The 496,327-nt window shown below is 43.9% G+C and overlaps 7 protein-coding genes, 2 long non-coding RNA genes, 1 other non-coding gene and 3 pseudogenes across 37 annotated transcripts; 4 read left to right on the forward strand and 9 right to left on the reverse strand.

Moving 5' to 3' along the window:
• Positions 1-18,090: 18,090 nt before the first annotated feature.
• Positions 18,091-34,352, reverse strand: CHST1 (carbohydrate sulfotransferase 1). 3 transcript variants are annotated; one of them, XM_016146804.2, is made up of 4 exons: positions 34,228-34,352; positions 22,207-22,327; positions 21,440-21,536; positions 18,091-20,243 (listed from the first exon to the last, which is right to left on the reverse strand). In XM_016146804.2, exon 4 carries the CDS (start codon positions 20,199-20,201, stop codon positions 18,966-18,968), a length of 1,236 nt encoding a protein of 411 aa, XP_016002290.1. In that variant the 5' UTR covers positions 20,202-20,243; positions 21,440-21,536; positions 22,207-22,327; positions 34,228-34,352; the 3' UTR covers positions 18,091-18,965. The 3 variants fall into 3 exon arrangements, with proteins under 3 accessions (XP_016002290.1, XP_016002291.1, XP_016002289.1); XM_016146805.2 differs by lacking the exon at positions 34,228-34,352 and having other exon boundaries at positions 22,214-34,053; XM_016146803.2 differs by lacking the exon at positions 34,228-34,352 and having other exon boundaries at positions 22,207-34,053.
• A 102,721-nt stretch (positions 34,353-137,073) lies between these two features.
• On the reverse strand, positions 137,074-138,569 carry LOC118602910. The gene is made up of 2 exons (XR_004950978.1): positions 138,315-138,569; positions 137,074-137,763 (listed from the first exon to the last, which is right to left on the reverse strand). It is a non-coding gene; the product is annotated as an uncharacterized LOC118602910 (long non-coding RNA).
• SLC35C1 (solute carrier family 35 member C1) lies at positions 137,659-144,990 on the forward strand. Of its 5 annotated transcripts, none has more exons than XM_016146799.2 (3): positions 137,659-137,703; positions 139,371-139,897; positions 143,388-144,990. In XM_016146799.2, exons 1-3 carry the CDS (start codon positions 137,672-137,674, stop codon positions 143,945-143,947), a joined length of 1,119 nt encoding a protein of 372 aa, XP_016002285.2. In that variant the 5' UTR covers positions 137,659-137,671; the 3' UTR covers positions 143,948-144,990. The 5 variants fall into 5 exon arrangements, with proteins under 5 accessions (XP_016002285.2, XP_016002284.2, XP_016002286.2 ...); XM_016146798.2 differs by lacking the exon at positions 137,659-137,703 and adding an exon at positions 137,943-137,960; XM_016146800.2 differs by lacking the exon at positions 137,659-137,703 and adding an exon at positions 137,948-138,003.
• Positions 144,991-189,940: 44,950 nt separating this feature from the next.
• Positions 189,941-190,059, forward strand: LOC118603329 (annotated as a pseudogene).
• Positions 190,060-194,162: 4,103 nt separating this feature from the next.
• Positions 194,163-214,066, forward strand: MAPK8IP1 (mitogen-activated protein kinase 8 interacting protein 1). 2 transcript variants are annotated; one of them, XM_016146792.2, is made up of 12 exons: positions 194,163-194,459; positions 205,845-205,950; positions 207,913-208,209; positions 209,760-209,841; positions 210,126-210,938; positions 211,121-211,196; positions 211,764-211,936; positions 212,153-212,262; positions 212,372-212,488; positions 212,585-212,655; positions 212,784-212,882; positions 213,255-214,066. In XM_016146792.2, exons 1-12 carry the CDS (start codon positions 194,359-194,361, stop codon positions 213,325-213,327), a joined length of 2,118 nt encoding a protein of 705 aa, XP_016002278.1. In that variant the 5' UTR covers positions 194,163-194,358; the 3' UTR covers positions 213,328-214,066. The 2 variants fall into 2 exon arrangements, with proteins under 2 accessions (XP_016002278.1, XP_016002279.1); XM_016146793.2 differs by lacking the exon at positions 194,163-194,459 and adding an exon at positions 204,445-204,699.
• LOC118603500 lies at positions 199,956-200,074 on the reverse strand. Its single transcript, XR_004951219.1, has one exon. It is a non-coding gene; the product is annotated as a 5S ribosomal RNA (ribosomal RNA).
• Positions 214,067-214,147: 81 nt separating the features above from the next.
• On the reverse strand, positions 214,148-216,386 carry CUNH11orf94 (chromosome unknown C11orf94 homolog). Its single transcript, XM_016146797.2, has 3 exons — positions 214,778-216,386; positions 214,497-214,570; positions 214,148-214,294 (listed from the first exon to the last, which is right to left on the reverse strand). Exons 1-3 carry the CDS (start codon positions 214,879-214,881, stop codon positions 214,173-214,175), a joined length of 300 nt encoding a protein of 99 aa, XP_016002283.1. The 5' UTR covers positions 214,882-216,386; the 3' UTR covers positions 214,148-214,172.
• Positions 216,387-216,504: 118 nt separating this feature from the next.
• PEX16 (peroxisomal biogenesis factor 16) lies at positions 216,505-222,672 on the reverse strand. Its single transcript, XM_016146796.2, has 11 exons — positions 222,439-222,672; positions 222,198-222,233; positions 221,296-221,372; positions 220,595-220,728; positions 220,360-220,460; positions 219,553-219,633; positions 219,265-219,417; positions 219,091-219,163; positions 218,840-218,959; positions 217,309-217,373; positions 216,505-216,687 (listed from the first exon to the last, which is right to left on the reverse strand). Exons 1-11 carry the CDS (start codon positions 222,548-222,550, stop codon positions 216,629-216,631), a joined length of 1,011 nt encoding a protein of 336 aa, XP_016002282.1. The 5' UTR covers positions 222,551-222,672; the 3' UTR covers positions 216,505-216,628.
• Positions 222,673-224,337: 1,665 nt separating this feature from the next.
• Positions 224,338-236,538, forward strand: LARGE2 (LARGE xylosyl- and glucuronyltransferase 2). 8 transcript variants are annotated; one of them, XR_004950957.1, is made up of 16 exons: positions 224,338-227,825; positions 227,918-228,222; positions 228,548-228,630; positions 228,794-228,917; positions 229,171-229,342; positions 229,470-229,574; positions 229,959-230,071; positions 230,141-230,266; positions 230,360-230,515; positions 230,640-230,800; positions 231,164-231,442; positions 231,781-231,930; positions 232,033-232,228; positions 232,485-232,788; positions 233,694-233,720; positions 233,822-233,904. XR_004950957.1 is itself a non-coding variant. In XM_036221249.1 (15 exons), the coding sequence occupies exons 2-15, from the start codon at positions 227,980-227,982 to the stop codon at positions 233,912-233,914; spliced, it is 2,028 nt and encodes a 675-aa protein (XP_036077142.1). In that variant the 5' UTR covers positions 224,338-227,825; positions 227,918-227,979; the 3' UTR covers positions 233,915-236,138. The 8 variants fall into 8 exon arrangements, 5 of the variants coding, with proteins under 5 accessions (XP_036077142.1, XP_036077140.1, XP_016002277.2 ...); XR_004950956.1 differs by lacking the exon at positions 232,485-232,788 and adding an exon at positions 236,439-236,538 and having other exon boundaries at positions 233,694-234,486; XR_001597148.2 differs by lacking the exon at positions 232,485-232,788 and adding an exon at positions 234,243-236,138 and having other exon boundaries at positions 233,694-234,049.
• On the reverse strand, positions 236,385-388,038 carry PHF21A (PHD finger protein 21A). Of its 14 annotated transcripts, none has more exons than XM_016146782.2 (20): positions 384,455-386,257; positions 373,621-373,740; positions 361,188-361,228; positions 359,718-359,829; positions 354,425-354,568; positions 351,454-351,486; positions 349,240-349,305; positions 271,806-272,009; positions 265,703-265,951; positions 264,393-264,482; positions 260,852-261,145; positions 254,400-254,498; positions 251,811-251,862; positions 250,983-251,062; positions 250,473-250,533; positions 247,772-247,935; positions 241,964-242,119; positions 239,754-239,829; positions 239,262-239,365; positions 237,403-237,952 (listed from the first exon to the last, which is right to left on the reverse strand). In XM_016146782.2, the coding sequence occupies exons 5-20, from the start codon at positions 354,476-354,478 to the stop codon at positions 237,695-237,697; spliced, it is 2,040 nt and encodes a 679-aa protein (XP_016002268.1). In that variant the 5' UTR covers positions 354,479-354,568; positions 359,718-359,829; positions 361,188-361,228; positions 373,621-373,740; positions 384,455-386,257; the 3' UTR covers positions 237,403-237,694. The 14 variants fall into 14 exon arrangements, with proteins under 14 accessions (XP_016002274.1, XP_016002268.1, XP_016002269.1 ...); XM_016146783.2 differs by having other exon boundaries at positions 264,393-264,479; positions 265,703-265,954; XM_016146776.2 differs by having other exon boundaries at positions 265,703-265,954.
• A 14,073-nt stretch (positions 388,039-402,111) lies between these two features.
• LOC118603076 lies at positions 402,112-402,230 on the reverse strand (annotated as a pseudogene).
• A 5,007-nt stretch (positions 402,231-407,237) lies between these two features.
• Positions 407,238-470,245, reverse strand: LOC118602842. Its single transcript, XR_004950887.1, has 3 exons — positions 469,546-470,245; positions 447,270-447,354; positions 407,238-417,291 (listed from the first exon to the last, which is right to left on the reverse strand). It is a non-coding gene; the product is annotated as an uncharacterized LOC118602842 (long non-coding RNA).
• A 9,883-nt stretch (positions 470,246-480,128) lies between these two features.
• On the reverse strand, positions 480,129-480,248 carry LOC118603683 (annotated as a pseudogene).
• Positions 480,249-496,327: the final 16,079 nt, after the last annotated feature.

The following is a 496,327-nucleotide window of genomic DNA, read 5'->3' on the forward strand; positions in this document are numbered from 1 at the left end:
CCAGCCAGGAGCAGGGAACCAGAGCATTCAGACTAGTGCAGGTCACTTTCTCACACATCTCATGCCTCCATTCCATGTTTGTATTGCCAAAGAGAAGAGACGGGAGCGAGAAAGGAGAAGAACTCTGTTCCACTCATCCCTGAAAGACATTATGCCATCTTCCTGAAGCTCTTTTGGACCGAAAGCATAAATAAATAAGAAAGATGGTAATCAAAAGAAAGAGAAAAAACAATGTGGCAAGTGAACAGTATAAAATTTAAGGCAAAGTGTGTTAAATAGGGCAAAGAGAGCCATTTGATATTGATAAAAGTTATGATCGATAGTGAAATCGTAGTCCACTCCATGAACTTTAATGGACCAGAGAATATAGCATTGAAATATATTAAGCATAAACTCTTAGAAGCGTGAGTAGAAACTGACAGAAACTCAATTATAGTGGAAGACTTTAGCATACTTGTCTCAACTCATATAAGATCAAGAAGGCAAACTCAATAAATCAATAAGAGATTTAAACTCTATCATTAATACCTGAATTAATAGATATTTAACTTATATCCCACAGATACTGTATCTTTATCAAGTGTATGTGCACTTTTACAAAATTTGTGACACATGTCATCACAGATCAAACTCTAATAAATCCCAAATAGCAAGACATGTACAAGTTACTTTCTCTGACCAAGCGTTATAAAACTAGAAACAAATAATAAAAGTTTAAAAAATAAATAACTGATGAAAGTTACCATTTGAAAACATTTTAAAACATGCCATTTTAACCCAAGTAGTGGATCTTCTATTCCTGAGTTTCACAAAACTTTCTTTCTGTTATCCTCGATATTTTAGAAAGACAGGACCCATTTGGCCTTCTGCTTTCTGCAACTGTTTGTTCATACCTACCAGAGTAAGCATTTGCCTTGTAGACCATCCAGTATCCATTATAGTTTTTTTGTTGTTGTTGTAATGGTGGTTAATTTCTTTCAGGGGAGCTCCCATTCCCTACTCTGAGTCCATGGAGAGGACTGGTGTGGACTTCACCCTGTTCCCACCTGCACTGGTGGGCACATCATGCCAACCTGGCCAGGGCGCTCCCTAACTACGATGACTAGATCAGAAACAGCCACATGAACCAATCCAGTCAATGAGACATTCTCAAGGACTGCTGGCCTCCATCTCCTGAGGGACTTACTCGGACATGGAGCATGTAACTCTGGAACTGCCCCTGCCACCTGGCTACCACAGGAGGAGCTCCTATGTGAGAACGGAGCTAGTGCGAAGTCTTGTGCCATGTCCCATGACATCATTTGAGCTCCTGAATCAAACCATACCTGAAACCAGACTAACCCCTATATTTATCAATAAATTCCCTATTAGTTTGATCCAGCTTTTAGGGGAGTTTCTGTTACTTATGTCTTTTCTTCTCTCTTTAAACCTGCCCTTTTTAATTCTGATGTCATTAGACACCATTCTTTTAATCCTCATTGAATTATTCAGAATTGAGTGCTCTAAATTGCATTTTTTAGGACTTCCCAGTGTTTTCTCGAGCAGTCTTCCCTTCTAGAGTCTCATGCCATGAAGCATTTGTATCATTTATTAAATGTGTCTATCATTGCCACTTTTTTACAAAATGTTTAAAATCTCTGTGTTTCTAAGTGCTTTTCACCTGTGCATTGACTCAGGTAGACTCTTTTGTAGAGTGGGTGGGGAGAGAGAGAGAGAGAGGGAGACAGACAGACAGACAGACCAACAAAGAGTAAGTTAGAATACAAATGTTGTCCAGCCTTCTCTGAGGCAGGAAATTTCACCAGGTATATATGTTATCACATTACACCTTACCATAACATTATGGAAGACATATTTAAATGTCTATCTTATAGGTTAGAACAGTAAGTCACTTGACAAAGATCACACCAAAGATGGGAGAAGGAACCAGAAGTCCAAAGCCTTTCTGCTCTTCCTACTACACTGAACTGCCCCCTCTGAGCTATTGTTTCCTCAGGAAAGGACTCTAGGGCACCTCTCTGGGTCAAGTTCTGAGAAGCAGCCCATGTGGGCAGATGAGAGATTGAAGAAAAAGTAGGAGAGGTTGACTCAGTTTCCCCAGGGAAGAAGCAAGCAGTTGGAGATCCAGACGTCCTAGGTGTACATTTCTGGGGAGGTGCCCATGTCATCCCTGCCCTGCCTCTGTGGAATCTTCCAGACAGTTGCCAGTGTTAGACAAGTTAGGAGGCACTGAGCCTTGTGGCTGAGACCTTACAGAGAAATGGAGGAGACCAGAGAAGGGTCACATGTGGCTTCTGTCTGCTCTACCCCTGCTCCTGCCTGTCCCCACATCTAGGACCTCACCATGGGAGAAACTGTCTACTCTAGACAGATGTCACTCCCCCACCTCCTGTTCCCACCAACAAGGCATCTCCAGATGCAGGATGGCGCTTGCCCTCCAACCAATGGCCCAGAACCCGAAGCCCGCCCTTCGCTATTCTCTGCTTGAATAGGGACTCTGGAAAAAGCACCCAGGACACCCTCTCGGGTGGAGGGAGGTGTTCTTTTGTTGAAGGAAGAGAACATCTCGATATATTTTAATGACAATCGAAGTTGAAGCTTGACAAATGAAAGTTTGTTTCAATTAGTCCCATGGATGCCTTTGTCAGCAAAGGGTAAACGCATCCCAGAATCCCCAAAGGACAGGACCTGGACTCTCCGTCTCTCCAAACCCCTACTCTACCTTTTAAAAACATTACATCCAGGCCCCCAACAAAAGCACCCTCTCTCATCATGCTCAAGCCAATAACTATAAAATAATTACCTCCAATTGGACATCTATTATACCAGGCAGTTTGCATACATTATTTTTAATGTGAACATTAACCCTTATATGGCAGATGTGACAGTCCCCATTTTACATATGAAAAAACCGAGGCTCAGGGAAATTAAGTAATACAAAATCATGTGGGTGGTCAGTGGGACTCGACTAGGCCTCCCCCTTCCACGGTTTTGTAGCACCAAAAAAAAGGTCACAAATTCACCCTCTCTCATACCAATCAGGCCCCTGGGGCCAGATATGACCGTGCAGTAGATGGGTAGATGGTCCGTGCCCCTGCAAGCATCTGCCCGCAGCATTATGTGGTTATCTGCACCCCCTACTAGACAGTGAGCACTTCTCAGAGCTGGTCCAGCCACCTTCTCAAGTCCCCACATTCTCTGCATGGTGCTTTGAGTAGCAGCACAGGGACATTGCCATATTTGTGGCCATTCATCATCCATCTTTTGAAAAGCTTTTCACTTGGGAAAATTCCGTCTGATTTCTGCCTTCCCAAGTATATTTCAAAACTTGATTCTCAGGCTACCTTGCAGCAGTGACATGGGACACGAGCCGGGCTCTGCCCTGAGAGTCCCTGATTTAGAACTGAAACCCAGGCAAAAACAGGCACAGGTTTCTGTTTTGTGGCCCGGCTTTCAGGGTGGCCTTATTTACGAGGTCAGTTTCCAGAGGCGGAAGAGGCCAAGGTTGCAGCGAAGTCGGCTCCTGGCTGCTGGCAGCTCCGCGGCTGCTGCTACAAGTGGCCGTACTTTCCCCCTTCGAGCCAGTTCTGCGGTACAGTTCTGAGTTTCTCCTGGAAGCCTCCCCTCGAGTCTGTTTCTCCTGCCCTCCCAATGACTCTGTGCATTACCTCCTACAGTTTAATACATCCTTTTTCTGTTTAAACTAGCCACAGTGGGTTCCAATATTTTTAACTCAGTAATAAACATTCAGCAAATAAACATTTAAAAATCACCTCTTGCACTGGAGGCTGAAGAGGAAGCCCCATTGCACCGCCAGCCTGACTAAGCCCTTCCTCCTCTGTCTGCCTCCTCACTGGATGCCCAAGTCCCTCAGTGGCCTCCATCAACGCAAGGAGGATGCAGCACAAGGCGTTGTGGTACCTGGCACAGTGCCTGGCTTACCAGAGGCCCAAGGAAATACTCATTAATTGTTGTATTTCTCCTAACTTGCCTGCATCCCAGGATCCCCTAGGCTGCTTTTTGAAATTTGCATCTACTGAATTCTTTTTCATGTGCCAGACACCAGCTAGAGGGCTTTACAACTATTAGCTCATCTAATCTTCAGAGCACCTTGTCAGGTGAATAATGTCATCAGCATCTTGCAGATGAAGAAACTGAGGCTTAGCGACATAAAGTGGCTTGTCCAAGGTCACAGTCTGGAAACAGCAGGATCAGGCTTTTACCCAGGACTGTCTGACTCCAGAACCTGAACATGCTACCCACTTTGCTCTGCTGTACCAAGGGTAACTTGGGAGGTGGGCATATGGCTTTAGGAAGTCCAGATGCCAGCAGGGATTATGGCCAACTTCTGTAAGCCTACTGGAGATTCGGGAATCAGTGGCTGGATGGGCTGGTACCCTAGATGCTCTGATTTAAAAACAGGAAAACTGAAAGCTATTATACTTTTCTCTTTTAAAAACAAATGTTATAAAGAATTTCTGGACACCTGTATTTATTGTTTAAGGCCACACAATGGTTGGGACATTCCCCACTGTCGAGGGCTCTCACGAACTCATGAGAAACCGCAATACCTTCGTTTTTTCTGGAGGAGCTGGAGCAAGCACTGCGGGTGCCTGTTATGGACTGAATGTTTGTGTCTGTCACCCTCCTCCCTCTCAAAAAGAATGCATATGTTGAAACCTACCCCCCACTGTGATAGTATTTGGAGGTAGGGCCTTTGGGAGGTAATTAGGTCATGGGGGTGGGATTCTAAGGGATTCTGTGCTCTTCTGAGAAGAGGGCAGAGAGCTCCCTCACCCTCTCTTTCTCCCACTTGAGGACACAACTGGAAGTCAGCAGTCTGCACCCAGAAGAGGACCCTCGGCAGAGCCCAACCATGCTGGCATCCTGATCTTGGACTTCCAGCCTCCTGAACTATGAAAAGTAGATTTCTGTTATTTATAAACCACCTAGTTTATGGTATTTTACTGCAGCAGCCTGAACTAAGACAAGCACTTCCCCAGGCCTTCTCCCCCTCTCCTCTGATTCTGGGGAGGGGCTGTCAGCCAGAAGCTGGAGCTGTCTGGGAGAATGCAAGCAGGGAGTACCTCGCTCCAGATGAATCTCATCAGCCCTGACAGGTGATAGTCCAAGAAGACTGGGGTTAGAGAGAGAGATAAGTCAGCAAGGCTGTCAATGTTCTCCCTCACAACAAACAGACACACTGACAGGCTCGAGTCAGGGGCTCTGCCCCAATAACTGTTTGAAGAGGGGCCCAAGCATCACTAAGGCTTGTTACTGTGAACACAGACCCTACCCTAAAGAGACACAGGTGAGCTGTCAGGAACGCATGGCCTCTGCGTGCAAAGGCCAGGCAAGGGCTACTTCAGGTCTGGGCCTCCAACTCAGAGTGTACAAACCGAACTCTAGTGGCCTAAATCCATTTCCTGCATTCTGTTTGGCTGGGAGAGTGCTTCAAAAAAATTTTTTTTAATTATTTTCTAGCATCTTCTGCTTGGGAAAATTCATTGTCTAGTGAGCCCAGGGGCATGATGATTGCAGGCCCCTTTTAAGAGCAGAAAGTGAAAGTCTATTTAGTTAAATTAAACATGCACACACACCTTTCTTGGATATACATCCAAGAAAAATTGTCACACAGATCTGGAAGGAGAAGGTGAGGATCTCCACTGTGGGGCTGTTTAAGGTAGGGGAGAGGGGGACAAGGATGTTTAGAAGCAATCTAGGCCTCCACTGCTGGGGGAGGAATAAATATGGTGGATTCGGCAGTTAGAGGCAACAATCTAGAAGTGCACTCAGCAACCTAGATAGACCTGTAAAAACATAATGCTGAGAGAGGGAAAAAATAGAATTAGATTTTTAGCATGCCACTATTGACATAAAATACATGCACATAAAGTAATATAGGTTTTATAAACTCATAAAAATAAAAGCAAGTTTATCAAGCACATTGGGTGCAGAGAAAAGAGCCAGAATGGGACAAGGAAGTAATAGAGAAATTCATCCAGATATCCTTTCATGGACCAGTGATGCAGGAACTGAGAAGGGAGCATAAATCAATTCGGAGTTTCCTGAGACTGAGCCCAAAAAAAGCCTGGAGGTCCATCGCTTCGGAGCCGGAGGAGAGGGATCAAGGACTATAAGAGGAACAGCCTTAATGTTTCTCTCCAGGAATGACTGATGGTAAACCCCAGATTCCCTGGGCTAGGCTGACTAGGACCTTAACTAGGTCCATTCATTCATTACTTCCTAAAGATAGTCATCGTCTCACTGTCTCATTCATTGTCCTTGCCCTCAGAAAGTTCACCGCCTGGTGGAGAGTCAGGAAAGTGACCAGGCTTCAGAGGTCTGGGTGTGGGGTGGACATACAGGAGCATCTAATTCAGCCTGAGGAGTCAGTGACACTTGCTAGAGAAGGCAACATCCGAACTGATACCTGAACAAGGGGAACGGGCTGACTGAGCGATACTGCCAGTCACTCGCCAAGGGACTTTCAGAAGGTCTCTTCCCAATCTGAGCTTCGGTTTGCTAACTAATGAAAGAAGAAGACTGAGCTTTAATTTTGGGGGTTGCTAACTTGTGAGATTCCATAGATGTGCCTGAAGAGTGAGTACAACAACCAGAGTGACCGAGCAAGGCTCTGGGCCCTCATCCCAGCTTCAGTTGACCTTTTGTGATGAACACACAGAGATGTGCAGACCAGATCTCCCTTCAGGGGTGTGGTGTGGTGCACTTGCTGCCAAGAATGCCCCCTCAGTGTCTACCTCGGCTTTGGAGAGTCACCATTGGAGGTCATACCCTTCCTGGTCACATCCAGTGACTGACCAAAGAGGCTGCTGGGATAAAGACCTGGCCATCTAGCCCATTCAGACAACTCTAATGGACCACTGTTAGCTGCAAAGACTCCCTTGGGGTTGGCCTGGGCTGTCCTTGGACCTGTATCCAAACCTGACTTCTCCCTCTACCCAGGCCTACTCCCTCCCCTCCCTTCTGTGGGTGCTCATCCCACAGACACCCCCTAATAAACATCCTACACATTAATCTTGTCTTGGAGTTTGCTTCCTAGAAAACTCGACCTAAAACACTATTTAATATTTTAAAATTTGGTTAGAGAGCAGCAAAAACAATAATTTCAATGTTATTTGATACTAATTATTAGTCTACTGCCAAAAAATAAAAAACTTCAAAACAGACTAAATTCCCCTCCAGTCATAACATTCGATGAGAGCAGCCAGAGAGTCGGTCATCAGACGCCACTGACCGGTACCACACAGCTTCAAAAAGCTGAATAGAGTAGAACCCTGAATGTGAGGCTCTGGATGTTAGATAACAGTTTTAGCGTTATTTTCTATAATAAGCTCTCCTGGGTATTTCCTAGTGGTTTCATTTATTAATTACCCTCGTTTTGTGCAGAATTACTCATTTATATGCACAAAGTTTGATATATTCTTTTTCTGCTTTGTTATACTGTTTTCTTTGAGAGTCGGGTTTACACGAAGAGCTAAAGAGGCCACAGCCGCCTAAAAACCAGGTCCCTGGTAGGATTTGTTGTAAAAAAAAAAAAAAAAAAAAAAAAAGGAAAGGAAAGAAACAATTGGCGTGTGGGAGGTGTGGATAATAATACCAATTCTCATTAATCCAGCACTTACTACATGACAGGCACTGGGCTGACGGCTTGACAAAATATGAGCTCATACATGGCCACTCTATGAGGTGGGTCTTTAAGAATCCATCACATGTATGCAAGACTAAGCATGGTTAAATGACCTGCCTAAGATTCCAGATGTGCTAAGTGACAGAGTCAAGACTTGAACCCACAGCCTTCTGGCTCTAAAGCTCATACACAAGGCTCACAGCACCTACACCAGTCAAGTCATACTACAAAACTCTGAAAGCCAAAGTCAGGTTCAAGCTGCTAATAGTGCAAGAGATGAGGCAAGATATACCCCTGGGGCCCTAGAGGAAATTCCAGTTGAAATCAGTTGTGATCAGAAAGTGTGGCCTTAAGAGTAATTAATCTTTGGAGAGATTTTGAGGCCCTCTGTAAAGTGTGGAAGCCAACTGTCTGGGGGAAACCAAGCCAAGACCTTCCCAGTAGCTCTGAGGTTGGGTCAGCCTCTGAGTTCTCTGACCCTATTTACCCATCATCATAATAATATTGACCCCCAAAGGAGCAGCTCTGCCATGGAAATCCATCCCCAAGTCAGGTGAACCCTGTTCTTCTCAGCTCTAAGGTTGCCATAGCAACAATTTGAGGTAGCTGAGATTTTTCTTTCAAGAAGGAGTCGCTCACGGAAAAGGAGGGAGATTGGGGCTGGGGGAGTCTTGGAGGGTGTTGTCAGTCTACTCCTAGGGAGTAGAAAGAGCCAAGTCACTTCAGAAAAGTGGGGAGCACAGAGGGTTGCAGCGAGACTCCCCAGGTACTTGACACATCAACACACAGAGAATATGGTTAAATTTGCATAACATTTTGGAGTAAACTGGAGGTAACTTGGGAGCATCTACTGGGAACTGGGTGAAAAAACTGTATGTAGTATTATTTTTTTTATATTATATAATTTTGGTAAGAAAAATGAATACAAAGGAATAAGGAGAGTATTAAATATTGAATATGTATAAAACTTTGCAATCAAATCTTTTCAAAAAATTTAATGAGAAACTTGAGCTTTCTTCCATGAATGCAGTATTTTAAATATCAGGCTTTACGCATTAAATGGTCATACACAGTTCTTGGTGGGGGCTTTTTAATGATGGTCTCTTGAAAGTCACTATCGATAGGAAACTTGTTCACACAAGTACCTGATAAAAAAATGAAAGACTATTTTATAACCATTCAAAAATGTATAACACTCGAAATTATATTAAATGAATCTCACAGCTCTTCCTTTTCTTTCTTTGACAAATGTGATGTTGAAACGTCTTGTGATAATGTAAATGGATTGCGAATACAATCAAACATTTTATATGAAGTATTTCGAAATAATGATGAAGTTCTAATTTGCGGAGCATGCCCGTATTGTTAGAGCTTTCTTCCTGTCGCTAACACAGATGCCACTAAAAGGGCATACATCTGCAAGTGGACTTGAGGCGCTACCTTACGTGGAGTCAGGGATTTGGAGCCTTCTCATAGAGCTGCTCCACCTGGAGGTTCTGCCCAACTTCCTTAGCGCCCTCTTCATGACGTGGCCCACACTGGACTAGGTGTCGTGCTTCTAGGACACCAGGAAGGTGAAGGCCTCTTGCAAGTCCAAGGGCTCCTGAACCACAATGGAGAGCACAGTGTTCTGCAGCTGGCTGCCGACACAGGTGTCCAGGTGGCAAGGAAGGAAGGAAGGAAGAAAGAAACTGTTTTCAGACATTGGAAAATGAACAGCATAGGACTGTGCCCCGAAGGAAGAGAAATAATGAGCTAAGCCTTGTAATTGTCCCAGCTAACTGCCTAGAGACCCTTTCTAGACTGCAGTACAGGGACAGATAATGCAGAGCCCAGTGGTCTTACTGAGTTCAGTAGATGGATAACAGAGTCTAGAGATATCAATGTGGTTAAAATTTGTGAGGCAGGTTACCAGAATAATGGGGACATGCAGAGAGAGAGAGACAGAGACAGAGACAGAGAGACAGAGGGAGATATCTGTGAACAAATGTTAACATTAAGCCTTGAAAGGATTGTAAGGATCCTAAGTAACTATGTGCCAGAACAAATGTCAATGCTCCATAAAGGAATCCATCAAAATTCAGCATTCCATAACAAAAAATAGACGTCTACATGTTAGTTTATTGTTTCTTTGCTCTAAAGACATCCTTTTTTGCCCTGCTTTGTGACACTGGAGCCAAATCCTGAAAACTTGGTGCTATGTTAGATTTTGTCTTTAAAGGATGATGGTACAAGGCCATTGCAAGAAGTTTCTCCTCTTGGTTCTGGTATGTTTTATCCCCATAGCTGTCAATGATGTTTAGGAGGACTAGTGGCACTCATTCTCCAACAGGTTCTCTAGAAACCCCAAAGATCACTTCCTGGACCAGCTCTGGCTCGCTGGAACCCTAGCTTATTGGCTATTTGACAGGCAGATCCTGTAGACTAGCTATGGCCCATCTGGCAGTTTTCCAGCCACCCAGTGGACTGCTGCTATGAAAATTGCTGGCCCAAACTTTCTGGCAGGTTTCTTCTCCACTGGTAGGTTGTGTGTTCACATGGCAGATGCACCCTCTGCAACAAGGTCTGAATCTAAGCAGGGGCAGAGGTAGGGATACTTCTTCCAAGTTCTTAATTCCTTCCTTGTCTACTCTCTCTCAGCCCAAGAAGAAGTAGGGCTTCTTGCATTCGTTTCTTCTGTATTCCTTACAGTCCTCTTTTACTCTTTTTAATAGTTAACCACATTTTGCCAGCTAATGGTTATTTGCAATGAATTGTCCCTGTTCAAATTAGGTTTCTGTCTTTGTCTGGCCCTTGACTGATAGATACATCCTGCATCCAATCAAAAATTACTAAGCATGCAAAAAAAAAAAAAAAGCAAGTAATTATGACTCATAACCAAGAGGAAAAGAAATCAATCAATAAAAACAGAGCCAGAAATGACAGCAATGATAGAATTAGACATCAAGGACTTTAAAACATTATAAAAATATTCAAAACTGCAAAGGAGAACATGAATACAACGAGGATAAAATGCAGTATGTAAAATAAAATGACCTAAAGGCCATATAAACATGAAAAATACAAATCTGAAAAAAACATATGTACTGGGTGAGATTAACAGTAAACTAGATATTGCAGGAGAAAAGATAAGACGACTTGAGAACATAGCATTAGAAACTAACAAAATTAGACACAGAGAGGAAAAAGAATAAAAAAAATAAAACATTAGTCAATGTCAGTGCCTCACATATGTGTAATCAGTCTTAGGAAGGGTAGGACCAGGGGCGGGGAGGCGGGAGAGAAAGGAAAAAAGATTTGAAGGAAAAAAATGGCTAAAACTTTTCCAGGTTTGATTAAAACACAACTAATACAAGAAACTTGATGAGCCCCGAGCAGAATAAAGATAAACATATCAAAGTACATCATACTCAACGTTGCTGAAAACTAGTGATAAGGAGAAAATCTTAAAAGCAGCCAGAGAAAAGAGATATTCTATACAAACGTATAAAATTAAGATTATGGCAGAATTCTCATCGGCAACGGTACAAGGCAGGAGACAATAAATCAAAATCTTTAAATTGCTGAAAGAAAACTTACCAACTTACTAAAGCCAATGAAAATATCTTTCAAAAATGAAGGCTTTCAGACAAAATCCAGGAGAATTTATCTGCACTTCAAGAAATATGAAATACAAAGTTCTTCAGGCAGGAGGAAAATAATACCAGGTGAAAATTTGGATCCACACAAAAAAAATGAAGAGGGCTTAACAATAAAAAGAAACAGACCGCTGATACATTCGGCTTGGATGAATCTCAACTATCATCTAAGCAAAAGAAGCCAGACACAAAAGGCTACATATTATATGGTTCTGTTTATACGAAATCTTATACAAGGTAAAACTATAGTGACAAAAAGCAGTTCAATAGTTGCCAAGGACTGGGGCGGAACGAGAGAGCACAAGGGAACTTTGGGGTTGACGGAGAAGTTCTATATCGTGATCGCGGTGGTAGTTACATAACAATATACATTTATCAAAACCTATTGAAAAGTTTTCTTAAAATGAGTGAAGCTTATTGTGTGTAAATGATAACCTAATAAAGTTGATTGTTGAAAAGAAGGCGAAGGGAATTGAAACGTCTTAAGGTATTAAGTGTGTTTTTCAAGAGAAGGGTAAAGATATTGATTAACCTTGGATAAAGTTAAGACTTGGTTAAACTGAAAAAAGAATTTGTTATTTCTAAGGTTACCACTAAAGGAATAGAGACAGATGTGTAATTTTCTAATCAGTGAAGGGAAGAAGATGTAACAGACAAAAGAAAAAAAAATACTGAATTAAATGTGGGGTAAACAAGAGACATATAGGAAGTGCAAAATAAGATGGTAGCTATAAATTCAAATACATCAATAATTACAATATATTTTTATGAACTAAAAGAATAATAAGCTACACACATTCTGCCCAAAGAAGGCTGATGTTGCTATATTAACATTAGGCGAGATGGACTTTAAGGCGTTAGAATGAAAAACAGGAATACTTTGTAAGGACAAAAGGTTCAGATCATAAATCAAAATATATAACAGTTTTAGATTTGTATGCACCTAAAAACAGTTTCAAAATCATAAGCAAAAAAGTGACAGAACTCCATGGGGAAATAGATAAATCAATCTATCCACAGTCACAGGGTAAAGTCTTTAACATGCCTTTCTCAGTAACCATTAGAATAAATGGAAATTTTTTTAAGACAGGAGAGATATGTGGCCAACATGTTTAACTCGCTACTGTACCTAATGACTGCAGAAGACACATTCTTTTCCATCATTGTCCCTGGGCTATCACAGAGCCACTGATGCTCAAGGAAGATTTCTGATTTTTCCAGCAAGATACAGTGGAACAAAGTCTCAAGGTGAGTCACCTGTGCTCTAAATCACAAATTTTTCACTCCTCTTAGATGGTTCTAAATGACTCCCACTCTGCTGGTGCAAAGGCTTTTGTCCCAAAGCCACATCTGGCTTCCTAAAGCCAGTCCGAGACCAAGGTGACATTGCTGAAGGCTGCAGTGTTACTAGGAAGGAAGGAAGCAGGAAGAAATGCCAGAATAAGACATTGTTGCCTGCCGCCATGTTGCTAGAACTTGCCAGGGGAGGAAGGATCCAACTGTTGGGTGCGGTTGGCTTTTATTCCCAGACCACTCCAGGGAACTCTAAGATTCAGGCTTAAGGAAACTCAACATCCTTCATCACTGGAGACAGTGGGCTTCCCTGGGCCTTTGAGAGGAAGAAGACATTCTGGGCTCCCACGCTAAAAAGGGTCCTTTGTGAATGGAAAATGAGCACAGATGCAGGTCCCTTAAAGGAGGAAGAGTGGCCGAGTCGTCTGACCTAGAGGCAGTGGCTGAGCAGCTGGCTTGGGGCCACCCCAGGAAACCATTTCCCCAGGAAGTTAGACAATCTTAAGAATGTGTCTAGAATATGGCAGGTGAACACAGCCAACTTCTACTCCTGAGGGTCACTTCTCCATGGTGCCTGGAGCCCGTAGGTAGCTAGCTTATCCCCGTGCTAGCTGGCCCTTCTGTGGGCATTTCTGGCTATTCCCCATTTCTCTCCTTCTAGTTAGCACTCGGGTCTAGGCCTTGGCTGATAAAGGATCTGTGCCATTTTATTCAGGTATAACTTTGTGCATTGGTAGCAATTCAAATTAGAAGAGTTCGCTCACATACAAAAAAAAATGCATTCATTCAACAAATGTTCATTTTATAGCTATCATACTCTAGGAACCTTGCCATGAACTGTGGGTAAAATAGTGATGATGATGATGATGAGGATGAGGGTGAGGACGATGACAACATAATGACCAGCATTTATTGAGCACTCCCTGTGTGCCAAGCACCGTGCTGTGCACCTTATGCAGCCTTCACAGTAACCCTCTGAGGTAGGTATTATAATGATTATCTCTGTATAGATGAGGACACGGATCAGAAAGGTTTAGTGATGTACATAAGGCCATGCAGCAAGTAGCAGCAAAGATGGGACCCGAATCTAGAACCATGCTTTTTATCACAGTGCTTCCCTAGATGAATGTAGGTGAATGCGACCTGACTGCAATAACAAGGCACCAGCAGATGGCAACTCCCAGATCAGAAAGTGCATCTCGAGGGAGGGAGGCGGTGTAGGCAGGTCCAAGGTTTAGATGGAACACTTTGGAGCTCTGTGAAGCCTTGGTAATTGTTCTGGGGGTGCCCTGGGCAGGCAGGCTGCAAGCTCCCAGGCTAGCCAGATCCTCAACTTGGGCACAAGTCACCCAGCTGCACCTACATATACACATAAAGCCCATCCAGTAATCACTCAGCCCATGACCACAGCTGGACTCCACATGGGCCCCGACCTTGGCTATCTGCCTGTGAGGACTCGATTCCAGCCTGTTTTCCAGCCCTCAGGAAACAGAAACTTGTGTGTTTTCTCAGCAGGTCTGCGAAGGGGCTTCTCCCACATCTTTTCCTTCCCAACAAGCAAAGGCATTCCAGAAGGGGCAAATTCTTTCCAGGGAGGGGATTAGCCAGGAAGGGCAGGTTTTTCTGGACAATATCCTCCAGGATGATAGGAAGTGTTGCCCAGCAAGCTCCCCATAGTCCCAGGAAAGTAGGGCCATGAGGCCATAGTGTCTACTGTTGACGAGAAGTGAGCAGGTGGGAATACACAAACAGAGGAAGCCTGCAATGAGAATTACTGACAGGATATAGCCCCTAGGGCCTCGGGGGGTAAAAAGAGCCCTGAGTGTAGGGACAAGACCAGGAAGTTACTTCTTAGGATCTAAGCCATCAAGACGCTGCACACAGAAGAGGTGGTGACGGAGCTGGTGCTGCCTACGTGGGGCTCTGACCACCATTTCCTGGCTAGAACGAGCACCTCTGGGTCAGCAGGAAACGGCGGCTGCAGAGGTGTGACTAATAGGAGGGGGAAGTAGGCTTTGTAAACTGTAGAATGCTGTACATCTGTTTGTTTGCTATTATTCTCCTTCAAAGCCTTAACTTCGGAAACTGCAACAAGTGGCAAGGCAGGTGACAGCACTACAACAAAGAAACGGGACAGCCAGTGTTGGTATACGGGGTTAGAAAGAATGGCTGACTATTGCAGGATGGGGGAGGGCGGGTGTGGATTCTTAGAACAAAACTTGGTTCAACCCCCATAATTTGTCAGAAACAGCCTGGGAGGCATTAGCTGCCTCAGGTCTCATTTAGACACCCCTAAGAGGCCTCACCCACCCCCAAGGGAAGGCCTGGGACAAGCAAGGTATTTTATTAGGTGGGGAGCATCTGTTTTATTCATTCTTTTATCCATTCAACCAGTGTTTATTGGATATCTATTGTGCGCCAGGTCCTGTAAGAAAAAAGTGTGATTACAACTGTGATAAAAGAGATGTACATAGTGCCAGAAGGGCCTATAATCAAGCTATATAAGATATAACGAGTTATATAAGAGTCTATAATCAGGATAACAGAACCGCTAAAACTGAGAAAGGGTTGATGATGAAGCGAGCTCCGAAGGATGAGTGGAAATTAATTAGGTAAAGAGGGCCGTAAGATAACCCAGGCATAAGGAATGGTCTGTGCAAAGACACTGAGAATGAAAAGAGAGAGGGAATGGCTTGTGTATTGGTTAGTTTTTGCTGCATAACAAGTCACTCCAAAACTTAGTGATTTAAAACAACCATTTTTCTTAATTCACAATTTTGTGGATCAGACATCTGGCTGAGTTCAGCCAGGCAGTTCCAACAATCTAGGTAACATTGTGGCTGATCTTGGCTGGGACTCACTTGTTCACCTGTGTCAATTGCCAAGTCAGTGAAGAACTGGCCGACCATTGGCTGAGACCCTTCAGTTCGTCACCTGATGGTCTGTCGTTCTCCAGCAAGCTACCCTGGCTTCCTTCACATAGATAGCAGTCAAAGGCTTCCACAAGGCAACCAGAAATGACAGCCTCTGAAGCTCAGGTACTTTCACGTCTGCATCCATTACACTTTCTATCGCCCCATTGACCAAAGCAAGGCACATGGCTAAGTCTAGAGTTAAGCGTGAACAAATTGGAGGTGGCAACTGCAACAATCTACCTCGGTGTGTTCAAGGAAGTCAAAGAAAGCAGGAAGACTAGAGAGTGAAGAGAAAATGGAAGCATGGCACAGGCAAAGTTAGAGATTGGGCAGGAGCCAGAATGCTCAAGGCTCCCAAGAGAACTCTGATTTCTGATCCTCTGTCTTATGGGTTTAGTCAGCATAAATAAATCCCTTGAGGATGAACTTCCTGGGTGGCCTAGTAAAATGGATTTTCAAAGCTTGAGAAGCTGAGGACAAGATGAGGGTCCCGCCCGCACCCACACAGCTATAAATGTCCCATACCTTCTCACTTCTATGCCTTAGCACCTGCTTGTCCCTCAGTTGGTAATGATCTTCTCATTCCCTGCATGGAGACAATTCCTACCTCCCCAAGACTCAATTCAGGCACCACCGCCTCAGGGAAGCCTTCCCTGAATTCTCTAAGTCCCAAGACCAGAGACACATCAAATGACACCATAAGGTCTAGAGAATAAGTTTGTGATTTATTATAGTGGCCTTGTGGTTTCTAGAACCAAATCGATGAGACACCCAGCCTTGCCCATGTGGCACACACTTGTGGGCACAGTGCTTTGCCCATGCTATATCCACCTTTTTATCTGTTTGCCCTCCACTAGACTGTGTTTTTTGAAGAGGTGCCTATAATCCCAGGGCCTACACATAGAAGAGTCAGAAATATTTCAATGAATGGTTGATTCCATCACTAAACAGGACTTTCCTCCGAAAGCCCCAGCCAGTGTTATTTAAGTCTTCTATCATGGCAATGGAGAGAGGAGTGTCTTTCCAACTAGCCCAGGAGTTCCAGTGCGTCCTAGTTTCAACATAAAGCCTCCTACCCAGGAGTGGGAAGTTCTCTGGCTCTGGAGCAATCCAAAGCAGAACAATGGGACATTGAAGAGAAGGGATCTCATAGAAGACAAGCGTCACAACATCATTTCCTCTAACAGAGAAAGAACCTACCAGCCATGGTCTCCGTTAGAGCCAGTCTTCCCTGAGTACTAGCACAGCTGACCAGGAGCACTGAGGGAGGCACTGATCACCTGGGCACTGATGCCAGGAAGCCGACTTACAGGTTGGCTCACTCACCAGGAGCTGGAGAATCAACACCTGTGAGCCAAGGGCTGAGAAGAGGGCACTAAAAGTTGCTTGGTTTTGAAACATGAGGGTTTAAATTATACTATCTCCGTTTTGCAGAAAAGAAATCTGAAGCCCAGGAAGGTAAGTCTTTAACACAGTGGCCACTTTCACAGTCATGACCACCCAGATAAAAGACTACATTTCCCTGCTTCCCTTGCAGCCAAATGTGACCACATGATCAGGTTTTAGCCAATGAGACATGAATGGAAGTGATGTCTATAATTTTGGGATTTTGCTCACAAATAACAGAGGCGTGCCTTCCCTTCTCGTTTTTCTCCTTCCTACTGCCTAGTGAGCCATCTTGGACCATATAGCCAAGGGCAACACTTTAGAACAATGGAGCAGCAACAAAATGGAAAGAGCCAGGGCCCCTGATATGTGGACACACGACCTGGGAGCCACCATATCAGCCCTGACCAGCTTACGCCTGCATGCACTGCTAAGTGAGAATAAAACAAAATAACCCATCTTAATTCAGCTTCTATTACCTAAGGTATTTGCTGTGGTGGCTGAATCTACATCCTCCTGACTCATATAACATAGTCTAAGACCCACCAAGTTTCTTCAGGAAGCCCTGGACCATTGGGGTTGCCTAATCCCAAGCACTCTCATTGTTCTAGGACAGTAGAGCTGTGATCTTCACCCCAGAGACCAGCTGTTCTCTTGCAATAAGAAAACAGCTGAGAAACCTGCTTGAAGGAAGCTGTTAGAATGCCGAGGATGGGAAGGGAAATAAGCACATCCGATATCCCACCTGTGTAGATACCAGTACACCTGCATTAGTTGTTAAAATACTGAACTACTTCCAGGCCAGATGATAAGCAGCCTCTTTCCTGAGCTAACTCATTCCTCAATTGTTCCCCCTCCCCAGCTATCCTTGCCCCAGACCCAATAATTAAATGGATAACTCCTGACAAAGGAAGGGGTCACGAGGACCAATCTCTGATCTCTGGACATTGATTCAGCCAACCATACCATTTGTTCAATATTTTGAACATCACCCTGGGCTCTCAAGTATCTGGTCTCAACTGACTGAATGGAAATGAAACCCTGAACTCAGAGTGAAGGGTGATGAGGATGACAAGAGCTCTGACAACCAGAGAATGCTCAGTGAATCTCCACTGCCACCTCCTTTTCTCCTCCCCAAAGCCAGAGCCACCTAGATCCCACCCAGGCCTGCCCTCACCCATTCAGAATGTCTCACAGTCACACTCAGTTTTTATTGCACTCTTTTATTTACAGAAAACACAGATAAAGCATTTCAATTATTCACTTAGCAAACTGATCCACTTTTTTTTTTCTTTTTGGCACAAAGAAATATCACAGATGGACCCCAAGATCAATCAGAAACCCATAAGATTTATCAGCTATCGCTGGTCCAGGGGCAGCCACAAGATTCAGACAGACAGACAGACAGACAGCATCACCACAGTCTGGAAAAATAAACAAGGTCCACATTCACCTCACAGTAAAATCCTGCTCCCCGACAGGCAAGGGTGGGCAGGAGAGGGCAGTTTCTCTGCTCCAAAGGGGCAGTGGGCACTGGGGGGGGGGGGGAGGGGCAGGACACAGGATGAGGAAGGATAGACACCATTCATAGAGAGAGGTGGCCTTTTCGTTTTTAACCCCTTACCTCGTAGAAGTAAGACAGTGCAAAAAACTACCATACCCTAACCACTCATCCATTCGAAAAGCTTCAGCAGCTGTGTGGCTTGGGGTGTCTCTCCTGTGGGGTCGTGTGTGTGTCTGTGTGTGTGTGTGTGTGTGCACGCGCGCACGTACGTGAATGTGAGTGTGGTGCTTGTAAACATTGTCACCATCCACACAGAGACCCAACATCCATGTGTCTGAATGGGGTAGGGTGGAGATTGTACCCCACTTCACTCTCCCTCTGCCCCAGTGATTCCTGTCCGAGACATAGTGCAAATTTCAGAGACAAAAGAGGCAGAAGGAAGTGGGGGGTAGGCAGGGGGCAGGAAGGACACGAAGACAAGTTGGGAGAGGGAGGGGAAATAAGGCAACAGTTAAAAAACGGTCCATTTTATCAAAACCAACATCATGTGCCCCTCACCCTCACCCACGGAGCCCTTGTCACGAGAAAGGGCGGAAGTCCCGCTCCTCCACCAGACTGATGGCGGGGTTCTTGAGCTCCTCCTCCGAGGTGGCCATCTTGTAGCCCAGCTGCGCCAGCACCCGCTGGCAGGCATTCTGGGCAAAGGCCACAATGTCATAGGAGAGGCGGAAGCGCCACTTCTCCGCCGTGGCCGCCGAGTTGCGCACGGTGCCGTATTTGTGCTTGCCCAAGGCGGGGTCGCCCTGCGTGTTGTTCTGAATCCAGCGGGCCACGTGGCTGTCCAAGGGGATACCCAGGAACCCGTAGATCTCCTCGGTCTTTTTCATGGGGTTCCTGGCCAGGTCCTCGTAGCGCACCAACATGTACTTGCCTTTGAGCCACGGGGGCCGCATGAGGCCGGTGGACACGGAGTTGGAGAAGTCCTCGCACACCGTGGTCAGCTGCGTCACATCCAGGTTATAGGGTTTCCTCCCGGTGCCGTACCAGAGCCGCCAGAGCCGGTATGTGTCGCGGAAGGTCTCGCTGCGGGACGCCAGAATGCCACGCGGGTCTCGGACCAGCTGGATGACCTTGAGGTTTAACCGGGGGTCCTCAACCAGGGCCCGCAAGTCGTTAACCTCAGGCACCCGCACTGTCTTGATGGCCACGTGGCTGCGCTCACGACATGCCTCGGCGGCCACGGTCAAGTTCAGCAGGCCGCACTTGCGCACGCAGTCCCCCTCCTCCAGCACCAGGTCCGCTGAGCCCGGAGGGTCGCACACGGGGCGAGAGCACAGCACCCTGCTGGCCCCGCGGCGGAAGATCCTGTCGGTGGTGTGGTTGACGGGCGGTGGCTTGATGTAGTTCTCCAGGAAGTAGAGGTCACAGTCATAGAGGCTCCTCAGCAGGTCGCGGCTGGCACCCAGCATGACCCGCCTGTCCGCGGGGCTCTTGCCTTGGGTGAAGCGGGGGATGAGCGTGTTCTGGACGTGGTAGAGGGGCTCAAACAGGTAGAAGACATCCAGGTGCTGGTTGAAGAGCTGGCCCACGAAGGAGGAGCCGCTGCGCGTGGTGGCCAGGATGAGGATATGGGTCTTGCGCGAGAAGTTATAGGCGAAGGTGGGGCTCTCCTCACACAGCCGCTCGGCCAGCCCCGCCTCAGCCAGACCCGGACAGGTGTGGAAGGACTTGGCAGTGAAGGTGCGGATGGCCGTGTACTGGATGGCGATGGAGGCCAGGGCAAGGAGGAGGACAGCCTTCCAGGAACATTGCATGGCTGGGCACCTTCATGGGGCTGTTTCTTCACGTTGCGAGGTCTGCAGGCAAAGACAGACCGGGTCAAGGGGCAGCCAAGCTTGGGTACCTCACAGGGAAGAAGAGCCGGTCTAGAGCGGGCCCAGGAAAGTACCCTGGCTCACTGCCCAGTGCTCACTCGTGCACCTGAGGCCTGAGCAGCTTCTACACTAGACTTCACCATTCTGTGGAGAGTCTCAGGAGTTACTGGGGCCTGAACAAAGATTCCCTGTACCCCATTCGGCAGGGTTTAACCTACAGAATTCTTCAAAGGCCTCCCTCTGGAACTCTCAGTTCCATTGTGGAGCCCTACTGGGCAAGAACCTAACTCCCCCAACTCCCACACATAGGAAATGACCAGTTCCTTCCTGCAACTATCCCCCTGCCACTGCCTGTCACACCTGCCAGCATCTCATGGGCCCACCTTCTTCCACCCCCACGAGCTGACCTGTTTCCCCTGTGGTCATCTTTCCTCCATCCCCTGCTCACCCCCAAGAGGAAAGAGTCCACGTCAGATACCTCTTCCTACCAAAGCCCCCATGCAGAAAGGACCTGGCACACTGAGTCAGTGGGCCACCAGTGTCCATCATCTACGTCTGCTGGGCCGAGAAAAGCGGACAACTGTGTCATGCACCACCCCCTTCAACTGATGGATGCAGGTGACCAGCTTACTCCAGATCAGGACTCCTGGGGCCCTTAGGGTCTGTAAGAGTCAACCGGCCCAGAGCAGGGACACGTCCAGGGACTTCTGAGAAGCATCCCTTCCCGGGCCCCAGTGTCCTCCAGGATTTTCTCCTAGCCACAGGAGGTAGGGGTCCAGGACACAGGGCAGATGGCCCCTACTGACAGCAGAGTGAACTGATCCCTCCAGGTCTCCCACCCCAGCCAGTCCTCAAGGGTCTCCACCCTTGGGCCTCCAGCCCCTTCTGCCCACAGGGTGAGCTCAGGGACCCATCTGTAATCCAGCAATGGCCTCAGAGAACTAGGAAGGACAGAGAGAAGAGGAAGAGATAGCACAGAAGGGGCACTCCAAGGAAAGCATAGGGGATAGGGAGGGCCCCAGGAGAGTAGGGAAAGTGAAGGGCGTGCCCAGAGTTCAGGGCAACGAGCCAACCTGAGCATCTGGAAGTCCCCCAAGGGAGGCTAGCTCAGTTACCACGCCCCGGGGGAGGGCTGAGGCTAATCCAAGAGCAGATTCAGGGAGGGCACCACCACTCACCAAAGAGGGGCTGCTCTGAGCTAGGACGTCCACAGCCACCAGGTCTCCTGGCCTAGCCGGCAATCCCAGCCTGTGCAGCAGCCCCGTGGCCAGCACACTGCAGAGACACAGGGAGAGAAGGGGTTCTGAAGATGAAGTTGGACTCCCAGCACCTCCCTTCCCACCCTTCTCTCCTGTTGCCTACTGACTTTCTCCCAGGGCCAGGTGCTGAGGGCCCTGCCTGCTCTCCCAGATTCATCACTGACCCAGGGCTCTAAGTAACCCAGTGCCATCTCTCATCCCTCGGATCCAGCCCTCTAAGTCTTGGGCTATATCCCACCCACCTCCTCCCCCAACCCGTACCCTCTAACAAGCCACAGTTCCTCTGCTCACACCAGTACCCAGTGGGCAGGTAGTTGGCAAGCCTGCACCCCCAGCTGGCCAAGAGTTGGTGACTCATATGGGCAAACACCCCAGGGAGGCACCCACCCACCCACCCACCACCCAAGGGACGTGCAAAGAGATCTGCTGACCACAAACACTCCCAGGCCTTGCTAGCTCTGTTCAGTTCTAGTGACCAGACTGACCCAACCAACCACAGCGCTCAGCCTCCAACAATGGAGCAGAGGATCACAGTCAAACTTACCCCAGAAAATGGGGCCAGAGCACAGCCCCGATTCGTCCTACATTTTAAATCAACAGCATAGTCTGACCTTTCAAAATTTGACTTGTTCAGTGACTCCCCAGGAAAGGTTTAGTGGGAAGTCAACAAGGGCAGGGGACCTCACCCCACACCTCCAGTTGGAAACAGCAGCTCAGTCGCGATAGCCCAGATGCTGATGCCCGCAGGGAAGGAACAGCCAAGAAGGGAAGCTCTTCCTCAAACCACGCCAGAAAGAGAACGGCTACCTGAAACTCAAAGCAAAAGTGGACCAGGGAGCATTCCTGACCTCACACATACTGAGCCTTCAAACATGCATTTTATTAATGTCCCCAGTCCATTTGTGAAATGGCATGAGAGTGACTAGACATTAGAAGGGGGCAGAAAGACTATTTCTAAAACTTAGAGTGTGTTCCTTCCCTTTTCTGTCTGGTCTTGTTGATCTATTGGCTCATGGCTCAGGAGGCGAACTCACGTGTTTTGTGAATGGTCTTCCCACATCCCAATATTTGGCATGGCTTCTTTGGGGTGGAGTAAGTGGGTTCTCATTTCCCAAACCTGCAGCACTGCCTGCCTCAGCTCACCCAACTCTCACCACCATGGTTTTCCTTACAACCCCTTATGAGAGGTCAGGGTCCTCATTCCCATTGTTCAGATGGAGAAATCGAGACTCGGAGACTAAGTGCATGTGCATAAGCAAGTAAGAAATAGCAGAGACTCAAATCCTGTTGAGTCAGACTCTCAGGCTAGTGCTCTAGCCCCTTCAATACCAGCTTAGGAGGGAAGAAACAGAGCTGGAACAGTCTGTTTGCCTTGAGAAAGGACAGTAAGGCTAGGCTGAGATGACAATAGGCCAGCTGAGGCTCTCGGGCCTAGGAGTCCTGTTTCAAGTATGAAACTCCACTTAGTACCTATCGGAAGAAGAACCATGTCATCAGGTGGCAGTAAATAAGGAACAGGCACAGTCTAGATTCCTGGGAAATACCAATGTGAAGAGAAAAAACACACAACCTTGACCACACCCCATCTGACCCCTACCTGACCCCTTGGCAGCAGAGGATGCTGGGTTGGATGAGGTACCCAGAGAGAACGGCCTCTCTATTAAATCTGATTCCCCTGCAAAGTGCCCTAAGACAAAGGTGAGCACCTTTAAAGAACAAGTAGGGAATGCCATCAATAATAGTGCTAGGTAATATCATTAAGTTATTTAGGGGCCCAGTCTTTAGTTGCGATGCCGTTTCATTTGTTTGTACTTCCTTTGTGTTTATTCAAAAACATCTGTCAGATAACCGGCACCAGTTCTAGACACCATAGGTAAAACTAACACAAAGAAAGGAGAGCACTCCCTGGACATTCATGCTGTTTCTCCCAGGCATATGCTCCCTTTGCAGGCATCAGCTCATCTGGCCCTCACACTAACCCTATGAGAGTGATGCTGCCATATCCCCATTTTACAGATTAAGAAGCTGAGGCTTCGCAAGGTTACATGATTTCTCCAAACTCACACCCCAAGTAAAGGGTCGAGCCAGGATTCCAGCCCAGACACTGTACTCTGGAATCCATGCCCGAATCCTCCTCCCTGATCCCTATTCCACTCACATTCCACCTGCTTTGGTCCTCGCCAAGACAGGAAACAGAACCCTTAAAGAAATTTCATTTAACTAAGACTTTGGTCCCATAACCAGAATTCGCCCAGGGTTTTCTTTAAAGAGACACATCCTGAAGGGCGGGGGACCATTTCAGTTTCTTCTTTCCACTTCCCCGCTCCACCTCCACCCAGACAACTTAAGGCAATATTGGAAGCTGCTGCCTTTGCTAATGAATAAGAAGTAGCTGAAGCCTCTCAATGTTTCAAATCCCTGTGAAAGGGCCTCAGATTCACAAGGTGCAGCTTGGGTACTAAGGAGGAAGATATGTTCAAAGTCCCCATCGTTGGCCATCCTGTGCCCCCTGGGAGGGCAAAGCCAGGGCATGGGAACAGGAGGATGGAGGAAGTAAGACCCTCCTAGAAATGTCCCCACTCTCCTGCCAGTCTGGCAGAGCAGGAGCCAGGGCTGGCCAAGCATCCTTGGCATGCTAGAGGCATGTACCCTGGAAACCAGAAGCTCAGGGGCCAGGTTCCTTTGTTCCCAGAGGAGCTTTGGCTACTACTGCATGGGACTCCTCAATGCCCTCATCCTCCAAGCCAGACTGTTAGCCCCAGGGTCCCTCCCTTAGCTTCTAGCAGCCTCTGGCATGGCCTCCTTCCACCTCTGGTTGGCTGAAATCCAGGCAAATCCTAGACCCAGAATCCATAACTTCTGTTGGAAGGCAGGGGAGTTGGTGAACTCCCACGCCCGACAGAAAACACAGATTTCACTGTCAGCCACCTTCCAGTTAGGGCGCAGATAAAGGTACAATGGGGAGTAGAAAACACCTCTACATTGGAAAACTATAATTTAGTGCTAAAAATTCAAGCCATAGAACCATACGCATCCAGATGACATTTAGCAGGCATGTGGACCTGGGTGATACACTGTCTCTGAGCCTCAGTTTCCCCATCTGTAACATGGGGACAGAAGGACTTAGAGCATTTAGACAATGTTAGGCACAGAGACTGGCAGAGCCTTGTGCTTGACACATGGGCTCTGGTACCAGCCCCGTTGATGGCCAGATCTCTTAATCTCTCTGGGCCTCTGTTTTCTCAATTACAAAATGGGGATAATCTTACCAAGCCTGTTGTGAGGACTAATTAGTTAATACAGTGCCTGGCATAGAGTAAATGTAAGTTACTGTTATTAAATGCCTTGTTTGTTCTTTGTCTAGGGCAAACGCCTCAGAACAAATCGTCGCTGACTCTGGCAGTGAGGCACACCCTCCCTGACCGCTGTGTCCAGACCTCTGCCAGGCAGGCCTCTGCCGGCTGCCCCTTCTCTGCCCGCTCCTCTCCCAGCCCCTGAACCTCTCATGCTGAGCCACCGCAGTGGCTCTCCTGCTGCCCTCTAAGGGCCACATCCTATAGTGCAGCCTCTTAGCCCTGCGTTCACTGCGTTCAGAATTCCCAGCTGGTTGGCGGCAGCTTAATGTGAGGATGCAGCCAGCTGGAGGTGATGTTGCAGGATGCAGTGAGGTGTGATGATGACACACCCACCCAGGCTGCGGCCTCTGCTTTGTGCACCCCTCTTGTTCGCCGACACACCAAGAGGCGAGCAGCAACAGGCAGCCTCACCTCATCCTGTGGGCCTCTCCTCTCTGGCCTCATTCGCTCTGGTGGGGGAAGGAACACGAAACTGAATGCCGCAGGCAGGAGTAGCCCACGGCCTCTGCCTTTCCCTGCCTGGGTGACCTTGGACTCAACCCCTGGCCTCTCTGTGCCTTGGTTTTTCCACAGATCCGACAACTCTACAGACCACCTAGGTCTGACCACAGGGGTTCCTTCATCCCAAGAAGACTCCATACTCCATTCTCAATCCATGGCCACCCTCGCTGCAGGCAGGGGGACCCTCCTTTGGGAGTTAGAAGGCCCCTGTCATCTTCCAAGAAGATAGCAAGGCTGGTCGCTCTGCCTCCCACCTCAACCTGATCCATGGCTGCCCCACTGGGGTCCAAAAACCAGGGAGCTCCACCCTCTGCAGTCAGTGCGACCCTGCCGCCAACCCCGTGAAGTCCCGTACAACCCAGAGCTGTAGCTCTTTGCCTTTTCTGGGCCACACACCCCTTCGAGAGATATAATTCCTCTTCCCAGAAAAAAATCCACTTGTGCTCACAATTTTACACACACGGTTAGAAGGTGCCTGTACCTCTTAAATCCCACCCATGAGTACCCCTTCTCTTCCCCGGAGGCCCAATCTCTTCATTAGAAACACTCTCCCAACGCTAGGATTTCCTTTGCAACTGATTTTATCAGAGAGGACTCCACAGATGTGCATATACTGGTGTGGAGACATCACCCAAGATACATTATTAAAAAAAAAAAAAAAAAAAAAGCTAGAGGCAGAAAACACACGTGCAATACTATACCACCATTTCTGATTTGTAAACAGGGGATGTGGGTGTATATCTGTATATTTTTTTATATGCGCTGAACAGGTACCTGTAGATGCCCCAGTGTGGGAAGCTAGGAGACTGGGGTGAGAGAAAGGCACAGTATACACCGAGGTTTTTGGTTCAAGTCGAGTTTATTAACTTTGGGGGACAGAGTGAAGCCACCCATGCCATAACTGCCTAAAGATAGAGTGGGGCTTGAAAATCAGCACTGGCACCTCAATGTGCCAACTATTTTGTCCCCAGGGCACTGCCAGCCAACTCTCTCCTCCCCCATTTTCAAGGCATCAGGGTCAAAGTCACCACCTTTCCACCAGAATGGGACTGCGTCTGCTCAGACAGACCACTGAGGACAGCTGGGGCTGCTGACGCAGGGCAGGAGCTGACACAGGGCAGGAGCTGAAAAAGAGCAAGACCCCCAAAAGGGCTAAAGGCTAAGAGAGCAGCTGAGGCCTGAGCTGGGAAAATGACTGCCCTCCCAGCTTTTTCTCCCTAAAGAACAGTTTGTGAAGCTCTGGGGTGATAGGGAGAGCAAAGAAAAAAATAGATTATATCTGGTCACTGGAGTTCTAAACAGACTCAGGAGCCAGTATGGGGGGGTGGGCCAAGGCTCTGGGGTCCCAGGAATTGAAGCAAGGGACAGGGAAACTGGACAGGGAGGGAGGAGTTGGCCAATAGGCCTCTGGGACGGTGTCCACAGAAAGGAAATGCTTACTCCCTTTGTCTGCATCAGTCAGCGCTGATCCATCATAGAAGCTTGTTTAGTTAAGGCTAAAACACGTAAAACAGCAAGGTTTTTTTCTTCCTAAGGAAAATGAGGTGATGAAATGAGCCAAGAGGAAAACAATGTGACAGTCTGAAAGAACTAGAAGCCAGGTCCGTGTACAAGATCCAAGCCACTTCTAAGCTACACATATGAGTCAGAGCTACCTGGTAGCCAATGAGAAAAGGAAAATACTTGGGTTACATGTTTCATAGAATTCATAAGATGAAGAGTAAAGCATCTGCTCAAGAGATACCCACCCAGCTATTCCTGATACTGAATTCAGCACCAGATTTCTCCTGTGGGGTCTCCTAGAGAGCCCTGAGCATGTACTGCCATCCTCAAAACCCCATACCTAATAAGCTCAAGAACACGTTTCCTGGGGCTATGTTCTAGAACATCCTTCAAGGTGAGCAGTATGCCAGCACATAATCAGCAAATGCAGGGGGAGGGTGGTGATCTGGTGGTGTCCAGACTTAGCCTCTGTGGTCTGGGTCAGCCCGGGGGAGGTTGGAGACGCCAGTGCTTCTCTGTGGGGTCCTGCCTCTTCAACTTGAAACACCGTGAGATCTCTGGACCTTCCCCCCAGAATCTGCACCAACACAAACATGGGGTTTGTGTACAATCTCCAGAGTCCTTGGGTTCGGCAGCCTATTCACATGCCCTGCAGGCAGTCAGTACATGCTTCAAACACCTCCAGTGGGTACAGGTCGTCACATTTCCTGGTTCCAAAAGCAGGCCCACAAAGAGTGACTAGTCCACCACATTTTATCAGCAGCAGAGATCTTCTGCTGCCTCTTACAAGCTCACGCTGACACTGGGGACACCATGGGTGTCCCAAGCCTCCTTGAGAAGTTACCTACAGACATGCAGAGACAGGTTGGGCACTCTCACTGTGGGGCCAGCCAGGCCTGGCTTTGATGCCCACTGGAGTTGCTTAATAGGTATGAGACCTTGAGCAGGACACTTAACCTTTACACGCCTTCTCTATGAAATGGGAAGGACGACCACAGAACCGTTCAAATACTTGAGTTATGAGACAGAAAGCTGACAAACACAAACAACCTGACACAGTGCTGGGCACAGAGCAGTATCCATGAAGTAGGAATGCTGGGCATGATTTTTAGGGGATACTCTAACCTACGAACAGGCAGCAGCAGCCTGGAAATGTTTGAGGAAGTTCAAACAGATGCCACCAGCTCCTCCACTGAAGCTCCTACAGCCTGTGTGCTTAGAGACCCTTGCTGTCTGGGCTACAGAGACCATCTAATGGCCTTGCCCTGGACCCAGCTAGTCAAGCGGGGTCCCAGTGGCCCAACCTGAGGTAAGTGTCCCCTCACCCCACAGTGGGGAGAGTGACTGACCTTCTGGCACAAGGCCCTGGTGTGCACCTCTCGGGGGAGGGATGAGTCAGAAGGGTCCAGTTCCCTCAGGCAGGTCCTACCACAGCCTGGCCAGTGGTGGGCGGGACCCTTCTGCCCCGACGCTGGGCGGAAGGCCCGGGTTTCCTGTCCTCCCTCCCCTCCCCGGCAGGCACAGTCAGAGTCAGAATAGTACTGAGGCCCTACCCTCTAGACACCGGGGCTCGGGCCCATCCTCCCAGCTTCAAGGGTGAGAAACCACCAATAGAAGCTCAAGCATGGGCAGCTACTGCTGGGGGAGCCGGGAGGGGCGCCATCTGTCCCTGGATCCCTGAGTCTCCAGTCGCAGAGCCACCTACATACGGCCCAGCTGGCCCCTGGAGATGAGGGAAGGCTGGGAATGGGGGAGGCTCATCTGAGCCTTGGGGCTCAACACAGGATACCCAGAAATGATCAAGGTCTTGGCTCCCATCAAGTGGGAGGTTACTGCAGGTAGCACCGCCATCTTTCACAAATGAGGAACAGTGAGGACCGGGCAAGTGAAGAAGCTCATCCAAGCACACGCGGCTAGTCTGTGGTGGTGCCAGGATTCAAGCTCAGCTCCGAGGATGCCCAAGCCCTGGCCCAAACCACAAAGCTTAAGCCCCCAGGCCACACCCAAGAGCAAGAACACCAAACAGCACCTGGAGACCAGAGGAGAGGAGAAGGGAGTGCCAAGGCCAAGGTGGCCACCGGGGTCCCAGAACACGCTGATGCCAACCTTGACCTTGGCATTCACCCTGACCCGGACATGGACTCATCCAACAAACTCCTACTGACCATCTCTAAAGATCAGGCCCCCGGGGTATCAGCTGGAAGAATGGGAAGCTGCCTTTGTCCCTTCCTGCCTGGTTCCCTGGCATGCCAAATGAGTCTGTGCCATCTGACCGTTTCCAGGGGGTTCTCCCTCTCCAGCTGAATGACAAAAAATGGGTGTAGACACACCTGGCACGGTGTTGCATCTGATAGGCAGTAGCCGAAACACACCCTGCTCTGCAGTCTAGGGCCCCGCCAGTCCACAGCGAGCTGCAAGGATGCCAGCGTGGCTCAATCTGTTACTCTGGCCTCCTGGACAAGAAACGTTAGGGAGAGCCGTCCATCGTTAACATAACAATCAATGAGTATAAACAGATCTCCGTAAAAGGACAAAAGGGCAGCTGCTCACTGAGTAACCAGTCCACAGGTGAGGAACCAAGTCTCAAAGAGGTTAAGTGACTTGCTCCCACAGCTGGGAACTGGCCAAGTAGGGAACTGGATTCAGATGACAGGGTGTTGTGAGGGGCATATGCAGGGAGGTCCTCACCTCTCTAAAGTTCTCCCTATGAGTTTCCCTTCCTTTTGCCTCTGACCTCCTAATACCCTTGATCTGAAGCACCCCAAGCAGCCCCCTGACCCTGTACAGATGCCTTAAGTGGTTAGGAGCGCTTAGCAGAGCGTGAAACCCACATTTCAGATCCTGGGGAGCCTGGTCCTCTCTGAGCCCCCGGTTGCTGGAGGGAGGACATAGCACCCCTCTCCCAGGGCAAGTGAAGGGCTTAAATGATATCTCCTCACGCATAATGCTCTTAGCACACAGCCCGGTACATGGCAGTCACTCAATTAATGCTACCTTCGAACGTTGGCCTCATACCTGTCGTCTTCATCCGCCTGCAGAATCCAAGAAGGAGAGCACCAGGCCCTCCCTCTGTCCACCTCCAACCCCGGGTGCCCAGCTGGGGTCCCCAGAGCATGGCGGGGACTCAGTGCTAGCTAAACCACTCACTGCCCCCAGCAGAGATCTGGAGTAGGGAAAGGTTGTGCCCTGTTCCCCATTCCCAAACAGGAGATGAGCAAGCATCCAAACGATCCCCGGCCCACAGCCTTCCAGCTCTAATCAGGGAGCAAACACAAAGGGGGACTCTCTAAACATTTAGAAAACGCGGGAACTCTGTGCCCCACGTGGAACCGTGGGGATTTATAAAGAACAAATCATGCCTGACAAACTTGATAGCTTTCTTGATAGAATTACAAGACTGGTAGATGAAGGAAATGCAGGCAGGGTAATATATCTTGATTTCTAGCAAAGCATTTGATACAGCGCCTCGAGTAATCTTACAAAATTAATTCAAACAGACTTGGCCCTAAGCACTTGTCATATGGCCAAAAGCAGGAGGGAGTAGGCCCCGAGGGTCCCAGGTGGAAGAGGCAAACCCAGAGGGAAGGAGCCGAGGGACAGAGCCTGGGAGTGGGGGCAGGGCTGCGAACCCAGCGCCGGGTCAGATCTTCTCTAACATCTTCATTAATGATCCTGAGAGAGGGAGTAAACAGTCTGTTAATGAAATTTGCAGAGGATATTAAATTGGAAGGTGTTGTGAACACCAATGAGGACAGCAAAGCAGTCCGGAGAGACCTAGAGGGAAGAACCTTGGCAGGAGACTTGGATCGTGGAGGGGGAGGCCGGGGGTGGGTTCTGGCCAGCATCTGAGGCTACCTGCAGAGCCAAGGGGGAGGGAAGGGCATCCCCAGGGCTGATGTAGAGCTGGCTAGCTTGGGATCTGGCCAAACAGGCAACCTTATGAATCTCGGTTTTCCCGTCTGTAAAATAGAAGGGCTGGCAGAGGGGGATGTTTTGCAGCTCTGAGAGCTGGTAGTGATGGGAGCTTGGAGCTGAAAGCCACCTTACAAGAGGGGAAGACAGGGACAGTGACATTAAGAGGAGAGGTTGTCTGCAGGCCAGGGAGAGGAGAATAGCAGTAGAGAGAATGGCTCGTGAGGGAGACTCTGGCTGAGCCATCACTATAGCCCAGAATGTCCCCAAGCCGCTGACCCCAACCGCCACCACCAGGCAGGTGCTGCTGAGGTAAGTAGCAGTAACTATCCCAGCCGCTGGTGCCACTGTCCAGACCTGTACATTGTGCTGGGAACACTTGAGCAACAGAAGTTGAACCCGGGGGAAGGAGGAAGGTAGGGTCTGTTATCTTTCTGGAGAGTTCCTGATCCCTCTTTAGCAGATCATCCAGAGAGGGATGCCTCTCCAAGCAGGTAAGCCAGCCTCTTCAAGACCAAGCAAAGTTGCCCCACCCCAACCCCTCCTCTCTGTCCTCAGAGCCGGACCTCTCCTGTCCCTCTCCCTCTGGCCCAGTCCCAAAGAGGATGAGGCAGGAAGCTGCCCATACACCTGGACTTGGATTTGTTTCCACAAGGCTCCTAGACAGGTAGGGTCTGAACAGGAGCCAGGAGTCCCTAGCATGGCGCCAGGTCCCCAGCAACCTAAATAAATGCTCCATGGGAGGAATGGATGGCTGGCTGGTCCCCAGCTGCGGGTGTACCAGGGCTGCTGGGGGAGGCTCTCGCAAAGCAGGCAGCCAGCTCTGCCAGATGTCGGGACCACCTGCCAGGACAAAGAGGATGATTCCAGGTGAACATGCTGAGGGAGTTCCTTCGAATACCCTGAATTAATAATAATGACGCTTATTGAACACTTATTATGGTGCGAGTGTGTTCCTCATATTAACACATTTGACCTTCACGAAGCCCTGTGCGGCAGGTGCTCTTATTTTCCCCATTTCACAGAGAGGGAAACTGAAGCATAGAGAGTAGCAGTCAAGAGCTTCGGCACCTACCCAGAAGGCCCAGAGAAGTAGCACCATGCTAAGAGCCACAGGCGGCAATGAGCAGCTCCTCGTGGGGGACCCCGGTGGGCGGCCCCTCACGTCGGGCCCCAAGAGCCTTGCCCAGCATCTCCCTGGCCCCCTTGAAGAGAGTTGGTCCAACTCCTGCCACACTTGTGGAGCCCGATTTTACTATATGTTTCCCTCTTCGCCACCACTGCTGCGCTACACCGAGTCCTCCCAACAAGTCTGTTTCCATGGAAACCATACAGTGACTCAGGGCTTCGGGACCTTCTCTGAACCAGATTATGAATATCAAATGCGTCCTCCCCGCACCAATGCAGAGTGAGTTGGAAAAGTAAAGAGAGACCCAAAGTGGGCAAGGGAGGGAGATAGAGATGTGGCCAAGGAGAACCCAGGCGAGGGACAAGCTTGGTTCCCCAGCGAGAGCCTGGCATCTGGGCCCCCTGCAGACTCAGTGGATCACAGATGCACACCTCCTCCATGTGTGCGCAGCTGGCACGCGCACACACACACGCCCCTCAATCAACACCGTCAGCACCAGCCTTCAAGGCTGGGCAGGGGCAGGGAAGTAAGGGGGTTCTATATTTCTCCTAATGGGGGCCTCACGGGGCATACAGTGCTGAGGGGCCAGGGAGGAGGGAAGCTGTCTGCAAGAGGAGCTTGATTTCAGATGCCAAAAAGGAAATGTCTGGCCAAAATCAGTGCAATACTCAACAAAGAGGGAAATTTGGATTTTAGGGGGGAAACGTGTTTCTGCATTGAGATGAGGAGGCCAGGTGTTAGCCTATGTGCCAGGAGCGGGGTGTGGCATGATTTCAAAGCCTCGCTTCTACCTCGTAGGGTTGGGGGGGATCACAGGCAGAGACTTCCTCTCCCTTGCCTTTCGCCCTGGCCTGGCCAAGGGCCACTCACCTGCCCTGACTGGGGACAACAGCAGGGAAATGAAAGTTTGCAGTGCCAGGCTCCTGGCCTCTGCAGGGGGCCGAGGTCCAAAAACCCACCCCCTCCATTCCCCAGCAGCTCCCTGAAGACCCAGCGGGGAGGGGAAGAGAAGAGCCTGGAGGCTTGATACCTCTCTGGTGAATCCAATGAGTGAGTCATGACGGTGAGAATACTTGGAAAAAGAAACAGGGTCATGGTGATGCCTCTCCATGTCCTCAGCTGCTGAGGACTGGAGCCTGGGAATTGCCTGCCCTGGTAAGGTCTTTGCCTGAGAACGACCGCCCCGCTTCAAGGGGTTCAGAATCCCTGAAGGCAGATACCTGGTACTGTGGCCCCTACCTGCTTCCCTCTTACACCTCCTCCTACTGGTTCCCTTGGCTCGCCAAGGCAGCTGCCTCCCAGCCAGGATGCCGCCTCCTGCCCCCATTCCTAGGTCCCCTCTGCCCCTCCCAGCCCTCTGAAAGATGCTGGGCTCAATGTTTGTCCTTGACTGGACGTCCACCTGCCCACCTCCTGCTTCCACCTGTGTCAACGGTTTATACCCATCCTCTGGCACCTGGACTCCTAAGCAGCCCTTCTTGGGAGTCTCCTGCTCAGGAGCAGTGCTTTAAGCACCTCGGAGGAAACCTGCACCAGAGGTGAGGAGCCTAATCCTAGGAAAGGGCAGGCCCAGGATGGGGGAAGGGGACGCCTTGTGGCTTCGAAAATCAGGCCACCAAGATGCCACCCTAGGGCGACCCTGGGGTCTTAACCGTTTAACCATTTAATCCGTCAGGGCTACTCTGGACTGTGAAAACAGTCCTTGGGTTCCCAGAGCCTGGGAAGGGCTGCTCTCCGCGTCCTACCCAGAGAAGAGCAGGAGGCTGTTTCTGACTTCCTATGGGGGGCTCTGCACCATCCAGGGGCCTGGGCCCCACGGGGAGCCAGTTCATTGCAAAGTGTTCGAGAGGGTGCGGGGCTGGGGCTGGGGCTGGGAGCTGGAAGCAGGGGACAGCCCCCTGCCTCTGAGTGCAGCCCTGGTTTGGAAAGTTGGTGCAGGCGTGGGGGTCTCGAGGTGCCTCAGCAGTCCAGAGCCGGGCAGACTGTGGGACAGTGAGCCCCAGGCAGTCCCCGAGTGCCCCGCAGCGTAGGGGAGCCGGGCGCCTCGGGGCCGCCGCGCGTCTCAAGTTTGCTGCCCTCCCCAAATGGGGGCGGGGCGGGCCGGGTGATCGCGGCGCTCACCCGCCACTAGCCCGGAGAGCGCGGTCCTGCGCTTAACATGCTGCCGTCCTCCCCGGGCCGCGCACCGCCGATAGCGACTGTCCCCCGAGCGGAGGGGCGTCTCCCACCGCGCCCGAGCCCCTCCCGGCTGCTGCGAAGAGTGTCCGCTCCCGCCCGCCCCCGGGCCCGCCGGGCCCAGTGGATACCTGGTCGGGGGCGCACCCGGAGCCGCTGCAGCGCCCAGCGCCGGCTCCATCCTCGGGTCTGGAGTCAGGCTCGCCCGGGGCCGGCGGGCGGCGGCGGCGGCAGTGGCGGCGGCATCCTCCGCCTTCCGCGCCCTCCTCTTCGGCCTCCCTCCTCCCACCTCCTCCACCGCCTCCGCGCGCCCCTCACGGGCCCCACTTCATGGCCCGGGGGCGCGAGCCCGGGGCGGCTCCGCCGGAGAGCGGAGAGCGTTCTCCGGGGCGGAGCACAGGACCAGGGTTCCGAGGGCGCCGGGCCAGGGGCCGGGACCCACAGCGCCGCAGCCCCGGCGCCGGGGAAGAGCAGCAGCCGCAGGCGCCGGAGTCTCGCCGAGCGCCTGCCCGCCCGCCTTGAGTCCTGAGCCCAGAGCAGCGGTGGTGGCGGCTACAGCGCCGATGGAGCGGCGGGCGCTGCGGTCCCGGCTCCACCCCACCAAAGCCGCCCGCCCCTCAGCGGCCGCCCGCCCCCTGCTCTTCCCCACCCCGCCAGCGCGCGCCCTTCGCTCCCCGCGCCTCCCTGCCCGCTCCTGCCCGCTCCTGCCCCAACCCCCAGTAGTGCCCCGGACACCCCCTCCGCAGGCCGGCTCCTGTACCGACCCCCAGCCACCCCCGCCCCGAGGGGAGCCGCACCCACACTCCGGGCGAAGACGCAGGCTGCCCCCTGGCACCTCCTCCCGGACGCCCTCTATCCACCCCGCACCGAGGGAGCTCACCGAGGACCTTCTACCTAAGTGCCTGCCCCCAGAAGTCCGGCTGGAGTCCCAGCCTGGCCCCAGGCCCAGCTGTCCTCTAGCCTTTCCCCAGCCAACCCAACCGAGGGACTCCAGAACCCAGAACAGGAGCCAACCACTTTCGGTGCCAATATCCCAACACACACTCCTAGCCCGTCCACCCCACCCCACCCCCCTTTACTTCTCAAATGTGGAAACGAATCCAGTTGTGCTCTTGGGCAGAGTCAAGGGGTGGCTGAGGGGCGTTAGAGTGGATTTGCTGGCAGAGCATCTTCCAGGCCCGTCCTCCACCCTGCCCACCACCCCCTTCCTACCAGACTGCCCTCCCAAATGGAAACCGAGCCACTGCTGCCCTTAAGGAGGGAGACCTGGCTGCAGAGTCGTCAGGCTGAGCACCTCAGTCCTTTATTCTTTGCATAAATGTTGACAGAGCATCTCCCACAGGCCAGGCCTGCATGGGCACCAGGGACTTGTTGGTGACAAGACAAACCCACCCCTGGCCTCCCAGAGTATAGTGGAGGAGAAGCAGAGGGGGGAAAAAAAAAACAAAAACAGGCAGAGAACTCCATGTCATCAAAGGCCGGTGGGCTGGAGAGGACACGGGGAGTCCCAGCTCTGGCATCGCCTCCAACTGTGCCAGACGGGCAACCACGGAAGAAGCCTGTGTCCTCATCGGGAAAATGGACTTACTGGTCCTCACCTCATGGAGCTGCTGTAAAACACCAGATGGGAAAATGCATGTAAAGCACTGATCACAATGTCTGGTGCATGATAAAGTGCTTAATAATTGCACAGTGTTGTCGCTGTTATTGGCTGGTTAGTGTTCAGAGTAGCCAGGAACGAACATTCACTCACTCACCCAGAGGAGAACATGGCCTCTGCGCTCCTCTGGAGGACTCAGGACTGGGACCACCAAGTTTCTCTCCACCCGGAACCAGATGGTATGAAGTCCCCCTGCTGCCAGGGTCCCATCAGACCAAATGGTCATTTATCTTAGTCACAACTGCGAGTTCATGATTATAAACTTCCCCACCACCACCCGCCTGGCAGCAGATCCCCAGAGTGTGATCCAGGGTGATCCAAGATCGCCTTCCAGTGTGTTTTCCTGCAGCAGCCTGACCCCGGCCCTGACCACCCTCCACCCACCGCAGCCAGGGTGGGTAGCACCGGTCCTCAAAACAGACTTCAAGGTGACCAGATCTATTTCCCCGATTGCCGCACAAGGAGCGGCAGTGCCCTGAGATACCTAACAAGAGTGCTGACCCTCCAGAAGCAAGGACTTCGAGTTTCAAAATCCCATTTGTCCCTCCTTAGAAAACCAACCTTTAACAGCCCTGAGCTGAGCCATCAGAACCTTCCCTTTCACCCAGAGCTAATTCCTCCCCAAGTCTTCAGCCTGACAAGAATAGTCAGGGTTTAGAGAGCACTTTCTCTATCTCGCACTCTCAGATTCAGCGCCTCATTTTTCAAACTCTGGTGTATTTCGGGTGGAGAGGAGGGAAATGTACATCTGGCTGACATGAAAAGATTGGTGTGGTTGTAATGTAAAGACAGAGTGGAATTTGGGATTTTTTTTTTTCCGAAAAACATTTAAACTCTAAAAATAGACAAAAGGCCTGGTCTCGGGCACACCGGGATTGTTTCCAGTTTCCTAGAATCTCCCAATTGACAAGCATGAATGTTTCGTGAGCACCTACTATGTGCACTGCACTGTGGTGTTATAGGGGAAAGAGAGGAGAAAGAAAACAGAAGCAGAGGCCTTTTCCCAGAGAATTTTGATTCCACACAGCGAAGTGACAAAGAACAGTTGCCACAAACATAATCGAGTACAGAATACATAGCCTTAGAAGTCAGAGGAAGATGCAGCCCCAGAGAGTCGTTTAGGGAAGGCTTCTTGGAGTAGGAGGCAGTTATACTGAAGTGTGAGAGATAGTGTATAAAAAGGCTAAAGAGCAGGAGAGCCTATGAGAGGAAACAGCAGGCAGATGGAGCATATGTGCAGATAATAGAAAGATTAATATTAGTGGCTAATGTTTGAGGTCTTCTCCTGTGCCAGGCGCTATGCTATATGTTTTGTGGGGGTTATTTCATTTAACCCTTAAAACAACCCTATGAAGGAGGTATCACCATTTCCATTTTATTACAGACGAGGAAACCAAAGGCCAGAGACGAGGCAGCTTGCCCCGGTTTGCAGAGCTGGTGAGCAGTAGAGCCAGGATTTGAGTGAACGACCTGGCTTCAACACTAACCTCTCTGCTGAACCACCTTTGTCAGCCTGACTCTAGTTGGGGTGTCCGAAGGGAGAAACGGGAGCTCCAGTGGGCTAGAGAGGACAACGGCAGGAGGTAGGGCCTTCCAAAGCCCCCGGAGGGATTTTCTGAAATAGAGCCTCCAGGCTCTCCTGGGTAATCTAAAATGAGGCATTCCCTCTTCTCCCGCAGCAGGCAGGTCCCTGGGGTATTTGGAAATTGGTTAAGGTATCTGGGGGCTCAACGTTTCGGCTTTTTAATGTCTCTCGCCTTCTGATGCAGTGGCGGTCTGTGCCACCCACCTTGTTATTTCAGTCTGTTCTGGGAGATTGATGGCACAGGCTTTGATTTAAGATCCGTGGCTGCAATCCTCAATTTCCCCTGTCTCGAGGGACAATGACAAGGGAGTGAGTACATGGAGGATGGCTCCTGGCTCTTCCCGAACTTCAGGCCTGAGAGCCTGCAGTACCTGTAGGGAAAGTTCCAATCACTGGCAGAGGCACCAGGGCCCAGTGGACCTGCCCTCTGGAGCCTCAGTTTCCCCACAGGTGGTGTGAAAGGGTGCAGCCGAGGAGGCCCATTCAATGATAGGGTCAGAGGAGCCCTCGGAGGTGAACTGAACCAACTCCCTCATTCCGTAGATGAACAAACCGAGGCCCAGAGAGGTTAAGCAACTTACCCAAGACACAGAAGAAGTAAGTTGAGCTTTCAGCTGGGTCTCCACCTTTTTGAGGAAAAGGACTCTGCATAACTTTTATCCCTTAATTCTGCCCTGTTTTGGATGAATTTATATATATATATATATATATAGTGATCTAGAGACCTAAACTTCTTTATAGTAAATAAAAATAAAAGAAAAATTTGAGGACCTTACCTCAGGCCAGATACAGGTCACTCCGGTTTATATGATCGCATTTCTTCCTCAGAAGATTCCCCCAGGTCACTGGGGCCAGAGGGCACCAGGCCTGGTCAGCTCCTGGATTCATAAGACCATATCACTTTGGCCAAAACCCCAGAATCCCTGTGCTTGCCCTTTCCTGCCCTGTCAGGTCTTTAGCCAAAGCCCCTTGAAAAGACACCTCACTTCCCCACTGACAAGGGTTTCTGTGAATCCTCCAAAGGGACATTGCATTGCTTCCAGACCAGTCTGTCAGCTTCAGTCACCACTGGCCATTTATCATGTTTGTCTGCTCCTCTCCTAGAGCTTGCCAAAGGCCACAAGGCTATTTCAAGAAATACTCCCATCCCCCGTGTCATGCCTCCTTGATTATGGCCCTGTGAAGAAGCTAATGTCCAGGCCAAAGTAGACCCCTGATGCTCCCATAACCCCAGTGTTTGGGCTGCCAGAAGCTAGGAGAGCAGCATCCTCCCTAAAATAAGGTCTGTAGGTCCCCAGTGTCCCATCCCACAGCTTAACTGCTTGTGCCCCAGGTTCACAAGATCTCTCTACAAAGGGCTTTGCTGCAACCTTTGATCCCTGGCCTCAAGTGTAAGCTACGGGGCCAAGGATACCATTCCTGCTTTATTCTTTCTGTTCTTGGAACCACCCCCAACAGTCAGCCCCTCTCCTCCTCCAGTTATAGAAAATTAGAGGATATGCCAATTAATCTTGGTGGATGGTAGGAAACAGGGAAACTAAGCCACAACACACCTACTACTCAGACCATCCTGACCATCCCAGGGCTCTGGACCTTCTGGGACTTGTAGATGGGAGGCATGAGTGGTCTGTGTTGGTCCCCATTCCATCCTCCAAGCTCCATCTTCTTTTCTCTGGCCTAAGATGGTCCAGCCACCAACTTGCCAAAGCGAGTCTTATTTAAGCTCCAAAATTTCAGTGAGGAGGAGAGGTCAGAGAGGCCAGGCATCTATTTCATTCTGAGGAAGGAGCCTGCTCCAGCTGTCTGCTGGGAAGAGGTCCAGCAGAGAAGCTGACCAACATTAAGCCACTCTGCTGGCCATTGCCATACTTGCCCCCTGAAAGCCCAGGCCGAGGAAAACCAAAGGGTGCTCTAAGGCCCAATGCTTCCCCCAGTGCTTCCCAGAGCCTGCCTGCTGGGAAATGGAGAGGTAGCTACAGGGCCATCTGGAGGAGACTTCCGCCACAGGCCCCAGCAGAGGCCAGCCCCCGAGACATCAGCCACAGAGCCACAAGGAGACAGACAGACTGACCAAAGGCAAACAAGGCCTAAGATGGCCACAGACCCTGCATCTGATCTAAAAACAGGATACAGCAAAGAGCTCACAAGCCCTGGGGCTGGGGAGGTGGTGGGAGTTGGGGGCGGACAGAACAGAATTGTGGGCTGCAATTAAAACTCCCATCCTGGGTAATTCCCAGGCCTCTGTAGGGCTGTTTCCATGGCAAGGGAGGTTGGCCTGGAGAAAACAGCTCCTGGCAGGGCTGGGCTCCCTCTTCTGCTTCTGCCCACAGAAGCCTCCGCCCTGAATTGGACAGCTCAGAACCTGGCAGAGGACAGATAGAGGCCTAGGTTCTGTGGGACAGGTACCCAAGTTGGCAGCAAAAGGGAAGGAGAGACAGTGCCTGGGCCCAGCAAGCAACCAGTGGCATGTCCTGGTACTATGGGGAGCCACCAGGACTCTGGCCCAGACTCTAGGGACCTGGGCTTCCTGGAGCAGCCAGGAACTCCAGTCTGGTCTCTTAACTGAGGCAGGAAGAAAGCAAGCCCCCAGGAAGAAAGCGAGCCCCCAAGAAGCCCGGATCCTTATCTAGTAAACCTTTGCCCCCAGATGCCACCAATCCCCCCACTTGTCTCCAGGCTAGCCCCTCCCTGTTCTGCCTCCTGCCCTCTCACCCTTCGCCCGCCCTCACCTTACATCCCTCATTACGTCTTGCTCATGGGAGCTTACGTTATGTTGGTCCTCAAGGCAACCGCTTCCCTTGCCCTGGCTCTGGCCCTGTCCCTGGCTGGAGCCGAGAAGGTAGGAAACCCTCCGGGCATGTTCCTTGTTAAAAGATGGGGGCAAACAGGGTGAGAGCAGTCACTGCATTACATCTCACAGGTGGGCATTAGAAAGCACAGGGTGAGGAAATCGTTACCAAGGCTGCCCTCGGCCTCACCTCCGAGGAATCCTGGAGAAGCTCAGGAGGCCTACAGATTCACCTTTCATGTCAGTACACAGAAGTCCAACACCAGAGAGCCCAGTCCAGAGGCAACCACAAGGCCTGCCTCCTGGGTCAGTCCTGGGGTTGCGAGCCACATAACAGGAGAGGTCCTGTGGGCCGGCCCCTCCACAACCTCTAGGCGGCCCATATTCATTCACTCCAGGAGGAGAGAAGAGATAAGTAACCATTCAATGTCCACTTCCCTTCTCTCACCTTGTCCCCATTCCTCCTCTGCCCCGAGCCTCTCAGCTCCGAGGTGCCAGCTCAGAGTGCTCCATCCGAAGGACCCCGGCCCTGGCACGCAGGAGCCAGGAGGTCACATGGAGAACGGCAGGTATCCTCTGGGCTCCCCCTGCCGGGGCTACTTCTCTCCTCCTTCTGAGGAAGGAGGGGAAGTGGATGCTCTTCCAGGTGTGGTCAGCCCTTGGTCAGGGGCCCACGGCACCTCCCACTGGGCAGCCCAGCCCTGGTCAATGCTGCACCGGCTGGCTCTGGGAACGCAGCCCAGGGACAATGGGGCCATTCACGCAGCCCGGACTTTGCACAATGACCCTCTTGGTCTATTTCCATGGCTAGATGGTGAGAGAGTGTGTGCGTATGGGGTGTGGGGGTGAGAATGAGAATCTGGAGGTAACCGGAGAGCCCAGGCAGAGGTGAGAGAGAGAGAGCGCTGATCAGAGATTATTTATAATAATCCTGACGTTCATCTTTTGTCAGACAATTACTATGTGCCAGGCACTGTACTAGGTGCTTACATTATCCTCACAACAACCAAGTGAGTCTGTCCCAACACTACCCTCATTTTAAGATAAGGAAACTGAGGCAAGAAGTCAGAATAATGGTAACTTCTTGATGGGTCATCCACTGGGCAGGGGTGCAAGGGAACTCTGTAGGCTAATGGAAAGTTCTCTGGGCGGTGATCACATGGGTATATACATATGCAAACATTCATTGCTCTGGCCACTCAAAACTAATGCGTTTTGCTGTGTGTAAATTATATTTCACTTAAAAATGATGCTACATCCATAGAATGGAATATTACCCAACCATAATTAAAGACTAAAGAAGGTCTTTGTATATTAATGTAGATCACCAAGATATACTTTTAAATGAAAAAGAGTGATGTGTAAACAGTATTTTCCAGATAGTATGCAGATATTTTAAAATACTGTCTACATATACCTGCATGTGCGTGTTTAGATTATCTCCAGACAGACCCACGCAAATCACGGCTGCCTCTGGGAAGAGGAGCCACGCTGCTGGACACAGAGTCTGGAGAAGATTTCCCACAATACGTACCCTTTTCTTAACCCAGGAGAGTGTGTGTTACTTATTCAAAAAGTGAAATTAAAACAATGAGCGCCTTAGTTGTCGATTCCTGAGCCCTTATGTCCATTGTTTCAGGGCATTTAATTTGGAAACCAAACAGCCTCTCTCCACTTTTCCCACGCATCTCCAGCCTGCCTCCCTTACTCAAACCCAGCCAGACTGCATCCAACTGATGCTGCCCAGCTGGGAAAAGTTCATGGCTGGGCTCCACCAGGGACCATCCAGAACCTCCTGTGGCCTGAGAGTCAGGAGGCTGAGCCGGGGCTGGAGCTGTACAGAAGCTGTTGACCCACCTGGAGGGAGTGTGGGGGTGTGCGACAAGCCTGCCAACCCCCTCACCCAGGCCCTCCAGCTGAGAGTAATTGTCCAAGTCGCTACCTAGCCCACTGCTCCTCACTCTACAATCACTGCCTTCTATGCTCTCCTCCACAGCGTCTCCAGGCAAACCCAGCGGGGCCCAGGCCCAGGGAGGCCAAAGAGCATGGCCAGAACACCTGTCCAGCTTGGCTGGAAGAGGGTAGTGAGCGGCAGCCCCGTCCTCGAAGAAATGCAAGGCTTTAGCTCACTAAAGCTAAGCATATGCTTCTCGAAAAGTACCAGCTCGCTTTAGAGTTCTGGATTCCAATCCTAGCTCTGTCATTTCCTGACCGTAGGACCTCAGGCAAGTAACTTCATCTCTTTGTGCCTCAGTTTTTTCATCTACAAAATAAAAACGATGACACATCCTTTTCAGGACTGTGGTGAGGGGAAACGAGAGGCTGGAGCAGAGGACTGAGCCCGGAGCAATGCAGGTGAGTCTTAAAAAGCCCCACTTACCACCACTGAGTAGCATCATCAAAGCAAAGCTTTATAAAAGTCCATAAAGCACCTCACAGAAGGGGGTGTCCAAGAGGGAAAACCTGCCCCACCGAGGCTCCATCCAGGTCCTTTCTAGGTTCCTCCCTGAATCCATGAGGGTTGTCAAGAAAGTAGAGAGTGTTGACATTTGGGGAGGGCTCCGGGATGTCTGGTTTCTAGGTCTCAGGGCCGAAAGGTGCCAGTTTGTCCGAGAGTTGAGTTGCTTTGGGCAAGTCACTGACTTTCTGAGCCCCATTTTTCCTAACTGTAAGGATCACGCAGATGTCCCAGCCTGGGTGCTTTCTGGCCTGTAAACAGCCCTGCTGGTCAGCAGTGCCCCTCCGCTCTCTCTGTAGGAGGCAGAGTCCGAGGCCCTGTGCAGCCCTCACTGAGGGACACTAAGGACCACTTCTGCGTGCAGGCCTACGCCGGGTGTAGAAGAGGCAGCACAAAGCAGGCAGCAGCCCTGTCCCGAAGGAGCTCACACTCCAGGACGGCGGGGGCACGGAGGAGACAAGCCGGAAAGTAAGGGGTCAGGCCACATGGTGACAAATGGTGGCGCTGAGGGGGAGCCAAGTGTCCCGGAACATAGAGGTAAGGGTTCGTTCTGCCAAGAAAGGGGTCCCTTTCAGACCCCAAGTTCCCTTAGGTCCACTCTCAGTATCACATCGATGGTTCACGTCATCCTCAGGGCAGCTCCAGAGGAGGAAGAAAGGCAGGACAGAGGATGAGACCTCTGTTTTACAGGGAAGCACACCAAGGCTCTGTCCAAGAGAGCAGACCGCTCCCCAGCACGCCGGTGGTCGCTCGGTGCATCCCAACCCAGGACGCATCCCCACCCAGGCAGCCTTCCCAGGTCCTCTCACCCTTATCCATCCCCATGCTCAAATCCATACCGGAAATGTTATCTCCCAAACGCTGCTGTTACAATTATTTATTCAGCAAGCATCACTGAGTGCCTAACCTCTGGGAGGCCCGTGATGGGCCTAAGCATCTCCCCAGAGCCTGAGAAGCAGGTGGAGGGACACCCAGAGTTATTGCAACCAGCCCATCTGGTTTCCTAGGCATTCCAGAAAAATCTCCCCTGGAGGTGAGTTATCTCTGTCCCTCTCTGAAGTGGTTCAACCATTATTGCTCAACTATTTCCAAGCAGGCCCAGAATACATCTGTCCTAGAAGGGTCGCTTCACATTAATAACTAGCTCCTCGCCCTCTAAAAGACATCATTTTAAAGGGCAAACTCTTCCGATTGCAGCCTGCAGGGCACTGGGCCAGGCTGTGGAAACAGCAAAGAGACACATTCCAGGGTACCGAGGGCCCATGGCTCCCCGCCCCACTCCCCAGGCCAGAGCCAGTAAGAGAGCAGGGGGCTACTGGCTGTGTTGAGAGAGTGAAGAGAGGGATGGAGAGCCCCAGGCCTGGGGTCCAGCTCCTGGGGCAGAGGGAGAATATTAGGGTCCTGATACCCTAAGGAAGGATATTGAAATAGGGCTCCTGGTGGGGGGGTGGGGGGAGTGGGGGATAAGGGGATCAGGTTACAGACACCTGCTTCAACCTACTGAGCAGGTGAGGACCTGAATCGAGAGCCTGACTTCAGAGAGAATGCTGTCCCGCACCTTTTTCACTGCCCAACTCCAGGAAAGCAGACCCCCCCTCCCCCCCCCCCCACACACACACTTCCAATAATGCAGGGATGCGTGGGAGTCGGAAGGGTTTCGGTTAGGCTGCAAGAACAGCCTTCTGACTGTGACCTAAAACGAGACGCCAAGGGCCTGCTGAAGAAGCGACTTTTACCCAAGACCTTCAGCCCGGTCCCGAGCCTCCTCATCAGGCATGGTTTTTCTAAGTCAGTCCCAGCCGGCAGTAGAGGGAGGCTTTAGGGAGCCATTCCCATTGGGGAGGAGGCTCTCCCAACGAGAAAGCAGTGAAACAGCTGGCCCTTCTCACAGACTCTTTTGGGCTTTGGGCCTCCATTTTAGATCAGGACTGTAAAAGAACATACTTCCTTGGGTTGTTGAGAAGAGTAAGGGACATAAATGTATTAAACCATTTAACATAGTTAACAAGTACATGGTAGACGTGCAATAAATACCAGCTATTATTATTACTGTGGCTTTAAGACTGCCCGAAAAGGGTCCCTCTGCCACGTCCTCCCCTAGTCTCCCCTAATTAGTGACTCCCTAACCAATAATGAATGTATCTGTTCACGCTTGTGAAAAAAACAAAAACCAAAAAATCTGGGCCTCTGGTATAGGATTTCACTTCATGCCATGCTTGGAGATGGGCAAAGACTTTGGAGCCAGAAGTAGAAACTAAAGTAAAAAGTGGGGGCGGGGCCCTGGGTCCCCTGAGACAGCTGCAGGCAGCAGATAAGGGCCAGAGTCAGCCACAGCAGGAGCAGAGCAAGCGGAGCAGGGCTCAGACAGGTGTGTGTCAGAGAGACGGAGCGACATCGGGAGACCAACCAAAGCAGGAAGGGATGGTAGGGCCCGCCCACAGCGCCACGAGTGGAGGCCCTTGTTTCAAATCTGTCTTGCAGCTAGGAAAAAGGAAAATAAATGAACCTCGACCAGTGGAGAAAATGCTGAGATCCTACAGAGAGAATCCGTCAGCACCTTCTACATGGGACCAGAGAACCAGGGAGCCTGGTAACAGGTCCAAGTCCAACCTGGAAGGACCTTTTCCAATTTTCTGGCCCCTCCACTCCCAGTCCTTTTCTGGAGGAGGCAGGGGGGTGAACCCTCAACGCACACTCCTGATGAGCAGGACATGGCCGCCTCCTGTCTGGTTTGTCCCTGTTCCCAAGCTCTGGGACAGCACATTGATCTCAGGAGCTATTGACCCAGAAGGCCATACCCAGACAAAGTCCCATTTAACATGCTATGATGCCAGGGATCTGCATAAACCATAGGCAATCCTCGCTCATCCTCCACCTGGCTTTTTAAAATACTGCCTTGAGTGCTCTGGCTTTGAGCACCTGTTCTGATCCTGGGTTAATGGCCCACGAGGTGCCCCTCAGTAGGTGCAGTGCTACGCGGGCCCTCTGCTCTTCCACCCCACCTCCTGCCCCAAGCCACATTGCCTCCTCCCCACTGATAAAGGGAAGAACTACACAAATAGACCAAATTTTAAATCAGGGCCTACAATGTGCTATTGTCAGACCACAGGGAACCTACAGAACAAAGAAAGTTTCCTGTTAGGATTACTAACAAACTATTTACCCATATAGATAAATAGCGGGAAAAGAAAACAGGAAAACAGAGTCTTAAAGTCAACAGTCTTTAAGTCGTACTCTACACAAAATTCCCCTACGGGAATCTATCGAGCAAAGAATGAGATTGCTAGCATGCCTTTCGAACTGCATACCCATACCATTAAAAGAAAACAGGTAAATAAAGTCTTTAAACTGTAATTCATAGAAACTAAAAATGACATATAAACTGAATTCCTCCAACACTCAGGGACCTGTCTCATTCTCTGTCTCTGAGAGGAGACCACGCTCTGTCTATGGGGCGTTATTCCTTCTGTAATAAACTTTCCTTTTGTCTCTAATTCTGGCGTGCGCTTGAATTCTCTCTCGTGCACAATCAAGGATCCTTCCTCTCTCGGCGCAGGACTTGAATGCCCACTTGGGGGGATTCACCCCAGCTTGCATCATCACCACAGGCACCATATTCTGGCCTGATGCCTTCCCACTTTACAGAGGAGGCAGCTCAGGCCCGCCCTCCTTACCTCGCCCTCATCTGTCTGAGGAGCAGCTACTCAGCTTTGATACATTCTCCCCAGTCCCCTTCCCTGCCAAGCCTTTTCCTCCCAACTCCCTCCTGAGAAAGTGAAATTCATGGTGCTTTTCATGCCTCTGTCACTAGACTGAGAGTGCCTTGAAGTCAGGGTCCTAGCCTACTCACTTCTGTAACCCCATGACCTAGCTCAGGTCCAGGTTCATAATAGGCAGCCACCAACCAGTCGCAGAAGTGACCACAAAATGTGAGGTGGACATGCCCTGGTGAGTGAGTCTTCCAACTGAGCCCAAAGCAGGGCACTGGGAACACCAGCTCTGTCTGCAGAGCTCATCCTTCGCTTATCCTTCGGTACACAGAGAATCTCATCCTGAGACTTGCATGTGGAGAGACCTCCCATCCCCAGGACAGAACCTGGCACACAGGACAGCAATGCGCCTGTCCAATTATTCACCACGCCAACCACTGAACCTTTCATTTCAGGGAGACAGAAAAGACAAAGACCCACATGTCAATGTCTGTGTCACCCCTGTTAAACCCACACGAGCTGCAGTCTCCAAACAGCACTCACTCACCCACACTGCCGCCACCCCCGTCAGGACTGGCCCTGTTGTCCTGGCCTCTGACCTGCCTACAAAGGGAGGCTAGCCGCCCTGCGCTGACTTCAGGCCGCACCCTTCACCCAGAAACAGAATCCTGAGGGAGGTCGCAGAGAGGGAGGAAGAAGAGGATTCCTACAAGACGGTCCCGAGGGCAAGACGTGGAGAAGAGACTGGAGTAAAAGCCCAAGTGAAAACCCAGCTGCACCCCACAGGTTCTCAGCCTGCTTCCCAGGGAAGAGCCTCCGCTGTGGCTCCAGGACCCTGTGTCCGGGCTGGAAGCGAACGCTGGTTTTTGTGGATGGATCATTCAGTTACTCCACACATAGGTAGTGCTTGGTAAGGTGTCGAAATCCCACCCCCAGGGATGTGTTTGTGCAAGGGAACAGGCGCCGTGCTGGAGGTAACCATACCACCGCACTTCGGGAGGCCGGAAGCCGGGGCTCGAATCTTACTATGTTTTCAGGCAAAGAATACGCAGAAGCTTGAGACTGACTCAGGTCAGAGACTTGTGTGGTTTTGACCAGGGTTTTCCAGTCCCTGACATCAAGTGGAAGATTTTGTAAGAGCAGTAGAAAGAAGTTTGCTTTTACCAAATAACTGTGACTAAGCACCATCATTTCATTTGCATGGAAACTCTGTAAGGTGGGCGCCTCCATTCTCAGCAAGGGGGGTGAGGATTGACAAGCTGCCTTTATTAAAGTTTATAAAGTAGTTTTTAAAAATCTAGCACTACATTTTACCCTCACTACATCCCTATGAGGAAGGCACTAGTCTCCCTTATTTTCAGAATTAAGAAGCTGAAGCTTATTAATAAACAAGAGGCAAAAGGTGGCTTCTCCTAGGCCAAACTGTCTGGCTTCAGTTCTGGGACCCCTTGCTGCCCTCTCGCCTGCCGCGATGAGTGGCTGGCTGCACTGAGGTTGTGGAAGCATCAGGCAGGAAGGAAACAGTGAGCCAACTGTCATATGTCACCAGGCAAAAGTGGACTCCTGTCCTTGCACCCTAAAAGCCTACTGCAGGCCCCCAAGGAAGGTCCAGGGAGACATCACCCTAAAGAAGCCTTGTGCTGGGGTGACCTTAAGTGTAGCTGCGTCAATAAGGACTACAGCAGAGGGCTACTTGGCCTTTATGCCAGAGAGATAGAAGGCCCATTCCACGTTCCTCTCCAGATAGCTCGCGTCACCCATACTAGAATCCTTCTAAGGGACAAAGTAAGCACCGCCCCCTATCATTCAACAGATGCCTGGGGAGGCCCTGCTCCAGGTCAGACACTGCAGATGTGACCACTGAACTAAGCATCGAACGGGACATGGTGGATAGGCCATTGCAGGTGAACGGGACAGACAGTATAATCAAAGGCAAGGAGGTGACAGGAAAGCCTGGCTTCTCACAGCACCTCAGCCTAGGGTCTAGGTAAAAGGGGAAGGAAAAAAATCCAAGCTATGGTTGAAGTAATGAAGACGAAGAGAGGAGGAGACGTGTCTAACAGCTATAGAGAGGACAATGATGGAGAATGCTCAGCAGAAAAGGCTGTAGCAGGGAGGCCACGGTTGGGGGGGTGGGGGTTGGCGGGGAATAGTGCGTGAGACCAGGGACCCCCGACAGACAGTTGGGGACAGCAAGTTTGGCCCAGGCCTCCCCTCCACTGTGCTCAGGGATGGCTTGGTCTCATCTCCACCTACCTCCTGTTCCACTTAAGTCAACAGAGCTTTTCCAGGTCATTCTGCCCCGGCCCACCTCAAGTCCCTCCTCCTCTCATCACCTCTACTTGAGGAGTCTGGAGAAAACAGCTACAGCCTCTCATCCCCTGAGGGAGGCTGAGGATGAACAAGGGACAAACAGATTGAAGCCTGGTGAGCAAAATGTGGCAGTGGGTCTCATTTAAATCTGAGAGGTGAAAAATCCAGATTAACACAGAAAATAAACTAGATCAGTGTTCCCCATCATGTGTTCCACAGACCAGGTATTACCGGAAAGAAGGGATTCTATGGTCAAATACGTTTCAGAAAAACAGAGCTAAGCAGGTTTTATGGCAGGACTTCCCAGAGCCTTTAATGCACTGATAGGCACGGTGAACGTCCTAGAGGCAGAGATAGAACGCAGAACTCCCCAAACTTGTTGGACCCAGGGACCCTTTTATCTCAGCAGATTTCTCAGGACCAACGTTCTACGGAACATGCTTTGGAAAACACAGAACTAAATCCACGCGTTCCAGTTTCCAAGTTGAGTATTTACTCTAGCGAGGAATTGAGTTGTCAGATGGGTAGAGACTGCCCACCACGAGGCATCCGAGAAGCAGAAGGTCCCTCTCTGCCAGCCTCTCTCAGGGGTCATTTCACTACCCACCTTGCCATCACCCGGGGCTCTTGTGAGGATCAAAGGAAATATGTAAAGCCCCTTTTAAACTACAGCTCTACAAACTTCAGGGCCTAACTAGCAAACCCCTGGGGAGAGGAGACTACTTTAAAATACAATGTAATGTGTATAAAAAACTTTCTTTACAAAACAGTATTTAAAAGAACTTATCTGTTGTGTAAAGCAAGATACATCTATGTAAGATAAAGATAAAACAATGGAAGAAAAGCAAGGATGAGAAAGATCTGTGATGTGTGCAGAGAAGAGTGGCAGGAAAGAAGGCTGGCAGCAGCCAAGGGCGCTGGGTCTGGACGTCTGCCCCTGACCCACCGCGCGGCCCCGGTCAAGGCCCTTCTCTGCCTCTGTACACTGGGGGTGGGAACAGGTGATCTCTGAGCGCCTACCCACCCTAAAGTCAACACCGAAGGTCCCAACACTGCTTTGGGGAGACAATCTTCCCTGGAATACCTGTAAGGTATCAAGGGAAAGGACAAAATTGTGCCCAAGGAGAAATACTCCACAGCCGGCCAGAGAAGCCAAATCTACCCACAGGTTAAAACGTGGCCATGAAACTGGAGTGGAATCCACAAATCAGAAACCAGGTCAATACAGAGAGAGCCAGAGAAGCCCCTCTGCCCATCGAAGAGCCCCTGCCGCATCTATTCAGGCCTCAGCATCTCCCTAAGGATGGAGATCTGACCAAAGGGGAAGGGTGGAGGCCAAGTGTCGGTCGGCTTTGCCGCAGGAGCCCTGGGAGGGAAACAGGTCCTCACAGAGGACAACGTGTCACAAAGCCGGCTCTGATGGATGAGGGAGTCAACGGTGTACTCTTGGAGTCCCGCAGGGTAGAGGAATGTCACAGTCGCGCCTACATGAAAAGCTGCTTTTCCTACTCGTCACAAGATTCATTTTCCACTTGCTGCAAAGTCTACAATTAACTGCTTGGGAGGCTGAGGGACCTTCATAAAGAGCGTTCCACCTTTTTGCATGACAAAGCAGCAGTCTGGACTTGAGCCCTGTGCTGAGATGTGTGTGCATGCGTGCCTATGCACGTGTGTGTGCATGCATGTTTGGTAGAAAGACCGTTTCCCCAGCCCGAGGCTTACATGAGGACGGTGAGCTTGTGGTAATGAGGTCAGGAGACGGTCTGTTATTGTCTGGCACTTGGTAACTATGTCTGGGAACATAGGGGGTTTGCTGACAGTGTCTATTACTCTGAAAGTGTACAGACTCTGTGACAATGCAGTATGTGGTGGGGTCTCCGGGGGTGTAGGGAGGCTCTTGTCTACATGGCAAGAGTGAACAAGAAACTGGGAGGGTCTACTTGTAATCCGGGGGCTATTTTCTGTCTCCGCAGCCCTCAGAGTCCCTGAGAACCACGGAATCAGTGGTGTGTAAGAGCCTTCTGTGACTCAATGAGCCCACGAAAGGGGTGTGTGTGAGTGTGAGCGGGCACGCATTTGAGTGTTGATTGCAGCAGCTTGAGATTCTGGGCCTACGTCTCTACCAGCTCACTGGAGGAGTTTAGACGCATTGCTTCCCCTTACGCTGGAAAAGTGAACCAAACTGCCTGAGCTCCGCAGTCTGACCGATCCCCTGAAGTATGTGTGTTGTGGAGAGGGACACGGTCCAGCGTTACCAGAAAGAGGCCTCGGCCCCCATCCCCGCCGCAGCAGCTTCCCCCAGCAGCAGGGCCCCAGGCCTCCCGGTAGAGGGCAGAGTTCTGTGGGATTTCATCAACTGCCTATGAAATGCTCAGGACGCGCACGGCCCTCATCTGCTCAGCTCCAACAAAGAGGATTGAATTTGGGGACAGAAGGGCTGGGAATGGAGGTTGGAATTTCAGAGCCACAGTCCTGGCCCAAGGCCAGGGGTCAGTTTCTCCAGCACCACAACCAACTCCTAAGAGTGTCCCATGGGCAAGCGGCCCAGCTCTAGCCTAGTTTCCTGGCTACAGGGCATTAACCCAATGCCAGCCTGAAAAGGCGACCTGGCTCACCATGGGCAATAAATGGCCCGCAACCTCCCACACACTGGAATACCTGCCTGCCTAGGGGTCTGCAGGAGGCTCCAAACTATAGCGGAAGGAAAGGCTGAACTAAAAGCACCCTGAGCTCCCCTCCAAGCAGCCCTAGGTTGCAGTCATGATCAAGGGACAGTGTCCTTAAATGGATCCCTTTATTCAACCATCTTTTCCTCTTTTACTTTTTTTTTTTTTGCCAGAAAGAGTTTAATTGAGTCTCCTTAGGGAGATGCAGCTTCATCTAATTCAGCTCTTAATTAACCCAGCACACCCCCAAAGAGGCTGCAGAACTACTCGTAAATTAAATATGAAAAGCATTATTTATCTAGACATAGCATCTTTTTGCTCCTTGAAAGGCAAGATGAGAATCTCCCGAGGGCTCGGGGGTCCTGGGGGGCTGTTGGACAAGCCCTTTTCCTACCAGCCGCCAGACCACTCTCACTGCCCCATTTTTCATTCCCAGCCCTAGTTCTGACCTTGGTTCTTCTTGATTCAACCTGAACCACCGCTTAACCACTCTACTTCTTGTTCCAACCCTCCGTCCTATCCCTCCAGGCCCCTCAGTGCTGGGAGGCCGGAAATCCCTGGCTAAGGCCACATCTCCAGTACGTGAGTCCCCCCTCTCCCTCCAAATGGCCGCAGTAGCCATCGGGAGAGTCTCATCTTGCCTTTCCAAGAGCACAACAATGCCTCTTTCTCTATGTACTTGCATAGACCTAAAGAAGAAGCCAAAACCATCTGGGTCCCAGAGGGTCCAGAATAGGAAGCAGTTGTAATTTAGATGGTTACCAGTTCTTTGCCATCGTCCCCAATCCCATAAAGCACTTCAGGGTGAGCCTTGGGGAGCACGCCTTACTCATCTTTATAACCCAAGTCCAGTGCCTAGCATGTAAGTGCTGCAAATATTTATGAACTTGTTGAATTTGTAAGATCGGAGGAAGGAAAAGAAGACGGAGGAGGAGCACCCGAAACCAAGATAAGCCGATGAGAAATCATCACAAGTCCTCTTGCTGTTGTCACTTAGCTCTTTAAGAAAAGCAGCTCTGCACTCCCTCCCTTCTCAGGGCCGTCTTTCCCTTCCCCCCACGGAGCCCCACCCCGCACAGTCGCCACGGTCCCAGTTCGGTCCAGGTGTAAAAGTTCAACTTTCCATCCTTGGAAAACAACGGGAAGGAGGGTCCTGGCTCGGGATTTATTCTCTGCAGTGCTGTTTTCATCATCTGTCTGTGTCTTCTTTTTGGCCTAAAGGAGAAAGAAGACTGACTGCAATTTCTCAGTGCTCGCAGACCACAGGACTTTCTTTAAAAAGATTAAAATCCCATCAGACCTTAGCCAGTGATAACTTAAATGACCTCTGCAGAGCCACCCTTTCCGTGCCACCTGCAACACTGGACGGAATGAGGAACAGCTCACATAGGCCCTGCCTTCCCAAAGCGTCCAGTTTGGCCGAGGAGGACATATGGGAAAGAAAAAATAAAGCATACCAAAAAGCCCCACAGTTCTCCATGATGTGTGTTCTCTTTCACTGCAATGAATCAATAAACCCAACTTCGTTCAACTACAGGTATGTTGGAGAGAAGGGATTAACAGAAATGGAGGTTCCGGCAAGATTCAGCTACAGCTCTCGCTGCCTTGGCCCAGGACTTTGGCCTCAGCAATAGGGCACAAGTCTGAGACTCTCGGGTCGCCACCTAGGTGAGGTTCCGTTAAGCAGCCTGTGCGTGACCTGAAAACGTAGAGGTCTGACGTTCTGGTATTCCGAAATAGCTAGACAAAAGCAGCCTTTGAGCCTGGAGAGAATTTACCAAGTACTTTTAACAACTAACGCAGCAGTAAAACGCCAAAGTCTTGATCACTGGATTCGTGTCTCCCAGGTAAAAATATAGACATCCTGAACTTCTGGACACCCATTCCATCAGAGGAGCTCAAACTGAGAATTCTTATAATACTTCAAGAAAAGGAGCACTTCTGCCTGAGACGACAGATAAGCTGCTGACTACAGAAGTGGATAACTTACACCTGAGACTACAAAACAAGATTAATTTTGATTCTTTAGCACCGTTTTTCTTTCCCTTTACCGCTAATCTTGTCTATATCTATACTTTGACACTATGAACTAACTATGACCTCCTTTATCAAAATCATGTTATTTTCAACCTCCTGAGGTCTTCTGCCCCTAAGAAAAAAATAAAACTCTCTGGAGTGTTTTTTTTTCACCCCAGAACTACTGCTGACAATTGATGACAAACATTTAATAACTGTTCCTTTAAATACTTCACAAGGTAGATTTCCTTCTAAAAGTCTTTCTAATACTTAAGTTTCCCTCACATAATTAATCCCAAACTTAAATTTTTTAAAAATTGGATCTCGATCCCATGTCAAGATTATGCTCCTGTTTGGGTCATTATAACCCTAATAGCAAAATTTAGCCCATCAGAAATAGAGGCTAATATTGAGAGTATTCTTGCTACAACAGCTTTTTCTCTTCTGAGACATTCCATCTGCTTTGTAGAAACTGTTTACCTCTCCTCAGGAAAGCTTCCCACCCTAAAGGCAAAAAAAAAAAAAAAAAAGGCAGCTCACTCCTATTGGCGTAAATGGCATGTCAATACGGTCCGTGCCCCATTTTACTGTTACTTCTTATATGGACATCAGGCTTATACCACCTGCCACACACTAACTTTTCCTCTATTTTCAGGACAGATTTTAGATGGAGGGGTGCTCCAGTGGATCATGTTTCCCTGAAAAGAATGTCCAGAAACTTCCAAAAAGAGGCAAACACAGACTACCTGGGAGACCTGCCAGAGTGGACAACAGACTCACTCTTCGTACGTTCTATGCAAACAGCAATTCCCACAGTAGGGATAGTGCAGCCAGAAAAGATGGCCCAAAATGTCCCCCTGACCCCAGAAGACATCGTAAGTTATACAACTTCTGCTCTGGAAGCCAAACCAACCAGTTTAAATCTAAACGTATTACCAGAGTTGTCATACACAGCCCTTAATTTCTTCTTAGATAGCCCAAAGGAATCTAGATTATAATAAACTCTTCTTGCTGCACCTATATAAACACTACAGGCAGAAATAGAACAATCTGTAAGTCAGCTAAAAAAGAAAGTCACTCAGATCTCTAGGAAAAAAAACAGTTGGATTTGGGACACATTTTCATTCTCTGGATTTGATAATCCAGGCCCCCGTCTTCAGGATCAATTGCAAGAACCAACAGCAAGTTTCATTTCTGGTTACTGCCTGTGCTACAGGCACCTCCTGTATTTCGTTCAGGATCTTCAAAGCTACTGTGCAGCCCTTGTCACATCAGAAGATTAAGAAACTCGCCCTGCCACAAAAGAGCAAGAGAGTAACTCTTGTCCTACTACAGACTACATTCTCTAAACAACCTCCTAATCAGCAAAACTTTGGCAAAAGTGAAGAGCTGAATATCACAGATGAATGCCTTTCACTCGGACTCTGCCTTTGGCCAGGAAGGACAAAGGAAAAGAAAAGCAGTCTGGGACAGCTCCTGACTTGACGATATCACTTAGCCCTTTGTATTCTCCGAGCCAATACAACAACCAGGCATCCTCATATTCTGGCCAATAAGAGTGACTGCTGCTTCTTTACCAATTACGGCCTGAGTCTCTTTTCCTTTCTCCTGCCTTCTAGATAAGATTTATTAAGATACCAATCATAGAATTAAGACTTCTTCCTGACAGCATCCAATCCATAGCAAAGCCTTACTTCCTTGAATTCTTCTCCCACAATCACTTAAACAAGCCCAGGTCCTAGAATAAGTCCTTTCTAACACCCTCTCACTGAGATTGCCCATGTTCCGCACGAGGTGTATGTCTCCTTTGTTGTACCAAACCGAGTTTGTTCAACTGGAGGTGTTTTTCTGGCAACCTTTGACTATAAGACATTGACACACATATAAGCAAAGAGCCCGAAGGCAGTATGCACTATGAGTCATAGCTTCCCTTAAAGCTGTAAATTTTATTAATATAGGGAGGAATTGTTAAGTACTACACATGGAAAAAGTATCTCGTAAGCATTTCTGGATATGATTATTAGTGTTGGGGCAGGCGGAGGTCGTTTTATCTTTTTTATCTTATTTTATTTTTTTAGAGGTAAAAGACTAGACCGGACTAAATGAGCACAGTCCAGACAGCCAAAAAAAAAAAAAAAAAATCTTGATCAGCAAGATAATTAGGAACCCAGATATGAAAAAGAGGAAGTCATTGTCAGTGTTGACACTCCTGGGCTGGCCACGGAGTTCAATGGAGCCTAAAGCAGTCCTTGAAAGGGACTACAGAGAGCAGTGCCTGGGATCGTTGGGAAAAGAGCTTGGGGTCATAGATAAGAAAGAATGTGTTGAGCCTGGAAGCTCAGGGAGTTTAGTCCCAAGTAGGACTGCCGTCAACTCTCTTACTGGCCTGACCAGTCTCCTCATGGTACAAGTGACTGTGGCAGCCCATCTGCCACCACAGTTGCTCTTCTGACCCTTGCTGCTGCCACAGGGGGAACATCGCTCCCCCCACCCCAACTTCACCCCCACTCAAACCCAGAGAGTGCCGGGGAGTGAGGCTGGAGGGCACCATGCTCACAAAGCAGGAACAAAGTTACCACCAAAAGTATGCAGGGCACAGAGAGCACATTTGAAAAGAAAGGAAAAAACATTATTATGGTGACAAAACATCAGACACATTTTGGGGGGTAAAATGTCCTCCACAGCGTAAAGAGAATCAGTCAAAATCAACCAGACAAAAAGCTCTCCTCTTCACAAAGAGACAAACATCCCAAGTCATCGAACACACAAGGACACAGGGGCATTTGACCCTAATTAGACTCATTTGCCGAGCTGTTCTTCCAGTTCTTCATCTTCGCCCTACCAAACATCACATATCAAGGCCATACCAAAGGGCTTTTGCATTCGATTATCAAATGACCTCGAAGCAGAAGGAGCTCTCACTTTACAAATGTTTGTTTACAAATAAGGAAACTGAGGCCTAGCAACATGACACAGCTCATGAAACCGGAGTGTCCAATCTGAATTCTTTAATTCCAGAGCCATCCTTTGTTTTTTCCAACTACAGCTTCTAAAATCTACCCCGCCTAGATTGAGACAAGGTTGCCTTCTCTTTGACATTATTATAGCATGGTTGGAACACTGAGTAAAACATAGGTTAAAGCCTGGGTAAGCAGTCTACAGTGTGCACACAAGGCCTCTGCCATTAAGATAACATGTCAGAGGCTGCAAGCAGTTTACACAGACCTAGATTATTATAGTCCAGGACCTGGTTGCCTTTCTTCCTTTCCTATGCCATGCATTATGGATACATAATTACGGTAATCAAGAAACTAAACTACTGGGTGGGCCAGAGTCCTTCCCCCAGAGAGAGTTCTGTTCATTTGCACCTTATAGGCATTTAAAATCCTCATAAACCACACACGAGCCTGGATTTTTTTTTTTTTTTCATGCCACAGCACTATTTCAGGTACCTTCAACAGCCGTTGATCACCTAGCTTTCAGAAGTTATTTTCCAAAGCTGAGTCTGACCACAGCAGGGTGCTGAAGCTCTTGGCTCTTCTAGTTGTGGGTAGCTGGGGAGCCAACATGTTTTAATTCCCAGACTGTTTTCCGGGAAATATCTAATAGACCTCAGTTTACACTTCTAGATGGTAGTTTCAAAAACTCGGACTTGTACTTTTTAATTGCTGCTCCTAATACTAGACAGAGCTAAAGGGATAGAGGGACTTTATCTATTAAAATCACCTTGTAAAATTGAATTTTGGCCCCCCTCTTAGCGGTAGAACCAAGATGGCGCCTTCATGGCATTGCACGGTGAGCAGCTTCACCATTAGCTAACTCCCTGCTTCCTGTGCCCAGGCCTAAGGTGGACTCATATCTACCTAATAGGATGGGGCCTTGCTCTTTTTCAGAATATGGAGAGAAAAGAGTCCTCAGATGCAAAGTCACCAGCAGGTAGATTTAACTGGTGCTTAACTGTGAGCCCCATGCATCTCCGGCAGCCGTTTCTCTTCTGAACCTTGGCAGAAGTGTGTCCTTTGACTGAGCCTCGGTTTTTCCCATCCACGTAACAGAAGAAGAGTTGGACCGCATGATCTCTAGGTTCTCTTCTGGCTCTACGAAACTATGACTTGGATTAAGAGAGGCAAAATGAGAAGTGCAAAAGAGGAAGAGTGGCTGGAGATCGTTTCTGTAAGACGGGCTTCTGCCATCCGGGTCCATCTGGGCCCTCCCTTCCTACAGCAGCGGGCAGTTCAAACCCTCATCATGTCTTGCCTAGATTGCTTCCATGGTCCCCTAAGAAGCCTATACTACATGGAGACCCTACTCCCAAGTGAAAGTGCCTCAGGATCTCCCATGCCTACAGAACCTGAGCTCTAAGGAAGAAAGACCCTTAAGGATGTGGCCTCCTCTACCTTTCTCTTTGAACTCACAGCTTGCTGCGCTCACATAGAAACCATACTCGACCAACAAGAACCGCTCGCCACCCAGCCTGCTGCTCCATTTGATTAACCCCCATGCAGTCTCCAAGGTGGGCTCGGCTCTAACATCTCCTTCCTGTGAAACTTCCATCGGCACCAGCACACCCTGGCCTCCTGCGCCATTCCCATCCCACGCACCCTTTAACAGGTCATCTGTTAATCACACTGCTTTGTAATTCTCTGTCTTTGTGTCTGTGGTTGTCTGTAGATAAGACACACTCCTTGAACACGAGGAGGCATTTTTCTTGGAACACACTGCTGGGCACCCAATATAGGCTTGATAAATGTTAAGGCAACAAATAAGAAAACAAACATAGAACAAACTGGTGATTGCCAGAGGGGAGGGGTGTTGGCGGGCTGGGTGCAAAAGGTGAAGGGATAAAGAAGTACAAATTAGTAGTTACAGAACAGTCCCGGGGATGTAGCATACAGCATAGGGAATGTAGTCAATATTATTGTAGTGGCTGTGTGTAGTGCCAAAAGAGTGACAGAGTAATCAGGGGATCACCCTGTAAATTACATAAATGTCTAACCAATTATACTGTATACCTGAAACTAACATAAAACAAAGCCAGGACGACACCTTCCGAACCAAGGAAGATTTCTGCTGGGATCGCTAACAACCCATCCCACACCTGTGAAGGGACGACAGGAACCAAGAGATATTCCTTACGGCTAAAACCACGAGGAACCTGAGGATTAAAGGCTGGGCACTGCGAGCGGGCCCTTCGCTCTACATAGTCTTGCCTTTTCACGCTATCTACTCGTCCCCTGCCCCTTCCTCACTGTACGTCTACATCAATAGGCTAACAAAGTCTTTAACTATAACTCACAGGAGCTAAAGAATGACACATATACCCCGTCTCGGTGCCTTGACTCTGTCCCTCTCGCCGTCCCTCTCATTCTCTGCCTCTGTGAGAAGACCACATTCTGTCTGTGGAGTGTTCTCTCTTTTCTAATTAACTTTTTTTCTTTTGACTCTAACTTTGGCATGTGTATTGAATTCTTTCTACACTCTCCGCCAAAGGACCTTCTTCTTTCTCTCAGTACAGGGCTCGGTCTCCTCACCACAGGGGGGAAATTTGCCCTATCCTGCATCACAGCCTCACCCCACACCCTGGTCTTCTATATTCCCATTATCTCCTCAGCTTGCCCTCCTATGAGGCTCCAAGCAAGAACCCATCAAGAGGTGGGGAGCTCATGGCATAAGGTTGGAGTTGGTAAGCCCTTGCTCAAGGTTGGTATGTCTGAAGCAAAATCTGCATGCTCTTTTCTTACTTTTGTTTTTCCTCTTTTGGCCCTTGATCAGAAGGTGAGATTCCTAGAAGAAACTTCAGCACACCTGTCCACCCCTCCCCAAGCCAGAAGCTGGATCCCCTCACAACCAAGTTCCCAAAGCACATCTCCACCCTTACATGTGGGGACCATCGTCTTTGGGAGGAATAAAATGAGCCCAAGTTTCCCTCAGTATTACTGCATTTTGTTCAAATGTTTTCACTTCAAGAAATTGAGCCCCCTAGGGATCAAATGGCTTCCCCAAGGTCACGCTAGTAGTTAGCAGCCAAGATCAGGCTTCAAATCTAATTCTTCTATTAGGGCTCTTTCTCTGCACTCAGCCCAGGATTGGAGGAAGAGCCGATTTCTCTGGTGGCTGTGTGGTCGGCCCCAGGCCCAGGGCCTGCCTGTGTTGACACAGCCCTTCCTAACAAGTTCGCCTGCCTCTCAGGCGGGCGTTTGTTACCTTTTATCCCTTGCTGTCCTAATGTCCTGACTGACGGAGGTGGCTCAGGACAGGGAGGAAAACTCCATCTTCCCCTCCCCGCAAAGCCGCACAGCTGCCCAGGAAGGATTGTGGAGAGGACCGAATGGAGGAAATTGTCAGCCCAGGCTGTTTGTCACCGGCTCTCAGTCTCCCTCCCCTCACTCGTATTCCCCTCACGGCCCATGACCCTCCAGGGTGAATGATGAGGTGTGACTTTTCTAGAGTTCCTACTGAGCCCCTGAGGATGAACTGGGGTGAGGGGTACAGAAAGAGCTGAAAGTCTCTTTCTGCCCAAGAGGCACAGCAGCCCCGGGGGCCTCGCCCATCCCAGGCTGCCTATTCTCTTCACCACAAATAAACAAGGGAAGTCAAGACCTCTTTTCGGATTCTATTAATCAAGTTATTCAGCAAAGGCCTGGCAGCATTCAACCTGTACCAGGTGCTATGGGAGGTTCAAAAAAGGCCCCCGTCTTCGGAATCTCTCCACCTTCTCCATTCCACTGCATCTGTACACCCTAGTACATGGGCAGTTACGATCATTTCCCAAAGTGGTCCTCTCCACTCCCGCTCCAACACAGCCCATCCTCCATGAAAATCTAAAAAAAAAAAAAAACAACAACAACAACTCCTCACACTCGGCGCATTTTACATACAAGATGAAAGTCCTCAAAAAAAAAAAAAACATTTAATCTCATCGAAGCCCTACTAAAATTCTTTTAGTAAGTTCTCTTGAGTGGATTCCAAATCCAGTCTTGCTGCTAACTAGCTGTGTGACCTTGAGCAAGTTACTTGACCTCCATGGACTTAGTTTGACCTCTCTTACTTCCTGTAGAAAAAAAGTCTAAGTCCCCAGCATGGCAGCCCAGGCTGTACCCCAGCCAGCATGACCACTCTCTCCAGCCTGCTCTCCCCGACACTCTGTTCTAAACCCAAGGTCATTGTCTATCCATCTTCTGCAGCACTTGTCCTATTTTGCGTCACTCTTGAATAATTTGGTACTGCCCTGTCTTCCAGATTATCTCCAAACTCCTTGGGAGCAAAGCTCCTCTGTAGTTCCTAGAGTGCCCAGCACAGGGCATGGAACACAGCAAAGACGCATCCACAAATGTTAAATCGTCAATGAGATGTTGGATAAACACTCATCATTTCTTTCAGAGTTACTCCTGCCACCCCCAATCCCCAACAAAAAAATTCTTTTTAACTTCACAGATTCCAGAATCAGCCTTCTCAAATGTGATCCATGGACCTCTGGCAGCAGAAATACCCAGCATGATCATTAACAATGCAAGTCCCCGGGCTCTACCCCAGACCTATGGAATCAGAACCTCTGGTGAGTGCTAACTCCAGGGGCTCCCCAGCTGTGGCCTGAGCTCCCTCAGACTGGAACAGGGTTTGCGAGAAGGGTAATGCAGACGCATCCTAAGCAGCCTGGGATAGAGATGAGGGGATGGCAGGGGCTGGGGGATGGAGGGAGTTTGCGATTCTGTACCTGCTAACCATCACTGCAAGTCCCTGGAACTCATCTTCATCTCACTCGAAGCAAGTCATGACGATAGAGGGGCCTCCTCCCCGTCCCATTCCGCCCCCTCCCCGCACCTGACATTTCTCCTCTTTCTGTCTCCTTCCTCCTTCCCATCAGCCCAACAGGGTTGGAAATTGTTCTTGCCCTCAATCAGCCTCTCCCTCCCCAAGGCCCACTGATTTAAACAGCGTCTTCCTTGCCCAGACAAAGAAAGAAGTGACTCTCTTCCTCCTCTTTGCCCTGACCACCAGCATGCTAATGCGTTTTATAAAACCAGCATGAGGCGCATTTTCAGTCACACACTTTACATCATACCTAATTAAACCTCTTGCTGGTTTCCCAGGCGACCTCCCCTCCATCCTGAGGCTGCAGAGCGGCAGGGCCCCACGACACCTCTGATGCCAAGTGTCTGTGGTTGTGGGAGCACCATCACAGGACTGGAAACACAAAGGCCTAGACTAGTCCAAGCTCCAGGGCTGACTGGGTGCTTTTGGGAAAGTCATGTCCCCCCATCTTAGTTTCTGAAGATCAAAAGATCTGGACCAGGTGGTCCCAGGGAACTCTTTGGATTTAAGACTCTAGGGTTAGAATACTTTAATACTCTTAAGATGTATTAGTCCAGGACAGAAGGCTACAGGGAGAGAAGACTAAAGGAAAGGAGCTCCGGACACAAAGGCAGGATCCCCAAAGCCCATAAAGTCACCTGATGGTGGCTATGAGGTCTCAGCTTCACATTCGAGTGGATGCTACCCTGGGGAGAAGTCATAGGACTGGAATAACTCGACAGTATTTCCTGCGAAGCAGGTATTCAACCACAGTAGGGACATCATCACAAATGTTCACACAGCATTTACTCCACAGCAGGCAACATTCCGAGCACTTTACATGCATTAACTCATTTAATCTCTGCAACACACCCAAGAGGTAGGCACTATTATTATCCCCATTTTACAGATGAGGAAACAGGTGCAAGGAGGGAAAATAATTTGCCCAAGATCACAGAGCTGGTAGGTGGCCGAACCAGGATTTGAACCCAGGCCGGGTCCGTGACTCCACACTCTCAACCCCATAGTCTCGGACGGTGCTGTTCACCGTCCCACCCACGCTACAGTGGAGTAGAGACATGCAACGCCACTGCCATGAAAGGCAGCAGCACCAAGAGTCATGTCTTTGAGATCTAGGATCGAATGGCCTTCATTCGATGAGACCAAATGCTGACTTGCACGTATTTCAAGAATGGATACTACGAGGCCTTAGCCCTTGGCAATACTGCCACATCAGAATAAAAGCTTGGCCTCCTCACCTTTCTCTGCTCCCTCTCTCTTCTTGGTCCCCTGTCCTCACCTCCTCGCCTCCACGCCCCCACTACCAGCCCACCTACCCTGGGTGTGAAGAATGTAGACTTCAGAAACAAGAGGTCTGAGCCCCATTCAGTCGCTTTCTGTGACCTTAAGTCTCCTAGCCTCTCAAGTGTCAGTTTTTTCACAACTGGATGAGGAGGCAGTACAGCAGAATGACTAGAGCGTGGGTTTCAGAAAGCCACCTGGGTTCACCTGTGTGTCTGTGTCATACGCTCCAAAGCCCCGATCCCCTACATGTGAAGTGGGGCTCTGCTGGGTTGTCGGGATGACTCGAGAGTGATGCCAGGGAAGCTCCTGGTACAAAGCTTGGCACCCGAATAGGCACACGATCCGCATTCTGGGCAGTTTATGGACTGCTCTCCTGAGCACGATCTCATTTCACACCACGGGTGAAGCAACCTCCTCCCAAGGTGGGACTTGGCACCAAATGTGAAAGGGGGCTCAGCCTAAGGAAGTGTTTCATAGGCAGCTTGTGGGCGGCCAGGGGTCAGATGCCGGATGCTGGGGAATTCCTCACTAAGGCTTAAATCCATTTCCCACGTTTCCTTCTGTCATCTTCCTCCCTCATACTTATGATGCCAACTCGCCAACATATCCCTGTATTATGGGAAAGTGCTTCCTCAGATAAGCTGCTAACGACAACCTGGGACACAAATTCCAGAAAGCCACAGGGCCCCCTCTCCACAGTACCCCGCACGTGTCCCCCCTCTTAGCTTCGCTCGTAGCCCTTGGAATGCCTATTCTCATATCTCTTCAACTCAAACCCCTACTTCTCTTTCAAGGCCCTGTAGGAATCATGCTGCTTTGTCATGGGAAGAACCCCAACCCCTCCCCCAAGCTGGAGAGAATCCCTGCTCCCTTTCAACTCCCATGGTTATCTTACGAGTCTATGTTAGGGTTCTGTGTGCCTGCAAGTCCCCCATCAGATTTTCTGCTTCTTTAACAGAAATCAAGTCTGCTCTTTTCCTAAACCAACTCATAATACAGCCCAGGGCCTGGACAGAGAGTAACCACTCAATAGACGCTTGATATTTAAAAACGAGAGCATGCACACTGACACACTCTGGTCAAACAACACAGAAATAGCAAACAGCAAATGTTCTTTCCCTGATAAACCTGGACTGGGGCATTTCTCTGCACCAACGACTCCTGGACCCCTTCACAGTCACATAGTCAGCAGCATCATATCCATCCTGCCCTTTAGCTCTGGACCCCGAGCCTCTTGTTAAAATGTGTAGCTCCCTTCCCAACAGACAACAGGACCCCCTCCCATCCCCATGGACTTGGAAGCAGGGTCTACTAGAGGCAAGTGTGGGCTCCACTCCATCAGCAGCTCCTTGAGAGGAGTGGGAAGGAGTCTCCCGTTGCAGCATGGGACGGGGGCGGAGCCTGTGACCTTCGCGTTGCCTCGCTCCATCTTTTCAGCTACACGCGATGGTTTTGTCCCCGACCAGGACTAAAGGCACACGGGTTAGAGCGCATATTAATCAATCCACATTTAACAGAATGTGGCGAAGAGAAGCCGCCTCACCCAAAAGTCAGACGGGTGGTCTCCTTGCCGCATTGGTTTTTGGTTTTGTTGAGTTGGGGTTTTTTTTCTGAGGGGAGAGGATAGTTGGTGCTGCAAAGAGTCCCTTTCAAAAGTGTCCCCGTGGCTCCTTGCTACAGGCAGAACAGACTGCAGGAAGCACTGGATACCTCAGACAAAAAGGGCGGGTAAGGACTTTCTGTTCAGAGCTAGCCTTGCAGGTGGGTCTGGATTGGGGTCCACCCGCAGTTAGGTAGAAAATACTTCTCAGGAAGAAACAAATGGAGGAAATAATTATCTAAAACGCAGACAAAGAGTAATGAACTAAGAGACTCATTACTGTATAATTTATAATGAAAAACTGTCAAAATGTAATAACCGTCTGATAAAAGCTGAATGGTCAAATAAATGGTGGCAATCCTTAGGATAGATTATTATTGATAATCTATTTGAAGAATCTTTAATGGCATAAGGAAACGCATATGCTATAAAGAGAAAAAAGCTTTATTATCCACAGTATATACAGGCTTAACCGTGTAAAGCACCAAATCAGAAAAAGAAACCAGACACTGGGTTATCTCTGCTTAGTGAGGTTCTAAATTTATTCTCTTATGTATCCTTTTGTGTGCACTTTTCCAAGTTTCATATAACAAGCATTCATTCTTTTTTTGATATAGGAATCATATCAAAAGGAAGCAAAAGAGAGACTTAGGGAGGCAAGAGTTAGAAGGAAACAAATGGGAAGAAAAGAGGGAAGCTGAGCAGAGGACCCACGATGAGGAAGAATGAGTACGTCATCACCATCCCATCGAGCCGGGGGGACAAGACTAGTACCACTTCAGAGACTGCTAGGTCGGAGGCAGGGGGCATGTCGCCGTGGGGCCAGAAAAGGCGGCCCAGGGCTTATTCCTAAGTCTGAAGCGGAGGTCAAGACAGAGCACAACAGAAGATTTGGGCCTCCACTTTCACAACCTTCGTGCCCCAGCACCTGTTCTTCTTTGTCACATGCGAGGACAAGAATGCCATCTGTTACCTGGAGCCAGTTCCCAGCCGAGCTCCAGGTAACACACATTTGCACCCATCCTGCAGCCCTGTCACCTTGTATCAAGCTCTTCCCCCTCAGATTGCAAAGGGGGAGAGTGGCTGGGCAGCTAAGGCAGCTTCTTGTCTGGCAAATAACCAGCCTCCTGTGCAGAGGGCTCCCAATCTCACCTCTCCCTCTTCTCCTCCCTCCCCCGGGTCTCCGCCCTCAGGACTTGAGTCTGCTTTCCTTTCATTTTTCTTACCCTGGCTCCTAGCTGCCCCTCCCTCTTCAGCTCCCTGCTTCCGGTTCCCAAGGGGCCATTCCCAGTCCAGTGGATCTGCTATCTCTCAGCACCACCTGCTGCCCATTCTGGCCTCCACCATTGTCCCTTTCAAATTTTCAGAGGCCCCTGGGCCTGGCTCCTTATCACACTGTGTCCATCCAGCACCTGTCTTTGGAAAGCAAGAATGAAGACTCAGAGGGTACAGGCTTTGCCCTTCTCTCCAGCTTCTTTCTATAAAACCAGAAATGGTAGAGCTGGAAGAACCCTCGGCAGACATCCGGGCCAGCTCCTTTTGCCTGCCTCTGCCCTCAATCCTGCTGCTCCAAGACCCTGAGGCAAAGACAGAAACCACAGGCCTTCTCCTGCTCGCACAGGTCCAGCCTGCTTTATCTGCCCAAGATCTGAGATCCACAGTGCACTGGGAGAGCAGAAGGACTACCCACACTCTGCACAGATATGTCACAACGATTGCCACAAAGGGTTAAAAAGTGTCCTAGAGCCCAAAATGAGACTCGGGTTACCAGCTTAACCAATGAGACATCCTCCTCCCCAAGAGCGCTCTCTATCCCTGAGTCACCAGGACCAACCTGAGCCTCTTACCCTCTCCCATTACTCCCCTTTGAAGCCCATCAACCCTCCCAAAGGAATAAAAGACCTTAACTCAGACTCTTGCCTAACTCTCTTGACTGGCTCTAAAGGATACCTGGACTACAAATGTGTGAGAGTCCTAGAAAATCCTCAAACTCAAAACAATCACAAATGGTACAACTGCAACTATTTTAAGGCAAGGGGGCTACTGTCTGCTCCTTCCATCCTTCCGCTCTGGAGATACCTAGATTCCCCATTCAGGAGTCCCAAGAGAGGAGAGATGTCCCAGAGGGGCGAGAGCCTCAGAGTCTCTTCCTAGCATCGCCGCTCCCATCCCGCCACCCATGAGGACGTCCGCCCTTCCCCTGTTATATCTTCAGTTGGCCCCAGAGGAGCAATGCCACTGATGGGACCTTAGTTCAACTGGAACAATAAACCCAGTAAGAAGACACTTTCATGTTTCTGGTCTCTTCAGACTGCGTGTGGCTGCACTGAGACGAACAGGCCTACTGGATCGGCTGGAATGTGAAATGCCTATCCTAGAAAAAGGGGAGTTTTAAGGCACTCCAGGTGATGAGATGAGGTAAATTAGTGAGGAGGAGGACGATAAAGAGAAGAAAGACGAGCAAGATGGAAAATAGGAATGGGCAGTTCCCTGAGCAGGGTGGCCTGTCTTAATGTCACATCTGGCGGCAGGGTCCTTCCTCGCTCTCGGAGTGCAGCTAATTCCCCCTCCACCCTCAGGGAGGCAGCGCCACAGAAAATGGAAAGAGCTTTAGAGCCAGATAGGCCTCGACTCCCATCCCAACTCCATTGCTTCCTAACTGTGTGATCTTGAGCGAATTACTTAAATTCTCTGAGCCTCAGTTTTGCCATCTATAAATGCACCAGAGGTACTGACTGACACCTCACAGTGTTTTGTGAGAGCTAAATGAGAGAAAATGTAAGTAAAAGCCCTAAAATACTTTCTAGCCTGTACAAGTGTCCAATAAAAGGTAGTCCTCTAAGTCGCATGAAATGGGGGATCTTCTCAGGCCATAGAGTTATTTAGCCACGTTTCCTTTTAACTCAAATAGAGTTTCCTGAGAGGCAAAGGGGAGATGAAGACAGTTCACTCATTCAGTCATTTATTCATTCATTCATTCATTCATTCATTTATTCAACAATTTTCATTGAGTGCCCCCTATGCATCATGCCACAGGAGTATAACTGAACCAAACGAGGTACCTGCTTCTCACTCTAACTGCAGAGAAGAAACAATGAACAGGTGAATGTACGAAATGCCAAGCAGGGATAAGTGCTATTAAAAAAAATAAGCATGGTATGGAGAGAGAGAAATGGTCAGGGAGGGCATCTCTGCAAAGGTGACGTACATGTATCTGAAGAAATGAAGTGGCTAAATGTATGGTTGTCTGGAGGATAAGCATCCCACAGGGAGAAGAGTGAGTACAAAGGCCCCCAGCAGTGGCATGGCCAGGTAAGGAAAGCAGACATCAACTACTAGTGGGAAGAAGCACTTCATCTATTGGGAAGAACAGTAACAGTTCGTAGAGACCAAGGCATTGAGACTGACCTTCGAGAATGGGGACTATTTTGACAGGCACAGATGAGGAAAGAAAAGAATTCCAGAGGACTCCACCCTTTGCATTTTTAGAATCTAGATCAGTTATCCCACCCCTCCCCTGTGTTAATAAAAGAGGAAACTGACACACAAAGAAGGGCTTGCTAAAGTCACACCACCAGTTAGTAGTGAAGTCAGATCAACAACCTGTCCTCTCGATTCTCAGTCAAAGGCTTTATAATCGAACTTGTCCCTATTATTCAGAATATGTGCCAGGCAGCAACCCGAGGAAGCTACAAGCTCTCTGGGGACAGAAGCCCATTTCTCACCAACCTTGGCACTCTCTGGTGCCTAGCATAAGCAGAAGAGGACTGCCCGGGAATTCCGAGTGACCCTCGCTCCATCTTCCCTGAGGCTTTCTGGGCATACCCGCTGCCAGGCAGCAGGCATCGCGTTGCGACTCGGCAGAAGTGCCACACATGGTGATTAATACCCTATCTCCTAGCAAGTAATTATAATTAATGCAGAATAACAAAGCAGGAAATCAGGCATTATTAGCAGGAATTTGCTATTTATTTTCATTTTATGCGCTGTTCCCCCACCCCACCTTCCACATCTCCTGCCCCCTCTGGTCTCCCAGTTCCAGGTTAGAGGTGGAAGAGAGGAAGAACTCAGCTAAAAATTCCTTCACTCCATAAATGTGTAGTAACACCTATGTTCCAGGCCCTGAATTAGGCGGTAAAAAGACAAGGATCCCCACAGTTTCTATTCTCAGAAAGTTTAAAATCTAGTAGAAATCACACAGCTCAGGTAATCACAGCAATGGGAGCATACAGAAGGTGCAGCAGCGGCCCAGAAGAAAAAGCCTTGCTGTGTCAGAGGGGATCAAGGAAAGCTTCCAGAGGAGGTAGCATTTGAGCTGGGCCTGGAAGGGCGGGCAGCCATGTTCAAGGTGAGCAAGCAGGGCAAGCGCATTCCAGAAGCAGCTCTGAGATACAAGAGAAAATGGCCAAGGAGCAAACAGTGTAAAAAGGGGCAGAAGGAGCGGGAAGGCTGCGTGGGGAGGCAGTAGCCAAAGTGGGCAAGGCTCTGGGTTCTTATCCTCCAGGACATGGGGGAGCTGAGAAAGAAGGTTCGGTAAGGCCCTGAGCGGGGATGATCAGATTCAGGCCAGCCCCAGGAGGGGAGCCTCAGTAGCGAATTTCCGGGGATCAGGAAGAAATGAAGACAAGTATAAGAGCATGGGGGGGGGAATGTGCCGAGGGCCCAGGCCTAAGGTGGCAGGGCAGCATAACACTGGTTTCCTCTGCTACACTCCTGCCGCCGAAGACTTGAGGGCACCCACCAGGCTTTGAGCCCTGGAGCAATGGTTGGGGAGATTTAGCTTGAAGGCAAAAAGAAAAGCCTGTCAGAAATGAGGGAGGGTCGTTAATTAGACTGTAAACTCCAGGAGAACAGAGGCAGCAGACTCGGTTCTCAGTTGGTATTTGATGGTCGGGTGAAGACCTGGATAAACAAATTCTAGCAGCAATGTGGAGAATGGATCGCAGCAGATGGAGATGAGAGGGAGGAAGGCCACTAAGGAAGCTATTGCAGTATTCCCAAGGGCCGACGAGACAGAGGTGCAAAGACACAAGTAGAGCCTCCTGGCCCTAGTCGGGGAGGACGCCTGGGTCATCCCAGGGGAGAAAAGGATTTGGGAAAGAATCTGAAGAAAAGACCAGCAGAGAAGCTCCACAAAACTAATCAAACAGCCCCAAAACGTCCGGAGTTCTCGTCCTCCACTGCTTTGTCTCAGTAAAGTACGAACAGGAGCGTAGTTTCGCCCAAGGCCGCCAGTTGCTTTCTGGGAGAAAACACAGTCTCAGATGCTCTAATTCTAACCATAGCAGATTAAAGAAGGAGCATGAGGCAGGAGGCTGGACTCATTTGAAGAAACAATGTCCTAAGAACAAGGAAGTGCGTGAAAATCCTAGAAGACAGCAGCAGGGCCTAAGGACTAAGGGTCACAGGGCAGATGTCCCTGGAGCCCTGTAGGCACAACATTTAGGAGGTGTCCCCTGAGTAGCTGCTGCAAGAGATTCTGATATCTTGGCAGTCAGAATAAGTCAAGCCTGTCTGGCCTAACCAAACTCTCTGGATCCAAACAGCCTCCTTCCAGCTTGGAGGTCATCATAGCCCCCGGGATTTAGGATGAGAACTCTGAGTCTTCTTCATTGCTGATGTCATCCCCTTAACAATCAAACGGATGCAAGACCTGATTATAAGGGCTCCCGATGTTAAGACCCTACAGAATTCCCATCCCATTATATCCAGCCGGGGTTGTAGCCTTCAACACAGGCCTTCGAATCAGAGTTGTGGCTTCTCATAAACCAGTCTTCCTCCAGTCTCAACAGCAGCTTAAGCCGGTCCATTCGAGTGAAGCTTAGCTCTCTTACAGCTCCATTAGTGAGCATCTAAGACCTTATCGCGCAGATATTTAACCCTAACGCTGCAAGAAAAGAATCCCCATTTTCAAATGAAGAAGCAGGCTCAGAGAAGTGAAATGACTCTGTCCAGTGGCACACAGTGGCACTCAGGGTTCAAACCCAGATCCGACTGACTCCAAGGTCAGACACCGGATGCCTTTGTCTGGTCCTGTCTACCTTAGCTGAGATGTAAGGAGCAACGACAGCACCAACTCCATTCTGGATGAAAAATATACAGTCGGTTTTGAACTGGCTATGGTTTTGCCCCACCAAAAAGAAAATTAGCTTTTCTCGAGTAGCTCCCACATGCCAAAACATTGTCCTAGCCTTCTAATATGCTTTGCTTCATTTTAGGTCCCTTTAGTCGTGATGCCTCTGTCCCACCTTTGAGTCCAGCCCATTTTTGACCCAGGTCCTTCCTACCCCCTTCGTTTCCCCCAGATTCGTGGAAGTCTGTTTTCTCAGATCCATTCTGTTCCTCCAACCAGAGCAACCTGGAGTTGTCCCTGAGAATCAGCTTCCCACCTTTAATTCCCAACTGCACGTCCAGCTACCGAGAAAATGGCGACTCCCATCTGTTCCCTCAGCAGCTTCTGCTCTAGGCCCAAGCTGAGCTACACAGCGAACCCCAGCAGGACACTGAGCTCCTCTTACACTGGTATTCCTGCAAGATATCCTGGTTCGTTGTCCTGTCTACAATCCTCTCTTACAAATTAACTCTGTCACCCTGACAGTGGACAGGAAGACCATCACCTAGTGGCACAAGTTGGACTGAAATCAGAAATACACAAACCCAAAAGAAAATAAAACAAAAACAAAATAAATCTATAGAGGGATCAACCAAAAGAGAGAAGACAAGAAGGCTAACTGATCTAGAGGTCTCCCTCAAATCCCCATTCTCAGGAGCCCCCTCCCCCAAGACCAGCTTAGCCAGCTGATTACAAAGCAACCAAATGAAAACCCCAAGTCAGTCAGTTCCCTCAGAGAATGAATGACTTGGTGTGGCAACCAGAAAGAGGCAGTGGCCCCCAAAATTCTGTGTACATTGGGGCAGCTCATTTAGGTCAACTGGGCCCTAAATTCTGCATCCATAAACTCAAAATAATATTCTCAGCCCTGCCTACCTTACAGGGTTATTTTGAAGATGTAGTGAGAACTTGGATACAAATTCTTTGGATATTGGGAGAGGAAGACAGGAAGGAGGAAAACAATAGCATATATTAATCAATGGGAGACATATTTGAGCTCAAGCAAGGCTCAAGGTACCCTTCCAATTGCCAGGTAGTATCCATTCTGAATACGTATAAGGTGCTTGCTGTGCCTTGGGACAGAAGCAGCCATGTGGGGAAGTGGAGATCCAAACTGCCTGCTTCAGTAGTAGTAAGTTTACACATAAAGAGAGCCAGCCCGCCCCTCAAAACTGTTTGAAGAATAATAGTAGGACTTGAAAGAGCATGAGCTCCGGAGACATAAAGACTTAGAGTCCTAGCTATGCCTCTTAGCTTTTTGACTTCTCTGAGCCTCTATTTCCTGGCGTATAAAATAGAGAAAAGGTACCTAATTTATAGTCATTGAATACGTGTAAGAGTGACGTTAAATAATGTATGTAAATTGCCTGGCGTAAGGGTAACTTTCCATATTATTATTATTAATAATAATCCCCCTTCGCTACTACCTCATCCCTAAAGGTGAGAAGGCAGCACTAAATGTCTACTAATGAGAAATCCACAATCCACGTTATAACAGGCAGCCAGTGGGCCCTCAGCGAGCTCACTAAGCATGAAATTGGGCAAGAATATTTATGTGTCTACTTGAATGTTAATGAGGCTCTAACTAGGAAAGAAAGGTATCTGTGGGGTTCCCATATTGGTGGTAGGGATGGCTTGTCAGAAAAGCAGGGAGAGAGAGAAAGGGCAGTAGACCATCTAATGCTCGGGCCCCAAAAGCCAATGGCTTCTGCCTGGCAGTGTCCCTCCAGGCAAGTTCAATGAGTCCACTGAACACTCCTTTCCAGCCCAGAATTAAATGCTCAACAAAGTCAGGCTTGGTCATTTCCAAAACTGGAAGCCTTATAAGCTTGGATTTCCAGGTATGAAAGGGTAAGAAGAGTTGAATCCAGTAAACCTAAGAGATGGACGCCACGATCTGGGGTATCCACCCCAGTGGGACATCTAGGAGGTAGTAGAAATAACCTCAGTAGAGAACTAGCTGTAAAGCATTCTAGCCTGGGGTCTCAAGGCAGAATTTGACAATGAAAAAAAGTGAAGAAGGAAGGGAAAATGGAAAAGGGCTGGAATAGACTGACTCAACAGTTTTAGGAGACAGGAAAGCTTGAAGAAAAGTGCAATAATAAAAGAAAATCCAATAGGTGTCAGAACTGAAGTGTAGCTGTGTTTCTGGTTATGCACATAATGGCAGACAGGAAAAGAAAGGAAACAATGTTTTTTTCAGCACCAGCTTTATGCTGGGCACTGTACCAAGTTCACTGTAGATATTTTTTTCTCATCTAATCCTCACGCCATCCTTATCAAGGTGGTAACTTTTTTCACCATCTCACTATTTCACAGGTGAGGATCATGAGATTTGACCCATTGTATAACTTGCTAACTTTTTTTTTTTCTTTTGTGGTGGGGAGGGAGGGTTCTCCATTAACTTTTAAATGAGACAACGACAACACAAATTTTGATATTTTGATACTCTGACACCTGGTGAAGAAAAATCCCATGGTTATGTGATTCAGTGTGGAGGATTTTTCCCTGCTGTAGCAGATACTGGTTCTCTTTTTCAATCTCTTTCATCCATGAATTGCCCACTTCTTGTTTGTTAAAAAGATACTTTTTCAAAATACTTAAATGCAAAAGCAGATATCACATACCCTTCCTTTTAAAACTATATGACCACATGTTTTTAAAGAATAAATGCCTAGGTTACAAAATTCAGTACCTTTCTCAAGAATCCTAAACTTTTCATTAACTCCCTCTGAATTTTCATCTGGAGACAGAACCTGGTGCCATTGTCTTAATCTTGACTTTCACAAAGCCACCCACCCCACTTCCTCTGGGCTCCTTCTCAATGACAGCTACCTTCCAGCCAACTGAAAGAAAGTTCCATTTCCCCTGCTGAGGCTGTTCAAGCCAATCAGAGGGTAAGCCTTAATTTGCCCTTAATTCCCACTGTTTTCAAAGACCCTGCATTCTTTCTCCTCACAGAGCAGAAGACAGCAACAAGGATGTCAAGCTGTCTATAAATGACCCTCCAACCACAAAGGCTCATCAGCCAGGTTGCCTCTATTTGCTATTTGGAGATGATCCCTCTCTTGACTCAGTCTCTGCCTGTATCATGGAACTGTATCAGGAAGGGCCTCTCCACCTCAAATCAATCTCCACCCACCCAAATGTTATCCCTAGTACTAGATTGAGCTTAACTAATACCACCTTGTCCAACACATGTTCCTGGGGCTTCCCACGGCCTCCACCCCAGGTCTGAGGAACATCTCCCCCCCCACACCCCGCCCCGAATTACAGTGGTATTAGTAGGACCTGTTAGCACTTTCACCTTGCAGTACAATCTTACTTGTCTTTCTTTTCTCTCAGACTATAAGCTCCTTGAGGGCAGGACCTAACTCTAATCTGAAAGAACTTCGGCTGTCTTCTCCAGGTTCAGGGTCAAAGGACACCCTTACATCTTTTTCAGATTTCCCATATTCAAGGCATAGCATCCCCCTAAGGAGGACAGTTCCCTGGGAAGAAAATACATGAGGACAAGGACTTTTGTGTCTTAATCGTAGGTATCCCCAGCAGCGAGAAGAGAGCCTCCTTCAGAATGCTTCTCCGTAACTATGTGTTTAACAATTATTGTCTCTAGGCTGAAATTTTCTAAGATGATTCATTATCCTCAACTTCCTCTGCTTCTGGACTTATCCTCTAGGATCTCATATTCCCCCCTCTGACTAAGACCAGATTTCTGATAAGTCTTTTTTTCACTGACTAGACCAGCAAGCCCCTTTGTTATTTGCCTTTTATAGAACTAGTTAGAACTGGAGGCAATGTTATTTGCATACAATACCTATCTACTTCACCAATGGCCTGTTACTACCAAAATGCTATCAGACATAGAGGATAGAAAGATTTCTTTAGAATTACTTTATTATTTTAAAGGTTCTAGATCCCTTATGCGAGAACATTATGTGAAAACATTTCTTAACACATAAAGTGCACTGAATGCTCACTCTCCTTCCTTTCTCATACAGAACATACAAAATCTAAACAGAGTTTTCCCTGGATATTTAAGTTCTTTTCTACCTATGTAAGTATGTCTGGGTGCAGAGAGCTGCAAGTGAAGTCACCATTGCTGGTGTGAAAATTTAGTTCTCAAAGGAATTTGATCTGAAGTGAAACAGACAAGAATCACCTCTACTGGAGACACAAAGCCAGGAACCACCGGAAGACCCACGAGTGGCATAAATTGTCCAATAAGCATGCAGTCCCAGTCAGTATCATTCATTGTGTGCCTAGGACATTTTGAGCCTCAGGATCTTCACAGCAGTATTAATGACATTGGTTTGAACATACTTCTGTCTTTGTCTACCTCTCATTGAACCAGACCCAAAAACAGACTCTAAAGGATGCTGAATTTCCAGCTTTTCTGTATCCTTAGACTGTTATGATATGGTTAACATGTAAAAATCATTAAAGGCATCAGTGCAAGAAGTAAAACTCCAGGGAGGCTATTAACAGCACGTTCAGCTGGTACGTCTGGGTCAATTCATAGCTAGCCTTTTCATTTAATATGTGAGTTAATTCCATCTAAAAAGTGGTCACCTTAAGACTTTGTGACTAAGAAAATATATTGCATAACCATGAGTTGTGAAAGGAGAAGACAACAGGACCTCTACAAAGCCATCGTTTGCATATGCAATGCCGGCGCTTTCAACACTCACTCGACACTCACCATCCAGCTATTGACTGAGCACTTACTTCATGCCAGATGCTGGGGATGCAAAGGACTATGTGAAAGACAATGTTCCTGCTTTCATGGAGCCTACATGTCAGTGGGGGAAATGGACAGTAATCAAGGAAGTAAATAAGATAATTTCAGATAGTGACGTGTGCTATGAAGACATCATGGAGGACCGTGGCAGAGTGCGGCAGCAGAGGTGGTATTAGGCAGAGGACACGGGAAAAGCTTCTCTGAAGAGGCAATACTTGAACTAAGATTTTAATGTTGAGAACAATCAGGCCAAAGATCAGAGGAAAGAACGTTCCAGACAGAAGAAACAGCTAGGCAAAGATCCCGAGGAAACAATATGTTTGGAGTATTCAAAGGTTCAAGTGGATGAAGCAGAGAGCACAGGCAAGGGGTGAAGCCAAAGAGGTAGGCTGGGGTGAGCGAACACTGCATCCTTTAGGCCATGGCAAGGAGTTTGGATTTTATTCCAAGGGCAAAGGATAGCCAGAGAAGGGTTTTAAGCAAGGCAGAATTGGATTTACAGTTTTAAAAAATCACTCAGCTGTTGTGTAGAGATTAGAGCTAGGGAAGCAAGAGCAAGGGCAGTTAGGAGGCTATCCCAATCGACCAATCATCTAGGCTAGCAGTGGTGGTGGCCTTGCCTGCGGGTGGTAACAGCTAATGAAGAAGTAGACAAGCCAAGAATGCATTTGGAAGTAGCAGTAACAGGACTCATGAAAAATTGGATGTGGAGGTATAAAGAAAGCAGCAGACAAATCAAGTACAAACCCAGTTTGGGGGCTCCAAACAAATGTAGGTCCTACTACTAAAACATGGGAGACTGCAGTAGAAATAATTTACGAGTGAAACTGGGAAAAGAAATGAAGAGTTCTGTTCAGATATGATGTGTATGAAATGCCTGCTAGGTGCCCAAGCAGTTAAAAGTTTTATCTGTATCTCATAGGAGGGTGTGAGGTTACATATATAATTTGGGGGCATTCATCACTGGCATGTAATCTAAAATTACGAGTCTGGCTGAGGTCAGGGAAATACAGATATTTTTTTTTGTAAATGCCCAGGGCCTAGCCTAGCCCCACAGAGGGCACTGAGAAGAGCCTCATGAGGTAGAAAGAAACCAGAAGAGTGAAGTGTCAACCAAGCCAAGGAGGAGGAGGCATTATCCCATGTTAATGAGCCATCCAACTCTCTACACCATCAACGCCGAAGGCCCTGGGCCAGGCCCTGGGATCACAACAATGACACAGCCCTACCCTCAAGGGATTTACAATCTAGCAGCATAAGGGGTGGCACTCAGAGAATGGAAAATTTAAATTTTGTTTCTTGTAGAATAGCTTCTGATTCAACTACAGCAATGTTAAAAAAAGAAAGAAAAAACAGATCAATTAAAAAAGAAAGAAAAGGCTACAAGACAATAGTTTGAATCCTTCTGTTTTTGTGCAGAGGCTTTAAGTCTTACAAGTTGGGCTTGCAAGAGAGGGACTGTCAACTGCCCGATGGCATTTAGTGTTTCCAGGAAAACAGTCTCAATGTCAAGAGTAGAGAGAAAAGGGATCATACTTGATGTTTCCTGTTATCCCTCAACACAAGTACACGAGGTAAATCCTGTTAGAATAATGACATGAACGGCTCTGAAGACAAATGGTAGTCTCAAAGCAGAAATCCTTGAGGTTCACTGAAATTGGATAGAGGCCATCATTACTGAATTTTCTCAGTAATAGCATTGGAGTGAAGTAAAGTCTGTACAATGGGTGGTAAATATATTTTTAATAAAATTTAGAGACTCTCACCCTTCAGCCATCCCCTTTACTGTTCCTCCCCGATCCCCTGCCCTGAGCTCCTTACAGAGACCACACGACAAAGAACCCTAAGATCTAAAGAAATGACCCAACTTTGCACATTAGCACTGCCTCTGGCAAAGCTGCTTACATGAAAAGCTTGTGCTAGATTATGTTTACTTTTAGGGCTAGGGTTTTCTGAGTTTCTTGGAATCTAAAAGTAGCATCCCGCCACACGAGGTATCATCTGACCAACGATAAGCAAGAAGGGTGAAACGGTGACAAGTGGCATTTTCTCTGTTGTAGCCATGTTGGAAAGATGAAGCAGTACTAAATCAAGAACTTGAGATTGTAAAAAAACTAAAGAAGTGTGTTATCAGGGAATGGAGGAGCAGAGAAGAAAAGCGGGAGGACACAGGACAAACTATGACATTATAAACATACTTGTACCAGGATCATTTTTTTAGATATTAATTTTGTGTTGTGGTTTTTTTTGTTGTTTATTTGGTTTTTTTTCCCCGTCTCTCTCTCACCCTCCAATTTCAAACTGGTAACCTCAGGCTTTTAAATCCTTGCTTCAAGGATATTGTCATGTTAGAAAACTGAAACAACCTGAAATGAGCTCCTTGGTTTGGGAGAAAGCCTAAATCAATTCAATCTTTCTGGAGAGAGAAGGAAGCTGCCTGTGAGAAGAAGGGAAGTGACAGAAATTTCCCAAATCTAAGAAGGCGGTCAGGTCTAACATTCCCTTAAGCAAATAAGGACCAGAGCCTGCTCCCTAACAAGACACTAGGAAAGTGGCAAAAGTCAAGGAAGGAAAGAGAGATCTTATTCCCTTTCTTTCCCAAACATGAAACAGAAGAAAGTCCACTGGCCCTAACCCAGACAAACTTGTGACTGATGAGTCAGAATGTCTTGGACCCATGCAGTAGTAAGGAGCTGCAAGAATGACCGAGGTCGAAGTTCAAAAGAAATTATCATGAATGTAACCTACTACCAGCTTAACTATGCAACCTGTTAGAGGCATCATGAATAGAAAGCACTCTTACTGGACTTTACAAACGCATCATACCCTCAATTACAAGCCTCACGGTTTTCATATACCAACTGCCTATGTAGAGCCAGCTAATAAATTAACTATGTTAGTTCACTTTATATATCGCTTCCTGGAAGTCCGGGAAGGAAAGCAATAAATTGTAAAGGACACCAATGGACAACAGGCTTCTCTTTTCTCACCCCTCTAAGTAGCTTTTCTTAATCGCTACCATACAATCTACAAATGATTTCTCTCTCATCTAAATTCTAGTTAGCTGACTTGAATATATTGCAGACTTGATTTTATCATTTCCTCAGTCGGACTCCAGTAAACAGATTCACACTCACCAAGTCCCTAAGAAACAGATTTAAAAGCTCAACTGCTACTTAATTCCTTGCAATAAGCAATTTACCAGCCCAAGTTCTCTGCACAGGACATGTCCTTTCTTGGAAAAGCAGTACAATGAAGAAACCGGAATAGAATATTGTTTGGTAAACACAGAATCAGAAAAGAGAAAATATTGTCTTCCTCAAAAGATATTAGCATCAAAAAATAGATACAGCTTGCTGTGATCCTCCTCTAGTCTGTCAGAACAACACCGTCCCATCACAGGCTCACTGATAACAAGTCATGCTACACTCTCCAAATTTCCTATTTTGATAGAGTGACTGAGATTAAGGAGGAAACGATAGACACATTAGACACCTTGACCAGTAAAGTGTTTGACAAAAGTGTCTCATAATATTCCCATCAACCAGGCAGAGGTACATGTACCAGGTAATAGGACAACTAGGCAAAGCCATCGAAAGCATGATAAACAGCAGTTGTATTCTGCTTAGCTCCCTCTCTCTCACATCTTTTTAAATTACAGAAACAAAGACATAAAAGTAATATCCCTCAGTATATGCTAATATCATAAAAGAGAGGTACAGCTAATGTTGCCTGACTGAATTAAGACTTATACTATCTCAACAGATAGAACATTAACTTAAAAAGATGAAATTTGCTAAGGCTAGTTGGTAAATCCTGCACGTAAAATAAATCAATTGCATTGGGTGTAAAATAGAGGATCTGGCTTAACGGCCATACAAACTTCAAGAAAAATGAAAAAAAAATAACAGATTGGGGTTTCCATCGTCTGCAACTTCCTCAGGCTGCATTAATTGAGCTACAATATTCAGGTAATGATGTAACTATGTACTCTGTGCCCAGCTGTGTCCCATTGCAGCACCACAATTTAAGAGGGACATTAATGGTCTAAAGCAAGTCCAGAGAAGAGTGAGCAGAATGGTAAAGGACTTAAAAATATATTCTGTGACAAATGTTTGGGGAGGTAGGAGGAAGGGAAAGAATGATTGAAGGAGTCAATACGGTTTACAATAATTCATGGCCACGTTTGCTGGCTTTCTTCATATAAAAAGATTTCGAACTTTTACAGGGTATGGAGGGCTGAACTAGAACCAATGTGTTCTAGTTATAAGGAAGGCAGATTTTTATTCAATAAACATACCTTTAAAAATTATCACAGCTATCCTGCAGTAAAATAAACTATCCTGTGAAGTTAAGCACTCTCTATCATAAGACTTTTTTAAATACAGGTTGAAAGGCTATCTGTTATGACCTACTCCCTTCCAGGAAGTACACAAGAGTCCCCCATCTGCAACTCAGAGACCAAGGGGCCAGCTTTGAAACAAAACTAAAGAACCATCCAGCAAAATTGGACCAAGTTAAATTGCTGGTGGTCTTGCTCTGACCCAAGAACCTTGGTTCTAACATTTGGGCTTTGGCACTGTTCCTGATGAATAGGTCATTTCCTCAAATACAGGTCCTCAAGAGCAAGCTGGTCACTTGCTTTTCATTCTTTCCACTAATTCTTAAACTGGAGTCTTATCTCTGAATCCCAGTCTCTACAGGTAGGTCTCCAAAACCACCGCCAAGGGTGACTGTCAAATGCCCAAGGCATCAAACAGCTACCAGCCTGGATCAATGCCTATTACTCATTGCCAAGAGACCTACTGCCAGGCTTGGCCATCAATTTTAGAGCAACTAACAAAACACTCTGCCAACAACTCCTGATGAGTTTGACTTTAAGTCACCTCTTATATATCAGGCACTGAGGATACAAAAAATAAACAATCCTTACCCTCCAAATGCTCCCAATCTAACAGGGAAGTTATCACCTTAGCACACTGTTTGTGCCACTAATAGAGCATATGAATGAAAAATTGGAACATAGAGATCTACTGAAATGCAGATGAGTAATCAAAAATTCCTTCCCGATGTGGCAGTCGAAAAGATTCTCAGGATAGACTTCAGAGGACATGGCACTTGAACTTGTTTTAAAGGATGAGTAGGATTTTGCCACTTGGAAAATGTGAAGGAGAGAAAGGCATTGCATTTCTTGCTGATGAAAGGGCATGAAAAACAACCCTGACACATGAAACTCTCCAGAATACTCAGGAAATCCGGACTAACTAGCCCAGGGGCTGCTGCTGGCATCCTATCAGCGGCCCAGGCTTCGGGAGTCTGTTTTGGCTCCAGGTATGAGCTATTCAAGTCAGCCTATCCTACTGTCAAGCAAGAGCAGCACAGCAAAGAAGTAGGTTGGACCAAGATTCCTCAGTACCAGTGTGGGCCAGTCTGCCCCTAAAAATGAGTCATAAGAACAACGTTTGTTCTGAGATTATATTCTTCCTACCCGTGTGGCATTAAAATACACATTCTTTTATAAAAATCACAGTGATTAGAGCCCATATTTAGATTTTTAATATTCTGACCAAAAAAAAATTCTTTGTCCCCCAAATTTTAGAGGGGAAATTTTTCTGTTTGTGAATCCAAGTGTTGGAACCACTAAGAGAGAAAACCTTTGGGGTACCTTCCAACATACACATTTTTAAGAACTGGGACTTTCATTCTAGACCCCTCTTATCCAGGGGTCGGATCAGGAGTTTCCTGGCCCACTCCCTCCCAGCAACATGCCACCATTTCCCAGATGACAGATTGCTGTGGAGTAACATTGAGACTGTTGGGCTCCAGATAAACTTGAGAAGGTCTCGTAGTGACATTAACAACATGACAGCTCTGAGCAAAGTCAGTCTGAAGAGATTTTGCAGATGGCGAATCTCACATGTTGCCAATACTAGTTATCTGTCATGTCGGTAGTAACTCTTCTGTTATATCCTTATTTTAAGGTCCACCATTACACCCCCACCATAGCTTTAGAACTTTGACCCCCTAATTCTCATACCATCTAGGGAACTCATCCTCTCTCTCTACCTCCTGAGTCTTAAAAAATGGTAGTCTCTGACTATGCTGTGTTCTTTAGTGAGAGGTCAGAAATCCTACACGCCAGAACTACAACCTAGAGGAAAGACTGGAGACTTAAGGACTTTCTGAGGAAGAAGCATGCACAGGTTCGAAGGCAACAGGCCTTGCACAGGTTACCTAGTATCTATGCTCTTCCCATTTTTCTTCTCTTCCACCTCCTTTGACCCTCTCTTTCCCATAGCCATTTTGTCCCCACTCCTAATATTGGTTATTTGAGATACAGTCTGACTCTCTCTTATGAACTTTCAAATTCAGACCATCTCAGACTCCACCTTCTATCTTTATGCTCCCTTGTTCCACTATAAAAGCTAATTTTGTGTATTTATTCATGTGGAAATTTAATATTTTAGTTCAATAAACATCTATTTATTGAGCTATTACAATATGCTAGACATTCAGGATACAGAGATAAAAAGAGCCTGTTCTCTGTCCTCAGGGAGTTCAAGGAAACAGGAAAGAAGCTGTCTTCTACCTGGCTCTGACTCTAAAAATCTCTCCATTTTCTATCCCTCTTCTCACATGCAAACCCAAGCCCATGGATAATTAACAAGATGAGTAGTAGATTTTCACCAAAATGATGCCTCTTACAAGCTTGGAAAGTTTAGCAAAAATGGCTTTGAATGTAGTTCCACCTGGATTTTTCCCCTCCCCCACCCCACCCCCTTTGCATATTTAAAAGGCTCTGAAGACCTGGGAAATAGAACTTTGAATCAGCGGAGTCTTTTGGGGGACAACTGGTCTATGAGGGGTAACTTGGAGGAATTGACAAATATGAAGCTGTAGTCTTTTCTGAATTTCCGCCTTTTCATCACTATCTGTTTTTTTCTCTTTCCGTATCTTTTTTCAGCTCATCTGATTCTTTGTCCCTTCAGGATGGAAACAAACCTAGCTAGCAGAGGTGTGGGCAAGGGGAGAGAGGGGATCTGCCACCACCCAGCCACAAAAGCAGGCTTGACGCAGCAGAAGCCACATTGACCATGTTATGCTTCATCTGAAGACCCTTCTTCCGAATCTACATCTTTCAGAAGAGGCTTTTCTCATTCATGAAAAACTCTCCATGTACCCTCTCTGGGGGAATGACTCAGGCTCATCCATATCACTCAATCTGCCATAATGTCCTCACCTGCGACCTCGCTTAACTAGGCCTACCACGTCCAAGTTCCCTCACCTTAGATTCTGGCCTGCCAAAGGAAAGCGTTTGCCATTCTTCCTTCTGGCTACCCTCTGGCATATTTATTTTTCACCAATATAGTTAATAGATACCAACTCAAATGGAATTGAGAGATTCATACCCCTAAGTTCTTTTCTCCTGATGAAAAGCCACCTCAGCCTTTTGCTACAATCTGCATTCGTCTTGCTAAACTCCACAATTCTTCTAACATTGCTTATCTAAAGAAGAGACTAAAGAAAGAAAAGCCGGACTGGGATGGCAAAGACATCAGAAGGGAGCTAGAAAAGGAGTGATGGCTGTGCCCATCTCCTCTCAGGACTGAGAAGGAAACACACTATACCTGGGCACTGTTCAGGGGTAACTCCCTTGGAATTATGTCAGCCCTTCTCCGGACATTGCATCTGGACATTTCCATCAGGATCAAAGTACAGTGGAGAAAGCTCATCTAAATAATGAGTTTTGAATGGAGCGGAAGGAAACTAACTCTCTCCTTCCTCTTTTCACCTTCCCTCCCTCCTCTCCCTCTCTCCAGTCCCAGACTTCCCTCCCCACGTGCTGGAGTCTGATTAGGGCTTCCTAGCAGGATCTAGCTGCTTCTACGCTTCTTTCTAGTCCTTCGACTCCTAATCCCAGCCCTTTCCACACTCCAGCCCTTTGCCTTTCACAATCCTCCTTTCTGGACCAGGGGACAGTTCTACCTCCATAACTCCATTGCCTTCCCCACATTTGTGAGCAGACCGGAAAACAAGAGGAATGAATTCTGACCAAGCTCAGGCCTGCTTCTATAAAAGCGAACACCTCCTCCAAGCTCAGATGATTTATCTGAAATGCGCAGTGGAGATAGACAGTTTTCCTGAGGCTTGCAGCACTCCAGAAATGTTCTGCCTGTGCTCTGGGAATCCGCTGAGCTGTCTCTGGTGGAGCACAAGAGCTTGGTTGTCACCTTTTCCTCACCCATCTCTCCCTCTTTATCTTTCCATGCTGCTGTTTCTCTCCTCTGGTCTGTTTTCTGCTCCCCCCTCCCCCCGCTCTTCTCTCTCTCCCCCCTCCCCTTTTTCCCTCCCTTCCTCTCTCCATTTTTCCCCCCTCAGGAGAGCTGAGAGCACCTGGGTGATGGAGATGGACGTAGGGGTTCAAAACTTAACCAGTCCCTTAGCTCAGGCACTCATGCACAGTACACCTCCACACAAAGGGGCAGTGAAGAGATGATCCCTAGTACTTCCTACCATTGCAGCGTTCTACCTAGCTGGATGCTTCCCTGCTCATCCACAGAGAGACCAGTTGTATTACTCAGAGAACCCCTCCTCCCTCCCCACCAGAAGGCCTCTGTTGGTGGGCCTTTCCAATACTTTTCTAACAAACTCTAGAGGCCACCAGGTCCCTTACAGCAGCCAAACATAGGCACCTTAGACTCTAGCCCGTTGAGGGTCCCCATGACCCTGCCCTCCCCCCTGTTTTAAGTGTTATCTATTCTGTCCACATTCTCAGGAGTTCCATTTCCAATTCTGGACTTGAAATTTTCTTCTACTGTCCCTCGATGAAGCCATCTCTTTCCTCACTATCTTTCTCATTGGCCATTTGACCTCATCCCACCCGATAATCAAGGAGAAGCCAGGAGATGAAAGGGAAGAGTTGGAAACTCTGGAGAACCAGAGAAAATGAGAGGATGAGAAGCAGAAAGTGTCTGCTGCCTGAAGCATTCCAAGGGAACAGAGATGTGGGACTCTTGCCTGTTTATCCTCCCTAAAAAGTTACCTTATATCTAGGAACATGATGTATTTCTTACCCCAAATCGCCATCATGAGTCTCATTCCTACAAGACTCGTGACTTGACAAGAAACTATATTGGCCTAGAAGTTCCGGTCCCATAGTTACAACAACAGGACCTTTGACCTTCGAGTGGGGACCAGGATTCCCCCTGGGATTCCTGCCACAGACCCGGACAGACTCAAGGCTACTTGAAGAGGTATGTCCTTCTCCGGCTTTCTCCTCTCCCCTCCCAGAAAGTGTCCTTTGAAGCAGGTTTGCTCACACAAACAGATCCAGTACTCAGCCTTTCACCGAAGCCTCCTTCAGGCAGCCGGACCCTCATCGATCGGTCACAGGGTGTGTTAAGCTACCCTGGAGTCCCTCAGGACTTGGGCTCTGCTATCCGCATTCCTCACCCACTGCCCTGAACAGACACCCGGAGGCCGAGGCCGCATACCCGTCAGCCCGCCAACGTCCACGCAGAGTCCTGAACAGACCACTGGACTCCGGAGCGCGCAGGCGGCACCGCCCCGCCACGCCCTTCTCGCCCCTTCTCGTCCCACCTGCCTGCCCACCGTTTTAGCAGTCGCACAAATTCTTTTATTTGTGTATAATAGTAACATAAATAACATATACTTTTAGATTAAATGTGCAGTATGTTTAGATTTTCCTTGAGGTTGGGTGTGTATTAGTATAGGCCCTAAACCTATCTTCTCTGCGAAGAAATAGTAACGCTTGTCTTTTGAGAAAGATTCCTTTGACGGTACTTGTCTTTTCGGCATTAATTTTGTAAAGCTGTGAGGACTGCATTCTGTAACCATTGGGAGGATGAGAAAGTGTGGGATGAGAATGGGAGAGCAGGGGTCTTGGGAGTCTTCAAAAAGGGAACAAAGGGAACTGAGCTTCGGGTAGCATTTTCTTTGTTAATGACCTGACAACTCCACTCTGTCTATCACAGTTATAGCCCAACACCCCTCCTCGCCCCCAAAACAACCCCCACACGGGTTAGGCCTAGATAACGGGGCTTTGCATCCCAACTTTGCATCTCTTTGTTGACTTCTCTAGGCAACAAAGAGAAGTCTAGGCTAGAGCACAGGACCCCCAAACAGAGGGGCCATCCAGAGGATTAAGGAAACAGAAGTTAAAATCTAGATGAGCTTTATAGGAAGCCTGGAAAAGGCTTGCCCCACCCAAGAAAGGCAAAAGAGACACTATGCTGGGAGAGACAACCTCTGATGTCTGGGTTTTCTGGGAGACCAAGCTAAGAACAGGTTTGGAGTCCAATAGAATTTATTTCCTCTTACAATACATTAGATGGGATTCCTCCCATTTTAAATAGAAACACAATTCACCCAAAGTAGCACTCCTGAGTGTTAAAAGCATTAAGTTCCAATTATGACTCAAGTGGAAGAAAGAATTGAGTGATACCCATCTCTATTTCTTGTGACCTACGGGCAGACAAGATTTCATAATACCACCACCCAAAGAGCCGTGTAACACTGAAACAGATCTTTGACTTTAACCTCATGACGTTCCCATTTGATTTTTATCACCTCTTCTATCCAGTCCTGCTCACCTCCCTTAACACTCCTCGTCCTTCCCAACCAGACTATTGCAGCAGATTTAGGGAGTAAGGACCCACAACTCCTTTCTTCTTCCCACTCCACATCTAATCCCCCATCCTATCTTTCCCCATATTCACCCATGTGGAAAGAAAAGGGGCAACCCGTGTGGTTTGTCTTCCAAAAATGCTCTTCGTTGTTTGCAAACTAGTATAAACCACTGTCTCTGAATCACTTCAACTCCTCATAAGCTGAAGAACCATTATTTAGCAAATAGAGGAACCAAATGCAAACTTAGCTCAGGAAATACTATGGTCAGAGCAAAGGGCTCTAAATTCTTGAGGTAAATAACCTTTGAGAATGAACATAATCATTATCCTGAAAGGCAGAAGAGACTAAGAGGATCTATTAACCGTTTCAGTGTATCTGTCTTTTTATCTCTGGGTATTGTTTCAACTTGGCTCAGTCTCTCTCCATCCCTGTCTCTCCTTTTCTTTCCTCTTCTCCCTCACTCCCTGCTCCTCACTTTACTGTAAGACACATGACAGGCCTAGGAGGCTGAGAAAGGTGGGAGGTCTCACAGATAGGCCAGCTAGAAGACATGGCCTGAGAAGAACAGAGAAAGGTAGGTGATTTATATGCCTACCTGTCCTCCTCCCACAGGCTGTTTCTCCCTTCAGAATAAGTCCTCTCTGCCAACCCAACGTCCCCAACAGCTAGCTCTTCAAATCTCATGACCATCAGACCCCATTCCTACTTCTTGTTGGCGTGAGGGAAGACCTTGGATAAGATATGTGATATCAGGGCTAATTAGCTCCTGGGGAGCCAACCATCCCCCTCCCTCCTGGACCATTTGCCACATCTAAAGCCACCAAAACAAGGCCAATGCACAGGGAAGGCATTCGCCCTCCCATACTGAACATCTAGTTTCGATCATGTATGTACTTCCCACACATTGAGAGAGTTTAGCTGAAGTGAGTACTATAGAGTATAAAGGTCATTTTTTGAAGTCCCAGAAACCTTGGGCCATTCTAAATATCTTTGGTGGTGTATTAGGACCTTCTCAGGAGGAAGAGCAGAGAAAGACATCCTTAAATGGACCTGATGAAGAATCAGCTTCATGGGATTCTCCGTGTTCTCTAGTACATTCGTTTGCCTCTTTCACCTCTGTTTATGTCCTCTTCTCTGACTCAATCATCACCCTCTCTGGCCTATTAAGTTTCCTTCTGAGGGGAAGGGAGAGTATTTTACTAAATTAGCAACAGTTGGCTTCAGGGCCCTGTTTTGTAGGTGTGTCATTCTCACTCGGGCCATATTTCCCTCCTAGTCTCTTACCTGAGTTCCTACTCAGTTTATCAGAAGTATTACTAGTCATTGACTTTGGGCAAACCATCCAAGATAATCAGAAACTAGCCTCTATTATAGGCCTGGCTAAAGCTCACCCCCACCACAATGTTCCATCAGACTCTCCACTTCAGGACCAACAGCCCCTCTCATGACACTATCATCACGGCCTTAGTGCCCCAACTGCAATGCCACGATCTTGCCACACCGCAGTGGTAAATACAGCTGCTCCAAAGCAGCTGTTCCACTCCTATTCAATGGCTTGTTTAGCCCTTGATCTATGGAGGTGAAAAACAAGAGCAGTTTCCAGAAGCTGACTGCCCAGATTTGGCTCTCACAAGACCCCTCGCCTATCTCACCTGTCCCACCCGGATCTGAACCCAAAAGATTATCGAAAGTTGTCTGTGAGCATCAGTAAGATACTGAAGGGTTTATGAAAAATGGTTAGTATGAGTTAGGAAATGCAATCCTTTCTGGACTCTTAGAAGACTAATGCTCATGCACCACTGCCTTGCTCCATCAGACTCTTCACTCCAGGGCCGACGGCCCCTCTCATGAAACTATCATCACTGCCTTAGTGCCCCAACTGCAATCGCTATCTTGCCACATCCCAGTATGATAAACAGAGTATTCAGTACATCCTTCTTGTCAAATAGAAAATGGTTTCCTTGTCATATGATCTCTTGAGGGAATCTTTCCCTCTCAGCCCTCAAAGACCAGGGGTTCCTGAGAAAGTTGACACTTGTGACAATGACTGATGGGAATTTCCAATGGAGTCTTAAATCTTACCACCATTCCCTTTTCCCAGGAGAGACAACTAGATGGGCTCCGCCCCTCAAACATACCAGCAACCACACCAATTGTTAATGTATAAGATGACAGCTCATCCAGTGCCTGCCCTGATCATGTTTCATTCTCTTTTCACCTGTACCTCCCTTTTTCACCTTACTTCTAATAGGTTTGAGAAGGACAATCTCTCCTCATTCCTACTTCCACCCTTTGGGCTCCCAGCTCCAGTACACACCAACATCTTTACTCTTTAACCCAATCCTCCTTTCTCGTCCCCCGGTGGAAAGGTGGCTTCTGCAATTCTCTAATCACAGAAGAGACAGAGGAGACAGCTGGACCGTCCTGTTTTCCTAGCTCTTCCTTTTACTTCTCCACTCACTTCCTATCCCATTTAAACTACTAAACTTGAGCAGCCCTTCCCCCAGCCCTCCAAGAGGAGCAGTAATAATAGTTAGCACATATTGAGTAGCAACTATGTGCCAAGCACGTATTTGCGGGGCTTTTCTGGGACTCCAGCTCTAAGCTCCTACAATACTCTCCTTTGTCATATTTTTTTTTTATCTCTTAACTCTCTGTCTCATCTCTCTTTATCTGACTTTCTCTTCTAAAATGTTATGTGCTAATTCACTGCCATTCTTCCAGAGGCCACATCTTCTATGGTTGTACTTTGAAAGATGAGCCACTCCATCTCTGTGCTCCAACCAATCCTACATATTCTAAGGAGTCATCTCATAGTCCAGGCTTCCCTTTCACCATCTAAGCCAGCTCTTACTCAGAGGCCTTTGCAGAGAGACCATTTCCATGGACAAAAAAAAAAAAACACCACCACCTCACTTGCCTGCCAGCCTGCTCTCTAGCCCATGGACCTTTGGAGTCCCCAGCAGTGACCCCATCATTTCACCCAGGTCCCAGCACCTATTTAGACCCCAGGAATGCCCTCAGAATTTCACACAGTCTACAAAAGCTGCAATAAACACCTTAAATTCTGGCCTTCTCAGGGATACTTAAGTCTTCTGTCCCCATCCCAGCTACCTTTCCTCTCTCCAGCTCCCACCAATTTCTTAATAAATCAAACACCCTGTTTCATTAAGTGATACATTTAGTATGACAATCCCATATTCTTTCAGAGGATTCATTTTGTATTTTTAGACCCCCATTGTGTTCCTTCTTTGAGAAAGAAAATTGCCTTTCGCCCTTTTCTAAGAGGACACTGGATTTAGAGTATGAAAATGACCTAACCGATCTTGCCAAAACCGTTACCCAGGGGTCTCACGATAAGAGAACAGGCCGTAACTGCCAAACCGCTTCCAAGACTCGTCATTCATTGGGTTACTGATCTGTCAATCATTTCCGCTGGGCCAATGAATAGCACTGACTCTCCGGAAACAGATGTTGGCGGGTAAGCCGGTGGTTCTCTGGCTATTTGAACCTACGAGAGAGCCCGGAGCTTCATATTTGCCCCCTTCTCCTCTGGGGCATGTATGTCGTGGGCAGGTGGGCATGTGGAGAGGACGGTTGAGACCGCAGGCAGGTTAGGGCCTTCAAGGAGGAAAGGGAAAAGACTTGGCACCATCTAAATGTTGGAGCGTAGTAATAGTGATAGTATTAGGAAGGTTGTATTGTCTGGATTCTGCCCCGACCCTGCAATTCCCTCACTGTGTGACCTTGGGTCAGCCTCCCTGTTGTTCTAGGCTTCCGGTGCTTTTTCATAAAGAGAAGGTTGATTCTCCATGATCTCTCAAATGCCTTTTTGTCTCAAAGGGAGAATCCAGCTTAAACACAAGACAGTTCATTATGAACACAAGGGAGGGCAATGGATCAGTGCTGAAAAAGCATGTCTACCATCCAGAGCCAAGGAGATGCTCACAAGAAATGAAGGATGGATGCCCTCTAGCCTAGGGCGAACCTTAGGGTCAAAATGGGGGAGGGGGAGGTAGAGGTGGGGGGACCAGTTATCAGAAGAGCCTCTTGAACAAGGACTCAAAAGAAAGGAAACATTTTAGTCCAGTGTCTGCTCAAAATAGGGCTGGGGGTAAGGGGAGCTATGGAGATTGAAGAATCTCCTCTAACCCCATTTACAGGTTGTTTTCTTTCCTGTAGTTTCCTATAAAGGCTCCTTTTGAACAAAAGTTTCTCTTGCCACGTTGATCAAGGATCTGTTCCCACAGTCTTGAGTAAACCCTGCATTTGCCGTCTTCTCCATTTTCTCAACCAATACCACCTGTAGAAGCTGACAATGACCGTTGGGCTTTTCCAGTGGATACCAGACACCATTTCCTGCCGCCTGGAGGAAAGGCAGAATAACTATTTGGCAGCAAGAGGTGAGTGTAGGTAAGAAGAGTAGAACTCTTTCTCCTCTTCCCAGCCCTCCTCTCTTCTTTTCCCCACATTCTTCTCTTCCTGCTTCCCATCTGCTGACTCTCCAGTTTCCACCTTTCACTCCCTCCCTCTTAGGAACCCTGAAGACATATTAAGGAAGGGCTATTCCTTGGTGCAAGCTCTCCATTGTCTGCTCCACCGAGAGGTAATCAACTTCCAGAAAGCTTGAGAAGTTGCTTTTCTGAAAGAAGGCACCAAACCAGTTTAGAAGGAATGGTCTGTAGGGAGTACAGATACCCATGGTGTGTGTATGGGAGTACTTGACATTGGCCTTAGTGAATTAGAGGCCGTCAGCTGTAGAGGTGTAATAAGTTTATCTACACCCAAAATATCTCTTGCTACTTAAGCTTCTACCAAAAATATTTCTACTTCTCAAACCATCAGCCTCCCCCACAGCTATTTTTTCCCTCTGTCCAAGTTTTCTCACTTTTACTCTATTCTTACTCTCTTTCCTGTGTCTTTCTCTCCGGTTTGATTTTTTTGTTTTTTTTCTGAGGTCAAACAGGAACCTGGAGAAGATGCGAGGTTGATGGTAGTCGAAAGGAGGAGCATTAACCTAAACACCCACCATAGGAGGAAGATCCACCCTCTCTGTCCTGGCAGGGAGTGAATGCTGCTCCCCACGCACACTCAGGTTTTCAAATGCTCTCTCAGACATTCCCTTGGTGCCAGGTTTTTTCTTCAGGCCTGCTATGGATGGGTACCCCGCACCCTAATCCAACATCCCCATTGACTCTTGCCTCCCCCCATGCCCACCCCCATGGGAGGCCCTTACAGAAGCAAAACATAGTCACCTTAGACTCTGGCATACTGAGGCCAGGCCCTGATCCTGTCGACCTCACCTTCCTGACAATTTATTATTCAATAAAAAAAAAAAAAGTTAAGTTCTGTTGATGTGTCTAAAGTATTTAAATATTTAGTTCAAAATGTAACATTAAATTGCATTCCCTCATCTCATTTTCCCTATAGTATCCTTCCTAGGACCAAAATAAGCAAAAGGTTGAGAACTAAGGTAAAGTGTGGCAATGTCCATTTCTCAGAGCAACCATGAACTGTGTTGCACACTCACTGGCAGGATGTTTGAGAGCACAAATGTCCCTCTCCCCACAATTAAGAAAATGGTTTCCCTGAGCACAGGACACAGCAGTCAGAGGGGAGGGCATTATCCCTGCTCCACTTGGGACACTACATGATAAAGACTTACAGGTAGGGAGAATCTTTGTGTTATGAGAGCCCTAAAATAGTTACAGTTGGGTTGGTGTGTAGTCAACTATTATGCAGCTGTTAAGAATACACTCGAAGACATTTTTCATGACCCAAGGAAGAAAACATTCCAAAACTGTATACACAGGATGTTTATAATCTTGTACTTGTGTGCATAGGAACTTACCAGAAGGATAAACACCAAAAATTCCAGAAGAGGTTGCAATTATGGCTGACTTTTATTTTTTATACATTTTTCATTTTTTCCAATGAACGTGTATTACAATCATTTAAAAAATCTGAATTGTAAAAATAGTTGGTTCTTCCCTGTTGTAAATGAAGAAGAAATTGGAATTGGCCCATTGAGGGAACTTTTAGGGCTGGTGGTCCCCAACATGACAACTTGAATATGAAATTGGAAGGCTCTAATGGGAGCCAAAATATGACGATCCTGCAAATTGTCAGGAAGATATAGGTAGATTTAGATGTGGTGAAGAACAAGATAGTGTGTTCCACGCTCACCTTACCTCCTTTCGCTTTTCTCTCTGTGCTGTAGTGACAAGCTCTCCATACCTAAGGGCAAAAGATCTGGGTTCACATCTTGACCCTGGTTCTTCCTGAACTGGGAAAATTATTCAATCCTATGGAATCCTAGCCCATTGATCATAGCTCACTCGCACCTCAGGGCCTTTGCGATCACTGTCCCTCTTCTGGGAATGTCATGCCCCCCACCTCTTCGTATGGTTCATTCCTGTCATTTGAGTCTCAAGGCAAATGGTCTCCCTTCAGAGAGTTCCTCACTCCAGTAACTTCTGTGACATTTTTTCAATTTTATTTTCTCTTGAGTACTGATCCCTAACTAAAATTTTATGTATTCTTTATTGCCTATTGTCTCCTGGAAATCACATTATTTGTATCTTGTGTAAGGTATCTTGTCTTGATCATCAGTGTAGCCCCATTACCTAAAATACTGCCTGTCACTAATTAAATGAGTCGAGCACGGTGCAATACATTTTCACCACATTTTCTTATTTAATCTTCCTAAGAAGGTTTACATATGATGGGAAGGTTCAGAACAGAGAGGTTAAGTACAATGAGTAAGTGTCAGAGCCAGAATTAGAATTAATTCCAGAACACTTTCCACTTCACTACCCTCCTTGCCCTCCTATGCAGCCGGCATGGGGTCTGGTTTGGAGAGAGAGGACTGGAACATTTCAAGGGCAAGGAACATCAAGAGCCAAGTCTCTGAATCCAGAAAGTTTAAAATAGTGAAAGACTGAATCGGTACGGTCATGGGAAGTAGTGGGAGTAATGGATAGAAAGAGCCAGAGGAGCTTGGTTACAATTCAGAAGCATGAGACCATTTTATAAGTGAGCAACACAAGGTCTCTTTTCATTAGTTTCATAAAGAGAAACTGAACACTTCCTGTGGATTTTAAATGATTTAGAACATCCCTAGAATGGGCAGTCCCTGTCCTTAATTGAACATCTACACTGTGATCCATATGACTCAGGACTCATCTAGGCTGTGAGATTCTCATCCTTGTCCTCTTGGTGTCTGGGGTGCTGCATCAAGCCCACTGGGTGTCTGGTTAGCAGGGGTTACCTGCCCTGAGCAGAGACAGATGAGAGATTTCAGTCATCATTAAGGTTTATTGACCAGCATGACTGGAATTTCCCAGAGAGAGGAATTAATCTCGCTACCAACTGAGAGCAGACATCCTGCTGGGAGTAGTTACATAAATTCTGTTGCTCAAATTAATTAGGATTGTGATTCATTTGTTTAATGAAGAAGAGTCTGATGGTGGCAAGAAGCAAGCTGGCAGGACCTTTCAGAATCCAGCCAATCCCAGGTGACACTGTGACAGATAGGAGGACTAGCCCAGTCGGAACAGGGATCTGATGGGGGTGAGAGAACGTGGTCGATCAGTAAGAGAAAAAACTGAGGCAGGCAGGGACAGCTCATCAGAACATGGTGCTAGTTTAGAAGGGAAGCTTGGGGCCCTGGGACCTCTGAAAGCTCATGTCTCTCCAGCTCCCCAGCATGGAAGGACCTCTCGGCTTCCTCTACAGTCTTCTATCCTCCTCTTTTTTTCCAAGCTGTGAAGAAAAATGCTGAACCCACCTCAGTAGCACTCCTGGGACCCATCCGACCATTTCCTCCCATCCCCCAAAATGCCAGATTATATTATCCACAGGAGGAAGGATTCTTTCAGCCAAGCACAGACCTATTGCCTGAAGCATATAAAAATACTTTTCTCTTACTCTTATAAAGAGTTCCCTCCCTTCCACCCTAACGCCCCTTCTTCCTATTTAATGTAACCCCAAATCCCATGGTATCCTTCACTCTATCTGGGAGACCCCTCCTGGCTGAGGTCTTCCTTTGAATAAGACTAGGTCTCAGCTGCAATAATACAGACAAGAGATACTATGGTGGCTGTCTAGGGTGACAACAATGGGGATGGAGAGGAGCAGAACCTCTGTACAACTCCAGGGGGCATAATTCACATTATAGTCTATGTAGATGGTGCCCTTTAGGACAGAATAGAAATAGTGCTTCCTGAAGGTGTGCTTCCTGGTGGCCTTGGAGAAAAGTGATCAGAGTCAGGTAATGGTTTGAAGGAGAATCAAAAGGATTGGCTGATGAACTGGAAGAGGAAAAGAGAATAACGTAACTTAGGACTTAGTCTTTCATGCCAACATCTACAGAAATCCCTAGGGAGCCCTGTTTTCTGTCTGGGCTCCCCCACCTTATGACTGACCAGGATAGTGCAACCTGAATAAGCCAGAAGCTGGGCACCACTGGACTTTTCACGAAGCAGGAGCATTGTCAAGAGCATGTGTGTTCGGCTACCCAAGAGGGTTCGTCCTAGACTAGGGCAAGAAGCTTTGCCTGGGACACAGTCAGTTGCATCTCACTTAGAGAAAGGGCAGCTACCAAGGGGCATTGATCTGGGGACCTGAACCAGGTCTAAAACCAGGTGACCTGGGCAAGCCTTGTAAGCACCCCTGGTCTCAGTATACTCATCCTTGGAAGATACCTGCCTTCTGCTCTGGGAAGAACAGAGCTTCTGCTCTTGCATGCTACAGACTGTCTCCTCTGCAGCTGCTAGAAAGATCTTTTTAAACTGTAAGTCAGATCTTGTCACTTCCCATGTTTTAAAACCTTCCCAAGGCTTTCCAACACATTCAGATTATTTTTTAACTATCTGACGGCCAAAGAGGCACCCAAGACCTTGTCCCCTGCCTTCCTCTCCAACCTCAACCTCTGCAGCCCCCCTCCCCAACTCCACTCCAGCATTCCTTCTGATCCTTGAACACAACAAGCCCATTCCCTCCATTAGTCCTTTGCACCAGCTGACCCTTTTCTCTGGAATATCGTTCCTCAGGTCTCGGCATGAGCAGAAACTTACTTTTTCTTTCTCTGCTTAAATGCCACCTTCTTAGAGAGACCTTTCCTGACTACCCAAATCAGAGTAGCCCAGGCTCTATCTGTTACCCTGTCTCATTCTTAATCAGAACACTTTTTATTACTGGCCTTTCTGGTGGCTTGTTGTCTCTCTTCCCCAGGTCAAATTTGAGGTGCACAAGACCAGGAATCTTCCCTGTTGCGTCAGTCAGAGTCTAGTCAGGAAAACAAGAATTGCACTAGATATTTCCACAGTGATAATTTAATAAAAGGAGTGAATTTAAAACATAATAAAAAGAGAGAAAAAAAATTAAAAGGAGCACTGAAGTAAGACAGAGGTAAGAACCACAGGTAGCAGAGGGTTGTGAGAATCTAGGAACTCGGAGGAGGAGCCCACAGCGCTGGAATCTGGCCCTCCAACGGGGCACCATTTAGCTGCTGCCCATCTCTACCAGAAAGAAGGGTCATTGCTGAGGCAACCCCGACGTGACCCTGCGAGCAGAAAGGAAGGAGCAGGTTCTACTTTCTCCTCCTGCCTTCCAATCTCCTTCTAGTACCACTGCTGGTGGAAACAGAAGTCCCTCAACAAAGGAGAAAGTCGTTTGTAGCATCCCCACCCCAGCATCACAGAGCACGTATCAAAGGTGGATATGGACCTGGGAGACGGCAGCTGAATAGCTAGAACGCCTGTTTATACGATCCCTTAACTCCATGCTGGAGGAGCGCTTGCCATACAGTAGGCACTCGGCATTTGCTAAATGGATGAATGAATGATGAATGATATACCACGAAAAGTGTTAGCAGCTAGGGGTATAGAGATGAGAGACAGATTCTAACCTCAAGCTGCTCACACTCTAATAAGAGAGACAGACGTCATTTATGGTTCGGGATAAGTGTAATGACAGAAATACCCAAAAAGTGCTGGGGAAGCACAGAGAGGGGCTCTGCTCAGTGTGGGCACCATCAGGGAGGAACTCCTAGAGGGTATCCTGCTTCGGCTTGATGCTCAAGGGCAAAAAGGATCTCACAAGGCACAGAGGGATACTTAGGATGCAGGACAGTTTAGGTCTGGAAAGAGCTTGTGCAAAGGCAGAGAGCTTGAAAGGAATGACTCAAACAGCTCGTTACAGCAGGAGCATCCATGGGAAGTGGTGGCAGCTGAGCCTGGAGCATTTGAGTCCGGCTCGTAAAGGCCTCATGTTACTCCGAGGAATTTGGGCTTTGACCTTAAGATACAGAAGTGCTAGTCAAGGTTTTGGAGCAGGAGAGCGACATGATCCAATCTGAGAATCGTGAATTTGCAGGGATGAGAATAAAGGTTGGAGACCAATGAGAAAGTTGTTAGAACGGACCTGGGCAAAAAAGATGGACTCTTTTCTAATTGTACTTTCGAGGCATGCAGTTTTCTGTACATAGGTTACACTCAATAAATTTGAGTTAAAACTAAAACCAAGTAATGGGGATCTGAGCTACAACTGTGGGAACTGAGGACTAGAGGAAAAGCTAAGGAGCTAGACTCTCGCGGCCTGGACTCTCTTTGTCACAGAATAACCTGAGCTACGGAGCCTTGAAAGTCGCCCTGTTCCTTGAAGTTGAAAGGGCCTTCAGAAGATGAGTCGGTGTCCCAGCAGGAACAGAACAGCACTCACGCGGTTCAATAGAAGAGATCTCAGTGAAGAGGGACTGTTTACAGAGAGACAGACATGATTAAAGAAACCAAGAAGGGGTACCCAAAAACCCTGAGACTACAAACAGATGGAAGCCACTCCCAGGTCTACAGGATCAAGGGGAGAAAGGAGTGTTACGGGAGCCCAATGAGAGCCGGGGCAGAGGGGCCGGCTGCTCCGCAGGAGCTGTGGCCAAGCAGAGGGCGCTTCCACAGCGCCTGAACTAAACGGAGAGCTTGTGGGGAAGAAATGCTCCGACCTCGTTCCCCTCCCGCCCTCCAATCTCCCAGCGGTGGCTCCCACAGGCCAAAGCAAACTGGAGCCAGCTGTCAAGGGTACTCACTGATTCCTTTCACAGGGGTCAGCTTACTGGAGCACAGAGCAGGGCGAAGAAGGGGAGACCCTAAATCAGAGGGAACAAAGAATAACAGCCTAGTGGATCTCAATTTCTACCCTGTTGTTTTTCCCAGAAGTCTCAGAGAGAGGAAGCAACTTGCCCAAGGTCAGGTAGCAAATCAGGACTGGGTCATTGACCCCTCTCCCTTGGAGGTCAAGGTTCATTGAGTACTGGGCCTGCACTGAAGGCAGACAAACAGGGATGGCCCATCATCCTAAAGTTGCAGCTGCAAATCCAAATTAACCAGAGGAAAGCAGCAGGGCAAGGGCAGCAGCAGGCAGAGCCAGGCAGGAGGAGTACCCGGGGGCCAGCCAGGCAACCTCTGCTTCCTTGTCACTTCGTGACCTGCTGCCAGCTCCCTGGCCCCCATTTTCCCCTCATGAGTCCTCCCCAGGCAAAGGGACAGGAGTCCAGCCCTGGGATTGGCAGAGACAAGGGGAGGAGACCTGCTTCCCTGGTAGCCGGCCCTGTTCATCGATTCCCTAGAGCTGCTCACTGATCCAGCACATGATGGTTTAATTGAAGTCATTACAATAAATGATGCAGAAAGCAACACCCTTAGTCTGCCAGGAGCTTCAGAGAAGCAAGGGAGGTTTCTGGAAACCCCAGCAGCAGCAAATGAAGTTCAATGATAGCTAGCTATGGTGGAAAAAGGATAGGATTGAGAAGTCAGATAGCCCCGGGTTCAAATCCTGACTTGGTGACTTAGAAATCGTGTGACCTTAGTCAAGTCCCTTTATCTTCCTGAGCTTCTGTGTATGTGCCCAGAAAAATTAGGTTATGGCCGCCTGTGCTCCAAAGCCCCGCGTGACCCTGGGTCCTACCTGCATCTCCTGCTCCATCTTCCACCAACTCCCACCTCTCTCTTCGGTTGCAGTCACCCCAGGTTGGTTGCCGTTCCCTGACACGCCATGCCTCCTGCTGTACTCATGCAAGTCCCTCTTCCTGAAATACCCTTCTCACTTCTTTCCTGGGAATGTCCATTCACCTTTCAAGATTCAGATCAAGGGTCACCTCCTCCAGGAAGACTTACTTCCTTCACCTCTCCTTGCCCCGAATGCCATTAATACTTTCTGTGACACACCTCTGACGTTCAGCACTCACCATCATGCATAGCAATCTTTTTCTCTCCATAGAGTTTGTATTCTCTTCCAGATAAAAAGCAAAAACTTCTCTTTCTCGTTCTCACATGCTTAACATCATAATTGTATTGGGGCAGGGGGGTAGCAGAGTGGAGTGAGGCACAGAGATTCAGAGCCCAGGGGTGGGCACAGAAAGAACACAGAGGCACTGGTAAATGACCTACCCTAAACTCCCTTCCCAGATAATAAGGATGACACACACATCTTAGTTTTGTGTCTTTAGCATGATACACACACAGCCTTCTCTGTGTCCGGGCCCACCTGACTCTCCGCTCAGCTTCATAAACTTGTATCTAGTTCAGTAGCAGAAAACAGAAAATCCAGGTCATGAAATTATAAAATTTTAGCATCAAGAGAAACCTAATCATGTAGCAAAAGTAATGTCCTGATACCTCCAATTCTACGTCACGAGAAGCCTTGCAGCTTGGAATGTTCCCCCTCGGAACTCAGACGCCACACTGAGAAGCCCAAGTCACAGGGAGAATCCATGTGTAGGTACTCCATTTCACAGTCCCAGCCGAGTGCCCGGCTAGCAGTCAGCGTTGACTGCCAGCCATGAGCCTGGGCCGTCTTGAACACGCAGCCCCATCAAGCCTTCATCCGATTCCAGTCCAGCCTCTCTGATGCAGTCACGTAAGAGATCCCAAGAAAGAATCTCCCAGCTGAGCCCAATCAACCAGGGAACTAAGAAAAAATAAATTATTGTTTTATATTCCTAAAAAACAAAAAGAAAAAAAATTGGCAAAGAGATCTTTATATAGATATGTAGATTTTTATTTCGATGAAATATAGAAATTTTCCTGGTGAGAAACTGAAGCTCAGAAATGCCATGTGATGAATCCAAGGTCACACAATGACTTAGAGGCAGAGCCCAGTGCGTTTACCTGTTGTCACACTATTGCCACCATCGGGGAAGGTAAAGAGAAGTGAGTTATCTGGGGCAAGAGTGGAGAGGGAGGGGAGGAAAGACGCTGGATTTTGTAGAAAACATCCCAAATTAATTCTGTTCAGGAAGAAAACTATTCCTTAAGTGTATATGCATTTTTTTTTTTTTTTAATTCTCAGAGAGCGTCTTATACCTTCTTGAAGTTTAGAGTTAATTGCCTTGTATTTTACTTTGGGTTCTTTTTATTTTTCCTTCTCCCTCGAGATAATTAGCCAGAAACTTACCTAGGTACATTTGTCATGTCAAGAAGACAATGACTTCAAAGGAAAGAAAAGGACCCAGAAAAGAAGGCCAAGTGACAAAGCAAAACCTCCCAGGGAAATCTTCACATTTCCTGAATGATCTGTCATCAAAAATGCATGCGCCAGCAGGAGTGCAAACGACAGAGGGTCAGAGCAGGAGTAACTGGCCAGCCACTGCACCCGGCAGCGCTTTGAGAGCCCTGATCTGAACCTAACCCATACTCGGGGCAAAAGCAACCCCCTTTGCCAACCGGCTACCTACCATCTATTTGGCTAAACCACAGGCCCAAAGGAAAATCTTGAATTTGGCTTTTGTTTCCAGCCCCCTCAATTTAAGCAGCGTTAATTTGTTTTTATAAAGTTCCATCCTGCTCATGACACTACAATGGAGGAGTCAGGGAAGCTGCCTTTCCTTATGAGTATAGAACCCAGCCATTTGGCCTTTATTTTTACCTTTGAGCTGATGGAAAAGGTACTGGGTTCACATCTGGACAGTCCTTGTTTTGGAGCATTGCTGTGAGAAGCCGCCATTTTCTGGACATCATCTATGATCCACACTGTGTCTCAAGAGTTTTATTTATTTTGCCTTGTGTTTAATCTTCCCAGCAACCTTATAAGGGAAGTATTACCTCATTTTAAAGATAAAGAAATTTAGTCTCAAAAAGAACACACTCCAAACAACAGAGCTGGAATTCAAACCTAGGCCTGCCCGATTCCGGAGACCTGTGTTTTCCTGTATACTGATTCTATATATTCTATATTGCCACAATAATGCTGTGAAACAAATAACCAACAAAACCTCAGTGGTATACGATAATAAGCATTTATAGCTCATGCCTCTGGGATGGTTAAATGGTTCTGATGATGATAGCTGGGCTTACTAACATGGCTAGGCTTTGGCTGGCCATTGAGTGATCTTGGGCTGTCTCAGCTGAGACAACTGGGCTGATTCAGCTCTGCTCCACATGTCTCCCGGCTACCATTAGGCCAGCCCAGGCACGTATTCATGGCAATAGCAGAAGTATAAGAAAGAAAGCAAACCAGATTGTTCGTGCGAGTACTTTTCAAGCTTTTGCTAACATCACGTTTGCCATTATCTCATTGGCAAGAGCAAGTTGCATTGCCAAGCCCAAGGTCAGAGGAAAAGAACATTGCAGAAGACATTGCAAATGGTGCGGATGCAGGAGAGAGATTTGGGACCACTTTTGCAATGTACCAACTGGCCTTGGGCAAGGCATGGCCTCCTCTTAGAGCCTCTGTTCCTGCATTTTTTTAACTGGATCATATCTATTTTGTAGAGTGCCTGAGAGCATGCAATAAGATAAGTTCTTTGAAACACTAGCAAAGTCAAAAGTATTCTTTCTGCTGACGTAGTTTAAGTATACCAGCCTGGGGGGTGTAGGGCCACATTAATAGAAGTACATGAAAAACTCAGATCCTATTTCTACAGCCCAGAAAGTTTATACAAGTTTCAGGGGTGAGATGGGCCAATCACTGAGATGATAAACAATAATCGTAGGAAGAGAATAAATCAAGAAAGAAACAATAAGTAAATGATGTAATTAAAGTTACTGTTGAAGAAACTATCAAGGAGAGAATGAGTCAGAGGCAAGTTTAAGTGATGAATCAGGCACGATGTCTTGTTTCTAAAATTCTTGTCTATTTCAAGAAATCCTGATGTCCCAGTTAAAAGAGCACCTTGAGCCTGTAGCAACAACATCTGGAAGGAAACACGCTCGTAATTTTAATTTCTCCTCAGCACCACCACTCACAACAGGGGCAGGGCTGAGCGCTGGGCTCAGAGAAGGCTCTCCATAAAATCTCATGTGGGAGGAACCAATAACTGCAGCATTACCTCAAAAGTATTCAAGGAGATTTTTAATTATTTTTTCAAAACAACTCCCTGTACAATGTGCCATTGAATTATAAAAACAAGGCTATGAACTCAGTGCAGGACAATTTTAATTGCTGTACTCCGCAGACGAGGAAACTGAGACTTAAATGGCCCTATGGTTAGTGACAAGGCTAAGATTAGAAGGCAAGTCTCCTAGGTCCTCTTCCCCAAAGTAACAGAGAACCATGTGAAGATTTTCTTTTAATCTTTATGAAATAACATTGAACATTTAGTGAATGTTCATAAGCATGGCAGCTCAGTTAATCCTCACCACACGCCAAGAAATTGGTTCCATTTTACAGATAAGGGGAAACTGAAGCTCAGTGGTTTAAGCCACTTGCCAGAGGTCACACAGCCCATAAATTGTGAGCCATGACTCACACTTAGGTCTTCATGTGTGCCACCCCCCACACCATGCTCTACACTACCATCGGATTTTTTCAAATTGGGCTTTAACCTACACTAACGCCTGGAGCATCAACAGCAATTATATGGAGAAGTCTGCTCTCTGCCACACATATACTTTTGCCTCAGTTATTCAGAGAACACATTTTCTGACCTGTATTTTCCACTTCACTTTGCCTACCAGGCTGCTTTGCCTAACAGACACAACTCAGGGCAGAGGGGCAAGTGGTATTGGTTCAGGAAACCTGAGCTGTGAACCCAAGCTGCTGACAGGATGTCTGATATTTATAGCAACTTTGAGTCAAGTACCAAGGAAAGTGTGTTCTGGATTGTTGCAGACGTCCTCGGGGGAAAAGAAAAGACGTCTATGAAAAATTGTGTGGGATGCTTAACTGATGGAACATCAAACACGAAAAGACAATTCATTGGGTCTGCATTTGGTAAAAATAGCAAAAGGGTTGCCCAGCCAGTCTCTGTGGATAACAGTCTTAAAACACTTACAATGTAGCCAGAGGAGAGGCCACAGCACTATTTGAATTCATAAATTGCCCCTCTACACTTAACTATTTTGCTTATGCATTTATTTATTGATTTAGATTGCCCAAGCCACAAAGGATTTAAAGCTGATTGTTAAATTGTGAAGACTATGGTGGATTGATTACGTTACATTTTTTTATGCCGCCTTGTATACTAACCTTTGTGTAATGTCCTCCACCCTGACACTAGGCATGGTCCTATGACTTCCTTTGGCCAAAGGAATAGCAGCAAACTTGATGCAAGCATAACTTGAAAAAAAAAAAACATGCAAAAAAAAGCCAAGTCATCCAGCCAAGGCCATTCTAGACCGGCTAGCCTCTGGCTGATTTGCTAGTGACCACAGAGCCCAACTGAGAATAGCCAATCCTGGCCTAGATCAGTAGAATGAATGACCCAACAAATCCATGAGAAAGCACAAATTGTTTAAAGCCCCTGGGTTTTGGACCGGTTGTTACACAGCAATAACTAACTGGTACAGAGACTTACATTAAACACACACACACACTATTAATTTATCAATAAGCATATATTATTGAATATCTATGCTTGGTCCTGCCACAGGTTCTGGGAAATACAAAAACATATAAGACGTGGTCCCTACCTGCTTGGAGCTTCATATTTACTTGTAGCAAGACAAATGAATGAAAAATACCAGCAAGACTTATTTAAATCATGTGGAAATTGTTTATATCCTACTCCCTCTACAAAGCCAAGCTCAATGCCATCTTTCTCTTGAAACATCTCCTTCCCTCATCTCTTCACCAAGTTGAACTATTAATTTCTGCTTTCTCTGGAAACTGCAGACCTTTGTTTAAAGCTCTCCCATGATGCCTTTCATGTCACATTTGGGGTTATAGTTGGGTGAGAATATGTCCATCTCTCCCATTGATTGTAAAAATGGGTCTTGCTTATTGTTATCTGGACCTCCAACATTAGGTACAATGGCTTGTATAAACACAGCAGTCTTGATAAATGAATGAATGAACATTGTAGGAGTTCAGCATGAGGGAAAACTCAAATAGAAGCATGGTCATTGAAGAGGGCTTCCAGGCCAAAGTAGGAGTCAAGGTTCTCAACTGGGGCTCACAGAGAGAACTCATGGAATCCATGGATAGACTTTAAGGGCCTATGAACTTGGATGAGGAAAAAAAGTACATCTTTGTGTTCACTAATCTGTAACTGAAACCTAGATTTTCCTTCCATTATAAATGTAGGCTACAAACCACAGAGGTAGATATGGTAAAAATTTTCCTATCACATATACTATTGCAGATATCTCAAAATATCATTTATGTTCATCATACTTTGAAATGATGGTGGTTATTTAATATGTTAATAAAGAAGTATAGTATTACCATATCAATTTGCTTTTTTAATATTTTAATAACCACATTACAATGTTTCTTTTATATTCCCATGTGTTTTTTAATATATTTAAAATCATATTTTCATCAGACTGCCACAGGGTTCCATGGCTAAGACCTCATCCCTACCTTGGAGAGTTGCTGGATTGTGACTACATAGATGGAAGTAGATAGATATCCCACACAGATGACCAGCATACACAAAAACAGGGTAGGGATGAGATGTGCAGGATGGAATGTGCGTCCCCTCCCCATCCTTGAGGAGAGAGTCTCCTTGGCAAGATTAAGTAAAAAAGGCAGAGACTTTGTTAGCATAATAATGCATCACAGAAGTGAGAGAATAACTGATTTGTCTTAGACAAGCTCTAAAAATTTAGAGAATTTAAATTCTTAAGGATCTAACACTTTGCCTGTAGGGTGAATGAATACAGGACTCTTGGGAGAGAGCTGATCTATGAACTTCACAGAACCCCTTCCCCCTTCACACACATCTCCAGTGAAGCTGATGCTGAGAAGAAACCACCCACCTGCCCCTCAGGAACAGATCCTCTCCACAGCAATAAGGTCGCACACTGTCTGTGGCCCGGTTTTGGGAGAACTGGCTGCTGACTCACTGGGGACAAAGGATACTTTGAACCATCCTCGGACTCTGAGAAAATATGTAATTGGCTAACATTAAGACTGTCAGAAACAAAATACAACTGTGACAGTGTGCCCTCCCAGATGTTACAGGCATAACAGAGTAGTGACCAATGCTTGGGGACAGTGTGGCCACCCTGATTAGGCCAGAGGACTGGCTCAAGAAGCAAGGCCGAGGGGAGCAGGGATAGGACAGGGGGACGTTGGTGAAAAGGAATGAAAGAAAGAGAAGCAAAGCATGTCAAGAGCCTTTGACCAAGACAGGGAAGTAAGATGGGGGTTTGGACAGATGGCAGAGTCTGTCTTAGAGTTGAGATAACTTCGAGACATTTCAAAGAAAATGTCCAGGTCGCCACCGGAGACTCAAGAGTAAAACTCCAGGGAGAGACTGGAATGGAATGGGGAGAGACTCAAAGGGACAATCTGCATAGAAGTGATCATTAAAGTCTTCGAGAATAAAGGCAATAAAGAAAAAGAAAATAAAGGACTGGACTTTAAGGAATGATCATGAATCAGTAGTGGAGACAAAGAAGTTTAAAAATAATAAACAGATAAAGTGTCCTTCTGTGTCCTAAAGCCAAGGTAGGAAGACATTTTGAAAAGGACATTAAACACAGCCTGAAGAAGAAACTTATGCAAGGCCTCTGCATGTGGCCAGTGGGAGGTGCCTGGTGATTTATAAGCCGGCAGTTCCCACAGAGCTGTGGATGGAGGGTTGCCGGTGAGTGAGTGGGTGGGTGGAGCCTCCGGAGCCCATGTAACAGAGAGCCGGGAGCTAGGACGGATGCAGGTCAACAGTATCAAATTGTTTCTTTATTCCAAGATGATCCAGATTTTCATTAAAGAAAGAAGGAAACTGCAAATCAGGGGTATTTAAAGGTCGTGTGAAAATCATGGAAACCTCAAGTTGAATCTGTTCCCACCTAAATAATTTCTGTTTAGAAACCAGGCTAAGCCACTGAAACCATCTCAGCACAACTCCCAAAATGGAATGACTCAGATGTCCCTGAAATTGTGTAGATGCTCTGAACCACTCTGCTAATATATATAGTCAGCCCACACAGAGTCCAGTGTCCTGAGCATCTGACGCAGAAGCCAGAACTTCCCGGAGGTTCTGTAAGGACCGGAATTCAGGAAGCGAGGTCAAGGGGAAAACGGCCGTCACCAAATATCCTGCAGCTTAAGAAAGCCATGTACCATTTAACCAGCACCTACTGTGTGCTAGGCACTTTACCCATATTTTCTTAATCTTTATCTATAACGTGACAAAGTAATTTTCCCCTTGTTATTCTCCCCACTGTCCGGATGAAGAAACTGAGGTTCAGGTTGGTGAAATAACTTGCCTCAAACTCACAGCTAGTGAATGGCGAAGATGGTGGGTGTTGAGAGCCAGATGTGTCTGTCTCTAAATCTCAACCTGTTTCTATCTGCCCTATAACCTCAACCGACCCCGCTCCTCTCCTAGAAGTGAAAGAAAAAAAAATGTTATCACCTGTGGCAGCCAATGTATGACAAATCTCCCTTATTGTTAGTATGGCTTTCCCAGTTCGACCTCTTCAAAAGTTCTCTTTTTTTTAATTCTACTAAATTTAACAAATTAAAACAAAAAAAAAAAAAAAAGAAGAAGAAGAATATATTCACTTACTCTCCAAGAACACTTCCCGGGTCCTTGTTATGTGTCAGTGCCGGGGACACAAGTTCCAGTGCCCGAGCGACTCCCAGAGGGAATGAGTCAAAATGCCTGGGGTGGTTCCAGAAGTTTTTTACAGAGGAAGAGCATGAACCAAATCTATTTTCAGATTTTTTTTTGTTTTAATCCAAATATTACTTGTAAATATTTTGAAAAGCTAAATGGTATTAAAAGGCTTGCAAATGAAAATAGCACTCCCTTGTTCTCCATCCCTCACCCCATCTTCCTCACTTGTTCTCCTGAAGCTGTTTCTTCTGTTGTTGACCTTCCTGTTTCTAAATTATACGTGTGTTCTTCCATCTCCTGAGTCATCGTCTTAGATATCGATCGACGTCTCAGTGTAGCAGACAAGTTTTTCTTCCTTTTCCTCTTCCCCTCCCCCATTCTCCCAAAATACTTATATCTTAGTTTTTTTTAATTCTTAATTTTTTTTAATTCTACACCTTCACTATTATGATCGCATAAATAGCTTGTGTTCCTAGGTCAAGTAATAGACTATGATCCTATTTCTTTTCATTTTTGTTTTTCCTGTTAATAATTACCTCATTTTTCATCAACTTAGTTTTGTTTTTTTAAAAAAAAAAACAATTGACTAAATCTTTCCATGCCCTCAATATAATTTTCCGCATGACCAAACATGTCGGATAATTTGTCAGCCTCATTTATTTTCCTTGAGACAAACTCCCTCACCCCCTGGAGCCTTCTGACTTCCTGCTGGTGTGGTCTGGTTGCTCTCTGGGCCAAGGCACAGCGGCCCTCCTGATAGTCCCACGACCGCTCCCCAAGGAACTCCCTTCCCTCCTGTCTCCTCTGTTGGGGTCTCTATTCTTGAATCCCATGTCTTCTTTCTTGACTTCCCAGTTTTAGTTGAGCACATCTTTTGATAATTTCATTAGAAAAGGTACATGGGAAGGCTAGTTATTCTAAGGCACTGGACATCTAGAAAAGTCCTTTTTTCACCCTCACATTTAATTGATAGTCTGGCTTGATATGAAATGCCAGCGGAAAAACATTTTCAATCAGCATTTCTAAAGGCATTGGTTCCATTGTGTTCGAACTTCCAACTTGCTGTTGAGAAGTTTGATTCCATTGTAATTCCTGACCCTTTGTGTGCAGGGTTGGGACCAGGGTGAGGTGTCTGAAGCACTCGCCACCAGTGTAAAATTTAAAGGATCACCAAAAAATGCAGTAATCAACATATATAATATTTCATGCATATTTTTAAATCAAAATTAATACAAAACATCATGATGAATGAAATATCAATCTTAAATAAAGACAGGAAGTTTATTTGCCTCACTCTATTTCCAGTCCCATCAGATGATCTTGTCTTTATTTTAAATTTTACTATTTTGTTCGTCATGAATTATTTTCCATTAGTTTTTATTTTTTAAAACAGTGCATTGATTTTTTTTATTTATCTTGGTAAATGAGGGATTATTTTTTTTTTCCTTTGGTGACTTCTTGCTTCACTCTAATCCCATCCCTCTCCAGGAACTTTGAAGAACTACCCTTTATCTCTACATCTAAAATATAATGATGAGCCTAGATGTGGGTATTTTTTTCATTCATTGAGTTGGATACTCGGTTGGACCTTGCCGTCTGGAAACTCATGTGTTTAATCCTGGGAAATTTTCTTGTATTATTTCTTTGAAATTTTTATTCTCTCCTTTCTCTATTTCTAGAACTGCTATTAGCTGAATGTTAGAGCCCCTGGATTGATCCCCTAATTTCTTACACTTTCTCTCCTGTTCCTCTTCTGGCCCATCTCTTTGTCTTTTTCTGAATATTTCCAAAGAAAGTTCCTTGACTTCATCTTCCAACTCTTAATATCTTTTTAACTTTTGCTATCAGAGTGTTTACTTCCAAGAGTTGTTTTTGTTGTGTTGTTATCTGATTATTTCTTTTTTTTTTTCCACTCCGTTATTTTTCCATAGACGCAATATGTTCTTTTATCTCACTAAACATATCAGTTATGGTTTCTTTGATCTTATATCCTGCTCACTGAATAATCTCCATTTCTTCTTGCTTCATATTTTCCTCAAAGTAAAATAAGAGAAAGCATCCCTCAGATGTCAGTGATCCTTGGCTGTGTGTTCACATCTCAGAGCAGGACACCAAAAGGCCAGTCAGAGGCTTTAAGTACCTAAGTTTGACGTGCCGATCTCAATCTCCAATGAGTGTCACTGTAGGACAATTGGTTGTTCCTGACAGCTTATCTGCTAAAAACTCCTAAACTTAAGCATCTAGTGATCATTACTTGGGGCTCTTTAGTTCCTCCAGAGAAAATATCCTTTTATCTTCTTGTGGGGTCAGGAATAGGATGCAGATATAAGCCTGATTCTGATATTCGGCGTTGGCTGGGAGAAGGCAACTGGGAGTCTCTTTGCTCATCTGTAGACTCAGTTCCCTTGCTTTTAGTGGACTCCTCACTCCTCCCTTTATCTACATCTGGCCTCCCCGAGACCAGAGCTATGGTCTCTCAAGGGATTAAGAGGGACAGGTAAGGAGTTGAAGGTCTACCTATTCCTTATACCAGCTTTAAAACTACTCCCTGTCATCAGCCGCCATATCTATCCCACTTCTCGTGGCGTCTGGTGCTTCCAACCCCTGACCCTCTTTGGGTTACTGTAGAGTAAATCAGCTTGCTTCTCCTCAGTGTTTCTCCATCTCTGTGAATAGTCTTGTCACCTGCTCTGTTGTCCAAACCAGGAACTTGAGATTCAAAGTAGATTCCTCCCTTTCCCTCATGGTGTCTCTATAGTTTTCAAGAGGAGACTGGAGTAGAACCATCTTTCTTCCACCATCTTATAAAGTCTTGAGCTAAATCTCAGAGGTGGACGGGAGTTGACCAGGCAGATGAGGCAGGAAAGGTATTGCCCACAAAGGGGACAGTATGTTCACAGTCAAGAGGAATAAAAGAGAATTGAAGCTGGAAGCAAGGTTCAAGGGAGGAGAGGCTGGATGGGGGTTAAGAAAGTTGGTCATGGAGGGCCTCGAGCGTGCCAAGAAGTTTGTCCCTGATCCTGGAGCAAATAGAGAACATGCGGGACAAGGTCACATGATCAGATTTGCCACTCGAGGAGCATCATGGCAGGTGTGCTGAGAAAGTAGGAAGCAGACATACCTAGGAGGAGGAGGACCCACTGGGCAATGTAACAATGGTTTCCACATGAGAAATGGCAGGGAGGTGAACTCAAGCAATGGCAGTCATCATGGGAAGGGGTAAAAATACAGAAACTATTCAAAAGTAGAATCAACAGGACTTGTAGCTAATAGGAATGGGGCATGAGGGGCAACAGAGCAGGTGGCAAGGCTATTCACAGTGATGGGGAAACACTGAGGGAGGAGCAGGTATGGGGAAACTTATTTGTGTTTATATTACATTCCTCCAAATTCCAGTCTCTGAGAAGTCCAAGCTGGTATGCTATACTTGCAGTCAATATCCACATAGTAATTGGGGTCCTGCTTTTTTCTCTTAGCAGTACTTTCCAAGCATCAACAGAATCCTCAAATGTCCTTTCATAGTTTGGCCACAGAATATTCCATCATGTTAATAAATGTACTGTGTTTCACCTCCTCAGGCCTCTGTTCTGGGCATTCTAAAGAGGACTGTGATGAACTCCAGTGTACTCTTGGCAGGGTATGGAAGTGGCCTCCATGGTCCAGGCCTCCTGTTTTCTCCAAGGCTGAGGACCTCTGAAGGGCCAGGTCAGTGATGTCTGCTCCATCCACTCTGCCACCTAAAATGGGAATGTTGAGGAAGCATTCTCGGCCACACAGTCCCTGCAGCTTTGTTGATCCCCAAACCACCCCTGACCCTCATCCTTTAGTCACCAGACAATGGTGACCCAGCTGGGCTTGGAAAGAGCAAGACCCTCGCTCTTCCCTCCCCTTGGCCATGCTACTTCCTGCTGCCACCCCTTTCCAAGGGGTGGCCCCCCTCAGATCTCCTCTGAAGAGGGTCCCAAGGTACATGGGTTCACTGACATCAAGGTCACTTCAATCCCAAGAACAGTAGCGCCCCCACAGGGAAGCTGGAGATCCTGTGGCAGGGTTGGAAGAAGAGGAGTAGACCAATGGTTGTTATGGCAACCAGGGCTCCCAAGATGGAGGAAAGGGGATAAAAGCCCTGCTTAAGAGTTGCCATGGCAACCCAGATCCTTGAGTCCAGCTTCGAAGACAAAAGCCACACACTCCTCACTTACAACGATGTACCCAAGACTTCTCAGGATTCTTTGCGGTCCAGAGAGCCGATTTAAATGGGTCAAGTTCTCCTCATCCCACAGTTGGCTTCACAGACTTTTTAGGGACAGAAGGGCTTCCACTTTTCTCTGGGAAGAAGGCTGGGTCTTGGCAACCCTCTGATTCACTCAAGAAGCATTTACCGAGCCTATTAGTGCCAAGGATGCTGTGATAAATAAGGCCCAAGCCTTGTTCTCAAGTGAGAGAGAAAGACATTTAAACATCAATGCAAGACTGTTGCTGGAGGGGTAAATAGTTTAGCCTTTTCTGGAGACAGTTTAGCAGTATCCATTAAAATTTTAAGTGCGCAAACTCTGTAACCTAGCAATCCCTTTTCTAAGACTCTGCCTACAGAAACACCAGCATCTGAAGGTGGTTTTTGCAGTGTTATCTATATCAATAAAGAATGAGAAACAACCTCAGTGCCCCCCCATGGAGGTCAGTTAGGAAGATTTGAGTACATCTGTATATGTCGACTGCACACACAAATGTCTCTGGAATAACATGAGGAATTGTCAGCAGCGATCTCTCGGGAGTGGTGGATTGACCGATAGACTTGGGGGTGGGGAGGTGGGGTTTTCACTTTTACTCTTGAACTTTTGGGCTACGTTAAAAGTGTTATTTTTATAATTTAAGAAAACACTCAATCTTGGGGAATATGTAGGATGGTCAATATTATGAGATTTATGGAGGTCAAAAGTGTGTAGATTGTTAGTTGTAATACAATACTAACCAGAATACTAGAGAGGCAATTTACAACAGAAGCAATAAGGGAGGGGGAAAGGTGAGTGGGAAGAAGCGAGGTCTTGCTGGCTGCATAAAAACCTCATCATAAAAAGGAGGACGTCCTTTTAGGCGGAAGGGACAGCAAGAGAAAAGGCTGGGAGCATGGAAGTTCAGGTGCATTAGAAAGTTGCACGTGGTCTCCACTCGGAGGTGGCAGAGATGACTTGGCACCACACACTTTCCCCAGGGGCAGCAGGAAGGCATCCCAAGTTTGGACACAGGTGACAGACATGAGGAGAGCCAAACCTAGACAACTCTCTGGCTCCAGCATGGTGTGTGGACCGGAGGGGACAAGTACCAGAGGCAAAAGACACTTTAGGAGGCTCCTGGAATCCCGCAGAAAAGATAAGATGAGGACCCTACCAGAGTGAGAGTTACAAGAAGTATTTCATAAGTAGGAAGGGCAGGAGTTGGCGAATCCATAGACTGACATTCTGTCAGAGCTAAATGGGACTTCTTGACTCACAATGAGGAAACTAAGGCCCAGATGGGAGAAATGAGGGTTTCCAGGACACTGTTTGATAACTGAGTTTTCTCTGGGCCTCTCAGAAGAGGCGGCTTGGTCCTAGGGCTTGGCCCTTTTTGACTTAGAAGACAGGGAGAAAGAGGACAACACCCTTTGATGTCCAGGTGGCAAGGGTCATACTCGGAGATCTGGGCCTCTTTAAAGGGAGTGCTCTGAGCAACACACTTGGACATGGTTGGCCTGCAGGAGGCTTGGCCAGTGCTGGGGCAATGGGCGGGGTGGCTGGTAGCAGGCATGGTGCCCCTGGGAACTGGTCTGGGGAGAGCTTCTCTCACCAGCTTCTCTGCTGCCCCACCCCATGCCCGGGGACAGGCATCCGGATGACTCAGACAAAGCACTGGACTCGGGAGTCAAGCCCCAGAACAGTCTTCTGTCCTGACACACAGTTAACTTCCCTGGAGTTTGCCGTGCACCAACCTCATGTGAGAAGACTAACGAAGGCACACAACTCACAGCGAGACATGCTGCGTTAAACATGGCCCTCTTCCTGGCGAGGAAAGTGGAGAAGACCCCAGGGGAGCACGATCACTCGGCTGCCAGTGTGACTACATTTATCAGATTAGTTAAAAGAAGAAACAGGGCTGATCGTTATCATCCCTGAAATGTTCTCAATGCACTTCCATACACGGTGTTCCTCTTATTTGACTTAAAAAAAAAAAAAAAAAAAAGGCACCCAGGGCAGGTACAGCAATTCCATTTTACAGATGCAGAAAGCAGGTTCTGAGAAATTCCAATTCAACCCAGCTGTATTGAGTGCCCACCTCGCGCCAGCCCCCAGAAAGCAGTACCAACAATTGCTAGACTTAAGACATGTCAATACTGGTCCAAAAATCCCTGCATGAGGAAAGGCTTTTACCCATCAAACAAGTTTGAGAAATACTACAAACTCTATCCCACCTTTGAAGAATCACGAAGCTTCTTACATTAGCAAAGGCTCTGAGAAGTCCGCAGTAACTCTGTTTAACACAACATTCCCCAAACATATGGCCTCTTTTAGAGGAGACTTATTAACAGTCCCCAGAACTTGGGCTTCAGGAAACATACTTTGACAGATACTGACCTGACCAACAGAAACACTAACGGTGGGCTTTCGGACACTTAAATGAAGGACGCAGCCTTGGTTGGTCTTCCCTCCGTCCCTCATATCGTGACAGAGCATCTGCCCCCTCCTGGGCCTAAGGACAGAGAGAGGTGATGAGGCTGAGACTGTGGGACTCCCAGCTGTGGCCTCGGCTGGCAAGTGGAGGACCAAACTCTGGCTGTGGCGGAGCTTGTCTGTGGCTCCGGGACCAGTCATTTTCGGGTGGGCGGCAGGTTCGGGCATCTGGAGCAGCCAAGACACAGATGTTCCAGCCACTCTTGGATCCCAGCCTGGGCTCCTGCTTCCCCTAATTCCAATATTTGGCTGCCACTCTCACCTAATTCATATTCCAATGTCAACACTGCATAATCTCCCCCAAACACTGACAGCCTGAGAGCTGGGAAAGGGGAAGGGACAGCTGAGAGCAGGGGCAGAAGGACCAAGGGGGAGGGGAAGCAGAGGTGAGCAGGAAGCAGGAAGCCCCCAGAAGCTTCCAGCAGGCAGCACTCCATCAAGCCCCCTAGCTGGGCTGGTAGAGCCTGTGAGCCTCCCTGGAGAGACAAGACCGTGACCCCAGGGGTGCCCGGCATCCACCCCGTGCAGTCGGTGCCAGAATTTGTGTCCCAGGGCGGGTTTTGTATGATGTGCAGGAGAGACAGCGTGACGACAGTCAGGACACTCAGGTCTGGCTCTGGCTCTGCCTCCAAGAGGCTGAATGACCTTAGGCAAGTCTCCCAGCCTCTCTGGGCTTCGTTTCATTTACAAAAGGAAGAAGTTGCCTGTCTCTGAGACCCACCAGCTCTAACATTTGGGGAGGAGGCCGTAGAGTATCATGAGAAAAAGCACAGGCCCAAGTCTGTGTCCTTGCTCTTGACCTCACTGGGCTCTAGCATCCTCATCCGTAAAATGGGAGCAATATGGTGACTACACACAGGGAGCTCATCGGGATTTATGAGAGAGAGCGGGGTCGTGAAGGGTATGGCGCAGCTAGGACAACTCATGTGTGCCGCACAGCTTCCTCCCAGGCCCTCACTTCACGCCGTCCTCATGAGAGCTCTGTGAGGGAGAGACTGTGATTAACCCCTTCTACCGAGGAAGAAACTGAGGCTCAGTAACTGGCCACAGTCACACAGCCGGAATGAAACCAAGGTCTATCTAACGCCAAAACCCAGGTGTCCCATGCTGTCTTTCTAAGCTTCAGAAATGACTAAGGACAAAACTGGGGGCCAGGACCAGCCCCACCATCTGAGAGCTGATGGAGGGGGCAGTACGTGAACGACAAGGCACCCTTGCCACTGGCACACTGGGCACCTTCACGCAGCTCTCCCTCCTCCTCGGGATCCATCCTGACCAGCCTCTCCCCCACCCCCACCCCAGAGAGCCAAGCTCCATCCACCCCCACCGCTACCATTCCTACGCATTACCACCCTTCGCACCCCCCCCACCCTCCCTCCCTTACCCGTTCCCAGGCAACAGCTCCCCTGCTCTGACCACAAACTCCCTGGAATTCAGTGACCTCCACCCAAATTTTCCCCAGGGCCACATCCAGTCAGACTTCTTAAAGAGGGCTGCTAATAAATATGCATCAGATTTGCATGTTATTTGCATATACTTATAAGGACCTGAAAGGCAATTTTTAAAAGAAGCATTGTCAGGGTGGCTTTCCCCTCCCTATTTCTGTATTTCTTCCTGTTCTTTGGAACCCACCCCCAGGCACGGGTCCTGCTTTCCTACTCTGAATGTGAAACTAAACGGGGAGGAATATCTTAAAGAAATAACAATCGCCATTTATTGAGCACCTATTATGTACCAGGCACTGCCCCTAACTATAACCACCAAAGGACTACTATCTGAGGGAGTCTGAGGCGGTCCCACGAAGAGAACTCCTCTTCCGGGCTCTGTTCAGAACCAACAGAAAGACTGACACAGGCAGATGAATTTCAAACGGTCTTTATTTTTGGTAAAGCTGATTTGGGACACTATGTCTCAGGTCCATGGTGTCCTAATTCTGAACCCCAGGAATAGATAAACATACTCATTCCCAGACTGCTGAGCACTCCACCACCAAGCCTCCCCTGGCTGAGATGGAGCTGGCCCTTGTAAAACTCGGGGCACAAAAGAGCATGTTCTCTGCGGGTAGGCAGACCCCCAGAGAAAAAGGGCAGAAGGGCAGTGATTAGTCCAAGCTCCCCAAATATAAGTCACCTCCTCCCTGGGAAGACTGGGCTGGTGGGGGGAACAAGGGCGTTATTCTAATGTATGCTCCCTCTACATGGAAGGAAAGATCACCAGCGGGTAAGAAGTTTTCCCCCCGATTTTACAGATGTGAAAACTGAGGTTACTTAATAGAGGGGTAACGTAACTTGTTCAACGTCAACCAGTAAGGAAATGTTGGGGTTGGCATTGAAACCCACAGTTGTCTAACTTCAGAGCCTGTGGGTGCTTCGTATCACCACAGCTATCTCTCTGAGAAAAGCGCACAGCCAAGGGACAGGGAACAAAGAGACAGTACAGGGAGGAGGACAGAGGGAAAGCAGAGAGATGTCCGAATGTGGGACGATCTACTCTCAGAGCCCGATCAGAGGGCCTTCGGCACCACGGAGCCCAGGCCCACACGCTCCCATGCCCGCAGGGGCGAGGCAGCCTGGGAACGAGTTGGTGGGGTGGAAGGCAGCAGGGGCCGGTGGGGAATGTGGCAAACAGAGCAGGGACGGGCCCAGCTCAAGCCCAGCCATCTCGGTGGTCATGCAGCCACACAAACCCAGGTTCACCAGATCTTCTGACTTTTCAAAAAATGTCAGAAATCAAATGATTATTGAAATCCCCCTGTGTTGGTTCACCATTTAAGAGAATGAACAAACACTGTTCAGAGAAACGAAACATCGCCGCTTCCTGGCTCCAGCCCATTGGCTGCAGTCAGCAACGTCTAAAAATCCAATCCCATCACTTTGCCAATGTTCTCACTGGAGTGTGAGCTCCTCAGCTCCGGGACAGGCTGCCATCTCTCCGGGGCTGGCACAGTTCGAGCTCAATCAGCCGCAGGGAACATCGGCGGTGGCCCGCCCCAGAGCCAGCAAGCGGAGAGCCAAGTCTCGCAATTCCTCCGTCAGCGCCCCTTCCACACTCGCGCGCGGCTGTTCTCACGGTCTTCTGTTCCAGGAGCTGCCTCTTAAAATCACAGTCAGAACCTCTGTGGGTAGAGGTTGGAAATCTGCGCTTTTAACAAGCCTCCCCAGGGACTTCTCAAGCACACTGATGTGTGGGAACCATCGCGGAGAGACGGCGAGCAAAGACAGAAATGCACAGACATAGGTTAGACGTCCGGCTCTGCCCGGGACCAGCCCCGTGCCAGAAGCCACTTAACCTCTCCCAGCCTGTTTCTCCATCTGTAAAACAAACACGGCATCCTTTGCTCCACACACGTGCCTTGAGGAGAAAATGAAGTCAGGTGCCCGAGGGCGCTTTGTAAACTCTCTAGCACTGGTTTTCAAACTGCGGGTCTCAGCCAATAGACAAGGTCACAAGATCAACTTAGTGGGTCTTAACCAACATTATTTTTAACAAAACAGAACGGAATAGAAAATAAGAAGAACATTGTTTCATGAAACTTTTTATAGAGCATGAAATATACATGCATTAATGGGACTATATGGACGTATGGGAATGCTGTGTCTCAATACGTAATGTTTTCTTCCCACAAGTAGTGGTTGAAAGTTTTGTTTAAAAAAAATCCTACTCTAAACATAGCTGTAAATCTTCATGACCTTGAATTGGGCAAGAGTTTCTTAGATATGATGCTAAAAACACAAACAACCAGAGAAAAAAATAGATATAGTAAACTTTATCAAATCTTAAAAAATTTGGGCTTCAAAGGCCATTATTTAAAAAGTGAAAAGACAAGCCACAGAATGGGAGAAAATATTTGCAAATCATATTTGACTAAGATCTAGTTTCCAGGATATATATAAAGAACTCCTACAATTCAACAATAAAAAGACAATCCAATTTGAAAAAAGGGCACAGGGATCAAATAAATATTTCTCCAAAGATATTCAAGTGACCAGCAAATACATAAAAAGATGTTCAAGATCATTAGTCATTAGGGAAATGCTCATCAAAACCACAATAAGATGCCATTTCATACTCGCAAGAATGGTTATCATCAAAAAACGAACAATAAAAAGTGTTGACAAGGATGTGGAAAAGTTGGAATCCCCATAACGCTGCTGATGAAAACGTAAAATGGTGCAGCTGCTTTGGAAAAGTTTGGCAAATTCTTGAAAAGTTAAACGTCAAGTTGCCGTGTGTAACTTTTATATGGTTATCCTAGGTATGTACCCATAAGAAATTAAAACACATGTCCATACAAATAACTCATACATGAATGTTCATAGCAGCGTTATTCCTAAGAGCCAAAAGGTGTAAACAACGCATATGTCCATCGACTGATAAATGTCCATGAACTGATAAACAAATGTGGTATAGCCATACACTGGAATATTCAGCCATAAGCGAGAAGGAAGTACCGACTCATGCTACAGTGTGAATGAACCTCGAACACATTATGCTAAATGACAAAAAACCAATCACCAAAGACCACATATTGTGTGTTTCCATTTATATGAAACGTCCAGAATAGGCAAATTCATAGAGGCAGAAAATAGATTAGTGTTTGCCACGGGCTAAAAAGGCAGAAGGTCGTGAGAAGTGACTGCTAATGGGGTTTCTTTTGGGGGTGGTGAAAACATTCTGGAACTAAATAATGGTGATGGCTGCACAACCTTCTAAATATACTAAAAACCACTGAATGATACCCTTTAACATGACTTTTACGCAAATTATATCTCAAAAAAAAAGATGCTGGCCTGAAACATGGAATCCCTCCGTTGAAGGGAGTGTAAAGGATTGAGAGTCTCAAAGGGGCTTCATGTCACCACTGTGTGACCTCTGCCCCGCCTAACAAATGGCAAGCTATTTGAATGAATGAGCGAATGAATGAATGATGCCCATACACTGTGGGTGGTACTGTTACCTGGTGCAATCGCACTGAGGGGTAATTCGGCAATATCTGTTAGAACTAGAAGTGCCCATACCCTTGACCTCGGACTTTCAATATTAGGGATTGTGGCCTTCGAAAATACTCCCAGAAGGGGGTCACAATAAATACAAGTCCATTCATTGCAGTACTATTTATAATTGGGGGAAATGAGTAAATAATGTCTGGCAATTGAGAAATGATTAAGCAATAATCATGATATAGTCACACGTGGAATGCTGGGTATGTCTAGTTATCTGAGAGAATTAAATTGGGGGGTAGAGAAGTTGTAAAAATGGCATGAATAGAGGAGAAAGGATAGCCTTCCAACCAATAAACTGTATAATCTCAAAATATCTCCCCTCTCCCAGGTATTTATTAATTGCGAAGGAGAAAATGGTAAGTTTACAGGAGGGAAAGCGAGCAGATGCCACCTAAACCAAGTGATCAAGTGATCTGACACATGGATATTGTGTGCCCCCTGGGAACGACACATCACTTCTGGAGTGTTCTTGCCTGAAATGCACAATTTCAATCTAATCATGCCAAAAAAAAAAAAAAAAACCAGGAGATAAAGCTAAACGAAGGAATATTTTAGAAAATAAATGACCAGTACTCTTCGAAAGTGTTAAGATCACAAGATACAAATACAAGTTGAGGTGCGTCCCAGACCAGAAGAGGCCGGGGACTCCTGACAACTAAATGCAGAGTGAATCCAGAGTTGGATCCTGGAACAGAAAAAGGTTATTAATAGAAAAACCAGTGAAATCTGAAAAAAGCATGTAGGTTAGTTAATAGTATTGTACCAATGTTAATTTCTCAGTTTGATAATTGGATTATGGTTATGCAAGATGTTAACATGAGAGAAAGCTAAGTGAAGGACGTGAAGGGTAGGTACTCTGTACTATTTTTGCAACTTTTCTGCAAGTCTAAAATTATTTCAAATGTTAAAAAAATTAAACAGAATGGATCCTATACTACTATTTTTATATAAAAGAATTATAATCTTGTGAGCATTTGCTGGTTGTCTCCCATACTGGGTTGAATAGTGTTCCCCAAAAATTCACATCTATCCGGAACCTCAGAATGTGGCTTTGTCTGGAAAGAGGTTCTTCGCAGATGCAATTAGTTAAGATGAGGTCACGCTGGATTAAAATGGGCCCTGAATCCGATGGCAGGTGGGTGTCTCCAGAAGCAGGCTGCGGGAAGGCACGTGCGATCACACAGAGGGAACAGCGCGTGGTGCCCGACGCAGAGACCGGAGCGATGCGTCCACAAGCCAAGGAACACCGAGAGTTTCCAGCCACTGCCGGAAGCCAGGAAGAGAAGCGTGGGGCAGGCCCTCCCTCAGAAGCTCCAGAAGAAACCAACCTTGCGGCAACATTGATTTCAGACTTCCAGACCCCAAAACTCAGAGAAAAAATTTGTTGTTTTAAGCCCCTCAAGTTTGCGGTAATTTGTTCTGGCAGCCCTGGGAAACCAATACATCTTTCTAGCCAGCATTCCCTACCCCCCACCCCACTCCCCAAACCTTCATTTTCCCAGGAGGATCCCTGTGGTTCAATGAAGCCAACTGGCTCCTACCCCAGTTGGCTTAGGCCAGTCAGCATATTTCATCTCCACAGCCCCTAAGGTGGGTTCAGGGATGGGTGTGCGACCCCATTTCAGGCAATGAGACTCGAGGATATGTTTGCTGCCAGCTCCTGGGAAAGAAGCTTCCTTGCTTCCGGAAGAAAATCTCTCCCCTATTAGACCTAAGAGGAAGCCACCATGCTATATTACGAGGGAAACCAGGCTTCAGATGAAAAGAATGAAACAGGAAGCAGAATGGAGAGAGAAAGACATTGATCCATCAGTGGGCTGCTGGATCAAGCTTCACCTGAAACTTGTGCAGCTCTGGACTTAGGAGTTATGCGAGCCACTCATTCCCTTTCTGGTTGTAAACCAGTGGGTCAAAGAGTCTTGACTAACTCAAGTAAGATCCACGGAAGCAACGCGGTCGTCATGATTAGGGGTCTCATCCTTGCTTGGCTCTCCCTCCCTCTATGTCAGCTCCCTCCTTAGGCAGGCTCTGCTCTCCTGGTCCAAATTCAGCATAGCAGCCTCTATGGAAAGAAAGCATCACTTTTACATCAGTCAGGTGTCTACTACAATGATGTCTACTACAATTTTAGCAACAACTAAAATCTCAATTGCTTACAGCAGCAATCGTTCATTTTATACTCATGGGTTTACAAGCTGGCTGGGAGTTGGCTGATATCAGCTGGGTTCGGTCAGACTCAAGTCTTCAGGTTAGGTTAGTTTGCTCCCCATTCTGAGCCCTGGGTCTCCTGATTCAGTCAGTCCAGGGTGGGGCCTGAGAAGGTTGGGCGATGCTGGTAAAGACCAGTAGCAATGATCAAGAATAAAATTGGGGGTCTCTCAACCTTCCTATGCTACATTCTCATTTGTAAAATGACAATTCCACCCTCCGTGCAGACTTTTCTTGGAAAAGAAGATAGTGCCCTCCAGGAGTGAGGGGATATGATACCTGTGCTATTTCTCACCCCTGGCTGCCCTTCTACCCCACCATCTCCCCCAGGCCCCAGACAACGGCTCACAGTCAGGCCAACTGGGAGACAGGGAGCAAACATCACAATGCAACTGCAGCTTGCCGTTAACTGCCTTACACTGCTCCCTGCAATAATGGTGGTGTAATCCATAAGATGCAATCATGGCTATCAGGCAGTTAGGCACACGCGGAGAGGTTACTGCGTAATTAATGCTCGGCCCCCATCTGGCTGCTTCCGAAAGTGACACAGGCAGCACCACTCACCCATCAGGGGACCCGAGACAGGGGTAGCCCTCCCCTGGGTTCTGAGGCGAAAGTTCTTAAGATATAAGCACTGGAGGTGTGGCGCGGGGACACTGTGCACCGAAAGAGCTTGAGCCAGTGATCACCACGGAGCCCCCACACCTGCCACTGCTCTTAAGTAGTTGGGTTTATCTTCCAGGGCAGAGTTCAAATCCTGCCTCTGCACGCGGTCAGCTGTACAGCATCGGGCACTCCCCTAATGTTTGAAAGCCTCGGCTTCCTTGTCCGTTAAAGAAGAGAATTGGTAATAACTACCTCCGAGGTGTTAACGAAAACTGGTTGTTAAAAGAGTCTGCGTATTGCTTTCGTAGTTTCTTCAGGGCTATCTTTATTATCTCCCTGTCTGGGCCTCAATGTCCTCATCTGTAAAATGGAGACAAGTCCCACCTGGACTAAGCTCGAAGGATCATCATGTAAATAAGTGAGAAGTTTGCACGAAGGAGTTTGTGCACAGGGAGTTTGGAGCATTTCATTAACATGCCATTGTGTCTTAGCTACCATGTGCCCGGCTTGCTGCTCAGCCCTCCAGGGCACAGCTGTGTACGGTCCCCAGGTCTCTGCCCTCCAGAGGATACCCCATGACAGGGCGGTGGGTGATCGACCCCACTCAAGGGGCGTAAATTTAATGGTACGGGTGGGTAAAATAGAGAAGAATCATTTCTTGAGCCATGATCTGTAACATTCAAATGAGCTTCAAGTGACACAAAAGAGAAAAAAATAGTCAAAGAAGGTTGTAGAAATAGTGCAGGTGAGAAGTGAGAGAAAAGTGAGATCCCAGAAAAAGAGGACGAAGTGGTGGTACGGACAGAGCAGGGGGAGGAGGATGCGAGCTGCAGGGAGAGTGGGTAGGCCTTCGTGGGAAAGACGGGGCCTCTCATGTCATCCATGTGTGTCCCGGTTGCCGAAACACACATCCTCACGGACACAGGCACATACAGACAGACACACGGATGCAGACAGAGACACATACGGATACGCGCATGCATGCATGCACCCATGAACAAGCACAAGCAGACACACACGCGGGCACACACAGTTTGCACTAACAATCAAGCACACAGACATGCAGGGATGTATACATACCTAGACACACAAACCAACATACCCATGCACACAATGCAGGCATGCACACGTAAAGCACACACAGACAGACACACGCAGGCTCATTCAGTGATTTCTTGGAATCCACCAGACTCTGGCCCCTGACCATTTTCCCACGATCCTTTCCAGCTGAGCATGTGATTCCAACGCTATCCACAAGAGGGTGCTCAGGAGCCTCTGCAGAGCTAACAGAATCCAGAACTTAGAGGTTAGGGGGTCCCTCACTTCATAACTGAAAAAGCTGAAGCCGGAGACAGAGGGGACTTTCTGGGGCTCACAGCCAGTGACCCCTGCCCTGTCTCCCTACAGGGATTATGGTCTAGAATGAAGAGTAAGGCAGAACATGTCATCGTCACCATCCTGGTTGGAGAGGAAAGGCAGCAGAAAAGTTAGGGACATGGAAGGTGAGTTCTCCTGAGGTTTTGTCAGACACTCCCTAACTTACTGTGACCCTGAGTGAGTGCCCTGGCTCTTGGTCCTTCATTTTCCTCATCTGTGAGGAAGCTGCTCTCTCACAGGCTTTTCCAGTCTCTCTGGAGGCCCCGAGACAGACCGTTGCTGTGTCCACGTGCATCCAAATCTTTGGATTTTGGTTGCTCCTACCCATTCTGGTCTCGGGCTGTCACCTCCCCAGACAGGCGTCCCCTGACGGTGACTCAGCCCATCGCTATTTTATTTGCATCACCTTCTTGCTACGTATTGCTCCTTACAACTGCCTTGTTCATTAATGTGCTTACATATTTATTATTTCTCCTCCAGGAAAATGTAAACCACTTAAGAGCAGAGACCTGGGGCGTCGTGTCCTCCACCCCCTAAAAGGGTGCCCAGCACCCGGCGGACTGCAGCAAGTGGAATGAAGCCTTGCCTCCTGGCTCTGCGGGGAGAGGAGGCCCAGCTGCGTGCTGGTGCTTCCCTCTGGTGGCGGCATGGCCCCATTACACCTGGCTTTTTAAATCTCCCACCCCTGGCCTGTCGCCAGCCCACAGAGCACATCTGAGGTTGGAGGTAAAGGGGTCTTGTCTCCATGATTCATCCCACCTAGATTCAGATGAATGAGGGACTCTCTCTCTGGCACCTTGTATTCGAACAGCCAGATTCACAATCAATAAAGATGAGTTTAGTGTATGCTGGCGACTCCCTCCTGGAGAAGATACCTCAGGGCAGATACATGATGATGCCTAAATCTAATAGAGTAAGATAAGCTAGTCCAACTGTCCCATTTTATGGGCAATGTCACTGAGGCCCAAGCCAAGACAGAAAGACAAAGCTGCCTGGCCTAAGGACACCCTAGAGGAATTGTTGCCCATTCCCCCACCCGCCGATAAGCACAAGGCAGTAACATTTTATGCAAAGCCTGTGTCCCTGAAGACCTTGCATAATTCAAAACGTGCATAATTCCAGACTAATTTAGCCAGAGAAATGAATGCGAAGCAGAACGAATGCGTTGCATAAATCTACCCCCATTGTGGCATATTTTTGCTTTAGTGCCGCTTTTTATTTTCCTGGCATTATCTCTAATACTTCACCGCGCATTCTGGTAAATTAGCAGCGCGGCATCTCCCGCCAGTGGCTTGGCCTCCTTCGCAACGTTTCATCGCATCTCACTTCCTTTTCAGTGTTATTGATTTTCAGGTGCGTTTTTCGGCACCTCCACTTAAAGAACACTTGGATGATATTGTTACCGGATACGGTTAAGAGATTTAAAGTCATAATAACTGTGGGTGTCGAGAAAGTGGCACAATCGTCCCCAGAATTCCCCGCAGAAATTAGAAATTTGGATGCGTGCAAGCTACAGCACATGCACATAGAAGGCAGGTATTTCTATTTAATGACCAAAGCAACGTCGCCCCGTGGCAGGTTTACAATTCCCAGTTAACAGCTCACTTAGCTTCTCCAACTCTCGGAAATCATGCGATTCTGATGAATTTTTTTTTTAAATGAGGCGTTTTGCATTATTTCCAACTTAGCGCATAAACATGTATCAGCACTTCTATGTTGCATCTTCCTGAAGCCACGTAGTTGAAGTTCTCAAACAATGGCCTCACCCTGGATGATCGCCCTTGCTCTGTCCTTAACCCCAGAGAGTAGGAATGCGGGACCACACCCAGCGATCACAGGTGCGGCCTTCAGAAATGCCCGCCTCTCTTTCCTGTCAGAGGCAGCATCAGCAGGGTCCCCTCCTCCCCCACCCGCCCCTCGCCCCCACCCCAGGGGAGCCTCTTGAAGTCTGGAGAGGGGCCTCCCCTCCAAGGAGTCCTCCTGTCTACTCCATCTCCTACTTCCCATCGGCATTCGGTTCCACCTACCCCCTCCCCAACATGGAGCCTGAAGGGGCTTTAGATCCGTGTTGGGGGAAGGGAGGAGATGAAGGAAAACTGGGTCTCGGTTCCTAGCGTTTACAAGACCCTCAGACTTTCCACATTGCCAAGAACAACCTCCAGCACAACTCCTGTGAATCTTCCTGCCTGGAATCGCTTCGTGAAAGGCTCCCTCCACTTGGCAGAGCCTAGCGCTAGGAGAGGAAGGCCGGGCCCTAGGAAGGAGAGGATGGGCAGCCAGGGCAAGCTCCTAACCCTACTGCTGGGACTCTTGCCCTGCTTCCACTTGTACCTGACCTTGAGCTAACTCCTATCCAAGACATATCCCCTCTCTGGGCCTCAGTTTCCACCTCTGTAGAAGGGGGACTAAAATACCACCTACTTCCCAGGATCACTATAAGAAGGAAATGCAGCCCTCAGATGACAACACTTGGCATCAAATAAGGAATGGGGCAACTATTTACTGAGAGGCTGGGACATCTGAGGGCCAGCACCGGGATCTGGGAAATCCCGCCCCTCAGAATTTATGGTGCAATGGTAGATAGTGACCCAGCCAGGAAGACTCTTCTCACTAATTCACTAATTCACCCAGGAGAATGCGTGGAGGAATTGTTCCGGTGAGGAAGGCAGGGGGCCCGCACTCTGGTTTTGCCCACGTGTCTCTCAAGCTGCCTTTGCCTCTGAGAGTTTAGGGGTGTGGACAGAAGCCAGATGGTCTCTTTGCCCCACGAGTGATCCATTCAGGCCACTCCCTCCTACCGGGACCGCCCGCTCCCTGCACAGCCGTAGATTCTGAAAATTTGCGAATGTCGGGTGGACCCAAAGCCACATTCCTACTGCCCCTCAAGAGACAGAGGAGTCACGAGGCGCAAAGACGATGCCCACAGCCTGGGCTTGATCTTTTATACCCCTTCCAACCCACCAATCTTTGATTTCCTTCTTGGCAGTCAGCCCAGAAATTCCTCCTCCTCCAGGAAGCCCTTCTGGGTTAGGAGAGAAAGTTCATGATACAAGAAACAGTATGATGTGTGTCCCACATATGTCTCTTGCTCTACTGCTTCTGCACACTGCAGGCTGGAGAGCCCTTCATCCATACGTGTCCAAATGCTCCCCATCTGTCAATGCCAGATTTAAATGTCACTACTTACCAGGTGAAAGTGACTCTTCACCTATTAAGACTTTCTACCCTGGGCTGCTATGATCACAGGTGCCAGGAGGAATTACTCAGTCTAGGGATCAGAGGCAGGTCCCAGCCTGGCTTTGCCTAGGTGTCTTTTAAGCCACTTTTAGCCTCTTGGCCTTCTCTTCCACCTGAGGGGTAGACTGAGCTTAGAGGCCATTTAGGCTTACCCACCCTGGGGTGTCGCCCCCCCAGCTAGCCTGTGAGCAAGATCCCTGACCTATTTATGGGACACCGAGGAATCAGAATTTGGGGACACTGAGATCTAATGCTCTCTCAGAATCAAGCCTCTGAGCCTCCACAGCCCTGCAACTGCCCTCCCTTTTCCTTACACAAGCACAGCGACAGAACCACCTTCTGAGCCACCAGCCAGCCAGCCACACTCTCAGCATGACCCCAGGTAAAATGATCAAAAAGGTTGACAACGTGTTCACTCACTGTTTCATTTTTTCCCAATGTAATTATGAACTATGGAGGCAGTAATGTCAAATATTTATTAAATGCCATTACATGCCCGGTGTCAAGCTTTAGGCTTTCACATGAATTATCTCATTTAATCCTGGTGTTAATCCAAGAGGTAAATTCTATTATTAGCTCCCACTTTTCAGGCTGGGAAATGAGGCCGAAAAAAGTTAAATTTGCCCAAGGTCACATAGCAAGTTAGTGACAGACAAGTTGGGAACCTTATGAAATCATTTTTTATGCATTCGTGTTGCAATATTTTTGCATTTTTATAGCCCTCTTTCAGACTTTTGCATTTTTGTTTTTTAATTTAATGTCCTAATCTATTTTAAGCCCGTTATGCCTGCTCTGTTTCTTTGGCACTGTTACTATGAACTGTCAATTTTGTCTTCCTCTTTAAGAAAGTAGAACTATTCTGTGGAATTTGTGAAAACATAACTAAATAGGTAAAGAGGACATGGATGACTGAAAATGAATTTTAAAATGAAACAACCTAGAAAGCAGACAAAATTGCTTTCAAAATGCATATGAAAATTGCAAAATCTCCCCAGGGTGCAAGAACTTTCTCAAGACATAAACTAATGGCTGTAAACATTCATTTCCAACCAAATTCCTTTAGTTGATTGACTTGAAACCTAGAAGAAGAAAAAAACTTTAAAATTTGTTACCATTTTGTCAGACAAACACATAGTTGCTGGGAAACTATTTAGAAATTAAAAGCCCAGGAGTCTGGAGGTAGGGATGAACAGTAAAGAGATGTAAATAAAACTAAATTTTATAAGTTTCAGGGCTACCCCGCGGTACATAAAAATTAATAAGACTTGAAAACACAGGGGTCAGAATTACTATTTCAAACGACTTTTTTTGGTGTCAGCTTTATTGACATATAATTACATACATTAAAATGCACGGATTTTTAAGGGTAGAGTTTAAGTTCTGACAAATATATATATATATACCCATAAAAAAACTATACAATCAAGGTATTGATTGATATTGACATGAATAAAGGACCGGACATTTCCATCACCCCAGAAAGTTCCTTTGTGCCTCCTTGTAACCAACCCGCCCACCCCCAGTCAACCGGTGATCTGCCCTCTACCACCGGTCTAGAATTTCATATAAATGGACTCGTACAGTATGTACTAGTTCTAGAATTTCATATAAATGGATTCATACAGTATGCACTCTTTTGGGTCTGTCTTCTTTCACTCATTAAAATGCTTTTTAAAGTCATCCTTTTCGTGGCCTGCACCAAGCAGTTCTTTCATTTTTATCCAGTAGTATTCCACTGCATGAAAATACCACATTGTGTTTAGTCATTCATCCCTTGAGGGACGTTTGAATTGGCTCCAATCTTTTATCATTATGAATAAGGCTCCTATGCAGATTTTTGCATAGGTCTTAGTTTGAATGTAATTTTTCCTTTTTTCTGCTGGGTCATGTGAGAAATGTACATTTTAACTGCATAAGAAATTGCCAAACTATTTTCCAAAGTAACTGTACCATTTTACTTTCCCCCAACAGTGTGTGAGAATTCCAGTTGCTCCTCATTCTGGCAAACTTTTTATAGCATCAGCTTTAACTTTTTTTTTTTTTTTTTTTTTACTCTAGGAGGTAAGAAGTTGTAGCTTACTGTTCAACCAAATTGTTTTTTATCCAGCAGTTCGCTTGCTTCTCAACATCGGTTCTACAATAACAGTTGGAGACTTTAATATCCCATATCAGTGACGGATAGAACAACTAGACAAAAGATCACTAAGGAAATAGAGAACTTAACACTCTATACCAACTAGCTATAATTGACTTATATAGAACAAGCCACCTAATGACTGTAGAAATTGAAATATGTTCACACAAAAACTCAAACTCAATGCTCAGAGCAGCATGATTTATAATAATCAAAAAGTGGACACAACACACACTATCCATTAATTGATGAATAAATAAATAAAATGTATATCCATACACAGGAATATTATTCAGCCTCTGGTGGTTAAGTTTCTGTTGACATGCCCAGCCACAGGTCCCCAAATTAACATTATTTCTGGGCATGTCTGTGAGGATATTTCCAAACGAGGTTAGCATCTGAACCAGGGGACTCAGTAGAGTGAATCCTCCTCCCCATCGTGGGCGGGGATCATCCAATCCATTGAGAGCCTGAGTAGAACAAAAGGTAGAGGAAGGAGGAATTTGCCCCGGCCCCATTTTTTTTGCTACCTCACTGCTTGAGCTGAGACAGCTCAAGTTCTCCTGCCCTCAGACTGGGATTTATACCATCCACCCCTCTGATTCTCAGGACTCCAGACTTGGACGAAATCACACCACCAGTTTTCCCCGAGTCTCCAGCTTGCCAGTGGCAGATCATGGGACTTCTCGGCCTCCATAATCACTCAAGCCGGTTCCACGTAATAAGTCTCCTCAGATCAGAAACAGATAGGTTGGTCTGTAGGTAGGTAGATAGGTAGGATGATAGGTAGATAGGAAGGTAGATAGATAGATAGATAGATAGATAGATAGATAGATAGATAGATAGATAATCACCTATCGTTTCTGTTTCTGTTTTCTGGAGTACTCTAACAACATAACCATAAAAAGAAATTAAAACTGATAACATGGTACAAAATGAGTAAATTATAAAACATTACGTTCGGTAAAAGAAGCCAGTCACAAAAGACCACATATTGTATGAATCCATTTATATGAAATGTCCACAACAGGCAAATCTATATAGACAGAATATAGATCACCGTTTGCCTAGGACCGAGGGGGTTGGGGAAATGAGAAGTGACTGCTGAGGGATAAGAGGGGTCCTTGCTTGGACGACGAAAATATTCTTAAATGATTGTGGCGACAGTTGTACAACTCTGTATATGTGTTAAATACTATGCATTATATACTTTAAGCGAGTAAATGATATGGTATGTGATTTATATCTCCAAAAACTATTTTTTAAAACTAATAGAGCTTATAAGTGAGTTAAGTAAGGTTGCAGAATATGAGATCAATATACAAAAATCAATTGCATTATATATACAGTAATAAACAAAAATTAAAATTTTTTTGAAATATTTCAAAAAAAGATTTTTTTGAAGTAGTCCAGAAAATCTGAAATAATTAGGGATAAGCTTAACAAAATATGTGCAAGGTTTGTATCCTAAAAACTGCAAAACATTGATGAGACAAAGACCTAACTAAATGGAGAGACAGGTGACATTCACGAACTGTAAGACTTAAAATAGTTATGATGTCAGCCCTCCCAAAATTGATCTATATATTGAATACAGTGTTAATAAAACTTCAGTAAGATTTTGTAGAAATTGGCAAGCTGATTTTAAAACATATATGGAAAAGCAAAGGACACAGGCTAGTCAAAGCATTGTTTAAAAAAAAAGACAAAGTTGGAGGACTCACAGTACCTGATTAAAAGAATTAACATAATGCTACAGAAATAAGAGGATAGAGTATTAATGAAAGGATAGATGTATAGATCAATGGAACAGAATAGAGTTTAAAAATAAACACCCACATACGTGGTCATTAGGTTTTCAGCACAGGTATCAAGGTAATTCAAAGGAGAAAGAATACATTTTCAACAAATATTTTGACACACCTTTGTTGAAAAAATAAAAAAGAATCTCAACTCATACCTGTTGCCATATACAAAATTAACTCAAAATGGATCATAGATCTAAATGAAAAACCTTAAGCCATAGAACTTCTAAAATAATACATAGGAGAAAATATGTGTGATTTGAGTTAGGCAAAGATTTTTTAAATAGGAGTCAAAAGCACAAATTGTAATAGAAAAATAATAAACTGGACTATCGAAATTGAAAACATCTATACTTCTACAGATGCTGTTGAGAGAATGCTAACACAAGCCAAAGCTTAGGAGAAAATATTTGTTATGCATATTTCTAATAAACTGTTTTTATCTAGATACATAAAGAACTCTCACAACTCAATAATGAAAAGCAAAACATGAGAACACACATTTCGCCAAATGAGAAATATGAACGGCACTAAGGCGCAGAAAAAGACAACATTATTAGCCATTAGAGGAATGCAAATAAAAATCACAATAAGAGACACTACACATTTATTACAGTGAATAAAAATTTTAAATTGACAATATCAAGTACTAGTGAGGGCTGAGAACAGCAGGAATTCTCATACATTTCTGGTGGGTACAACCATTTTGAAAAACAAATTGTCATTTTCTTAAGAAATTAAATTTACACTCGCCATAAGACCTAGTAATCCCACTGCTAGGTATTTACCCAAGAGACATGAAATTTCCAACAAAGACTTATGCACAAAAGTTTATAGAAGCTTTATTCATAGCCCCCTCAAACCGGAAACCACCCAGAAGTCCTTCAATCGGTAGCTGGATAAACAAATGATGGTACCTAACAAATCAACAAACTGACCGATGATATATGCAACATGGATGCATCGTCAAAACAGTATGCTTAATTAAAGAAATCAGATGCAAAGCTATATACTAGATGAATCCATTTACATGACCTTCTAGAAAAGCCAAAACTATAGCAACAGAAATTTCAGTTCACTGATGACCAGAGGGAGTTTGGGGGGTGGGGGGTGGGGAAATAATACTGTTCTCTACTTTGATTATTATGCTGGTTACCCGAGTGTATACATTGGTCAAAATTCTCAAAGCCGGACACCCCCAAAAATGATACTTTTCTGTATATAATGTACACCTCAATGGATCCAACCCTAAAGAAGTTTGGCATTGTGTGCAGGAATTCTCCCTTCTCTGCATCATCAGCAGTTACACTGCTACCCCAATCCACGATGTACGTTTACTACACTCAGTCGTCTCTTGTTTCCAGCTGAGATTAATGAAGGAGCAAGATGTTTGCCCGTGTACAGAAGAGGGATACTGCTTTATCCGTAACCACCTTCCTTTTTCCTTCATATTTTTATAGTCTTCAACATGTCTGAATGGAAGTTAATTTAGTATGGGTTTTGTTGTACTTGATATGAGAATTTTTCTTCCTTGCAAAATTTTGAAGTCATAAAACATTTTGCTTTTAATTGGTCCCACCGGATAGGAATAATTCCCAGAGACGTTTTCATGAAAGATTAATGGTCTAAATGGAATTAAATAATTACAATTTAAATACAGTTCTTAAAAGTTATTTTGTTTAATGTTAAAAATAGTCTTCTACCAAACAATTCTATAAAGATTGGAATTATAAAAGATAATTGAATCTCTATTATTTTGCCTGGTACTATTATTTAAATGTAGAAACATTTGTTGGTTCCAAAAGAATAAAATGTTCTTCCCAAAGTTATCTAGCTAACACTCTCTTTCTTCATATTCATATTAACTATTAGTCTATTTGTCTATTTATTTAAATATGAAAACTTAGCAATTACTTTTGCACATAAAATTAACAGCTTTCAATTATGATTAATTATTGTACCATTTTACCTTAGAATAATAAATATATATGTGTTCACCAACTGATTGAAATAATTTCGATAAAGCACAAAAGGAGATTTTCTTCAGTTTAAGTTACTTCTAAAATGCTCACCTATGTCTGAAAATGTCCGTATTTTAATAACAGATCCAAATGACCTGTCTTGTTTGTATTGCTGATGTAATGATATTGGTTAAAAATGATGTCCCTCTCCTGATCAGTCTCAGGAATGTCAGGAATGACACCAAAACAGGCATTCGGCTATCTGACTTTCCAAAGGAAAGTATATATTTTCCAGAGGCAGTAGATGTTTTAGACTCCACAGGCCATATGGTCTCTGCTACAACTAAATCAATTCTATAGAAAGAGCTCTGTACAAATGTCTAGAAGTCTAGATTAAACAGAAGAGTCAGGCCGAGTTGGAAGGCTGAAACTGACTTCGCCGCATGCTGACTTTTGATTGTTCTCCCCTAGACTGGGACGTCACTGACAGGAAGTCAGCAGGGCAGTTGGCTCCCTGACATTCCAGGGCTAGCTCCACGCCCAGCTTTTCATTCACTCAGTCAGCAAACCTTTATTGAACACCTACTATGTGCCAAGCTCTGTGCTAGGCATCTGGGACACAGTGGTGCATAAAGGAGAGTCTGGTTGGAAAGAGAGAAGTAACCAGCTACACTATAGCGTGCAGGGTAGATTTGAATGTATGAATGGCCCCAATTAGTGGCCCCACCTGTAACCATACCGTTCACCCTGTAACTCTGTAGCTTCTTCCCACTCTGGACTAGCCTAGGGAATTGCTCTGTCCAATAGAATGAATAAAGCAGAAGTGATATTGTGCTAATGTCTCTGAGCTTAAGTCTTGAGAGGCCTTGCCATTTTTGCTCTTTCAGACCTCTGCCCATCGTAAGAACAAGCCTGGGCTGGACTGTTGAAGGATAAGACACCCCAAGAAAAAGAGCCTAGTTATCCCAACTGAGACCATCCTAAACCAACCTATAGCCAGCTGACCACCAAACACGTGAGAAAGCCCAGCCAACATCAGTTGAATTGACCAACTGACTCACACACACATAAGCTGAATTCTGAAGTTTTTGTCACACTGTAATAACTAACTGATACAGAATACTGATGAAGAATGTGCTCAGTTCCAACAGGATACATGGGAACCATTGGAAGACCAGTGTAGGGGGAAAAAAAAAACACAAAGAATACTAATAATAGGTAACTATCGGATAGACACTATGCTAAGTAATGTATTATCACTATTCTCTTTTTTACAGATAAGGTTTTTATGTCCCAGAGAGGTTAAGTAACTAACCATGGCCACATAGCTTATAAAGTGTGATGGACCCAGGACTTGAACCTAGGTCTGTCTGACTCTTGAGGGTAAGGTTTTAATTGCTATGCTATGTCACAAGGGAGAAAAAAAAAGCAAAAAGGTAGTGAGAGGATTCTTTTTATGGATTCTGTGGCTCCATAACTAAAATTAACTCAGTTCATTTCTGCATTCAGTCATTCACTCATTTAAGCTCTATGTTAAACTCAGGCTTTTAATGTCCATTTCAGACCATTCGAAATCCACTAAAGAGAAAAAGGCCATCAGCATGCCAGCATCGGTTGTCCCATAAATCATCTGAATCGAGAAGCGAAGCCAGTGGAGGGGAAGGGTAAAGACGGGGGATGGCAAACAGAAAGAGCATTCAGAACAGGTGTGTTAAATTAACTAATTTCAGATTCCCAGGTATCCACACCAGATCATTTCATCACCATCATGTCCCCCTTGCCAGGTTTACAACAGAGACCCGGAGAAAGAAGCCAACCTTGACCTACATCCACCTGCTGGCAGCCTTTCGCAAACACTCCAGTATTTACACATCCTGGTCTACACTTTCTGCGGCCCTGCCCTTTTTGTTTCTCCCACTTTGCTCTTGGGGAGGAGTGGGGCTGTGGTAGCTAAACTCACTTCCTGGAGCTAGCCAGTTCCTGCCCTGACCCCTCTTCTTGGACAGAGGGAATGCGCACAGTAGCATTTAGGGTTCTCTGATTGCAAGCAAAAAAAATACAGACTGCAGCCAACTTAGGCAAAAAGAAGGGCATTGGAAGAGTCCAGGGTTGCTCAGAGGCCTGGGGGTGGTGGGACGGGGGGCTGAAGAACAAAGCTGGGAAGGAATAGCAGCAAGCAGGGCAACTCTGGGGGTCTCGGAGGCAGGAAATGGTGAATGGGCTTTCTGCGCATTGCTGCCATCATGAACCAGCTGCCGCCAAGTTAGATGTTGTTGCTGTTGTTGTTGTTGTTGTTGTTGTTGTTGTTGTTGTTTTGGCTCCGGATTCCATTTTAGAAAAAGTAAGCAACAGGTTCAGTGGCCAGGTCAGGGTCATGTACCCACTCCTTCGGCCAGAGAAAAGCAAGCACACGTGGATTGACGCCTCCCAAAGATTGCAACAGCTGAGGAGGGGACACTCTCAAAAGGAGATGGGGACATACTTATCCAAAGTATGGAATAGATGCCTCCTGTGCATATTTCCTTCACATCTCAACAAGGGAGGCAGCAGGGATGCTGTATGAGCTCTATGCAAATTCCCAGGTGCCTGCTCCCTCATCCAATGCAGACCTCTCACCGTGGACCCTGGTCATTTGCCAGTCTAACATCCATCCCCCTGCTTCTGGCAATACCCCATGCCCACTTTCAGACCACCTGGTCTGGTCCAGGGGTGGCAGAGCTAGCCATGGAGGTCTTAAGCCAGAGGCTGGTTTATCTGCCTAGACACAACTATTGGTCAAGAGTGGGCACAGGACCTGGGCCAGACCAGTCAGAGTGAACCTCAAGACTTCTAAGAAACAGTTATTTTTTTCCCTCACCATCCTTAAACTTAAATGGTGTTTTACAGCAGTGAAAATACTCTGTATGATACTATAACGGTGAATACATATCACTGTACATGTGTCCAATCCCATGGAACGTGCAACACCCAAAGCGACCTCTAATGTAAACTATGGACTCTGAGCGATTATTACAATACGTCACTATAGAGTCATTGATTTTAACAAGTGTACCACTCTGGCGGGGGACACTGATAACGGGGGCAGCTATGCATGTGTAAGGGCAAGGAGGTTATGGGAAACCCCTGTACCTTATAAAGACATCAGTCATGGGATTTAGAGTCCACTTTATGAGTTCATAACCTGGTATGAAATCATCGTGGCTTAACTAATTACATCTGCAAAAACCCTATTTCCAAATAAGGTCATATGATGAATTGGGGGGTGGGACACCTTTCAACCCAGAACACATATTACGTGCCAAGCATCATAGTACATGCCAGAGGGACTAACATTGTCACTGCCCATGGATTAGCTGATCTGGGGAGATATTGTTCCCACTTGAAAATTACTAGAGTGCATATTGCAGAAGTGTAGGGGAGGAACACTTTTTGCTATCCTAGAGGTCAAAACTAGGTGCTTAGCAGAAGCCAGCCCAGGACATAAAGGTGACATCTCTGGTAGAGGTTAGTGTTAGAGAGGAGCCAGCCCTTTGCTCACCTTCCCAGCTTCCCACTCTTGCCTGCAGAACCCCTCCCCCACAGCGAGACTTCTTTTTTTATTAATAGGCTCTCATCCCTGGCCACGCATCTCAGGCTTTGAGATTTGCCTGTCCTGGTGTTGGCTCTCTCTCTCCTAATCCCTATCTGGCAAGTGGTCCCTGCATTTGAAATTCTCCACCCCATCTGTAGCTCTGCAGCTTTGGTTCGATCCCAGATAATCGTACCCCCTACGTTGCTGCCTCAGACCCAGAGCCCAGCCAATGGCAGTTCATCCAGGCTCTAAGGGACTCAGGCTCTCTCCGTGTTTCTGCTCTGTCATCCTTAGCTCTCCTCATCATATCTTTTGTCTCATGGTTACAAGATGGCTGCTGCCCTTCCAGATCTCAAGTTTGCATTTAAGACAGAATATATGAGAAAAAGAAGCAAGAAATACTGTATCTATATTAAGAAAGGAAAAACTTCCCCCAAAATCCTCAGCTTATGACTCATTGGCCAAAAGCTTCACACGGTAACATCCAGCTGCAAAGGCGTCTACGGAATAAGTAGTTTTAGGTGGACACATTGGCATTCAAACAAAATATGGGTAATGTTAGTAAGGAAGAAGAATAAATTAATATAGGGTGAACCAGGGGTCATATAAAGTTTTATTGAAACACAGCTGCACCCATTTATGTCCAACAGCAGTTTTGAGTAGTTGCGACAGAGACCACAAGGCACACAGAGTCTAAAATATTTACTCTTCAGTCCTTTACAGAAACAGTTTGCCAACTTCTGGGGTACACTATTAGTAGTGTCTACCACCAATGCCAGCAAAGAAAAGACAGGTTTGGTTTTTTTCTTTTTCTGGAAAAAAAAATTTTTTTTAAAAGAACATCCCAATCATGAGAAAAATCAAAACACTTTTTGCTCCTCTAACAATTTTTTTACAGTTTAGTATTAATTTTCACTTTGAATTTCATATAGGATGAATGAAGAGCTTTATAAACTTTTCAGGGCTTAGGGCCAATAAAGGTCTTAAACCAATCTCGATTTTCAAGCACTCCTACCAGAGGTCTGACTTCTATTCATTCTACAAATAGGTACTGAGCATCTGCTATGGCAGGCATTGTGCTAGGTAGGTCCTGGATAAGGACAGGATGAATAGATGGGTGTGTGGGTTGATTAATGGATGGATGGATGGATGGATGGACGGACAGATGGACAACAGACGGAAGATAAACAGAAAGAACCAAAAGAGAGAGACAGATCAAACTGACAATGGCATGCCTTCTCAGTTTTGCCTAGAAAATACATATGTGAGGAGAAGAGGATATAGACTATAGTGGGTATGTGGGTAAAAGGTCTAGCTGCTGCAACAAAGAGATTCCTTTATAACCACAAAGGACATAAGTTGATATCTCTCTCACATAACAGTCTCAAGGTAGGCAGTCCACACTGACAGGTGGCTCTGTTCCACACAATCAGGGACCCTGGCTCTTTCCATCACATTGCTCCCATAGCCCTAAGACATTGACCTCATCTGCATGGTTATGCCTGGGTCATAGACAACTTTTAAGGCTCAGACTTGGAAAGTAGCACACATTGCCTCCCTTTACCATCCACTAAGTCACATGGTTCACCTACCCACAAAGGGAGGCTGGGAAATGTACTATGTAGTCTCTGGCTGGCCAACCAAATGACCGCCATTCAATTATTTTGGACTAATAGGAGAATAAACTTTAGTAGATAATTAGAAGTGTCCACCACATAGAGTAAGCTTGTGAGTCCTTGTTGAACTCAGGGGTGAACTAGTCAACATCCATGTGTTCCCAGGAGCTCTCAGGCTCTATTGGTACAGATCACTGTTCCCTACAGCTGGGAAGTTAATTCTGTTCACCGTGTCTGGTAGAAATCATCTTCTTCTGCCATGATCAGTGGCTCCCAGCTAATGCAAGGAAATAGGATTATACCCATAAAGGCTCCTACTCTCTGGCTTATTATAGCCTTCCATCTGCCACGTCGAAGGTCTTACATTCCTCCTCACACCAAGTACCAGGTAATTACTCTTAAAAAACCTAAAACTTCACCCTTTATGGATGGTTTAAACAATGAACATTCCTTAAGGAAAATGCAAAAGCAAACAATTTTTGCATAATGCATAAGGCCTTACATCCCTAAGAAACAATCCCACATCCCATTTCCCTCATAAAGAACAAAAAGATTGAAATCTATGAAGTTTACTATACTAGCCTATTACAACCTTAATGCAAAGAAGTGAAGCTAATGATGGAATTTCAGGTGGAATGTAAGAGGAGAGAGAAGTTGGAGGCAGGAATACACTTCGGTCTCCTGGCCCACGAGGAGCCCACACTGTGCCCCGCACCCCGCCTGGGCTGCTCCTTATCTCTCTCAGTGAATGTATCTCTTCCCTGGGGGCTCAAGATGGCAGTACATTATTCAGATAAATTAATTCCTATTAATGTGCCAAGGAGAAGGGCCCTTCTAGGAAACCAGGGCCTCTCAGAGAAAAGCTTACTCTGTCATTAAATTATTTCCCATGGAGAAATATCAGGCCTAAGAGAGAAGAGACTCAAGTAGGCATATCTCTTCATTAAACTGAATCCTACAACCTTCAAAGATCGGCCCTTGAAGGAGACTCTCCAAATAGGATTCAGATGACTGGCTCAGCCCCTTTAAGTCTCTTTCCTTCCTCAAATGGATAATTCGATCCCAAAGGTGACAAGGAGACCAGATGGCATCCTCCACCTGGAAACCAGCCCATAACTAGAAAGCAAGAAGTCCCATCCCTAGAGGAAAGGGAAGAGTGGGTTTCATCACAGAGGACCAGAAGGCTGGTGGAAGAGAACAGGGCCTGGGGCAGAGCTCACACTGGAGAATTCAAACCTGCCCTGGGGCTGCTGAGCAGTACTTATTCCCCATAACCTTTCCAGTTCTGCATAGCCCACCAAAGGCTGTGTTAAGCTCAAGCGAAAGTTTATGCAGTTAACATGTGAGACTTTAACTGTACTTCAAAGGTTTTACCTTTTATTATCGAACTTTGTACACAAAAGTAAGAAGACTCCGTGGATAACCGTCCCACCACACACACACACACACACACACACACACACACACACACACACCCCTATACCCAGCGTCAACAATGATGAACATTTTGCCCATCTTGTTTTATCTACTGACGTTCTCCCTGCGTTTTTGGTGAATATTCTGAGCATTTAAAAGCAATTCTTGGACATCTTACCAATAAATTAAATGGCGTTTGAAATACAACAAATAGATGGTCGTCCCTACTTTCAAACATATCAGTTAGTTTTGAATATAGAGGCTGAGACCCACGGTTATAGCCTAGCCCCCTGGTTTTACAATGAAGAGAACTCAGGAGGAGTGAGTCACCCCACGCTGGTGCTTGACCGCGAACGAGGGAGAAGTGGGCCCTCTCCACTGCCCGGTGATGATGGGCCCGGGCTGGTGACCGACTTTGCAGGCTCCGTCCCTCGGAGGGGGCGGAGAACCCTCCAGTCACTGCCGGCAGGAAGAATCTGAAACGTTACCCACGCGCATCTCTGGAGGCGAAGGCAGGATGCCCGACCGGCCTACGGGATGCAGTCGGATCCTGGGACATGCAAGCTGCGGTAACTGGAGCGGGGGATTCTGGGCGGCTGGCAGGAGCGAGATACCGGGGGCTGGGTGCTCTGGAAAGAAGAGGAGGCCTGCTCCCGTGACTGGCGAGATAACCCGGGGCCGAGAGCAGAGTAGGGCCCAGGTCGCCCCTCCGCCACACCGGGCCCCACGTGGGGAGCCAGCCAATGAGGCCAGCTCAGCTCTCGCGCCCAGGACTGGGAACAGGAAGTCATTTCCCTCGGGAGCGGTGCTGGGTGCGACGCTGCAGGTGCGGAGCTCCAGATGCACAGGCAGCCAGTGCAGAAGACGAGGTAGCGCCTCCGGAACGCCAGCTAGGGCACCGGAGTACGCGGTTAGGCAAGGTGTGAGGTGGGTTTTTGCCAAGGGGAGAGAGCCCGGGGAAGGAGCACTGCATTGAGGCTCGGACCGGGCCGCCAGAAGGGTCTCGAATGGAGGACCGGACCGACACATTGAGGTTCGGCCGGGACTGTGAGGCCACCGACCTCTGGGAATGCTGCTGGGAATCTCGGGTTTGGAAAATGGCTGGAAGCCCTGAAAGTGGATGAAAGGAGGGAACTGCGACGAGGTTTGGGAAGAGAGAGCTGGGCTAGGTAGAGAGCACCGGGCTGCTGGGTGTTGGGAGTCGTCTCTTGCTGCGGAGGGACGCGGGGCGGTGCCAAGGCTCGGGGGTGGGGCGCAGTCAGGCCGGGGATCCGGTACGTGGTGAACCTGCAGGAGAGCCCAGTAGAGGGAGTTAGAGGGAGTTAGCCTCAGGAGGAGACGGCGCTGGTGGGGCTTGCAGGAGGGGACCGAGGTTCAAGCACCCATAGGAACTTTCTGCGGCTGCCGCGATCCCCCACCATCAGCTGGCGGGGAGAGCACATGGGCTGGGAGGCGACCGAGACCCCGACGCAAGCCCGACTCTGAAGGCCGAATCTCTGGGGTTACGGCTTTAAGCTTGACACCTGGCCTGCGGGCTCTTTAAGCGAGGAGTTGGGGGCGTGTCAGGAAGTGAGTCGCGGGCCCGCCTCGCGGGAGGAGCGGCCTCGGATGTCCGGCGACTCTCAGGCTGAGCCGGATCCCATGTCGGAGAAAGCGGAACGCCACGGCTAGCGCCGGCCTGGCCTTTCCCTGCGGCCTTCAGACCCGGTCCCTGAGCACCTCTGACCTCCCCTGCACCCCTCTTTCCAGACGCCCCCGCACGCCCTCGCTCCATTCAGCTCCCTGCAGGCCTCCCCTCTCTCCCTGCAGACTCCGCTCTTCCACAGCAGCCCATGCCTCCTTCCCCCTGCACCTATTCCCCACGCTGTCCTCTGATCTTTTCAAGCACCTTCGCCGTGCATTCCTCCTTTTCTCGCCTTCCATTCCTCTCCCCTCCCTTCTTCCCGCCACTCCTCTCTACTAGGCCCCAGCCTTTTCTTCCCTGACAGGTCGTTTGCATGATCGCTGCCTCTTCCCTTTGTCCTATCTCATGTGCCCCCTCAGGGTGGAAGCAGGTTGTGCTGCTCACCCCAAAGAAAAACCTCCCATCCTAGAGGACGGTGGAGAGGCCTCTAGGCCTTACCCCTTGTGACAGTTGAGGGCTTTCAGTTGCAGAAAGAAGTGAGCTCACTGCTCTGTACACCAGTAAATCAGTTCTGACTGTAGGGTGACCCAACTCCTCTGCTACCATGAACAGGGCTCCCCTGAAGCGCTCTAAGATCCTGCACATGGCGCTGATGGGGGCTTCTGACCCCTCCGGTGAGGCAGAGGCCAGCGAGGAGAAGCCCTTTCTGCTTCGGGCACTGCAGATCGCACTGGTGGTCTCTCTCTACTGGGTCACCTCCATCTCCATGGTGTTTCTTAACAAGTACCTACTGGACAGCCCCTCCCTGCAGCTGAACACCCCCATCTTTGTCACCTTCTACCAGTGTCTGGTGACCACACTGCTGTGCAAAGGCCTCAGCACACTGGCTGCCTGCTGCCCTGGTGCGGTGGACTTCCCCACCCTGCGCCTGGACCTCAGGGTGGCCCGCAGCATCTTGCCCCTGTCAGTTGTCTTTATCGGCATGATCACCTTCAATAACCTCTGCCTGAAGTACGTGGGCGTGGCCTTCTACAACGTGGGACGCTCCCTCACCACCGTCTTCAATGTGCTGCTCTCCTACCTGCTGCTCAAGCAGACCACCTCCTTCTATGCCTTGCTCACCTGCAGCATCATCATCGGTGAGTGGTCAGCCAGGGCCGTGGAAAATGGAGGGTAGGGTGTGGGGCTGAAATCCTATGGAACAACCCTGCCAAACATCTTTGGACTTTTATCTGTCCCCCCTCCCTTGATGCCACAGTACTATGAGGAAGAGCCTGAGACCCAGAGAGAGCAAATAATTTGCTCGTGGTCACCCAGCAACTTAGGGGCCCAGGTAGGGTCCCCCACCCCATACAAGGTGGGATTATAATCTATATTTCCCAGAGGGAAAACCAAGGCACAGAGAGGTTAAGTAATTTGTCACACGGCTAAGAAGTAGCAGAGCTGGGATCTGATCTCCAGCAACCAGGCTCCATACTCTTGACTACTATGTTCTATTGCTACTCAAGAGCTCAAGTGTCCTGACTCCCCATCCAGTGCTCTCTAGAAAACAATGTACCCTTTAATAAACATTCCATCACACTGACCTTGCAGGTTCACAATAACACCTGAGACAGTGTCAAGAGAGATGCTTTGAGATATGCTTTAGCTGTCTTTACAGACTTGATCCTCAGAAAATAACAGTTATTGATGGGGACATTACATTAATCATTTCACATGTATCATCTCCTTTGTTCCCAAGAGGTCCCTGGGGAGTAGCATTACTATGATCATCTCCATCCAAACAAGAAAACTGAGGCTCAGAGAGGTCAAGTTACTTGCCCAGGGCCACACAGCTAGGAAGTAACCAGGCTGAGATGCAAACACAGATTGGCCAGACTGCTGGGCCTTTGCTTCTAACCACCCTGTGCTTGTCCCCTACAAGTTAAAGCTGCACTATCTAATACGATAGTCAGTGGCCACATGACTCTTTCAATTTAAATTCCATCAGGTCCTCAAATAACATCATTTCCTTATACCATTGATGAGATGCATGGGAACTTAACTCTTGTTTATATCAATTAACCTATGGCAAAATTGGTTTAGTTATATGACAATTCAGTTGCAGAACCTATGGACATTAAGTGAAGACTTAGTGCAATTCAAATTAAGTGAAATTTTGAAAATTCAGTTTCTCAGTTACGGGTGTTGTAACCTGATTCTCTAGCCACATTTCAAGCGCTCAGTAGCCACATGTGTCCAGTGGTGACTGTACTGGACAGCACAGGTTATAGAACATTTGTTGTTTTATTGTAGCACACCGGGTAAGAGCACCCCCAGCATCCGCTACCCCTGCTGGGGCTCTGTCACCCAGGAATGAGATCTTTCTTTAAACCTGTTCAGGTTTTTCCTGGTGCTGTAAGATTTGTCTTCATTGACCTACATATTCTTCACTGGTGTCTCAGAGGCCCAGGCCACAGTGCGCTGGCTGCAGGAGCGGGGGCCTATCCCATGCCACCTGTCCCAGAAATTGTTCCCTTTGTTGAGCAACCGCTGGATCCAAGGCTGCTCAGTCTAGCCCAAGATTGGGAGGATGGAGGGGAACAGGGTTGGGGGTAAAGCCGAAGGACTGCTAAGCCCCCTGGCAGATCTCTCTCAGCTGCTCCGCCCACCCACCCGCCCCAGGGAGGCCTCACGGTCTCCCACACTTTTCCAAATACCCTAGGGATCTACACTTTAAGGGTGTGTGTGTGTGTGTGTGTGTTTTCGGGGGGGGGGGGGTTGTTCTTGGTGGGAGAATTTGCATACGGGAAGGTGACAGCACTAGGGAAACTAGGCCCAAGTCCGAAAAGTAATCAAAGTAGCTGATAGCGAGATAGCTTCTGAGAAGTTGCATCTGCTGGCTGGCCTGGGGATGCAGGAGCCAGGGGAGCCTATGACCTGGCCCCTCACTGCAGTGGTCCCCCTTCCCTGCTCCTTGTGGGCAAAGATGGGTAACAAGTAACTACTCCAGGTCTCCGCCTCCCCCTGCACCACAGGTCACACTGTCCCTTTCAAAACTCCTGGCCGAGAGTCCCTCTGGGGTCTGGAACCTTGAGGCAGCAGTCCCTCCTGGACTTGGAGCAGGAGGCTGGGAATGCCCTGGCTAAGTCTCCCACCCCCACCCCATGTCCCCTGAACAGGTCTGTGGGTCACCTGTTCGCAAAGGCCTTGCCAACACAGAGAATGCTGGGAATGAGTCCCTACAAAGTAGTAGGAGCCTTGGCTCTAATCTTCACAACCACCTCCAAAACAACTCCATTCACTCATTTCTTCTTTCAACAAATGTTAATTGAGGTGGGGAGGGAGAGGTGGTTGGGGAGGGAGGCTATCCAAGCAGGCCTTCTTGAAGGAAGTACTAGATGGATGTAAGGAAGGAGTGAGGAGAGAATGTTCTAGGCAGAAGAAAGAACATGTGTACTTCTCATGGCTGGGCCCGAGTGAGACTCACCAGACACAAGGCTGCCCAGATTAAGTGAGTCTGAAATATTTCCTGAGAGCAGTGAGGGGCATGGAGGGGCCTTAAGCCAGGACAGTTGCTGAGCAAATCTGTACTTCACAACGATCATTCTGATTGCAACATGGAGAGTAGATTGGTTGGAGAGGGCGTCAAGAGACTGACCCAGATCTCTGCAGCCGAAGGAAATGGTAGCTCAGAGAGGTTAGGTTAACTTTTCCCAGGCCTCCCAGCATGTGGAAGATTCAGCCCTGCCTTCTGAGAAGGTGGGGTCTAGCTTAAGAGACTATACCATCCTAATGGGCAGGTGCCTAGCAACACGGGACTCTTAAAGGCAGGAAGAGGTCTGGGGGCTGCAGATATCAGGAAACACTTCCCCTCTAGAGAGGCCAGCTTTGACCTTGAAGAATGAATAGAAACTCTTGGAGGAAGAGGGTGTTTCCGGTGCAAGGTATGAACAAGGACGCTGAGCCACAGCGTGAGAAGCAGGGGATGAGAGATGGCTCAGGGCGATCGTGGGACAGAGGCAGCTGGCAAAGGTGCAGGAAGCCCAGGTGCCAGGCGGAGGAGTGTAGACTTGACGGCGGGCAGTGAAGCCACGGAGGCTCTGTGAGTAGGAGGCGACACGAGATGAGAGTCCCAGAAAGTGTGACTGTCCCACAAATGATTCTAACTCATTGCAGCCTCCCATTTTACAGACAAGGAAGCCAAGCCTCTGAGACCTTAAATCACTTGCCCAAGGTCACCCTAACCGCTAAATATTCATCCTTCAGAACTCAGTTCAGATGTTACTCTCCAGACGCCCCAGGCCAGCATAGTCGCCCAGTCATGGGTTCTCACAGCAGCCTGTACTGTTTTATGGACCTCATTACAATTGTAACTAAAGAAGTAATTGGGAAATGAATCATGTTAACATCTTTCTCCTCTGCTGGAACGCAAGCTCCATGAAAAGGGCTCATGTCCTGGGCCACTTCCCCAGCCCTTGTATGGCGCTTTGCGTGTAGCAGAGAACTTTGGACATATTTATTGCAGGGAGAGCGGAAAGGATGGGATGGTGAGGGCAGCATTACAGTTTGTGAACTTTGGTGGCACACTTCTCCATCCTTCTTCCTCCCATCCTCATCCCCCTCGCCCTTCTCCTCTCCCTGCTGCAGGCGGCTTCTGGCTTGGTGTGGACCAGGAGGAGGCAGAAGGCACCCTGTCCTGGACGGGCACCCTCTTTGGCGTACTAGCCAGCCTCTGCGTCTCGCTCAACGCCATCTATACCAAGAAGGTGCTCCCAGCGGTGGATGGCAGCATCTGGCGCCTGACCTTTTACAACAATGTCAACGCCTGCGTCCTCTTCCTGCCCCTGCTCCTGCTGCTGGGGGAGCTTCAGGCCCTCTGCCACTTTGCCCAGCTGGGCAGCGCCCACTTCTGGGGCATGATGACGCTGGGAGGCCTGTTTGGCTTCGCCATTGGCTATGTGACAGGACTGCAGATCAAGTTCACCAGTCCCCTGACGCACAACGTGTCGGGCACAGCCAAGGCCTGTGCCCAGACGGTGCTGGCTGTCCTCTACTACGAGGAGACCAAGAGCTTCCTCTGGTGGACGAGCAACATGATGGTGCTGGGCGGCTCCTCTGCCTACACCTGGGTCAGGGGCTGGGAGATGAAGAAGGTTCAGGAGGACCCCAGCTCCAAAGAGGATGAGAAAAGCAGCATGGGGGTGTGAGCTCCTTCGGGGACCCTGGGACAGCCCGGTCTGGGCAAAATGCCCGTGAATGCAGTGAAGTTGGCCCTTTGGACTCAGAGAGCATGGCCTGGAAGGGAATTGTTTACAGACCTGATGGGAATCTGGTGGTCAAAATGGAACCAGTATTTTCAATTAATGTCAGAACATTGCCAATCCTGTCTGTACCCCTTTCCTATTCCTGGGGGTTTGTGTTCCCCTAGGGAGGAGGGACCCCTGTGGGAATAGCCAACTAGGTTCTCTGGAAAAGCATAGCTCTCGGGAGTAGGAGAGGGGCAGCACCCCCTCCAGCCCCCTTCCCAGATCCTTCTACCTCGACATGACCTTTGGGGTTGGGGATGGGCCACAACCTTTAAGGGACAGCATGATGAAGCCAGTGAGTCTTCACTTATACTCAGGGAGAGTACCACAAGCCAACTGCAGGAATTTAGGAAACTTCACATCTCCGGGTCCCAGATCAGGCAGCTCAGCTTTGTCCCCACAAACCAGGCTTCTTTTGGATGGAAGTAGGGGCTGGGCTGAAGGGAGAAATGGATAAGTGTTCTCTCTTCTCTGCACAGAGACCAGCAGGCCCCATGGAAGGGGGCAAAAGATCACTTGTACCTGTACCTGGTCCTAGCACCCCAGGGCTGCTTGGTGTACCCAGGGAATGGGTATACCATGGGAAGGCGCCCTTTCCCCATTATCTGTACCCCATGTTTCCAGCTCATGAACATGGGGACCCAGTCATCTTTTACAGGTTAAGCAGGGTCGTTAACACCCACCAATCCCTGCTTCTGAGCCTCTTCCCTTGGTCGTTGAAAAATTATGTTCTTCTCTGAGGTCAGGGCTAAAGGAACCTGTTTGTCCCCTCATTACACCCGCCTGGCCTCCGTGTAGCTGTCACCCTTGTCCCTTCTGTTGGGCATCTCCTTGGGTGAATTCCTGATGTTTTTAGTCCCTCACAATCCCAGGTGGTTTTTTTGAAATGGATAGGGCCTGACGCCCTGAATTGTGCGTGGTTTAATTAAAATCTGTGTAAGATATTTTGTGTGTGGAATGAGCGCAGGAAGGGGCAGACAGGCCTGGCCAGCGTTTATGAACACAGCCCTGCAGAGAAGCGGTGGGCCTGTTAAGGGCAGGAAGGCTCACGCCTGCCCTCACCAAGCCCAGGTACCAGCACGGAAGCCCATCTAAGAGCCTGTGGTCCCTCGGAACAAGGGGTGGGTCCAAATACCAGGGCTTCTTCCTGGGAGGCGGGCAATTAGACCTCAGGTTGTATATTAGTAATAGCTGCCATTTACTGGGCCCTTGCTGGGGACCAGACAGTGTGCTGAGTGCTCTACATCCATCATTCATCTCCCCAACCACCCCCCCCATTACCCTGTGAGATGGGTGCCTTCACTGATCCATTTTACAGATGAGGAGACTGAGGCTCAGAGAGGAGCACAGGAGGGAAGAGGCAGCAGGATTCAGGCAGAGGGCACTGGCTGCAGGACGTAGGCACTTAACCGCAATGCTTTTAACCACGCCCAGCATTTTCGAGCCTCTAGGATGTGCCAGACACTGCATGTTAATGTAAAGACCCCGATCTGCTTTGAGGGGCTCACACGTAAACACGTGTCCGAGACCCAAAACAAGTTGAATAACAGAAATGGTAACCTGTTGCCCTGAGGTCTCGGAACATGGAGAGACAAAGTCCGGGGGATCAGCCAAGTCTTCATAAGGGCCAGGACCTTCGTACTGAGTCTCACTGGGCAAGTAGGGGACTCTAGGAGGAAGGACAGACCAGCTGCGGGAACAAGGTTAAGCTAGGAAAGAACACATTTGGGGAGTGGCAAGAGGTGTTGTGGGGAACGGGTCGAATGGGAGGGTGGGCCGTGGTATGAAGGGCCTTGAATGCACTGGTCAATCTGCACTCGATCCTATCAATGCTTAAGCCATCGCCGGGCCCCTTAAACGTAAAGGACAGTATCATGTCTGCGTCCCTTGTATCATCAGAAAATCGAGACAACATTCTTAATGTTATTTGCACTTTTTTCTGGAAAGATTCAAGAAAAAGCTAAATTTTAACTTTTTACCAAAAATTTTAAAGACAGACAAAGATGCATGCTTCTGGCTTCATCTCAAATATCAGAACACAACTGAACAACCCACCCCACTCTGCAAACCTCACACACACACACACACACACACACACATGCAGTGTGTGTAGGTGGGTTGGGATCTACACACTGCTGTAGACTTAATTCTGATGCAGATGAAGCCCAGGGACCAGCCAGAGCCAGTCTTCCAGCATCCCAGCCGGCTCACATAGCACCACTGCCCCCAGCTCATCTCTATGGTATTTAAAGGGGCCAAGCCCAGCTCCTGGAATGTGTCCCTTAGAAAAAGGCAGAAGAACTTCTTCCCCGGAGAGCTCAGACTGTACCCCCTTCCCTCTTATCCCTTTCTGAAGGCAAGGATGTGGAAGTCGGGCTTCCCAATAAACAAAAATTAGTGGGTGAAGATGGAGAATTTAGGAACAGCGACCTGTCCTGACACTACCACACACCTCTCTTTCAGAATACATCACTCTTTACTTCTGCTGTTGGCCACTCGACCAGGAGTCAGGAGACCTGGGTTCCACCTCTGAGAAGGCAGGTGGCCTCAGACAGGTCCGCTAACTTTTCTGGGCCTCACTTTTCTTATCTGAGATGTGAAGATAACCTTTGTCCTTCCTGCCACAGAACATGGTTGTGAATTAATACTCAGTATAGTTCTGTGAATACCATGGCTATTATCAACATCAACAAACTCTCTTTATTGCATGTTAACTATGCGCCAAGTACTAAGAAAACAAACAGTAGACAAGACACTAAAAACAAGTACACAACCAAATAAGTGCAGTGTGGTAAGGACAATGAAGAAAACAAAAAGCCAAAATGGAGACTATCGGAGGGAAACCTTCTCTGGATGGAATAGTCAGAGAAGGCCTCTCCGTGAGCATAATATTGAACCTCAGACTCAAATGATAGGAAGGAGCCAGCCATAGGAAGAGCTAGAGAAAGAGTGTTCCAGGCAGAGGGTACGGCCCACGCGAAGGCCCCGAGGAGGGAAAAGAGTGGCGTGGGCTAGAACTACAGAGGGAGAAGGCCAGGGTGACAAGAACAGAGTCGGGAAACGCCCTCTCTGGGGAGAGGAAATCTCGGCTATAGAAAAGGGGTAGAGACAGACTTGGCAGCTTTCTGACATAGCCTGGAAATGCTGGTTCCTTTTGGTCCTGCTCACTGTGGGGAAGAGTGGAAACAGAGGGGTCAGAAGCCAAGTTCCCGCCAGGGAGCACTGTACAGCCGTCCCCCTCATCCGTGGGGGAGACATTCCAAGCCAACCGGCAGATGCCTGAAACGGAGGATAGCACTGAACCCTATATATACTATATTTTTTCCTATGCGTACCTGCCTATGATAGTTTAACGCCTTTTCCATCTTAACTAAGAACTAAGCACCAACTGTGGCCATAACAATTGCAGTTTGGGGTGCAACAGCGAAACGAACACAAATTTTATTTTTCCTTCACAATTTTATGGATAAAAAGATTTATTCTTACCACAGATCTTACTAATCCCAGCACAGGTGTTTTTTTTTTCTTCTTCTTCTTTCCTTATTAAGAGCTTTCACCTTTTCACTTAGAGGAAATACTTTACATATCCAAATTGCCAGCATCACTACTATTGCACTTTGGGCCATTATTAAGTAAAATAAGGGTAACTTGAACAAAAACACTGCAATACCGCGCCGGTCGATCTGATAACCAGGATGGCTACTAAGCGATACACTGGACAAAGGGATGAATCACGACCCAGATGGGCCAGAGCAGGATGGCATGAGATTTTATTATGCTGCTCGGAAAGGCACTCGGTTTAAAATGTATGAATTGTTTATTTCTAGAATCTTCCATTGAATATTTTTGAACCATGGGTAACTAAAACCATGAAAAGCTCAGCCACAGGTAAGAGGGAACTGTACTGACCCCAGCAAAGAGGTTAGATTTATTATCAGCACAATGGGCAGCCTATGGCCATTCTAGCAGAAGTTCATGACCTTGCTGCCAGAATGCCACCTTTAACCCGGCCCAGCTCCACTGCGGCTCAGCCTCACTTTCAGGTCAGCTTCCCCTATTCCTGGGAGGAGGGCACAGTTGCGTCAGGTACCCCAAACCCCAGGCAAGGTCACATATGTCACCCAGACCATTGCTATGCAGCCCGCAAGTGAGCCGCCAAAGGTGCAGCCCAAACGGCACTCCCTACACTGGAATATTCTCCCCAGGAGACTCAAACAGATAAGAAAATGTGTTCCAAAAGGTTTTGCTCTTTTCCTGACTTGATTTTTCTTCAAAAAATGCTGCTCATCAATAAACGTGTCCAAGTCCCTTATTTTGCAGCTGAGGAAACTAAGGCACAGAAAGGTTAAAGGAGGTCTCTGAGGTCACAGAGCAGATTAGTGGCTGAGCCCAAAGTGAAACATGAGTCTCCTGTCTTAATCTAAACTGTTTTCTGCATGATCGAGATCATGCACTGATGATGGGCAGGGGAACTGTTTTATTAATATAGCAAACACATGAATTTTACTAAGTGTCAGACACTGTTGAAAGTACTTTATAAGTATTAATTCATTTAATCACATAACAACCCTGTGTGGGTGAATCTATCATCCCCCATCTCACAGATGAGAAAAACTGAGGCACAGAGAGGTTAAGTAATTTGCCTGAGGTCGAAGAACTAATAAGTAGCAGAAGTAGGATTCAAACCCAAGCAGTCTGGCTCTCAAACTTAAAACTGTGGCTTTCTCTTTTCGTCTAAAGAGTCTTGGGATAAAAAGATGACTCAAATCACTCACTACCCATGTGGGCTGAGCTAAATCACTTAACCTCTCTGATCCTTTCCTTAATATGAAAGAAAAGAACGCTGTTCTGAGAGATAACATGATGGTTTAAAGGGTCAACACATGTGAAATTTAGTTGCTAAATGGGAAAGCAGAGGCCTCAAAGGGCCAAATGACGTGCCTGGTACACCAATGACAAAGTAGAGTGGCCCTGGCATCTACCTTGCTTTCCACAGCAACCTTTGCGTGAGGAAGCTGCCTCACCAGATGCAGCCGTCGCCCGGCCCCCACCACAAACCTTGGTTCCTGCGAAAGTGCTAAATTTAAGACCTGAAACCGGCTGAAATGGGGACAGAAAAACCTGCTGCACTGGTTCAGATGTGCTGGGAGCTTAGATGGAGGAAGGCTGTGTGTGGGTGTGGGGGAGGAAAAGGTTAGGGTACGGTGTGGGGGCAACTGCAGGCTGTCATCAAGCACCTAGTTGGGGAATTTATAACGTTAGAGCTGGGAATGAGTTGGGAAATCAGAGTTCAGCCCCATATTCCACAAATAAGCCTGAAGCTCAGCAAGGGCATGACTGACTTGCCCAAGGTCACAGCGCGGTGGGGCAGGACCCAGAACCCTCCTCCCAGGCCAATGCCCTTTCCACTGAGCATCATCATCATCGTCATTACCATCATCATCATCATTATCCTCCTCCTTCTCCTCATCATCATCATCATTAGATTCCATCAATCACGTAAGATTCCATCCTTGCAGCCAAAAGCATCTTAGCTGCTTATCGCTCCATTTCCCTTCTGCAGTTGACATGGTCCTTATCCAAGCTATAAGAACCCCTGACTAAAATGATGGGATAGTGTAACCCAGCTGGGGCTTGAATTAAACCTGTCACCCAACGGCATCCGTGAGAGCAACCTCCATCCTGCTCTCCGCTTCCAGACTGCTCCCAGCCCCTCACCTCGCCTATGGCTTCCCTCTTTCCCCTGTGTCAACCTGGGTTTCTCTCCTGGACTTCCATCCACCCTGGCCTCCTGGACTTCCTGGTTACTCTGAGTGACAACCTTGCCCTACCTGGCCGGATCCCGAACTCCCACCCTAATGCCCACTCTTGTAGTCATAGAAAAGGAAATGAGACACTGAGAACCCATATCTGACATAGATGACCTTTATTGATAAACCCTGACTGAAAGGATGATCACTTTGGATTAAATATAAAATGGTTTAAAATAGTAAAATCAATTTAAACAGTGCCCCAGTGAATCAGTGGATCCTGGAACCAGCCCAGTCTATCCTCTAATGCCTGGGCTCCGGAGTAGCATCATGGTCATGAAACTGAACCTGACCCACATTTCACTGATCTCTGCTCTCAGCTCCCATAAAACCTGGTTGTGTGGGGTCAACATAGACAAACACAGACTTCCAGCTCTGTCCTGGAACCAAGGGCTAGAACTCATCTGAATTGGACTCTGTAGAAAGGCAAGAGGACATGAAAAGGACCTAATAATTGTCACCTTCTTGAGTCCAGGCTAGTAACATGCATGAGATTAGAAGCCAGGGTGTAAGTAAACAGGTATTGGTGGAACCCATAGCAAATTAAGGCCAGTGAGCCCAGTAAATGGCCCCAAATTCCTAATTTCCCAAATTACTGGTGACCAAACTAGTTTGTCCCTCTGGCCACCAGCTTCCAACTTTTGGGCTTTGGAGTCAGTGGACCAAGCTCTGTCGTCTGTTGGCTGGGGTCTTTGCATGAGTGAGATAACATCTCAGCAGCCTCAGTTTCCTGCCCACTTCCTAACTGTGTGACCATGGGCCAATGACTCGATGTCTCTGAGCCTTGGTCGCCTAATAGATAAAGATGACAATAGTTCCTACTCCAGAGGTCGGTGCAATGATTGGATGAGATAATGCACATTGCGTGCATGCTTATCACACTGTTTGGTATATAAACAGCAGAAGTGATAACTAGATGGAAGCTCACAGTAGAAAGAATGACGGGACTTTGTCCCCTCTGCACACGGGCCTATAGATTCAGCTCTGAGGCCTGCCCAGAGCAGCCCTCCAGCCTGCTGGGTGGAGAGAGCTGCCCCGACAGGAGCTAGTAACGCCGGGGCCCTGCTGCCACCTCCATCCGTACTGCCCTCATCTGCTAAATTGATCTCTGCTCTGTCCCTCCCGTTGCAATTGTGAGGAAGATGAAAATTTATTTATCAAGGGAGTGAACTGCTCATAAAAACACCAGTGGGGACGACCCGTAACATGATGAGGAAGGTGAGCTAAAGGGGGCCTTGGTGAACCGGACAGTTCTGAACAGGGAACCCACGACTCAGTTCTCATCATTTTTTGCCATTTGAGAATGTTAGAACTTCTAATTTTGCAAGGAAAACTGGGAATCTGGAACTTCATGTGCAGTATTCTGATTTTTAAACAATGGCTCGAATCTATAAAATCCTGTGTTGGCTGCGTGGCACCTACGAGGACCAGATTCAGCCTCAGGCCATGTTCACAACCTCCTTCTCAGCATATAACTTCTTTGGCAGCCTTATCATGTTTGTGAGAGGTTGAGAAGGACACAGAACCCCCGGGGCAAAGATGGCAGCATCGCTAAGAGCTAGAGCTAATGGGACTGCCCCTGTCGCCTGTTCTAATTAAAGCGCTGTCTTTTCTCACTCCACGGAAGAGAATCTTCTGGAAGGGACTGGCTCTGGATGTTTCCACCATTTTTTCAGCAGTGATGATTATAATATAATTTATGGGCCCTGCGAGTGTGTGAAAGGTTTTACTACCCTTCTTTACTTTGTTCTTGCCAATGGGCAGGGACGTGGGACAGGACCTAGAGGGCTGCTGTTGCTGCTTCTGCTACTGCAGATTATAAGGATAATTGACATAACAGTAACAATGATAAAACCATAATAAGGAGCTCTGGATACGAAGTCCCTCGCCATGGAGGGGACTTTGATGACTAAAGCAATGTCATTGTCCCTGCTTTTTTTTTTAAGTTAGTTGTTAACCAAACATCTTTTGAAAAACCGTATTAATTTGAACAATTCATAATTAATTAATTTGCATATTTTCAACAGATCGTTTATTTTCAACAAATTAAACAATACATATTTTAAAAATTCAAATGGTAGAGAAACACATAGAATCCATTTTTTGTCTACCCTCATCCCTCTCCTACCCCAATGACTCATCCCTGAAAACACAATTATATCACGTTCCCCAATGTTAACTTCTATTACCTTTTGATACATTTCTGAACCATTATTCCTTTGCTTGTATAAATTTAGAGACACATGTAATCTTTTTCCAAAAGAAAAATTTTGTGTGTGTGTGTGTGTGTGTGTGTGTGTGTGTGTAAATAAGATGATCACCCTATACATATTATTTCATAGCTGGCTTTTTAGGGAGTTTTTTGGTTTTTGTTTTTTTGTTAATAGCTGTCTTCTTTTTACAATTTAAATGTAAGTTAGTTTTATTCTATTTGGTTTTTTTGTTTGTTTGTTTGTTTGTTTTTACTGAGATATAACTGAAATACAGGTCCTTGGCATTTTGTAAAATCTCTGTTGATAGAGTGGGTTATACACACGCAGTTTCCCAGCTTGATTCATGGATCCGAGGGGTCCGGGACACAGAGGTGGCAGCAGCTTGCAACTCCTTCCGCCTCCGCACCCCACCTCCTTTGGAAAAGCGCACCCCACCACGCACAAGGCGAACATTCACCGGACGCTTCCTTCGTGGAAGGCAGCTAAACTCCGAAGTCCTTGAGAAGGAAAGTTACATTTTCTAGCACTTTATTCTTCGAAAATACAATATCTGTGTACAAGGGGAAAAAAAAGTGAAAAGAGTACTAATATTTCAGAGAAGAGTATGATTCAATATCAGTTGCTAAAAGCCCACTCTTGGGGGTGGCAGTGGTGGGGGCTTCACTCCTCCAACAGAGGCTTATAATTGAGGGGCAGGCCAAGGCAAGTCCCTCGGCAATCTGTCACCTCAAATATGTCATCTCCCCCAGGGCCCTGGATTAGCAGAGAAAGACTCAGCAAAAAGCCCCTTTTCTGGTGGCTAAGAGGCCTATGCTGTTGTGTGTTCTCTCTCTCACCAACTGGCTCCCCGCCACACATAGCCCTGCAGACAGACACTACACATTCTGCCTCCGCCCCCCGCCCCCCACCCCTTGAGCTTTAATGGTAGTTGCTATTCTCTTGACTAAGAACCTATGAAATCTCATCTTTGAAATTGAACACAGTTACACTCCCCGCTACTTTTCCAGATCTCTTGGTTGGAGTCCTCCCCCTGGTTTTGCTTTCATGCATTTGCTCTTTATTACTGTAGTGTCTAGGCAGGGACCTTGCCTCTCAGGGGAGCACAGAATGCAGCTTTCCTGGAAGTGACTTAGGTCTCAGTACAGGGGATTCTGGACACAGCCTCCCATCCACCTCCTACCGGCCACGCCTGGTTTGAAAAGAAATATCCTATATGCTCTGTGGCAAAGATTAGAAAAGCCCTCACTTGCCCATTTCTTGGCTGTTTGTTGAAAGTTACCAGAGTTCTATGCAGGTTAGGCCCAACCCCACTCAAAGTTGCTTCCTTCCTTGGTGTTTAACAAATGGCACAAGCCCAAGTAGGACTAGTTACTTCCTGCCTCAGGGGAAAACTCAGTGTCTGTAGGAGCTCCAATCCCACAGGTCAGGCTTCCTCAACTTCTTAAACCAGCAGAGCAGTCTGGGAAGGCTCCTAAGGCAACCCTTAGAGAACCACCATCCTTTATCGGAGCTGGATGGCCAGGGGATATGCCACAGAATCCGGGTACTGCAGGGGACACTCTGAGGAACAAACACAGCCAGAGAGGAAAGGAACAAATGGATGGGATTCTGGGCTCACTACACTCAATTGGAGCCACCAGTTTATTTACTTAAACTTCTAAACTGAAGTGTGACGTTCATACAAACACAAAGATGAATCATAAAAGTGTACAGCTCAATGGATTGCTACAAAATAAATATTCCTGTGTAAGCATTGCTCAAGTCAAGAAATAGAACACTAAAGGCACCCCAGAAACTCCCCTAGATGTCCCCATCACTTTCTCATCTCTCTTAGTCGATGGTCACCATTATCCTGATATCTGACATCTAATACTATAGGTTAGCTTTTGTTGTTGCTTTTTTAATTTATGAACTTAAGATCTTTTTAATATGGACACCAATCATTTGTCTACTTAAAACATCGTACATGCTAATACAATGCACATAGTCAGGTAAATAAAGGTCCTATAACATCAATGAAAAACCAGTATCACATATACAAATTTGTTATAAACAATGCTTTTTTACTATGAAATTTCTTAGTGTAATATCTGTCTTTTAAAAGTCTAGTTCTGTTGCTAAGGCTTATTTTATTTTTTATTTACAGTGCTCTATAATTTTATCAAATAATAGCTTTATTGAGATATAATTAATTTACCATGTAATTTGCCCATCAAAAGTTTACAACTCTATGGTTTCTAGTGTATTTATAGTTGTGTAATCATCATCACGATCACTTTAGAATATTGTCACCCCATTAAGAAGTCCATATCAATTAGTTATTACTCCCTATTTCCCCCCAACTGCCCCAGCCCTAGAAAACCAACTTCAGTCTCTATAGATTTGCGCAGCATAATATTTTCAAGGTTCATCACCATTGAAGCCTATGTCAGTACTCCATTCTTTTTTATTGTCAAATGACATCCCATTGTATGGATATACCACATTTTATTTATCCATTCATCAACTGATAGACATTGGGTTGTTTCTAATACTTTGGCTATTAGCACCATAAGTTAGTTTTGTCTGGACATGAACTTTACATAGTGGACATTCACATATATAAATGTGAATGTGTCTGGCTTCTTTTGTTCAATATTAAAGCTAAAGTTTGTTCATGTTTATCGTTGTATAGTATTCCTTTATTTGAATACACCACAATTTATTCATATATTCCACTGCTTAAGGACATTTAGACTATTACTAATAATACGACTAGTGAATATTTCTGTACATGTCCTTTGGTGTACATGTCCACAAATTTCTGGTAGGTGTGTGGTAGAAATAAAATTGTTCCATCATAGGGTGTATCATTCTTATTCTGTAGGGTATTTGATTTTTCAAATTTAGTATGTAACACCAGAGTGTTCTAAATTGGTTGTGTCGATTTACACTCCCCGCAGCAGTGTATGAGTGTTCCGATTGCTCACGTCTTCCCCAACACTTAGTTTTCTCAGTCCTTTACCCATTCTGGTGGGTCTATAGTGATACCTCATCATGGTTTTTATTTGTGCTTCCCCAAGGTGAGCACCTTTTCATGTGTTCCTTGGCCACTTGCATATCCTTTGTGGGGAAGACAGAAAGTGTTTGTTCAAAGTCTCTGACCTTGAACAAGTTTCATCCAGTTGCCTGTCTTCTTTTCTCTCTTTCTTTTCTTTTTTTTTTTAAACACCTACAGCACCTGGTATTCCTTGGTAGTCTCCCATCCAGGCCCGACCCTGCTTAGCTTCTGAGATTAGACGAGATTGGGAACGTTCAGGGTGGCCGGCTGTGTAGACTTCTTTTTCTTTTTTATTTTTAAGTGTTCTTTAAATAGTTTGGATTTGAGCTCTTTAAGAATTATGTCTTACGACTACCTTCTTCCACTCTGTGGTTTGCCTTTTCACTCTCAAAAAGAAAATGTTTTTTGATAAACAGAAGTTCATAATTTTAATGTAGTTCAATGTCAATCTTTTGCTTTACGGTTAGCCCTTTCCATGTCCTATTTAAGATTTCTTTGCCCCCAAGGTCATAAGGATATTCTTCTATATATCTGATCAAAGCTTTACTGTTTTACCTTTCACATTAAGCGTATAATCTACATAGAATTGACTTATATGTTCTGAGATAGGGATCAAGTTTAATTTTTTTTTTTTTACATTGGGATATTTGACCAATTTCTACTATAGGAAAAACCACCTAACCTCACTTCTTTACATAGACTTTTGTCATGAATAAAATACCAGATATATGAGGGTCTGTTTCTGGATTCTCAATTCTAAGACTTTTGTCCATTTATCTTGCTCCAATCCCATGTTCCCATCCCATACCTACCTGTATCATCATCATCATCATCATCATCATCATCATCATCATCATCCCCATTTTACAAATGAGGAAACTGAGGTACAGAGAGACTAAGACTTTCCCAAGTAAGTAATTGACTAGTTAATGACAGAGCTGGAAATGGAACCCAAGGAGTCTGGCTTTTCGGTCCATGCTCGCAATAAGTTTTACAGTTTCTCGCGCGAAGTCTTGGAAACAGAAATGTCTCCTATGCGCACACACACTGCAGGGCTCGCGGAACTAAAGGGAGAAGGGTGGGGCCCCAGTGCTTCTGACTCAGCTCGAAATTGAGACGCCGCTTCTTACCCAGTCTCACCACTAGAGGGCGCGAGTAACTTAAACTCACCAGGGCCGTCCCTCCCACTCTCCCGCCCCTGGTTACCTTTCAACCAATCATCAAATATTTACCCAAAACGTAGTTCAAAGGGAATGTAAAAATTGCCTAATCTTGTCTCCATGCAGTACTGTAACAAAAAGATAAACATGACTGACCTATGTATTCTTAAGTATTTTAAACAAGCAAAGAAACCTCCCAATACCTGGTTAATTTGTCTCATTCCTTGACCACTTTACACTAAGTTCCTCCTTAAATCTCTCACTCTTCCCAGCATAAACGAGATTCTTTTGTTCTACACTTAGTGCAAACGAGGAGCAACTGTTTGGCATCCTCATGGCAACCACTCTTCAGAGATGCTTGTAAAGAACGAGGTTTATAGCTATGAAGTCAAACCCCAGTTCTCATTTCTATCAAAGGTAAAATAGAATAAGATTACAGTTCACTTCCTTAGGAATTTACAGGTTTCTTTGGCCTCTCTCCAATCTCTCCATGTCCCTTTAAAGTGTAAAGTCCAAAAGTGCACGTTGCACTCCAGTATTGTATCCAGTACCAGACTTACTTCCTGATTCTTGAATGTTCCCTTGTTAATATATCCAAACGATATGCAATCATTCGATAAAATAATTTATCTTCATCAACTTGATGAAGAATTATATAGTCATTAAAATAGCAAACACAAAGACAATGACATAGCAATATAGAACATACTTTTGTTTAAAAACATGTGTAATACTACACTTCTGCTTTGATTAAAGCTATAAAAAATATACTTATGGACAAAGACTAGAAGGCACATGAAAATAAAAAATAATTGATTTGTTCGGTTTGGGGGATTGATGATGAGTCTCTTTATTTTCATTGGTATAATTTAATGACTTTTTTTAAATGAGTAAAATCTTTTATTCACTCAGCAGCTTAGGGAGCACTCGTTATGTGTAAGACTAAGGGTGAGGAGTTGCAAGAGAGACAAAAGCAGATACAGATTCTGCTGTTCAGAACAATAGTAGCCAATGCCTATTAAATGCTTATTATATCCTGGTTCCTATTATTACCGCTATTGTATAGGTAAAGGAAGTGGGGAACAGAGAGGTTAAATAGCTTACCAAAGTCATGCAAAGTCAAAGTAGAACCAGAATTTGAACTCAGCCATTCCAAATGATAGCCTAATAAGATAGGGATAAATCACATTCAGTCATTCAGAAAATATTTACTGAGCACCTGCTACAAGTCAGGTACCAAACAAGGTGCTGGGAATACGCTGATGATCAACATAAGCACAATCCCTGCCCTCCCGGAGCTCACAGTCTATAGAAAAAGCATGAGGAGAAAAAAAGAAAAGTGCCCATCTTTAAGGCTATAACGTAGAACCATCTCCTTACACTCCCCGTTCCATTCCTAGAAGAGCAACAACCTTATGGAGGGAAAAGAGGATAAGACAAGGGGAATGCAAAGCTTTAAAATAAAACAGACAAGAGGTGGCATCTATTTGCTCAGTAATCATTTGGAGAGGGGACTGAAAAATCAGGACAGAGTTAGGACTAGGGTAGGTCTTTAAGGTTCCTACCAACCTGAGACTCTAATTCCAGTTCAACTTTTGCCTCCAGTGCCAAGAACTGAGATAGATCCTGGAAATAAAACCGTAAATAAGCCGTGGCCCCTGCTCTCCTAGGGGTTTTAGGCTAATGAGGCAGACAATTTAGTAAGAAAACCTAGCACCATGTATTAAGGCCAGTGATAGGAAGAAGCACAGAACAAGATGGAACACTATGCAGGCTGGGACCAGATGGCAAGAAATGATATTTATACTGAGTAGCAACACAGAGCAAACTGGAATTAGAAAGGGGGTGGGATGGGGAGTGTCATCCAGGCATAAGAGAACGGCTTGTGTAAAATCCTGGAAATGAAAGAGAGCCCAGAGTTAAAACAATGCTCTGGTGCCAGTTAATGCCATAAAATTGCTAAATTCGTCCATTGCTCATTCTCAAATTCAGGAAGGGTTCCAAGCATGTACGTGACTTAGCACCAAATTGAAACAGACTGTTCTTTACTTGATAACCCCAGAACTCCAATGTGACCAAACCATCTTAGCTTACCATCAACATTTCATTGCAGGTGTTCATATGCTTCTCTTGCCATTCTGTCAGTCAATCAGCAAGCCCAATGCTAGCCTCCAAAAGAATAAGAGGGCTCCACCTGACTCTCGAGGGCAAGAGTTGGGACAGTGTCCTTCACAGCCCTGAACCGCATAGGGAATTCCAGTGGTGTTTGCACACAACAGTACCATTCAGTCTACTAACCAAATCCTCTACTCCCAAATCCTCTATTGCTGCCCATCAGGGCACTTCCCCTTCTCAGACTCTGCCACTTGCAAATGTCGAGTTGCTCAACGCACATAGAAGTATACCCTTCTGAATAAAAGCAGATTAGGAATCACAATAATCTGGATGGAGTCCTATTAGCTTTATGATATTGAGTAAGTCACTCAACCTGCGGCAGCCTCAAAGTTTACTTGTTTGTAAAATGAGAATAATAGCAGCTCTTTCGCTGAGGTTTGTTGAATGAAGGCAACTGGGCTGAGTTAAGAGTAGTAAAGGAGACAGTACATGCAAGGGGACTATCACGTTGTTCGACATATAAAATGCCCTCAATAAATGGCAGCTGTAGTAGAATGTTGTAGATGATATAACAGATTGAGGTAGACGATAAGAACAATGTCGATGACATGGTGATGACATGGTGATGTAGGGCAGCCGGTTGTCAGTTCTGTAAGTCATTGGCTGTAGTCACAGCAATCCCCGCCAGCCTGGGCAGCTTCTTCCAGCGGCAGGCCTTGAACAGGAAGTCTGTTAGAGATCCGCTGTCCTTCAAGACTCGGCGAGTGCTGACAACAGAGATCTCCGCTGAGAACTCCAGCTTGCGTCAATCGCCCTGCCCAAGGGCGGCTCCCGAGCCCGGCGACACATGGTGGGAACGTGAGGAGGCGGGGTTGGACTCGGCGCCGCTGAACCAATCGCCCGGCGGGAGTCTCCCAGCCAATGGCAGGGACGCTCCAGGGCTCGAGGGGCGGGGTCAAAGAAAGGAGCGGCGGCGTCATAGGTCATTGGGCGGGCTGGGGGCGGGGCCCGTGGCGCTGATGGGGGCGGGGCCCGTGGCGCTGACAGAGGCGGAGCGGCAGTGGCCGGAGCAGTCCGGGTGGTGATGGCGGCTACTGTGGGGACTGCGGCAGCGGCGCCCTCGGCGCCGGCGGCTGGCACGGATGGAGCCTCCTCAGTACACTGGTTCCGCAAGGGGCTTCGGCTCCACGACAACCCGGCGCTGCTGGCGGCAGTGCGCGGGGCGCGCTGTGTGCGCTGCGTTTACATCCTCGATCCTTGGTTCGCGGCCTCCTCGTCAGTGGGGATCAACCGATGGAGGTGAGGGGGCCCGGGGTGGGGTCGCGGGCTTGGGAGACGCAACCTGGCCTCTGGGACGCCCGGCTAGAAGCCTGAGTCTCACCCCTAAACATGAGGACGTTCTGTCCCCCAGCTCCCACGTCCGGAAAGAAGACCCCGGCCTGAGGGAGGTGGGGTAGGGAGACGGAGCCAGGTCTCCAGAGGAGAGAAGCCAGGGCCAGGGAAGCAGTTAGTACCAATGGCCTGTGTTGGCCAGGGCTCAGCCTCTGACAAAGTGCTTCCGCGCTGTGTATTATCCCCTTTGGGCCTCAGACATTCCTGTCGGACAGAGATCTTGATCCCCACTGTACAGATGAGACTCTTAAGCCCTAGGGACGCAAAGTTGACCTGTCCCAAGGTCTTGTAGCCAGTGTGGCAGAAGAGACTCCAGGTCTAGGGCTCTTAGAGGTGTACTCAGGCAGGGGCAGGGGCAGTTTCTGAATCTACAGCACAGAGATGCTTGCATTCTTCAAGTAAAGAGCTCATTGCTGGGCTCCCGAAGGTCATCTCTAAGCCTCTGGTTTGTTTGAATTAGTCTTCTCACCCCTCCCGGCTTCCCTCCCCCAAGACTGTTCTGCTTCTGGAGGTGTGGAGAGATTCTGGCTTAGCATTAGGTAAGGCAAGTGCAGTTTCTGTTATAAAGACCCTAACGGTATGTTCAGTTAGAGGCACTGCATGTCCTGATCTAGAGAGTGGTACTTAACCCATTTTGGAGAATTCCCTCAGCAGCTATCTGGAAAATAAAGGGGGAGAGGGAACCAAAGTGTCACTTCCTTCCTCCCATCTTCTCATGAGATTGATTTTAAAGGACAGTCGAGCCACCGTAGATTATATTTTAATCAACTGATGTACTAAGATTAGGGAGCAAGAAAGCCGTGATTATCAAGGGCCCTTCTTTCATGACTCCCAGAAGATGGAGTCCACAGGATCATGGGAAAATATAACAGATAGGTAGTTGATGTATTTTCTCTGTAGCCGGTGTTAAAAAGCAAGGAACTCTGAGACATCGTGTACCCATCTCTCTTTAAAATGCCCCTCAGCAGTCATTTGGTTTGTTTGCATTGTTCTGGGGGATGTTTGCTCGGGGCCTCGGCCTCGTTGCACCGATGGGTAGGGTTATTCCTAGGATACAGTGGCTCTCAGCACACCATTCTTTCCTCTCCAGGGTGTGTGCCCTTCCAGGAGAGTGAGTGCTTCTCTCAGCGGGCCTATGAAATGCACGCCCCTGCCCCATTTATATAGAGGGAATGACTAAAGATAGTCCTGTGGAGAGCCTGCCCACACAGTTTTCAGGCTGCTCTATTGCTCTGCCTCTGCTCCACTTTCCATAGATAGGAGCTTGGGTTTGACAAACATCCTCAAATGACCATCCTAGCGTGGACATTAAACCAAGCCTCAGACTTTGCCCCTTTCCTTATGGCGGTGTGCCAATCAGAGCAGAGTAAATAGAATGGGGCTACCTGCTTGTCACGTTATCACGAAGGAGTTCCTTCTTTTGCTGGGTTATGGGGGACATTGCATAGGACTGTCAACTCCTTTGTGGTCGTGGAGATTAAAAACCAACAACAAAACCCATTGTTGATTAAACTCAGATTTGCTAGGAACTAGGTGTTTATGGATTTTTGTGGGTCACCCTTTTGTGATTATGCTTTCCAGCGAATGAAGGAGAAAAGGAATGTGGCAGCTGAGTCAAATCCCGAAGTCAGAGACTGTATAGAAATGCAGATATTAATTGAGCAATTACTTAATGAGTGCCTAATATCTGCCAGGCACTGTTGTAGGTGCTGCTAGGGACACAACAGTGAACAAGCAGATGTGGTGTCCAGAGCTCCAGAAGCCTACGTTTAGTGGGGGAAGACAAGTAAACAACCATAATCTAGTAGAAGTAAGTGTCATGAAATAAAATAAGGGCATGGACTAGAACACTGGTTCCCAGTCTTGCTCACATGGGAATCACTGAAGGATCTGGACTGCCTTCTTCCCCAATTCTGATTTAATTATGGCCTGAGCATTAGGGCTTTTAAAGCTCTTATGTGTGGTAAAGCCTAAGAAGCCCTGGGCTAGAGAACCACCCACATATCTGAGCCCGACAACTTGGGAAGTATGTTGCAGCTCATTGGCAGAAAGTCTAATTAGTTTTGGCATTCAGAAGAAACAGGTGAAATAATACAAAACAGATGGAATATGATGACTATTCCTGGGCCTGGAAAAAGACACATTCCTACTACCCCTACCATACTCTTTGCTCCCATGATCAGGTCCAAGATAGAGCTGCAGACTGTTTTATGCACAAGGTCAGGGGCTGGAGGAGTGATGGAGCCAGCAGTACCTCTGCATAACTGTAATATGTGTAATCTTCCTGTGGCTGCTTCGTGATCTGGGAGAATTGTACTGCAGCATAACGTCTTAGCTCTGCAAATACTTCAGCTGCTGCCTCTGAGAAATCTCCCTAGGAATGGTGGGCCCTGGGCCATCTGCAAGAGGTGGGGGGAAGTGAAATCTGTGATCTCCATTATCCTCCTGCACTTCCTGCACTGACTCCCGCACAGCATTTTTCAGCAGATGAATCAGATTAAAATAATCATGAATGGCACTTTCTAATAGTGAAAGAGGACAGAGAAAGACAACCAAGAAATATGTATATTTATTAACATAGGAGACGGGTTGGCATACTCCTTGCCTTGCTGGTAGTGGGAAGTTTATGAGCTAATTGTAGCCATATGAGCCTCAGGACTTTTTTCATCAAGCACAAATTGGCTAAGCTCTTTGCCATTTTCCCCAGCCTCACCTTCCCCAAATATACTGCTTCTGGAAGGAGGTACTGCCGTGAGAGTACACACACAAGAGAGGGTGTGAGCAGCTTTGAGATTTAAAAGTGGGTACTCAAAATAGTCCCGTACAGTTTTTTATTACCTTTCTCTCCCTACCGCAACTTAGATAGGTTTCGGCATTTAGGAGCTTCTGGGACAGAGGGAGTCGGTAGAAATAAACTATCAGCTCATATCACTCAGAATTAACAAATGAGGTGAACTCCCCAGGATGCCTGGTGAGAACAAGTGTGTCTCTCTTCCCAGTGCTGCGAGCCAACACTGTTGGACTGCCGACGATGTGGGTGGTTCTCCCCTGGAACTTGGTTAGCGAGAAAGGGAATGAGAACCATAGTCCACTGGCAGGGAAATTTGGTTTTCTCTGAGCTGTTCACGCTGGTACCCAAATACATCACTTTACTGTTCTGCTGCTGCTGAGGAAATGTTTCCATTTGCCTAAAAGGGCTGAAAACGTTCATCTTCATCTTTCTCTTTGAAATTTGGACAAAATAAATATATTTTTATCCAGTGATACTAGAGATCAATCCTTGTTATGGATTGTGGGTTTGGGTTATCCTTTTCCATTGGGGCTTAATAAATGCTCTTACTTAAGAGAAATTAATTTCTATTAATATCCTATGTGGGCAGTCTGAGCCAGCCTATGATATCATCATCATAGTTAGATAACCTTGGATCAAAGCAGAGAAACTTGGTCAAGGGTGATTTGAACCCAAAAAAGAATTCACTGTTATCCTCCTGGTCCTATTAACAGCAAATAAACAAAATATTCCTCAGCACAGAATCTGCCATCTCTAGAGAAGGCCTTCCTGCTTATCTTATTCTTAATCAGAAGATCTGCCTATTTTATTCTAAATGGCTAGCTAGCCTCAGGGAGTCCTGAAGTATAGAGAGCCTTTTCTATATTTTTGGAAATCCCAATTTCGTTTTTCTCCAGTGCCGTCTGCCTCTGGCTCTAGAGCACTTATGTAATGTAATTCAGTTGCACATGTTGTCTGATCCAAAGGGTGAGCTTTAACTGCTCACATAGGACCGTTTGCTCTGAATTTTGGCCATGTGAGCTCAGCTTGGAGCTGCCAAGGATGAGCTGCCAGCCCCCAAACACTGCCATGTCCAATGCCCAGGCCAGTTTTTTTTTAGAGTCCCCCTTCATTAGAGTGAAGAGAAACTGGCTGTATGGAGAGGAGGTCTCTATGGGAGCACAAAAGGCCCAAGGCTCTCCGCACATACTTGACCCAGTGAGCATTTTTGTCTAGCGATATGTTCCTTTGTTGTTATGCAAGGCTATCACCTGGCAGGCATCAAAGGTGGTGCCATAGGAGTGGCTTCTCTTTCTCTGGCTGCCTGGAGGTTGGGGCCTCCTAGGGCTCCTAGCCCGTGTTGCCTCACTGGGTGCCATCCTGAGGCCTCCCTTCCTGGGGGATCCCTGCAGGACGTAACTCAGGAGAGAAGTAACTCAGGAGAGAAGCGGGAAGTAATGGAGCAGTTCTAGAATGCCAAAGAGGAGGGAGGAACTCATATCTTAAAAGAAAGAAAGCTTAGTAGAAATAAATTAGAGGAAAAGAAAAGCAACTTGTAAACAGAAGTCAGAGGTAAAGCTCAGTTTTCTAGAACAGTGCTTCTGAAATATTAATGTGCAAAGGAATTACCAGGGGATCTCGCTAAAATGCAGATTCTGATTCTAGAGGCCTTCGATGGAGCCTAAAATTTTACATTTCAATACGTTTCTGGGTGCGTTACAGCTGTTGGTCCTCAGAGGAGTGAGATGTTGGCTTTTGAGTTGGGCTGCAGTGTTCCCTGAGTCCTTGGCAGCACAGTCTTAGTGCTCAGGCAGCAAGTCCTGGTCAAGAGGCAGTGGAGCCTGGTTTTTAAGAATGCAGGTGCTGACTCACAGTGCCTGGGTTTGAATACTGGCCACTTGTTAGGTATATAATGTTGGGGAAATTATTTAATCGTCTTAGTTTCCTCATTTATAAAATGGGAATAATAATATCTACTACATAGGGCTAGTTTAGAATTAAATGAGGTAAAGTATGTAAAATAAGTGCCTCATTTGTTGAAATGCTCATCAAACGTTTGTTGTTGCTATTATTATCATCATTCGGTTGCTGAGTCCAGAGTTGGACCTTCTGCTCCCTGCCTCAGCTATAGACAGCTAGACTGCAGTAGCCCTGGAAAATCCTTCCTACCCTGGTCTGGGACAGAGATAGTCGGTAGAAATAAACAAAGAAGAAAGGGCTATCATGGGGTTATCTGTACTTAAGAGATGCTGCAAGGAATCCCTCCTCTTAGTAAATGATGTCTAGAAATAAAGTTCTATAGAAGGCAGCTGGAACCTAGCTTTCACATGCTTGTCAGCCTTATTTATAGCTTCAAATTGAAGTCTTATACAGCCTGGTGGACTGTGAGAGAAGAGGCCCCCAGAGAGCATGGCAAGGACATTCCTGGGAGCTGAAGATAGAGGACCCTCTCTCCTGGGGTTGTGTAATTTAAGTCGCCATTATCTTCAGGCATTCTGCCTGGCAGGGCCCAGGTTTCAGGTGGCATGAGGCTATTTACATGGGTCTTATTTTCCTCCTGAGAGGAATGGTGAGGTTTGGGAGGAGGCCACTACAAGTGCGTCACCTGCCTCTCAGCTTTCATCTTCTGAGGGTGTCAGCTTTTCAAAAACAAATTCACAGAGATGGAGCTTTTGGTTTGCATGAAGCAGCATTTAGCCGGATAGTCTCCCATCGCAACGCCTTTGAGAGTCTCTACATGTTCCTTAGCTGGCATGATGCTTTGGGCTGAGCCCAGGACGCAGCTCATGCTGGAATGCAGGTCTGTGGCATTCGCCGCAGTGGGAGTGTCATGTTTTGGACGTCAGAGGCAGCAGCGGGGGCTGGTTCTAGTTGGCATCCTGGGAGCAGTCACTGCTTCTGTAAGCCTCCAATAGTAAGGGAATGTGATGTGCCGCCGAGGAGGCACAGGGTGTCACTGTGCTCAAAATAAAATCTGGTGATTCCCATTGTTGACAGAGAGGGGTGGAAGATGTTACAGGGTTGGTAGCAGGAGGCTGATTGATCTGTCAGGGCTTAGTTCCTGAGGAAGAAGATCAGAATGTCAATGGATTGATTACCTATAGTCAGGTGCGTGTTTATCAGAGAGAGGGACTCCAAACACTTTAGGACTTGCAGAATCTCAGCCCCCCAGAGCAGTGTTCAGCCTTACAAATGGAGAACAGAGAAAACAGATTCTGACCAACCTAGGTTCCTATCCCAGCTTCATCACTTAATAACTGTGATCTTAGGCAAATTAATTAACCTGTGTCTCATTTTCCTGATCTATAAAAATGAGGATAATTTCCCTCTTCAAAATGTGTTAAGAGAATTAAAAAAGAGAACACTTAAAATGCAAAGCAGATATCTAATAACATTGATAACATTGGTCGCCCCCGGGAAGGAGAATTAAATTCATGGGGGACACAAGGTAGGAGACTTTTTATTTTGTACCCTTTTGTAACTTGAACTTTGAACTACATGAATAGTAACCTGTTTAAAATGTTCATTTCATTTAATTTAAATATAAAACACATACCATAAAATATACTGATGGAATTTCTCAGAAAGGTGATTGTATAGCTGAACAGCTGATAAATTTTTGTGATCATGTAAAAAAATTTAAAAACCACTGAAAGCACTCAGCAAATGTTATTTCCTTTCCCTTCCCCATGACGATCCCCCTCTCAGGCTACGTCTTTTGAGTATCTGGAGTCCCCCCACCCCACCCAATTCCCACCCCCAAAAGTACATGTGGATTATCCTTAGAGAAGTACTTTCCAAGGCCTTCTCCCTCTTGGGATGAGAACCTGGTAGTAGCTAGAGCCCTGGAGAGGCCTAGAGAATAAGCCACCTGCCAGACGTGGCCCTGGGAATTTGGGGACCTAGCCCAGGCTATGGTGCAGTGGAGCTGTAGCCGTAGAAATACACGCAAGCCAAAGCTTGACTACAGAAAGGCAGGGGTCTCTCAGACCAGGGTAGGCAGCATTTTCCAGGGCTACTGCAGTCTTGTTCCTCTGCTAATAGGACCTCAGGCTTCCATACCAGAGGACTGCACTTGTTTTTCAAATAGTTTTCACATCTATTCTCCCTTTTGATTCTCAGCAACTTAGTGATGGGTAGAAGTTTACACACAGGGCCTGAGGCTGAGAGGAAATAAGTGACTTGCTTCTGATCACAAAGAAAGGACAAGAGTACAAGCAGCTCACATTGAACCCGTTTTCTTTGTGCCAGGCACTGTTCTAAATGTTTTTTATGCATTGTTTGATTTTCATTTCTTAGCAATTCTGTGAGATAGGTACTAACTTCAATTCCACATTACAGATTAGAAAAAAAAAGCTAAAAAGTTAAGCAATTGCCTAAAGTCATGCAGCTAGTGGGCGGCAAAACCAGGATTTCAACTGATCCTCTACCATATCATGTCTAGACTAGACCCTAAGCCTCTCTAGTCCTCACACTAATGATGCTACTTGTTCTACGCGAAGCAGCGGCTTCTTCCTGCTTTGTTAGGAGAGCGACCCTGTGATGTTACCACTAACGAGGTCTGTGTGGCTCTGCAGGTTCCTACTTCAGTCTCTGGAGGATCTGGATACGAGTTTAAGGAAACTGAACTCCCGCCTATTTGTAGTCCGGGGACAGCCCGCTGATGTGTTCCCAAGGCTATTCAAGGTAAGTGTGCAGGGTCCGAGAGAAGACAGTGAGGTTCTGCTCCCCCGGGTTTCCCTGCAGACTGAGCGAGATGATCTGACCAAGGAAATGGAAACGGCCAAGGGCTGGACTCACCACTGCTGCTGGAGAAGTTGGGAGCAAACACAGTCGGTCAGCTTGCCGACAGAATGGAAACTGTGTTAAGGAAAAAAATTCTGTGAAACCAGTGTCTTGTTGGAAAGTTCCCAGCTCAGTCCAGACATAGGCTGTTGCAAGTTATTCCACCCCAGATACCACTGGCTTTTTTAGATGTGTCCTTGGCTCAAGCCAGCAAGATTTATTAGGGCTCTTCCTACACCAGGAGTTTAAGGGTGAGGTTTCCTGTTTAGCAAGGGGCGTTTCCTGTGTTTCTTTGCTCTACTTATTGGGAAAAAAAGCCTTTCGAAGGAGCCTCCCTGCTTCCCCTGGGGTAGATGATTCATAAAACCTTCATATGGAGACCACATAAGCCCACCCACCTTTATAAAGCACATTTTAAGGCCCAGACAGTGGCAAAACTGCTCAAGGACAGAGGGCTCTAAGACAGTCTCTCCTCAGCAGCACACAGATTGTTTTTATGCACCTCTCCACCCAGCTTCCTTCCCTGCACTTTCTGGGCGAAAGACAGGAGGAAAGGTCTCACGTCAAGGCAAGCAGCTTCGTAAACACTTCATCATTCACTTCACCTCCCCGCATCCCCCACACATGCACATGTACGAAGCACACAGCGCCGATAATAGCCAACATTCATTGAGGGCTGACTGTGAGTCAGGCACTGTTCTAAGTAAGTGCTTTGCATACATTAATTCATATACTTCTCACAGCAGCCCTGAGGCAGGTGCTGCTGTCCCTACTCTAAAGATGAGGAAATGATAACTCGTCCATGGTCGTGAAGCTAGGAAGTGGTGGTCTAGGATTCATCAGTCAGTCATTCAGTGTATATTGATTGACCTCCTACTATGTACTAGGGTAATGATGAATGAGACAGCATGGTTTCAGCTCTGAGTTCACACACTAGTGAGGGAAACAGGCAAGTAATGGGCAACTTCGTTGCCATATGATAAATGCTATGATGGGAAAAGGGCAAGGTGCAGGAGGATCATGTTGAAAGAGAAGGTCAAGGAAGGCTTCTTGGAGACAGTGTCATCTAATAGCAGTTTGATTATTATTCACAGGGTTTTGAGTATTTAACAATGTAATCCATACGAACTGCTAAGCCTGGTACTCGGCTCATGGTAAGGGCTCCATAAATGTTTAGTGCTGTTATCCTTAGCCAAGGGATTACCAGCCCTGCTCAGGACATGTACCCAGTCAGGGCTGAGTCAGGACCAGACCAGCATGTGCTTGACCAGAACATTCACCCCAAGGGTTCAGAGTTTTAAGGGACCATGACCAGACACTTTGGTTGGAATATAGTTTTCTTGCCAGTTGCATGCTCTTAAGCTTTCTGTGAGTTATCTGAACAACCTTTAACTGAGCCAGCTTTATTCCAACATTGCTAGGAAATCTGGAAATTTCTATTAGAAATGACTGAAGACTTAGAAAAGAATTCCCCTTTTTTAAACATGTGGCTTCTCTGGTTTCATTTCTCTGACCTCTGGACTAAGGATTGTTCCTCCTTCCCCAGCTCTGTAAGAGCTGGAGCCTATTAGCTGTTTGCTACCGGCCTTAGGAGTGTTGCTGTGGAAACCATTAGGACACTTCATATAGCACAAGTCTGCCAAGAAACTAGGCCAGAAGTTTTTAGGGCCGTGAGGAGCTCTGGGAAAGGCTTGCTGAGCAGGAGGGAGGTGGCAATTCTGTCTCCACCAGTGAGTCAGTGCCGTTTCTGGGACTAGGGGCTCCCCTGAGAGCATTGTTATTTATAGCCTCCTGCTGCATTCTCCTACCTCAACACACAGCAAGTACCCAGGGCTACCCTCCTCTGCCCAGGGCCACAGAGAGACCACTAGCCTTGGGCTCCGATGTTGCCTTATTGTCCTCAACACAAAGGGCTGCCCTCCTCAAACCTGTGAACCTCAGGTTGTTTGCTTTCTAGTTCAAATCATTGTCCCTAGTTTGTTCTGCAGTTTATTCTAACAGGTCTCTAGACTTGCCTTCTTCCCTCCCGGGAAGGCGCAGAGTGCCTAGACCCCTCCTCCCCATACTGTTTAGCATAACAGGTTCTTTCTCTGCAGGAATGGGGTGTGACCCGCTTGACCTTTGAATATGACTCTGAACCCTTTGGGAAAGAACGGGATGCTGCCATCATGAAGATGGCCAAGGAGGCTGGTGTGGAGGTGATGACCGAGAACTCTCACACTCTCTATGACCTGGACAGGTAAGAGATGAGTCCCAGGGATCAGGTTACCAATTGTGGGAGTAGGTGATTTGGACCCCTGCTGAGCAGAGCTTGGAGAGGTTTAGCAATAAGCCACCTGGCACATTAGATAAGACGTTTTCTAGAAGCTACTGGAGAATGGACCAGAGTCAGGGCCTGTAGAGCAGGTTACAAAGAGCTTTACCCAGTTTGGGTGCAATGAGGCTCATTAGGCCCCAGGGATGGAAGCAGTGAGGATCCCCACTTAAGATCCTCATAGAACTACTCCTAATATGCTCCAGTGGCACCCACTCATCAGATTCCAACTTCTGTGCCTCAAAGGCTGCCCTCTGACCTCATGGGACCCTAAATGGGACCCTTTCAATAGACTCTTGTTCTCATAGGCCCAGTGTCTGTGCCTAATGAGTTCTCTGGGTCTCCTGGCTCTCTGGGTCTCCAGGCCATGCATTTAGATGTTGCTCAGGAGGCTCCAGAGATCCCTGCAGAGAGCCGATAACTAGAGTAGCCTCCTTCCCTGGGGACACGTCTCTGTGCTTTCAGAGTATCTAGGAGGAAACCTTCTCCTCCCCTTCCCTGGCAGAGCTGTCACCCTCCTGCTGCTGCTGCTGCTGCCAAGTCTGCAGCCACCACTTCTCCCCTCCTCCCTCTCCCCAGCCCAGGGGTGGCTGCCAGGAGGCCACTCACACAGCTCTGCACGTGAGCTGAGCTCTTGGGAGGAGACGCTGGGTGTGGAGCTCCTCCTCCTGCCACGTGCCAAAGGAGCGGGAGGTACTGCAGGGGCGCCAGCCAGCCTTGTATTAGCTAATGGGGGAGTGGAGGAGAGAAAGAGAGGAGGACTGAGAAATGAACTCAGCCGGCCAGCCAGTCAGTCTTGCGTAAGCTACTGCTTGGCCAACAAGAGCCCCGGGAATCTGGCTCCCAACCATCCCAATTCATCCTACGTAAACAGCCTCAGTTCTCCTTCTCACTCTTCTATACCTTTTCTTCTTACCTGAGTGCAGCAACGTTTCCCTTGCTCATGAAAAAATACTTTATAAACTGCAATTGTCATTTGAGTATTTGTTGTTGCTATTAATAACCCCAGCCCCAAACTCTGATTTAGGGAGCAGAGGCTGTTCTCCACCTCTGTATTCTAGGAAATAGGGGCCAAGAGGAGAATAATTATCCCATGAAGGAACACGTTTGCAACCCTTATCAAAACTTCCTCAAGGCTTACGCTGGGACAGAGAGGAAGGTCCAAGGGCATTTTCGTGGCTTGGACAGCCAGGCCCAGTACCAAAAGCTAGTGGGGATTTTTCCGTGATTAGAGAGATCTAGTCAGTCTCTGTCTTTAGGCGACTCCATGTCAACACCTGGGAACCTGAAATAGAGTTCCAGCTTTGGCCCTGCCTTGCTGCGTTACCTGAGGCACCCACTCCAACTCTCTAGGTTTCATTTTCCCTCTCAGTAAAATGGAGATGCAGCCTCCCTTGCCCCTTCCTCCTTACCACTTAGAAGTGGGACCTGTGAGTGAATGAGGAAAGACTTCGAAGTCTCGGCTCTTTTCTGGGTGGGCAGGGACCTGAAACATAGGACTTCGTGAGTGATGGTAAGTGTGCTTTGGGATTTCCAGGATCATTGAGCTAAATGGGCAGAAGCCGCCTCTTACCTACAAGCGCTTTCAGGCCATCATCAGCCGCATGGAGCTGCCCAAGAAGCCCGTGGGCTCCGTGACCAGCCAGCAGATGGAGAGCTGCAGGGCCGAGATCCAGGAGAACCACGATGAAACCTATGGTGTGCCCTCCCTGGAGGAGCTGGGTACGCACTTCTTATGCCAATGCCTCCTTTGTTTGTAAAATACCTTATTGGTTTTTTTCTTTTTTGTCAAAGTAATGCATATTATTGTAGAGAGTTTAGAAAATACAGAGAAATGAGAATAGAAATAATCATCACTATTCTCCACCACCCAAAGGTAACCACTGTTAATTTTAGAGTATGTCCTTCTGGTCTGTCTTCTGTTTGTTCTCATATATATAATTTTTTTCTAGTTTATGCCTCTATTTTTATACTTTTCCCTCTCAGATGATATAGGCACATTCTGGTGGTGGCATCAGTGGGCTTCTCAGTTCTAAGATAACTAGTATTGCTTCTGTTGCAGGGGCGGGGGGCGGGGGCGGGTCAGTCAGTCTCTTGGGTTACAGAGTACACCCTTTTTCCCTTTTCTCTCTCTGCCATTTTTTGATCTGAATAAAGTTAGCCTTTCTCACCTGAAAACCACAATCATTGCCAGCTAACCTGAAAAGGTGAGAGTCCAGGATCCTTCTCATCTACTTGGAAGAAGGAGTGGCTGGGATGGGGGAAAGCAAGAGAAAGGAGAGGGAAAAAAAGTCACAGCGGGAAGAGAACTAGGATAACCTAGAAAACACTGGAACATTAAGGATTACCTCAGCCCCGGTAGCACCAAGAACCGCGGTTCAGTTCCCACAACACCCAAAGAACAAGACGACATGTCAAGACTTGCTGCTGATCTAGCTCTGGAAAGGCCTGACTTCCCGTCCTGTGACCCGCTCCTTCTCTTGTAGGGTTCCCCACTGAAGGACTTGGCCCTGCTGTTTGGCAAGGAGGAGAGACAGAAGCTCTGGCACGCCTGGATAAGCACTTGGAACGCAAGGTATGGCCCCCCTTTCTGAGACAGAGAACTTCAGATGTTGGCACCCATGCAATGGGGGACATGGGATCAGATTCATGTCCATTAGCTCCTGTTAGTTCAAAGTGCTTGAAAAATGAAAAATCTTCCTGATGGCCATAACAACAGCAATAATAGCAGCTACAGTTTAGCGAGTGCTTACCACATGCTGGCCACTGGCTGAACATTCTGAGTTAAGTACCTACTTGCATTATTTCCTTTAATCTTTCTAACAGCCCTACACAGTAGGCATTAAGCTCTCAATTTTGTAGATTAGGAAATTAAGGTTTAGAGAGACTATGGAACTTGCCTAAGGTCACATAGCCCTAGAGTGAGATCTTATTCTATGTAATTCTAAAACTTATGCTAGATTGCTTTTCTTTCATCTGTGGGCGTGTTCCGCCTACTAAGAGGTTGTTGGATTAGTAAAATCCATAAGATTAATTATTTTGTGTTTATGTGTCCGCCCAGCTTTTGCTGGGTCTCCTCTAAGGCATCGATTCTTAGATACAGAGAACAAATGGGCCACCTCCCCGTAAAATGGCAACTGGCTAGGGGAAGGAAAGAGGCCTGGGCCCTAGAGATGTTGAGGACCCCACTGCCCTGTGACTGGAGGAGCAGAGAAGGTTCTCAGGACTGAAAACAGTCAGCTCCTAGTTTCTGAGCCCTTAAGCTAGTTTATAGACTTGGTCCCTACAGTCACAACTTTTTATATTGCTGCTAAGATGGCTAGGCATTTGGCCCATCATCTAGGTGATAACAGTGGAACAAAGAGGCTAAGGCAGGCCTGTGGAAGAAGAATGCTTCCCAGCCCTACAGGTTCCATGGGCCCAGGCTCCCAGATGCCCAGCAGCCTTGATGTCCCCATCTGACTGTTGCCTTTGGCTAGAGAGCTTGGAAAACAAGCTTTACTGACTCAAAAGGGTGAGAACTGATGCCCAAGGGCTATGGGGGAACCAACTGTGTCTGTCCACATTAGGAGCTTTACCCAGAGATTCTTGGGATCAGTTTGAACATAAAGACTGGACCAAAGGGGCAGAAGGTTGGAGATGACAAATGAGATGGCAGGAGTAGAATAAGACTTAAGAGTGCAAAGACTTAACTTAGGGCCTGTGGGTTAGTATGACCTAAATTCATTCTGTAGAGCAGGGGTCCCCATACTCTGGGTCATGGACAGGTACTGGTTTGTGGCATGTTAGGAACCCAGCTGCCCAGCAGGAGTGAGCACAGCTTCATCTATACTTGCAGCCACTCCCCAGCGCTAGCATCACCACCTCAGCTCCACCTTAGATCATCAGGCCTTAGATTCTCATAGCACCACCGGTCCCTGTGCCAAAAAGGTTGGGGACCGCTGCTGTAGAGGAATGCCCCTTAGATCATCAAGTCCAGAGCTCCTCTTTCACATGCCTGAGGAGCCTCTTCTGTCATGGCACCGTATGCCAGGACCCTTTAGACTCAGTGGTGGCTAGAGGGAATGCCGCATCCTACACATCTAAGAGGAAGAAAGTGCCTGATGGACAGGAGTTTAACCTGATTTCAGGAGGTTGATTTTAACTTCTTCAGTTTTCAAATCTGAAGTGAGCATCTACTCATGTCAGGATGGTCTAGCTACTAGAAAGACTGCCCAATGAGACAATCATGGAGTTTCTCCAGAAGTCTATTAGAGATGATAAACATGAGAAAAGGAAGTACGATGTGTTAAGGACTGGGAAAGGAGTGGTTCATAAGATTATGGGAGCAAAAAACAGAAGGGTTATATTAATCAGTTCTTGTTTACAAGTTGGCTTTTAGAAAAAGGAGGTATTTTTTTTACCTCACACCAACAAGAGTCCAAGAGGTAGACTTCAGACACAGCTGGATCCAGGTGTCTAAATAATGCTGCCAGGAATATATTCTCTTTCCTCTGTGTTATTTCATTCTTAGGCAGGCTTTCCTTGAGCAGTGGCAAATGGTCACCAGCTTATTTTCGATCTGCTTAGCAGTACCAGAGGACGTTCTATGCCTCTTTTCCAAAAGCTCCACAAAAAGTCCTGAGGAGTGACTGAGGGCACGTGACTGTTCCTGACTCAGTCACTGTGGCCGGGTAAGGGGCGGTTTCCCTGGCCAGACTTGCATCATGAGCCCACTCCCAGAGTCAGAAAGTGGGCTTAGCTCCACTTGGACTGAGATTAGGGAAGGCTGGGTCACCATAAGAAACTTAGGTACTGTTACCAAAAAGGGCAGGCAAACTGTATGATCTTTACCACTGGGAGACCCAGTAGTAGACAAGGACAAGCTATAAAAGTATCCCTATTATTAAATGAAAAAGGAGTGGTAGAATTAGAATACCACCATTTTGCAACCCTCAATGATGACACATTATGCATTAATGACTGGTAACCCCATAAAGATAGAAAATCAGGCATTATGTTCCCTCTGTAGTCTTGTTAAAGAGATAAACCTGGGTCCAGCCACCAATTTGCAGGCAATACGTAGGACAGAGGGACGTGTTAAGCTGCACCATGAGTGTGCAGTTAGTGAAGTCCAGACTGTGGGAATCAGTGCAAGTCAAATGGGGGTTCTTCCACAGAAAAATTGAAAGGAAAACAAAGAAATTATAGGAAATGCATAGAGTAAAAGAAATTGAAATAACACATCAGAGTTTTTTTAAATGGCCAAGGCTAAACTGTAGTGCCAGGGCATGTACATTCGAATGGAAAAAAGTACTTAAAAATGCATGGAATAACTGTGATACAGCCCTCCAAATATGCCTTGCAAAAATAGAAAAATAGAAGCATTTTTAAACGCAAGGAAGTAATTATTATAGAAATTGGGTGAGTGGTTACTTATGGGTCAAGAAGGGGACTGTGACAGGGATGAACATTTAGATGGGCTTATGGGGTGGCCAGCAAAGTGCTTATTCATGGTGGTGGTTGTACAAGTGTTCGCCATAGAATAATTCATTATTGTGGTTTAATTAAACCACATCTGTGTGGTTTCTATAGCTGTATTTCATTAAAAAAAAAAAGATTTTCGAAGTGAGGTGGGCAAGGATGTGAGCAGGCACATATACTTCATGTCAATTAGAGGCATATAACCTAATACCTGAGGATCACCTGCTGAGAAAGTGGCTTTTAGGTTGAGACTTGAAGAAAGAGTCCAAATTAACCAAGGGAAGGTGAGCGGAAGGAAGGTAGTATTCCAGGCCAAGGAAACTACATGTGCAAAGGCTGTTGAGAACGTGGTGCTTAAAGAAGAGTGGCAAGAGATGAATCTAGGACTCTGGGCCCACCCAGACGTGGGGTGCTTGTGAGTCATGTCTAAGATTTGGGACCGTTTCCTAAGAACAATAGGAAGCCCAGTGTGCATATTGTCATAAGGCACAGGCATTTTATTTTTTTAATTTTAAAAAATTAAACTTTTTATTCAGAAATTTAAAATATACCCAAAAATAGAGAATAATGAACTTCCTTATACTTATCACCAGTTTCAATAATTTTTTCCAGTTTTATTGAGATATAATTGACATAGAACATTGTGTTAGTTTAAGGTACATGACATAATAATTTGCTATACGATGTGCAGTTAACCCTTGAACAACATGAGGGTACAGAGCACTGACCCCATGCAGTCAAAAATCTGCATATAACTTTTGACTCCCAAAAAGCTTAAGTTGGGACAGGCATTTATTTTAAAGAATCATTCTGCTCTTGGTGTGGAGACTGGATTTGAAGGGGACAAGAATAGCCATAGGGAGGTCAGTTAGGAAGCTATCCCAGTCGTCCAGTCCAGATACAAGCTCGGCCTGAACCAAGTTGGTAGCAATAGAGAATGGAAAGGGAAAGACTTGAGAAATATTTGTACAGTAGAATTGACAGGATTTGGTGACAGGGACAGTCCAAGGTGACGGCCAGGCCTTTGGCTTGGGCAACTAGGTGGATGACAGTGCATTTTCTGAGATAAGGAATGCCAGTGGATGAGTAAAAAAAAGAGCCTGTCACACTCGAAATGCTTGAAAAGCAGTCAGGTAGAGATCTCTGGCAGGGAGTTGGCTGGGGTGATCTGGGAGTCTAGGTGAGCCATCTGGGAGGGCACAGATATGGTGATCCTTTGCAGAGATAGTCAGGAGCTAGATGAGCTCAATCAGGAACACAGTCAAATAGAGGACCTAGGACAGAGGCCTAGGATGCCAACATTTAAGGGGTCAGGATGGGTGGTGAAGCTGGTGAAATGCTGAGAGCAGCTACCCAGGTGGGAGGCAACCAGGAGCATGTGGTGTCCAGAGGCTAACAGAATGGAGGGCATGGACAGGGGAGTAGTCAGCAGGGTGAGGTGCTGCCGGGAGGTCCAGAAATACAAGGACGGAAATGCCTGCAGGACTCAGTGGCATGGAAACCACAGAGACAGTGGTGTCAGCCAGTTTGGTGGGAGTGGCGAAGGTGGAGGTCAGAGTAGGATGGGCTACAAAGTGACGGTGGGTGTGGGGAAATGGAGAGAGGCTGACTGTGAAGGGAGGAAAGAAGACCCAAGGGTAGAAGTCCACGGGGTTGCTGGAAGTCCTTTGTTTTGTTTGCAAAGAAAGAAGATCATTTTCCCAATGTCCTTGAAGTGGAAACTAGAGAGAGAGAGACAGAGACAGAGACAGAGAGAGAGAGACAGACAGAAAGACAGACGGAGTGTACTGAAGAAGGAGGAGGGGGCTCTAGAGCCAGGTGGAGGCCTTGGCCTTGGACAGGATCACAGGAGGGCCAGGGATAGGTGTAGGTGCAGATGAGTTTGTAGATTTGGTGACTAAAAGTTAGTTTCTCACCTGACAGATTCTGTTTTCTTATCATGAGGAAGGAAGGTCATCTGCTGAAGGGTGGTGGGGGAGTGTAGGGTCAGAGGTCTAAAGAGATTGTAAAGTTTGTAAAGTAGTCATCATAAAGGAAAAGAGTGTGTTAGGAGTTGAGAAAGAGAACATAGTTATTAGAAGTAGTAAAAAAAAAGACTAGAATCTAGAGTCAGAAGCTAAGTTCCCCCCCAGGCCTGTCTCTTACCATCTCTGTAATCCCAGAAGGGTCACATAACCCTTTGAGCTTCATTCGTTATTTTTAAAAGGAGATAATGATAAATGCTACCTCAGGATTGTTAAGACCAAGTGGAAAAACATATGTAACGGTGATTTGTGAAGTAAAGCATGATGCCAGTGGTGACTGATGGTAAATATAAGACCAATAATGCTATATGACAGGCGGCCCCAGAAATGAATGACACCATGGGTCCCCAGGATTGGGTTGGGAGTCCCTCCTTTTGCAGCCACTGTGGAACAATGGTGAGAAGTCCCTGGGTAGGCGTGGTGCAGCAGCAGCCTCAGGACCCTGGCCAGGGGCGGGACTGAGGTAGGGATATGTAATCACAGAACATTCAGTGCTTACAGAATTCTTTCATGCTTGTCATTTTATGTAATCTCCAGGAGGTGGGAAATTTTGTTCTCATTTAATAGATAAATAGCTGAGGGACTAAATGACTTGTTCGCCATCATCCACAAGTTAAATAGCAGAGTCGGCACAGGAGCGTGGGCCTCGTTATTTAGTCTAATGGTGGTTCCATCGAAAATTCTGCCAGCATGAAGGAGTGAAACGAGCATCGTGCACAAGTCCTGGCTCCTTGGCTTTCTGTTCTGTGATCTGAGGCAACTTCCTCAGCCACCTGGTGCCTCTGTTTTTGTCTCTGACATCCAGGCCTTTCCTTTCTTCACCTCTCTTTTGCTGCAGGCCTGGGTTGCCAACTACGAGAGACCCCGCATGAACGCCAACTCCCTGCTGGCCAGCCCCACGGGCCTCAGCCCCTACCTGCGCTTCGGTTGCCTCTCCTGCCGCCTCTTCTATTACCGCCTGTGGGACCTGTATAAAAAGGTGAGGGCCCAGTGAGGGTGGCACGCCCCGCCCCCAATTGCAGCCCAGTGGGCCAGGGCCTTCTGGGCCAATCAGTCACCCCAAAAAGGGGCCTTCCCTCTGGTCCCGGGGATGGGGACTGGGTCATGGATCTTGGAGGCGCTTACGTGTGCACGTACAGGCAAGAGAGGGTGGGGAGCATCCATGTCCAAGAGCTGGTGGAGCCAGGCAAACGCATACTGCTGATCTACATGAAATCCGGGTTATCAAGCAAAGCAGAACACGCAGAAAAGCCGACCTCAGGGCGGGCCCCCAGAGGTGGCAGATCTGCTGGCGGCAGGTGGGTAGGGGCGAGCACTCAGGGTGAGAGGCAGAGTGCGTGAGGCTGGAGCCAGTCCTCAGCTGAAGAGCACGGTGGCCCTCGAAGGGGCAGTGTCCAGGGCATTGGAAAGGGGAGTCCAGGAGTGGCTGTGTCTGGAGGGCTGCGTGCAGGGCCATGCGGTGCAGATTAAATGCAAATATCTCTGTGGGGATGTCCCCACCCCCAGACGGAGTGAGGGCAACACACCCAAATGTTCAGATTCCTCAGATCATCCTCATGTCTGCGTCATTTCACATCTTCCCATTCTTGCCAAAACCAGAACTCTGTGGCAAAGGGTGGCTTTGCCAGTTTGGTGGGTAATCTTGTGATTTTAGGTAAATCATTATTTGCTTGGGGGGTCTGATCTCTTTAACTAATTCCTTCATGACTCCAGATCCAGGCTGTTATGTAATCAAAATCTAGACTGAGCATTTTTATGCATAAGGATGGGAAAAGTCTCTTTGACGTTCTAGAAAGTGGAGGCAAACAGAGACCGTTGCGGACAAGGATCATGACCCAGTCTAGGGAGTTCGGTTCCCAGTACAGAGTTGAGCAGTGATATCCTTTCCACTGCCCATCCCTCTACAGCCATTCTCATCGCGCAGAGCAGGGCACAGCCAGCGCCTGGGGTTTAAGTCTGCAGGTGCACTGTGCCACTTCTTCCAGGGGACAGTCCCTGTACGTGTCTAGGGGGTTTGGAGCCACCAGGTTCATGGCAGGTCCACATTCCTTTGTGGGAGAGGCCTGAGTGGCAGTCCCGAGAGCTGGGCAAAGGTTTGTATCCACATGCTTCTCCTACCTTCCAGGTGAAGCGGAACAGCACACCCCCCCTCTCCCTGTTTGGGCAACTCCTGTGGCGAGAGTTTTTCTACACAGCAGCCACCAACAACCCCAGGTTTGACCGCATGGAGGGGAACCCCATCTGCATCCAGATCCCTTGGGACCGCAACCCTGAGGCCCTGGCCAAGTGGGCCGAGGGCAAGACAGGCTTCCCTTGGATTGACGCCATCATGACCCAACTGAGGCAGGAGGGCTGGATCCACCATCTGGCCCGGCACGCCGTGGCCTGCTTCCTCACCCGCGGGGACCTCTGGGTCAGCTGGGAGAGCGGGGTCCGGGTGAGTGCTCTCTCAGCGGGAAGCTGGCCTGTACCCTCTTGTCAGGCCTGGCCAAGGGCAGCCCCCTCTGGGCTGGGGGCTGGGGTGGGATCCCTGGGTCCAGGAGATCCCCTCCAAACCCTCCTTGCAGGCTCAGAGGGCATAGATGGGGATTTCCAGCCGAAGGGCTTTGGCTCTTTTCTCCATGGGGCACATGGTGACTTGGGGGAAACCATGGCAGTAGGTCCCCAAGTAGGCTGATTGTCTCACCCTCCCCCATCTAGGTATTTGATGAGCTGCTCCTGGATGCAGATTTCAGTGTGAATGCGGGCAGCTGGATGTGGCTGTCCTGCAGTGCTTTCTTTCAGCAGTTCTTCCACTGCTACTGCCCTGTGGGCTTTGGCCGTCGCACGGACCCCAGTGGTGATTACATCAGGTGAGGATGCAGGACAGGCCCTCTGGCTTCTGGCCACTGTGCCCACCTAGGATGAGATAGCTTTGGCACGTTGGAGGAGGGTCACAGTGTGTTGATTCGTTGTCTGGTGTATATGTTTCAGGCGATACCTGCCCAAATTGAAAGGGTTCCCCTCTCGATACATCTATGAGCCCTGGAATGCCCCAGAGTCTGTTCAGAAGGCAGCTAAGTGCATCATCGGTGTGGACTACCCACGGCCCATCGTCAACCATGCCGAGACCAGCCGGCTAAACATTGAGCGAATGAAGCAGATCTACCAGCAGCTCTCTCGATACCGGGGACTCTGTAAGGAACCACTACTGCCCGCGCCATCCCCTGGCTCACTGAACGGAAGGGCAGCACCTGTAGGCTCAGAGGGCATAGATGGGGATTTCCAGATATTTGCAAAGGGAGGCGGAGTACTATCCTCCAGGCTGTTACATTGACTTGATTTCCCGTGACCCAGGACACTGCAGCCTCAGCTGGTTCAGGCCTCTTGCATAGTTGTGGCCAGTGGGACGAGATGGTACCTCAGTGTCATGGCTCAGCACCCCCACCCTGTTTTCTCCTACCCGGCAGCCCCCTGCAGTCCTGTGAAAGTACATCCTGATTACTCCCTGCCTTTCTCCCAGGTCTGCTGGCATCTGTCCCCTCCTGTGTGGAAGACCTCAACAACCCGGTGGCAGAGCCCAGCTCAAGCCAGCCTGGGAGTATGAACAATGCAGGTGAGTAGCAGCCGGCCTGCCATGGCCTCTGCCCATCCCAAGGGCACTGCAGAACTGTTACCACTTCAGTCACTGAAGGCTGAGAACAAAAGCCAGAATCAGTCTGTAGCCTGATGGAACTTATATTCTACCTGATGGAGACAGATAATAAAGGAACCATGAAGATCATTTTCGAGAACAGTGCTTTGGAGAAAACAAAATTGAGTGACCTGATAAGAGAGGGACTGGGGAAGGTTTACTTTGGGTTACTTTAGATTGGAATAGTCAAGGAACACCTCTCTGAGCAGGGACACAAATAGCGAGCAGAGCCAGCTTTTCTAAGAACTAGGGGAAGAGCATTCTCAGCAAAGGGAAAAGCAAGAAAAGCCTCAGAGTTGGGAACAAGCTTGGCTCATTCAAAGAACAAAAGGAGGAAGGTTATTGTGTCTGGCATGTCCTAAGTGAGAGGCTAGAATGAAAGATAAGGACAAGTTGCAGCAGGACTGGCATTGTGTAGGCTCGGTGTCCACGAGGAAGATTCTGTCATCAGTGCACTGAAAAGGCAGTGACGGGTGGTCAGCAGGGTGGAGGCGTGATCTGGTTTATGCTTCACAAAGCTCATTCCGCCTGCTCTGTGGAAGGGACAGTGTGGGTAAGAGTGAGTACAGGGAGGCTAGAAAGGAGGCGACTACAGTTGTCCAGGTGGCAAACGGCAGCACAGCCTGGGTGGTGGTAGGAAAAAGAAGGAAGTAGCCAGACTTGCTGCATTCCTAACCTCCAACATTGGGCTCTGGGATGAAGATCAGTAAGGTGAGACCGGCAGGAACTCCAGTGGGTTTTCTAGTTTGTCCAGCAAGGCTGGCTTCGCAGCTGAAGGCACTACTTATTCCTGCATCAGGAGGCTGATCCAGGGTTGCAGAGGGAGTGCTTCACCTTCAGATCAAGGATAGCAGACAGGCCGAATTGTCTCTGGCCTGGAACCCTTGGGATTTGGAGCCCCAAAGCTGGCTCTGCTGCCAGCAGGCCTGGTCGTGCTCTCCTTGGACAATTCCAGGCAAGGTCATGGCTGAAAGAAAGGCTGAGGAGCTGGTCTGAGAAGCAACATGCTAGTATTGCATCGATGAGCAGGCTCCCTGCCCACTAAAGAGCTGCACAGTTTTGGATCATGTCGGCTCTATGTACAGGCTGTGTGACACTTTGACCTGCTTCCCTACAGGCCCAAGACCACTACCCAGTGGCCCAGCATCTCCCAAACGCAAGCTGGAAGCAGCCGAGGAGCCACCTGGTGAAGAACTCAGCAAAAGGGCCAGGGTGGCAGAGTTGCCCACCTCAGAGCTGCCGAGCAAGGATGTCTGAGAGTGAGTGACAGCAGCTAAGATTCAACTTCAGGAGGCAAGGTGGGAGAGGGGTGGAGGCAGGTTTGGAAAACTACTGGCCTTCCAGCTGAAAGTTAAAACCCAGCAAACTAGATTAAAACCTGGTGGGATTTCAGCTCAAAAATTTTACCATTCTGACTTCTATGCCTCCTAAAATCTAAAAGGAAATTTAAAAATAAAGCCCTTTGCCAGCTGAGGGGGGGGAAAATGTGGGGGAGGGGGCAGGCTCTTTCTACTTATCAAAGTGAGACAGATTCAACAAAAAGAAAGCAGAGACCCAATGTGAAGCTGTGGGAGAAATGGCGCTGTGGTCTAGTCTGAGGCCCCTCTGCCATCGCCCCTTTAGGCAGGCCAGCGGAGGGCAGCATTTCCCTCCAGAAGAGAGGCTCGCTCAGCCCAGCCCCACCTCAGGACCGGCAGACCCTGGCTCCCTGTCAGCTAGCCGTCAGCTAGCCGTGCCTCCTACAACCACTCCTCCATTCTCACCTTTCTTATGGCTTTGGCTTTGTGCTTCCCTGTCAGCACTCATCTTTCTTGGAAGCCCCCTGAATGTTGATAAAAAAAAAAAAAAAAAAAAACCTGGCTCCATTTTCCCTAGAACTGGAAGGGCCTTTTTTAAGTTACTGTCCTCTTTTAGTCCTTATCGCAGGCTGTTCCTTATGTGCCATGTCTGTGTCATGAGATTAGAGAGCGATTTTCTCTGTGGAGCCAATTGTTTCTTCTTTCCAAACCCCTCCACTTCAGGGCAAACTGGGGCCATCTGGTTTAAGCGTCTAGGCTGGGATGCAGGTGAGACAGAGACTGATGCTTGTACCCTTTATGCCACTAGGCTTTTTGTCAAAGGTGTTGCCGATGGACAGATTTGTGCTATCTTGTCCTAGGAGAACTGGCAACCTTAGACACGTCTTTCCTAGTTATCTGTTAGCTCTATAATACTAAGCAAAGTTCATTCTGTCATATAAATCTTAACTTGCCAGGCTGATAGTCTGACTTTTGGATGAGAAGACCTAAGAACAGAGAGGTTAAATGTCTGGGTCAAGGTTGCTCAGTAAGCTAATGGCATCCAATTCAGCATGAAATTATTGCCAACAGGTGTGTGAAGAAGGGGAGCATAAGATATATAAAATGGGAACTGGTGCATATCCACAAGAATTTAAGAGTTTGCTTAGAAAAAGAAGACAAGTAACCTACGATTCCTAGACAAATGGAACATATTCTACAGACGTATCACACCACAGCTATCAGTGGGCCACAGTGATCAGGGAATACAACACGAAGTTTACACTAGGGAGCCCGAAAGGTGAATTGGATTTAAGCCACAAAGAGGGCATTTCAGACAAGAAAAACAGGTTAATGGTTACATGATCTTGTACCAATTACTTAACCACTTTGAGACTCATTTCCTTGCCTGTGAATTAGGTTGTTTTTGCAAAGATTAAATGATTAAATATAAGTGTCAATTAGGAATGTGTGGGACTACTAGGAGGAGAAAACCTGACTACTGTATCCAAAACAAATAGGAATTTATTTACTTAGCTAACAAGAGGACGAGGGCTGGGTGTTGCTGCTTTTGCTTTGGTGGCTTAACAATGTCAGAGACAATTTTCCTGAGATCCTCTTGCTTCGAGGTTTCAAGGTGGCTGCCGTAGCTTCGGTATTCATCTCTTCGTTCAAAGCAGGAAAGAGAAGAAATAGCAGAGACAGCTACACTCATTCATTCGATAAACATATCAAGTGATCACAATGTGCCGTACGCTCTTGTAGGCATTGGGATGTGGCTGACAAAGTCCCTTTCCTCTTGGGTGTCTCTTCCTGGGAGGAGACAGACAATAAACAAATAGATGTCAAGAGGCCATAAGTGGTATGAGGTAAAAATAAAGTTGGGTAAGAAGATAGGACATAAAGGTTGGGGCACAGTGGAGGTTGCAGTTTTATATTATAAGGGCTGTCAGGGAGCGCCTCTGCTCCTTTTTATTAAGAAAATAAAAGCTTTCCAGAATACCCCTCCCCCAGCTTTTCACATTGGTTTCATGAGCCAGAACTGAGTCATAAAACTGCCACCCTCAAGATGGGAAGTAGGGATTGGCTTGTCAGGATTGGTTTAAACCATTGGTTTCCCAACTCGAGTGAGCAGTAGAATCCCCTAGAGGATTTGTGAAGCCACAGATTGCTCGGCCCCACCCACAGAGTTTCTGATTCAGTAGGTCTTAGATAAAACCTGAGAATTTGCCTTTCTGACAGGTTCTCAGCATTGTTAATGCTGCTGTTCTGGGACTGTACTTTGAGAATCACTGACTTAGACCAATCATGATCGATTGCCTGGGCCAGGCCCAAGACCCACTAAACAGAATCTAGGTTCTGTTAGCTAGGAAGCTGGACACTGACAGCTAACAGTGCCTGCATAATACACAAGGCACTTAGCCCAGTGCCCAATTCATAAGTACTCAGTAAATGGCAGCTATTATTACTATAGATATTGTTGTTGTTATTTTAGAAAAACATAAGGTTATCATTGGGTCTGATCATGGAGGGTCTTAAACGTCAGGCAGATGAGTCCCTAGTGTATACCCTTTGGGTGCTAAAAAGTGTTTTGGAACAGGAGGGTAAAATGATCAAACTGGCCTTTGTGGAAGATTAACCAGCCATTGGGCTGGGACCAGCAGAGGAAATGGTGCGGGAAGAGAGCCAGCTGAGAGGCCATAGCAGTGATTCCAAATGGACATTACAAAGGTGCAGCGGTCAGCACCTCTCTCTTGCCTTGTAGTTCAGGAGAGTGTCCATCAGCCTACTAGGATCTTAAGGACTGATTCTCAAGGTTTACTCTGCCCTTACTCATGGCTGACTGGTTGGAAGTGGGGGCCAGGAGGTCAGAGGACAAGACAGGCTGGGGGAAAACACTCATGTTCTCTGGATACACTGAGAGAAAAGGGTGTTTCACTGTATGCTGGTGGTGGCACCTGGGCTAAAGATCTTCAACATTCTCATTTGTAAAAACAGTGATAATAGCATCTGTCACCTACCTACCCAGGGAGCATACATGTTAGAGGGAGAAAATGAAAAACCATATGTGAAAAGCCTTTGAACAAGTAAAGTGCATCACACAGATGGAATTACATTGCCATCTCGCACATGCTTCTCGACGTCTTTGGCTGTGTTATTGTTTCCTCAGTCAGGGCCAGCACACTGGGCTAGGTGGACCACGGAGCAGTAGCCATGTGGCTGAAGTTGATATTACAGTGAGAGGCAGGAGACTTATTCCTTTCTCCTCTTCTGTGATTTTAATTGTGTTTGGGGCTGGATACATAAACTTTCTGAGGTGCTTTAGCTATAAGGTGTGAGTAATCATTCCTTACCAGCCTGAAGGCTCCATTCTGGACCTTTTTGAGTCCCCGTTTAGCTGTGAACTCTATAGTTTCGTCTGTTATTTCTAACATATCAGACCTGTGCCTGTTCACTGAGCAGACAGTGATTTAGTTTAAACTGATGTGGGAAAACGTGTCCTCATATCAGTAGGTTCCATGCTTACCTCAGACCCACACCACTGTCTGTCCTGCGTTTGGTTTTATTGTACAATGTTCACCAAACTGAAAAATAAGCCAGCTCCCAAATAACTGTCATTTCAGCTATTATCCCGTGATCCCTAAAGCTGCTGACTGCTCAGGATTCCATTAGCTTCAGTTGTGTACAGATTTTTCTTATTGGTCCAGTTATTTTACCATAGAGGGAACAGATCACATGATCCATTTGCCCTTCTGCTGGTACATAATGATCTATTGAGAGAAGCCCCATTGAATACAAAAGGTTCATGGCCAAGGATCGCCTTCTCCCACCCCCTCTGCCCTGCAGTTCACCAGAGTTTGGTAAGCCTGAAGCTTCACCAAGGAAAACTTGACTTCTGGAATCTCTTTGTTGTCTTTCTGATACTTGTTTAGTTTTAGAGCTTTCCTTACATGAAATGATGAATGTGAAAGGCTCTGGGCAATCTGTAAAATGTTGCGCAGTAGAAGAGGTGTATGGTATGCAGAAAACAGCCTGCTTTACACTCGCTTTGATAAGTGTCTGCATCCCGTCCTGCCCTCACTGCCTGGGGGCCTGCACACAACTTGCCTCACCTCTGACCTGGAAATCAGAAGTTGGGACTCAGTGTCCACTTGTACTTTCCTCTCACTTACTCAGTAGCTATTGACTGCTTGAGGTCCCTTCCCCTTTGCTGTCTGATTTGTATGGTGCAGGAAGGATATAGGTGGGGTTGACATTAGGGACGAGACTGAGCTTAAAAGCCCAGCTTTACACCCCGTCCAGGCCCAGCTTTACCTCTGTACTCCCATGCTCCTAGTTTAGGGGCTGGTGGCAAACTCTTTGCCCCTCTCAAGCTCTTGGACACTGCCTCGCCCAGCATGATGGGGAGAGGGTGACATCTGAGCCAAACAAAGTTTCCTGCAGACCTCGAGTTGGCTTAGTGTTCTCTGCTGATATAAGCTTATGAATGCACATTATCCCTGGACTCCCCTCTGGGCTTGGACGAGGGAGGGGTAGACTTACAAATTTCTTATTAGCATCCAGTGGACAGGAAGGGGTGCGAGGGCACAGGCTCTCAGGGGGCCGTGCTAACTAACCTTAGGTACACTGAGGGAGGCAGTCCTTCGTTTTTTGTGTGTTCCAGCTGTATTAATGACACGTTTAGAGAATTGGATAATCGAGAGATTGATTTTTCAATGCATGTTTTATGAGTTGATTTTTCCCTTGGTGCCCCTCCTCTGGCTGCTCTTCCCTTTCCTTTCATGCTGCTGTCATCATTTTCCTGCAAGGCCTCATTTGATTTCCCCAGCCCCCCTTTTCTGCAGACTTATGCCCTAGCTTGAGAACAAGAGCACAGGGACCATCTAGTTGTCTGCTGATCAAGCACCTTGAGTAACTAGTTGAACAGGCCATGGACTAGCTTTGTAGTCAAGGATAAGCTGATTCTTCTAAACCTTAGTTTACTGTGCTTGTGTTTTTGAACCCATCATCAGAGATAGACTTGGGTCACTGGGGTCATCTAGGGTCAGGACACTGCCTGCCCCATAGCTAAATCATGGCCGAGTCTACATAGGTCTGAATTGTTATCATTATAGCCATCTATCTTCTAAGCTCAGGCATTGGTTCTTTAACCCTTTTTGGGTTACTCATGCTTTGGAGAGTCCAGTGAGGGATGGAGCCTCTCCCTCAGAAAATTGCACCTATTCAAGTAGAGAAAAATGTGCACAGAACTTCAGTCGTCGTGGACTGCCCCTTAAGCCTCTCCTTGGACCCCTAAAGAAACTCCAGAGTAAGCGCCCTTGTCCTATGAATCTTCGAGCACTCTTTACCTTCCCCTGTGCCTGACAGTGGAGAAAACACCAGAAATGAAGGTGTCAGATAGGAGCCTGTCGTGGTGTACTCTCCAGTCCTGAGGCCCCCAGTTTCAGAAGAATAACCATCTCTTTGGCTTAATAGCTGGGACCAGAGAGACCTGTGTATAAAATACATATCACAGTCTGCATATGTAAGTAAATGCGTGTGCACTTTAGTAACATATTTATTTGTAGTGAAAATATATGGCTAGGTTATTATCATACAAGTTTACATAGAAAAATTGTTGAAAATAATTCACATCTTAAAGAATGAGGCACTCAGTACTGACCTGTACAGGTGCCCACTCCTATGTTTGCTCCTTATTTTATCCAGCTTCTAGATAAATCTCTAATGATAAAATTCAGATAAAATCATCTTCCGATTTAACATTCGTCTTAAAAGGGCTGCATGTGGCAGAAGGCTGATTTTAAATCTCTGACTCCACTGTCTTTAACCCTCGACATCATTTTCCCTTTTCTGTTAACATCTGAACTTCCATTTATGTGATTTATGTGGCTTGGATATTAGTCTTCGTGCCACCATGTTGAATTTCTTATTTTATACCCTCTAAAAGTTTTAATGGGCAGTATTATAGTATAGCGATTACTTAGTGGTAAACAGACAGGTTTTGGCATCAGACACCTGGCTTTCCTGTCTTGGCTCTGCCACAACTGAATGCTACAATCTTAGGCAACTTATTTATCCTCTCCGGCTTCAGTTTTCTCATCTGTAAAAGTGGGGTCATATCTTCAGGGTTAATGGAATCGCAGGCTGTAGTAGTTTGCTCAGGCTGCTATAACAAAGTACAACAAACTAGTACCACAGAATCGATTCTCTCACACTTTGGGAGGCAAGGAGTCTGACTACAGGGTTGGTTTCTTCTGAGGCTGTCTCCTTGGCCTGTAGATGGCCGCCATATCCCTGTCTTCACACGACCTTCTCTCCGTGTGTGTCTGTGTCCTAGTCTCCTCTTCTTATAAGGACACCAAGTCATATGGGATTAGGGCCCACCCTAATCATCTCATTGCATTTGAATTACCCCTTTAAAGATGCTATCTCCAAAAGCAGTCACATTCTGAGGCACTAGGGGTTAGGACTTCTATATATGAATTTGGGGAGTGGGGATGGGGCGGGGACACACAATTCAGCCATAACACAAGTGTATAGTGCCTCCCCCAAAGTAAGCTAAGTGAGCCTTCTTATTATCTGCCTTGCCAACATTTAAACTATGCTTTAATGGAACGCTGCATGTCTCTGTACACTCTCAGACACACTAGACCTATTTAAACAGGCAACCCAGCATTACGATAGACTTAACCCGGCCTCTGTTATCAGGCATGAAGCCGTTTCTTCACTCTGCCCCAGATTCAGGATGTTATAAATCTTTAAAATGAGTCATCCTCGTGTCTCCTCTCTCCTCCCCTCAGTCTTCTAGCACAGTGCCAGGGTTCTTTTACCTATATGTGGAAATTTCTAAACTCAATCATTGCCCTCATCTTCCAAATTTCTAGTTCCGGCTCATTTCTCTGTCAGCCATTTTTTTTTTTCTGGCTCTCCATCTCTGGCGGCAGCCACTCTGCTTTGATTCATAAACTGTCTTTGTCATACCTGAGCCAGGTGTCTCCAAGGCCTCGGATAAGCCTTGCATGGCTTCTCCTCCTCTTCCTCTGCTGCCCTCAACCCCAGAGCAGAGGAGGCCTGGAGGGTCTGCAGGATAGAGCCCGCCTCAGAGAGGCAGTGTTCAGACACCCAGCACCATCCCGGCAACAACCCCGTCCCCAGGCACTGTGGCCCTTGCAGTGCACCCCGGGCTCGTCTGTTATCAGTCCAAGTGTCTCCAGAGAAGCAGCCATAAGAGCTTGTGTCCCTGGGCAACTGAGCAGCCTGCTGAATGCTCCTTTTTGCACTTGTTTTTCTTTTTCAGCTACAGCGCCATGGCTCCGTGAGCAAAGCCTGGGTGCCCAGCAGCCACCGTGGCAGCAGAGTGCAGCCTACAGAAAAGCTGATCACCGACACAGATCGAGCGAACGTGTGTGTGTGTGCGCGTGTGCAGAGAAAGGAGTGGTGTGCCTATTTGAGTGTGCATGCACCTGTTTACACTCTTGTGATTCTGGATGCTGCCTGGGCTGGAGAAGTACCTAAAGCAGCTTCACATCAGCCTTCAGACACCAGGCTAGAGGTCATGGTGTGACTTTCAGCCATGACCTGTTCCTGGAGGCCAGCTGCCTCGCCTGAGTGGAAGAGTGGTAGGACCCTGGCTGGGATTCTGGCATCTTCCCCTCCCCCTGCCTGCCCTCCCTCCTCACATTAGACTGAGGAGCAGGAGGGCAGCATTTCTGGCTGTTGTCCAGAGCATGAGATTCTAGAGGCAGCCAGAGCCCTGCTGAGTTCCTCCTGACCCCGGAGGCTGAGCAGGCTGGACTAGACAGATGTTGTCCAGACACAGTCACTTGGCCCGGCTTCTTTCTTATTTTAAAATTCCCTTGTCTATGGCCATGCCACCCTGAACATGCCCGATCTCGTCTGATCTTGGAAGCTAAGCAGGGTCAGGCCTGGTTAGTACTTGGAGGGGAGACCACCTAAGAATAACAGGTGCTGTAGGCATTTAAAAAAAATAAATAAAATTCCCTGCCACTGGGTCCTCCAGACCCTTCCTCAGGCATCTGGGACAAAGGACGAGGCTGTGAGCCGATCTGAAAACTTTCTGCCATCGTATGGAGGCACACCAGTACCTGTACACACGGTGCTGCAGGCAGGAGCCTGGGAAGTACATCCCCCTTCCCAGGGCTGAAAACCCAAAGTTAGGAAGAACATCACGGTTCTCATTGTTCCTTCCCCGTAAGCTGAGAGTCAGCCTCAGAGCTGACTGGAGACCCAGTGCCTCCACTAGGAGGAGGCCAGGTTCCTGGCTCCTCTGGCCACACTCCAGGGCACCATAACACTGCTGTTAAGGTCAGCTGAAACCCAGCCAGGGAAGCCATTCTCCTCTGTTCTGTAGGCTTCCAGAGCCTGCCTGGGGCTGGTGAGTGTCCCAGCTGCCATGTCAGCTCTGCCAGTAGCTGGACACCAGGGACCCAGGCAGGTGGACTCGGGTGGGGACTGCCAGGGATAGTTGGGAAAGGTCCAAGTAGAGATCCCACCCAGCACATCAACCCTTTCAGAAACAGCAGGCGGGAGGTTTGACCCAGAGAAATCAAGGCCTTACATTCCAGGAGTGGCCTGTACCTCCCACCTCAGCCCTCCCACTGTCAAAGGCCTGTGTTAAGAAAGGCGTAATGAAAAGAAAGACTGTGTGGTCAGCTGCAGCAAGTCTTCCTTCCACCCTGTGGCCTGCACTTGAGCCACAAAGTGTGTGTGTGTGTGTGTGTGTGTATGTGTGCACGCGCGCGTGTGCACGCGTGCGTGTGTGTGCACAAGTGTGCATAGCTGAGAGGCTGATTCCTCTTTGGATATTTGTCCTCACATGTAACGTTAAGCTGGCCTCTGGGCCTTCTCCTCTCTACCTCCCTGTGACCTTTCCTAGCCTCACAGCTATTAACTCCCTTGGCCCTAGCCCTGTCTCTCTCACTGTCCTCTGTCCTCGGACCAGAACCCTGAGGTCAGGTTCCAGTCTCTTTCAGCTGTCCAGCGCATTGACAGGCTTCTTCCTGAGATGTCCTCAGGTGTTCTCAGCCAGAGAGCTACCTTAGAGTCCAACTGATGTATGTATGTCACCCTCAGTAGAAATGTCCCATAATCATGTGGGAGAAGCAGGGCACAGGTGATGGTGTGTATTCAAGGCACTGGGTTGGGGACTTCCCTGTTCCCTTAGCCAAAGCCAGAAGAAAAGAGAATCTGGCGCTATTACCAGAAGGGATGGAGAACAAGCCTGGAAGGTTTCTCAAGACCAGCCTGTGAGAAACTGAGGAGGCCAGAGGGCTCCGAGCCAGAGTCAGTATTTATTTAGCAGCTCCTTCAGATATCAGGATGGGTCCCTTTTCCTGCCTGTTTGGCTATGGCTTCCTTTCCTAAGGTACAAGTTGACCAGACCACCCACCCCTACTTCATTATCCCTGGCATGCTGGCCCATTCCAAGTGGAATGGATCAGTTTACTCCTGGAGCTGAGAGGGGTGGAGTGAGGAGAAGGTGCATCCGGTAGCCTAAAGCTCCACGATGGCTTTGTGCCTCCCCTCTCCTGGCTCAGGTGTCCCTGGAGGCTGCTGCAGAGCATTGCCCCAAATCCTGATCCAAGGGCCAGTATGGGGAAGAGATGGTTGCAGGCCAAATGCACTTTATACAGAGATTTTCTATTGCTGGGAAAGTGTGTTTCTCCCACAGTTTGTTTGTGAATATTCACTTGTTTCATAAATGTCTGATCCTGTCTGAGCAAAGTTGTGTTGTCATCAATCTGTGGGAGGTCTGGGGCCTGGGAATCAGTAGCCTGAGCCTGAATGAAGCCATAGGCTAAAACTTCTTGATTCTGCTGTAACCTCCTTGGAGGTGATGGGGAAGGGAGTGAGGATGGGGAGAGATGGAAGAAGGGGGAGGCTCCTTGGTGAGAAACCAGAGCTCCAGATCTTTGTCAGAGTTGGGAGTCAGTTGGCTGGAATGGTACAGAGCACTCCAGAGCCAGGGTAAGGTTCCTGAGTGCTATTCTGCAGCGACACAGCCTTTACCCCACTTAAACCTCCCAGGCTGGGGAGCTTTGTGGTGCTGGAGCAACACAAGTTCTCTCTGGCTCTGGCTAGGTGGTCAGGATCTTCACACAGCCCAGCCCAGGGCCTGGACGCTGACTTTGTCTCATTCCATTTGGCCAGAAAGTAACCCCTCTCTGTGCACAGTACATGGGCTCTCCTGTGAGGACCACCAGAAGTAAGACCATTGTTAGCCCGTACCCCAACTTCCTGTGGTAAGGGACTCAGGCAAGGCCCAAGCTGCCCTACATAAAGTGAAAAAGAGGAAAAGGGAGGAACTTGACCCTCAGACTTGTCTTAGTCTTGACTGTTTTGAAGCTCCTAATGGCCCCTTTCCCACCAAGACCTGGCCCTGCTCTTTCCTCTCTCCTTTCTCCTAGCTTCTCTCTAATGTGACTTTGGCTTGGCCTCAGGACCTAAGATACCTTCGTTCTTGAGCAAAAAGTTTTAGAGGATGGAGTCGTCACACACACACACACACACACACACACACACACACACACACACAGTTGACCTGAGGCTGCTCCCTAGCTGAGACAAGCACATACTCTAAGGAACAACTCATAGCCACTATGGCAAGACTGCTTTCCTAGGAAGAAAAGCCAGGCACAATAGCATAACAACAAGCAGGTGGTTACTGCTTGGGCCTAGTGAAAGGATCCTGAGCCAAGATAGCAGGAAAGGTAAACTAGCCACTCTCTGAGCCCAGGGCAGGGAGACAGGCAGGCAGCCAAGGCCTTCGGCTCTAGGTATTGGGATGTTCTCTGAGCTGGAGCTGGAGGTTGGGCCTGCAGTTCCTTTCCAGGAGCTACATTGAAGGAAAAGGGAGGAGGGTGGCTTGACCAGTTAGCAGTCCAGCTTCGCAAACTGGACAAGGCGTGAAACAGTTTGCTGTGCCCCTTCTTCAGAGAAAGGTGAAGGACAGAACCTGTGTGGTTCTCTCAGGTGGCCAGAGAAGCCAGTAAGTTTTGACCAGAGGCTCTATGACCCACCAAAGCGGGGGCCCTAAACTTGGCCAGGCACCTGCATGTCCAGTAGTCCATGTGCTGTGAAAGGACTCACAGGCTTGGCCCTTTTAGGGGAGAGAACAGAATGAAACCACAGCCTGAACCTAACAGGGATAGAGGGACCAGAAAAACCACCAAAAGAGTCCCAAGAAGTTGACTGTGGGTCAGAAGGAAAGGCCCTAAGTCTTAGAATATGAGAAGCCACCTATGGTGTATCTGTGGGTGCAAAAGAGAAGTGCTCTTCAGAAAATGCAGCTGAGGTGCTAAGTGAGAAGAAAGAGAAATCTGGGAAAGTCCTGACATGAAAAAGGAGAAGCTGAGCAGCAGAAGCCAAGAGAAAGGGCTCAGTTCACCCTTAGAAGCTGTTTAAGGCTGAAGCAGGGCTTGGGCCAGTCTTTAGAGAGGAGACCCTCTAGGGAGAGTCCTTGGGTGGACCCCCTCAAGGTGAAACAGGATGGGGTGAGACCTGGGCCCCAGCAAGAGATGGGTTGTTTTAGCCTCCGGTGACAGTACTTTTATATTATGTTTCATCCTTACAACAGCCATGAGAGGGACCATTATTGTCCCCATTTAACAGATGAGAGAACCAAGCCTTCGGACTGTTATATCACTTATGCAAGGCCACACCATCTATTCACTTGGGGAGCCAGGCCATGACTTCACACTACCTGACTCCAAACCTGTCTGCTCTAGGAGCCCACTCTCACCACACTCTCACCTTCCTCTGCCTTCCTCCAGGACCCTACTTCCCTCTCTGCCTTCTCCCACCATTAGTTACCTGATATCAGGGCGCTAGGCCAACCCTGAATGCAGAGCTCACAGATACGGCTTTGCGGGAGGAACAAGGGGACAGAGGAATCAGTATAGGATTTGGGGCCAAGCCCAGGGGCCGCAGGGGCCGCGGCTTCAGCACCTCGGAGAGCGCCAGGGGGCGGGGCTCACGGGCCCGGGGGCGGGGCAGGGGCGGGGCTCACGAGACCTCAGCCAGGGCCCGGGGGCGCGCGCGGTGGCGCTCGCGCTAGTACCGAAAGCGGTGCGCGGTCCGGAGCCGCGCCCTGCCCTGCGCAGGTGCGCCCGCCGTATCCGCCCAGCCGAAGCCCCGCGGCGGCAGCGGCGGCGACCTCTCGCCGCGCCCCCGCCTCCTTCCCCTCCGCCGCCTCCGCCGCCTTCACTGCCGCCTCCGCGCCGCGCTCCGCCCGGATGGCCAGGGCTGTGCGGGAGAATGGCGGAGCGAGAGAGCGGCGGCCTAGGCGGGGGGGCCGCGTCCCCGCCTGCCGCCTCCCCGTTTCTGGGGCTGCACATCGCGTCACCGCCCAATTTCAGGTGAGAATCCCCGGCCTCCGCGCCCCGCCCTTCAGCCCGGACTGATCTGCTCAGGCTCCCCCCACCCCCCAGTCTTCAACACACACACACACACACACACACACACACACACACACGACCCCGGGAACGAGAGGGCAGCCGGGTGATGGGGTCTCTTCCTTAGACAGAGTCCCCGGAATCCCCCTCAGCCTCAAGTCCAGACTGATAGCCGCTGCATATCCATGGTGTAGCTCCCTCCGCCATTCCATGTCCTAAGCTAGGAGATTCTGAGAAATTAGAGGAGGGGGCGCGGAGGCTGCTTTTTTCCCCTACTTGGGGATCTGGGGTTTGGGTTGAGATCCCGGAGGAGGCAGGAAGGCTGGGCTTTGCCTGTGCTCAATCCCAGGGCTTCTGAGTAGAGATGGGAGCAGGCTGAGGTGTCCCGCGGGTCCCAGTTTCTTGGGACAACGGGCAACCTTGGTGGAAGAAGGAAGTTGCAGGTCCTCCCCCAGCACTGCCTGGCCAGAGCGGGCCTAACGCCCAGGCCAGGGTCCTCTGTGGATTTGGACAAGCTCTGACCTTGTCAGGTGTGCGCAGGTGCGAAAGGTTCAGTTCTCAACCCAGAAATCCTAGGCTCTGCCATGGGAAGCGGAATCTGGTTTGGACCGCCCAGACGTAGCCAGGGACACTGGAGGGTGAGAGTCCCTCGAGGGTTTAGTACCCAGGACCCTGGTCTGAGCTCCTCTTCACTCCTGTCCCTGCTGCCTATCTGGTGTTAGGCACCTGGGAGGTGGATTTCAGAGAGCTGGGCAGTGGGTATCGGGGGAAGGAAGGGTTGATGTCCCTTCCCCATAATCCTGGCCCCAGTTGGAGAGAAGGATAAGGAGGTATAACTGCTCCAGAGCCTAGGAGAAGGAGGCCTAGACATATCGCCTTGTTTCTCCATCTAATGAGCTGGCGCATTCCCCTCTCCTGGGGCTCCCACCCCAGCCAGGCCCCAGCTGGGCTCTGGCGCCAGCCCCTCTTCTAACCAAAGGGTTGCTGGCTCCCTGGTCCTCAGGTGGGCAGGGAACCCTCTGGATGTCTAATGGCATCATCAGGACTAGAAACCTCCCCTGAGACCCTGAGCTGAGACGGGAAGAACAGAGAGAGGGGACCAGATGGAGGAGGCCAAGCCTGAATGCTTGAAGCCTGGATGGAGCCTTTGTGGGTAGAACATCAGAGTAACGAGGCTGAGTTCTGAGACTGACTCCACTTGGCATGACACACACTGCCTTCAGGCAAACACTGCCTCCTACCAGGAGGACCCACTGCAGTAGAAGAGCATGGAGCTTAGAGGGACCCGAGTTCAAATCCAAGTGCCACCACTTTCTAGGTGCATGACCTGGGCAGCAGGTTTTTGTCCTCTCTGAGTCCCATGTGTTAGGTGAGCTAATTAATATTGATTCTTTGATATATGCCAAGATCATGCTTAACAAGTGTCAGACCTCCATCTGTGCTAGCAGGCATTTATATAGCTCCTTACTGTTCAAAGCATTTTTCCAGTGCTGGCTCACTTAGCCCTCATAACCATCCTGGGTGCGGGAATCAGTCTGCCCATTGTATGGAGAGATTGAGATTCAGAAAGGCAGGGTGGTTTGCCCAAGCACCCCAAGGAAGTCAGAGCCTGAAGCCAGGTCTGTGTGTTTGACCCACTCTACCTCCAGGCCCTGCCTCTGGCCCAAAGACTGCTTTGCATCCTCTGCCCTCTCCGGCAGGGAAGTCGTCATGGACACTTTAGTGAGAGGAGCTGACGAGGTGGATACCGGCCAGCGAGTGTGTCCAGCCCTGGGCCAGGTGGGCAAGGGTGGCAATATGCCAAGGCTGAGGCGTGGGCCAGCCTTCCAGGACACTGTGGCCTGCCTGTGGAGACAAGGCCTGTGGGAATAGTAAGAACAGTGTCTCCAGCCTCACGTGGCCTGCCTCGCCTACTCCAGCAGCCCTCCCTGTCCTTTCCCTCGTCCCGCCTCTTAGAGCCCTTACCAGTTTGGTTTAACTTTGGTTGGTTACTGCTCTCTTGTGGCTCTTTGGGGGGGTCATGGATCCAACAGACCTGGGTTTGAGTCCTGGCTTAGCCTTCTTAGCTATGTGCCCCAAGACTGGTCACTTAACCACCCCATCCCCTGCCCCGAGCCTCTGTTTTTTCTCTATGTGGCTGGCTTTGGCCCCTGCCCTGCGTAGGGCGGTCTTAAGACTTGGATGAGACAGCACACGTTGAGTGTTTCAAGGGCCGTGGAGAGCTTCATTCGTGCAGGGATGTTGGTGTCAGTGCTGTCGTTGCTGTTAAGTGTGTGCGCGTGTGCCCCCAGCGCCACTGTCAGCTTCCGGAGGCATAAGGCGTCAATACCTAAACTTTGGTTTGCCCAATGCCCGGCACAGAGTAGGTGCTTAGTAATGCTTTATTGGTTTATTATGTAGTAAAGTATAAAATTGGACGCCACCTCCCTGCAGTACAGAGCGTAACAGTTGTCAGGGAGTAACGGCCGCGAGCGCTGACTCTGGGAGGCACTCAACTTCGCTCAGGCCCTGTGCTGAGCACTTTCTGTGCGAGAGCATTTAGTTCCCACCAGAACCGTGTAAACCAAGTATTATCATTAGCCCACTTTGCAGATGAAGAAACTGGGGCTTAAAGAGGTTAGATAAGTGGCAGAGCTGGGTTTGAACCCAGGCAGTCTGATTCCAGAGCCACCCTGACGAGAGAGAGCCCCGGATACTCGGGGGAGCTGGTGGAAGGGGTGAGCATGGTGTGGACCTGGAAGGGCGGGGAACCTTTGTTTGTTGGTAGTTGGTTTAAATAAAAATATGTTCTCTTTTCTGATTATAGAAATGCTCCAACCAATTACTAATAATAGTTATTTCTGGCTATGGTACAGGGAAGGGATTTTCACTTATTTTGCATATTTCACTATTACTTCTTATTTTTACAAGTATAAATTATTCTGTAACATGTATAAATCATTCTGTAAAATTATTCTGTAACTTACAGAATAATTTTTAAAATTTAATATTAAAGTGATAAAATGTTCATTACAGGCATATCTCGTCTTATTGCACTTCACAGTGTTTTTTGTGTTTTTTTTACAAATTGAAGGTAAGACCCTTCACCAGCAAGATTACAACTCACTGGAGGCTCCAATAATGTTTAGCATTTTTTAGCACTAAAGTATTTTTAAATTAAGGTATGTACTTTGTTTTTTTAGACATAATGCTATTGCATACATAGTAGACTATAGTGTATAGTGTAAGTATAACTTTTATATGCATTGGGAAACCAAACAATTTGTGACCCACTTTATTGAAATATTTATTTTATTGTGGTGATCTAGAACCAAACCCACAATATCTCCAAGGTAGGCCTGTATAAAGAAAACTCCATAAGAGAAATTAGAAACTGATACAATGGCTATATTGAGCTGAGTAGGAGGCAGGAAGGGAAGGGACAGTTGGATAGTCCATGTGGGAAGGATGGAAGATGCTCATGAAAAGTAAAGTGAACAGCCTGCCCTGGGTTAATGGGTGAAAGAGGCATTAGAAATCAGCTCATCCAAACCAGCCTCCTCCCCTTTTACGTTGGAGGAAGCAGAGAGGCTGAATGGCTTACCTGAGAACACACAGCAAGTTAGTGGCAAAGCTGGGCCAGAGCCCTGGCCTCATGATTCCTTGGATGGTAGTAATTTTACCCTACCACAGTGCCTCAGGGATGAGAGAGAGGTCACTGAGAGGTGCAGGGACCTCCTTACTTATCTCTTCACAAAGGGACACACTTGGCTAGTCCTTCATTCACTCAACAAACATTTGCACTTTGCCAGGCTCACCAGAGAGACACTCCAGAGACAGACATGGGTCCGGTCATCGTGCAGGTGATGATACGGAGGGAAGTCAGAGAGACAAGGCCTTACTCTATAGGCTGGTAGGTCCAGTGACTAAGTTCAGGAGCCTGGGGTCAGTGGATCAGGAAAGGGTCCTCCCAGCTCAGGCCTGGTGGGCAAGTTAGTATCACCTAAAAAGGGAGGGGTGCAGAGGGAGGGGCAGCATAGGCGAAGGGCCCAAGACAAGAGAGAGCAGGTAAAGTGTCTGCCCCCCAGTCTGGCCGAGTGTGGGCAACAGGGCATGCAGAACTCGAAGGCTATGTTGGGACCCTGGCCTGTTCACCGACGAGCAGTGGGAACAGCGAGAGCTTAGGCAGGAAGGGACAGCATCGAATCAATGTCTTGGGAAGATCACTCGGGCTGCTAGGGAGGGAGTAGACGGGGAGGCAAGGAGACTGCTGGCCGTCCTGCAGATGAAGAAGGCTAGGGGAGGACGTGAGGAGAGTTTAGCGGGTGACCCATTGGTGAGGGATCTGGTATAAGGAAGGAGGAAAGGCAGGAGTCCAGGATGATGCTAGGCCCCTTGGGGATATGGTACCCAATGGGAGAGGCTTAGCAGACAAGGAGGTGAATTACTATGAGACCTGTTGAATTTGAGGATAGTGGTCACTGGGAGACCCAGTTGGAAGACTCGAGCAGGCAGTTGGTTTGGAGTCTGGAGCTCATCAGAGAGAGTCAGCTGGAGCCAAAGTTCCCGGGAGTCTCATCTTAGAGAGACGGCCACTGAAGCCTCAGAGAGAACATCACTACCTAGGAAACAGGAGAGTGAAGGGAGCTGGCCCAGGACCAGGCTGAGGAATGCCATCCCTGCGACCATTTGGTCAGCCCCATTTCAGTGGGCAGACAGGGGTGGAAAAGCTGTTGCTGCTGGAGGAGCCACCCCACCTGCAGCCCAGTCCCTGGGCAGCCTCTCCTGGCCAGCTCCTGATGAACCTTCAGTGTGGGGACAGTGTCGATGTGTGTCACCCAGCCCAGACATTGCCAAGGCAGGATTTCCACCCCAGTTCTTTGATGTCAGGGCCTTGAAGTTGGTCTCTGGATTGTTGGGACTGGCTAGTTACGGCTGGAGGCCCCCGTGGATTCCACAAATTGGGTCACCGACAACATCCCCACTAGGGGTTCTTACCCATTCTAGAATTCCACCTCTGTCTCCTGGCCTCACTTTTGTAGTCATTCAGAACATCTCTAGAAGCACTGACTATGGGCCTCACCTCGTTCTGGCACTGGGGATGCACTTGGAGCTTCCAGTGCCACCAACAGTACTTCTTTTAATAGGCATTTATTTAGTGTTTACGGTATACTGGGTCTTGGGCTTCTTGCATGAATTAGAGCAAGGATGGGGAGTAAGTGCCAGGGTGAATATGATGGTCTCTGCCCTCATATTCACAGCTCTGTGAGGGTGCGGGCAGCCCAGAACCAGGACTAGGAGCCTGGTGCCCGACCAGTGTGACCTGGGGTGCAGAAAGTGTGTCATACAGAGCCAAAGAGAAAAGATCTCCCCGGGTCCCACTACATCTCACAACCGTGTCCATGTTACGCGCGCTCTCTCTCTCTCTCTCTCTCTCTCTCTCTCTCTCTCTCTCTCTCTCTCTCTCTCTCTCTCTCTCTTTCCCTACAGCACCTGGTCTTCCTAGGTGGTCTCCCATCCAAGTACTAACCAGGCCCGACCCTGCTTAGTTTCTGAGATCAGATAGGATCGGGCATGTTCAGGGTGGCATGGCTGTAGACTTACTGTTTCTTCCCGTGTGTGATTCATCACATGAAACCGTAAGGTCACACATTCTGTCTTTTTGCTCATTACATTAGTTGCTGTTTTCCACATCAATACACAGACTTAATAATGCTCATCCAAAAGGCTGTGTGATATTCCATCCACTAGATGGCTGCTGTTTAAGCAGCCCCCCTGGTGCAGGGCTACTTGGTTGTTTTCGGTTGTTTGCTGGTATGAGCAATTCACATCCTTGTGTATAGAGGTTTTCCATATGTGGGATTGTTTTCCAGAAGTTGAATCACCGGATCCCAGAGTTCTTGCTGCTTATGGGCACCAAGGAGTTTAAACAGATCAGACACATTACAACCCCAAGTAGAGATTTGGGATGTGTTTCTCGGGTTGGATTCAGTTTTCCATTGGAGATGACCCCAGTGTGGACATGGTTGGGAAGGGAATTCCAGACCAGAGGAACAAACCCAGCCTGGCCTGTGTCCACCCAGAGCTGGGGTGGGGTGGAGAGGAGGTTTGGAGGATACAGCTGGGCCTGGTTCTCCTCACCCCACTATTTCAGCCAGACCCTCCTTCAGACTATGCCAGAGGTGTGGACACAGGAAGTTGAGTTGAAAGGGGAATGACTTAGAGATTTTTAAGGGGGAAATCTAGAAAGACCTGGGAACTCCAGTGGTTGATTCATTCAAAGACATTTATTAAGTTAGGCACCACACATGTTGATCAAGAAAGACATGATCCAACACTCACGGACCAACTGCCTCCAAGGGGAGCCTACCAGTGTTTGCAGAACCCAAAGGTAAAATTATAATGATCTGGAACCACCAGCAAGAGGGACTAAGAAGGCCGGGAGCAGGATCGTTTGGCCCGGTCAGGGAGGTCAGAGAAGACTTTATTGAGGGAGCCATGGGGAAGGAGCCTAGCGAGTTGGGCGGTGGGGTGGCGGGGGCTGGGTGGAGGGGTGATGATATAGGCTACAGGGAAGAGGCGGCTCTGATGAACCTTCAGGCCACAGGTGAGAATTTTGGCCCCTTTCCCTAAGGGCCAGGAGGCGCTATTAACAGATTCTGAGCTGGGGATGGGTGACAAGACCAGATCTGCTTTTCAGATATTTTTGGTTGCCCAGTGGAGAGTGGCCTATAGGGGAGCCAGAGAGAAGTGGGGAGCCTGCTTAGAGGTTTAGCAACTGATCTACAGGTGTCCTGAGAACCCTCTGGGAGCCAAGTGTTTGCTCAGCACTCAGAAGGCAGAGAGAGGCTGGACCCTTAAACCGCAGATACTCTCTGTCCTGAGAGGGGCCCATGGGACACCATGGCCAGGACCCAAGGTCACTCAGCTGGCATCTTAACCTCACTCCAGGAAAGCCAGGAACAGGAGGATAAGAATGGCCCCTGGACAGCCAAATGACTGGCTCAGATGTGGCTTTGCTCAGCTAAAGCCTCGGCACTTTACCGCTTATTTCGTACTTTGCGTACACTTCTAACTCAGCCTGCTACTGCACTGAGACAGCAGTTCGAAAGGATAACAGAGAGATACGGCAGCACGTGACAATAGAAAAGGCCACGAAATAAACATCAGAACACAAAAGGCATGTTTGTTCATGGAGGAGAGCTCGGGGAGTGGGGGGGGGGGGGTGGCGGAGAACAGCATGTGCAGAATGCAGCGAGGAGCCTGCCGGGCCGGAAGGACTGGGGCCCTGGAGTAGGAGGAGATACGGTCATGCAGGAAGAGGGGCCTCAAGTGTAAGGATAGACGCCAAAGGTCAGGGTGGTCTCAAGATACCAAACTCACGACACAGAGCCACCAACTATTATGGATGAGACCTCCGGGACATCTCACCTGAACAGGCGAGCAGGTCTGATTGATAGCGGTCGCTGCCGAGGTCTCCAGATCTAGAGGCCAGGGATGGAGACCTGCATGGGAAGGTTGTGGGATGCAGCTTCGGTCGGCCCCCTGGTGCTCAGGGCTCGGGTTTCCATGGGGAAGGTGGGTGGTGGGATCAGGAGGGAACCTCTCCTCCCTTCCTCCTCCAAGGTTGCCTTCCTCTAGCCTAGAGCGACCAAGGGTATGTTTGGCTTTTCCTCCAGGAAGGGTGTCTGGGGCTTTGCCTAGGAGACTTAACATGTCCAGTGCCTGGAGAGGGTGGGAGGGCAGGGCCTGGGTGGGCAGGGTTAGCGAGGTGAGTTATAAAGGAGACTCCTCCATCCTGGGTCCTGACCTGCTCACAGCACTCTAATCCACGAACACTCCTCTCTGTGACTCACGCCCGTACCCTTGAGATGGGTGGGCACGTGTGGGTGGCCTCATTCTATAGGTAGGGAAACGATAGACCTACGGCTTCTTATGTCTGAGCTTTAGTGCCCCCATCTGGAAAATGGACAAAATAAACCCTCTCCAGAGGTTGTAGTGAGGACTGAGGGAGATGCAGGGCATCAGGAAGGTTGGTGGCCAGGCACAGCTGCTGCTCAGGACATGGAGCGGCCACTTCTCAGAAGTGAAGGAGTCAAGATTTAATCTCTGACGCAGCGACTAGTCTACTGTCCTGCCTCACTCATGAAAACAGGGAGCAACCTTAACCCGGCCCACGGCAGCTGGGGATCAAGCACAGGCCTTTGAACCCTGGCAGGGCGCTCTTTCCACCACTGCCCAGGTGACTCAGCTCTCTCATCTGTAAAGGATGATACAGCTGTCCCCACCTGCCTGCAGACCTGCAGTCCCCAGCAGCAGGAATCTTGGGTAATGCCGAGGATGTGGAGATGAGCTGGGAAGCTCCCAGCCCAGGTCCAAGCCGGGGCCTGCAGGCTGGCCCTCACAGGAGCAGGTGAAGGCTAAGGACATCAGTTGACATACATCTAGATGTGTCCATCACCTTCTGGACACAGGGTAGAAGCTGTGAGCTCCGTCCACCTTTGGAGTGGGCTTGGGGTGTCCGACGGAGCCCTGGTTCTGTCTACTCCACCACACTGCTTTGCATCCACACAGATGGCGACACCAATCACGAGGGAGAGGATGACAGGGGTCAGTGAGTGTGGCCAGGAGGACTATAAGGCACTGGCACGGAGGGCCATGGGGGCTTCCTGGAGGAGTGGGCTTAACTGAGCCTTCTTCCAGCAAGTGCAGGTTGAGAGCCTGGGGAGGCAGGTGCAGGAGGCACAGGTGATCACATGAAGAGCCTGGCCAAGGAGTCGGCCACCCGCAGGGAACCCTGAATGGGGGACAGAAGGGTGGTGTTCCGGGCAGCTTTGCCTGATAGTAGTAGGTGGGGCTGAGGCAGGAGCTGGGCTAGGGCCAGGCAGTGAGGAAGAGGAGACGCGGATGTGCACAGGGGTCAGCGGCAGAGCAGGAGGTATCTGAGGGGACCTCTGGGTCAGACACCCAGTGGTCCCACGGCTCCCTAATGCTGACTGAGTCCCAGAGGTGCCTTCTCTGCGACTGTCCAGGCAGGCAGGCAGTACGTATTAACCATTTACTTAGTGGCGGCCACTCAGCTGTCATCCTGGGGCCAGAGTTGTCACCCTGTGCCGACCAGACTAAGCAGGACTGCTCTGGCTTCTGGGCTGGGCTGTCCTCCTCAGCCTACCCCCACTTCCATACCACACCTTCCCCCGGCCCTGGGAACCTACCATCCTCCAGGTTAGAAGAGGCCTTAAAGAGCACTCTGTCCATCCTGCCCCCTCGTCCGCCATTCCCTCCATGGGCCTTGCAGCTTCCGCTCATGTTGCTCCACAAAGACAGGAAGCTCATTGCCTCCCAGGCCGCCCTTCCAGCCCTGCTAAGGGGAGCCACGCGTAGTCTGTACTTACCCTGGATATGGAGCCTCCTGTGCCCTTAGACACTTCTTGAGTGCTGCAGGATGGCGCCCTGGGCGTGGTCAGGGTTCTGTCCTGCATCAAGAGGGCAGTAGAGGCAGCCCAGACCTGCCCAAGTCAGCCCTGTCTGGACACCACCTGGGCCCACAGAAGCCTCCCTGCTGAGCAATGGGGGCTGAACATGTAGCAGTATGGATGAGCCATTCATTCATGGAGAATTTTGGAAGCCCCCCTCCCAACACCCCAATCTGGCCATTAGGCACCTTGAGTGTGGTGCTGGCCCTTTAAAGCAGATCAAGGGTTGGCTTTTGGGGGGAAAACAGCCCAGGTTTCTGCCATCTGCTTATAAGCCTGGGCCAGGGAGGGGGGCCACCCCAGCCCCTGACAGGGGCATTGGAAGGGCAGGTGGAGCCAGTGGCATTGATTGCAGTAACCTGATCCCGTGGGGGAGGCGGCAGCGACAGCGGCAGCAGCGCAAGCAACCGGGCCGGGGGAGGAAGCTGCCTGCAGCTGAGGGCTAGGCTGGGGAGAGCTGGGGCTGGGGCCCGGGTCGGCAGCCGCTGCTTCCTCTCCCGGCCCATCTATTTTTAATGAGCTCCTCAGGCTTCTGCAGCCTGCAGGATGCAAAAAGGCAGGCCCCAGCTGTAGAGGCCCGAGGCCCCAGCCTTACCCTGAGCCCTGGCCCCCTTACCCTCCTGGGCATGAGAGGGCGGCCCTGGGTTCCCGCAGCCCCCTGGCCGGGCCGGGCTCTCCATGCAGCTGGTGCTGAAGATGGATTCGAGCCCAGACAATGACAGCTGGTTGGAGGATCAGTGGGAGCGCTGGTAGGGGTGTGGGGGGCCGGCGGGAAGGGGGGAAGTTTGGGGGTCAGCTTCATTGAGCTCCGTTTGGTCTGACTGAAGCAAGAGGCAGAGAGTGTGAACCTCCTGGCTTCCTTGGGGGCTGGGCCACCACCTCTCCTGGGTGACCTTGGACTGTGGGTCTCTCTTGCTCTAAGCCTCAATCTCTTGGTCTTATTTGGGAAAAGGCTCAGAATTCTCCCCAACTTCTCTAACAGAATTCTCCCAATGTCCCATGCACACCAAACCAGGTGGAGTCCGGGACTGGGGGGTGAGCAGGTGCAGGGGGGGCAGGCAGGCAGGGCCGTGGGGTGGGGCATGGGGTTGGCCTGTTGGGTGGGGAGGTTCTAGGACAGTCTGTTAGTGTTCTGGTGTTGAAGTGCTCTGGTCTGCCTCCTGAGCTCACGGCACCTCCAGCCCCCCAACCCAGGGTCTTCCTTGACCGGAAGTGCAGCCTCCTGTTTAGGGTCTGAATGCTGGGTAAGGCGGTTTTGTGGTTGAAGAGATGAGACCCAGAAAACAGAACGGGGCATAGTCTCTCCTGGAACAGGCTGAAGCTACCCACGCTGACACCCTTCATTGCTTCACAGCTCAAACAGTGTGGGTCTTGCAGGCTGGGGGCATGGGGCACTCCTCTGGGACTGGAGAAGGGCCTCTGCCAGTGCCTCGGGTTTTGTTGCATTGATTGCACAGAGAGCCCCCTGACTCCAGGCATCCCACAGAGTCTCTCCTCAACTCTCTGTATTCTCCATGGGTGAACTGGCCTTGGCACCTGACTTGACCCTGGGAGGCATTTCTCTGGCAGACTGGAGGCTCTGACCAGCTGGGCCTTCCAGGCACTGCCTCATGTTTGGTGACAGGATGAACAACTGCAGCCGGGAGGAGCAGGAGTAACCTGGAGCCTCTCCTTCCACTGCCACTCCAGGAGGGCTGCCTTTTGGCATGGTCCCCAAACTCTTTTCCCTGCCTGTTATTTATTCCTTGCACTGGCACAGGTGCACCCCAAGTCCCATCTTCTGGAGGCTGTGGCCTGCCTTTGAGGGGCTGCCCCTTGGGAGATGTACTAGGGAGACCATCAGTGGGCTGAGCGGTCCTCCAGTGTTGTAACTTTTGCTTTCTGTCCCCACCAGGCTCACCCATGACATCAGCCTGGAGGAGTTTGAGGATGAAGACCTCTCAGAGATCACCGATGAGTGTGGCATCAGTCTGCAGTGCAAAGACAGCCTGTCCTTACGGGTAAGGGTGGGCTCCCAGTAGCCCCTGAGTGGGATGGCAGGATGTGTAGGGACAGGACTGAGGGCATCCCCAAACCTATGAAAGGGCTTTCAGGGTATGAACCACACCCTCATTAAATGAAATAACATGCAGGAAACAGCCAGTACAATGCTTGGCACATCTTGGGTACTCAATTAGAATTTTTTTTTTCTTTTTTGCCAGGAGGCAGCTTCTTCAACTGCCCACAAGGGAAGGAAGGGCAAGTGAAGGAGTTCTTGAGCTCTAGGAAGGTTGCAGTTAGAGCCTGAGTTAAGGGAAGGCTCAGGACAACCCTAAATCCTTTCGGTCGTGGCCTTGGCAGAAGGCCTGAGCCAGAGCAGGGTGGAGTCTGATGAAATCTGCAGTGCTTTGGGGCAGGAAAAAAAGCCAAGGCCCTCCCTCGGCTGCCATTGCACCAAACCAGACCGCATGGCCTGACAGACCCTCTTTGGCCCTCAGTCTTAAAGGCCTCTTTGGAGATTTTAACCCAGCATTGCTGCTGCTTTTGACCTTGTAGCTTTGTCATAGGACAGATGGCTCTCTCCTGTCCCTAAAGTTCTGAATCCTGCCAGGGGGTCCTTAGCATCTGGGGAGCCTGGATCAGAAAAGACATCAGAAAAAATATCCCCTACGTCTTTTAAGAACAAGAAGAACAGGGTGCTAATCAGGAAATGGAAGGCAAAGCTCAGGGCTAAGTTGCAGAGCCCAGAGCCTCTCTCAGCCCCCAGGAGGGTGGCCAAAGTGGACGGGGTGTTAGGAGAGTGGTTAGCGGAAGAGAGTTGCAGTGGGAGTTGGGGTGAGGTTTTTGACTCTGTATTGACATCCTGTTGCTCCCAGAGATTCTGTAAACTCTGCCACACAAGAGAAAACCAAGGTGGGAGGATAACCCTACAATACCTTGTACCCCAACCCTCCACCCTCTGGCCAGGCCAGGAAGGCATGAAAGCAGAGGCCACTTATTCTGGACTTGAGGAATGGCCCTAGGGCTCAGACATAGCTTCTCTAAGGTCATACACCTGTTCCTTTTCCTGTGCTGCCCTCCCCCGCAACAAGCAGAGCCTTAGAGAGGGTAGTCCTGCAACCAGCCAGGGCCCTGAGGCAGTACTAGCTAGCAATGTACTTGTGGGGCCTTAGACAATCTCTGGGAGGCTTACACACATTCTTGCCAGTGAGTCCTCACCGCTAGGAAGCTGGGAAGCAGTTATCTGGTGAGAGAACAGGAGGGTGGGGATCTATCTGTCCAAGGTGCCAGGGAGTTAGTGGCAGAAGTGGATCTAGATCGGGGTTCTGTACTATCAAGGTTAGGCCGGCCTGATGGGAAATCTCAGGTTGGAGGGCCCTAGCCTGTAGATCGGGGGGGGGGGGGGGGGGGGGGGGGGGGGCGGATTCCACTGCCTGCCCAGGTAACCAGCACTTGCCCCTCGACCTCAGCATCCGTCTTCCCGCTGCGCTCAGGTGCTCCTGTCCGCACTGCGGCCCTCCCGCAATCCCTCGCCTGGTTGAGACTGTTCTCCCAGTTTTTCTCTCAGTTCCCTTCAAATAACACCACCACTTCAGTCCCTTGTGGGGCCCGAACTCCTTGGCGACCCTGCGTCCCCATGGCAACAGCGGTGACCTCACTCTGGGCTCGGCTTACAACCCCGGTGAGGTCACCGGCCGTTGCCAAGGGAACGGGAGGGTGCGAAGAGTCCGGAAGGAGGGGATAGTGGAGAGGGAAGAGGTGTGGACTGTCCAAAGCGCCATTCGGAGTGAGGAGTAGGCGGCCTCGCGCATCCTCGTGGGGGTGCGGGAGGGCGCGGCTCCCTCTCGCCAGGCCTCTGCCCCTCTTTCTCATCTCCCCCTTCGCGGCCACGTAATGGACTCGCCCGGGAAGGGGGCGGGGCGCGGCGGCATCGGCCCCGCCCCGGTTCCGCCCCCTGACGCCCCTCCGTCCGCGCGGCGCAGCCCCCGCGCGCAGGGCTGCTGTCTGGGGGTGGCGGCGGCGCGGGGAGCCGGCTGCAGGCCGAGATGCTGCAAATGGACCTGATCGACGCGGCGGGGGACACTCCCGGCGCCGAGGACGACGAGGAGGACGACGAGGAGGAGCGCGCGGCGCTGCGGCCGGGAGCAGGACCGCCCGAGGCGGAGCCTCGCCAGGAGCCGGCACCCCGCAGCCAGGGACAGGACCAAGGCGGCGGGGACACATACCGGCCTAAGAGGCCCACCACGCTCAACCTCTTCCCGCAGGTGCCGCGGTCTCAGGTGAGGCAGGAGCAGTGTGGGGCGGGGCTAAGGGGGCGGCACCCTGGGTCCGGGTCCCGGGAGGTGTAAGGGACTCCCAGGCCCGGCCCGCGGGGTAGGGGCGCGAGGAAGGGGCTGCGGGAGAAGGACATGCGGGTCTGGCTCGGGAGAAGTCTCTGGCCTGGTGGGACCTTCTAAGGCTTCCCAAGGGGGAGGTTTCCAGGGAAGTATTCTCGGAGGCAGGCAGGATCTGTCGTAAGGGACGGGGGCTCTTGAGGTGGGGCAGGAATGAAGGGGCCGAGAGGGACAGTGGAAGGATCTGGGTAAGGAGAAAAGTGGGGGACTGAGAGAACAGGCCTTTGACGGGTTGCAAGGGTCTGGAGCTTGGACCTCAGGCTATGGCAGGCTTTCCTCTTCAGGGTATGGGGTTCCTTGTGAAGGTGGGGTCGAAGCAGGATGTGGAGAAAAGAGCATCTGAAGTGGTCCACGTGGTGGGAGGTCGTGGGAGATTTTGAAGAGTTGGGGAGCTCAGGGGCATCAGCCAGTTTGAAATGTGGGCAGCTGAGAATTCCCAGGAGGCAGAAAAGAGCAATGGGAGGAGTAGCCGCTTGACTAAGTTGGGGGCCTAGGGCCCCTGGGATGGGTGGCTGGATGCCAGTAGGGTCAGGGAGAGCGGCTGTGGCCCTTTGTCTTCCAGGCCCAGTCAAGAAGGGTACAGAGGAGGAGCTCAGGGAAGTAGGGATATTGATGGAGGGCGCTGCAGGGAAAGGATTGGTCCCCTTCCCAGGATCCTCTGGGGTGGATTTTTGGCTGCCAAACTCATGAATGTGAAGACCTGTGAGGGTGTTCCCAGGGGACGGGACCTAAGCTGTGTGTAGGGAGACTTTATGTGGGCATTGTAGAGAGGTTTTGGGGGGGGGGGGATGAGGATGTGGCATGGGCTTTCCAGGAGATCCAGGACTAAGGGTTGCTTACATCTGTCATTCCTCAGTCATGTGCTCCTGGGGGGTGAGGGAACCATGTTATGGATTTGTCATTTGGATGATTCATCCCAGTCCCCAGGCCAGCTGCTGGGAAGACCCTTCCCCGTGCTTTTTTTCAGGCTCTGTTAGAATGTCCCTGCCCCTTCCCTAGGCCGTAGCTTCCTCAGTTCCAGGGGACTTGGGATGGAAGTGAGCATTTTCATGTAAACCCTCGATGTCTGAGACGGGGGTCTGGCTGTCCCCAGATGGCTCCTGCTTTTCCCTCCATCTCCTCCTTCCCTCACCATTATACAAAGTGGCCATCACCACCTTTGTGGAGGCTGATAAGAATATCTCCCTGAGGGTTGGCCAGCTTCCCTAAGCCAGGAGGGAGGGCCAGCTAAAGCCAATAGGCATGGCCTGGAGGGCTGGGACTTGCCACTCTTCCTGCCTGCTCGAGAGGGGGTTGGGGGTGAGACCCTAGACAAGTGGTGGGGGTGGGGGCGCAGCAAATAGCCTAGGGATGGCCTGACGGGGGCAGGGCCAGGGCCTCCCTGTGCCGGGCACTGTTGACCGCTTCTGTCACAGGGCCTTTTGTTCTCTGCACAGGACACGCTGAATAATAATTCTCTGGGCAAGAAGCACAGTTGGCAGGATCGGGTGTCTCGATCATCCTCACCCCTGAAGACAGGTAAGTCAGGACCCTTTCCCTTACCTGGACTCCCACCTGCCCTAACCCGGTCTGCACTGCAGAGAGCAAACCCATCAGTCTCCAGCTGGCAGGTAGAGATAAACTGTCTGTCTGTGCACCCTTGACTAGACCCATCTGGGGTGAGGTATGACACAAACGAGAAGGCTGGCTCCAGGGCCGGCCGTGGCCTATTGCTCAGTGGCCGTGCTGAGTGGAGGGAGCAGGTAGCTTGGGGGTCAAGGGTGAGGTCACCTGCCTTCAGCACTGACCTGCTTGCTCTCCAGGGGAGCAAACACCTCCACATGAACACATCTGCCTGAGTGATGAGCTGCCCCCCCAGAGCAGCCCCGCCCCCACCAAGGACCGAGGCACCTCCACCGATAGTCCTTGCCGCCGCAGTGCTGCCACCCAGATGGCACCTCCCAGTGGCCCTCCTGCTGCCCCACCTGGTGGCCGGGGCCATTCGCATCGAGACCGCATCCACTACCAGGCAGATGTGCGTCTAGAGGCCACTGAGGAGATCTACTTGACTCCAGTGCAGAGGCCTCCAGACCCTGCAGAGCCCACCTCCGCCTTCTTGCCGCCAGCTGAGAGCCGGATGTCAGTCAGCTCTGATCCAGACCCTGCTGCCTACTCCTCAACTGTAGGGCGACCACACCCCTCCATCAGTGAGGAGGATGAGGGCTTCGACTGCTTGTCGTCCCCAGAGCAGGTTGAGCCGCCAGGTGGAGGGTGGCGGGGGAGCCTGGGGGAGCCACCGCCACCTCCACGGGCCTCACTGAGCTCGGACACCAGCGCGCTGTCCTACGACTCTGTCAAGTACACGCTGGTGGTGGACGAGCATGCGCAGCTGGAGCTCGTGAGCCTGCGGCCATGCTTCGGAGACTACAGCGACGAGAGTGACTCAGCCACTGTCTACGACAACTGCGCCTCGGCCTCCTCACCCTACGAGTCGGCCATCGGGGAGGAATATGAGGAGGCCCCCCGGCCACGGCCCTCTGCCTGCCTCTCTGAGGATTCCACACCCGATGAACCTGACGTCCACTTCTCCAAGAAGTTCCTGAACGTCTTCATGAGTGGCCGCTCTCGATCCTCCAGTGAGTGTGCAGTGGGGAGCTGAGGGAGGCCCTGGTAGGGGGAGTCAAAATGAGGATATTCCCAGGAGGTGGCCTCAGGCCCTTCTGGTTCAAGGAGTAAGGCCCGGGAGCTCTCTACCTGCCCCTCAAACCTCGACCAGAGCTGGGACCGTCTTCCTCCAGCCTGTCCCCCTCACCTACAGGTGCAGAATCCTTTGGGCTCTTCTCCTGTGTCATCAATGGGGAGGAGCAGGAGCAGACCCACCGGGCCATATTCAGGTAGGAGCACCTGAGCTGGGCCGGCCAGGCAGCAGCTGGGGCCACCCCCTCCCTGTCTCTGCCATTACCCCATGGCCCACCACTGGCATTCATTCTTCTACTCAGCCCCAGGGACAGTGCTCACCCTCTGGGAACTCAAGAGTATGGTGATGGAGTGGGTGGTTTCGGTGCAGTGTGGTCTTTGCTGTGTTACTGGAGCTCAGGACTGGGCACGTGATCTGAGCAGGGTGTGGAGCCCAGGAGGGTGCCCAGCAGAGATGACGCCTGACACCGCACAAAACTGCAGCCCTCACCCTCCTCCATGCGGAAGTGCTTGCTTCCCATGACTTCTTGCAGTTTTACCGGTGGCTCTGGTCACTTCCTCCCTTGGCCTGTGAGTTTATCCATGGCAGAGGCATGTCTGATTGGCCTTGGTCTCCCCCTGAGCTAGCCTGACAGGCTCACTGGAAGCTTTGCAAATGTTTATTGAACTAATGCCACCAGTGCAGCTCCCAGACCCGAGTAGATGGATGGCCTGGCTGGAGATGCCCTGATGGTAAAGTCCTCACATGCCCTCTTTGGGGCCAGGTTTGTGCCTCGACATGAAGACGAACTTGAACTAGAAGTGGATGATCCTCTGCTAGTGGAGCTGCAGGCTGAGGACTACTGGTACGAGGCCTACAACATGCGCACGGGGGCCCGGGGCATCTTTCCTGCCTACTACGCCATCGAGGTCACTAAGGAGCCTGAACATTTGGCAGGTAGTGTTCCTTTTCCCAGCCTCTACATCTGCCCTTCCCCCATTTGCTGCCAGGTGAACCTGTGCTCCAGATCTCAACCACCCAGGGAGTGGGCTAAGCAGAGGTGACTTTGGGTCCATTTCACAAAGTGAGGCCCAGCTAAGTTGGGACATCCATGGATTTTAACACCCTGTACTGGCCCTGCCAACTCCTCACTTCATTCTTGCTTCATTCCAGCCCTGACCAAAAACAGCGACTGGGTGGACCAGTTCTGGGTAAAGTTCCTGGGCTCAGTCCAGGTTCCCTACCACAAGGGCAATGACGTCCTCTGTGCCGCTATGCAAAAGGTACCTGCTCCCTGCTTCCCTGGGGCGGGTGTCCACCCTCAGCTCAGTTAACATTTTCCCCTGGGGAGCGGGACACCCAGCACCTGATGTCCCTGTTCCTCGCTCACAGATCGCCACCACCCGCCGGCTCACCGTGCACTTTAACCCGCCCTCCAGCTGTGTCCTAGAAATCAGCGTGAGAGGCGTGAAGATAGGTGTCAAGGCTGATGATTCCCAGGAGGCCAAGGTGACCACCCCTGGCCCTGCCTTTTGCTCCCCCACCAGATTTCCCACCTGTGCACCTTGCAGACTGATAACCACTCTTTTCCTCTCCCTCCTGTAGGGGAATAAATGTAGCCACTTTTTCCAGTTAAAAAACATCTCTTTCTGCGGATACCATCCAAAGAACAACAAGTAAGTGGGATGGCACCGGAGGTCAAGGTGTGGGCTGGGGGCCTGGGGCCATCATGGCAGGGCGGAGGGTGACAGTGAGCCTGGAGGGATCTGAGCCCCATCCTACCCAGACTGCTGTCCCCCTGCAGGTACTTTGGGTTTATCACCAAGCACCCCGCCGACCACCGGTTTGCCTGCCACGTCTTTGTGTCTGAAGAATCCACCAAAGTCCTGGCAGAATCTGTGGGGTATGTATGTGTGTTTCCTGCCAAGCGCTAGGCCTGCCAGCTAGCCCCCATCCCAGGCCCTCGAGCACATCCCTCGTGCTCAGCGTCATCCCTCAGTCCTTCCCCATTTCTGCACACCGCCTCCAGATCACAGTGCAGTGGCCTGGAGAGAGGCCTCGGTGGTCCTGAGGAGCAGCTTCCCAACTTTTTAGCTGCTGGATCCTTTCTTCAATCGCAGTCTCATTCAGGAAGCAGAGTTTGTAGAGAACAAAGCTGAGCAGCTCCAGCTGAGGGAGCAGGAATCCCACCCAGGGACCCCGAAGCTCTAGCTGGAAAACTTGGGTTGAGCTCCTGTTCCTCCCTAGTCAGCGTGTGTGTCTGTCTGTCTCCTAGGAGAGCATTTCAGCAGTTCTACAAGCAGTTTGTGGAGTACACCTGCCCCACAGAAGATATCTACCTGGAGTAGCAGTGCTGCCTCGCCCTCTGCATCCCCCAGGCTCTCAGGCCAGTGCCAGGACACCTGGCTGCTGACAGGAAGTGGCACTGCTTGAGGAGGGGCACCCGCCACCGCCAGAGGATGGAGAAGTGAGGGCCATTGGCTGAGGGTGGGGGAGGGTGGGGGTTATGGGGAGAGGTAAATGCAGTTTATTGTAATATAAGGGGTTAGATTCATCTATGGAGGACAGAGCGGGCTGCCCGGGGATTGGGAGAGGGTAGGGCTGGTGGGTATTGGGCCTCTGGCCAGAAAGGATGCCCATCCCAAGAGCAGAGGGTTCTATCCCATCCTGGGCCTCTGGCTCACTCGCCATTGGCACCTGCATTGATGAAGCCCATGCCACTTGCAAGTGCCCACCCTTTCCCCAACTCCCAACCCCAACCAAAGGCCCCAAGGTCAAGCTGAGCCCAGCCGCCTCCCGAGGACTTTCTAGTAAGGAAAGGGCAGCAGGTGGAGGTGCAGTCCCTGTTCCCAGCTCTGTCACCTGTGTGGCCTCTGGATGGCTCCCCCGCCAACCTCATGGGCATGCTGGCCCGTTAGGTGTGGGGCCTCACGGGGAAGGAGAGAGTTACAGCAGGGCCCCGCCCCAGCAGGAAAAGCAGCCTTCTAGACTGGCCTGGGTTAGCAGGGCCTCTTGGCTGCTTTGGCTGTAGCCCCAGCTCGGTCCTGTCACCCTGGCCACAACTATTAAAGTGCCATTTCCTGTCTGGATTGAAGTGGATGTGTCTACTTTGACCCCTCCCATGCCCAGCTCATCTCCATCCCAGGAAAGCCCAAGGCTTGGCTGCACAGAATAGCTTTATAGGGGGATCCCGTCACAGGTGTGCATCGTAATAATACTCATCCATGTCTGGCCCATCGCGTTTGTGCTGCTGGGCCCGGGAGAGGAGGGGTCGAGGCCCTCGTGGCCATGGGTGCTTGGGTCGGACCCCATAGTCTAAAAAGAGAGAAAAGAGTATGCGTGGGAGGGAGAGTCTGGTTTTGAATCCACCGAAGTCACCCCTGAACAGATACTGTTTGGAATTGAGAAGACCCCGAGGCTGGAGGACCCAGGTGCCTTCCCTAGGGTATGTCTCTCCGCTCAGGGAGGGGTGAGGGTAGTGCAGGGAAGGGGGAGGAGGAGAGATGAGAGATACTACCATCCACGAGGCCAGACAGTGGCTGTGAGAGTTCCAGGGGAGCTGAAAATTCCTCGGGAACAGATCGCTGAGGCCTGTGGGAAGCGTTGGGGTGCTCAGCCCTAGCTCCAAAGACCACTATCACTTCTCCATGAAGTAGGAAATGGCCCAGGGTGGGAGGGCTGCATGAGCCCCCATACGCACCAGGGTAATGGTGCCAGCCTCTCCTGGCAGGAGAGGGAGGGTGGCCACATGGCAGAGTCCCACCTTCCAGGCCCTGGGCCTCTGCTCCCAGGAGTTACCTCAGTGGCTGGGGGCGGAGGAGTGCAGCGGCCAAGACGAGGTAGAGGAGGAAGAGGCTCAGCCCAGCCCTGGGGTACAGAGCCCCCAGCATGGTGAGAACCATCTCCTACTCAGGTCCTGGCTCCTGGCTTCCACCTGCCCCTCCCCCAGCAAAAAGATGGAACCTACTGCCAGCTCCCAGGGCCGCCTCACAAAGGGCACTGGTTCCAGGGCTCAGAGTCAGCACCAGCTCTGGACCAGGCCAGAAACCTCCACGCTGAGGTTTGTTTTTCATTTGTTTGATTTTACTGACACTGTAGGCCAGCAGGTGCTAAGCCACATCTTGTTCTAGTGTCACTGCCCAAGGTTTAAGGGCACAGACCTATGGAGTTAGATTTCAGTTCAAGTCTCAAATTTACCTCTTGCTACATGGACATGACACTTAACTTCCGTGGGCCTGTTTCCTCACTTGTGAGGTGAGGTACATAATATGCCCAAGGTCTGGCACACAGTACACCCTCAGCAGAGGTCGTGGCCACTGAACCCTCACCACCCAGAGCCGCCCCCATTCCCACTCAGCCCCCTCCATACCTCCCGCTGCTACCACTACCTGGTGTCTCTGCCATCTCAGTAGTCTCAGGAAGGTCCTGTCGCCTGAAGAGCCCAGAGTGGTCACTTAGTCCTGGCCAGCTCAGATGGCTCTTGGAGGGACTTCCCACTTAGCTCCCCACAGCTTAGAACAGCCTGGCCCAGGGCCTCCAGAGGCCCTGCCACCTCCTGAGCTGGACAGAGGGATTCAAGTTAGGTGGTAAATCCTGGGACCTGCTTCTCTAGAGTGTCAGCTTCCAGAGGGCAGGGACTACAGGACCCCAGTACCGGACATTGGTGGATGCTCAGTACGTATTTGTTGAATGAATAAATACAAGTGACAGTGGTGGGGGGGATTCTCGGAGGCACCTGGGGAAAGCAGCAGGGAAAAGCTGGCCGCTACGAGAGTCTGGGAGGTGGCACACAACAGAACCAGTGCAGACCCAGCCCCCTCAGAACCTAAGGGGCCACCCCTCCGGCTAGAAACTCCAGCAGGAGTGTAGTCTGTTCACAGGGCAAAGTGGGCAGGGGCAGGGGCAGGGGTTAAGAAAGGGAAAGACCAAACAGAACCTGCATCCGGCTTTCTCCCAGAGCTTCTCCATCTCCCATTTACCTTCCATTCCCTCCTCCACCCCCCAATCCAGCATCACCCCCAGTGCTGGCTGCTGCCTGACATTCTTTTCCTAAAGGAGAAAAGCTTTTTGCATTGAAATAGCTGCCATTCTGCACTGAGCTGGGCCCACCATTCACCAGGCTCCCTCCCAGACAGGCAACAGGGCCCTGCGGGGGGAAGGGGCAGACAAAGGCTCTGGCCCGAAGCCACAGGGGCAGCTGTTATGCACTGCCCGGGTTCAGCCTTGTTGTCACCATCAGGGACTGGTAAGAGACAGGCAGTTTACTCTCACAGCTTCCCCAACAAGCAGCTCCACGTGCTCGAGGTTAAGTCCCAGCTTTCTGTGGCTCAGGGGCCTGGGTCCCAGTCGTACCGGAGACATCTCCACCCAGTGATGTGCAGCTGTAGTGGCTTCATCACCAGAGGGTACAGTCAAAGTCGAGAGAGTACAAGAGGGGCTCTGGTGGCGACCAGGGCTGTAATGTGGAGCCTGGCCAGGGTGGGAGTACCAGGCACTCTGGGCGGTTGGCACAGAGAGGCTACAGGTTTGGACATTGCCAGAGTCAGTTTTATTAGGAAAGAGGGGCCCAGGGGACTGAGGGCTGAGGTACTCCTGCCCATAGCAGTAAAGCATGCCACCCTGCCCTGCCCCCACTCCTGGGATGTCTTGTCAGCCCCAACTGTAGAAATAAATTTTCTGCCAGGCGGGCAAGTAATCCATGAGTGGCCCTGCAGTGAGAGAGAAGAACAAGTTCAGGGCTGAGGGCCCGACTCCTGGCTCTGCTCTACCCCAGGCCCTTCTCGGCCAACTGCTGCTCAGATTCAGCTGCTTACATCTGCAAAGCTAGGAGCTCCTGACTCTCCCATCTCGTCACCCCTAGGGAGGCAGCATTGGCAGTGATCTTGTCTCCATTTACAGACAAGGATTCTCAGGCTTGGAGAAGCCACACGACTTGTCCAGCTGTAGATGCTGACAGCCCAGCCCAGTGGCTCTCTGCTGATGTGGGATCTCTAAACAGCCCAGCAGGCTTCATCCCCACCAGACTCCTCACCCAGAAGCCCTGGTGTCGTATCGCCTCAGGACACTGAGTCAGGGAAATGGTTAATGGCCTGATGAGGTCAAATACTCCTCCCACCACAGGGCACCCTCCTTCCAGCCACCGCTGAGGCTCTATAGGCCAGCCTGGCCTATGTCCAGGAGCTGTCATCCACTCAACCTGACTCCTGGGCTCCCTCTCCCAACTGTGCCAAGAATTGAATTACAAGGAGACAAAGAGAAAACTGTCGAAGACAGGGCCACACATGAGGTCCATGACACTGCATGATAATCACATCCCGCCCCAGGCTTACTTGCGACCAGGCCAATGCCCGGAACATGGTCTGCCAGCAGCTGGAGGAGGAAGAGGATTCTGGCCCTGCAAGGAGGAGATAAACAGGGAGCAAGCTGAGTGGGGAGTCTGGGTCCCAGAAAATCAGGGTGCTAACAAGCCTTCACTGACCCCTGACCACAGGCAGTGCATCTCAGAAGACAGAAACCATAGAGCAAGGACAGACCCCAGGACAAAGGACAAGACCTCTGGGTGTGGCGCTGGTCCTGTCCTTCCCCAGCCACAGGCCAGGGATGCGCACAGCTGGAAGGCAGCCTGGCTGCAGAGAGCAAAACGTCTCTGACGGCAAGAAAGGGAAAGAGAGGCTGACTGTGCCTTCCCGGATGCACCCGGGGGTGCCTCCAACCCTGTTCCTGTCCTCTGGGAAAACAAAGACTTTCTCTGACAGGTTTCTAGATCCTTTTCAGTCTGGGCCACTGCTCTGAGGGTGCCAGGCTGGTCAGGTCAACAGGATAGTGAGCCAAACTGGAGACTTGCAGCCTGGGAAGTCACCTCTGCAAGTACCGTCTCAGAGTTCCTCAGTTCACTGAGATACTTGAGCTATAACATTTCCTCTGTAAAATGTAAGTGGTTTGTTAAGGGAAGTCACGTGATCCATGCAAGCCTCTGGAATGTTCTCTCTAGAGTATGGGATAGGGTTTGGCTTTAGTACCTTATGAGCTTTCAAATTTATCTGAAAGCAGGAAACTGCCAAGTAAAGTTATTTTCACTGATGCAAGGTTGCTTGCTAATGTCTCAGAAAAAAATCCAGAAGTTGTATGGCCATAATATGAAGTACAATTCCAATTCATATTCCAGTCTTTAAGCAGTGTACTCGTTAAAACCTAGACAGAAGGGTCCTGGGAGCCTCCAAGCTGTCTCATGGCCCCAGGTGCTATTCACGGACACTTCCTCGAATCTCGGTCTGACCTCAGGTGGTCACCCTGGCCCTAAGCCACCCCCCAACTCCCCCCAGCAGGCCTCTCTGTATCTGGCTGAGGATGGGAGCTCTTGACCCTCACAGGTAAGAGTGGGGACTAAGCAAGGCAGGGACAGGCCAGGGGAAAACATGGATGTGGGGTCTGGCTCTTCCACTGGCTAGCTGGGTGGCTTTGTTTAAGTGGCCCAACCTCTCTGAACCTCAAGTTCCTCCTGTGAGAAGTAAGGATAATCCAAACTACTTGATAGGGAGATGTGCAAATGGGCTGGAAGGTGTGGAAAGCCTGCAGCCACCACCATCCCTGTGGCCCCGCCCTCGGTGATCTCCTGCCAACTACTGCTTAAGGAGTTGGGCTGATGGCCCTGAGCTTGGAGGGCAGGTTTGGGCTAGCATCTGGTAAATGAGGGAGTGACTACACCCCAGGGCAGGACATAGCGGGTGCTCACTGAACCCAGAGGGTGGAAGGAGGGAGGAGGGGGAGGTGTGATCAGAGGCTGGGCACTGGTGTCCCACTTCCCTCCCGTCGCCTTCACTGGGGATGGGCCTTGCCATCCACCGCAGGCTGGGTCCTTACTCAGAGAAGCGGTCATAGAACGGGGAGCGCAGCAGGTAGTAGAGCAACAGGATGGTCCGGCGCCGCAGCTCCAGCCGCTCCCTCCGAGTCAGGCCCTTCCTGTCACTCAGGAGGCTCAGGCTGGGGTGAAGAGGGAACACAATCAGGGCAGCAATGGGAGGAGCAGGGACCTCTGCCAGCTCAGGTGAGGCCAAGCCTGCAGCACGAAGCCCGGTAGGGGGAGTGGAACCCTCAGGCAGGTCCAGGCTCACCTGGTCACGTCAACCGCACCAGACAGAAGCCAGGGTTTCCATGACCGCTGACCCCATAGGCCCAGGCTGAGCACTGACGGCCAAGTTGTCAAGGATGTCTTCAGCATGGGGCCTGCCCTGCCCACTCCCATCTGTCCCTACCCCGCAGTGCCAGCAGTCCTAAGCTAAGGATACAGTGCAGGAGGGGCCGGGCAATATACAAGGACTCTGCAATGGTCTCCTGCAGCCCCAGCGGGGTCGGGGAGATGCTCAGCTCCTCCTGGTGCTGCTGCTTCCGTCTCTCCTGCTGCTGGGGGGCTCCCCAGTGCCTTGAGTGCAGGGACGAGGCTAGAACACAAGGGCAGCAGATGAGAACCAGGCCTAGGCCGGGGCAGGGGAGGGCGGGTAGTGATGAAAGCCAGGCCCTCAGGCCCACACTGACCTAGCACAGAGGCGCCCCATCCAGCTACGTCCTATACTTACTGTTCTGGAGGGTTCGCACCACTCGGTTAGACCGCTTCCCAACATATGACTGCCCCTGGCTGCCAGGGCTGTGGTAATCATCTAGCAGGGATAGAAGGCCACACTGTCAGAGGGACATGTTTTCAGCAAAGTCTGTTAGGAGTATGTGTGCAGGGAACACTCTTGGGCTGAGAGAGAATGGGATAAGCTTATATGAAGGCAGCAGCTGAGTCAAGGACACTGTGTAGGGGCTGTGGCTCAACCTGGAATCTGTCCACGCTGGGCAGCATTGTGTAGTCCTCCCTGGCCTGGGGAGAGCTCACCTGTTGCACACGAGCCAACCAAGAACCCAGGCTTCCAAGGGACTAGAACAAGGCAGGGAGGGTCCGACCACATCTACAGGGATCACAGTAACAGAGGGGCTGTATCTCCTCAGTCTTTGGCTTTCAACATGACCATGAGGAGAAGCAAAGAACTGTCCTCACTCAAGGCCAGGAGAGTGAGGCTCAGAGGCTAACAGGTGATGGTCCCAAAGCCCTGAAGGGACAGATCTGCTAGGTGTCCTGCCTCATGAGCCTGGGATTCTTGATATAGAACCAGACCCACAGAAGAGATTGGCAAGACCCTCGTTTCCTGCTGATGCGCTCTCCCTTCTTTGTGCTGTCCACAAAAAAGGATGAGGACTCTGATGTCAGAGGTCCTGAGTTCAAGTTTCAATTCTGCCCCAACCTAATGTTCTCCTTTTTGAATGGTAACATTCTCTAGATCAGCTCTAAATCCACAAATGTCCCATGCTCCAGTCCACTCCAGAGTGGGGAAGCAGCTTACCTGAGGACTGTGCCTGGGTCTCCCTGTCCAGCGGAACGATGGGGGGTGAGGTCTGGAGGCCAGCCTTGAACCAGATGAGCAGGAACATTCGCAGTACCGCCCTGGATTGGGAGTAAGGCAGGGCTGGTGGGAGAGTGACTGGTGGGCAAGGGGGCAGGGTGCTCTGCTGAATCCCATCCGTACAGCTGGCCTCAGTTACCCCGCCCAGGACCTGCCCGCCACAGTCCTGACATACTTGGCCAGCTGGATGAGGGCGATGACAAGCCAACGGCCCACTTCGCCCCACACCTTGGCAGCCCCCATCTCCATGAACACCTCCACGCACTCCAGCACGCTCAGCCATGTCAACAGCTTCTGCTGGGACAGCGACTGCAAGAACCCCAGGCCAAGAGGTCAGGGGACACTCCCTTATCACAGACCCTCCCCCTAGGGCAGCGGTCTCCAATGTTTCTGGCACCAGGGACCGGTGTACCTATGAGAATCTAATACCTGATGACCTGAGGTGGGGCTGAGGCAATGACGCTAGCTAGCACTGGAGCGCGGCTGCAAATACAGATGAAACTTCCCTCACCCGCCACTCACCTCCTGCCCTGTGGCCCGGTTCCTAACAGGCCACGGACCGATACTGGTCTGTGGCCCAGGGTTTAGGGACCCTTGCCCTAGGAGACTCTTTTGACAGAAGATGTGAACTTTCCCCTTTCCAAGTGACCTGTTAAGAGTTCTCCACCTGGGACAGGCTACTCCATGTCTCAGTCTCTTCATCTGAGATGGGGACACTGACACCTTGACATTTCACCTAACCTGAGGCTCAGATAGGCGTAGGCATGTTTCATACTCTATGAGACCACAACATGTGCTACACACACAGGCTGGTTATCACTATTTCGTTCCCAAGTCCCTATGCTTCCCGCCCTCAGTTCCAGGCAGAGTTCTCACCACGGGCAACTTTTTCCGAAGCTCCTTCCGTAGAATCCCATCATTGAGCAGCACAAGCAGGTTAGAGGCGGAGTACACTGAGGGGTAGAGTGTGGCCTTGAGAGGCTGGCTCTGCAGCCTCTACCCTTTCACCTTCTCAGAGCTGCAGTGATCACCTGTCATCTGCTGTGCGCAGCCACCCCACAGACTATGTGAAAACCACGCTGCCTCCTAGCTCATCTCCTCAGTGCTCCATGCTCCCCAACATGACCTCACGCGGGTGGTTGGGACAAGAAAGAATGGTTCGATCTCAGTGACAAACCAGCTACTGCTCTGATTGATAGCACTGGTCATCCAGCTGTCCAGAACTGTCCATTGTGCTCCAAATAGCCACAGATGTGTGTTCTCACCTCCTGGCCTCTGCTCTCTCTGCAGCCTGTTTCTGAAAGTCTATGCCATCTCCAGCTTTCAAACCCCACTCGTCCTTTCAGGACTGTCACCTCCAGTACTCACTGGGCAAACACTGTAGAGGCAGTGGGGATCCTGGAATCTAGGAGATCTAGATTTGAATCCTGTTTCTAGGATCACCAGTGGCAATTCCCTAACTTCACTGAACTTCTCTGTTCCCTTAACAGGACACTGAGGACAACAGTACCCACCTTATATGACTGTGAGGAGGAGTAACTGAGCAAAGGGAGGGAAGGCACTTGGCCCAGCTGCCTGACCGGTCAAGGTCCCCAGATTTGCTTCTCAACTATGGGGACATGGAGGGCACAGGACAGAGGATGCTGGACCTTTGTCCCATTCAGTCACAGCACAGGATGGTCTAACGGGAAGCCTAGGACTATGAGCTGGGGTGGTCACCCCTCTGGGACGCCCTCCTGGGCCTTCCCGTCCCCCAACCACCCCTCAGCCCGGCTCACCCAGCTCTGACAGCTCGTGCGAATCGGCGAAGCGACCTGAGGAGAAGGCACAGAAGGAAGCGTCGGTGAGCACTGCCTCACTCTGAGGCTTTGGGTCCCTGGATGTCCCCTCCCTATGCCCTACGGGAATTGGAAGGTACTTCTCAAGCACAGCGATCACTACCCTGACTCCGCAGAAAAGAGGGCTAGTGGGGTCAGAGGTCAGAGCCCCGAAGGGATGGGTCAAAGGTCAGAGTGGCACCTGCCAGCAGGTAACTGAGGCCCCGCACTGCCGTCTCCAGCTGGGCCGTGGCGGTCGGGTGACGAGTCACGTACTCCTGGTAGCGGAGGCCCAGGAGCCGCAGCTTCTCCATCCTGCTCGCGGGACCGACAGACCCACTGACCGACAGCACAAGTGGTTGCAGCGCCCTGTTTCCTGCCCCCTCCTTCCTGCTTCCGGTCCTAGGCCCGCCTCTTGATTGCTTAACTTCCGCAGGCCAGAAGTATGGTGACGTGAAGGACCACTGAGCCCCCCATCACCCCATTTCTTAAATCGCCTCCCACTGGGGTAGCATTTAGCAGCTGCGGGTCTGACCCGCCTCCGTACTCCTTCAAGTCATTGGTTAACACACTCTCCGCCCCCGACCCGTTCAACGCTGCCGCACCGGCCTTTCCGCCTTGCCGGTTGGTTGCCCTTGCGTCTGCGCAGTTACAGCTCCAGGAACGCTACCGCGGCAGTCTGAGCTGTTCTTTCTAGAGCAGAGACCGGGAGCCTAGAGTCTTTCCAATAGAACACCGAGAGGCTCGAACGGGACCGGATTTTAAAGGGCTGGGAGCGCGCGGAAAGGAGCCTCCATCAGACTTGGGGAGGTGTCGAGAGAGTCTAAGGAGAGTCGAACTCGGCAGGCACAGGTGTGGCCAGTTGCCTCGTCTCCCACCGGAGGTAGTGCTGGGGAAACTAAGGCAACGAGGAGTCCAGCATCCCACGTAGGTTCGATCCCCTGGCCAGCACTGTTAGTGCTCCAACTTCGGCCTCAGTCCTTGGGTGGCAAGAACTGCCACTCAAGAGCGTGCACCTGTACGTCCACCTCCGTGGAGAAAACCCTGGCCCGGGCTTCTGCTCTCAGCTCGGGGTGACCTTGGTCGGGAGTTTCCCTACTCTGGGCCTCGGGTATCCCCATCTGTAAAATGGTTTGAGGGCAGACTTGGTCCTTGGACGCGGGATCAATCTCAAAGCGCTTTTCGGCCCTCTCATGCCATGCTTTGTGACCTCTCGGCCTTCAGCTGCTCCCCAAGGGATGGGGTGACTCCTGGGAATCCCATCCTAAAAGGGGCAGCCTAGCTGGACCGGTCAGCGGCGGGAGAAGAGTGTCAGAGGTGGAAGAAACAGACGCTCGGGGAGGTAGCTGCTGATTGGCCGTGAGGAAAGGGGCGGTCCTCGCCCATCGAGCCTTTGCTGGCAGGTTTGTGGTACCCTGAGAACAGTAACACATTATTTTACATAATCCTCTCCCCCAGATATTATCTCCAGATGAAGAAAGGATCCGCTTAAGAACCAGTCTAGATTCTAATCCAGAGCTAGTCTGACCACAGAATCTAGGCGTTTTAAGTACAACACTTTACCAGGAAGACACAGCCTCTCCTCTTTGCACGCCCTCCTCCTAACTTCCTCCCTAGCTTGATTTTCTTCTGTATCTTGTGGGGAATCATAGCTGCCCTCCCTACTCAGTCAAGGAATGAAGACCCAGGGAGATGTGTCCAGGCGCCTCTGGAGAGGCACAGGCCTTGGAGAACTCCAGAGGGGAGTGTGGGCATCACCAGCATCATTTCTCGCCGTCTTCTGGATGTGAGGCTTACTCAGCTCTTTTTAGAAAGCTTGCTAGGTCGCTGCGAATTCCTTTTTGCTGGAGGCTAGCTCCAGCCAAGTCCAGGGCTGAAGGAAATGTGGAGTCGGCGAGAAGGAGAGAGCCTTGATGCAGACGGTTTTATTTTTTATCACACCGAAATGTAGAGGTACAGGGTTTTTAAGCCCAAAATCCCATTCTTCATTCTGTCTAAACACAAAGGTCTATTTTTCTTCTATTCACTACCTGTCAACTCACAGGTCAGGTGCGTAAGCGGGGTTACAGAAGCAGAAAGCTTGTTTAGAATGTTATGTTCCTATAGGTGACAGCCTATGTTCCCATGGACACAGTCACGAACTTATATTTAATATTTAACCTATAATGTTTTTCGTTTTTCATTTTTTTTACCCTTATGACCTATCATATTACTTTCCTGTGGTTAATGTGTGAGGCAAAGCAGAGCAAAGTGAGAGACAGACTTTTTCCTCTTATGTCTCATAATCATAAAGGCAGTATTTACATTTTATTTTTCTACAATGTTGATTTAGCTGTCTCCTAAGACAATTACGTTGATCCTTGGTAAGGAGGCAACTAGGAGGGCCCTGCCTGGCGAGTCTCATCATAAAAGGTAGATCATAATATCACACTCGTTTCCCATTTACACCTACCATTCTAACTCTGTCTATATAGGCTCCTGTATAAAGTAGGTAAGGGAGAGGGGAGTAATTTTCCCATAGACTTCTTTCCCAGATGGGGCCTTCCACTTAAGTGCTGACACAATGGCCTGCTCAGGAAACAAATCTTGCTTTCTCCTTTCATCAAGTTGTTTGAGTAATTCCTCATTACTCATATTTCTTCGTGCCCCATTCTCGGAGAAGTTACCTTTTCCTCTAACACTCCCCTCCACTCCCAAGGATGAAACGGTAATCAAAAGCAATGCATAAATTCCCAATATAGACAATACAGAAGAAAGCAACAAGCACAGATGACTCTAGCATCGCTTGCTTTCCAAGTGACACTTCACTCCGGCTGTGACTGTGTCAAACAGCCTGAGGTCTGTGGCCTGCGGCACCTTTTCACAGATGGGGAATAAAGCCCAAGGAGGGGAGAGAACTTGTCCTGGGTGATACACCATGGCATTAGCCAAGAGGACCACAATGCAGGTTTCTGTGACGATGCTCTTTCTCCTACTGCCCACACCCAAGCAAGAGCAATGACATGTTGAGGCCATTTGGCCATGAGTCAAGTTAGTAACTGGGATTAAGACGAGAGTTTAGGGCATTCAGTATGGGGCTCTTTCTCTCTTCCTCCTTGCACCCCACCATCTTAATTTGTTTCTCAAATCTCACCAGTAGATATTCTTCCAGCTCCTCTCTCTGTGAATGTAGAGAGAGTGGGGAGGGAGAGTATGAGGTTTCTTTGGCATTTCCAGGGCTGGTGTTCCTGTGCTTCTGAGGAAGAGAGGGGCACGGAGGATTGAGGAGCAGCCTCCCCCTGCAGAATATGAGGGGTGCTTGGGCTGGAGCCTGTTTCTCTTGCCTCCCTTCAGGACTGGGAATGGATCATGGGCCTAGCCGAATTGCCTTTTCTGATCCTGGGCCTGATTAGGTCCCAGAGACAAAGAGTGGCCATGTGTGCAGGAGACGCCCGGGGCAGCTCCTCCCTGCTGGGCCCCTGCCTAGATTTGGTCACCTGGCTGGACTGGAAGGGCCTCTGGGCAGATTGATCCAGACCTCTCCTCCTAACTCTGCCATGAGCCGCAGGGGAAGAGAGCTAAAGCTAGACCAGTCCAACAAGTACAGATGAAGACACTGAGGCCCAGAAAATGTCCTGACTGGTTAAGGTCACACAGCAAAGTCCTGGGCAGAGCTGGGCCAAACCCTTCCTCAAGCTTAGAAGACGAGCACCCACTCAAATGCTCATACATGTCTCCCTTTCTCCTCCACAACTTAGAAGAATCTCTTGGAAACCTAGGAGGCGCCTCAGCAACTCGATTTCCCCTGAGTGGTAAGGTTGAGTGAGAGGTAGGGTCACCATTGCAAGTGACCACACCACAGTCACTCTGCAGACCGGAATGCTGACTCAGCTTCCTCCACAAACTCCCTGGTCAGGCCCTAACTGTTTGCTACCTGCTCCCTCACATTCGATCTCCATAGACACTATCTGTTGAGGATCTTGCAGAGGGAGTCACCCACCCCCGACCCCAGCTCCAGGCAGAGATGAGGGGCAGAGGGGCTGAGGGCTTAAAGTTCCCGATGCCTGGGTGGTCCCTGCATTCTCTGATCTCAATTCCCAGATATACAAGGAGCCGCCATAAGTCTCCATGGCAACCACTGCTCCTGGCCTCCAAAGCTTCAAGCCCAACCTTCCTTGCAGACCTCCATCTCCCAGAGAAAGGCATCTCAGAGGAAGAGACTTGCACGTCTCATGCTGGGCTGCTTTGCCACAGTTTTTCTGGGGGTTGGGCCTCCCGGGTCTTCACTTTTTAAGCTAAAGGGCACAGTCCGAGCCCCTTTCCAGGTCATGGCAAAGCCCCATGAGTCCCATCCACTTTTAGCACATACTTAGCGTTGGGTATGTGCCAGGCCCTGACTGACCCAGTACCATGAGTGGCCACCTTCTAAGGGTTTGGGGAGTCAGACTATAAACAGACAAGGTCAAATTTTTAGAAAAGTACTAGGAATGAGCCTAGGGATGCAGAAGTAGAAGCCAGCCTCGTGAGAATCTGGAAGAATCCAGGCAGAAGGAACATCAAGGATAAAGTCCTAGGACAGGAAACTCAGGAGCAGCAGGATAGAGCCTGGGGACTAAGCCTAAGGGTGTTCTAACAGGTTACTTGGACTCTCTGGGGTAAGAAAATGCCTGTGTCACAGGACTGACGTGAAGGTTACCTGAGATGAGGCTTTGTGGAACCCGGCACAGGGCCTGGCACTGAGTGTACACGCTCAATCAACCGTGGCTGTAGTTCACGGTCCAGAGCGCCCCACCAACCCCTTCAGGGCCGAGGCCATGCTGGTGCTTGCTGGGGTGGTTCGGGGTTGGGGGGAAAAAAGGAAGAGAGCCAGGCCGATGTCTGGCAAAATCGCGGAGGTCTAGGCGAGCATAGGGGATCCTGGCCCTGCCCAGGCGGCCCAGGCCCCCCAGTCTGTGAGGTCTCTCGCCCAGTTCTGGGGCAGGAGGCAACCCTCTTAAGGCCGCTTTGTCCCAGCCGCACCGGCTCCGGCTCGCTGACAGGCCAGGTGGAGCGTGGGTGGAGCAGACGAGAGAGCAGGGAGGAAAGCGGGGCTCAGGTGCTCGCTCGGTGGCTTCAGGGCAGGTCTCGGCCGCCCCGTCTCTCGTCCCCTGTCCAATCCCCAGGGCCGGCATTCCAGCCCCCTCCCTCTTACTCTGGCAGTCCCTTTCATCCTAGGTCTGGGCACAGCCCCTCACGCAGGGATGCTAAGGGGAGGCGTGGGGCCCCAGAGCAGCGAGGAGGGGGATGGGCTCACAGCAGGTAGCGGGGACGTGGCCTTCCAGAGCGGCGGTTTTCTCCCACGCCGCTTCCTCAAGCTATCCGGGCGGGGGTTCCTGGGCACTTCCCGAGCTTGGGGGGAGGCCGTGGGATGGCGGGCCAGGGGCGGAGTCAGGCCCCCGGGTGGTCTCCCCGCCCTTCGGGCTCAGCCAAGCGGAGGTGAAACCTGAACCCAGGTTGGAGGCGGAGCTGGCTCCTGCTCCGACGGGCCAGGCCTGCGCCTCCACCCCCTTTCCCAGCACCCTGGCCGGCTTCTGGAAGACTAAGGTCCGGGTCCCCAAGCCGCTGGAGCAGGTGAGGCGGCAACTCAGCACGGGCGGGGACCGGGCAGCCGTCGAGCCCGGCCGCCCAAGGCTGACCCTCCTCTCTCCCTCCTGGGTCTGTAGGGCCGGAGATGGAGCCAGCAGCCTGGGGGCGCGCCCCGCCCTAAGCGCCCCCACAGGCGGCCATGCTGCCCCGAGGGCGCCCCCGGGCGCTGGGGGCCGCCGCGCTGCTGCTGGTGCTGATTCTGATGGGATTCTTCCTGTTCGGCGGAGACCTGGAGTGTGAACGCCGTGAGCAGGGAGACCTGGGATCCTTCCCTTGCTCGCTAACGCCACGTGTCCCCCCAGACGGAGACCTGCCGGCGGACCACGGGGGCCGCAACCGCTCCGACTGCGTCCCGCTTCGGCCGCTGCCTCCCAAGTGCGAGGTAGGTGCGCGCGGCCCCTGGTGGCAGGAACCCGGGGGCGCCGCGCCCCCATCCTGGCCACCCAGGCACCTGCGGGACTCGCACCTGGCGTCGTCGCTCCTGCACTGACCAGCCAGCTGGGGGCGCTTCGGGTTCATATCTCCCCTGCTCCTGGCCTCAGTTTCCCCATTTGTGAAACCAGGGGACTGGACTCTGCTCCGCCCAGCCCCCTACTCTTGTCTAGCTCAGATGCCTTGTGGGACTACAAGTCCAGGCCCGCCCTACCATGGGTCCTCACGGCCTAGTGGAGGGGGTGCTGCTGGCGACCTCCGTGTCTCCTCCTCAGCTTTTGCACGTGGCCATGGTGTGTGCGGGACATAACACCAGCCGAGATGTCGTCACCCTGGTGAAGTCCATGCTCTTCTTCAGGTACAGCCAGGTGTTGGCGGTGGGGGTCCAAGAGTAGGGAAAGGGACAGTCTTGGGCAGGATTGCAAAGTTGGTGTTTCCTCTTCTGAGCCTCGTGGGGTGGGGCTTGCCCCACGTTATTGCTTCTGGGCCCTATCAGCTTTGCTTCCCTGTCCTCCCCAAAGGAAAAACCCACTGCACCTCCACTTGGTGACTGACGCAGTGGCCAGGAACATCCTGGAGACACTCTTCCACACATGGATGGTGCCGGCTGTCCGGGTCAGCTTCTATGACGCCGAAGAGCTCAAGGCAGGAGCCCTGGCCCTTCTGCCTTCCTCCCCAGCCTGCCCAGCCCTCTCCTTCCTCCCAGGGCATGGGGGACGGGGGGGGGGGGGGTTTGAGCTGCTTGGGACCCCCAGTTCCATCACACTTACAGAAGCTTGAATCCTTCACCTTTTCGGGGGCTCACCCCTTCTTCGCCCCGTGTCTCCCTGAATATGTTCTGGCACTCATAGATAGGCCCTTCTCCACCAGGCTCATGCCCTGTCCTTCCTACCCACAGCCTCAGGTCTCCTGGATCCCCAACAAGCACTACTCCGGCCTCTACGGGCTAATGAAGCTAGTGCTGCCTGGTGCCTTGCCTCCTGCCCTGACCCGTGTTATTGTCCTAGACACGGATGTGACCTTCGCCTCCGACATTGCAGAACTCTGGGCACTCTTTGCTTATTTTTCTGGTGAGTGGCCTGGGACCCTGCCCCCACCAGCCCCCCTCCCTGTCCCATACAAGCACCCCTATGGCCTAGCCCTGAGCCGAGGTCCTGCGGCAGCCTCAGGCAGCTCCCTCGTGCCCTCCCCTCCCAGACGAGCAGGTGATCGGTCTCGTGGAGAACCAGAGCGACTGGTACCTGGGCAACCTCTGGAGGAACCACAGGCCCTGGCCTGCCTTGGGCCGGGGATTTAACACAGGTGGGGATGGTGTGGGGAGGCAGGAGGGGTGGCCGCTGGGACTGGGCAGCACATAAAATGCTAGGAAGCCCCCCAGGCTTAGTGCTGTGGAAAGCATACTGGGAGAAGAGCTAGAAAACAGTTCCAACCTTGGCTGTAGATGCTGGATGACTTTGGCAATAAAACTGCGCCTCAGTTTTCTCATCCATTAAATAGGGATTTTACCAGCCCCGGATCACTGAGTCTGAGAAGATGGCTATAGAGGTGATCTGTAAGCTGTGCAGCACCTCCCCTTCACCCCCAAGAGCATTTTAGTCCATGCTCATGTCAGAAAATATCAATAAGCCTAAAAATAAGCAGGGGCTAGGTCATCCCAGGTGGGCATCACAACCTCCCCGTGAGCAGGTGTGATCCTCCTGCGGCTGGACCGGCTTCGGCAGGCTGGCTGGGAGCAGATGTGGAAGCTGACAGCTACGGAGGAGCTCCTCACGCTGCCCGCCACCTCGCTGGCCGACCAGGTCTGGGGAAGCCTTCTGGAGGGAGGGGGACAGGCTTAGGGCCGAGGCGAGATGGCCATCTCTGCCCAGGACATCTTCAATGCCGTAATCAAGAGGCACCCGGGGCTGGTGCTGCCCCTGCCTTGCATCTGGAACGTGCAGCTGTCTGACCACACGCTGGCTGAGCGCTGCTACTCGGAGGCAGCCGACCTCAAAGTGAGTTGGGGCGGGGGGCGCTGAGAGGGGACGGTGGGCCGAGGGTGGGGACCCCTGCCCCTACGCCTGTACCGATGCCCTCCCGGGTCACAGGTGATCCACTGGAACTCACCAAAGAAGCTGTATGTGAAGAACAAGCATGTGGAGTTCTTCCGCAACCTCCACCTGACCTTCTTGGAGTACAATGGGAACCTTCTGCGGAGAGAGCTCTTTGGGTGCCCCAGCCCACCCCCACCTGAGGCTGAGCAGGTGAGGGAGCTGTCTTTCCTTGGCATGGACAGACTCTGCCCCCCTCTGCTCCAGCTGGACCTAGTCTGGTCTGGGACTTGCTCTCCCACCCCAGCCCCCGTCCTTCTCCCCTCGACTCCCTCAGTTGCAGCGGGCCCTGGCACATCTCAGCGAGGAAGACACCTGCCTCGAGTTCCGTCAGCAGCAGCTCACTGTGCACCGTGTGCATATCACCTTCCTGCCCCATGAGCCACCGCCCCCCCGGCCTCACGATGTCACTCTTGTGGCCCAGCTCTCCATGGACCGGTGAGGGTGCTGAAGGCAGCCCCAGAGAGCATGGCGCGGGCTGAGAGGAGGGCTTCATTTGATAGAAGGAAGAGGTTCTCACCGCCTGATGCTTGAGGAGTTGCAGAGGTTGGAGGCACTGGACATGGTGGAAGGAGCTGGGGCTTGGGATCATTTGGGTGCCCTCCGTAGTAGTGGGACCATGGGCGAGTCTTACTATCTCTAGCCCTCAGTTTCCTCATCGGTCAAAGGAGCAAGTACCCACCTGTGGGGTAGTTGCGAAGATTAAATAAGACTGCTGAAAAAGTGCTTGGCAAGGGTTCAGTAAGACACTTGAGGAGCGTCTGCAGCAGCTCCCTGGGCTGACTACCCTCCTTGCTGCAGGCTGCAGATGCTGGAAGCCCTGTGTAGGCACTGGCCGGGCCCCATGAGCCTGGCCTTGTACCTGACAGACGCAGAGGCCCAACAGTTCCTGCATTTCGTCGCGGCCTCGGCGGTGCTCTCTGCCCGGCAGGATGTGGCCTACCACGTGGTGTACCGTGAAGGTTCCCTCTACCCTATCAACCAGCTTCGCAACGTGGCCATGGCCCAGGCCCTCACGCCTTATGTCTTCCTCAGTGACATTGACCTCCTGCCTTCCTACTCCCTCTACGACTACCTCAGGTGGGCGGGAGAGGACAGGTGTGGATGGGTGTGGACAGGGTTGCGGGTACCTGCAGGGCCCTAGGTGAGTGCATCCCTCCTTTCTGGGCCTCGGCGTCCTCTGTGAAATGGGGTTTGTATCACAGCCGGGGGTGGGGCCACGCCATTTCTCTGGGCTGCCGTGAGAGAGTGGGGGAGGCTGGGGCCTGCTTCCCACAGCAGCTCCACTCGCGTCGGTCTCCGAGTGGGCATCAGTGAGCCAGGCTTTGAAGGTCAGTCATAAAAGCCAGAGAACCACTGGGTCCAGTGCTGGGGGCAGAGCCTTCTCTCGTCTCCCGTTCACGGTGCTCCCCCCTCAGAGCCTCCATCGAGCAGCTGCAGCTGGACAGCGGGCGGAAGGCAGCTCTGGTGGTGCCGGCGTTCGAGACCCTGCACTACCACTTCAGCTTCCCCAATTCCAAGGCCGAACTGCTGGCCTTGCTGGATGCTGGCTCTCTCTACACCTTCAGGTAGGACAGGCCACTGCTCTGTCCCCCTATTCTTCACACCAGCCCCCACCACCTATGAGCTCCTAGCCTCAGCCTGGCTCCCCACCCTGTCCTGCTCCACAGATCTCACGAGTGGCCTCGGGGTTACGCGCCCACAGACTACGCCCGATGGCGGGAGGCTCAGGCCCCATACCATGTGCAGTGGGCGGCCGACTATGAGCCCCACGTGGTGGTGCCGCGTGACTGCCCCCGCTATGACCCCCGTTTTGTGGGCTTTGGCTGGAACAGGGTGGCCCACATCGTGGAGCTGGATGCACAGGTGAGGGGAATCTTCCTGCCTCCAGCTTCGATTTGAATACCTTCAGGCCCAGGGTCACTACTTCTGGGTGAGGCACACTGCACCGGTAGGCGGTGCCGTTAGAAGTTCCACCTTCTTTAGAACCAGAACTGGCTGCCCTTTGGCCCTGGCTTTGGCTCTTAGAGCCTATTGGATAAGCCTGCTCCCCACCCCCAGAGCGGATCTACCCCCAGCCCAGGCAATGACCTTCCGCCTGCCCTCGCCCTCACCTCCGCAGGAGTATGAGCTCCTGGTGCTGCCAGAGGCCTTCACCATCCATCTGCCACACACCCCGAGCCCCGACATCTCCCGCTTCCGTTCCAGCCCCACCTACCGTGACTGCCTGCAGACCCTCAAGGATGAGTTCCACCAGGACTTGTCCCGCCACTATGGGGCTGCTGCCCTCAAATACCTCACAGCCCTGCAGCAGCCCGAGGCACCCCAAGGCTGAGCCTGCGGGACACACCCCTGCCTCTCGCTGTGGCTCACACACACTCCCCACAGACCCTGGAGCAACCCTGCCACTTCTCCTACCCTCTCTGGTATTTAAATTATTTAAGGTCTCTGTGGGAAGGGGCTGCGGCGGAGCATCTGTGAGGTGGGGCCTAGCGGCCTCCCTTTGCTGCTCTTGTATCTGTGGTCTAGTCTCCTGCCCCAGCTGGTTTGGGGCTGGTTCCCCCATCCTCAATTATAATATCCCTTTTTCGTAATTAAAATTTTAAAAGCTTTGTTGCATGTTTGTCCTGGTTTGGGGCACGAGGGCACCCATGAGGCCTGGGAGGTGCCTGGGAGGTGCTGAGTCTTGCTGGAGCCACAGGGGGACCTGGCTGCTCCCCCGGAGACCGGGACGAGAGTGTGTCTTGCCCACCCTCCCTGGCCCCAAACCCAACACCATGAGGCTGAGAGACTTTATTTGGCTTTATTTAGTAAAATGTTAAAATAAATAAATACAAATTGATCAGCTGCTCTGTATCCCCCCACCCCCACCCCCTCAAAACAAAAATCAAACAAACAAAAACAAAAACTTTGAAGCACAAAACTCCAAATACAAGTTCTACCAAGACTGAAATCACAAAGGGCGCAGACGAGAGACAGGTTGGGGGCTGGCTGGCGCTTTGCTGCTCAGAGCTTGCTGACCTCTGGCTGCCCGTCCTGTCCTGCCTGACTGCAGCTTACCCTGGGCTGAGGACTCAGTGACGCTGGAGGGAGGGGCAGGGGCCAAAGGCTGCCGTGGGGGACAGTGGAGTCCTCGGGGTTCGAGAAGAGCCTTGTGGAAAGGGAGAGCCAAGTGGGTTTTGGATTTGGGAGCCCTGCTCTCCCTTACAAGGGCTATTTTTAAGATTTCCACCATGGCTCTCTGGAGGGGTAACTCCTGGCTTCCTCCCCCTCACATTGTGGGAGGGCCAGAGGAATCGTCTCAGGGCCCACCGCCTGCCTTCTTGTCCAGGTGCTGACACTGAGGATGGCTGTAAGGGTGAGAATGGGCCTCCTGTTTCCTGCCAAGGGTGCCCAGCTGAGGGGTGGGGGTGAGGCCCACAGCCATTTACACAGAGCAAGGCTGCCTCCATCCAACAGAAGCCCTGGAATCTGGAGAACCCAAAGCTTGGAAAATGTACCTGGGCCACCATCCATCCTACTACTCAGAAGAGACTTTTGCCCGTGGGGTAAAAGTCTCCTATTAAGCCCTTTGGATAAATAAGAAAGACCACACCCTAGAAGAGAGCGAAGGGAAGAAACCACTTCGAGTGTGCCCCAAGAGAGGAAGTGTCTGAGATGGCCAGAGAGGCTACTGCACAGAGACAGGTGAGCGGGAAATGTGGGCACCCTCATGGGAGAGGCTCAAGGGAGCAATTTTGCCCATCCTCTCCGCCTACTGAGCCTGAGCCAAGCAGCATCAGGGGCGGAGAGGTGGGCCCCGTGGCGGGCCCCGTGAGGAAAGCGGGCACTCAGGTGGTGCCAGCCGGAGCCTGCCATGGTCATGTTGCTGGCCCCACAGGTCTCTCTACCAGGCGTAACCAGTAGGCTTGCCCTAAAGGGCCTGGTAAGGAAGGAAGCAAAACTCTGGATGAGCTCAGCAGAGGGGAGACAAGACCCAGCAGGCTCCAAGAAAGAAAAAGGACCTGCAGGCCATTGGCAAGAATGTGAGCTGAGCTGGGAAGATGACAGCAATGTGACTTCTCTGCCTCCAGGGCACAGCGCCTGAGCCACAGGACCACAAGGGTCGCTTGATCAATGGCCAGGTGGGGAGCTTTCTAGTCCCAGACAGCTGCTGCCTGGCTAAACGTGGGAGTGGGGAAGAAACAGGAAGGAGGGAGGAGGTGGAGGCAGCTCGGTGGGGCGGTCAGGAGTGTGTGTCACAGGCACCAACAGGTCTGGGGGCAGACGGCGGATCTTCTCTTGTCAGAAAAGTGAAGGGAAAGGAGACCGAGAGACTAGAGCCTTTTCCTTGCAGTAAGGGGTGTTCTGGAATTTGGGTCCAGAACGTGGTTTGGGGGCAGGGTTGCATTTTATACTCCGTAGTAGCTGCCTCCCAAAACAGCTCATATCTGAACTTCGAGAAGAATCCATATCCCAACCTTGGGCAAGTTCAGAGTGTGACTGCTCACAGCAGCAGACAAAACACCGGTCAGATCCCAGCCCTGCCCCACCCCGAGAATCCTCAGGCATCTCCTTTCTGAGCGAAGGCCTCTAGTGATGATAGTTTCCCAACTTCTTTCAAGAAGGTAGGTACTGTGTGGTGAGCTCCGGGCTCTGGGCCCAGACAAGTCCAACAGGAGAGCTGAGACAGGGCCTACAGCTGCCACTGGGCTCTGAACCTCTGCCAACTATTCCCCCAACTAGTCCAGGCATCTCCAAAGCTCCCTGACTAGACGTAGCACCTTGGTTTCCGCACGAGGAAAGGGAGCTCTTCTGTGCCCCTCGGCCAGAGCCTGGCTCTGAGGCCTGTGCAGCCGGCCACTCTTAATTCCCTTTTCTAATCTCCCCAGGAAGATGAGTTTCTGGAAACAGTTGGTAGCGATGAGACACATTTAACCTAAGAAGTATCTCTGCGGCATTTATTTTCGGGATCCATCTTTGTCTCTCCGGGTCTCACTGGGCGAGGGAGAAACTAATGGGACCTTTTCTGCCCCTCCTAGACTCTGGCCATGAGGCGGCATGGGGTGGGCTGGGGTAGTGTCTCTGCTTTCCTCCTGTCAGCCAGGTATGCACTGGGCAAAGGACTCCAGCAGGAGCACACACACCTGACAACATTTCCCACAAGGCGAGATGATAGAAATGGTCCGAACCTTTCGGAACCCTGGTTTTCTCAAGAAAGACACAGACCAAGCCAAGGCAAGCTCAGTGATTCTAGCCACAGGTCACCCAGGAATCGCATGGGTGGGAAAAGTAGAGCAAATTCCATCTTTGGTGCCTGGGACCAGCAGACAGAGAAAGGGACTGCAGTTTCAGACCTCTCTTCAAAAGCAAGACAGACACAAAGGCCACCCTGGGGCTCTCCGTCTCAGAGACACCATGTACCCTCAAGACATCTTACTCCTTCGTTCCTTCTAAGCACCAAGGGCTGATGTAGCTAGCCTGCCCCCTGCCCCCTCCCATGAAGGCCAGGGTGCACGGGCACCAAGGAGCTTCACTGGCCACATCCTTCAGAGTCGTCCCCCAGGCACTCAAAATGCTGGTGGCGGAAAGACCGAGAGCAGCACCAAAAGAAAGGATCTCATTTAGGCACCAGCCTTTTGCTGTAGCGAAATCCCAGGGGACAGTGGGTAGGGCCCTGACACCATCCACACTCTGCTGGGCTTCAAAACAGGAGCCCAGATCCCTGCACCGAGAGGAGAGGGCAGTCTTTTCTGAGAAGGGCAGAATGGGGGGACGGTTCCGTCCCTGCCCGGCCGGGCTGCAGCCTTCCAGAGGACAGAAATCATGGAGACTAGCCCACCAGTTTGAGACACAAACACGGCAAAATGTCATCATCATCAGCAGGTTCTGTGCTAAAAAATTATAACTACACAGCATTTTCTCCAGTTCTGACACCTTTTTAATAGAAATCACTGTTTTTAGGAAACAAATAGCACTTTTGTAATTTTTTACAATGTTTCTTACCTTGATCTTAATTTAAGTAACACTAGGAAGACCTCAATATCTTTTATTTTCCTTTTTAATTTAAAAAAAAGTTGCTGTTTTTTTTCCCCAGATACAAAGATTTTTGCCCTTGCATAAAAAAACAGTGCCCCGAACGATGACACAAGGACTCACACAGACTCACTGGACCTCACGGACAGACACTATGACTCCTACCCTACCATGCAAGGTCTCGACTACCCTTAATCGGACTGTCAGCCTGAAAAACAGCTTTTCTATTCCTTATTTTAGTTTTTGTTACCAAAAAAGTAAAATGAACAACAAAATAAAATTTTTTTTTAAAGAAAAAGGAACAAAAACAAAAATTAAAAAAAAAAAGGAAAAATAAAAAAAAGAACGTCTCCATTCAATTCACACACACCTGGGTCGCGTGCTGCTTCGCTCAGGATCTTCTCTTCTTATAAATATAGAAAAGGGATGGAGCTTGTTTTCAAGTAAAATCGCTGATCCACCTTTCGTCCTTCCTTGCCACACACACCCTTCGTCCCTGCCCTGGGCGGGGCCGGCTGAGCCCGCCTCGCTTGCTCTTGGAGAGGGAAGGAACCAGATCATCCACGGGGATGCGCACCAATTTGCCAAAGCAGGGGAAGAGGTTCGAGAGTGGTGGGGGCGCCCACGGCGGGGGGGGGGGGGCGGGCGGGGTGCTCGGTAGAGGGACCCCGTGGCTGTTCTCGGTGCCCGGCTCACCATGCACTGTGCCCCACCCCAGGCAATAAGGAATACTGTTTTTCTGATACACTCTTCCCACCCTGGCTCCCTCCCATCCCCTCCCCATCCCTCCTCTGGGCACTGGGGTTGGTTAAATCTCGATTTCCTTTTTGGTTTTATAGTAGTGAAGGTTTAGAAACAGGAAAGCCCACACACTCTTTGGACTTGTCTTCTCTACCTAAACAAACGGCTCGGCAAATAAGGATCTGAAACCTGCTCTCCTCCCTCCGCCCGTCCCTGCTCCCCACCCAACGAAACAAAAACAAACCCATCGTGGCTGTGGAGGCTGCTGCAGGCACACACTGGTGTATAATAGAGAGAGTAAATATATTATTTCACTTGGCATGGTGCTGGCAAAGAACCTCCAGCTGGCACTATTTCATGTAACATGGTCCAATCTTTGCATGTACACACAGAATAAGAAGGATCAATTGGCAAACTCTGGTGCCACCTGGCACAAGCATCTTCTCTCTCTCTGGAACCAAAGAACCAAAAGAATTCTGTACTTTCCAGAAGAAATCCGGCTTTGCTTTTCTAGAGTCTTCAGTGTTTTGCTCTCCTTGCCGCCGGGATCCCGTGGCTTCTCCTAGCAGGGCTCTGTTATTTAGTCTCTTCCCCCTGGTTACAGTTCACTGTGCAGCTCTGAGAGGGTGGGGAGGGCGCCGGTGTGGAGGTGGCGGCATTGGCAGGGGGGGTGCAGTCCGGGCCATTGGACATGGCCCCCACAGTGGCCTCAGAGTCTACGGGTTTGGAGAGGTCGATGCCATGGATGAGGCGAATCAGCTGTTTTACCTTCTCCAGGGAGCTGTGCATCTCCTTCTGCCGGGCCAGGATGGTGTTCTTCATTTCCATGCATTTCTGCAGCAAACGAGAAGGGCGGTGGCACTGAGCTGGCGGGTTCTCTGGCAGGCCCGGCGGCCTCTCCAGGAAGAGGGTCCTCGCTGGCTGGTGTGCAGCCCAGACCTGCTGCGCCCCATGCCGGAGTGGGCGCTACTGCCCGAGAGGCGAGACAGAGGGGGCAAGCAACTGGTTTAAAAGCCGACTCTACTTGACACTAGGACTTAAAACCAAGGGTGAACCACCACTATGGGACTACGAAATACAAGTCATTTTACAAAGTTCCTACGGCTGTGCTGAGGCTGGTTTGGGCAGGTTTCAGTGGGCTTCCGCTATGCTAACAGGTGCTCGTGTGCTCTGGACTGGACTGAGCTGTCCGGGGTGGAAAACGAGCCAGGGGTTCCTGGGTTCAACAGGAGAGCCTACTGAAGACCACTCTGTCAGCAAGCCAGAGTGCAGAGGCAGGGCCTGGGGCAGGACACCAATGTTTAAGGGGAATCAAAGACGCCAGTCAACAGAGCCCCTTCTGCTTGGTCACTTGTAGCCTCTCACTCTTTGGCCCTCAGCCTCCCACACCTGTTGGCTCCTCTTCTAGGCAGGGAAGGAGATGTGAAAGTTGCATGCTGCAGGTAGTGTGGTAAGGAGAGGAGAAAGCAGGTGAATGGGAAAGGACACAACCTAGTGTCTGTGAGGGCTGAGGTCACCTCACTCCAACGAGGGGCACCTATTCAACAGAAAAGAGCCTGCTCCTGTCGGGAGGAGCATCTGAATCCCTGTTGCAAATACGACCTTCCCACTCGGACAGGGCAGGCTGGGCAGTATTTACTTCCAATACTGATCTCTAGAAACCCCTCTTCCTCAGGCTGGTTAGGAAAACTTGGAAATGCAATCAGCATGGTGTGGGAGAAAGGGAGCGAGGCAGGGGCCACGTGGATGAACCCACTAGCTCAGGCGACTAGAAAGAATCACACGCGGGGACCTGGCCTGTGTGCCATGTCAGGAAAGGCCCCTTCCAAACCCACTGAGGAAGACACGGAGGCAGTGGCTACACCTGTTGTAGCTGCTACTCCATCTCTTCAGCCTGGAGACCAAAAATCCACTCAGGCCAAAGCTGAGAGGATATTCCAGAGCTTGGCTAAGGCGCCACAGACCAAGTGGCCACCTGTACCTGAGAATCCACACTAACTGAAGGCAAGCTTTCACCTGCCCAAGTTAACTGTGTTAATAAGCTGAAGGGGCTGAATCAGCCCTTGGGAGCCACACGCACTGTAACATACATGGAAAGGTCTGTATTTCTGTATCCATCACTGAAAGTATGAGGTTTACTTACACTTATAGAATTGCTGAGCTGTTTCACCTTTTGCTCTAGTTGTTCTCTTTCTTGTTTTAAATCTGAACTCCATTTAAGTAACTTCTGTTTTTCTTCTTCTTTCGCTGAAAGAAAAAAAGGACCTGTTTGTAACTATAAATTCTTTGAAAAGGCCACTACATCCCCCACGATTGCCAAAGATGATATTTTCCCAAAAGCTCCCCGAGCCCCACGGCCGACACACGGAACCTGCTCACCTGGACTGTCCCTTGTACATGTACAGATATGCTAGAAAACTGTCACTGGCTTGGGCCTGGCTTTACACATATGAGATCTACTCATTTTTCAGCCCAAGAAAAGTGCTACACGACCTTCACTTCATTCAATAGCAAGCTTTTCATTTGTAACTTTAAATTTCTTTTTGAAAACAAACCAAATACTGCCTTCTAGGATTTTCTTTTTTTTTTTAAACAAGGGAATATCACACAAAATGGGGTATGAATAATTTTTTACCTGCTTTGTAGGCGATATAGGAATGAACAATTGCTAAAGTTCCTGGCCATGGAATTGCTTCTTCCTTCTTCAGCATCTGAAAAGATTTTTAGAATTTTACCTTTAGAAGGAGGTATAAATACGCATCCCCTGTGTAATAACAAGCAGTGTAGCTCCTGGCAGACAAAATCCAGGAAGGATTATGGTGGCAGGGCTGCAAAACCCTCATCTATAGTTTCTGGACTCTAAAGTTCCAGACATCAGCCTGAGAGGATGCGGTACAGCGCAGGAAGGGCCAAGCCGACTGAGCCCTGGCTTAGAAAGAGCCTGGGACTTGGCCGGACACGCCTATCTTTTCATATGGGCCACATGACCCCAACTACTCCCCACGGCCAGAACCCCCAGCACAAGCTGCACGCCTGCACAGTGGCAGCAATCACTGGGAGTTCTGCCCTTGACCTGACTGGGCTGCTTGTCTCAATTTTAGCTTTTTATGTCCCTCAAAGACAGCCTGACCAAGGAAGTTAAATACCTATCAGTTCCAAATACTAAGATATAACCTAGACTCCATGTGTAAAATTATCAGAGGGTCACAAAGCAGCAACTGGAAGAGAACAAAGAACTATCTCAACCACATCGGGGAGATGCTAGGAAGAGGACCAGGATTAAACGGGGAAAACCAGAATTCTCTCAATTCAGGATTCCAAAGAACTGAGCAGTATCCCAAAGTCTGCTCAGTTATTAAGCTTATTTATCTATTATTTAAACTTTGTCTACTTCCAAAAGAGACTTGATACTAATTATAATAAAAACATGAAGATATATGGATAGCTGAGAAAAAGAAATCAGAAACTAAGCAGATAAAGAAGAGGCTGAGACATTAATAATACAGCCGTGTGCTGCATAATGTTTTGGTAATGACAAATGACCAAATATATGATGGTGTCTTCCTAAGATTATAATGGAGCCAAAAACCTCCTATTGCCTAGTGACGTCATAGTCGTTGTAACATCGTAGAAAACATCCATCATGTGTTCATGGTGATGCTGGTGTAAACAAACCTACCCACTGTCGGTCGTATAAAAAAGTATAGCGCACGAAATTACGTACGGTATGTAATATTTGATAATAAATGACAACATACTGGCTTATGTATTTATTATACTATACTACACTTATTATCATTACTTTACAGCAGTGGTCCCCAACCTTTTTGGCACCAGGGTGCACCTATGAGAATCTAATGCCTGATGATCTGAGGTGGAGCTGAGGTGGTAATGCCAGGGCTGAGGAGTGGCTACAAATACAGATGAGGCTTCACTGGCCCGCCTGCCGCTCAAATTCCTGCTCTGTGGCCCAGTTCCTAACAAGCCATGGACCAGTACTAGTCCCCTGCTTTAGAGTGTCCTCTTTCCACTTATTAAAACAAAAAGTTCGCTATAAAACAATATGCTGTATTATGCTGGCAGCAGCCTCACATGCCTTATATTTACTGAGTCTTGATGCAACATTTTCTCTTGTGCTGATTTAATCTCGTGTTTTTTTGTTCAGTATCCTGCTGTACAGGCTTGTAGCTTGGGAGCAACAGGCTATCTCACAAAGCCTAGGTGTGCAGCAGGCTAGACCATCCAGGTGTGTGTAAATACACTCTCTGTTTGTACAACAACAAAATCACCCAACGAGGCATTGCTCAGAATGTACTCCCATTGTTAAGCAGCACATGACTCCATGTTTGCCTTTCAAATCCAGGAAATATTAAGATAGCACTTTACAGTTAGTTATCTGATCCTGATGACAACACAGATTATAAGTGACACTGTTGTTATTTGACTTAAACAATTAACTGAGCACTTTCATTCAAGGACTATATTTTCCAGAGTTTCAAAACCACATACTGGGTTTGGACCATTCTTGAGAGCATGAGGCAGAAAGTCTTAAGGATTTTGAAGGGCCAAGGTACATGAGAAGATAAATCATTTCAAATAAACAGAAGCAGTTAGGGTCCTGCCCCATCTGTACACAAAGTCACTGCCTCATAACTGTGACAGAACCTCTGAGTGGGTGGACGCTTTGAGGGTTAGTGTTGTGCCGCGGACAGGGCAGAGGTGGCCCGGAGAACCACCAGGAAAGGGAAGAGGCTCCGTCATTCCCCAGGTTGGAGGGGAAAGGAAGTCCTGTTGATTGTGTTGCCTTTCTCCATGGTCCGCACCCTGCCTGGGCCCCCACGGTACCTGGTCCTGACATCTGGGACAGATCCACATGCCCTTGGGAATTGTTTTCAGAGGCGGGTCTAAGCAGTCCAGATGATACACGCGGGAACATGTGTCACACATCAGCAGCTGACCACTTTTTCTGCAAACACTGCAAAAATCCTCATGGATATCACCCTATGAAATTTAAAGGAAAGGTAGGAGAAAGGACAAAAAGATAAAATGTGAATGTTAACATGCACATTCTGGATACGTATAAATGTTTCAGAACAATTAGCTGTGTCCCCTCTAACATGTTACGAGAGGATTCATGAAAGTAGAATTACCAATGGCATAAGCCCCCACCTGCCCCATGTGGCAAAGGTTCCCTGGGCAGGGGCAAAAATTCTTAATTTTGAAGTAGACTTTATAGGACAGCTCTGTAGTCACCTAGGCCAAAATTAATTTTACAGGTGATAGCTCAGCATTTACTATGTTTTGGCAGAGTACAACCCACATATCAGAAAGTTTAAAGACATTAAAATCTGTTCATCAAAGTGTCTACAATATCATACAAACAATTTTTATTACCTATCATTTTTGGAAGGAATTTAGTAGGATTGGGAAAGAAAACAGACAAGAAATGGAATTTTACTAAACTCTTGATCAGGGAGAAAAAAATACAGTCAAAGTTCAAAAGGGGAAAGATTAAGTCAGGATCAAATTAAACTCACATGAGCTTTCTAATATGAAGAATTTAAAAAGCCAAAGCAACAGCTGACAATGTTCTCTCTTAAAACGAGTACTTGGCATTTGCTATTCAATGGACCATTGTATTCCGGAGGCTTTAGTACTCCAGAAGGGAAAAGAAGAGCAGCCCCAGTGCACTCTGCCTGTCTCCAACACCCCATCGGTGAGTTCTAGTACTCAGGTAAGCCTGCTGGAGCCCTCTGAACAGAAGGCACAAGCAGAAATAAAAAGTCAGATCTACTTAAAATTTGCAGACAAGAAAACTGAAAAAAAAAAAAAAAAAAAAGAGGTAGTAAATAGGTAGTTTTCAGCAATTCCTGGCCTGTTCTCTAAATGGGATTAAAACCGCTGATAAAGGCACCAAAGGGAAGACTGAAGGGGCGTGTGTCAGGCGAGCTGGCAAAGGCAGTGCCACCGCTTGGAGCAGTCCCCCCTTCACTCCCAATGTGCTGTTTCAGAGCTGTGGGCTACTCTGCCAAAAAGCCCAATTTAGAAATTCTTCACAGGAAATGATGATACAGACAGCAGTGTTCAATTCTTCCTTTCTACGGAATAACCCCTCAACCACCACAGCAGAAGGAATGTACCTGCCCAGACCTACAATTTCTCTCTCTAGGAAAGTTTCTCTAATAATTCACTAGGGTATCCAGCAGCCTAGAAAACTGGCTGTAAAAAGTTTTAAGATAATCAGAATGTGGATGGATTTTACCCTTTCTCAAAAAGAAAATGTTATCTCTGGGCCGTAAAAAAGGTACTCAGTACATGGGAAAAAATACCGCATGATAATGCAGCCCCAGCAGCTCAATTTCCAGGCGTTGAAAGAGGCAAGGTTTCATCATCCCTCGATGAACCATGCTTTTCTTCTTTCATTCTTAATATCAGGCTGAGGGGTGCTCTTGTCTGCAGAGCTGGCCCTATGTTGCAAGTCTGCATCTTAATGACGTTTATAAAAATTTTAGGGTTGCAGACAGTATTTTTTTGCATAATAAAATTATTGGTGATGAAGTACATGAGATAAACTGGGCATCTTATTCAGAGGGATTTGTTGGGTAAAGAGTTCTACTCATTCTTCTTTGCTCCTGAGTGAGGACACCATCAAGAAGTGGAAGGCGGAGAGTAGGCAAAATAAAAATTACTTTCTTTCAAGCTGTGAAAGGAAGGAAAACGCCCCGTCCTCTTCACACAGCCCACAGCGGCAGCTCCTAACCTTGCTGGTGTCAGGACCACACCACACTCTCAACATCACTAAAGACCTCCAAGAGCTTTGGTTTACGTGTGTCATACATATTGATATTTACTACATTAGAAGTCTTATAACTTTTTAAATTTGAAATCATGATAGACTTAGAAGTTATAAAAATAGCTTACTGAAAAAATTTAAAACCCCAGAACACACAAGCGAACGCTCCATTAGCTGTTAGAGCGATGGCATCACCACTCGTCAGGAAAACTCCACAGTCCACTCTTGAGAGAATGAGAATGAACACGGAAAAGAATGTCTCAGTATTATCATGACAGTAGTTCTGATCTTAGAAACTCCCTGAAAGTGTCTCAGGAATCCCTCCACACCACACTGGAGAACTACTGCCCATAGAAATAAATATAAAATGACAAGCTATAAATTTCATCTACATGGAATGTGTTCTTTGCTGAAAGAGAGCGGATAAAGTCCTACAGAGGTGTGGCACCAGGGCAAAAAGCTTGGACTTTGGTGACTGACCAAATTATTACCACAAACCAAATGGTAAGTTGAAAGATTGCTGACCCACAATTCTTTGCTAGGAGCTGAGGACACATTTTTTTTTTTTTTTTAGAAATACTCTGGTTGTATTGATTTCAACTTTGCTAAAAAAAAAAAAAATCATAACTATATCTTCCCCTTCTCATAGAAATGGCGATGGCAACAAGGTATATCCTAAGGATTAGTGTCCGGCTGGGTCTTGTATTACCACATCCTTCTAGAGGGTTATTGACCTCCAGGAAATGCTTGCCTTAATTAATATTGTTGGGGCTTCTGCCACCCAGCAGCAAATATACTGAGCCCCGTGTGCTGATTTTAATCAGTGCCACTGTAGGAATGCTGTAAAAGTAGAAGTCAATTATCTTTTTTAAAAAATCCATTCCACTAGGTTTAAATTAGGAATTTCTCAATATACTTAGTGGTTCTGGAAAAGCTTTCCCTTATCTTTAGGTTTCTGAAAAGAACAGTGTTTGCATTTTAAGATAAAACCTGGCAGAAGCTTTTAGTTCGTGATTTGATCTGAGTGGATCCTTTCAAGAAAACAGTTTTATAAACCCCCTCAACCAAAAATCACTTACAAAAAACAACAACACTGTTTAGGAAAGAGACACACATGCAGAACCACAAAGCCATCTGCTGCCCGGCGCTGTGCACCACCCTGAGAGAGAGCCCTACCAAGAGCTAGGAGATGTCAATGCCTTTGGCAAAGTTTCAACTGAGGAAAAGTTGGGACAATCGTTAGTGCCAGAAAACAAGATTTCTAACAGGGACTCCCTGGTGCTAATTAGCAGGTCAGGTAGAAAACAAGAATCAACTACTAATGCCAAAGGTCAGGAATGCTGGACGAACTGCTCTATACTGAGGGTGAGTCACCAACTACATCCGAAGAAGGACACTTGCCGGAGAACAGAATTCTTCTATGACCCCAATCCCCCAAAGATGACACTTTTTTTGTTGTTTCTGGAATTTTAAGCGAGGATGTACATACACATGGTATTCTTCTGCTCTTTGGAGAGGGATAGACTATTAGTAAATACTAAGAATCTTAAAAGTCATGGGACATTTTACTTGAGGTTGATTTTAAAGACAAGCGCTGTAACTCACAAAAGACATGGGACATGCACAAAATGAGCCTCTTGGTTTCCCTCCTCAAACTAAACATGCTCCTTTCGTCATTTCCAACAAATGTCAACTTCATCCTTCTAGCTGTTTAGGCCAAAACTGGATTTACCCTTGACTACTCATTATCTAATCCTGCTGGCTTTTCAAAGGAGATGTAGACTCAATCGCTTTTCTCCATCTCTACTTGTACCATCCTATTAGGCCAAGCCAGCACCGGCTCTTGCCTGGATGACCACATCAGCCTCGTGTCCGGTTTCCCTGCCTCCCTCCTATCCTCTCCACAGTCTCTTCTCCATCTTTCACATACAGTGATCCTTTTAAAATCTAAATCAATTTTGTAAACACCTTAAAATAATAAATGCAGGCAAGAACCATCAAAGGATGTGAAAAACCAATCAGTAATGGTTTGTTGGGGAACTGGATATTTATATAGACTCAAAGCTATCTCCACCAGAGGAAAAAGGTACCTTTACAAATGGAGAAAGTTGAAGGAATTATTTTAAGGATGAAAGTTAACGTCGCCGACAACAGGACAGACTGACAACACATGCCTCCTGCTGTGATGCACTGAGAAGGACTCAGCATCACTTACTTAGTGTTCCTACAAACGTGCACAGCTTCCTTCAGGAAACAATCAGGTCATCCAAACGGAGGACACTACGCGGCGACTGGCCTATCTTTTTAAAAAGGTCGATGTCATGAAAGACAAAGAAAGGCTGAGAAACTGTTCAAAGTAAGGAGACTAAAGAGACAACGTGATGACAATAAATGTCAAGAGTGACCTTGGATTGGATCCTGGAGTGGAAAAAATAAAGTGCTGCTAAGGCAATATCTGAGACAATTGGAGAAATCTGAATATAAACTGTATATTATATAATATTTTATCAGTGTTAAATTTCCTCAAGTTGATAACTGCATTGTGGCTATATCAGAGAATAGCTTTAGTCTTAGGAGATATAAGCCAAAGTGTTTTGGGTGAAGATTCATGTCGTCTGCTGTTTCTTAAGTAGTTCAGCACAGTGTGTGCATGCGTGCGCGCACATGCACGCGCGTGTGTGTGTAGGGTGGAGAAACATACATGGTAAAATGGTCACTGATGAATCCAGGTGATGGGTATACATTTGTTCTTTGTATTGTTATTATAACTTCTCCATAAGTTTGAAAATTTTCAAAATGGTCAAAAAGTTACATCACTCTTCTACTCAAAACCCTCTGATGTGTTCTCATTTAACTTAAGAGTGAAAGCCACAAGGCCCTGCACTGCCCAAGGTCTGGCCACCTCCAGGGTTCTACCCCCGGCCACTCTTGCCTGCTCACTGCCCTAGCATCCTGGTCGTCCTGCTTTTCTTCCATGCCATGGACATGTCTACCTCACGGCTTTTGCACGACTGTTCCCTACTGTTCCCTCTGCATGGAATGCTCTTGCCCCACGTACTCCCCTTCCTATCAGAGCGCCTTTCTCTCACCACTTTTGGTAGAAGAGCAGCCTCCTGCCATACTCCTTATGTCCCTTATTCTGTCCCACTGGTTTTCACAGTGCTTACCACTACCTGACATATTATACATTCATTTGTTTATCACTAGGCTCTGGCCAAACAATATGAGCTCCTTGAGGGCAGGGAGTTGGTTTTGTTCCCTCTTTTGTCCCCAGCCTTGGGAACAGTGCTTGCTCAGCAGAGTAGCTCTTGGTGAGTGTTTGCTGAGTGAACTCCCTGCTTTGTAAATACTTATTTAAAAACTTAGGGTACTAGTTTACACCCCTGCAGTTTCTGGGCGAAGGACTACTAAGTATCTGACACTTTTTCAGGAATCCGTTTCTGATTAACTATGCTGAATACAGATGTTTTAAAGAAAAGTTTTCCATGTCTTAAACTGCTGCGGGAAGGTACACTTTGTTCATTTCCCCACCTCCAAAACACCGAAGATAGAAACCTGCACACTTTCCAATTATATGAGCTGACTCCCCACCATGTCCCCTGCCTGAGAACTCATTCACCGCGGATCAAATCCAGACTCTGAAAACTCTGACTGAGCCTTCTGATGTTGTGAGCCTCAAGGACACAGCGGGACCTAGGGCCCGAGCAGAAAGCTGCTTTACTGGCATAAAGTGTCCTGTAGGGATTACTGCTGTTCCAGGGTTAGTCAAGGAGATACAGCTGGTAAGGAGACAACACAGGATAACGGTTTCCCCGATTTAAACTCTCGGAAAGAGAGTGAGCTTTTCCCAAGTTACTTACGTCTGTGGAGGTGGGGCTGGGCAGGGACACAGGCTGAACAGGTGCAGGGAAAGTGAATGTGGTCTCTGTCTTTTCATTTTCAGGGGACTCAGGATGACTGGATGGGGGGGATGTTGGGGTAAGGGCTCCAAACCCCAGCACTGCATTGTATTTTGGAGGACGACCTATATACCAAGAGAAGGGAACAAAAGGGAAAAAAGGGGGAGGGAAAGAAAGGGGGAAAAATGATCTTACATACCTTTGGCCAGTGTTCCTCATTGGCTAGCATGGAAAAGGAAGTGAGGTAGCAGACAGAAGGTTAATACAACAGTTCCAAAGAGAGAAAGAGAAGCAAAGATTTAAATGTCATTAGAAACAACTTCATGAGTCTCAAAAGAAGGGAGGAAAAGAGAGCCTTGGAGAATGACAGGAGGTGCTGGGTCATGTTACAGGGCCTTGCTTTGGTCAGAAAACAGTGACGTTTCTGGACTATTACAATTTGAGATTTCTAATGTGAGAACCAAAGCTCACTGGGAGTCAAGGCCAGGTGTAAGAACTGATTTTATTTTTCCCTATCTTTTGCATATTTGTTCTTTAATGTTTCTCTGCAACCATCATTCTCACAGTAACATTAATGAGTCTCAGTTCCTACAAACAGATTTATGATTTTTTCTGCTTTTCCTTTTCTCTTCTGCCTGTATTTTGGTCATTTCACTGCCTGTGAGGGTGGAGAAAGGCAGAGCAAGGAGATAAAATTCAAGTTAACTATTCTTACCCCTTGCTGGTAGAGCTAGTAAGAGAGACATATTCTGGGAGTAGCTGGAACCTAGGGCTACACGATGACCTGGGCTTAAATATGAATGTAAGTGGGTCTGGACTCAGGTGCCCTCTGCAGTTGATCAAGAATTGTCTCCCTGCTTTCTATCACAAACATTTTGGTGAGCTACCAGTCTAAGAACTGGGGCTATTCCAAAGTCTTAGGAAAGGCTGTCACCAGCAACACTGCTAACTCTGCGAGACCTCATTTGAGCAAGAGCATTCTGAATCAAACCTCATGGCTACAGAGGATCTATAAGTGAGCCCTAAAGAGTGTGGAAAGCCCAAGCCGACCACTCTTGCCAGATATGTCTAAATCAGAGTTCTTGTCTTCCATGGGCCAGGGTCATAGCTTCTGAGCTATGCATGAACAAAAGTGCAAGCCTAGACCCCAAAGGAAAAAGAGAGGTACATAACTGCCTACGAGCACTGGTGGATGGTACAAGGATCATGACTTTGCCAACAGTTACAATTTATATCAAAATTATGCACAGGAGTCCTGATTGTCAGACATTACACAAACATTACCTATTTGTGTTAAACTGGCAATGTTTGCAGTACAAAGACAGAGCATATTGGTTTGTCTTTTCTAGGAAACTTAGTGCTCTGAGAAGAAGCGGAATATGAATGCTCTTTGTTCACCCACAGAAGGCATATCCTAGGCATTGCAAATGCAGGCTTTTATCTTCTGACCTTGGCAAGAGATGCCAAGGTCTTTCTGGCTCATTTACCCCTGTCCTCTTATCAGATACTACCCAACAGCAGGCCAATTAACTGTGGCTTCTGGCTGGGGGCTCCTTTCTGAGAACTGTGTCAAAGGTCACTAAAAAGCACCGAAAATAAAACAACAAAAAATAACCCATAACATTGATTATTGTGGCACAGAACTGATACCAAGCAATGACTTACGGTTTCCTATCTGAATATTTTTGACTATTTGAATGACGAGGCTGATGCAACGTAAGAATGGGTCACTAAGGGTGGGTATGCTACCTCTTTGGGGGAAGAGGTGGTAACGGTACAGTTGCAGCCCTCCCTAAGGCAGACAAAGGGTCGGGGTGACCTCCTCAGCTTCCAATAGCTCTGAGATTGTGTGTGCACACGCGAAAATTAGTATGCTACTCCACTCACTCCGCAACCTTTCTAGCCTGGAACTATAATTCAGGGACACATTATCATGTGGAGAAAGGGACCTTGGGATGTATTACTGACATCAAAGAACAATTTCAGAACCTTGTTTATGAGCTCAAATTCTGAGCTATTAGGACCTATTTAGACCTGCACGGTGAGAGCTGTTGCTGCTGTCATCTTTGGCCTGCCCTGGGGAGGTCTGAAATACGGGGATGGAGCTCTTTAGGAATTTCTGCTTTCAGGAGCCTGTTTTGACGGTGACCTTTTCTTCCTCAGCTGGAGATGCCCTCTTTTCATAGATTCTAAGTTCTGGGTGTGGCTACCTCTCTCCTTCCTGGAGAGTCTGCAGCTCACAGAAACTTGATAGTCATGTTCTGATGGCAGCAAGACAACTTAGACACTACTAAGAACACCTTGGCAACAGCAGTGCTCTGTCTGCTCAAGGATGCTAAAATGCTTCCTTTCACACTGTGTTCTGGTCACTGTGCTATTCAGGGATGGGCTGGTGGGCCCAGGGCAGAGACGCTGCATTAAGCCATTCCCCTGAGTCAGCTTTGCTAGATTACCATGAAAGGCAGCTTTTGATTCAGTACACACAATTCTAAAAAAAGAAATATTGCTCTCTTTTTCCCTCATTCTCAGAGACTAACAACAACAAAACTATTTTCAAGGGATATAGGAGTTAGGCTCTAGGACAATGGGAGAAGGGACAGGGAAGAAAAACGACACAGAAAGCAAAAGCAACAGCGAGGGAGAAATACAAGAAGGTACTCACCTCTCTTCCGGGTCCCCGGATGCATTGTACTGTTCAGGTATGTGACTGCACTCTTCTTACGCTTTGAAGTGTGAAGAAGGAAAGGTGATTGGTTTCATAGCATGGTTACCACTAATACTGGCAAAAGCTAAAGACCAAGCACAGCACGCCTGTCAACGTGCCAACCAGTTAGTGTTAGTCACCCCAAGGTCTCGGTGCTAACGTGTTTTATTATATGTACTTGGCTCAGAGAATATTCCAGAGAGATCTGCCTCTGCTTCAGATGACGGCTATGTTGAAGCCAGAATGAATTAAATTTCTTAAGGCAGGTTTGCATCAAACTTAGGAAAAAACTAAGGGGAGAGCAGTGAATAATAAAAACGAAATAATGGAATCAACCAGAGGAAAATCCGCCATTTCACAAAGTTGGCCAAGAACAACCACGGCACCGCTCTTAAGTGGGTTTTCAAATGGGTGGTGCCGAACAAGTCATGAATAAAGCTGGAAGGGCCAAGTGCTGGCCAGGCGTACCTCTGGCTCGAAGACCGCTCCACTGTACACGGGATTTGCTGTTGTTCTTCTTTTTCGCTCTTGCCTCTTGCTTTGGATTTCTTGGGAAAGCAAAAGGTCTGAATTAGAAGAGAGGTATGGAGACCCTCAAAAACTTCATTTCATTGTTTTAACTATTAGTTTCCACATGAGAAATTAGAAATGGGGGCCAGTCTCTCTGTTCCACTGCAGCCTCAGCAGAGAGAAGCGAATATATTTCCTGGGAGCAGATATGCAGGACCATCCGCTCTCACCTCTCAGAAAGCAGGATCATGCTGTCCCACAGTGTGGCTCTCTGTGACTGAGAGCTTAACGGTAGACAACACTTATAAACAAGCTGTCTTGATTTATTTTTAGATCACCATAATATAGGTCTGGATGAACTTTATCCATGACAATAGTTCATCATTCTTGAATTAAATAACCAAGACAATATAGCTTTGTAACTGTTCTTAAGATTCTGATAACCTAGAGTAACTGACAAATATAGACAAATACTTGTCAGAGGGACATTTTCTACTTCATGCTGTCAGAAAAAAAAAAAAAAAAAAAAAAGTTCCCCTAAGTGAACAGAAGTCGCTTTAAGCCAGGCACTTGAGTGGCTTCCCCAAGACAGTGGAAGGGGAGGGAGGGACTAAACATTAGAAGGAGGGAAAGTAATTTTTACTCTAAAGGAAATAAAGCCCACATTGATGGAATTACACTGTACTTGTGTTCCAGCTTCCTATTCTAGCAATACAATCAAACACCATTTTTAAGAACAAAGCTCTGGACTAGAGGCATGGCATATTCATGAATATCTTCTCTTACCTTCTAGATGGTCATGTGTCACCAACCCTAGAGACACCATGAAGGCAAGTTTCTGTGCCAGAGAAAAGAAGAATCTACTTCAGTTTGGGTTCTCACAGAGCCAATCGCATGTTCCTAGTTAAGAGTCCCGGGGAAAGCCAGCCCAATAGGCTAGTCACCTGAAGGAGGCCAGGTTCAGGTGAACAAACAGCGGGGTGCCCTCCACTCTTAGCAGCTGTGGAGCCACCAGTAGCTTTGTCTTACAGGGACCAAAAGAGAAGGACTAGGGCCGACATCTACTTTCTCAATGACAGAAATCAGCATCTTGAGTGACCTACATTTGTTTGTTTCAGAAAAATCCTCTTAGAAGGAATAGGACTTCATATTTGAAACACACGCAGAGCATCCCACACAAGCTCTGGATTCTAAGTACTTCACTTGTCATAACGAGGTCTTCACTTGTCATGCCAGGTCAGGGTTCCTTACCTTTTTACCACTAATGACTAAACAATGCTAACTCAAAGCTAAATGAATTTTAGGAATAATAGCAGGAGGTTCTGCTTAATACTATGATTCTTCAATCAAACATGGGCTTAAAAATTATAGAACCATGTCTCTCTAACTAGAATGATTAAAATACTGCACTCCAGAGATGGACTAATACATGCTTAAAGTTGGAGAGAGCAACAGTTTGACTCCTATTTTCCTCTTTGGTCGCGCGTGGTCTGGAAAGTACTGTCTTCATTTTCTGCTGTACCACCACGTGGGGCTGCTACGTATGCCGAATATGCCTCATTAATTTCTTTTGCTGATGAATAAAGAACATCATCGATTGATAGGAGACATACTCCTGTAGAATTATTTATACCACAGTCTGGCCTTCAAAAATCCTGACATTTCATCCTCAACATTAAATATCATGATATTCTGGCCTGAAGCGATAGGTTCAGGCTATTCGAGATAACTTTTTTGAAGATACAGTTCTTGAGCAAGTCACTTGAAAACACAGAAATGTCCTTTACTGATATTCCGAGGCCTAAAGAAATGTCTTTATTTCTTATTCCAAAACTTAGGTGGCACCAATCCCCCTAGAGCACTTCGGTAAGGAAAAAGCAGTCTTGGATTTGCCCATTTTCCGCACTGCACTGTTGAAACAGCATGCACTTTGTTGTTACCAATCAACACATTCCTGATTTTCACTATTCTTTTAAAACTTAATCAGGATTAGCAGGTGTCTACCAACTGTTCTGTTAATAAGGCAGTGTGGACTGACATTCACGTGCCCTTTCTTTCAGTTAGGTAACAGCACCCTTCTCGGTCACCCATATCCAGTTCACCTTCACCAGTCTAGATCGAGCTCACAAAAGTATTATTAAATGGGAAAAAAAAAATCTCTTCTCCTATGGAACAGATTTTCAGTGATAAACTAACAAGTGATCAAGAACTTTCACCTCATCTACGTATCAAACGTATGCCAAGAACTAATTTCTTCTCTCGATGGCAGCGACTCTGCCCATCTCGAAGGGGAAGTGTCTGCTGCTCCACATGCTGGCCCACGCCGTGCCACTGACGTGAGACATCCTTTGGTTTCTTTTCACAAGGAAATTTTGCTAATAGCTTGATTTACTTTTGCTCCTCCAAGCATAATAATTGTCAGAAATTTTACGGATGATTTTACAAGTTTCTCAGCAACTTGCATGACTAGTACTTCTTTCTGGTTCAAGTTTTGGTCCCTTCTTCAGAGATAAACTAAAAGCGAATCCATTTCCTATCAGACAGAATTATAAGTTGTACTTGTTTTACAAAACCTTCACTGGCTTAATAAGCCACTGCCTTAAAAAAATTACATGAAGCTTTGATGGATTCATGCCACTATTTGACACAGTTTCATTACAAAGGATGCATTGAGGATAGAAGGAAATGGATTACTGGTCTAATAATATCCAACTATCAGACATTCATCATCATATTACCTGTCCAATTTTTATTTTATAGCTGCTTGTATAAAAGCATCAAACTAAAAAATTCTCGCTATTTCTTGTCTCAGAACATACAAATTCACATTCCGTATCTGTACCAGAGTCATGTTGCTACTTAAGTTTACAATTCTATCCTACGTTGTAATACAAATGTTACTATTTCCATCACTACTCTTATGCTTCAAGGAACTAGTTCTGAGCTACTGATTCATCTGGGATTTGGGGATCTAATTCAATACAATGGTAATCACAAAAAAGCACATGTAACAACTGTAATCAATAATGTGTAATAGACCTTCGCTGAGTGAACTGAACGTCTCATAAATGTTGGCTGAGACAAACAAAACATAATGATCAGTAGGAATGCAATGGGATATCTGGGGAAATGATCATTAATCTTACATTTCAAATTTGTAATGTGTATGAAATGCCTGCATGGCAGCTCACAGACACTCAAGGCCACACTCATCATCTACCCTGGGCCAACCTGACTTGGTGATAACATTACTGAAGAGTAAAAAGGCCAAAGAAGAGAAAAACAAAGTGATTCAGGGAGTGAGTGTCTCTCCTGGTGTGAGAGAACGAGTCCCATCTCATAGACTGAGCCATGCCTTTGGCGGGCTGGGCCTACCTGAGGGTTCTCCTCCCGTTTTGGTTTGGGTGCAGCAGGTGGAGTGATGGTGCGGCTCTCTGTTTGTTTCTCATCTGTTTCTGTATGGGATTTAATTGTCTAGGAGAGGAAAATTAAATAAAAATTCAGAATTCACTTTTTATTAAAAGAATGAAAACACAGTTTGACTGTAGTCAACAAGAATTAGAGAAGAACATACTAAAACTGGAAACATGGTGACACAGGAGGTAATATGGATTTCATTTTATAAGAAGAGAAAAATGTAAAGACCTAGTTGAAATGATTAAATCGCATAACTAGAGTAGATATGAATCTATAAATACAATTTAAATCATGCAAAAAGAAAAATCCAATGGTTTAATTCTTTTGTATAAAAATAAAGGCTACTCTCTGACTTTAATGTATTTTAGATTGTAGGGACAGTTTTCCAGAAGCAAGCTCACTCTTGTTACATATGGATCAAGCTCAAGTCCACAGAATATTGTCAAAAAAATCTTACAAACACACTCTTCTATTTTAGAACACTTACAATCACAACCTAAGAGGTTGCAGAACTACCCTCATTTGGGATATTTAAAACCTGTCTGTATCATCCATTAGAGGAGAGATGCAATTGCTAAGGAAAGGTCATCTTCCGAGAGGCTGACATCCTGACAACCTCACCTTCCAGATGCATCCACTCTAACAAAAGAAACATCAGTAGCATTATCATCTTCAAACACAAATGGCAGCTAGCAAATTGGTAGACTGGGCTTGCATACTATTCTTATCATGACCCAACAGATAATTCATTTTATGAAGCCCTCTATAAATATTGAAATGATATTAGAGAAGTGGATATAAAACTGTAAACAGAATCCCAATTTACTTTTTCAAAATTAAAAAAAGCAGATGCTAATGGTCTTTTTGTATGGCAACAACAAGTAATTAAATAAATGAGAATGAAACTGTCTGATTCTTGATGGGTAGGAGCCAAATGAAAGACTTCAGTTCTCCAGGCAGGACATCAAAAGTTCGCAAAAATCATTATGTTGTGAAATATTTTACTAGATCTGAAAAACTAACGCAATCACAGATATCCTTCTCTCTCTTGTCTACTTCCATAGTTTTCTTCTGCTTCTCATATTATTACTTCAGCAAAGTGTAAGCACCTCCTTTATCAATACTGTGGCAGCCATTGTTTGGGCTGCAATTTCTTCCCCACTGTCTGGTCATATTCCTCCTCTATACTATAAACGCCTTAAGAACAGGGATTGTTCTACACACTTTCACATCCTTTCGTGTCTAGTACAGTGCCTCACGTGGAACAGGTAGACTGTGAAGAGATGTTGATCTTCCGAGTGGGGAATATGACCTATTTCTCTCACGCGCACATTTTTGTACCAAAAAGGACACATTTACTCCATAAAACAAACTACCAAACAGGGGATCACAATGGGAAAGTAGTTTATAGTGACATTTTTAAGGTCTTGGGTGTCCAGAAAGCTTATTTTCATAACTCTCTGAACGTGGTAGAACTGTGTGGGGTTCCCCAGGGTCGCTTACTCCCATTTCCAAGGCCGAGTAAAGCATGCAGTGGTCATGCCTCTGGGGATGGGCAAACCAATTCCTCTCTGCAAAGAAAGTACCCAGGGTTCAAATTTTCTCTCTCATACAGAAGAGTACAATTATCTCAGGGTTGGACAAAGAACACCAAGAGCGTGCAAAAAAATCAAACAATCGAAACACTGGGAAGGTGTTTTTCTCTCAAGGACCTCTTGCTCTGGGGGAAGCCAGCTGCCATGTTGTGAACAGCACTATGGAGATGCCCATGTGCTGAGGAACTGAACCTCCTGCCAGCTGCCAGGGAGCAGGAAGGCCTGCCAACAACCATGTGACTGGGTGTGGAAGAGGACTATCCAGGCCGGGTCGAGCCTTGAGATGACTGCAGCCTGGCCAAATAGTTTGAATGTAAACTTGTGAGAGATCTTGAGCCAGAACCACCCAGCTAAGATGCAACTGATTCCTGACCCTCAGAAACTGTGCGGGATGATAAATATTTGTTGTTTTAAGCTGCTTAAAAGACAAAAAAACATCAGGCTCGGAGTGATATCACAGAAATGGCAGAACATAGAGCTCAAATAAGTCCTTCTCCTGAAGCAACCATTCAGGTGGCAAGACCAGAATAAACTTTTAGAATGCTGGAATCTGATTTAAAAGGTTATTGTAACTAGGGGGACACTTAATTTAAAAAAGAGGCTGCTAAATTTCAAGAAAGCATTTTTCCTTACCTACCTACAAAACCCCATTCCCTAGCTGGGCAGAGGCTGTGGGGATGGCAACTCGTGTTCCTTGTGTGGCTTGCTGGCACCAGGGGGAGCAATATGGGGCCTTGTTCTCAAAAACTTGTGGTTGTGCATTTTGGCCTTTTAGCCTGTTTGGCAGCTCCCTGAGGACTGGGTCAGAGGCTGACCTTTGTTCTGCCCACCTTGGGCTGGAGTAGCTTTCCAGATGGCATCTGATGAAAGCATCTAAAGACACATACAGTGTAAGACCTTAATGTTGTTGATAGGTTTTTGGAAACTGCAACATTAATCAATTTTACTACACACTAGTTGATAGAAACAAGAGTTGAGTTCCTACGATATATTTCTGTATATCAACTAGCCTATAGTAAAACTGGTTTCCTTATATGTCACTTTGCTTAAAGTTGTTCAACATAGTTAATTTTATGTCAATTTCACCTCAATTAAGAAAAAATAGGTTGGGAAACAACAATCAAAAACCGGATTAAGCTAAAAGTTTGGTCTCTATCAGAGATTATAAAGTCTTACCCAGAGCTGAAGCTTCTCTGCAGATATTATTTTTCGACTACAAGGTATTTAAACAGTTACCAGGTTTTTAAAAACTAGGCAATTTCTCAAAATCTCTGGATTTCTGGTTTTTCTTGAAAAAGTTTCCATATGATAAAAATTGGCTATTGTCAAGAAGTGGGTGCTTCCTTGAGGGGGAGTACACACATGACTTTGCAGTTTGCCACAGTCTCTTCCACTCTCTACTGTCTTCTTGACACCAAGGCCGAACTGTTAATTTTATCATGTTTGCCTTACTATTTTAAAAAGGAATTAAGGATGAAAGTAGGATGGTTCTTGTACTCATGTTGCCATTGAAAATGGAAAAATAAAAAGTCCAGCCTGCTTTACTCATTCATATTTCCCGTGCCACACCCACAGCTATTTGAATTTGTAAATCTTATTCTTTTTGACACTGTAAAGGCAGACATAAAACACTCTGGATAAGACTAGGACCAAGTTAACCATTTCTACCCTAAATTCCAAATTCGCCTTCTGAGACCTAGCTGCATGAATAATCAAAGTTAGGCACTTACATATACATACATGTCCTAATAGTTTCATCAATCAAGGCTAAATAAATTTGGATTGAGGGCAAAGCAAAACCCATCATTTGGTCACTTGAATCTATCTTCCCTACAACAGCATTAGCACTAACACGGAGGGTGAAGAGTCACCAGCTCAGGTTTACTAAAAGGGAAGACTGGGAATTGGGGATAACACATTGGATAATATTCTCATCTTGAAGGCAGCCCTTTTTTAGAATATATTGTGTAGGTTCCTATGCAAGGTATATAAAGAAGTAGGGGAATGGGTAGCAATCTGGCAATTCTCCCCACATAACCTGGGATTTTTTTTTCAGGAGCTGAGTCTTGGGACATATGAAGAGGTCTTGGTTGCAGGGGGTGGAACAAGGTGGATAGAAAATGAACATAATTCCTGAGAAGTGCATCAGACATAGTCTAATGGACTTTAAGTGCTTTATCTCATTCCATCATCAACAAGTGTTTAGCCCCATTTCTCACAGTGCTAGCAAGGACAAGGGCATAAAGTAGTGAGGTGGGCGCTACAATATAAGTCTGTCTGGATTTATTTGCTTGTCTGGCTAAAATATGTTTCGAGGCTCAAAGCTCTTTAAACTCTACCACGATGTAATGTGGCTTCCCATGTGGGCTAAGACAAGGGACCTCTTATACAGGATGAATAAGGAAGCTGGTGATGCCTGACAGGGGAAGAAGTGAGTCCGCTATTTTTATAACTGACATTGCCTTCTCCCTTTCCTATGCCAAGGTGGGAAGGCTCTGACTACACACCTTGCCAGGCTTGCTCCCCTGGAGGCAGAGCCTTGATGCCTGCCCCAAACGTACTAGAGGTTAAGCTCTGTGAGGGTACAGGCTTTGACTTACCCACCCTTGTATTTAGACACACGTGGCATAGTAGCTGACACATAATCACATTTTATTAAACTATCACCAAGGGAAACAGTTGAAAGAAGAAAGAAACCCAGCTAGCCTGGTCACACAGAGAATGTGGGATTCGGGTTTTGATAACTCTATGAGTAGGCTGTAAGAGGTACTTCTGTGGCTACATGTTTACATTGCTTCACTCTTAGCCCATCCATTAGATCTCTTAATGGCTATAAATGTGATATTTGAAAGAAAACATAAAAAAGAAAAGAAGGATAGTAGAGAGATGTGAAGTGAGAACATTCTGAGAACGGAGTCCAGTCTAAAGAGAATCCTTGCTGAGCTTGGTAACCGGCAGATTATTACACCAGGCAGCCTGCCAAGCTAAAAGAGCAAGGACTACTAGGCTCCTCTATTAGGTCCACAAGAGGAGAGACCACGAATTGGCACTAAAAAATAATTTTATTTTTAACTTTTAAGAATCAATGGGTATCTTTTCATGATATTATGATTAAAAGGAAAATCTCTATGAATGTGTAAGGCTAGGACATAAAAAGACATTCAAGATCTAATAAGAAAAAAGGCAAGTTACAAAATAATGTACATTGTAGTTTTTCTTTAAACATGTTAGTATGTGCCTAGATAATACGTGAAGAAATAGAACCTAAAATGTAACCTAAACTGTTAATAGCAACTTTGGGGGTATAAAATTATGGGAGAAGTTTACTCTCTTCATAGATTATTGGGTGATGTACTTTCCACAGTAAATATTTCTGTAATGTTTAAATTTTTCTTTTACAATGAATATGTATTATTATACATATTCTACATTTCTTAATCAAAAAATTAAGAAATGTAGAAATAAAATAAAACTGAAAATTCCTGTCTCCTAAAAATAGCTTTATCAAAAAAGAGGTCAAAGAGAAATAACATTAGGCAATCTAAAGTAGTTTGGAAAGCACGTCCTTTGGAACTCTAAGGCTCCTCAGAGGGGCTGTGAGGGCCAGCACAGGGCAGACGATCTCCAAACATGCCCCTATAAACACCTACTATGCCTGAGCATTTCACTTTCAATATTTTAATACTGAGGTTCTGCTGACGATAGTTTAAAATTTTCTGATCTAAAATATGTGTAAGTAACTTATTTCTCAATGTTCCTTAAAGCCTGGGGTTCGAGGAGGCTCCCCGGGAACAGAGATGTGCCCTCTACTGTGTTTTCTGAGCACAGGATTTGGTATCCAGCTTCTTAGTAAAAGGCCTGCTGCATTATGAGCTGCCTGAGTGGAAAGCCGGGTGCTTCATGCATAATGTTCCTCTGTTCAAGAAGGCCAAGGCAGCAGGAAGCCTTCTTTTTCCCCACCATCTGGTCAGCCTCTCTGAATCACAGTCAGCCATCCAGAAGCAGAAGATTCAGGATCACCAGAGACTATTTTCAGATGAATGAGAACTCAAGCCTGAGCAATTAGGTCAATGACTTTTTAAAGCAACTTTCTGAAAGAGGATGATTTTCTTTGCAAAATTCTTCTTTTTTGTCATTGGTCTTTCTTTAAATAAAATAGAGTGACTGCCTATAAATCCTTTTTCTTGTTTTTAGAAATCTATCACAGACTTAAGTATTTTTGGAAGTTACCTGTATATTTCTCTAGCCTCATTTTTTCAAGAGAAAATCTAGTTTTAGAAATATAAATAAAAGGCTTCAATGTTTGAGCTAAAATGTCTGCATCCTCTAGAGTTAAGTTATGCTTTTTAGAAATTTTAATTTTTTTATTTAGCTCTTCATTATCTGTAACACCCAGGGAAAATCTTTGAGATGAAACCTCTTTCCTTCTTTTACTTATTCTTCCTGACTTTCAGAGTCCTATCTTCATCTGGATTCTTACCTGGCCAAAACTAATAACAGCAATTTCTGTTCACTGCCTTATCTATGCTCCCCCGCCTGAGGATAGCATAAACCATCTGAATTTCTGCTTCAGAACCAGCAGGGGGAGCTCATTCATTCAGGACTCTGATCCATCTACAAAGGGGGATAATGGGAAAAGCAACCCAACTTTCTCAAGAAGGGACCTTCTGCATTATAGATAAGTTAGGACATGATAAGCAACAGGTGATCAACAATGGTGCTGAGATAAAGGGCCGCTGAAAAGATGTATCTAGAGACAGCCCAGCCTCGATGGCAAGGCTGCTGTCCAAAGCAGGTGCATACTCTTGCCTGTACCTGTTTTTCAAGGCTTGGCTTGCTAAGCTGTACAGTTTGAGGTCCAGCGAGTCTGGTCCCTGGAGTAGCTATCACAATGCTGGTGAGCTGGGCCATGGGGAACGTTTTGGCTATTGTTGCAGTCTGCCCATTGACGACGCGGACGGGATGAATGGAATTCTGGGAGGTAGGGAGGGTCGTGGGGGTGAACTTGGTCAGCATGACGGGCCTCTGGATAAGTTGAGGAGCTGCAAGCATGGGAGGAGGTGCTGGGGCAATAGGAATGTTATTCTGGGTCACAGGCTTGGGTCGAACCTATGGGGAAAGAGAATAATAATTATATTACTTAAAGAAATTTCTGAAGTCCTATAAGTCAAAGATGTTGCTGGAGCTTCTTACTACCTATGTGAAATATTTAGTACAAATGTTTATGAATATTCATTTTGGTTTATCCATTATATAGCTCTCGAGATACATAATCTTACAAAAGACTCATCAGCTCTTAAGAGGGTCCAAATACTACCCTAGAATGCAGTTCTTCTGCTTACAAACCTAGCTACTTCTCCTATACATCATGCGGGCTCCTCAGATTGAGGTCAAATGCCCAACCCAGAGACTGGTCCGACCCAGAACTTGTCCCCGGAGCATGGTAATAATGCTGCCAATGACCTTAATCCACATGTTAAATGTCTTCCTGCCCACGGCTTCGGTTCACCCCCATCTGTGGCCCTTTAACTAACTCCCCATCTTGGCCACTCCTCTCAGTCTCTTTTGTGGGCTTCCTTCTCTTCTGTCTAATCCCAAATGTAAGTATTTCTCAGGATTTTGACCTGGAACCCCTTTTTTCCTCAATGTCCTTGCTCCTCCTGGGAGTTCTCACCCATCCCATGGCTTCACTTATCATCTTCCACAGTTGTATCTCAGACATTTCTTGAACTTCAGAATCATATATTTGACTGCCTGTTAGACATCTACACTTGAAATTCCCACAGAAGTTCAGAATCGACGTGTCTGAAACTCATCAATTTCTTACTCCAACCCTCTTTTCCTCCCATAATCATCCTCAGTAAATAGCCTTGCTTGCTAAACTTGAGAATCATTCGTGAAGCAGAGATGCTTTCGTCTCTGCTTCCTGAAGCCTCATCAAATATGTCTACTTTACGCCCTCACTGCCACTACTCTACCTTAAATGTGGCAGGAAATTGTGATTAAAAATATGGGGTCAGTCTTGCCTGGGTTCCAATCCTGGGTCTACCACTTACTAACTATATAACCTTAGGCAACATATCTGATCCCTCAAAGCTAGTATTTTTCAAACTTTCTAAACTGTGACCCTATGGGAAAAATCCTTTGCCCTTATGCATGAGAGTCTGACCTTCAGTTAACACTCTAGCTCTGTCCCCCTGGAAACCTGATAAGGGTAAGAATGTCAACTATATTACCAGGTAACACCACTTATGATAAAAATGACCTCTTATTGCTAAACTGAATTGGAATGCAGAGAATTATAAATGACTGATAGGACACCATGCTTTGGGCTTTCCAAAGTAGGGTGACTCTTATAATTGGGTATATCTATTGTGGGGACCTTAATCCATGTGTATGGAATCGTTACAAGACATATTGGCCCCTGTGAGGCATAAGGCTTCTGTGCCAGGGGGGCTCTCCCACTGTCCTGATAAAGATCTCACTTCCCTGCACCTGAGCTATCCCCGGACAGCTGCAGGGACTGCTGTACGAGCACTGCAGCGACTCCACCAAAAAAAAACGTCTGATGCCGAGCAAGGGCTGGCAAGCTCTGGTTTCCGTCCTGTATCGTTCCAAGTGAACTAAGGCCAAGTGCGGCCCTTGACAGCCTTGTGAATGTTTAGCTGAACCGAAGATGACTCTGTGGTGGGTGCTGCAGACACAGAGTAGAAGACATTTCACTGTAACCAGTACACACATATAGACATATATCTCTATCTTTACAAAATAAAAACTTCTTGAAACAATACTTAGCTGCTATACACTTTAATATTTCCTATTATGTTTTGTTCGTTTTATTTAAAAACTCTGCATGTAAGCCACTAAATTGATTTCACAGCCTACTAATAGGTCATGATTCACCATTTAAAATACATGGACTGAACCTTAGATTCCTTATCTAAAAAAGAGTAATACCTATTTCATAGGGTTGTTATGAGTATTAAAATAGCCCATGTAAAGTGCCTGCACAGTGTCACATAGCAAGAGTCTCTGACCATTAGCTAGCTATTATTGTTGTTGACAATATCCTAACTGCTCTTCCTCCCAACAGGCTTGACCACCTCCAGTCTATTCCCCACACAGTGGCAAGACGGAATTTCCTAAAAACAAACATCTGATCATGCCAACTGCTTATCTGAAAATGCTTTAATGGCTTCCCACTCTTCCTGGGGTAACACCTCACACAGTTTATGAGGTTTGGCAGGCTCTAGCCCGATGGGCTTTTCCAGCTTTGTCTCTTACTCTAGCCTGAGTCAGCCACATGGTCCACTGCCCTCAGCCACACTCAATCTCTGTTGGTTCCTTAGGCTTACATGCATCTCTCCATTCTAGACTTATGAATATGCTCTGCCCTTTGCCTGGATCATTTTTATTCTTCCTGCAAAACTTTGTCAGGCTAATTTTACTAAGGCTTTAGGTCTCAGGTAGAATGTCAACTCTTCAAGGAAATGTTCTGTAATACCCTTAAGAATGAGCTGGGTTTCCCTCCATGTGTTCTTAGACCGCTCTGTGCTCCCAGTGTAACTGCCTGTACATGTGTCTGAAGCGAAGGGCAGGGAGATGTCTGTCTTAGAAACTGACACACCCATAGGACTTAAGTGCCTTTTTTGAAACATGAGGTGTTTATTAAGAATTCATCTTATATATGACTAAATCCACGTTATCTCATGTGAATGTTACCTAACGCCACCCTGAAAGCAATCTAGAAATCACTTATAGCCGCTAACTACAAAATTCCTTTCTCTTCTGAAGCCTCAGATAGGAATTCCCAGCCTTTCTACCAGGCAAGTCAACTCCCCTCAAGGTCCCAACTGGGGCAACCTTGACATCCTTCCAGTAGAATGGTCAGGTCAGCCCATTGCTGGAAGAATACTCTCAGGAGAATACGGGCAAGCAGAGCTTGCTCAGGCCTAGACAGCAAGTCCCGGGTTAGACCCCCAGTCAAAATCTCTATGAGCAAGGCTTTGTGCTTAAGTGTGATGCTCTGCCATCACTTTCCAGAGTAGAACTGAATGGTTTCTACTAGTTAGTTGGCTGTCATTTCCGTCCCTGTTCTTTTTGGCATAAAGGTGGAAAAAAGTCATATTTACATTTCTGCCCCCCTAGCAGGCAGGTTTTAGCTAAAATCTTCCAGTAAGTTAACATTATAAGGTTTAATATGGTGTTAGCATAATTTTTTTTTAATTTAGAAAATTTTCCTTTCCTCACATGTCCCTGCCTTTGGTCACTACTGAGAAACCCAGATGATAAAAAGGGCCCATGAGGCTTTTGGTCCCACCTAGCCTACCACAAGGTTTGTCATTGGTTTACTCACCTGTGGAAGAAAGTTTGGGCGTGGAGTGAGTCTAGGAGGAGGGATAAACTGTGGTACTTTAATGGGCTGAGGAGGTGTTGCCTGAACCTGCTAAAAAATAAGAAAGATACATCAACGAGAGGGGACAACAACTGTTCAATATCAAAGTTAGGCATTCTAAAAGAATTGTCAGCATCACTATTCTCTGGATCAGACAATATCTGCTACAAGCTTTGGCTACAGAGTTAACCATGTGAATTAACACTGCCTAAGAAACGGTTTTACTCTCCCGCCTGCATGATTTACCCCATTACAGTGAACCAACCACACTTCTGCCTCCTCACATACCTAATGTAAAACATGCAGGCTCAGCAATCTTAGACAATTTCCCTTTTCCGACACTCAAGAACACTTGCACTTACAAATTTTAAAAATCAAGACTGGATCCAAAGTAAAATCAAACTTGCTGCCTGGTCAAATGGGTTCTTTCCTAACATAAGCGTTTTATCTAACAGTGAATGGCTTTATTCGTATAGAGATTTTTCTAACTCTCAGTAGCTGACTGAGTTATCTGGTTGCTTCTCTAAAGATTCCTGGGTAAGTGGTGAAGCTTCACTTTATTGCTCTCTAGTTTCACTCATCACTAGTCATCATTCAAAAGCCACCAAGAGCTCTTAGCTGCTGTTTTAGGAAAAAGCTTTTAAACCACAACTTGGATTTATTTCCAAGCTTCTGAGAACATCGGTTTCTAAATGCTTTACTCTAGAAATCTCATAAACAATTTTGTTCAAGTACTTCTTCCTTCAAGGGATTTTTTTTTTTTTTTTTCCTGATAGACCTTGGATATGGACACTATTAACTTGTGAGTTTCTTGAATATTTTTAAAGTGCTCCAACTAACTCCAGTACTTCCTGGGTGCAGTCGAGGGATAGTGAACTAAAAAAATTCAGCAAGGAGTTTCCTGAATCAGTAATATAGCACCAGAGAATTTAAGAACTCATGTTTCACAGGAAGGGCCATGGATAGGAGGGAGAGATCCAGGAAACTGTGTATGCCTCTGTGAAGAATATTTTCCCCGCTCAAGTCAAGTCGTACTTTGACCTCAGGTAATGTACTGAGTGAGTTTTAGTCCTTGATGTCAGGACACCTCCATAGTTATTCGAGCAGACAGCAGGAATGGCACATTCCCTAGTCAACCCCAAAGGGGAATGTGATATAGCAGAGTGATGGAGACTGAAAAATCCAGCAGGAGCATAAAATGGATATACTCTACAAACGCATATCCTGAACCCTCTCATGTGGGCACACATGAGTAGCAGCTGCTGGCTTACCAGAGTGACTGTGTTTTTTGCCACAATTTGGACAGCCTCTGCCCCAGGCCCAGTGACCTTACTAGACGTCTGGAGGTTGACTGGTGTGTTCTGCACATCAGTGCTGAGCACAGCCTTCTGACTGTTGATGGCGGTCACCATAGCAATGGTAGGTCTCTGGCCCACAACAGAGGCAGGCATGGTCGCAGTTGCTGCTTTCAAGACGAGAGGTAGTGTCTTTGTGGTAATCATAGAAGCTGTAGTTACAGTCTTCTAGGAGACATGGAGAACAGATATTAGGAAAGTGAAGTGTGATCCCACTAAACAATACACTGCTAACCCCCAGAGGAAAACAAAGCAATAATTCTCATAATCAAGTTTCTTTGTATAACATTTCTTTTGTGTACATAGAGCACATATTTTACTACACAGAAAGACAATCCCTAATCTGCCAGAGTTCTCAGTTAGCTTCAAGTTCATAGCCATAACTGCAGACTAGTATGAGCACAGGCTTTTCAACAATGAATGAGGTGGTTTTACATATAAAGAATGAGTGTACCTCTTTTTTCTGGTTTTTCTAATTCTTTGCTTGCTCTCAATTTAAACTTTGAAGAAGTTGCAAATCACTGAGGCACAGGCCATCTCTATCCTCAACTGCTACAACCTCATCAATAGAAAGAAAGCCATCATATAATTCTGATTATCTGCCTTCTGTGACACAAAGGCTGGGACAAAAGAAATGTGTCTTCATTCTTTTGCCTGGCACCCTAGAGAGGTGGAAGGGAACCTCACATGAGGATTAGCATAATTGTTGCCTCAGAGGCCGTAAATCCCAAACACTAGATAATAAAACCTATTAACCAACTAGTATAGTAAATACTAGCTCTTGATACCAAAGGGGATGAGTCACTACCTATAATCTTTTCTCTGGAGAACTGCTGCAGAAGTGATCAAAGATCCAGTGAAACATGACAAGGTGGAAACAAAAACCAGTCTCAAAAGGCCTTATAGATCAGAGGATGAACTGAGGCGAGTTCATGAACTTATGATACTCCATGAGTGCTATTAAAGCTTTAAAGCTGTATTTTCTAGACTATTTACTAGAGTAAGTAAAGGAGCCAGTTAGAGAACAAGAAAATATGAATAACCTTATTACATGGCATACACACCTATCTAGTGTTACCATTCAATCAAGATACAGACATTTCAGGACCATGAAAATGTATCTGCTCCAATTTGGTGGTTCTGATTTTGATACTATCCTACCTTTTTATTTTTACTTTACACTTGCACTGTCCAATTTGGTAGCTACTAGCCACATCTGGCCATTTAAATTTAAATAAAACAAAATAAAATTAAAAGAGCAGTTCATCAGTCACACTAGCCACATTTCAAGTGCTGAACAGCCACATGAGGCTAGCAACTGGACAGCGGGGATTCCCAACAGTGTAGAAAGTCCTACTGGACAGCATTGCTCTAAACCAGTGAAAGGAACCCAGCTCTCCCCAAAACAGATCTGGACAAATTCCTCTGTGAACTTCTTTTTCAGGGTCTATATAAGTATTTGTGTATTAAGTTGTATGGTTCTAGGTAATTATTTCCATTTTCTGCTTTAAAAACATACACATAGGCATGTATCACTTAATCTTTTAATATCTTTTTTCCTTTTAACCACAAATTTAATGATCTGGCCTCATCTATTCCATCATAGCTTCATCGGCCACCTTTATTAATGCTTGTCTTTAAAATTATCCAGTTCTTTGTTTTCTCTTCTCTAAGTCAACAACACAGGAGTGGCTATTCTCCATTCTGTTGCCCCCGCAAATGTGAAATGGGAGTAAAAGGGGAATACTGATATTTATTTTGGGGGTTACAAGTCATCTACTATTTATCAGTGATTAAACCAAAAAGAGCTAAATGCTATTTATTATTAGGAATGTTATAGTAGTGTAGCAGCAAGCACTGACTTTACATTACCAGCTATTCGTAATAAGTGTTTTCAACCGGTGTGACATTAGCTTTATCTTTTCATTTAAAACATTTAAATAGAGAGAACTTCTGAAGTGGTAAGAAAGTCACATTAGATGGCAATAATCCTGGTGTCACCGTGGGTCACAGAAGCGAAGCTCTAATCAGCAGAACTTACTGACATGGGTTTTAAAAACAGTTGTACATGTTATTGCTTTAAAAGAGGTCAATGTACTTCTGTTTGAAACATCCTTGGTCCAGGCAAATCATTATCCATACTTTGAATAACCCTAAAGTGATTATTCTAAAAAGTGAGTTAAAACCTCAAACTCACCTGAATTATATACTTACCATTAACTGCAACACTTAAAAAACATAGAAACCTAACAAGCTTATTCACCTCTCAGGTTAGCATTTTTATTTTACTTTATAAATATTCAGTTGTGGCTAATTTCACTACATGTATTCTAGCACCTATATAACACTTTTTGTATATACAGGCACAAGACCTAGAACTATATACATCAAAGAAAACTTTTTGAAAAATATATTTACTATTTATTGACACCAGGTATTGACATAAGTATAGCTTAGATCTTTATCCTAGGCATGGTGCTTATTCTAAGTATAAGGAATATAAACCAAGCTCTCAGAGTGTTGTTGAGTGTAGATGACAGAGAATCTAGAATTTTAGTTTTGAAATCCAAGCCTAATGAAAACTTTTGAATTGTTCGGGCAGGAGGAAGAGAAAATGAAGAGGAAAGGTGTCCAACAACAACAAAAATTATTTTTATGGAAGCCGTGATTAGTCTTTGGCTGGCTGATGCTGTCCAAGTAGGATCACATCAAGAGAAGACAGCAAGCTTCCCGACCCTTCTGGTGAAGAGGTTCTTTAATTCTAACAAAACCCCAACTGCATGAAGTGGAAATTAATGCAGGAATAAATGGCAAATAGCAATAACAGTAAAATCCTTTCCACTTTTTTGCTATTATTATTTTTGTATACCTACAAAGCATGAAGTATTGATTTAAAATAGACTCCAATGTACGAATCAGAATTTAGAGGGATTATTATCATGGGCTCTAATTAACTTCCACATCTATTTTAGACTATTTTCTTTGTTTAATTTTGAAAGTAAGGTCACTGTTGCACATTCAAACAACTACAAATAGAACCCTGCATTTTTGTCTATAGGGTTTATTTTCTGTTCATTTTTGTTAATGGCATGCTTCTCTACATTTGTATTATATCATAAAAATGACAGGATTGTGAATATAAGTTGAAGGGTATACCTAAATTCAACTGTTTCATTCTTTCATTTTTTTTCTGTCGATGAAAAATATTTCAAAGTATACATACAAGCATGAGTTGGAGTTAACTAAGTAAAGGAAACTGCCCTTCCCAACTCCCCTAGGCCTTGGTAGATGCTAATCACCTGGTTGAGATTAAAAAACTTTCTCTTCCGAGCATCTCTGTCTAACCATGCTGACTGCTACTTCATATTCCTTTCTGAACTCAGAAATTCAACATATGCCATATACAACTTCCTATTTGTTCTTGGCCTCATGAATCTTTAGATACTCCCTATGACTGCCAAGAACCCCAAAAGTTTTGTCATGCACGAGGGGTGGGGGGAGGGGGTGGAGAGTGGAGGTGGGGGGTGCACAAATGAGCCTCTTCCTACTTTTCTGGCTTTATTTCCTTTGCTATCATTTCCTGGCCATGTATTTACTCTTCTGATGCCATACTTTCATGTTCACTCTTCTCTACACCTGTGATGCTCTTCTCTCTGTGTCCATCACTGAAATCTCACTTATCTGTCAAGGCCCTGCTCAAATGCCATCTCCTTTATGAGACACTCTTTGATCCATCTAGTCAAAATTACTCTGTCCTCTGGTATTTTCATTTTGTTCTTCTTTGTTAGCTGTTTACATCTTCCTCTCCTTCTCTAAAATTTTTAAATTCTTGAAAATAGAAATTCAGTCTTATTTGTGAATCTATCCTCTACATTGCTCAGCATAGTGCTTACATACAGAAGAGACACAATAAATATTTACAGAATGAATGAAAATAATTATCATGGTATATAAGATCCTAAGCAGGAACCGTTATTACTTCTTTGTATAGAGAATGCTCAGTAAATACTGATTGGTAGTTTACTGTAAAAACAAAAACCTAGACCATCTTTTGGCTTTTAACATTAAACATCTGCACTAAACAAAAGAATATAATACAAAAGAAGCTCAGATAAATTAATTAAAGGTATCAGGTGGGATACCAGATAGAGAGATGCCTTTTACACAGCACTGTTTTGGTATGGCCCTAGGCCCCTCACTGTCACCGTCCCAAAGCAGCATATAACTCAAATTACCAGGAAGGGAACAGTAAATATTTTCTATGATTTGTGTGACATGGAAGATTACTTGAACAGGAAGTTTCCATGGGTTAAGAGAGAAAACTCCTGTGTACCGGGAAACAATGGAGTGTGCTACACTCCTTGCATGTAAACACTTTCTGATCAAACTGCACTTTGGAAAGAGAACCACCTATCCCAACTCTGTTTAACCCTCCAACAAAGTAATCTGGCAGGCAATCTTTCAGAAAAAACACAAGTCCTGGTCAGGGGGTTTTAAGTTTGAATACTTAATTTTCAAACTACCTTAGGGTGGAGATTAGGGTAAAAATTGTATAGGCTGCTCTAGCTATCTGATTTACAATAGGGATTCTTTTTTACCCTCTTTGGCATTTTACATAATGGTTTTCTTTGTTGTTACTGTTGTTATATAACAATATAGAAGAGTAGTGAACGGCCAGATTTTTTAGTGAGAATATCTGGGTTCAAATCTTGGCTCTACTAAGTACTACGTATATGATTTTAGGTAATTACTTAATCTCCTTGTGCCTTAGTTTTCATTTCTAAAAACTAGAGATAATAATAATACCACCTTCCTTATTAGGATTGGGGTGAGGATTATGTATATTATATATGTAAAGCACTCAGAAAATTATCACTATATAGTAGCCTCTATTAAATGTTAATTATCGTTAGCAATTTTTAGTTTTTATAAGGAATGCATTATTCACTTGCAAAAAATGTTGTTTATAAACAAATTTGATGTCCATAAAACGTGAAGAACCAAATATAATATCTTCCTCTACATATAAAGATATAGTAAAGACTAGGTGTTGGTAGGTAAGAGATGTCCACACTTAGATTTCAAAAGATCTAAGTCCTTGAAATCATGTACAAAAATGAGTGAATGAAGTGTGAATGTGTATTTTTCTGGGAATGTGATCCAAAGCTTTTGACAGAGTCTTAAAGAGTTCTGTGACCACCAAGAATCAAGACCCACTGCTCAACTGTCCCATTTTAAAAGTTTGATCCATATTACGTATATGTGCGTAAAGATCAAGTTTGAATAATTTTCTTGATCGACTGTCATGTTCAAATATGCCCTTTTTGTGTATCTTGATTGCCTTGCTATCCTTATATTATGTGCTAGTTTAAATGCTCTTTGCAGTACAATCATTTGCACAGCTATATCAAGTTAGAATATTATTAAGCTTCAAACTCCTTAGTTCTAGTTTGGACCTGTAGCTTCCACTTCAGATTTCTTTCGGTATAGTATAACAGGATTCATATTCTCTAGAATATGGGCTAAGAAATGAATGTTTTGTTTCTATGAATAATGGAAATATATCACCCTTCTAAATGCCTTTTTCTACCTGGTCCCAGGGGCACTGACCCTGAAATATCTCCATGCCTTTTTGCTAAGAAATCCAGAAAAACGATTCCAGAGGTGATCAAGTCACACAAACTTTTAGAATGAGTGCAAACAAATACTTCCAGAAATACAAAATAAGACTTTACTTCTGTTCTAATACAGAGAAGAGATTTTTCTTTGTCACCGATTACCATTTCTCCTTCTTTGGAAAAGGGGCAAATCATTTAACTTTTGCTCCTCAGTAATGTTTCCTTCTGATAATGAATTTCTACTGATTCTTATCCCAGTTATAATACAAAAAAGGAAACAAAAGTAACTTTTGTTTAGTGACAGCTGAGCTTAATAAAACCTGTAACAGGACCCATTTTTACATGACCAATAACAAATCAATCTGCAATACGAAGCCTGCAAGCTCCAGCCACACTTTTACCTGTGAAGCAGTCAGATTGGGAGAGGGTGCAGCCGACTGGGCGTGGTGGTGGTGGTACTGCTGTTGTTGCTGTAGCTGCTGTAGTGGTTGCTGCTGTGCTGTTTGTAGTTTGTTTTCTGATTGTGGCAATGGCTGTATTTGGAACTTGTCTGGTTGTTCTTGCTTTACTATCAGGTTCTTCCGTAGCTGTTCAACTACTCTTTTCTACCAAATGAAGACAAAAAAATAAAATCTATCAGGACAGTGTTCTATTGTTCTCTGACGACTTTGATCTGAAACTTGTTACAACATCTAAAATTCAGATTTGACAAATAAGAAATCCATGGTATAAGAAACGTTTATATATAAAGGTAAACTGAGGCACACATATGAGAAGAAAAGCTAATAGAAGTCATGCTAGATCTCAGATTTCGTGATTAACATTAGCTTAGCATGCTAGGTTGGAAGGGCAGTACAGGGTAGCAGTAAAGACGCGACTCTAGAGACAGACTGCCTCAATTCAAACTTCAGTTTTGGTAATTACTGGCTGTTTGATGTTGGTCAAGTTACTGTAAAAGGAGGTGACTACCAATATCCTCAGCATTCTTACAAGTACCAAACAAGCTGCTATATGCAGAGTACTCAGAACTGTGATCGGCACATGGTTGGTCATTTTTCTTTTTGCATCTGGCAACAAAGATACCAGCCATACTAATTTTTGTTAAACAAACATCATGTATCTATGCCAGATTTAAACGTTAAACAGGCTTTTAAGCAAAGAACCCCTGATCTCAGTAATATGCAATAAAAACAATAGACATTCTAAATTACTGAAATGTATAACTCATGAGCAGGACTCCTTTGGTAGGCTAGTATCTGGTGAAACACATTTAGGCAGAGTACACCTTCGGTTACATGCAATAAGAATTTAAAATTAAGGTTTCTTAAATTTTCTAGACCTTGTTCAAAACCAAGAAAAATGTGTACTTAGATACCTTCATTACTCCGAAATACATTTCAACAGGATGTACACTCCATGAGGGCAAGGATTTATTTTGTTCACAACTATACTATGCACCTAAGTCAATGTCCTCATTCTCTTTACATGATATGTAAAGTGATGGGACCCAAGACCATCAAATGGCTCAGAGAATATGTAAAATCCATTTGGGGCCAGACCTGGGTTCCAACTATCCTGCCCTAACAGACAAAAGAAAGTATAAGCAGCACTCCTCTCGTACACTTTCAAGTGGGTTCACTAACTCAGGTTTGTTATTTCTGATAAAAATGGATTGCCATTTTCTAATTATGAATGGAGAAAAAGAAGTGAAGGATGATCTTTCAGTAGAGTTAAGTAAAATCAAAGGACAAAGGTTGATTTTCAAATTCTTGCTTAAGATTCTAACCAACTTCATTACACATACTGTCTAACACAGTGGTCCCCAATCTTTCTGGCACCAGGGACTGGTGCTCCTATGAGAATCTAACGCCTGGTGATCTGAGGTGGAGCTGAGCTGGTGATGCTAGTGCTGAGGAGCAGCTGCCAATACAGATGAAGCTTCATGCTCCCCTGCCTGCCGCTTACCTCCTGCTGTGTGGCCTGGTTCCTAACAGGCCACAGACCCATACTGGTCTGTGGCCCAGGCATTGAGGGACTCCTGTTCTAAAGAATCCAAACCTGCAGGTTACCTGCTTAACATATAGAACCTTAAAATACTGAAAAAATAGATTTTTAAAAAACTTAAGTCAATACAAAATACATTACTGAAAGAATTTTTCATGTTTTTATTATTGATTCTTTTTAGGCAATGAAAATGCCACATAAAGGCCATTTTTTTGGGGGGGGAAGTCTAACACTTCATCTTTCAGCAGTAAAATATTAAAAAGGATGCAGAGTCCAATGTCTTTGCAAAAATCACCTGCAGAATAAAAATGTAAGTTAATAAAAATATCTAATGCTTATTAAAATTAACTTTCAAGTCTACGAAGTCCTGCTTCTCAAGTACAAATGGCAGAGTCATCGAACTGATAGAGTTTCGGAGAGGGGGAACAGTAGTGGTGCTACAGGTAATTCTGAGTATCACAGGTAGATTCTATTGCTTGGTAACTGCTAGAACATTCAGACATTTAGCAATTAAATAATTATTTAGAGTTGCTTTCCGTCTCCCCACTCCCCAACATCTTAATCAGCATTAATCAACCATATTAACAAACTCGCTAAAAATGTAGCATAGCATACAGAGAAAGAGATTCCAACAACTTTTACCAAAAAAAAAAAAAGAAGAAGAAGAAGAAGAAGAAACTCCCAACAGCTCAAATCAGGAGGAGGAGAGAAACCAGGAGGAAATAATACAACACAAATGCGACACTTGCCAAAAAATAAATTTTGAACAAAAACAGCACAGGAAACTAAATGATTACTATACCAGGCACAAAAGGAAAAGGTGTTTTTCTCCTCTACCGCCATCCTTAGGAAATACAGTGTGCTCTCCTACTTACTGCCCAACTGGGGTAAACTACAGGCAAGAGACAAAGCCCGGAACCCACTCCCAGTGTTGTGTACACCAGAAGGGAACAGTAGGGGAAGGAAAGAGAAAGGGATGCAGGCTAGAGTACTCCGCAGCCATATGGCTAGAACAAGGTGACGACCAATCAGAACCAGAATCAGGGAAGTGGGAGTCAGTGAGTCACACTGCATTCACAACTGTTCCTCCCCCAGGCCCTGAAACAAAGCCCGTGGAACCAAGGGGGCAGGGGAAGGAGGGTTCGAAATATTTGCAAACTTACATTAGTCCTCGAGGGGAGGAAAAATAAGAGAGCTGTGCAGACTGGACACGGGTCAGATCATAGGAGCTGGGTAAAGTTTTCTTTGAAAGAAGGCTCTGGCGTACTTCAGAGTGCTCCTAAGACATGCATCTCTTCTGCACTCCTTGCTGTGTTTACCAAAAGACTAAAAGAATACCAAGTGTGTAGTTGTGCATATCTGTGAAATTTTTTTTTCAATCAAGTTTCCAGGGGAAGCCCTGATGTCTTCCATAACTTAAACGTCTATCACTGCATTTTGGAAACCAATGGTCTAAAGTCAGGTAAGCGCGGCAGTGAAGGTGCTCCTTAGGTGTACAGAGGCTGGGCACACTCTGTTAAAGACTGGCTAATAAAAGAGAGTTGTTGAATATATTTGTTGGCTTTTCTAAGTCCCACAATCCAGTCTTGTTCTAGTTCAGTCTTGAAAACACAAAAATCATATTAACCCAAGCAGGACCCTGATCTGAGTCAGTCCCAGTTCTGAGTGGCAGCAAGAGAAGACAGCCATAATATTTCATAAACCTTAGCTGTACGGTATCAAGCAAAGTTGCTAAGTATCCTCTCGTCTCCATAGAGAGTAAGTATACTTTTATCATTATGTGTTTTAAACAAAGAAATCAACTTCTGATGATCATTAATGAAGGTTATGCTGACATAAACAACTGGATACCTTCAATGTTATTCACATATAACGGAGACCTTTAAATGTAGCTAATTATCTTGGAACATTATCCTGAAGCTTTGCCATTTATCATTCACTAATAAGTTAAAGGGAGTTAAAAGAAAGAGAAAAAATGAAGAAAATGGAAGAGGAAAAGCTGGAAAGAATGAAGGCAGAAGGGAGAAAAGTTAATAACTTATCTTCTCTCCTTAATATATTTTCTATAAACAACGGGCCAATGTGCCAGGCATCCAGAATGGCTAGTACCGCCCCCTTCAATCCATCTGCCAAGAACTGCTTCATAAACCCAGCATGTAATTCCAAGCCTCAGATTCCCTTGGCATGCACATCACTAGGTTTCATCAGGGTTTGTTCAGGCAGAAGAGTTCAGAGCCTCTGACACTTCAAGTCACAGTTTCTGAGACAGGTAGTCATGGTGATCAATTCTGTGTCATTCAGCGATATTATGAATGTGTTTGCACGACAGCAAAACAGATTCCTAAAGAAAAATACAAAAGTTTATAGGCCCAATTCAACTGAAAATCAGGTTCTTGTTTTCCTAAGTTAGTCACTCACTCCAAGGTCCATGGCCTTGGTCAATACAGAAGAAAGATGGAGCAAAGGAAGGCCAGCCTCCACCCTCCAACCAAGCCGCCAGTTTATTTCTATCAAACTCACACAAATTTTGGAAAGCTTCTCTCAAAAGAAACTCCAGGCACAGGCCCTGCCCTCCTGGATGTCAGTGCCTTTTTTTGCTTTTCTACACTCAATTTGTTTGTGTTCTAGTTGGCATTATCTCTTTTATATCAATCATGAGAGGGCCACACCCACTCGGACATCTTCTTACATAATATTGCCTTAAAAATTCACCCTTTTCTTCACCTTTCATACTTTCACCCTTCATACGAGAGGATGACAGAGATTTTTAATTTCACAAATCCAGAAAGTCAAGAACAAATCTTACCCATCTTCATACATAAAATGTGAAAAAATTTTCCAGGTCTTCAGACTAACCAATTTCTCAAATGAAACCAGAGAAACTAAAAATTTTGTGTGCAGAAAAACTAACATGACAAATATACACCTGTTGATGAAGTCAGAATGTACTCGAAGAAACAAAAACTTTCTACTGTGTCTGACTGAAATTCAATCACTGCATTTATAAGTAACACCAATATTCATCAATGGTAAAAACGCAGGAAGGAGATATGATGCCAGTCTCCAGAATGCTAACACTAATTACCCTCTAAAGAATAGGGTATAACCGGCATAACAATGATGAAATTACAATCTAAAGTAAAAGGTATGTGTTACTAAATTAAGTAAAGATTCCACCATTTTATGAACTAAAACACAGGGAAAAGAAGCAATAAACTCTAAACAAGTTCCTTCTTAATGCGGTAAGTGAAAGGCAATGGGAGAATATACATGGAAGTTATTAGAGGGAATGTTCCAGGGGAGACATACAGGGCAGAATTCGGACGGCAGAAGAGGAGGAATACTGGTGGCAGCAGCTATAAAAATATTCTTAGCTAAACATAGTTGTGCTTTATTCATTTCGTAAGGCACAAGAAGGGTTCCCCCAAACTCCCCGATGTTCAGTTTCAGGGTCAGAATCAGCAAATAGCTTCTAACCTTTTAAAATTCCTTAAAAAGGAATATATTCTTTAAAAATACCACCTGTTTGGCAGAAGCAGTATCTATAACCTTATCTTATACAGGGAACTGTCTGTATATATGTTGTTGTCTACTAAAGGGGATGTTTGGTCTTAAGACAGTTTGGAACACAGATAATTATTTTATAGTTCTGCAAGGTGCCATGGAATTTTTACAGTACAATGTAAATGAATTAAGAACAGCAGCAGCTGGAACTATGTGGGGTTTTTTTTTGTTTTGTTTTGTTTTTGTTTTTTTCTTTTTTGACAAAGTTCAAACTTCTCTACATAGATGCTTAACAGATGGTGGAGAACACATATGTCATGGTACTGATCAGACTTGGGCTTACTTTTTAATTAAAAAAATATTCTTTGGGGTTTACTCTTCTTTAACACACACACACATTTACATCAAGAGGTTTTACACACCAATTCCATCTCCACAGGAGAACAGACCTTTTATTCATATCAATGGGATTTATATTCCATCTCCATAGGGGATTAGATCCTTTATTTGATAGCCTGATTAAAATGCAGTTTACATTCTTCTAGTTTAGTTCATTCACGCTCTAATAGGTAAGCTCTACCCCTCCCCCGCTCCTCCCCCTCCCCCCCGCCCCCACACACACACTCCTTATGCATGACTATAAAAGAGAGGGCTGCTAGAGTCAAACTACACCTATATCCAGGGACGATTCTAAGAACCTGGGGGCTGGCCGCCTTTAACTTGCATCACAAGAAAAGAGTGTAGCTGTTGCACACAAGAGAGATGTGGCCCCTGGAGAACTACAGTTTTCCAATATGTAACATACCTAGATGCTAGGGCAAAATAGTAAAAACAGACAGAATAAAAAAGAGCACTGCATGCTGGGAATGACAGTTGTAATACAATTCCCTATAATAGAAGACCAAAGAAGCCAAAATCAGAACCCAGTTGGCCTACATTTCTCTACATCTCTTTGAAACACTAAGCTTGCTTCACAAAAGTGTTGAGGGGCAAATGAATTAATGGTGAGAAATGTTTAGGAAACTGTTGAGGGCAATGTGAAAATAAGGGATGATAACCAATGAATACTACGATTTGTCTAGTATGAATTTTTAACTCAGAGCAACAGCTAATTAAACGGGACTTTCATTTCCAATGCCAATTATATTTCAAACACTTGATTTTTTAACATCTATTAGTTCAAACTATTTTTTTTTAATGAGAATTGCTCAAAGTACAGGATTAAAAAGGACAATGATACCTGTTGCCTTTCAATCTCAGAAATCAAACACAGTAGGGATTACTTCCCTGTGTAGAAATCTAGGTACAGGCCAGATTTCTTACATCTCTATAGTGGTTCAGGGCTATATTCTGAATATAAAAAATAGATGTCCAATTTAAATGTAACCTGACCTAGAAAAGACCCTTAGATACATTAATGAGAACAGAAAAAAAAAAAAATTAAGAACCATTTATAATCTGCATAATTTAGTTGCTTGCTAAAATAAAAAGTGCCTGAATCATTGTGTTTGTACCACACAATGAGATATGACATGGAGGCTATTAATTTGTAAATTAAGCTCTAGTTCAGCAAAGCGCATGCCCCTCCGTAACTATCTGTTACAGACCTGCACACACCACCAGCTCGTCATCCATCATTCCACCACTCTGCCCCACAACTTAAAAGGCAGCATTGCCTTGTTAATGTCAGTTGTCCCATGCACGACAGAAATTCTCTCATTGCTCTGCCCTGAAGCTGCTGTGGTTTTCCTCACAAAAGAACGATGATTGGAAATGGCTGCGCTGGGGCTGTCCCTGACAAGTGGGATATGAAAATACAATTTGAGCACAGTAATGACCCTAGAATGGGGGGAGGGAAAGAGAGGAACCAAACCAAAAACCTCTATCATTTTGTGGAACACTGCTCAGATAAAACAGATTGTTTTGCCGACTCCAAGCCCTGGGTACAATTTGTGGTAATGCAGGAAGCCCTCTTTTCCCAGAAACACAAGAAAGAATCAGATGCTGAAAGAAGATATAACAGAGTATTTAAACAAATTCTACACAAAATACATATACTAAGACACGGATAAATCATTTCTAAAGGCAAGGACACATTTTAACAATCTTCGATTCAGCAGTTTTTTTCTTAAAATAGAGAAAAAGATAGATAATGGTATTAGAATAATATCTCTGTGAGGCAGGATACATTAGACAGAGAATATCCTATGGTGAAATGTAATATTTTCCTTACATTTAAATAAGTTTCATAAATCTCTAAACACTGAAATTTGAATTGGGAAATATTTTAACAAAAGTACATCCTCGACGATACACTCTTGATACTTAAAAACATAATTTATATCATCTACAGTAACAGCATAAACACACAGCTATAAAAAGATTTCAAAGCTACTGAATGAGTATCTCTTAATTTCACAAAGTATTCACTAACTCAGTAGTTTATCAGGAAGTATTTGTTACAACCACTGGAAGAGAAAAATTAAGTGTTACAAATTTACTTTCTGACAAGACCCCACATAAAACAACACTGAGAGAGCAATTCTATCACCTATGTAGGCTGCCAAGATGAGGGATGGGTAACTTCAAGGGATTGGATCTTCCAAGACACGTGATGAAGGATGATTTGCACTACTCTGTATTTAGTTTGGGTTTTCTGCATCAGAGACAGAAGAAACCTGAACTCATCTTTCAGACTTTCAGGGCAGGGTTGCCTCATTGTTTTAAATTGTCAGTACTAGAAGTTTTTATTAAAGAGAGATAGAGATTCAGCTAGAAGAAGGCATGAATAATCTCTTACTGAATAAAAAACACTTAATTAAAATTTTAAGTATTTTATTAAATCTTGTGTGAAAAAAATAATTTTTCATAGGCTATGAAAATCGGTAAATCCAATTGACAAATCTCTACATGAATATTTAAAGTCTTCACACACACGCACGCATACACACTCTTCAAGTTTTAGAAAAGATGGAATGACCGCAATAAAAATGATTTGTTATTTTTATCTTCTTTTAGCTTACTTCTTCGTAGTGAAGTACATGTAGCTCAATCCTTTACTATATTGTTCTCCCATTTCCGTATCCAGCACAATTACTGAGGTGCAGGTTCATCCAAGACAAGGACACTGAACTGAACATAAGACCAGTCCCTTGGTTTTTTTTTTACAAAACAAGACTTCTTAGAGCAGTTTTAAGTTCACAGTAAAACTGAGTGAAAGGTGCAGAGAATTCCTATAAACTCCCTGCCTCCTGACCCATAGCTTCCCTTACTATCAACATCCCTACCAGAATGGCACATTTGTTAAAACTGATGAACCTACGCTGACATATCATCATCACCCAAAATCCATAGTTTACACTAGGGTTCACTCTTAATGTTATACATCCTTTGTATTCTGACAAACATATAATGACATATATCCAGCACTGTAGCATTATATGGAATAATTTCACTGTCCTAAAAATTCTCTGTGCTCTGCCTATTCATTTCTCTTCCCCTAAGCCCTGGCAACCACTGATCATTCTACTATTTCCATAATTCTGCCTTTTCCACAATGTGATGTAGTTGGAATCATACATCAAGTAGTCTTTTCTAATGGACTTCTTTCACTGAGTAATATGCAGTTCAAGTTCCTACACGTCTTTTCATAGGTTGATAGCTCATTTCTTTTTACTGCCAAATAATATTCCATTGTCTGAATATACCACAGTAGTTCTCTTGATTTTCAGTCTAATGTGGCAGCTGGTGAGTTCTATAATAGTTACAATAAAAACAACAGCAATAATATCAGATAGCAATTACCTGCCACCTAGTACAATGAGATTCTGAGCATCGAAGTGACTTGACCTAGGTCTCAAGTCAGGCAGAGTCAGACTTAATAGTTCTAGTTTCTGATATCGAATTCCATACCCTCCCTCCCCGACACCTATACACTACATAATACAGCAAACCACAAAAAACACTTAGGGGAAAACTGTGTGTGTGTGTGTGTGTGTGTGTGTGTGTGTGTGTGTGTGTGTGTATGTGTGTGTGTGTGTGTTCCCATTCTGCTTTTAGGAAATCAAGAAATCTGGGTTCCAGTTTTGCAGCTGTTATTAAACTAGGTTTGTGACCTTGGGTGAATTATCTACCTGATCTTGGTCTCAGCTTCTCCACTCTATCTTCGACATTCTCTTCTGCTTAAAATTCTATGACTCTTTGAATGACAAGAATACAGTCTCTTGATTATACTTTCTACCTCTACAAATAAGCACTGTAAAAGAAAACTAATGCTCCCAATGATGACCCTGACACACTAGAGAAACTAAATCATTAAAGAATGGTTTTATACAGGGATCGAACATTCACATGGAACTGGGGTCAGGCAGGTACTACATGTGAATGAAGCTGGCCAGCTATGAGATAATAAGAAGCAATGGGGACCAAGGTCAACTGGAGAGGGAATGCCCTGTCTAACGGCATGAATGTAAGGATTGCTTTTAATGTTTTGAGTCAAACAAAATATCTCTGCTGGTTAGATTATGCCCACAGGCTACCAGTTCTTGACCCCTAGACAGTAATTACATTCACTGAACTGTAGTTACTAGGAGGGGAATCCAACATTACTTAGAAAAATTTTCAACAATAAGAAGTGAGTCAAAAAGGATTTCAGATAACCCAAAAATTAAAAAGGTTTTCTGGTTGATCACAATTCACCACTGTGAAAAGGCTGGGGTGTGACTTTTAGGGGGAAGAAGCACAGACATAAAGAGCAAGTAATCAATCAGTACTGAGAAGAATATGATAAGATAAAATATCTGAAGATACGGGGAGACAGATAACTATTTATAAAATATAAAGAAAATTTCAGTAATAATATGTCCCATAATTGTGCCAACTTTATCAAAACAGCTTAAAGTACTTACAGATCATTTAAACCCCTCCCCACCATGTAACATTGACGTAAGAATGAACTGGAATCAGTTTCTCTATCACCGAACCATAGCTGTCTCCAGGGCTGAAGAAAGCAGCTGTTTAAACAGCCTCATTGTAGAGGTCAGTAAAATGAAAGCTACCTTGTTGAAGCTACCCAGGGAATTCTAGTAAGCAAAATGTAATCATCAGATTTGGAATCCAACCAAAACACTAGAAACATCTCTTGCACTTAACTGGTTCTTGTTTCTGAGTACTCAGATTTGTCTAAATCATTTATATAATTAAGAAAAAAAGAAATTCATGTTATAAACATATGGATTATTTAATATTTTATCTAAGTGAACCCTAAATAAAAAATGATGAGACCATTTTCTACAAATATTTCCCTAGTGATGTGATGATTATATAGCTCTTTACAACTGTACATTTTCACTCTCTTATCAAATAAGATTCTCACAAATATGTGGGGGTGGATTAAGGCAACTGTCATGGATTCAGACAGGGAAACTAAGACATATGGCGACTGATGACCAATCAAAATTTACACAGTTACCTAACAGTAAAATGGCACTAGAATATGGACTCCCTATACTGCGGAAAACTAGTGTGAATGAAGCTCTCTGTTCACTGAACAAAGAGCTGGAGTTCATTTGTCTGAACCAACTCTTCTGGGGCTGACAGGAGGTTGGGTGTTATCCAAGTGGACTGACTGAATGTAGAGTACACCGGTGAGGGAAGTTGGGCCAGGCAGAGAGATGTCTTTTGTTGAACATCAGTCTCTAGATACAGTAAACAGCTAGGAAACAAAGGCCACTTAGAGCCAAGAAAGACGAGTAACTTGCGTAACGAAATGAAGGGGTCAAGCAGGAAAGGAGCCAGAGGATTCAGTCAAGGCAGGAAACAGGTCAGCCAGAGATGAGGCATGGACAGCTCAAGAGATGGGTCTGGAGCAAATTCTACCCACAGCGTCCAATCTCAGGTGAAGTTCCTATAAACTGCTGTGTGCACTTGGAAGGGCTGGGCGTGTTCTTAAAGGGACTGTGCAGTGCTGGATAACTTGCTCCAAAATGCCAGAGAGACTGTATTTTTGTCATCAAAGATATTTTCTCTGGCAGCTGAGCAGGGATACACATGGAGCCAACCCAAGAGAATGAAATGCTTCCTCATCTATGAAGTATGATGGACAATTTTAAGATGCTATTTCTAACCTTCCAGCCTCAAGCCCCAAACTTCAATTCTGAAACAATGACTTCAATTTAATAAATTTAATGTACATTGGCAACATTTAGACCGGTAAAATGTTGGGTCCCAGTGGGTTTTTAAAGGAGTGAATCACAGCAAACTTTGCTTGCTAGCCACTCGTATAAAGCTGGTTTAAAATTTTTATTCACTAACAGATTAATCCTACTGCCATGAAAACTATATGGCTATCTTGCTTTTAAAATACAACATAGATGATCAAAACCCATATGCAAAGGTGCTGAGAAAACAACATTATAAACCACACAGAGAGGTTTGAAATCAGCTTCCCACTTTCAGAGCTGCTACCAGAAATCCTGGCTGCCCCTCCCCCACCATCACACAAGACCAAGGCTCAGTCAATAAGACTGCTGTGCGAGTGACACGGCCATCACTTCTGCTTAGTCTCCACAGGCCTAATGTATGTGATGCTGAATTTACTTATCTCAGTAGGCAGCACAGCCTCGCCAAGAGTGGTTATGTTTTAGACTTGGTAAGAACAAGATGTCAGGGGTTTTGTTGGTGGTGCATCACTCTGCGACACCTTATTCCAACTCTGTGCTGAGCTGGCAAAAGCACTAAATCAACCCTCTGCAATCCGGCTCCGCTTACCCTTCGGATGTTCCAGTGGCACAACGACTTTGCAACATTCACTGGCAATGTGACATGTGACACACCAGTAACCCAGATTTGTCTAGTCATCACAGCCTTTGAATGTCTCCTTGGTCCTTCTCTGTCCTTGTTCCTCCCAGTTTTGTTTTCCTTACGAAATATTCTCCCTGTGACATTTTCAACCAAAGGACACAAGGCTCTAACTCTATCTTGAGCTCATCAGAAACGTATATGATCTCTATGCCACACAAAAGACTTGTTAGACAATACTCGAGCTTCCTACAGCCTACTCCGCTTAGATGCTGAGAATGAGGAGGCAATTATTTACATCCCGTTTAAAAAGAACCCAATTGATTTAAGGAGGACTATGGGGGCAAGTGTGACAGACCTACTTAGAGAAAGCAAAGATATTTGTCATCTGATGGATACACAGTGGAATGGACCTACTCGTATGCAGGCTATCAGCCTTGCCACTAATCAGAAGGGAGAAAGCATCCTTACGAAAAGAAAATGGAATAAATTAAGTGGAAAAGAAGAAGTGACACGAAAGTACAATGTTTAACAAGCAGATTTTTTTGATGGCTGAAGGTGCTTCTTTCCTAACTGGGACTCCCTATAACTGGAAGGAATCATTCCTACACAGGGGTGCATACCTATACTTCACAGGGTGTTTGTTTGTGTGACAGTTATACTGTCATAATTTTAGATGGTTAAACCTCTGCTCCAGGATTTATAAAAGATCAGAACACTTGTCACTCCTGGTGCAGGTAGAGTGAGATAGAGTGGTTGAGCAGTTCATTTTTCTTTATAATTACACTCCATTAACCTTCCACATGAGAGCTCCCCTGTGCTTTCATACCAGCAGCACCAACTGGCTGCATTTGATAAGGCTCTACAGAGTCTGCAAGAGCAGCACATGCAACAAAAAGAACACTTTAATACTGCAGACTTAAGCAGAAGCTGAACGCAGCTACGAAGCTCCTCTACTTATTGGCACACATATTCAGCTCAATTATACATGTGTAGACAAAAACAAACCAAAATGTAAAGCCGGAAACCAGCAAACAGATGATGGGAGCTTATTTTAAACCCAAAGTGATTCGAAAATCTTCTGGTAATCCTTATAGTATCAAAACCTAATTTATTATTATTTTTCTACCTTTTGATAATGTGGCATCCCATAAGAAATGTATTCAATTTACTAAAGCTTACAGGGTGATACAATTACAGGTGATCTATATTACAATTAGATCACATTGGTGTCTACAAGCTGCATGTTGTGAAGGTAATTTACTCACTAAAGTATTTCTCCTTATGGTTCTCTCAGTAACTCATTTAAAAAAAAAATGGTTAAGAACTAGCATTAAGTCTATCTCTATCCTTGACAGTGGTGATGTAAGTAATTTCTCTTTTTGAGAGAGAGAGCGAGCGTGCGTGCACGCGCACACAAGCGCATGCAAGCGAGCGAGACCGAGAGACCTATTCCATTAATGATGTATTCTTCCAGAGTTTTTAATACAGTGCCTGGAACACTACTTTCCAGATGCACTAAGGTACATCAGTGCTTTCTCCACCCTGAGCAAAGGCTAGGTGTTACACGCTCGAGCACATAAAACAAAAGCCAATTTGAGAAGTAGGTGCTGGCACAATTAATTTTGAATAGGATCCCAATCACTTGGGAACAAAAGGTAGCTATACTCATACCTCTGTCTTAACTAACCAACAGCATTCACAGCTATCACAACATCTCAGAATAAAGTCTCTGTGGTAGTGTGTGTTTCTAGGTACATCCCTAACCACAGTGACCTAAGGAAGATCAACAGGTTAGGAGTGGCATGGCATTTTTCATCAAATGTTATATTTAAAACACTTTTTTAGAGATATAAAACTACAGCAAATCTTGTTTTTGAAAATTAATGAGATGCTTAGTACTTCTGAAAGTGTTTGGCAGAGAAATGATTGTTTACATTTACATTTTGAAGATAGATGATTAGATCTGGGAATTCTACTATACTCTTCCTTTTTCAATGCTTTATGTATGAAACTGAAGGACTTTTCCCTTATTATTTTTCTTTTGCTTAACACCATTATAAACGTAGGTTACTGTAAGTTTTTATGACACTTACCACCACGGTATCCTTTTAAAAAATGTTTCTTAACCCAAACATCAGACTTGTGCTTGCAACTAAATAGTTCATAATTCTTTAAAACTCAATATCAAAGACGTAATTTTAATATTTTCTTGTACATCACATGCTGAAGCATTAGGCATAATAATGCTGAATAGTCACATGCCAAAAGATAAAGCTGGACTGAGCCTATACGAAGCAGCTCCCAAAAATGTTGGTTTTTCAATGTCCAGATCCAGTGGCAGTCAGATTTCTCCTCTACCAAATAATGCATATTTTTCATTTCCCAATGGATAGAATTTCTTTCACTAAGTACTTGTTTTTCATTTGAAAAGTGGCAGACATTAAAATTCCACTCTCTATAATCATGTTAAGAATCAGGCAAAAGCCAATCTACCTGCTCAGGATCTGTTGCTCTGACTCATTGTTGGGCCATCTGTTTATATGTGCTGCTTGTCTCACGGTGCAAATCAACCTGCTGCTAGGAAGACCTGCCTCACGCTGCAAACTCGTTCTGCATTTTCAAACCCCCTCACCAGCAATAGGTCCTCTTATCAGAACCTAGAACTACCACTTCAATCAACTAGAGTCAGACCTTGTTCTAGTGCTCTTGTAAAAAAAAAAAAAAAAAAAAAGATACACAGGCCCAAGCGCAAACAGGTCATTTCTGAACACTGGGCTTACGAGGAAGGTGGCAGCACAGTTTTGCTCCTATCGAAATATTTTAGTACCATCAGCAGCAATCAGCCTGCTACCCAGGCATACACATGTACTACTGTGGAGAGAGGCTAAAAAGATTACTGAATCCCAGAAGACAAGAACATAAACTGCAAATACAAACCATTCTGGTCTTCTTTGTTTTAAAGATTGGCAACTTACTCATTGATGGGTTTCCATCTGTGTTATTAGCACACAAATTTAAAGCAGCATTAGAAAAGGTTCTCAGAACATCCTTTGATCCACCCACAACTATCAGTTTGCTTGCTATTTTGCATACATTTTGCTAATCACTCTCTCATCTTAGATTTGAAAGGATATTAGGACCATGACTAGGGTGGTGGGAAGTATAAAGTTTCAAGGCAATATTTATTGAATATCCCTAGAGAGTATATAGTATTCTATTAGATGTTGTGGTATAATATTAAAAAGTTATTTAATTTTTTAAAAAGTTTATATAGCTAGTTCAGGAGCTAGAAGTACATATGCAAAAGAACTATAACATTTCTTATAGAATATTAACAAGTAAGATTATTGGAAAATTAAAACATATGTAAACAGAGCAGAGAGCAATAAATACAGAAAGTGGAGCCACAAATAGAATACAAGATCAAATCTGGTAGAGTGTACATTTTGAGGTAAATCCAAGAAAAAAATTTTGAGACAGAAACAAATGTGGGCTATCTATAATAATTAAAAATTATTATTTTGGAGAAATGGAGTAAGGCAAGTTTAGATGCTAATGGTTGATTAGAGGTCCCTTAATAAACAAATATGTACCCAATGAAAAGGCATGTATATACTTCCACTGGGCTCTATTCTTTATAATTAAGAAGACTATTCTTTTCATTTAAGAATATAAAATTTAGAATCATCTATATTGTTTCTAACAAATGCACCTGAAAATGCATGTCCATTTTAGAAAGGAAATTTAAAAATGTATTTAGAGGACCAAAAAATGTATAATTTAGAGGAAGCTGAGCAGTTCCTAGGCTGGTGGTTGGAGGAGGAAAAACTATGTTGATGACATACAGAAATATACTTAAAAACAGATTTGAAAGAACAAAATATTATGTTGCTTATTAGCAACAAATAACTGGTGATGACAAAGCACAGGGATGAGAGGAGTGATACTTGCATGAGAATTTCTGAATCTTAGTGGGTGAGAAATTATCACATTTCCTTTTGTTCTAGGCCCTACCGTCTCCAGTGTACACAAACTCCTTAACTTCTCTCCTGAGGATGAGTCACCGCAGTGGTGAATAGAAATGCTTGTCCTATTCCTCTGTGCTAAGGCCAAGTCACAACCTTCTGCAAGCCTGCAGCAATATGACATTTAATGAACAACTAGCAACATCTATAATCTTTGTTTTAACAGACACTGAGAAATGGAAATAATGATCTAGGGAAATTCTAATTTTCAAATTGACTGGAGAACTGAGGCTAGGATGTTAACCCTCTCAACTGCCTGATACTTGCAAAACACACCACCACCAAATTATAAGTGAAGGCGGCAAACTTTAAAAAAAGCAAGCAACGTGTTTAGCATAAAGAAACTGCTACATCATTTCCCACACTATGCTATGAAAACAAATTATTCACTCTAAACTATATGCCAAGGAATACAGTGTTATTTCGAAACTATATTCTCTTACCTTTAGATATAACAGCAGCTAAACCCTACCTCTTACTTATTCTACCCTGGGAGTTGCAGTCTCTCTCATCAAGATTCGATAATAATCTTAACACTTCTAAATTCACTGCTGAAAATGACCATTAGTTGAGATGTGGGACTAAAGATAAGAAAGTAAACAATTACCAGAAACTAGGTAACAGTCAAATTGTAGATGTTATTTAAAGACTTTAATGTTTTCCTTTCAAAAACTAGACTTAAAAATGACCAAAAATTCATTGGGTGCAATTGTTTAATGATTTTAATCCAACCCTTCTGAACCATTCCTATTATCGTATAACCTTACATGTCTGTTTTTCATTATTTGTTTCCCAGAGATCACTATATCATTTTCTAAATTTAAAATTTAGGTTTAAATAAAAATTTGACATTCTAAACTTTGACTAATGCCACATTAGTGGTTCAACAAATCTAAATTAGCCATCAAACCCAGACATTTTGCTAACACAACTGAAAGAACACACCAGAACTTATTAACATAGCTGCTTTAGAAGAAGAAATATCACATAAGTCATGTATTGTTCTGGTAGAGAAGATGAAGAGAATGTGGAAGTTGAAAAACCTTCAAGGTAAAGTCAAGGATTCTGTGACCACCAGGGTGGTAGGTAGATATGGGGGATCTAATATGTTTTAGAATCAAGTCCAAGACGGGCCATGAGAACTGCCATATCAACAAATTTTCTTCTAATAAATTACTGCAGTGTACTTTTCGCCAATGAGCCTACAGGTTCTAATGAGATAAAACCATATTCACCTGACCTGAGAAATAAATGAGACTAATAATGAAAGCCACAGTTGTGGTGACTAATCAGCGCTTCCGCCACACGTGTCCCACAGCTTCAAGAGACCAGCTAATAACACAGGGAAGAAAACAAAAACACTGCTAGCTAACACTGCATTTTTATGTAAGAAAAGAGCAGGAAGAGGATTAAATGCTTTCTTTTTTTTTCTCCCTGATGCATATATCTTAAAAATTCCATTAGTATCTTGCCAGATTTTCAAGAGAAAAGCCGCGTGCGCCAGAGTTAACTGGTACGATAGGCCATCAGAGAATAAAACCAATAAGAAACCTTTCTGTTCTGCACTTCACAGGGCTGTCACTCGTACTAGAAAAACGTCACTTTGAAGCCCTGTTTGCATTCCATTTTTAACTAGAGGGAAGAGGATGGAGGTCTTTGGTTTCTATGACAACACAGATGGGCCATAATACAAGATACTTACAAATGTTCAATTGCAGGGATGCCAAATCAAATTAAGGCAGAGTTAGCACTACTTCATAAAAACTAGATAGGGGCGAAAACAAAATACTTATGGCAAAATGATGCCATTTCTAGAAGTGGTTCTGAAAGATTTCATGAGGAAATATAAGGAAAAAAATGACTATTTTTAGTAAAAACAAATAAAACCGTAAAACTAATATATAAAAATAAAGCTCCAATTTACATGAGTAAATGTTTTCATTAAATTTTACTGGAAGATTACTACTTCACTTAATGTGAAAAAAAAATCTCTCTCAAACAACATGAATTTCATTAGTGATTTAAATCATTACAATCTGGCATACTGGCTGGGTTTTAATGGTGAGTTGAGAGCTCCTCTGACTTTTTCCTTTGTTCCATTCTCAAGATTTGTTTCTATATCTGGATTTCATAACTAGAGTACTTAGTCCTCAAAATAATTGTGGAATGGCTAATGTTTCAGGAAGGAACTAATTTGTAACTTGTAGTTAGTACAACTTGTGAAATTTATTAACTTTCCAACAGAATAGGTAATCTACCATTATCACTTTCCATATATAAATTATGATTTATTTGAGAACAGTCCTCAGCAAACATTTCTAGTTTTTAAAAGTACTATTTTGAAAAAGGTATTTACATGTGACCCTCTTCATTTGAGGGGAAAAGAAAATGTTTTATATTCAAACAAATAAGGGAACTGATTTAGATCATGGATCTTACCATTGGGGAAAAGGGATATCACATACCCCTTTAAGATCATAATGAAGAACTATGTGGACCCTCTCCTCCAAAATGCCATATATGCATGAACACATACACACATATTCTGCATACATTTCAGGGTATTTAGATAGTCTCCCACCCCTCCCCCCAGCCAGACACCCTCCACTGAGCACCCAGTTCACAGACTTATTCAGGGCCCTTCTTCCCCAAAGCCACAGTTCCATCACTACTAATAATGGAAGTCTCCAAACAAAACAAAACAAAATTTTAACATTTTCAATATTAAGTAGACTGATGGTACCATTTTACTTAAAATGCAGCTCAAATTAAATAAATTCAAATAAAATGAATTCATTTAATAAATACATATCTGCTGCAGAAATTTTACTAACGCTTGAAAACTGAATTCCAACTCTTTTAGACTCCCATCATCAAGTTAAGTCTACTTCTGTGACTTTTTCTTCTCCCTGAAAGGGCATAAACCCATTTAAAATTATTTTCAGAGAGTCTGAGATAGAAAGTTGTAAAAATAAGACTAATTTCCTTAGTAGAACCTTTTCAAAACTCAGATGCTTCTTGTTTTGAAAAGAAAATCTGTATATTCAGAGTGCCATTTAAACAAAAACAGTCATGAAAATGTTGTACCTGTACTATATAAGGAAAGAGCTTGGGCCAAATGCTAAAAAAGCTTTACAAACCAGGGCACTGGTTTTTCTTTCACCCCGTCTTTGTGAGTGACTCTCATCATCACTTGGCCTCTCTTTAGTATTAGTTTCCTCTGTTACAAAATGAGGATAATGCCTATATATCCCTCATCCCCACTCAAAGAAGAAAAATTTTTTTATAAAATTAGTCATAAAATATTCAGTATTGAGTACTAATAATGACACTAAATAATAAAACGACAGTCTAAAAATGCTGATGAACTTGATTTTTAAAACACCATAAAGCCGCCCTGCTGTCCATTATGGTGACATTCTCACGAAGGGCAGAGTAAGAAAAGGCTGCAATTCTCAGTTGGATGATGACTAGTACTTATAGAAGATTAGAAATAAGAACGGTGTATTATGTAAAACAGAATCAAAGATGGAAGTATAAGCATGGCTCAGCACACCATGACGCATATGATATTTTAATTTGAAAGGTACTAGGGAGGCCTTGCACTCAGGCCCATATAAGTGCCTTCAAAAGCTTCGTTAGACCGTGGACATTTGCCCTTCATCAATTGCTTCCTATGCCAGGATTTCCTTTTTGAGTGTTGCAACCTAATATTCTCACCCAGGCAACCACAAGCTTGTTTTGGAAAGGTTCCCTATTTCAGAAGCCTCAGTGCTATTTCCATTTGGAAATACATCTTTATGAAAATATGTATCATCCCCAAAACTAAAATGCTTAGCTATATTAAGTTTCAGCTGTAAGTGATATTTTTGGAAAAGTGGTAATTTCAGAATCTCTGCTTCAAAATTACAGAGTTGGTTTTTTTTAATGGAGTCACAAAGTAGAAATTAAAAAGATATACCAATGATTAAAGACCTCTCCTCCATTTTTCTTGTCCCATTTTACTTAAAGTTTAAAAATATTTTACTTAAATTTTTTAAGTCACCGAATTATATATACTGGTAAGAATGTCATCAGATATCCATCTTCTTAAAAACTAAATAATCCAATGCAAAAGAGCTCTTAACAGTGGTCTGACATCGTGGATGGTGCGGCTACACAACCAATTGAAGTAATCCAACACAGCAAAAAATTTGTACTTTTGATCAAAGGTAAAGGATTCCACTTTTAATTAGATAAGAAACTAATATGTCAATTATGCCTCAATAAAAAATAAACATCAAATTATTATGTTGTATACCTAAAACTAATATAATGTTAAATGTCAATTACACTTTAATAAAAAGAAAAGAAGAGACATTGGAGGGTGTGGGGAGAGAAGAGAAGGAAGTCCTTGTTTTAAGATTATATTAAAAGCTACTTAAAACATGTAAGTGATGATATTTCATGAACTAAAATATTTGACAACTGGCTATAATGGAACATCCTATATCCTTTTCTTCAACATAACAATTTTAAAGAACTGTGCTCATTTGACCTCTTATCCAACAGAAACTCATTTTCCTTCATATTCATTTGCACAGCACAGAAATATTTATTTTGTTACAGTACTTAAGTTTTACTGTGGATAAATGCTATATCCTGCCAGGACCAGACAGCATTCCATTAAACTGTCTCCTCCTTAAGACTAAGAACTTATCACCCAAAGATCTGTTTGTAAAATAGAGTTAATGTCTTCTGAAAAGGTGACGGTCTCTCCCTCTCTCATTCTCTACACTCACATACCTACATACACTCAAAATTATTCCTCTCTTTCTTAGGTCTACTCCCAAGAAGAAACACAGAAAAGTAAATAAGCTCAAGGGATACTCGACGATGTTTACTTCTCTCCTTTACAATAGTATTTCTCTGTCATAGAAATCTCTCTCAAGATGGAAAAGGAGATTATGGGGCTAAATTTTAATATATGCCTATATGAAAACCGTAAGTACAAATATGTGCATAAGGTGATAAGTCACAAAAATAACCCAGTCACAATACAGTTATGCCTTGTATACATTAAATTACCTTATGGAGTTGCTGTTTTTGGTTAAAGCCTTCATCTAAGATCATAAGGAAAATCAAAAATTCTCATCTGTATATTAATGAGTACCAAATAGTCAGACCTTGCTGTTCTGACTTATAAAACAGGTTACTTTGACACTATTGGCATAAGCCCTTGACTCTTCCCAGCTTTTTAGTACAACCAGTGAATGAAACGATCAGCCATCTTTTACTAAGGAATCTGAACTGCCTTACACTGGAATGGTTAAATAAACATTAAGGGAACCATCAGCACCAACCGCTTACTCCCCATGAGCAATGAATAAAAGAATAATGTTTGTGGTGTAATTAAGCCACTATGGCTCAAGACAGATCATCCTATCAATTTTGAAACAATTTTTCTAGTTGTATGAATTTAATAATAAAGGAAAAAATCACTTCTAATGAAATGTGGAATCTTTTTTGCATGTGAAATGTATTCATCATTTCTTTAAAATATTTCACTTCAGAACTCTTAAGAACAGAAAAAAAGGGAGGGAAAGCTTAATTATTTAGAGCCTACAAAATGACTGTGGAAAAGCACAATTTTTAAACTTTGAAAATGGGCTAAGCTGTAATATAAAATGGTCTTTGTAAATAATAAATAATTCAAATTCAGACAAGAATTAAAGAATTGGGATGTTCATTTTATTTTACATTTATAACTAAGGAACCAGAATAACCTATTAATGGTTCATTGTTGATTTAGTTCTTATAAGAACCAAATGATTTTAGATTAAATCTGTTATAAACTATGTGCTTTAAACAGTATCTGCTTCCCATTTTCAATTGTTTCCCTGTTTCCAGAAGCCCAAACAAGAATTACGATAAGGCAATAAACTATAAGAAAACAGTACGTTCAGAATCTTTCAGCAGGATATACAATTAGGGCAAAGGATAAGTTAAAGCTAGAATTAATAAGCTCCCAACAAAATACTGTAGCTTTTACAGATTTTAAGTTTGAATACATCTGGCTCAAGTTTCTGATCTTCCTAATATTTCCAAATAACCTCCACAAATCACACTATATAAATGGAAAGGAGTCTATGAACGTACTGCTAGACTCACCCTCTAAAGATACTCAAAACAAGTTCAACTCCATAGGAATCTGTCTGCCTAAGCGAAAGGATGAAGTTATCACTTAATGAATTAACGCCATCTAGTGGGATCAGTGAGATTTCAGCCGTAGTTTACTACAAGTTACTACAATCTATTCAACTGGTCAAATATATTATTTTAAAAAACACGGTTCTGTTAGTAAGTGAACTATCTCGAATGGCTATTATAAGAATGTGGTAAACGTGCTTACAATAAAAATGGCACAAAAATATTTTAAGATCAATCTTCGCTTAGAAGAGAATAACATTTCTATTCTTTCCTTCAAAGGAACAAAACATAAATCAATATGTACTAACAATATGTATTTTCAAAGATCTTAGAAAAAAGCAAAGTCAAAACAAAATTCTGTCAATAAAAAGTTTTAAATAACAATAATAAATGTTTTTATTTATTAAGTGTCTAGAATATGCCAGGTACTTCACAAAGTTTTAATCTTTAAAGCTACCTTGCAATGCAGTTCTATAGATGATTCCTTGTTTAAAAGCACTTAAATCCATACTGACTAATCAACAAAGTGATCTTTCTTCCCTCTGTTATGTGAATGTCCCACCTATCAACACTAGCTCACCGCATACCTACTAAATGCCCAGAAATGTGCCAAGTTATGATGATGTTCTAAGAGATGAAGAAGGGCCCTGGCTTTTCAAGGAGCCCAGGAACAGATCTGAAGCCAGGTAATCAGTGACATGTTACAAAAGATATTTGCAATGATATTTTATTATAGTTTTACTATTAATTTTCTACATGTTAAAAATAAACTGCTGGCATGAATCTTAAATCCATCATGATTTTGATTTAGATACACAATTTAAGGCAAAAATTGATGAGAAAATGTAAGATGTGTAACACATAACCTAACAATGGAAATATTCTTTCTTTAATTTCCATGAACATGATTTATTTTTATCATCTATAAGTCTTAGAAAATGAGCTTCTCCACTTCACTCCTCAGCAGAATGTCCAAGTCTTGCCTAAGGCTCTATCACAATCGGTGTTATGTTATTTACATTCCTAATAGCATATCTGCTTCTACTTGTTTTTTTTTTGTACTTCTTTGGATTACCATGTTCTAGGTAAGTAAGAACAGAAAGGAACTTCAAGTAAAATGTGTTTCACTCTTTTTCTACTCACTGGTTGGGTATTAACATAGTTAGGAATTAAGTGAAGTTCAGAAAAGTAACCTGCCAACTATTTCATTTTCTGTGTGGGAAAGTTAACTTTAATATTTCAGTATCTTCCTTATTTCAGCATCTTCCCTTACACTGTGTGTTTGTTTACACACACACACACACACACACACACACACACACACACTCCAGCATGCCAAATATTAGATTAATATATAATATTCAGATGATAATTCAATTAAATTTGGCAACATCTGTGGAGTCTTCAAGGGTATTGAGATTTTCCTTTATGTACATCCTTATTAAGAAATAATAGACCAGAATTCTATATCTGGGCCCCTGTGAACCATACATAGCCGAGGTTCTAAAAAAGATTAGCTAAATTTAATCAAAATGTCTTTCTTCCCTTCCTAAAAGAGTCAGTAATATGGGTAGCATACATCTCATCTTGACCCAGATTTGCTTCTCTAGAGAAGCGTAAATAGCCTGAAAGCTACTCCATGAGTCAAAGGTAGAAGACGGGGAAAGAGCCTGCTTTGATTGACTGGGTTGACTGCCAAATCTACCTGTTTATCTAGCCAAGGAAGAAACAGCAAAATATAGTGCAGTGGCGCAGGGTTTGGAGTATGAAAACCTGAGGCTGCTGGACAAGTCACACCTCTCTGAGTTCCAGTATATTTCTTTATTAAATAAAAGTAAAAGTAATAACATAATATTTATTTTACGTAAATATATCTGAACAAAAGTTTTTGTTAGAGTTAAATGTGAATGCATAAATGTGAATGCAAACAGAAAAATGCTATTTTCAGCATAATAATCTTGTCTACCCTATCTACTCTCATTCTACCACTGATCTGACCAATATTCACCCTCCATCTTAATCAGATTCTTCGATAAGATTGGCCTCATCCCTGCTCAGTGAACTTAACAAATTGGCTCCCATTTTTAAGCTTTTGTTGATGATGGTCCCTGGGCATGAAGCACCCTTCTGTCCTCTATCTGTTTGTCCATCCACCTCTATAAGTCCTACCTCCTTTATAAAAATTGTTTCGACTCTACCTGCCTAGAATGATATGTGAAACCCTCTAACACCAAATCTCTGATTTATAAAATTTAACATCTACATGTATAACAAATAACAGCAGCCAAAAAACATACAGTTCTTATTATACGGCAGTTCTAAGCAGATTAACTATGTATTATGTAATTTAACCTTCAAAGCAATCCTATGAAATAAGTGCTATTAGTATCCTATTTTACAGATGGATAACTGACCCACAGAAAAGTTAAGTAACTTTCCAAGGTCCCAAAGGTAGGAAGTGGCAGAACCAGAGCAGGACCCTAACTCAGTCACTCTGGCTCCACAGCCCATACCCTTACCCACCATACAGTATGGATTCTGTGTGCTCAATGTTTTACATGCACTCTTTTGTCTTTTGACCACAGTGTATGATCCCTGAGCATAAGGGATCTAGTGCACCTCTTCATCACCTTGCATCTTTCTGGGCTATACAATACACGAAGGTGCTCATGCAGACGTGAGAACATGTGAACTCCACAGACAGTGGCCCTGGCTGGGAATCGATGTTCTTTTTCTCATCAATGCTATAATGAAATAATGTTGAATGAAGCAACATTATTTGAGGACTTGCTCTATTTTAAAAATGTTGGCAGTCTGTAAATATAACTACCACTACAGTTTACAAAGCCTTTTCTTTTAAATTTAAATTATGTTATTTGTACTTCACCACCATCTTGTGAAGACACTTATTTTAAAGAAGAATAAAGTAAAACTCAAGGAGATTTAGTGATTTGTCCAAAGCTACAGTTACGTGGCAGAACCAGGACCCAATTCTTTGTTTTTTGATTCCTTTCTGCTTTACAACACTGTTGGGAACAGTGGTATGGATAACTCAAAATTAAATTATATTTAACTCTGGAGTATGTTTTTTGGGCCTCATCTTTTGGTAATTCGTAATACTGCAAGTCAATAACAATTATAAAACAAAAATAAAACCAGTCTTGGCTCTGGAAAAAATACCAGGTTTCCTAAGCCAGTATGCAAAGCGCTGGCCCACAAAAGTTAAAGAACAAGATGTCAAAATAAAGATGTGTCTGTACCTCTATTCTCCCTTTATTTTGGAAGTTTACTGTCCCCCTCCTTTAACTACCACTCCCAAAGCTGGTGGGCTGGGGGTAATGATTAGTTGATTTGTAAGGCTGAGTTGCTGGGTGTACAGGAGCAACAAAAGAAACCTCTTCACTAGCTTCTTCTGCTCCAGTTAAACAAGTTCAAGTCTCCTCTGTACAAACGGCCCCTTCCTGACTTTTTTTCTCCTTTCCTTTCCCCATGAAAATGAAATGTGTGATAAGGAGAGTGCCTCCTCACCCCGCCCAAAAATGAGCATGCACTAAATTATAATTCCCTTTACCCTTTATCACTAAACTTTTTTGTTGGTTTTTTTAGGGAAATGTTAATTTCATTAGGAAAGTATTTTATAGCTATATCAAATTATATAATCAGTCACTTACTTTTAAAACTATGTGGCTTGAGGATATCAATTAATGTATGGATTTTTTTCATTCATTCTGCAAATATTTGAGCACCTTCATTTAATGAAGTTATTGGGCTCTTTGATCTTCCCACAAGACTGTGAGCTCCTTGAAGGCAAGAATAAACTGTTTTAGTTGGTAATTTCACTTTTTAGCCTGGCCAGTGATAGGGTATTTAAGAAGTACTCAATGAATCAATTGAAATAAGAAGACTGGCAGTTTCCAAGATACATTCCGGCTCTTGAAGTCTAGGATTTCATAGCATCTCCTATTTAGTATTAAGCATTGCTTTGCATTTCTAAATTCATGAAAGAGTTTTGGCTGAGATCCTTTTTTACTCTTTGACTTCTGCTGAATAGAGATGTTATTTCAAGCAATGTCTTTAGCTAACAAAATTCCCCCAAAGCAAAAAATGTGGATGTCCATGAGTCTGGCATAGAGGAGTTTTAGAACAGTTTTTATTTACTTATTGAATTTTTTTAAAAAAGGAATTAGTATTAATTCTTGCCTTCTTTTAATTTTAAAACTGTATATGCAGTTCACCAAAAGACCAAAAGTTTCTCTAGTATAACATTAATTTTAAATTTTTATACACAAAAATTAAAAGTAAACTGCAGTCTTTTAAGTCCTTAGCTCTGTCTAAACTTCCAGACTATCAGCTCGTCATGGCTTCTGTACTTCCTCTCTGTCTTAGAACCCATAATAAACTACTTCCACTATGCTCTCCCTCTTCCACTAGATCCCCTTCTTCCTTTTGACCTTGACAATCCCTATAGCTGAGCGGCTCATTTCTACTGGAAAGAACCCTTTAACTAGGCCACAGGCTCTGCCTAAAGTTCATGTCATCTCTACCCTCACCTTCTATTCACCCATATATGATCATCCATCAGTTACACTCAAAAGCTATTCAAATCTTTGTCTTTCTTGACTGCTTTGTGCAACTCACTGTTGACCATGATCTTCCTAGGACTCTGCTCACCTGTCACTATTTTTTAATTCTTTTTCCCATGGCCCTGAAAGCTCCTTTAAATTTAGATCTTCCTATAGTCAGATGCTTTTCAGGTTTCTACCCTGAGCCCTCTTTCCTTCCCTCTTTACACTCATATCCTGGGTAACTATATCCAATCTCAATGCTGGGATTAGCTCCTTCATGAAATAATGGAAAACCACATACCTTGGATGGAATTTTGGTTTTCATAACTAGCTGTGTGACCTTAGGCAGGTTACATAACTTCAGTCCCAGTTTACTTCTCTCTTAAATGGGAGTAACAGTATCTACTTCACAGGGCTGCTGTGATGGTTACATGAGGTAACACATATAGAGTAGCTAGCACAATACCTGGAACATAGTAGGGTTGATTCTGTTCTAGCCCTGGTCTCTCCTGGAAACCCATACTCACATTTGTAATTGTATGATAGACATTTCTATCCTAATGCCTCACCAAGACCTCAAATCTGGCCTGCTCAAGATCAAACTTATTATCGTCTTCCCTCTTCTGCAGTTTCCTGTATTAGCCACACCTAACAGCTAAGTTGGGAATCCTAGGTATGTTCGCTCCATCACTACTCTCACTCTACATCTAATTAGTCTTTGTACTGTCTTGTACTTCTAAACCACTGCTGTAATTCAGGCCTCTTAGTAGGACAATTTATAACACTTTCCTAACTGTTATCTCTCCCACCTAGAGCAGACAGATCCCTTTGCTGATAAAATAGTCTTTCTCAAAAAGGGATCGCACCATGTCATTTCTCTGCTTAAAATTTCCTGTGTCTTCTCCCTAGTAACTATGAAATAAAGCCTAAACTCCCAGGTGAGGCATTAAAGGCCCTTAACAATGTACTTCAGCTCCCACTATATCCATTCCTTCAACTTCTCTGAATTATCTGCTATTTCCAGAGCTCAAAATGCTTTTTCTTGCCTCTGTACCTTCACTTAAATTTTTCCCTCCCTCCCACCCAATACCTCTCTTACCTATCTAAACCTCACTCATTCACAAAGACCCAGAACAAACACCATTTTTCACACAAATCCTTCCCTAATCCCCTACTCAGGATGAATATCTCCCTTCTTTGTATTTGCAGAACATTCTGCTTATAACTCTATAATGGCATGTACCATAACCTGTTTTAGACTTCAATCTGCAGTTTATACATGTCTCCTTGACTAGGCTCTCAGTACCTTGAGAACAGGGGAGACATGGTCTTACTCACTGTCCACTGCCTGGAACTTTGTAGCCCTCACAGATGTTTGTTAAACTGAACAGAATAATGATATGAGTCTATCCTATCATTTAGAATGCAGACCTATAGCACTTTAAAAAGTAACTAAACGGACAACCAAATTCAAATTTAACATTACAAATAACAGGGCAAATGGACATGAAATGCCATGCTATGACAAAGGCACGACGTACCATAAGTGGTATTCTTACCAAAACGTTTAATGTGGATTTAATCATTAGGAAGCAACCTGATAAAACTGCAGAACATTTAGCACTGCAACTGGCCTGGATTCTCCAAAAATGTCAACGAGTGAAACAACCCCCTCCCCCATCTTTCACCCCCCAAAAAAGGCTATGGAACTGTTGTAGATTAAAGACTGAAGACAAATGGCAACCAAATAAAACTTAAGACCAAAGAGACGTGGCAACCAAATGAAACCTGTAATCCTTGATTGGGTCTTCGATTAAAAATAAAAAGCCTTCCAAAGAACATAACTGTCACCTACTAGGGAAATGTGACTGAGACGAGTGCCGCCCAGAAGTGTAATCCGTGGACCCATGTGATCTGCAAACAGCTACTGATATGTGTTGAGATAAGTACAAAAATTAAGAATAAACATTTAGAAACTTTTATAGAACTGTGACAAAGTAATTTTATGTCTGTTAAATTTAATAATATAATTTGTATATATGCTTTATATTTCATTTATCTAGTCATTCATTTTATTGTACTTTATAAAAGTATCAGCAGTGAGTTGGAAGTTTATTATCGTTTGAGAAGTGCTCTATTAGAGAGCAATACTGTATCCATCTTAAATTTACTGAGTGTGATACCTACACTGTGGTTATGTTGGAGATAAATGCTGAAGTCCTTACTTTATGGTGAAGTGTCATGATGCCTACAAAAATCAGCAAAAATAAAACTAAATAAACATGTATATGCAGAGAAAAAAATTAACTAGACTTTTAAATTTAAAAAATGTAACCCTGTTCATTTTTAAAGGATACATATGCTGTTTTCTCATAGTTCTACTATAATGAAAAATGAGATTTTTATTAGCACTCAGAATGAGTAAAGATGTAGAATATGTCAGAGTATACTGGAAGCTAACTAGACTGCAAACCACTCCTTGTACACAGCACTTGGATGTGCTCTCCCTGTCCGAGGGTGTGGACTGAGGATATTCTGTTGATATGCAGTGGTGGTGCTCCAAGAAGCTGAAACTCCTGACAAGGAAGAGCTGTAGATTTATATGTAACACCTCAGAATTAAAAACAAACAAACAAACAAACAAACAAACAAACAAAAAACTGGGAAAGAGATTATTATCCTTATTCCCTATAACATTTTCTTCCTAATTTTTACAAAATTAACAAAGATTACATAAATTAAACTGCAAATGGTTATGTCCCTGAAATCTTAATCATAAATATGCAGACTGATAGGAGAAACTAATCTTTTCCTTAAAAATAAACCAGGGTTTCTCGGAAAAGACTATCAGATAGCAAAGTACAATCCCTCAGCTGCCCAAATTGCATGTTGTACTTTCCCATTCCAACTCTGTCATCTCAACTGGTACAAAAAAAAATCGTATTTTTGCAATTATGGTTAATTAATTACTCTAGCTATAAGTAGAGGTTAAAAAGTTGTGTCCTGTAGTTCAAAAACTTCCTTATAAAAGCATCAAAATGTACCTCCCCAGGATGCCCTAAGGGCCTGTTAGTTGACTAGCCTGAAGGTCTGGGCTCAAGCTCATCATCTTCTTCAGAAAAATACATAATATCACTATTTAACCTTTTCCAGTTGGGCAATCTATAAGGGAAAAATAAAAAAGTCTTCCTAAAATTGAAAGAAAACTGTCTGAAGACTCCATCTCTTATTAATTCAGAGAAAACAGCTATCCTGAAATAACTGTCTGTGCATAATTTAATTTATGTGTCCATTCAAGTGCCTTTAAAATCCCACTAACCTATTTGACTCAATTTCTTATGGAAGAGATTCTGTACAATTACAAGTATATATCACATGACTTGGCAAAAAACAATTTAGTAAATATGAACCAAATCCTCAAATGGACACCAAATTAAAAAAGAAAGAAAGAAAACAGACAGCAACTGATGTTTGTAGAAAAAATGATGATGCGGTACTGAGAATGACTGCAGGTAGGAGCAGATGGCAATAGCTAGCTTAATGGCACTGGTTACTGCATACCATGACACACTCTCACAGATGCACATCACCAATTCTAAAATAACAGCTCAGAGTAATGCAACCCAGTGCAAGACTTTTTTATGACAAAATCAATGTATCATCACCGTAAGCAGCAAGAACACACAAATCATGTAAGGAGCTAAAATTGTATTTAAAGACAAACTCATTTGGTCAAAAATAAAGCAAGAAAAAAGGGAGAATAAAATAAGCCTTTCCCATTCTGGAAGCTTCGTCTACTTTTTTTTTTTTTTTTTTTTTTAATTTGGAGCCTTTGAAACTCACATACTCCATTTTTGAACTTTTGCGGATGCTAATTTCTGTTATTGGTTTTTGCTTTATCTTCTGAGAAGAGGAAAAGAAAGAACTGCTTTTTAATGCTTTCCAGGAGATAGGAGAAAAGACTCAGCCTTTTAACTTGGCAGTAAAGGCACTTTTTGATGAGTTTGGGATCTGAGTTTCAAATAAAGTCCTATCAAAATTAAGCATCATGTCAAATCAATCTTACTTTTCTTCCACTTGAGACCTAGATTAACCTAGAAGCTAACTTTTATTGGAAAGTATGCATGCCACACCGAAAAATAAGACAGCCTTTTATAAACTAAGTAAGAATAAAGCAGGACCACACAGCACTTGGATATGTCTAATTCAGGCAGTTTTCTGCAAGTAGAGGTCAAAGGAATGTAGCTAGAAGACACTCTGCCACAATCCTGAGTAAGTTCTGGAGTTGGTATCACAGAGTATCATGTTCTTACCGATGCTATAAACTATACTCTACCCACTTGGAAAAAAATTTTCAAAATCTAAATGCTTTACTCTTGTATTAACTTAGGTGGGCTACATTCCAATCTTAGCAATGAAACTGCATCCGTCTTATCTATCAGTCTGTTTAGATTTGACTGGCTCCTTTGTTTTTGTTTTTGTATTTGTGCCTGTGAGTTAAACAGCAGCTCTGCTCTAGAAATGATAGCACAACATTCAAACAGAGAAACAAGTGAAATGTGAGTTACATTTGCCAGGAAGAAAAAGACCACATAACCATAAAGAGGACCCCATAACCGTAACCAGCAAGCTTGACTCTCAGGGTTCCTAATAATCTTAATCACCATGTCATAGCATCTCAAATCCTTTTCTTTCAAGGGTGTATCACCAATCTCTACATTATTACCTTTGGGGGTGGGGGGATGCCATCATTTTGAAGAGATTGCTTGATCAGAATGATAGAAACTTAGGCCAACTCTGACTAGTAAAGATACTCTAGTGAAAGCAAGATTTCCCACTACTCCATTTTGTTTATCCTGGTTATTTACGACCAGTAAGTGGGCAACCCTGCTAATCAAAATTACTCTGACTGGGATCATGATTACTTTTTCTTAGATGTGGGCCCTATTTTTTGGCATCGGTGGTGTCATCTCCCAATGTCTTCTGTTGTTTCCTGTTGACATTCTCAGACATGGCATTTCATTCACACATATTGCATCTGCAGAGAAAGATCCTGTGACATGTTTGGGGACAACACTAGAATTCCCTGAAGTGGCTGCTGATATCCTGCAGCAAACCGATTTTTCATTAGAACTGCCACCACAGAACAGGAGCACGGCTCTGACACTGCCGGATTGGTCTTCACAGAGCAGCAGGAGGGGAGCACCTCGTAAACATGCAGGGATGAGAACACTCACTAGGCATGTGTATTTCCGATGGCTTTTACAGCAGGCCCTCGACAAAACGGACCGCCACTTTCACCTTTTCTGCCCCCCTTGCGTCTAACACCGTCTGATGATCTAGAATATAAAATATTATCCTCTTTGGTCCTATTTACCTCCAGAAGTTATGAAATTTCTCGGATATGAACATGACTCCTGGCTGCCTATATTTGAAGTTATCTCTTGGGACTTGCACCAAGTGTATTGACTCCAAATTCAAAGGTGACCTGTTTTGAATGCTGATGTGCTAAACCCATGATAGTTGTAACTGAAAAACATTAACCCTAAACTAAGCATTTCAAATATACGAAATGGACCACTATATAGGTTTTTAAAAATACCTTCACCAAACTTTTAACTATTAACAAGTATACACCACCACCTCCCCATCAGTGTGGTGAATCTGTGAACAGTATCATGCTGGGCCAAGCATCTCAGAAAGTGCCACAGAAAATAGTGAAAAGACAGAGACCCTTATTTTCTTTGAGCTCACATTTCAATAATTCCTGAGGAGGGGCAGAATAATTTACTTTGGAAGGAAAAAACCACCACAAATACAGAAAATGCGGGCATCAAACTAAGTGGGAATGGAAAAGCATGCGGAGTGTTCTAGTGAAACACAGACAAGTCAACATCTTCCTTAAAGAGACGCAACGCTGTGATGAGAGAAACAAATGAGAGAATCATATAAAAGAACTACAAGTTCATCACATGCACATATGATTCTGTAATTTTCCTATAATAGAAAACCATGTTCTGTTAATTTCTATTATAGTATATCTAAGCTGAGGTCTCACACCTTGAATGATATGGGGACAGTCAGAAGAAATAACAAAAATAATAAAAAAGATTACAAAATAAAGAGAGAAAAAGTTAAAGAAATTTATATTCTATTTGGCCTGGAAAAGAACCAAATTACTTAGGAAGGGACATGATGTAAGTCCAAGTATGGGTTTCCTAGCCTTCTGTAAGGTAAGACAGGGGCTGGCAAAGGGGGTTGATGATAATTACTCAGTTCCCTCCCACTTTGAACAATGTGTGAGTCTGTCTGTCTTGCATGAGCTATTTTACACACAGTAAGACCTAACCAGAAGGGATTCAGGCAACATGTCGAAACTAGACTAACATTTGGAAAGTGCCAAAATCCATTTCCAAAAACAGGTGAGGAAATTAAGACTGCTTTCTCTCTAGAAAAGGTTAGGTCAGCATTCCCCAAATTGTGTAATGAGAAACAGTGGTGTCCCTTGAGATGTGAAACAGTGTGTTCCTGGAAAAGAGGTTAGTAAGTTTGCCAAATACCAAGTTTAATACAGTCAAGCAATTTCTTTACTACAGAATTTCAGAGTCTTTAATTGCTAATGTGCGTTAAATATCTCTGAGAGGCAAGAGAGTATGTAGTATTTCTTAAAATTTTCTAACTACAGAATGCTTTTTTGGTGGGAAAACCTGTTAACATGTTGGAACACTAACACCCCAAGAAACACAGTTTGGGAAATCCTGGGTCAAGTGCAAACGAATGTGAAAGCAAGGAAAGGACAAGGTGGTATCTGAGGATGTCTCCCAACTTTGTGACTTTATGTACTGGGCCAACGGGGACGCTGATCACTTTCTTTCTTCTTATCAATGTATGCCTTATCCAGGAATAAATCTACCTCCCATTAAATTACGATTTTCTCTGATTTTCCTACTTCTCCCACTGGTCTAGGATATCAAAACCTTCCCTCCTCCTCTCCCTCTTGCATTAACTTCTTTTTTCCGCTTTTCTTCTCCCTTTTTTGTTAGTAGTCTTCTTTCTTCCATAAAAGTGCTTCCCTTTGCTTTCCACTTGTAAATAAAGCAACACTGCTTTCCTTCTGTTAAAAAAATGCTTGTCATTACCTTCCACGTAACATTAAGTTTCTCTCTGATGTGACCATCCAGTTCAGATTCTCTTCCAGTTTTCTTCTACACTTTCATTTACTTGGATGAGACTTGTGTACTCCTCTAAGACTGAACCTGCTGTTCTGATAATTATGTATATCCTTGTTCCTACCACAACAACGCCCTACCTCGAGTCTATAGAGCTGTAGCCCCTTGTTACTGACCATCCCTTCCAATTCCTCACAGGAAGCTGCTCAAAATGAGCACAGTGATACACTGTTCCATTCTTGCTTCTTAATCTTATTAGTAAATACTATTCATCAGCTATGTGGTGGTGGTGGTCTAGATACCATGAAAATGAGTATAAATTGCCTTTCCACAGAATTTTCTCTGAAAGAGTGAACAATGATGTGGGTATGTTAAAAGGGGAGAATTTTCTCTCAGGCACATGTATTTTTAAAAACTTTTTTCTCCACCTCCTAATAGAGTACAATATTATGCTATAAATTTAAAAAAAATAAATAAAGGGAGGAATATTCTCCTCTCCATCGAGTTTCTTCTTTGTCTAAACTTACTGTGTCCCTTCACTCAGACATGACCAACTAGCAGACGAACAATTCAGTTGGTTTTTAGGTAAAAGTCAAATTCGTGCTGATGAAGTAGATATCCCTTTCCATCCTCTTTCAGTATTTAGGCTAGCCCTTCCATGAGAATAGATTAAGTTAGCAGAAATGTCATCCTACTGATAAGGCAATAATAAAATCTTAATTATTTGTAGTTCTGGGCTACAAGAAAAATCTCTTTTTATCTGAGGAGGAGGGATTGTCTGATATTCTGAGAATATTCTGATTTGATTAATTACATTGTTCTTATAATATAAATTTATTTTTCTTTAAAATTTTCATTTTTATATAATTTCCAACTTATAAGTTGTAGGAAGGGCACAGAGTTCCCATATACCTTTCATTCAGATTCTCCAAATGTTAACTCAGCCATATGTTTTATTCTCTTCTCTGTCTCTACGTACAAACACACATGGTTTTTATCCTGAACCATTTGAGAGTAAGTTGCAGGCACGATATGCCTTTACTAATATTTTGCAAATAAATAAACAAGATGGATTCAGAGACAGATGTGTTGATGAAGCAAGTATAGGTGATGAGCATATGACTGTCTGAGAGCTTATAAAATTCTTTCAATTTTTATTGTATGTTTGAAATTCTTCCATAATAAAATATTAGGGGGGAAAATCATAAAATCAACATTGATACTATTATCTATAGACCTTATTCAAATAGATTTTGCTAATGTCCCAATAGTGTCCTTTAAAAGAAAATCCCAGATCATGCCTTGTAAATTACTTAAATGAATCCTGTTTTCTCTATTTCTCTGATGGGGCATTGGAGGAAGTCAGCTTTCTCATTATTCATGATTATGTGAGGATAAACCAAAAAACCAGAGGATCCAAAGCTACGTTGTATTTGGCTCTTAAACTGTCAGTCCTTTGGGGGTTAGATACAGCTATATAATTACATCTTGATTGAGTTTTAAAATTAAAATTCCATTAGAATGTTCTGAAAACACCCAAACTCAGTGACATGGAAAGTGTTTTAGTAATAAAGTGCGCCTTGGCGAAAACTGCCCTGGGTGGAAAATCTGTGATGTAACAGTATGCACAAAATATCTTAAACGGATCATATGTGGACTTAAGAACGCCATTCCAATGCTTTACAATCCTTTGCAAAAATAGGTATCGAAGTTGTATTTATTAATAGAGCTCTTTTTGGCTCTTTAAAACAAACCTAAAGAAAATTATTAAGGAGGGTCTTTCTGCCTTCTCAGAATAAAAATGTGGAAAAGCTTTAGTTACCTCTTATATACCCTTATAAGCCCCTCAAATAAGTTTATGTGGTAAACTGTCTCAATACTGAATGCCTGACTGCCTTTTATAATCTGAATTAGAAAATGCAAAAAAAAAATCCTTTAAAGTCAAACAGTAGAATTAACATATGAGCAGAGCTCCTGTGGGCATTTAAATCCATAATTAAAAAACCTGAGACACGTTGGCTTGGCAATCGTTATTGTCTAACGTGCACAGATAGCCAAAAGGTACTGAAATGCGACATTCTGTCCCACATGACTCACTCACTCGGCAGAGGCAGCCTCACGAAGAATGCTGAGAAGGCCTTACATTTTTATGCCTGGCCCACCAAAGGTCTTTCCTCCAGCACTAAAAAATGCCCAGAGGTCCTGGGGAGATACTGTTGAGTGTCTGGAACTCAGAAAACCTGCTTTTGCTAGTATGCATCATTTCTATGCAGAAAAAGGAATCCTTTTCTGAAAATGAGAAGTCTGAGAGTAGGAACACACACACATACACACGCAAAGCATCATTCCTATCTGATGTGTGAGAGCACAGCACACAGCACAGCAATCTAGCTACGAGCTTCCCAGATTATAAATAGGCTGCCAATCCAAGCAGCAGCTGTCTCACATCGCTCTTCTTTTTCTCCCTGATTTTATTATATTTCAAAGATGATGCACAGATTTCTACAAGTTTTCTCTGTGCTAACAGGTACAACACACTGGGGCCAAGAAAATTTGTTTTTAAGATTATTCACATCAATAATATTCCATGCTAATCTGCCATTGTTTACCTTATTTATACATTTATAAGGGGTTAGCAGGTTTGCACTCCTGCATTTTCTGTTATAAATTAAGCCCTCAGTATTATAATTCTGTACTCAATCGCAGTCAACCAAGAAATTGCCTTTATAAAAGCAACTGAGCACCCTGCCCTTTCTGGGCTTGGAAAACAGTACTAACTACACCTGAATGCAGACGCCCGCACAGGAAACATACAAAATACAATGCAATTTGATGAAGTCTTTAATACATACAACTCGTTCAGGAATGAAGCAAACCAATCAACTAAATGTACTGCTTAAGATATTTAAAATACCCAAGTGCTAAGGACATAACCAATTCATCTCCCATCACATGAGGACTAAAAGCCAAAGCTATGAGGAGACACCTTTTGTTCCCACGTGGAAAAGCTGCCTCGTCAGGAATCAGTATTCGGAGAACAGCTTTTAAAGAATGATCCTACTTCTCTTTATCCTGTTTTCAGCATATAATTCACATTCGGAAGGTAATAAGCAAAGTGGTCCATTTTACTTTCTTGTTTATATTAAATACATTAAGAATTCTTATTTGGCTACAAGGAATTCATTTCACTTCAATGTAAGAATACAAAAAGGATAACATTTACTAAAATTGGAATTATTTAATAGGCCAGTAGTTAACTCTCTAAATGCTTGAGTTAGGAATCTGGGGAAACATTTTTTTTGAAGGGTAGGCTTTGGGAGATACAACAAAAAAGGATTTGAAAAAGTTGTCTTCTCCAAAAACTATACTTGTGTTCTTAATTATCCTGAAAACTTCAACTTTATAGTGTGTGATTGGTGTCAGAATGCAAAATTATTTCAATTTTCAAGTACATGCACACACACTGTCCATGAACTTTTAACTAAAAATCTTGGTTCTTCTGGAACTATCTCATATTAATTTCTATATAAAGAATAATATTGTATATCAAAATATTAACAGTTGAATGCTGAGCTTACTAGAAATTTTTGCTTTACTGAATTAATTGAAGGTTTTACAATAAAAGTGTTATTTTCGTGATCACAATAATAATTATACTATTTACTATATTTTTGAAAAAAATGCTTTTCCCTTTTTATACTTGAAGGCTTCCTGATTGAGTTGCAAGGTTCATGTTAAACTAAGTTAAAATACTTCTTTACACTGTAAAAGCTTGCCTTGTAAAGATGTTTTTAATTTTTCATTTGTTCTAAATGTATATTACAACACCCCTGAAGAATATACGAACACAGGATAACTACAGACTGCTGGACATACTTTCAACCCTTTCGGCTCTCCACATCAAGCCAAAAACCAATGTTGATGCAACCATGGTTTATTAATCTGAACCTTTCCTTTTTAAAACAAAATATGGCTCCTGGAAGAGTGATACTTGCCAACATGGACTAAACTTTGGAGAAATTAAGGAGTTAACTCAGGAAGTCAATGATAACTTCTTGTCCCGTAATCTTTGGCAATTTTTTTGCACTTCATGTTCTGAGACGTTCTTTCGCTGATCATTTTTACTTGATACTTACTGAGTTTCACGGAGTCTAACAATTACTTGAGCTGAATTTCTCCTTGTATAATAGGTTCCCAAAACAATATTTTATTCCATTCTAGAGCCCCAGCTGAGTACCTGTTCTGAAAACACTGTTTTTACCCTACAAGTCCCTTTGAGTTTAAGGTCCAAAAAATTCTCCACTGTCTTCGTTGTTAAACTATATTTCCTTAAATGTAACCTAAAAACATAGCAATAAATTCCATGTCATTTCCAATAGTGGGCTTTGGGAGATACAACAACAACAAACTGGAATAAAAACAACAAATTGCCACTGGAATGCTTTTTAGTTAAAAGTATTTCAACTTTACTCCACCTTACCCATTCTGCAGTGACATAGTAAAAATAACGATAAAGGCATAAAGGAAAATAAGAATGTGAATCCCCAAATTCAGAAAGGGAGGGAGGTAAAATATTCTTTATTTATGAAAGTATTCTAAAGACTTAATTCTTTGGATAGTGTTCTATAATTTGATAATTATCCTCACTAAAATTAATTCTTGAAACTGAAATGTAATATACTACCTTCTGCAAGAAGAAAGTCCTGACATATACAACTAACACAATATGCTGTTATTCATTACAGGCTATGGACAAAGAATCAACATTAAACAATACAGCAAACTGCTGACTCTATCTGGAGAACATCTTGCTAATACATTAAAAGCTACTGCAATTTTAGAATCCCAGCCTCTGAAAAGAACTATCCAGAGAATATGACCAAGCTACATTTTTGGTTTCTATTCTCTGATTTATACGAGTGTCAAACAACCGAAAGTTATTTTTTCTCTTCAGAAACTTCCCTCCTCCAATCAAGAATGCTTCTTTTATGATAAGAAGACACTGCACCATCTTTTATTCTAATCATATGATTTGCCCAGGTTTTTAACGTTTGTCTAACATTATGATCATGAGGTGATTCTTTGAACCAGTGGGGACTAAATATCTGATTTCAATGATAGCATTTAAAAAAATCTGAAAACAGACAATGGGAAAAATATTCTTTTTTAAGCCTGAAATGTATAAATAAGCTATTTTTCCCTAGTCTACTACTCTCTGAATGTTACCATAATTTAACTTTAAAACAACCTTGAACCCAAAACTCAAAAAGATCTTTTAACCTTAAAATACATACTTTTAGATCTTTTAAAGAAACAACTTGCATCATAAACTTGTACCAATTTTCACTAACTTTCATATTTGTATTCAAGTAATATTTTATGCTTTCATTGAACTATTTTTGCTTCTTTTTAATTTGCAATTTTCAGAACTTGAACACCATTTCTTCTAAGCCAGTGTGTGTGTTTCCTCGAGTAATTTCTACTATTTGGGGATCGGCTAGGAGTACTGAACAGGAAAAAAAAAAAGTCTGATTTCAGAACAGTAACATTGATCCGTATTTCCTCACAAGTAAATAAACATTTCAAATAGCAACACAAAACCATAAGGAGCTAGAGACCGTAACAGTGAGTGAAGTTCCATAAGAAATTCATGCGTAAGGAAGCACTTAGTAAAGAAGTGCTTTTATGCCACACATTTTTAACCTCCCAAGCTCAGTCTCAGAATCATCTCTCATTCTTTCTCCCTCTGCCTGTGGCCCAGCTTCAATCACCTGGTAGGCCTGGTGATTCTTGTTCTGCATCTGCAGTACTATTCAGTCCAACCTCTCCTCCTCATACCTCTTGCCCTTTACCTGTGTCTGAAATAATTTCCCTACCTCTGAACTGTAATAATGATTCTGTTTTTCTGCACCTCACCTCTCCCTTTCTATACAGTGTTGCCAGATTAATTTCAAGAAAGTATAACTTAAGACTATGTCATTTCCTTGGCTAAAAAAAAAAACCAAAAAAACAGCAAAGAATCATAGACTATTATAGTTGGGAGGGGTCCTGACAGTCCCTGCAATCATCTGCTGAGAGGGGGAAGGGAAGGTAATGGAACTGAAGCCTGGAAACAGGAACCCAAAGATAGTCCACAGGACCCAATGAAGAAGAGACCTGGTAGGACTTAACCTAATTGTTCATGCGGACTACACAAATTCATAATAAACATGTGTAACAAGGCAGTATATATTTTAAACTGTTTAGTTAGCAGATTCTATTCTCTTTAGACTAACAGGCATTCTGAGGCAAGTCAAATCAAAAGGTTTTAGCTGGAACTCTTCCTCTGATTTTGTCCAGAAGGCCTGACAGTATCTGGAAAAGAATGCGATCATCTTACTTTTTTCCAGAGACTTTAATAACACCGTACTAAAGCTGAAATTATCCTGTAGTATTCAGGAGTGACACTTACCCTGAGACTATGGCTTTGAGGTGAGACATAAATGCTTGATTAAAATTAGCGGAACCATTATAAGTCTAAGGTCCTGGACAGTGTCATATAGTTACTCATTTTCCCTAGTGCATATCTTTTTACCTCCTCTTCCACACCAAAATGAAAATCATAGCTCTATGGAGTACAAATTAGTAGTTATGAAACAGTCACAAGGATGTGGAGTGCAGCACGGGGAATATAGTCGGTGTTACTGTGGTGGCTGTGTGTGGTGCCAGGTGGGTGCTGGCATGGTCGAGGGAGATCACTTTGTGATTTATGTGAATGTCTGGCCATTGTGCTGTGTACCTGAAACTAATATAAAATAAAAATTTTTTAAAAAGAAAAAAAAAAAACAAACCCATGGCTCTATTAGCTGATAGCTTAAATCGGTTAAAGCCAAATTTTAAGTGCTGCTTTAAAAAGAAAATGGTCTTAATCTATAACATTCTCAAAACGAAAGGCACCACAGTTTGAGTTAGATAAGTCGAGGGTAACATCCAGCATCCTTAGGAACTTGTTACACAAAATGATGCCAATCTCAGGAGAAAAAAGGGGGATATCCTTATATTTTCCCATTTACAAATGAAATGTATTTTCATTAGAATTTTTTCAAAAAATTAAAATATCATTTAATCACCCCTCCACTCAGAGATATGCACTGTTGTTTGATTTATTCTTTTTCTAGTTTTATATAACAACACTGGGATGCAATACTGCATACTGTTCTGCCCTTATTTTGTTTACTTAACAATATGTCATGGACATGTTCCCATGTCATCGTCTACCGCTTCTTTTTCTTAACTGCACTCATGAATACATCATACTTTATTTAACCAATCCCCTAAAATGTTGTTTTCAATTTTCCACTATTACAAGAAAAAAAAAGCCTTAATGAACATCCTTATAAATGTATCTTCATTCATTACCTGAATCTTTCCTAAGAATAAATTCTTAGGAGTTATGTTGCTAGGTTTAAGAGTGGGCCAATTTAAAATCTGGATTCCTTTTCCAAAACTGCTCTCCAGAGAGGCTGTGTACTCTCATCAACAGTGGAGGAACTGCCTTGTTTGCCTATCCCTTATAAGTGCATGGATTTGACACCTTTAAAATTTACCGGTTTGACAAGCAAAAAATACTTCACTATTGTTCTAATTTATAATTCTTCGATTAGTAAAACTGAGTATCACTTCACATTTACTGGCCATTAATAATTTCAGTATGGCCAATGATTTATAGAAGAGCATGAGTGTATGTGTGTATATGTATTAATGTGTATGTATGTATATATGCATATATACACATACACGCACATTAAAAAATGGGCTATGATTAATATCTTTGCATCCACGTGACCCCTCTCCATTGCATCCCTCTCCTTTGGCCCAAAATGTAATTACTATACTAAAAATCATTTTTATCATTCCTTTTTTTCCTTTATAACTTTACTACTTATCCATATACAATGTTTTATTAGCGTTTATATATTCTTATGTGACTTTTATTCCCTTTTTGCTCAATAGAGAAATTCTCCATGTTGATACATACACATATAGTTTCACATTTTTAAAAAGTATAATACAATATTCCACCATAGGAATTTACCATAATTTATTATGTCAAGGGACATCTAGATTGGTTCCATTTTCCATTATTAACAAGGATGCTTCTGGGTATCTACCCAAAAAATCTGAAAACATTTATCCATAAAGATATATGCACCCTGATGTACACAGCAGGATAGTGGTCAAAACATGGAAACAACCAAAGTTCTCTTCGATAGATGACTGAATAAAGATGTGGTACATATATACAATGAAATATTACTCATCCATAAAAAAAAGATGAAATACTGCCATTTGTGACAACATGGGTGGATCCTGAGATTATCGTGCTAAGCGAAATAGATGAGGCTGAAACAAAGTTGAGAACCATATGATTTCACTCGTGTATGGGATATAAAACTTAAAGCAACAAACGAACAAGACAAACAAACAGAGACTCATGGACATGGAAAACAGTAGGGAAGGTAACGACAGGGGAGGCAGGTAAGGGTAAAGGGGGTCAAATATATGGTGACAAGAAGAAATTTAACTCTGGGTGGTGAACACAAAACACAATATTCATATGATGTATTATTGAATTGTACACTTGAAACCTATATAATTTTATTAACCAGTCACCCCAATAAATTTCACTTAGAAAGAAACAAAGCTGCTACAAATATTTTGTATAAGAGTGACTCTAGAGCTGCACTGTAGAATACTGTATCCACCAGCCACACATGGTGGCTACTGAGCACTTGAAATATGGCTACTATGAATTGAGTTATAAGTGTCAAATATAAACACCAGATTACAAAAGAATGTAAAATAGCTCACTGGTAATTTTTAATACGGATTGTATGTTGGAATAACATTTTAGATATATTTATATCTAAATAAAATTTAATAAAATACATAATTACGGTATTATATATATTATTTTTTATAATGTGGCTACTAGAAAATTTTACATTACATATGTGACTTCTGTTGTACTTCTATTGGAAAGTGCTGCTCTAGGGTACATACCTAGGATTAGAACTGGTAGGTCATATAACAAATATTCAGATTTGGTAGAATACACAAAATTGCTTTCGAAAGTGGTCGAACCATCTTCAGATTTGGTAGAATACACAAAATTGCTTTCGAAAGTGGTCGAACCATCCAACAGTGTACATAGTTTCTTGCTACTCTATCCTTGCCAACAGTTTTTGCTGGATACTTTAATTTTTGCCAATCTGGCAGAAATAAAGTGCTATCCCATTGTGGTTTTAAATCTTGTTTTCCTAATTACTAATAAGGCTGCTCAATTTTCATGCATTTGTCCACTGATGTTTCCTTCTCTGTGACTTTGACTAACATTTTTACCTCTTTTGTAAGTTGCCTATTAACGTCCATTGCCTACTTTTCCCTTGAGATTCATAAGAACGCTATATGTAAGACTAATAGCCCTTTGCCAGACATGTGTTGAAAATATGTTTTACCAGTTTTTTATTGTTCTTACAATTTTATTTTTACTGCCTTTCCTTAAAGAAGGTTCTTCTCCTTTTTTCCCTTATGTTATTAAGTCTTCTCTGTGTGGTTTCTGGTCTTCTTATCATGCTAAGGAAGGTCTTCCACACTCTGAGACTTAAAAAATAAATAGATAGATAGATAGATAGATAGATAGATAGATAGATAGATAGACAGACAGACAAATCTCTTTTCTTCAAGTATTTTCATAATTTTATATTTTATCTCTAATCCACCTTAAATCTATTTTTTGAGTATGATGTGAAATCAAGACAAGAACACACAAAAATTAAGGCGTCTAGCCCACCACAAGTCCCTCAGTAGCTACTGCTATGCTACTAACCTCCCTCAGTGCACACTTACACACACACATATGCAACCACAGAAACCAACATGCAGTCAGTGCAGGAGCTTCCACTACCCAGTCTCCTTGGACACACAACTGCCCTAAGTCTTAGATGAGAATGGTGGACAAGCATGTGACCCGAGCCACACAAAGTACTTCCTCAGGGATTTTCAACATTAAGATAGAGCTGGAGAGCGCTTTTCTTCAAAAGGTGACAAAATTTTAAGCCTGGAAACTGCCAGAGGCTATGTTCTCTGCCACATGAGGTTAGTCTACAGTAGGAGAAAATGAAGCTGAGAACACAAGACGTAAGAGAAACAGTATCTTAGCAGCTTTCCGGACTGTGAGAACTTAAGAGGTTTGCTGTCTCGTGCAATCCTGAAGCTCAGATGTTCAGCTGTCCCCTCCTTTCAATGATACCTGAAAATTCTTCCAATAAATCCTCTCTTTTTGGCTTAAGCTAGTTGAGTTTGTAATTTACAATCAAAACAGTCCTGACTAGCATAAAAAACTCATTGATATTTTTCCTGGAGTATCTAATTGTTCTAACACCATACCATATATTAAATCCATCTTTCCCTACTTCTATATTATGTTAAATTCTAATTTATATGAAAGTTTTGTTTTTGAGTCTGTTTTGTTCTGTTGATCTGTTTCTTCTTGCCAGCATCATACTGTTTCACCTATTACAACTCTCCGGTCTGTTTTGATACTGGCAGTTATTTCATTCATTACTCATATTTATTAAATATATTATACCATGCCAGGCACAGAGAATATCCCCTTGAATAAACAGATGATGTCCTGACTCTCATGGAGTTTAAAACCGAGAAGCAAGAAAAGATAAATAGTTACAATACAATATAATGAATGTTAAGTTAAAGGGAACAGGATAAACTACGTGAACATCCAACAGTTGGACCTACCCTGATCTAGAGGCCAAGGAAGGCCTCCAGAAGAAAGTGGTTTTTACGTGAGACTTGAAGGATGCATATAAGTTCATCAAGGTGGGTAGGACTTCAGAAGGGAGAAAGATAAGTTCAAAGGCACAGAAGGATCTGGGTCCACTTAGGTAGTGAGAGAAGCCTCAAAATGGTGTTTGAAGGGAAAGAGAGAAAGAATAGAGGTGAGTATCCAGGTTTTTAAGTCATTCTGGGATTCTGGACTTGGTCCGAAGAGCAAAGACACCGAGAAATCTTAATCCATAATTCAGATTTGCATGTTTGAAGACTCACCTTAGTCACAACAATTGGAAAGGAGGAAGACTGGAATGGAAGCAAGGAAATCCACCAAGAGGCTCTTTTAATAAGTCAGGCAAGAGATGATGATGGCATGGGCTAAAACAGTGATTACGGCAAGAAGATAGATGTAAGAGCTATTCTAGAGGAAGACTGGTGGGACTTAGTGACTGAATTTTGGAGATGAGTGGAAGGGATCAAGAATGGCTTTCAGAGTCAAGGATGATTTCCAGGTTTCTCGCTTGATTATAATGGTAGAGAGGCAAAACATTTACAGCAATAAGAAACATTATGGGGAAAAAAACTGGAGAGAAACTAGTAAGTTCAGTCTGGCAAACACTGAGTTTGAGGAGCCTGTGAGATGTTCAAGTGAAGTTGTTCAGTCGTAGCTCAATTACGGTCTGGGCCAGAAACGTACCATTCCCCGTTATTTCTCAAAATTTCCTTGGCTACATCTGGGCGAACCGTGGAATCAACCTGCAACAGTCCCCAAAATATCCACTGGAACTTTCAATGAAATTAAACATTACATTTATAGATTTCAGAAGAATTAACTTTTTATAAACGCTGGATCTATCCATCCAGAATAAAGGAACAGATCTTCATTGATTCAAATCTGTTTATATCCCTAAGTAAATGTAAAGGTATTCTACTTTTCTTAAATTTATTTCTGTCTTTTGAAAGACTGCTTGCTTTTGTGACCTAGATGATTTTTTTCTCATTATTATCTACTCATAGGATACTGCTGATATAAAGGAAAATTCTTGGTTTTGATTTTACCTTGTAAATGGCAATCTCACTGTTATTATTTATAATAATGTTCATTGATTTTCCTGGTTTCTCTAAGTAGATTATCACATCATCTGCAAATAATGATAATCTTCATCTATGGTTCCAATGGTGTCTTTCATTTCCTTTTCCTATGTTATTTTACCACCTAGAATATCCACAATAATCTGCTCTTTTTTTTTCCCTTGGATTAGGATAGCTAATGGTTTGTCCATTTTGATCTTTTCAAAGAACGTTTAGTTTTGTTTATTTTACTGATTACTTCTGATTAATTTGGTTGGAGGATATCTAACCAAAATTTTTGACAAAATTTTCCAGAAAGGATATGTGAATTACTTTGTGGGTCCAAAATGTCTTTTGCCCTCACACCTAAGTGATTACTTTCCTATATATAAAGTTCTAGTATCACAATCCTGAAACCCTGGAATTCTATGAAGTTCCACTATCTTTTAGCATTGAGAGTTATTGATGAAAAATGTAATATTTATCTGATTTTTACTCTTTGTAAGTAAAACTTTTTTGGTGCTGTTACCAACTACTGAGAAGTTTGTGGGATTTTTCTCCTTATTTAAGAACTTAAAAACTTTGAGAGTATGATGAGTCTTCCCCACCCCCAACAAATAATCTCACCTGATACTAAGAATTTTATCTTAAGATCTGAGGCTTTTTTTTAGTCCAGAATTTTTTTTTCTTCTATAATTTCTTTGATCGCTGCTTTTCTTTTGAAACTCCTCTTACACAGCTATTATATCTCTTAGAGCTAATCTCCATGTTTGTTTTCTCTCTCTCTCTTATTGTCCATTTCTTTGACTCTTTGCTACATTATAGGAGAATTTCTTATTTTTTTTCTAATTTACAAATTCATCTTCTTGCAGAGTCTACTTTGTTATTCACTCCCTTTACCGAGGTTGCTTTTGAAAATTCCCCTTTATTTTATTCTTTCAGAAACTACTGAGCACCTACCATGTTCCCAGATACCATTCCAGGCTCTTGAAGGAAGTAAAGGAGTTAGCTGTGTGACTTTAAGAGCTTCCAGGCAGAGAAAATGGCCATTAGAAAGCCTGAAGGTGGGAAGAGTCATCCTGTTGAAGAACAGCAAGAAGCTCTGTGTAGCTGGAGCAGGATGAGAGGGCTGGAGAAGAGCAGAAGATAAAGGCCATAAAGCCTACAGACCACTGTAAGGCTTGACTTTTATTCTGAGTGGAATAAGAATAGCCAGTTTTTGTTTAACTGATAAAATAGTATCTTCTCAACCCTCATTGAGAATATTAATGAAAATTTTAAAAAGTTATCTCCTGTTTTCTTGCATGCAGGGTGGGGAATTTATTCTGATTGTTCAGCTTCATTCCCCACTCTCAAGCTGCTGATTCTCTTCATTTAACTGGTAATTTTTTCTTGTCTGCTTCTATTTACAAATGAAGGTTTAGCTAAATCAATATATAGGTGGCCATTAAAGTCCAGAAAAAGGCTTTGTCCCAGGCAAAGTGAGCATGTGGGGAACTCTGAGAATAGACAAGTACAAGACCCATCTGAAAGGAAGCAGTTCATCACAATTTTTATTATAATATTAATTCTCAGGAAGCATCCAATGGTCAACATGGAGAGCTCCAACTTAAACCTAGAGACTTATACTCTTAATAATCATACTCTTCATATGACTCAAAAATACCTTAAAATCAGATAGGTAAAGGCTCAATTGTAGATCTATAAAGACTGAATTCAGTTCTGTATTTCATTCCACCCTTCTCAGTAGTAAAGACAAAAGGTCAATTTCATAAAGAACAAACTAGAATTACAGATTACTATCAGGATCTCAGTAAAAACTGCACAATCTGCAGCTTTCTAGAGTCCTTGACTAAAGTCAGAGAAAATAATTTAAAATTTTTCCTATGATTAAATATATCTGCATGAATGAAAAATACCAAGTGCTTATCGGTTTGTTTCCTTTTCTACATCTTCCCAAGACTTCCAAGCAATACATCTGTGAAAAAACCCTCAAATGAGTTTACTATTATTTGACAGGAACAGCGTTTTAGGGGAAAAGAGATTAGGTCTTTTATAAGCCTAAAGCACATGTAACTGAAAATGTTCCAGTAGGAGAATTTAACCTTCCAAGTCTTTTTGTGCTGGCTTCCGAGTATGAACTGTGCCAGATATAACAGGGTTACTAGATGTGGTTTCTTCTGAACAACCTCTGGCAGTAATCCCAAGTGACTTTTCACTCTACTCCTGTATTTTAGTGGGTAGAACATAATACAAGTCACATAGGAAATGGAATTTCATTAAACGTAGCGGTCTCACTTCAGTGGAGAATGGAGGAAGGATGGAGGCAGGGTGGGGCAGTGGTGGAAGGAAATACCTACACTATACAGTGATGATACTGTCTGAAGTTATAAACAAACAAAAATACTATGTTAGACTATAATAAAGTTTTTTTAGGGATTAAGTCCAAAATAATTTAGCACTCTAATTGTCAGTAGAAAAGACAATGTCTGAATAGTGATTTTCAAAAGATAAGGAGGGGTGAGGGCTTGGGACTCTGCAGCCCTTGTGCAATCTAAGATGACCTGAGAGTTAAAATATTTGGATTACTCGTTGTGGTGTATTATAAAATTAGAGTTTAGTAACTAATAAAATCAGAGTATAGAGTATAATACATCCTGAAGGACTGCATTAAGAGGTTCTGCTCGTAACAAACACTTGCTCATGATTCAATCCTAAAGTATCTTATACAAAATCGCATATCATGGTGGGGAGCAGAGGATTCTGTATGTTCAAGCTTAAACGCCACTGATTTTTTTTCTTACAGCTCTGATTCTCTCTCATGAATTGATTATTTAAGTAGTAAAAACCCAGGAATAGCTTCCCTTTCCCTCTTGAGTTAAATATAAATCTTTTCATCCCTAGAAATATACTGATACTACAACCCCTCCCCCCCCCCCGCCCACACACACACCCATACACAAGATATGGTTCTTGATCTGGCCAGAGTAAGGATTTCTCAGGTTGGCCCCATCCTTTGTAAGTGTACTAGATTTGAACATGCCTGTACACAGTAAATAGGTCATTGAAGATAATATGGTGAGCACGAGATACATGTACTTATTTCTCTCTTCTTTAAAACACATACAAGAATCCAACCTCCTTTTTTTCTCTCCTTTCTCCATCACCTCCTTCCCCATTAACCCCCAACACAGTTTTAAACACAAAAGCAGAACGGGTCATCATAGTTTTAAAAACGGAATTTTCTCAACACACACAAATGCTTTTTAGAATACACAGAAGTCACTTAAAAAGCAAAAAAGTCAGGAGGATACAAAAGAAGTTATTTAACAAATGAGATATTAGGAAAATTTAGGATGTATGGAGAAAGTTCTGTCAACAATTATTTGAGTGTTGTGGTTATTTCTTTTAAGCAATAACTTTTTTCTTTCTTTTTCTATTTTTTTTTTTTTTTTTTTTTTTTTTTTTGCTGTACACTACTAAATACACTGAACACTGATTACTTTTTAGTCATCTGGGTCAAATTTATCTTGGGAGTATTAACCAAGGGACTAATCTGAAAGTCAGAAGTCTCTTCTCTTGGTTTCAATTACAGGTAGGCCAAGATTACCTGGCTTCTTTCTGGGGTAGTATGATCTACTTAGTGAGATATGCATGTCAAGATTCCAAAGGTACAGGTTCTGCCCAATTGCTTTATAAGCATGCCTAATACATGAAGACTCAGATTTAAAATAAATTAGAAAATGTTTCTTGTTTTTATTTTTATGATTTATTTTGTAAAATTTCAAACGCAGAAAAGTTCAAAGAACAGTACGATGATCCCTTAGATAAACCAATATCTACATATCCTTCCATCCTTCTCCAAATTGTCATCTTTCTTCTCCATGAACCATCTGAGAGTAGACAACATAAAATTTAATCCTTAAATACTTCAGTAGTAGGCACTTATATTTCAGAACAATTCTTTGCCTTATAGTAAAGATACACTCCAGAATTCCTTAAAATTCTACACTATGAAATCTCGGAGACCAGGATTCATTTGATTTAGCTTTTAAACCTTACACGTCTGTTTAAATATTAAAAATGGCAATTTTCCCTACTCTATTTAGTATGATTTGAGATTTACAGAACAATCTTCTGCAACAGAATTAATGTCTAAAGGAAAGTAAATAAATCATTCCCCAGAATTATCAGTTCAATAATATTCTGGTTACTTTTCAGGACATCGGGCAACTAAATATAGTACATATCATTTCAATAAATGCAAGCACATCTTGGGCCAATGGAAGAGCCACATGAGCAATCTTAGTATTTAACTGAGCATATGCCAGATTTTTACAGATACCTGAACCAAACTTTTAGATCATTGGACAAGTCTTTGGCCATTTTCAAGTGGGAGCTAGAATTTGACAATGATCAAGAAGATCCTTTAAGAAGCCAGAGTCTGTGTGATCAGTGCAATTCTGAACAAATCCATCACTTCTTGAGTTGGTCTAGGGTAAGGAAGGGCCAAAGACACATTATAAGACTGGACTGAAACCATCAATTCATTATTGCAAACTGGGTAACTGAAAGAAGAGACTGGTGAAATGTATAACATTTCTCCTGTATAAGTAAGTAATCTGAACTCTCTCAATCTCACCTATGTCCCATGACTAAGAGATGATAATCAGAATTCCCAGAAGATCTCTCTCATTCTAGTACCTGCTATTATTCTAACCCCACCCCCTTTCTCATTCTACTGTCTTACTCCTCCTTTCCAAGAAAAGATATTTAAGTTTTAATTCTGTGAGAATTAAAAATGACATTCACTTTCAAAATGCCACTTGAGTCCCTCAAATGTAAGAAACTCAATCAATACAAAGTATACTTTACACAATCACTAAGCTTAAATAAATGACGTAGGAATAAGATTCACAACCTAAGAATGATCCCATTCTATCTAAAGATCTCTTTCAAAAACTACTTTCAAATAGAGAAATAAAACAAGTTCATACAACTGTGGAATTTATTCTGTAGTACCATGCATCTGAAGACACAGGCTAGTGCTGTTTGTTTATAGCATCACCTTTTACGTTGGTCTACGCATAAAAGGTTTTTTTCTCAAATTAATCCTTTCTGGTTAACATACTACATTCTACACCCAGAAAAGCAAAGGGAAAGGCAAGTAAAGCCCATATCATAGTCTATTAGCTATTAATATCTGCAATGCTCTCTCCTTCCACTGGCCTAGTGAAGCCTTGGCCCCTGAAGTGATAAAGATGAGCTCTGCCAAACTATTCCCCAGCTCTAAGGCAGTATTAACACGTTACGAAGTGCCAAAAGGGCCATTAAAAAAAAAAAAAAAAAAACTGACCCACTTTTAGAAGTCAGCAGCTTTTTCCTTCTGGTGAAGTATGAATATTTAAATCAGGCAGACAAGTCAAGGAGCAAACATTCCACCCTGAATGCAATGTGTGCATCTCCAGCTCAGAGCTGAAAGGATCCTGCTGTCATACACCAACATGGAAATAAATGCCCGCTTAGGACTCCAGAAGGGCAGTTTTCTAATCATTTTGCTGCCTTTCACACTTGAAGTTCCACGTTTCAATGTGAGGGCAAAAAATAGTAAAAGATGGATCACGGCAACTGCTTTAAATTATATACTTAATGATTTATATGAGGCATAATATAATTTAATTTGTAGTAAATCAAGCAAACTGAGGAAAGGTTAGGTTTATGGTTAACAGTTGTAAATTTGTTTTTACCTTCACACTATGGTAACAATGCATTAGAAGGGTAGTACATTTGAGAAGACGGTAAACCTATCATAATAAAATTGACTCGAATCAAGTTTCAACCTAAGCACTACTGTTTAAATTAGATAAATAACAGCAACTGTCAATATAACACAAGATACAGGAAAAAGAACTGGAGAATAAATCAACTTCTATTCAAAAGCTTACCTATATTACAGCTATAGGTTCCCTTTGACTTTATTAAGACTACACTATTAAATGAAAATGTACTTGAAATAAGTGGAAAAATAAATACCAGAAAACTGATTTAAGGTCACATATGTAATTGGAAATTTTAGGGTCATCTGTTTCTACTCAAATTTATAATTTACAACAGAAACTCCCAATCTTTACAATGCCAGGGCTCCCTAGACTACTACCTCTCCTCCCCTTCACCATCCCCATGTGAATCTCATATTTTATCTTTTTTAAACAAACAACATTTCTAAGTACTGGCTTATATAACTTATCACAGGTAAAATTAGGATTTCTCTTATTCCTTCAGGCAACCCCAGAACAGGAAGCAATGTTATAAATCAATTTCGCTTCTACAACAGCTATCCAAACTCATTTAAAGCATTAAAGCTGTCCTTTACTCAGAAACATTCTCATTTATAAGCAAACAGGCCTAGATTTCACAATTAGGAAACAAAATCCCTTTTAAGGGAAAAAACCCAGCTTCTTAACTATAGAGGTAAATTTCTTCTACAAGACAGACTGATTTAGTATCCTGAAAATACTGTTTTAGTAAAATAAACAAAGAAAACAGTCAATGAAACCTGATTTCTTCCAAACTCATCCCACCCTTCAAAATGCTAAAGCCTTCTATTTAAAGTATAGGTACTGATCAAAGCTGTCAAAGTAAGTCCAGTTCTAGGCAGGGGATAGTGTGGTCAATTAAATCCTTCCAGCACCAGGCACCCCCTCACAACTATTTAATCTTATTTTTGTTTCCCAATATTAATAAATCAAAAAAAATTTAGCATACAATAAAGTTCTTACATATCATGTTCATCACCATATCCCCACCTTGGCTCACTTGATTCCTCTGACTTAGCATGCCTCCAATCTTTCTAGCCTTTCTGGATTCAAGTTCTACCTGGGTTCCCTGCCGGCTTTCTTGTCATTCTCTATACCACATACTATTATGTACTGTCTTGCTCTGCTATCTGCATGTTGACTCCTTTCTCCCTACTACAGATCATAGGCATCAGTATACATACTAGATATTAACGCAAAGGAGGGGCTGATAAAAACATTTCCCGACTGATGATCTTCCAAAAACACAGAGCTGAAATTTGCTGAGGGGAGCTGGGATGGGTGGAGAAAGAACAGAGAGGTTGCCTGCTTCAGCAACTGATGTTTTCACGACTTCACTGTTACCCCCACCCGATCAGTTGCTGTATTTTACCCAAGTAAGCAACCTGGGAATCAGCAAAAATTTATCAGAATTGCAACAAGGACTTCAGGTCCCAGCAAACAGAATCACAAGAAGAATCCAAAGCTATACAAAGTGTTTCAAAAAGAACAGTTGGAAACCAAGATTCTCTCTGCACGTTTAGTTAATGAAAAAGGGCAGAGGCCTAACTTCAAATGAAATCGTCTGTTCTCTAAAATGTGTGTTACTAGACTTTTAAAAAGGCCCACTCTCGCTGTCTGTGAGTTTCCTAATTTATGCTGCCATGAAGCTATGTCAGCCTCATGTCTTAGGAAGACTCTGGTCAAGGTTTACCTTCTTGGGATGTGTTCACCAGAGAAATGAGAAACTCCTCTTTAGGTTGGATTCAGTAGTCCATGAGTGCACCACTGGCTCTGTTTTCTTGCTCAAAGAGATAAAGCACCATATTAAAACTCAACACATTTTGGGAAGAAAAGATAAAAACACAAAAAGGGCCTGTCTTATCTTCAGAAATGCAATTCTCAGCTTTGTGAGCTCTGGCATTCAGCTAGCCAGATTACCAAGCTTATTTAAAAGCTGAAGGCTTTACCCCAACTCTATCTTTTGCTATTTTCAGGGTTTGTTTCTGCGAGGGCGCCTGAGCTTGTGTACATGTGCTTCACTCAATTCATACATCAGTGAACAGTGGCAGCAGAAATCCAGGTCCACAGCAGGAGGTTTAATTAACTGTACACAGGACAGTGCCAACAGCACTGGGGCCATCTCCCCTGGGGCAGCACACCAACGAGGTTGATATGCAAGCAAAATCCACTTCTAGGGGAAAAACGTATATCCCCATCAAGTAAGCTGAGAGGTCAATAAGACAAAAAAAAAGAAGTCCAACCCCTCAAAACCCAAACAATCACAAAAACAAAACACCCAAACCAAAACCCTTACAGAAACAGTCTCAGCAAGGAACCAGAGCTTCTCTTAACTCAGAGAAAGAGAAAAGCCAGAATTTAATGTTTTCCAGTGAATGGATCAGGCTTCACTCTGCTATCTATTCGCTTATTAGAAGCCACTCCAAAGCAATCTCATACAGGCCTTTCTAATCACTGTAGACAATCCCCTCATATATAGTTTGTCAAAAGGGTTGGTAACAGGATTGGGCCTTAACAAAATAATAGTACATGAAAATAGTGGTGGTGAAGATCTAGGTTGTAATCCAGATGGTAAATGAGTTTTCTACATGTAAACACACTGTAAAACTCAATGACTTGGAAGGAAGTCTGCCTTCACTCTGTGAAGGGTGCTTGAACGAATGGGAGTAGTTTCCAAAGACTCATCAAGGATTTCTCCTGTCTCCACAGCAGGACACACACAGTGACTGTTCAAGTCAAAAGCATATATTCAGGAATTCTGAACAGTTTTCTAGTCTACCTAGATCAAAGATGAAAAAGCCAGGTCAAAATAAACAGCTTTACCTCAATAAAGTTTACGCTGATCTAAAGTGATTCAAGAGGGCTAGTAAAGCATTTTTTTCATGTTTAACAAGTGACAAACTCATAGAGAATAAATGTAATTGACCAAATAAATATCACTAGGGGCAAATAAATGAGCAATCAGTATAGTATAGACCCAGCTTGAGATAAAAGCTTCAGGCAAGTTTCTTCACCTCTCTGCGCTCTAGCTCCTCTGATACCAGTTCCCTATGTAACTCACAGGGATGCAAGGAGGATTGATTTGATGATGTCTGTAAAGTGCTTTGAGCTCCTCAGAGAAAAATGTTATAAGAGGTCATTAGTACATCCTGCTGAGGTTGTGAGGCTGTACAACATAAAAGAGAGAAACAATACTCTTTGATAGTTTATTATAAAGAATTTTTATAATCCGACAAGATGTTTTATAATTGTTTTTTTATTAGTTAGGCCTTGTTATATGCCCATGAGATAGGAAACAATGCTTGCTCCCTCTTTTAGATATAGAAATCAAGACAGGAAGGTAAGTGACTTTTGAAATGGGAGGCATTCTTATCTCCATTTCCCAGATAATGAAAGCAAGACCAAGAAAGTGAATGACTTTTCTAGTAATATTCAAGAGGCGAAAGGATTAAGCATAATTCGGAACCTGGAAAACGTTAAGAGCCAACATTCCTTTTTCTGCAATGCTCTGACATTGTTCTGGCAGAGAGCAGTGACTCAGACCACAGCGTCTAACAGTGCACACGTCACATGTGCTCTGTTGTTTATTAGCTGTGTAGCCTTAGAGAAATCACTTTTTCTTTATGTGTGTTACTTTCATCTGCACACTTAGGGTTCAGTGGAGCTCAAGTTCAAGTATGTGAAAACTACAGGTAAACAATGACACCCTGTGCCAGCAAGTTATTACCCTTATTAGGTTGGTATTCTTATTGAGAGCATGGGTTCTCCTAGCCTCTACAGCTTCGGTAAAGACAAGTTAGTGCCCTACGACCAAATGAAATATGTAGTAATAATTTTTTAAAGTTTTATTGAGATATAATTTATATACCGTACAATTCAATAGCTTTTAGCATATTCAGAGTTATACAACCATCACCACAATCAACTTTAGGACATTTTTATCACCCTACAAAGAAACTCTGAACACATTAGCAGTCACTCCCCACCCACCTCCCTCCACACACACACAATTCTCTCCACCGTGGGCAGCCATTAATCTATTTTCTGTCTCTACAGAGTTGCATACTCTAGACACCTAATATAAATGGAACCATACAATATGTCACCTTTTGTGACTGGCTTCTTTCACTTGGCATAATATTTTCAAAATTCATCCATGTGGTAGCATTTATCAGTACTTCATTCTTTTTATTGCCGAATAATATTCCACTGCATGGGTATATCATATTTCTTTCATTTAACCATCAACAGGTGGGTTGGTTCCACTTTTTGGCTATTATAAATAATGCTGCTATGAACATTTGTGTACAAGTTTTATTTGGACATATGTTTTCATTTCTCTTGGGTATATACCTAAGAATAAAACTGCTGACTCACGTCCTAACTATGTTTAATATTCTGAAAAACTGCCAAACTGTTTTCCAAAGTGAGTGTACCATTTTACATTCCCACCAGCAATACTGAGGAGAAGATAAATGAAGGGAAACCATAAAAGGAAGACAGTTAAGTGGGTGCCTGTTCAACGAATAGCTGAACTATGCCTGTAGAACGACAACTTGTATCACTGAAAACAGGGATGAAAACAGTTCACATCAAGTTTTAGAAAAAAGAGGTACTGGCTATTTTCTCACTCCCTTGCCGAGCCCCAGGCTAAGGCTAAGGGAACATGAGAGCAGCGTTTTACACACAGACCAATGTTGCTCCCTTCTGTCTCTAATAACAAGTATTGCAGAACTTACAGAGCCAGGATAAACAATCTTCCAACACGTTTCAGATTCAGGTAGTAGGATATGTTGTCCTTCTGAGTCTCTAGAACTGCTATGTACAATGTATGTATGAGCTTTTATATGCCAGACCCTCACTATTCCCTTCAGTGCACCAGGCTGGGCCCAGCCCAAATACATACGTTCAGTACAGGTCAAGCATATGCTAGCTCCAACACAGTGTATTCTTGCATAGTGGCATCTGCAAACCAAATAGAACTGGTAGAGAAACAGATGGCTTCTAAAAGGAGAAGAGAAGAAAAACAGAAGGTCAGGTAGAAAAAGGTGGAGAGAAAAGAAGGGAATAGAAAGAGGATAAGAGAAAGGAGAAGCATGTTTTCTGGTTTTGCTCTTCCCACCTGTCACAGCACTCTCCTTGCTGATTGCCTGCATGCTCCCTTGCAAACACGGCTGCAAGTGACAAAGAGCAGCCACTGCCCTACTCAGGGGGTCCCTGCCACGTTCCATATTACAAACTGTACTGAAATCCAAGTGTTTACAAGGAAGGGAATTATACACCTATTAGAGCCATGAGTAGCAAACCACTATCTATATTCAATAAATTATCACTGAGATCCACAGATTCCTTACAAAATAACATAAGACTTACCCAGAAAATAGTAAAAAGCAACAGAATTAAGAGATTAAGTACTAAAAAAAAAAAAAAAAATGTGGCTTGTTTTAATTTTGAAGATTTATCAGACCTGTGATTAACTTAATCAATGCAAGATTATATTCTGTCATGTATTTCAGGTAGTCACTGCATGTTCAATTTGCTGTAGGGCTCTGCTCTTTTACAATTAAAATAAAATTAGCATGCCTTTCCCCAGCAGAATTAGGGATTGCCACTAGGGAATGCCAATGGAGAGAAATGCTTCACACCAAGTTTTAGAAAGGAAAAGTAATGGCTGTTGGGGCATTTTCCTTTTTTTCTCCCCCCTTGCCGAGGCCTAAGCCAAAGCCAAGGCAAAGGGAACATAAGCAGCTTTTTACACACAGACTAATGTTGCCAGCAGCGTTCCAGTGGCCTTGCTCACGGCAGGAGAAGGCGTAGTGACTAACACCGCTGGGTCTTGTTGAAGAAAAGTGGCTGGCTTCCTTTGATCAGCTGAGTGGTGTGCTGATCAGTGTGATTTCCCTGTTCTGCTGACTGTGAGCGCGTTGGGGAGAGCAGGAGAGCTGGCTTCTGAGAGGCCCATGCAGGGAAGCAAATTCCATAGCTGCCGAATCACTGAAAGCAACAAGAAATAAAAGAGGGCTGGCCTGGAAGCAGACACCTTAATTCTGCCAGCATGTTACTTACTGATATAAGAATCTCTGGGAGGGGAATGACGTAGGTGCTTCTATAACACAAATTCATCAATTGCAGTACTATACATAACTATTAAACACGATGTTCAAGACCAGAGTCTAAGCTCCTGAAACTATCATTTACAGAAGTTTTAATCACTTCATTTTGATGAGGGAGAGAAAAAATGGGAGTTAAGATTATTTTAATTAAAATTGAAAAAAAAAAAAAAACCCAGAAACTCATCAGCATGTGCAGCTCTTGGCACAGTTTTTGAGACAAAGGACGTGTGTCCAGCACCTGAGTGTGCGTGTGCAGGACTACAGCTGCACACCTTCTCTATTTGCCAGAGAAGCAGCTGCTGGATTAACACAGTTAATCTGCCTGCATGCTATACAGATTTTTTTCCCTACTAAATTGCAAACTTTACCTAAAGATAAATATAGCAGTCTCCTAGTTCTCTGCTCCATTCAGCTGCTGCTGAGAAACACTTCTGTTATCTCAAATTTCATCAGCATACTGTACTCCTTCCTGGGGAACAACAGTAAAAAGCAGCTTTCTAAAATCATAGTCTTAAAGGTAAAATACATCATATTTAAATGATTTCTTCCAAAAATGATAACTTTCCACCTTTAAAGTTTTAATTCTTGATAGTGTATGTGATCTCTTACACTAGATCCAATCATTGCTGCTTTAAGAGTAAATAGTCAATTGCAAATTGAGCCAATTGCTTTGACTATCTTAGTATCAGAAAGGAAATGGATTAGGTCAGCAGGTGGCATGTCATTTCAGAGCTGCCTGGGGACCCCAAATATAGTTAGGCCGTTTTTATTCTGGTGACAGCCCGAATGAAAACCAGAACATTTAACATTACCTTCTGCCTCCATTCTCATAGCCATCTTGGGCACAAAGAGTTTACTGAGTCCCCTAAGTCTACATGTCCAGCATCTAAGCTGCTACTAGGACTTCCAAAGATATCCAAGTTGAAGCTACCCAAGGAAATCTGGGACAGGATACTCTGATTTTGATCTTCAGAGAGAAAAGCTTTTTGTCCACTCAGTGAAGTGAGTTCTTCTTAACCATTCTTAAGCATGTCAACATGTAACTCCATCCTATAGCACTTTCCTTGAAGGAAGAGAATGGTCATCATACCTCTACTCAAGGGGGTTAGGAAACTGACCAGTCTCTGCTCTCAAGGAGAGAAGGACTGGAGGCAGAAATGGACTTAAGCCAGGAAACAAAAAGAAAGGTGATAGGGGTGGGAATACAGTCAGGAGAAAAATCCTTCTGTCCAGAAAGCAAGAGCCTCTTGCAATGTTGGAACAATTAAACAATCCAACAACAGCTTTTCAGTCAAGCCTCCTTTCCCCCATGTGTGTTTCAAATTAGTACTGTAGTAGAATCAAAAATTAAGGTAGCCTCCCAAAGCTTGTTCCTATGATAACAGTCAAAATGAGATCGGATTATTTAATTGTGTCTAGACTCTAAGGTGTTCTGAGGTGGTAATACTCAACTTGCTGAGAAGAAAGAAAATAGGTTTTGACATCAATTTACAAATTTCAAGATTATATGTCCTATCTTTAGACAACTATATTTTTATTCTTGTAACTGTGCTTGTCATTTTTACTAGTTCCTACCCAATAAAATAGAAAATAACATCAGCTTTAGAATCAGAAGTCCAGATTTCATAACTTAACTTGGGACCTATATTTTTTGTCTGCCTACCATCTTTTTGAAGAACTAATTCTCAATATATGTAGTTCATCTAGAAATAATCTTAATCCTGCATCAGGGGAGGCAAGTGACCGAGGCCAGGTCAATGAGAAGACTCTAGTTCCAGTGAAGGCTAAATGGTTCAAAAATGAATCTGAAAATCATGTCCATGTCTTGTGCTGGTACTTTAAGGGGAAAAAAACCCTCTTTCTTCACAGGTTGTAAACCAAGAGCTGCCAGAAGCCACTACTGCCAGTATAGGACAACCTAAATGCAAATGAAACCAGAAAGGGAAAGCATCCTAAAACACAGTTTAAGTCCCTATTTCTAGTCATGCCTGAAACCAGCTGCATCCCTGAACTTACTAGTTATATAAGTCAATATCATCTCCTTTTTGCTTCAACAACTTTGAGTTGAGTTTCTATCACTTGAATCCACGAATCGTCACTAATACACCAGCCCAATAACCTTGGACAAGTCACTCAGCCCCCATTGCATGTATCAGTTTTCTGAACTCCAAGGAGGGAAAAAAAAAAATCATGTTTGTTTACCCTATAAAATTGAAAACTTCTAAGTACTACACAGGAGGCATTGATATTTTATCTAAAACAGAAGGTAGGAACAGAAGAAATAAGATATTCATGGGCTAAATTGCTGATAGCTGCTAGTAATGATAACATAACATTCTCTATTAGTTTTCTCATTATTTGCCCTGATGAGGCCTGTGAAATCTTTATCAAACCAGATAATCACCTAGTAAATCTTTAAGTATTTTCCCTTTTATTTTCAGCTAACAAGACTTTCCACCTTCCTGGACATCTCTGAGCAAGCTACCTAAGTATCATACCGCAATGGATAAGCAAAGAGATCACAGAAAGGGAAAATTACCGGCTCATCTTCAAGGTGTGTGTGTGTGTGTGTGTGTGTGCGCGCGCGCACACATATATCCATGCATACACATGTGCTGGGAGATGAGGTAAAGGAATAAATCTCACATGTTCTCACATGAGGGCAAATGAGGAATGAAAAGAAGTTATTCCTATAAAGATGAAAATCTAAGTGCCTTATCTAATGTGACTAACGTGCCAGACTATCCCTTCCCCTGAAGCATTAGTATTCTAAGAGCAGAACTGAACTATTAGGATTACCTTTTCAATTCAAAATTCATAATTAAATGTAATGTGGATTTTGGAATTTGTTGTAGTGTCCTGATAAATGCCTGGTTTCATAGATGACATCTCTCATGGATACCAGAAAGAAAAAAAATTTTCTGTAAAAATATACCTGATCTACAAAACATTCATATGAAAGTATTATTAGTGAAACAAATATCTGAAAGTAAAGGTACTAACTTCTAGTCCTCTTCTGCCTGATAAAAGTGGGAAAGTAAATAAGCAAGAAAAGCACAACTATATTTTATAACAGCTAGGAGGAAAAAATAATAAATGCACTAACTACACTTTCAACTTTCGAAGTTTCTGGGCCTAAAGATTAAGTATGAATGAAATCATTCTTAAGAGTAGGTTTTACTTGAAGACATTTTCAATACTTTTAACATAAATTAATTTTGTTCATTATATATAAAATTATAACTACAAGCCGTGACTGGTAAAAAAGAACCCCAAGGCTCAGCATTTCCTTCCTAACCTTAGTGTTTCATATAAACTGAACATTAATATTTTAAAGCAAATAAAAGATGTGCTGTTCTAGAGGCTTCTGACTCACTAGAATGTTTCTGAATGCTAAAATACATTGGTAAAAGTTGCATAGTTCTAACCACAGAGAAGAATCAAAGAACTTCCATCAACTCATTATCTTTCTTAATTTTTTTCTAAAAGGAAAAGATGAAAGAATATTAATATGATAGTCATTCTTACAAATTACATTATGTAAAGCTTCTTCTCTAGCAAGATTCAAACAAATCATTAGCTCTGACAGGTCAACACCATGTAAATTTGCTCCCAGGTGATTCAGGAATAAAAATGCTCTGTCAAATTGGCTTGGGGTTATCAAATTAGCTTGCGTAATATCAAACAACTTTAACTAAAATCAACTTGCCTTTCCCTACACATCTTTGTATGCCTAGGCCCTTCTCTCAGAGATTCTAACTGAAATGGTCTAAGATGGCGCCCTAGATGCAGCATATTTCAAATGCTCTTCGGGTTATTCTAGGGTCGAAAGCCACTAATCCACAGGTAGGTGTGGCTTTGGCCTTCAATATAAAGACTAGATTTTATTTTGATAACTCTCATACTACTACTGAGGTAACCATTACTATTTAAACCTCTATATTTTCAAAGATGCCACTAGAAGGTAAGCTCTTTAGGAAGAGACATCCTATCAGCCACGTCCAGCACTGAACCCAAGTGGAATGCCTGGCACATAATAAGCACTCCATAAATATTTGTGAATAAATTAAAAGCTGAAATGTACAGTTCAGTTGTAATAGCTTGAGGCAATACAGTAGATGCTTTCTTAAACCAATAATGATCAGGACAATAATTAATGAGGTAAGAACCAAGAGTCATATAAATCTGTAAACTATTAAAATTTGATACTAACTCACCTTTATTAACTCTTTCCAAAGCATTTAACTTGGTTTTCATGGGAACAACTTGGTCTTTCTAAGTCATTGGTTTATGTAATAGTTAAATTACATAATTACAATAACAAGAATAGATGATATAAACAGGTTTGGAAACGAACACAACTAACTCTCAAAAACTATTCTACAATTGATGGGAGACGAGTGTGAGCACCCTTCACAGTAACCTACTGGCCACAGGCATTCAGAGCAACTGAGGGGTGACAGTGAAGCTACTGAGTCAGCTGGGACTTTTTTCTCCACAGAGCTTTTACTGTTATACAAATGCTAGCCACAGGCTTCTTCCCATTGACTTTTCCAATTCCCCAAAGCAGTCAATTCATCCCTTCACTAGCAGATTGTCTGAACTGAGACCCAACAAAAAGTATTACCAGGTCTATATACTGCATCATCAGAGGATCATCAGGTGTAGAGGCAGCAGGAGTCATGGAATCTCTTACAACACCCCAACAATGTACATCCAGACTCCCTAATTCACATGTAAGGCATTATTAACTATTGTGGGATCCACTTAAAATATAATAGAAGATGAGCCTAAAATAATGTTCAACTCATTATTTTACTTAAGAGTCTTTGTAGTAAAAGCCTCAAAAGAATACAGACAAGTAGAATATGTCTGTTAATTTAGAATCAGCTCCCATTCGGCAGGTGTCTCAAATGAGGACATTCTGGCAACAAAGAACTGCTGCCACCAGGAGGCTCTGCAACGTACCTTTTATTGAGTCTTGAAATTTAAAATATTCCTTCTTTATAGATAATGTGATACCTTTTCAAACATACAAGTTTTCCATGAAAAGTGTTATTCAATAAAGTCACAGCATTCCTGCTCCTTATTCCCAGGTAATAAGACCTAAGATTTTGAATTTTATCTCGTAAGAACAAAAGATAACTATTAAACATTTGTGGTAATTAGGCAGCAATTTTGTTTTTATTTAAACCTTTCTCAACAAAGCTGATAAATCCAACCTTATTCTATCAGACAACTAACAAAAAATTCTGAAAGCAAAATAGACTGCATTTTCATTGGTTTGGGCTGTGTGGTCTAGCACCTATGGCGAGTTAACTCAAATTATTTCTAGGTTAAATATGAAGGTGATGACAATGGTAAAAATGAGTATTTTCATTTTAAGGATCTGTAAACCATGACTGTTTTCAAATTAGCTTCAGCTAATATCACAATAAAGATTTTTAAACAAAGACCTGGACTTTTGAAAAATAGGTTCTTGTTAACATACTTTCTAAAAAAGAGATTGGAGAAATTTGTTACAACTGTTAATTTCTAGGAATCTAAACTTATTCAAGATGGACATGTCACTACTATTGTCTAGGAAACTTTTTTTAATCTGTGTGTTTACTTCACCAATAATAGCTCTCCCAATCAACAAATCAGGATTCAGCTGTAAAAATACAATGTAAATTTCATAGATGCTCCTGTTTCAAAAACCTTTATACAGGGAAATGTTAAGATTTGCTATAGAATCCTTGTGCATTGTGTTAGTAAACAAACCATGTGTTGTCCTTCTCCCCAGGGTTCACTTTCATAAAACAGTTACATTATTTACAAGCACAAATAGTTTTTAGCCTTTTGCTGAGGTGATGGGCTTTTTTCTTATTTTAAAAGCTAATCCTAATCAACTGCTGAAGCTTATAAAAATAACTGATTTTATTATTTTTTAACCTTAAGAAAAAAAATCAAGATAAAGCTCTTTAAAAACACCAAATTAGCACAAAAAATAAAAATATTATTGGTATTAATCTCTTTTGGTTTACATGAAAACCATAACTGAGTGTGCTGTTCCCCCGCCCCCCAAGTTCACATTGTACTTGATTAAAGGAAACAACGGAATCATTCTTTTCACCACATCATGTACGGCGGGCTATTAGTGCTTAAGACCTTTTTGTTTCCTATCTTAGAACATAAACAGTTACCTCACACAGTTACAACCTTTGGGTGTCTACGAGTTTTATAGGAGAGAGTTTTCTATCATTTTAGAATAGCCTTTCTCAACCAAGGTTCCTCATCTGAACCACAGAACACAAAACTTCTTTTAGGATTATTTTTCTCAATTATCACAAGAACAGTACATAACTGGTACCATTCTAGATGCATGGGAATATTAATTCAATACATATAATAGATGCCAAAAGCGTTAGGGCTCAATTATCCCATGGAACTCAGGCTGGTTTAGAAACTGCAGAAGAGAATGAAATGTCTTCACTTATATAAGAAAACTTATACTTTTTGTTTCCATGTGTTGCTTCCTGAATAGAAATAAAGAGAATTCGGTATCTTCTTAAAAATGTCATCCATAATATGACTCAGGATAAAATAAGTAAAATCAACTAAAACCCTAACTCCAGCAGCAGTGAAAGGTACAGACACACAGTAGGCTGTTTTAGAGCTTGCCTCAGCTCACTTCAAGGAAGTTTGCCATATCCAAACAGATTGGGTCTCTTGAGAGGCACTACCTACAGTCCCTGGCTTAAATGTAACATAGACTTTCCAGGTGAAAGCTGACTCAAAGCAGAAAAGTATAAAAAATATGATTCTTAGAGGAATTTTCCTCTAAAATTCCAGGCTTACACAGCATATTTGCAAGTTTGTCACTGGGTAGATGTAACTGTTAACCTGACTGATAGGTACAAAGCATAACCTGGAAAAAAAATCTAATCTGTTTCTGATGAAAATTCAAAACGCACTTCTTTCCCTTTGTAAAAGTTTTTCTATTAGCTAATTTTCCAACTTGGAGAAGAACTCTAATCTTATACAGCAGTCCTCAACCCCCAGGCCATGGATCAGTACTGGTCTGTGGCTTGTTAGGAACCCACTACACAGCAGGAGGTGAGCGGCTGTGAGCAAGCAAGCAAGCGAAGCTTCATCTGTATCTGTAGCCGCTCCCCAGCACCAGCATCACCGCCTCAGCTCTACCTCAGATCATCAGGCATTATTCTCATAGGAGCACGGTCCCTGGTGCCAAAAAGGTTGGGAACTGCTACTGTAACATCTTATCTATAAGAAAGTCTCATCAAATGTGAAGGATCTCACTTAAATCTGCAGAAAACAGAAACTTAAGAGCCGTAGCCTGAACACCATCCTGTACTCCCCTGTTGCCCTACCATCCTGTACTCCCCTGTTGTTAATATTCTAAAATGTCAAGTATTCTAACCTCACAACTTCCAATCACTCAGAAAAAAATGAATGGATGTATTCAACAAAGGAAACATTATGGGTGTTTCCTTTTTACACCAGGCTTAACTGTATTATACTGTTGATAAAATAAAATCCGATTAAGACTTTAAAAGGATATTTCGAAGGTCAATTCAAAGTGTATCAAACTTCTAACACATGACTAAAACAAAAGCTGTAACTTAGTCTTCAGGACTGATATACCCAGCATCTAGAAGAGTACCAGGCATATAGAAGATGCTCAATAAATATCTGCCAAGTAAATTGATCGGTAAAGTTTTTCATTTACATTTAAGGCAGAATTCTAACCAATATGTCAAACAGCTTATCTTTTACAAATGACATTAAAAATGGACACGGTCTTTCTAGAGAGCAAGTAGGTAATATAGGTCTCAGAAACTTTTTGGAATATCTGCCTAACTAACAAATCCCTTTCTCTGTTCTCCTTGATTTAGCCATGTCTGTACTAGTGACATGGTCCCCTGGACAAAGCTGACTAGACACGAGCTAGATATCTGGTTCACACCAGTTCTTTCCAAAAATCTGGAAGGAGAAAAATCCAGTGAATCTGGAATGATCTCCTGAACAGAGAAGATACAAACTTAGGAATTATGCAGTAGCCAGAAGCCTTCTGCCTGTCATGTGTACAGAGAAGCTGAGAAAGCCATTCTGTACAGAGGGGAAATTAAACAGACTGCAGAGAAGGGCAAAGAGAGACAAGAGACAAAAACTCTCTATTTCCAGTCCCAAAGCTGCCCTTGGGTTCCTGAGATGTCCTAATATGGTTCTAATCAATTCTCCTTTATGCTTAACCTAGTTTGAGTTAGATTCCTTTAACACACAACATGTCTTCACAAAGACATGTAAAAAACATGTATTTACTCCTGATCCTGTCATTTTTTACTTCCAGGAAATAATCAAAATTATTGTCCAAATAACTTATGTCCAAGGATGTACACTGTAGAGCTAGGCATACAACAGTAAAAACAAAAATTAAATAAATAAAAATTTTAAAAAACCTGGTAACAATCCAAATGTCTAAAAATAGTGAACTGATTAACATATGATAGGATACTATAAATCACTAAAAATTAATATTTTTGAAGAATATTTAAAAATGGGGAGAAATGCTCAAGATATTTCAAAAATAGTAAATATAATATAAATCTCAACTTTATTTTTAAAAAAAGTATGGCACAGAAAAAAGAGAATAAAAGGATCTAAAACATGGAAGGGAGATCACAGCTAAATGTGATGTTTTTCCTTCCTGAATTTTCCAAATGAACACATATGACTTTTATCATTAGAAAAAAAAATGTTTAAACAAATGATAGACTACAAGCCCCAGTGCCAATATTCAGTCTTCTCCCATAGGTCTGGCGAAGGAAGGAAGGAAGGAAGGAAGGAAGGAAGGAAGGAAGGGAGGGAGGGAGGAGGGAGGGAGGGAGGGAGGGAGGGAGGGAGGGAAAAAAAGACAGATGAAAAATTTTCTTTTAATTACATTGTACATTGTAATAACAAATTTATTTATTTAAAAATTAACTCACTGATTTTTAAACAAGAGACAGCAGATGGATTTTAGGAGGAAGGTCCTCATTCCTCTGAGGTTGAAAGGAAAGACTACCTACCAGTCATTATTTATAATTTAGTATAAATTCAAAGGATAGAACTTCAGAAATCAATCTGCCATGAAATGAAAGCAGAAAGAGGAAACAGTATTCAAGGAAATGGGCATGCAAGGGCCCTAGCGATACAGCTTTGTCCTATTTATTTATATACCTCCCACTGCTCTCCCTTTCACTTTAAATAAATGTAAATATCATATTCCTCTTTGATATTAAATTCAAAACAGCCTGGAGGCACATGGCCTGGATTCATACCTGGCTCTACCACTTACCAGCTCTGAAACCTGGGGCAAGTAACTTAACCTTTGAACCATAAAATGGGGATAAAAGTACCTATCTCCTAGGGTTACTGTGAGGATTTAATGAATTAAAGCACACAGAGAAGTATCTGGCAAAGAGTAAGTGCTATATAGTTGTAGCTATTACTAAGAGTGTAATGTTTAACAATAACAGTAATGAAAACAATAGTATAAAGTGCTTTGTTTTCAAACTATTCCAGCTGACCTGCTAATCTTCACCGGACAGAATCTCCGTTCTGGCAATCCTGAACTACTTGTCGTTCGCTGAATATGCCCTGCTGCAACCTACTCCTGTGCCTTTGCACATGGTGTTCTTTCTGCCTGGAAGGGCTTTGTCTACCTAGCAAATCCCTATTCATCCTTCCACATTCAACTCAGGTCTCTCTCATTTGTGAAGGCTTCCACAACTTCCCACCAAGAGAATCTCCCCTTTCTGGGTAGCATGAATATTCTGGCTTCAAATTAATTATAGTGGTTTAAGTGTCCATATCCCCTCTGAAAGTTTGAGCTCGGTGAGAGTAGGCTCTAAATATACATTTGTTGGAACTTAACTAATTCAGGTAGTACTCACTCACTGGTTTACTGATGGCGTACATCAAGGAACAAAACAAGTCAAAAATCACTGGCTTCATGGAGTTTACATAGTTTCCAGGCTCTGAGTTTGGTAACAGAAGGTATTAGTTTAAGTGAAGAAGGGACATTATTACCCTATTGGGCTAAACTCATGAGTAAGTAATATGCTTTTATTATGTTTTACTATTATTATTATTAGAGCTTAAATCTATTCTCCACTCAGAAGAGAAAAGCAACCAAACAAAAAGGGCACATTCATCTCTCCTGCAGACTCCTAGGGAATGTCTTAACCAAACTTGAGATGAAGCCATCGTGTGGCTCGTACTAAGAAAAATAAAGAGGGGGAGTTAAAAAGTCCCAACTAGAGTCACTAACACAGTCTGGGGATGGATGGGAGGCCAAAGACTTAGTCAGTAGGTGACCGGACTCAAGAGTCCAGGGTAATTCCACGAAGACTAAACATCCTATCTGATGAAAAGTCCAGACTTTCCTTTTCCTATTTAGTTCTTCATTTAGTTCTGTTTTGATTTTTAATTGAATACACACACACACACACACACACACACACACACACACACATATATACACATAGTTTTTAAAAAATACCACCACAAAGCTGATGACAAAACCAGCAGTCCCTTGCATTAACCCTTTCCAACTCTCTAGTCCTATGTTCCTTCAGGAAACCACTTTCAATCTTAGAGATTTCTTTGAGTGTTTACCTTCTTATTTTAAAATACATATTCATTGTGATTTCTTGGTTTTTTACTTGAATCATTATGTATTGAATTCCTACTACAAATAATGGAAATTTAGTTCTTATACCACCTTCCCTCATCTTACCCCCTACCACCATTACAGTCAAATCACAACTTTTAGTTAAATCCATATTTAATAAGGTTTGTATTATTAGAATCATGTAAATAACATTAACTGGTAAGACAATTAGTATATTACAATTATACTTATTTTCTTGTATTTTTCGTTATTCCTGGAACAAAAATGTCCTGCTTTGTCATTTGTTTGGTTTTCTATATTTTCATCACTAATTCTTCTCCATAATCTCCAAAGAATCTATAAAATGGCTCTAAATAACAGCTCAAAACACGTCATATGATCTATCAATCCATCTTTTTTTCTTGGCAACATCTTTCCTAGAGCACTCCACCCTCCTGCCCAAACTAAAGTGGTTGTTTTCTAAATCTATTATGCAAGAGTCATCTAGGTTTTTCCTTCATCAAACAGGGAATTTTCTTCATCCCTCTTTTGTTTTGGACTCCCTGTTTTCTTGATCCACGTCTTCATCTTTATGGGTTTATTTTCCTGTTTTGATAGAAAACACCTTCCATTAGCTTCCTCAAAAAAAGCACAGGGTAGGTAAGTTTTGTGACTCTGCATGTCCACAATGTCTCTATTTGCCCTTAAGACTTGATCGAGAGTTGTGTTGGGTATAGAATTCTACACTGGAAATTACTGTTTTTTGAAATTTCAAAAGCACCATTCTACTGAATTCTAGCTTCCTGTGTTGATACTGAGAAATATGATGCCATCTGTTTCCTAATTCTTGTTTATAACTTTATTTTTCTCCTCTGAGGAAGCTTTCAGTATCTTCTTTTCCTGCTGTCCAGCAGTTTCACAATGATGTATGTGCCTTGGTATGGGGGTGTGGGTCTTTTTTCATTTACAGTTTTAGGCACTTGGTAAATTCTATTAATCTGGAACGTATACTCTTTAGTTCTGAGAAACTTATGCTAGTTACTGGATAATAGTCCCTTCTCCATTTTCTGTTCTATCTTAGAATTTCTATTGGTCAAGCATTAGACCTTCCGGACTAATCCTCTTTAATTTTTCTCTTCTAGTGTCTCTCCCTTTGTCTCTTCTATTTATTGAAAGATTGTTCCAATTGCATCTTCTAAACCTTGTATTTTTTATCAAGAATTCATTTTGTTTCCTAATTGTTCCTTTATTCCTAGCATCCTGTTCTTGTTTCACAGATGTAGTATCTTCTCTTCCTGATCCTGAGGATCTAAAGTTATAGTTATTTTGATTTGTCCCTTCCAACTTTCTTGGCATATTTTGCCTTGGTACATTTAAGGGAAGCAGCTGCCCTTAAACAGCTGGGATTCTTGGCTGTTATGTCCATATTTAAGAATGAAGGGCTAAGAATGTGCAGCAACTAGAACTCTCATACACCGACAGTGGAAATGGAAAATGGTACCACCACTTTGGAATCATTTTTTAAAAAGTTAAAAACAAACCTACCATATTACCCAGCATACCTGAATATTTACCTAAGAGAAATGAAAGCACATCTCCACATAAAGATTCATATACGAACATTCATAGTAGCTTTATTTCTAATAGCCAAAAACTAGAACCAATCCACCAAAGAGTATATACTGCGTAAGTCCATTTATTTAAATTCTACAATATGTAAATTTAATCTATAGTGACAAAAAGCAGACCAATGTTTGTCTGGGAAGGGGCTGGGCAAGGGGTTAGGAAAAGAAAGACTACCAAGGGGCACAAAAAAAACTTTAGAGGTGATAGAAATATTCATTATCTTGACTGCGGTAATGTCTTCACCTCTTAGGATGTTCTTAACATTTTTTCTTTAGTTTACTTTAAGAATAGAGTATATAATACATATAACACAGAGAATATGAGTTAATGAAGTGTTTTATATTATCAATAAAGCTTCCAGCCAATAGTAGGCTCTTAGTAAAGTTTTTGAGGAGTCAAAAATTACGTGCAGAGTTTAGACTGTATGGGGGTCAACACCCCTAACCTCTGCATTGTTCAAGGGTCACCTGTGTACCCTGCATTCACTGTGGTACTCTTTTATGCCCTAGACTGTTTTACTGTGTCTAGTATCTCTGAGTCAAGTGCCTTTCTGGTTAAATTTCTCTAGCATAAGAGTTGGCACATTTTTTCAATACACGGCCAGGTCTTTGCCACAACCACTTAATTCTTCTGTTGGTAGCACAAAAGTAACCATAAGCAATATGTAAAGAAAAGGTGTGGTTGTATTTCAATAACTTTATTTACAAAAACAGTTGGGAGACCAGATTTGGCCCAGGTGCAGGCCACTGTTTGCCAATCCCTACTCTAGAAAATCATACTAGTCTTTCCATCTTCGGAGAACTACTCAATTTCTCTTTAGAACTAATGGCTATAAAATGCTTTATAACTAAAGAAGGTAATTAAGCAAGTAAAAGGAAAAAGGGAAGTGATAAAAAAGGGATACTAGAAATTTTAAAAGAATTAGTTATAATCTTATAAGCTATTAGCAGCAGATGAGGCTCAGGGGTAGTATTCAGATAACCTGGAAACACTGTTTCAGCTGATGAACTCACATTTAGAACAAACAGAAGTCAGAGTTAAGAAAAGTTGTGTCCTCAGAAGTTTTTATGACAGATGTTTATAGACAGCTTCCAACTGTTACTTTTGCCTATCCTGACTACAGTTGGGAGTTTTCAATATGAATAATACTCTGGGAGATTTCAATCTGGATTTTTTTTTTTTTTACTCAAATATTCCATGAAAAACAACTGGGCCAATGCTTTCACATAAGTATTGCATTGGGGGGATGAACTAGACCAAACCCTAGGGAACCTCTAAAGTTTTGGATAAAGATGAGGTCAGATTACCATCACAATTCTAGAAATTCTAAGAAAATAACAATTCTAAATTCTAAAAGTGCCAATCACACTAGTCTAGTTGTGAATGAGAGAGGGTTAAGATTCTATGGTACAGAGGTGAGATAGTTATATATTGAGTTACCATTATTAGACGACAAGAACTAATTTACTTACTTGACTCCAAGGCAATGAAGCCTAAAGGCAATGTAATTATTGCACCTAATGTCCTATTTCAAAAATATTTGATAGATAAAGGTCTATAGAATAATTTAAGAATATAATTTACTAAATAAAACTGAATGAAGAGTACAGTGATCTGGATTCTAGTCTTGAATCTGATACTGATTAATTCTATAATCATGGCTACGTCACAAATAGACCACGTCCCTGTTTGTGTTACAATGATATACTCACAACTGAGTTAAATGTGAAATGTTCTAATAAGCTCCTTAAAAAAGTAGTACTTTACATGTAAGATGAAGGTGTTCCATATGAGATGAAGTTAGCCACCATGACTAAAGCCAACAATTCCCATTTAAATAGAATTTACCTCCAAAAATATTCAGTGCACTCAATAAATACATGTTCATTAACCTCTAAAAGTTATTACCTAAACATTCCATAAGTAAGGAAACAGACATATTAAATTAATAATTCAAAATCTATCAACAAGTCTATTATAGAGTCAGGAACAGAAACAAAACTCCCGGTGTCGCCCATACCGAGTCCATTGTTCAAATCACCTACTTAGCTTAAATTAGGTTGTTCTATGCATCAGAAACATAATTAGTTATGGCAGGAACAGAAACTTCTCACCCAAAGGCTTCAGAATCCATTTTACTAAAATATGTTCAAATTTAAAATGAGAATGGTTCCATAAATGACAACTATTTATTAAACCCAGAAAAGTATTTCATCTTATATTAGGTGACACAGTATGTAAGGAATAGAGACTATAATTTTTAAACACAGAGTCAGAAAAACAAACCAGTGGCAAAGACCAAAGACTATGAAGAGGTTTATCACTCTAAAAAGGAACGAGAAAAATAGGAGAAAGTGTAAAAGAAATACACCTAAAATCAAAAGGTAATTCTGTGGAATACTATGGAATATATTTGTATCATGGACAAATGGCATGAAAAAATACACCTCCAAAAAAGCATCAAATACATACTAATCCATCTTACAATTAGTAAAATGCTCTTTTCCCCTCACGGTGTATCTCCTGGGAAAAAAATGGTACTCTCATATATGCTATTAATCTGATATAGCCTTTTCTGGAGGTTATTTGGAAATAAACAGTAAAAGCCTTTTTAAAAAAATATATAGTAAACATTTTTTATACCCTTTGACCAAGAGTGGTCAATGGATTACTATTCTCAATTCTTCATAATTTTTATGTATTAAAATTATACATCCACACTTTTATCATGTAATTTTGTAAGGCTTGGCCACATGATTTGTTTTGGCTAATGAGAGGTTAACAGACTTGATGCCAGCAGAGGCTTAAAATGTGTTTTGGCAGTTTGGCCTGTTTCCTGCATTCCAGTTATAAACCATGAAATGAGTATACCCCAGCTAGCTGCTGCCCCTTCATGCTAGGCCTCAGAATGAACACATTTAGAGTGGATCTAACCCAACCTGCAGCCTAAAGGCAGGCCAGCCAACCAACAAGCTGAAGTAGATGTGTCTGACCAAGCCAAGCCTAGGGCAGAACCCCAGGTGATCTATGTGTAAAAATAAACAATGTTATAAGCCACTGGTTTGTTATACAGAACTGTTATGGAAATAGTTAACTAATACAGTTATCTCACATCCAACAATTTATCTTAAGGCAATCTGAAAGAAACATTCACATAACAAGGATGTTTATAATATTTATAATAGTAAAAAACTGGAAACATCTATCATCAACTAACAAAGAAAGTTAAATAAATTATGATATAGCCAGACCGTTAAATACGTGAAGGTATTAAAAATCATGTTTTCAAAGCACACTTCAAAATATAAGAAGATGTTCATAATACTTTAAATTTAAAAAGCATAAACACAAGATACACTTTTTAAAATTTTTTTCTACAAACAGAGACAAAATATCAGCTGGGTAAATTAATTAATTTAAGAAATACACATGCTTTTCTGTGCTTAATATCATACTAAGAACTATACTTAAAGGAAATAAGACAAACATGTTCCCTGACTTCCTAAAGCTAACAGTTTAGGGAAGACAGATATTTTAAAAATTAATCACATATACGTAATTATAAATTATAATAAGTTATTGTGGCACAAACTACTAATTATCCTCAATATTTACTCCTCCTCCTTTCTCATCACCAGAGTCCCTGGGTTTTACCTGCCCATGGCCACCTGGAACAGACTACACTTCTCAGACGTCCTTGCTTCTAGTTGACCACGTTCTGACCAATGGGATCTAGTTGGAAGTGGTGCACACAACTTCCAGTACACATCCTTAAAAACAAAGGGCTTGCTTTTGATGCTTTTCCCCCTTCTGACCAGATGGAGCAGCTATTTTGGACTATGATGTGGAAGCTTCATGCTGAGAATGGCAGGGCAACAAAACAGGAGGAGCCTGGGTTCCCTGATACCGTGGAACCACTATCACCAGCCCTCATCCATCTCAAGAGCTTGCACATGAGAGAGAAATATAATTCTACCTTGCTTAAGCCATTTTCATTTTGAGTTTTTATTCACTGATAGCTTAACCTAACCCTAAGTGGCACAGCTATGAAGGAAAAATGAAAAGTTCGATGAGAGATTATAATAGAAACAGCTGATTTTGAGAAGGCAGGGGTTTCAGGGATAGGCCTTCTGAGGAAGTAACATTTAAGCTGCAACCTTGTGCCTGGCCAGGTGAAGGGTGGTGCGGGTGGCAAAGAGTTCAAGGCAGAGGAGATTAAAGATCCAACTACTAAGCCTGACTCACCACAAGAACAAGCAACAAACTTCAGGATGTTAAGGTTGCTTCTACAATGAATAGAATGAAAGCAGAGCATGAAAGCAACCAAGTGTGTTGGCTCTAATATCAGAATCTCTACTTTGACAAAACGTAGACCACGTACACATATCAAAAACAAGGAGGGAGGGGTGCAGAATGAGAATGAACCATGTTAAAGAAATTAATCATTGCTTCCACACTTCAGTTATTATTTAAAACAGTTAGCTGGATTCTCTGATTAGAGTGGTTCATAAACCACAAAGTGAATATCATTATACTTTTAAATGCTAACTATCCCTGAAACAGACTAGCGTTTGGTGTTAAAAAAATTTTTAAATAATGTTTCTTATCTATTTCTGATTATTAAAAGAAAACATTTATTGTGGAGAATTTAGCAAATATACATAAGCGTATAAAGAAAAATAAACTACCTATAAATTCATCACCTTCCAACATTTTATACCAACACTGTTTTTATACATTTTACATACCTATAGACACATATACCTACAACATACACAATGGGATTGTAATGCATATGAAGTCGTATGTGCTTTTTCACTTAATTTATCATGAGCATATTCCTATGTCATTGAAACATTTCTGAAACCCTAATTTTTAATGTCCACATAACATATAATTTCTTTAGTCAATCAAATCTGGGGATTTCCTGAGTTAAGAACTGTCAACCTGACCCTGTAGATCAAAAACATGACTTCAAAATCTGCCATGGAAAGTTTTTATTCAGAAACCTCAAGTTATAGTTTAAAAGCAATGGAATCTTCTAATAAAGAATTCAATGAAATTCACTGAATTTTAGCCATGAAGGATGCTAAAGACCTTATTTTCCCAAATAGAGCATACCATTTCATAATTAGTCTTGAGGAAAGAAATGAATACGTATCAAAGACTGAGCAGTAACAAATAAGAACTAGTAAGTGCTTAATGTAAGAATTAATGACTATCTGCAACATATTTTTAATAAAGCAAAGAGAATGTATGCATTTATTATATAAAGTTTTCAAATGAATATAGAAACATACATGTATGAAAAGAAAGGAAATAATAACAAAGGGTTAATCATTAATTCTGGAATATGGCATCCTTTGAACTATTCTATTTAAAATTTTTCTTATAACCAAAAAATTAATGTTAAATTAAAATATCGGTCATGTGAATAAGGCAATTCAGATTTTAGTATTAAATTAGAAGGAAAATCATTAAGTTTGTCCTGAGGTTAAGTGGATCTTGTATATAAAAAAACAAAAAGTTGGTTATTTAGCATTAGGTGTTTGTTCTAAAATAATACCATTTTAAACAAAATATCAATGTTTCAGGTTGCAAATAAGTCTGAGGTAGGACCAGCTTTTGAACTTTATAGCTGTGTTTCCTTCGAGTCCTATCCTTCCTAAAAATGATACATTTTCTGTTCTATTGGAAAGGTTGTTTTAACCGTTAAGAAAATATTTTTTAAATAGCAAGACTGCCTTTCAGTTCCTGACTCTAGTTCTCTTTATTGATATTAGTCCCATTTTTTAAATGCTAGTTTATAAAATTCAAACTTAGTTCAGATGAGAGTTTGCCACCTGATGAAATGTCTTACTGAATATATAATGTTGTAATTTTTTATTAAGTGACGTCCCTAGTAGGAACAAATTAAAGAATAAAAAGTTACAGAAACAAACCAAACCTTTACATCAGTGCTCACAAACAAAAATTTCAAATAAATGTAAGTTGTTTTTAATTATCCCATTTTCCTCAAATGTAGCCTTAGGTCGTCTTAACTTTATGACAGCATCCCCTACCCCATACTCCACTAATCAGTTCTCACCTTCTTTCCCTGCTAGAACACGTGAATTTTTCAGCAAAAGTGACTCATTCATTGGCATCCTGTCAAACTAACCCTGAAACTACAAGAAGGCTCAGCGCTAACAGAATTCTAAAGCTAGACCACTTTCACTAACACACATTTTGACTTCAGAGAACTGAATCACTATCAGAGCCAAATACAAAAACTGTTTATATTTTTCCTTAAAAACTGTTCTCCACCATGCCACCTCCTCCCAATTTTAGTTTGGCAAGTCCCTAATATAAAACACCTCCTGTCTCTTGAGAAGACAAGATGGGGGAATGTAGAAGCATAAGAACAGGAAGAGGGAGAAAAAAAAAGCAGTTGTTCACTCAGCTTGGAAAAAGACTCTATTCGGAAACATTAACAACTCATACCTATTCCATATAATTCTCAAAATTGATTTATCCCCTTAGTTAAATGAAAACACAATACAAAACAGTAAAAAATCTCCAGGAACAAATTACTCTCATTGATATTATTTCACTAAACAAAAGTTTAAAAAACAACATAAAAATCAATTACTGAGAACTATTTAGTTGAAAATCTTCAATTAGATATCACTAGCATTAACTATCAATTGCAAATCAGCTAATCATTTTGGTTCACAAATTCACCTATTCCAAGAGAGAAAATCACTCCTTTCAACCAGAGGAAAAGTGGTGGAAGAAACAAGAAAACAAATGATTTGCCAGATTACCACAGACATTTACTTATAACTCTATCAATTGTCACACTCCACCTGGTGGCAGGAGCTGCCTGAATTAGTGAAGTGGAGGTCATTATATAAAAAAATTTCAAAGAATACTTGCCAGATGCTCTTCTTTTGCCCTATATAGAATAAATCTAACAAGGTTCATCCAGAGTTTTTTCATAGTAGTAGGTCAATATCTAATAAAGATTAACTTACAGGTATAGCAATAATCAAAATGAGAGACCTACATTCAGAGCAATCTATTCACAACCATTCTCTCCAGATAAGTTAAATGTCATCTCAAGCCTTTAAAACAGGTAACAAGGTACATCCAGCAGCTACAAGAGACTCTCATATATTCCCTCTAACTTTCTTTACCTCTTTCCCTTATGGGTAAACTACTGAGTTTAATTAACACAGTTAACAGCAGTTTGCCACACTGCCCTTAGGTATTTGTCAGTAACATGTACCCATGGGATATCTAGGGACTGATTTCAACCAAAAATAAAAATAGATAAACAGAGCTCAAACAAAATTAAAACTGAGTCTGGCTGCCCACACTTATTTTCACACATGAGGAAAAATAGCAGTTCTCCTAGAAGCCTCAAGCAGACATATCTTTAGAACACAATGTTAAAAATATGCCCCCCCCCCCTTTCCCCTACCTGTTTCTCACTCAAAGCTGTGATTTTGGCTTGGAGTTCATGAAGCTGTTTCTTTAAATCAGCATTCTGATTGGAAAGAAAAAATATCTGTGAGAAAGATATTTCATTTGTTAACAGAATAGTAGCAAGAAGACTGTATGCACACTGTATTACAAATGATGAAGCAACTTTAAGCATTTAGCCAATCAAATTTGCCATGCATTAAACTGTAGTTATATTATAACTGCCTAATGCCTATATCCTAAAAGTAGGGTCCTAACACTAGAGCAGGGGCAGCTCTTTTGCAATTGTCTTAAATTATAAGAATTTTTATATTTTAGCATCTAGTATTGTAATAGTACTCCTTTCTACTAAAAATACTGTTATTCTTTATAGACAATATGAGTTCACAGAAAACCTAAAGCTCCACTAATCAGACAAAACGGGGAAAATGGAAGTTATAAATATGCATACACTGTATGCTTAACGGAGGTATCAATAAAGAGGTTTTTCTCTACTTGCCCTATCCCTTATTTAGTAGAGTACATTTGTTATTTTAGCCTAGATCTGAAAAGCTGTCAGTGCTGCAACTGCCTCAACACTACATCATTCAAATTAACACACTGACTACCAGGGTATTTTCTCAGTTCTCAAATTCTAGGAATCGAAAAAGAATACTATTTAAGATGAGATACACTGAGTATGCTTGCCTTTTATTCAAGTGGGGAAAAAATCCAAAATTAAAGTTTTCAAATGCTCAGTATAGCAGAATAGCCTACTAGCTGACTGAGCATCACCCCAGTGAGATACCACTTTTTCTGCATCATTTCACATGCCACTCTTCCAATTTGCCCCATCTGGTCTTCTGGCAGGGTTGGGGCACATATCTTCCTTCCCATGTTTACTCATGTGGTCTTTTTTATAAGTGTATTTGATAGAAGGCCTTTCGGATGAAATCACCCAACAAGACTGTCTAACAATTTACTGCACCCTCAGATTTTTCATGTTAAGACTGCTCTGTTACATGACCAACCACTTATTAGAGATACTAAAGTTTTCTAATATTTCAGTTGCTGATAACACAGGTTACTATATTAAATAGAAAAGAATGTATTAATCTTAGGTCTACTACCTTTTGGTTCCCTAAATCTAATTCAAATAACATATTTTAAAAATAAAAATTGAGAAGCTTCTCAAAGAAGTTGGAATGTCAGATGGGAGTTGACTGTGGGCTATCAATGCCAGCTCTCCAAATCAATGGATTGTGTTAAAGCACGATAGGCCACCGGGTACTAAATTTGTAGAAAAGAATATTATTCCTACTTATAAAGTCAATCTGCATCAGTAGCATTCCTCAATCCAAGAATTTATTTTACTTAAATTTACAATGAGACACATATGGTATGTTTAACAAGCTAAAAATATATATACATATATGAGTACAAATCAATGGGTTTAGGTGTTCTGTGAACAGATTATAACTAAACAAATGCAAGGGAGAAATCCTGAGAGAGTCTGATAAATACTCTCCATATTTATGACCCATCGTCTAATGGCTGCAAGTGACACTGCCTAAACAATAAATATAATCATCAAAGACAGATTACTTTTTAGGAAGATTTCACTTCAGAGATAGAGAATAAAATGCCTAAGTCAAAAACTCCTCTGAGAATTTAAAGAAAAAGTAACATTTGGTGGATTATTATATAAAGTACTTTTTATACCCTCTTTAAGGGATTTTTCAAAAATAAAAAGTTTTTAAATGCTTTTGAAAAATTATTTTAAAATTTTTATCCTGAATGTAGTGAGATTAAGTATTTAAATGTTCTGTACTATATTTGTACTATAAACTATATAAAAAAATAAGAATGGTTCTGGGCCATATTCAATAATTTTGAGACTATAGAAAGCCTCACAAACTCTGATTTTGAATAAATGGGCTTATGGAAATGAAATTTAAGCTATATGAAGAGTATTAACTCTCAATTTTTTTTCCCTGAAGTATTCAAAGCAATTAACATAAAAGCAAATAATAGTAACAAAGATAAAATGATAGCTTTATTATAACAGATGACTGAATTTTTCTAAACCCTTAAATCATGATGACTGATATGCTAATATAATTGCTGTTAGAGATGAGATAGTTTTAAAAACTTAAGTATTGGTCTATATTTTAGTATTTTATGGTCATTTTATTTTAATTTAAAAATTACATGAATAAAAGTAGTATTTTACCTGTGGATCCTGCTTCATTTGAGCAACCAATTTCTGGTAATAAAGAGAGAAAAAGAGCCATCAGTCTTACATATTAACTCACTATGGCTAATCAGGTTTGGCCCCCCAAATCTACAAGTTTTACGTACACACGCAAAAAAAAAAAAAAAAAAAAAAAAAGAGAGAGCAATGCCACAATCAGAATAGACCAAAGCCTTCTGTGATCTATATAAAAGGTTGATGAGACACTCCTCTTAATATAAAAAAAGTCAAACAACTACTTTATATTTGAAATAAAAAGCTCCTGCTTTTTAGAAAATCTGGACATGAGGCGCTTTTACAAGGCGATTTAAAACATGTTGGATGCTCCAAAAGCCAAGTTGTCACTGTCTAGAACCCAGATGAGGCCCAGAAAGAGGCTGCTCCCATACAAAACAGGCCTGTCTGTATACAGCAAAGTGCAGATTTCACATGTCTGCTGGTTTGGTTCTTACCACAGAAAGAGCCTGATGTCAGAGTGACTTTGCCACTGTCTTCTCTGTGGGTGGGGTGGGGTGGCGGGGATGAACTAAGTGGAGCGGTGATGCTCAGTATTTGAGAATAAGGAAGTAAAAGAACAATGAAGTGAAGCTCTACCTACCTGGGCTCCTCTGGGAAGGAGAGTGCTACCAGAATACTAAATGAGAAAGACCTTTTACTAAGGAAAACAAATTCAAATAAAAAAAAAAAAACAAAGAAAAGTAGATGCTGTTTGATCTCACCCAACTTCTAAAAGCATCATCTCCCAAAGGTAACAATAACAAGGGACAGAAGAATCTGAAGGATGAACGAGTATCAGAAGGCTGATTCCTAAAAGTATCTGGGAATAAGCTGCTCCCCGAGTGTATTTTCCATACAAGTGACAATCTATCCCTCTCTTTGGGTAACAAGGCAGTTTTAAATTTTTTAGTCATAAAATAAAATAATTCTAAAATATATTATATACTTATCCGCCTTCTTCAATAAAAACGTCAACTTTTATTGATACCTAGAGCCAAGAGTACATCAACATATTATTCTACAAACAATACAATAATAAGGTCCTTATAATAAAGGCCCCAAACTGCTGTTTTAAAGAGTTCTTGTGTCTGCATTTTAGTTCTCAGTCCACATCTTAATGTCAATCAGCCAGCTAGCAAATCTTGCTGCTAATATTATGCCTCCCTCTAACAGCCCCAGATCCCAACTCAAATTTGCTGATTCTGATCTGCTGTGTGATATGCTCGGTGAACTAATTCTAAGATGAGCGAATAGGTAGTAACAACCTAAGAAATCTCCCTTGAATAAAATGTATAATCTTTCATGAGTCGTTTCTAATATTTATTCTGGTTGGTCGAAAGCCTTACTTTACGTGCTATGCTACATTCTAGATAGCTGAAGTTTCCAACTATGTGACCTCCAAATACACAAGGCATATGTAACTATACTTCACATGTGACAGTAGAAACTCTTGTAAAGTCTGGTCTTAATCTACAAAATATTAACAACACACATTCCAAGATTCAGTGAAACTGAAAAACAAGGTTTTATACATATCCATTTTTATTAATGCACACTAAAGGCTAGCCACAGTTTAGTGAAAAAAAACCTTTGGTTTGCCTTTTTGATTTGGTTACCCAGAAAGTTGGTTACTATACTAAAGTTGCCTTTTTAAAGCTGAAAAAGGTATTCTTCCATGCCACTGAAATTGAAAAACTGATAACCACACCAAGTTTCCACCTCTGGTGGAAATAAATAAACCAACTTTTCTATCTATAAGCAGTCGAGCTGCATTTTACGTGACCAGAGGCAGGACTAAACACCCTGGATAACTTAACTAGACCATCCAAATTCCTAGCGACTTTATTAAACTTAGGTTACTTTCTATTGCAAGAATATACTTTACGTGAAGGGTTGGAAAACTACACCCCACAGGCAGATCTGACCATCCACCTGTTTTTGTAAATAAGTTTTACTGGGACACATGGCAAACTATAAGACTACTGACGAGCAAAAGTTTAACAAGATCCAAAGCAGCAGTAGGGAACACAGAAACTTAGTGTAAAAAGTATGTGTGTGTATATATCTAGACATACATATATAGATATATGTGCCTTTGAAGCTTTCCTATAAGTTCTCATCCACTCTAATTCTGAGAAACTTGGAAATTTAGTACTTACCAAAAGTCCAACAATTTCAGAAACTAACCTTACATTAGACTACTCAGATAAAACAAAGGAAACCATAGCTAAGAACAAACACCTTTAAAAAATAGTTCTTTTCCTATTCCGATATCCTGAATATTCCAAAGTAGTCAATTCCTCATCATTTATCACTTTCTATTACCAAATATTATATATGTATATGTGAGTGTTGAACCTAGTACCACATCCAGCTAACATCTAGAAACCGCAATACTTTGTTTATATAATAAATGTTAATGATTTAGATATTTAAAGATAACTTTTTATCTTGGTTACTCTTATATTAAATAAAACACTATACATAATTGTGAAATCTAAAACTTACACATCTGTCAAGGCAATCACCTTTTATATCTTACTAATAACTGGAATCAAGGCATAAAACTGAATTATGAGTGAAAACTTCAGTATACATGGTAGTCAAGTTAAATATGTCTCACCTAAAATATACAAGTTAAGTTGTAAGTCACATGAATAAAGTCCTTCAGATAAACAAACAAAGAAACAAAAGACAAGATTTTTTAATATCTTTGGTATATGAAAAAAATATTTTCCACTCTTTTCTGTGAAAAGGAAATCAGGACTATTTTATTAACGTTCTTATAAGTATTATCAATGAATTTACCGAGTAGTAATAAAAGACAAATGACATGACTCTTGGACAATTGTCTGAAAGATGATTGAAAACTACTAAAAATCAGAGATGGGTCTGTTTATTAATCTCAGGCATTACTTAACATGATATGAAAGAAGCCAATAATGCAACATACCTGGTGAACCTGAATTTCCACTTTAAGAGCTTCCTGTAGAGTCTGCAACTCCATCCTCTACCTTCTCCACTTTCTCTTATATCTGCTAATTCTATAGTTTCTTCAGCCTCCGTTTAAAATAACAAACTCCTCTTCTCACTGCAGCTGTAGAGATTATACAATGTTTTGGATCATTATGTTGGGCAGAAAGGAAATAGTCATGTTAAATAAAATAAAGCAGTTGAAAAATATTTGATTCTCTAACACAAGGCAATAAATTTCCCAAAAAGATTTCTTTCCAAAATTTACAGTTTTGTACTAAATTGGTCCCCAAATTTTCTGGATTTTATTCTTTGAGCATTCTTCTACAGAACACTTCAAATAAGTAAGAAATGAAAAAAAAAATGTGTTTAAATCTGGTCATGGAAACATCTAACCACCTACTATGTGTTCAGCACACTACATACTACATTCTGAGGATACACAGCTAAACAAGACTCCTTCTGCCCTAGATGAGTTGGGAGTCTAAGAGAGGAGGAGACCTTCAACCATCCAGGACACACTGTCCTTCGAAAGAGACACATAACAACAGGGTCATACATTTTTAAACAACACACAGAGTGAACTGGAAAGTTCAGGGTGTCTCCCAGAGGTTAAATAAGGCCAGAGTACTTTCATTTGGCTGGACTCTTTCTATTTAAAAAAATTTTTTAAACTGAAAACAGGAAAATCTGGTTAAATTAAAGGTTTACATTTAACAAATTAATACTTAACACAAATACAAGGCAATGTAACTGTGTTCTCCACAAAATTATTACAGGGATATTAAAAAATAAATCTACTGTGTACAACTGATGAGGTGGTCTAGCAATGGCACCAACGTTTCCAGCTTTACAATGAACATCATTTTCTTTCCAAGGCTCTCAGTGCATCTCTTTGGCTGTGTGTATAACTTACTACACGTGGAGGTAATGTCAAAAGTCTAGATTTGTGAATGTGAACCTTCCTATTCTGCTCCACTCATCACTACTGCAATTTAAATTAACTCAATGGTTAATTTCCCTTTTAATTTTTTCTTTTTTGAATATAGCCTTAGACATGATTTTAGGTACTTTCCCTAAGGAAAGTTTGCTTCTGCCTAAATAATTTAAACTTTACTTCTTTCTTTTTTCTTCTTCGTACCTATAAAACTCATGGTTAGTGGAACTTTTCAGCATTCTCACAAACCAAGGAAAGGAACAATCAGCGAGCTAAAAGAATCACTGTTCCTTAAACCAATTTCAATGAGATTCCTTATCTTTATACTTTCTAAAAATTATTTATCTATAGATAAAGTCCATATTCAACTTAAGTTTTCCTAAAACTTTAAAACATGATGACAAGTTATAATGGAATCATTAACTATAAAATACACACTTATGAATATCAGTTTGTATTATATCTGCTTAACCTCACTAGACTTAAAACATCACTGGCAATCTTTCTCCTAGGGATTATATACTATGTTCTGTAGTATCAAAGTACGCTAATCTAAGAAAACAATAAATTTCAAAAGTGTAAAATTCCTTCAAAATCATATTTGTAGAGGCGAGGAAAGATTATTAAACAATGATATTATCAAAAAATTTCATAAAGGAAGTATGTTTAGGGGAAACAATTTGGAAAGGACAACATATTTTGATGAACAATCCTAGGTTTTTCAGCTACGCATTATCTTAGAAAATCTTTGGAACTATGATAAAATAAATAAATAAATAAATAAATAAATAAATAAATAAATAAATAAAAGAACCATTAAGTTATTTAGACAAAAGTCTTTGTTGTCACGTAAGTTTATACTACATAAAAACACAAATGTTAAAACTTACACAATTTTAAATACTATTCTCCCTACTCGAATTCTTGACTTATGTACTACAGTTCTTCCTGAAAATAAAATTTTAGTTTTTTTCAGAAAATGTGTCCAAAAATGATCTAATAATTGTCAAAGTAAGAATCATCTTGAAGTTAAAGGAGTATTTGCAACAACAGAAAGGCCATATTTTATTTTACTGGTAGTAACATATAACATTATAGTTCAACACAACTCATATAAACTCTGTAAACAAACAGCAGGTTAAAAACATGAGGAACTTTTTTTATTAATAACAAAGAGTTAACATAATTTATACAGTTAGAGTGCTCAAAATTAATGTCTTTAAATGATGAAAAAGCAATTCACAGAAGAAATAATAATGACTAACAAACATGAAAAACACCCATTTTCAATAGAGTCACATAAGCGTAAACTTTAAGAAGAGAAGTTTTGTCTATCAAACTGACAAAGCTTTTTAAAAATAATAATACTGTGAGCTGTCTAGGGTTTGGGTCAGGTGTCACATTCAGGATTTGCCACTGGTGACCTCTCGGGGGTCGCACTAAGGGTTCTTTACTTCTTTTCAGAGTATCAATATTTTCAAATATTTCCACAGAAAATATGCACTTATTTTTAAATAACAAAAAATTAACTGAGGATTGCTAGATAAAGCACCAGAAAATTTTATACTGATGAAACAAAATGTTCAGGAAAAGAGTAAAACCAAGGTTTAACCTGGAGGCTTTAAATGTCAAGGAGTGCCTTGCAGGATAAGAAGCCTGCAACTCAAGTTAATGGGGAGCTGACAGCTTTTACTTCCTTCATCAGATGGTTGTCTACTTATTAGAAATAAACAAAGGCACACGTTTTATTTGGCAAGAACCCTAAATGCCAATTACTCATTTTACTTCAAAACAAAACGTTTAAAAGAAGGGTTAAAAAAGGTAGTGACTTGTTATAAAAAAACTTAAAGGATTAGAAGATTTATTGGATAACCTTCTTTAAAAAGGTCTCTTTCTGGATAGTAATTTTAAAAGATTGGTCTCTGCCTAAAGGAACAAATTATATCCATATATTTATAGCTTACGAAAACAAAGCAAGCACATGTTGGATCTTTTTAAAAAATATTTTGGGGGTTTATACAATGCATGCAGCCGTCATATAAAGACTGTTTGGGGGCAGTTTACAGTATCACTAAGAAAGTGTTATTTGCTAAATCTGTGAAAAGATGATTTATCATATTTTGACCAATTCTAATAAGTTATAAATAACAAATCAGTTGCTGCAAGGTAAATATAAATAGTCTCACAAAACAGTAATAGACACACTTTATTGAGGTACAATGCCTTTCACTACCCACCAGCTCTAAATGCTACCATCAGAGAGGACAATTGCCTAGCACATAACACCAACATTTGTTATCTTCTAAACTATACATGTCAAACCACTGGGACACCTAATGGCCTCTCACTTTCAAATAACAAAAAAATCAAAAACATAAACAAATAAAAACCCCACAAACCAAGCAAAAACAATAATCAAATCTCACTTAAAAAGGCAGCTCTGATATCTAGAAAGAGCACTTGCTGTCCCCCAAGAAAACAAAAAAATACCTGATTCCACTAACTTGCTGTGTAATCACTCTTAGCCTCAGGGTTTTTAAAATTTGTTTGTTTGCTTATAAATCAGTAAAGCAAATGTGGGAATGTTATCACCTACTTCATAAAATTGTTATAAGGTTTAAATAAGATAAACACCATACGAAAAGCCCTTTTTAAACTGTAAATTTCTATGCTATTCATAACATACTTTTACACTTTTCATACATACAAACTTTTTTTAATAAACTTTTCAACACACTATATTGCTAAGACTGTATGTAGGCTTTCCTATTTTCAAATTCATATAGTTAGAAAGAAGCTTCTATTTTTCTGGGTATAGTTCTCCCTAGAGAAATGTGACGTATAGGTCTTTCATTATGATTCTAATAATGTGGTAATGCTATAACTCTGCATTTACTGCTAAGGAACATTGCTCTGTTCCTGAACTGATATAAACCTTTTTCCAATCAAAGCTCAATTCATCAACCAAGTTTCTTTAACTAACAGTCAGTCCATAATACACTATGCCCCTCCCCAGATTGAATCTCCTAAAAATGGTCAGCTTCGTGTTCTCTATACCATATACTTACTTGGTCTAAGACTCCACTTTTGATCTATATTCTCAGAATAGTGTTTAAAGGAAGTTGAATATTTTTTTAAAATATGAAAAAGTAGAAAGTCCTGACAGATCTATGTATATGTATCCTTACTTGTCACATGCCTAATACTAAAATATCAAGTTTTAATTTGTGCAAAATACTTTTTTCTTGCTATGTATCTAACAGGCTAGCAAGTAAAACAATATCTTTAATGTTTAACTAATAGTGCCAAAAATTATCATGTACACAAAAATTAATAAAATTATTTTAATAATGTTTATTGAAAACTAACACTAACATGAATCAAGAAATGATATTAAAAAAACAACAGAATGTTTGTTTTCTTATTTTCATGTGGTATTTCTTGGTGACACTCCACAGGTCAACAGAAAATGCTATTGCATCAAGAGCTAGGCAATTTTAGAGGCTACCAACTAACTGAATCTGGCAAGGTTACTATGCTCAAATCCTGGTATTACGGCTGCTGACAAAAATCACCTCAGCTAATGAGACTGATGTTTCTGAACCATTAAATTAAATTTAAACATATACATATAACTAGACTTATGATATATGAATGTCTCATGTGGTTGAGTACAAACTATATATCTTTCCTTTCTTGTTTTCTTTTTTGGGGAGGAGGGAGCCAGGTCCTCATTTTAAAAAAATAAATAAATAAAAGAGGAGTACCTACTCACAAGTCATACTATTATAATACAAGGGTGTGGTTTTTCGGTCAAGTCAGGGATGCTCCACAGCACTCACTCCCTCATAAATCTGCTGCACTGTACTGCACCTCTCCCTACCACTAGTGTTCATTCTAATGAACACATTCTAACTTGCTGGGCCCAAGCCTAGCCAGAAAACACATATTCTTCACTCGCCACGTTTACAGAAATCGAGCATGTTTACTAAAATCATCCCAACAACAAGAACATTGAAGTAAATTTAAAAATTCACAGAAATTCAAAATGAAGGAGGTTAGAGACTAGTGTGTAAGAAAAGCATAGCGACAATGAGGCTGAGATTTTTTGAACTGGTTGCCACATTTACCAGAATACTATTTAATGATAAAAGAGACCAGACAAGCCTGCCAGAACCATATACATATTTACTGCACCAAGGTTAACAAAAGAGGTTGTGGTAGTCTTGCATAACCAGGAAGTACTTAATAAGAAGTGGAAGTCATGGGAGATAGATTTTAGATCAATTTAAGGAAGAGCTAAGGATTAGAGCTATACAAAAAAGGAATGGGTTACCTTATGAGGTAGTGGGCTCCCTGTCATTAGAAGTATTCAAGAATGCTGCATATCATATCCCCCTCTTGGAGATTCACAATGCACATTAGCATATTAAAGGTTCTGAGAAGTCCTGCAGTAAAGAAACCTGTTTAACTTTGTTTAACGCTGCATTTCCCAAATTATTTGACCATAGAACATTTTCCCTCCCTCACCCGACCTTAGTAATATTTATTCATTTCTGTGGAACACGAGTTCCTCAGAATAAATTACAGAAATAATAAGCTACATTTTGTTTTTAAATGTAGTATTCAGTATGTACCCAAATAACAATCTTTCAGAAATAGAGAAGAAATTGCCACATCTAGTAAAAGGCTAGAAAAGAAGGTCTTAAGGTCCCATCTCTAAGACCCCATGATTCTATCACATCTCAGAGTAAAGGGTTATTGGGTCTTGATTATTTTAAAAGGTTCCATGAGAGAAAGGCAAGTATAATAATAAGGTAATAAATGTAAGGTTAACTAGTTCAAATGCCTCTCGTTCATGTTCAAATCCTCAATCCCTACAAGGTAAGACAGACATCTCAAGAACCGTAAGTTATCCAAAAAAAGCCTTAACTAAAAATCTACTACACACACTAGGTTAATTACTATTTGAGAGAGAGATGCAAAAAACAAAAAAAACAAAAAAACAAAAAAACTTTGCATTAGGGGCCTACCCTATTCCAGCTATCTTGTTTGAATTTTTTATCACAAAAAACACGCTCTCTAAATAAGGTTAATATTTGTTTGATCCTTAGTCACTAGACTGCCCTGTGCAATCTGTGATCTTGAATTAGACATTCAAAGAAATGATTCAAGTGTGATGATTTATAAGCTGTTAAAGTAGATATTAAAGTAGATATTAGGAAAAATGTGTTTGCTTATATGTTCCACACCGCTACATTTCTTTTTATTTTTTCCTCTTTAAGAATTATATAAAACACACACTAAAAATTTAATATCAGACATGAAGCCAATCCAACATTAAATTTCAGAATATAAATGCTTAAGAGCCCCAAATTTCAAAGTCAAGGTTCCCATAGTTACATTAATCTAGCTATTTTCCATATATATTAAAACCATCAAATTTAACAGTATATTAAGTAATAGAAAACACAATGAAAACCTTAACTTTTTAATTTCTTGACTTTTGAATTTTCAGTTCTAACACTGCATTAAGGACATTTTTCCACAGGGGACCTCTACATTGTAACAGTTATTGAATGCAGGAACATGCAAGCCTAGCAGTATTATTCGAAAGACAAATGCATTTGAGATATGGCTATGTGAAATTAGACAAAAATTCACTTTCACTCAGTACAAACAGCAAAGCCTCACTTGAGAAGAGAGTTTTGCAAAAAAGAAGAAAAGAAAAAAAAATTCACTGAACATTTGAATTATTATCCAACTAACATCAAGCACACTATGCCTGCCTGGTAAAAGGACTTACCAATTTGGGGGAAACTGACCCTCCTTCAGCTCTCTTGCTCCCTATAACAGAAGAAGGAGGAAAATGGAATTAGGCTACAAACATATTTATGATATGTCATCAAAAACTGAACGCTGAAAGGTTTCTGATTTTATGAAGAAGAAAACAAAACACGAACATCTCCAAAGCTCTAAAACCCAAACGAAAGAAAGGGATAGGTAATTCTTACAGCAAAGAAAGAATTCAAGGGCAGTTAAATCTCTAATTTTCCAGTTTTTTCACTTCTCCACAGTTTTTTCAAGACAAGGAAAAGTAGTTGAGGGTTTCCCTTTCCTAAGAGACAAACAGAAATGAAATGCACCTCATCTGTAAAACATACACTCTCATCTCCAACAAATGACCTCTACTGTTTGCTACTTTGTATTAACAAATTAAGCTAACACCATTGGCTTAGTTTGGTCTACTAAGGCCTTTTTTCAATTTACCTTGAAATGAATTTGTCTTATATAAGGCTTTAAAATCTACAGCATTTTATATCTATAGTCGTAATTTTCATTCACTTTCTTAAAGTCTCACCACTTTAGACTGTAAATCACATCACATAGAACTGACTTTCCCTATGCTACATATTTAATCAGTGAATGGAGCCAGAAAGAAAAAAATCAAAGGTTTTGGGATCCCAATCCAATGCTCAATGATGTTTTTATCAACTGTGCTTTCTTAAGACTAACTAAACTCCATTAAGTTGACTTCAAGGTCAGAAAAGTCGAGTCAGGCACTACTGTTTATTTTTAACTCTTCCCTGCCCCAAACTTCTCACTTAAAAAAAAATAGGAAACGAAATTTAAACTTTTCCTCTAATATTTTAGTATTAAACTTTTCCTCTAATATTTTAGTATTAAACTCCACATACCATGCTCTAAAACTAAAAGTATCTTCCTTATACTTTAAACATAATACATTTGTTGACTGATATTACGCCAATAGTGTTCTCATTTCAAGGGATATTTCAAAAACTGTCATCCAGATTATAAATTTTTATTTACTTATGTGCAATCACATAAAACATACAGTAAAATAATTTTAAACAGCCCAGATTCATAGTGAACGTTCATTTCCAAAAGAAATTCAATTTGCTGTTTTAGCCTGCCTTTTCCATAGCAGAACTATTTTAAAAGTTCTCAAGTCCATATAAATGGTAATTTCAATCACCAAGATTAGAATGACTCCCAACCAAAAAAATAATCATGCAAAAATCTGTAGAATAATGATTATTAAAGAGTGGATTCTCACAAAGGAAAAAAATTCATAATTGTGTGGTGATGGATGTTAACTAAACTTACTGTGGTAATCATTTCCTAATACATCATTATCTCCATCCCCCTCCCCCTCCCTCTCCTACTCATCCTATGTCAAATCATGTTGTACACCTAAAACTAACACAAGTTATTTGTCAATAACATCTAAATTTTTAAAAGTGGATTAATATTACAGATACTACTGTACCACTCAAAACAGTACCATGCATATCATGCTAAGTGAAATAAGTCAGACAGAAAAAGACAAGTATCATATGATTTCACTTATATGTGGAATCTGAAGAACAAAATAAACAAACAAACAAAAGGAAAACAGACTCATAGAAACGGAGAACTGATGATTGCCAGATGGAAGCGGGTTTGAGGGGCTGGGTGAAAAAGGTAAAGGGATGAAGAAATACAAACTGGTAGTTACAAAATAGGCATGCGATGTGAAGTACAGCATTAAGGAATATACTCAATAACATTGTAATAACAATGTATAGTGCCAGGTGGGTACTAGACTGATGGGGAAGAAATCACTTCATTAATTATATAAATATCTAACTATGCTGTACACCTGAAACTAATACAAAATAATATTGTCAGCTCTAATTGAAAAATAAAAATTAAAAAAATATATATGCATATAGTAAATGCTCAGTAAATATCTGTTAAATGAATAAATTCACTGACTGGACCCTTAACTCTCTGTTGCAGGCTTATTTTCCCTATTAGGCATTTCTTGTTAATTTTTTTCATGCTTGGGATAATTTCTTATGCATCACTCTCCCACAGCATTATTTGTTAAACGAATGACTTTGGACAAAAACAATTGATGAGGAAGTTAAATATTACCATTTTAAAATATAATGAAAAGGAAAAGACTGATAATTTGGACTAAAGAACTTCTGGTCATCAAAAAAAAAAAATTAAGATAACGAAAAAGCAAGCCACAGAATTAGAGATAACTGCAGCACATATAATAACAATGGCTAATACCCAGATTAAATAAAACATATTGAAACTCAAAGGGATCAGGATAGGGTTGGGATTTTAACTTTTATTTATATGGTATTTGAGAAAGTACAGTCACACAAACTCTTCTGAATCATATTCAATAAAAAGGCACAATGGATGTTTCTTATTTCTAGGGCATTTCTCCAAAATTCAGTAGCAAAGTCAATCCCAAACTGATAAAGAATTTTGCCATTATATCATAAAACTGCTTTCAGGGACTGCAGAAATCACACAGGAAATCAAAGCCTGAGAGGTTAAGTGACTTCCCCAAATGTCACACAGCTAGTTGGCAGTAAAGCTGGAGAAAAGCTTGCAGACCCTGAGACTCCTTTGACTAAGCTGGCCTTTCCACCAGACCTCACTTCCTCTTCACCAGTGGCAGCAGTTATTCTTCTAAGAAACAAACTACAATAAATACTGACCAAATATATTTGGAAAAGTTTGCATGTTAAGTTAAAAAAAAAAAAATCACGTAAGCTATCTAGGGCAGGTTTTAAAACCTGAGATCCTTTATATATGGTTAAGGGATCCCTGTGAATGGGCTTCAGGGGGGTTTGCCAGCTCCACGATACTATGTGCTCATTTCTGTGTGAGAATTAATGGGGAAAAGATCCACAGTTTTAAGATGAGCAAAGAGGTTCAGATACTCAAAAAGAGTAAATTTTGTTTAGAATAGTGATTCTTAAACACTGCATCAGGACCACCAAAGTGTTGCTTCTCAAGTCTGGTGATTAATTGACTACTATTTGGAAATTGATTAAAAATGTTATTTCTATAATTTAACAAGAATGTACTAGCAGCAAGATTCATATAAAAATGTGTTACTTATTGCACTACCCATAAATAAAACCTATTTAAATTCTGAAATTCCAGTCTGATTTTCTTATGTTAAGCTGATTGAAAGTCCACTTCCATCCAGTTCACACAGCTAAAGTAGTTCAAAAATTTAATCATATTTGCTTAATTTTTTAAAATATAATGTTTTTGAAAAATACATCCAAAATACTTAACTTTAAATAAATGATTTTTTTTTTTTTTGCTTTAGAGATGAACATTATCTTGCTAACACAACTTCACATGATTTTTTGCAAAATGAAGATTGTTCTCTTCTCTAGAACTTCACAGGCACATGCTTTAATTAGCACTGGTAAAGAAATGAATCATTCAGATTTCTGATATGATCATAAACTTTAAAATATCATCAATAAATCAAAAGTAACTAATAACTACTTAAGTATCGTTTATAAAATATCTAAAACTTCTGCATATGAATATGTATTAAACAATAAATAAATTTTGCAGAGAAAATGTTCAATACTAGATCGTGTTTTAAATTAGGCTAAAATTTATCCCACTACAAATTTTGAGTGATTAAGTTTATAGTGTATGCTTAATCATAAATTTTGATAAGGGACTAGAATAGCACAGATAACTGTCATTCAAAGCACTTTAAAATGTCACCTTACACAGAATATTCAATCTTTTTCTACTACACCAAAATGATACATTAATTTTATATACAATAAGTTTTATTGCTTTTCATCTACCCTTCCTAACTTCTAAACATAAAGTATAATAAGTTTAAAATACATTTAAATGCAAACAAGCGCTCAGAAGAAAAAGCAGAATTCTGCTTTATGAGATTTAGTCCTTTAGGTCCCAATATTATAATCATCCTTCTTGCCCCCATCCCTCTTAACCTTCCTTATGGACAAGACTCTAGTACTTCTCCCCTTACTCTCAAGAAGTATCACTTTTTCCCTCATTACTAAATCATTTTGTTTCTTCTATCTTTAAAAATAAAGCTTCCCTGACTCCATATTCTTCTCTATTGTCCCTTGCCTATGCTGTTTATAGCAAAACTCCCTGAAGTGTTAACCACATACAACTGCCATCTCTAGTTCCTCTCTTCTCATTCTCTACTGAACCCCCTACATTAGGGCTTTTGTTTCCTATTCTTAAGATCACCAATGACCTACCTGTTGCTAAATCCAATAGTCAAGTCTCAGCCCTTGCTTCCTTGTTTAACCAGTCTTATTTGATCTAGTTGTTAACTCCTTCCTTCTTGGAATCCATTCTTCTCTTGACTACCACTTGTTCTTGATTTTCCTCACGATCTCTCTGGACACTCTTTTGGGTCTCTTTTGCTGGTTCCTTCTCTTCTCTCAAGACCTCACAATGTTGAACTGCCCCAGGGATCAGTTTCTGGAACTCTTCCTATTAGCTAATCTCTCCCAGTCTCATGGCTACAAAAGGATTTGAACACTAATGACTCCCAAATTTTTACCTCCAACCCAGAACTTTCCCCTGAATTCCAAACTCATACACCTAACTGCCCACTCAACACCTGTCAAAACTAAACTCTTGACTACCTATGCCCCAACCTCCTCCTCAGTCATCCGCATCTTAAAAGATGACAATTCCATCCCTTCAGGCCAAAACCTTAAAGTCATCACTGACTTCTTTTTTCCACATCCTATGTCCAATCCAATAGCTAACCATCCTGCCTCTACCTTCAGACTTTGATAGCTTGTTTGAACTCTACTATCACCTTCTACTTGCTTTTCCCTCTAGCTGGAATATTCTCTTCCATCAAATATTTTCATGGCCCACTTCCTTAAAATGTTTAGGAAATCTAAAGCAGCTGTAAGATTAGAATACTAAAATAAAGACTAAACCTATTAGCAGAATTGTTCCTCTCTCCAAACTTTTACTTTGAGGATACTCTTTCTTATACCAAGAATACCCTTTCACCTTCTCTTGGCCTCTCACATCTCACCCAGTCATCCAGGTCTAGATAAAGACTCACTGATTAATAGAGACTTTTTCACTCACCATCCCAACAACTCCCAGTTCTCCTTTTCTTTGAATTCTCAGAGTAGTTATCATCTTTCTCATTCACAGAATTTAATCACATACTATCTCACATTGTAACTTGTATGTCTTATCTCTCTAAATGGACTATAAATACATACACACAAACACACACACACACACGTGCACATGAGGAGAAATAATGTCTTATACAAGTAGTTCTCGAAACCTAGATCAGGATAAATCTACAGCTTAAAAAAAATAGATTCACAGGCCCTTGCCTTAAAGATTCTGAATTTCATCATATCTGATTTGGAGCCCAGATACCTATATTTTTTCAAGAGTTCCCCAAAGATTTTGATGGGTAGCCAGGATTAGGAACCATAGCTTTACAGTCCTCTATTTCCTTTAGTATCTATTAAAGTAGTCCCTCAAGTAGCCTAAAGCTAGAATGGCCAGCCCAAAGTACCAGATCCATACCTTCATTTCACAGCGGAACAGTGGCCCAAGAAGTCTAGATGACTAGCCAAAAACTACAAAGATAGTAAGAGGCAAAGCCCAGCCTAAAACCCTATTTACTACTCTCAATCTAAGAATTCTTCTATTAGACTGTGAATGAATAAATAAAAGTAATAAAAATCCGTAATTCACAGCTAGGCATAATAACCAGTGATTATGTAATACTTGACCAGTGATTGCAATGTCCAAGCTCTAAGACGGTGCACATTATTATTAGTGTCTATATGCTTGAAAAATGTGAGCAACATTAATTGACAAAAGACAGATGAGGCCAGAGGGTGATTCTGGGAAGGCTTACGAATGAAAAAATAATTTTTACAATATGTATAAAAACTTGTAAAATCATTTATTTTGTAGTTGAGAAGTATTAGGAGAAAAAAAAAAAAAACAAAAAGAAATCTTGCTTCATCATTCTATTGAGTACAAAAATCCTTGTTCACAAGCATCCAAAGCTCACAAAGCTGTAAATGTTTTGAGTCTAATCATCACGACATAAACTTCTTAATTACAGATCAGACTTAGTAAATCACCTCATATCCCAAGACAACTCACACTCTTATCTTAATAATCAGTTAACCTAAGGACCAAAATTCTTCCCATCAACGACAACAAAAAAACAACTCAGTATCTATAAGGCATTGTACAAGTTTGGGTCTATCTTGGCGTATAGGGACTAAAGCAAGTGCCTCCTATTAACACTAATGGGAGTTCTGGGTGTAAACCAGAGCACCTAGGAGGAGGATCAATGCCCAGCACTGCTCTGTGAAAACCCTTTCTATTGCACTAACTGAAACTACTGGGAGTTGTTCTCTCAGAAATGGGATAATAGACCCAAATTCCTATGTCTCTAAAGCACAAAGATAATTCAAATTAAAGTCACTAGGAAGGTCACTGGTAAACACCTGATTAAAAAAATACACAAGAAAAAAATAAACTAAAAGATTGATTAACACACTATGGAAATTTTATCAAATAGAAGAATTAGTGAACTGCTGGAGATAAAATACTTCACACAAAAATTCGACAGGATTAAAACAACCAAATTTTTAAAATTAGAGCACAGTAAAATCAACTGTCGCCAGAAGCCTGTACACACACACACACACACACACACACACAAAAAAATTCTTCCCCTGATGGAGCCCTAAATACACTACAATCCTTGCTTTTAAAGCACAGAAAAACATTCCTGCTGCATTGATAGCCAGGAATAATCAAGAGTGCTTCCAGACAAACGGATAATGATCACAAGCTGCCAAAGACAACCAAAACTAACTAAATAAAAATTATAGCACCTTGTGTGTTCCATACTGCCTCACTTCTCAATATAGCACTGCTGTACTCACCAGGCTGAAAAATGAGCAGGTGCCTTTCAGGCTATAGAAAAATTAGTGAGACACACACACACACACACACACACACACCAATCACAAACACAAAGGGAATAATATTCTTTCACTTGAAGGGGCTTGAAAAATGCAAGGCTTTGCTGTAGGCTTAGAAAACTAAGAGTAGGCCTTGCTGAAGAGGTGAGGAAAGACCCAAGGTTTATCCCAAACCCACATTCAAAAACTGAATTAACATTTATCTCAATTAAAAACCTTGGAAACAATCCATATTCTTAAAAAGAAACAGAATTTAAGATTTTCCCCATTTTTATTCCCAAAAGAAAATCAGAACCTTTTCTTAGTACACAGGTTTAGCTCCACAACACAAATAAAAAAGAACTCTGACTTAAGGCCTGAAGACTAAAAATGGTTCCATAACATTCACATTAAAAAAAGAAAAATCTATGTAGTCCAACATATTGATTCTTTATCATCAGTGCTATCATTAATGAACATTTAGCTTTTTATCTGTACTTTGAAATGTCAATGAGAATTTGAAACAGTTACAATATTCTGGGGATTTCAACTTTTGAAACAAAACCCACAAAGAAACAGGAGTTTGAAGCATAAAGCCTCAATCATGCTGATAAGTAAGTGGTCCTAAAACTTGAAAGTGAAAGCAATATGAACCAAAAAAAAAGAAGTTTGCTTGATATTAATGCTAGCCTTTAAAACCAAAAATATGTTCTGTTACAGAAGACCGAAATCAGGGCTTCCATTAACCTTGTTAAAAAAAAAATCCCATGAGCATGGATTTTTTTTTTCCTAAGTCTCTTCATCAGAGCAGCATGGGGTCCCATTAGGCACCCTATTTTACTTCCACCTTATAAATAACGTTAGCTGTTCACTATTTCCATGGAAACCAAGTACAGAGAAACCCACTTAAATGAATACCGGTTAAAGGAATAAGTTTTATTTTAGAAAGGTTTTGCTGCTCTAGATGAACTCTACTGGGGAATACTACAAAGTCGTCTTAAGTATAATTTTTAAAATATATCTTTAGTGTAGAGGGAGCTTATTAGGGTCCTGTTAAATAAGTACACACCTTGCACTAAACTAAATACGCCAAACAGCATCATAACATTAAAGATACCTTTTCAATGTACTGCACAGGGGTTTAGATGCACAACTCCCAAAGACTATGCTTCCCATGCATTAGGGTAGAATAATTACCCCTATGGGTCTAATTTAAACTAATAAAAGCAAGAAAATTCAGAAATAAGGCTACCATCACCTTGTAGTGACTAGTAACAAATAGGCTGCACAACTGCACGCACACACACAACTTACTACTCCTCCGAAGAGCAAACAAGGGAGCAGATAACTTAAGTTCCTAATCACCATTACTAGGCCCAGGGATAGCAGGTAGTCAAAATTTGCCCCTCAACAAACTATTTGAGTTATAACATGTATTCCTTAGCCAATCAATACATACGTTCGTGTAAAACATACAGAGCACGCAAAAGGAGTGCATCAAAAATATTTAGTGATTTCCAACTTTAAGTTGACTTAAAATATTGCCCTACACATTCTGACAATGACTATTAATGAACCATACAAAAGTTGCAAATAGGCAAGTGTACATAAAATAAATAGCAACTTGTAAGAAGGTGCAAGAGAACTAAAATTTTTATAGCAAATGTGGCTCTCCATTAAGTTGTTTTGCTCAGACATTTTCAATAAAAGATGAATGAATGAAATATTATCCTAAAAAGTGATTAACAGTATTAAATTTACAATGTATGAAGAGTTAACATTCTCACACATACTTTTTTGAGTACACCAACGTATCTCTTCATAGTGCATGTTTTAAAAACATAAAATTACTTTCTTTGTATGTTTCACACCTCATAACGACTGGCAGAATGCTGATAATAGTTGAAGTTGGGTAACAGGTAGGTCAGGTTTATTAAGATTATTCATTCTACTTCTGTGTATGTTTTTAAATTTCCGTAAGTTTTTAAAAGCCTATGGATTAAGTTAAGGCTCTTGTCTCTACATGTAATTAGATAATGAAATGCCTGTTATAGAATTTAGAAGTTACTGAATCTAAATCTGACATAATCATTAACTAAACATGTAACCGCAGCTAAAGTTTTACTTTTCTTACCAATTCAGTTAACAGTTAAAACTACTAAGAAATCTGTAAATTAAAGGGTCTGCTATTTTGTAACTATCAACTAATTAAAAGTAAACAATCAATATATAACAATAAGGCATTGTAGTTTTATTTTGTATTTTACAAATGAAAGAAAGAAATTGTACTAGCTCTATTACTAAATCAAAACATTTTCAGAATCAACATCACCACCATTTCCATTTTCTTCCAATTAGGTCCACACGACGACAGAATGCAATCTAGTACAGTAATGATTCTTAGTTCCCTTAGTTTAAGTAACAAGGCTGCCCCTTTCCCCCACCGTATCCCAACCTCATCCCCCACCAGAAAATATTGCAGTTTCTGAGGTTAAAAGGTCTTTTTCTATTCTCTCCCTTAGTGGAGATATAAACTATTTCACAAACACTCAGTTACTTCACAAGTGATTTTACACTATCTATAATCCAACTTCTGGCTAAAGGCCCAAAATGGGAGGTCCACAAACTGTTAAAGCCTTCAGGTCTTCATAACAGCTCTCTCTTTAAAAACTAATAATTACAATGATGTTTTGCTTTTAAGAGAAATAGAAGAAGATGGTGGTGGCTTTGGAGGAAATGATGAACAGCAGACTGGGGACAGCATACGCAGAAAAGAGACAGCAGAGAAACAGTAAGGAAGAGGAGAGAGGAAAGGCAGTGGGGGGAGTGTGTACAATCGACAGGAAGTAGCTAAAGCACCACTGAACCGGACAGTGCCTGCATCAGGGTAACAGGAGTTCAGTTCTGTCACAAGCAGCCAGCCCCACCTTTTACAAATCAGGAAGGGACAAACTGTCCTTCAAAATTGTGCAATTCTTTAAATCAATCCCAAAGACCCCAAAGGGTCTATTTTTAACTCCTGTATTTATTAAAATGAAATAACTTCTGACCTTTTTACAATTCCATTTACACAGGAGAAGCAACTTTGACAGGCTGAAGTAAAGAAAACACTGTACACAGGCTATGCTAATTCTAAAACTACAAAGCTTTACTTATTTGACCACTCTAGCTATTGAAAAGTAACATTACAATTTTTTAACTAAAAGAAAACGATACAGCCTGCTATAAAATTGCTTAATTTTTAAAATACTTGTTGAACTAAAATATAGTACTTAATCAAAACGAACTTGGAATTTCTGCTCAGAAAGCAGAAACAATGTTCTAGATTACAGAAAAAATAAAAAATAGTAAATACTTCTACCCACCTACAAGGCCTTTATCAAATGATGCAGCTGGGTATATAAGAACAAAAAGTTAATGGAAGTTATTACAATTCACCCTTGAACAACATGGGTTTGAACTCTGCAGGTCCACTTATATATAAGGGAGAAAAATTGGCATATTCATGAACCAGTGCAGTTCCAACCCACACTGTTCAAGGGCCAACTGTAGTCTATTTTACCTCAACTGCTCACCAGTGGTAATATATACCATATCCAGCATGATAAGCTATTACAAATACATTTGTTGAATCCCAGAAAAAAAAAAACTATATAGATCAAAAGATCAAAAAAGTTTCAGATTCAAATTGGTAGTGAAAGAATAAAATTAGTTCTAGTTCACACTCAGAAATCATTCCCCTTCCCTTAGTGGTTTCACTTACCAGATATATTTATATATACTTACATATATGCACACATATACATACAAAAATACTAATGCATATATTAAAAACCCAAATTCCTTACAAAAATATCTTAATTCTGAGATGACTATAAGGCAGATATTTAAAGGGCGGCTTTTATCACAATTTGTTCCAGGTCTCAGTTTCTAGACTCTACATAGGTAACATAAGATGATCAAATATAGAAAGAAAATAACAATTACCATAAGAAAAGACCTGGCACCAGATGAGAGGAAATTTCACAAAGGCAAAATGCCCCAAATCAAAAAGCAAGTAAAACTATGTGTCCATCATTATTAGAAAGCATTTGTGTGCCATTTTTGTATCTCTGGTGTTCTACAATTATTTCCATTAGTTAAAATTGCAAGCATGTGTTCTCAAGAGTTAAAAAAACACACACACACACACACGCACACACACACTTTATCAGCAAGTAGAGCCAATAGACTAACCAGCTAATTAGTATTTTGGACTTTTGAATTACAATGACTAGTCTATTACTGCCTTGATGCTAAATGACCTGCTATAAGCTATAATAATGTCTTGGTGCAAAAATAAAGCTTATCACTAAAAGTTTTAATAAAGTGCCCTGAAATACATTTAGAAGTTTGTTAAATCTGACATATTCCCATGTGTTTTCTATTCTCACACAAGTATTTATGAACAATAACTCACAGATACACTTTCCTATCCATACCTTTTCTCACTGCGACATTAGAGGAAAATACCCTCCTTTACAGCTAAGCTGTTCCCATATTTACTTTTTCCATAAACTTTTAGTGGGATTATAACAATAACAGCAGCAGCTATTGCTTACCAAATGACTTAAGATTTTCCCTTTTATCTTCACATCAACCCAAGGAGGTTGGTATTATCATCCCTAATATGATAAAGAAACTGGAGTCCAAGTGAACAGCACAGTGCTTGGTATACAGCATGCATGGAAGACATCTTTGGTGAAGAGAACTTAAATAATTCATCCAACGTCACACACCCAAATTTAAGTGGTTGTACTAATTCTAATGATGGGTCAGACCCAAAAGCCAAGGCTCTTTTCCCACTATGCAACACTTGTCCCAAGCCTTGAGAAGAGAAGGAATGTGTCCGAAATTAATAGTAATAATATCTAATAATAGCTAACATTTATTTAGCACTTACTATGTGTCAGTCACCTCTCAAAGTTAACACATTAACTCATTTATTCCTCCTAAGCCTCAGAAGATGGGTATTATTATTTATTCATATTTTACAGATGAAGAAAGAGAGGCACAGGCAAAAAGGGTGAAGTGATTTGGCCATGGTCACAGAGCTAATACAGAGAGAAGCCGGGATTTGAGCACATGCAGACTGGCTCCAGCACCAATACCCTTAACCACTGTGTTCTATGGCCATGCTAAAAACTTCCCTTCACCTCAACTGTGTGAAAACAGAACTTTTAACCTTTTCAACAAAATTACTAAATTGTAAGCCTTCATACTTTGACTAATTGAGAAAAAACTGTAGTGGTTGTCTAAGCATGCGCACCAGACTTCTTTACAGGTACACAGGATATGCCCCCTGGTGATTAGATCATTACACTGTTCAGGAAGTGGCACACTGTAAATCTGGTTAAGAGCCCCCAGCCCATCTCTTCCCACTCTCAGACCCATACTAACCATGCACTGCAAAACACAGGCAATTCAGAGATGTCCCAGTGCAATCTTCTACAAAATGACAGTCACTCTGGAAGTATCCAAGTATGTATAGTACCCTTCCGCCACCCTTTCTTCTTCTTCCTAAACACCATTAAAAAAACACCACAAAGGAATGAATGAATCTAAACTACTTTAAAATCATAACAAATGTCCAATGATAACTACAAATTTAAATGAGAAAAAAATGCAAAATTCTCAGTTTTGTAACTTGTCCAAATTCTACATTCAAAAACCACTAGGCCTTTGAAAGACTCAATTCTTAGACTACCACCTTATTATCATAAATATGCCTTGAAGGACGCAGAGAAAAGCCCATTTCTGCCTCAGATTCTGCATATCTTGATACATATATTTAAAACAAGAATCATTACTGTTGTATTACAAGTTACTGGGCTTTTTACCCTAATGTCTACTAATATGGCAATGTATTTAATTACAAAATAAAAATATTAAGCATGGATTTAATATCTGTATATTAACACTTGTACATTAACATGTAATATACACAGAAAATAAATATATGTAAGAACAGGACTGGACCTGGAGGTACTGAGAACTTGACACAATGAGAACAGGAACTACTGCAGCTCCCTCCATTGACATCGTAAAGTTGCCACATTTTCTGGGCTCTCTTTTGAATTAATGTGGCATCTGTTCCAAGTACAGCATGCTAACATTTTACTAAAAGATATTTTCATTCTACATTTGTATCTAGTTTGCTTTTTATTTGAACTCCTGTTTTATTTCAGTGGTCATTATTTCTTCATACCAACTTGTCAATTTGGCCTTCCTAATCTGTCTCCCCTGAGCATAAAAAGGGTGGGGAGGAACCATCAGCTTAAAACCCTCTAACAGCAATAATTACAATACGCTTTGCATATAGATTAAATAGAGAAAATAAGCAGCACAAAGATTTTTGTAGGCTTTTAGTATCAGGTCCTGATAAGTTAACGGCATCTGTTCCTTTCAGAAAAAGAATTCTGCTCTGAGGTACTGAAACGTTGGGGGTAGGGTGGGCGAAGGAAGAGAAGTAAACAAATACTAAACAGGATAATTCAAGTTACAAAGTTTGGTCTCAACGAAATCATGATTTCAATAATTTTCACATATTCAACTCTATCAAGTGATAATTGCTTTTTAAGACATCTTCAAAAATGCTGCAGCAAAAAGCCAAATACAACCACTTGTACTTAACATGCATGCTGCATACTCCACAATGTTACGTCATATCAGGCACAGAGAAGACGCTTACCAAGCTATCCTGCATTCTATAAACTGCCTAACAACAACAGAAAAAGGCACTGCCATCTATCTCCACAGTGGGAGCAGAAGCTGTCGGGGTAGGGAACCTTTTCCCTTTGGTCAACTCTGAAAAAAAAACAAATAACGCTTGTATTTGCCTTTTAAGCTCACCTCTCTCAAGGCCTTTATGCTCAATCTTTCAGCCTTGAGAAAGGCTGTTTCTTTAAAATTAAAAAGCTGCAAAAGATCACTCCAACTTAAAAGTCCCACATCTTGTACCAACTGTCCTCCAGGTGTCCCCATGGCTTCCTTTTCTGCCAATCTAGAGCACTAGTCTCTAAATGGGTACACCTACCCTGGGGAGGGAAGGGGGCCATAGGAAGAAATTATTACCCTTATATTTTTAAATCTCATCTTTTATTAATTTCAAATTTCCTGTACATTTTATAACATACATAAGTACTAGGTTCAGAAAATTATAAATATGCATATTGGTGGCCATAATTTTTAAAAATTTGGAGACTACAGGTTAAGGAGACTGAAACTAAAACAAAAGAATCAGGAAAATTAGACTCTGACATTAACTTCCTGAAATTCTTGTCTCTGCTTCAATTTTACCATCCATGACATGAACTGAGCTCTTTATACACTTATAAGACTATTATGAGAAATAATAATATACTTTAAGGCATGGTCTGAGCCACACAAAATGAAAACACACAAACAAATGCTACCAATGAGAAATAATTTTAACTTGGCTTGTTAAAACTTTGTCTATACTATAGTTTAAATAAACTGCTACGCCCTATCAGATTCAATTCTTAGAATTTTAAGGCCAGTCTTCAGTACTTCACTGAATTTGGGTCTAAATAAGCATAAAGCACCTTTTAGACACAATGAGTATGTTCTAGTATTAGAAAAGTTTTTTAAAAATTTCTGTAATGAAAAAGTTATCAATAAAATAAATTTTTTAAACTTAAAAATTACAAAGGTGAATTTTATGACTAATAACAACTTTTGCATCAAGTTAAAAACTCACAAATCCAAAATCAAAAAATTATATTTAATGTAGATAAGGCCTTGAGTATACCTTTTAATATAATGCCAGAAAAAAATTATTGGCATTTGATAAATTATTAGCATATCCAATAATTTACCTTTCTTTTCTTTTTTCCTACTTCAAAATGCTGGGTTACCAGTATAGGATTTGGTGATGGTTGAGTACGGATAGGGATGGAGATGAATCTGTTAACACCCCTCACACTGAAATGTGAGAACTAATTCCTGTGCAAGGTATCTGTATGCTGATTAAGCACTATTGGTTTGAGTTTCTATTAAATATTTCAAGTATTTTTCTGGTTTTAAAACCCTAATTTTGTAAAGACTGAATGCACCAAGAAGAGAGAGACTACTAGTTTAAAAAAAAAAAAAAAAGTATCTAAAACCAAATTTCTTTATAAGTAGCTACCAGAATAAACCAGCAGAATTCAATTCTGAAAATGATGCCTCCTAAATTACTTGTGCAGGACAGAAAACAATGTTGTCATTTTAAATTGGTTAACATTTTTCAAAGTTTTAAAAATAACAAAGATCATCTCTATAGCAGCAGGCACAAGAAAAAAGTACTTAAGATGCTTTTGCCCATAGGTAATAATCATTCTGGAGTATTAGGTTTATAATCTCAATGCATAATAAATCTTACCTATCTCTCTCCTTCCAACCTCACTTCCACTTCCCACTTGAACCTTATTTGTAAAAATAGCAAGCTTTAAAAATAGCAACCTGAAAAAAGTAAACTTCAAGAGAGTATTATGGTATAATTCTATTTATTTTAAAATACATGTACATATAGTATATATATTGAAATGCACAGGAAATTTTAAAGTAGAATGAGAGTGGGATAGCTTTAATTTTCTACTTTATACATATCTATATTGCTATAACTACTTTTATAACTCAGATGCACTGCCTTTAAAATATGTCTTAAAAGAAAAGATACTTATCATTAGATTCTCTAAAATGTTGATAGTTAACTGAAATACCAAATGTAAACTATTTGCACCTACTAAGAAAATATATAAAATAGCCTACCACACTAAAGTTCCCAACTTCCAACATTTAATAAATAAATATTAGACCCCACTCCCTGCTGGGCACTGTGCTTGGTGATGGGCATACTCCAATGCCTTCATTTCCATTCCATTCCAATGATTATTATTTCCAAAATATTTAACCCAACCCAAACCAAAATCAACATCAAACATTCTCAAAATGATACTTCTATGCTGTGGCCACTTCAGTAAATTGAAAAGTTCTTTAGTAAATAACTTTCTGTGGGAATTACATAGTTGAGTACAGCATTATGGACACTTAAGAGGAAAAAGGCTCTGGAATCATATCTGGGTTTGAATTTAGGTCCTATCATTCCTACCTATATACATGATTCCAGGGAAGCCTTCATTTCCTTATCTGTAAAATGGGGGTAGGACAATAGTAAATACCCAGAATATTGCTGTGAGAATTAAAATTAAACGAGATCCTATACGTTAAAAAGCTTAGCAGTATACGTAATAAATATTCAGTAAATGTTAGTGTTATTATTAATACTATAACAACATTTAACTCTAAGGTACAAAAACTGTTCACAACTTGCCAAACATTTAAAGTCTTATATCTATGCCATTTAAGAACAAATACATATGTATCTGTGTATGACTGTGTTAACACATAAAATATCTTCAACTTAAAAGCCCATAACTAAAATTTTTTGTTACACACTAGTACAAAACATTAGTACAATTATGATAATTGTATGTACATACATATAAACAAACACAAATTCATCAGCACATACTGTCAAGAACTACGTTGTAAGCACATGTTAAGAGCTGTCCATTGGCCATGGTGGTAGTGGGAGGTCCAGATTACCAATTATGATTCTAACACATATATTTTTTAAAATAGTAACATTATTAACATAACATAAACAAATGTCTTACAATCCAGCCATCTATTAGTGACTAAAAACTCAATTTATATACTACTTTAGTCTATAAAGTGTATTCATGAGTATCCCCTCACCAAATTCTTGTAACAGAATAGTTAAGCAACCTTTTACTATTGTGCCCATTTTACCAGTGGGAAAACTGAATTTCCCAAAAGCGCATAGCTAGTGATGGGACTGGTCTAAAAGCCAGGTCTTCAGACATCAACACAACTGTTTCATTTACACTGGCCTGGGACATTTCATTTAAAAGACAGAAGGTTGTGTTCAGTAATTTAGGTGTGCCAAAAGACTATAGGGATTTACACGTCTGCCAGTTTTACTCTCATTTCTCTTCCTTATTTCCAACTTTAGTATTTTGGGAATTACACAAGTGCATGTAACTACAAAATGTACATAAGAATTCATCCAAACCTCTTATTTCCTGCATTGGCCAATTAATACTAGAGACCATTTTCCCCCTAATATTTAGCCCTTTGTATTTAACTTCTTTGTAAACACTGAAATTATTTCATTTTAACATTGTCTTGAAAAAACAATAGAAAATAAAACCATTTATAATGTGGAAGCACATCAGACCAGATTCCATAAATCTGACATGTCTAAAAAAAAAAACCTATTTAATGTCTAATGTACAAACATTAACAAATTTCAGTTCATATTTATGAGGGGAAAAAGGTTAGTATTATTAGAGTGGGTTGGTTTGTTGTGTAAACAAGTACTTAAATAATCACTACTAAAGGCAGAGTTTTCTTAAATAAACACAGGAGCCCTCTGCAATAATATTTAAGGAACTGTGCACAAGGGGAAAAGCTGGAGTATGTACTGGCCCAGCAGGTAAGAAAGACACTTCCCTGATTCTCCTACACACTTAACTAAGGCACATATATCATTAACTTATGCTTACTTTTTTCAATATTCCCAAGTGTCCCTTTCTCTTCTCTAAAAGCTGAAAGGTAACAGCCATCCAGATAAAAATACCCTACAAGTTCAAGAGCCTAAAAGAAGTTAGTGTCCTAAAAGAGAAAAATAATGTAAAGACTTAGGATTTTTTTGAACCTAACATTTTAAATACAACTTACAGACCCGAAACTACATTTTCTCTCTGGGGCTGCTCACTGGCCTCCAAAACATCAATCCTGTAACACTGTGAACTGTGGTGATAGATTGGTTCATGCTTCCGAACACAACCGAATTTTCCCAAGGTTACATACACTGTGACGCAAAGAAATATTTTTGCAGCACCTTATTTTCATTAATCAAGTAGTTTGGATATTCTACCAGTGCAAACATTATGAACAAAGAAATTTCATCACCTTTTGAACTTTCCAAAGTCAACCAAAGGGTGTGGTAGAGTGGCAACGAGTACCTAATAGGCAGAACTGAATATAGTCAAAATGCTGTTACCAGCTGGTTGTCTATTGAGGGCACATATTAGTTAAGGGGAAACTGATGTGCAGAAACATTTTATTTACAGCAAAAAATTCTAAGGAACTGCCACATCATTACCATAGGCCAAAAATCTCGAGGTCTTGTTAGAGCAGCCTGGGCTTCTGATCAAATAATATAAAAAGAGAAGAAAAAATGTGAAGCATGCTATTTTTTTTTAAAAATAACAATAACCACTACCACTGCTGCTGCAGCAAATTCTAAACATTTATTGAGCCTTTATTATTTGCCAGGCACTGTACTAAGCACTTTCACAGATTTTAACATTTAATCCCCACAGCGATACTCTGATATTAATACAATATTAGAACCTTCAGGACAGAAATTTAAATTAAACAAATGAAAATACAAGTAAATTATTAAAGAAAACTTTTCTTTTTCTCTACCTTTCAGACGTCACCTTTGAGTATTAAATTTACACTAAAACCACATTTTCAGGAATCTGTCTTCCACTTAAAGAATAAGGTGATTCAAGATGCTGACAATTATTACAGAAGAATCAAAACACTCTGAACTTAAATACTGGCACAAAAAAAAATCTTTTATCCAACTTTAGATACTGAATAACTGTCCCTATTCAAAGAAAACAGCATATATACATATCAGGCCCTACAATAATAGGTTTCTAACAACCATATTAGCAATAAATAATGCTGTAATAAAGAAACCTATATCATCGCAAAAAAATTTACAATTGCTAAGTCAAGTTTTGAATACATATACACATGTTATTTTACACTTAAATCTTATAGTAGCTGATAAAAAAAAACAAGAAAGTAATCTATAGTAAATTAAAACTCTAGGGTGTTTTTGAAGACTCACTTTAGGACATCAGCAGCATAGTAATCATGACATTAGCAATCAAACTTTACTTAGCAGAAAGTTCTTAAAGGCTTGGAAAGCTGTGTATAAAATGGAGTAGACAAGAGGGAAGGGTTCCCTGTGCTTTATAAATCAACTACAGGTCCCAGCATGCAATGCACTAATCTGGAGTTAACAAAAAAAAAGCTGCAATGCATCCTGGGACTTGTAGTAAGTAAATCACTTCACCCTACCACACAGTTAAGTTTCAAAACAGTCTGAACTATCTAGCATAATTTAACTAAGTCTTATTATCAGGGCCTAGTCAAATTCAGATCTAATTTGTTTGTCCTCTGCTATGGCACAGTGTCTTTAGCACATAATGAAATAAATATCAATATTTATATTAATATTTTCACATTAGAAGAACCTTGTACAAGATAAGTATATAAATGTTTAAAAAGGAAAAAGATTTAATATAATTTTTAAATTATATTTAAAAACAATTTTTAAAAGAATTTTCTTAAAGTTTGGTTGGAACAGTTTCAAAGCACCTCTAATCCCCTCTTCCTCCAAAAAGATCTTAATTATTTTACCAGGTTCTCTTAAGTCTTTCAAGTTATGTTTTATAAATTTTTCTTAAGGAAAATTCTCATAAGAAAACATTCCCCATACTCTAATACGTCCCACTAGGAAATATATTCTTATAGTGATACAATACTGTCTCTTTCTCTCTCTCACACACACACACACACACACCAACACACACACATGAAAACACAATAATACTTATGTTTATTTTGTCCTTACTCAAAACTTATGCCCTCCAGTGTCACCCCTCATTTCACACACACGTTTCTGGAAAGAACACTTAGAAAAAAAGTATTCCAACTACAGACCCATTTCTCTCATTTACTGACCCTCTTCTAAAAACACAATTTTTTTTTTTAAGCTATCAATAGCATGTCCAAACCCAAGAGAACTTGAAGCTGCAATTTATGTATATACTGTTTCTACATACACCCCTATTTTCTGCAAGACTGAAAGAGGAGGCTGGGAAAGAACTATGTGCAATCTGCATCAGGAGGCCTAACACAGGTGGTGGGTTATTTTCAGGCAACAGCACCTTCAGAAACATGCTGTGGAATACAGTCCAAGAAATTCCTAACAAGGAAAGATAAGCTGGCAAACAAATTTAACACAATCCAGCTAAAAATCACCTGCAACACATGCTACTACATTTCACCATAAAAGTGACAGGCTACTACAGGATCTGAAGCTTCATCAATACAACATACAGTCCATAAGGCCAGACACAGCAGTTGCCATGGTTACTACACCCACTTTTATCAGGAAATTATTGTCATTAGTCTGAAGTTTTTGGTACTTATTTAAAATTAAAAAAATAGTTTAGGGTCCTGACTGTTAATTGAGTGAAAGAATCAACTACTGTTTGATCTGTAAGCATGCTGCTTTAGAGATGCACATGGTTAACAATACTTGGATCTGCAGCAGAAAAAAATCAATTCCTTTCTGCTGCTCCTTCTCCTCAAGTACTGACAGTTTGTATTCTCAATGCAGCCAAAACAATAAAACAAAACCCATCTTTTTGGCTTCTGTGTTTAAGTTATTTTTCTCCCCTAGGCCCACAAAACACAGAGTCAAAATAAAGCCTAGATCATCAACCTGTTAGGCCTCATCCCCTTCCTATCTCTACATTACCAGTTCACTTTTCTGTCCACTTAAAAAAGCAGAAAAGCATTTCTGTAGACGATTCCAAAATATAGGAAAGAATAGTTTCCTTCAACAAGACCTGCTCACTATATTTTATTTTTTAAAAAAGGGGGAGAGCTTGCCGTGTATTGGAGAGAGAGAAGTGGAGGGGTATTCAATTGCCAAGCGTCTGATGTAAGGCAGGTGCTTTAGAAAAGCCCCAAAATTGACTGAACTCCACATATTATCTCTAAAATGGTAAAGTTCACCACCGCTCCAGTTTAAGACTGAATTGACAGACATATAAAAATTATTCTTAAAAGTCCACTTCAACATTCTTACAAAAGATAACTTCAAAAATTTGATATGCAAATAAGAATTACATGAAAGCCTACAAAATAGTATGGTCGAATACATGCAAATACACAAAGAAAAAAACACATGCTATTTAAGAAATAATTATATAAAATAAATTTAATGAAGTGTTAACAAATTACCTCTTTTTAAAAAAAAAAAATCTCAAAGCAGGAAAAATATGCACCTGGTAAAGTTAAAATGATTAGAATATATTGCTCTGCTCTTTAATAGAGTCTACAAAAAAAGGCCATGTAAAAACAAGTTCATGAGAAGTTAATATAAATCATTAATATTTTCCAGCACAGAATAAGATGAAGATTCAAACATGTTTCAAGAAATCAGCTCTGACTATAGATATAAAGGAATTCTGTCAAAAGTTAGAGACCTAAAACTTTTATCTCTTTTCACCCTATGAATAATAATTAAATATAACAGCCTTCGGCAATAAGATACGAAGGATACAAAATCTAAAAGCACACTAATATAACCTTAATTTCAGTATTTTCTCAAGAAAAGCTTTATATATTCACTGTCTGTGGATGGAAAAGTTAATACCCTAAGAGGTTTCATTTTTATCTAAACAGTTAAATGTTTTTCTCACTCCTCACAGAAGCAAGTTTCTATATTTAATTACTAACTGAGGCTATTTCATAAAGAGCAGTCACTTCTAAATTTAAGATACTACACCTTTTGATACGTTCATAAACACAAGGACCCCTAATTATCTCTATTTTTTATTTTATCTTGGTCCAAATTTGTGAGCAGAGTCTATTAACAAAGCCACAACTTAAGGCTCTGAGTTTCAAACTTTTGGGTTATTTTTACACAAAAAGATCTTAATATACTCCTCTAGATTTGAGTAGTCATTTCCTCAGGCATCTAAAACAGAAAAAAAGAGATATACACATGTACCTAATACTAATGCATACAGATATATCTTTTCCACTTTGAAACAAGTCTGAAAGCTTTAGTTAGTAAAAAATTTTTCAGTAAGTTAGTAGAATCAAAACAATCAAAACTTAACCATGACATCTGCTACTCTGTTAATGAGACTACAGAAGAATCTAGGAATTTAAATATTCACTAAAATCAATTACCATCACATCAATAGAGAAATAAAGAAAAACTTTAATAAGGATACACCTTTCACAAGATCTACAAAAGGAAAAATGATCTTTTTCTTGAATTATGAGAAACTGCCTAGGCAGCATTTTTTAAACAAAGCTACAAAACTGTAACAAAGAGCTTTTTAGTAATCGCAGCAGAAAAAAAAAAAATCTTAAGGTATTCAGGATACATAGTTAATGCACCCATTTCCCAAATGATATGGAGAAATTTAACATTTTAAAGACAGAAGCTTCTGTCCACATATTAATTAGTTGCCTATCTCAACAACTTAACATCTGCGCGGCTTCTAACAATTTACAAAGAACTTTCTCATGTATTATCTCATTTGATCTTACTGAAAAGTACAATTTTGCCTAGAAAACGGACAAAATTAAACAAAGTTCATCGAATTTTCTATACATTCCTAAGTTTGTAAACTTTGATGTAAAACTTTACAAGCCACCACAGTAGCATGTTATTTCCAGTGATAAATCAATTTACCTAACACTAAAAAGAGTTTCCAAGGACCATGTGCTGTAAATGCTTTTACCTTTATGGAGTTATTATTGTTAAGTATTACTAATGGACATATCGGCAATGACCTATATCCACAGAGATAACTTTACTTACAGTTCAAGAATCTCAGTCTTTAGAGACTAACTCAAAAATACATCAACAATATGTATTTATAAAGCAGAGTACCTAAGAATTTATCTATTAGGATCACTGTCCATAGATTTGAGAAGAAAATAAACACAAAAAGTCTAAAATTTTCTCCATACATATCTCCCTTTCCAAAATCTCAAGTATTCTGTATCCTATTTGTATGAATATTATAGGGATGTTCACAAAACCTAAAATCCCAAGTTGTACCAACTATTTTGTTTATAGACATTGCATACATATTTGTTTTAAATGTGTTCAACACTCCTACTCACATATATAAGACTAACTTCTCTTCGAAATAATTTTAACAGCACTCTGTACCTAAGTGCAGCATCCGTAAGCTAGCCACAGTAACAAATCTACTTTGTGTAATATTGTAAACACAAAAAAGCAGTCAAAAATTTCAGTTTTGAACAGCAAATGTAATTTATTAATGGAATTTTTAAATGGACTTACTCAAAATCTCTCTGGAACTCTTTTTAAGGTGTTAATCCTGTTGCTTAGCTGAAGCTAAGTAAAGCTGTAATAAGTAGCAAACCCCTCAAAATTCAGAGATTTGCTTTATCTTGCTGTAGCACCTCCTGCTGGATAGTATTTAGAGCTCTTCAAGTAAGCAGAAGAAGAGTATTTCTGAGGCAGCTCCTTCCAGATGACTGAATGAGAAAAAGGATGGACCCTTCATAGCTAAAAGAAATAGGGCCCCATTCATCACTTATGCCTCTTAAAAATAAAATCTGGCATAGATAGGGGTCTTTTTAATCTATTACTATTCCAGTTCCAAAAAGACATGCCTGACTTCAAAACACAAAATACTTAAATAAAACTTGCAAAATTATGTAAAAACTATGTTAAAAATCCTTCAAGGGCACTCAAAGAGTGTTATAGCCAGCCAAGCAATGCCAGTCACACTGCAAATATTATTATGTTAACAAAAAGCAAAAGTCTGACATAAAGAAAAGCACCTAGAATATTTCTAACATGTGAGTCAGAAGTTTGTGTTTTTGAGAATTTTCTGCACTATTACTATGCTTTCCACTTAAGGATAGTTGTACATCCAAAGAAGTTTTAAATTAAAAAAAAATTAATAAATGAGTGTAATTGCACACAAAAATTTCCTCTTTGCCATCAAAAGGTATGTCCTGAGATTTTAAAATGCATTCTTCAGACATTTTAAACAACCCCTAATAAGCTTGTTTTAAGTCTATGATGTAGATCCTATTATGCAAATAAAGGCAGAAAGAGAACAGAAAGGAACTTACCAAAATCAAAATGAATAATAGTATTTCCAGTAAAAATGTAGTAACAGCTTCCTACAATACTGTGGAACCAAGTAAATTGTGAAACTTAAAAAAAGGGGAGGGGGCTAGTCTTCAAAACCAAAAGAAAAGCTGACCTATTTAATTCTACTGACCAAACATGACTGAACACCAAATGTAAACAAACAACATAAACACAGAAAAATACACTCAGATGTCTTAGCCTCAATTTCAGCCTCTTTCCCAAGCTCTCAATGAAGCTAAAGAAGTTGATGAATATCCTCTATAAAAGGAGATATTGCACCTCCCCGCTGTAAAGAACCTCTATAAAGTGTGCCGTGTGCCTATGAAAAGGCTTTCTTCCTAGAGTGCACAACTGCATTAAAAAAAAAAAAAAAAAAAAAAAAAAACTTTCATCAGCCCAAATTAATCTGATTCTAATATTCAGCTATCAATTATTAATATATAAATGTTCTTCCTTCTCTAAAGTCCCCAGCTAAAGCATCTACATTCCTGACACCTACTATTAACGAAAATGCACAACTCCCTCCCTGGCTATGGGGGAAATCTTTGAAATCCAAAACATAGCCACAAAGTTCACTGTCAAGGCCAGAGCTGAGGCCCACACACGCCCGGACCTTAACTCGCATTTGAAATTCTAGAAAGCCATACATGCGGAGACATCATTTAAAAACAACACAATGTGGACGTGCAGAGTGAGATCCTCTACTTCAAGACCTAAACAAAGAATATTTCAACATAAGACCGGAATATGATGACACCAGATTCACCAATGAAAACAAAACCTGCCTACCATTAGTAGTCGTATCCTCATCTCAACAACTCAACTACTTAGAAATCACTCTCAGCACATCTGCACCCCACAACCGGAGTGTGGCCTTCTCCGGGGGTGCAAGCCACAGACAAAGTTGAAAGGAGACATTCTTCCCCCAGTGCCCAATCTCGATACCAACCCCTCCCCTGGCAGGGCCACCTTGCTGCTACCCACCATCGCGAACGTGGTCAGGGGAAAAAAGAAATCCTAACAGCACCGCTCAGCAGAATAAAGAGACCAAAGAGAGGATGACGAGAAGTGTTGGGAACTGCGTGCACGACGGGGCTGGACCAAACGGAAAGAGTCCCACTCCGCGCGCCCCTCCCCCCGGCGGGGGCGCGGGCGGGGGAGGGGCGGCCGCGGCCCCTCTCGGAGCGGCCTGCCAGCCCCGGCCCGCGAGGGGTCCCGGGGGCGCCCCGCGGCCGCTGGCGGCGGGGGCGAGTGCGGGAGGGCCGGCCCCGGGGTGAGGGGTGCAGGCTGACTCTCCGGAATAACAAGTTGCAGAAGAAGAAGAATAAGCGGAATTTCCCCAACGCTGCTCCGGCCACCCAAGACAAATGCACCAACACACACACGCGCGCACACACACACACACACACACACTCGGGCCCAGCAGCGTCAGCAGTCGCAGCTTTTTTTTTTTTTAAACCAGATCCCTCAGTCACCAAACAAGATGGTTTTCCAAAAAAAAAAAAAAAAAAAAAAATATAAATAAATAATCATAATAAAAACTTCCCCCCGACAGCATCCCGGGGAGGGGGGGGGTGATGAAAGAGCCAAGACGACCATCCCCAGGCCAAGAGAGAGCCGAAGGGGGCGGACAAGGCTCCGCGCCCCCCGCCCCCGCCGGCGGCCCCCTCCCCGGCCCCCCGCCGGGACAATGTGACGCCCCCTCCCTGCCACCCCCGGCGCGCCGCCTCTGTCACCCGCTCCGGCCCTGCACTCAGCGCCCAGGCTCCCGATGCTGCTCATAAACTTACTTCCAATTTATCCTGGGGAGGGGTGGAAGGGCAGAGGGGAGGAAGGGGGGTAGACGAGGTTTTTCCATTGTCTTTTTTTTAGGGGGGGAGGAATAGGAAGGGCACGCAGGGGGGCGCCCCGAAGGGGAAGTTATAGCTCAAATCTCAAGTTGACTGAGGGGTCCTGGCGAGAACACCCCCCCTTTCCCTCCTCCCTCCCACACACCCCTCCCCTCCCCCTACCTCCCCCCACAACAAACTCCAAGCAAGCAGCCCCTGTTCCTCCCAGAGACAAACACCAGAGACAAGACAGAGGGAGAAGGAGAGGGGGAGAGAGAGAAGGGGGGAGGGAGGGGAAATAGAGCTACTCAAGAAAAAAAAGAGAGAGGAGAGTGAGGAAAAGAGAGAATGGAAAAGCTGGGATACTGCACCCTCCTGCTGCTGGCTGGCTGTCCCCCCTGGCAGCTGGAGGCAGGAACTCTGAGCAGGAGAAGCAGGAGGAGGAGGAGGAGGGAACTCTTCTTCATGGGGAGGGAGGGAAGAAGCTGGAACTGCTGCTGCTGCTTCTGCTGCTGCTCTGGGCCTCTCGCACTTTTTAGATATTAGTGTGTTAAGATGGTAGGTTGTTCCCTTCTCCCTCCTCCTCCTCCTCTCCTCTCCTCTCCTTTCCTCTCTCACTCTCTCTCTCTCTCTCTCTCTGGGCTGTTTCTTTCCTCCTCTTCCCCAGGCAAAGGGGGGGTGGGGAGGAGGGGTGGGGGTAGGAACTGGATCCTCCTCCTCCTCCAGGAGGAACACACACAGGCCCCGGGCCGGAACAGGACGGGGGGGATCAGAGCAGCAGGAGAGAAACTGTGGGAGACAAACAAGCCCAACTCCTCATCCTCCTCCTCCTCTCAGCAGCAGCAGCGAGCACCACCAGCCCATTCACCACCCGGCCCCGGGCCGCAGCACCTCCGCCGCCTCAGCCCGGGGATCCCTCCGCCCAGGCCCAGACACACTCGCCCGCGCGGGAGCCCGCCGCGCGACCCCGCCAGCCCGCCGCCGCCGCCGCCGTGCGCGCCCCCGCCGCTCCCGAGAGCCGGGCGAGAGGGACTGGGGCTGGGAAAGCGGGCACGAGGGCGGGGGGAGAGGAGACGCCGGGGTAGAGGGGCACGGCCGGGCGGGAGGGGGCCGCCGGGCGGAGTTGTACGGCGGCCGACCCGGGCCCCCGCGCCTCCGCGGGAGGCTCCCGGGACTCACGGGCCTCCCCGGGGGTGGCGAAGCGGCGGCGGGGGGGGGCGGCGGGGGCCCGCGGCGGCGCTCGGGCGGGCGGACTACTTGACGTGTCGGTGCGGCGAATTTATTTCACTTTGCCTAAGGAACGGGGTGTGCTGCGGCCCCCATTGCCTAGGGAAAAAACCCGGATGTAAAGTGAGTGAAACTAAACTAGAGTGAAGTAGGGCAGCAGCAGCCAAACTCCAGTGCAGCGGCGGCGGCGGCGGCGGCGGTGATGGGGCTGAGCACCGAGCAACGGCGTCCAAACTCTGGTGCCACCGCAATGATGGGCCCGTGCAGCGCTGCAGCTCGGCTCCCGAGTAGCTGCAGCCGAGGCGAGGCCGGAGCCCGCTACAGCCCCCCCAACTCCCGCAGCCCGAGCCCAACTCCCCCTCCCGCGGGCAGGAGCTGCAAAGGGGCTCCGGAACGGCCCCAACTCCCTCCAGTGCAACAGCAGTTTTAAGGGGGGAAAAAAGCGGTGAGGGCGAAAGCGAAGAGAAGCAACTGAGAAGCACTGCAATGGGGGAGCGTGGTCCAGGCAACAGGAGAAAGATGCAACCTCAAGTCGAATGCAACATGCAAGCCGCGACCGCCGCTCGCCCGCTCCCTCCCCTCGCCACCCCGCCCCCTTTCCAAATAACTACCCTTGAACCACTTTATTAGCCGTACTTAGTCCCACACTCGCTTCGGGGAGGGGCGGAGGACAGGGTCCTTCGCTCACCTTTATTTATTGCTGCTTTCTCCCCCCTCTCCATGTTTTTTATTCCTAAGTTCTTTTGTTCTAAGGGGGATGATGGCATTTACTTTTCTGCTTTGTGTAGCAGGGCAATCACTGGGAATCAGCCACGTATAATCCGGCGGTTTGTCATATTTTATTAGTGAAAGTATTTTATGCCTATTCTACCTCCAAGGACTGTAACATGGAGAACTGCAGGGAGGAAAAAGAAATCTGAAGAATTCTTGTTTTGAGAGATTTCTTGGTGGGGCGGGGGAGGGCCTTGTTTTGGGGGGGGGGAGGGGGTTTATTTAGATTTTTTAATCGATAGTTTTTAACTTAAAGCTTAATGTTTTTGTATAGATATACTACTGGATTCTAAAATAACCCCCAACCACAATAAAGAAAAGTCCAAAATCCTAGATTTAAAAAAACCCTGCTGGACAGTGATATTATCTGCCCTGTGCAGCCCGCTGGACTTAACATAGTGTTGGCCTTCGAATGTTAAATAACAATAAACCTCAACCTCTACTGAATACAAATGGGGGATGGGGGTGGTTTTGTTTTTAAGGCTCAGCACTTTTGTAGCATCTGCCACTACGCATTTTCCAGGCATTGATTAGCCATGCAACTCCCATAGGCATGAAGTCCAATTTTTGCAGATAAAGAGCAACAGTGGTGAGATGAATTGCCCAAAGTCAAACTGAGTCGTTGGCAGAACCCAAATAGCCTTGAACTCTATTTGATACTAGTCTCATCTTTTCCATTAAACACTATTTCGTACAAGAAGTAAATAGTATTTAAAAATAAATAGGCGTTCTTTACCTTGTTAGTATCTCCACCAGAGGTGCTTTGAGATCTTTGGATATGAAGGTATTTTCTTCTCTCCTGTGAAATTAAGTTTAGTCTCCAAAGAAAAAGCAATTTTTAAAAATTCTGATTTCTTAAAGCTAGAAAATAAGAGCATAGGCTTTATTTTACATGTGTAGGCCATTTCATACTCTGAACTTTATGTTTAAAAAAATTCACAGCAGAGAAAGTGTATAAGAGTTTGAGAGTGAAAATGAAAAATCCCAATAAATGATTCAAGAAGCCTGGATGAACTCATAATGTTGTGAAACTAAACCCATGGCGCAGTCAAGATGAATAACGGAAAGACAGGTTGGGTTGTAAGACTCAGCTTTACCATCTAGAGATAATTCTAATGTATTTATTTAGAAGATGAGAGAGGGAGGGAGGCAGACTTTCAAGCTGGACAGACCAGCCACTTTAACCATAACCTAATGGTGTCATTTCAGTTCAGCACAAGCTGTCAAAATTTTTTCAGAGCGAGACTGCCTTATTGATCTTTCTGGAAAAAAGTTGAAAGTTTTTCATAATTTCATAGAAAAAAATTCAAAAGCTCAAATTGCGCCTGAATGTGTAAATGCCATGGAACAGGTCAGCAAACTATTTTCTGTAAAATCCTAGACAGTACATGTCTTAGACTTTGCAGACCATCCAGTTTCCGTCACAACTTCTCAACTCTGCAGTTGTAGCACAAAAGCAGCCACAGAAAATATGTAAACAAATGACCCTGGCTGTGTTCTAATAAAGCATTAATTTGTGGGCCCGGACATTAGAATTTTTTGTACTTTTCATGTGTTACAGAATATTCTTTTAAATTTTTTTTGACCATTAAAAAATGTAAAAACATTCTTAGCTTGTAGGCCTCACAAAACCAGGGAGTTGGCAGAATTGGGCCCGTGGGCTGTTGTTTACTGACCCGGCTTTAGAAGACTAAAGTTTGATTGCGCTGCTGAACTTATACCAGGGGTTGCTTGGTTATTGTTTGTATATCGATCAAAAATCAACGCCATGGAAAAACATATTTTAGATATATTTACACTTAATTCAAATATTTTAGCCAAATAATTGCCTAACACTCCTATGACTATCAAACTATGAAGAAGAACACTCTGGTTTGTGATTCATTGATATCCATTGACGTACTCTTTTCTTCACTCTAAAATGGTGAAGAGAAGTGGAACCAAGCAGACTTGGATTCCTATGCCTAAGAATTATCATTTTTTTTCAACTAAGGCACCTTAGGTAAGTTACTTAACCACTTAGAGCCTCAGTTTCCCAATCTTATAAAATGCAGCTATTAATACCTGCTTGGTAGGACTGTTAAGAAGATTGAATGAAATAAGTCATGTAAAGTGTTTAGCACAGTGCCCGGCATGTGGGACTGTGCAATACACCTTTTCCTGTGCCCCTAAATTCATTTTTTGGATTAACTGGAGAAAGTGAACATGGGGAATTCCTAGATCTTGTCAGTACGGATGTGGCATATGCGGTCCAAGGAGCCTCCAGGTGTTTGAAGTTTGTGGCTTGGTATTGTGATATATTTAGATGGGTCTTTCTCAGGCTGTAAGTGTACCTGTCATGGGCACTCAGTAGACACACACTTAGGCCTTCTGACCCTTGGTATTTCTTATAAAATAAAAATAATACGTGGTGGGATATTTGAAAGGAGTAAATAACATAAATGCTAAAGAAAAAAAAGATGACAATTCGTGTAAGTTAATGAAAATCCCAGAAATAAGCTGAAAATTGAAAGTTTACCTTTTCAACTTTTAGACATGAATTACATAATAATATTAGGCGCACAATAACCGAGAATTTGCTTTCCTGCCACCTAGTTACCCTCACTAAGCCATTTAATATCCATCAAAACCTTGCCGAACAAAGTTAAAACTCAAATTTTGAATGTTAGCAAGTGTTGGAGTGCGGTTTTTTAATTTTTATGAAAGTAGTCAAATCTATCAGTGTTGTCCTATATATTCCTGCCTTCCATCTCATGCTTTAAGAGGTTATCCAGAGTCCAAGATTAGAAAAATATATATGATTTTTTTCTTGTATTTTTATGATTTCTGTTTTTTGCATTTACCTTGTTGCCGTGTGTGTGCATGTGTGTGTGTGGAAAATAGGAGCTAGGAACCTAAATTGTTTGATAGAAAATATTTAATTTATATTGGGATTTTATTAGATAATCTAAAATATCATTCGAAGCAATAAGACAGCTCTCTATAAGGTCTATTGGTTTAATACAGAGGTACTGTAAATATAGGAAAATATAATAGAGGCATTATATATCAGTATTACATGAAAAATGTATTAGAGAATAAAGAAGTTACTTCTATATTTCTTATTTTACAGTTTTGTGGTAACATAGTACATACTTTATGGATATTAAAGTTTTTTTGCACTTGTATTTGTATACGATTATCTCTGATGTTCTGGAATTTGACAGTATTCCAAATAAAGTAACGAACATTCCCCACTCAAAGGTCTAATTGAACAGCTTTCTCATGCAGCTCCCCTGCCTGTGCTTTGCTCAACCACTATCCTTTTTTTTAAATTCCAGGCTGAAAAGTAACCCTATTATCTCTTAAAAGGTTAGCCTAAAGAAGATTTGAACTCTGTCTGAAAACCTGAGGGTTCTACTTCTTCATTGAAGCAGGAAGGTAACTATTAGAGTTCATCAGTCTTCTTTTCTAATTCTTATTGGGCTGGAATAAATGAAAACCTAGCTTGTACCAACAAAGTGCTTAAATAAGTAGAAGAGACATATCAGTATGATTTTTAAAGAATTATGACAGAAAATCCCCAGTGACTAGCAGAAGTTGAATGTACTTTTTTTCTCCACACTGTCTCAATGGTCTCTGATCTTTTAAATATCTTCACTTTAACTGTCCTGTGTATGCATTTATGGTAAACCAAATTGGAAATTATAATTGGAAATGGGTCAGGTAACTTGTAAATAAATAAATATTGGTGGATAAGCAGTCAACTCTCTGGAGAATACCTTCAATTTCATTACTTTGCCTAATCTCCAAGGTCAATTTAATCCTGAACAACTTCAGGGGTGTGTGTGTGTGTGTGTGTGTGTGTGTGTGTAATAAAATTACCTCGACCAGGGTTTCTCAACCTTGGCTCTATTGACATTTTGGGCCAGATAATTTTTTGTTGTGGGGGAAGCAATGTAGGATATTTAGCAGCATCTCTGGCCTCTACCCACTTGATAGATGCCAATAGCACATCCCCACTGTTGTGACAGCAAAAAATATCTCCACATATTGCCAGATGTTCCCTGTGCATGTGTATAGGGCAGGAGTCAGGAAAGTAAAATTGTCCCTAGGTGGGGGACAAGGGAGGGACGGAGAATTAACTGGACTAGACCAAACACCATAAGTAGATTTAAGTGTGTATTTGTGTGTGTGTGTGTGACCCTGCCCTCCACAGAAGTGGATCTCAATTCCTTTTCCAAAAGTAACTGATGTAGATCAGAGGACCTAGGCTGGATCTGTTGTTAAAACCTAAAATGGTTGCAATTAGAGCTGTAGAAATATCTTGCCTTAAAGCGGCTGAGCTGCTAAAAGTATCACAGGGAGAGCCTCCAAGACTGGTATGTTAAAAGAATTTTATCATCTTGTTATTTGCACCTTTAGTTTATCTGTTATCAACATAAATAAATTGTATTGTGGGGCTAAGCAATGACATTGTCTAGTGGAAGGCATTCCCAGATTTGGAATCTGAGAATCTGAGCTTGGTTGGGTCTGAGCTCTGCAAGTGTCTAGCTAATCATTTTATCTCTCTGGGCCTATTTCCTTGTCCAAAATGGGGACAGCAATAATACTTAATCTACTGCATTGTTGTGAGGGTCCAAGCTGTTAATGAAAAGAAACAGGTCTTATTCTTGAGGAATTAGGAATTTTAGAATCAGATAGTCCTGGGCTGACCTTAGGCAAATGTTATACTGTTGTAAGCTGCAGTTTCCTTACATGCAAAACGAAGAAACAATCATATGACTTCATAGTTGTTATAGAGGTTAAGTGAGATCATATATGTCATACATGCTGTATAAATATTATTATTGGTCTTTGGAAATTCCATTATATTTTACAAATACATATTTTATTGTTATTTCTTTTCTGTGAGCACTGAAACCTGGAAATTTGAATAACTAGTTAATACACCTATATGAGTGAAACCTTATTATCAAAATTACATCCCAAATTCCAACCAAAGGAAAGTAGCATTAAACTATTGTGCAACCTTCTATCTTCCAAGTTAAATTAGGTCATAGGTTTGTTGCAACAACATAAGATTCTCCTCCCCTTATTGAAATAGTGTTCTAATAAGTTTTTTTTTACAACCTCTGTATCACATAAAACACATGGGGTCGGGCGCAGCATACCCAGTTAGCACAATGTATGTCTAGTCCTGAACATTTAAATTTGACCAGGTGCTGCGAAATTCACCTTCCCCCAAGCATTGGCAACTTGCATCACAGTCCTAAAATGAGGTGCAAGGAGGTGTTTTCTAAGTTAAAATATAAATATGAGGACCTCAAGTATCTTTTTTATTAACTTTTTAATAAAGTATAACATACAAAGAAGTAGACAAATCACAAGTTGTACATTTCATTCAATTTTCACAAAGTGAACATACCTATGTAATCATTGAATATTTTTAAAGGTTAGAGAATTCTGTAATAAACATGTTTTTTATCATTAGAAGGGTAAAAAAAGGTTATCATGAATTTGAAAACAGTAGAGATTTCCCAGACAAAATAGCAATTGGCTCTGCAATGCAAATGTGATTTTGAACTATCAAACGAAAATAATTGCAAAATGATAAATTGCCAAAAGTCATGTCACCATCTACTACTTGCTATGTGATTCTGGAAAATCAACTTTAAGTGCCTCAGTCTTCTCATCTGTTAAATGGGATAATAGAATTGTTATTAGGATAAAATGAAATAACACTTGCAAAGGTTTAAGTGTGTTCTGGCACATAAGCTCTCAATAAATGTAAATTATTATCCATTCATGATGATGCCTGAAGGTATCATAGAAAGAAAGTTATGTAGATCTCAAAAATTCTTTTTTAAAAAAGAGAAATTTGTACAGAAAGAGAGCTGGATCAGAATAGTTTAGGGATGATATCACTGAGCACTGGGACCAGCAGGGAGAGTCAGTTTGTGGTAAGGGCTAGAGAATGAAGCCTGGGAGAAATCAGGGTACCTGGAGATGGCGGGCTGGGTGATGAACCAAGAAGCTGTAAAGACAGTGCAGTTCTGAACAGAAAGCTGCAGGTTGTGCCCAGCATTCAAACAGGATATGACCTGATTTTTCAGAGACCAGAGTAAGGTCTAGGAGTGATTGTTTTTTGGCGTGGGCCAAGAGAGAGGAATGAGAGAAGAAGCAACCACAGGAAACATAATCCCAGGGGTCAGAGCCTTGAAAGGCCTGTGCCCGTGCATTGAAGAAAGGGGACTCATTTAAGGCTTTACCCGAATCCAAGGGACTGGAGCATCTTATAGCTTAGGAATGACCTCAAATGTATATCTTTAGGTCTGGCATTCCTTCCTACTGAAATAAGATTTAATTGTGCACTTGAATTGACTTGGATCCTGAATAAGAGAAAGAGGTAACTATTAAAGAAGAAAAGAATGGAAGCAGGTTGAGTCTCAAAACCTAGGCATGGCAGAGAAATCTCTCCCATTGGATGATGGCAACAAGAAGTTACCCCAAATCCAGCCAGCAATTGGATTTGTCACAGCTTCATTACCACAATCTTGTAAATGACTTATCATTGCTCTAAGGGTCTTTGAAAAGAGGCAATTTGGTTTCTTTTTCCTTGATTGGTAGTAAGAGATGCATCAGCGTATAAGATTCAGCAGGGCAATTTTGGTGAATAAATGTGACCCAGTGTTCTCACTTTCATGAAACATCTGTCACTGATGGATAAAGGATATGAAATAACCAAGCCAGGGATGGCAAATCTGTGGCCCGTGTGTTTCTGAGAGCCTGAACTTGGCCTCAGAATCCTTCTCAACACAGTGCATCAGGCAGGCATTTACCAACTATTTGGAGCTTGTTCAAGACAAAATCCATTTTGCCATACCTGGACTTCCCCCTTCACCCCTTGTTACAATTAATGCACCTCTCTATCCTATGCAATTCTCCCAAAGCCCCAAAGCAAAGGGTATCAGATATGAAATTTGCCTGAATTCCACCCTGCATATTTAAATTAAGCCCTGAATAGGTAACAATTGCCTCTCTATTTAGGGACCTGTTCTCATATTTCTGAGTTTATAACTGATTTATGACCTATAAATAGTCACATCAACCTCATTGCTGAATAATTTACATACTGAGGTCATGCTCTCTGGATGAACCTGACACCCATTAGTGTTAAACTAATCAGCCGTGTGCATCCAAGCTAGAACACATGGAGAACCACACCTCAAAGTGGTGGGAGTGGACAAGCAGGTCTGAATTTTATTCCTTCCTCTTAAGTCTATCCAGCCAGTCTCTCTCTTAGCTTCTTTTCTCCATCTCTAAAATGGGATATTATTTTCCCTAGGTGGTAAAATTAGGAGAACTATTAAAATAATAAATGTTTTTAAGACTCTCAGAACTCAAAAAATTTAGACTCAAAGCATTATTTCTGTAGCTATAGCCATCTTTGATGAAAGCCATCAAGATGAATGAAGTTGATCATTTGTGTTTTACATTTCAAGACATAAATAGCTAAATCTCTTTCACGTTATGAAGCTGATAAGATGGGAAAGAGGTTGCTTACAGCTTTTGGGTATAGTCCATGTTTTTCCCATCTGTAAAATGGACACACTATACCATTCTTTTCCCTCTCTTCACTTACAGAGAACTGATGAGATAGAAATTACAACTGACTAAGTGTACTGAAAACTGGTGCTATACATGAAAAAAGAGAAATTAATTAAGTTTTAATTTTGATTTAAAATGACAGTAATTCTACCATCTCAGCATTTGGGTTGGTGAATGAAACCAGAAGCAGTAGTGGGTTAGGGACTTTGGGTTAAAAATTGCATTGGTGGAAATGGAGATAACACAGAGAAAGAAAAACCTGAAACATTATGTTCTCCTAACATTGAGAGTGAGAATTTAAAAACAAGAGGCATGTTCCAATAGCCTCTTGGGGACTTTTGACTCCCCAAAGGTGCAGGGGTTAAGAGTCCCGGAGCCACAAACACTTTATTTTAATACTACTTCCTCAATTAGCATAAGCACAAACTTATTATTTTCCCAAGTATATTGTGTTGTCGTTGTTCACCTAATAGAAAAGAAAAACTCATTCCCATTCCAATCAGGATGAATATTACATTTCCTTTGATAAACATCAGTGGGTTGATGGGAACAGACCCATTGCAAGCTGAAATGCTGGAACCTAAGCTTTGTGACTAACTGTGCCTAAAGACAGCTCATTTCATCCTGGAGTGTCCTCGCCTCAGCAGTCTAGGCAAAACCAAAAAGATCACAGAGCAAAACCAGCTGAGAGCCTGACAACATTAATGCAGTGATTTTATGTTCATCTGCTATTGGACCCTAAGTCAATTTATAAAAATGTTGTTTTAAGGGAAAATGTTTTGGCGGAGTAGGTGCGAGTAACCAGAAAAGGCGAGCAAACAAACACACAAAATATGATAATAGGTAATATAAGTGGGCACTGCTTCCCATGGAGTTTTAAATCTAATTTTTAAAGTTAAAGTTCCTCATTTTTTATTTTACCAAATTTACAATTTTCAGAGAAAACTTATCCTCATTGCTAATTGGATTGCCGCTGAAAATAGCCCCAAAACTTGAAATCTGAATTTCTCTGCCTGTTCAAGTACACTTAGCTATTTGACACATCAGGTGTCTTAAACTTCTGTGAACTGGGAATCCCGGTCTCAGTTCTGCTGCTCACTAACTGTACACTCGAAAAAGTTATTGCCTTAACAGGTTTCAGTTTTTTATCTTTAACACGAAAATATCTATATTTTGGCGTATCGGGAGGGTTAGGGGATTTGAAAGAGGGATCCCTAAAATTTTCCTAATGAGTTTTTCTCCCATGAAGACACACTGTTAATAATTAACAGTAAAAAAAGCTGCCATTTACTAAGCATTCTGGGCCAAACGTTTTGTACAGACTTAAATTTTTAGATGAGAAAACAGGTACAGAGGGGTTAAGTAAATTGCCTAAAGTCATATAAATAGTAAATGGCAAACCTGGGATTCCTGCCCACGGCTACTCAGAATCAGGTTCTGCTTTCTAATGGGAGTTCCATGAGCCACAGGGAAGATGTGGGGTAGTGCCAAGCGAAGGGATGAATCAGGCAAAGTTTTCAGAAGAATGAATGGATCCTGAGACAAGGGTCTCCAAAGAAGAACAACTCACCTTTTTGGCTAAAAAAAAAAAAAAAAAAAGCAAGTCTCTATTCTATGTAGGAAGGAAGACACATGACATGATTGAAAATGTGGGATTTGAAGTCAGAACACCCTGGGTGAGAATCTTGGCTAAGTTACCCCTTAGCTGAGGAGCCTTGGATAGATTACTCACCCACTCTAAGCCTAATTTTTCTATCTGTGAAATAGGAATAACAATACTTGCAGAGTTGTTTTCATGGTTACAAATAATACATGTAAAGTATCTTGTACATAGTAGGCATACAATACGTGGCAGGCAAATATCATAAGTACCTTGGCAGCATTTCCCAAAGTGTGTCATTAATAAGCCTTGGGTAATAAAGGAAAAACGATGAAACAAATTTTCAGTGAGGGGACAGTTAGGCAGTCAAGTAAATCTGAGAGACGTTGTTAAGCAAAGTTAAACTGTTTCTTTACTGCAGGACTTCTCAGAACCTTTAAATTGCAACGATGCAATAGTGAGAAAGCATTTTCCCAGTTTATCTGATTATATAGCCCCATTTTTAATGGAGCCTCTTATAGGACCAGTGTTCTTGAGAATACATATTAGGAAGTACTGGTCTGGTGTGTTTGGGAAGAAAAAGCTTCATTTACCATTTCTTGTACCTCCAGAGCTGTCTCATGTCTCTATTTATTTCTCCCTAAAGTAGGACTTCTCATTTTTACAAATGTCACAGAATGAAGCTCTAAAGAGTGATTTCCGGCATCCATTCAAGTGAAAAGTTCAGCTCCCAACAGGACCAAGCAACATCCACCAAGCAAACCAAGCAAGGCCCGTGAGGTCAAAGCATGATTGAGCCTCTCAGGATGGCAGGACACTTGCTCCTTCTTCCCTCCAGCCAAAGTAGTTTAAAAAGTGCAAGTTACTCCACAAACCACCAGAAGGCACCAGCATGGAGAAGAGAGACCCTGTCACTTACCCAGAGAGTTAAGAGGTCAGCCCATCCAGAGTGGCCCTGCTTAGGCTCCTGTCCTTGCACTTGTCAAAGGCCAGCCCAGCCCAAAGAGGGGGAAAGAATTAAACAGAGGATCAGCTTTTTATTTTCATGTAAAAAGCACTTGCCCTCAGGTTATAAATGTTATTGCATTTGTGTAGCACTTTACTGCTGCCCTCAGCTTGCAAGCATCACAGGATCCCAGTGGCAGTACTTTTATAACCCTTGATCAATAGCTTATTTCTATCGCCTTCAGTCCCAGCTGCCAATCCGTTCTGTATAATGTGGGAGGCAGACTTCCCTGCTCTCCAGCTGTACATGTTATGAATGTAAACCGTGCGAGTAACATATGTATGTGTGTGTGTGCATCGAGTGGAGGACATGGGAATTTTCAACAAGGAATGACAAAAATGGGCCCCTTGTTCAGGGAGACTACTACAAAACTAGGAGTTTTCTTGCTAGTGAGTCTCTCTTTCTCTCTGTCTCTCTCCCTCTCTCTGAAACAACATGTTTGGTACTATTTGCTAGGTTGAGAGAAATGAGACACGGTTCTCTTGTGTATTTGGCAGGTGTGGTGCTGGTGGTGATATGGAAAGGTGTTAAGTTCTAGGAAAGGAAGGGCCATGGCTGTCTTGTTCATCACCCCTGTATTCCTAGCACCTAGATGGAGCCCAGCACAAAATAGGTGCTCAGAAAGTATTTGTGACCTAAATACATGAATTCTGGTTAGCAATGGGAGGGGAAGAGAGTCACGGAACATTCTCCTGGGGCTGCCTGCGCAAAGAGCAAAGGACAAAGCCTTTATGTTGCCGCCAGCCCTGGGACCACAAACAGCTACTAGTAGGTGCTTGCTTTATTTAAGTCTTGCTGCTAGGCACTGTGGGAACCACAGAGAAGTAAAATTACTAAGTGTAACCAGCTTCTGCTGTTCTAATTTCCCACGGAGTAGAGCCAGCCAGACAACCGTTTAGAGGACAGATACCTCACTTCACCTTCTTCCCTCACCTTAGATGCCAGTTTTAGGACCAACCCACTCTAGGAGAAGCTTTGAAGCAGGACCCCAAGGCTCCCCAACATTCTCCAGTGCCAGGAAACAGACACTGGCTCGCAGTAAGGCAGCCAGGCTTGCCCTTGTCTGAACCTGCGTCCTTGAGACTCAGCCAAACCTCTCCCGGCTTGGCGGAGGGATGTTGAGGTGACATTCTTCTCCCTGCCACTCAGCATCTTTTAAACAATCCTCCTCCACCTTGGGAGAATACGCATGAACTCACTGCAGACTAAGGCCACAGAGCTGAAAATTCCCTTTCTCCCTGGGAGGGGATTCATGGCAAGTGAAAAAACACACCTCGAGTGAAAAATAAGAATCTGGGATGTCTGCAAGTTGTTTCCGGTGAAGTTCTTTTGGTTACCCATGGTAGAAATCCTTGACAGGTGGAGTTAATGAACCAGGGACCCTGTGGGGAGTATCTCAGGGTGTCCCAAGGAGCCTGGTCAGTGGCCTTCGTAAGGTCCTGGCTGGAGCTCTGGAAAGAGTGGGAAAGGTGAGCAGTGACTCCCGGTGACTGCCTGTTGCCAGCTGCACCAGCTTCCTCCTCCTCTCAGCTCAACTGGAGTTCACAGCCTCTGGGGCGTGTGGCAAGAGGGGAGCAGGAGGTTGGCACAGGCCCTTTTGGCTCTGGACCATACCACCCATAGTGCACCATGAATTAATATTTTTAATAAATCCTGTAATTATCTTGTGAACAGAACATTTTTGTGGCACTATATTTTTTGGTGTTAAAAGCATTAATTTGTTCAATATAAACATTTAAAATATACCATAGTTTTCGTAACCAGGAGCCTCACAAAATACAAGGTGCGCTCTGCCGCAAACATGGCCAGCCAGCCCACAGCCAGCTCTCAGGCCCAGCCCCGACTGTCTAGGAGACACACTATGCCCCTCTCTGCCCAGGCTAGAGGTTCACCCCAGCACAGGCGACTATGATATTGCAAGGATCCTTTCGGAGGCAGAAGAAAAGGGCCCGTTATCGGCTGGATAGACACCCCACATTGTATCTACTATACTATCCTCTTCATGGGCTCACCTTCCACAGACGCCCAGATGCTGCAAGTCTCCAGCTGGATGAGCAGCAACTGTGGAATTTCGGGGGACTTCACCTTGCAGCTCGACCTTCATAACTGTGTACAACCCTGCTTTCCCCTGATCTTGTCTTTCTAGCACATTGCTATTTTCATTGCCCCTGATACTTTTTCTTTACTTGTAATTTACTGTTTTATCATTTCTTTTGAGTCAAAATCCTTTGTGGCATGACAAGAGACCAAAAAATTAAACAATGTCAGGGTTAGTATGTAATGTCATCAAATCAACACAATTCTTGTAGACTACTTAGCATCCTAGCTGTCCTCCAAGACGGCTTGGTCCAAGTTAGCTTTGGTTTACCCTTCCTTTCTTCCTTCCTTTCTTTCTTCCTTTCTCTTCTCCCTCCCTCTTTTTTTCTCTCTTTCTTTTTCTTTCGTTTTTTTTTAGTAACATTTTTCTGTAGAAGCAATATAAATATTATTTTTTATTTTTAAGCAAGAAAGCATGACCGATAAAATAAAAATCATTCAAATTCCTACCACACGCCCCCATATGCCCCTCGCCCCACCCCAAGAGATAGCAACTGTTAACATTTTGGCGTACAACTTTCCAGGTAATTTTCAACAAAATTAGCCCTACTCTTAAAATACCCTACTAAAACATTCATTTGTATCTTATTTTTATTTTTTATTTTATTTTTTGTATCTTATTTTTATTGTTTTTTAAATATTTTTTAGGTGAGGCAACCTCACAGATTGCAAGGACTTTGTCAGCTTACAATCCCTATTTTTTAATTTTTTACACCTACAGCACCTGGTTTTCCTAGGTGGTCTCCCATCCAAGAACTAACCAGGTCTGATCCTGCTTAGCTTCGGAGATCAGATGGGATTGAGTTTATTTAGGGTAGCATGGCCATAGACTGTATATTATTTTTAAATTGAGCAATATATCGTATGTTTTCTTTTCGCATAATTGCATGTTATTCAGGAAACTTTTTATTTCCTAAACTGAAATTAACTATGCAATTTTGATGTATAAAATATTCATCCACTACAGAGAAATAAAGGTCCCCTCATAATCCCACATCCAAAGATAATTACTATTATTAAAAAAAATCCTTCAAGTTTTTAAGTATACATAAATACACATTTACATAATCAAAATCATAACAGGTTTCATAACTCAAGATCACTAGATCATGAGTATCTTTCCATGTCAATAAATAACCCATTTTCCTTCTTAATGGCTACATAGAATTCCATTCCATTAAATGAATGCTTGTAATTAAACTAAACACTTATCGTTGGAAACATTTAAGTTATTTCCAATTTTTATACTATTACAAGGAATAATGCATTTGTCACATGTCTGATTATTCTCTTAGAAAAAATTCCTAAAAGGAAAATTGCTGAGAAACATAGGATACACCTTTTAAAATTTTATTTATATTAAGTGACTCTAGAAAATTATACTAATTTACATTTCACTAACATGTATGAGATTCTCTACACCACCTCCAGCATTAGCCATTATCACTCCTTCTCATTTTTGCCAGGTCAATGGCTGAAAAGTGATATTTTATTGTTTCAATCTGTAAATCTTTGATTATTGATGAGATTGAGCACATTTTTATATCTTTGTCAGTTGAATTAATGAATTATCTGTTTATGTTCTTTACTCATTTTATTTTATCAAAATATTCTCTTTTTTCCTATTGGTTAGTAAAGAGCAATTTATATACTACTAAGGCTATTAACCTTCACATCTACAATGAAATTATTCTTTCTCACATAGTTCATTGTATCTTTTGCCATAGAAAGTTTTTGTTTTTATATATTTGTATCAGCCCTAGGAAAACAAAGTCAAGTGACTGACTAGGGCTTAACCCATAAAATATTAACATTTTAATTAACCTAAAATCCAGAGGTAGGTGGTCTCAGAATTGGTTTGGTGGTTCAGAGATGTCATCGGTCTCTCTACATCTTTCAGATTTGCCATTTACAATGTGTTGACAGTGTCTCTCCCTATAAGATAAGGTGGCTGCTGCGTCCCCAAATATTACATTATACTCCAATCAAGAAGGAAGAGGACGAGGACAAAAAATGTTTCCATCCCACAGCTCTGTTATCTCACCAGGAAGAAAAATCTTTCCCAGTAATCCCCAGCAGATTTTTATTTACATCTCATTGGAAACCAGCAGTGTTTGCCAAAATAGTCAAACCTGTCAATCATTACCTTCATGACTCGTGGCCGAGTGTCATATAAACCGAAGGCCTTCCCCACCTCCCCCAAATTATTTAAAAATATACTGTGGTATTATCCTCATGAACTTCCAAGATTTTTTGTTTATTTTGGTAATTTCCAAATCTTTAAATTATCTGGAATTTATTTTTGGATTTTTGAGATTTGAGATTCGAGATTACTTTTTTCCCTAAAATAGTGATATCGATAACTTTTATTAAATAATTAATACTTTCCCCCACCACATTGAAATATCTTTATTATGTACCAAATTATCCGATATTTATGGCCTATCTCCAATATCTGTTTTTCCTGCACCAGTAGCACAATGTTTTAGTCACTACAGTTTCATTAGGTCATTTTTATATCAGATAGAACAAGTTATTCTTTTTTCATATTTTTTGACTATTCTCCATTTGTTTATTCTTCTAGATAAACCCTTCCAATAAATGTTCTTTCTTGGCATTTTGATTGGAATACATTAAAATTATAGATTAATTTTAGAAGACGTCACACGTTTACCAACATTTAGGCTGTCCTTCCAGGATCATGGAGTGTGCCTCTCATTTTTTAAGTCTTCTTTTATGTACTTTAGCAAGTTTTTATAGTTTCTTCATAAATATCCATTTTTGTTAAGTTTATTTTTATACCAGTTGTGAATGGGATTTTTATGCCATTAGGAAGCTAAGGAAGGGCCATTATTACATTCTTTAAACATACCCTATTTGGTTATGATTATTTTAAATATCATTTGATTCGGTTTGCTAATATTTTATTTAGCATGTATTCCCAAGAGATGCTGGGCCGTAATATTTTTATCTTTTGAAGGATTTTATAATAAAGTTTGCAAAGTTTATAAATGAATTAGGGAACTTGTAATCTTTACCTTACTCTAGAAATGCAGTATCCAATACAGGAGCCATGTGCGGCAATTGAAAGTTTGAAATGTGGTTACTGCAACTGAAGACCTAAATTTCTAATTTAATTTTATTAACTTATATTTAAATTTAAAAACTGATTCTCAATTCTCAATTACTGAAAAACTTAAGCATATTTGGAACAACATGGGTATGTGAATCTACTTTTCAACTGTAAATATCATGAAATCTAACTCCTCAGAGATCAGCATTTTTGATAAAAATTTAGCATCTGAATTAAGATGTGCTATTAAATGTAAAATATACACTGGAGTTTAAAGATTTAGCATGGAAAAATAACATAAAATCTACCATTCATAATTTTTATATTGATTACATATTGAAATAATATTTTGCATGTATTGAATTAAATACAAATCTATTACTGAAGTTAATTTCACCTGTTTCTTCTTATTTTTTAATGTGTTTATTAGAAAATTTTTAATTACATGGGGGCTCACATTATATTTCTGATGCAACTGCTCCAAATTTTTAAATAATAGCAGTTATCCAATCCTTAATGTTTGCTAGAACTACACTTTCTTTTTATAACTACATGTTGTCCCATCAAATGGATAAACTAAATGTGTTTAATTAATTGTTTAATATGTTATTGTTAAATTTTTAAGTTATTCCTTTCTTGCTTTCTTTTTTCTTCCTTTCTTTAAACAATTATGAACAATTTTGTGTTTAACAAGTTTGCAGTTGCAGCTTTATGTAGGGAAATGACATGATCAGATTTGTTTTTTGAAAATCAATTTGGTTGTATTGTAGAGAATGAGGTGTCCAAGGCCAAGCATGGATTCAATCAGTTAGGAAGCCACAGCAAAAGTTCTGGGGAAATGGGGCTGGCAGAGCTGAAAAGAAATGGACACTTTCCAGAGATGTTTATGACATGGAGCCAATAGGACTTGGAATGAATTGGATACCAGAATCATGGCACGGAAACCAACAAGGACGACTCCTAAGGTTCTCGCTAAGCAACCAGAGTTTGGTGAGACAGTCACTGAGTTGAGAATCCTAACAAAGGACTAGGTTGGGGGAATAGGCTCTTGAGTTCAATTTTCGAATGGTAAGTTCAACATACTCTTGAGGCATCTAGGTAGAGATGTGGAATAGATGGGTATAGAACAAGAGGAGGGGGTAGGACGGAGATAAAATTTGGGAGTTACTGGTATATAGATAATATTCGAAGCCTGAGTGGGCCTGAATGGGATTGTCTGGGGAGAGAATGCAGATTGAGAGATCTGTCCGGGGCAGTGGGAAAGAGGTGACTAACACCAAGCCTTGAGAAGCATCAATATTTAAAGCCAAGTGGAGAAGGAGGAGTCAGATGGAGCCTGAGGGAGAGTGACCAGGGGTGTAGAAGCAAAGCCAGGATAGTGTGGTGTGAACTGTCACAGAAGCCAACTCAAGGAAATATTTTAGGGAGAATATCAACAATTTCTGAGAGATTGAGAGCAAAAACTTTTAAAAAAAATGCTTATTGCTCAATCTCATTAATAACCAAAATATACAAATTAAAACAATAAGATATCACTGTTCAACCACCTGATGGTTAAGATTCTTAAAATCAATAATATCCGATGTGGGCAAAGATAGGGGAAAGGGTTACCTCCATATCCTGTTGGTAAAAATGTAATGGCACCAACTTTTGGAACTCTCTTGATAGCATCCACCAAAATATAAACCGCAAATACTCTTTAACCCAACGATTTCTCTTCTACTATCTATTCTAGGAAAACACTCATGCATAAGAGGTTGCAATTATAATACTGTTCACTGCAGCACTGCTTGTAAAACTAAACTACAAATAACGTAAATGTCCTTTGGTAGAAAGAAAACAATGGCACATATTATTGAATACTGGGCATCGGTTTGAAAGAGGCAGAGGCTATCCCTCCACCAGTTCCAGGAATTTGGCCTCTTTCTCTTTCTTTTCACCTTTTACCATTCTCTTACTATCTACTGGTTCTATCTAACCTTTTCTGAGGCTTATCCTCCCCATTATGGAAGACAGAAAAGCCTATAAAATCTCTCAAACGGCATTTTTCACTGCATCTTAAGAACACAGTAAAAGGTAGTCATTGAAATAATTTGGGGCCCAGAGTTTTAACCTTAACTTTAAAATCACACTTCAGAGGTAGCTTCCTCTTCTGCTCCTTTTAAAGTCAAAGGAAACTCAGCAGTCTTAATAACTCATAGGACAGAATCCTCCCAGCCTAGACTAGCCCCACAGCCCTGCCCAGGTCACAGGGCAAGCCCGCCCTGAATAAGGGGAGGCCCCGATGGATACTGGCCCTAGCGAGAGGGGCAGCCACCTTCCAGGCTGCTGGCTTCTCACTGCATCTCTCCCAAACTCCCACCTCTTCCCTACAGGTCCCTATAGGTGCTTACAATGAAAATAGTGTCTGGGGACATAAAAGTACATGTTTAATAATAATGACAGTGATGGCAGCTTTTAGGAGAGCTGCCTGGGACCCAGGCCCAGCACCTATGCAGGGACCTGAAATAATTTCTCCCCACACATCCTCCTCTCAATGATTTCTTAACCTTGAAACTGACTTTCCTAGAAGGGTGTCCTTTCATTTCATCTGTATTGTTAGATTCTTTTAAATAATGATTATATATCATTATAAAAATAGTATAAATTATTAAAAATAGAAATTTATTGAAAATTGTATAAAACGATACTAAAATTAAAAGTATTATAAAAATGATAAAAAATAGAGATACTGTCCCTGGGTAGAGGAAGAGAACAGGCTCTCTAATAGTTTTCTCTGCCTTTGTCTTTTACAGCTGAGTTATTTCTAATTTTTTTTAAGTTTGCTGGGTAACAGCTACATAGAGTCCTCTTATCCATAGCATCTACTATGATTAATTCATTAGTGTAAAATGCAAACAATTTTCTCTACATTATTTGGAAGGTTTTGGAGTTAAGAGCCATTAATACAATGAGAGGCAAGAACCCAGCAAATAGGCCCAATAAGCTGGATAAGAATGGCATTTTGTGTTTGTTTGAAGCTCTCTCATTCTATTTGTCCTAACTTGCCTTTTCCTTCATTTACTGTTGTTGTTGTTGTTTTATCATTTTTATTAGTTTTCTATTACTATATGACAAATTATTACAAATTTAGTGGCTTAGACAAGACCTATTTATATCTAAAAGTTTCCATGGGTTGGGAGTCTGGGCATGGCTTAGCTGGGTCCTCTGCTCAGGGTCTCACAAGGCTGCAGTGCAGGTGGTGGCCAGGGCTGGGGTCTCATGTGAGGCTCAGGGTCCTTTTCCAAGCTTGTGCAGTTGCTGGCAGAATTCACTTCCTTGCAGCTTGTTTCTTCAAGGACAGCAGGATCTTCTCTGATCTCAGGAAAGTTCTGAGCCTTCTTTTAAAGGGTTTGCCTGCATAAGTCAGGCCCATCCAGAAATATCTTCCATCTGATTAATTCAAAATCAACTGATTAGGGACTTGAGTTACATCTGCAAAAATCCCCTCACCTTTGCCATATAATGTAACTCATCAGAGGAGTGACAGCCATCAAGTTCACTTATCTCAGCCACACTCAAGGGGATGGAATTATACAGGGTCATTGGAGGTCATCTTAGAATTCTGCCTATCACATTATATTTTTACACAGAGCCATAATAGACAAATGGGAAAATACGAGTAAGCAAAAAGAAAAATAACCACCTAGAGATAACCTCTCTGAGCATGTCAATTTAGCCTTCTACACTTTTCCCATATGAATATTCTAAAAATGGGACGGTGACATGCATACTATTCTGTTACTTTTTTTTCACTCTACAAATGTTTTGAATATATTTCTATACTCACACATAAATATCTATTGCATCCACTTCACAGAAAGTTCCTATACGCCTCACACCCAACTAAATAATAGCTCCCCTATTAACATTTTACATTAGTATAGTACATTTGTTACAATTAATGACTGTATATCGATACATTATTATCAACTAAAGTCGATACTTTATTCAAATTTCCTTGGTTTTTACCTTGTCTTTTTTGTTGTTGTTGTTCCAGGATTCCATCCAGGATACCACATTACATTTATTTGTCATGTCTAGTTGGCTGTGATAGTTTCACAGACTGTCCTTCTTTTTGATGACCTTGATAGTTTTGAGAAATACGAGTAAGGTCTTTTGTAGAATGCCTCTCCATTGGGATTTGTCTGATGTTTTTCATAATTAGGCTGGGGTTATGTTTTGGGGAGAAAGACCATTTTCATTACATCGTTTCGAGAGTACACACTATCAATGTGACCTATCACTATTGATGTTGACCTTGATCACCTGGCTGGGATTGTGTTTGTCACGTTTCTCCACTGTTCCTCCCTTTCTTTTCCCTTTTTCATACTGCCCTCCTTGGAAGAAAAGCACTTGCGGAGTGGGGAGTAATACTCCCCCTCTTTGAGGGTGGGGTATCTTACATAAACTTATTGAGATTCTTCTCAGAAGATTTGTCTTTTCCCCACTTATTTATTTACTCAGTCAACATCGGTATGGATTTGTGGATATTCATTTTATACTTTGGGTTATAGACCAACATTACTCTACTTTGTTCCTCAGATTGCTCTACTTTTAGCTACCAGGAGCTGTGTCATTTGGCTCCTGCCTCACTTTGACATAGTCCTATCATTGTAGGTTTAGTCTGTTTCTTTCTGGCACTACAACATGCTACAGGCTTGTCTTGTATATTTTCTGCCCCAGTCCTAGAATCAGCAGTCGACTAATTTTTGATACTTAGATCACTTCCAGTTTTATTTTTACTACTTCTAAACAAGACTGCAATGAACATCCTTGAGAAGATGATGACTTAATATGAGTTATAAAAGGGCAGAAGTTAGAACTTAGATAAAGCCAGTGAAAGAAATCAGAGTAAACCTTCCTCTGTTTAGCCACTTTGGAAAATGGTTTGACAGTTTTTATAAAGTTAAATATATACTTTCCATATGACTGGCAATTTCAGTCCTAGATATTTACCCAAGAAAAATAAAAACATGTCCACCAAAACACTAATACCGAATGTTCACAGCAGCTTTACTTATAGAAGCCCCAAACTAGGACAGTCCAAATGTTCATCAACAGGCGAATGTGTAAATAAATTGCGGTATACCCAGACAATGAAATTCTACTCGGTGATGAAAAGAAATGAACTATTGATATGTGTAACAACATAGAAACATCTCAAAAATATGCCGAGTGAAAAAAGTCAGACACAGAGAGTACATTCAATATTTCACTTACATGAAATTTAAGAACAGATATAACTAATCAATAGAGACAGAAAACAAACCAGTTCTTGGCGTGGGGTGAGATGGGTAGGGGAGATTCCTGAAAAGGGGCTCAAAGGAACTTTTTGGGTTGATAGAAATGTCCTATATCTTGAAAGCACTATTGATTACACGAGTTTATACACTTTCAAAACTCTTTGAACTATACACTTAAAATGGGTGCATTTTATTATATGTAAACTAAATCTCAATAAAATTGATTAAAAGAAAGCAACAACAAAACAGAGTCCAGACTAAAGAGGAGTAGGCAAGAAGAATGCAGGTGTTATCACGGACAGAAGATGGGCCTCTTCTGCCTCTGTCATCCACCCTTCGCCATGCGGAGATTCTAATTCTGATTCTGATATGTCTCCCCTCCCTACTGCACAGTACTGGGGAAAAAGAGGTCCCTCAGGCTGACTCTGCTCAGCTGCAGGGCCTGACTTGGAGACAATGCAGGTTGTAGACATAAAGAGTGGACCCGCCATACCCAGCAGCCCTGAGGCTGGAGGTACCTTGTGACATGTCTGTTTGTTGGGGTGCAGGCAAAGGGCTATAACACGTTGGGCCCCAGGCAACTAACTATGCTGCAGAATCCTCCTAGACAGAACTTGGCCAAAGTGAGGCTGCCTCATTGCCTGTGCAAATGGGCAGATGTTTACACCAAGGATACTTAGGGTGGGCTGATGGGCTGAAATTGCCATGACAAGGGGTGAGCCCTAAGTCCTGGCACAGCCAGCAGCAACATGATACCTCAAAGAAGCAGCAGCATTTGGGGCTAGAGAGGACGGCAGGGATGGGTGACAGAGCAGGAACCGTTACTTGGAGGCTGTCAAGGAGACCTGGGTTTGAGTACTTTGGTTTCAAGGAACATGACTGAGTATCCCCCTCCACCTGCTGGCAGTAGTGGTGAGTGATGACCAGGACCAATTTATGGAAGCTTCGGGAGAGCCATAGCAGTGCGGGAGAGTGGGACACTCGTAAAAGCCTAAACCTGCTGCCAGTCAAGCAGAGTTTTGAGATTTGAGGCATTTATGTAACATAAGCTCATCTATTCCTTTGTGAGCCTTTGTCGAAGGTCTTCAGTGAGTCAGATGCTGTTTTACTCACTGGAGATAAAACAGGGGCAAGACAGTCCCTGCTATAATGGGACTTACTTTCTGTGATAGTTATATCCTGTCATTTCACCTGGAAGTGAGTGCTTTGAAGGAAGAGGAGGGAGGAGGAGGAGGGGAAGAGCCACTTCAGTTGCGGTGGTCAGGGCCCCTCTGAGGGAGTGACACCTGGGCACTGCCCTTTTGGACTCAGGGGCTGGAGAAGCCTGGGACATGCTGATCACTGAATAAATCCCTAGCAGGACAATTTCTGGGTCGAAGAGCGTAAACATTTTAAGGCTTTTAATAAATATTCTTAAATTATCTGCCAGAAAGTTTCTTAGGTTGCCTTTTTAAAGAGAGGAGGGAAATGCTACATGTTTTAGAATGCTTCAAAGAGTTGAGAGAGAGACAGAGAGAGAGAGAGAGAGAGGGAGAGAGAGACAGAGAGAGAGAGAGAGAGAGAGAGAGAGAGAGAGAGACATGTGTGTGTGTGTGTTTTGGGCAGTGTCTCCTTTTCCAAATGCCACCTCAGAAGGGATGGTCCAAGCCCATTTCCCATTCATGTCAGACCTAAGATTTTAGGAGCTAAACATTCTAGTAGTTGAAACACTAGTCAGAAAGACCTGCATTTGTCTCCCAGTTCAACCATACACCAGCTCTCGTGTGACTTTGGACAACTAAGCCTAGGTTTTCTCATCTGTAAAACAGGCCTTCTAAAGTCTAACTCAGGGAAGGTTGTGTGAGGCTTAGGTGGGACGATATAATGGAGGTGCTTTGCAGAATAGCCAGCACGGAGTAAGTGGCTGTGATTTTTGTTCTGCAACGTCAGCAGTTCTTGGGGCTCAGGAGGAACCCTCTGGTTCGGGGCAGTGTCCCCCCATGTCAGCACAGAGAAGGCGCAGGCCTGCTCCGTGCCTGCTTCCAGACATCAGTCATCACAGCTCAATTGTTGTCCGCTAAGATTTCGGATCTGGCTGAGGTTCCCTACCAAGTAAAAGTTAACCTGACTTTAAAAGACCCCAAATGACGTGTGTATGTATGTAATTTTTTTTCTCCTTAAAAGAAACAAGGATTTTTCCACATTCCCCTAAGCAAAACCAGCTGAGAAGGCTTAACTCAAACTTCTCAAAAACAATTTACCGCTACACTTAGACCAGATATGGAATGTTTCAACCCCAAAATATCCGCATGTGTGTGTGTGTGTGTGTGTGTGTGTGTGTGTGTGTGTGTAGGGGCTGTCTAGATAACCACAAGTGAGGAACAGGGCCAGCGCGAAATCATCACGTGCCTGAACACCCTTCAGCTACAGATGTGGCAAGTTTTGATTATTTGCTTGCATCATTTTTTAAAAGTCAAAATATAAATATGACCATTATTTTACCTGAAATTGAAGGCATAAAATGTTCTGCCTCTCCTCTCTTCATGTATTTTATATGGTACACATTAGCCTCTAACATTTGCCCTCGTCTCTGGTCATCCCGAGGTCCCCAGACTCAGCAATCACACCTCAGTAGTTCTTTAAATGCCAAAAAATGTGCTGCTCCCTCCTCACACAGGACGAGAGGTCTACGATAAGGAAACGTTAATCTGGAAAGCCCTTCTGAGTTTTCACTGGACTGTGAACGGAGTTTTTCCCCATCCCACAATACAGAGAGGTTTTCATAAAGCTAAATGTATTTGCATGTTTAACTCTTAAATGATGTCCTCTCTGTTTTTTTGTTTTCAAATATTCTTTTATGAGATTTGGTGAAAATAGATGGTTAGTGGTGTTATTTTTCTATACTGTTCTTACTTGGCAAAATTGAAAATTGGCAAAATAAAAAATTGGCAACTATGTGCATCAAAATGTATTTTGAGATTTTTATAGTCTACAAACTCCAAAAGTCTGGGAATTACCTGGAAAAAGGAGCCAAGTGCATGAACTGAAGGAAACATATATGGACTGGGTACCTGCTCTGTGCTGGGCTCAGACAAATCATTTCATCTCATCCTTACAACAAAGCTGTAGGGAGGGCAATGGCATTTTTATTTGATGGGTCAGGGAAGTGGGGCTTCTTGAGGTGACTTGCCTGAGGTTGCTCAGCTAGGAAGGTGAAGAGGAAAGGCTGAGATTTGAAGCCAGGTTACCTGAAACTAGATGCAGAGTCCCTTGCTTCACCTCATAATGCCTATTTCTGAAATCCCACTCTCAATGGGAGATTCAGAAAAGCATCTAAAATTGAAGTAGGTGTAAGCCTTCTTCAGAAGCCACTGTGAATAAATATATTCATAGATCAAAATCAATCCTTCCATCTAAGACACACAGAGAGAGACAGAGACAGAGACAGAAAGAGAGAAAGAGAGAACCACAGTATTTCATGGTCAATAAACACAATGGCTGATATTATGAAAGTGCTAAATGCTGAACAATCAGAGACGAGCTGATTCATAATGCGAAGGGGCAGGGGCGGATCCTGAGCACATTAACTGCCCTCTTCAGAGGCTGAGTCCCCAGAACAGGAACTGGACACGGCGGCAGCTGCCTCATTACCAGACAAATGGAGAGAAAGTGACAGTTTAGGGAAAAACAAGAGTGATTAAGGGATGGCAGAATCCATGAGTAAAGATGAAGAAATAATTACGCACAGCTTGGCTAACTCATAAATCAAGGACGATCATTCCATCTACTAACACCAGCAAGGTGAAAAGACTCAAAGAGAAAGATGGGCTATTTAATGTGCATTTAAAAGTGAAACAAGGGCTGGAATTAAGAGAGTGCTAAAAGCTGAAAGTCGGGGACAAGCAGCTTCACTGTGAAAATCACCTCCCAAGGGGAAGTGGCCCGACCCTAGGGAGGTTAAGACCCCAAAGCAATTGGACAAAACCTCGGGCCCAGTAGTGAGCAGCCCAGTTCTGGGCCCAATGGGAGAGTGAGACATGACCTAAGTCTTTTCCCTGCCTTCCTCTTACTGTTTCCACGGGTCCCTATCCCTCCGTCCCTTCACCTTAGGAAGAGGACGGCAATTTGCGGAGGACAACGGCATCGGCAAATATTACGACATGCCATAACATAAGCCCGGCTGGTTTAATTTGGGGCCCTGGCAGAAGAGCACTAATTATCCCCAAGAAACCAATCCCATGGCAGAACCATCCTGAGGACAGAGCAACCCCTCTCGGCCTCCCCCTGGAGCCCTGCATGGATCTGGTGACCCGGGCTTATTTATCTAAAACCAGCTGTCATGGGATTAACTGCCAGCACACGAGGGGTTCCCCATCACTGCAGGCAGAGGGAGGTGACATTTGGGCAGAGTTTTGGCCTCTTCAGTCACTGGAATCATCTTCTATCTGTGTGTTTTTTAGAAACCCCTGCAAATGCCTTTGGAGTGCCTTGGTCCTGTTACCTAGAACAGAGTAGAGCAGGGGTCCCCAACCCCTGGGCTGTGGACAGGCCCACACAGCAGGTGAACTGCAGGCCAGCAGGCAAAGCTTCATCTGTATTTGCAGCTGCTCCCCAGCACTAGCTTCAGCGCCTCAGCTCCACCTCAGACCATCAGGAGTTAGATTCTCAAACGAGCACCGGTCCCTGATACCAAAATTTGGGGGAGTGCTGGGATAGAGGACAAGGGTTTCTACCCGCTTTCCACTAGGATCAAACCATGTGCCCCAACCTGCGAAGAACGGGTTCTTGTTCTGAAACACGTTGCTGTGGAAAATGGGACAGGTGGGGCAGGAGGCCAACACCCCAAAATGTGGGCTTGGGAAGAATCTAGTACTTAAAAAGAGGTGTGAAGGGAGCAGATGAAGGGGAGCTTCTTCATGTGAAAGCTCTGAATACCAAGGAAAAAACAAAAAGCAACAGAGAAATGAAAAAAAAAATAGAAACCTAGTCGAGCTTGTCTTATAAGTCCTCTGGGACCCAATTCCAAGTTTCTTACATTGTCACGTATATTATTGGTGCTCTGCAAAAGTTTATCATTGACAATACAATTAAATGAACATAAGAACGAAGTGAGGAATAGAAAGGCTCCATAAAAAATGGTACACCAAGGGCAAGCTAGCAGCTAAATAAGGCACATGGCATAAATTATAAGCTTATTGAGGGCAGGGAATCTGTCTACAAATTCTATAGAATTTTTCCCCATAGCGCTCCAAGCGTTAAAGGGATAAATGATGCCAGTTACAAAGTCGAGCATTTTAAAATAGTGATGACCCCCATGAGGTGTGTTTCAGCCTTTTTTCAATTTCTTTCCTTGGTCTCTTAGTGATTTTTTTTTTCCTCATAAAACAGGCAGTCCGTGTATTTAGTCTGACGTACTTCTCAGAACAGCTTGCTGGCTTTAAATAAGCTACAGGGAAGTAAAATAACACCACTGGTTTGGACCATCGCATCCGGCCATTGATTACGTGGCCAAGAGGCCTGACTGGAGAGTGGTTGAATCCTGGGCTCGTCATCCCAGGGGCCGCCTTTTCATGTTTGTATTCATTTACCAAACCGGTGGTCATCAAGCACAGACTGTGGGCCAGGCACCGTGCTGGCCTTTTGGGGGGAGAAATAAAAATACACAAGACACTAGAAATGGAGGCCCTGGAGGACAGGAGAGGTATAATAGTCATATTTTTCTATTCCTCAGTATCCACTCCTGAGAAGAGGGGCATTGCAACTCATCATGAGTCATTTACTACTGAGCATTAATAAAGGCTCAGAAATGAGGTTAGCGTAAGGGTTTAGAGAGAGAGAGGGAAAGAGTGAGAGGGCATGGGTCCAAAGAAAGAGGGAGGACAGGGTCCAGGGGGAAGAGGGAAGGGCCATACTGAGAAAACCAGAAGAACTGAAAACAAGCCATATCACTTCATTAATTAATTAAACACGAACACATACAGAAGACTTGCGAGGCACCCTACTGGAATGAAGAATGAAAGATGTAGGCTCACAGGAGACAGAGAAATGTGAACAAATATAAAAACAATGTGATGGTTGTTATAATAAAGTGGAAGAAAGGGATGATGGATGAAATTTTAAAATAAACTGTGGATTGAAAAACGTATTTGTGTCCATTTTAAAGATCCCGATTTTGACTACTGTGCTGTAGATCTAGAAGAGAACATCCTGCTATTAGGCAATAAACACCGAAGTATTTCGGGATTTTTTAAAAAGTTTGTATACAACCTCTGAAGAGCACAGAAGATGAAAGATTGAAGGGAAGGGGAAGAGTGAAAAGAGATTTCCCCAAGGATTCGATGTTGGCTGTTTGAGTACAATGTGAAAAACAGAGGAGTTCCTTAGAATAAGAGGGCTTGGAGAGAGGGCGTGCCAGGAAAAGGTCTCGGCATGAGCAAAGGTCTGGCATAAAAGCACAGAGGAGCTCCGCCAACCTGGAACCTTAAAGAGTGAAGTCTACCTAGAGCTTCCAAAGTTTGAGGAAGAATGTGGATGAAAGCACAGATGAGACGAACGCTGAAGGAACTTTTGGCTGGTGTAGGGCAGACTCTGAAATTGGAAAGTTCAAAGACATTTCTGTGTGGGCACAATTCTTATTTGCAAAACAACCACAGTTTATCTTGTAAAACAGAGCACATGCATGTAATGCATGCAAAAATAGGCTCGAGACCGTTTTTGAAAAAAATAGTTTTAAAAATCAAGGTCAACTGAGCCAGGAAGAGCTCACACTGGGTTGGGTAAACTCAGTTTCACAAATGTCTATGAGCAACTACTAGGTGCGGACAGTATGCCAGACCCTGGGGATAGAGATGAAAAGATGTGGACTCTACCCTAAAGATTGATCATAGGTTGCTGAACTAAAAGAGATTCTTAGATAAGGTGAGTTTTCAGTGGGAGAAAGGAGATATGAATGGATAACCAGCCAGGCCTCCAGGAACTTGGCTTCTTCAGGCCACCACTGACCTCCAGGGGCTGGATTTGGCCTCTACTGTGGTTGGTACTCAGGCATCAGTGCATCGATGTTAGGAGCTAAGTCCATAATAGAATTTAGAATCATCTCTAAATTGGAGATAACTGATCTGTACTTAATTAACCATAGTAACAAATCTGTTGTAGGAATATAAAGAAATTAAATTGGTTATTCATTCACTTAGATGTGAAAATCCTGGAAATTAAATTCATCAGTGTATTAAAAAGATAACGTATCATGATCGAGTTGGGTTGACCCTAGGAATGCAAGAGTCATTTAACATTAAAAAGCTATTAATAGAATTTACCACATTAATAGATAAAGGAGAAAAACCATATGATTACTAAACAATTGTAGAAAAAACGCATTTGCTAAAATTTACCAGCAATTCACAATGAAACTTCCTACCTGACAAAAAAGTTTTTACCAAATAATTACAGCAAACATCATTCTTCAAGGTGAAATGTTTGAATTATCCCTTTAAAACTCAGGAGCAAGACAAAAATGTCCACATCAACTCTTCTTTCCAGCATTGTATTTGAGGTCCTGTCCAGTGCAATAAGAAAAGAAAAAAAATATATGTAAATTTTAGAAAGGAAAAAACAAGACTGACATCATTATAGATAATATAATTGTTTACTTGGAAAACATAAAAGACTTTATAGTTAAATTTCTGGAATTAATTTTTTAAAGTTAAACAACGTAGGTAGATAATACAAATTGATTGCATTTCTTTTATGCTCCGTCAGTAAACAGTTATAAAGCATGATTTTAAAAGACTCCATTATAATAACCAAAATTAAGGTATTCAGGAATAAACATGATATAAGATGTGGAAGAACTTGATAAAGAAAAAATTAACTTTATTGGAAGAGTAAATAAAACTTAAGCCATATTAATGGATAAAAAGTCATAATATGAAAATAATGTCAATTCTCTTCAAATTCTCTTTTATAGAATAAACTCAACTCAAAAGGGGTTTTCAAGTAACTTGACAAGCTAACTCTAAAGTTTGTATGGAAATGTAGAGTCCTGAGAGTAGCTAAGACATTCTTGAAAAAAAAGGTGAAAGGACCTTCTCTACTGTACATATAGAAATATAATATAAAGCCATAATAAGTAATATAGTGCAACATTGGTAAAGGGACAGAAAAATTTACTAGTGGAATTGAACAGAATGCCCCCAAAGCAGACCTACACATACGTGGAAACCTGATTTATGCCAGATGGCACAGCAGACCACAGAGAAAGGGTAGATGATCCAACAAATGTTGCCTACAATTTGTTATTCATGTGAGGTGGGGAGGGGGTGGCTATCTTACACCATATCCAAAGGTAAATTCTGTGAATTAAAAGCAAAATATACAAGGCGGCACTTAAAAATGTTCAGAAGAAAACATAGAAAAGTTTACGATATCAGGAGAGAGAAAGATTTCATATACAAGGTAAATGTACTGACTGTAAAAGACTGATATATTAGACTATATTAAAAAAATAAGAACTTTTTCATCAAAATATATCTTACAGAAAGTGAGAAAGCAAGCCACAAAGTGGGAGAGGGTGTTCGTAGTGCATGTAACTGACAAATGAATATACAAGAAATGTCTACAGCCATCCGCAAGTTCATTTCCTTGTCTCCTTCAGAACCTTTGCTCAAATGTCCCGTTTTTAATAAAAACTTCCCTGGCTGCTGTTTTAAAAATTGCAAGCTCACTGCCACTACCAGCCCTGCCTATTGTCCTTTCCTGCCTTATTTTTAGCCATAACACTTATCATAACCATACATGCTATGTGTGTAACTAAATGATTTCAATAGAAAATTGAAACTCTTCCCCAGTCTGTAAACTCCTAAATGAGACCAGGGATTTTGGCCTACTTTATTCATTGCTCTTTACCTAACACATAGGAGTTACTGGTACATAGCACATTCTCAATAAATATTTGTTGACTAAACATACTCCCACCAATCAATAATAGTAATATCATCAACTCAACAGGAAAATGAGCAGAAGACTTAAACAAAGCATTTCAAAAAGAAAAAAAACACAACTTGTCAATAAACATATAAAAAGATATTCAAATTTATTAATAGTCAAGGCAATGCAAATGAGGACCAAAATGAAATGCTATTTTACACCATCCAGATTGGCAAACATTAAGAATTCTGATAATGCTAAATATCATCAAGGATGAGTAGCACAGGAAACTCTTAATATACTTGCTGATAGGAATGTAAATTGCTTCTCTTTTTAGAAAACAACTAGGGACTATCTTGTAAAGGCACATGTGTACCTAGCCTATATGTTGTTTTATCCATTCTTAGGTTTGTTTATACCCAGTAACAACGGTACCACTCCCATACTGACTGATCTGTTACGAGCCATCATAAGAGACATGTGAAAACTGAAGGTAAGCATTTAGAAAACTTTATAACAGGTTGACACTGTTACCCTATATTTATTTTTACTTTTTTTTTAGGCTTTTAAAAAATTGTGGTAAAAAAACATACACAACATAAAAATTGACCATTTTAACCATTATTGAGTGCGTGGTTCAGTGGCATTAAATACATTCTCATTGTTATGCAACCATCATCACCAACTATCCCTAAAACTTTTTTCATCTTCTCAAAATGAAATTCCAAAGCAATTAAACAAGAACTTCCCATTTCCCTTGTCCTGCCCGCCCCCACTCCCAGCAAACATTCTACTTTCTGCCTCTGTTGAATTTAACTATTCTAAGTACCTTCTACAAGCAGAATCCTACAGTGTTTGTCCTTCTGCGACTGGATTATTTCACTCAGCATGATATACTCGAGGTTCATCCATTGGGTAGTATGTCAGAATTTCCTTCCTGTATACCACATTTTGTTTATCTATTCATTCATCAATGCACATTTGGGTTGTTTCTATCTTTTGTCTTTTGTGAATAACTGCCATATCATATTTACTGAAATATAATGTATCTGTTGAATATAATAATTTAAAAATTGAGGTCTATATTTTGTATGTCTGGATTTTTAAAAATTTTATTTTCTAAGTAATTCATTTTTATCATATTTTGCAAAAGTACCAGTCTGTGACAGATTGGAAAATTTTTTCAGTTTACCCACAGGTAGTTCAAGAAGTGCCACCTTGGAGTAAGGGCTTCCAAACTTTTCTAAGAACTATAGTAAGAAAAACTTTTCACATCACAGCCCAAGACACATGAACATAACTGAAAGAAAAGTTTTGTGAATCAATACTTAACCATTTCCACATAAAATGCACTAAAGTAGTTACTGCTCTGCTTTATTTTTTTAAAATCCCAGTTGAATCTATTAAATTTATTTCACAGCCCACTAAAGATCATTAATCCCAGTTGGAAAACCAGTGCTCTTGAGAAATTCTTGCACATGTGTGTCAGGAGCCATGTAAAACAAGATTCCCAATAGCATATTCATAAAAGCAAAAAAAAGGGAAAACGACCCAAATATCCATCAATAGGAAGCTAAACAAATAAATTGTGATATATTCACCTAATAAAATATTACAGGGGCCCAATTAATGTGTATTGAATAAATTCATAAACAGTTGTTATACAGCTACATAGAGCATTTTGGATAGATCTTAGAAAAACAACTGTGGAGTAGACAAAGCAAGTCAGTCAACTCTACACTGAACCAAACTGTTTTTAAAAGCTAAAAAAGCAAGTAAAACTGAGCACCATATTGATTAGGGACACATGCAGCTAATAAAACTATCCTAAAAAGCAAGGGAATGAGAAACACAAAATTCAGGACACTAGTTACTGCTGAGGGGCAGGTAAGGGGTGGGATTGAGGAGGAATTCACAGGTAGCTAACAGAATTGGAAATATTAAATTGGGTGGTTTAACGAAAGTTTATTTTATCATTACGCTTTGTTCGTAGATGTGGATTGTATGTATAACTTTATCTATCAAACATTTTTTAAAGATAAAAATGAAGTTGATGAAATTGGAGAAGAGAGCATTCGACCCGCACTGAACAAGCTGCTGAACTCTTTCATTGATATATCAAAATATCAATAAAATAGGGTACCCTGAGCTTCTGCCAAGACTGTGAGAAAATAGCTGATAAGCATTCGAGGATCAGGTTGAAAAGAGAGATGTCAAGACAAGGCATTAAATCAACAATCATCACTTCCCCTTATGAAGTAAACTGCTCCAGTTCATACTCAGCCAGCAACCTCCAGCCCTAAATGCTTCCAACAACCATAGAACATTCTGTGCATCCCTAACTGTTGGTTGCTCTTAGAGTTCTGAGTTGGGGATCTCAGGAAAGCAATAGGAGAAGACTACAACCCCGTCAAGGGCAGAAGCCAGGCCTTAGTCATCCCCTCATTTCTGATCTGCACCTTGGTACCTGTGTAGAGTGGGTACTGGGTAGTTGTTTTCCGTATGAATGAATGAAGCCCTTGATGACAGAATAAATGACTATTGCAGTTAAGCTAAAGATACTGTCATTGCCAATGTATGAGATTATTTCGGGCTGTTCTGACTCATGATTTAACCCGAGACATAGTAATGAGTGTGGCTTCCCAAAAGGTATTTATGAATTGATGATCTTAGGGAGAAGGTAAGACGAGGTCACAGGGAAAAAGTGAGGAAACAGTCGATTTTAAAATAAAACAAGAAACCTTAGGAATTTTAAGTCCAATCGAGCATATCAGTAAGTTGGTGATTATCCTTTTTATCCCCACTTTAATTTTTATCATGGTTAATCACGAAGCGTCAAAAGCAGAGTACAGTGGTTAACAGTGGAATGTGGAGTCACTGTCCAGGTTCGAATCCTGGTTCCTCCGCTTATGGGATAAGCTTGGGCAAATTACTTAATCTTTCTATACCTCAGTTTTCTCATGTAAAATGGAGACAGTCCTAGCACCTACCTCATAGGGTTGTAATGACAAGTGATTAACTGGGTTGATATTCATAGAGAGACGAGAGTCCGACACACAGCAAGTACCATCGGTGTTGTCAAATAAAATCCTTATCTAGGTTGACAAGTATACACTCTTGTGCCTAGTGCCTCCTGTACTGTTCGTGTTGGTTGTAATGTACTCAGACTTCGCTGTGGGAAACAAGTTCTGTGGCCTTCTTTATAGACATAAGGTTTTATCTTTATGGAGCTTTGCTATAGGACCCTTTGATTAGCACACTCACCGATACCTTCTAAGACAGCTGCGTTTAATACGTACGGATTCCCAGCATTCTTCCTTCATGGCGGCTACCCTACCATCGTCCTTTTCGATTCTCACCGTCTCACCCTCTTGGACTGTTACAACAGCCTCCTAAGCAGATTTCCCTGCCTCCACTCTCTGTTTCTGACAGTTCGTTCTTGGCCCCGGGGATGCATTAAATCTTCCTCACCCCTTTGCACGTCATTCTCAGCCACCCACCTCTGGCCAGAACCCTCCGCTCCCTGCCACCGTGTGCACTGTAGTTCTCAAGGTCCTGAGCTTGGTTATCAAGATCTGCACAGTCAACCTTAGCCTCGTTCTCACACTTTCTTTCTCCACTTGCCTTTAAATTTTTTTTTTTTTTTTTTTTTTTGCAGCTATATCAGTCTATTCATTGCTTCTATACTGGTCTTAACTACGCCCACCCAGGCAACACTATTTCCTCCACTCCCAAGTGTGGAATGCTCTCCCCATGCCCTCAAGGTCTAAGAAAGAGACTTTAAGAAGTGAGAGAAAATGGAGATTGGGGAATATCAAAAACAGACTTTGCATTTCAAACTTGTTCCTGGACTTGGCCATGATCCCAGCAATGGGAGGATTCTCTCCCTCCTCTCCATTCTAGAGAGGCATTACAGCATGGTAGCTGAGAGCATGCACTCTGGCTCTGTTACTTTCTGGCTGGGAAAGTTGCTTATCTTCTCTGTGCCTCAGTTTTACTCATCTCTAAAAGGGGGGATAGTAACACTACCTTCTGGAATAGATGTGGTGATGTGCCACACTGATCCCCCTGTAAGATTGACACACTTATTCTCTCAGCCACAGGTGTGTTGGCTGCTTACTGCTCACAAAGAATCCCTTCCAAGAATCACCCTCAACCAAAGGAAGCTGTATTGCCCAAGACTAGGCCTGCCTCTGGGGCAGCCTGCACCCAGTATTGAGTACATAGAGGGTACAAAAACCTGGCCTCCTTGCCTTGACTGGACAACCTTAAAGGGCCACCCAGCTTCAGATCTCACCACAAAATCTCTCTTGTGACTGCATCAGAGCCTTGCCTCTCTCTCTCTCTGCCCAATCCAGCTTCCTTTCCTTCTCTTCACAGGTGGTGTTCCCAAAACTACTCTCAATAAACTGCCTGCATGCAAATCTCTGCTTCAGAGTCTGTTTCCCAGGAAACCTGACCTACAATGGTTGGTCTAAGAAAACAGCCTCAAAAATGGAATTTTGGAGCACTATCACTTATGAGCTGACTGGCATGGAGGACCCCATTACTAATGGTAGGTGGAACACTGAGAGCCCCTGGTATGTGGTTAGAGTGCAATTGCTAAAACTTTCACTGGTGGTGAACTGGGATGGGACACAGGTGGGTGTTAATGCATGGGGCGTACAGCATGCCAAGCATTTCAGAGGTGCTGGCAAGTACTATTTGTAAAGACTGTAGAATGAGATGTCTGTTGCTGGGTGGCGGCAGGGGATTGTTGCATTAGAAAAAGACAATGAAAGGCCCAGAATGATTAATCACCAATGTAAGGCAAAGTGTAAATGTTTGAGAGTACCTTTGGCAGCATATAAAGAGACTCACATCTCTTGTACCAGAGGGCAGAGAAAACTAAGGATCAGGTTCAGCCCTTAATGATAAGAACAAAACTCTAGAGAAGGCTGAATTCTCAACTCCAGCAGACCTGCTATACCATTGTCGGGGACCTGATTGAAAAGAACAGGACCCTGAGACTCTCATGAGGCTGCAGTCAAGAAATTGGTCAGGACTGCAACCGTCTCAAAGTTCAGCTAAGACTGGAGCATATGCTCACACTCATGGCTGCTTTTGCAGACCTTAGAAGATCCTTTTTCAAGCTCATTCTTGCAATTGCTGGTAGGCCCTTGTACCTCTCCATGTGTCCTGATTGTCCTGTCAACATAGCAGCTGGTGATGGGGGAGAGGAGAGGGAGAGGGAGAGAGAGAGGGAGAGAGAGAGAGAGAGAGAGCGCTCATGAATGACATTACACCAGAAAGTCTCCCAAGACAGCCATAGTCTTTTTGTACCCTAATCTTGGAAGTGCCATCCCGTCTGCCATTTTCTAGTCATTAGAAACAAATTATTAGGTCAAGTCCACACTCAACAAGAGGAGAATACATGAGGGAGTGAGTGCTAGGAGGTAGGAATCACTGGGGATCACCTTGGAGGCTGCCTACCACAAAATGGCAGATATTTTCAGGTTCTGGTGACAAATTGAGGACAATTGTTTCAACCCATTTACTTAGTGACAAGGAAGACTCAGCTTTCAGTGGGGCCCAGAGCAAAAAAAAGGCTCTACAGTAAGTGTAGACTGTGGTGCAAGTTCCCTTGTGGTAGTAGAGGCATTCATGGTGGGAAAAGACACTATGAATTTATGGCAAGCCCCAAGAGGAATGACAACATAGATCCCTCAGATTCTGGAGCAAGGCCAGAATCTGGAGCTCTCTGTTCTAGAGGATTGTATATCTCATTCAGAAAACAACAACTTGTATTCTACTGAGCCCTGACAGGCACAGAGCGACTGATTATGGGACCTTAAGTGACCGTGCAGCCAGAGCTGCACATCATAAGTTAGGTTTTATCAGACTCGCCAAGTCATAAGATAGAAGTAGTACATCCAGGATCAAGCCCGAGCAGAGCAGGAGAGCACAGGTGAGCTGCATGAGCAGGTGGCTCAGACTCCCCTACCACCTACCGCTTTTGTACCAGTACCTCTCCTTCAGTTCACATCTACGTCCACACGGGGAATTCTTTATGGCCAGCTGAGGAAGAAGAAAAAAGACTGAGCTGGGGTCACAGATGAGTCAGCTCAGCACGTAGGCGCAAACAGAAGACTGCTGCTGCACTACAGCCCCGCTCAGTGAGGGGTTGGAGAAGGTGGTGGTCCTCAAAGGTAGAGCTGTAGATGGTGCATCTGGTCACCCACTTTTGTGCAAAGGAAAATGGCCTGAGATTATATAGTTAGACTCATAGGTAGGGATGATTGGCTTGGTTTGTTGGTTAAGAGTCTGGAAGCAGAAAGATTATAAAATTAGAGACAAGGCCATCTGGAAGGGGTAGGTGGATGAACTTATAGGACTGTGCATGAAGGGTGAAGATCTTACTGCATGTGAACACCCATCAAAGGCCATCCGCCATGAAAGGAACACTAAATGATCAAGTAGACAGAATCTTGCAGAGAGTTGATGTTAGCTTCTATCATCAGCCATCACAATGCTGGCATAATGAAGAGAGTAGCCACAGTGTTGGGGATAGAAGCTGTGCATGGGCCCAACAGCAGGAGCTCCCACTCAGCAAGGCCAACCTAGCTACTGCTGCTACTAAATATCAATGTCGGTGAGCACCTCACGTGGCACCTTCCTTCCAGGAGAACAACCAGAACTTGATGGGCAACTGATTACACTGTAACCCCTCCACTCTGGATAAGACATATTTCATGCATGAATTTGTCTTTCCTGACTGCAAGACCTAATCCAGCATCACTATCTGACAGTTTACAGAGTGTTTAATACACTAAAACAGAATCTCATGAAATGTTGTATCAAACCAAGGAACCTATAAAGAAGGTGTGGCTGTGGACATACGATCATAGTGTCCACTGGTCCACAACATACTGCACTACCCAGAAGCTGCTGCCCTCACAGAGTGACGGAATAGTTTTTCAAAAGTACAGCTGAAGTACTGGCTGGGAGGTTATGTCCTGTGAAGATGGAATGCCATTCTCCAGGGCATAGTTTAGACCTTAAATCAATGACTATTTTATGATGCTTTGTCCCAAGTAGATAGAATACATGGGTCTGGGGACCAAGAGGTGAAAGTAGGAACGGCTCTGCTTATGATTACTCCTGACTCCCAGTGACCTCGGCTCTAAAGGCCTAGAGGTCTTGCTTCCTAGAAGTTTCCTTCTATCAGAGATACAGTGGTCCAATTAAGCTTTAAGCTGCCTGAACTTAAGTTTCTTATGCCAAGAGACCAGCCGGCAAGGAAAGGAATCATCATCCCAGCAGGGCAACTGACCCTGATCATCGGGAGGTAGTATTACTGTTATAAAATGGGAGCAAAGAAGAAGATATTTGGCACCAGATGATCCACTGGGGCATCTCTCCAAACTCTGTCCCGTATTGACCATAAGTGGACAAATGCAGCAGCCACGGCCTGAGGCCAAGCAAGCTGCCTAAGGTAGCAAAAGTGCTAACCAGAGTCAGGGGACTCTAGAATGCAGAGGGAAGAAGTAGCAATAAGTGTAAGTGCCGTTGTTTGTCCTACCACCCTCTTCTATGGGTCCTCAGAAAAAGAATCCTGGAGAAGCTTCCAAATGAGGCAAACTTACTATGCCAAGCAAATGGATCCGAGCAGAAGGGGCGGACTGTAGTGGACACTGTGGTATACTGCGCGCAGACTCCTTTCTTTTTTTAGAGCTGACACCTCCTTTCCCCCCATTACTTTGAATTTTTCTGGTGATTAGTGACTTAAATGTAAGACCTGAAATCCTAAGATTCCTGGGAGAAAACATAGGCGGTAAGCTCTCTGACATTGCTCTTAGTAATATATTTTTCTGATATAACTCCTCTAGCAAATGAAACAAAAAGAAAAATATAACAAATGGGACTACATCAAACTGAAATGTTTTTGCACAGCAAAGGAAACCATCAAAAAAAAAAAAACACACAAAAAGACAACCAATTGAGTAGGAGAAGATATTCATCAACGATATATTCAGTAAGGGGTTCATATTGAAAATTTAGAAAGAACTCACACAACGCAACTCAAAATAAAATTAAGAACCCAACTAAAAAATAAGCAGAGGAAAAAAATAAAAAATAAAAATAAATAAATAATAAAATAAATAAAATAAAAATAAATAGAGGACCTGAATAGACATTTCTCTAAAGAGGACATACAGATGACCAATAGAAATATGAAAAGATGTTCAATGCGAGTGACCCTTTTGTAACCACAAACATGCTTTCTCCCCATCCCTAAACTCTGCTCTTTATTGCTAAAATTTTGTCTTTTACAAACATATCAATGGAATCATACAGTTTATATGATTTGGGGACTGGCTTTTTTCACTCAGCATAACTTCCTTCAGGTTCATCCAAATCGTTGCATGTATCAGTTCATTCCTTTTTACTACTGAGCAGTATTCCATGGTATGGATGTACTACATTAGTTTAACCATTTACTTGTTGAAAGACATGTGGGTAGTTTCCTATTTTTTGACTATTACAAATAAAGCTGCAATGAATATTCTTGTAAAAATTCCTGCATGAAAATCAGTCTGCCCTTTTTCTGAAATAAATTCTCAGTAGTGTAATCGCTGAGTTATATGTCCATTTTTCATTTTGAAAGGAGCTAGCAAACTATTTTCCAGAATAGCTCTACCATTTTACATTCACACCAACAATGTATGAGTGATTCAGTTTCTCTGCATCTTCACCAGTATTTGGTGTTATCATTATCTTTCATTTTAACTGAGTTCACTTTTATTTCTATTAATACTCTATTTATTTATATTATTCTTATATTTATGGCTAAGGATACTGGTTTTGCTTTTAGAGCTGTGATATAAAATTTTATTTAAAAATAAAATTAAGTCTTTAAAAGTAAGTTGAAACAAAAGAAAATAGTAAGTAAGTAATAGTTTCAGTGTACATGTTGACAGTAAAAATCATGAACTTGGTACATGAATGTGTGAAGTTCAGGAAGCCCTGTGACAATTTACTTATTTTATAGGTTAAATAGGGTTTTATGGCCCAGCCAAACAATTGATCCTCAGTAAAATTTTGGAACATATACCTATATGTTGGAATTCACACCCACTAACTTGTATTGCTTCATTCTTCCAGAGTATGTTCTGTCTTATCTACTGAACTAGAAACTTCACAATGACAGTGCCCTTATACCTCTTATAACCCAGCACCTAACACATCAATAAGTGCTTCATGATTACTTAATAAGTGTATGGTAGGAATTCCTGAGACTATTTGAAATTCCTTATTATGACAGATTGTTACATTAGCAGCCCCCAGTGAACCATGTCTCCTGGTATTTAAGCCTTCAAGTAGTATCTTCACTATAATACACACTGACTCTATACTTATCCAGAGCCTTAGACATCAGCAAGTGTGATGCAAGCAGAGGCTTGATAAGTGCTCGTACATCAGGGCTTGTTCTCTTGCAGTGACCCTCCTGGAATCCAGCTGCAATGTGAGAGGAAAGTCCAGACTATCCTACTGGAGAGAGAGACCACATGGAGATGCATAAAGCCATGTGCGAAGAACTGTAGTGCCCCAGTCAAGTTTTCCACTGAATGCAGGCACATTAGTGACCTCAGCCAACATCATGTGGGGCACAACTGCCCAGTCAGACCACTGAGTCTTGAGAAATAAATCATTTTTGTTTTAAGCCATTGAGTTTTGGCATGGTTGGTTACATTATCAATAGATAATGGATACACTTATGCTGCCTAGGCTGGGAGGGGCTGAGAGGAGGGAGGAGATCCTTTAGCAATTAGATCAATGAATCCATGATGATAGGTTTTGGACAGTTGTAGAAAACTGAAAGCAGAGAAAAACCAGAAAAAGGACAAGAAGAAATACAGTCAAGATAGGCTTATTTATTAAAAGTTCAGGATGTTTAAATGAAGGAATCATAGCATTTAACAACCTAAATTCCTCATGATCACTTAGGCCACAAATGGCCTAATTGTCACATCTCCTCACTTCCAGGCTCATGGCAGACATCACCAAGTGAGCACAGAACTCTTTCCTAATGAACTTAACATAACCTCTGAATCTTTCTCAGCACAGCTTTCCTGGCCTCAGACTTGACACAGGGTGTGAAACCAATTTCTACCTCCAATCTCCACCATAATTATTTTACTGATACATGAACCTAGGACCTAAGAGATTTATTTGCAGAGCTAGTCAGAGAGTAGCAAAGTTAGGACTAAACCCCATGACTCCTGAAGAGCTTTAGAACTGGTCAAATCTGGATTCAAGGCCAGGCTCTCATTAGTTATGTGATCTAACTTAAACAAGTCATTCAGCTCTCAGAGGTTCAATTTCCTCATCTGTAAACATATTTGTCACATATTCTACAAGGATGGACTCTCAAAGTACAGTGATTCCCCAACACATAACAAAGATTACCCGGAAATGCAAAATTTAGTGCTTTGACCCTGACCCGTGGCAATGAGCAAAGGAAAACACAACATACTTTTTTCACAGCACAGAAGGCTTTGGAACCAGCAGGGACAGTGAAAAAGTGGCAAGTGGGGAGGGGCAGGAGCGAAAGAAGTCTCTGTGCTCTGTGCATTGGGGGTGGTCGCTATGACTCACCCTTTAATCCACCAGCACCACTCCTCATTCCATCTTAATTATCTAATAATTTTACCATTTATCTAAGACAAGAGACCGAGGCCTGAGAAAGTGGCACTGAAGCCCTGGTCTTCACAAAACTCTCTCAACAAAGCGAAAGTTGTTTCCAAGTTTGGGTCTCATTCTTCCTCCCTGGACCACTCCTGCAGCAACATTCAGACACCCCGACCCTCCTTGCTCTCTGCTTCCCAAGTCCTTAAGGAGCACTCCAAACCCCCATTCCACTCACATCTTCCTCATCCTGACCATTCCTTTGCTTAAGGGTCTAATCAGGCCCCACATTCATGCCAGACCATGTAGTCCCAGGCGAGAAGCCAGCAGGCTGGCACACACTGACCCACTGACCTAGGAGAACACCACAGCACACTCACTCACCCCAGTTATTCTTGAGGAAGAGAGTCCTAGTCTTGCTGAGAGAAGCCAGCCTTCCCATAATTCTTCCCTACCCCAGGCAGGATTCTTTGGTTGCAAGTAACAGAAACAAACCTTGGTTAACTTAAGTGAGGGGGATATATTGGAGGGCCCAGCTCACAGAATCAAGAGACTGCTGAGGATGAGGATGGAAGAGTTGGGAATACTGATAGTCAAGACATCCTGGAATAGGAGAGAGTCGAGCATCTTGTTAGGACACTTCTTCTTGCACAATGTTATTTTATCCTCCTGCCATTCTGGTTAAGATCCCAAGTCCTTGAATTTCATTGGCTCGGCTTGAGTAAAATCCCTCTCCTTTGCCACCTCAATTGACAGCCCAACTAAGACTGCAACAAAATTGTCCAAAGCTGAAATTGGGGCTGTCACCTGAAAAAAAAAAAAAAAAAAAAGGGAGCAGGATGTTGGACAGCCAAAGACTACATGTATCCAAAATACCCCCAGTCTCTTCCCACTTACACAATGCATTTTCACCACCAAGATTCCAGGTGTTGTGTGTAAATAAAATTTGACAGAACTGTAAACGAAAGCTCATGATAAACAGTACTGAAATTAGCTGAAGGGAGCTCATTTTGAAAAAAAAAATGGGTTTTTGAAATCAGAACACCTGAGTTCTAGTACCAGTCCTGCTGATAATTGTGACCCCTGTTTCTTCATCTAAGCAGTGGGATAAGCAATGACCTAACCAGCAGATCATTATAAGCATCCAAATTGATAATGTACTTGAAGGCACTTCAAAGGCTGTAAAACATGCAAACTTGAGAGACTATTCTGGGTCCGTTTGGGTTTGTATAATTTATTCTACAGATCGTATCATATCAACTACTTAACCTGAGATTGCATTTGGCCAGAAGCAGTGCAGTTCTGACCTTAGCTGGCAGACAGGCTGCAGTGAAGCGAGATGAACGGGAGGAGAACCCTGCAGGTAATGCAGTGGGCAGTCTTATTTCAGCCTATTTTGCAATGCAATGATCTTGAGAAAATATTAGGATGCAGTTCATAGAGAGTTCTTACTAACTCAGAAAAATCAACTCCAGTGAGAGCGAAGAAATAGAAAACTGCTAGGGTGTAGGAAATAGCCATTTGGAAGAACGCATCAGATATTCAATATTCAACACAGAATTGAGTGGCAATGTAGCATAGTTGTTCAGAACACGAGCTTTGAGTCATGAAGACCTGAGTTTGAACTCTAGCCACTTCCTTTGCCTCATCTATGTAAGTACAATAATAATCCACTCGACAACTATATATTGAGGATTTATTATACACCAGGTATTATTTTAGCCACTGAAGGTACAATAGTAAACAATATAGATTAAAAATCCCTGCCCTCATGGGCTTTACATTCTAGTGGGAAAAGAAAGTAAATTAACAAAAAAGTAAAATATATGGCGTATCTGATAGTGATAAATGCCATGGAGAAAATAAAGCAGGGAAGGAAGCCAGTGGGGTGACTGGGGAAGAGTTACTATAATCTATAAGGTGGTTAAGGAAAGCCTCACAGTGATGGTGACATTGAAGCCAGGATGAAAGAAGGAAAGGACTGGAGTAGGCAGGTGTCTGGGGGAAGACTATTCCAGGCAGAGGAAACAGCAGGTGGAAAGACCTAGTGTTGAGAGCACACCTGGAAAGTTCAAGGAACAACAAGGCAGCCAGGATGGCTGGAAATTTTGTAGTCGAAGAGAAGATGGAGATCAAGCCAGAGTATTAGAGATGAGGCAGGTAATGGAGCCTGGTTGGCCCAGTACGTTGGCTTTTGCTCTGAGTGAGAGGGGGAGCTCCCGTAAAAGTAACATAATCTAATTTGAATTTTAAACTCTCACTTAGCTGCTATGTTGTGGGCAAGGGCAGAAGAGGGAAATCAATTAGGAGGCTATAGCAAAAATCCAGATGAAACTTCTGGTTTCAGGTCCAGCTTGGGAGTTGCCACTTTCTCCTTACAACCAACTGAAAAAGCAACAAGCCTTCTTAGACCTGTCAGACAAGTGAGATCTCAGAGCCGACTACTGTTGCCAAAATTTGGAGAGACAGGCAAACAAATACATTGAATCACAACTTATCGGAGCAGAGACCACCAGCTGAAAGCTCTGTGGGAAGCAGTGCTGGGGTAGGAAAACCTAAACTGTAATTAATAAACTGCTAAAGGCCTGGTGCAGACAAGTCTGAGAGATAAAAACTCCAGGAGGCCCCAACCATTAAGGGGGTGCCCACACTTTTGTGAGTTTTACCTCTTAGAACTTAACCAAGTTCTCGCAGTACATATCAGAGAAAAATTGCCTCCTATTTCCAGCATAGATAAAGAAAGAAGAAAGAGATATCATTTTTAAATATGTCATTGCATTCTGTTCTTCTTAACAAGGCTCACCCTTAAGAGAAACAATTTTACCAGAGCCTAAACTATTGGGGATTTTTTCCAGAGCCTAACCAATATGGAGGAAGGAAAATACCCAATTCCAGCCCTCTCTAGCCGTCCCTTCCAACTCAAGACAGGAAGGGGCTGAGAGTCACTTGTGAAATTCACAGTTCAGAAGTACAGACTCATTAAATGACTGAGAACTAATCATAGAACTATAGAACATTTCCCTTCTCCCAAACCTATCCTATACTACTAAAGGTCTTTTTGCTACAGTTCCTTTTACCCAGAACATGATGTCCAACTATCAAGAAAAAATGACAAGGCATACGAAAAGGCACAGAAAACCAAAGCTTGAAAAAACATAGCATGCATCAGCACTAGACTCAGGGATGGTAGGAATGCTGAAATTATCAGACTGGGATTCTACAGCTATGGATTAATATCCAAAGGGCTCTAGTGAGGTAGACAGCATGCAAGAACAGATGGACAGTGTAAGCAGAAAGATGGAAGGTCTAAGAATTAATCAAAAAGAAATGCTAGAGATCAAAAATACTCTAATAAAAATGAAGAATGCCATGAGGAGCTCATTCGTAAACTGGACACAGCTAAAGAAAGAACCACTAAGTTTGAGGATGTCTCAATAGAAACTCCCAAAATTTAAAAGTAAAGAGAAAAAAGAATGAAAAATAAAGTAGAAGAGAATATCCAAGAACTGTGGGACAACCACAAAAAGAGATAAAAAGAGAGAAAGGAACATAAGAAATATTCAAAGCAATAATAACTGAGAATTTCTCCAAATTAATGCCAGACACCAAACCACAGATCTAGAAAGCTCAGGATAAATGCCAAAAAAACTAAATCTAGGCCTTTTATATTCAAAATGTAGAAAAATTAAAGATAAAGAAAAAAATATTTTAAAGAGCCAGAAGGGAAAAACACCTTACCTCTAGAGGAGTAAAAATAAGAAACACATCCAACTTCTCCTAAAAAGTCATATAAGCAAGAAGAGGTGAAGCGAAATATTTAGAGTGGGAAGAGAAAAAACACCATCCTAGAACTATGTGCCCTTTGAAATTATCCCTCAAATTAAAGGAGAAATAAAGACATTCTCAGACAAACAAAAAATGGGGAATTTTATGGATTGCCTTGTAAGACTATTAAAAGAAGTTCTTTAGAGAGAATGAAAGTGATATAGGTAAAAAAAACTTACATTTACATAAATAAAGGAAGAACAACAGAAAGGAATAAGTAAAAGTAAAGATACAAGGAACGTGAGAGAGGATAAAAATTACTAAAATCAGAAATGATAGAGAAAACATCACTACAGAGCCCATGGACATTAAGAGGTAATCAAGGAATATTATGAACAACTCTATGCCCACAAACTGGATAATCTAGATGAAATGTACCAATTATTTGAAAGACACAATCTGCCAAAATTCACACAAGAAAAAACAATCTGAATGGGCCTATGTGTAATAAAGAAACAAAATCAATAATTAATAACCCTCCAAAAGCGAAAGCACCAGGCCCCGATGGGTTCACTGGTGAGTTCTGCTGAACATTTAAAGAAGAAACTATACTAATTCTGTACAATCTCTTTCAGAGAATAGAAACAGAGGAAACACTTCCTAACTCATTCTATGAAGTTAGTATTACCTTAATACCAAAACCAGACAAAGACATTATGGTAAAACTACACACCAGTATCTCTCATGAGCACAGATGCAAAAATCCTCAACAAAATATTAGCAAGTCTAATCCAACAATATATAAAAAGAATTATACACCATGACCAAATGAGATTTATCTCAGGTATGCAAGGCTGATTCAACATTTGAAAACAATTAAGGTAATCTATCACATCAAAAGGATAAAGAAGAAAAACCACATGATCACACTGATAGATGAAGAAAAAGTATTTGATGAAATCAAACACTTATTCATAATTTAAAATAAAAAATTCTTAGCAAATTAGGAATAGAGGAAATTTTCCTGAATTGATTTAAAAAAAAAATCTGCCAAAAACCTACAGGTAATACATACTTAATGGTAAGGAACTGGAAGCTTTCCCACTAAGATCAGGAACAAGGCATCCCCTCTTTCCATTCTTTTTAGTATTGTACTGGAAGTCCTGGCTAATGCAATAAGATAAGAAAAGGAAATAAAAGGTATACATATTAGAAGGAAAAAAGTAAAACTCTCTTTATTCACATATGACATGATTGTTGTCTACATAGAAAATCTGAAAGATGCAATACCAAAAAAAAAAAAAAAAAAAAAAACCCTCCTGGAACTAATAAGCAATCACAGTTAGTTGGCAGGATACAAGGTTAATACACAAAAGTGAATCGCTTTTCCTATATAATAGCCACAAACATGTAGAATTTGACATTTAAAACACAATACCATTTATATTAGCACCGTCCCCAAATGAAGTACTTAGACATAAATCTAACAAAATATGTACAAGATTTATATGAAGTAAATATATGAGAAACAGAATAGAGAGCTAAGAAGTAGACCCACATAAATATAGTTAACTCTTTGACAAAGGAGTAAAGGCAACAAAATGGAGAAAAGAGAGTCTATTCCACAAATGGCGCTGGAACAACTGACAACCACTTGCAAAAAAAAAAAAAAAAAGAATCTAGACACAGACCTTACAACCTTCACAAAAATTAATGCAATTGATCATACATAGCTGAAAACATGAAAAAAAAAATCATAGAGTCAAATGTAGATTGTAAAACTATAAAATTCCTAGACGATAACATAGGAGAAAATTTAGATAATCTAGATAATCTTAGGTGTGTCCAGGACTTTTTAAATACAATATTAAAAGCATGATCCACAAAAGAAATAATTGATGAGCTAGATTTTGTTAAAATTAAAATTTTCTGCTCTGTGAAAGGAGTTTTGTAGAGAATAGGAAGACTGAAAGAAAGTATTTGCAAAACATATATCAGATAAAAAATATTATTCAACGTATGCAAAAAGCTCTTAAAATTCAACAATAAGAAAATGAACAACCTGATTAACAAGAATGGGCCAAAGACCTAACAGATGTTTCCCCAAAGAAGATATATAGATGGCAACAAGCACACAAAAAGGTGCTCCACATCATGTCATTAGGGAAACGCAAATTAAAACAACAATGAGATGCCACCGCACATCAGTTAGAATGACCAAAATCCAGAACACTGACAACATCAAACGCTGCTGAAGATGAAGAGCAATGGGAACTCTCATTCATTTCTAGTGGAGATGCAAAATGGCACAGCCACTTTAGAAGACAGTTTGGCAGTTTCTTATGAAACTAAAATACTCTTACCATACAATCCAACAATCACTCTCCTTGCTATTTACCCAAAGGAGTTGAAAACTTATGTCCGCACAAAACCCTACACACAGATGTTTGGAAAAGCTTTATTCATAAAAGCTAAAACTTGGATGCAATCAACATGTTCTTCAGTTGCTGAGAGGATAAACTGTGATACATCCAGACAATGGAATATTATTATTTAGCACTAAAAAGAAATCACTATCAAGCCATGAAGACACATGGAGGAACTTTAAAAGCATATTCCTAAGTGAAAGAAGCCAATTTGAAAAGGTTACATACTATTTGTTTCCAACTATATGACATTCTGGAAAAGGCAAAGCTATGGAGACAATAAAATGATCCGTGGTTGCCAGGAGTTGGGGGAAGGAAGGGATGAATAGACAGAGCTATTCTGCATGAATGGGATACACATCATTACACATTTGTCAAAACCCATAGAATGAACACCACCAGGAGTAAGCCCTGATGTAAACTATGGATTTGAGGTGATAATGATGTGTCGGTGTAGGTTCATTCATCATAATGAATGTACCACTTTGGTGGGGGAGGCTGCAGGGAAGGCAGGAGGTATATGGTAACTCTCTGAAACCCATCGATTTTGCTTCAAACGTAAAACTGCTCTAAAAAAATAAAGTCTATTCTTTAAAAATCCAGATAAGAGATGATGGTGGCTTGGACAAGGGTGGTGACTGTGGAAGTGGGGAGAAATGATTGTTGGATTCTGGGTATATTTCGAAAGAATAGTCAATAGAATTGCCAGTAGATTGGATGTGGGGTACTATGGCAAGAGAAGGTTCCATGTGACACAGACTTCACACGACGCCAAGCAAATACTAAATATTCGGTAGACACCAAAATCTCATAAAATTTCAAAAGAGATGATGGTTCTTGGCAAGATAATATCTTAATTAGATAATTCATGGAGGTGGGGTTTGGGACACAAAGAACTCAAAGAAATTGAGGGGCCATGTTCTAGTCCACTCTAAGAAGTTCTCTTTCATATGCATAGTTTCTTGTGGTCAGCAGCTCAGTTCTGGAAAGAGACAAATGGAGTAGGAACAGAGGAAAACAACAATGACTCCTCCCAGGACCAGGAGCATGATAATAACTCCACAAGTAATAATTAGTCATTACAGTGGTGATATTAGCTAGACATGTGGAATGTTCTATTTTTTTGAAGACCTGTGCTAGGCCGGCCTCTTTATTGCAGTGCTTTTAGCATAAGGTAAATGAAAAGATTCAAATTAAGGTATGAAGAAAAGCAAAAGAATCAATTCTCTAAACAGTGATAAAACTCTACTTTAGTTCCCATCATTCCCATCATTTGGGGGGTCCCTCCTATGCATTAGACATATATATTTCTCTAATGCTGAAATCAGTCCAGCAAGGTAGATGTTATTGTGTGCATTTTACAAATGAGAAAGTAAGGCTTATCCAAAGATATCACTAGCTAAAGGGTCATGAACCTGAGTTCAAACCTAAGCCTATGTATCTCCAAAGTTCATGCACATAGCACACTGCTTCACCTTTGTTTTGTTATCACAGCAAACCTTATTGAGTGCTTCCTTTGTGCTAGACCTTGGTGTCTTATACTTATTTATATGAACTATACACCTATTTATATGAACTATTATCTCCATTTTACAGATGAGGAAATTAAGGGTCCATACTCTTATGTTAAATTTTTTTTTGTTTTTTTAAACATAATAGTAATACATGGTAACAATTTTAGAAAATATAACAAAGAGAAAAGAAAAAGTATCACCTTTAATTCTATCATTCTGAGATAATCGTGATTATTATTTTGGTAGATAGCCTTTTAATCTTTTATACACACACATTTTTTACAAAAATAAGATCATATTGTTTTTGCTTTTAACCTATCTTTCACTCTCTCACTTAATAATTATTACATTGCCAGCATCTTTCTGCTTTAAATATTTTCTACAATGGAGATTGACTCTTGCATCATGCACTTATTTAAGAATATGTAAGAATCTTCCCTCCCATTCAAAATATGTACAAATACACATACACACACATAATCACGCATATAAATTCAGACATTCCCTAAATCGTGGACCCTGAGAGCCTCAATTCTACAATACCATTTCTAATGCCTGAGTAATATTCCATCATGGAAGGATGCCCTCTGCATCATTGAACCGACCTAAATCAATCTTCTATGGTTGGACATTTAGATTATTTCCAATTTTCCACTATGATAAACAACATTGCAATGACTATTCCTATGGATAAATCTTTGAGGATAGCCCTATTTATCTCTTTGGGATCAATTCCAAAAGCGCAATCATTTTTAAGGCTTTCGATAGTATTTCCAAATTGCCCTCCAGAAAGGTTGTATCTATTTACGTCCCACCAGCAGTGTCTAAGAAGGCCCATTTCCCCACATCATTGCTCACATCCGGTCTTACAAAACACTATATTTTGTACCTTTTTAACCCTGGCAGCAACTTCTGGCTCAAGAAACTGGAAACAGCAATCTTTGGGGAAGACTCCAGATTGAGAACTGCTCTTTCCCTGCCTCAACAAAGCCCCAAAGGCTGTGATTTCCTAGATTTAGCAGAAGACCCTTCTTGCAAATCTCTTTGCCCTTGTCCTTAGTAAGAAAATCATCGCTAGGTGGGAGGAAACAAACAAGCTAACCTTTTTTTTTTTTTTTTTTAAATCTCGGTCGATTTTTAAACATTTACATTACGAAATGTTTGTCCCCAAAGGAACTGAGAGGGTTCCTTTTAGTAGATCTTAAAATTCATAGACAAGTAATTCTGTAATGTGACTGCTCCTTCTCTCCCACTTTAGATAGCCAAATCTGGCTCCTGATATATAAAATATACTGGGGGCGCCAAGGGGGGTGGGAAGCTTAAGTCTGACTCAAGAATTCCACAAGAGTGGTTATAAGAACAAATTTCTTGCATATAGTAGGCGCTCAATAAATGTTCGTTGAATTGCTCTGGAAGACTTGGACATGCACCCTGGAGTAATAGGGGATTTCGTGTACGTGTTTAACTACTAAAGCTTTCATTAACTGTGGCAGTGTTAAATACAGTCAGTACTAATGAGGGGGAGTGGTGACCTGAATACACCAAAACAGAGGGAAATCCCAGATCAACTCTATTTAGTCTTGAAATGCGGTCCATGGGTTTTTTTTTTTTCCTCCCTGTAACAGATGTACCTTTCCAATTCTGTCCAGCTTAGGCAAATATTACAATGAGCTTATCCTCCATGAGCCCACAGAGAGAACCCACTGTAAAAGGCAGTCATCAGGCTAGATTTTAAAGTAGCCAACGAAATTTGAATATGAACATATTAAATGATATAAAGGAATTATTGTTAATGTATTAACTGTGATATTGACATTATTTTAGCTATCTTAGGGATATGGTCCTTTTTTAAAGATGCACACTAGAACTAACAAATTAATGTTACTACAGACCATCTGCAGAAGGTATAACAAAGGTTTGACTACATTATAGCAATAATTACTGTTGACTGGAAGTTTTTTTGTGCAAACCAGTTTAGATATGTTAACTCGAATCCCTATAACAAACCTCAGCAGGGCAGGCATCATATCCCCATTTAACAGATGAATAAACTGAGGCTCAGAGGCAGTAATGAGTACTGCCAATGCTTCTGCCCTGATTCCACTTCAGGGAACCACTCTCCTTCATCGGATACTGTCAAAGCACCCTGTCCTCCTGCCCAGAGGGTGGTGTGACACACGAGCCTCTCCTGTAAACCTCGGCCTGCATGAAGTCATACTCAGACCAGCGATGGTGGACATCAGCTCGTCCTTCCTAAGGTCTGGATCTATGGCTCGTCTGTCCATTCTATGAGCTGCCTCTGCTCAAGGCAGCCACAGTTGGTTTCCACTGCGCGCCCACAAAAACTGCTAACTGACAGACAAATGTTACCTGAATTGCCTGCAGAGTAAATGGCAGCATGAGGATTTGAATTCAAGGCTGTCTGATGTCAAAGTCCCACGTCACTTCTCAAAGGACATGAATAAGGTATCGAGCTCATGCTACTTCCAAGTCCCGACTTTCACTTTCCCTGCCATCTGCTTCTTCCCTATAAAATTCCCACACACTCACTTCCATGTCTCTCTGCCCACAGAGGTGTAACAATAATACATCACTGCACTGACATAGCCACACCTCCACACCGGGTACCCAGTGTGTAATTCAGTGATCACTTTAATCCATATTCCCCCAGACTAACGAGCTATTGCCGCTACTCACACCACCTCTTTGTCCATAGAACAGCACTGAAGGGGAGGCTTGAACAGGTCATCTGGTTCAACTTCCTGCCTCAAAGAAATGCTGCCCAAAAATTTTTTAAAATTCAGTCACGTGATAGGAGTCACTTTTGCCATCACTGTTGTCACGAGTCTACTCGTTACCATCAGCCTTGCGAAGCCCCAAGTGCTATTCTAAAATCAGAATGTGTAAGTCCTAAAAAGACAGACTGGAAGAGAGAGCCTCAGAAACCCCGGGGGCAGGGGGCGGGGGGCGGGGGGGAAGAGCACAGGCTCTGTCGTCAGAGATGCATCTCACAGCAGTTGTGTGACTCTGGACACTCATTTACCTTCCCTCAGCCTCAGTTTCTTCATCTGTAAAACGGGGATACTAATAATGGTGCCAACTTCATAGATTCTCGAGATGCTTCATCAGATGACACAGTTAAAATGCCTGATACACTATAGGAGTCAATAAAGCCAGTGATTCACTTCCTAAAGAATTTAGGACAGTCGATCGCTTATTCCTATTTTTAAAGATCTCCAAGGAAAGAGAAACCATGGCATCTCTTGGTAGCTAGTGCCTGTGTTTCACAACCCACTTAGATGATGTGTGAATATAGCACAGAGGCCCACATCCAAAGAGGCTGGCGGAGGCTGGGAGGCCTGCCAAGCAGCTTGCTGGACTGCTACCCATTCTATCGCTTCCCCCAGCATTGCCTCCTAAATATATATATTAGCTTAGCCATCCTTCACAGGCCCACCTCCTCTTGGAAACCTTCTCTGACAATCCCCTGGTTCGAAATCTTTTCAGCCTTCCAACGACTATAACACCTGTTGGCTGTAACATTCTTCAGGCATTTATCAAAAAATCAGGCTAGTACTATACCTATTTAATTACCTCATTAGTTAATTCAATAATTATACATGGGATGCCTTCTACATTGCCTAGGCACTGGGCATACGGCAATGAAAAAAACAGATGAGGTCCCTATCCTCATGAAGTTCGCATTCTAACAGAGAGTAGGGGGACAAAAAAATAAGTATATATTACATCAGTCAATCGAAGGTGCAACAGAGGAAATTAAGACAGTACAGGGTAGGTGGCTGTTCTGTGTAGGAGGAACGGTGGCGCCTGGCTCCTGCCCACCTCGCGCTAGCTCCCTCTCATTCCCTCACGCAGGCTTTCTCTCAGCTTGTCGAATTCACCGCACTCCTCGCTGCCCCAGGACCTTCGCATGTACCTTTGGTCTGAAACAGCTGCCCCTCCCTCTCACCTTACTAACCCCCTCTTGTTTATGATGTGACATTCGAGCAGAGACCAGAAGCAAGTGAGGAGACTACTCATATGCACTTGGCTTCTCTGGGAAACTATAAGCTCCTGGAGGGTAAGAGGAGGCAGTGGAGAGCAATGGCTAGAGACGCAAGCTCTGGAGTCAGGATGACCCGGTTCAAATCCCCGCCCTACCATACCCTGGCTGTATGACAAACTCCTAACTTCTCCAAGTCTCGGTTTCTTCTTCTGGAAAATAGAGAAAGAACAGCATTTATTTCAAAGGAATATTATGAAGATTTAATGAAATCATGAATGTATGGTGTTGGGCATCAAAGGTGGATTTACCCTGAAGCTTATGAAACTTCAAGAACACACACACACACACACACACACACACACACACACACACACACACACACACTTGCATGAGCCCCTTCCAATGCCCTCAGAGCGGCCCTGGCCATGAGTTCACGCGGTCACATGTTTCTGTAAAATATGTTCACAAGAACATATTTGACTTCCCTCCTGTCATTCTCCCCCTGATGTCAATGGCAATGGAGAGGACATGGACCTTTCGTGCTCCTAATTCTGTAATCTTCCTTTTAAAGAGGCTCCCTCCAAATTGTATAAGCTTCAGACCGCACAAAACTTGAACCCACTCCTTCCTGGCACATGGTGGCAGCACTGTGGTAGCTGGGCATCGTCGCCTCCCGCCCAGTGTCCAGTCGAATGACCAGTACAGAGCAGGCGTTCAGTGGTTGCATTATGATTAAAGGAATGCCGAGATCTGTAGCTTCGGATGGCAAGGGGCGTTAAAATGCCAACCACCCTTCCTTCCCTCTTCCCCCACAAAATCGCTGGAGGACTGTCAGGACAAATGAAAGATTTCTAAGAGTAACCATATTAGGAGAAAGAGAGCAAAGCAAACGCTTTCCAAGAAGGCCAATTTCCTGTCCTCTTAAGGTGAAGGAGTTTAATTCATCACCTGAGGATCAATCCCCAGGGTGCTGATGGCTGTGGGCAGGTGCTAGGGTAGCCCCACCCCCTGTTGCCCCCACACCTGGAAAAGGAGGTTCTGGGAGAGCAAGACAACGCATGTCTCAAGGGACTGCCAAGTGCAAAGCCTCATACTCAGACCTCAGGACACTTTGGCCTTCCTGAGTCATCACCCAGAGCTGGCCTCAGGGTCTGGCAGTTCTCATATTTAAGCTGAAAAGCTCTTGAAATCTACACCAGCATGGGAATGAGCTGTTTTCCCCTCCTAAGGGCTGAAAACAGCTCATACCCATCTTCCAAAGGGAAACCTTCTTTCTACTTGAAAGCAGTTATAAAATCACGTCTCAGCCTTTTATTTCCCAGGCAAATGATGCCAATTACTAATACCAAAGGGAAGGAACGTGACTCATTGATGTTCCCAGTTCTGACGGCTGATTGCCATAAATCCCCCAGTCCCTAGAGTTTGCTCCGCCTTCTTTCTGACAGTTCTCCACAGTCATCGCCCAGAAAGTCACCCTCTCTTCTTGCTTTTCTCCAGGAGACTTCTAGAAGGAGTTGCCAAGGCCCACTGATCCTTTTGCAAGGTCACGCAAAGTCTCCTTGCCCACCTCCCGGCCAGACTCAGAGGACTTGGTTTTAGTGTCTTTGTATGTATTTCTGTATGTACAGGCACATATATTTCTAGTGTCTATTAAACAGAGAATCTTTGTTCTCATCTGTCCCTGGTCCTACCCATTGTCCTCTCCTCTCCTGCCTTCCCTGGGATTGTGTCTCCAATTCATAAACTTAGTGGATTTTCTTGCTCTTTTGTCATCATTCAAACAAAGTACACAACAGCAGCAGGCAGAAGCATATTAGCCTGGAATATTTCAGGGAAGGGACATTCTGCTTAGAATTGGCCCTGTGAGTCCTTGGCCTCAGCCTTCCTGCCCACCCCCCAAAATGAGGATAAGACCTTGAACTCAGAAAAGTACTTGTCCTTTTTTTGAGGAGAGGAGAGAAAATAACTTTGGATGACTTTTTAATCATTGTCATAACATATTGAACTTATAACCCAACACATGTATCATCTAAAAGTGAGTTTGTTTTGGTGAGGATGGGGGGGCTACCGTCTGTAATAGTTTCCCCCTAACTTTCTGAAACAGCCTCAATGGCTGGACATCTTCTTATAATCAAGGCAGTTTGTGAAATGTATAATTAAATGTGATTGAAATGTATAGCTTTGTATATGCTTTAAAAAAAAAAAAAAGTCCTTTATCAGCCCATGTGCTCTGATTTGGGATTCAGAAAACATGAACCCCGTAACAGAAGAACACTGTATCCTCAAGCCTGACAGCTTTTGTTGATGGATTCAAGAAGCTGAGACTGGAATGGAGGATGTGAAAATACTTTGAAAAGACCTTTCACTATACAGATGCAAGCATTTATCATCATCATCATATCATCATTATTAGCAATAATAAGTAGATCAGGGGATCTTTTCAAATGCAAATTTAATCACATTGTGCCTTTCGTCCAAGACCTCCCATTGCTCTCAGGACAGAAGCCAAAGCTGTACCAGCCCTCGAGCCCCAGCATGGGCTGGCTCCTGCCCACTTCGCAGCGACTCCCTCTCAGTCTCAGCGCACCCACACAGGCTTTCTCTCAGACTTTCCAGTTGCCATACTCCTCCCAGCCCCAGGACCTTTGCATGCGCCTTTCATTTGGAACACCTGTCCTTCCCCACCTCGCCCCGTTAATCCCCTTTTTGTTCAGATGTTGGTGTAATCACACTTCCTCAAGGAAGCTTGCTCCACCTTTCCTGACTTGGTGAATCCTTCCCTTCTACAGCCTCACAGAATCACGTATAGCTCTGCTCATTACTTTATGCTTATTGAGTATCTACTATGTGTCAGACAGTATTCTAGGGGCTGGGAATATAATGGTGAAAAAAGAATCCCCCAGGGAACTTCCATTGTAAGAGAAGAGGAGACAATAATCAAGTCAGCACATACTTGTATAACAAATGTCAGGCATTGATAAGTACTGTAGAGGAAAGTAAAGCTGGGTAAGAAGTAATGTGGTGGCAGGGGTAGGGGTGACTGTTACAGGTAAGGGCAGCAGAGAAAACCTTTCTGAGCAGATGACATTAAACAGAGACCTCAGTGAAATGAGGGAGCAAACCATGCAAAGGTGTATGGAAGCATGACCGCAGACAGAAGAGTAGGAAGGGCAAAGGTCCTGGGGCAGAAATGAACTTGGTAAATCAAACACACACACACACACACACACACACACAGCAGAAGGTCAGTGTGGCTCGACTTGAAAGAGCCACTTGGGAAAGTACTAAATGAGATTGGAGGACATGTAGACAACTCTTCTGATGAATTTTGCTGCAAGGATCAGAGAAATCAAACAGGAGCCAGGGTTGCACATGAGAGCTATGGAAGGTGTTTCTGCTTTGTTTTTTATTTTGTTTTAAAATGGGAAATATTACAGCATATTTGTATGCGAAAAAGAATGCCCCAGTCGAGAGCGAGACATTGGTGATTCATGAGAGAGGAGATTATTGCAGGCAGATCCTTGAGTAGGTGAGGGAGAATGAGAGCCAGGGCCCAAACAGAGGGCTTGGCTTTACACAGGCACAGGGACGGTTAGTCATTTGCAGCAGGAAAGAGGACAGAGCATACACATATTGATGCTGCAGGTTGGCAAGTTTAGTGGTGGGTAATGAGCATTCTGATGGCCTCTATTTTCTCAGTAAATAGGAAGATGAGATCATCAGCTGAGAACCAGGCAGGTTCAGAAGGTCACTGGAGAAAAGAGAAGGTACAAATAGCCATCTCGAAGAGGGGCAGAGTGACCGAGGGCTGTAGTAGGCTTGAAGGGTTGCTGGGCAGTGTTGAAGCAGTCCACTTATTTGAAGACTTACATTTAAAACAAGACCTGTCTGGGCAGTTGTGGGTGTTTTCTCCAGCCATGTTCCTGTGCCCAGACACAGATGTAAAAGAGGTATTCCACTGGGTTTAACCGAGGCTGGGATTTTGGCAGGTGGATACAACAATACAAGAGAGTCACAGAGCAATTTTAATACTAGGCCTTGGAATCCAGCCTGGGTAAAGAGGAAGGGGTGGTGAAGGACAGTGAAAAAAAGGGCTGGATTTAAGATTTCAATAGGATCGAAGGATTCTGGGAGTAAGAGTCCAAGGATAACCGAGCTGGGAAGATAATTGGTGATGGTCCAACGGGGATGGTGGGAATGAAACTTCAGAGGTGCTGTAATTATGACAAGGTCTGTTTGTGACTCTGTGGTTGTGGCAGAGTGGAGAAGGAGGATCCCAGCGTTAAGGCATCAAGAAAGGAGAGGCAGGGTGGTGGGTGGTCATCTACGTGGATCTTGAAGTCACCATAGACAATGGCAGGAGTAGAGGTACAGAGAAAGTCAAGGAGCCAAGTCAATAAACACGTGAGCCAAAGGTAGGTAGAAAGCACAACAGATGGTTTGATGATATGAGCTCATACTTTTCATGTTTATATAATTATTATTTGATTAATGTCAATTTCACCCACTATATTGCAGATACTTGCAAGGGTATAGGCCATGTCTATTGAACAATTTGGTATGCTGCTTTTTTTTCAGTTATCATAAACTTATTCTAGCTTTATTTTTTTTTAATGTATCTAATCATAATAGTTATTCATGGTAGAAACTTTGGAAAATATAGAAAATTATAAAGAAGAAAATTAAAATCATCGATAATTCCTCCAATTAGAAGTAATCATTATTGACGTCTTAGTGTATTTTATTTTGTCTTTTTTTCCTATGAGTACATGTCATTTTTAATGGCTGTATAATAGGCCATCCAGTATCACAGATTATTTATATTGTAATATAGTTAGGTTATTTCCAATTTTTATCTATGTAAATGATGGTGTAATACATATCTTTGTGTATGAAGTTTTTCATATATTGGGTATTTCAAACTTAGCTTCTCAAAAATGGAATTACTGGGTCCAAGACTGAATATATTTAAGCTCTTAACAATGTATCCTTAAATTGCATTCTAAAGTGGTTCTATTAGCAGTAAATGAGTTTGCCTGTTTTCACAGCATGCTCATCAGCACTGACGATTATACGTTAAAAAATTCTCCTTGTTGTTTTCGTTCTAATAGAGATTCCACAGGAAAGAGAATAGCAAACTCGGGTTTATTTTTTAGGTGGTAGAGAGAGGCTGGGCTGTAGAGAAGTGAGAGAGTGCTGGTATGGAAACCAGTTAGGAAAATGTGGCACCAGTACAGGAAAGAAATGCCACAGCCAGGCAGTGATTAGAAAGACATTTCTGAGAAAGGATGGGTTGGATTTGTGACTGATCTGAAGCTAGCAGGAAGGAAGCAAGAGGTGTCAAGTTCAACTCCAAGGTGTCTAGATTTGGAGGTAGAATGGAGGGTGATGGCATTAACCAAGACAGGGAAGAGGGATGGAGGGGCAGGTTTAGGAGGAAAACAAACCTTCCTGTTTTTTTTTTAAATAGGAAAATCAACGGAAGTTTAATAACATGTATACCTCCTGTATACGTGGGAAAGACTCAGAAAAACTGAGTAACTCCAAGCTTCCAGTTTGCAACACGTTACTGTGGGTACCTTCCAGAGTTCCAGGTGGCGATGTCAACATATCCATTAACAATGTGAGTCTGATGCTTGGGAGAGGATGGCACTGGGGATACAAGTTTGGGAATTCTCTGAATGGAAATGGAAATGAATGAGATCACTGGGGAATGAGAAATGACTTCAGGGAAAACCTACATTTGAAAGGTAGAAGAGGAATGAATGAAGGAAAAAGAGTTGCTGAGGAAGCAGGAGGGGAACCAACAGACACTGGAGCCAAATGCCAGGGGGATAGAAAGGTTCAAGGAGGAAGGATGGTCAACAGTCCTTCCAATGCCTACAGGAATTATGGAGAACCATGATGGAGAGTTTTGGGGAGAGGAATCTCCAGGAGAGGCTGAGAAGGAAATAGAGGATGTGAAATCAGAGGATGGAGAATTGTCTCATGGGCCATTTGGTGGGTGTCCAGAAAGTGTGAGAGGGAGCTCTAGCCTCAGTGGGAAGTCATTCTCCTCAAGTTTCTCTATTCTTTCATTGAGGCGAGAGCTAGTCAATGTCTGCACTCCGTACTGCTCACGTGAGTGTACCCAGGTGGTGCAAACTGAAAGCTGGGAGGCCTGGCTCTGGATCCTGGCTCTGCCGTCATCTCAGACATCTGATTTTGGCTCAACCTTTGATCTCTTTACCTATTACATGAAGGAGTCAGTGAGTAAAAGGGAGCCTGAAGCTGGCCTCGGTTCGGTGTTGGTTCACAACCAAGAGTTCACGTAGCTGCAGTGAAATAAGAAAAATAAAGTCAAAATTGTGCATTTTTCATGAATGTAAATACCTTTATGCAATGTAAAAGACTGCTGTTTATTCTGAGATCATAGCTTTCCTACTTTGCTGATGGTAAGCTATCCTTTTGTGAAATGATGGTAGGTGGTAGCTGAGGGTTTTCTCCTAGTGTTTCTTTTTCATGTCTTTATTTACCAAATAAGAAGTTTGTAACTCTGCTGGCCCACTAAGTCAGTTTGAGAATGTTACTGATTTATAAATTGCTAACATGTAGAAGTGAGCGGCCTTTATATTTGTTAGGGCTCTCACCTCTCAAATCCTAAAATCCCAGCCCTCTGAAGATAGTCCTAATGGTATAGCTCAGCCAGTATAGGGTGAATCAGGTACCACTGCTCCACCCCGGCTCTCCCCTCTCCCCCAACCCCGTACAAGAGCTTTGAGTTTGGGCCTTTGCTCCATGATGCCATAACCTGGCCTCTCTTTATCCCACAGTCCACTAGTGCGCTGTGTGTATCTGGCCACCCAGAGCTCAAGCCTCAGTCACCACTGCTCCTGTCCAACAGTAAGGCTCCACACCAGGCTCCTGCACATAGGAGATGAATTCCAATGAGGAAACTAACTCATCCCCTTCCTTAATCTCCTCCAGGACTGGGATGTGTATCCCCAACGTCTAACAATCCTATGAGTGCTCAGGGAATATTGAAGATTTGTTATTTTCCTAACACCACTCAGCTAATATGCGGCAGAAACTAAATTTGAAGCCAAATCCTTTTCAGTCCAGTCCATTACTCTCTTTCCCCACTGGCATCACAGAATGGTGGGACATCAGTCATCAGTAGGGGCGATCTTCGCAATCGGGACAACCTTTTCAGGTTCCTCAAATCAAACTCAGGGAATGGAGCAAGCATAAGCCAGGTCTTACCTCCGGTGGCCATTTTATTCTGTTCACACTGGCTGATGATGAAGGGATAAATGTGAACCGTTCATGCATGAGAGACAGACTTTATAAACTTCATCTTTATTTTTCTCAAAGTAATGACTGCTCTTAGTCTAAGAAGTTGAATTCTACTAAATATACCTTTAACGGAAAACAGCTCCTCTTTGTCCCTGACCACTTTTGTACATTTTTTCTGGTATGCACCTTCATCTATCTAAACAAGCTTAGATGCTATGTCTTCATTTGTTGAATTTTCCCATCATCTATTGTCCAACCTGATGAATGAGTTAGATTTTTAAAGCGCTACCTGTTCCCCTTTTCTGTTCAATGTAATTACAACTTCTTCTTAAGTTAACACTTAATGTTTACTTTATCATAATTATATGATTTTTAGTCACTGAGCTGGTATACCAAGATATGCTTCTGTTCTTGGACAACTTTTGTTTATTCTGAAGTTAAAAATGAGTTCTTTTTTTTTTTTCATTTGCTTAGTTTTCTGGATACCAGACAATAACTTTTCTTAGAATTTCTGACAGCCTTTTAACATTTCCACATACCAAGCAACTCGGGTAATCTACCCGTTTCATTTTTTCTTGTAGATCTCCCTCTGGGAAGGTACCGTTTGGACTGGGTGCTTCTATTTTCCACTATCCTGGGAGCTTCCTTTGCTGCTGTCCTGATTTGGAACCCATGAATCCCACATGGTCCTCTTTCTGGGTTTATTACAAGGAAAATAAACTTTTATGTCTAAAAATGTCTTTACTTCCCTTCAACACTTAATTGATAATTGAGCTGAATACAGAATTTTTGGTTGGAATCATTTCCCCTCAGGATTTTGATACCTTGCTCTATTTTCTTCTAGCTTCTGATGTTATAGAGCAATCTGAGGCAATTTTGATTGCTGATCCTTTATAAAAAGCCTACTCTGTTTGTGTCAGAGGGAAGCTTTTTATCTCCAGGGTTCTGAAATTTCACAATGATGTGCCTCAGTAGGGACTTTTGTCCGTCATTGGGCTTAGCACCCAGGGGACTCAGTCAAACTGGAAACTCAGCTCCTTTAGCTCTGTGAAAATTTTTCATTTTACTTAGTTTAATAACTTTCTCCCCACCCTTTCTCTGTCCTCTCTTTCTAAAATTAGACAGAGTGAGGATATAGAGTGTAATGGAAGATACTGTTTTAGGCAGAGTGGCCAGGGGGATGTCTCTCTGGTAAAGTGACACTTGAGCAGAAATTTGAATAAGTGTCTTTTCATCTATCAAAGAAAAATTATTATATTTTTCTTTCGTTCCTTGCATTGTCTCTTTGTCTTGTCAGTTTCTTTTGTTCATCTTTTTTTGGTTTATCTCTTCTGTCAGGAAGCTTTGCTCATGTGTCTGGTGATCTTCGGCTGAGCGTTGACATTGAGGGGAAGCACTGAAAACCATGGGAAGCCCTGTCTGTGTGCCTGGGGCTTGCCAAATTAAATTAAATTCCGCTTAATTCTCTTCACTCCACCTTCAGTCACTCCCTAAAATTCCTGCGCCTTCCTGGAATTCTGCAGGGCAAACTTTTCGGCTCCTCATGGACCTCTCCCTCTGTAGGCCATGCAATTTCTGCTTCTTCCAACCCATCTGTTGTCTGCGATGTCTCTTTGTCCTTAACACTTAGGTGGGATTTTAAGAGGATACACAGATAAACATGTCTTCAACACCATGCTAACTATGTTTAACCAGAAGGTAAGATATTCTGTGAAATAAATGCTAGCAAACAAATCAGCCTAAGAATTTTTTTTTTTTAAGAAAAAGAAAACCCTTGCAGAGTATCCCTCCTGTAGAGACCACTGTACTTGACAATCATGGAATTTTATGGATAAAATGACCTCAGACATTACCTATTCTCCCCACCTCATTTTACAGATATAGAAAAGGAAACCCAGACAGCATGAGTCTTACCCAAAGTCACAGCAGAGAAATGGAAGAAGTCTCTGATTCTTATACTTGTAATCTATGCCTTTCCCACTGCTATCCCGGCCTCCCCAGAAAAGCCCCTCAGGCAGTCGAAAGATTTTCCTCTTGATGGGGCTTCCAAAGCAAATGCTTTTTTACCCTGTGGGCCAGTCTGACCTGGATCAGTCCCATCTGGAGAAGAACCATGACAATGAACTAGACGCTGTTTCTCAAGCAAGACCAGGTGTGTTTGCGGCACATTAAACAGAGACCATTTCTTAAAGGACAGAGTCAAGATAACAAATCCACCTTAAAATAAACCTCAAGTCAGATTACCAATTAACACTAAATGTATTTAAGCAAAATAAGTTTAATTGTCTAATTAATTTTTCACCAATTAAGTCCATTTTTACATGCTGCATTTTATATTGCCTTGGCAATGAAAGTAATTGGATCCCTTTATAACTATTTTCCACTCCCTAGTTTGCTAAGTCGTTCAATGCTATTGTCTACAGAAAATATAAAAATATAAATCGTCCCAAACCAGTCTCATTACAACATTATAAAGTTCATAAAGTACTTCTGTTCAGAGGGTAAAGGGTGGAGGGTAGCTGCAAAGATGAAAATGAGAAAAGGTAGAATCTGGTAGAAAATATGCCCATGGGAGGCAGCCCCTAACAGGGTCCCTAGTGATCCCTACCTCTTGGCATTCACACCGCTGGGAAGTCCCCTCCCCTAGAGCGTAGGCTGACCTAGTTACTCCATTCTAAAGAGCAGAATGTGACAGAATGGATGGGATGTCCTTTCAAAGATCAGGTTGTAAGAAGACTCCCGTCTTGGTTGTTCTCTCTCTTTCTCACTCTCCGTCTCTCTCTTTCTCGGGTCACTCGGTCAGGGTAAAGCTCTGTCATGAGCATCCCCACAGGGAGGCCAAGGAACTGAAGCTTCCTACCCAAAGCCACATGAGCGAGCTTGGAAATGGAGCCTCCAGCCCCGGTCAGTCCTTCAGAGGCTGCAGTCCCTCCCCCAACAGCTTGAGTGCAACCTCTGAGAGACCCTGAGTCAGACCACCCAGCTAAGACACTCCTGTTTTCCTCACTTATGGGAGATAATGAATATTTACTGTTTTAAGCTGCTAAGTTTGGAAATAATTTAGTTTATAGCATTAGTAGAAGAGAACTAAGCATGAATTCTAACTCTTCTACTTGCCTGCAGAAGCATCTTGTATATGTCCCTTAACCTCTCTTAATAATGCTAGTTTCTTTGTCTATAAACTGAGGATAAAGACCTTACCTGCCCCACATAGTTGGTGTGGGGTTCAAGGAGAAAAATGGAATTTTAAATGATCGTGTGGTATTCAGCATTTTTATCTACGCTATCACATTTAATTTCTTTCAAATGGAAAAGAAACACATGTGGAACATATCCAGTAAATTGGAAAACCATACTAGTATTATTAGAGCCAACTCATTTTATGATTTATTAAAACATTGTTTAACTAAATATCAATCTTGGATCAACCTTAAATAAACCATATGCCTTTTAGAACTGATGGGTTTTAATTAGTTTCTTAATTAGCATGTGAGAAGTTTGTAAACCTGTTAGTTTTGCTATCAAAATCAGAAGAACAAGCTCTATATGAGCTCTTCAGGGCTAGGGCTAAGGCCCACAGTCCCCTCAAATTAACATGCCCCAAGCACAACTCTCTTCCACGACCCCCTTCTCCACAGTCAGGGCCTCATTAATAAAACCGACACCATCCTGCTCCTCATCCTGGAAATCAAGTCATCCTCCCAAAACCTTCCCCTTCCACTCCTCACCCCACATCTTGTCACTGAATCCTGCAATTCTAATTCAGAAACATTTCTTCCCTTCCACCCTGATGCTGCTGTTCTAGTTCAAATTCATCTCTTCCACATTTAATCATTAATATTATTATAATATTCTATATCATCATAATAGTATATTTTAAATATAATACTGTATATAATTATGCTATTATAATATACATTAGTAGATAATATTTCATGACGGTATATTAGGTTTTGGGAGTTGAGCTCTGCACTGGTGATCAGACTTATGGGTCTTCCTCCAGCTTGCAAGAGCTAAACTGGATTAAAGGTTAAGAGTAGGGTCTAAATCTCTGCTTTCCACTTACTGTGTGCCCTTGGGCAATTTCCTTAACCTCTCTGTGCTTCAGTTTTCTCGCCTTGAGATAATAGCACTATACCATAAGGATTAAGAGTTAAAATATTTTAAATGTTTAGACCAGTGTCTGGAAATAAAAAAATGTTAGCTATTATTATTTCTGGTCCACATTATGTTTTCTCCAACATGTCTCTCTGGGGCCAAACCATCCTTTACAGAGCAGTCTGACCCTTCTTCCTAAGGAACCATCGACTTGTTATTCTCCTAGCAAACATCAGTAACATGTGCCTCAGCATGGCCCACCTCTTCAGCTCACCTCTCTGGCCCTCAGCCTCCAATTAGTCCCATCCTATTCCCCCTCTGCCTGCTCCACAGAAAGTCTCACCATTCCCAAAATTCACCAGTCTAAGCCTAACTCTGTGTCTTTGTGCCAAGATAAATGAGGTACAGAGGAGAGAGTACAGGCTTGTTCAGGTGGTGGCAAAAGACAATGCCCAAGATGGCAGCTCGATGCTCCCACCTGCCTTTCAAGCTTATCTAAAGAGGGCCGGCACGCAAGTACTTCCCATGGCAGCCCTCCCATGGCAGGCCTTAAAATGGCTAGGGATGCTGGCTACCAAGAAAAATCAGTTGAAAAGGAAAGGAATGATACCTTCACTAGGCTTCCTTTCCCTGTGAGCATAGAACTCTGCTATCATCAGAGGAAACAGAAAAAGAAAAAAAAGAAAGAGTTTGGACTTTAGAGTAAGTATGACTTGTGTCCAAATCCTGGCTCTATCTCTAGCTGAATAAGCACTTAGCCTTAGTTTCCTTGGCTGGAAAATAGAATAATAACGGTTCCTTTGCGGAGCCGATGTGAGGAGTAAATGAGGAAACTTATGTGAAAGTACCCAGCACATCACAGCTCTAGATTAAATATCACCTTCCCATTTTCTACTGTCCTGTTCTCTGTGCCCATGAAGGGCTCCCTGCTCACCCCACCTGTCTTCCAGGTGAATTCATACTCAATCTTTAAGTCTCAGCTGAATGTCCCCCTCCCAATGAAGCCTTTCCTGGCTTTCCCAGGCAGAGTTCATGGCTCCTGCCACTGGATTGTGAACTCCTCTAGAGCAGGAATCATTACCTATATGGTAATTTAGATTACCATTTAGGATCCTCAGAGGCGGGCATTATTCAAAAGTAAATGTCTCTTGGAGAGTATTCAGTGATTTCCTTGTGAAAATGAAGGATTCTTAGGTGCTCACAATATTTTCATACAGTACTATTTGTAATAGATAAAACTGGGAAGCAACAAAAAATGTCTAATAATTAGGAATTAAGTAAACCATGGTTCATCCTCAAAATGTGGTTGTATGCTGCCATTAAAATCATCTTGTGGAAATGTGCTGTTGACATTAAAAATAATGTTCTCAATATACATTATGAGAGGGAAAAAAAGCAGGTTTCAAAACAGTACTATGTACAGAATGATCTCGTTTTGTGATAAAAATATAAATGTTTATGTATGCATAAAAAAGGTCTGGAAGGACCCAGTGGTTGTCTCTGAGTGGGTGGAATTTGCATGTTTCTTTTCCCTCCTTATGCTTATATGTATTTTGTGATTTTTTTTTATAATGAGCATAAATTACTTCTGTAGTAAGAAAAAAATTTTTTTTAACTACCAAAAATTGTTTTTGTGATTGTAATGCATTTTCATTGTAGAAAATTTGGAAAGTCTGTAAACTATAAAAAAGAAAAGATAATTATGCATTTGTTCTACTGAGAGTCTATTAACATTCTAGTATATTTCTTTCTAGTCATTTTTTAAATCATGTATGAATTTTTTAAACTACTTGAGATCAAACTGATCTATAGTTTAATATCCTGCAATTTTTATTCCATTGTGAATATTTTCCAAAATTATTGCAAATTCTAAATATTAGATGTCTTACAAAGGGCTAGAACGATCAGCTATCCCAGGGAGGAAAAAAAAAAACAGAAGAAATGAAAACAAGGTTAATGGCCTCTCAAGTACAGTAGAAGGCATTTTAAAGACTTTCCTAGGCCCTAGAGAGGACTTATATTGTTTAAAATACTTTAAAATATTTCATATTAACAATTCTAACTGTAAAATTTTTGAAAGGGCTTTTTATACTTTTGCTCTTAAATCTGGCTAAACATACCCACTTAATTTACAACTGGTGAATAACTTGCCTAATTTACAATTGACTATAATTTCTCGGTAACGATAATGCATATTTGAGAACTCTTGCAAAGTGAAAAAAATCCAACACAAAAATTGTTTTCAAATATAAAGAAACACCAGATTTTTAACACTTTATACAGTTAACGCAATGTTACATTTTATAGATTTTTTAATTAAACATGTCTTGACTTTATGGTTTCCTTTTCATATTTTGGTGTCAATAACTGTTTTCAGATCTCAAACCTTTTCATAGGCCCTAGAAAAGTACATAGACTTTAGGTTCTGTGTCACGGAGGAAAACACCCTGCCTGAGCCCCTTCGGCTGCTGGGCAGTCATGGCAGACAGACATCAGAAACTTCCAGCAAGGGTGGGAGCCGCTGCAATGGCCAGCAACAGGAGAGGCCAGTTTATTCGGCAGAATTGTTCTTTCTGTGCCAACCTCCAAATACAAAATGGGAAGGTTTGGACCAGAGGTTCCTACACCAGTTGGTTATAGCTTCTCAAATAGGGAAGAAGGAGGAGGGGAAGGAGGGAAAGACGGAAAAGAAAGAAAAGAAAGGAGGAGAAGGAAGGAGAGAGGGGAAAAGGAAGGAAAGAAGCATAGTAAGAAAGCCTCTACTCATTAGTTGCTTATCACTACCATGCACTGAGTCGAGTGCTTCACATACTGCATTTCATTCGATACTCACAACAGACCTATGAGATGGGAGGGACTATTGTCGCTCTTTATAGATAAGGCTCCTGAGGCTCAGAGCAGTTAAGTCATTGACCTAAAGCCACACAGCTAAAAAGTTACAGAGCTGGCCCAACACCGTCCAACTCTACAGCCTACACACTTATCCCTACACCATATGGCCTCCCCAAATACACCTGACCTACCTGGCCCTCCTCCCCAGTTCTAGAAGGATGGAATTTAAAGCTAGACGAGCCCCATGACATTGGCTCACCCTTCCTGTCTATCTTTATCACAGCACTGCTCTCAAAGAAAGTCTGGTTCCCTGTAGACGTCTCACTGGGCCGGGTACTTCCATCCCCAAGGATACCATGTCTGGCCCAGAAAATGTACTCAGGACATATTGGCTGAATTAATAAATTAAATGAATCTCTTATTTTGCTGAGAAGGAAGACCAGAGAAGTTAATGTAGAGGCCACACATGGAGGTATTTTGTCAGGAGGTCACCTAGCAAGGTAGTGATGACAGACTCTGGATTGGAATCCTGGCCAACCTTCTTGCATTGTTTTACCTGAATTTTCTGGGTCTTTCTACTTTAATCATCTCATTTCATCCTCACAACAACCATGTGATTATCGTATGTCATCAAATCTAAAACCATCAGTAGGACACACCACTATTTTAGGTAACAATAAGAAAAACTTTTTTTAAAAAAACCCTGCTACGTATCCTTGAGAGACACCATTGGCTGTATATGAAAAATATGTGATGTTATCCACATATTATAGATGTGAAAACAGAGGCCCAGAGGCTTGAAGAGGCAAGCCTTGGTCACGCAGCTATTAAGGGTCAAATGTATGAGTCAAACGAGTCCTGGGCTCTCCTTACGATTGTACCTCAAGGCACCATGATTTATTTGATGGATGAGTTTTTTTTCCTGCTATTTAAATGAGAGTCTTAATTTAGCTGGTGACACAGCTTCTTCCTACATTTCAGAGTGTTTTCTCAGCATCTAGCACCGTGGCTGGCCAACAAGAAGTCCTCAGAAAATATCTAAGAGATGGGGCAAGGGGAAGCTGTCACACTATGAGGCTCCTCAGAAGTCTGAGTTAGTGGCCACTTCTGTGTTGCTGACACTAGGGGAGGTAAAAGGCAAATGCAGACAGGGGTGGGGTGGGGTAGGAGGCCCTGTGCTTAGAGATTGGGTCCTGAGGCAGACAAACTCGGTCAGAATCCCGGCTTTGCCAGCTTCTAGCTGTGGGACCTTGGGTGAGTTATTTAATCTCTGTGAGTCTCTGCCTCCTGGTTGGTAAAATGGGAATAATGCAATACTACCTATCTTGTGGTATGGTGTGCAAATTAAATGAGAAAGTGAAAGTAAAGCGCTTAGCAGTGTCAGCACCTGGCAAACACTCAATAGATCACAGCGAAAGCCATGTACAGGAAGGAATGTCTGTCCCACATCATCTCGAACAAAACTAAAACTGGCTAGGCATTGGGGGATTCATGATGTAGGACCCTCAGCCTCGGATTGGCCATATAACAGGCTTATAAATAGCAGAAAGCGTACCACCAGTTTTTAAAAAATCCAATACAGAAAATAAGAAATGAGAGTTGGAAAATCACCACAAACACTGAGCAAATTAATCAAATCATAAACAGTTACCTTGATCAATCTATGCAAAAATGTTTTAAAACCCTGAAGAGAAGAGATGATTTTCTAGGAAAATAGAAAATATGACAACTAATTCTGGAATAGTTTTTAAAAATACACTGAAAAAAAAACCTGAAACATACTAAATACCGTGGAATAGATGGACAATGTTTTGAAAGAGCTGTTTCCAAAAAAAGTGTCAGGTCCAGATGGTTTCATGGGTGAATTCTACCTGCTATTTCAATTGTTCCAGAGCAAAGAGAAAGCAGGAAAATTTCCAAATTCTTTTTCTGAGGCCAGCATAACAATATATGAAACCTGACAGAGAAACAATAAAAGAAAGATTCAGAAAGAAATGCTGGAAGCTGCCTCTTTGCAAAGTCTGTAAACATTTCCCATAGACTTGAGAGCAAAATAAAGATTTCCACTAACACTATCATTATTTCACATTGTTCTAGAAGTGCTGGCCTATATAATTATAGAATGGAAGAAAGCAAGAAGTATGAACATGGAAAGAAGAAAGCAAAATTATCATTATTTTTAGATGACATGACTGTAAACCAAGATAACTCACTCAGGAATTAGCAATCAAATGATTCATTATCAATAAAATAAGATGATTGGTTATATGACTAATATACAAAAGTCAGTAGCTTTCTTATATGCAATCAGCAACCTGTTAGAAAATATAATAAATGATTCCATCCAGATGAGCAACAACATGAAACACAACTATTCCAAATATGCCTAATCCGTAAGAAGAATGCTGTAGAATGCTACCGAGGCACTTAATAGTCTGAATAAATGTAAACCCTTTTTTTTTTTTTTTTTTTTTTTTTTTTTTTTTTACAAAGGAAGATGTACTACTGTAAAGATGTCAGTTCTCACAAATCATTATATTTACGGTGACTCCAGTTTTTAAAACATACTAAAAGAATCGCTTTTGGAACGAGATGGGCTGATTCTAAAGTTCTCGTGGAAAAATAAGTATGCAAAAAATAGCCTAGAGGGAAAAATAAGAGAGTGAGGATAGACTCCCTACCAGACATTAAAACATAATGTAGTTTCTTAGATATGACACCAAAACCACAAACAACAAAAGGAAAAAATAGATAAGTTGGACTTCATCGAAATGAAAAACTTTTGAGCGTCAAAGAACACTAGTAAGAAAGTGAAACTACAACTCACGGAATGGGAAAAAATATTTTCAAATCATATGTCTGATAAGGGACTAGTGTCCAGAATATATAAAGAGCTTTTACAACTCAATAAAAAAGACAGAAAACCTAATTTTTAAATGGGCAAAGGATCTGAATAGACATTTATCCAAACGAGATATACAAAAGGTCAATAAGCACAGGAAAAGATGCCCTAGGCCATTAGTCAGTAGGGAAATGCAAGTCAAAATCATAATAAACTACTACTGCATGCCCACAAGGATGGCTAAAATCAAAAAGACAAACATCAATAAGTGTTGGTGAGCATGTAAAGAAATTGGAACCCTCATACACTGCTATTAAGAATATAAAATGGTGCAGTCATTTTGGAAAACAGTCTGGCAGTTCTTCAAAATGTTAGTTATCATATGATCCAGCAATTCCTTATATATATATATGGCAAATTATATATACATATATAATTTGTATACATATATAATTTATATACATATATAAATTATATATACATATATATGTATATATAATTTGCCATATATATGTACATATATATATGTACATATATATATACATATATATGTATATATAATTTGCCATATATATATATACATATCTCCAAGAGAACTGAAACATATGTCTACAAAAAACTTGTACATAAATGTTCATGGCAGCATTATTCAAAAGAGCCAAAAACTGGAAACAATCCAAATGTACATCAATTGATGAATGGATAAATAAAGTGTGGTATAGACATACAATGGATGATTATATGGCATTAAAAAGGAATGGAGTACTGATACATGCTACAACATGGGGGAACCTTAAAAACATTATGTTAAGTGAAAGAAGTCACTCATAAAATGCCCCATACCATATAAGTCTATTTATATGAAATGTACAGAATAGGCAAATCCATAAAAACCAAAAATAGATTAAAGTAATTGCCAGGAGCTGGGGGCAGAAGGGAGTAGAGTGATTGCTAATGGGAACAGGATTTCTTTGTGGGGCAATGAAGACATTGTGAAATTAGATAGCAGTTATGGTTACTCAATTCTGTGAATATGCTAAAAAAAAAACACAACTGAATGGTATACTTAAAGGGGTGAATTTGTATAGTGTGTGAACTAGGTCTCAATAAAGCTGTTATTTAAAAATAATGTAAAACCTTAGTAAGCAAAAAAGCTCAAAAGACCAGAATAGATACAATTACCCAAGTAGAATTTAGTATATAATCAAGGTGGCATGTTCAGTAAGAGGAAAGATGGATTATTTGGAAAATGATACTGGAACAATATCCCTTAATGGGTTAATAATGGCAGGCAGAGGGCAACACCTAGAACTTTACCTTGCTCCTTTCACCTAAATATGTCTAGATGTATCAAAGACTTAAATGTAAAAAGTAAAACTAAAAAACATGAAAATTAAATGGAGGAATTTTTAAAATCTCAGAGTGGGAGAGGCAAGACAAAACACAAAGGCCTCCGAAGGGTGAGGGGCAATAAATATTTTAAATTTCTACACGGAACAAATTAAAAATAAACGATAAACTGGACAAAATATTTATTAAAATATAACACATTTCCAATTTTCCTTATTATATGAAAAGGTAGTATTTATCACTAAGAAAAAGCAAGCCAACAGAAAAATAAACATGAACAAACCATTTCCAGAAAATATAAATATGAAAAGATATCAAACTCTATTCTTAACTAAAGAAATGTACATTAAAATTAGTTACCATTTTTTTATCAAATTAGCTAAGATGAAAAAGTTTGCTAACATACTGCATGTTCAAAGCTGTGAAAAATAAATTGGCATAGTTGAAAACTTATGTCCACATAAAGCCTGCATACTGATGTTTGGATCAACTTTATTCATAATTGACATATCTTGAAAGCAATAGGTGAATGGACAAACGATCTGGTACATTCATACCATGGAATATTATTTAGCAATTAAAAGGAATGAGTTATCAAGCCACAAAACAATATGAGGGATATTAAATGTGTATCAGTAGGTGAGAAAAGCCAATCTGAAAAGGCTATATGCTACATGATTCTAACTATATGACATTCTGGAAAAGGTAAAACTATGGAGACAGTAAAAATATCAGTGTTTGCTAGGGTTCGGAGATGGAGAGAGCAGGGTAATTAGGTGAAGCACAGAAGATTGTTTAGGGCAGTGAAACTGTTCTGTGGATATATGTTGTTACACACTTGTCAAAACCCGTAGAATGTAGCCAGCAAGAGTGAGCTCTAGTGTAAACAGTGGACTTCGGTTACTAATAATATATCAACATCAATTCATCAATGGTAACAAATAGACCATATTAACGCAACATGTAAATAATAGGGGAAACTGTGGAGGAACAGGGAGGTCTGTGGGAACACTGTACTTTCTGATCAATTTTTCTGTAAACCTAAAACAGCTCTAAAAATATAAAGGCTATTAATTTTTTTAAAACCTTGCACTAATCATTGGTGGTAGGTGTGTAAATTGGTATAATCCCTTTGGAGCAAAATTTGACCCTTCCTAAATTTTTAAAACACATACCATTTACACAGATAGTCCATTTCCACTTCTATATATGTAAGACTTTATCTTACATATAGAATCACAGGTAAGAAATGACACTTACACAAAGACATTTATCAGTTCTGTTCATAACAGCAAAAGACAAGAAAGACTGTTGTGGTAGGCAGAATAATGCACCCCACACACACATACATCAAAATGTCTACATTCTAATCTCCAGAACCTGTAACTATGCATGGCAAGGGGGAATTAAAGTTGCAGATGGAATTAAGATTGCTAAACAGCTGACCTTAAAATAGGGAGATTATCCTAGATTATCCCAGGCAGCTCAATGTAATCACAAGAGTCTTTAAAAGTGAAAGCAGGAAGCAGAAAAAGAGAGTCAGAGTGATGTGGTTTGAGAAGAACTCAATCTAGTTTGCTGGCTCTCAAGATAAAGGAAAAGGACACAAGCCAAGGAATGCAGGTGGTCTCTAGAAGGTAGAAAAGACAGGAAACAGATTCTCCCCTAGGGTCTTCAAATGAACACAGTCCTGCTGACACCTTGATTTTAGCTCATCAAGACCCATTTCGGACTTCTAAACTATAAGGTAATAGATTTGTGTTGTTTTAAGCCACTAGATTTGTAGTAATTTGTCACAGCAGCCATAGAAAACGAATACAAACCTAAATGTCTACCCGTAGAGGACTAGCTAAATAAAGGTACTACTGTGCAGCCTGAAAAAGAATGAAGCACCTCTATATACTGAAAGAGAATTAATTTCAAGATACATTGTTTAGTGAAAAAAAAAATGCAAAGTCTAAGTAGAACATATATAGGATGTTATCTGTGTATAAAGGAGGCAGTTTTAAATTCACAAAACCCCTCATGCATGCAGAGAATATCTCCGGAAAGACCCACAAGAACTTGGGAATATCTATTATCTCCAGGGAAGAGAAATGGGTGACACTAGGTTCCAATGGCAGAGATGCTCGTTTTCCACTGCTACGTTTTGCTGTTCGTTTGTTATCAAGTACGAGTAACACTTTAAGAATAAAGAGAAAGAAAATTGTTTTAAAAAGTAACAGGGGTGAGCTTTGCTCAGTCTCAAATGATTTTTTTAGTGTTTTAATCTCTTTAATGAGTATTGGTTGAAACTCTTCCACCAGGGGCACACTGTCACATGTCTTTTCTCCTTTAATCTGCCTACTAACTCTGACAGGTTGGTGTTATTATTATCCCCGCCCACAGCTGAAGCACTGAGGCTCAGAGAGGTTTAGTAACCAAATTGCACAGCTGGTAGGTTTTGCAGTTGGATTTCAAAGCCTGGTCTGGCTCCTTGAACTACCACGTGTTATTGCTGGTTCCAGCAGCCACAGTAGGGGCCAGCTTAACCCTCAGAGGCTACTCTAAGGAGCTGTCACACAGAGATCTCAGCCCTCCCCATCTCGTTCTGTCTGGTCTATTCCCAGATCTTTGAGCTGAAGAGGTCAGCCTCTAAAAGGGCCTACTAATGCTGCTTTCTGGTTTAGACCACCTTCTCTGGTTACATCTCCCAGCAAAGCTCCTTTAGGGCCTTCTGGGGAGAGACCTCTGCCAGCAGCACTGTGGCTTTATTCTCTCTGGTGGGCTCACATGGCAGTGGATCAGCGCAGCCACCTGCTTTCCTCAGGCAGAGATGAAACCCTGGAGATGAGGGGCCTCTGTGCAGTGTTACGTCTTCATGAAATGAGGCTGCCCTGAGATTCCTCATTCCTGCAAGCTCGAAGCCAGAGATAAAGGGGGTTCTCCCTGTCTGTTGGCAACTTACAACTCAAGGTGATCAAATCCACTTCCTGAACCTCACTTTCTTGTAACATGGAGATCAGATTCCTGGGTTGTATCGACAGATGTTGCTAGACCATTTACTTGTTGGGAGAGCTGTTTAAATAAGGCCCAACTGCCTTTCACGTTGAGGATCTCTAAGCATTTAAAGATGAGCAATTAATAAAGTTCAACCTCCAGAAAAAGCAAGAATTATTATCTTCATTTTATAAATAGATCAAAGGTCACACAATCAATGGCAGATGTAGGAAACAGATGTAAGAATTCTGCTTTTGTCCCTGGCTGCAGCCACTAGCTCCCACCCCTGATATCACTGACAGACCTCCTTTCTGCTCTCTGACTTCTGGCCAAAGACGTGGAATTGGCCTTTATATGTTTCCACTTAAAGGTTTGAATTCTATGTATGGTTCATATGCCTTTGATATGTCTGGAATTTATAAAAGAAAAGGAGAAGAATGATATTTGATGCTTTTCAGAGATCATGTTGGGACTGAGCCTTATGTAGTAGGTCAAATGCCAATAAAGGGAAGAAAAAAAAAAACCGCGCTCACCAGATCTTCAGGAAGTTCACTTTTATTCTCTCTCTAAAAGAACTTTGTCTGTTAAAATCAAACAGAGCTTATCTATAGTCACCAAAATGATTATTTTGGGAATAACAAAAGTCACCATTTATTGAGTACCAACTGTGTGCTAAGCACTGCTCTACTTACCTGCATATACTATATTGTGTGATTCTCACAAATAGCCAAGGAGGTTTTTATTATTCATTCATTTTATAGATAATAAAACTGGGCTTAGAGATAGAACATGGGTTGAAGAGAAAGAAAAAAAAAGAAAGAAAGAAAATGCTCAAAGGAAATAATAAATCAAACAAAAATGATTGGCTATATACTTTGTGCCAGAAGTGTTATGTTGCAATAGATACAAAGACAGAGATACAAAAGTGAATAAAATCCCTCCATAATCCTGCTCTTAAGGAATTTGTAGCCTTATGGGTCATTGAGGGTGAGTGCTGAGAAAGTAAGCATTATAAAAAGTCGAATAATGTCAATACAATTCATTCCAGAAGTATTTATTGAATTACTGGTATGTGTTACAGACCATATTAATTTCAGGGCCTGGTCCATCTTCACACAGAGCTTATGGTCTAGTGGGAAAGTCAGAAATTAACCAAATCATTCACACATATTTAAACTGGCAATTTAGTAGAGTAAAAGACACCAGATGAGCTACAGCCTGACAAAAGATTAGTATCTAGAATATATAAAGAACTCCTACACATAATAAGAGAGAATCCAATAGAAGCACCATCAAGTGAACCAAGAGGCAATTCAAAAAAGACAGAAGACAAATGGCTAATAAACAAATGAAAGTATATTCAGTCTATCTTGTAAACAGGGAACTGCCAATTAAAACATGAAATAACCATTTCGCACCCATCGGCTTTGCAAAAATTTTAAAGTCTGACATTACCAAGTGTTGTTGAGGATGCCACGCATGGGAACTCATATATTGCTATCAAAGAGTAAATTGGTACCACCACTTTGTAAAGCCTTTCAGCCATGCCGAGTGAAGCTGCTATTTCACATGACCTGAGCCCTGTAATTCTACATCCAAGTATCTACCCAGATGGCTCATTTTCACACAAGGGGACGGGTATAAAAATATTAATTGTAGCACTGTTTCTGAAGACAACAACAATGACAAAAACTGGAAATAAGCTGAATGCCCTCCAGAAGGAAATGGGTAAGTAAAACATGGTGAACTTGGACAATGGGACCCTAGTCAGCAGTGAAAATGTGTGATCTAGAATTGCATGTATCAGTGTGGATACATTTCAAAATCATAATGCCGTATGAAAAAAAAAAAGCAAGTTGCAAATGATATATGCCATTTCTTCAAAGTTTACAAGCATGCCAAATAATTCCATAAAATGTTTATAGGCACAAATATAAGTAGTAAAAATACAAAAGTGTGCATGGGAATAATAAACCCCAAATGCAGAAGAGTGGTTACCTTAGGGAAAGGACAGAAATGGCTTCAGTGGGCTCCACCTAGATCTGTAAAGTTTTAAGTCCTTAAAATTTTTTCGAAGAAAATATAGCAAATGTTACACTTTGGCAAAGAAGTGGGGTAGGGGAGGAGCGGAGAATAAACAAGTGTTAATGATATTATTCTCTGTAAGTTTTTATATGCTTTGATCTATCAAAGGAGGATTTGACTGAATGGGGGGGGGGCAGAGGTGGAGATGGGCACAGCCCATGCAGGGCCTCATAGGTCATCTTGAAGGGTCAGGTCTTTATGCCCAATATGATGAAAGCAGTAGAGACAGAAAGCCTTGGGAGGCCAGAGATACCTCACTCAGCCTGATAGTGGAATGGGGGAAGGCATCCTTAAAGAGGTGACTCACCTCATGAGTGTTGGAGAATGAGTAAGAGGAAGCCAATTAGGGGAGGAAGGGAGATGAGATGCAAATTCCCTGGATAGGGCCCAACAATAATAGACGCTAGGAACCTTCGGTATTGTGGTCCCAGTGGGGTCCTATACGGAGTGTTAGGTAGAAAATGGAAGACCATCATGTCCGTGGCAGAGGCCTTGGGGTCCCAGTCTGGGTGGGCAGCCTAAAGCCAAGAGAGGCTTGGCCAGACATGGGCTGTAGGTAGCTGCTCAAGCAGTGTGTGGAGGACGGATGTGAAGGAGGCAGGAGTGCAGACAAGGAGATCTTTGAGGGGAATGTTAATAGCTTAAACCAGGCCAGCCGGAATTAGGATAAAGAATGAAGAGTGCCTAGAGAGGTATTTAGGAAGGAAGGCAATTAGGAGGGAAGGCAAGGTGTCTGGGATGATAGGGTGGGTCTCGGTGCCATCACTGAGATGGACAATAATAGTAGCGAGACGTGGCGAGTTGGGGGTTCGTGCAGGGCAAGTCAAGTGGAACTGTCGGGCAAACAACAGGATGGGCGCGCCGGGGCTGCGGACGCAAAGCTGGGAGCGGGAGACGCCTCCTGTGGGTGGTATTAACCAAGCACAGCAAATGAGTTGGTCCAGAAGGAGGGCAGGGGAAGAAAAAGCTGAGCGGGGCGCTGCGGGACGATAAGGAATGGGGTGGGGGTTGAAGAACAGGAGGGGAAGGATCACGCAGACTCTAACCAGCTGCTGGTAGGTCAGCCCCGCGTCGGACTGCGGGACCCCAGGCCCGGGGCAGATGTTAACATCTCCGGCCTCCCTGCGAGACTTCAGGCGCAGCCGGAGCGCGCCCGGCTCCGGCAGGCGCTGCAGAGCCAGCCCAGGCAGGGACCTTCCCGCGGCAACTCAGGCTGCCTCGGCCGCAGCCGCTGGGAACCGCAGAGCACCCGCGCTGCCGGGCCACCCGGGCCATCCCCGCCACCCCAGGCTCCCCGCGTATCTAGGCCCCTCCTCCCCACCTCCCGCGGACCTGGCGACGTCACTGCGGCTCTGACGCGCGCTAATGGAGGTACGGGCGTCCTCCGGGGAGGTCCCGGTTCTTGCAGCCCTCTGCCGCGTCCTTGGCCCTCCTCCAGGGGAACCTCGATTTTCCAAATTCGGGAAGGCCGGCTGTCCTTTGGCTACTGGTAAGGACGTGAGCGCATGGTAAAAGATTTTAACAATGCCCGGAAAGAAATAGCTGGACCCAAGAAAGAGACTAATTATAGCAGCCAGCTAGAGTTCTGCTCGCGTGTTCAGCGGTCTTAAGAACAATAATAACGACAACAACCACAATAGCCACCATTTATTGAGCGCTTACTCTGTACCAGGTACTGTGTTAAGCGCTTTGCAGGCAACAACCCTCGGAGGTAAGTACCGTTATTATCCCTATTTTGCAGAAAACCAGGGCACAGAGAGGTTAAGTAACTTGCCCCAGGCACACAGCTAGCCGATGTCAGTGCCAGAATTCCAACCCAGGCTGTCTGATCCCATGTACTTCTCATGTCACCCCACTAAGGTCGGGATCATCCTCTGCATCTTAAAGATGAGGAAACTAAGGCACATGGAAATTTAAGTACCTTGCCCAAGGTCACCTAGCTGGAAAATGGATGAGGAGGAAAGCGAACCGAGGGCTCCTCTCTGTCCGCAGAACCCGCGGTCTTGGCCATAAGCGATGCCACTTCCAAACTGCCTCCGACAGCCCAGCAAGCTTTGGCCCCGGGTCCCAAGAGGCGCAGCCTCTGCGGAGTTTGGGTGGGATTCCGCGGCCTCCGATCCCCAGGTGTGAATCGAATGTTTCCGAGCATCGTCTCTGCTCTGCCCGCAGGCGTCAGATAGAAACGCGTCTCCAAGAATCCGGTCGGGGACCCGGCAGCACCGCGCTCAGAAGGGATGGAGCGGGGGCGGAGGCAGCGGGAGGGATCCCGGGTCCCACCTGCAGAGCGGCGGGCAGGCGCGGGGCTGATGACTTGCCCTGAGCGGCCGGCAGAGGGCGCTGCGTCACGCGCTTCGGGTCCCACAGTCACCAGACCCCTGGGCGGGCTAGCTTCGACCTGCAGACCCATAGACTCATTACGCCGAAGAAACGGTTTGTCCCAATGGCTGGCGCCCCTCTGACCCCTCACCTAGGCTCTGGGTCTGCTTTCCTAATCACGCTTCATCTTCTGTGCTCCTGCCAACCCACCATCGGCCTCCCAAGCTTCCCCAGGCCCTGCACTGCTGGTTTAATCACCTCTTGCTGAGAGGCAAGAACACTGATCCCATCCCTTTAAAAGGCCCAGGTGTTTGCAGGTCAAACTTGGCTTTCTCTCTCCTCATGGAATAAATCATCCACTTGGAATAGATCATTTTCCTTCTTTCTCCAAAATAGCAGGAAAGGATGGTTAAGGAAGGAGCAGATAGATGAAAGGGTCTATTTTCATAATAGCCACAGTGTACTAAGTGCTTGTTTTGGGCTGAGCCCTTTCTGTGTCTTGACTCCTTAATCGTCACCGCAGCCCTGAGAGGTGTGCCTCATTATTCTCATTTGACAGGTGAGGTCGCAAAACTGCTAAGTGGCAGTGCTGGGACTCCACCAGGAGAATGTGACTTTAAAGTCATGCTCCCATCACCCAGAATGTACAAGCTGATACAGTTGAACAGAAGAGATAAGATACACATCATGCAAAAACAAACCAAAATCTATCTACTCAGAGCACTTGGAAATACCACATGTGAATTAGGGGCTTCAATAGCTTTTGAGCCCTCTTTCGGGATTCAGTGGTCTAAAAAGAAAAACAAAACCTAAAGGTGCAATGAGAGAACAAACGTGAGGCTTCAGCTTTCTCTTGGAAGAGCATCCGGAGAGGCCCACTCACTTTCTATGTCTGGGCTCTGAGGAAATAAAGGTGGTTCTAGGAAAATCTGAAAAGTATGAGAGGAAAAAAAAATCCCTTCTGTGGTTTTTACTTTAACCAAGCCTCATTCTGCTATTTGTGTTTTATTTTAAAACTAATGTGGCTCTCTCCACTCTTTAAATTGGCACGTAAACAGCAAAAACAGAAGGAAGGCCAGCTACAAACTTTAAATGTGGTGGGTTTTTCAGGAAGGAGGTACATGACTTGAAATGGAAATGCAGATTAAATGAGGTGCCTCAAACATTTCAAAGACAGACTTTCCACAAGGAATTTAGATCATAAGCTCTTAGAACGGGAGCTTTGTCTGGGTTTGGGCTCGGTATAGTGTCTAGAATCTGTGAGTGCCCAATAAAAATGGAAAACGAATCACACTGTTAGTCTATGTCTGCATCATCTAACCATCTGGGTCACCACTTTGCTTATGGTTTTAAAGTGTGGCTTCTGGGGGATTTTCCTGTCCTCTGGATCTTAGTCACACACCCTCCCTCAGACCCCTCACTTTTCCAGAAGTATGCTCTGGGAATCCAGTCAAGGTGAGGGCAGTCGTTGATGATGTCACTAAGCCTGGTTAAACAGAATGACTGCACACTTTGGAATCACCAACTGGAGGCTTTTCCAAACAGGGACACCAAGGCAGAAGGGACCACATGAGACTTGTCACTTTACAGTTCTCAGTCCCTTGCCCTATATCTTTGAACTAGAAGAATTCCCCTCTTACTCAACACATGAGAGCCCGGGGCATCCCACGCTTCCTCCTACAGAATCCTTGGGCTACTCTGACCTTTCCTCCCTCTGCTACTTCCCTCGTTCTTTCAGTGCATTTATTCTACCAACATGCTTTGAGAGCCCACTCTCTGTAGGTCCAGGGGTACAGCGTAGAATCTAACATGAACTTATGAGCTCACTTTCTCCTATTCCCACCTGGCTCCTGACCTCATGGCTCCAACTTTCATGCCTAGAGAGGCCCCACAATAGTAAATGACTTGCTTCTTCAGGTGAGAGCTACTGCTCAGACATACCTGATATTCTATCAGCTCCCAGCAGCTTCCTGAGACCACGCCCTCTGATCCCATATACCACCTTGGTGACACCCATTTGGCAGTAGGTCTGGGCCCTGATATGCCCTCAGAAGCAGGGCCTGGAAATGCTCCAGCTCCAGCACTTGCCCACATTCCTTTCCATCCTTTTCTTGTTGTCACTCCTTCAATTCACAAGATAACTGTTGATGACTGAAATGTCTTGGGCCACATTTATGAAGCATCTACTACACTGAAAAAGCCCGTGGTGCCATAATACCCCACTGTTCAAAGGGAAATGTTAGTTTAAACAGTGACTAACTAAGGATGTGTTGGATAATGCTTATGAGTTTTTCGGGTCATTTTTAAATTGAATCTTGGGATTGAGTGATTCACAATAATGGGGGGAAGGAAGAACACTAGGCCTGTTTTAGCTTTCGAGATTATTCAAATGGAATAGATTTTTAACATCGACACCCTAGAAAAGACAGAAGGCTTAAGGTAAATTGCAAGTTTTTGTCTTTTTGGAAAACCTATTAATATTGAATGACCTTGGTCTTGACCCATCCAAAATAATGAAGAGAGGATTGAACCGTAGTATTCCGATTATGTCCCTGGAAATCCCTTTAGAAAGTAGATTCCAAATCGGTACTCTTATTCTTCATGAATATCCCACCCCTTAAGACTGTCCCATCCCTTCTAGATGTAGCATTATTTTCTCTCCTCTGGAGGAAGGCAATGGCCCAGAGACCAGAAGGATGACAGGGTAAGGGGTATAACTTTTCCTTACCTGAGTTGCAGTACCACTTGAATCTAGAGAACTCGTTATGTGTGGTATCTGCATGAGTTCGTGGTTTTGCATTCTCTGGCTCATGTCCAAAGTCTCCATAACATGGGGGTCTGAGATATGCCAAAAAGAAAGCCTATCTGTGGAAGCCGAGTCCACCCACCACGAAGTTCTTGGTGGTCAGTGTCTGCGTGTCCAGCTGCTGGAGTGAAGAGAGTTGGAAACCACTGAGCATTCCTGCTGGGATCTGTCCAAGCCCTTTTGGGAACCGGCAACAAGCACTTGTCTGGGGAAATTAGTTTTGCACTTTCACAGAGTGAGAAATTCCACAGGGGCATTCTTGTGCTTGGGAAGAGAAATCAAACCCAGCTCATTCCTTCAGGGCCCATGCCATTAATAAAGCCGACCGAGTTCAGTTCAGCTGATCCAGCCCGGGGCCGTGAGGTGGGTGGAGCAGGAGCAGTGCAGTTCAGCGAATTTCACCTGTGGCTAAGGCCCTTCCGGACTAGCCCAAGCTTGAGATTTCAGGGGATCCCGTTACCAGCGTGTAAACACCGTGAGTGACGGCCAGCACTCCCAAGCGACCACAGAGGATCTCAAACCCTTCCTATCTTCCTAGAAACCCTGGCGGCCCGGCGGCCTGCTTGCTGTCTGATGCAACAGTTTGCAACGCTGATCTGAGAGCCAAGCCTGCCGCGGGGCGCTGGGCGCCCTGCCGACGCGCATGCGCCGGGACGTGGGCCTGCGGGCCCGGCGGGGAAAACGCTTTGCACCACTGTGCTGGAGGCGGGGCGGGCAGAGAGACCTTTGGCAGCGCGCGCCGGCGATCTGAGCTTAATTAAACTTCTCCTGAGGCATTGGCTGACTGATTGACCCAGTGCTCCAAAAAAAATCAGAAAGGCTCGAATCGCCCTAAACGCGACGGGAAAGCGAAGTTGGGGAGTTGGCTTTTGGTTTCCAGAGCTGCTGTGCCTTTGAATTCAGCATCCCTTCCCTACGCACCCCACCTCCAATCCACACTGCTGTCAAGGCTCAAAATCTCATTAGAGCTTCAGGCCTCCTTGCGTACCTACCTAGGCCCTCGTACCGATTTCCCAAAAAGGGAGGAAAAGTGGTTATAGAGGAGGAAAGAGACAAAGTTTGGATAGCATCTTGGTCAGTACCTTCCTCACCTGCTTTCTCCACCCATGTGCCTTAAAAGGTTTTATTAGCAGAAGGAAACATGGCAACATAGGTTATTTGCAAAATTTTTCAGCAGTTCAGGTACTGCCTACATGATTTTCTTTCATAGCCACATTCCACCTATATTATATATTTTCATTGACTTTATTTTATTTACTTTCCTTATTCTTTAAATTAACTTTAAATCTACTCCCTTTTTCTACATAACCTTGCCCTAAGCAATAACATTAGTGAAACCACAGCTTTGATGTGCTAGTCGCATATTTTAATACACTTGAAAATAAATTCATAACTATTCAAATAAAAAATATGTTAGCTAAAAGTTTCTGGCCTATTACATTTGGAGAAAAACTCCAGAGGTAATACTAATAATAGTTAACATATGTTGAGTGATTGCCAATGTCCCAGGCACTGTTCTAAACACTTTAACTATTCTAAGCCCTTTTTACACCTTAGAAGGTGGGTGTTTTTTTTCATTTTACAGAAAAATGAGGCACAGAGAGGTTAAGTAACTTGCCGAAGATCACTGAGTCAGTATGTAAACTCTACTAGCCTCACTCTAGAGTCTATACTGGTGGCCTATCCAAAGAGGCTGAGTTACTGCTGGAGATCACCCAGGTGGTTAGTCAGTCCACATTTGAACCTAAGTCTGGCCAACTCCAGAATTGAGCTCTTAACTAATGTGTGAAACTCCTTCCTGCCTATTTTCCAAATCTCATCTCCAACAGCCTTTTTATCTCTGCCTCCTTGAAATCCAAACGATGCTTCCAAGTATTTCTCTTCTCAACCCCTAAGTCTCCCCTTCCCACTCTCCCTGGGTGAGACAAAGGTTCTCAGTTCTAGTGTTTCCTTCTCTGTACTAAAGTAACCAATAAATCTCTGATTTCCTTCAAATTCCTACTTTGAAGGTTCTATCTGTTCTCATTTATAAGCCATGGAACTGCCTATCAGCACCACCAAACTACATTTCCCAGACTGCCATTCTCACCTGGAATGAGAACAAAAATCCTATGTCAAACCATGTGGCTCCTATTTTGGGGTTGGAAAATCTGGTTACTAGCTTGGATGAAGATTGGTATGCCCATAGACTAATTCTTCTGGCCCAAGGCAGACATGAATTTCCCAGGCCTCTGTGATTGGGGGGGGGGGGGAGGAGGGAGGGCATTTCAGCAAACAAAACCTTCAATTAGAGGCATAAATGAAGACTTGAACTAGGACTTCTAAAAGATGGCTGACCCCAGCCTTAGATATATTTTCTTTCTGCAATAGCCCTTACCACCACCGCCCCTTCCCTCACTTCACTTCCTTTTCTGTTCTTTCATAGTCTTTGCTTAATTGTACCGTCATGCCACTCTCTTGCCCCACCCCCCACCCCGTGCCCACACCCACTCTTTAACTGTTTAGTATAAAATCCAGCCCACCAGACTGAGGTTTTCTTCGACCCAAATGTTATTTTCAGAAGGAGCCATTGAGGTTGGGGTGTAATTGCAGCGTTGAGCCTCTGCAAGCCAAGCTGAAAATAATCAGTGAGGCAGATGGGGTGGGAAGAGAGTGTGGTGGCCGCTTCCACCAAAGAGTGAGAGAAACCCAATGGATGAGTCAGAAGGAGGCGAGGGCCAGGCTGGGCCTGCTGGGCTTACGGCTGGGAGTTCAGTTAAGGAGATACTGCCCAAGGTGTTGGGGCCTTTGACTGAGGCCCAGTCCAAGGTGGTTCCTGGCTGTACATCATAAGTCCTGTCCATATTTCCTGTGACAACCACTAAGCTTCTCTTGCTCTTACTTAATTGGACTATAGCAGCCATGGCCCAAATGGGCACTGAGCTATCCAATTGGCTCGCCCATCTCTAGAAGAGGGTTACTCGGCCTTGGCACTATTGGCACATTGGGTTGGATGATTTTTGTTGTGGGGAACTGTCTTGTGCATTATGGAATGTTTAGGAATATCCTTGGCCTCTTCTTTCTAGAGGCCAAAAGCACACACACGCACACACACACAGTCATGACTATCAAAAATGTCAGACATGCCAAATGTCCTTGGGAGGCAAAATCGCCCCTGGTTGAGAACCACTGGTCTAGAGTTATCCAGGCCTCTAAAAGATCACATCACCTGTCCCCACTATGACCTCACTGCCTTGCATCACATCTGAATGGACCCTGATCAAAACTATTGGCCAACTCCCATTTCCAGTGACGACCACCGAATGCCTCAAACCCAGCATGAGTGCCTGCCATGTGTCTCTTTGTCAGCACTGCCCTTCACCAACCAAAATACAAGGTATTGAGAATGAAGTTGTGAACAAGACAGACATGTCCCTGCCTTCACGGAAATGACAGGCTGAATGGGGAAAGACAGGTATTCCACAACCCTGAATGAGAGGCATGTAAAGAAAAGAAATAGGCTACTATAGGAAAATCAAAGAGGCTTTCTCACCAAGGTTAGGGCATCAAGAAGGGCTCTTGGAGGAAATGGGGAATTAGCCACTTGGAGATTTGAGGGTGAAGGAATGTTCCATGGAGCAGGAACAGAGTGTTCAGAAGCCCTAAGTTAAGAGAGGATGCCATACATTCAAGGAACCCAAAGAAGTCTGTCATAGGTCAGGCTCAGGACAGTGGCAAGTCATTTTCTCCTCTCAAAGCTTGTTCTTCCTGTACTCCTCCAGATTTCTAGCACGAGTGTGTAAACTTAGGATAATATTAAACCAATTTACTCCCCACCTTGTCCTTGCTCAACTCCCCTTAGTCACCCCGTTACCAAGTTTTGTCAGTTCTACCCCCAAAATCTCTCTGCAAACTGTCTCCTTGTCTCCATTCCCACCACCACAGCGCTGATGCAGGCCGTCTTCATTACTCAACCGAATTTGTGAAATAGCTTCCTAACGAGTCATCCTCCAGTCTCTACCACTGAGAAAGACATAACTCTATGTCTCTGCTGGCTGAAAAAACGCTACATGGCTTCAGAGGCCTGTCAGACAGGCTGCTGCCTCCCATGGCTTTGGGGTGCCCTTCATTAACTGCTCCCAACTACCTCCCACCCTCCTACTCTCTCGCCACCTGGACCACTAGGCACACCCCTTGGGCCTTCACACCCCTGCGATTTTGCTGTTTGGACTGGCCTTCGCCAACCAAAATCACTTGGGGAATCCCCACATATTCTTTAAGACCCAGACAAAATGAACTCATGATTCCCTTCTATCCCTTCTTAGAAGGCTTCCCGTAATTCTTCCCTCTGTTTCCATTGGGATTTATATATCACTGCTGACCATTTGTCACATTGACCCGTAGTTATCTGTTTAAACTCATCCCTTCCCCCAGAGTGGGAGAGTCTCAAAGGCAGATAATGTAGTAGACACCGTTGGCTGGATTACCCAACATTCATTCTTTCCCTTCCAGCTTCCTAAGAGAAGCCGAAGAAATGTAAGGCACAGTATACTATTTAGTATTGTATATTAGTATACTATTTAGCTAAGCTGTTATAACAAATAGATCCAGAGTACAGAGGCTTGAGCAAACTCACATGCCTCCTTGGAAACTGACCTTTTGACCAGCTCCAAGGGTAGGCCCACCACCCTTTCTAAGAATTGCTTCAGGGACCTGGGCCTAAACTAATCAGTGTGCGGTAGCAACTTCTCTGGTTCCCTCATATGCGCTCTTCCCTTCTTTAATAACAGAACTCCAGATTTTGGGCCAAGCAGATGGCTGCCTCATAAGGACTACATTTCCCAGCCTCCCTTGCAGCTTGATGAAGCCATGAGTCCAAGACTCACCAACAGACTGTGAGCAGAAGTGAGTGTACCACTTCTATGCAGGCCCTTCCCCTGACTGAGAGATGATAGAAACTAAAGCAGTCTCCCTGAACCTGGAGAAGGAAGCCACATCTGAAGGATGACGGAGTCCTCCTAGCAGTCTCAGACGGCTCTTTTCTGAACTCTCATATGATATGAAAGAAACATATATTTCCATTTTGCTCACGATTCTGTATTTGTGGTCTCTTTGTTACAGCAACTTTTCCCGTATTCTATAAATACTCAACACCTGGCTTCCCCAGGCCTCAGGGGAAGCCTGTGACCTCATTAGAGCCAGTGAGTTATAAGGAAAGGTTCGATGTGGCAGGGTGCTTGGAAAGGGATGTATTGTTTTTAAGAGAGAGCATCGTGGAGCAACCGTCTCTCCTCCTCAGGACATTGCCAGGCCTGGAACTATGGCCGTTCTTTTGCTAACAGACTAGGAATGCGGATACACACACAGGAGGGCAGAGCTGAGAGAACCACAGGGAAATGGAGTCAGAGTATCTGCACTAAACTCTGAAGCCCCGTCTCTTAGTCTACTTGGACTGCCACAGACTGGATTGCTTGAACAGCATAACTTCATTTTCTCACAGTTCTGAGGGTCCAGAAGTCTAAGACGAAGGTGTCATTGGGGTTGGTTTCTGGTGAGGCCTCTTCCTGGCTTGTAAACAGCCACCTTCTCACTGTGTTCCACATGGCCTCTTTGTATTTGAGAGAGAGAGCTCTGGTGTGTCTTCCTCTTCTTATAAAGACACCAGTCCCGTTGGATTGGGCCTCCACCTTCGTGACCTCGTTTAATCTTGATTACCTCCTTAAAGACATGATCTTCAAATATAGTCATATTGAGGATTAAGGCTTTAACGTATGAATTGGGGGTGGGGTGGGGTGGGGAGTGCACGATTCAGCCCACAAAGCCCACCCTACCTCTGGGCTTCCAGTTGTGAGAAACTATAAATATCCTTGTATTTCATCTCTAGAAAATTCTTCTCAGACCCCACAACTACCACCACTGGCTACGTATACAGAGAGCTGAGGTTCAGCTATACAATCAGAGGGTTGGATTAGGTGTACCCCGGCATACCTTTCAGCAGAAGCATTCCCTGAGTCTCTTCCAGCTCTAATGTCCCATGGCACTGCCTGAGGCTCTCTCTGAAGGAATCGTTCTGTGTTCAGACAGAAGACCAGTCTGGCATTAACAATGTCAGTTTACTGAGGGGTCCCTCTGGGCTCCTGCCCCAACTCCCTGTGGTTCCACAGGAGGCCTCTTCCAGCACTCACTGTCTGGGGTTCTGTTTGAAGACTTTTCTAGCTCTAAAGTCCCAAAATTCTGTGAGACGTGCTAAATAGACCTTCTGCTCCAAACACATCAGAGAAAGCTCTGGGGAGGGCCTGGATTGTCACAACGTTGTCCTTCCTTCCAAATGAGACAAGAGGTGGGCCCTGCTGAGAAATGGGCAAGGGCTAGGGGGCCAGGACGGGGCCTTGCAATGCTCAGACATTCAGCAGGTCCTGCAGCGAGGACACTCAGGCTCTTGCGCCCATGGCTCAGCCATCCAGACTGCCATCGGTGGTGCCCAAAATGGAGGTCACAGTCCCAGGCAACACTTTCCCCCTTCCAGCCTTGAGAACTTCACTCATGCAGACTGGGGAAAGGGAAGGTGGGAGAATTAGATCTCAAGGGAAATGACCAGCGACTGGACCCTGGTCAGCCAGGACCTTGAGGGTCTAGAGGTGCTTACTCCTGAGACTACAGTGATTCCAGGCTTTCCTTCTATGCCTTTTGAAGTGACCATTTATAGGAAATTCATTATGTGCTGAGCTCTATGTTCTATGCTCAACACTCTACCTATATTAGCTTATTTTGTCTTCATGACAACCCTGCAGGTATGTATCATCACTTGTCCTGTTCTACAGACAAGGATACTGAGGCTTCGGTGAAATCGCTTGCTTGGAGTTAAAAAGCGACAGAGCTAGATCTGACGCCACGTTCTTAAACAGAGTGTATGATGGGAGGCCTTTGGAATTTGGCAGCATCTTCTCTGGTCTCATAACCTGGGAAAGCATGGGGAAAAGGCATAGTGCAGCCCCAGGCCTGCGAGGCCAGTGCTGATGGGAAGGAAGTTAGGACCAGAGAAACGCAGTGGCCAGAATGAAGGACAAAGCAGGCAAAGACCACCAGGCAGTCCCGGTCAAGTACAAGGGAATATGGCCAGGTCTTCAGTTAGGGTCTATTGGACCTAACCAGAAGTGGACAGTGGTCCTCTTCATAAGTGATCATCAGCATCAGGGGTCAGCCTTGGAGTTGTCTGAATCTCAGGCTGGACTGACAGGATGCTGTGAGGCCCTGGGGCAAGGGCCCCCCTTCCAGCAGGAGCCCTACAGCAGGTGGGGGATGGCCAAAGGAGCAGGAAGCCCTACCTTGGAGAAGACTGTGTCCTGGTTATTTATTTTGTTTGTTGTCACATCTGTTCACCGGTCCGTTCTGCTCAATATATGGGAGGGCAAATGACACACCCCAGCTATCCATTGATAGCTGGCTCTGACTACATTTACCCCATGAAAGGTGCTGGAGGAAGACGAGAGGCAGGAGGTGAGAAGTCCAGGTATTTCTTCCAACAGTCCCCCAACTTTGGGTGGCATCTCTGGCATGACTCCCTCCTCTCCATGGCTCTAGTTCCCAGTAGGCAGCCCCAGCTCCTGGGCTACCAGCTCCTCCTCCCTTTGTTTTTCCAGCCTCTGGGGTAGTGGCAATTCGCTGCTGCTGCTGCTGCTATATATTTTGCCAGCCCACTCCCCATGAGCTCTTTCAGCAACTTCTAACCATTCCTTCTACAGAGCATGACTTCTATTTCCTGACTGGACCTTCCCCTCTCCAGCTGGAAGGAAACAGAGTCTCCACCTCATACTCTAGCCATGGATGGGAGCAGGCAGGGTCTCTTGGGCAGAGCAGCCATGTCCTATTCATTTCGGGCTACTATAAAAAAAATACCAAAGACTATGGCTTATAAACAACAGAAATTTATTTCTCACAGTTCTAAAGGCCAGACATCTAAGACCAGGGTGTGCCAGCCGTGTTGGGTTCTGGTGCAAGCTCTTTCCCTTTCCCAGGATGCAGGTGGCCCACTAACTGCTGAGTTAACGCACAGGCCAGGTTGCTCAGTGGGGTCCCTTTTATAACAGTACCCATCCTATTCATAGGGCTCCACCCTCATGACCTAAGCACCTCCCCAAGGCCCCACCTCCTAATTTAATCACCTTGGGCACTAAGATTTCAACAAATGAATTTGGAGGAGAGGAGACACAAACATTCAGACCATAGCAGGAAGGAAACTCCCAAGGATAAGGGTGAACAGAAGCCCCACCCTTTAGCCAGACGACCAGAATGCCAGGTTGGGTGACAGAGACAGCTCTGAGCAGCCCCCCAGCAGGACCCCATGGATCCCAGGCCTGTGCCGCCTTAGGGATGTGTCAGATGTTGGAGACAAGGGGCAGGGCTGAAAAGTGTAGTCCACCGGATGCTGCCCCCACCCATCACTGCTCACACGCGTGTGCGAGCCTGTGTGATGGCACCCACATGCACACAGGCCCACGTGGACACACCGGCCTGACCCCCACCTTGGCCCAGGAGAAGATGGTGAAGGGCTATGCATTTGGCAGGTGAGGCGGGAAGGGCTGAGTGGCTCCACTCATAACTCCCCACCCCCCGCCCCCTGCCAAGTTCCTGGGAGACTCTCTGATATTTCCCTGGAGAGCTGGGTCTCAGAGGCCCTTTCCCTCCACAATGTCAAGAAGAAAGGACACTGGGAAACTCTTCCAAAATCAATTCAGACTTTACAAGCCTCTCTGAGCTTCTAAGCCAGATGGTGGCTGATGCCCTTATGGACACACACCAAGAGTGAAGGCAGGCTGCCTCAAAACACCTCATCCCCAGATCCCACCAGCTCCTGGAACCCAGCCTCCAAATGACCCCAAGCCTTGCACTGGGCTCTGAGCAATGCAGAATGTCTCCCTCATAATCACTCTCACAGGACATAGCCTGGTATGGCCACATGACGAGCATGAGCCTTGGAGTTGTCTGAATCTCAGGCTGGACTGACAGGAGGCTGTGAGGCCCTGGGGCAAGGGCCCCAAGTGCCCTTCCAAACCTCGGATTCCTCTTCTGTAAAATGGAGGTCATAGCTACATGGAAGGTCTGACAAATGTGAGTGTGCCCGCCTCTTCCCCCTTTCCTTCCTCTTCTGGATCTCCTTAACCTCCACTGACCACTCTACCACCAAGCTGCGGGGCCCTCATTTCCCAAAATCCTCCCAACGGCAGCCCGACCTCTGAGCCTCGCAGGAGACAGTGGTTTTGCCACCCTTTGCTTGTGGCCTGCCGTGGGCCAGCTCCCCTGAGAGCAAAGGCCTCAGAACCGGGTGATTTGGGCCCCACCCTCTTCGTAAATACCAGTTGGGCACCAACTGACCTCAGGAGGAAAGTGCTCCACTGGGACCCTCCTCTCCCAGCCCTGCCCTCTGCTGTATGTTCCAGGAGAAGTGCCAGGCGAATCTGGCACCCTCATACCCAGGCCACCTCCATCCTGGAAATAGTCACTTAGAGCCAAACATTTGGCTGAAGGTAGAAGGAAGTTAAAAGCCCCTGAGTGCTTCTCTCCTGCCTTCCCACAGCACCACCTTGGGCTGCCCCAGACAGGGCAAGCTCTCTCTAATTTAATTTTTGTAATGATCGTAATAGACATACATAAAGAGGACTTTACTGTTATTCATTTTTCTTAAAAATGAAGACAAGGATTAAATACAACAACATATTAATTTTAATTCTAGGTAATAGGAATGTGTGTTTTATTGTTCTTCGTAACATCCTTTTCCATCTCTAAATAAAAACATTTTTAAATAAATAAGATTAATACAGGTTCATTGGGAACATATTTTGAAAATGCCAAAAAGTGCAAAAAGGAAAATAACCACCAAAACCTCTTCTTTGGACCGTTTCTATATTGGGTTATCTCCTTCTGGTCCTTTTCCTAGCATATATTTATGTCATTTTATTCTCTTTTTGTTTAATTAAGATATAATTGACATATAACATTGTATTAGTTTTAGATTCATTTTATTCTTTTTACAAAAAAAGGAATCACATTGTTTTAATAACACTTTTTCTTCTTAGTGTATTTTGAATAGTTTCCCATGCCCTTGAATGTTAATAGTTACTTTAGTAAACTTTTTTCACTCTTTTTTCTGTGTAACAATGAATAAGGTATATTTTTTATGATTTAGGATCCATATGGATCTCATTAGGATCATACCATTTATGCCTTTATTATTTTTTTCTTATTTAAAAGGTACTATATTTTTGTTTTGTGGAAAAGTTAGGAAATACAGATAAGCAAACAAAAGACCATGTAAAAATCCTTGTGGCCTCCCCATTCTGAAACAATCTCCGCTAACATTTTAATTTTAAATCTTCCTCTCCACTTTTCTATGTACATATATAAATATATATATATATATACATTTTAAAATAAAATTGGAATCGTAGGGCTTATACTTTTATTTTTAATTTTGATCAAAGCTGTTCATTTCTCATCTCCTCTCCTCCCTCCCCTCCCTTTTCTTAAAAGGCCTACAGCACCTGATCTTCCTAGGTGGTCTCCCATTCCAATACTAACCAGGCCTGACCCTACTTAGCTTCCAAGATCAGATGAGACCTGGCATGTTTCAGGGTGGCATGGCTATAGACTCCCCATCTCCTTTATATTTATTTTAGATGCTAGGCTTCTGGAAGATACTAACTTTTTTTCATTTATTTTTCAATTACAGTTGACAATATTGCATTAGTTTCCAGTGTATTTATATACCTTACGAAGTGATCACCCCAATGAGTCCAGCACTCTGACACCATACATAGTCTGTTCACACTATTTTTAACTTGCGTTTTTTTGTTGTTTACTTAACAATATATCTTACATGGATTAGGGTTGTTTCAGCTACAAATGACAGAAAACCCAAAGTAACAGTGGCTTAAACAAGTTTATTTCTTTCTCTAGTAGACGATGTTGGAGGTGAGCAGTCCAGGCTGGTGTGGTAGCACCCTGACCGTCAGGGACCCAGGCTCTGTCTAACTGGGGCTCTCCATCCTTAGCTCGTGCTGTCCACTCGAGACCCAAGACGGCTGCTCGAGAAGGGGGAAGTAGAGAGCCGCTTCTCTCAAAGGACGCTTGCTGGAATTTGTGCATCACTTCTGTTTATACACCACGAGCCAAAACTAAGTCCCACATTCCACAGGAAATAGGATATTACCTAAGTAGGGCTTCTATCACTACGGCGAAAGGGGAAAACAGATATTGGGGGACAACGGGCGTCTCTGCCATGTATCACAAACATCCTTCCACGTGTATAGTTTGCATCCTGTTTCTTTTTTCAGTAAATATTGTACATCATTAAATATTCTTCAAAATTCTTAATGCTTAAAATATAGATGTAACCCTGCTTATAGATCCAGTGCCTTATTACTTGATAATTGGGTGTTTTGCTCTCATAAATATGCCTCTTCTATGAATAAAACTTGTCAGAGGAAGAGATTCCAAACTTTCCTCTACAATTTGGGGATGTCCACAGAAGACATTTTGTAGGCGAGTCAGGGTAGTATCTGCCTTGGAAGCTGGCTTACAGGACCAAATTGTTTTCTATTAACAAATGAAGCTTTTTAACAAAAAGCATAGCCTGCTGCTCCCATTACAGGAGAAGTCACAGAAGTGGAAAGAGCCTGATGGGCAGTCTTGCCCAGAGTCGGGGGTGGAGTGAGTGGGAAGATGTTGGGAGTTGGAGAAAGGAGATCAAATCAGAAGAGACCATGGAGTCTCAGGAGCCAGGGTAGGGCCTGGCCCTGGAGAGGCTTGGGGGACTCCATGGGGCCCAATTCAATCTTCATTTAGGTTCAACGAATGCTTTCTGAGCCTCTACTCAGGGCCATGCCTATGTCAGGACCTGGGCATAACTTAGAGAGTATATGTTCCCAGCTCTCCAGGAGCTCAGTCAGCTCTAAAATCTCAAATGTTAGAGTTCAACCTAGAAAGCTGCCGATAATGCTGCATCCTAGGGCCCACGCCCAAAGTCTGATGCAGCAGGTGTTGGTAAGCCTAGAATCTGCATCTCTTTCAATCTCTGCAGGTGATCCTGGTGAGGGTGATCATGAACCATTTTGAGGGGAAAGAATCAGTCAAGGCTCTGGGAGGAAATCTCCTAAACCAGGCAAACTTGGAGCCTCTATCTGCTCCCTAGGTAGCTTGAAACTAGACTAAGCCTTAGGCTATAACAAAGCAATGAGGACACCTGTCAGACACACCTGTAAAATCCTTGTTTCAGGGTGGGGAGGCCACAAGGATTTTACCAGATTTCAGTTCCAGCCTTTGGTAGCTGAGTGACCTCAGGCAAATTAGTTAACCTCTCCAAGCCTCGGTTTTCCCATCTGTAAAATGGGAATAATCATAGTGCTTCCGGTGTGAAAATAGACATTAGTGCTTAGCAAAGAGTCTGGCACTCAATCAATGCTAGATATTATTAAAGTACTTTAAATTAATTTATTAATTAAAATCACCTCTAGGTAAGTAATTACAGCAAGAGATTGGAGACAAGGTGTATAAAGCATCTCATACACTGCCTGACCTGCAGTGGTAGGCGTTCATTAAGTGATTATTATTATTAACATCCTCACATAAATTTTAATTAGAGACCTTATCATCTCTGCAGCTCTACCCACTGCACAATTTTATCCCCTCAAGAGAAATCATGGATTCTGGAGCTCCAAAATGTGGACTTAACATCTACCCCTAGTTCCTGCCCCAGCATGAAAGAGATTTTCTCAGCTCCTTCGGGAAGTATGTACAAGCAGGTAAAGTGAGCATGAGTGGGAACCTCATGTCCCAACTTTCAACTCCCTGACTTTGAGGGAACCAGTCCTAGCCCTGGGCCATTCACCCGGCCAGAGGGTCAAGGAGTTGTGGAGGCCAGGAGCTGCTATGAGGTGAGAAGAGGCAGGGTCCCTGTTGATAATTACATTTTCAAGTGCTAAAGATGGCCACGTTGCCATGGTGATGCTGATGGCTCTGAGCAGGCCGAGGCCTCTCTTGAGTTGTGAGTCAGGTTCACCTTTATTTATTAAAAAAGAAAATCAACGTCCTGACCAGTGAAGGACGAAGCAAAGCTCCAGGTGGAGGCCACAGTGTCTGTTGCTGGGGGCGAATCCGCAGCAGTGCTCACAGTCCATCAGTCTCCTGACGTTAGCTGGCCCGGCCCGCTCTGGGGCCCAGAAAAGTCCACAGAGGTAAGTGGAGAGTCAGCATCTCAAGCTGTGGCTCAGGAGAGGAAGCGCAAACAGAATCCACACTGCTGGTTGAAAACCACTTAAGAAGCAGCAGATCCCATTTTCTCAGCTCTGGCCCAAGAGTCGGACTCCTTCAGGAGACTGCTCCACTCTGGTATGGGGGTCCGCAGGGCCCGATGAGATGGGCATCCCTTGGCCCACCCTCAGGGAAGTGAAGGCCACAGGCTGACCCGTAGGTGACCAGTTCTAGCTGACCCACCCACTAGGGTGCACATGACGGTGGTGCCGCCGTCTGTAGGGATCAAGGTTCTGAAAAGATGGGGGAAATTACAAAAATGTTCTCCCAGGGCCTGAACTGGGGGGAGGTGGCGGGGCTTTTCCTAGAATTCCTGCTGGAAAGAAGGGAAAGTCCATGATGACTCCAGCTGCAGCGGAGGCCTCTGTAGGAGCCCGGGGTCACGTCAGCACCCCATGGGGCACGCAGTGCTGGTAACAGTGATGTGCTGGAATCGTCTTGCTGAGCTTAGACACTGCCACAGAACCCCAGACCTATCGCTGGAGAGGTCCTCAAACCTACTTGTTTGCTTGAGTTCGCCTTTGATCTCAATGACCCGTGTCCTGGTGAGCCCAGCTCCTAACCAGCTCTGGGCTCCAAGCCCTCGTCGTCACCCACTGCCTTCATCAGGTCACCCAGTGCTGAAGCCAGGGTGGGTGGATTTAAGTCCTCCTTCTGCCACTTGCTAGCCTTGTGACTGAGCCTCCCGTATTCCCCATCTGTAATACAGAGGTGACAATCACAAGAGCACCTACTCACCAGGTAGCTACAAAGATGAAATGTAATGCTATTCGCAAATGTTTAACACAGAGCTTGATTGGCACAGAGAACACGCTGGATAACTGTTAGCCATTGTTAACTTTGTTCGGGTCCTTCTCACATTCTGCCTGGGTAACAGCAGCGGCCTCCTAATTCCGCCTGCTGATTCTAGTCCTGCTCACCTCCAGTCTATTGTCCATACCATAGCAAAGTGGTTTATCAAAATAGCCGATCAGGCTATTTTCCTCCACAACATCTGCCAGTGGCTCCCATTTGCCTTCAGGATGGCTCTTAGAATTCCTTAAGGAGGCCTGCAAGGCTCTGCATAATCTACCCCTTGGCTATCCTCTCCAGCCTAATACCCACCGTACCCTCCCCACCCTGATAACTGGCACCCCAAGGTGCCAGGCTCTTCCATACCTCCAGGATCTTTGCCATGCGTTTCCTTTGCACAGAATGCCTTTTTCTCTTTTTGTCCACCTAGTAAACACCTACTCATCCTCCAAGACCCACACAAAACTCCCCTATACTGTGAAATCTTCCCATCCCCCCTCAAATGCAGAGCAGACTATACACCCTCTTCTGAGCCACTTCAGTGCCTTCCATAATTGTCACTTTACATTGCAATTATTGTGATTCATGCCTGTGACACCTTTCAGCTTCTTGAAAACAGCACTGATTCTAATTAATGTCAGCATCCCTAGCACATACCACAGTACCGTAACATTCACAGAGATGACTGGGAATGAAGGGAGAAATTAATTCACTCAGACAAAAGCCCTGTTTATAGAAAAGGAAACTGAGGCCCAGATGGAAGCAGTGACTTGACTAAAGGAGAGTCCAACGCCCAATAACTCCAGGCCCCTTTGATTCCAAGGACTATGGACCATTCATTCATCCATCCATCACTTGCTAAGCACTAATCATACACCAGACATTGCATTGCTCCCTGGGATACAAAGAACAAGGAGTGGTCCTGACCCTCAGGAGCCCACAGAATGGCAGGTACACAGACAATCACCACATCTTTCACTATGAGTGGAAGGGAGGATGTAGAAGGAGCTATGGGAATTCCAGCAGCCCCAATGTGGATACAGGTGTTTCTATGTCTTCTACTCCGTCTCCCCAAACTCTGGAGGTCAAGTTCCCACAGGCCACCAGGCCAAGGCAGCTGTTCTCTAAGTGCTGTCAGCACAGGTGAACAGATATGTACAAACACACATATACCCAAGACAGGTGGGAATGCTTTGCCCCAAGGGCTAGAACAAACAGTCACAAGGCCACATTTGTTCCCCTAAGCAGCTATGTCAAGAGCGGTCATGGGAGACAGGATAGATGAAATTGGAGAGCAGAGCATTTTCTGACACTTCACACTTGCAGGAAGCCCTGTCAGACGCCAGGTTTCGTTGGCTCCCCACCAAGAGGGGTCCTAGAGACAAGGCAATTATTGTTTTCTCCCCCATTTCCAGATGGACAACTGAGACTCAGAGAGATGGAAATGACTTGCCCAACCCCACTGACTAGTTAATGGAAGTGCCAGAACTGACTCATCACTCTCTAAGCATTTGCTGGGAATTTAGTCCGTGCCAGGCCCTCTGCTAGGCACAGGGGATGCCAAGGTAAATAAGGCACAGTCCCTACCCCTTGTGGGAGACAATAGCATAATGGCCATCCTCCAGTCAGGCAGAATCTGTGTCTGGATCTCAATTGCACAACTGACTAGCTGTGTGAGCCTGAGCTGGTCGTTAGCCTCGGCGCTTATATTTTGAGTCTCTGATTCAACATAAACTAGATTAAATCAGTCTCATGCTCAAACTCTCCAGTCACTTCCATTACACTCAGAAAAAAAAATTCAGAACTCCTCAGCAGGGGTCCACATGATTCAGCTCTTGCTCCCTCACCCACCCACTTCCTGTCACTGTCCCACTTGTCCCCTGGATGTGCCGGGAGCAAAACAAGTACCTCTAGCCTCTGACCTTTGTCTCTCCTCTTCCCTCTCCTGGACACTCTTTCTCCAGATTGTCACAGGGCTCACTGCCTCTGTTGGCTGAGGAAGACATCACTGAGTCCGGAATGATGGCCCTGTCACACTGGACAATACTCGTCTTCAAGGCACTGTCTTTTTACATTGTATGATGTGATACTATGTGTATTTGACCATTTGGTTATGAGCTGTCTCCCCATCTAGCACAGAGAAAAGGAATGCGCCCATTTTGTTCACATCCTCAGTGCCGAAAACAGTGCCTGACACATAGTAGGAACTCAATATACTTTTACGAATGTGAATGAATTGATAACCCTTGCTTTCCTCCCTGTAAAACTGATACCAACAGCACATAGTTATAAGGATTAAATGATGTTATAAATGGAAGATGCTTAGCCTGGTGCCTGGAGTTTAGTTAGCACACAATAATGCTACTGTTGTTGTTATACTCACAGTCATATGCGGGAGACAGGTATAAAAATAAATTGCATGATGTGAAAACAAAGTTCTTACTTCTGAGCCTTCTCGTCTACTTCAGGGTCCAGGCAGCAGCCCCTCCATCTGCCTGAAGATCAGGGCCCAAAGCCCTTGCCCTGTCTGCTGAGGTCACCCTTGGGGTCTGGCCCTGATGGCTGGGAGACCTCTGGGCCCGCCCGGGTTGGGGGCAGCGGGCAGAGTCCAAACCAGACCACAGAAACCCTTGATTTCCCCCCTGAGAGCAGGTCCCACATCAAAGCCAATCTCAGAGGGGTGAGTCCTCGAGATAAATGGAAGATTAAAGAAGGCAAGGTCTCCACAGCCCACAGGGAGAGGCAGCCGGCAGGCGACCACAGAGGGAGGCCCTGACACAGCACTAGTAGCAGCCATTTTGGGGGGCGAGATGAGAAGGGGGCCCAACCCGGGCAAGTGGAGCCAGTGATGAGGGTGGCAGGGGGACCATACCTTAGCCCGGGGCCTGGCCCCTCATTATTACACCTGAGCCTGTCCCTCTAGTCCGTGCCTACTTAACCCTTTCACAGCCAGGCAGCCACAGGGAGGCTCATCAGAGGAATCCCTGGGTCTCTCTTCAAGAGCATTTGTTTTTGGTCATTGGGTTCAGTCATTGGGGTTTGCATCCTTCAGCAAGGGAGCCTGTAATGAGGACCTACTGGCCCCAGCCTTCCTCCCCAGGAATGGTCTGTAATTAGTGCAGAAGGCGAGGCTGGGGAAGCTCAGACAATGTCATTTGAACCAGGATGACACAGGGCTCAATTGCTAGTCTGCACATTTTTTTTTTTCTGGTGCCATTTCATATATAAAACTCTAGCAAGCTTAACCCTTTTTTGGCTGGGCCATGATGCTGGGGTTTCAGCTTAGGTACCATCCATTCCTATGCCAAACGGGTGCTATCCTCGCCTCCCCCCGCACATACACCAATTCAGATGAGCCATGGTTTCCAACTTCTCTAACGTCCAAAAAGCCATCCAAGATCGATCACCCAACAAGCCTTCACAGAGTGTCACCAGATGCTAAGCACCAAGAGGAGGGGACCCAGAAGAAAATCTCCCATTTTGCCATCAAGGAGATTTCAATCCTCTGAGCAGTGGAGGAATGCACACTAGAAACAGGTGACAAGCAATGCAGAACAGGGTAGAATCAGATGGCAAGGAAGGGGCCACATGGAGAAAGAGTAGATGAGACAGGCTCATGGACTCTGTGAATAAATACTGAGCAAGCCATCTTCCAGGATCACGGCATTTCTGCCATCAGGATGTGAGGGCTGAACTCACAGGGAGAAAGGAGACAGACAAAGCCTCAGCAGCTCTGAGCCAGCCCCAGGTCGAGACTCTATTGGGACAAACAGGGGTTATGGCTTCCTTCCTCATACCCCGGAAGCACTCATTCTGAATCCCCAAATTTCAGTTTATCTCACATGGACCGCGACCTGTCTGATTACAGATCTGGTACCCCACCCGACTTCAAACAACCTGAGAGCTTTGTCTATTCACCTCTGGTCTCAGGTGCCTAAGCATTGAATCTGGCACTCAGGAGGTGCTCAATAAATGCTCGTTGAGTAAATGATTAGGCTTGAGTGAAAGGGTGGAGGTGTGGGGAAGAAGCTACCTCTACAGCCTTTCCCAGAAGTGATGCCAATCGTGGCCTCACTGCCCCTATAAATCATATCACAATCTCCCTAACATATAAAGATCTTCTAGAAATCAACAAGACAAGACCAACCACCCATTTTAAAAAGGTCAAAGAATATGAAGACTCTACAGAAAAGGAAACATAAATTGCTCTAGGACATCTAAAAAGAATCTAAAAGAAAAGCAAACTATAAACCTTTCAAAAGTTTGATAACATCCTCTGTTTGAGAAACTGTGGAGAAACTGGCAATGTCATCTATTGCTAGTAGGGGTGTAAATTGATACACAATAATTGACAATATCTATCAACATTACAAATTCACGTTCTCTTTGACCCAGCACTCCCACTTCTGAGACTGTATCCTACAGATATACAGTGCTTGAACAGGCCGTCATTATAGTTTTGTCACGTTGGTATAGCAAATATTGGAAATACTCCAAATATCCATCACCTGGGGACAGGTAAATAAATTATGGTACAGTCATACAATGGGTAGCTACGCACCAATTAAAAAAAGGATGAGGAAGTTCTCTGTGTACTAATGAGAAGATCTCCAAAACAGATAAAGAGGAAGGAGGATGTAGAACAGTGTGTATAATATGATCCTTTTCAGTTAAAAAAAGAGAGAGAGAGAGAGAGAGAGAGAAATATATATGCATACACACACACCCATAAAAGGATGCACAAGAAAATAATAAAATCATTTATACGTTGGTTGAAGGGTGGGAATTTGGTGGTTAGGATATAGAATGTAGAGATGGGAGGATAACTTTTCATTGTCTCCCACTTTTGTTTTTTTGAGTCACGTGATGCATTATGTATTCAAGAATTTTTTTTTTTTTAAAGCCCCTCTACCTAGATATTAAGGGTTCTAGACTTCTTCCCAAGTTGCTGGGTAGAGAGGATTCCACCCCTGCTGACTACCCCTCCCTCACTTTCCCTTCCTAGTCCCTGCTAGGTTTTCCTAAGGCTTTGGGTCCCAGTAAATGGTGGCTGTCATCCCAACTCCTACCTTATAAACATAGGCTACGAAGTCAGACTAAGTCACGATGTGACCTTGGGCAAGTGACTTCACCTCTCTGAGCCTCAGGAAAACCATACTCATGGTATCTGCCTCCAAGGATTGTGGGGAGGCGTACGGGAGAAAACGTGTAAGAAGTGTTTAGCGTCGATCCTGGGCCGTAACAAATGCTCTCATATAAATGTATCAGACTCACACTTCATATTCTTTGCCAACATTTTTATTGGACTGTTGGTCTTTGTTTTATTGATTTATAGGCGCTCTTTATAGATTCAGAAGATTGAGATTGTCACTGCGAACTGGCAGAGCACTGAAGGGCAACCGGGCCACGGTAAATGGCAGTTTGTGAAAATCATTATTTCTATGATTATTTCTCCTCCAGGCCATGCGGGCTGGCGTCTGAAGGCATCCCATACTGGAGAGCCCGGGCTTATCTGGACAGTCCCAAGGAATGGAGTCCTTTTTTATTGGCTCTGTGTTACTGTGCCTCTCTGCCAACATCCCCTGGGTTGTCGGAGACTGTCATTCTCCACTGTAGCTCTCGGAATAACAACACCCCCTTCCATTCTAGATGCGATTCATTCTTTGTGCCTTCCCCAGGGGTCCCTGGGTTTGTGCCAGCCCCTGTAAGGAATCAATTCACTAACAGGAAGGTGTAGGTCCTACACTGGGAACCCCTAAGTCTCCATCCAGGGTCTCCCTAGGGGAGATGGACACTGGGTGGGCAGATCCGAAGGGGTATAGCAAGGGGTTGGACCACAAAATTCACACCATTGGGGCCCCTCATTCTGATCTTTAAATCCTTTCTTGCCATAGAGCTGAGGATGAATGTGGCTCCCCTGGGCCCTCATCCATTCGTTTTCTCCAGGGAATCAGTCTGCCCTTCAGTTCTGGTAGCTCCAGAAACATTCCTTGGAGCATCTGGAATATATATTTACTTTAACTGGTGATTGCCAAGGCCAGCTCTGCTGCTTTTCTGTTTATTCGGCTTAGACCCAGGGGCTGGGGCTGCTCCTTGAGGATGGAGGATGCTCAGGGTTCCCAGAGTCCCCTCTTTATACATGACATAGGATGGGAGCCTCCACCTGGATCTGCTCTTCAAGGAGGGAAGTCTGGATGGGGGCAGGTGAGAGTTAAAGTCTTAGTCTTCAAAGGCCCCAGTCTCCTCCTCACTCCTCAGAAAGCTCCCTCGATTACTGTACAACATGCCCAGTCCTAGAGTATGGTATAGTGGAAAGATTAGGCCAAACGGACCCATGATCAAATTCCCAATTCTCTTGCCTAATAGCTGTGTGACCTTGGACAAATTACATAACCTCTCTGGGTCTTATAAAAGTAAAAATATTTTTGTATTTGCACCTCGTCTCACTTTAGGGTGTACTAAAGGTATTACAGAGACCTTACAGACAAGGGAATTAGATGGTGTTTAATAGAGGGAAAATAATATGGAAAAAGGAAATAAACACCTAACATGAAGCCAGGGATGCAGTTAATTTGTGAAATGCATCCCCATGAGATCCTGTTGCAAGAGGTGGGTCCCAGCAAATTCAACTCTGAGCTTCCTGATAGGTCAAGTAAAGAAGGAAATGCAGTGAGCTACAAAATCCAGAGCATCCATTAGATTAAAAATAGACCCACTCCTCAGAAGTAGCCAGCTTTTATGGGACCTGAAGTCAAGGAAACATTTCACCCCTGGACCTTCCAAAAGGGGCAAGTTGGGAAGGAGACAAAGTGTGTGTGGTGAGGATGACGCTATCTCTCGGGGCCTTTGTGTATTTGAAATAAAGTCAAATGCCTAACCATGACTCTCAGAGTGGTCAGCACATGGTAGGGACATAATAGGTGCCTACTCCCTTTCTTCCTCCTACTCTGTCCTACGTCTTCTCTCAGATACAGAGTGTCTGTGAGGTCTGCCATGTGTATGCATAGTCAGCTTTTCAGTCATTCAGCAAATACGTATTAAACATCAATGGACCAGGTCCTGGGTGAGGCAAACGTGGGAACCACCTTAAACCTAGTTAGTATCTTCCCTGCTGTTCCCCGATCTTCAGCTTCAGAAGCTCTCTCCCACCCCTGCCACCCACCCTTTTGGGTCTCGGGGGCTCTGCCTTCTCCCCAGCAGGCCTATAAACCCCAGGGAACCCTGCTCCTGTGGCTTCTCTCTCATTCCCCACATAGCTGCAGGCTGCTCCCTCCGACCACCACATTCATGGAGCTTAGCCACGTGCAAAAGCACGATTAATATTCCGCTCAGTCTCCCCCAGCCCTGCTGCCTATTGGAAGAAGATGGAAACCAGATTTGCAGCCGCACGCTCTGGCATGGACATGCATGGAGGGGTGGGCCCGCTCCCCGCAGAGAGCTGGCATGTTCTCCTCCAGAGACTCTCACACGTGCAGCAATGACAGAAGCCCTGCATGTAAGCCCACACCTCCAGACACAGGATCGACCACCCAAACGGTGTGTGCACGTACCATTGCACCATCGTAGGCTATACACTCAGCTCCTGGCCAATCGATGACCAGAGAACACACACACATCTCACACACAAGACCCACATTTGCTTTCTGGGCAGTGAGAGATAATCATCGCGGTTCAGAGCTGCTAGGATGGAATTTGAGAGACGATCCTGTCCAAAACCTTCGTTTTACTGGGAAGAATCTGAGGCCCTGGCTTAATTTTGACTGTTATCAGTCCCCACTGGAACTGAACTGTGCCTGGTTACATTTTAACGAAGACTTGGATTTAAATACCTGAGGCTGCCTCTCTGCTTCCTGGTGAGGAGCTACTTTGGCTGCACCAGACCGGATTGGGTAAACTGAGGCACAGAAAGTGAGACTGGGGAAAGACTTGGCAAACCAGTAGATCTAGGCAGAGTTAAGCCTCTGACTTTCCATTCCCCTGGCCTTCCTCTTAGTCCCATATTTCGAGCTCTGCCAGCCCTGGTAGGGCAGGATTTTCAGGATAGTCTCCCCAACATCATGAGGACTCACCGAGGCAAGAGGAAAGGCTGGCTTTGTTGATTTGTCTACCTTGACTTTACACATAGGGAGCCAGGGGGAGGGAAAGCTGTATGCCTGAGTGTATGTCTTCAGGGTTGGAGTCAGCAGCCTCGGCTATAGAGGCATCTAGAAGCAGTGTTGGCACAGGTGGTTTGAGGTAGAAGAAAGAAGGGTGAGTTCAGAGCAGGACTGAGAGCAAAGCAGGAAGCGGGTGGAGCTGCTCCCCAGGCGGCAGGCAGACAGAGGGCCAAGGGGCGGGCCCGCCTCCAGTCCAAGGATGGGACAGCAGAGCAGAAATTCAGGGAAAGAACAGCTAAAATAATTACCAGGAAAAGGAGCTGGAAGGGAGGAAAGTGTTTTCTTAGTTCTTAAGGAACTTCGGTCTTCAGAGAATTTAAAAGGGAAAAAAAAAAATCTATCTTTAAAGTCCTTCTTCAAGGCAAGGTGGCTGGTGATTCACTAGCTGCTGAGGAAGGCCTTTAAAGGCCCGCCCCTCGGCTCCTGCTTCTCCCTGGTGAGCAAACCCAGTTCATCTGGGGTGAGTGGAAAGGACTCAGGGTGAGGAGACTGGAGGCCCAGATTTCAGTGTTATCTCTGCCCCGTAGAAGCTGGGCAAGCTAAGGCAAGCCTCCTATGGCCCTGGGCCTCGGTTTCCTGTGAGATAAAGGAGTGGTAACTCATGAAAACTCTCTGAGCCTTGCTTTTCTCATCTGCATATTGGGGACCACCAATAATATTATTGGTGTGTATGAGGTTAGGGAGGCTTGGCTGGGAACTGCCACACTTTGACACCCCTGGATAGACACTGCCTTTCATACACGCCAATAATATCACATTTCATTGAATCTAATATGTTGTCAATTGTGTGATACACAGTTATTTAACGTACATTAAGAAGGAAAGAACATTGTTCATTCAACTATAACATACCATTGATTATAAGACATATTCTGATTTGGGAGATGATAAAATGTGCATCTTAGAATCAGTGAATATGATACTTATCTCACAAGCTTCTTCCAATAATTAAACAAGATAATATAAATAAAGTATTTAGTGCCTGGCACAAAGCAAGTACTCAATAAATGTCAGGTATTTTTATGGTTCAGGGTGGAGCAGGGAAGGAACCATAGGCCAAGGTGTTGGAGAAGTGTGAGAGCCAGGGTCTGAAGCCCATCCCAACTCTCCTGTTAGGTGGCAACCCCAGGGACTTTGCATCTAGCCCCAGCGGGGGGCACAGGGAGAGTAGCCATCCAGCCCAATTTAGGGAGCCACAAGAGAACAAAGAGCTCCATCTGTGCCCCGGAAGTCAGCCTAATCTCCAGGATGAATATGTTTTCATTTCTCAGAAGTTCCTGTTAGAGTGTGCCAAAGCCTTTTTCCCTTTACAAGCCAGGCAAACAAGGCAGGTTTACTTTGGGTGACCTTCTCATCACCACCACCAGGGCCTGCCTGCTGAATGTAAACACCCACCCATGCATCCTCCTGGAGGCTCCAGGAGGGAGCCTGGAAAATGAGAATGCCAGGCCTCCTAAGGAGGCAGGTCCTGGACCTCACCCCCTCACCCACTCCCTGCCAGGCCCTGTCCTGGTAAGGGCACATTTGGAAGGCCCTTGGAGAGAACAGGACTGCACAGGTCATTAATCCCTCTCTCATTTTATAGATGTGACAGCTGAGGCCTAGAGAAAGGCAATGACTATCCAGGGGTGTCAAAGTGTCACAGTCCCAGCCAAGTCTCTCTCCCTCTCTTTCTCTCTTTCTCTCTCTCTCTCTCTCTCTCTCTCTCTCACACACACACACACACACACACACACACACACACACGTGCACATGCATGCCCACAACTCATACACCATCCCTGCTCACAGCTCAACCTGGCAGGAGACTCTCTCTCCACCTGACATTCAGTGTCTGGGACAGGCAGGAAGCTTATCTGTGTCTGTTCTCTCCTGTGCGTCACTGCCTGGGTTGAGATGTCTATGCATTTCACTTCACAGCTGGAGCAGCTGCTGGAGAGCAACAACCAGATGTTCCTAAGTCCCTAACAGGAGGAGCCACAGTCTGTGCTTTTCTTGACCTACAGCCTTTGGGGGTGTTTGAAGGACCAATCTTGGCCTCCTTCTCTTGCCCTTCAGGAACAGAGAAGGGGCCCGAAAGGCGCTGGGTTGTAGGACCAGGCTCAGGATGGCAGGAGGGAGCAGACCCTCCCTGTTGAGTCAGAAGCCAGACCTAATTTCAGCTATCTAATTTCCTCTCCCGGTAGAGATGATATAGGAGGGATGTGCTGCTACAGAAGGCTTCAGGTGGGCCCTCTAATCTGAACTGGCGCAATTCTTTTTGGTACTTAAATAGAATAGAGCATCGAGCCTCAGTATGACCATAACTATGGGGTTTGTGCAGGGCATTGGGGTTTTACATTCATCATCTCATTCTCATGCCCCTCCTAGTCTTTCTCTCTGTCTCTCTCTGTCTCGCTTTCTCGCTCTCTCTCTCTCTCTCTCTCTCTCTCTCTCTCTCTCTCTCTCTCTCCCCTACTTTCTATTCTCTCTACCTAGAATGCTTTTCCCTACATTATACCCCAAAGCGATTCCAGTTCATGATTCAGGTCTTAGCTCGTACATCATGTCTTCAGAGAGGACTTCCTTACCCACTCAGCCATGTTACACAATTCTATTTCCTTCATAGTCCTTACCACTATCTGAAATCATCTTAATTAATAATTTTTTTTTTTTTTTACCCAGGCTCTCCTCATTCACTCTGGACCATACCTTCTTAATCACCACTGTGTCTCCAGTGTCTGGTGCTCAGTAATACCTAGTGCTAGAGACATAGATGCTCAATAATACTTGTAGAATACGTGAATAAATCCTCTGCCATTCTCATCTTTGCTGGACTTTGCCATACCCCCATCCCAGAAAACCAATGACCATGCTCCTACTCCATGCCGGGCTCTGCACTGCCCATTTCCTCTTCCCCCCTCCTCCCCATCCCTTCACCCTCAGGATTTTTCTTGGAAGATCCTGCCTCTCAGACTCCACAGGAGGTGCTGGAACCAGAATGTCTCCCCAGGATTATTTTCAATGGTTTCCTGGGGTGTTCACCTGGGTAAGAATCAGGAAAGAGAGGACACTCTAATCCTATTTATCTAAAACTGTATAATCTTCCCCAATCACTTAAATGATGCCTGTGTCTCTAATTACAGAGCAGGCTGGGAGGAACGCAGGCACAATTTCTAGCCAACCTCAGGCATACGGGCACTTTTGTTCCTTCTGGAGACTTGTAGGGACTCTAGCTCAGGAGCCAGGACTCCAGACACCTGCTGACACAAGCTCACCCACCACAGACTGGTTTGTTCACCCGGCCAGAGACCACTACCCTTCCCAGAAAACGATCAGCCACCTTCTCAGTGTTCAAATGTCCCCCAGTTGACCAGATGTGACACATTTCAGAAAAATACCCATGGCCTCAGCACCCTAATTCTATCCACCACTGTTTTTAGAGTAAACTGATTTCTTTTGGGCCCAGCCTAACTTCTCAGAGTTGCATTGAGGTAAACTGGTCCCCAGAGCCTGGGCTCCATTCCCAGCTTCTCAGGAACAAACTCTCCAGGAAACCTGGGAACTAACAGTCACATGACAGCCTGGAGCATCCGAACTTCATTCTCCAGAACTATGTCAACTGGGTCAGATGGGGAAAGCCACATACCTGCTTGCCCGCCCACCACAGGCAAGCAAACCGTTGCTATCTCAGCCTCACTGTGTGCCCTTCTCCCCGCCTGGCACTGAGACAGCTATTTCAGTGACATCTCGGGCTTAGCTGCAATGACATCTCTGCTTCTTAAAGACCTTTTGGCTCCTGAGCTAATTAAAAGCCCCAGACAGCAAGGATACACTTAATCCTATTAATGACTTCTGACCAGGAAACAGTGTGCCCAGCCCTCTGAGGGAGTGCCTTTCTGAACCACTTCCATTTGTTCAGGTGCCTGATGATTGTTTATCAGCCCTTTCAAGAGATTAAGCTGTAATCTGGAGCAGGCCACTTAGGTAATGGATCAGGGGGCCTAGGAGTGTCCCATGACCATGGAGCATGTAGCCAACCAGCATCTTGGCTCATGCAAACTCCACGGCCACTGTTCTCCAACTTCCTGCTCTTAAGAGCCATTAGGGGGACTTGATAATTGATGAGAAGAGGGGTCCTTGCCTCATCTCTGCTGTTCACCTGCCCCTTTCACACACAGGAAAGATGGATACAGTCCTAGCTCTGCAGGATCCTTGAGTCCAATTAGGGTCACAGAACCATGAGCAAACAATGACAATAGCGCATTAGACTCACCCCAATGGAGATAAGCACACCTTGATCTGTGAGTGTAGAGTGGTGATAACTGCTTCAACCTGGGGGCCAAAGGCTTCCTGGTGGAGGAGGCATGTGAAAATCTCGCCATTGAGAGGTCCGCTCAGGGGCCTATGAGATGAAATTCTCTGACTTTGGATTTGGTTCAAGCTCTAGTATAAAGCTGGAAGAATGGAAATAACTCAGCTCCCTCATGAACT

Source organism: Rousettus aegyptiacus, unplaced genomic scaffold (genome assembly GCF_014176215.1).
Source record: "Rousettus aegyptiacus isolate mRouAeg1 unplaced genomic scaffold, mRouAeg1.p scaffold_m13_p_5, whole genome shotgun sequence".
In the NCBI taxonomy this organism is placed as follows: Eukaryota; Metazoa; Chordata; class Mammalia; order Chiroptera; family Pteropodidae; genus Rousettus; species Rousettus aegyptiacus.

Excerpts from the sequence above, each read along its gene's own strand:
- CHST1 (XM_016146804.2), bottom strand. The coding sequence starts at position 20,201 with ATGCAATGTTCCTGGAAGGCTGTCCTCCTCCTTGCCCTGGCCTCCATC.
- SLC35C1 (XM_016146799.2), top strand. The coding sequence starts at position 137,672 with ATGCAGTCGGATCCTGGGACATGCAAGCTGCG. Across the intron at positions 137,704-139,370 it reads CCTGGGACATGCAAGCTGCG|GGCTCCCCTGAAGCGCTCTA; the intron begins GTAACTGGAGCG and ends TACCATGAACAG. Across the intron at positions 139,898-143,387 it reads CACCTGCAGCATCATCATCG|GCGGCTTCTGGCTTGGTGTG; the intron begins GTGAGTGGTCAG and ends TCCCTGCTGCAG.
- MAPK8IP1 (XM_016146792.2), top strand. The coding sequence starts at position 194,359 with ATGGCGGAGCGAGAGAGCGGCGGCCTAGGCGGGGGGGCCGCGTCCCCG. Across the intron at positions 210,939-211,120 it reads TGGCCGCTCTCGATCCTCCA|GTGCAGAATCCTTTGGGCTC; the intron begins GTGAGTGTGCAG and ends CCTCACCTACAG. Across the intron at positions 211,197-211,763 it reads ACCCACCGGGCCATATTCAG|GTTTGTGCCTCGACATGAAG; the intron begins GTAGGAGCACCT and ends CTTTGGGGCCAG.
- CUNH11orf94 (XM_016146797.2), bottom strand. The coding sequence starts at position 214,881 with ATGGTTCTCACCATGCTGGGGGCTCTGTACCCCAGGGCTGGGCTGAGC. Across the intron at positions 214,571-214,777 it reads CTCCGCCCCCAGCCACTGAG|GCCTCAGCGATCTGTTCCCG; the intron begins GTAACTCCTGGG and ends CGCTTCCCACAG. Across the intron at positions 214,295-214,496 it reads ACTGTCTGGCCTCGTGGATG|ACTATGGGGTCCGACCCAAG; the intron begins GTAGTATCTCTC and ends CTCTCTTTTTAG.
- PEX16 (XM_016146796.2), bottom strand. The coding sequence starts at position 222,550 with ATGGAGAAGCTGCGGCTCCTGGGCCTCCGCTACCAGGAGTACGTGACT. Across the intron at positions 218,960-219,090 it reads GGTGCGGTTGACGTGACCAG|CCTGAGCCTCCTGAGTGACA; the intron begins GTGAGCCTGGAC and ends TCTTCACCCCAG. Across the intron at positions 216,688-217,308 it reads GGGCATTGGCCTGGTCGCAA|GGCCACTCATGGATTACTTG; the intron begins GTAAGCCTGGGG and ends CTCTCACTGCAG.
- LARGE2 (XM_036221247.1), top strand. The coding sequence starts at position 227,980 with ATGCTGCCCCGAGGGCGCCCCCGGGCGCTGGGGGCCGCCGCGCTGCTG. Across the intron at positions 228,918-229,170 it reads ATGACGCCGAAGAGCTCAAG|CCTCAGGTCTCCTGGATCCC; the intron begins GCAGGAGCCCTG and ends TCCTACCCACAG. Across the intron at positions 230,072-230,140 it reads CCACCTCGCTGGCCGACCAG|GACATCTTCAATGCCGTAAT; the intron begins GTCTGGGGAAGC and ends ATCTCTGCCCAG.
- PHF21A (XM_016146775.2), bottom strand. The coding sequence starts at position 354,478 with ATGGAGTTGCAGACTCTACAGGAAGCTCTTAAAGTGGAAATTCAGGTT. Across the intron at positions 250,534-250,982 it reads GAGCGGTCTTCGAGCCAGAG|CGTAAGAAGAGTGCAGTCAC; the intron begins GTACGCCTGGCC and ends CACACTTCAAAG. Across the intron at positions 239,366-239,753 it reads CTATATCGCCTACAAAGCAG|CGAAAGAAGAAGAAAAACAG; the intron begins GTAAAAAATTAT and ends TTTTTCTTTCAG.